The sequence below is a fragment of the Oryzias latipes genome, chromosome 19, assembly GCF_053564925.1.
Source record: "Oryzias latipes strain Hd-rR chromosome 19, Olatipes_Hd-rR_3.1".
Classification (NCBI taxonomy): Eukaryota; Metazoa; Chordata; class Actinopteri; order Beloniformes; family Adrianichthyidae; genus Oryzias; species Oryzias latipes.
In genome coordinates this window covers 1398143-1952500 of record NC_136255.1, presented here as the reverse complement: position 1 = coordinate 1952500, position 554358 = coordinate 1398143, and the positions used below count along the sequence as shown (strand labels likewise).

Below are 554358 nucleotides of genomic sequence, written 5' to 3'. Positions count from 1 at the left end.
AGTTGAACCCTGGTTTCACGGATGGAAGGCGCCGCAAACCAGCACGAGCTAAACCAGCTGCAGGTGTTAATAAAACATTGAAAGTGAAAAACAGGGGAGTACGGTTGCCTTAATGCATGGGAACATCATGTCTGAGAGGCTCAGTTTTTCCAGCACAGCAAACTGTGGTCTGACATAAAAATCTGGCTTCGTACTAAAGGTCATCATTACCTTTTATCTGCCATTAAAAAGCTGAAGTGATCAAAGCATAATTAGCTTGCTAATTTCACTTACTGCTTTAATCAGTCTCTGAGATCTTTCTGCTTCCACTGACAACTGGAGGCCAGAAAAATGATGAAAATGCCGCTATAATTGCAGGAATTACAATTTCTCCTCCATAGTCATTAAAGCCTGCAGTGATTATATTGTATGACACTAAAAAAGAATGATGAGGTGGCAACAAATGATTTATTCAACGTCTAAAATTAGAAATTTCCAACCTTGGACTCCACTTCTTCAACATGTGGGTGACAGTAATCTGCCGATCATCACTCTCCCTCCTGTGGAATCTAAAAATTTAGCATTGACCCTAATTGAATATTGATTTGTTTGTCCCACTTTTCACCTCTTTTTTTTTTTTTACTTCATCCTTTCATGGGGTGATCATCTACTTGGTCCAGCATTAACGTTGGAGCTTAGGAAGCTTTATTAAAGGGTGAAGCCGTGGGGGCCTGATTTCCTCCAGACATCAGGGGGAGCTTAGAAACCAAGCACAATAAATCACGTAATTTTGTTTCATTTTTTTAAATTCCAGCCCTCTGTCTTGTGGTCTTTTGTTCATTCTGATTATGCATCAACCACCAAACCGGGAGATCATTTTCCAGTCCACTGAATATTACATCATACATTCAATCACATTTTTGGTCACTCACTTTTGACCAGTTTAGTCTGAGGAAGACACGCAACTACCTAAATAATGTGACAGCATGTGCTTTTTTTATTCTCCACAAACACAGAATCTAATACTGAATAAACCTAAGAACTCAAACATTTCTTTGACTCCAACACTACAAACAGACGCTTAACCTGCTCAGTCTCAGAAGGTAGTGAAATGTTTTACCTGTGGAGGGAGATTTTCAATTTTACAGAGGTCTTTCAGTTCATTCTGATAAGAGTCTTATAAATCAAATGTAAATCTAAACACAGAGATTTTTTAGCTTAAAAGCTTCAATGACATGGAAATATAGGCTTTTGTGTTCCACAGAATTACAACTGTTGATTTTTGTTCATCTTAACAGGAAGTTAAAGGAAAAAAAAAAGATGGCAGGAAGATGATTGTTTCACCAAAAGCAACTTAGTGCCAAGTGAGTGAAGTGTTGGGTTTTGCTTGTCGATGTGTGGTCAGCTCATAATGGTTAACAATGGCTTTAACATTTTACTGCTATCACCATCCACTTTCAGCTATAAATTGGCCACAGTCCTAATTGATTAATGGGATCCATCTGATTAGATCCAAAAAGAGCTTTTTGTGAAAATGAAGCTAATGGCCTGAAGCACATTTTCTATAGCCGTATCTGTAACAGGGGGAGTTGTGATGAGCAGATCACAGCTGTACACACATCAACACAATGGCTTTTGGTCCACTTACATTAGTTTTTTATTGCTCATTTTCTCAGCAAGGGCTTTTTCTTTCACATACCAGCCACAGCAGCTAGAACTCTGGTTCCGTTAAGCCTGGTTTTAGAAGAATTCATGTCCTGCTGTTTTATGTGATCAGAGCCTGCCACTATCAAGAACAGTTGCTTTAATTCCCCTGGACATCACAAAGACTGGCTCCAGGTCTGGCAGAAGTTGTGTAAAGCCTTTGAGAAGCTCAAGGGTGTTTTCTTGGATTGTTGTTGACAGCAGCAAACTGTTTCCAGATAAACGTGGATACCTAAACTTATTGGTCTCATATTGGTCATTTCCTGTGCTTTGCCAATTTGGCTTTTTCTGATCAGTCTGGTCCCATGTGGTCCGTGTGATGCACAAACAGAAGTCATGTCTTTGTGTTTTAAAGGTTTAATGTGCATTATGACTCTAGGAGGAGGACATCCAGGGGAAGAGACAGTCCACAAGAAGTGTCATAAACATGGCCCGACCAGTCTCTCCCACAGTTGGAAATTTGGCGAGGCCCAGCGCTCAGGGGCAGGGACCACAACCCACACCACAGGGACACGGACACCCCCAGACTCAGATGTGATGTGATCCCCGGCTCTTGGTCTTGCCAGAGAACTCAGGGATCCCTCTCCCTGCGTGGAGAGAGGGCTGCCGGGCCCAGAAAGCCAGCACCCAGGGAACACGGCCGCCGTTGCCAAGGGCTCAGTACCCCCTACCAGGGATGGGGTAGGGGACAAATGGCCATTAATAACAATGATACAAAATGATCTAGCGGGGCAAATATAATTACCTGGCCCGCCAGATGTGGCCAACGGGCATTGACTTTGACACGTGTGTTAGAGCATTACTCTCAATGTCACAATTTGCCTTTGTGTAGAATGATGGATTTTACTTTTTGCTGCATCAGAAACAGCATCATTTTATGCAAAACAAAACATAAAAGTGCATGAAGTTTATACATATTGAAAATTATGGAGTTCTAGCATCATCGAAAGTATGGTTCATTTAAAAATTGACAGAAGCAATGTGCCTCAAAAAAAGTGAATGCCATCAGTTAGATATTAGGAAAAGGACTGCTGTCCCATTCTGTTTTTAATAGGAGTATTTTTCAATATTTTTGCCAGTGACAAATTTAAGCTAGCTCAGCTATCAGATACACAATGTATTTTGGAACTGCCAGGCTGGAATAATTTCCACACTTTCTCATCTCTGAAAAGTGTGTTTCTGAGGCTGAGTGAAGCCTTGGCACAATTTTAATAATGAAGATTAGTTGCCCCCCTTCATAAGCAACGTGGGTTGTCACTTCATTCATTGCTTTGGTCCAATGCCTATTTTTTCCATCCAGTCAATGTCCATCTCCTCTTCTGTCGTTGCAATTATCGTTTCTCGCTCTGCCTCCCACTACATTACACACCACTTTCCCCACTTTTTTCCTTTAGACCAGGGGTCTCAAACTGGCTATTTGCGGACCCCAAGATAATATTTTGCGGCCCCCGCCTTAATATGAACGTTTAATGTTAATGCGGCCCGCCAGTCTGTGTGAATGATACCTTTTCAGTGTTGTGCGCGGAGCTGACAAACCAACCAATCACAGTGGCGTATATGACTCTGACATTGATCGGGCTTGAAAGCAGGGGAACATTTAATGCAGGAAACCTGACAGCCCCCTCCCCGGACCACATTAAGGAGTTCCTTACTTTCCTTTTTAGAACGTATTTATTCGCTCGTAATTTTCTAAATACAGGCAGTCTGTGCTGAACTTTTCTCTGAGCCGCAAAGACCCAGAGGAGGGTTAAGGTTATGGTGACGGTTAGGCGCGCGGCGGCGTACAACCCGACCAAACGGTTCTCTCCGCTCCCGCAGGAGATGGGTCGCTGCGGAGAATACATGTCACACACCTACATGCGTGACAGAAAACGAGGCTTTAACATTAAACACGTGCGAGCAACAACACAATTTAGTCTTAGACACACTGAAAATACGTAGAGAAAATGCAACGATAGACGTGTTTGAGATGAACCAGCTTCTCCCCTGGATCGTTAGCGAGACCAGACCGGGGGTGGGGTGGGGGTTTGGGTAGGTTGAAGGCGAATCTGCAGCGAGACTGAAGGAGAACAGGGAGTTTGAATTGTCCTTAACATTCAATTTAGTTTTAATATGCCTCTCCCCCTTAATGTGATCTGTGTTATTATATCTTTTCGATTTACTTTATTTTGTAATGTAAAAATAATATAAAATATAAAAAGTAATTGACAGATGATGTTGGAGCAAAAGCAAAAACATACGTCACACACCAGGTGATCTGCTCAGCGTTTCGTCCACCTGGGTGATCTCAAACACGGTTATTGTGCATCTTGGCTGCACCTACTAAAAATTTAGATGAATTTCCATCCGTTTTTTATAAAAATATTGGAGTGGATGACCGGCTGCTCTACAGAAACTTGTGATCTGGGTTTAAATGTGCAAAAAGTCATAAGAAAGAAAATCCAAAAATGGTTACTGAATTTTGTTTCTCTTTTACTGATTTGTGTTTTTAAGAGTAAACTTTAAAAAAAAAACATTCAACACAGACTCAAAATTGGGAGCACATCCTACGTCTCCACCTTCAATTTCAATAAGTCCAACTACAGTCTAGATTTACAGACAATCATCTTTAATCACACTGAGGGTTTTAGCTGTATGAAAGGAAGTGCTGCCAAGTGTCCAGCAGTAAGAAGACAAGAGAAGCCGTGTTCAGAAGAACCATTGATGGAGGTTACAGAACTGTAGAATTGGAGTCTTCTTTTGGGTTTAATAGTTAGAATTCAACAGTGTTAACTAAACTGTGTTAATAGGGACGTTTAAATTAGAAAACAGTAGATATAGAAGACTAAATAAACAGAAATGTATTACTGATTTATTTACTTGTTGATTTTTTATTTACATATTTTATTTGAATGAGAGTTTTATGAGTACATTTTGTACAGAAAACAGTTAATAAGAGAGGATAGTACGTGTTCCATACAAATTTACTGGCTCTTAAACACTCACAAGTTGCGTGTGTGTGTGTTGAAGTTGGGGCCCTCCCTCAGCTAGACCCTGCCTTCAGTGGCCCCCAGGTAAATTAAGTTTGAGACCCCTGCTTTAGACTAAAAATCTCGTCAGTCAGTTCCATGACCACCATCAGCATCTAGACCCTGGGTTATCTTCACATAACACTTTTGTGACTCATCCAAAACTTACCAGCTGTGTTCCTGGTTCAAAACGTCAAGACTTACTGTTGGGCTATGGGCTATAATAATTTCAAAAACTCCTTAATAAATGGTAGAATTTGACACTTTGACAAAGCATTGACTAATTTTCAGACAACTTCCATACTAGTTTAATTCAAAATCCTTAAATGGACACAAATGTTTGGTTCACAAAGCTACTCCCTGCAGGACAGAAACATTTAATGTTTTTCACTGGTGGTTGCATGAATAGAAAGAGTCGGCGAGTATTCTAAAATGTGCCTAGTCTGTCTGATCCCATGGTGAACTTTAGACACTTCCAATGTTAATGACCCACCCCAGTGAAAATTGTATTTTTAACATTTTTTGTAGCATTTCTCTCATCGTGGAGGACAGATATGAAAAAGATTAAAACTGCATTTGTGAGTATTTAAGTGAGCCTCCATTCAGGTCCTCCTCAACCGCTTTTCATGACAAAGACATTCACTCATGGATTGGGCATTGAACCATGAAGCCACAAGACTTGCATCATTATTACAATCAATACAAGGTCTTGGCTAAAGATTAGTGCAACTGTGAAAAAGAAAATAAGTCTGTCACATTATGTTACTGAGGGGATCCTACACTGAACACATTATAGTAACAGCTCGGTCAGTAAAAAGGCGGTCTAACAGCACAACCATAAAAAGCTATAAATATACAAAAACAATGTATATTCATAGTAATGATCTTAACTAAACAAATGAAAATTAATATGATGTGAGCTCAAGCTTTTTATTTTTAAAACATATTTGATCATCAGGTGAGCATCTAGAGCGGGGGTCGGCAACCCGCGGCTCAGGAGCCGCATGCGGCTCTCTAGCGCTGCCCTAGTGGCTCCCTGGAGCATTTTCAAAAATGTTTGAAAATGTAAAAAGATGGGGGAGAGAAATATATTTTGTGTTTTAATATGGTTTCTGTAGAAGGAAAAACAAGACACAAACATTATTAACCCTTTTCCAAAGCTGTAAGAATGTGTAGAATAAATATTAAATTTCAACATTTCTGTCAACGAAGATTTGCGTCATAGTCTGCACCACAAGTTTCTAGCAGCAGGGCAGCGGACCGCCAGGCAGGTGGCTGATGGAAATCGAACCACTGTCAGTTCTGTGCATTGCTTTGTAACAATTCACCCTCCACTCAGCGAGGGGAACGTCACAACGCCGTTCTACGGCTGGGGCATTAAATATCAAGACAATCTGCTCTCTAATATTACCAAGAAAAAAAACTCATAACAGTTTGTTTGTGCAGCCGTGTATTGTGTGAGCGTGACAAATGTATGTTAAACACTTCGCCCAACGCTCAAACATCAAAAATGCGATTTCCCCAAGTACACAATATATACAAAAACCCACAGTTCAAACCCAAGTCCCGCAGTTTTGATAGCAAAAAAAAAAAAAAAATGGTCTGGAGGAAAAATGAGTGTTCGACAGTCACACGCGTTTGGGTGGGAGGCCGCTCCGCCTCACTCGCTGGAACGCATTCCACCCGTCCAAGAAGCTGGCACAGATCCTCGTACCGGACGATCCGAGCTCTTTGGGCAAAATATATTCAGTAGGCAAATAATCCGAGCTGGGAAAGATAATCTGTATGAGAGAACGCTTGCTCCTCCGCGCTTCTGCGTCTCTGTCAGCTGTGCATTCCCCCCCTCACTCTCCCGCGTCTCCTTACAAAAAAAAGGTGTGTGGCCCTGTCACCTGGCTGTCACCTGTCAGCTGGTACCGTTGAACCAATGGGGTGACGACAAATACAACACATGACGCCAAAGTTTCATTGAAATAAAACTTTTAAATAACTAATTAACCAAGTTTTCAATTTTCATCATCACGTACTGAAACTCATCTGTAGTGTCAAACATTACAGCTTGATGAAGTTGAAAGCGAATATTCTGATCTCCTGCTACACAACACAGTCCGATGGCTGTCCAAGGGTGACGTTTTGCGTCACTTTTGTCGTCTGTTTAGAACACGTGAAAATATTCCTTAAAAGCAAAGACCTGAACTACCCGCATCTGGAAGATACTGAGTGGCTGGAAAAGCTGCACTTTTTGGTGGAGATGACTGTGACAAGCCACCTAAAGGAGCTGAATGAAAGTCTCCAGTGGCGAGAAAACACTGCTCCGCAAATGCTTGAAGCTGTTCTGTCATTCGAGCGCAAGCTGACTGTCTTTGCCAGAGATGTACAGCGAAAGAAGAGATGAGGATGCTGCTGCGTTTTACCCTTGCACTGAGTTGCTTGGCATTTGCGCAGAAATCAAACTCAACAACATTAATTTGATTTAATATACTTTACCTTTTCAAGAGGCTGTTGTTTTATTTTTTATAAACACAGGCTGCGTTTTATTGCACTCTGTTTAGTTCCCAAAGAGGGGCACATCATCACGCACGTTCCATTTTGTTTTTTTTGTCCGAACCCTCAACATAAAAATGACATCAAAAATCAGATTTCTTTATTGCAATTCTTTAATTTTATATATTTATAATGAAGTTAAACTTGCACAGCAGAGCAGTCACGTGACGCGTCGTTCTCCCAGAATGCACTGCAGGGCAAATAAAAATTTAATCGTTAATGCTCATTATGTATTTGTAGCAACTTAGTCATTTTGATAGTAGACTAATATAGCTAATATAGATACATATTGCATGTGTTTCCTTCATTATAAGGCTTAAATAGGGCTTTTAATATTTTGCGGCTCCAGAAATATTTGTTTTTGTTTTTTTTGTCCAATTTGGCTCTATCAACATTTTCGGTTGCCGACCCTTGGTTTAAAGTGACACTTTGGCAAGTAATTTTAACATGCAAGGAAATAAGACTGCATGGTGGCGCAGTGGTTAGCGCTCTTGCCCCACAGCAAGAAGCCCCTTGGTTCAAGTCCCGGCTGGGGGACCTGAAACAGAACAGTTACCATGTTCTCCCCATGCATGCATGGGTTCTCTCTGGGGACTCCGGCTTCCTCCCACCGTCCAAAAACATGCTTCATAGGTTAATTGGTCACTCCAAATTGTCCCTAGGTGTGAATGTGAGAGTGCATGGGTGTGTGCTTGAGGACATTCTACCCTGCGACAGACTGACGAACTGTTCAGGGTGTCCCCTGCCTTTGCCCACAAGTGGATAGGCTCCAGCAGCCCCGTGACCCTGAAAGGGAAAAACGGAATAGAAAATGGATGGATTACAGTGACTCTTATTGCAGCCCTGTAACCCCTCCATATATACAGTGGGGTGAAAAAGTATTCAGTCAGACACCATTTTTGTAAGTTCTTCCACTTAAAAAGATGAAAGATAAAAGGTATACCTCAACTATGAGAGACAATATGAGAAAAACAAAATCCAGAAAATGACTGATTTAAAAAAAAATACAACTTTATTTGCAAATATGGTAGAAAATAGTAAGTGCATCAGATGTGCTTTTAGTGTCGTATTTGATCACCAACAAACAAGCAAGATTTCTGTCTCTCACAGACCTGTAACTTCTTCTGTAGAGGATCCTCTGTCCTCCACTAGTTACCTGTATTAATGACACTTGTTTGAATTTGTTATCTATAGAAAAGACACCTGTCCACAACCTCAAACAGTCAACCTCCAAACTCCACTATGGAGACCAAAGAGCTGTCTAAGGACACCAGAAACCAAATTGCTGACCTGCACCAGGCTGGGAGACTGAATCTGCAACGGGTAAGCAGCTTGGAGTCAAAAAATCACCTGGTGGAGCATTTATTAGGAAATGGAAGACATACAAGACCACTGATGATCTCCCTCCATGTGGGGCTTCCTCCAAGATCTCACCCCGTGGGGTCAAAATGAGAAAGAGCGGTGATGCAAAAATCCCAGAACCCTTGTGGGGGGACCTAGTGAATGACCTGCAGAGAGCTGGGACCAAAGTAACAAAGGCTACCATCAGTAACACACTACACCACAAGGGACTGCATGGAGGAATGGACCAAAACATCAGGGCTCTAGAGGAGATCTGCATGGAGGAATGGACCAAAATACCAGCAACAGTTTGTGAAAACCTTGTGAAGACTGACAGAAAACATTTGACTGCTGTCATTGTCAAAATGAAATTAATTAATAAAGTACTGAGTGGAACACTTGGTTTTGCCCAAATATTAATTTTCCACCATAATTTAAGAATAGATGATCTCATAGTTGAGATTTACCTGTCATGAAAATTACAGCATGTCATCTTTTTAGGCCGGAGTACGTGTACAATTGGTGGCTTACTTTACTATATATATATATATATATATATATATATATATATATATATATATATATATATATATATATATATATATATATATATATATATATATATATATATATATATATATAAGTATGTGCGTGTATGTACAGTACAGACCAAAAGTTTGGACACACCTTCTCATTCAAATGAATGGGAAGGTGTGTCCAAACATTTGGCCTGTACTGTATGTATGTACAGTCAGGACCATAAATATTTGGACAGGGACACATTCTTTCTAATTTAGTTTCTGTACATTACCACAGTGAATTTTAAATAAGACAACTCAGATGCCATTGAAGTGCAGACTTTCAGCTTTTATTCCATGGATGGAACAAAAAGATTGCATAAAAATGGGAAAAACTAAAGCATTTTTTAAACACAATCCCTTCATTTCATGGGCTCCTAAGTAATTGGACAAATGAAATAACTGAAAACAGAATGCTCATTACTAATTTTTGGTTAAAAGCCCTTTGTTGGCAATGACAGCCTGAAGTAATGAACTCATGAACATCAGCAGATGCTGGGTTTTCTCCTTCTGAATGCTCTGCCAGGCCTTTACTGCAGCGGCTTTCAGTTGCTGTTTGTTTGTGGGCCTTTCTGTCTGAAGTTTAGTCTTCAACAAGTGAAATGCTGCTCAGTTGGGTTAAGATCAGGTGACTGACTTGGCCATTCAAGAATATTCCACTTCTTTGCTTTAATAAACTCCTGAGTTGCTTTGGCTGTATGTTTTGGGTCGTTGTCCATCTGTATTATGAAACGCCACCCAATCAGTTTGGCTGCATTCACCTGGATCTGCGCAGACAGGGCTGCATTCACCTGGATCTGCGCAGACAGGGCTGCATTCACCTGGATCTGCACAGACAGTATGTCTATGAACACCTCAGAATTCATTGGGCTGCTTCTGTCCTGTGTCACGTCATCAATAAACACTAGTGTCCCAGTGCCACTAGCAGCCATGCAGGCCCAGACCATCACACTGCCTCCACCGTGTTTTACTGATGATGTAGTGTGCTTTGGATCAGGAGCGTCTCCACGCCTTCTCCATACTTTTCTCTTGCCATCATTCTGGTAGAGGTTGATTTTGGTTTCATCTGTCCAAAGAATGTTTTTCAGAACTTTTTGAGATGCTTTTTAGCAAACTCCAATCTAGCCTTCCTATTCTAGAGGCTTATGAGTGGTTTGCATCTTGCAGTGAACCCTCTGAATCTACTTTCATGCAGTCTTCTTTTATGGTAGACTTGGATATTGATCCGCCTACCTCCTGGAGAGTGTTGTTCACTTGGTTGGCTGTTGTCAACGGGTTCCTCTTCACCATGAAATGATTCTGCCATCATCCACCACTGTTGTCTTCCGTGGACGTCCAGGTCTTTTTGTGTTGCTGAGTTCACCAGTGCTTTCTTTCTTTCTCAGGATGGACCACACTGTTGATTTTGCCACTCCTAATATTGAAGCAATTTCTGGCATGTTTTTTTTTTCTGTTTTCTCAGCTTAATGATGGCTCCTTTACCCTGCATGGAGAGTTCCTTTGACCGCATATTGTCTGTTCACAGCAAAATCTTCAAAATGCAAGCACGAGTCCTCTAATCAACTCCAGGCCTTTCATCTGCTTCACTCATAATGACGTAACAAGGGAATTGCCCACACCTGCCAATGCAATAGCATGGAAGGCAATTGTCCAATTACTTACCAGCCCATGAAATGAAGTGATTGTGTTTGAAAAATGATTTAGTTTTTCACATTTTTATGCAATCTTTTTGTTCAACCCATGCAATAAGGCTGAAAGTCTGCACTTCAATGGCATCTGATTTGTTTTATTTAAAATTCACTGTGGTAATGTACAGAAATTTTTTTTAGAAAGAATGTGTCTCTGTCCAAATATTTATGGTCCTGACTGTATATTTACTTGAATATATCTACTTTTTTGTTTTGATTCTTTGTACTTTTTTCCCTTCCAATCACACCACATGACTTATGAGCATCTATCTTCCCTCCAAATCTCCCTCCAATCTGTTCTCTGACATGAGCCTGGTACATGCAGTTCAGTTGTCAACATTGCTTCATGAATTCATAACAGATATCAACCCTGCCAGCTGCAGACTCTCAAAGTATTTGGTCTGAATAAGGAGCATCTTGCTGTGTTAAAAGTCGTGGAATAAATGCAATGCAACATAAATATGCTTCTACATCTGTCTTCAGCCTTGCAGGGGAGAGCAGCAGCGAAAAGATCTCTGGTTTCATCAAATCAACCACAACAGACAGAGTCCACAGCACTGAAGATGTTGTGGTGAAGGGCCATGAATTGTTAAACAACCCAGTTACTTTAGCCATCCGAGAGAGAGCTGACAAATGCAAACTGCTTTATCTAGCAGGCGTGCACTAATTTAAGCAGCTGCGATCAGGGGGATTCATATTATTGCCGTATCGATCTGAGCGGGTAGAAAGATAGGTGCACTCTTTCGCCTCAGGCTGCGGTAGCTCATCTAATGGGAAGAGTCATGGCAGCGGTGAAGTGAGCTGGCCCTTGATGAAGCTCTTATGGATGCAACTGCACATAAAGATGTGCAGCCCCATTCAAATGAGGCTGCCTCTGACTCCTGTGCTGCTCTGCATTTCAACAGTAACAGTACATGTTCAAACAAGAACCAGTGAAAAATGTGTTCTTACTGTCAATGTACTTCCATATTTTTACATGAGAAAGTTACAGAGCGAATATCGAAAGACTGCCTCTTTCTCTGATTAATCAGAAACAGAATTATGATTAAAAAATCTGGACGTTAAAAACTGGCTGTTATTTCATTCAGGATGGAGATGTAGTGTTTCGATCCAGGTAGAGGTTTCGCCAGCTTTGATGGAACGTTGTACCTGTGTCGCATCATCTCCCAAAGATAATCTGTACTAACAAAAAGGCCACGAAAATTGTCAGTTAAGGAATTTGACTGTGTACGACCAGAGTTTTATGGTAGTAACTATTGTTGACCTGATTCATGAATGTTAAAATATTTTCTCTTCTTAAAACCTTACCCCACCACTACAGAACTGAAGAGTGGAGGTGAATTATAAGGATGAAGTGATGTAAGGCTGTGCATTATGGGGAAATGAGAAAAAAAAAAAAAAAACAGCCCACATGGTGAAACTGAACACATCAGAAACTGTTGGAAAAGTTCTTCTGGTCAGTCATGATGTATTATGGAGGTGGTGGAGGTGCCTGCAACTCAACAACATTTGTTAGTTGGACGTTCCTTCTTTAGTTTTGATTTTTATACGAATCCCTTGAAAAATGAGCAGCTGTTGGAACCATGTGAAGTTTGTTTTTTCCTGGTGTTTTGGGCTTTTTCAGTATTACGTCGAACCAAACCAAATGAAAGTTTGACATTTATCGGCATTCCAAACCCATTCTATTTAAATCTCAGGGAACATCCCAATGTAGACGCAATCTAGGTTGTTTGTCCTTTTGTGAGTCCATTCCAGAATTTAAATTAAACTTGTTTTGCCTTTGAGATATAGATAAAGCATAACACCCATCTGATGCACTTATTTGGGGAGAAATAAAACCTGATTAATTCTCAAGACAGTTTTTAGCACCTTGAATTTAGAAACCTAATGCACCGTTTGTTTTTCTAAAAATAGTACTTGAATACTTCAGATCTGCGTCTTTTTCATGTGTGAGCTGTTAAGAGTTGGTGTTAAGCATAACGAATTAGCTATGAACTGTCTGTGACAACCGTCACAAGAACAGATAGACGGCTGGTTCTAATTGCAGCAGGTTTAGTAGCTCAGCTAAAAACCACACAGCTAAATCAGAGTCAGGCAGGGAGGGGTCAATGACAGGCTTAAGATCATCAGAGAAGAGACAGGGTAGTCAGGATCCAGGCGAGAGTCAGGGCAGGCAAACAGAGTCAGGAGAGAGACCAGGTCCAAATACAATGCGCGGTAAAAAAAAAGGCAGAGTGGCACAAACAATACTTCACACTGAGTGAGGCTCAGTGAAGAGCTTCAGTAGACTGTGAGTGAATGACAGTCAGGTGTGTGGCATCCAGGAAGTTCACGCTGGGGTTGCTGGGAGATGAAGTGCATTCAGTACTCTGGAGATGGTTCCCTGGTGACCAGAATAGGTGACAGAGTTCTGACCTCTGACAACAACATTCCAGTATTCCTATGTTCCTTCATGTTAACCCTTGTGCTATCTTAGATGACCCCACCCTTCCATTGACGTGTTCTCCCTACCATGACAAATGTGGTTAAAGGTGGAAAGATTTCATGTAATCCATAGACACCAGTGAAGATCACAAATCATTAAAGAAAAAAGGTTCAGAGCACTGTCTAGTGGGTCTAGATGACCCAACTCCAAATGTTGAAGTGCCTAGAATAGCACAAGGGTTACGGAAAAAGAGCCAGGTTACTCTGCCTTATACCATGGTCCGGTTGAATACTCGATTCTGATTGGCTGCTGGGTATGCGTTAAAACCTGATAACCGCACGGTGAAAAAAGAAGTTCCGGTCGGCTAGCTTAAATGATTTGTATCACTGCGCCGGCTTCTGTAAAACAACCTTTTGCTTCATCATCTGGGCAAAAACAAGCGGTAAGCGATTAACTTTCCCTCTGAATTGATGCTTTATTCAACCCATCGGGACGATCAGCATATATATATCGCCGAATCTTGACTGCAGCGGTGGTGCTGCGCGACGCGGACTATATGTTACGTGATGCGGCGCGATGCGCCGCATCACGTAACAGATAGTACGCTGTTTATGAGAAAAGTGATCCAAATCGAAAAAAAACAAGAATTAAGGACTAAAACCTGGTTAATATGTATTGCTTTTGTAAGTGACCATTGTATAAGCGGGTTAATGGCCTTCGAAGTGTGCGGTTACTACTTTTTAACGCACTACGCGTCGGATGGTTCAGGCTTCCACGGCGTGCGTTAAAAAGTAGTAACCGCACACTTCGTCGGCCATTAACCCTTACATATTTACCAAGTTGAAAATCATTTAGCATGACATTCTATTTACTTTCGGAAAGTTAATGTGGATTCTTTGTGCTTTAAGAGGTGAACAAAGTGGATTTTTGTGTAGTTACCTTTTCCATTTTTTTCTAAAGGCAGGGAAAAGCTTCTCTTTAACTTAAAAATTAATCAATATTTATCACCTGGTTTTAGAGGTGCAGCTCCATGGTCATCCTAACATTCAAAATAGCTGTTCATAGATAATGTCTGCGTTCAGGCCTATTTTTAATCAAGACTTAACAATGGATTAAGCTGTTCATACATAGTTTTCTCATTAATGTTGAAATTACACTTGAACTGAGAGGTTGTTAACTAAATAAACAAAACTGTCTTTTTCCAAGTGGAGCCTTACATTTAAATTAGTACTTTAAATTACATTTTCTGTGCTAAAGTTGCTTTAGTAAAACATTTTTTGACACGAATATGAATTTATATTTAAGCAAAATGTAATAAAATTAAATTTAGGTAACACTTTTCACGAGTACTATAATAATATGTGTCTATGACAAAAAAATTACATAAAAAGTTATTTTGATGTATAAAAACCCAAACTGTTTGATAATGAATTAATGAATTCCAACAAACATTTCCATCATAGTCTGCATCAGAATAATTTAAGTCATGTTTAAGTATAGTTGGGTGAATTACTTATTGTTTTATTGTATTAGAAAGGAAGACAGCACATTTAGTGACATATACTGTAAAATAAATATATATATATATATATATATATATATATATAATATATATGTATAATCCGGGTGGGATTATATAAGTTCGCTTCCTCCCACTCCCTTTCAAGCAATATTTATTAATATGTCTAATTATCCTAAGTTTGATTAGTTACTGTATGAATGTATAACTGATGTTTATATTGCTGTTGTGTATTATTTCTACTTAATTGCTTGAAATAAACCATTTCAAATCAAATCAAATCAAATCAAATATATATATATATATATATATATATATATATATATATATGCAGAGGAAAAAAAACAACAACAGGTCAAAGCTCAGATTTAGATCAGCAAACAGAAGATCACTGAACTTTTCACAGAAATTCAGGACAATTTCCTGTGCAGCTCAGCCTCCCTGCATCTATAATTTCTGAAACATAACCATTATGTATCCCTCCACAGCGCTAATGAGTGTGGATCAAAGTCTTGTAATTATTGGACATGGAGCCACGGTGGGTGGGGAAAGGATTAATTTGTGCCAACCATACATACGCGTGTTAATTGATTGTGTTATAAAAGAGTAAGCAGGTCATTCAGTGAAATTAACGCGGCGGGAGGGAGGTAGTGTTTTCCTGTTTACAGTGCTCCTTGTTGAAGGCAGCAGAGGCGAAGGCTGTGCGGCTGTGGTTTTATCCATTAGCCTGAATGGTGTAATTATTGAGGCAGCGGCAGAACTGCTGTACCTTACTAAGGCTCTGTAAAACAGCAGATGCACGTGAAACGATGATGAATTATCTGATCTCTGTGGTTGTAAAGCTTAGTGTAAGCACATTTCTTGTTGCAAAAGATAAATGACCAATGTTTTATTACTCTGCACTCTCCACAATGAGCTTATTCCTGAAGGAAAACTGTTAAAAATGACAGCAAAAAGTAATGAAGTTGTAGTTGTACTACCTTCAGTAAAATACTGTTTAGTCTAAGTCTTGTTAACTAAATCATAATGTTAAAGTTCAGAGGCGGTCCTGGCTAGTTTGATGTCCTACCATACATTTAATTGTATGGTTGAATTAAGATGAAGTATGTAAGTTAGTTCCCACTAAACACGCCTCCGTTTGTGTTTTCTTTCTGAAGACTGGCCGGCTCTGGTAAAAATTGCTTTGTTTTTTAGCTGAAGACAACCTGACGCCAATTATGAATTAATAAATTCCGGTCATTTCCATTGGCTTCGTGAATGAACATTATTGGAAACTAAAGGACATATTCTTCTGTGTTTGTGCTTAAGTGTCACATAAAACTGAACAATTAAAGACAAACGATTGTGTACATTGCATCTGAAGCATTGACTGTATATGAGAACAGCAGAAGAATTTAGATGAAATCCACCAATAAGATAATAACAGAACTAGTCTAATTAAGTACAAACCTTCTTTGGACATGTAGCAAATGTTGCTCAAAATTTTACTCCTCAAACAGTAAACACCTGATGTTTCCTTTGACCTTTGTGTCGATTTTCCACAACCTTGAACAGACTTTTCCGTCTGTCAAACACCTTGACTTAAGATGAGCGAGATGATGGAAACAAATTCACTTTGATGCAGACTCCTATTTTTTTCTTTCACTTAAAAAAAAAGCTTTTCCTCTCTACCTGTTCACACCATGTACATTTTTTATTTATCATTATTCTTTTTTACATTTATTTATGCTGTTGCAAGTTGGTTTCCCCCATGCGCGCTCCTCTAGCACATTCAACACAAAGAGCGTAAACTATTGTCCTTTTAGCAGCAGGTTGACACGAAAATTTTATTAACTTTACGTGATAATGGGCGGCTTTAATCTAGAAAGGTGAGATGGCTCCCTGGGCGACCGCCCACGTCACTCATAGGAAAAACTGCCACTGTTACCGTTGAGTAAACCCCATTAGAGTTTCCATTAATGAAATACCAGATGTACACTGGTCCTTATGCGGTGTGTCTCCCTTGCATTGCATGGGGAGTCCGTCTCACGACCATCACTTAGTTTACATTGGCTTCCTTGCATCCTCCCTCCCGCTTGGCTAAAACACACTCACACACACATTCACACACACCCTGAAGTGTGTGAATGTGTGTGGTCGGTTGTCCGTGTGGCCCTCTGATGGAAACCTCGCCTTCATCCAAAAGTAGCTGAGTAGGTTCAGGCAACCCAGTGACCCCAAACAGAAGAACAGAAGGTAAAAAGATGGATCGATGTAACTTTTTTATTAACTTGGCTCTCCTTTTATTTATTGCAAAACCTTGGAATCCTATTCAAAACAAAATAAAAAGGAATCTAAATGCAATATGTTGTGATTGTTTTACGAGAGGAGCTCCTTGAATCCATTAGAACTGTTCAGCTAGATTGTAAAAATACTCTGTTTTATGCACCACACATCCTGTCTTTTCAAAATAAAACTCTTTTAAAAAAATTTACAAAACATTATGTTAACTCCGACTTGGTGGGTTACAAAGGGGTGCTACAAAGCTGGAAGAAACTCTGATAGCTAATAGTAATTTTTTTGATTCAGATTTATTACTGAATCAAGTTTCTACAAGTGAACAGTTGCATTGGAGATGGCTCAGAGGACAACAGCTATAAAAACAGCTTTATTGTGGTTGTTGCAGGCCAGTCTCAGCTTTAACCCAGATCAGATTACTTGGAACGTTGGGGTGGACAGGACAAGTTACAGCAAGAAAAGCAAATCTGAGACATCAGGATAAAACAAAGAGACTCATCTGAACCAAAACACAATGAACAATTGAACTGACACACAATATGAAAGCTTTGCTTCATCTTGCAGTCAAATCCAATTCTTTTGATCACATTAAATCACTTACATGACCTCAGTCAAATAAGGTTCTGTGCATTAAAACCTCATACGTTTAACAAATATTTCAGGATTAGATGCTTCAATAGTAACATAGTGAAACATAGAACACAGTGAAATAGTAATGCAATTAAAATAGCAAAATACAACTCACGGGTAGAGCTGAGTCTTATACTGTGTCTACTGCCTTGCTCTAAAGAAGATTTATGAATTTTCTTTAAAAAGCACAGTAAATGTGCCATTTTTACCCTTAATGATAACACGTTGTACAGTTTTAGTGCATAGATGAACAAAGCACACCCCTTGGACCTTAGTACCTCCGGGATACACTAATACTGACTTGAAGCACTAGGCTGTGGTGTAGGGATAGTAAACCTCAGACTGGTATGGCGGCGTGAGATCACTTGAAGAATTAAAAGGCAAAGAAAAGATTCCTGAAAATTAACTCTGACATGCACAGCAGTAATTGAAGAGAAGTCAGGATTGGTATCAAGTGATCCGTCTCTGTCGCTTTGACCAAAACCCAAGCAGTGGCGTTCTGGACCAGTTGGACTTGACAGGGATGAGTGGCAGACTCCGAAACGAAGAAAAATACAGCAGTTTAGCCCATATGTGATGAACAGGTGTCTTACTGTCTTAAAGCACTATTTCAATAAAAAACAGCTTCACTAACTGTCTTAATAAAAGCTAAATTGGCATTCCAGCTTTAAATCCCGGACCCTTTCATAAAGTTCCATCCTCAAAACTCTCACAGCTAGAAGTTGGTTTTTACCCCAAAATCTCACTGTGACGGTGTGGCACCGTCAGATGACGAGGGGGGGGCCACACTGTGTTTTATTATTTGTGTATTTATGTATTTTATGTTTTAAAATTACTACCTGTGGTGCCACCTGGGCGATGATTGGAGAGCAATGTCCAATAGGCGTGGCTTATCGTTTAAAAGGGAGCGCCACAGGTAGTGAAATGAGGAGTGAGACGGAGGTGTCGCGTGCTGGTGCGGCCCTGCGTTGGGCTTCTGTGGTGCTACATGTTTATCTGTTCTGGAATAAACACAGAACCTCCTCACCTTGGCTCCTCTGCATCCTTTGCCGGCGGGACCCCGTCACACTCACCATACACCGCGCTATTGATACTTTATCTTAGATTGGCTGTCCTGTCCTCTTTGCAGAAAGCTGCCACAAAGCATAATGTTTCCACCCCCATACTTCACAGTGGGTATGGAGTTGTTGGGATAAAAATGTTCATTCTTCTTCTTGTGGGTTGGTTAATCCCAGTGTTGTACAGATGAACAATCTTGTCTCTGGTGTTTTTAGACAGCTCTTGGTCTTGGTAAAAAGGTTGGAGTCTGACTGTTTTATACAGATAACCAGTCCTAACTGTTGCCATTAATACAGGCAACCAGTAGAGGATAGAAGAACTTCTTAAAGACGCTTTTCTATGAGCGAGAGAATTCTTGTATATTTGTAGGAACTAAATACTTATTTTCTGCTCCAATATACAAATAAATTAAAAGAAAAAATCAAGTTATGTGATTTCCTGAAGTCTTTTTTCACTTTCTGTGAAGAGTATCTGATGAACATCACAGATCAATCTCCTCTTTTTAAGTGTCACAACTTGCAAAAATTATGACAAATACTTTTTGCTTCACTGAATTCCATTTTTTTAAAGAAAATGGCAGCGAGTGTGTGTGATTGTCTGTAACTCCACTTGCTTGTTTGTAGTCTTTTTTATTTCAGAATGGAGCAAGACGTTACACTTAATCCTTTTTGATTTAATAAATGAAACATTGGAGTGTTCCTTAACTTCTGTCATGGTGCCTCTGGTAGTCTCTCCTCCCCCTCCCCTCTCTGCTCTGCTTCCTGATTGCACTCAGCTGTGGACACTCACCTCATCACCTACCAGCCTTCTTAAGGAGATCCAGCTCCAGCATTCATCACCAGTTTGTTGCCCCTTATGGTGCTTAGTCTGGTCATTAGTAATATTTCCATGCTCATTTATTTTTTGCTTCTCGCTAATCTTGCTAGCAAGTCATGACATTCTGGGGGGTATTCCAGGAAGCATGTTCAAGCTACCCTGAACTCTGGCTAAAATCCGCCTGAACTTGCTTACTCTGGGTATGTCGGTTCCAAAAGACCGGATATGAGTTAGTGTAATTACGCTCCACTTGGTAACTTGGTAACTTGGTAATATGGCTGCATCATCAGCAAAAAGAGTTTCTGCTTGGAGAAAAAGAACAGAAAAAGTAAACGCACGAGTTTCTGATCTTATTTCCATTTTCATTGTGACGCATATATATAACTTACCCAACTTAAATGAATTGATTCAATTGGTAACTAGTAATTAAAGCTATTCAACCTAATTTCTTAAGTCTATCCAACCAATTGTTTATACAACTCAAATTTACATATTTTTCCAACTAAATGTCATTTTACTCCAATTCAATTAAATGCTTTTCCATCTTAATTTATTGTACTTCTTGAACTCTGATGTCTACGTTTGAGGCTGCAGATATTCTGATTTTTATCACTATATTTTAAAAAGATAATACAAAGTGAATTAGCAACATGAATCACAGATTTTTATGAACAAGGCGCTGACTTTAACTTTAGGACTTGTAAGTAAATGAAGCACTAGTGGTGCTAAATAAACTCATCATTCTCTTCCTCCCTCTCACTCATGGTGCAGAAATAAACATAACAGGACAAATAACTAGACAAAACACAGTAAAACAGCAAAACAACTAAACACATTTGGTCAAAAACCCACACTTAAACCCAAATCCGTCCAGACAGGCAAAGGGAATGGCATCCCACAATCCCTTGCAGTCCCGATCTAACAGCAGCACCAAAGTTACACCTACTTAACTGAATTAATTTAAATGAAAGCAAAATAATTGTCTGAAAACTGTTATTTTTAAGCTGACCTAACTAAAAAAATGATTTATCTTAACTGAAGCAAATAATTAAGTTAGATCAAAGTAAAAAGTTTATCTTTCCAACATCCATATGTGGTCTTATCACCCTCTCATGGTGGAAAAAGTATTATCTGAGCTTCTTCATCCACTAAATCATCTTCAAATGGACACGCCATGCTGCTTCACCTCTCTGAAAAACCTTCAACTAAACCTGCTCCAGACCAGGTTATGCTCAGAGCATGAGTTGCTATGGCAACTTGACATACCCTGAAACATACCTCCGTTTCTGGAACCGAAAGCTGAGGTTATCAACTTCCTTAGCCTCAAACTTACCGTGGGAGCTAGCATAACCTGCTTTCTGGGATACCCCCCTGCTTGCTTGTGTATGTGGAATGACGAGTGGCAATAGTTCGGTGGTTAACAGCAGACACTTTATTAACGCTCTCCAGACACGCACATCAAACTTGACTGCCGTAAATCGCACTGTCGCACAGTGTCGTAAACAAACAATTCTGGGCTGCATCATTCATTATATGACAGTGTATATCCTTGAAAATATATCCTTGTTTTATTGACAAGATAATACATTTGTTTTTGTTTTTTTAACTAAATGCACAAAACATCTCAAATTAATGACTGTAAATGAAAATTTTAAAATAAATAAAAATGTCCTTGATTATATTTTAATTATGAAAGATGCAGCAAGTATGTTTTAGACAGCACACTATACATTTCCTCTTAGTCTACTTGCTCACAATTGGTGCCTTTGGCAATTCTAGTGAAACCACAGAATGTAAAGGGATCTTAAGCAACAGAGAGCTTGCAGCACAATGGACTTCAAGCAGCTCTCAAAAAGGGATTAGGACTGAGTTATAAAAACAAAACTGTTAAAATCCATTAACAGAAAGAAAAAGAACATGACACCATAACAAACTTGCCAAGAAAGGATTTAGGACCAAAACTTACTCAGAGGACTAAGAAAGCTTTAATGAGAGAGGATTAAAGAGGCCAAATGTAACCCTGAAGGAGCAGCGAAGCTCCACAACAGACAGTGGGATGTCTTTTTATTGTGTTAAATTTAAGCCACTCTCTTCATAAAGTGGGGATTTGTAGACAAACGGCCAGAGAAAAAGAAAAAGGAGAACAAATTGTTTTAAAAAGCTCAGCGTTTAATGTTTAAATCTGGAAAACTGAATCTGTGTTCAAGTAAAGCCAGAGTCCCTTTTTCTCTGATGTCAAGGAAAACACAGAGTGGCTCAGACCACAACAGACCATGAACCTGAACTTGATAAAGGTTTGACAACATGCTGAGGAAAGCTGGTATTATGACAAGAACCATGAGACCAAAGAACTTTATCAAATTTAGCAGAAGACAATTTAAAAAAATATTGTTGCCCTTACATGAATTCTCAACCTCTTTGGATCGTTTTTGGATAAAAACAAATACATGTATGAGTCATAGAGATGTACATCTTATTCAGACTCATTACACCATTGTATGATCCATTAACCCCACATGCTTAAAGCAAAGAGGATTTTTTTTAAGAAAACAAATCAAAGGAAGAATAAAGTTTATCATTTTATTCAATGGAAAGAGGACAACATTGTTGATCAGAGAGGTTATGAATGGTCACTTGAGAATCCATCAAACCAATCCACACAAGTGAATTGCCATCGCCTGTACAGTCCTAAAGTAAACACTTACCTAGCCAACATTAATAACAGCAGCGACCGTGGTGGAGAGGCGGAGCAGCTGCACAAAGATCAGAGGTTTAAGGCTTGGTTCCCGCTTTGGTCGCCGACACTGAACCTCACATAACTCCTTGTGTTTACGGGTTAGTCCCATGTATGTCCCTATGGCATGGTGGAAATGTGTCCACATGGGTGAACAGTGCCTTGGAAGTGCTTTGGGGCTCAATCAATATAATTGTTAACTAAGCACAGTATCCACATTTACCATTTGAACCCAATGTTCTGGTCATTCACTCTTTAGTAAAACGGCTTAGCACTCATCATTAGACACCCCATACATTTTGAGTATTAGGTTTTCTATTATCTTCGTTGTATGTTTCTCTTCCGTTAAATGATGACCACTTCAGAGTGTATACATGTTGTTTATTGCACATGCAGTTCAACGGCCTGAAAAACACATAAACTCGTCTCCACTCAATAATTTACAGGAACAAACATTTAAAGTTCTGGCAACAGAGTGCGCTCTAAAGCCTGTGTGCCATTTGCTGCTGGTCCAAATTATTCTAGGTCTGGTGTCGGTAACACCTGCAGCTGCAAGCAACTACAATCTATAAATGAGTTAGTTGTATGAGGGAGGGGTAGAGTAATATCTGTAACATTACCTGATTGTTGACAAGAGTTAAAACAAGATGCGGTTCACAGAAAACTCTTCAAATACTCAATGTTGTTTGAGGCAACAGGAGTTTAGATGCATTCAGTGGTTGGTAATTTAACATTGCCTCACTACATGTGTCAAGTTATTGTGCCCCACTTGAAATGGAAAAGCATCCGCAGAGTATTCCGGGCAGGAATTCACTTCTCTGTATTGTTCTGTTTTATTTACCAACTTCTTGAGAGGTTTAGACAGTCACTTTGTAATGGGGAGGTGCCTGATAATGTATACTTCATCAATGTACAACAATAAATATGTAACATTATATCAAAAATTAAATTCATGGCTCCATAATTAACACAACTTGCACAATAATTGATTAAAAGTTAACTTCTTAACTACGAGAATTCATTGACAATACAGCAAAAAATAAAAACATTTTCTAAATAGAGGTATTCTTATAAATAACAGTCAATGAAAGGCTAAACAAACATTTGCGCGGACATGACAGCCGATGCAGAAGCGCACAGTGGATTGCCACAACTTTGCCCCGCGCTACTATAGAATCCTACCGGCTGCCTCTGCGGTCTTGATGCTTTTGAAATGAATTGAAATGGATGATAAGTTTCTCAATCTTTCGGAAAGCTCTGTCTAATCTGTTGCTATGGATGCACCTCATCCAAATCAGCTCCAGTGCTCACAGTTGGAACTTTGATTGACACCGCACCCCCCCACCGATTTACTCTTCCCTTTTCCTCTTTTATTTTTTATTTACTCAAATTTTATTTTTCTCTCAAATTTAATGAGATTTACTTTAATACATTTATACTTTCGATTTTTGATTTTTATGTGTCTTTTTTTCTTCTTCTATTTTTATCTTCTTTTAAGCTAACATCACTTGAAATTTCAGTTTCATTCAGTTTGACCTAACAACGTCCAAAACAAGTCAGAAAACAAGTCCTTGTTTAAAAATTCATTGAAAATCCCTGATAAGAAACCTTTGCAATATCACTATTGCATCATTTTCAAAAAATACAACTTACTGGATTTTAAAAATGATCCACTGTTTTTACACGACTGGCTCATTTTTCTAGCTTTAAATTGGCTTGCTCCCCCTCCTTTAATGGATTTTATATACAGCAAAACAGATATAGGGATTCGCACCAGAGCTTAACTAGAACAGACTGCGGGGTAAAAAGAAGCAGGGCCAAATTCAGTGAAATGGTGGTTTACATCAGAGGTACAACATTTTGGAATCTACCACCAATTCACATCAGAAACTGTGAAAACTATCCAAGAGTCAAAACAGTTCTAAAGAACAGGTTTTAAATAAGGGGCATTAAAATTCAGATAGTGCTTATGATTTGTTTTTTGAATCTCGTTTTACTTTAAAAACCTGTTTGTGTGGATTTGTCTACTTTGTACTATTGTAAATATTATGTCCTAATATTAACTCTTCAAGGAGTTCAATGTTTGGATGTATTTCCTTTAACTGCCTCAGGACTACAGATGTGAATTCATTATTGTGCTAATTCTGGCATATTTATGTTGTAGCCCTGCTAAAACATTGATTATTATGCATTGTCCCAGCTGAAATGAAATAAGATAAATGAAATTGTAACTTCAGAAAATGTTAGAGTTTTGTCAGTGCCTTTTGAAAAACGTTTCTGTATTCTGAAGTTGCTAGATTGTTAAGTTAGAGGTTAGGCTAATAGAAAGGACTTGAAACAAATCATCAAGGACTCCCACCATCCCAACCACCCCCTGTTCCATCTGCTACCGTCAGGCCGGCGGTACAGAACACACAGAGCTCGCACCAACAGACTAAAAAACAGTTTTTTTTCCCAGAGCTGTCAACGTCCTGAACAAAATGTGAACCTCAAAATCCAAAAAACACTGTGACATCTGTATAACAATCATGTGCAATATCCAACAGTCTGGAAATGCAATAAAAGTTATGTGCAATACATGTATGTAAGTTGCATCAATGTATATATCCATAGTTCCACATATTTTCTAGTTCATTCTAACATGTATGTAACTTTCTTTTATTTTGCTCCAGCAGCTGGAGAGCACCAAAACAACAAGCCTCTTATGTACAATGGTGATAAAAAGATTCTGATATAACTAAGCATCCCAGAAAAAAATTGCTTCAGAAATAAGAAAATACATAGAAAATACACATTTCAGAGGTTTAAAAGAGCTTATAGCTAGAAAAGGTCATAGGTGAGGCTTTGTTAACATGGTTTCTGTGGTCCTACACCCACCAGGGGTTTTACAGTCCTTTTAATCTTTACCCCCTGCTGTTAACCTTGAGTCTCCTTTTAAGTCTGAGAAGACATCACTCTTTATTATTCCCTCCTCCTCTTGCTTTAGCTTATCTTCTCTTGCCTAAAGAGTCCTGGTTAAATGTTGGTGTCCAGCATTTCAGGTCTATTTGGACCTTTTTAAAAAGGTCCAAATAGACCTGCAGGTCTTGTGACTCTGACTCCATCGAAAGCTACTCACATTTTAAGACAAAGCTGACATAAAACAGTTTGCTGGATTTTATTCAGCTTCTCTGAAACTTAATGAGGAGCATCTTTTGTTCTACACTGAAGCTGTCACATCAATTCCAATACATTTTAAATGTTTCAGGTCTCTTTTTGAAGTCTCTTTTCTTCATATTTTACCCCCTAAAAAACACAAACTTTTGTTTATCTTTGTTGTGCAACAGATGACCTTTACTTAATATCTGTAAGTTTGTTGAAAGTAGTCATATTTGGAGTAGTTGGCCATCATTTATTTACTGTTGAACAGAAAAGTGCATAATGTTTTGGTTTACTTTCAAGGACAAATACTGTGATGAGGTGAACAAATGCCTCCTTTGAGTAAAAACATCTGTAGGGTTTTAGTTTGAGATGGAGAATTTGTTATAAAAATAAAGTACATAAAAGAATATTACTTGTAAAAACGAAATTCTTAATTTCTAACTTTCCTTCATTCTGTGACAGCCCCAGTGTCGCCTTGTTTCTGTAAGATTAAAAAAAAAAAGATCTGAAATGCATGTTGACAATTTTTATAAAGTAACTTTGGTAAAAGTCTTCACAATACAATCTGACTGTTCTGCAAATAAGAATATGTATAGTTAAACTTCTAATTAAAACCACAGCAGTTGGTCACGGACATCTTTAAACAGTTCATTTGGATTTTAGCAATATTTACCGACTGTGGGCATCCAGAAGTTACAACCGCTACCATAAAATTTGACCCTCTTTTCAGACGTTAATGAAAAAAAAGACTTAAATGTGTTTTTGCTGCAGCAGTGGCTCTGGTGTACTGAAGCTGAGTAGAATTCTAATTTGCCTCACAGATAAGATATTCTGACACACTTTATTAGGTAAAGAGGAGTCCTTGTATTAATCTAGTGCTGCTCCTTATCTTGTAGTGCTCAGAAGAGATTCTGTGCCCTCAAGTCCCCTCTCTCCTGAAACACTGTGCCATATTTTTTTCTAATAGCTCACATCTGTCTGTAAATGCCTTTTGTTTTACTGCGGTGCATAAAAAGCCACTGAAAAGAAACACTGGCAAGAGATTAGTGATCAGTCAGCTAATGTCATCTATTGTGGCTTTTTTCCTTCTAAGTCTGCGTAAGATGAATGACATCTTAAGCAAACCTCAGTACCAACATCACTAAACTAGTGTTGACACGTTTTCCAGCTTTATTGGATCACATGGTGATACAAGTTTTTTTTGCTGTAACTGGAGCTGATGTAGCAAAAACTGTGTTCCGGGTGTGAAATGAATCCTATCGGACGTGCACACACTATGTCACTTTTTTCTTTTCTTTATTGTGTATGTGTCTCCTTTTTTTGTGTCCTACTGGGGTTCTCCTCGTATCAAGGGATTATAGTCCTGCACAGTTTTTATTTTTTAAATGCGTCTGTGTGATGTAAATTTTTAAGCCACTCTCTGCACCATAAAAAAAATCCCTCAGGGATGAATTTGAATTTGACAGTGCTGGGGTTATATTTTCAAATTCTTTTGAAAGTACAACAATGACATCAAAAACTAGAAATACATTTACACATCTGTATAGTAAACAATGTGATTATACCGTAACATTTTCACAACTAACCTTTTGTGTTCATGCAGCAATCTAGCAGCATTGTGGACTATGGCTCAAACACAAAACTAAGTTATTTTTTAGAGAGTTATCGTTTTATTTTTACGTGACAAAGTTCAATTGATGTAACAATAAGGTGTGAGGACCTGCTAGTTGTAATGATGGCAGTGACTGCATCAAGCGAATGCCATAACCTGAAACAAGCAGGTTTTATTGCTGTTTAAGCCGCATGTCCGTCTTTTTCTGTCGATTTTGTAGAACATGTCAGTTTTTTAGAGCACTGCGAAGCCGCAGTTTTTCAGCCATGCATGATGTTGCAGTGAAATGATGTTGCGTGTGAAATGATCAATTCATGGCATAGTTGTAATGATTAATCTATGTAAGGGATAATTCCCGACAAAGATTCTATTATCAGAAAAAACACGGAAGCCTTGCTTTTTTGAAGTCTGTTAATATCTGATAATGTGCACTGCAAAGGGTAATATACATGTTTAACCATGGTCACTTATAAAAGAAATGTCTCTTCAATATATTTTTAGTATATTCATCTTGTTATTGTTTTTTAGATTTAAATAGCTGTTTCACAAAAAGTGAACTATTAGTGGACTATTATGGTGGAAAATAGGTATTTGGTCAGTAACAAAAGTATTTTGTGTTATACCAACAAATAGTTGCTGGTATTTTGGCCCATTCCTCCATACAGATCTCCTCTAGAGCAGTGATGTTTTGGCCCATTCCGCCATGCAGATCTCCTCTACAGCAGTGATGTTTTGGGGCTGCCGCTGGGCAACACAGACTTTCAACTCCCTCCAAAGATTTTCTATGGGGTTGAGATCTGGAGACTGGCTAGGCCACTCCAGGACCTTGAAATGCTTCTTATAAAGACACTCCTTCGTTACCCGGGCATTCTATATTTGGGATGGTTGTACTGTCTGCGGTCTGTCCAAGACTCCTGCCACGGACACGGTCGATCACGACGCTTTCGCCAACATCCAGCTTCTACGCCGACGGCAATACTAAAAGAAGCTACAAACCTTTACTACAACCTTTCTCTTATCCCACGCTTGGAAGAGAAATAAAACTGTTCAAAGACTTCCTGGTTTGAGTTTACTTCCGGGTTTCAGCGTCTGGGTCTGCCACCGTATAAACGCCATGACAGGTGAAGCTCTTCGAAATACTGATGGTATTTTATTCTGACGTATCCTATTGCTGTAGGTATGACATACCACAAATATAGTACTTTTTGTTTCAAACAAACATACCTGCAATATTACATGGTTATTTCTGAAAACGCAAGACAGTATTAAAAACAGAATCAGGAGCTTAGTACGATTTCTCACGAGGAGAGTCGGAAACAGACAACTGTTCCACACCTCTGCCCCAAGAAGCTCCAAAGAGGTCTGTCCGACTTCCTCCTTTTATTCAAGAAGTGGGTTTCCCTGGATACAAAGACATCTAAGGGATGCAGGGTCAGTAGTTATCAACACTGTTTAATCTTCTCGCTGCAGAAGATGGAGGCTTAGTGGAGAATTCTAAGGTAGAGCAGTTATGTTTCTAATCCCCAACTGTTTTCTGGAAACTCTTTGTTCATCTGATGGTGCAATCTCATTTTCTCCGACTGGCACACAGAAAAACTCTGGCACTGCGGATTCAAATAGGTCTAACAGACTATAATCATATTTTAAACACAATAATAAAGAGAAAAGAAAGTATTTACATCCAACATAACAATACTTCATCTTTGGCCTATTTTCCTTTTGCAATATTGTTATGAAATCATGTTTTTAAGCGAACGGCTGGGTCCAAATGCAGCAGGTTTATTAGCTCAGCTAAAAGTCCACAAAGCTAAATCAGGGTCAGGCAGGGAGGGGGTGAACAACAGACATGAGAATGTCAGATGAGAAACAGGGGTAATCAGGATTCAGGCAAGAGTCAGGGCAGGGGGCTAAATAGTTTGATTCCTCCTAATGTCTTATTTCCTCCTTTTTAGACTATTTTCCTTCTTTCTTTTCTGCTGTATCGCATTCTTTAAAATGATGTAAAATATAAAATCATGTGTAAGTTCTACTGTCTTGTTGCTGTGATAAACTGTGGAGGAAGGTATGTCATATTTTTCCCTTTTCATCTGTTCAAAACTTGTTTTTAATAATTGGAATACCTAGTGGCGTTTAGGTCAGCTCAGTGATATAGAACATTTGTGCTATATGACCAAAATGTCTCTTTTAGGTGTGGTTAGGGGCAGCTAATCAGAATCAAGTATTCACCCAGACCTTAGTTCAATGCTTCCCAACCTCCGTCCTCTGGACACACTGTCCTGCATGTTTTCCATGTTGCCCGGCTTATGCACACCTGATTCATCATCAGGCTATGCAGAAGGCTGAGAATGACAGTCATCAAATACAGGTGTGTGTTAGGTGTCTAGAATGTTCTAAGAATGTTCTCTTTGGATTCTTTGGATGTGGAAAAACAACAAAAACAACAGTGGGCTGAACTTTAGGACACTAACGTGTGAATGGATTTAACATTCATTCTAGTTTACTTGTTTGTTTGGACACAGATTTCATTTCCACTCGGATGATCTGGAAGAAATTCAAGAATCTGGAAAACTGTTCAGTAGCAGGAATTTCTGTCTGACTCTCACTAGTTGGAGTTTTGGATAGCCAATTTAGGTTTTACTGACCATTTTAGGTCAGTAAATCGAACAACAGATCGTTCAAAATTAACCAATATTGACTCTGCGTTGTATCGCCAAACAAAAATTATGATATGAATCAAAATGGTTGAAATGACTTGTTACACCCATAGTTCATTGTGAAAGTTTTACCTGTGAAAGTTTTATTAATCGTATTTTAATCCTACAATCATAACAACTTGTTGGATTTTAGTTATCCAGGAAATGGTATTCTGTTTATTGTGCACTTTATTAAAGCCAGAAATGAGTCATAGTGTTTGTTTAAGCTTTTATCTGGTGCCATCCATCCATCCATCCATCCATCCATCCATCCATCCATCCATCCATCCATCCATCCATCCATCCATCCATCCATTCAATTCAATTAAATTTTATTTATATAGCCCAAATTCACAACAACAGTCGTCTCAATGGGCTTTGTACCGGTAATTGTAAAGTAGACATACAATCAAAAAGCATCATAAATGCATAGAATTCAATAAGATAATAAACTTTGACTAAACAGACTAAACTAAACTGGCATCCCTGCCCTTAGACCCCCTTCGCGGTAAGGAAAAACTCCTAAAAAAACAGATTCCGGAGAAAACGAAAAACCTCATGGGTGTCCACACGAAGGAGGGATCCTCCCCCAGGACGGACAGGCGATTTACCAGAACTCTTGGAGAAGAATTAACTTTTCTAAATCTACAACTACATATTTAAAGTCCAGCAAATGATCGTCATCCAGATGAAGTTGGGGGGACAGATGGGGGTGCCAGACGAGCCGGAGACAGGATCCACAGCCAGGTGTAGAAGCAGAAGTAGAGGCAAGCCAGAGACGAGGGACACGGTCAGGTACGGGAGCACGGATGAGCCAACTGGAATCTGGAAGCACTCCCACTCCCCAGGAGGGAAAAGAGGGAAAGAGGGACAATACACGAATTGCACTGCACCAAACAGAGGCATGGAGAACTAAATGATGAATAATGATCAAGAATAGAGGAGAGGAAGGGTAGAAGTAAAAAAGGAAAGAGGACAGAACCCCAGTGTACCATAGTTACCCCAGCTTCAACTTCTAGCAGCCTTTTAAAAGAAATAGTTATTAAGTTTAATTTAAACACATTAACATTAAGTTAAATAATCTCTGAATACTAACTATTCTGACAATAATCCTGTCCACAGAGGAATGTTTTCAGTCTAGCTTTGAATGTAGAAACTGAGTCGGCCTCTCTTCCATGAGCTGGGAGTTTATTCCATAAAACAGGGGCTTGGTGGCTAAACGCTCTACCTCCAACCGTACTTTTACTAATTCTAGGAACCACAAGCAGTCCTGCATTTTGCGAGCGAAGTGTTCTCATTGGATGGTAAGGGACTATGAGGTCCTTAATATAGGACGGGGCCATTCCATGTAAGGCCTTATAGGTTAACAGGAGGATCTTGAACTTGATTCTAGAATCAACTGGGATCCAGTGAAGTGAAACTAACACAGGAGTGATGTGATCTCTTCTGCTAGTTCCTGCTAACAATCTTGCTGCTGCGTTCTGAACAAGCTGGAGACTTTTTAAGGAACTCTTAGGACACGCTGCTAACAAGGAGTTACAGTAATCCAGTCTAGACGTAACAAATGCATGGATGAGTTTTTCAGCATCACTCTAAGAAAGTATATTTCTGATCTTAGCAATATTCCGCAGGTGAAAAAAGCCAGTTCTTCACGCCTGAGATATGTGAGCCTTAAATGATAAATCCTGGTCAAATAAAACCCCAAGGTTTCTAACTGTGGAATAGCCTACGTTCACGATAGAACTTCCGGTTAACTTCCGTGTTTCGAGTGTAAGGCCGACAACTTCCTGTTGGTCGTGTTATTGTTGTGGGGAGTTTTGTTGAGTTGCTAGTTTTGAGTAAATAGGAGCGGATTTTGGGTAAAAGACAGGCGTTTGGTGTTTCAACGCGTGACAAAGACATCACAACATTGTTGTGTACCCGTGTGCGAATTTGTCAAAGTACAACAGTACTAATATAAGCTTTCATAGCTTTCCAGTATATGTGTCGGTGAGAGCCGAATGGATCGTGAACACGGCGGGAGGACTTCACCCCAAGCAAGACGAGTCGTGTTTCGTATTTGCAGCAATCGGAAAGAAAATGCGTCATGTAAACACACCGTTCGGAATATTCTGCCCCGGTCAGACTCGTTCGGATCAAAATTTCTTTCCGATCGAGATAGCTGGGTTATACCGATCGTTGTTCATGTAAACGGTAATTCAGATCGTGTGTCACTACTTCTCTGGTTTACGTCATGCATAGATGGTGTTTCGCTGAGAGAAAGCTTTGGAGCGCATACGGGACCAACCAGCCGCTCCGCTCTCGCCCCGCTGGCTCTCCCCTCTCTTTCACCCCTCACGAGGGAGATGCGGGTGGGATGTGTGCCCACTGACGTCTGGACCCGGCATCCGAGCTCTAATCTCTAGCGGCTGCCGGACTCACGAGAACAGAGCAGAGCTCGAGCCGCCAGTTTACACAGCCGTCTCAGTCCTTAGAAACTGTTCAAAAAAATCACACGGAATTGTGTTTCTAGTTGTGCCCTGACAAAATAAAGGCTGATGTTATTCCCAGACATTTACATGGTTCGTCCTGGATTTTGTGTCCATCAAAAGGCTAATGTTGTTAGCCCGTGTTGTTAGCCTAACACTGGGTTCTTCTTCCAGCTCCGTACTTCTTCCACAAAAAAAAAACACTGACCACTAGGATTAAATATAAAATGATGAGCGAACAGGCACTTCATAATATACATAACATTAATAAAAGCACGTTTGGAAGATCGCCTCGTATATTACCGAGCTGCTGCATAAATATATGTGACAGCAAAGGTTTGTTTACAACGGGACACATTTCCCTTCCGGTATTTTCGACACTATATTTTTTCGATACGATATTTTGCCCATGTAACCACGCACTGGTCGAAAATCCTGTAGATGTCGTTCACGTCGATTTTCGGGAGACCTTGTAGACAACGGGTGAAATATGCCATCTTTCGCATTCAAAATCTGCCGTGTCGCTGCTATAGAAGTCGCAAACCGGAAATGGTCGGCCTCACACTCAAGGCGGCGGAAGTAGAACTCCTTAGTTACGTGCACGGAGCCTATTAGGGGCTATACTTACACCATCCAGGGAGACTATCTGAGCAGACAGAGCATCTCTGAGGTTTCTAGGACCTAGTATAATGACCTCAGTTTTTTCTGGGTTCAGGAGGAGGTAAGAGACTAAAGACCTACCTTTTTAAAATGTCTTTTACGTATTAATTTCTGGTTATTTTTTATATATGTAAAAAATAATTATTTATTTTGAAGTCTTCATTTCATTTATTTTTGTTTTTATATATTTAAATACATTTTATGTATCTATTTTTTAACTTTCTTTTATTATTGATTAACTTAGCCCCAGTGTTTCCATAAGGGGATCTTTTGTACCAAGGCCTGTGAGTTTGGTCTTGGGTTGTTGCCGCGGTGCTCTCCCTTGCTGGGGCGGCTGGCTTCCAGAACCGGCGCCTCACCGCTGTGGAGTGGACCCGGATGCTGTCCGGTGTGGGTGGGCTCTGTAGCGATGAGCTGTGGCGCGTGGTATAAATAGATTCCCATATACTGACTCCTTACAGCAGAGCCAAGCCATAAATATGTATTTTTTTTTACTTACGATCATGTAAGCACTTTTTTAAATTATAAATAAAGCTTGATTGGTTTAAAAACATATTCTGAAACAGAACCTATTTTTTTATTTTTCTGTTTCATATCGCTTTATTTCTTATAGCTTTAAGCTTTCCCTTGCTTTCTCTATCTTTCCTTTGTGTCCTGCTGCCCCTTGCTTGTTCTTTAGTTCTGTCCAAAGGCGGACGTGACAGCCTCATTTTTTGTGTTTGTGTACACCAGAATCTTGGTGCATCCAATTAACTCTGCTCAATGCAGTTAAAAGACGGGGTCTCTCACTTCATCACCCTGAACACCGCCGGAACCCTGATAATGATCCACAACATGTTTGTCAGGAATGAAATTCTCATTTCCTTTGTTGCACTTTTGTTCCTGTTTGTTGGATTACTTTGGCCTCCTGACATGCTGAACTTCTAGAATCAATACCTTTTCTTGAGAATGTTTAACACATCGCCTTGCAGCTTCTTTTTCTGAAATGTTGTACAGAAGTAGCCTGTTCCTGCACAAAAACAGAACAAATCTTGCCATTTTCAATCCTTTATTGTCCGGAGGTGGATGTAAATATCTGTGTCCAAAAGTCAAATGAAATGCCAACCCTAAACTTAAACAAGGTAAAAGATGGAAGCTTAATTCCATGCACCCAAACAGAATAGACAAATCCAAGAATAGAAGGCACGTACGTTCAGAAACTATACTCTACTCCTGTTTTGATTCTACCCCACTGGGTAGAATATCTCTAACCGTTATTGCTCAGAACTCGTTTCCACTTAGTGAAGACAACATTTCTCCACATCCCTGAGTTTAAACACCGGTCAGTCCTCTGCTGTACACACTGTACACGTATGACTGTGTCGGCACACTCCCAGACAATGCAGTCATTAAGTTTGCCGATGACACAACGGTGGTGGGGCTTATCTCTGGTGGAGATGAGACGGCATACAGGGATGAATCCAGAGGCTGCTGGGGTGGTGTGCAGACAACAATTTGGTCCTGAACACCTCAAAAACAAGAGAAGTGATCGTGGAGTTCAGGAGGAAGAATTCAGATCTGCAGTCCATTCTCATTAATGGGGAGGGTGTGATGAGAGTGCTAAGCTTTAATTCTATTTAAAAATTTCTGATGAGCAATCACCATCCAGTCACTTTTTTTAGGACCTTTAGCTGTGGCTTGTTTTTCCTAAAATTCACTTGTAAATTACAAAGTTCTTGTAAATGTTCTTCCCAGAGCATGATGATAATCATAAGCACGTGTCTATTAAAATCCACAAACACGTCATACTTCTAGTTAAATATCAGGATTTCCACTTCATGGGATCGAGCGGTCCATCATTATGAGGTACTTTATCTAATGTGTCTTTTCGGATTCAGCCAACTCTGTATTTCTGTTCTTGTCTCTGCCATGGGTTAAAGCATGCTCAGTTAAAAGGCTGAATCCCTTACTGGCTCTTGGATACACTTTAGTGTGTGTGCGTAGCAAAAGTGCTAATTATATGTTGAGCCTTGGTGAAGTTAACATTGTGTTGGTAGCGTCCATCATTTATACAGTCAAAATGACACCAAAGGGTACTCGCTATACTCCACGAGTGGGCTTGGGGGAGCTGACTCAGTGCTCGAGTGTGAAGAACGGAAATGAAAATAGACGCAACACATTAAATAGAAGCTCTGTCAACTATCACAAAAATACTCCTGTTCCTTTAGAGTTATCAGCAGAAAAAACGGGTATGAAAATATGAAATGCAAAATGTCAGTCTTTGTTTACAATTTGACATTAAGCCTAAACAAATGTCAATATGCTTTGCCCCTCTGAACCTTTTGAAGGTTAAAAGCTACTTAATTTCTGAAACTAAACAATGTGGTGGCACTGAAAAGCTGCCAGCTAATTGGTTGTCTCGTTTTTCGCTGTGTTGCATAAGGTGGAGGAATGTCTTTACTTTTAGCAGTACTTAAATTTTACCAGTCCAGAAACCAATTTTATATCTTCTATTCTGCAGCATTTTGTCAAAAATAGGTTCATTCAAATATACCGTACTTACATGTGTTTGCATCACTTTTTTTTTAGGAGGACAGTGTGTGTAATCATCACATTTTCTGCTGCAGCAGACAGACTAAACTATTAATAAAACATAACTATTTACAAAGTTAACCCTCTTTTAAAAAGCAGGACTTCATCTAAGTATTAAGGTAGTGAACACTCATCTTTGTCCTCACAGTCAGTGATCCAGCCCTGCAGGTCTGCAGGCAGTGAGGCCAAGATGTACGTCTCCGGACAGGTCACCTTTTGCACAACTGTAGCTGCCGGCTACCTGCACTGACAGACACTAGCCCAGCTGTGCTGGTTTAAATAATTTACAGGGATTTGGCCTGAAGTAGGCACCAACACACACGCAAGCCTGACTCAAGGTAGCAGTGTACCACAAAAGAAAAAAACAATCTTAAGAAGTCCTATAAAGGCTTTATGAATCAGTGCAGAATCTCCAGGGGGGTGGGGGATGGGGGGCAATGCAGTGCAGCAATCATGAGGTGGAGACACACAAAGTAATACAGCTGAAACATGCCCAATCATGAAGAGTGGCACAAATCATGAACACAATGCAACAAAGTGTCTGGGCCACTTGAACCAGTTCAGGTAATGAATAATAGGTGTTGTCACAGTGGAGAAAACATGTGAAGATTGGCCTGCAAGATAACTCACTTTCCACAGGAAAAGCAAACTGCTAATGCAACACTGTTGATCGCTGCTGTTTACTTGCATTTTCAAGGTTGCAATCACATCAGTGCTCGCTGCAGCAACAATCATCCGAAAACTATGTATCCCCACTTCTGTTTAAATTCTTTGCAGAAATGAAACATTCGAAAAATGTCTCTGGGCTTAAATCCACATTGCAGTCCACACCATGAATCCACACCCACGCTATGTCTTAGTTTATCCTTCAATTTTAGACATGATGTTATCCAACCTGGGGTTATGTGTTAGAAAGCAGGTTAGATATGAATGTCATCACAGCTGTATTGGGAATGCATTTGTCTGTAAATCATCAGTTTTTAAAATTTCATACTGGGGGAAAAAACTTGCAAATAGTGTTTTGACTGACAGCTGTCACCACCAATCTGAAAAAGCCTTAGCTATCTGTAAAGCATCAGTGAAATCCACAATTTCGGAGCGGTGCATTAAGTCGGATTTTTGAAGCAAGCCGAGAGTTGAGGACTACATCTCCCACAGTAGCAGCAGTACATCTGAAAAAAATAGTCCACATTTCTAATGATGCTGCATCAAATGTGATTCAAATTTGGTACGGACCTTTGTAGCATATAAGTTGATGTGTACATTTTGATTAGTCAGTATACGCAAATGTTGATGTTGTTAGTTTGCTGTTTTTCAATTCATTTATTTGGAAAGAGGATGTGTGCTCCATCAGTGCATTCAGAATCCATCCTAAAATAAAAGGTACTGTGCCAAAGACAACTGTCAGTTTGAACAATGGTTTCATGCAGGGATGGCGCTACAGGGGGGCAAGAGGTGGTAGCTGCCCTCCTAGCCAAAAGCTTGACCCCCCCCCAAATTACCTCCTGATTTTTTAGTCACTATTAGTATCCTTATTGACAAAGATTACCAGCTTCTTTAAACGTTGGTAATAGCACAGCAGATAAAAGAACTGCTCTTTTATTATTAATAACTGTAATAAAACTGTTTGACGTACATATTCTATGATGATTTCATTAGTAATAGCTTTTCAATTAGCTGATCTCATTTGCCACCCTTCCAAAGTCTTTTGCACCCCGTTTGCCCCCTCACATATAAAAGGTTCTAGCTCTGCCACTGGTTTCATGGGATGAAACCATGTGACCTCTAATGTGTTCAGCTTAACTTTCTTAAAAAAAAAGAAGCTTTTTTTACATTTTTATTTTTCCTTGGTTCACATGTGAAGAGATGTAATGTGTTCTGTATGTAAATTAAACTGGTAATGGGCGAGACTCAATTCCTCTGTCTGTAGCAACACAAACTTAAAAAAAAACAGTGTTCAGTTGTATTATTTATGACTGCTGGGTTTGCACATTTAAGTTTTACATTTATAGACACTGAGCTTCTGCACGGACCCCAGAGTTAGACAAAAGCATCTAAATTCAACTGTAACATTTTACCTGCAGGCATTTAAAACAAAATGAAAACTGTAAAGTTGAGGTAAAGTCTTGAATATTTTCATTCACACACTTGGAACATGCAAAAAATAACTTCAGTGCTAAGACATTTTTCTCCTTCAGGAGATGAATGTCAGTTCATGAACTAACTGAACCACCTCACTTTGCTTTTTTCAACTTTTTTCAATATGAGTATTTGGATCAAGATCCTTTGAAAAAAATTAAAGCCCTATTTCCTTAAAGAAGGCCATTAAAGTAGGTTTCCATGCAGTGAATCCCGGGTTTTGGTATGCTCAACATGTATAATTTATTTACTCAGAGAAGCTGTTCAAAGAGGGTATGCCCCGGGGTGGAGCTCTAATGAGACAGGCATCGGATCAGTTGACAGAAGACAACCACTGGGATAAAGCTCTGCTTTGCACAGCTGACTCCTCTGCATCCTTTCAGTCTGTTTTCTACTTGTACTTTCAGAGATAATGTGGGACTCATAAAGTGGGTGGAAGCACATACAGTTGTACAAACACACAAGATATTGAACACGGTTAGTAAATCAGTTTTATCAGGTGGGAAGATCAATTCTTGGCTGAAACCTATTGGGTAGATAGTTATAATTTGTTCAAGGGTGGCTTTGATTGAATGAATTACCTTTTTTGTCACTGCAACAATTTTAGCAAAACTGATATTTTAGGTGGAAGGAAAAGGGAAACATGAGGAGAAAAGGGGTGCAAAAAAGCATACATCTGCACTCTGCTCTCCTCGAGCCAGAGTATACGTAAAGAAAAAAAGACCCCACTTGTGCAAAAAAGCACAATACAGAACAGATACACGAGATATGGGATGGGATGGCAAGGCATCGGGGCCCCAGGACACTACTCCCCCCAGTACAGCTCCAGCACTCTATAGGAGAGGAGGAGTAGGAATACTACAGGCTAGGCAGTCCAAAGACAGCATTTCCCAGGCTTCACATAAAAACCATGTGTCACTCTCTGTGAAATGACAGGACACTGAGGTGGATAACTGAAAAGCACCACCCAATATACTAACCTTGTAGAAGTGAACATTTCGAAATTTAGGATTACTGTAACAAGAATATAACTTGTTGAAGGTTTACAGTTACATAATTTAATTTTAAAAAAAATTATAATTTTATTACCTCCAACTAGTAAGACAAGTCCTAAGAAGCCAGCTCAATGGCAAGAATAAGACCCGGGCAATAAACAGCTACACACTGCCAGTTATCAGATACCCTGCAGGAATAATAAGATGGCCAAAGGAAGAGATACAGACCACGGATGTTAAAACACGAAAGCTCCTCACCATGCATGGAGGGTTCCATCCCAAATCCAGCACCCCTGAGACTGTATGCTAGCCGCAAGGAAGGAGGCCGAGGACTAGTGAGCGTAGAAGCCACTATCCAGGATGAAACATCCAAGATGCATGAGTACATCAAGCTCAAGGCCCCAACTGCCAGTGTGCTCAGTGAATGTCTCAGGCAATGGAGGGCAGAGGATACAGTGCTGGAGGACAGATCCTCATGGGAGGACAAACCCCTGCATGGGATGTACCACCGGACCATAACTGAAGTGGCTGATATCAAGAAGTCCTACCAATGGCTAGAAAGGGCTGGCCTACAGGACAGCACTGAAGCACTCATCCTGGCAGCTCAGGAACAAGCCCTGAGCACCAGAGCCATAGAGGCTCAGATCTACCACACCAGACAACACCCAAGGTGTAGATCTACCACACCAGACAAGACCCAAGGTGTAGATCTACCACATCAGACTAGACCCAAGGTGTAGGCTGTGTAAAGAGGCGCGTGAAACAATCCAGCACATAACTGCAGGGTGTAAGATGCTGGCAGGGAAAGCATACATGGAGCGCCACAATCAAGTGGCTGGAATAATATACAGGAACATGGGTGCAGAATATGAACTGGAAACCCCAAGGTCAAAATGGGAAACACCTCTGAAGGTGGTAGAGAATGAGAGGGCAAAGATCCTGTGGGGATGGGCTGCACGGTGGCGCAGTGGTTAGCGCTCTTGCCTCACAGCAAGAAGGCCCCCGGTTCAAGTCCCGGCTGGGGGACGTGAAAAACAGAACATCAACGGGGGACCTTTCTGTGTGGAGTTTGCATGTTCTCCCCGTGCATGCGTGGGTTCTCTCCGGGGTCTCCGGCTTCCTTCCACTGTCCAAAAACATGCTTCATAGGTTAATTGGCAACTCTAAATTGACCATAGGTGTGAGTGCGGAAGTGAATGGGTGTGTGAGTGAGGACATTCTACCCTGCAACAAACTGGCGACTCGTTCTGGGTGTCCCCCCTGCCTTCGCCCACAAGTGGCCGGGATAGGCTCCGGCAGCCCCGTGACCCCGAAAGGGATAAAACGGAATAGAAAATGAAAAAAAAGATCCTGTGGGACTTCCAGATCCAGACTGATAGGATGGTAATGGAGAACCAACCAGACATTGTAGTGGTGGATAAAGAACAGAGGAAAGCCGTTGTGGTGGATGTGGCAGTGCCAAGTGATGGGAACATCAGGAAGAAGGAACATGAGAAACTGGAGAAATACCAGGGACAGGGGAAAGTAGCTCACATGACAAAAAAGTGTGGGAGCCCCTGCCCTAGACTAACATATTGAGGGGAAAACACCCCTTAAACACACCCCTACAGCTTCACTTCAACATAACTACACCAAACTGAAGACTACACAGAGTGGGCCTGAACACAAAAATCTGCAAAGTGCAACACAAACTACAGAAAAAGTTGAGAAGAGCACAAAGCTACAGTGGAGACAGGTTGCTGTAAAACTCCCTTCACGCAGGTCCACATGGTACTTATAAAGGCTGCCTCCATCAGTTTGGAAGCCACACCCTTTTCAGCACCACATCAGAAAGTAATCATGAGAGACTTTGAGAGACAGAATAAATAAAAAACAGAAAATCGAGTTCTGAGATTTTTTAAATAAAGTACAAATAAGTAAGTAATATATATACATATATAAAACATAACTTGTTGTCTCAAAAGTAGCTTGCATGCCAAAAAAGTGTGGGAGCCCCTGTTCTACATGGAAGCAAAAACACGTTGTTGTTTTTTTAATTGATATTTCAAGATTCTTAATTCTGTTTGATTAAAGACAGGAACTGGATATTGATAAATCATGTAATAAAATAGTTACGGTAGAACAGGGGTGGGATTATATAAGTTTGCTTCCTTCCACTCCCTTTCAAGCAATATTTATTAATATGTCTAATTTTCCACAGTTTGATTAGTTACTATATGAATGTATAACTGATGATTGTATTGTTTTTGTGTATTATTCCTATTTGATTGCTTGAAATAAACCATTTCAAATCAAATTAAAAAAAATCATAGCTGGAATTCAAGTCAGTCATGTAAGGGTTAACCATTAGGGTTAACCATTATTGTCATCTGGGTATTCATACAACTTTAACACAATTTGTGAAATATTATTTTCTCCAAATGCTTCACAATATGGTAGTTTTGACTGTAGGACTGTTACTTGATAGATGCTGAAAGGTCACACCTACACAGAAAAAAATGAGCCTGTATGCACTTTTGTAAGCAGGGAAAAGGACTGAATACCTAGAACTCCCACTTTCTGCTTCTTTCTTTCTCCATCACCCAACAACAAAGATCGTACTCTGCTGCTGACTAACAAGTGGGAGGAAAAGGCTCCTCTATAAAAGTGACCCCAGGTAGTCAGGTTGTACAGACAGTATATTTAGACAGACAAAGTCTGAGTGGTGAAATAGTAGCTTTTTGTACATGCTTTGTGATGTTTTACTAAAATGGGGACACACCAAGAACGTGGTGCCAGTAAGCAGTGCATTGTGGGGTTTAGGTCCGTATGAGCTGACCCATAAAACCACGCTTGTTCCAAAAGAGTTTTATTTTTTGTGGTTGAATACACTGGTACATATTTCTGCATGTAATTGGGAGTTGGTGTGCGTCAGCTTTCTAAAATAAACACTCTGACCCATTTCCTCACTGAAGTGTTATTGTATCAATGAAGACCAACAATAACTTATAGAGGGACCTCGCACTTTATTCACTTCCAACTTCTTAGCCATACATGAAGAACTAAGGCTCAGGTGAAAAGGCAAACTCTGTATCACTCCGCGTAGGGAACTATATTCATAGTATGTGAGACATATCACAACATCCCCTCTGTTTAGCTCAAATCTATATCACAAACAAAATAAAGTGAATATGCTAACCCTCAGATCACTGTAACAATAACAATAGCACATTCTGTGTCATGTTAATAGAAATTAGAAACATACATTCCCATTTGTCTTGAGCATCATTTTTTTTTTTTTTTACATCCGTTAGGGTCTGGAAAACAGCATAATAACAATACGAAGTAAAGAATCAACAGTTTTGATTTTTCCTCTTGTTTATAGATCAAAGTCCTTGTACCGAGATGGTTTGTTTATAACTCTACCAGATCGTGTGCAGGTCGGTGGTGGACTGTTCTGTCTTTCATAGTTTGTGGTTGTTGTGCATGGGGTTTCAGTGATGGTCTCTGCAGAGTCATTGCAATCCTCTTGATGCTGGGTTTGTTGTGGTGCCTCTGCAATTTGGTTCCTCCTTTCGTTGATCTGTATATGTGGTTTAAAGACTTCTCTTAGGTGACTCCTGCAGCGTCTGATTTGATTTCCGTTGGGTGTTTGGACAATGTAGCTTCTTGGCTCGGTGCTCTTTTCCACTACAGTTGCTGGGTGCCACGTTCCCCTTTCTTTATTTAATACAGTCACATGTTGTCCTGGTTGGAGAGGTGGTAGCTCCTTACGACTGTTTCTGTCGTGGTGTTCTTTCATATTTGCAGTTCGTTGTTCTAGGTGCAGTCTGTGTTCTTCTTTGCCAGGATCTGTTCGACTTGGTAGCAGGGTGGTGACAGGTCTCCCAAAAATCAGTTCTGCAGGTGATGGTAGTTTACTGTCGATTGGTGTTGCTCTGATCTGTAATAGTGCCATTTGTAGATTTCCACCATATTTCAGTGTCTTCTTGACGATGGATTTGATGTGTCGTACATGTCTCTCGATGAATCCGTTACTTTTCGGGTAGTGAGGAGAGCTGGTGATGTGTTTGACTCCCCACTCCTTTGTGAACCGTTTGAAAGCTTCTCCTGTGTATTGTGTCCCGTTGTCCGTCAGTATTTCATCTGGACGTCCAAATAATGACACATACGCTTGTATTTTTTGTGCAACTGCATGACTTGATGTTGTGTGCATCTCATCCACCATAGGGAACTTGGAGTATCTGTCCACAGTCAATAAGTAGTGGCGACCATTCACCTCAAATAGATCTGATGCGAGTGATTGCCACGGCTTTGTTGGTACCTTATGTGGTTGAAGAGGTTCCTTTGGGTTTGCATCCTGGTATTCAATACACACTGAGCAGGATCTGCACATCTTCTCAATGTCGTCGTTCATTTTGATCCAGTATACGCTTTCTCTTGCGAGGCGACGTGTTTTCTCAATTCCTTGATGACTGGAATGCAGTTGTTTTAGAATGCTCTCCGTCATAGAGTCGGGAATCAGCACTTGTCTGCCTTATAATATGACTCCTGTTTCTATGCCAAGTTCATCTCTGAAGGCCCAGAAGGCACGAAGATGTTTTGGTAAGTCCTGTATTTTTTCTGGCCATCCTTGAAGAATCACCTCCTTTAGTGCACTGAGTTTGAGATCTTTGCTTGTTTCTGCTCGAAGGGTGTTCTGTTTGTCAGGTGAGAAGTTAATTAGTGCTATGGTGTACATTTCAGGGTCTTCCGGTTCAAAAATCAGTCTGTCTATACGTTCATCCAGCTCTATTTCACTGCTGTTCTCTGGGTTGGGTAATCGACTTAGGGTGTCTGCGAGGACCATCTGTGGTCCAGGACGGTACATGACCTCGAAATTGTACCCCTGAACTTGGACTAGCATTCGTTGTAACCTTGGTGGAGCCGCGTGTAGTGGTTTTCTGCATATGGTTACAAGTGGCTTGTGATCTGTGATCACTATGAATCCTTTTCCGTACAGATATGTGTGGTATCGTTGTATTCCATAGACAATAGCAAGCATTTCTCGCTCAATGTTGCTATATCTGGACTGAGTATCTGTTAGTGTTTTGGACCCAAAAGCTATAGGTTGGTTATTTTGCACAAGGGCAACACCTAAGCCTTTCTGAGATGCATCCACTTCAAGTGTTATAGTCAAGCTGGGATCGTAGTATTTCAAACATGCGTCCTCAGTGATCATTGTTTTAAGGTCATCAAAGCAATTTTGGTAGTTTGTGTCCCATACCCATGGTGTGTCGTTCTTCAGTAGTCCTCTCAGGGTGTGAGCTTTGTCTGCGAACCTTGGTATGTAGGGGGACAGGTAGGATAGCATCCCAATGAATCTGTGTAACTCATCTTTGTTTTGTGGTGTTGGCATCTTTTGGATGTCTCTGACTTTGGCTGGGTCAGGTCGAATACCATTGGCGGTGTACTGGTTACCAAAAAATGAGATTTGGTTCTGTTTAATGTTACATTTTTCACTGTTGAACACCAAACCTGTGTTTGCAGCACGCTCCATCAGGTTGATTAGGTTCCTATCATGTTCCTCTTCATTTTTTCCATATACTGCAATGTCATCTGCGATGCTGACCACACCTTGCAATCCTTCCAGGATCTGGTCCATCTTTGCCTGAAAGATATCCTGAGACACACTGAGTCCAAATGGTAGACGCTTCCAGCAGTACCTGCCAAATGGAGTGCGAAATGTTGTTAACAGTTGTGAATCTTCATCCAAATGTATAGACCAGTATCCTGCCTTAGCGTCAAGCTTGCTAAATACTTTTGCGTTTGCAAATCTTGGATTTAATTCCTCAACTGTTGGAATCCTGTGCGGGCATCTTTTTAAACTGTTGTTTAGTTTTTTAGGGTCTAGACATATCCGTAGACTACCATCTTTCTTGGTACTGTATGCTAGACTGGAGCACCAATCTGTGTGCACTTCCACTTTGCAGATCACATCCTGTTCCACAAGATTATCGAGTTCTTTTTTGAGCTTGTCTTTTATGTGAATACTGCATTTGCGTGGTGGGTCTTGAAATGGTTCAGCACCCTCTTTTAGCAGGAGTTTTGCAGTCCCACTGAAGTTACCAAGCTTATCAAACTGGTTTGCATAAGCCTTCTTTAAATCTTCTATGGTGTTTATGTGGAGCAATGGATTGGCTTTTTTAGGTTTTGTTGTGGTCTGGCTCTTGTTTTCTTTGTTAGCTGCTTTGCTGACATTAGCAATAGAGTCCACGTTCACAGTTACCAGGTTGAGTGCTTCGCATGTGGGCAGTCCAACTATTGCTGGACCTGGTACATCCACAACATAAAACATGGCGTTAATCCACTCTGAGTGCTTCCATTGACATGGGATGTTTATTTTCCCATAGCATCGGATCCTGTGTCCGCTGTAGGCTGACAGTTTTGCATGGCTCTTTTGGAGTCTGTTCATCGCCTGTCTGTTTCTGCCGTACATTTGTCTGTATGTACGCAGTGGCAAGGTATTCCCTGATGCACCTGTGTCAATTTTTAAACGAAGTGTGTGTTTCTGGCCAGGTACGTCAGGTGGTTTTATATTTAGGATTGTATAAGCCTCTTCTCTTGGCATTTTTGCATCAATGCTGTGCATACATTTTTCGCTGACCGTGACAGAGTGAAACTCTCTTTGATATGGGTCATCTTCACTTGAGTCTGTGGTTTGTATGGCATCTATTTTTCCTTTGTTTGGCTTTTTACGGTCATTCTTGTATGACTGGCTCAGATAACTTTTTTTGTGGTATCTGCCCATTGACTGTGGTTGAGATTTATCTCGCCAGTGTTGGTTGGTATATTCTGTTTTTTTCTGTTGCTTTCTGTTTCTGCAGCATTTAGCCCAGTGTCCTGTGTATCCACATAGGTGACATATATCATTAAAAGCAGGACATTGTCGTGGCTTATGATCTGATCCACATCTTTGGCACAGCCTTCCCCTTCCTTTAATAATAGCATCCACTCTTTCCTTTTGCTCTGTTTTGCATACCTCAAGTTGGTGAAGTTGGAGATTTCCTGCTGTGAGAGCTTCATGTTTTCGTCCTTCAGTCAGGACTTCGGCCAGAGAACACCCTTGAGGCTTGCTGTAGAGCTCATTTCTGAAAGCTTCATGCGGCGTGCTGGCTATGATCAGCTCAATCAGGCGTTCATGGAGTTCTTCATCTGTGAATTGACATTTTAGTGCAAGAGTTCTTGCTCTGTTTATAAAATCATCAATACTCTCGCCTGCTTTCTGTCTATATTGCATAAGATGCAGTCTGTGAATTCTGAAGTTGACATCCAACTTTAATTGTCCTTCAAAAAAATTCCACAGATTTGCCGGGACTTGTTTTTCAGCCGGACTTAGTCCGCTAGCATTTAGCCTCTTTAGCCCCTCATCTCCGATGCCTCGGCATATTTTCCTGGCTTGTTTTACTTCATCTGAGATCTCCTCATCCTCTAGGTACAGGCACATTTTTTGCTTGAACAATGAAATTGCCTCACCCAGGTCCGGGTCGGACCAGTTCATAGTAGGAAGATGCGACGCCATCTCGAACCAACAGGCTACACGTGCAGTTAGCTAGCAGCAGCACGTCACTTATCCACGGACAAGTTGTCGCTTCGGTTCGCGTCGGGGAAATTCTTCTCCTCTCTCGTCTTTTTTTTTTTTTTTCAATCTCTGTTTTCCGCTGCCACCATGAAGTGTTATTGTATCAATGAAGACCAACAATAACTTATAGAGGGACCTCGCACTTTATTCACTTCCAACTTCTTAGCCATACATGAAGAACTAAGGCTCAGGTGAAAAGGCAAACTCTGTATCACTCCGCGTAGGGAACTATATTCATAGTATGTGAGACATATCACAACACTCACTCTTGACGCATGTCCAGGAAGTATTTCCATTTTTATGTATTTCAGTCGCCGTGTCCCCGTCTTTCTTCCTGCACACATGAAGAGGCTTTGCCTAATGAATGAATGTTGTCAGGAACTATTTCAAATGCCAAATTTCAGCAAGTAACACAACTAATGATTATTTCTAAAGTTTCAATCAGGTGCGGCGCCTCCGGCCTCTACTTCTCAACTAATTTAGTAATCAGAATCTGAAAAAAAAACAGTAGGGTGCTGGACCTTGAGCCCCAAAGTTAGACCCTTTGCATGAGGCCCAAATGGCTTTTTTACTTTCCCAACAATAGTTTACAACCATATCATCCGATTTCTGAAGTTCAAATTCAATTCCTTAATCTGTTAATAGTCGTTGTCTGATCATTTATAAATTGACAAATGCAAATTTCTCCCACTAAAGGTAACACTTCTTCCTTAGCGTCCTCTGCATTTTGCCCACGAAAACAAACAACGTCTGAACTTTTGTAAAGATGGATCTGCATATTGTGCATAAGGAAAGCATTCAGCTGATCCAAGGAGAAAGTGGGTGTGTGTTAGCCTGGGGGCGGAGCTGGCAGTGCAGACTCTTCCTGGAAGAGTCTCACACTTTGTGATGTCACAATGTGAGAACACACTCATTTTTCTGGATCGGAAGGGGCTGGTGCTCAAAGCGCATGTTTTGAGAGGAAGACTCAGAAATGAGTGATTGGAGGAAATACTGCTTTTGGTTTGTTTGTTTTTTGTGAGGATATAACATTATTAGATCAGATTAGATTAGATTTACTTTATTGTGCTTGACTGTTGTACAAGGAGATTGAAGCATCACCAATACAGACCAAGAATAGCAAGGAATAACGAAATATAATATCAAATAAATAGATCAGTTTAACCCTTGTGCTATCTTAGGCACTTTAACATTGGGAGTTGGGTCATCTAGACCCACTAGACAGTGCTCTGAACCTTTTTTCTTCAATGATTTGTGATCTTCACTGGTGTCCATGGATTACATGAAATCTTTCCACCTTTATCCACCTTTGTCATGGTAAGAGAACAAGTCAATGTAAGGGGGGGAGGTCATCTAAGATAGCACAAGGGATATACAAGTGTACAAATATAAACTGTAATGAAGAATGTCCGAAATTAGTGTGCAAAATAGCATACAAAGATTGTATTATAATACAATTAAATATAAAATTGTATAATAGACTTAAAAGCTCAAAAAGTTAATTTTGCATGATAAAAGCTATTTAAGCCTGTAGTTCTCCAAAATAAATCAGATTTTGTTGGTCTGTACACAGGCCTGTCAGTTTCAGTCTCAACGGGACTCTTAAAATCCCCCACGATAAACAGGTACCTAAGTTTAAAGTTAAATAAGCCAAATATTTAAAAAGAATTAACACAAACTCAGAAAAAAGACCAGTAAGATAACACAAACAGGGACACAATGGTCATGCTTATTTCCTTCAGTAACAGTTTCTTTATTAAGAACTAGTTTACAACCAACGTTGCTCCAAAGCACTACACAAAACACAGAAACATTGAATTTATTAACCACTAATGATATATTCCAATTCAGCTCAAATCATTCCAATGAGCCCAGAATGTCTTAGTTGAATAATAGCATATATAAAATTATAGGCTGTTATAGGCTAACAGATTACAATAGGCTTCTTAAAAAAGGGTTGGTGTGATCCCTGAATGGAGCAAGCAAAAGATGTCAAAATGAGAAAAACCAGACTCAATAAGGGGGACCATCTGCCTGTCCTGTTTGGGGTTTGAGAGAACACCAACAAGAGACAAACATGAAAAATACTGTTATATCTGTCATTAAACAAACATGTAGGTTAGTAACTGCAGCAAATCGATAGGAGTGAGAAGATGAACAGAAAAAACAACAGAAAATAGTTTTAGTCATTGCAGCAAAAGGGGACCATGAAGCAGATCAGCACAAATTAAATAAACAACTGTTATAGAACAAAAGAGGTATGTTAGTACAGTGATCCCTTGCTATAACGCGGTTTACTTTTCACAGTTTCACTACTTCACAGATTTGCATCGTGCATTGTGTTCTGCATTCTGATTGGCTAAAAAGTCACTCCGCTTCTTCTCCACCTGTGCGTCAATAATGTTGCAGTTTAATATGTTCATGTAGGTAAAACAGCTTGCCAAATTTACATTACGTACGTGCAAATCATCTTGCAATTTGGAGTTTCTCTAAAACCCATAGAAAAAAGAGCGACAACAACTGCCTATTACTATGTTCTTCTCCCGAACAAACACACCTGCATCGCTGGGTTCAAAAGAAGAAAACACAGCGGAATCAGGATGCAGCAGTTCAGTCGGAAGATCAGTGAAATACACCTGAGTCACTATTTGTACGACTGTACTTTGTATTTTTTCATAATCATTTTAAATTTTCTCCCGTTTAATCCAAAACTCGGGTCGCGGTGGGCGGGGCCAATCTCCGCGATTTGAAGCCTTCTGTTCACATCGATGATTAAAATTATTGTTATTTGACAGTACAGAAGTTATTTGTTGAAAAAAACGTTTCTAAAGTACCTTTATTTGTGAAACAAATGCTTGAGCCTGTAAAATGTTTTTTTTATTTCTTTTCAATGTATAATAGAGTATTTAATTGTATATTTGTAAAAAAAAAAAATGTTCCTACTTCACGGATTTTGCCTATCACGGGTTCTTTCTGGAACGTAACCCCCGCGAAAAACAAGGGTTTACTGTACTAAGACAGTATCATGAAGACAAACTCAAAATTCCGTAAACATTTGTCTTACCAGATAGTCATTCCAGTTGTGTTTGAGGATTCTGCTTCTGATATTTTAGGTTTTTTGCAAGTTGTTACCAGTTAGGCTGATCATCCACAGCTGTCTTTATTTAGTTAATTATCCAGTATATTTAAGTGTCTGGTTTTCAGTCCATCATTAGGTAATTTGCTTTGTCATCTTTTTATTTCTTCATGAGTTTTGTCCTGTTTAGGTTTATTCTTTAAATATTTAAGTTTCTGCCACCAAGCCTGGTCTAAAGCCTTTTGGGTCGACCACCACGGGTTCCTGACATGATGAGAGAACCGAGGGCAGAACAGGAAAAAACTATTGGAACCTCTTTTATAAAATATAAAAATCAATAACTGCAACAAAAAGAAAACCGGATGAGGATGAATGTATGAGGGGCCGTATAAGACATTATTTATTCTGAACCATTCACATTCATACATTATTGCTCTTACAGTCATATATACTCTCTTTCGCATACATATATTCTCTTACGCATACATATATTCTCACTTGCACATACATATATTCTCACTTGCACATACATATATTCTCACTTGCACATACATATATTCTCACTTGCACATGCATGTATTCTCACTTGCGCATCCATATATTCTCTCTCTCGCATGCATATATATTACTTTACACATACATACATTCTCACTCTCATTGTCACACTTAAAAACGAATATATGTATGTGAAAGACAAGTATATATGTGCGTGTGAGGAAGAGTATATATGTGCGTGTGAGAGAGGAGTATGCATGAAACGGAAGTGACTTTGCATGAAAAGGAAGGCACTTTGCATGAAAAGGAAACCAGATGATTTCTCGTGCTCTGATTGGACCAGAGGCCGCCACCTCCTATTTTGAACAGACGCTAACATGAACCAGCAAGAAGGAGCCACGGTACAAATCGCCGTATACGCTCACTCTTCCAGAAGGATGTTGTTTCCATTCCTTATGTAGTTTCTTTTTGGAATAATTTAGTTTATCATTTAGAATGGAAAAAGATTTGGAATTTACCAGCAAAATACTTTTTAACCAATAAAGTGAAAGAAATCTCATTCAAGCTAATCCATAAATTCTATCCATCCAAACTATATCTGCAAAGGTTCAAAAAAGATATTGATGTTGCCTGCTCTTTTTGTCAAGAACACACTGAAGATGCTGTACATTTATTTTGGTCATGTCCCTTTTCCACTGCTTTCTGGTCTAAAGTTTGTGATTTAATTTCCGCCCACATTGACCCTGACTTTCGCCTGTACTTAGAAAATGTTATGTTTGGCATCACCCACTGTCCATCTCATAAAAAAGGACAGTTGTACTTCATTTACCTTTTGTTGTTTTTATGCAAATGGCACATTCATAAATCAAAAGTTACGAATCATACTCCTCATTTCTCAATCTTTATCAATGAGTTCAAACAATACATTAAGACAATAAGAAACTCTGATAATAAGAACGCCATCAAAACATTAGATCTGTGTGTTAGTTTCAATATATCTGCATAAAATGTATTAACCCCCTGGCTTGTTCCTTCGTTGTTGTTGTTTACTGTTTAACATTGTTCTGTATTGAATTTTTACATTCAATAAAGTTTAAAAAAAAAAAAAAGAAGGAGCCACGGGGGTACTGCAGCAGGCCATCAGAACCTTAAGAAATATTTTATCTTCACCTCACCATTGCCTTTTTTAAGACATGACAGCTGGTTTTCCCACATTTATATGTAGTTATGGATCGAAAACAAGAGGAATTTGTTTTAATGTAAATGCGTGTTCCGGCGTCTACAGGAAGTGTCGCCCATAATTCATGCAAAGGCTCATGGGGGCTAGGAATAAGGTGGATACGGGTTTTCTGTTTCAGTGGCGCTTCTATTAAAATTATTGGTATTTGAGACATTCCTTTGTGCCTCTAGAGATGCAGACAGATTTGTGACCACTTGAGGTGAAGATAAAATATTTCTTAAGGTTCCGATGGCCTGCTGCAGGACCCCCGTTGCTCCTTCTTGCTGGTTCATGTTAGCATCTGTTCAAAATGGGAGGTGGCGTCCTCTCGTCCAATCAGAGCACGAGAAATCATCTGCCTTCCGGTTCATGCAAAGCGCCTTCCTTTTCATGCAAAGTCACTTCCGTTTCATGCATACTCCTCTCTCACACGCACATATATACTTTTCCTCACACGTACATATATACTTGGCTTTCACATACATATATTCTTTTTTAAGAGTGACAATGAGAGTGAGAATGTATGTATGTGTAAAGTAATATATATGCATGCGAGAGAGAGAATATATGGATGTGCAAGTGAGAATATATGTATGTGCAAGTGAGAATATATGTATGTGCAAGTGAGAATATATGTATGCGTAAGAGAATATATGTATGCAAAAGAGAGTATATATGACTGTGAGAGCAAGAATGTATGAATGTGAATGGTTCAGAATAAATAATGTCTTATACGGCCCCTCATATGAATGAACTCACACAAACAAAATCAATTTAATATAAGACAAAGGAGATCTATTAGTAACTCCTACAAAAGAGCAGACAGACACAAAAAGACTGAACCCTCTAAAAGACAAGAGATGTACAAACTTATGACAAAAACAACATACACATTCATGGGGAAGACCAGAAATACAAAGAAGCAAGGTTAAGAATGGGGTTGTTACTCATTTACACATGCAGTGGCCCATAAAAAAAGGGGCTGGACTAGTTCAGTGTTTATTGAAATCTTGCAAATGACCTTGTTGACTGACATTAACCTGAAATTAACAAAGCCTGCAAAACATATGACAACATTGACTATAAGTAAAACCTCAAAATCCGGTCTTTTCTCCTTCTATCCAGAGCTTTCCACAGTCTTTTCGAAGGAAATGTTTTCACACAGGACAACCACAGAAAAATAGATAAATGTGAAAAATTGCAATGCATTGTCTGTTGTAGCAAGAAGAAAAATTTAACAATAATATTTGCATTCAGTTTGTTACTTTATGCAGCACAGCATAGAGCTCCCTCACTGTATCGAGGTTTTGCTGGTTCACAGATTTCTTTGTGAAATTTTCAGGTTCGTTATTTTTTTCTTCATTTTACAGCAAACTGTGTTCTCCATCCTGATTGGCTGGAGACTTTGTCAATCAATTTCTGTCTGCTGTACAGAAGCTTTCCAGTTTGCCAAATTTACGAAAATCTTTGTAGGTGATCAAATCTTTGTTTTTATTCCATAATGCTGAACTTGTACTGGAAAGGTTTGAGAGTTTAAACAGGACAGAAAATATTCACGTCTGAGAAAAGTCTATAAAGTGTAAAGTGAGGTGTTTTACACCCTTAAAACATCTTTAATCCTAGTCTGCGAATTTCACTTATCGTAGCTTATTCTTAACTCCCTCAATAAATTAGGGACCACTTTGGCTGATGAAACTGGAACGGAAAAAGCTTATACAAACACTAAACATTAAATACCAGAAAAATCTGTTCCTTTTTTTTTTCTAAAGTTGTCCTTAGCTTTTCTGGATTAGTTCTTAATGAATTTTTTTTTCTGTTGATCAAGAACTGGCAAAATGTGAGGCGACTCTCAGGACTAAATGAAGGTATCCAATATCAAGCCAACTTGATGACTTATTTATCATCTTTACAGATTCAAGGAGTAGTGTTGCTCGCGGCTTTTTATGTGCAAAGACATTTGCATTTCATTGTGAGATTTATAGTGTATCAGCAGCATATGGTGGCCATCTTTAATAGTTATCACATCAAACACTATCCCATGGTCCAAAGATAATTACATCACAGTTTGTGTCCAGCCCACTGACCTTGAGTTTGACACATGAGGTTTACTTCAAGTATGGTGTGGGAAGCCCAGCTTCCTTTTAACCCTTGTGCTATCTCAGATGACCCCCCCTTACATTGACGTGTTCTCCCTACCTTGATAAAGGTGGAGAGATTTCATGTGATCCATGGACACCAGTGAAGATCACAAATCATTGAAGAAAAAAGGTTCAGAGCACTGTCTAGTGGGTCTAGATGACCCAACTCCCAATGGTAAAGTGCCTAGGATAGCACAAGAGTTAAATGACATTTGATGCAAACAATAAGGTAAATAAAATAAAAGTTTTCATCACACACAACACTTTATCGAAATTCTAGAAATGTCGAAAAAACACCATTTCTGTGTGTGCAAATCCATAGTCCAGCAGACAAGCTTCATCCAGATGAAGTTGGGGGGACGGCTGGGGGCGCAAGTCGAGCCGTAGACAGGATCCACAGCCAGGAGCAGGAGCAGGAGCAAAGACGAGGTACACGGTCAGGTACAGGAGCACGGATGAGCCAACTGGATTCTGGAAATACTCCCACTCCTCAGAAGGGGAAAGAGGGACAATACATGAATCCCTGCACCAAACAGAGGCATGGAGAACTAAATGATGAATAATGATCAAGAATAGAGAAGAGAGGAAGGGTAGAAGTAGATGAGAAAAGAGGACAGAACTCCAGAGCACCATAGTTAACCCAGCTTTAACTTCTAGCAGCCTTTTTAAAAAAATAGTTACTATTAAGTTTAATTTAAACACATTAACATTAAGTTAAATAATCTCTGAATACTAACTAGTCTGACAATGAGCCTGTCCAAAGAGGAATGTTTTCAGTCTAACTTTGAATGTAGAAACTGAGTCGGCCTCTCTTACATGCAGTGGCGCCTCCAGAAATTTTTCATGGGGGTGGCCAGTGGGGGGCCACATTAAATCTTGGGGTGGCACACAAAAACCATGAGCTATATTTTTAAAATTCATTCTACCAAACGTAGTAAAACAACCTTTAGAAAACCAACAGAAAGATAAATGCCTACTGATATTTTGTAGAACATGAACTTATAGTAGATACTACTAGTATAATAACTAATAGATACTAGTAGATACCATTAGTAGATACTACTACTGATATATATATATATATTTTTTTGTTTATATCTAATGCTTTGGTGTGTCTGCTTGGGGTGTTCGGCTCTTGACTGAGAGATATCTATAATAAACAAAAAATGAAATCTGTTGTTCTGAAATAATAATAAAAATATCCTTCTAATTATTAATTATATCTGTAGACATTTCTATTCAGACTTATAATCATGAAACATTTTTATTAATAGGGTAACATAATTCTAACTTCACCAGTTGGTCCAGGAACAGGTGGAGCCCCTTATGCTGAGTTCTGCCTTGTTTCTCTGACCAATGATGCTGACTGTCCCTCCTCTGATGCCGTCTCATCTTTGTCTTCCTTATTCTCTTCTGTCAGTCATGCTGCTCTGTCTCATCTTCCTCCTCCTCCTCACTACTCCTCTGTTGCTCCCCTACCATCTCTTTCACTCCTTCTGCTGCACTTTTATTCTTAAAATAAGAATATATGTTGAATTTCTCTTCATTCTCTGAAAATGGACAGACACAAGCATCAACTAATGACTATAGGTAACTCTGTGGAAACAAAAACACATCAAAATGTTGCGGTAACACAACAACCAGTGCTTAAATAGTGCCATGAAAATGAGTGGCTTGTGACAGGGACATCCTTTTTTTACTTATTAATAAGAAGTAATGACACATCCACCGCCGCTGATGATGTATTTGCACCAAGTATTTGCAAACTGGGTTTACATGTTTTGCAGACCGCATGTTTTTTACACCTTTGCAGCTGTATTTATTTAATATTTAATATTTATTTCTTCATTTAATAAGCATCTAATTTTTGATAACAATTTTTCATAATAATTTTTTGTGATATTTTTAATTATTTAATATAAATGTCATTTGTGATGTCCTTTATTGATGTTATATTATACAGATTATTTCTGAATGTCGTGTTGCTGCCATAGATAAATGATATTTCCCCATTGTGGGATTAATAAAGTCATCTATCTATCTATCTATCTATCTATCTATCTATCTATCTATCTATCTATCTATCTATCTATCTATCTATCTATCTATCTATCTATCTATCTATCTATCTATCTATCTATCTATCTATCTATCTATCTATCTATCTATCTATCTATCTATACAGATCTAAAGTACAGTAAACAGATTGTTAAAGACCCACGGAAAATATTTAACAGGAAAAGAAACGTAGCATTTTGGGATGTGTGATTGTGTGTGCGTGCGTGCGCTCTCGCGAGCACGCGTGTGTGTGCGTGCTGAAACCGGTGCTCGCGCGATGCAGGAAGAGAGGGGGGATAGCGCGTGTGAGGGTGTGGAGTGCATACACGCGCGGTCAGTCGCCCGTTTTGGACTTAAGGAAAAAGTAATAAAGAAAGTTCATCTTTAGTGACTGAGACTGGTTCTTTTGTCTGACCGGCCCAGAGGATCTGAGGGTTCGAACGCGGAAGTGAACCACGCGTCTTATTCATTCTGCGTCCAGCGGCTCCTCTGTAGATGTCTGCGCACTCAAAGGCAGCAGGGAGGGGAGGGGAGGGGGTGAGGGCCGGTTTAGGTGATCAGAGCGACTTGCCGCTTGCTGGCTGTGCATTTGGGATGAAACGCACAACTGATGCTACCACAGCTTATAGTGGCTACTGGGGTGGCCACTGGGGTGGCCAGGTGTCGGAGAGGGGTGGCCATGGCCACCCCTGGCCACCCCCTGGTGGCGCCACTGCTTACATGACCTGGGAGCTTATTCCATAAGACAGGGGCTTATGGAGGCCTATGAGGTCCTTAATATAGGACGGGGCCAGTCCATGTAAGGCCTTATAGGTTAACAGGAGGATCTTGAACTTGATTCTAGAATCAACTGGGAGCCAATGGAGTGAAACTAACACAGGAGTGATGTGATCTCTTCTGCTAGTTCCTGCTAACAATCTAGCTGCTGCGTTCTGAACAAGCTGGAGACTTCTTTAGGAACTCTTAGGACACGCTGCTAACAAGGAGTTACAGTAATCCAGCCTCGACGTAACAAATGCATGGATGAGTTTTTCAGCATCACTCTCAGAAAGTATATTTCTGATCTTAGCAATATTCCACAGGTGAAAAAAGGCAGTTCTACACGCCTGAGATATGTGAGCCTTAAATGATAAATCCTGGTCATATAAAACCCCAAGGTTTCTAACTGTGGAATTGGGGGCTATACTTATGCCATCCAGGGAGACTATCTGAGCAGACAGAGCATATCTGAGGTTTTTAGGACCAAGTATAATGACCTCAGTTTTTTCTGGGTTCAAGAGGAGGTAATTAATTGTCATCCAGGTCTTGATGTCTCTGATGCAGGCGTTCAGTTTCTCTATATTGTCATTCTGGTCAGGTAAATACAACTGCGTATCGTCGGCATAACAATGAAAATTAATGCTGTGTTTCCTGATTATGTTTCCTAGGGGTAACATATAAAGCGTAAACAGGATCGGTCCCAAGACTGAGCCCTGTGGGACTCCATAGTTGACTCGAGTGCACTGAGAGGAATGTCCATTTACATTAACGAAGTGATACCTATCGGACAGATAGGATTTAAACCACTGGAGAGCAGATCCTCTGATCCCTATGTCCTGCTCTAATCTATGGAGTAAAATACGGTGGTCGATAGTGTCAAAGGCTGCACTGAGGTCTAACAGGACCAGGATAGAAAGTAGTCCCTTTTCTGAGGCAGGATTTTCTGTCATTGTGTGGAAGTCATTAGAGACTCTAACTAGTGCAGTTTCCGTACTGTGGTGAGGTCTAAACCCCGACTGAAAGTCTTCAAAGTGGCTGTTGTCCTGTAGGTGGCGGTAAAGCTGCTTAACTACAACTCTTACTAGGATTTTTGAAATAAAGGGGTCTTAACACCATGTCACACAGGGCATGTCACGCAATTATTTTCTATAGTTTTCAATACATGCATGAAGCATTTGAAGGTAAAAGAGGGAAATGGGAATGGCTGCATCTAATAATGTATTACATGGATGTTGCTGTAAACACAGGGCCAGTGAGTCTCCAGCAATTGCTGTAAAGTAAATATATTTATAATAATATGGCATCAATGCTGGAGCACTTCAAGACAAAGCATAGGGAAACGCAGGAAAATGCCTTTCCTGCATTTTGATTACTGTATTTGTTATGTTGTAGATTATATTTATTCTACACAAATTCTACATAATTAGAGCTTCGGCGAGTTTGTGAGACCGGGTCTGCACACAGTTTTTTTTTTAACATTTCTGTAGAGGATCAAGGCTGGCAAATATGAGGAGGAGACAAAGGTAAAGGCTTGACTTCAGTCTGATGAGAAAATATGTCACATATTTTGTTGTAATGCAAGGTTGGGCACCATTCCGTGAATATCACAATACTGAACACATTGTTGCTGTTAAAAGGTCTCCCATGGTGGAGTGGAGTTTCGCGAAAAAAGTTACAAGTTTTCTGACTGATGAAGGAATTCACATGACAGCCACTGCTAAACATGTTGCCTATGAATGTTGTGTGCATTGCTCAGGAACACATTCCATTTGTCCAACAATTTTTCAAACCCGCTGAATCCCCCTTTGAGGTCATGGGGCTAAATTTAGTGTTTAAAATATAAAAAGAACACTCACATGGCCTGAAGGAGAGCTTTGAAGGAGGTATGGTTCTTGAAAAGCAGCGAGACACTTCCTCCTGTATTCAATGATGAGGTTGATGTAAGAGGTGGCCTTGAACTGGAACAGTACCTGGAACAGTACCTTCTAAATACTGCAGTATTTTTATTATTAGAAGCAAACAGTCAGAACAACAACCCTGTCCCATCAGTATCAGTGGGCAGAATTGGGACCTAATGGATACCCTCAAGGATCCTGGTATTACATTGACTATAAGCACAAATGCTTAAACTGTCAAAAAGGCAAAGAGCAAGCTTTATACCTTAGTGACCTGCACACGTACGGGGGTTGAACATGTGCTGCGGGTTTTTGGGTTGTCCAAGTCATGGAGGGTCATAGAGAGGAGCAGCTGCATCTTAGAGAGAGCACAGGTGTGTCTGGCAGTTCCTCTGAGACTGCTGCAGTCAGACATCATGAAAATGGAACTTTTGTGTGTATCGTGAAGTATTTTGTAGGAGTAATTTGGGTAACATGCACTTATGACCTATAGGTGACGATGTAGCGGGAATTATTGCAGTGAGAGATATTTATCAAATGACAGTGTCAGGACAGAACTCAGGGCTGGGCTCAGATGCAGAGTTTAGACCTTTTATTCTCAGGTAAATGCTTTTGCTTTTAAGAAATGAGGGTGGAAACAATAAGGGAGGATTAGTCACACCTGCAGGGAAACACACCAGGGCAGGAAGTAACAAGCCCTGAAATGAGAGGAAAATTAGTGTTTCAAAATAAAACAGGAAGTGCAACATGAGACAACACAAATGACAGACATTGACCAAAAGTGCACAACTCAGGACAAAACATAAGACTGACGAGACGTGACAGACAGCTGGTTTCCTTAATTGGTGATTTATCCCTTGAACCCTTCCTCTCGTTCATTTTGCCTAGAAATGCATCAGTATTTTTATTTCGAGAGTCTAACAGAGACAAGGTCATGGGTTCATTTTTAACATGAGAGAGAGAAGTTGGTCTCAAAGCTCTAAATGTTGGGGGAAAAACATAAAATGCTCTTCCATATTTTGCTGTCATTGTGTGGAAGCCAACATTAGAAACATGATGTCTCCTGCCAATACCTGTCCACACTGTTCTGGATCAACACAGACTTTTGATCAGTTATTCAAACATCCATCTAAAATGGCCATACAGCAACTTGAACTGGATGGGATTGAAAAAATCAGGAAGCTCGTCCTTACAGAAAGCAATAGTCCAGAATTTCCACGCCATTATAGAAAATATGAACAATGCTGGAACATCGATTTATGTGGACTGATATTTACTTTTGTAGAAAACAATGTAAGTAGTAAAACGGAGGGCAGACTAGGAGGAAACCTAAATGGCTTGTTAAATAAACTTTAACAGTACTTAATCAAAACCTGTTCTCAATTTAAACATGAAGAACTAAAATAGGGCAGAGAACAAAGATAACTAACCAAAACGCATGACAATCAGATGGCCTGACTCTAAACAATAGAATCCACGGTCCTTTCTAATTTCCTAAAGGAGAGACAGCTGTTATCCTCAGGACTGCACTGACTATGACTTTTGGTGAAAATTCCACCTAAGTAACCAGATGACCCCTCTGGCTGGTGGAAGAATAGCTTCCCAGCTACATACTCAGAATGGGCAGAGAAGTTGAGGGCTGCATGGGAGCTCAAACACAGCACGGCAGCTAAGCAACCATGGCATTGTCCATTTATCCATTTTCTAAACCTCCTTGATCCTTGCAGGGTCACAAGGTCGCTGGAGCCCATCCTGGCCACTGTTGGCCGAAGGCAGTTGGAATTGGTACAATGCAAAGCAATTATCTACTATATTACTTTGCACAAGTTCCTGTGACCTGATTGTTTTCATACGTGTCAAAAATAAATTTTGCTTATCTCCCATGGCAGCAGTAACACATGACAACATCTAAACTCAATTTTACAGACAGAAATTCAGTTGTGCACCAATTTTTGATAACTTATCAGACTCCAGCCCTCTCTGCAGTAGTTGATTTTCCTGTGTTATTGCTGCTGAAAACATCTACTTCTGTGGTCCTGTTCCTACATAATTGCACCTCCACCATCCAGGAGTACACATGTAGCAGACTTTAGTGTGTGTGAACCTAGTCCTGCATAACTTTGCAGAAAGTCGGCCTACTCAGACACCTGAGGACGAACTCGCTTTTCCTCCCAAGAGACTTTTACACACAACACCCTCAAGTGTGATGTGCACATGTCCTTGATTTTCACTACCATCTCTTTTCAGTGGCCCTTAATACTGAGCTGTATCCACACTGAGAGTTCAGGCACAGCATCATCCGAGCAGGTTATTTTAAAAAATATCCGTAAAGTGAGTTGTAGCCAAGCCAGACTGATGACTGTGGTTAGAAGACGATGTAGTCCACTTTTCCAATGGGGCCCAAACAGTATTAAGTGTATATTAACAACAGCCTGTGGAAGTGACCAACAGATTGCAGTGACGGGTGTAATCCCCAAAGTGAGAAAACAAAAGTAGAAGTGAAGAGAAGAACTGTGAGGAAAATATTGTGCAAAACCCGACGGAGGAAAAACATCTTTGGTGCTCTTGGACTGTCTCAGAAGACATAAAAGAGAGGGAAAAACACAGAAACATCCATTATAAGGATGGGATGGTTGCAATATAAACAGCGCAATCATCATGTTCATCACGTTCTTGTATTACGTTGATTTATGTGATCTTCACTTGGTATATTCATACTTCTTCTACATCTATGTAAATTTCCTGTGAAGACCTTAACTTTTCTCACTCTTTCCATGTATATTCCAGCTGACCAATTTACATCCGGGCAATATGCCCCAAATGTACGTAGTGTCTGTGTGACACCACCTTTTACATCACGCTGTAAAAACACTGACCGATGGAGGTCCGTGTTAACGTATACAAGTCTGTCATTCTTGCGATCCAACACTTCAAAAACAGTCTAAACCCCTAAATAACACCATGAATAGTCTTTATAATTTCAAAAAATGGTGTCTCTGCGATGCAAAATAAAAGCATGCCTAGAAGAATGGAAAAACATTCTACTGTTTTAAAATTTTCTACAACTTTGACAGGTTTTACGATGCAAGCCAACAGAGCTGCTGCATGTTTACTTGGGGACTACGTTGGATTACAGTAAAAAGACTCAATCTGCTGCATCTCTGCAGGGCAGAAGGACACAAGCACTGTGTGTGAGAACAAATAAATACAAGCTTTTCCATTTCCTCTTGCAGTACACAAGAACACCTGTATCCATGGTAACTGTCTTCAAACAAAGCAACAGCACTAGTCTTTTAATACTTGGAGGACAAACATTAACATGAAGAAAAACTGAAATCAAACAGCTAAACACTACACTTGAATAAATGTAGATATTTTGTCTTTTTTTTCTTCTCTTTTTTGGTTTCTTTGGTGAAACCATGACAAAGAGGTTTATTTTTTTGTCATAGGTGGAATCTTTTAAACAACATCCATCCATCCAGCTTGTTTTGTACATCTGGGTCTTTGGGGCAGCAGTCTAAGCAAAAATGCCCAGACTTCCCTCTCCCCGGCCACTTCCTCCAGCTCAGGGGAGACCCAAGGCGTTCCCAGGCCAGCCAAGAGACATAGTCTCTCCATAGTCCCTAGTCTGAGCTCTCTCAATGTGACTGAGCTTCTCACCCTATCTCTAAGGGGGCGCACAGCCACCCATCGGAGGAAGCTCATTTCAGCAGTTCCTATTCGGGACCTTGTTCTTTCAGTCATGACCCAGATGGACCGGTACAGCGACCAGACGCATAACAGCGGATGCTGCGCCAATCTGCTCAGTGTTTCCTGAATCTGAGGTTCGGATGTCAGGTAAAAATGTATTTAAACCAAGCAAGTACCCATGTCATGCACAATTTAGCAAAAAAAACAACAAAACAATCAGCTTTAGTTTTCAAAAACCGACAAAGGAGAGATGCTTATATAAGATTTCACCTGCATTATATGAGGTGTGTGTGTGTGAGGGGTCCATATATCAAGTGCCTAAAGAAAAAAGCATCACAGACAGGACAATATAAACATTTTAGATGTTAACTTGGTAAGTTTTTGTTTTAAAGAGCAAAGTTGCAAAAATGGAACATTGATCCAAATTAACATTAACACTTTTTTTTCTTAGCTTTTTCGGCACAACACTAGGAGGCAGTACAGACTCCTTGGTTGTCAGGTGAATTTCAGTTCAATCCTTCAAACCCACAACCTAACACAGTCCAACACAGCACACAATGTGCCCTACTGTTTCTGCTTTAGGCCTGAAGGGGATCAATAAGCTTTGATAAAAACCCTTTCAAATATGCTGTCGTCTCTGTTGCTAGTAGATGCCTAAGTCACAACTGCCCTCATGGGTGGGTATGGGCTGCCTGCGGGCAAAAAATGGGCATGCAGGTGGCCCACACAAAATAACAATGTTGTAGAGCACTATGTAAGCCCAAAGCGCAAAAATATTAGTGTGCATTTTTTTCTGCAGGTATGGTAGAAGCACAAGGTTTTAGTGAACACTTATACAACACGTATGGGTAAGTTAGGGTAAAGTCCTCTGCAGGCCATTTTATCACCCCCCCCCCCCTCACACACACACACACACACACACACACATCTTAGAAAAGTAACATAGAAGAGTATATATGATGGTAAGAATAGACAAAATCTAGTTTTACTTAGAAATGGCTGAGTCCAGTTTCGATCTAAATACCTACTAAATAACTAAACATCCCCAACTTTATCCACAGTACTCAGTCTGAAAAAAGTACTGCTTTATGCTGCACTTTGTGTCTCAGTGGAGCCCGGTGGGCTTTGCAACAGTTACCTTTATACAACCTCATCTCCTTTGGTGGTGCTTACCTAAAACTTGCTTTATACTGAATGTTAATTCCATCTGGAATGTTTTTAATCTCATTATAAATCTGTCCCCATTTCCCCCAGTTTTCCATTTCTCCCCATCATTATAGTTCTGGTTTTCATTCTTACAACCATGGTCTTTCTTCCAAACACCAATGCTATTTCTGTACTTTGGGATTAGCTGAGGCAATGGCCCTTAGTGACTTCAATTAAATTACAGATACAGAACCCTAGTGTAGTTCCCTGGAGAGTGGCAGTTTCCACGGAGTCTGCAGTAGGGGGTTGGTTTGGGGAAGGTTCTCTGGGATCTGAAGAAATCTGGGACAGGGAACACAGAGGACAAACAACACAAAGGAAAAAGGGCACAAACCAAGACTGGAGAAATAGAAAATGGGATATGAGGTCAATGGTGATTTAACATACTCTTTGGTAAAATCATGTCAACATTTCATTTATTATCCTTTATCTGCAGCTCAGGCTCAATTCACAAACCTCACATCAAAATATCAAAGAACAAACAAAAAGGTTTTTGCTGAAGTTGTTTCATTTTATTTCAGATTTTATGAGACAAACCAGGTCAGGTTTAGAAAAAGCAGGTTTCAGTTCACACATTCATTCAGTAAGATAACTAATTCTGGACAGGATGTGCTTCAAACTGCACTTTAAGCTGCCATTCTCTCTAAAAAAAATGCAATTTTTGGCAGCTCTTGATTCATCAAAAAATTCAAAAATACCTTGACAATAATCATAGCCAAACACCAGACATTTGTGCCAGAATCCCTTCTGAGCCACCATCATGTATTTAACAATTTTGAGAAGCAGAACACCTCATGAAAGTCTGGAAGAGGAACTGCTGCTTCAGCAGAAAAAAAATGTTGGGATGGTTGGGGACAACCTTGAACAAAGTAAAACTGAATTTAAAGCTTCTTTAAGTCCTGAGCAGTCGAATGGAACATGAACGGCTGTGCCAAAGAAAAACCGTTGTGGTTTGTGGAAAACCCAAAATGTCATAGAGCAGAAGCAGAAAGATCAATACTCGCACTTAAAAATGGAAAGAAAAGTAAGGTAACCAAAAATAAAAACAAGTTCTGAAGCATAAGGATCAAAAAACAAATTTTGACAAAAAATTCTTGATTATGCTATAATAGCATGACGGATGTGACGCACGTCTTGGATGAGCGTTCAACATATGGTGTTCACACTGGACCCAATACCAGTGCCTATATGTCACTTACAGTTGGAGACTTTGTGTCAAATAAGTGGTGCAAATCATGCAAATCTTATTCCAGTCGTTTTCTTTCTTAAATGTTTTCAATGCGGAAGTTCGAAACGTGCATTTTCGCATGTTTACATAAACTTTTCATTGGAAGTCGTAGCTTAAAGGTGCGTTTTCGCAGCGGCATGAATGCAGCTTTGGTCATTTATTCAAGGGGGAACTGATGAACTGAAACCGAAACAGCTGCGATTGTTGGAAACTCAAGCCGGATGAAACTTTTTTAAGAGCGAACACGAGAAGCAAAACCAAAACTGAAGAAGTAATGGAAAATTCAGACTTCTGACTCTCATTAAAACTGAACCAATATTAAACAAGAACCAAATCCAGAGTTAAAGAAAAGTCAGGGTGCAGCAGATTTATGTTGAAATTTTTATTAATAAATTCTTATTAACACATGCATATGATTATACTATAAAGCTAAGGCCTCTGGCCTGATAAAGCTGCAAACTAAAGTAGTTCATTCAAAAGTGTGTTAAGTTTAGAATTTGGACAATGGAAGTGATGGTTGATTTGACCAAATGACACATTAAGTAATACCATCAATACATTCCCAACGGGGATTTTTCTGCCTTTACCAGTTAATCTTAAACACATCATACTGAGCTTCAAGTTGAACAAAATCAACTTAGATAAAAGTTTTTCTGTCTTGGAATATTTCTTTCAATCTAGATTTTGGTCTCAAAGCTGAAAGCCTGGAAGTCTTGGGAGTTTGGAGCAGAGTACTCAAACGTTGCTGCTTCACACCTCATCTCTTCTGTTGTAAATTATGCCCTGTAGCAGTCCTTGGGCCTGTTTCAGAAAGGAGGTTCAACCAACTCTGAGGTTAAACTTGAACTCTGAGTTGGTCAATCGAGAGATTAACTACTCTGAGTTTTCTGTTTCAGAGAAGCTGATCGGAGTTAGGTCAATCAATTCTGAGTGGACTGATTCGGAGGTAAGCGTGCGCACCGCGACTATAAGAAGGCATTATCAATGGAGCGCAGATATTACGAGTCACCATGGCAACCGAGGAAAAAAGTCGTCTGCGTATTTTTCGCCAGCTGAACTTGACGTGCTGCTGCAGAGTTACAGTGAACATGAGCACATATTCCAGAAGAAAAGCAACACCGCTGCATCTGCAAAACAGAGACAGTTAGCGTGGGAAAACATAGCTGCTCAAGTTAATGCGCAAGTTTGCATTTAAATCATTGTTATAAAATATTGGCTGTAATAACTTTTAAAATAGCGTAAGGACTGAAATAAAAAATGGCGATATTTAGGTGTACTTTTGAAGTGTTATTCCTGGTGTAAATGCATGAAATGCTGCATAGTGTACAGAACCAATCTGGGGGGAAAATGCATTTAACGTCGGTAATGTTTAGAGGACTTTTTTTTATTAACCTTCCCCTCTTGCAAACGTTGGTCAGTTTAATATTAATACATGCAATTGTGTTTTTAAAAGTGAACTTTTGTCTACCCTTGTATTGATCAAGTGGTATAGGTCAGGGCTCCAGACTGCGAGCAATTGGTCGCATTTTGCGACCAAAATTTGAGAGTGTGCGACTGAATTTTACATCCAGTCGCACATGTGCGACCAGTAAATTTGCCTCCCCCACCCTTCATATTTTTTTAAACATTAAACGTGGAAGGGGCACGTCAATGATCAATGAAATAATCAATGAGACGCGAGCGCACACGCACGCAGGCAGACACACACACTCGCGCACATACTCATGAAACGCGAGCACACACTCGCGTGATGCCTGTGTGTGAGGCGGCCACTGCGTGTGAGAAGAATAAGTCACTGTGAGTGGCTAAAATGCGTGTAGGGGGAGGGGCCTAGAGCTGACCAACCAATCACAGTGGGGTATATGACTCTTGGGGGCGTGACAATGACAGGGTTTGAAAGCAGGACACCTGACAGCGCCCTCCCCGGACCACATGAAGGAGTTCCTTACTTTCCTTTAGAACGTATCTTTTCGCTCGTAATTTTCTAAATACATGCAGTCCGTGCTGAACTTTTCTCTGGGCCGCACAGACCCGGAGGAAGGTTTAGGTTTTGGTTACGGCGGCGCATCAAACGGGTTACGGCAGCACACCGACCGCCCCCGTCCCGCGGGAGTCGGGTCAGCTGAGGAGAATAAATGTCCCACACCTACATGCGTGACAGCTAACGGGGCTTGAACTTTAAACACGCTCGAGCAAAAACAACATTAGTTTTAGACTCACTGAAAGTACGTGGGGAAAATGCAAGATAGGCGTGTTTGAGATGAACCGGCACCTCGCCTGGATCGTTGGGGAGACCGGGGGGGGGGGCGGCTGTGAGATGAAAGCGAATCTGCAGCAAGACTGAAGGAGAACAGGAAATCGGAGTTGTCCTTAACATTCAGTTTAGTTTTAATATTCTTCTCCCCCTTAGTATGATCTGTGTTATCATATATTTTATGATTATTTAAGGTTTTGTAATGTATGTAGCCTTTTTTAATGAATTGGAATTTTAAATTATTTTGATTAATCCCTCCACTACAAAAACCATCAGGACACATGTCCCATAATGCATTGTTTTGTAGTCTGTAGGGCAGCTTTCAGTCAGTTCAGTTTCCAGCTGTGTCCGGGTAGGTTTGCCCCTTGCTCCCACCCCTTTCTCCTGAAATTTTTGTGATGATTGACAGTTAATGTTGGAGCAAAAACAAAAATATATGACACACACCAGGTGATCTGCGCAGCGTTGAGTTCACCTGGGTAATCTCAAACACGGTTATTGTGCATCTTGGCTGCACCTATTTGGTGTCACCAAGATAAATTTCCATCAGTTTTCTTAACTATTTGTACTGTCATGACAGCGATGCTTTTGTCAGTTTACCTTCTTGTTGCATCTTCAAAAGTGCAGAATAAAATGTGAAACTGAATTTGAAACAGCACATTGTAATTTCTGCATCTATTATTAAAGTATTTATTAGTAATACAGTGGAAATTAGTAGATTTGGTTAGAATTTTGATTTACGGTATGCGCCCCTAAATTTTCTAGTTGTGCCCCTAAAATTTTCAGTTAGGGGCCACTGTGCTCCTAGCGAAAAAAGTTAGTCTGGAGCCCTGTAGGTTTATATGGGATTAAGAAAGTAAGCAGTGCTAGCACATTGTGTTTCCTAAAAGTTATTGTTACATTAATCTAATTCAATGTCCCTGATTTCATTTTCATGTAGATGCAATCCTGCAGGAATTAGAAGAACATGGCAGCAGCTAAAAATGAAGAATAAAAACATAATTCAATCAGGTCAAATGTGAGCATGTCATGGATGTAGGCTTTGTTGACAATATTTGACATATGAAACATCTACATAGCAATACATATTTAATGTTGTTTTCATTGTATATATGTAATTGACTGCAACGAAAAACGGTAACGCTCAAACAAAAACGTATGGGGAAATGACAAAAAATCGAATCTAGGTCTCAAAATCCTCGTACGACGTAAATGTAATTCTCTACGAATTAATGCAGCCTCCTCGTCTATTGGGTCCTCCAAAAAGGACAAGCCATTCTTTTCACTTGTCTCTGTGTGACGGACATTTGGGCAATGAAGGTTAAAGCGAAAAATACCCCTTCGTCTTTAAAAAGGGGAGGGGACCGGCAGAAACCTTGAGTTTAGAGAATAAAACCTGCTCCCGACCAGGTTAGGTTCACAGCATAAGTAACCATGGACACTGACTCCGAGTATAAGTTACCCCTCTTTCAGAAACGGGTTTAACTGACTCTGCTTTCTCTGGTTTAACAAACCTCCCATTCTGAAACGGAAAACCCAGGGTTTCCCTGATTTCAGGGTTAACACACTCAGAGTTACACTTAACCTCCTTTCTGAAACAGGCCCCTGGACTACAAGAACAGAATTGTTCTCGCAATTCTTCTTTTTTTACTGCTCCTTTTAGCTGCCGCCACATGCTCAAAAGATCACCAACATTTCCACATGAATTTTGGAATCGGTGAACAAGACCAAAACACACATGTCAGGGATATCCATGGGAAGTTTTGAAATGATTAAGGGATGGCTGTTGTGGTTTGGGTTCTGTTGCCTTTAATTCAACTTCCCGTCTTATTTTGAAGGTTCTCCCTGCCTGTCTTAGTTTGAGTTTGCCTTCCCGTGTCCCATTCTCCCCTGATCATTTGCACCTGTGTCGTGTCAGTCTTGTGAGTATTTGTCTTGTCACTACCTCCCTTTTGAGGTAGTCCATACTTTCTGCTTCCCTGTTTCTCTGTGTACCCCGTCAGCTGGTTTTCTGGTTTCCCTGTATGTCAGTATGTCTCATTAAACCCCCCCGTCTCTGCATTTGGGTGCTTCACCAACCCCTCGACACAACAACGGCCACAGGACCTACAACTTGATTGCCGTTTTGTGGTCTGGGCTCAGCCTGGAGATGAAGCAATTAAAGCAAATGTCATAGCATGTCCTTCCTGAGCGTTAACTCTGTGAACACATGTTCAAAAGTTGTGATGCAGATTGGAATAAACATGTTTCTGTACTGCATTTGTTCTGTGGTGAAGTACTTCAAACATCATAAAAAAAAAACCCTCACAGAGCCTAAATCAAAAAGACACAGAAGAAAACAGAAAAACCTTCTGCTTTTTCTGGAAGCTCACTGACTTACCATTTTCAATTCTGTAAACTATATCTTGACACAGTCCACTTTCCTTCTCATAGTGATCTTCTCTCAAAGATCTAAAAACTCCACAGTGTACACATGCACTTATGTGTCCACAGGTTCTGTAACTGGCACTCCAAAGCTTTTATGCCTTTCCGTTTCTTTTTTTATTCATGAGCTCCAGACGACAGTAGCTGGAGGAGGGAACATCTGCGGGTATTTGTGCAGATCCAAAGTTTAGTGCTGTGATCTCAAAACGCTGCTGCCTCACACTGAGGTTGTCACCCAGCCTGCTTGATCAGAGGAAATTGGCTGGAGAAGATTGCTGAACGAGAGTTGGTAGATGATAGGACTCCTGCTACCTCTGTCTCTGACGCATATAGCCCACCCACGTCATCCAGTTCTAAGCCGTGCCAGCATCCCCCACTGCTTATTATAACCTGAGGAAAAGCTCTGAGCTTGTTTCTTCATAAAGTGTTTTAGTGTGCAGAGAGGGGCATAAAAAAGTAGGAGATGAGACAAAAATGTTTTGCCATTTAAAGCCAATTCTGCTAGTAAGGAGAAATCTTTAGGCATAAATGGAAATCCATATTTTCTGTGAACATGCGGACAGTGGGAGTGGAAACAACGGCTGTCTGTCATTCTTGCTGTGTAATCATTCTGGATGGGACAAAGAAGCTGTGATGCACTTTAACTTTGATACATTTTTCTAAAGCGTTCATCAGATTGCTAATGGTCTGTGAAAAGGGCTTGTTGCAAACTTCCTGACAAGCTGTAGACCATTTCACACATTCAACAACCAGCAGCTCATATTGAATGTTTTGAAAGACAAAAGATTATAATGAATAGAACAGGCAGCAGAGATAATTTTTTTGTTTTGTTGTTGTTTTACATTTGTAAATATTTTGATATTTTAACTGCTAGGAGTGTTGAGTCAGAATGACTATTGTGTGCATATATTCAGATACAAGTATAATTTCTATTTTTTTAAATCTTTTCTGCTTAGGGTCTTATTTTTATAACATTATAATTCAATTTTATTGATTTATTTTCTTTATATGAGCATGTCCAAAGTCCGGCACCTGGGTCAGATGTAGCCCGTGTTCAAATTTCCAACGACCCACAGCCTCTTGTCATAAAATCAATAATATGTAGCCCTGAACACTTTCTAAAAACTTTGTCTGGTTTCTTGATTGTGGTTGGCTAAATGACGTTTTCATATTCACAGTAAAGAGGCACTGCCACGCAAGACATGCTATCTACAGCAACTGGGAATGAACAATATGAAAAATTGACAGCAATTTTTGTGAAACGTATTTTGATGTACTTGTTCTATGGGAAACCAAAACCAGAATTGTATTTCTAATGAACTACTGCCGCTGTGCATCCAATATACCCTAAAAACAACAAAGGCTCTTTTATTTTGGCTAAAAAGTTCATAATCATAATTAAAAGATCAATGGGAACAATTTTACAATAAAAAAATTGTAGTTGGACAGGCACCTTAATATTTTATTCAGTGTCTTGTGGTTATAGACGCCAAAACAGACCTGCAGAGCAGACGTTCCACGTCTTCATTCCATAACTACATATGTGTATTTCCTGCTCATTGGTGTCTGCAGCTCTTGTATTGACAGTCCTGATGTCTGCATGTCATTTCTGCTTCCAGAAGTCACATCTCTGTCTAAAAATGCAGAATTGTACAGTTGAATTCTCAGTTAATCATTTGTTATCTCTGCTGATTAGTGTTTCACAGACTCCAGTATGTTATCATATTTGCTGTTCTAATTCAGGATGATGACACCATAATTGCCCTGTGATTGCTGGTAATTTATACATGTTCCACCATCACTCAGAGGCCTGCCAGGGCAGCTGCTGCAGTCTATGCACTCTGCCAGAGTCTGTGTTAAGGTTTGTTTATCCAACAATCCAAAGCATTCAGATAGCTTTCATTCCTACTCATGCATTTTCAAAAACACTGGACTGGTTCTGCAGGTACTGGCTATGTGAGCAGTGGACAGAAGAGTTCTGTCCACTGCTTTATGGCAGTCTGGCAGAAATCAAATGTGAACGAGACGACGATTGCAACACAAGGACAAGGCTTAAGACAGTTATAAAATAATATTTTAAGTCACGTGAAACAAGAAGAAGTTTGGATGCCAAAGATTTTCCAATCTAAAACTACTGTACAGTGGTAAACCAAAGACACTTAGAAAAATTGTAAAAAAAAAAAAAAATATATTAAATAAAAGCTGAATAGTAATAATAGAGGAAAGACAGAGAAGAATCCAAGCGATTAGGATCCAAACAGGCCAGAAGCTGAGAACACAAACACATATCACACGTGGAACTAATTCACAGGACAGCTCCCTGATATTACAAAAAACAAAATCAAAACTGGACAAAAGTCCAAAACCAAAGAAAAGGACAGGGAGCAAAGTCCAGAGTGCCTTCTGCCCAGAATCAGGTCACATAGGTCAAGAGTAAGGCTGGTAAAAACAAGTCACTCAAAAAGAGGTTATGTATTTTTTGGGTAACCAGCGTGTAAATTTGTAAAAAGAAAACTTTTTTAAAATTATTTTTTCTACAAATCTTTTTGTATTAATTACACAGAATTTTGGTTGTCCCAAAGTTTCTCCGTCCTCTGTGTTCAGTGTTAACCCTCAGTAATTTGTTCTTCTTCGCTGGTTTCCCCTTTATATGTTTGGCCCTTCTTTTCCCTCCTTTCAGTTTTATTGTTCGGTGGGAGAGGTGGGTGTCCTGTAACGTTAGCAAGATCTATCGTCATTTTATCTCAGTTAGGCCCAATATCCTAGTATTGTTTGAGTTCTATCACAGAAAAATACAAAAACTGAAAAGATGTTAACTATTTATTTTTTAAAGTAATCCCTCTTCCTATCATCCTTACAGGAGCCAGGACAGGCAGCTAATACTGGGATTTCTGTTGTCTTTTTGGAAAATTGTTAGATCTGCAATAAATGGAGGTGGTCTCCAAGGGTGCTGCTGTGTTTCAACATCCTTTATTTCATCAAAAACAATGCAGAAATGATCCGGTTACTTCAGCATGACCGGCCCTTCCAGGGACAGCCTCAGAGATAATGTGTCCTGCAGTAAACAACGATGCTGCCATGGATGAAGCTGAGCTTAAACCTTTAACTGGCGCAGCCTTCAGATGCTTAACCCATGTGCTATCCTAGGCACTTTAACATTGGGAGTGGGTCATCTAGACCCACTAGACAGTGCTCTCAACCTTTTTTCTTCAATGATTTGTGATCTTCACTGGTGTCCATGGATTACATGAAATCTTTCCACCTTTATCCACCTTTGTCATGGTAGGGAGAACACGTCAATGTAAGGGGGGGGGGGGGGGGGGGGGGGTCATCTGGACCCCATAAGATAGCACAAGGGTTAAAACAGATAAAAGAGGAGGAGCTTCAACCTTTTTGGGATCCACAACAGGAGCAGCACCGCCTCCTCACACACAACGAGAGGCCTTTGAAAGAACGTTCAACTTTTCATTCAAGTATTGGAGAAAAAAAAATTTGCCAAGCTCCTCTAGCAAAAACTGTCTCAAGGCATCTTTGCCTCTGTGTGGCTAGTTTTTTTGGGGACAAGGGTTGATAAAACATTGTCACGTCCACTCAGGCCTCTGTTTCCTGTAACTATCTTGAAATCCAAAAGATGTTCAGAGCTCATCGATACAGAAGGGTGTTTCCTAAAAAGGGAAACGGGGCAATTCCAAGAGCAGAGGAGAGCCTCATCACTCCTCTAATTACATGTCTATTTAACCATTGAGCTAAATAACAGTTTCTCTTTTCTTCACCTAACAATTAGAGTTTATTGTTGCAGTGGACTGATTACGTTCTACCAGCTTGTCTTCCTGAATTAGATTCCTCACAGTTTGGTTTTGAGAGCCTGACTGTCTTGTGTACAGAAAAGTTAAATATTGACAGGCACATTCTGAACCAGAACACTTAGTCCTGGAACAGATAAACAACTCCAATGTAATGTATCTGGGCAATCATGAAAACAAAATGATTGTCTCTGCAGTTTAAGTACTTCATTGTTGCCCCACATCACAAAATGAGCCAATGCTGAAGAAAAAACTCTCATTCTGGACTTTGAGGAGTCTAGAAAACAAATTGTGGTTGTGAAATCAGAAACTCAATGGTTTGGGCTTTTTTGAATTGTGGCAACAAATGTTAAGCTGCACCTTGCATAGCTCTGAAGCTGTGTTCACACTGCCTCTGTCAGCAAACTCGCTGCTCAAACCTTGTTCAAATATATGATCATAAACTGGATGCTCCCGTCGTGTGTCTGTGGGGAGAACGCAGATTTATTTATGCTGAAGAGCTCTACAAAACTATCAGTAATCACATCTCCATCTCTGGGTTCATGACATCATTCAGAGACTCTCCCAGTGCAGTGTGCTTCACCATCAACTGCAGGAGCTGCGCCTGAATGACGGCCGCTTTTAGCGGAACTTCTGTCTCTCTATGTCCCATTTTTACGACTGTGCCAAGGCTTTGTGGGGCTCTGAGGGATTCTGGAAGATTGTTCCAGAGTCGAGGGGCGGCAGCCTGAAAGGCTCTGTCTCCCATAGTGGTTAGCCTGGTCCTTGGTTGATGAAGGCAATGAGTAAAATTTGAGCGGAGGAGTCGTGAATTGGCATGCCGGGAAAGGAGCTCATTAAGGTAGACAGGGGCAGTTCCATGGACACATTGTAAGGAGACAGAGTTTGTAGTGAATTTTGGAATGAATGAATGGGTGACCAGTGAAGTGACTGAAGAACAGGAGTGATGAGGTCAAATTTGCGTCTTCTTTTCAGGACCCTACCAGTGTAGTTTTGGATGTGCTGAAGCTTCTCCCAACAAGGAGAGCATTGCAGTAATCAAGTCTGGAGGAAATAAATGTATGGATCAGTTTTTCTGCATCAGACTGGGTGAATGAGGGGCGGAGCTTTCCAATATTTTTAGATGGAAAAAAGAGACTTTGGAGAGGTGACGTATGTGATGATCAAATGTTAGATTAGAATTGATTTTACACCAAGTTTTATCACAGATGAAGAGAGCGGAATGTTGTGACCAGAAACCGGAATTCTTTTGGTGGAGGGTGTTTTGATCTGGTCAGGTGTACCGATTAATGTGGCTTCAGTCTTGTTGCTGTTAAATTGGAGAGTTTTCAGCCATCCATGCCTCTATCTCCTCCAGACATGCCTGGAGGGCAGAAGAACTTAGGGTGGGAGTGGAATCCATTTTTACATATAACTGTGTGTCATCGGCGTAACAGTGGAATGAAATGTTGGGTTTACGGATGATTTGTCCAAGTGGAGATATGTAGATGGTAAAAAGTGAAGGTCCAAGAACAGAGCCTTGAGGCAATCCGCAGGTGACTGTGTGTGAGATTTAGCAGTCCCCAGAGCCACATATTCTGTCCCGTTTGTGAGAAATGATTTAAACCAGTTGAATATGTTCCCAGAGTCCAACAGTAGTATGAAGACGGTTAAGGAGAATGCCGTGATCCACAGTGTCAAATGCAGCTGATCCAGAAGGAAGAGTAGAGATGGGGAGCCCTGGTCTGCAGCTATGAGTAGGTCATTCATGACTCGGACCAGGGCTGTCTCTGTACTGAGCTGACCGGAAACCAGACTGAAATTTTTCATATAAGCTGTGCGTTGAGAGATGATGGTGGAGCTGAGCAGTGACAACTTTTTCAAGAACCTTGGACAGGAACGGTAGGTTGGAAATGGGTCTATAGTTTGCCAAATTATGGGTATCCAGTGCAGGTTTTTTTAAGTGTGGTCTAATGATGGCAGTTTTGAGAGCAAGGGGAACATGACCAGCTTGTAATGATTGGTTAATTATAGTTGTGATAATTAGACTGATACTTGAAATGTTGTCTTTGATCAGGGCTGTTGGGAGGGGGTCAAGTGAGCAGGTTGAGGATTTCATAACCCTTAAGATGGCCTCAACCTCTTTCTGTGTAGTGGGTGTGAATTCAGAAGGGGTCCTTGGAGCTGTTGGTACAGTCGGGTTTTCAGATGAGGTAGGAATAGTAGTAGTGGGAAGGAAGTTAGATCTTAGAGAAGATATTTTACTGGTGAAAAAAATCCATGAATCTATCACAGCTGCTAACACTAGCATCACTATGGGTAAGTGTGAGGGGCTTAAGCAGAGAGGATATGGTGGAAAACAGCTGTTTTGAATTTCCAGTGTTACTAGTGATCTTGTGGGAATAGAACTTCGACCTGGCTATTGTAAGGGCTCTGCAGTAGACTTTTTGATGGGCGCGATAGGCCTTTTTATGTACTGCCAGGTTGTCTTTTATGAGTCTTCGTTCCATGGCTCGTCCAAGTCTTTCAAGAGTTCGCAGTTCCTCTGTGTACCATGGGGCTGATCTTGTGAAAGAGACGGTTCTTGATTTCAGGGGTGCATGGGATTGCAGAAAATAAATTCAAGATGTAAACGTATTGTGAAGGATAGGATAAAGTACAAAGAGTTTTGCACTATATTAGTAAACTGACACAAAGAAAACTATAAAAAGACTTATTAGAGAGAAAAAAGGGCTGTGACATCATGAAATGATAGTGATCTACATGAATGATGACTGATAAAGCAAAGCTGTCAGGAGTTTGGCCACTGACCGTTTTAAATCTTCCTGTTTCATGCAGTGCACATGCATCCTGCTCTACATCCTGTATTGCTTTATGTCAGTTAATCAGGTTCGCAGTTGTGTGAGTTTTTTTATTTATTTGTGCATTTAGGTCTTGGTAAATAAAGCCCATGCAATGCTTTCTCAGTTTTGTCCACACTTCTGCCCCTGACCATGCCTCTGGCCCAGAATTGTTTTTTGAATACACTCCCAGATTTTCCCTGTACCTTTCATTACAAAAACTTTCTGCTCTTATAGCCACAAAAACAGTGGATATAAGAATAAAAACATCAATATAGAGCACAACAGTGTGCCAAAAAAAGAAAACTGTCTGTCCCTGAGAGTTAAGCTCAATTTTAGGATATATTTTTTTTTTTGGAGATGAGAGAAACATGGGATCCACTCAGGACAAAACACTGCAGATAGAATGAAATTCCCCTTTTTTTCCTCACTTTTTCAGCTGTGTTACCCTCATTTGTCCTGCATGTAGGCATGGAAACTGCACTCACAGCACTGTTGAAAATGGGGGAAAAAGAAACAAGTTTTGTGTTAATTAGATGCTGACAGGTCTTATGTTTAAGTGCCTGCAAGGAATTTGGAACAAGTTACTGTAGAATTACTTTACCAGACCTAGTTGCAACAAAGATTTTCAAATACAGTGAAGCTCTAACAAAATATTTTGACACTAGAAAAAAAGGTGAAGATTTTGATCATTTGTTACTTGGGATAATGGTAACAATGTCAGGAAAGCAGAGAATGTGGGTTATGGCTTTTATTAAAAATTTGTTTGCTGAGACATTTTTGAGACTGACTTATATGATATACAACAGCATTATTTGATTCCTGCTGGAAACACCAGGGGGGTATTCCAGAAAGCAGGTTATGCTAGTTACCACGGTAAGTTTGAGGCTAAGGAAGCGGATAACCTCAGCTTTCTGTTCCAGAAATGGAGGTATGTTTCAGGGTATGTCAAGTTGCCATAGCAACTCATGCTCTGAACATAACCTGGTCTGGAGCAGGTTTAGTTGAAGGTTAGTTTGTTTTCAGAGAGGTGAAGCAGCATGGCGTGTCCATTTGAAGATGATTTAGTGGATGAAGAAGCTCAGATAATACTTTTTCCACCATGAGAGGGTGATAAGACCACATATGGATGTTGGAAAGATAAACTTTTTTACATTAATATAACTTCATTATTTGCTTCAGTTGAGATAAATCATTTTTTTGAGTTCAGTCAGCTTAAAAATAACACGTAGTTATCAGACAGTTATTTTACTTTCATTCAAATTAATTCAATGAAGTAGGTGTAACTTTGGTGCTGCTGTTAGATCGACACAGCAAGGAATTGTGGGATACCATACCCTTTGCCTGTCTGGATGGATTTGGGTTGTTATGGCTGCGGCCGGATTTGGTTCTTTTTATCCTGTGTTCGTGTATTTGATTTGAATCAGAGTGGGACTTGTGTTTTTTGTGGATCTTTGTGTTTGTATGTCTGTGATTATTTTCAGGTGTGCTGGAAAGGGTGTGGCCTCCACTTGGACCACACCTGGTGAAGGCAGCCTTTAATAGCACCATTTGGACTTCCAGACCATGAGAAGGAAGCTTTGCAGCAACAAGTCTCCATTGCAGCAACAAGTCTCCATTGCAGCAACAAGTCTCCATTGCAGCTTGGCCCTCTTCTCCATTTTGTTATGTAATTCTCAATTTGTTTCAGTTGTGTGTTGCACTTTAGTGTTGTGTTTTAGTTTTTGTAATTTGTTGTGGTTTTGTGCCCACTCTGTCTAGTCTTATGGTTTGTAGTTGTGTTATGTGAAGCTGTGGGGGTGAACTGCCATTTTCTTTAGTACATGTTTTTGTTAGCTTAGGGAGGTTAGTGTTTGTCATTGATTTCCCTTTTCTTTCATTTACAGCTAAGAAAACATGTTTCGGTTAGGGGGGGGTTTGTTTGTTATTTTGGCCTTGGTTCACCCTGAAGCCTTTTTGCTTCACTTTTAGTTCTTGTTGGTGGTTGATTATTTTTTGTAAATAAGTTTGTTATATTTTTATGGAGACATTTGATTGGTGTTTTTGTTCATTTTAAATTTGGTAGCCAAAACAATTTAGTTTTATGTTATGCCCCCTCAGTGCCCCCAGACTCAGAAGGGGGCGTAACAGGGTTAAGTGTGGTTTTTGACCAAATGTGTTTAGTTGTTTAGCTGTTTTACTGTGTTTTGCAGAGTTATTCTGGCCTACTATGTTTAATTTCTTTCTGCACCATGAGTGAGAGGGAGGGAGAGGATGATGAGGTTATTTAGCACAACTAGTGTTTCTTTCAATTACAAGTACAGAAGTTAAAGTCACAGTCATGATGAATGACTAAATGCTTCCTATTGCAAAACCACATTGAATAATTCATTTTAATGTTACAAAAATGAGAATATCTGTGGCCTCCTCAAACTTCAAGAAGTACAATAAATTAAGACAGAAAAGCATTTATCTGAATTGGAGAAATATGTCATTAATTTTGATAAATGTGTAAGTATGAGTTGTAAAACAACTATTGAGTTGAATAGATGTAAGAAATTAGGTTAAATAAATTTAAGTAAACTGCTTTTTACCAATTGAAGTAATTAATTCATGTTGGATAAGTTATATATATATATATATAGAGCCACCGAAACGTGGCTCTCGGAAAACGTCCCAGATTCCGCTCTGCAGCTACAGACGCACTCCATTCATCGGGGAGACCGGACAGCAGCCTCCGGTAAAGCGAAGGGGGGCGGCGTGTGTGTGTTTATCAACAACACGTGGTGTGGGGACGTACGGACTGTTCACCAGCACTGTTCGCCTGATGTGGAGTTTTTGTTGCTAAAGTGCCGTCCCTACTACCTGCCAAGGGAGTTTACAGCCGTGTTTTTAGCTGCTGTTTACATTCCCCCGCGAGCCAACACTGCAGCGGCTCTCGGCGAGCTATATGACGTCATCAGCGCTCTAGAGACGGCTCACCCTGATGCTGTTTTTATTGCTGCGGGCGACTTTAATCAGTGCAATCTCCGGACCGTATTTCCCAGATATTACCAGCATGTTAACATTCCCACTCGTGACAAGAACATCTTGGACCATGTTTACACAAACATAAAGGGTGCATACAAGGCCGCCCCCCGCCCCCACTTTGGACACTCGGACCACATCTCTTTGTTTCTGTACCCAGCCTACAGACAAAGACTCAAACAATCTAATCCAGTCACTAAACAGGTTCAGCTCTGGACCCCTGAGACTGAGAGCACATTGCAGGACTGTTTCATGACAACAGACTGGGATGTGTTCAAAGCTGCAGCCACTCTGGAGGACTCTTCTGTCAGCATACAGGATTATGCTGACTATGTGACTGGATACATCAGCACTTGAGTGGAGAACATTGTGCCCACCATCCAAGTCAGGAAGTTTCCTAATCAGAAGCCCTGGATAAACAGCCATGTACGTCACATGCTGCGTGCTCGCTCCACTGCATTTACATCTGGCAATGAGTCCGAGTACAAAGCTGCGAAGTACGGCCTGAGAAAGGCCATCACAGCAGCAAAGAGGCAGTACAGAGAGAAGCTGGATGGCTTCTATTCTACTGCAGACTCTGGCCGCATGTGGAGGGGCCTACAGCACATCACGGACTACAGAAGCAGCACCAGCACCATCAGTGCTGCAGACAGCCTGCCCGACGAGCTCAATGCATTCTACACCCGCTTTGAGACGTCCACCCCCCACACGGAGGGACCATTATACTCTTGGACAATTACACCCCCCTCACCCCCACCAGTCGTCTCATCAGCCCAGGTAAACAAAGCCCTGAGGAGGATCAACACCCGCAAGGGAACCGGTCCGGACAACATTCCTGGACGAGCTCTCAGAGCATGTGCTAACGAGCTGACAGACATTCTCACCTCCATATTCAACCTGTCCCTCAGCCAAAGAGTGGTCCCCTCCTGCTTCAAGACCACAACCATTGTTCCCCTCCCCAAGAAGAGCCCTCCCACCTGCCTGAATGACTACAGGCCAGTAGCACTCACTCCGATCATTAAGAAGTGCTTTGAGAGGGTGATGCTGACCCACATCCAGAGCAGCATTCCAGACACACTAGACCCCCTGCAGTACGCATACCGGCCCAACAGGTCCACCTCAGACGCCATCGCTGCAGCACTGCACACCTCCCTCTCACACCTGGAGAATAAAGACTCCTACATCAGGATGCTCTTTATTGACTACAGTTCTGCTTTCAACACGGTTGTTCCCCACAAGCTCACCCACAAACTGTTCTCCCTTGGAATACATCCCATCATCTGTGACTGGCTCCTGGACTTTCTGACTGGCAGGCCTCAGTCTGTCAGAATAGGGAACAGGACTTCAGCCAGCATCATCACAAACACTGGCACACCACAGGGCTGTGTTCTCAGCCCAATCCTCTACACCCTGTTCACCCATGACTGTGGGGCCTCTCGCAAGGACAACATCATCCTGAAGTTCGCCGACGACACCGCTGTGATAGGACGCATCACTGGCGGGGACGAAGCAGCCTACAGGAGGGAGGTGGCCAGTCTGGTGACATGGTGTGGGGACAACAACCTCACCCTAAACACCGACAAGACAAAGGAGATGATAGTGGACATGAGGAAGGAGAGGAGGAACCCTCATCAGCCGCTTCTTATCCGAGGTCTGGAAGTGGAGAGGGTGAGCAGCTTCAGATATCTGGGGGTCCACCTCAGCCAGGACCTCACCTGGACACTAAACACGTCACAGCTGGTGAAGAAAGCTCATCAGCGGCTGTACTTTCTGAGGAGGCTGAGGAGGTTCGGCATGTCCCCAAAGATCCTCAGCAACTTCTACAGCTGCATGGTTGAGTCCATCCTGACCAGCTGCATCACAGTGTGGTATGGCAGCTCTACCGCTGCGGACCGCAAACGCCTGCAGAGAGTGGTAAAGACTGCGTCCAAGATCACCAGGACTCCTCTTCCCTCGCTGCAGAGCATCTACAAACGCAGGGTCTGCAGGAGAGCTGCCTCCATCATCAAGGACCCCACCCACCCGCAACGAGGACTGTTCACTCTCCTCCCCTCAGGACGGAGGTACAGGAGTGTGAAGTGCAGGACCACCAGACTCAAGAACTCTTTCTTTCCCTCTGCCATCAGACTCCTTAACAGCTGACTGGAGTCTGGAAAAAAACAAACTGCACCTTTGCTTATCCTAATTGCTGCTACTGTCATTGTCACTTTTGCACATTTGCACTTTTACAACAGCCACTCGACATCTTGTGTTTTTGTGTGTATGATGTGAGTGAATTGTTTTGTTTCCTCTATACTTTGGGCATTCGGAGCAGACAGCAAAGAAAGAATTTCATTGTGCAGGGAAACCCGTTTCTTTACTGTGCATATGATAATAAACCCTTTGAATCTTGAATCTTGAATATATATATACCGTAAATTCCAGACTACAAAGCGCACCCGATTACAAGCCGCACCCACCCATTTTCCCGTGTTTAATTAGTTTTATACATACACAAGCCGCGTCAGAGTACAAGCCGCGCATGTGTTAGGCAATATTGTCATCCTGACAGACCACGGCCAGCATCCCAGAGTGAGTGCAAATCATTAGCACATTGTGGGTGGTGCCAGCTTTGCCTCTGGCTCATGTATTTGAGTGTATCGACATCTGTCAAACAGCATGGACCTCTATTCTGTTCAATAGTTCCTCAGTTATGGTGTTTTTATTTCATTTTTTTTTTTACTTATTGACAATCTAGGTATCTAACATAAAATTACAAACAGTAACCATATAATCAACATTACATCCCTCAGTCATGATGAGGAAATTTACATCCGCGATTCCACATTTCCCATGAGTCTTAGGGGCTAAAGGCGGGGCCAATGCCCGGCTCGCCATTCTGTTGTACGTGTTTAAGGATGAGCAAGTATCAGCAGTGCAAGGAGGGGTGAACGGGTAAAGCTCTCCTTCCGCTTGTGTCGCGGCAGCGTTATGGGAGTAACAGGGCTGGTTAAAAAACACACTTGTAAAATACAGCAGCGGCGACTGAAAAGCGCGCGCCTCAGCGTGATACGCGCGCCTCAGTGCGGCGCGTGCGGCAGAATTCAGAAGCCTCTGCGCTCCGCTCCCGCCCCGCGCGCTCCTTGTCTCCCCTTCCTATCTACTCCGACACCTCTGGCCAGGGCGGCTTCAAGGAGGAGCGCTTCGTCCCCATTGCGCCGGTGGACCGAGCAAATCGTTTCTGTGCAAAGCAATCGGACTTTATACTGTACGTTTTGTGTATGAGGGGCGGGTGCGTTGTTACGTGTGGGAGCCATCAGACTGCCATCGGCCCCGCAGCTCAATCAGCAGGAGAAGATGTCTCCAGCTCACACGGAGGCTGTGAGTTTTTCAAAGCAAAATTCCGCTTTTACGGTTTCCTTAGAAACCGTAAATGGAGTGTAAATTCACTCCATGCGCTGTTCTCTCCGTCACGCAGCTGACCGGCTTTTCCAAACCCGATGGTGATGGTGGACTTTTTTACGCTGCTTTTAACGATTGCTTTTAACTTGAAAGCTTCATCATAATGTAGCGGCGATCACGTGCACGTTGGGTCTAATGGCACCAAAGGATTCTGGGATGCGGCCGGGCATGCGTGTTTCATTTTGTTGAACCATGACTGAAGTGTCTAAGACCTGAAGTCAAGTCCATGCTGTTTGGCTGCTTAGAGGTGTGTTGAATATAAATGCCTTGTGCTTGGTGTTAGATAAAGAATTCAAACTATTCACTGAGTTCGTACATGGCGGCCGCTAATTAAATCCATAAATTAGCCGCGTCACTGAATAAGCCGCAGGGCTGTAAGCGCAGGAAAAAAGTAGCGGCTTGTAGTCCGGAAATTACGGTATATATATGCGCGTCACAATGAAAATGGAAATGAGATAGAAACTCGTGCGTTTACTTTGTCTGTTCAGTGACGTCCCCTCACCCTCCCCACCAAGGGGCCCTGAATGTCTAAGGTGCGGTTAAAATTGGCGGGTAGGGTGCTAGGAGGACATCTGCTGGCAGTGATGTCCAAGCACCCCCCCTACCAAGGGCCCTACATGTCTATGGTGCAAATAAAACCGAAAGAGGGGGGGCCCACTCCATACGGCAACCATAGGAGGGCGGCCACTGCCTAGTAACCCCCCCCCCAAGGCCCATCGCAGGCTAAGCCCCCCACCCCCTCACCCTAATATGAGGTTATATGAGGAAGGGGGTAAGTTGGGGACAGCTGGTAGACTGTCCCCCGGTGGTCAAACAGCTGTCCCCCCCCCCCCCCCCCCCCAGCAAGGGGGCCAGGCCCACCCAGCCCAGGGGCCCCACCCCCGGAGGCGCCGACACCCCAGGCCCAGCACCACCCACTCCACACAGAGAGAGAGGAGCCAGAAAGCGTCGCCCCCCCCCCAGAGCAAGCCCAGGCCCCCACCCCCAAACGCCGGCCCCAGAAGAGCTCTGGTCAGGCCTCGACGGGACCGAGGCAGCCAACCGGCCGGGGAAACCGCCGATGGCCTCAGCGGAGACCCCGACCCGTCAACCCCCCCTGCCCCGTACCAATAGTGCCCCCCCCTCCCCCAGAATGCCCCCCCACAGGACAGGGCCGACAAGACCCCCCCCCCCCACCCCATCCCAGACCCCGCAGCCGAAGCGGATGACACCCAGAGCGACCGGGGGCCCCAAGAGGGTTGTCCCGTCCCGCCCAAGAGCCAGGGAAGGGCCGATCCCAGCCCCAGGTGTAGATGGACAGCCCATCCGGCGCCGCCTGGCCCCCCCCGAGCAGGGCCCCCCGCCAAACCCCCCAGCACAGGCAAAGGGACCACCCCCCCAAGCCAAGCCCCACCCCCCCAAGCCAAGCCCATAATATTTGACATTCTTTCAGTTTTGCAAGTTTATACTCTGGTTAATTGAACAAACTTTTTTTAGCATTAGCTTTGCAGAAGAGAAATACCTAAGGCTTAGAATGCTATGACCCAAAACCAGACTGGCCAAAGCAAAACCTATGGCTCAGGACATTGTCTCTCTCCATATCATGTCACCTCTGTAGAACAGATAAACTTTTAGATCTTAAATGTAGTGGACAATTGTATACACTTTCTACAATTGGATATAAAGAAAAAAAGTTGCTTTAATTAAAACACGTAAAAGTTTTTTTTTGATAACTGTGGTAAAATAAAACCAAAATTTACATAAACCTTTCTTTAAAATCCCCTTTTGATGAAAATCCATTTTTTTGAGGTTTTGACATGTACTTGTGGGATTTTCTTATGAAAGACAACAAATGTAATAAAAAATTATTTCATTTTTGCATCTCTGAATATTTCTCCTTTTAAATCGCTGCCAATAAAACAGTAGCAAGATGCTCAGTTTGAACCAATGACATGTTGCTATGTCACAACGGCGCAGTAGCGCAGACGCATTGCGCAAGCTCCCTGATCTGCCCTGTCCAGCGTGCACAAGCTCAGGTGCGGCAGAGAAAAAAGATGGCGCATTACTGCGTTGCCTGCATGTATTTTAAGTGCAACCAAGGCTGAATTTTGACGTGGCTGCTTGTGTTTAAAATAAACTTAAAGTTAAAGTCTCAAATGTGTTCTCCGCATTTGTGTTCTCACTCTGACCGAGTTAGAAGGCTTGCTGTCCCGCATTAACCAGAGAGAATAAAATCAGGGGACCTTTTTCATTATTGCCTTGATGAAAAAAACAAAAATATCATAAAGTTCAGGAGGCTCCAGCAAGCTGGCTCTCCATCCTGCAGCCGGTCTCTGTCCCTGTCTGCTCTTACAGACCTGTAACTTCACTGATCAAAGGAAATGGACGACATACAAAACCACTGATGAGCTCCCTCCATCGTGGGCTCCCCTCAAGATCTCACCCTGTGGGTCAAAATGATCACAAGAACGGTGAGCAAAAATCCCAGAACCCCACGGGGGACCTAGTGAATAACCTGCAGAGAGCTGGGACCAAAGTAACAAAGGCTACCATCAGTAACACACTAGGGACTCAAACCCTGCAGGGCTAGACGTGCCCCCTGCTAAAACCAGTACATGTGCAGGCCTGTCTAAAGTTTGCTTGAGAGCATTTGGATGATCCAGAAGAAGATTGGGAGAATGTCCTGTGGTCAGATGTAACCACATTAGAACTTTTTGGTAAGAACTCTACTGTTTGGAGGAGAAAGAATGCTGAGCTGCATCCAAAGAACACAAGACCTACTGTAAAGCATGGGGGTGGAAGCATCATTCTTTGGGGTTGTTTTTCAGCAAAAGGACGCCTGATCCGTGCAAAGGAAAGAATGAATGGAGCCATGTATGGTCAGATTTGAAAACCTCCTTCCATCAGAGAGGACATGACATCTTTCAGCATGACAACCATCCCAAACACACGTTGCCCGGGTAACGAAGGAGTGACTTCATAAGAAGCATTTCAAGGTCCTGGAGTGGCCTAGGCAGTCTCCAGATCTCAACCCCATAGAAAATCTATGGAGGGACTTGAAAGTCTGTGTTGCCTAACGACAACCCCAAAACATCACTGCTCTAGAGGAGATCTGCATGGAGGAATGGACCAAAATACCAGCAATACTTTGTGGGTATAACACAAAGTACTGAGTAGTTATTTTCCACCATAATTTACAAATACATTCTTTAAAAATCAGACAATATTTTTTCTGGATTTTATTTTTCATGTCGCCTCTCATAGTTGAGGTCTACCTATGATGAAAATGACAGGCCTCTCTCATCTTTTAAGCTCAGCCCCCCTGAGTGGAGTCTAAAACACTTACCTTTGCATTTAGATTCAAATTGCTGTTCAACATATAGGAGGAGATGTTGGTTTCCTTTTGTACACAACTGGTTCAGGTTTATCACCATCCCACTATCAATGAGGCATTTGTCCTCACTCTGCCTCAGGTGGTGCGCTGCAGCCCGTCCACGTGTTGCTCTCTATAGAATGAAGCCACATTCATTTACAGAACAGATCTAAAGAACAATTATGGACAGAAATCACATTTATCCCACCATAATATTTCTAAAATAACTATAAATACTCTGTGGAATAGCAGCTTCAAAGAGAAAATAGGCAGAAGTGTTAAAGGCTGTTTAGATACATCACTGTATTTACGGCAGGTATTTTCTTTCTGGCCAATAGTGACGTTTCAATGATCAAATATCTTCAAAAATATTCATCATAAGTACTCTACTGCTTCTTGGTAGTGAGACAAGTAATCAATAACCATGTGTTTGTGATCCAGCGCAAGGCGACCTTTGTAAACAAGAACCAAATGGAGCTCCGTCTCTAACCCTTCATGTAGGAAGGGTTAGAGACCCTTCCTGTTTAATGTTTAAAAAAACATATTGAGAGTAAACTGAGCGGTAGTGGGGGGAGTGGAGTAAGCTCATCCAGTTTGTGGCGAGTACACCTCAACTGGTGTCAAGTGACGCAACAAATGTTATCAAACTGGTGAAGTTAAATCTAAAGTAATGATCTCTGTCAGTCATCAGCTGAGCCAAAGACAGACTTTAATTTAGTATAGAAAGCAAAACCCAGGTATTAGCTGAAGCTTCACAGAGACGACCCGGATACCGCCACTCTTGTTCGGCTGACCACCTACACCATAAGTGTAGTTAGCCAACGTTGGCAGAAATCTTTGCAACCCTACATTTTATGAGCAAAAATAGATGAAACACAAGAACAAGGTTGTAATTTAACTATTCATATCTTTTCCCAGATAAAATGTGTGCCTTTGAGCCAAAGTTGAGTGTGGATCATCACTCATGGCCATTATTTTAATGTGTTTGCCCCACTATGGCAGGGTGAAAAGTGTGATATTACAGCTGCACATTATTTATTCATAAAGCTGGAATTAAAAAGCCCTTGACCTATGTAAAATGCGCTGAAAGCTATGCTTTTAGGGCTGAGGCTGAAAATCTGGAAAGCTGATGGAATTAATGGTAACATTCAAAATTGTTGGATGGGAGCAACACATCCAATTGCAATATTTTCTTTGCATGCAAAAGGTGAAAGATGCAAAAAGTTTAGCAAAGAGTGTAAAATAATATAAGACACAAAAAAAACAATTAGTTATAGTGAAAATGTAATTTTTACAGAAATGTATTTGTGTTGTGAAACTGGTGGGGTTTAGCTGAATCCAAGCGCGGACACGAAAATAGAGTGGCGAACAGCGTTTTATTCTTATGAGGCAAAGGGGATGAATGGAGGAGAGGAGAACAGCAGACTGGCAGGTGAGCAGACTGGCAGAGTTTGCTGATAGGCAGGGAGGCAAGTAAATGGGCTGGTAGGAAGGCATATAAACAGGCTGGCAGGAATTCACGAGGCACAATAATCTGGTGTTTACCGAAGGCTCCATCTCAGAAAAAATCGTCCCTGTGATGAGCTGCAGGTGACGAGATGATGAGGAGCAGGTGTGGAGTACTCACTGAGGAGGCACACCCATGGAACCACAACAATAACCCTCCCCAAACCGGAGCCACCGGGTGACTGAAACCACTCAGGACGACGACTGCGCAAATCCCGGATGACAGAGGGGTCCAGAATAAAGGAGCGGGGCACCCAGGGACTTCCCTAAGGGCTGTAACCCTCCCAGCCAACAAGAAACTGGAGCCCAGACCACGCGGACGCACATCCAGCAGGCGCCGGACAGAGTAGGCAGGGCGACCCACCACCAACCGGGTGGGAGGAAGGGGGACGGTAGGAGGGACCAGATCACTTTAACAGACTGGTTTGAGATCAGAGACATGGAAAACCAGATGGACCTTCATAGCAGGTAGCAGCCTCAGCTTAACTGTAGAAGGATTATCCACTGCCAGGACCTCAAACAGGCCAAGAAAGCGAGGAGATAACTTCCTGGACTCCGTACGCAGAGGGATGTTGATAGAAGAGAGCCAAACCTTCTGGCCAGGACGGTAGAGCGGAGCAGAAGACCTCTTAGCATCAGCCGTGCGACAGCTTTAGCATCAGCTGTGCGACAGCTGCGCTCCTGATCCATCCTCCAGACCCGACGACATTTCCGGATGTGAGCCTGAACAGACACAACTGCAACATCCTCCTCTTAGGCAAGAAACAGTGGTGGCTGGAACCCTACAGAGCATTCCAAAGGGGACAGACCGGTTGCAGAACTGACCAGTGAATCGTTGGAATACTCCAACCAGTCCAGATGGTCACTCCAGGACGAGGGGTTTGCTTCCGCCATACACCGCAAAGCCGACTCCACATCTTGGTTTGCCCTCTCAGCCTGGCCATTGGTTTGAGGATGAAAACCTGAAGACAAACTCACAGTGGCACCAATGGAGCAGCAGAAAGCTTTTCAGACTAGAGAAGTAAACTGCGGCCCTCTGTCAGACACTAAGTCTGTGGGAAGCCCATGGAGGCGAAAAACATGGTGGATGAGGAGGTTGGCAGTCTCAGTGTCAGAATGGAGCTGAGGAAGAGCAATGTAGTGGACTGTTTTGGAAAAACGGTCTACTACTGTGAGGATTGTGGTGTTACCTCGAGAAGAGGGTAGACCAGTAATGAAGTCCAGAGCCACATGGGACCAGGGCTGGGAAGGCACAGGCAGGGGACAGAGAAGACCTACAGGGGGTTGGTGTGAGGCTTTGTTGCGTGCACAGGTTGGACATGCAGCAACAAACTCCCGTACGTCTTTAGTCATGGTTGGCCACCAGAATCTGTGTCTCAACAGGGAAACTGTACGAGCTCCACCAGGATGGCAGGTCTGGCGAGAGCAATGCCCCCACTGGATGACCTGTGAGCGGACAGCATCAGGCACAAAACGGAAATTAGGAGGGCCCGTACATGGGTCCGGGTGATGTTGTTGGGCCTCCCGTACTGTGGACTCAACCTCCCACGAGACTGCAGCCAGAACAAAGGAAGAAGAGAGGATGGGCTCAGGAGAAGGTATCTCATCCGAAGAGAACTGGCGAGAAAGAGTGTGAGGTTTCTGGTTCTTAGAGCCAGGTCTATATGGATAAAATTGAAACGGGTGAAAAACAGAGACCAGCGTGACTGATGGGGATTTAGTTGTTTGGCTGAGTGCAAATACAACAGGTTTTTATGGTCAGTACAGATGACAAAAGATGCCTTGGTTCCCTCCAGCCAATGTCTCCAGTGTTCTAATGCATGCTTCACTGCCAACAGCTCCCTGGTAGTTATGCTCAGCTGGGCTTAATTCAGAGAAAAGAAGGCACAAGGGTGTAACTTCTGTGTGTCTGGAGATTGTTCTGACAACACAGCACAGCACAAACCGGTTAAGAAAATCATGTAGAACGTTGTTGACAAGGGCTTGGAAGACTGCAGGGGCATTGCAAAGGCATAATGGCATGACCAAATATTCTAAATGCCCCAATGGGGTGTTGAAGGCCGTCTTCCACTCATCCCTCTCCCTTATTCTTACAAAATGGTAGGCGTTTCTTAGGTCTTGTTTGGAAAAGACTGTAGCCTCCTTAAGGGTGTTAAAAGCAGACTCCATGAGGGGTAGAGGATATTTATTCTTGACCGTGATGTCATTCAACCTTTGGTAGTCCACACAGGGGCGAAGGGAACCATCCTTCTTGGGAAAGAAGAAGAAACCAGCCCCCACTGGGGAGGAAGAAGGTCTAATTATCCCAGTGGCTAAAGACTCTGTTAGGTAGTCCTCCATGGCTTCAGTCTCTGGTTTCGACAGACTATAAAGACTACTGGTAGGCAAAGGACCACCAGGCAGGAGATTGATTGCACAATCATTCGGGCGATGCGGAGAAGTGAGAGAGCCAAGTCCTTTCTGAAAACCTCATTGAGGTCATGGTAAACCTCTGGAATTGCTGACAGGTCAGGTGGAGCAGTAGGGGGAGAAGCTGGAGGTCCTGAGGGAAGAGCAGAGCGAAGCCAGAAGGAATGGCAGGACCGACCCCATTTCAGAATGCTTCCAGATGTCCAGTGGATGCCCAAGGATGCCTGGAGAATCGGGGGAGGTGACAATTAGAAACTGGAGCTTTTCATGGTGGTTACCGGAGATGCAGAGCTTGACTGGGGCAGAGCGTTCAGTAATCCAGTACAGAACCCGTCCATCCAACGCCCGAGCTACAATGGGAGAAGGGAGAGTCTCTAGTGAAAGACCAACCTGGAATGCCATTGTGTGGTCGAGGAAATTTGCCTCTGCTCCTGAGTCTACCACACCTGGACAGGAAAAGAGGACCGGCCAACACACAACGTAGCTGTGAGAATGGTCCTAGGGTGGGGGATGTTAGCAGAGGGTGTTGTGGCCATCAATACTCCCATTGCTACTGACGATCACCGTCTTTTGGCTGGATAGGACAGGAGGCAATGACATGTCCAGAGGTCCCACAGTAGAGACATGCACCGGTGGAGATCCGTCGCTGACGTTCCACCGCGGAGAGGCCCAGTTGCATGGGCTCCTCAGACGGAGGGCTAGCACTTTGAGTTAATGGAAGATGAGATGAAGGATTTGAAGAGGGCACGGGCCGGGGACTGGGTTCGCATTCTCTTGCTCGGTCTCGCAGCCAGTTGTCCAAATTTATGGCTAGGGAGATATACTAATTCAGAGTTGTGGGTGGATCTTTAGTTGCAAGCTCATCCTTTAACTGCCCATTAAGGCCATTGATGAACATTATCGGTAGGTCCTCTCCATTCCAGCCTAGTTTTGCAGCCACAGTCTGGAAGTCCACTGAGTTATTCGCTATGCTCCTGGCTCCTTGTCTGATGGTCATTACTTGCCTGACGGGGTCACTTCCTCTCACTGGGTGGTCAAATACACATCTCAATTCTTCCACAAAAGCGGTGTAGGAGAGTTGACTAAATGTCGATCAAACGATGACTCCGCCTACTGCAACGCCTTTCCGTCGAGGAGACCGATGATATATGTCAATGGCATAAGTGAGGGTTTTTTGTTCAAAAGTCAAAGTACATTGAAGAAGGAAACCCCTGCACTTACCCACGTCCCTGGCGTATGGTTTGGGATCTGGGCGGGGCTTCCGCTGGTTGTGTCGCGAGTTGCGCTGCGGCGACAGCTTGGAAGGAGAATTGCTGGGTTTGCTGAGCCAGTTGAGCGAGGACAGCGTTGAACTTGTGATCCAGATTTTGGATCATTTGCTCGTGGTTTATGAAGACCGTATGAGACAGAGGAATAGGTGGCTAACTGGAAGCCGGAGAGGAAGTCGGATCGGTGTCCGCTGGATGCATGTTATAGCCTGACTATTCTGTTGTGAAACTGGTGGGGTTTTGCAGAATCCAAAACAGGCGAACAGGGTTTTATTCTTATGAAGCAGAGGGGATGAATGGAGGAGAGAACAGGTCGGCAGGCGAGCAGACTGAGGTGGAGTTTGCTGATAGGCAGGGAGGTAGGTAAACGAGCTGGTACGAAAGCCCATAAACGGGCTGGCAGAAAATCTTGAGGCACAATAATCTGGCGTTTGCCGAAGGCTCCATCTCAGAATAAATAGTCCCTGTGATGAGCTGCAGGTGACGAGATGATGAGGAGCAGGTGTGGAGTAGTCAATGAGGAGGCACACCCATGGAACCACAACAATTTTAAGAAACTACTTGGTTTTCTATCAGGAAAACTAATAACATTTTCTGCATTGATAAATTGTTAGCAATACCTTTCTTTGATATTGTTTTTCTGTCACCAGGTGCAGTGTTTAGGCAAGCTGTGACATATTTGTAGCAGAAGAAGTGAACACCATTTCTTACTAAATGAACGTGCGTAGTAACCACACCCGTCACAGACAATAACAGGTTGTATTTAGTGCAGCAAGTAATAATAAGCAAACTTAACTCTTGTTGTGTTTCCTATATGATTGGCAACAGATAGTGAGAAGTGAAAACAGCCCTTGAAACATGACTGACATGAGTTTTGACAAATCAAAACCCTTCCATGTATAGGGTTATTTGGGAAGTTCTTTATCATCAAAATGAAGTAAAAGTGTTCAGAGAGTAAGATCACTGAGAATTTAACCTGTTGTAAGAGCCAGAGGATTTTACAAGCCGGAGAACTCAACATGAGAGCTTTTGCCTGTCATCTAGTCATCATTTTATATGTTTTGTTTTTTTATTTGATAATAATATGTCTCCCAATTCATTTTATTGATGATGGTACAGAATTCCCCCCATATTCGCGAAGGTTAAGGACGAGAACACCCGTGAAAACGCAGAATCCACAACAACGGAGAACCACCCCCACCCCCACCCTCGAATGTCCTAAACCGATTCTTCCTCATCAAAAACCCTTCTGAAACATGACTGATGCTTTGTAAAACATTTATTAAAGAACATTGGAATATTGCTCAACATTTTTTTTATTCAGACCTATAGACTGTACCGTAGTGTTCTTCATAACTCACATCAGGAGTGTAACTCTGTCTCTCTGTGCCTTAAAACCAGGAGCCCGTTCTTCCTCCTTCATCGGTTACGTGTGAGAGGTCATCTTCTTCCAGAAGACGCCGTTTCATCCATCATTCATTCATCCTACTAGGGGCAGCCGTTTATTTGATGGACAGATGCAGGAGTGATTACAATGGGGTTAAATATGATTAATCGTACGAATCTAAATTCTCAGGCACTATAGCAATAAATAACAAAACCTACAGTGGAACTTAAACAGAGGGACATTACCAAGACAAAACCATAAATGAAAACAAAAGACCACATGCAAGAAAAAAAACCAGGCCTTTTCCACCGGCTCCTAAAGCCAAGTCCAACAGCAGGGCCAAGCTGAAAAGCTGATCCCTCTCACGAAATTCAGCTGAAACTGGAACAAGGGCTCCTGAGGCTTTTATACCTCGCTCCCGCCCAGCCTGGTGATTGAAGGAAGGAAGTAAGCTGCAATCATCTCCTGCAGGAGGTGGAGTCAGGCGATATGGTGGGGTAGGCCTATAGCATTTATAAAATGTTAATACCTATTAGTACCTCCAATAAAGTTTTTAAAGATTTCCCACCAGAAGAAATGCATGTCAACCACCATGTGTTCAACTTTGGAGCTCAGTTTCAACTGCACACTTAGTGTACACTAATTTATTACTTATGGTGGAGTTGGAGGACCTAAAATACCCCCCCACTAAAAATAAATACAACAAAAAGGGAGAAGAGAGAATCAGTGAATTTTGATAATGCTCGGGGAAATGGAAAGAGTGGCGACAGAGTCGGGGGGCATTGCTTTAGTAGTCCTCGGGTAGAAGTATAATGGACTGCAAACAACACATCCTTGTTTCTTGAATATGCTTTTTACATACTTTAAAACCTAAACAGCTGTTTTTATTTATTTTTTTGACTTACCCATTTCATTGGTTTTCCTCTTTCATGGATTGATCTGCTTGTTTATGTTTCATGCTGAGATTCTGTCTTAAACCGCTTTTGTTTTAATTCTGTTTTAATTTTTCGTCAAATATTTGGATATTTGAGACTTGGTGATAAGTTTTTTGTGACTGAAATTGCTCCAGTGTTTAGGGCCAGTTACTATGGTTACAGAATGATCCTGTCTGCTGCAAGGATTTAGGAAAAACTCTGTTTGCTTTCAAACCCAGTGCTCATGCGAGTGAGCGCTGATGACACAGCAGACCAGCTCAGCTTCAGTCTGTGTTTTTGATGTGCTTGAACCAAGACAGAGAGGCCCCACTGGTTATTCTTTTGGACTTTAGCATATTCACAGTCTTCTAACTTTATAACTGCTGTTGGTCTTCATTTAGATGTTTTTCTTTTAAATGAAAAAGATTTAATAATCTGCATGTGTTTTAGATAACTGATCTGCATGTGCTATGTTGATTTAAAATAAAGTTTTGTCTATTTTTACATAATAATTAAGTTATTCATTTTTATCATGTGATTCATTGATATTTCAGGATTCTTAATTCTGTCTGATGGAAGTTATGAACCGGATTATGATAAATCATGTAATAAAATGGTTACGCTAGACCAGGATTAAAGAAGTTTGCTTCCTTCTACTCCCTTTCAAGCAATCTTTGATTTAATATCAAATTATCCTAAGTTTGATACGTCTTTGTATGAATTTATAACTGTTGATTGCATTTCAAATAAAATTCTGATCAAAATTTGCCAAAAATATAAAGGGTTTAAAAAGCAAAGTATTATGAAGCTTATTTATTTGTTGAAATTCAGAGGCATTTTGTATTTTTTGCAACATAAATGTGTAAACTTTCTGCAGTCATTCTGCTTCTTGGTCCTCACGAGGATTGTTCCCTGTAGTTTGGTTTGTTTGGTCTCTGTCACGGTGCCTGTGTCAGCCACCTCCCCCTCCCAGCGCTCCTGCTCCTGCTCTGCTGATTGGAACCAGCTGTCCTGCATCTCCTCATCTCCTGCCTGCCTTCTTAAGGGTTCTCCTCTCCAGTATCCAGCGCCAGTTTGTTATACTCACTCCGGTGCTTATGTCTGGCCTTTTAGTATCTTCTAAACCTAGTCAAGTCACGTTACTTACCTCGCTTGTGCTCACCTTCAGGTTCATCTCTCACTGGTCACGCTGGTTCCCGCGGCAGAGCTCCTCTCCACGTTGATCCCGCCGTCCTCGGTGTCCACGCTTCGCCTCAAGTCGCTCCGCCGTCCTCGGCGTCCTGCTCAACCTCAAGTTGGTTTTGCCGTCCTCGGCTCCCCCCACACTACGCTCCTCATGTTCCACGGTCCGCCGCGCTCCCGGGACGTCAGATCTTCATCCAAAGATTATTCAAGCTACGCTCTCTTGGAGACTCTGTAAACCCCCAGGAGAATTAAAACCTCTTTGCAAACTATTTCTGGTTGAGAGTTTACTTCCGGGTTTCAGCAACTGGGTCTGCCTAGTCTACGACGCCATGACAGAACAAACTGGCCATCACCCAGACCCAGCTGACCCGGAAGGACTCCGCCTCGCCGTCACGCATCTAGGCGCAGCCCTCAGCCGTCAAGCCGAAACTCTCCACCAGATGGCATCTGCGCAGCAAGATCTGTTTCACAGCTTGGATAGCATCTCTCAAGCTCTAGTTGAACTAACCAGCCAGCAGTCAACTAACACCAGCTCAACTCCCTCAGCCTCCGCAGCCGGGAGCTCCCACCAAGCCACCACGTTATGGACTCAGGAAAACTTTTGTCTGCAACCAGAGCCCTTCCATGGTGATGTAAGCGCATGTGGTGGTTTTTTGCTGCAGTGTCAGTTAATTTTTCAGCAGGCCCCGCGGTATTACCACGCAGACCACTGTAAAATTACGCTGATAGTTAACTCCTTACGAGGTAAAGCCCTTCAATGGGCCCAAGCCTATTTATCAACTAACCCCATTTTCCAAGTGCCTTTTGAACGCTTCATCGGGGAGTTTCGCCTGGTCTTTGACCAACCCCGCAAAGCAGAGGAGGCTACTCGCCGCTTTCTGGGGTTAAAACAACGCAGCAGATCTGTAAGTGATCACCTCATTGACTTTCGTATCCTAGCGGTAGAGGCTGGTTGGCCAGACATCGCCCTTAAAGGGATTTTTTACCAGTCGTTGAACGACCAAATCAAAGATCATCTATGTTCACAGCCCGAGGCTCGCACCTTCGAGGAGCTGGTCACTGCAGCCCTACGGTTGGATGTGCAGCTTCGGGAACGGCAGGTTGAACGTACTCGTTCTGAAAAGAAGACCACCACTAACTCTGCCCCTCAGCTTGCCAGGTCAGAACCATCTTCCTTCCACCCACGAGAAAACATCAGCCGCTCCTTGGAGGAACCGATGCAGATCGGTCATTCCAAGCTCACCCCTGAGGAGCGACGCAGACGCAAGGAGGAGGGTGCCTGTTTTTATTGTGGTCAATCTGGTCACCATGTTCAACAATGCATGCTGCGTTTAAACTCAAGAGCCCCCCCGTTAGAAGACAGGCTGCGGGAGGCTTCACATACTGCTAATCAGGAAAGTAATTTCTTTTATGTACCTGTCACATTAAGTCATCAATCTCACACACATGAATGTCGAGCTCTCACTGACTCTGGAGCTGAACAGAGTTTTATTGACTGTCTACTGGTGTTCAAGCTCAGTCTCCCCATTGAACCGCTAGATCACCCTGTCAAAGCGACAGGCCTGGGTGGCCAGCTACTCACACGCTTCACCCATCGCACCAAGCCTGTGCATCTCATCACCTCCGGCAATCACCATGAAGTCACCCAATTCTTTTTTTACGCAATCTCTTCAGTCTCCTGTCATTCTAGGATTTCCTTGGCTACGCCGTCACAACCCTCAGTTCGTCTGGGTGAACCATCACATCACCAACTGGAGCACTCACTGTCTCGCCAACTGCCTCCGCTCCGCCATCCCCACGGTTCCCCCTGATCATTATTCCACTCCAGAAGAAATCGACCTCTCCAAGGTACCCCCTTGTTATCATGGCCTCAAAGCTGTTTTTAGCAAAAGTAAGGCGGGTGCCTTACCCGCTCACCGACCTTACGACTGCTCCATCGAGCTATTAAACGGCGCCACCCTTCCCAAGGGCCATTTATGTAATCTGTCCGGTCCAGAAAAGCTCGCTATGGAGAAATACATTCACGAGTCTCTCGCCTCAGGTCATATTCGCCCCTCATCCTCTCCCGTCGGAGCGGGGTTTTTCTTCGTCCAGAAGAAGGACAAGACCCTGCGCCCTTGCATCGACTACCGTGAGTTAAACCAAATCACTGTTAAAAACAAATACTCCCTGCCACTCATCAGCTTGGCCTTAGACTCTGTTTAAGAAGCGCTTGTGTTTTTGAAATTGGATCTCCGGAACGCGTATCACCTGGTTCGCATGAAGGAGGGGGACGAATGGAAGACTGCGTTTAACACCCCGCTTGGGCATTTTGAATATTTGATGATGCCCTTTGGGCTCACTAACGCCCCAGCAGTCTTCCATCACCTAGTCAATGACGTCCTCCGTGACTTTCTTAATAGATTTGTTTTTGTCTATCTCGACGACATTCTCATTTATTCACCCAATCCTTAACTCCTCACCTTCCACGTACGCCAGGTTCTCGGACGTCTCCTAGAGAACCAACTTTTTGTTAAAGCTGAGAAGTGAGAATTCCATGTCTCCACCGTTTCCTTTCCCGTTTTTATTATTGAAGCCGGCAACATCCGTCCTGATCCGGCAAAAGTCTCCGCAGTCGCTAACTGGGAGACTCCCAGCTCACGTAAACAATTGCAATGTTTCCTTGGTTTCGCTAATTTTTACCGTAGGTTCATTCAGAACTATAGCAGCCTCGCCGCCCCTCTCACCAAACTCACGTCCATCAATCAACCGTTTATTTGGAGCCCAGAGGCTCAAACTGGCTTTGAAACCCTAAAGAGAATTTTCGTCACCGCTCCCATTCTTATACAACCCGACCCGCGACGTCAATTTATCGTAGGTTGACGCCTCAGATTCTGGGGTCAGATTCTGGGGTCGGAGTCGTCCTTTCCCAACGTGAAGACACCACAGGCAAACTCAAGCCATGCGCAGCCTTCTCGCGTAAACTGTCCCCCGCGGAACAAAATTATGACGTGGGCAACCGCGAACTCCTTGCCATTAAGCTCGCGCTGGAAGAGTGGCGTCATTGGCTTGAGGGGGCTGAGCATCCTTTCATTGTATGGACCGACCATAAAAATCTCGCTTATCTCCGTAGGGCTAAACGCCTTAACTCTCGTCAGGCCCGTTGGTGTTTTTTCTTCGATCGCTTCACTTTCACCATCACATATCTTCCCGGTAGTCGCAATGTAAAACCTGATGCTCTCTCACGCATATTCAGCACCCACGATCATCATGAGGCGGTTCCCATCATTCCCCCTACATGTGTCATTGGTAACCTCACCTGGGATGTCGAGACTCGTGTCCAGCAGGCCCAAGGTGAAGAATCCGACCATCCTCCTCCCCCCGCTAACACTCTGTACGTTCCCTCCTCACTCCATTCAGATGTCCTGGTGTGGGGGCACACGTCCCGTGAGGCGTAAGGACTCTTAATCTCATAAAACACAGGTTTTTCTGGCCTTCCATTGAGCAGGATACCAGGGAGTTCGTCGCCGCCTGTACGGTGTGTGCCAGATCCAAGTCCTCCAATTCACCTCCCGTCAACCTCCTCCACCCTCTACCCATTGCCGAGCGCCCTTGGTCCCACCTCGCATTAGACTTCGTCACTGGGTTACCACCTTCCCAAGGTAAAACAGTTATTCTCACCATAATCGATCGTTTTTCCAAAGCCGTTCAGTTCAGTCCCCTAACTAAACTTCCTACGGCCACCGAAGTGGCTGACGTTCTAGTTCACCAGGTCTTCAGGCATCACGGGATACCCACAGACATTGTTTCGGAACGGGGTCCCCAGTTCGGGTCCCAGGTCTGGCGTTCTTTTTGCTCTGCTCTTGGCACCACCGTAAGCCTGACCTCGGGATACCACCCCCAGTCTAATGGCCAAGCTGAACGAGCGAATCAGGAGTTGGAGGCCGCACTCCGTTGTCTGGCGTCCCAAAACCCTTCCAGTTGGTCCAAGTTCCTCGTTTGGATTGAGTATGCACATAACAACCATCCCTCTGCTGCCTCCGGGTTTCAGTAACTGGGTCTGCCACGTCTACGACGCCATGACAGTCTCGCTTGTGCTTCCAGGTTTTGTGTTGTCTCCTGTCACAGCCTCAGCTGGTTTCACTTGATAATTGATTGCAGCTGTCTTCAATTAAGCCAGTTATCCTCAGTGTATTTGAGGTCTTGGTTTTTAAGCTGCAGCTTTGACAGGTCATTCTGTCAGAGGCTGATGCTGTGGTTTGGGCAGAAACTTGATTTTGATAAATACAAACCAAAGAATGACAACAAAGAGTGCAGGACAAAATGGTGACCAAGCACCAAATGACCAAAGTGGAACTTAACAAACCAACAAACACGATTCTGACATTACTAGTTTGGTTCTGCTTTGGTATTAACAGACCATAGACTCACTCTGCCTCCCAAGAATACTAAAGTTAGACATTCAGGTTTTGTGTGTCTCTCCTGTAAAATTATGTAAACGATTTTAAAACGCTGCATACTTCCAGCTCGTGTCTATTTGAAGGCCTGATGACTCGAACAGGATGAATCTCACCTTTTGTCCGGTGAGAGATGGGAAATGATCCGGCAGACACCTGAGATCCTGATGTGAAAGGGGACGTATAGAACAGCAACTAGTTTTCTGTTGCACGGCAGGTCTCTGCTGCACTCTGAGTTGTTCTTGTGGAGGCTGCAGATTACTTATTCTGAGGGGAAAAACGGGTTGTGGAAATGTTAATCCAATGTACTCCTGCAGCACCAAACACCTGAGTAAAAAACAAGCAAACAAACAAAAAAAATCAAGCAGAAAACTTTAAGAGGAAATCTAAAGGAGTTGAGAAAACCTGAGAACAGCTTTGGTTCAGTATTGTAATTCCATCTTTTGTCGACTATTATCTTTTGTCAAGATTGAGTTTTTTTTAAGTTTTTTTTTTTTCTGTCATGTTTTCTGGAACCTAACCCTTAGTTACAAAAAAAATCCCTGAGGCTTTGGTTTGGTTTCTCCCAATCCCATTTGCAGACTCAGCAGATGAAGCCACTGTGTGCAGCTCAGTGCAGAAAGCGAGCAGCAACATCTGGACACTAGATAGCTGGTCTATTTGAGGAATTTGGATATTAGAGGGCTATATAAGGAATCTTTGCGTTCATGATCGGCACAATTTTTTTTATAGAAATGGACTTTAGAGCCACCAAGAAATGAAGACTCAAAATCAGCAGGTAGCTAAGGAACACGACCACACATTTAAGCACCTTTTTTTAAACTTGTCCTGCCTTGCAGCTGAGCAAACAAATAGGAGTCAAAGTATTTTTGTGTTGCATTGATTTTGCTGTTACAATAAGGGTATATACTTTGCACCACTGACTTACACCTAGTGAACCATTCCAGAGGCAGCTTTTACTCTGCCTCTGCCTTTAAGCATTGGGTATGTGTCTCATAATTCTAAATTGAAGTCAGTACTGGAAAACTATTTCCTTTATAATTTCAATTAAGTGACAGAATGAGCGGTGTTGAAGAAGAAGAAGCCGTTTGGCGCATTGATTTTTCTCTTTACTTTTGAGTCAACGAACGCAGCTTTATTGTGAAAATGAAAAACAATTTCTGGTACAGACTTTAATTTTGAATTATGAGACACATATGCTTCCATTGTTAGGGGTTTAAAACACATGAATTATCTGTTCCATGTGTAATCTCCACATTTATGTAAAGTCATTATTAACACACTGAAACATGCACCTTCAAAGGTTTTATAGCAAATTGATCTAATTCCAAAAAACCCAATATAGTTGATGCAGCTGAAAGCATTTTCCCACAGAAGCGTGCAGCAAAGCAAAGCCCCCCACCCCCCTCAGAATGAATGCTAGTATTTCAGTGTAAACAGCTTCAGTGTTTGAGCTGTGGAGTCCATGTCATGGTGTTAAGTGTCTGGCAGACGCTGCACTCCACTGCTCATCCACCCCACAGCAGGACCGTGATGTGTTGACTCCACTCCAACAAAGACTTCATGCTGGGCGATACCATACGTCTGGGTGTGTTTGTGTGTGAGGTTTTCCCGAGTGTGGATTTAAAGAACTGCTTCTTTACTTTAAAAGAAGTTTAGTCTTTTGTTTTGATCTCAGAGCTCACGACCCGTCCAACACACCGCTAAATATATTTTGTGGTGGACATTTATAAAATAAGTGTCTCTTATTGTTGCATAGTGTAACACTGGGCTAAGTATCACAAACACAAAGCATCCTTTTAATGTTTACTTTGTAACAGAAGTTAAAGCCTTCCTAAGAACTGCTGTGAGATTGCAGCCTAAAAAAGAGAACACATTTGCTTTTCTCTCCTATGAATTGTTTTGACACTGACGGCCGCGTTCAGGGTCCCACCTGTCAATGATGACCGCTGAATGGGTTCTCACCAGGAGATGGAAACCTACAGGTTTAATGGAAACAATGAGCCCCGTGGAGAAAAAAACGGTTTCATTCCCAAATATTGGGAATTCCATTCATTTTAATTAGGCCAAATTAATAGATTAACAGATTATAAAGTGTCAACAATGTGATTTATTATGCCGAAGAAGTAATTATGCAGAGGAGAAAACTCCCTTTAGATGGAAGACTGGGAAGACAACGTCAGCTCAACAGTGAGATGTAGATTTTAAAATGTCTGCAAGCCTCTTGCTTAATTGCAATTTTTGTCAAATCTTGTTTTTTTATTTATCAATTTATCATTCTCCCTTCATTCTTTTGTAGTAGTTTGCATTAGTTTCATTCCTGACTAAGTAGGAAAATTAGGATCACACCCATAAACGTTTTTAATTTCTTTAAAGAATAAAAAAAATAAGAAATTGAACTCAGACATTTTTTAGAATTTATATTTTATGGGTTTGTTGAAATGTAAGGGTATGACCAACAGAAGAGCTACTTTTATTATTAAAAGAGAATGCATCAATTCATGTTAAAACTGTTTTCTAAACATAAAGGATCACCAGATCTATCTATTCTGGTCTTTCTCCAAAAGTCGTACGAAATGTACTTGGTTGCTTTTGGGTCATCATCTTTAACTGTATATTGTGTTCTAATTGCAGTAAGCTGTTTTATCCGTGATTATATACTTTTGCTGATGAAAGTCTATGAATAGGTTATCTGTTTGTGCTTTTTAATCATCAGATGTGGGGTATTAGAGTGGGTGTGCCAGTTTTGTAACTTGTTTTAATCTGAAAGATGAAGCTCAATTTGTCAAAACCATTCATTTGAAAGATTAAACTTATTAAAATATCATGCAGTTTCCTTGATTTCTGCTGTTGTTAGCATCATGTGGTGGCCAGTGGAACCCAATTCAAAGATTAAATATTATGTATTTTTTTAATCAAGAAAGTTTTTAAAGGCAAAAAAGGAAAAAGTCAAAGCTATGCATTGAATAATAGCACATACGGCTCTGCCTGTCTGCTGCTGTTAAAACCAAAAAGTTGTTTGGCAGTTTGAAAGATTTGTTTATGTCTCCATGAATTTGTTCTAAAGCAGATTTTCATGAACTCTAGAATTTGACTAGTAATGATTATTTTTAAACATTTAGTGAGGTACTCAGTGCCAAATGCTAAATCACTCACCTTCTCAACATAAAAGGCCTTTAGAGTTTATCTAGACAAGAAACCTTAACCTAGTACAGACCATTTACCGTTGAGTCCGGCATTAAATAAATCCAAGCCAGGGTTTTACTTTTACTTTTACTTTTATTGTATGTATAGTAGTTCCACCTGGTGACTTACAACTCTGTTTCCACACACGCCGATTGTGTACTTCAGGCCATGTTGGCTGAAATCCACCGCATCTGTAGACTCCAGTGATCTGAAGAGAGCTTCTGGCTTTCTTCCACCTTAATGTGAATTTCATGGGCATACAGCAGTATTTGTATTGATCTAGGTTGTTCATCAGACCTTGTTTCACAGGACCATCAGAACTGTGGAACCCTAGTCTTTCCTGAATATATCTTGGATATTAGTCTGGTCAAGGTACTGTTAGTTTTAGCGGCATCGGTCTGTCTTTTTACGTGTTGCAAACAAGGTTGGGAGTTCCAAGTATTGTAAATCTGCTGATGTGGCTACTACCTTCAAATGGCTAACGTGTAGTGTGTCACAAAAAAAGTTCTAGAATTACGCTGCTAGTTAAGTCTGACTGACTGATGGACGTATCTCTGACTCTTGTTTACGTACTGCCCCTCTCTATTGACGGTGCCCCTTACAATCCGGTGTGCCCTGTAGTGTGAAAAACATGACAACGCAACTGATCTGAAGTTTGAGTTTAGGTGAACTCAAATCTACGATGCGCTATTGCAGCATTTCTGAAATAAATATTAAAGTGACACTTCAGGAGGAATCACAGCCCGATTATCATCAGTAGCGACTGAATACAAAAACGCGCCCATATTTGTCAACTGATTATTTGGCATGAAAAAGAAAGACAAATATGTGTCACGGTGCCTCCGTCTGTCAACCCCCCCTCCCAACTCTGCTCATTGGAACCAGCTGCACCTCATCACCGGCAGACCTTCATAAGGAGATCCATCCCAGCATTCTACGCCAGTCCGTTACACGCTCTCTGGTGCTTTTGCCTGGCTTCAAGCCAAGTCTCGGTTTTCCCAAGTCACGCTCTTACCTTGTCTTGTCCTACGCCTTCAGGTTCTACTCTCCACGGGTGCCACCGGTCCCTCCACGCCTCAGGCCCTTCAAGCCACGCAGTCCTCCTCGCTGCGCTCAGGATCATCCGCCACTGCGCGTCCTCGCGCTCACAGGATTCTCAGCGCCAAACCACAGACGCTCTTCTGGAAATCCCACTGGAACTTCCTACGAGACTCTCTTGTTCCACGCTGATTTCTTGGACGTTGAATATTAATTAAACTTGCAACCAAGTCCCTGAGTCTGAGTCTCCTTCCGGGTTTCAACAACTGGGTCTGTTTCGTCATCACGACCATGACAATATGGACAGAAAATAGACGTCTTCCTATACAGAGAATATTGCAATATTTATTCAAAGAATCTTCTACAAAAAGATTTGATTTTATTATCTGATTTTGCTTTTAATGCTTAACGTGAGTTTGGCTACAGTAATGAAAATCATTTGTAATTTTCTCAAGTTCATCAGAATTTACAACCTAGACTTTAAAAAGAAAAAAAGTTGGTTTTAGTTTTTCAAACAGATGCTGATCAGAAGCGAACTGTGACTTGGACTATGAGTACAGTTTACCGCTCTGGGCATTCTGAAGAACAAACAGCATACTATAGATGCTGCACTCATGTTTGCTCTGAATCTACTGTGCTGTGCAGAGAACTGCAACATTTTATTACTGAATTCTCTGAGGGCAGAAGAACGAACCATCAGATGAATCGTTCAACATTTTATATAAATAACATACATTTCCGTAAAACAGGAACAAAAATAATCGCTGGATTATTTTATTAATACTTCAATAAGAGCATATTTGAAATTGTTTTCAACAGGATGAAACAATTACCATTAGTGGCCTGAAGCTGGAGATTAATACTATTTGAAAGAAAGATGGTGTAGAAACCTGCTATTCTGCTGTAGTGCAGTTACACGAGTTAAATATTAAATGTTTCATCTTTGCATTTAACCCTCCTTCCTTGGTATATTTGAATTTTTTTGAGGTACACATCTTTCCTAAACATGCCACGATTGTCCTACAACAAAACCAAGTCACTGCTTGATAATAGAAATACATACTCTTCTAAATCCTAATTGTGATTGGTTAAAATCAACATTTCCTACATGTTGCATTGGTAAATGTCACTTTCTCTCTCTTGTTGAATTATTTTTCTCAGTATTCCACTCTCCATCTGTTTCTGGTTTTTCTTGAATTACTTTGCCGTATCAAAGTATTTGGTCGACCCTGACGTGTTTGATTTTCTCATTAGAAACCGGGTCACTCTTTTTCACATATTCGTCATCATAATTAGTGTCTTTTATCTGCATAAATTTGGTTTCCGAATCACAAGAAGATCGATCAAGCTTCTAAGCACAGCTAAATATGCAAATGAAGTTCACGAACTGCCAAAGCAGGAGGGACTTTTCCTACTGTTGTTCATTAGTGGAACATTAACAGGGTCAATGGCTGACATTGCACTCCAAGGCAAGGCAGAGCAACTAGAAATATAAGCAGAAGACTTTGATAGTAAACTTTACCTAGAACGAAATAAAGTTTCTCAGTCTTACAAATGGAAATGAAGTCTTTTCCTGTTGTTTTTTTCTGATGAAGAACGATAAGGTTAGTAGTACTGTGTGCCAAAGTCTACATTGACAGTTTCAGGATGATTACTGAGGTTAAAATGTGTTGTGGAAATACTCAAGTGCAGGAGAACCAAGAGTCTGATCTTTTTTTTTAATTAAATTAAACAATACATTACATGAATAAACAAATATGCTTAAGAACAAAAATTAAACACCGGGACAACCAAAAAATGACAAAACAGACATTTTAAAAAGAGGCCATTTAAACTTAGGAATTGCATACACAAAAGAAATGTTTGAGTGAAAAAGAAACAGGACTGGAAGATTAGTAATTCAACTTGATGCTTTTGCTTGAAATAAACCATTTCAAATCAAATCTAATCAAAACGTTTTAAAGAAGAAAGAGCAACAGAATTCACATGCCGCACTCATGGTGTTCGTCCGAAAGACCAATTTACGTGTCCCTAAATTTAAGTAGTGAGTTAGCCAGAGCAAAGTTGACAAGTGTGGCATTGCATTAGTTGCATTAAGCATAAAAGTAAACGTAACCTAAAGTTACAAAACAGCAAAAAAAAACAACAATATAGTCACCACATGATTTAAGAGGTAGCACAGATTTATGACCAGTCCGCCAAAACTGAAAATTATGATGTAATGTTGGTCTGCAGGTGAGTGTGGGTAGGAAGATTTCACAGGTAGGAAGGATTTACAGACCACTGGCAAGACCGAGACCCTGAAAGGGATTAGTGGGTTGAGAAAATGGAGGTTTCTGCTCAGCAACAATAAGATATTATGATGGTGCAAAAGAGGCGCATCTGTGAATTCATGAGTCAACCAGTACAACACTAACTAAAAGTTAGTGGAGTGATTACTTTCTGAGTCAAGTGTGGGTGATGCACAAAAGAAGCCAACCGCATTCGCATTAGTGAGGAAGAGCTGAGAGTACTGAGGATGATGAAAGGCAGTGTGCAGAAAAAGCTGAAGATGTACATCAAAAGACATAATTAAGAGCAGCAGAAAAATATCTGCAAAACCAAAGTCAGCCTATTTCAAAGAAATATCTGTGGAACAGTGAAATAATTTCCCCAGGGAGGAAAATAGTACAATTTCCTTATACATCAGTATGACACTGTCACTTTTTATTGCTAGTTGTTTAAAAAAAGAAATCCAAAAGATGAGGACATTTTTTAAATTGTATAGTTTTGCTTGTTTGTGATGGAGTTGGGGGATTATTGTATTGATCTAGTCATTGTAAATGTGTCATCCTGATAAATGTGAAATGCAGAACATAGTTATCCCAAAAAAAAAGAAAGGGTTAAAGAGAATCTGATTTTTAGGGTCGATGTCCTTGGATACTGCATGGCCTATTTCAGTCTTAAAGTCACACTGCCGCTACGTACAATCTGGAATTGTCCACTCATGACATTTTGGTCTTCTGTGATACACATAATTCATAAGCGTTTTTCTTGCGTTCGTCGATGTGCGCAGACGTCCACTGAGGGTTTTGGCCGAGGGTCTTTACGTGAAATCTGTTTTGAGCGTTTCAAACCTCTTGGTCGGTTGAGAATTCAGTTCATGTGTAACAATATGCATTTATAACGTGCATCATACACAATTGTGTTTTGCAAGATGCATACGCAAACTTGTGGCTTTCCACAAGTGTGCGTATGCTTTCCACACTTTTGTAGTCATTGGACGGGTACATAAATCGTCCAATCTGTCTCGGCGGGCTGCCTCAGCTGGCACCTAGCAGCAGGTGTGGACCAAGAGAATCAGACCCACGATGGCCGCAGCTTGGGAAAATTTGCAAGGAGTCTTTAGATTTGCATCTGCACATCTTCCACAACCCGCCTTCCATGCAGCGCCGGACAGAGACCGGTGAGAAAGCTACGCATGAGCTTCAACAGACCAAAAATTCTGAAGATCTCAAAACTGAATTAACGTAAAGACGTGTTATGAAAAGGAAAATATGTGTCCTTCAGTTCTCATCTGTTTGCTCATCTGTTGGAAAGGAAAAGTAAAAAAAAAAAGACCTGTCGTCTGAAACCCTCGATGGACATCTGCGCACATCGACGAATGACAAACACAAGAAACACACGCATATCACACATGTATCATGAAAGACAAAAATTACACACGTAGAAAATGTGCAAAATGTACGTAGTGGCTGTGTGACACGGCCTCGAGGAAGATGAAAGAAACAAAACATAGTAACCTGAGCCATTGATAGCTTGGGTGTTACCAAAAGCCTCCATAAGAGTGGTTTCAAATAATGCTCATCTAAAGTATGACCTGAATGTGGCGTACAGGAGTACTATCTGAATATTAAGAAATTTAAATATGTACTGACTCACAAAATGTCAAGAAGTTACAGTGAAGCTGTGCATTTTAATAGAATGCAATAATCCTTGAAAATCAATTAGTGAGAGTTGCCGCAAATTTCATGGAGAAGCTCTGCTTTCATGTGCTTTCATTTTTTTTTGTGTGTGTGTTTTGAGCATTTCAGTGCTGAAGCACAGGAGAGGTGACAAAGAAGACAAACTATTTCACTCTATGTATAAAGGAGATGCATTTGTGCTTTTAACGTGTTTTGAAGCACAAATGCAGGTTTCAAGAGACAGTGCCGTGGAAACGCTCACAGAGAGACACATGAAACAGGAACGCCTCACATCAACCCCAAAAGAAAAAAAGTCAGTGCGAGTTCAAAACACTGATGGAAACTTGGTCGAGATTCTCCAAGTTCTTTTCTGTTGCATAACACAGTTAAAGTCTGCAGCCTGGAAGGCGTTTAAAGACATCTTAATATTAATTGGATCACTGAGAGTGAAACTATGCGAGGCTGGAGTTGATCCCAACATCTGCTTCCTGGAATCTCTGCAGTACAGAAGATAGAAGGAAACTTACTTCTAGCAGGTTGATGCCAAAACTCCTAAAGAACTCTGATGAGTCTCTTGCAGCTTTCTTTAAATTTGATGTCTTCCCATGACTGACTGTCATGTTGATCAAGGGAATTCTGAGCATTTTTAGTTTGTGGTTCACTGATTCTTTAGATAACTGACATTTCTCCTTGCATACTTGACATCCAGTCGGTCATTTTTCAGCCAACCAGATCCACTGAGCGAAGCCCAAGCAGTCACTCACTGGCTGAGTTTATTTGCACATCACTTTTCAAATAAATACAATAACCCCGTTATATTCTAAAAAGCCATTGAATGTCGGACATTTTATGTAGAATATTTACTTAGTGAAACACAGTTGGTGGATAATGGTTTTATTTAGTCTTGACTCCCAAAAAAAAAAGTGATTTTTTTTTTTTTTTACTTTTCTACTTCAATTTAAAGAAACTTGTTTCTGCGAAAATATAAGTGGATCTTACTTATTACCTTAAATTCTCATCAAACCAAAACCGAGAAGAAAAAAAAAACAGACTGGAGACAGTTTAGTTTTTAAACAATCCATCTGCTGATGCTTTTAAAAAATGTCAAAACAGTCTGTTTTTCTACTATTGTTTTAACAAAAGAAATTCTTGACAACATATGAAAATGTTTGGCAAATCCCACATTTTTGGGGAATGAGTCTATTCAGGATATGATCTGAAAGAGATGAGTCTTCTTCAGTCAGTGATCGCTTTTCAAGCATTCTTGTGTTTCAATGTCTTACATTCTTTTTTAAACCGGCTGGATCCCTTTCGGGCCACGGAGTTGCTGTTGTTTCAGCGCTTTCCGACTGTTTTTTTACGTGTTGCAAAAATGTTGGAAGTTACAGGTATTGCGAATATGCAAATGTGGCTAATGTTTCTAATGCGTAGCGTGTTACAAACAAGTCTTGGAGTTACTGTGAACACAGTTAAAGTATGACTGATTGCCTGACTCGGCTCTGACTCTTGTCTCGCCAAATGCGCCTTCAGACACAAGTTCAATACTAGACTATATGCCTCATAACTAAAATATGGTACATACATTAAAATCAAATTTATGATTTCTGCAAAGAGAAAAGAGCTTTTGAAACACCTAAAACCCAAATTTAGCGCAGAAACCCAATTCCATTCATCCATCCGTCTTCCAAACCTGCTAAATTCCTTTTGAGACCACGCGGTTGCTGGGGCCTATCTTAGCTCCTGTTAAGTGGAGGCAGGCTACATCCTGTACAGGTCACCAGACCCATAAAAATAGAGTTTTTTCTATGTTTTGTTTTTTTTAATCAAAAGTGTACCCAAGCAAAATAGTCTTTTAGAGTAAAAAATGTTTCAACAACAGAACACAGGCAGACTTAGTTTTACACAGCACTGATAAACAAATTGCAGACTTCTTTCCATTATGTGGAATTAGAAGAAATCTATTACAGCCTTTTTAAAATCAGCCCCACTTTTAATGCAGTCTGTGAATGGTAAATTGCACACATTAGCATTTTTAAAGTGAAACAATTATGTTGGTGATGAACGATGCAGGCGCTGGGAACATGCTGTGTTGTCTAAACTCTGCCTCATCTAATCTTTTCATTTCCACTTCACGTTTGTGCTGTTGTGTAAACACACCTGTTAGAAATGAAATAAGCACAAACTGTTCAGGGCAATCTGTGTGTGGCAAATTAAACACCTTGATGTTTTTCTCTGAAAATACACTTTATGCTATTCACCAGAGTTGGGTAGTATGTGCTACTAGTAAAATCTAGAACCCTGACATTTCTAAGTAGACGTATTGGAAATAACATTTTAACGATAATGTAACAGTTATGGACCACAAAGCAACTTGTCATAATGATCCTGTCAACACTGTCTCAACCAAGGATTTCTAATCAAACAGTTGTTTATTTTTCTCACAATACTTGAACACACCACTGCTGTGTTTGGAGAAGTACACAGTAAGCTCAAAGCGGCTCCGTCCAAATGATATTTGGGTTTCCAGATGACTGACGGGAAGGCATAAGGCGAGTCCAGAGGACTACACTCTATTGTTTGAGTAGTATGATATTTTGGAGTGTGTACATTTCTGTGGATGTGTGTGCTTGTCAAGTAACACGATCACAAATACTTTAACAGGACGTTAAAGTGAGTTTCTGTTGTTACGATTCAGGCAGGAGAACAGAGACATGCGGTTGATGTGGCAGTCTGGAGTTAAGTCCCCAAAATAATAATTTTTTTAATTATTTTGAGTAGTAAAGCTAGTTCTGATGACAGACTTTTAAATGACGGAAATTTAGAAGAGCAGTTCATTTAAATATGTTGTTAATAATCTAAGAAACTAGTATTGTCAGTTTCCGTATTAAATGTCTGGTTACAAAATCTACTAAATTTTAGAGTTTTTATTACCTGCTTGATGTTTTAAGCTTCTATGTTTAAGAATAGTGGTTCCACCACTAAACAATCTTTTTTAAAAAATTTAGTTTTTTGTCTGAGTCAGATAATTTCTTCAAGCCATTTACAAGAATTTATTGACTTCAGAAAGAAAATCTTGCTGACTGGGACCCTAAATGTGTTACTATGAAACTCAAAAACCTTTTTCCTCTATCTTTAGAGGATCCAGAGCTTTTTTTTTTATGGAGAAATATGGCAAAACATGTATTAAGCTAAAGGGTAATCTTGTGTCAGATCTTTCTGCGTGGAGCTTGCGTGTTCTTCCTGTGTATTGGGGGGGGGGGTTTTTCTACATGCTCTCTGGCTTCCTCGCACAGTTCAAAAATATTCTTCACTGGTTTGTTGGCGACACTAAATTGTCCCGAAGCAATAAAATCTCTGAAGAAACATAAGGAAGAGTGTAAAGAGTTATGTTATACATGCAGTTTTATATTATATCAAAAATATTTCCCATGAAAGATCCTTTTTGTGGTGTAAACCCAGATTTTTAGAGACACAGGAGACTAAAATAAGTTCTATTTATGTAAAATAAAGACCAAGTTCTTCCTTCATTTGCTTGCATTGGATGGGTCTGATTTGTGTTTCGTTTCAGAGTTGCTGCTGGACTCAGCTGTGTGTGGTCATGCTGCCATGTGCAGCAGGGCTTTCAGATGTACAGGTGTGTTCTGGAGCCACTGAACCTCACTGCGTTCTAGCAAACTGGCCCGTGTTCAAAGCGAGCTTGGAAACAGTGTTTCTGGAATCTTGGAGTGTTTGGAATCAACTAGGTTCTGTGACAGAGAGGGAGTACTGTACGTTCAACCTTATTGTTCGAAGCAAAAATGAAAATGATCTTATTTCAAACAGTAAAATGATGTAGTTTGTGATCATCTGGTATGTGCACAATGTTTCACTGTTCACTTCCACAAACTTGTAATATGTTTGATCAGGTGTGTCTCAATTATAAAGGATGTCCAACATTTCCCTTCATTTGTTCATTTTCCAAAACCCTTCATCTCTTTTGGGGTCACAGAGTTGCTGGAGCCTATCCCAGCTAGTACTGGGCAAAGGGAGGGTACACCCTGACCAGGCTGCCAGTCCACTGCAGTGCTACACAACCACACACATTCACTCAATTTAGAATCATCACTTAGCCAGTGCAGCATGTTTTTGGACTGTGGGAGGAAGCTGGAGAGAAAACACACAGATAAACAAAGAGAAAATACAAACTCCACACGTAAAGGACCCAGTTGGGGTTTGAACCAAGGCCGTCTTGCTGCGAGGCAAAGGTGCTAACCACTACTCCCCCCTGCACCCCGCCTGTTTTCCTGCCAATTGAAATTGCTTCTCATGTTTTGAATTGATTCCACTTCTAAAAGTGAAACTGCATAACCGATATTTTTAATTGAGATTTTTTACATAAGGACAGAATGTATACTGCCTTCATTTTACCGTAGCAGGGGTCGACTCTTGAAAGCCACAAGACCAAGACTTGTAAGAAGTGGGAATAGAAACTAATGGATAGATTTCCACAAATTCGGATATTTTTCCCCAGCAGAAAAGCTTATGTGTAGTTTTAATGAGGATGTTTTCTCTCCGCTCCTGGTCTTCTGTGGAGTTTGTGGAATTATCGTTCTCACTTTACCCCACAGTTAATCTTAATTTCTCTCATGGCTTCAGGCCAAATAGATCTCAGCATCCGTCCAATTTGTTAGTCTACATTATTCTCTTGGCTTTTTAACGTTCCCCACTGTTTCTTTAGCTTTATCCAGTGGGCTGCATTTTTATAAACCCACGGCCACCCCCTGTGTTGCAGGATGCGTCAAATGATTGCAGACAAACCCTGATCATCTTCTTCACAAACAGAGAAACGCAACTACCGAAAGTCCTGTCCACAGCTAAAACCACCAATGACTCTCTGAAGACAGTTAAAAATGAGTTTTCCTTTTGTGGGTTAATAGAGCATTTTGAGATCATTTTTTGTAATTGAAAGCCCTGCAAGCTTTTATGCAAAATTCCTCAACCCGACATGGGAGTGACTCCTTTTCATTTTTAGTTGACATTTCTCTTTTACTAGTCATTACTGTGCAGAGTTCACATGAGTACTTTCTTCCTGACTTTCAGCTAACAATGTTTTTTGTTTGTTAACAAGGCTGTAGTGAAAAGAGTTAAAAGTGCTAGTAACAAAATAAGAACCAGTCTCAATAGTTGAAGAGTTCATTTGCATCAGCAGGGACCTTCAGGTCAATGCAGAGTAATCAAATTACTTTTAACCAAAATGAGCTTTTTTATCAAAGGTTTGCATGTGTAGAAATGCTCAACATGACATTGCGTGCAAATAAAATAAAAATAAGTTTACCAACCCAATACCATGTGATAAACAGGCAAAATGATACAAACTCTTTTGCATGTTTGCTTATGACAGATATGTACTATTGACAGAACATGTAAAAAGGGAAAGAAGTAGATGCAAATTGACTGACACAGTACACATAGTGTGACTTATCGAGCATGCAACAGGATTCTAAAAAGGATCAAGGAGGTGCAAACACTAATGAAAGGGGTGGAACGGAATATGTCTTCTCTACTCGTGTGAGTCTTTTTGGAATTTCAAATTCAAAAAATTATTGAGACATATCGTCTATTCAGGGTTGTGATCCTGGAGCTTCTAGGTTGAGGGCTGATATGAAGCGTTCCATGATGGTTAAAGCTGGCCTTCCATATCCCATTTAATTTGATCTTTTTTCCCAATGTCACATTTTCACTTAATGTTCTGTGCTCCAGGGCAACTAGGCAGTCCTCACACCTGCCTGTACATCACCTGTAATCTCATTAATGGACATTAACTGGGCAAATAGGGACTATCCAGCTTCAGAAAGTGTGTGTAAGCCGCCTGCAGTTCAGATGTTTCAAAATGAAATAAATCGATAATGGAAAATACCATGTGGATTGACACATGGTAGGTTTGTTTTACCATGTTGAAAAAATGACTAAGTGCATCGAAGCGGACAACACACATGTGATGGCTGCAAAAACTGATCAGTCCGTCATTCCAGTCCAATGTTTGGAAACACTTTTCAATTAGCAAAGACATGTGACCATCCAGTGTGCTAGAATGTTCTAATAATAATATTAATAATGGATTAGATTTATCTGCACTTTTTCTTGGTGCTCAAAGCGCGTACAATGTGTCCATTATTCATTCACTACTCATTCGTACCCAAGGACACAACGACAGCTGGCTGGGGGGAGCGGGGATCAAACCGCAAACCCTTCGGTAATTGGAATGACCTGCTCTACCGCCTTAGCCACTGCTGCCCCGTTCCCTTTGGATTATTTGGATGTGGAAAAAAAACTGTGGGCTGAACTTTAGGAAACTCAAATGTGAATGGATTTGACATTCAGTCTTGTTTACTTGTTTGTTTAGACACGTTTTTCATTTACACTGTAGTATCTCGCAAGACACTGGAAAACTTCACTGTTCAGTACCAGGTATTTTCTGAGTCACAAAGGGTGAAGTTTCGGCTAAAGATGTCCTGGATCCATTTTGGGTCGGTGAATTGGATCGTTCTGAATAAAGCAATTTCCTCAATCAAATCGGATTGTTGTTAAAAGGAATCGTTACACCTCTAATGTTTTCCTTTTTCCTAGTTGATTCCCTTTTCAAGGGATCTCTGCAAATCAGGCCCATGAGTCCAATATTTTATAGATGTTTTCAGAATAATCCATCAAGATGATCCCTGCCTTTTACTTGTCAAACAGTTTTAATCCAAGCCATCAACAGATGTTCTTTATTGTTTTAACTCACATTAATTAGGAAATCGATAAAGGAAAGTTCAGTACCTAATATTTGACAATGTTCTTGTTCAAGTTTATTCCCCAAAATAGTCTAGCGTTCTGGATCGTATTTCCTGTTTCGTCTTTGACTCCGTTTGCCTGCCACCTGCCCCGAATGCCCCTGGATCCTGATTAGTCTAGTTTCCTCTCTGATGCTCCCATGCTTGTTATTGACCCCAGCCTGCCTGACCCTGACTTAGCTTTATTAGCTAAACCTGCTGCATTTGGAACCAGCCGTCTGCCTGTTCTTGTGACACATATCATGTAATCTTTATCATATACCATTAGCCCCTGAATAAGTTTTGCATGAGATCTGTGTTCTGCACTTTGGTAAATCCTCAACTGGGCTTTACTACCCACCTGGCATTGGTGACACTGGACTGTACCCGCATGCCTATTGTCACTGGCTCATGCTCTACTTCTGCCCCCACTTTCCTCTCCTGGAAGTTCAATATCCAGTGGCAAATATATACCATCTAAGTTAATTGCCCTGATTTGAGAAACCAGGTGTTGTTTGTTCAACCGGTTGCTTCTGGAGTGCTGACACTACCTCTGAACACCACACACAGACACTTTGTTTAGAAAGCAGTCTGTAAATCAGGTAAAAACTCACAGCTGTATAGTTTACTGGACTGAAAACCGTATGCCCCCCCTCTGCTGACTGATAAAGATATACCTTGGGATTGTATATGAGAGCTCTTGACCTCACAGTCAAAAATAATCTACTTGGGCATCTTTACAGCGCCAATGAAACTCTTTTCACCACAATGGGCATGGGAAAGAATTCTCATTATCTTTAGGTGCTTGGTGTCATGGATAAAGTAGAAGAAAGCTGCCTGTTGAAGAGAAACTTTATCTATTTAGGTGGATAGTTAAGGAATCCAGAACTGATGTAAATAGTGATCAGTGTGGTCAAAAGAAAAACGATAATCCAATGGGGTTTGATTTCAAACTATATGGATGTCAAGCAGTGCTGTATGCGGTGGAGATGTCAATTTCCATGCGGGAACCTCCCAAATGGATAAATAAAGTTGTCTGTCTGTCTATCTGTCTATCTATGTGTCTATCTATCTATCTATCTATCTATCTATCTATCTATCTATCTATCTATCTATCTATCTATCTATCTATCTATCTATCTATCTATCTATCTATCTATCTATCTATCTATCTATCTATCTATCTATCTATCTATCTATCTATCTATCTATCTATCTATCTATCTATCTATCTATCTATCTATCTATCTATCTTTCAGGCTAGAAGACAAAAAAGACCACTGAGATGAATATATGGTCAAAGATAGGGTGAGTCTTTTGACATAAGTGAGCTCCATAACACTAGCTGAGTTCTACAAGGCAAAGACAGTAATGCAAGAGTTTTGTCAAATCCAGGAAAGGGTCTCGGCACCTGCTAAAAAAAAATAAAGAAAGTCCTGACCTATACAGAAATTTAAGCTCTATTAAAATTCTAAGAGCTAAATAAAGAAACAAAAGCTGCTGTCAATGACGTCATTAATAGAAAAGGTAACAATAGATATATAAAACAACTTTTAGGCAGCAGGTTGTTCACATTTAACATTAGCGTCTGACTTTCATGAAAGCATCCTCCAATGATCCCTAGATACTTTGGATTAGTGGCAAGCAGGAAGATGGAGGAAAGCCATGCTCTAGTTAGCTGTGGTGTATTGAGTTTTATCTTGTTGAAGCATCTACGGTGGTGCACTGTACTTATTGTCATTAAGGTGGTCCATCTCATGAGGCTACTCTCGAGAAAGGACAATCTTTGTACTAAATAAAAATCGAACCCACTAAAGACAAAGTAGGAAGGTTAATCTGTAAAAGGTCTACCTAGTCGATGCAAAACAATTTTTGCTTGAAATTTAAAAACATTAGGAAGTGATAAATTTTGAAATCAAACATTTAAATTATATCTAAAGGCCATGTCCCACAGACATTTTGCACAGATAAAACTGGTCATACGTGAGTATACTTGGAAAAAGTGAGAAAAGTCGGGGTTCTTATGTGAATTTTCACAGATCTATTACAAATGAACCCCATTAAAACCACGGAAGAAGTATGAATAGACCACACAAAGAACATGTAAATCAACGTAGAACATGAACCATAAATGATTCTAATGCTGTTTATATGCAAATCATTAGTGATTCATGTGTCCATCATGTCATTTGAACGTGATCTGTGCGCCGTTTACGTGACATGAAACTCATACATCTGTGTGAAAAGTCTGTTAGACAAACGTGAAACGGTCATGGAAAGACACAAATTTGTGAACGCTCGCAAAAATCACACACAATTGTGTAAGATTTACGTAAAAATTGTGTATAAACTACATAAAAAATGCGTAAACTGCGTAATTCTTAACCAAAGTATAAATTTTGAACAGCTCAAAAGGGAATGAACAAAAAGACCTGTCGGCCAAACCCTCGATGAACATCTGATGAACACATCATCGAATGACGAACACAATAAACACTTTTGAATTACGGAGATCCCACATCTATCATGAAAGACCAAAATTTCACAAGTGGAAAATACACAAAATGTACAGTATGTAGTTGTTGTCTGATGCGGCCGTAAGGAGAACAGCTCTCTGGATCTGTGCAGTTTGGATCACTCACCTGGAAGTGCTGCAGAGTTACAGAATTTCACAGATCTCTGAAAGTACATTTGTGGTGATGAAACTCCAATTCCCTCTTTGTCTGCAGTAAACACTTCCAGAAAGCCCTGACTTGTGTGTGAAGGTACTGTGGTGTTTAAAGTATTAAAGCTCAGTGGTGTGATTTTCTCCCATTTATCCCTAGTAGCTTTTTGCTGCTGTGATGTTCCAAGAAACAAAGGCCAGACAGCATAGAGACATAATGAACAATCAATACTTTTTTTTTTTGTAAGTGCCACTTTTCGCATCCCTTTGGACAACAGTTTTTAACCATCAAGTCCTATCCAGTGTCTCTTTCCTGAAATGCGTGCTGGCATGGTCTAAAGTTACTTCTTTTAAGCTCAGCCTCTCAAAGGTTACTTTCTCCTGGAAGTACATGATAAAGCATTCTCTTTTAACTTCAGATATGATTGTTATTCAGCCAACATCGGACTCTGAGCTACTCATCGAAGGAGGGAACCTGCTGCTCTAAACATTCAGTTCAGCCTTTAAAAAGCATTTCTTACTGTGACAGATTCATTCCAACATTGATATTTGATAGCTAGCTGTCTCTTAACTAAAATAATCATAATTTTGTGATTATTGTTTGCTAATTTGAATATTGTAAAAAGGTTTCTGAAGGCATTGGGAAAAAATATGTACTGTGCTCAGGAAAAAAGGCAATCTGCGTCTTTGTGACTCTAGTTGTGTTAACACAGATTCCAAAGAGTCAGACCTTTGAAAAGTAATTGCTCTTATAAACAAGTGTGACCTATGTTGTAATGTGGTGACTGGACAGCTGTAATGTTGCAAAAAATCTTCCAAACTCACTATTCCCTTTTTTTTTTTTGTGGATAAGATCTGCTGCAAGGTATTTGTCATACACATTGTTCAAAATGTCACTGTGTTAAATAAATGCCAAATGCTGTGCCTTGTTTTGCCTTTCCCTTTTTTTTACATTGACTTAGAATTTTTTCACAGTTCCTTAGAAGAGAAAATATTTAAACGAAAGTCCATAAATTTACAGTCCCAGCCAATTTCAGTTTGGCCTGACAACAGGGGCGGCCCAACACTGGTCCTCAGGATCTACCACCCTGCTTGTTTTCCAGCTCTCTCTGCACTGCAGTCTGAAGATTATCCAGATTGAGCGTGTTCAGTCAGAATGTAAAAATATAGCCAGCTATGTCCAGAAAATCTTAGTAAAATTAGATAAGAAAGAGTTCTGAAATAGTTCCCAGTAAATCCACTAAAGCCCTCTTAAAAAGAGGGCGAAAAGCTGCAGGAGTTCAAAATAACTTTTTCTCTGAGTTGTGGGTGGAAGGTGGATGAAGAAGATGGATGGATGGATGGAGAGCGGAGCAGGAAGATTGTGGCCTGCCGACTGTAGCACCTATGTTTCTGCTACAGGCTTTTCCCAAAGGCATTTTTTCGTTTGCTCCTGATTCACAACAATTTGAATAAAGAAATAGTCAAAAGCATAGTTTTAATCTTATTTCTCGTTTTACATATGTCCTCCATCATGAAAAAGGGCAAAAGAACAAATTATACAAACACCCAAAACAAATTTTTTCGTGACGTGGGTCTTTAAGGTTGGAATGTCATTTCAAGTTTCTGCTAGGCTTTAATAAATAACCTGCCTCTTTATAATTTTACTATTGGTCTCGGTTATTTGTTGTTGGCACATCTACTTGTGTCTCCACGAGTAGATGTATGTAAATCGTTCATTGAGGCACAAATAGGGAAACATATTATCAATAGAATCATACTACATTTATCTGCTTAGTCTCAGTCCCATGTACAGTTTGAGCATACCAAAACAGATGCAACCACACATCATACATATTTCATGAGTTATGCATAAATAACTGAGTTTACGCATAGCTGAACAGTCAAGGATTTTCAGGTGTGTGTTTATTGAAGGTAAAATGGTTTTACTTAAAGTAGAAAGAAGGGCCAAATCTGATCACCAGATGTGTTCTGACGTACACAAAAAATGAGAGCGAATTCGCTTCATTTGCATGTAGCTGGGGTGTCCCATGGAGGATCTGTGTTTCTAAAAAGTCAGCTTAATGTTGAGTTGCTATTCCTCCACATCCATGAGGAGGACTGAATCCTACGGCTTATGAGGCTCTGACTTCACTGGACTGAGACTTACTATTTAGAAAATAGTTTTCACGATCTACTTGGAAAACATACTGACCGCTTTGCATGTATCATTTCTTTTACCCACACAGACAAGCGTGCAAACACATAGGAACACTTTTAGTTAAGATTTAAAAAAAGATTTTCATGCAAGAGATGATGAAGAGAGCAGATTAAACATATAGCTGATCACATCATTTTGGTTTGCCAAATAGTTAAAATATATGTGGTTTGAAATCTTTAAACTCTTGAGCACTAATACATTTTAATACAAGTCATTTCTAAACACGATGCTGTCAAGAGAAACAGATTTTGCTGAGGTGCAATCATGTTTTCAATTTTCTGTGAAAGATTTGTTGTTTTTTTTGTTCCTGTACAAATTCCTGTTTTCCCCTTCACTGATTGGTGTTTATACCAAAAAATAAAAGAAATGAAAAGAAAAACAATCCTCCAGTGATCTACTTCTTGCTTGTAAGTCATTGTGTAAACACACAAGTCAAGAAAACAAATGGATCTCTGTGCAAATACAGGCTGAGAATCCTGTCAAATGATTACCGAAGGACAACAAGGTCTTTTTTTCTGCTGACATCGATGCTTGAACAGACACATTTCAGGCAAGCATTAAAGTTAATGTTGTCATCCAGAACTGGGTTGTAGGGGCAGCAGTGTGACCACAGATGCCCAGACTTGACTCTCCTTTTCCTCCAGCTCCTCTGGGGGGACCCCCAGATGTCCCCAGGCCAGCTAAGCGACATAGTCTCTCCAGCGTGTCCTGGCTCCGCCCAGTGAGACATGGTGTTTGTTATGGACAAACTATGACCAGCACAGAATTCCAACAACAAAACACAGATCAGGTTCAGATCAGGGAGACCATTTCCACCAATCACGCCCCTCCATGTCCCGCTTTCTTTGCCCACGCTGAATGAATAATTCAAAAGGAGCTAATAAGCAGGAACAAGGTGTTATGTATGCATGTTCTTTTTTCTCTTGACATTTAAGGTCAGAGCATTTCTTTGTTAAAAACAGCTTTTCTATCATTTTATTAAAAGCTGCAACTTCATCCTTCAAAGCGGAACAGATGACTTCTCACCAACCCACTGGTTGATTCATGTCTGTCATGCTTCCTGCCACCAGACACTCTCAACAATGATTTTTTAAGTCCTAAACCTTTCTTATTTATGTATTACATCAAAATAAGTTACAATGTTCATTTCAATATTCAAGTTCATCTTATTTGTAGGGAGTACTAGAGTAAATTTTGACATTTTTCTGAGTAAAATCTCCAGTAAAACAAACTTTAGTTTGGTGTAGTTGTTGTTAATATGATACCTGTTAAAGTTCTGGAACTGATTTATTACATATAAAAAGAAAATTCAATTAATTTGATGACTGTTCATTGTTCAAGTGAGTCCATTCCTAGATCAGGCACTCATCTGTAACCGAGAATCCATAAAGCCAAGGAGGAGGGGGCCCGGAGGACGAACTGTAAAGGGAAACAGAGTCCGGGGAGGCGGGTCTGGCCAGCAAACGGCTGGCACAATCTTAACCGAGAGTTGTGTTTGTAAAGTTATTAGCCTTACTTCCATGATAAAACATTGACCTAAATGCCACAATGAGCAGCTGAAACATGAGTTACACAAAGTGATATTTATATAATGAGAACCCTTCAGGTAGCTGCAGCATGAAAAATGAGGCGTCAGCATTTTGAGCAAGCTGAATACATTCACAGGATTTGCATCTTTTGCATTGTACTATGTCTGTGTTTTCAGAGGGTGAGGTGTATGTGAGGGGGGTATCTCATTAAAAAAATTCTGCATACCGAGAGGAAACCGCTGCAACAATGTGCAGTCATCTTCCTGCTGCATTTCAGGGCTCCACGTCAGCCTGCTGGGAGGCCAAAGTGAAGCCTTTAAATTTCTGTTGCTTTTTTTGTTTTTCATATGTTGACAAAAAAGTGATGAATGTTTTTATCAAGGATCAGCAAAACTAAGCTTATCTTCATAGTTAGTTTATTGTCATAACTTTATCAAGTCAAGCTTAAATAAACCAGATTCACATGAGTTGCTGTCTCTTTAAGGCAGCAGTTTAAAAAAAATCTAGTTTTTTTGTTTTGAGTCAGCTTTTCAAGACATTTTATTCCGATGCATTGTGGCTAATAATCTGCCAAAAAATAAATAATATGTTATATGTTTTTTAGGTTAGGGTGACCCACAATTGCCAATTTTTATTTAAAAGATTGCTAGCAAATAATTCTAAAAATGAGCTTCATTTGTCCTATTTTTCCTTTGAAAGCATGTCTGAAATAAAATACTATCATCATCATGATCCCAAAACTACAGATGGCTTTAAAAATTGGATAAGCACACAAAGACATGAAGTAAAGCCTCTTCCCAACCACTCAGAGGTATTTTTCCAAAACTATTCTTACCTCATGTTAATATCAGGGTCACCTTGATGTGCTTAAAAATGTTCCTGTTGTGCATCGCTGTAACTTTTAATTCTCCCCCTGAGAGGCAGTCTCAAGGCCCGGTCGGAGGAGGAACTGGTAGAGGTGGGACCGAGTGTTTGTCCTCAAGTCCCAAGTCAAAGTAGTCAAATTCCAGACCAAGAAGTCTCAAGTCACCTCCAATTCCTATCATTGAATGTTTCAAGTCCCTGCAAGTCCTTTCACTGACATATTAAATATTATTTACTCAGACCATGTATGATTTAGGAACTGTATATATTTATCAAAATGTCACAACCATATTCGGTAAATTGCCTCTGAGCTCATCAATCGTCACTTCAAAAAACCAAAATGATGTCTTCATGACAAGGACCCAGTTATCCGCATTTGCAACTGTGGTAACCCAGAGATGGCAAGAGAACCAGGGGAAAGCCTGGATGGGAAATCTCATCACTACAGACCATGATGTGGGGTCAGGTTTGTGGCTGATGAAGCACTGACTCTTTCAAAGCCAGATTTACAAACATATAAACCAAATATGTTTACCTACTAAAGATTACATTTTGCATCTCATATCAGTATATTATATTAAAACAGCAGATACATATTGGACTGAGGAAGTTTGACTCCAAAAAACACAGAAGTGCTGCAGGCAGACTAGAACATAGACACAGTGGGATGATTGAGAACTTGAGTTTGGCTTGTGTCAGTGCTGTTATGGTCTTGGATCATGTTCTGTTTGGAATTGTCCCTCTGACACACCAGTTTCATGTTTGTCAGGATCCACAGCTGTCTTCATTTCAGTTAATTACCCTCAGTGCATTTAAGTGTCTGGTTTTCAGTTCTTCTGGTTTGATCCCTTTTGTTTCTCCTTGGGTTTCACCATGTTCTGGTCCATTTGTTTTAATGTTACATTTCTGTCACGGAGCCTGGTCCCACACCTCCAGCTCTTGACAAACAGCTCTACGGATACGGGGTAAGATAACTGGCAAGATAAAATGTTTGCATTAAGACAAAGTTGTCCATGAAGTATTTCTTTGTTCAAACTGCAATTGAACAGGAAGCACACAAAATTCAGAGATTTGGAGTAGAGACATGATTAGATTGAAGATTGAAGTAATTATATGGATTATGTCCGTTACAGACACCCATGACGTACGTGTGCTGCTGTCGTTCCGTATCATTACCTCACACTTCTTGCTTGATCAATGCACAGGATTCCATACAACACGCCTGCATCCCTCCTACTCCACCCTCACGTACCCATACGTGTTTTCTTCTGTGTTTGCCCACAGAATGCTCCTAGGAAAAGGTGGCATGAACATACCTTGATATTTTGTGCACCTAAGGGCCCTGTACAGGTTTGCCCATTTCTCAGCCCGTATCTAAATGTGAGGACAGTAATGACTGAGGCCTAAGACAGAGCAACTTTCCTTTATATTTTGGATCAAAATGCACAATGATAGACCTATTGTTGTGGCTGGGATTCAAGTAATTTTTGACCAATAGAAACTTGCATATTAAAACTGATCAACCAAAGTAAAAGTAAAGTTTGAATGGATTCTTCCATTTTCAATTGCTTAATCCCCTTCGGGGTCATGAGGTTGATGGAGCCTATCCCAGCCACTGTCGGGCGGAGACGGGCCTAAACCCCGGGCTAAACCCAGTCTGTCTCCGGGCTGAGCAGATTCATTTCTTGGCAAAGCCTTCCGGGAAAATTGTCCAACAGTTAAACAGCTTCATACTCTTGATGCATTTCATCTGACATTCGTTAAAGACGGCTTTGATCTGTCTTTGCGCTTAACCCAATGGTAAAAGAGAGTTTCAACATTCTGATTCCACGAAAGACTCTAAGCAGAAAATGGCATAAAATAGTGCTTAGCATCTTATTTCATACTTAACATGAATTTGACATTACATTTATCTAATGAAATAGAGGTAAAAGAGTCTTTTTGGCTTTGGGTACTGGAAGCTTGGCTGTGACAGAATCTGGCCTCCTGACACGCTTCACAATAATATTTTCTTTCTTCTGCATGACAACAGCCTTGTTTCCTTGTTTCGCTTGCTTTGGCCTGTGAGCTCTGCTGTTACACGAAACATCAACAGTGGCTCCGTATCCCAGTGAGTGACATTCAGCTAGCATGAGAAACACCAGGCGAAGGCTGTGGAGCTGCAGAGTCTGAACGTCACTCAGCTTTGTTATTTCAACTCTGCTGCTGCTTTTTTGTGTTTGGGGGAAGTCTCGGACGTCCATTTCATTCAACAGTCAGGCTGACTGAGCGTCCTGACCTCAAAAAAACTATTTTCAACAAAAAAAAGTGACAAGATGGTCCATAAATGGAAAAATAGGCAGTGGATGTATAGATGCAAATGACAGCAACAAAACACAACGTTTTAGATCTGTTTGGGGTTGAGGATCAAATGTGGATTCTTTTAGGGAGAGCTCGGAAACCCTGTCCCCCAGAAGGAGACGAGGGATGTTTTCCACTTCAGGACACTGTAGTAATATTCTTAGTATGTGTGTCTTATTGTCCCTTAACGACAAGTTCAGCCAAAATGAACTATTATAAATTATGAATGAATTTTCAATAAAAGAAGGCTGTAAATAATGGGAGAGTATTGTATTCAATGGGGAAAAAGTGTTTTTTTCTTTTAATTGTTATTTGTGCTCATTTTCATAAGAACTACAAAAACAAAGAACTCTAAACAGACTAGGCGCTCATGAAAACTATATGAAGAGCTGTAACACGAAGTTAAAAAGCCTCAAAGTGTCCGTGTCATCGACATGATCCGTGTCCGTCTTGTTTATGTGCCCGTCATAACGCCAGCCTGCTTGTTCTTCCCACTTACTTTATCCACAGACATTTGATTGACTGTGTGGCATGCATCCTCGTGGTTTTTACCATGCCGTCCTAATATCCAATTTAAGACATTAAAATTGAGCTTCTCAAATTAGATTATGAGATTGAATTTAGGTTGTGTAAATCTATGATCGACTGGTAAGCTGTCCATGGTGAACCCCACCTTCACCCAACAGTGAGTGGGATAGGCTTCAAAAGGATTAAGCGGGTTCAGACGATGTGCAGGTGGACAGACAGTCGAGCACAAAGTCAAAATTTTGGAAACATCTGTTGAAAAGCCGAGAAGACAATTTAGTCAGGTCAGCAACGCAGAATCGTTTCATATGCAAAATATTTATACTTTTATTTAATTTTTTTGTTCAAGCGTGACACTGTAATTACAATTTTTAATTATGCATGCAGTTGTCAATAGCTGTCTGTTAGTTAGACTTTTTTTTTTTTTTTGCAAATAATTCCATGACCTCAATAATTAACTGACAATTATCGGCAAAGGAAGTGCATATTTTACCCGTTTATTCATCTTATATCAAAGCTCAATATTAAATGCTTCATTTGCATATTGAAACAGTGCAGTAAAAATCCTTATGCCTCATGGTAAACCATGTTTTTATCTGAAAATACATATTTTTATATGTCATAAATCACATTCTGATAGCATGAACTGTTGGGCTGTTGCCGGGACAAATTGAATTCAACTTTACAATGAAAAAAGTGACCCAGTGTTGACTTTAACTTCCAAACTTAAAGACTAGATAACTCAAACCATGGAGCTTTGAAGGCCTTATACTCTCTAAACTTAAATTATTTCACAGTAGGGGTGTAACGATTAATCTATTTCTATTCCTAGAATCCAACCAGATCTGATGCAAGTATTTAATCAAATCTACCTGTGCATTATAAAGTCGTTTCAAAATGAAATCGATCAATCTTGGAAAATAGTATTTGGATTGAGGCTCATTAAGTGCATCACAGCGGAAAACGCATGTGATGCAGAAAAAAACGGATCAGTTCATCATTCCATTCCAATGTGTGGAAAGACTTTGAATTTAGCAAAATCATGTGACCATCCAGTGTCTAGAATGTTCTAGTTTGTACTCAGGTACTTTTCTGAGTCACACTGGTTGAAGTTTTGGCTAAAGATGTCCTGCAGCCATTTTAGGTCAGATAATCGGATGGTTCAGAAGGAATCAATTTCAACTATCAAATGGGATTGTCAACCACAAACTATGATATGAATGGAATCGTTGTTGATTTGAACCGTTACTCATCTATTTCAGCATCTTATCTTTCAATGGAAGAATTAACTGAATTTCTATTTTAAACATAAAGGAAAATCATATTTGATCTTAAACAGAAAAGGTGCAGAATTATACCCAGCAGTCTGTCTTAATCCCCATACAGTTTCTGGATGATAGACCCCCCCCCCCCCCCCCCCAAAAAAAAAAAGAGAGAGAGAGAAAAAAAAATCACAGGTGTTTAATCACAAAGGCAGTGAGATGCAGCTTAATGTTTGAAATATTGCTTTTGTGAAGATGGTTATTAGTCATTTGTCATTTATTCGTTTTTAAACACTTTCAAACAACATCCAAGGAGGCCCAAAGTGATCCCATGATAAAACATAAAAAAGGTTAAAAACAATAAAAATTAATAAAAAAAATTAGTCTTAATACGTTTAAAAGTCAATTTAAATGCTAAATAAAGGATGTTTGGTTTTATGTTTTCTTTTGTAAAAAAATCTTTTGCAGTTTTTTAAGAAGAAAATAATAATTTGTAGTGAAAAATGAGACGGCAGACTTTTTAGGTTGACACATTAACAACATGAAGAATCTTAGATTACATTATATGGAACCACTGTGTTAAGTTTGGAATAAATGTTTTCGTTCTGGAATAGATTTTCAGATTTCTACGGAATGTTTTGGAAGAAATGAAACTAAATTCATGCTGGTTTCTTTTTTATTCTATTTTACTTTATTATAGTTCCATGTTGATACAGCAGAACACATTTGGATTCACTACTAAGCTGCAGCCACCCCGCTGTCGCACTGTGGCCCACCTGAACGTGTTCTGCGCACGCCACTGCGCGCGCTCCTCTGTCCTGGAAGCGCGGAGCTGCGCGGCAGCAAACTGAACTAACGGGAGATGAATTTGTTGGTGTCAAATTCTTTCTAAGTGCGCCGCCTCCATGTTTTTTCTCTGGGCTGAAGCTGTCGCGTCGCAGATGCGCGCGCCAGGTTTGGAATCGGCAGATTTTCTGGACAGGGCGTGTGCGATGAAGAGCCGAGTCTCTCCGCGTAAAGTTGAAAACATTAGAGCGCGAAATCACAGGAAGTGAAGCAATGAGGCCTCGAAGTGACGCGCGCACACAAGCAGAAGCGTTTGCTTTGAGTTTGGAAAAATGCTCAGAGTTAAAGACAATGAGGAGGAGGAGGTGCACGACGAATTAGAAATGTAAATCTGCACAACTTCTGATCGTTACTTTGCTTCTGGTGTTCACTGGTCGGGTGTTCGTACAATTCTTGGTTTAATCCGATATTATTTTGACAGTGTCGCCGGAAATGCTCGCTCCCTAAAGTCTAGCTTGGCTCTGGCCCCTCGCTGTCACGCGGACAGGTCTCGGTCGGAGGCTTGTCACCTGGCGGTGTGACTTTACTTAGTTGGAGGTGTCTCCAAGTGTTAGACAGATCCACACGCGCCCTAACTTCCCGCTTCATTCTAATCTCCTCTCGGCTCTGGGCTCATTTCCCTGCGCGATCATGTTGTGAGAACAGGATGAGGATGTCAGCTCCGTGAGACGGCGCCGCGCACAAGGATGGATGCGTGGATGTGTCCGCTCCAAGGCGCACGGGAGTAACGCAGAGAAGTGACTGAACGCGGGATTCTTCTTTTGCTCTGCTCTTCACTTCTACTTGGAGTTCATTCTCTGATCTATTCGTTTGTGTTGTTCCTCATTGAAGTTTGTTGGTTTTGGAACGCGCAGCATCCGCTCCGACCTCAGGCTCCCATCACTTACTATATGTCTAGTGTGGAAAATACCCGGTGGAAGGAGTACAGCGGGGTCCAGTCTGAGGACGGGACATTAGCGTCCTATAAAGATCCACTTCTGATTTGTTTCTAATCTGTGCGTGATGCGCGTGGAATGAGGAGAGGATGGATGTATTTTGGGAGATACTGCTCATTCTTCAAGCCAATTTTTTCGTCTGTATATCGGGTGAGTAACGGGCGTCGGAAAATACCCACAGAAATGCATTTCTAGTAATGAGGGGGGTCTGGGAATCTGTTTTTGAGTTTGCTTCTGGTAGTGAGCTGTTTTAATGTGGAGTACCACTGTGTAGATTGTGAGCATGTGCGCGCGTGTGTGACAGGTTTAAAATGAGCACCGTGAGCCTCCTGGACTGATGCGCAGTCCTCTGACGCATGAATGACACGGATGGATTCGAAATGTTGCAGTTCATATTAAAACTGACCGATTTGCTCCGTTTTGGGGGTCCAGCCTCCTTTACACCTTTTGCCCCCCACCTCCAAACACACACTCCACACCCACCTTCACCCACATTTCTTTCTCCCCTTTCCATCAAACCAAACTTCTCCAGAAACAACACTGTTAGTGGATCTGGAATGAAGCAACTGTGCGCAACGCTGGGCGCGCGGCGCTCTGCGGTGCGCACAGCGGATGGATGCGGCGCTGTGGGGCGTGCTGTGCGGATCCTCGTGCGCGCTGGCTGGCAGATGCGCCTGGTTCATGAGAGCTAACGCACAACTTCGACCTGATTTCTGCAGTTTGTGGCAGCTGGCCCAAACGCTGGTCAGGGAGGGTGAGCCTCTGGAAAACACGATCAGACAAACGTGCGCAACCGAAGCACCGGCTCGTTCTCCATGCAGTTTAGTGCGCAAAGTCTCCCAGCCTCCTGTAGGTAAAAATAAATGAATAAAACTCACACACCCACATTTCAGATACACGCTTTACAGACAGATGAAACACAAATGTTTGTGAAGATATTGATGTTTATTTTTTTATTTTTACATGACGCAATTTTGGGATTGCAGGGTGACTACATTTGCGCACGCACCACATTTGTGCGTCGTTATTGCGTAACTCAGCCCGAAGGCCAGTGGAAAACACACACACGCACGCACACACACACACACCCACACACACACACACACACACACACACACACACACACACACACACACACACAGGATCATCATATTTTTAACTAAAGTTGCAAAACCCAAAATAATTTTTTTTAAATGTATTCATCTATCTCCTCTTAAGAAAGTATTTAATCGTTGAGTTTCTTATGGTCTTCAGAACACTGAACTCATACCTCATAACACCCGTGGTCCTGTTCTGTTGTAATTGTCTGTATTCTTCAATCCATCCATTTTTGTAACCCACTTTGACCATTTCGGGCTCAGCTGTCAGCAGTCAAATCGCACCATGTGGATCTGGATCATCTTTGCCACATCTAGAGAAGTGAGCTCAGCTCAACTCCAAGTTCTCCACTTGAACTTGACTTAAATAAATAAAAAAAATCGAAGTGCTGTTCTGATACTTCTTCAAAGACAGAATGAGAATTTTCTTTTCAGCTTTGATCACTGAGAAGCTTCTGAGAATCCCCATCTGAAGGTTAGCAGTGGAAACATGTTTAAACTTCAACATTTGGTATGGACTCAACGAACTGTCAGTAGAGTTTTTTCAATCTCTGCAGTCCGTGCAGCTTGTTTTTCAAATACGTATACATTTAGGATGCATATTTAATTTATATAGATCAGTTAGAACAACACTTGTTCATGGGTGGAGGTTGTCTGCTGGATTCATGTGGACAGAATGTCCAAAGGAATAATGCTTTCCTTTCGGTTTCAAGATAAGGTATAATAATACCTTTCAAGTTTAGTCAAATCTAAAGTTTATTTAGGGTTGTCTGATTGCAAAACCGTGTTTTCTCACAGCTTAAGTCACTCCAGAATACATTATCATTTCAGCATAAATGGATTTAACAAGTTCCCTGCTGCAGATGACCGTATTGTCTTTGTAGTAACCTAAGAGACAAATGATCCAAATCTGAACAGCTGTCTTGTTTGGAACAAATAATTAGCAAGTGATGTAAAACACAGACAAATCCTTATAGCCTATTAATTCCTGGACATCAAAAATTCTAATTTGAAAGTAATAAACGATCTTTGAATCAAAAAGTTTTGGTATCCATGTTCCTGTTGGGATGCACTGTTGGTGTCATCATTTTTCTCTGCTGGTCCTTTAAAAAATGGAAAGGAAAAGCAGAAACGTTTTACATGCGGCTGGTTATACCTGCATAAAATTGTGGTTTTCCAGCACCAATGATACAAGTAAAATGATTGGTATGAATGTACAAAGGTACCAGTTTGTGGACACCTTTGGATACTGGACACTTTTGTCAACCTTTAAAGTGGAAATTTGGGTTACCAATTTGAATATAAATCAAAAACGATGACCAATATTCTATTGCATTGTTTCTATATGGAATGTTTGGTCCGTAATTTGGCCCACATGTGACCTGGTAAATCAACTGAGAACCAAATTTTCATTTACAATGACGACCTGGTGAAGGAGCGGCACAAAGGGCAGACAATCAGAAATTTGTTTCAATGGGAATGTGCCACAAATGACAAATGCAACACAATGAACAGCAACATGAGCTTTTAGAAAGGGCTTGTAAGGAGGTCTTAAAAGTGGCCCCTGGCATGAACGGGCTGAACGTTAGCACCTGGCAAGTTATTCCAGTCATTGGAGAACAGGAAAGAGAAGCAACTACATCAGGTGCTGGTTGTTGTATTATATAGGAACAAAGATTTACTGGAGTTGTAGATATTAGGCAGGTATAGCAGACATACAGGCATTTTCTTTCCCAAAACGGGTTTTGTAACTGAATAAATACCCAGCAGTGTGTCTACAGGAATGGACAGAGGGTGAGTTTGATGGACAGATGACAGTGAGGGGAGTTAAAGGGGCCTCAGTTGCAAAGCAGATAGTGGAGTGAGAAATGACAGCCAACTTATGGAGGTTTTAGAAACAGACCTGCAAACAAAAGCACCGTGATCACACACAGGAAGTAAGGATGTTTAGGCAAGAGCTGCTTAGCACAATGTGTAAGAAGAAAAGATTTGTTGCAATAGAATTTAGATTTTTGTTGTTTTTTTTTATTTGACCTTTGCTAATGAAGCATTTATGTGTCAAATGACAGGGAGCCGCTCAGCCAGAATGTCTAATACCGGGGTCACCAACCCTGTTCCTCGTGGGCTGACGCCCTGCTTGTTTTGCAGCTAACCCTGCTTCAGTAATTGCTGCACACCTGGATCAGGTGTGTTCGGTCAATCAGAAACGGATTCAATCAAGCTAATCAGGATTTCTCATACTGCACTTCATTGCATTCCACATTATTCTATTTTTTTATACTTGTATTTAATTGTTCCTTGTACATATTTTGATTAGAATTACAGTTTTACCACTCCAAGGCTGTTAAAATATCATTTTGTTATTATGTACAATGACAATAAAGGATTCTGATTCTACTGAAGCCTCATAAGCTTCAGTACTGGCCTAATATTTGTAACATCTAGTTTTTATTTTTAATGATCCTGTTGAGCTTAAAGTACTGAGTACATAAATAGTAATCCTAAGTTTTGTTAAAAGGTTCTTCTGTAAAGGGTTAACCTGCATGCTTACACTAAGACTTTTCTGCAACGTCACTGCTTTGATATTATCTTTTGATAGAAAGTCTCACTTCTTCAGATTCGTGGCGACAAAAAAATTTCGACCCTTTCTCTGAAATGGATCAAGACAAGTACATCCATGCCTTGCCCTACCTCCTCAAACCCCCTCCCTGTGTTAGAAAATGAGAGAATGAGTTCATTTTGGAACAGGTGCTTGAATGTCCATCAGTCTAAGTTAACCTGAGTTCCTCATCCAAACATAGTCGGCATCAAAGAAGCTCCAACTTGTGTCTTTTTGTTGTTTGCCTCAGGTTTTAGGTAAAGTCTTTCCTCCATGATCCTTTGGACTGCAGGGAATAAAAGCGTTTTCGTGTCAGTAAAGGTTTGGGGTGTCAGATGGGGTGGGAATCATCCCTCAGCAGCTGTGTGTTCACATGAGCAGCGAAGTCCTGCAGCAGAAGCAGACTTCCCAGGCGCTCTGTTGTTTAGCCCAGATGAGCCCGGATTGTCAACATCAGTCTTCTCAAAGCCAAGACTTTAATCTCTGGTGTAATCAGGAGCCGGAGTCTGATACCAGACTGATGAACAGAGAGCTGACTTTAGAACTAGAGCTTTAGAACAGCAGCCAGAGGTGATTTTCACAAGAAAAGTAGCAGCAGTGCAGCACAAATCTCTATTTTTATACAAGAAAAAATAAAGTTAAAATCCAGATAAAAAGATGATTTTTGACTTTAGGAGCTTAACAATGTGTTGGAACTGGTAGAGCAATGAATTCTACTAGAAATTTAGTTCATGCGTTGAAGTTTAAAAAAAAATAAGATCTAAACTTTGGATCATGTTTTTTTATCTTTTTTGTGTTTCACTTCAACTAACAGGTCAGTTTTAGGATAATTATCACAAATGCTGCCATCAAAGGGGATTCAACCAGTTTGGCAAAAGCCTCAAAGGTACAATTCAAAAACATGAACTGGGAGCAAATCCTTTTTTTCAACCGAATACTGTCTGTAGTTTAACCCCCTGCTCTGAAACTGAAGCGGGTGAAGCATTTTAAAGCTGCTGTCAGAACCGACCAGCCCCACTTTGCTGACTCCTCCTAGAATTTACACCCTGCTGGGATGGAAGACCCAAAGAGGGTCTTCATTAGTGATTAAGTATTTGGACAGTGAGAAATGAAATTATGGACTTGTTCATGAGCTGTGACACTTCTCTGCCTCCACGCAGCCCCAACCAGCACTGAGTGTTGCTCTTTAATCATATGGTTCTGTTCCAGCCCGGATTTCACAGCTCAAGATGACTGATGGAGATTTTCGTTTCACGTTTTTAGAACAGGATGAAACATTTCTGAGAGACGGACTTCCTCCAAGGATCAGGCTGGTCGGGTTAATGGATTCCATCCCAGGGAGCTGCTGCTCCTGAGCTGTGTCATCCAAACTGGAGCCAGTTGGTTTACAGAGGGAGCGACAGCTTGATGAATGGGTTGGATGTGAGCTGATGAAATTAACGTCAGGATAATGAAGGGTTCTGGACCAGTTCTGCACTGATGTTAATAAAACAAAGCAAACACGGATCCCCATGTGTTGCTGTTTCAGTTCATGCTGACGTTGTTTTTTTCTGACGCACATTCACATGTAGGACAGAAGCACTAATGTGTGTCTTTGTTGTCTCTCACAGATGATTTATATTTAGTCTTGACTTTTGTGTTGACAAATGTAGCGAACCAAAATGCGCTTCTTATTCCTGCAGCCCTGTTTTGGGTCCGTGTGACTGATCAGCAGATTGTCCACTTACGTCAGATTTTGCACAACGTCTCCATCTGTCATATTTCAGAGACACACAACCTCAGTCAAAATTTGGATTTTAACATTTCTGTCCAAATTACCACATTTTTATATATACTTAAAAAAAAAGTCTGCACAAATGTAAGCTTAGTGGCAGAGATGCGAATATGGCGCCACTGCTAGAGGTGCACTGCTGATCTTCTGTTGTTGAATATTTTATGGATGTATTATATTTTTAATTAATCTTTGGCCGTTTTATGTTTTTTTGGGGTGGATTTGCTTCTATTTTATTCAATTCTATGTACATTTATGAACAAGGAAACATAAATATTTCCATTGAGGTAATATTTATGAAAATGATTATGTATTTGGTAAAGTCCTACTTTTAAACTAATTTCAAAGTGTTCCCAGTGGTCTTTTGATTGCAGTTATGTCGTTTTTAGCCAAAATCACAAAACAGTTTTGGTTGTCTTGAACATAGTTTCTGCAGAGCGGCAGGAGTTCATTCGCAATTTTTTGTGGGCGGGACTGTTGGCTTGGAGGACCCCCCCCCCCCCCATTGCTGAGAGCTCAGAGCATGGGGGCTTGTGGCCCGGCCTGCGTATTTTCTACATCAGAAATACAATCCCTTTTAAACAGCATTTTTTCATCTACCCAACAGTTTGAATACAGAAATACAACATGGAGCTTCTTTCTATGTGTCTTCCATCATCAGAAAAACGCCACAAGAACATGTTAAAAACACAATTTTTAACATGTTATGGAAGCCATGAAGGATTGGGACGGGGGTTGGAGTCAAATCAGGCCCCACGAGTGAGGGAAGATTGGAGTGTGACATCAACAGGCAGATTGGACAGCAGGTTGCTTTGCCGGTCCAATTGTGGTGAAGAGAGAGCTGAGCCAGAAAGAAAAGCTCTCAATTTACCGGTGGATCGTCGTTCCAATACTCACCTATGGCCATGAGCTCTGGGTCCAGAGTACCAGCGGCTGAAATGGGCTTCCTCCCGTAGGGTGGCTGGGCGGTGGTTCACCCGGAGAGAGCTCGGAGCAGAGCTGCTGCTCCGCCACATCTAGTCTGGGTGCCTCCTGGTCGCCTCCCTGGGGAGGGTTTATGGGCATGTCCCCCTTGAGAAGCTGGAGGAAGTGGCAGGGGAGAGGGAAGTCGGGGCATCTTTGCTTGGACTGCTACCCCGGTGACCTGGTCCCGGATGAGTGGAAGAAGATGGATGGATCCTGTAAAAACTGGTGCAGGGAGGAGGTGTTCCTTATCAATATCTGATGAGTTTGGACTGACAGCCGGAACTGCTGGACATTAGCAGGCAGTCTGGAGCGGACATTAGCGGACTATCCGTTTTCAAGAGTCTGGTGTGGAAGCAGACTAAACCAAACAAAGTGTTGGAATTTTAATTCAAATTTTTCCTACCCCAGCCTAGTTTAAAACAGCTCCCAGTATGCAAGAGTGTAATTGTTAAAATGTTTTTGGGGTACTTGATTGGACTTCTTTATTTATTTTGTCTTCTACCGTTTAGTCCTCTTTGTCTTGACTCTTTCCAGCTCCTCCTTTTGAGCTCTTTTTCATTAGTCTTGACATAAATGCTCCTGTAGTGTCACGGGGGAGTCTAATTAAGGCAACTTGTAACAGCACAACTACAGTATCTAACACAATAAACCCTCAGCCCTTCGCGCAGAAAAGCAATAAAACCTTTCTGTGGATTCTAAAAGGAACACTGGCGTCAGCTGGAGTAAATTTTTTAACAAAAATTCCTCCAAGTGCTGCACTATTTTTTTCTCACACTTTTTTTAAATATACATTTGGGATTATAAGGTTGTTATAAATATATTCTGTTTTTTTTTTTTTTTGAGACGCATCCAAGCATTGTTTGTTGAAGCCTTTGCCAAGCCAAGCTTTGTGCAATCTCCTCCGCTTTGTGGGTCATTTAAGCACAACAGAAAACACAGACAACTAAAGAAATTCAAACCAGATCAAGTTTTGCTTTTAGATTCTTTTGAATAAACAAAGAACCGATAGTTCCTCCTCATGTTTGTTGGATGAACTAATAATGCGACTGTGTTGCAATTGTTTCTTCGCTTCTTCACTCTCCAAATATTCAAACTTTGTATTTTCTCACCACACTGATTTAATTGATTTAAAGAATCGGGGTTAATCTGAGTGAAAGTATAAAAGTGCAAAACTCAGCTGGATGTCTGTGTTCTCTCCTTCTTCAGACAGCATCAAGGCTCTAATTCATTAACCGCGGGTAAAACCACATGAAGAAAAAAAAAGTTAGGAAATTATGAAGCCTAATCTTTAGGAGGCAACATGCTTGCACAAAACTAAGTCCACAACGGACGCTGTGTTAAAAGTCGTGTCACACAGCTGCTACGTACATTTTTTGCGCTTCTTCCACATATGAAGAGTCAGTTGTTTGTGGTACATGCATGATATACATAATTCGCACATTCATCATTCATGGATGTGTGCAGATGCCCGTCGAGGGTTTCAGCTAACGTATGTCTAACAGACTTTTCACACAGGTACCACCGATAAATACCTTTTATATCTCGTATACGCCGCACATATCACGTTCAAAGTTACGTAATTGATGCAGGAATCACTGATGAATTGCATACGAACAGCGCAGTAAGCATGCACAGCTCATCCTGGCAGGGGGAGCAGGTCTCCCCAGCTATGGACTGACGCCTAGCAGCTGACTTAGAATTGTTGCAGACTAGGGAATCCGACTGTTTAATTAAGACAAAACATCGCGAGGGCCTGAGGCGGGCGCTGACCATGGTGCTGAACGGATGTGATTTCTGCTCAGTGCTCTGAACGTCAAAGTAAAGAAATTCAACAGAGCGGTTTTATAAGTTCTTAGTGTGGTACTTCCTTCGTAGTTTTAACGTCATCCATCCGTCAAACGTCTGGGAGCATTTCATGTAAAGAACCACAACTTTCTCACTTTTCACTATGTATATTCCCTTATGACCAATTTTCATCCGTGCGATTAGCGGCAGTGTAAACGGCCTTTAGGTGATCATACATTGATATAAAGATTTTTGATCATTTAATTAAACTTCCGTAATAAGACATTACTTGGTTAGAAAGATTCAAACTTCATTTTCTTTTTTTGATCTCAGAACTGAGTTTAGTTTTATGAGTTGATCAAATTAATTTGAAAGAAAAAAAACATTCAATCCTGTAAGGAATACCAGAAAACCCGAATGAGGACTTTCTTAAACCATTAATGCTTTTATTTCCAGAGGCATTTATGTCTTCTCCTCAAATATTGATTGCCTTTGTTGGTAAGTTTCTGCATAAGAAAGTGAGATACATTTTGGATGCATCGCTTTTCTGCTTTAATGAAATCATAGATCAGAAATTAAGACCACTTAGACCGGAGAGCCGGCCTGTTTAAATATTCTTCAGAAAACAAAAAGCGGGGTATTGATTTTTTTTTTTTTGTGGGCTCCAGTTAGCGAAATCTATAAAAACTATTTGGGTTCTCCTTTAGACAATTTATCTCATTCGTGGCAAAAGATCAGCACAGGAACAAGTTTCTCTGGAGTAAACATTGTCCTACAGTATTTGTTTCTGCAGAATTTACTTGCCTACTCCCCCTGGAAGAACTTAAAAACTATGTTTAAGAAGACCCCATATGCCAGGTAAACACTTTAGTCTGCTGTTTCATCTATTTAGAGACAGAAGAGTCTTTTTTTAAGTACATTTCCTCCTTCCTTCATTCTCAGCAGGAGTTCTGTAACATGCAGACATTCTGCATCATGATGAATTCCTATATAAAGACTCGTTTGAAAAAAAAAAAGCATTTTCAGTAAAAGTCTTTTGTCTTCCAATTTTTTTTACATTATTCAAAGACTTGAATAGAAGAGATTTGTTCTGCTTGTCTGCAGCCCACACACATGTGGAGATAGTGGCTTCAAAGCAGCCTCCATATATTCTTTTCACATCTTTGGCTCTCAGCGACTTCATTGTCTATTAAATGTATAAAGTGAGTTGTTTTGTTATTCCACCTTTCAAAGGATGATTGGTTTAGAACTTACATGATGGGCCCAGGGTCTCATGAGGGCATTTTCTGAAGAAGCTTCTCCACCATGCTGGGTGGAGTGACGTTGTGATGTTTGCTCTTTTGATGGAGTTCAAATGTTGCCCCAGTGTCTGCACGGCTGTTCTCCTGAAGGTCTGGTCTTTCCACCACCGACAGTGAAAAGACACATGGGAAAGGTTAATTGGAGATTAAAAAGCTGCCATATTTGAGGGTTTGAGAGTAAGCTTTTTATAGCAATCCATGATTAACCCTATGTGAGTGCTGAAAAAGAAAATGTTCTTGACTTGGTTCCAATATTTCCCTCAAGGCCAAATTTTAATCTGCAGCTGAAACATGATTAAAATATTCATCTGCAGCAGCTGATTAACTGCATTAGTTCACTTAAGGAACAGACTTTCACATACATTCTAATGACTCAGCCATTTACTGAAGCAAAGTTGTTAAACATTTACAAATGAGAAACAAATAGAACAATAAAGAAACATTTGTTTTAGGTTAACACTTCTACTGCTGGTAAGATTTGTTAAAAAAAACGAATCCTTTCACTGATTCATTTAATGGAAAACAGCTTTGAAATCTTAACAGAAATAAAAACCTCTTTAAACAATTATTCTCACTTCACCTTTGGGATTTGTTCATTTTTTTGATCATTACATAATGTCTTTCACTAGGTACTTTGCATGAAGCAGCTGTACATGTACCTGAAGTTGTTTGCTTTAAAACCACTCTTCAATCAAATCAATATTTATGAAGCACTTTAGTGCATAAAAAAAGACAAACATGTGGACACGCCCACTGCGAAAACTACAGTGGCCACAAACAAATTCAACATTTCTAAATGATATTCAGTATATAGGATGAAACCTGAAACTAGTCAATAGCCAGATTTAAAAGGTGGATATGTTTGGGGTTAAAACATCTAAAGAGAAAATATATGCAACAATAGATATTTAGGTATTTAACTAACTTGTACTTGACTTTAGTTTAATTTTGTTTTCTTGGGTAATAAGAAGGGAAATAAATAAACTTAAAAAGAATCAAAATCTCTCTGTCTATCTATCTATCTATCTATCTATCTATCTATCTATCTATCTATCTATCTATCTATCTATCTATCTATCTCTCTATCTCTCTCTCTCTCTCTCTCTCTCTCTCTCTCTCTCTCTCTCTCTCTCTCTCTCTCTCTCTCTCTCTCTCTCTCTCTCTCTCTCTCTCTCTCTCTCTCTCTCTCTCTCTCTCTCTCTCACACACACATACAGGGTTTATTTTAGATGTGATAATATCCTGGATTGTTTATATGTGCAAAAGCAGCTGAAATATTCCCGTTTAACTGTTCATGTGCTCATTCTGAGTAATACCTCATCAGTGACAGATGTCGTCTTGATGCACCAGTCTTCTCTGGAAGTGGGCCATCCCAGCCGGCCTAATACGTGCTTTGCTGCATCATTCCAGTGATTTCCCCAATTTACCATTGAAACTGGCTTGCAGTAAATATTTCATGCTTTTCCTGTTCAGATTGCTCAAAAGAACAAGCTTTTTCTACACATACTCAAATCTGGTCACAGCATCGTTCAGAAAAGCATTTAAATATGAAAAAAATCTATACTGGATAATTTTGTTGGGAATAACACTGAAATGCCGTTTTTTGGTTTGTGTCATTTGGTTGAAAACCCCCCACAAACCTCCAGTCTACCAAACCTGACAGGTATTTTCCTTGACATTGAAAGACGAGGACTTCATCCATTTGTTTCTCTGTCTGGTTCATACTGGAAGTTTATTCCATAAAACAGGGGCTTGTTTGAAGAGCAATGTCAATGTTGAACTCAACCTTCATGAACTTTTTACTCTGGTTGGCATTTCTCACAGATGTCTTTTTATGCAGTACAATTACATGACTCTTATTTTGTATTTTTATTCTTTTAGGCTTAAAAGATAATTAAGACACCCACTGATAAAAAGAAACTGTTTTTGGTGTTTTTAAAATGTTCTTGTGACATTTCTTCTCATGTTGGAGGACACGTATAGAGAAAATTAAGATTAAAATTGAATTTCGTAGTATGTTTTTATTCAAATCATTATGAATTAGGAGCAGACGAAAAAATGCTGTTTGAAAAGTTCCCTGCTCCGCTCTATTCTATTCTGATTCATCCACTTGCAGACAAATAGATCCGTATCTCTACAGATCCATGATTGGGACTTTAGGATTCCTAAAGATGGCTTATTGTCCTATTAAGGTAAAGTTCAGGTGGCTTTGTGATGATGCTGGTGTGTTTGGGATCACATTTTTTGATGTCTCTTTTCTTATAACATTTGCCAATTGTTCCATGCATACACCCAAAACTAAACATACATCTTGCTGTGTTATCACCCTGGCATAAGTGAGAAGTGATACAAAAAAAAAGCTGTAATTTTGAATGTGGCAGTAGAATTCAAGTGTAAATGTCAAAGCAGGGAGAGGGTCATCCTCTAAGGCACAAGCCCAGTTTTACATCTCCTGCAAAGATCAGGCCAAGCAATGTCTCAAAATAAACAGAATATGAAAGACACTGCAGAATGTCAGTGCTTTAAAACTTTTTGGTTGAGAGATTTAACAACAAATTCACTAAAAACGTGAAATTACATTCATTCAAAAACAGTGCTGTCAGATATTTTTTGATGCTCCTCAACTTCCATTAAAAGTGGATCCATTATTGGTAGTATTAGTACATAAACGTACTATTATCTACTATGAGTTCCCAGAGTGGAGGCTATACAGTCATTCATGTGTTTAATGACTGGCGGTGTGAGTCTGACAATACCATACATATGCCGATATTATACAGGAACACATTTGTTTCTTTGTTTAAGTATGACTTAGAAAAAACTAATTTAATTTCAGTACGTCTTTCATTTTTATAAAATTGTCAAATTCTGTTAATTTAATGATCAAAATGTTAAGCACTGTATCTCATATATAAATTGTTTTTACTCAAGCAAATTCTGCTTTTATTTTGGTAAAAATGTATAAAGGGAACAGTCCACATTGTCTGATTTCCACAGCAAAATATTTTTCAGTATAAGAAAATAAAAAGATTTGACACTGGGGAATTTTGCTGCGTATAAAAACATGCATGGTAGCAAACACTGGGCAAGCAAAAGTCATGCGCTTAACCCAGATTGCATGAGATTGTGCAATCTGCCGTGAGGCAGAGCTCAGTGATGCCTCACCTCTCAGCCTGCGCTGTAATTGAACAGGAAATGTGCAAAAATAAAGAACACTGGATGAAGAAATTGCATTTATAGCCCAGTTGAAGACAGGTGAGGCACTGCCTCCCCTAACCAAACATCCATAGTACACAGGCCGGCATGGTCAAAACAAATTGCGTGATTGTTTAGTCGGGACCTTGTGGATGCAGTTCAATGAGACATTAATGTCACATGCATGGCAGCGCTAGGTATTTGTGGGCAGCAAAGCAGCCCTTTAACACACTGCCTGTCTGCTTCCTGCATGAGGAGCTGGGCAAGCTGTGTTCGGCTGGGAATCAGGTCCCCCAGAAACACATTATCATTTTTATGTGGGGAAAAAACCAAGCTGGATTGTTTTAATCTTAACTATGAAAGCAGCAAAAAAGTCTCAAACACTTCTATAAAATGAAAGAGCTTGTTTTTCCAGCCAAACTCCGAGTTCTGCTGTGTACTTCAGCAGCACATCAGCTCTCCTTCCATTTTTTGTAGACACTGTGACCTGAACAAGTAATCAGACTTCTCCTTCAAAAAGCAATGAGGCTTCAGGAAGGCTTGCAAATTTCAAAGGGATGACGAAATCAGAGGGTGGAAGCCCTGGATGTATCTGTGACAGTAATGCGTGGAGCCATCAGTTGGCCATATGCCACCAAACAGACTGGAGAATTACCAAAGACACTGGTGACCACTCGCTCCGGTGCTGAGACGGGATGTGGCTCATGCTGTAAAACCCCGGTGGCATATGGCACAACAGTGCGTTTCTGCTGCTACACTAGTGAAAGGCTGTCTGGTTGGTGTCAGTGTGGAGCCCTTCTGCTCCTCTTTTAAGCTCCAGCCAGTAGATTTACCTCTCCACCAGTTTTTTTTTTTGGCAAGCATTTGGATAAAAGTAGAAAAGCACATAGACAGAAGAGAAATCAACACATATTTTGTTACAGTAAGTACAGTAAGTACACACATCCAATAGGCAAAAAACAGGGCATACAATCAAAAAGGGATTTCTTATCCCATTGTAGCTTCTCAACTTTTGCCATTAAACATTCAACATCTAAAAGAGATTTAAACTTTCAACCACCACTTTTTCATTAAAACATGAAAAAGCTTAAAAAACTACAGATACATAACACAATGAGTTGCAGTTCAAAATAAAGGAATTTATGTTTTGTAAAACAGTAACAACATTTTATCTCAGTTTACTTTAAGTTTTGAGAGGTTAAAAGGTTGAAGCTTCTTTGAAAGTGTGCCACACTCCAGTTCCATCACCAGTGTTTGCAGTACTTCCATTTGTCAGTCATAATTGTGTGTACCTTGTATTATACTCACAAATACTTCACAGTACAATTACCACACGCACAAAAATGGTACGTTCCATTTCATGACGTCGGTTGAGGCGGCGACAACCCTAAAGGGAAACTGCAAGACACACCTGTGCTCCCTTAAACATGCGCATCTCCTTTCTGAGACCTGGATCTGTAAACTGTGGTGACAGATCCATTTGTTTGTGGCAAATACTTTTTACTTTCGAGATCTACTAAACTCACTTTCACTGGTTTACTTTGGGACTTCTTGGAGTCACTGTTTGAGCTTGTGGTCTTGCCACCATCTAGAGCAGATGCACAGTCCCTACCTGTCTGAAACAGGAGGGACCAACACGCCTGACAGATGCTGGTATGTTTCCACCTTCCAGTTCAACATTTATTGAGTTCACCCACACATCAAACTGACTTGTTGTGCAACAAGCCACCAGCTATTAATTAGCTGTGAACTGATCTGGCTCAAATTACTGGTTAGCCTCAAATTTCAAACCTGTTTTAAGTAGAAAGTGAAATTATTGCAATCTCCGTTAAAGCGCCTAAGATGTGAAGAGATGACAGTGATGTAAAAAAGATGTTTTTCTCCCCCTCCATTGAATTAGAAATATATATATATGTATAAAATCTATTGTAAATTCCTAAATGTGCCCTGTTGATTGTACCTGATGATATCGGAGCTTAGACTTTTCTCTCCTCTCTTCATGATGCCAAACAGGACAGATCAGGTACCAAAAAAGATGGATGGTTCAAACATATTGGTGCCCTGACAAAATCATCAGTCGCAGCAATATTAATGTGTTTGCCCGTGGGTGCCGGAGAGATCGTCCACCCTGCCTGTCCCCCAGCAGCCATCACTCATCACATCTGCTGCTCGGGAGTCTGAAGTCTATCAGCCAGCTGGAGTGAGACGACCTCTACGCCATCTGTAATTTAGCACGAAGAGATGAGATGGGGAGCCCGTTTGTGGGCCATTGTGAATGTGTGTATTGTGGGGATTTGATGCAACCAGAAAAAAGCAAGATTAGTAAGTAAGTAAGTCAGCGGTGACTGGTGGAGACAGAAGGTCAGGAGAAAAGGAGGGGAGACGCATAGTGGCTGTGGTGTTGGCAGGGATGTGGCCCCGCTGGAGTACAGGTGGAGATGGAGTTTTTAAAAGTCGGGAAACAGCTCTGTTCTGACTGTGCAACTGCCCAAGCCAAGTGCCCGTAATTCAATCACACTCACACACACGGGTCCTGTCAGGGAAGCCAAATCTCCAGCTGCTAAGCTGATAATCCTGTGCAGATGGGTGTCCTGCAGCAGGAATGGGAATACTGTGTGATGCACTGCGTATCTTCCATAACACAGGCCGAGTGATAAGGAAACACTGAGAGCTTGAATCGGGCTGCCACTCCCTCTATCTTGTTTTTATGCATCAGTTGCTGTTTGCAGTGTCATCAGCTCTTTGAAAATGAGCTCCACTGTGTTTGTCAAAAACAAGGTCTATTTTTGCCAAGAGCCAGAAATGTGTCCCAACTCCCTCTCTACTCCCTAAATACTAAAAAACGACACAGACCACTGTGTGGTGATTGGGGAAGGAATTCAGAGGTAGCCCAGGATTGGAAATTAAAAATTCTGGAAAGGTCTGATCTTAAAGGAAATACTTTAACAGCATGCAAAAAAAAAAAAAAAAGTATCTATGAAAAATCATCCAATCAATTTCCAGAATGCGCAATGGATTATGAGGCACATTGTCAATGAATGGTCTATTTTTGAACTTTTGTCATATAAAAGGCCACTGAACCTTAAGGTGCATCAAGCGAGACAAAAGAGTCAGAGATAAGTCTGTTCGTCCGTCACTTTATTAATTGTGTTCACAGTAACTTTAAAACTTGTTTGTAACACACTAACCCCTTCAGAGTATTCACAATACCAAAAACTCCCAACCTTGTTTGCAACACATAGAATACAAAAAGACAAATACTGCCTAATCAAATGCTACTGTGACCATGCAAACTCCTAACCGGGTTAGTAACACGAAAAAATGAACACAGTCCAACACAACAACATGTCAGTGTCATCAGCGTATTCAGAATGACACTCAACCAAACATTTTGACAGAGCGCCGTGGACCTCTAGTCATCACCTTGACATCAGTAAGCACAACCAGAATGAATCCATATGTAGCTGGTCTGGATTATAAGGTGCACTGTTTTTTCTTTTGTTTTGTATTTTAAAAAAGGGCTGTTGAAAAACTTGCGCTAATTTATTATTTTATTTGTTTTTGGCCTCCGTCGGTCATGTTGACCATGGATGACGTATCCTAGCTCTCGTCTTGGTTCGTGTCGACCGCGCTAGTAGCACTAGCGAGGCGGGAGTGTCCTCTCCAGGGTGGCGAGAGTGGCCGGATGCTGGAGAACAGGCCAGTGCCCACGTAGCTGGTCCCTCCTCTTCACGTTGTCGATGGATCCAAAGGAACAGCAGGCTTCTACAGTTTGGCATCGGCGCCATCGCAGGAGTTGCCAGAGTCCTGCCTTAGGGACTCGAGGTTGACTCCTGAAGCCTTTTTCCATGCAGGAATACAGCCGCAAGGCAGCGGAGGTTTTTACAGCACCTGGTATTCCCAGGCGGTTTCACATCCAAGTACAACCTGGCCCGACCCTGCTTAGCTTCCGAGATCAGGCGTGTTCTGGGTGGTATGGCTGCACTAAATGAGAAGAATTAAAGCAAACTGCTGGCCAGAATATTAAAATATATTTTGTTCTTCCACCTGATTTTTACAAATTATTTTCAGACATCTAACACCAATTTAATGAATAATAATTCTTTCACATGCAGTTTGAAAACGACATGATTAAACAGTAAAAATTATGCTTCCATAAAAAGTTAGCCCAACTCTACCAACACTAAACTCCGGTGCAGATGCAAATGTTAGTGTTGGTTTACAACTCACAATTAATATAAGCTAAGGAGCTTTCTAAAAATGTACCCTGCAGATTTTGACCTTCATCAGACTGTAGTAATGGTCATTTCACATCATGGCAAAATACTTACCCCATAACAACATGTCTTCTTTAAAAAAGTTACATCAATCATTTTAACATGAAGGAGCACAAAAATTAAACGTGTCTTAGAAAAATGTGACACAAAAGCTGTTCTGAATGACAGAGTCATTACGCGTCTCACTGTGAGAGCTGCAACGTCAGCTGCAGCCGTTGTTTCTTCCGGCAAAGGCACAACCAGCTTTGGCTGAACCCTTAAACTCCATTATAAGTACAGTGTCAAGTCACTGGCACAACTTCACAGGATTTTATGGCTTTCAGCTCAATAAGATCAGAGGCGGAAAAGGACAAAGGTTCTCTCCTTCTTTCAACTCCCTCAGCTATTGATGGCTGCTTCTTCACTCTTTTTTCCCCGACTTTCTGCTTTTTTAAAAGCACAAACAAAATAACGGCTCTTCTTTTTGGATTCAGTCAGTTGAGAAATGGTGTCCAGACTTTGGAAATGAGATGAATCAATTTCCAAAGGAAGTGAAGGGAGTGTTGTCAGAAGCAGCTGTCCACTGAACACCAACGGTTAAATTCCCCAGGAGAGTTATATAGACAGATTGTTGTTCTGAATCACAACTGATAAATCAGAGATCTTTCATCAGCCAGATCCCTTTGATAATCCTGACAAGTCTCACTGGACTTAAACTTCTTGAAATACCTGCTTTTCTTCTATGGAAAAAGGACTACATTTGTTTTTTTAAGGACAATAGGAGTTTAAATAATGTACATGCTTCTAGATGCGTATCAACTGCAAATGTGCATCCATTTAAAGGTCCGTCTAAACCCACTCATTTTATTTTGTTTACGAAGGTCCATGAAAGTAAGCATACGCTCCAATTTAAACCAACCTCACTAATCAATAAAAGAACGTTTGCAGACTATTAAAGGATTTTTTTTTCCTTCAACAAACTCTGTCCAGCATGTTTTTTCACCATAGAACTTGATGAGGTTTTAGCAGCAAAACCAACTAAAACTACATATGTTAAACTCTTCAACTGTATCTTCAAAAGAACTATTTCTTAACTTCACATGTGAATAATTCGATTCAATTTTATTTACATATGCCAATATTACAACAATAGTCATCTCGATGGGTTTCAAACCGGTAATAAATATGACTCATAAATAACAGGAAGTCCTACAATTCAATAGGTAATGGCTAAACTAAACAAAACAGACTGAACTAAACCGAGACTTCCCTGCCCTTAGACCAGGGGTTCTCAAGGTGTGGCCCGGGGGCCAATGGCGGCCCCTGGGAATATTTTTTGTGGCCCCTGATAAAAGAGAGCCAGAGCAGGTTCCTTTGAGGAAAAATGTTGTGTTGGCGAGGAGAAAAGGCGCTTTCAAGCTAAGTGGACAAATGCTTACTTTGTTGTCCCTCGTGGATTAAGTCATGTGCCTGATTTGAAAGCAGGTAAATGAAATGCTCAAAGTATTCAATATAAATCGTCACTATGTTACAAATCATAAAAAACTATGACAAATTTACCGGCGAGGAGCGCAGCAATAAGCTCCAACAACTACAACGACTGTGCTGCACAGCAGATAATGTTTCCAGAAATGGGTAAATCCAGTGAAGCTGTAGCAGAAGCTAGTAGCTACGGTGCTGCTTTGGTAATGGCCCAGCGTGACGGAGAGTTTGTATAAAGAGTGTATGCTGAAAGTAGCTGACATTGTTTCTCCAGAGCCAAAGAAAAGCTAGATGAGTAGAAGATCAGGACAGCAACCTCCGACCACAACTGGGAAAACATCTGGAGGAACTGGTTAACTGTACAAATGACACTTGGTCATTAAAGTTATTAGAAGCAACTTTTTCTGTTTATCTTTTTTTTCTTTATTCTTTTTTCACCCAAATTGGCCCCCAGTCTAATGTTGAGTTCCTAATTTGGCCCTCCTCTACAAAAACTTTGAGAAGCCCTGCCTTAGACAAAAAAAAAACAAAAACGGATTCTAGAAAAAGAAGAAACCTTAGGGGTGTCCACATGAAGGAGGGAATAATCACAAAGGAACGTGGTCATGAATCGTCTGTACCACTCACGGTTAGAATGCTACAAATGCGAGATGCCATAAAAAAGACTGCAGGAATACTTTAAACACTCATCCCTCTGTGTTGTTCAGATAACACCAACGGTGATTAGCCAATGAGCAGATTTTTATCAGCATTGCCCCCATGGAAAGCTTTGAGACGTTCAATTGTTTCTCTGAAGTTTTGCCAAACAGACAGCAGTGAAACAGTAAACTGGACTCTGCACTCTGGTAGAGAGAAGCTGCAGGTAGTTTGTATTGTAGCCTTTAGTGGCCAGTACTTCATTTGAAACAGAGGACATCCTCACTCTTGGACATGCAAAGACATAAGCATATGTGCAGGAACACACACACACACACACACACACACACACACACACACACACACACACACACACACACACACACAGCTGGTGCTATTAAAAGGAAGCAGTGATTGGAGCTTGATGAGAGATAATTGTCTCCGAAGTCAGTATGAACAGCTGTTGGCAAGGTCAAGTTTTGTTTATGGACACACTTTGGTGCTCTGAGTTTGTCTCTGTGTCTCATTCAATCTGTCTTCCCTCTTTGTACTTTTTCTCCTCTCTCCTCTCTGTCTGGACCTTTCCTGTACCTTGGCTGCTCCCCTGTCACTCCCCTCTATTCCCTGTCTTTCTGCATGGTTGAGCTTCTGGATTGCTCACACCCCTCCATGAATATTAATGGCATAGTTTGGATATTACGTGAAAGTGAACTGTTTATTTACACGGCCTCTCTCTTTAACGTTGTGGAGGGTTGGCAGAGTTACCTTAACACTGCTAGGCTTCCAAAATTGTAGATGAACCACTTTTGTGATAAACAAAACTGTGGCCAGCCATGGCTTTTATGTGATTTCAGAGGAGTATTGTTTTGTTTTTCTGCATCAAAGGGGGACATTTTTGTTGGGCTGAAAGGTGCAGAAAGACCAGGAAAGGTTGTCTGAAAGGATTCTCAACAAAATACGAAAGACTTCATTTTTGTAAAATAAGTCACTGCAAGGAATTTACAAAAACATTTTTCTGAAAAGCAGGGAAAGAAAGTTTGAAGCTAATTGAAAATAAATAAAGACTGATGTTATTTGCATGTTTTTACCTGCATCCAAGCACAAAAACTGTCAGAAATTGGTATTGACCACACATACATGCATATTGCTGCATTCCCCGCTCATAGTTTCGGCATGTCCAAGGCTAAATGTTCTTGTTAGTTGCACATATTTTAAGGGGTATTGTAAAAAAGGGATTGTTGCTGATGGGCACAGCAAATATTTTGTGTGGCTACATGACGGCATAATTTTCTCAGCATTCAAAATAAATATGACCAAGAAAGGTTCAGCACTGGCCGCACGTATTTTAGAAATTTTATGCCAATAGTCACTTTGATAAATAAATGACCGAACTAAGATGTGAAAAGTAGAATCAAATATGAGAAGAAATCATTATTCACTGTACGATACAGTACTGTGCAGATGTTTTGGGCAGGATTGAAAAAGGCTTTTAAACAGAATGCTTTTCAGTGTTAGAGGTAAGGGGAAAAAAATGGTTGTCCACCGGACAACCTGGCAAGTAAACTTGGTTGTCTTCCCCAATTTTTGGTTGTCCTTCGATACCAATATTCAACAGCAACAAAACCTACTCAGATGTCACTACTTCCATTTTTATTTCTTCTATACATCTAATATCAACTGCCTCTCATAATGGACATCTAAAAAACTCTTTAAATATTAAAAACAAACATTTTACGAAATATTGAAGCATCTGGTTACACAAAGTATTGCCAAAAACTTGTAACTAATATCTTTATAACTAGTATCTTTACACAAATTCAAATGTATTGGTTCTTTTTATTCTTTGGTTTTGATAATTGTTGCTTAAAGAATATAAAATACAAAGACTGTTGTAAAAATAAATTTAGAATATCCTATCAATCCCATGGAAAAAGTTTTTTTTTCAGCTCATGTTATAGTGTTTTATGAATGTATTTTTAAAGACCTCTAGCGGTCGCGCCAGGTGCTGTCGTTCAACACCTTCATTTGAATAATCTTTATTGAAAAGTGCACATGTAGAAACAGAAAGGATTTGCTAGCATGAACGCACTTCATTTGTCAGTGGAAAGAATTTGCTGCATACGTCTCAATTCAGAGGTTGCCAAAAACTAACCCTTGAAACTGGAAAAATAGTCGAAAAATACCAAAATGTTGAATAAAAGACCAGGTTGTCACACGGACAACCATCAGGTTCATTTTGGTTGTCCTCCGTGTAATCTGGTTGTCTCGGACAACCGGATAACCACTTATGTCGAACGCTGTTTTTAAAAATGAGACTATTGATTGCTTATTTTCATCAATCAAGAAATTGCAGTGATTGAGCAAAAGAGAAATCTAACACAAATCAGCAGTTGCTGTTTCCACCCTTATTCTTTAAAACACCATCAATACTTTAAGTTCCACTTGCTGACAGTTTTTGAAAAAAACCTGGCTGGTTCCAAACATCTTGGAGAACCAGAGATCATGTTTGGATGTTTGCTTTTGTCGCATCCTAACTCTTCATGTCCCACCCACACACTCTTTATGATGCTGACGTCTGTGGGGGTCAGGCCATCCTTTCTAGTTCTTATTGTCCTTGTTTTTGCAGAGTTCTTATTGACTTAATAAGTTTGAGGTTGATGCCCTGCTGCAGAGTAAATTTGGGGCCAATCATGCGCCTCCATCATTGTATGATGGATAAGTATCTGCCTGTATTTCTCAGCCTCAGAATTGAGAGCATTAATTCTGACCAAATCTCCTTTGGCAGAAATCTCCCCCCAAATGTTCATGGAACCTCCACCATACTTCACTGATGCTCTCATTCTCCCGTTATCAGAATCAGAACATTTTACTTCAAGCAACAAAAAAAGGAAGAAACTTGCAAACATCTTGTTGAACTCATAGTTTGATTGGCCATGACAACCAAATACCTCAAAACAACACACAACACATGGAGGGTTAGAAGAGAAGGTATACGTATAGAAATTCTTCTAACGCTCCGCTGGGGGTTCCGTAAAACAAGCTCGGGTCCTTTACCAGAAGCCTGGGAGCTTGAGGGTCCTGCAGTATCTTAAGTGTTCCTAGCACTGCACTTTTCTGGACTGAGAGGTCTGATTTTTTTTTTCCAGGGAGCTGCAGTCCTCCGGTTTGGGTTGTGTTGGATTGTCTCAGATGCATCTTTGCAGCCTACGTCTTGAGTCTTGTCTGGTGTGATAGATCTGGTTCTCTGATGCTCCTGTGCTACCAAGGGAAATGCCTTTTTCGCTTTCCTGTAGGCCTGCCGTTTCTTGCGATTGGTCATGCTTCTTCTGATCACTTCAGTTCTGGTCCGGTGGGACATCCCGGACAGAGGCTTGTCCTCCCATGATGATCTGTCTCCTCTGCTAATGATTTCTAATGAAAGTGCCACCACTATGATTCCACGCCGCAACCAACTCTAAAACACGTTCAGTGGGACAAAGTCTTTGTTTTGCCCGCACAGATTGACATGGCTGAAAAAAGCTATCAGGATCATTCAAGAGAAGCTGCCGACCAGATATAATCATTGCTGTCTGACTGTCATTACGACTACTTTAAAAAATAATTGTAAAATAAAAAAAAGGTGCTTGAAAGTGATTTCTTTTTTTCTTAGTGTTTTTTTTTTAAATATATTTTGGGGTAAATAGGCCTGGCCTTGATCCTGTTCATAGGCTGGTCTCCTTCATCCATCTATCCATCTTCTAAACCTGCATCCACTGTTGGGCAACACCCTGGAAGGTTTGCCAGTCCATCGTAGGGTAGTCTCCTTTTTTCAAAAATCACAATTTCCTGACAACAGTCAGTTCCTTTAGAAGTGTAGAGAATTACTGAATTGATCTGTTATGATGAAGAGGAGGTCAACATTTTAGCATTGTATCCGCATAAGGCCCAGCTTATTCAATATTGTATCACCTTAATGCAAACAAATTAAGCTTTGGTGCAGTGTTTGTTTCTGCTATATGCATCTCCTGAATAAAATATTCATCATAATCCAGTTCTTTTTGGAATAGCGTTTTCATATTCAGCATGTTTGTACAGAGAGTTCAGTTCTTTCCCAATAAATGTGATGAAGTGTTTTAACATTTTATAGCTACACTGAGTGTTTTTTTCTTCAAACTGGTAATTCAGCATTTTTGCATTAAAGTTCTGTGCTCTTTCAAATCTCACATCACATTAAAATGTCATGGAAACAAGTGGAATCCAAGGAGCATGTAGCCATTTCCCAACACATAAACCTACTTAACATTTTAAACATGCTCTGTATCTGGGAGCCTGGCAAATGGAAAACTGTGAGCCTTTTGCACACATCTCGCCTGTGTTTCCCTCTTTAGATCCCAGGCATTTTCTTTCTGCTGATGTCAGCTCATGTGTTGTAGGCCACCAGCAGACATGGTGAGAAATGGGACAGAGCGTGTTGTTCAGCCTTGCTTTTCTCTTCTCTTTCACCTTTTCTCTGCTTAACCTCTCAGTAAACGTCAGATTTGTCTTTTTTTAGCCATCTCCAGGTGAAAATGATTGCCGTCCACATGGTTTTCAAGGCTGATTGTTCTTCAGCAATGACAGTTTTCTTTTTAGCCCTTTAGTTTTTGCCTCTGGCATTTACTCTACATCACTAAAATCTCCTGTGAGGGGGTTTCCCCTGTTCTTAAAACATGATTTTCATCTTTAGGGAGTTCGTTTTACCATTAGTTTACACTTGATCCTGCTCGTATTTTCCATTTTTAACCAAGAACCAGTTTAAAACAATGCAGCTGATTGTGGGGAAACCAAGCGGCAGGGAAAGGAAGTCAAAAATTAAAATTTTAGAAGGATGGTGTAAAACAAAAATTGCCCTGGAGCCAGAAAAGTCTACATTTAAAAGACAAACTAAGAGAAGTGTAAACTAAAGACAAAGTGATCTCAGACTGAACATTGAGGAGGATCTGGAAGACTAACTAAAAACCAACCAGTCAAGAGGGAATAACAAAACAACAATTAACAGCTGTGGTAATTACAAAGTGAAAGCAGGTGTTAGCAGGAAATGAATTTAAAAATAGACACAAGGGAATCAGCCAAATGAGCCAAGCTGGATCACCTAAATTCAGACATTTTTACAGACAGAAACCGGAATTTGATTCAACCCAACAAAAGTACAGGAATGACCCCAATAAAATTTTGACAAATAATTGCCAACCCCCTCAAAACAAATGGGGAGCTACCAAGGCAGCCAGTAGATCTTTTGCAAACATTTTGAGTTTTAAAATGAAGGTAAAATTCTTCAATTTAGGTATTCAGAACAAATAAAACAGTTTACCCGGAAGTTACCTGTTCTTTCACCTATTTGGAATAATCAACTACAGCCTGAGTTAGCTGTCTGTGGGAGGGGCTGAGACACAAGCTGTGGCATCAGCTGGTTGTTCAAAAGAGTAATTTCAAATTTATACTGTGGTGCATCTCTGTTCCGCGGCGTGGGAAGTCTGTCTTACGACCGTCGATATCAGTGTCCTGTCCAGCAGCCATTTACATTGTCTCCGTTGCGTCTGTGGTCCGTCCCCCCTTCCCCCCTGGTTTCTGGAAGAGTGGTTCACCCTGCCAACCCATTATTGAGTGGTTCATCCAAAATTTTAGTAGGTTCCCAGCAAGCAAGGCCAAGTGGCCCCACATGGTTTTAAGGTGGGCTGAAAATGTGGGTTTGTCCGCAGATTCCATGGTGGTCCCACCTGTGTTTGCCCACATTGGCTTAAGCGGACACTCAGTTGGTTGCCTCGCTACTCTAGCCAGCTGCCCGGTGAACAACTGGGGCGGGGTTTGCTAGCTGTCCGGTGGACAGTACTGAGTTTTCACTTAAACCAATGTGGGCAAACACAGGTGGGACCACCATGGAAACTGTGGACAAACCCATTCGGGGCCCACTTTTCCTGCCCACTTTTAAACCATATGGGGCCCACTTGGCCTTGATGGCTGGGTTGGTCCCATGCCTGCTCCATCTTCACTGAGTCCTTGTAAATTGCATGTTTTGTGTAGTAAATAATTTTAATACTTCTTTCTTCCATGCTGAAAATGGACGGCAGTGTTATCCGTGGTGTTAACCTACATTTTCGTGTGGGCACATCACCCAGAAAATCTAATAAGATTTAAGAAAACGTTATTTTGAAAGTTTTATTTTGCAATCTGGACCTGTTTCCTGTTTTACCGGCTTTTTGCCGCAAACCGGACGCAATGACAGACTAAAACTAGATCTCCTGCATGAAGCTTGAGTTTCTTTGCGGAGGGAAAGTCATCAGGCAGACATGACAGAGGCGATGTCGGCCTAAACATTCCAAATAATTCATGACCGTTTTTTTTTTGTGTCAATGCAGTGGAGGCGGACCGCAGACAGACCAGTGTAAATCAGTATGTATAGCAGTTTGGCAGTGCCATAGTTCTCCAGTGACTTCTTAAAAATGTTTGTACTCGAGTCTGAGTCGTTCTAAACATGGCAGCACAAATTGCTGGGTTTGAATCACTTCAAGGAATCTGCATGTTGGAATTCAGTGACTGTACTGTTTGAAGTATCAATAGGCTAACAATATTTAGCCTTAAATCGGTAACTGTGAAAATAGGACAGTGGTTTCATTAAAACAACTAAACAAAAACCTGATTGTCACAGTTTTGCACAGCAATTTTAGATGCAGGTGCGTGTTTTGCTGTAGGATCTGATTTGTGCGAGTGTTTGTCCAAGTGTTCTGACGTCTATTGTTGGCATTCATTTTTATCAACCGTCTTCATTAAAACAACATGTCTTCTTTAAGGTTTTACTCACTTAGGTGAAACAACTCACTAACATGCGCTTTAAAAGGGCATGTTTTCCAAAAGCCTCCGATTCTTAGCAGAGCTTCTCGATTTAGTAAGTTTTCAGTTCTCGTGTGTTCCCCCAGTAACAACTTTAATCCCCTGTGTCCCTGCAATTCAAAAATATTTGAAAATAAGACAAAAATCCCTTGAAATATTCAGATTTTTATTCATGTCTCAAATTCACCTCAGTTTAGAGTCAGACAGTGCAACAGGGCTGAGAGTTTATGAAACTTAATTGCAAAATTAAAGCTAACATGAGAATGTGATATTTTATGTGTGAAAAATGTCAAGTATGTATAATCAATTAGAATGAGCTCAGATGAAAAGTGCTGCTAATTTGCTTTAAATGTGTGGCTTGCACTGGCTGTGGGTTAGTGCAGCTCAATGAGACGACTCAGAGTTTGCTCACGTCTGCCTCAGAAGACAAAATGAAATTGCTTTTGACTTTTTGAGAGGTTTCTCATGTAAAGTTTTTGGAAAGTTGGTGTGACATAAAAGCACCGTTCTGTGGCTCCTGCAGTGAAATTAGGAACCAGGTCTTAAAATTCTTCAAACAAGCGGTTGTCAGACGACTGTTAGATATTCAGAACGGAGATCTGATTGTCCGTTGGTAAGACAGCAAAACAAATCCTCCAAGAGTTGTTGACAAAAAGACTTGCATGCAAAAACAGTCTTTAAACGAGATGACAAAATATAAAGGGAACTAATGACAGTGACTTGCAGTCGGGGGAGGCCAGTGAGGCTGTGCTTCACCTGCAAAATATTGCTTAGAAAATACATAAATTAAATAAGATGAATATACTTTTTTTAATTAAATATAAAAATCAAATATTTTTTTAGACATATGATTACTTTTTTCTGTGTGGGTTTTCAATGTTTCTTTGGCAAAAAAGGAGTGAATTTAAGAATTTCCTTTTCAATTCCATGAGAAGGCGGCAGGTGAGGCACCGACCGCCCGTGCACGCAGTACGCGTACGTCAAGCCAGAGGGCGCTGGTGATCCCAGATAATGAGACACTGCGACTAAAGAATAATAGAATTAGCAGTATAGCAAGTCAAGTGCAGCCGTCCAGTTATTCTTTAATGGTTTAGCATCATTTTCTAAATGGAGGATTACGTGCCTACACTCAGGAATTTGTGGAGACACGTCTCTGGCAGTGGTCTCCATGGAGACAGAAAGACTTTTAGAACTGAAGAAAGTAAAGGAAGACGTCAACAAACAGGTTATCCACGTGTTTCTTCAGATGGAGCAGCGAACAGACTTCATTTAGAAGTAAAAGTATGTAAACTATGACGATTTTGATGATTATTGTCTATGCTGCAGGCAAAAATCTTGAGGACTAGCGTTGGCTGCTTCGCTGTTGGGTTTCTCCGTTTGTAAATCTGACTGATGATGTCAGCGCCTGTGAACCTCACCAAACGTCACTGATTAATGGATATAGTTCCCCTAAACTAGTAGTTGGAGTATGGAGGACATACTTTAATAAAATTAAGCCTAAATTTTTAATTCTGAGTGTTGATTTCTTCAAATTGCTGTGGAGCAGAATAAAAAATGATGTTTGAAAAAGCTCATGAAGTTAATAAATACACAGGGCGGGGCCACAACTTTCCTGCTCTGCTTCATTCGGATCATCCACCTGCAGACAAACAGATCCATGAACGTCTTTGTTTTCCTGGTCTGAGCTGGAATCTGGATCTAAACTCACCGATCTCCTCCAGCGTCACACCCCTTCCCGCTCTCTGCGCTCGTCCGATGCTAACCTTCTGTCTCTCCCCTGTTTGACCAAGCGTCGAAATTGGGGAGGCAGAGCCTTCTCCATTGCTGCTCCAACCCTATGGAACACTCTGCCCCAACATCTCAGAGACTGCACTGACCTCCCAGTTTTTAAAAAATCACTTAAAAAATCAATAGCTTTTAGTCTTTAATCTGTCTTCTATGTTTTTATTAGTATTTCTATTGTATTAGCTCTTGTTCTTAACTGTTTCTCACGTGTTGTAAAGCGTGTTTGTGTGCCATTTAAAGTGCTATACATATAAAATGTATTATTATTATTATTATTATTAAACTGGACAGTTGGATAGCTGTAATATTGTTCACCGGTAATGTTAGCTAGGACAGGATTGCAGTGCTTTGCACCAACAGTTTCACCCACAACTCAGAGGCGAATTTCTGATGAACTCCTGCTGCTCTGCAGACGCTATGTCTTGGAAAATGACTCAGGTTTTTGGATTTGATCGTCATTAAAAGACTGCTGGGAACATTAAAAAATGGGGGACTTTGCCATTCAAGATTAACAAAAACACTTTTGCTGAGATTGAAAGTTTTTGTCCAAATTTATATGGCATGGAAAGAAATCTAGGCTTAAGATGAGGGTTTTGCAGCTTCCAGTTGATGGGGGTGGTCAGGCATTGCCTAACCTTCAGTACTACTACTGGGCCTGTCATTTACACATCATATCAGGATGGTTACACTCATTTTTGCATCAATCTGAACCGCATGTAGACAGTTGGTGTTATGAGCCTTTCTCACTACTGAGTCTATTATCCCTAGATCCAACTAAACTTCCATTGGGGATAAAGAACAACACTATTCTTGTTGTTACACTTAGAATTTGGAACAGCATCAGGAATCAAATGGGTCGAAAAAACTTTTCCAGTGCAATGCAGCCTCTTATTAAAAATGGAGCCTTCTCGCCGGGCTTAGATTTTGGGATATTTAACAAATGGCATGATAAGGGTTTAAAACTTGTCTGCAATTTTTTCGAAAAAGGTGTTTTTCTGTCTTTTGGACAAATTCAAGATAGATTCAGGATATCACGTCAAGATTTTCTAGGTTTCCTACAGGTGAGACACTTTGTTCGGACCTCCCTTTCTTTCCCAGCTGACCAACCAATCCTACACCCAGTAGAAAGTTTTCTTTTGAAATTTAATGAAAATGCCACCTCCAAGAAGAAATTCCTTTCTCTTTGTTACGCACAGTTAATGGCACTGAACCCTCTAACAAGTGAGAGATCTAAGTATCGTTGGGAGACAGATTTGGGAATTGACCTTGATGTTGAAACTTGGTCAAATGCTTTTGTGTCTGCACGAAAAACATTTACATGCAACAAACTCAGGGAAAACCAATATCGAATTTTACACAGAACTCAATATACACCTGAGGTCTTACATAGGATTCAACCACAGCGCTCACCTCTCTGTATAAAATGTAAAAACGCTGTTGGATCTTACTACCACTATGTTTGGCAGTGTCAGTTCATCTCCAGATTTTGGCAAAATGTTGCTACGGAGCTCAGCTCAATTTTTCATAAATATTTCTCTCTGGACCCTATTTTGTTTCTTTTTGGCCAGTCTGGGAGGCTACTTGTGTTACCTGGACAGATGAGGTTGCTCCAAAAACTTTTACTCCTGGCTAGGAGACGTGCAACCTCCATCAAGTGCAACCTCCATCAGTTACACAGTGGTACAGAGAGACTTTTAAAGTTTTTCCAATGGAACGCCTCTGTGCTCTGTTAAAGGGTAACTCCGACATTTTCAACAAGACGTGGCAGCATTATCTGGATCACCTTCCTCGAGAATTATCTGATATACTTTGTAAAGGAGGCTCACATTTTGTATTTCTAAATATTTAGTAACTGTTTTAAGAAAACATCCCAACGTATATTGTGTGTGCACCTATTACTATTAGATGTCTGCTGTGCTGTGCTGGTTTGTGTTGTGTTCCTTTTTGAAAAGTTAATAAAGTATAAATAAATAAAAAATTTGGGGACTTTACGCTGCGTAAACTTGTTGTTAGTAAGGTTTGTAGAGTTGATCATTGCATATCACTGCATCAATTTTCTGAAACAGAGAGTAACCAGAAGCTTTTGGATGAACTAAGATTGGGAGTACAGAATTGGGATTTTCTCTGCTGTGTTCCTGCAGTGCACATCCAGAATCTGGGAGAAGGGGGGGGGTGTTTCTATTTATGTTAGCAGCTTGTAAGAGGATGGTGTCCACAGGCCGCCGAATCTTGATTACATTATTACTCAGTGAAGCTACAATCCCAAGTCGCTTACAAGCAGCCCCCCACCCCCCACCCCCAGAAAAACCTGTGCACAAACATGCAGCTAGCCCTGAGCACCATTGTCCTCACTGACTGCTCATTATTTCTCTTACTGCTGAGCCTTTATCTCATAAGACATGATGAAAGCATTGTGTGGCTGATAAAACGCTGCACCACCAACTCTGTTGTTTAGTGAGGTTAGGTGGGTGTAAGAGTGAGTGCAGCATCTCCAGCTCATTGTGGTGCAGCTGCTGCACAGTTCAGCCGCTTTGTGGTTCAACTCTGGAGAGGAGAGAGGCACCAGTGGGGCAAAGCAGTGGATATGAGGGGAATACATTAGAATTAAAGGATTTCAGTTTTTTAAATTAAGAACTGCGTTGCTGCAATTTGCAGACAGTTGGAACTTTGGCTCCTTTACATAAACCCTGTGGAGCTGAACTGGCTCACAGAACTCATATAAAATACGACGATGTGAGACAAAACTAAGGCCACGTGTCATTGACCTTCGCTTTTACACGTGATGCAAGCTCAAAGATGACAGATCCTCATCCAACCACTAGATGGAAGCTGCAGAAAAAGCACATTCCTAAGGACTACATGACAAAATGTTAAAACTAAACATTGAAACCGTAAAAATAAATGTATGTCCCATCTGGTATCAGAAACTTTCTGATATGTATTTCTTTTCTGTGTGTATGCGTATTTGTGTGTGTGTTTGTATGTGTGGGGGTGTAGACTCAACAAATTCTCTCTACTTTGTCAAACTTGTTTTTTAAACCGAACAACCCATAACCAATGATCCCGTCACACTTTGAGCTTAGTTTTAACTGCTCAGACTGGGTGGTACCACAGATAAAACCGTCCACTTACCATATTTCTACGGTTAAGAGGAAATAGGAGTTTGGTCTTCATCACACGCACCCGTACAGGGGCCATGGAGAGGACCGGGGGCGTAGCTGCAGTTCACTTTAGAATGGGATGGCCACCTAAAGGGAGGTCATAAAAATGGAACATACCATGGTCATGCGTCTGGTAGGTGTATCATAAAGTATTTGTGATGATAATGGAAGTTGCATGCACTTTTGAAGGACATTGAAACAAAAGTATTTCCTTTCTTAAGGTTCAGTTTTTGTCACCCCTGAACCACACTCTAGTCATAAGTGAGGGGCACATCCTGGCTCCTTACTGACTGCATGCAAATGCTGCACGCACGGGGTGTTCAGGTGATATGTGAGTGTTGCAGGACACCCGCAGGATGCCGACAAAAGCTACTAGTCTAGACAGAGATTTCCTCATTTCTAACAATCAGACTTTGTGAAAGGAGCCTGTACTCATTCAATGAACAGCACTAACTGGTTCCTTGCACGGTGGGCAGGGTTACTTGACTGTAGAAAAACATTTTCACAGAGCGGTCTACAACTCTAAGATTTCATGACCTGCATGCCCCGTACAGGTTTGCCCATTTTTCACCCGTGAGGGCAGTTAAGGCCTGAGGCAGTTAATCTCTGTTAGACAGAGGTTAGACAGACGTGTCGATTGTCTGACTCAGGAATGGGATTTGTAATCTGTGAAAAGGTACATATGATAAAGAGTGATCTCAAAATGATGGATACACTATATTGTTGACCTTTGTTTAGTCCCCCCTCATTTTTCATGGTGTTTCTTGGTGAAATATAAAGCATCATGTGGGTGGGATGTCAAAGGCACTGTGTAGCTGACAGTCTGTGCATTCTGTGTCTTAAACTGGTTTATTTTTTGAACTGCAATGAGATTTGGATTTCTGTAAAAATGGAATCTTTAGAAAGTAAAATGACCCTGGTTTGAAGAAAAAATTTTCATTTTATTTCCTGCAAGAAAAATAATCTTAAGAACATTTTTTTAATAGCAAATGTATATGAATATAATAGCAATAGTTAAATAGTCTTAGTTTGAATAAGAGTGACTGGAATTGTTTTTCTTAAGAATTGAATTCTTGGTAAAAAACGTTTTTTCCTCCATTGGCACATTTTTTTCTTGTTTGAGGAAAATCTACAGGTGGGGTCAGAAGTTCACAAAGATGTTATCAAGAAGAGAAAATGTGTAATAAACTGAACTTTCCAGACAATAAAGAAAGGAGTTTGTTCACTCAAAATACGGAGGAGAGTTTTATAAGAGATGCTACAACTAACAATCCCATTGTAAAGAGATTACTGGAAATATTTCTTTCTGGAAAACAGCTGACGTGAAGTTAAAAATATGAATAGAAATACATTTTAGTTTTTATGAAACAGGTGAAATTAATAGGTAAAGTCTAAAGAATAAATGTAGAGCTAACCAGCATAGATGTGCCTAGCCTGCCTGTGGGGTTGTGAATCTACCACTGCTGCTTGTTTGGTTGGGATGCTGCAGAGTTCCACACCCTACCGATACAAAGCAGCTCTTATTTCAAGTTAATTTGCCATGAAGAAGTGAGAAATGATTTCCTACATTAAAGTAAAAGTTTCTAAAAGTGAAGCTTTCCTTTCTTCCGAGGCTGCTGCTGCCGCCCCCGCCTCCACCCTTTTACTTTTGTGGCTGCAGAGATTGTGAAAATGGCCTCCTCTGGACCGTGTCCAGCCAGACCCCATCTGAAATTGAGCCTGCTCTCTAGTGTTACTGCAGCAAGGCTGCTTGGAGTGGATAGCAGAGGAAGGACGATCCTTTGGTCACCTTAAGTTCCATTAAAGCTAAGCAAGCAGAGCAGACTCTGGACCTGTGATTAAACCCCAATTCTCCAGCTCGCAGAATGAACAGGAAGTGGGGGAAAGAGCAAAGGTGTAAAAAGTAATAACCTGAAGTCTCAGTGGATCATTCCAAGTCAAAACTTCCTCTTTGTACTGTGTACCTCATCAATCTACTGTACTATTCTGAATAATTCAGGGCTTTCAACAGCTCACCTGCTTTTGTGAGACATGATCTGCTAGTTTGTGTGCATAAATGGAAGTGAAATAAAACTTTGAGCTCCTCATTTGTTCTGAAGCCTCCAGCAAAGACTCCAGTCACTGAGGACTCTTGCTGAGAAGGTCTGCAGGGTGTTCCTAATTGGGGTGGATTAAAAAAAGGGGGGGGAAAACGACCTTAAAGTGTGAAAGTTTTGAGACTGATTGAAACCTGCACACCAACGTTTTTGATTTCTTTTCATCAGAGACACGAGCCACTGATGTCCTTGTTTCTTCTCTTTCGCCCCCATTTTACAGCTCAACCAAATCCACCGAAAATTCATGAGGGATGGTGGGCGTACAAGGAGGTGGTGCAGGGGAGCTTTGTTCCAGGTAAGCCTTACAACGGCACGCAGCACTTTGATGTCTGGAGGTTTCCCATGGAATACAGATTTATCTGCATACTCTTTTAAACACACTGCGCACTTGATCTTGAAGTCGGAGCTTATTGCATATTGAATATAACATTGACCCACCTTGCTGCTGGCAATAGTTTTATTTTACATTCTGATAAGGCCTCTTTTTTAAAGTCCTGACAGTTTTTCCCATGGTTGACTGATGGCGGCTCACTGCTTGTCCTCCAGCCGTCTGCATTGGTTTAGTGAGGCTGTTTTTAGTGTTTCTGTTGCAAATGCTGCAGATCTGTTAAATTGCGATCCTGTCATGTCAGGCGTTAAGTTGACACTTGGGGACGTTTAAACTACAGTAGGGCAGCTATTGGCTTTTTCCACCAACCAACATTTGTCATACTCAGCTATGTTTATCTCCATCAATTAAGGGAGTGGGAGGTGTGAAAGGGGTTGTGTGTGTGTCCAAGGGGGGGCTCAATTTTTATGGTGTTGTTGTGTAAAGCACTTTGTGGTATATCTGAATATACCACAATCTCTATATTAGTAAAGTGTGATTTGATTTGAAGATTTTTCCAGATGACCCCCCCCTTCCATTGACGTGTTCTTCCTACCATGACAAAGGTGGATAAAGGTGGAAGGATTTCATGTAATCCATGGACACCAGTGAAGATCACAAATCATTGAAGAAAAAAGGTTCAGAGCACTGTCTAGTGGGTCTAGATGACCCAACTCCCAATGGTAAAGTGCCTTAGATAGAACAAGGGTTAAATCGCTTCAACACCAGTAAAGCAAAACCAGAATGAATCCTGATCTAAGGCATTCTGGATGTTTGTAAGTGTTTGTGTTGTAGTTGTTATCCTGTCAGAGATACATGGCCTGGAGATATTACCAAACTCTAGAGATCCCATCTTCATCCCATGAACCTGCACACAGGCCAAACCATAACTAAGACTCCTCCAGGGACCGTCTTCGGTTCTTGGGAATACCAGGAAAAAAAAAAAACCTTTGTGATGTTTGTTCTAATGTTTGTATTTTACCAGAAGGTTCAATGTCATCCAACAAAAATCTATCAAAGGGAAGATGTTAGGGGTTGAAGAGACGTGAACTTGACAGACCTCAATGATGAAAGAAGTAAAGAAAAAAAAGCCCAAAGTGGCTGAACTGTTAATAATGGAGCAGAAACCTTAATTTGGACATTTCTGAAGATGCACTAAGCAGTAATTAAATCAAAGTTTCAGCTTTAATTGAATAGTAAAATTAGCTTTGTACGTAATGTCATGACTGCAGGTGTAACAGAAGCAGGCTTGGCATTATGGGATGTTTCTCTCTCTTTGCCTTTTGTCTTCTTGTTTTGGGCACCCAAAGCTCAAAGTTAAATGGACATGTACACTGATTTATATCAATTCATGATTTAATTTAATGTAGAAAATGTTGTTTGTGCAAAATAGACTCACACTTTGAGCTCAATGTCACCTGGGCTAAAGAAAAGAACGTAACATTACGGAAAAAAGAGTTGAATGATTTGAAAATCTGTTGTGGCAAAGAAAATTGTTGTAATGATTGACATAAAAATGTAGATCGATAATAAATGAGCAAATTTTCAGAACTTTAAGGGATTTATGAATGATTCTGGTGGATAAGCAACATAAAACTTAGTGTCGATATATAAAACACAGAAAAAAAAGCTTTTTTTCATTTTAAAATTCATATAATTAATTTTTTGCTAAAAAAAATTACTAGAGTCTATGGAGTCTTTGTTTGCTTTTTTTTTATCTGGAGTATGATTTTCTTTAGTATAAAACATCAAAGATCAGACATCATGATTGGTTATCTAAGTCAGCTGCTTCGTTAGCTCAGGACTGGCCTGCAGTGTCAGTAAACTCGTGGAATCGTCTTTGCTTTCAGAGAAGTCTTAGGTCTTGATCAGAGAGTTCAGGAAGTTGCTTTTGTAGATCTTGTATTTTGAGGGCAGGCTGCACGCTGATGCAGTGGTTAGCGCTCTCGCCTTGCAGCGAGGAGGGCCCGGTTCTAATCCCAACTGGACCTTCTTTGTGGTGTCTGCCTGTTCTCCCCGTTTTCCACGGGAATTCCGGCTTCTCCCTCCACCCGGCTGAAGTCTGGTTAGCCTCTGGCAGCGCCGTGACCCCAAAAGACATGCAGCAAGTTAACAACATGGATTGTTGGTGTTTGGTAGCCAGCAAGTGGTGGTGTAGTGGTTAGCACTCACAGGGAAGAAGGCCCTAGTTCAAATCCTGGCTGGACCTTTCTGAATGGACTTAGCATGTTGTGCGTGTGTGGTTTCCTGTAAGTACTTCAGTAATATCAGGTTTTCATCATGTCATGCTTCCCTTTAGCTGAGGAAACTTTTGGACATTTATTCAAATGTTTTGACAAACTGCAGTAAAACATCTTTCTTTCACCCATTCTTCCCTCAGTTTAGCCCCCACTGCAGTGGTACATGTACCTTTGGGTTCCATCAATTATTTTTTTCAAGTGAGATCATGTTTTTTTTGGTTTATTTTTTGACTTGTCCTGTCCAATGGGCAAACAGATGAGAGCTGAAGGCCTCTTTTGTTGGACATACTTTACTTTAACAACAGGGGTTCTGAAATTTCTGAAGTTCTTCTGAAGTGAGATCATGTTTGTTTTAACAAGAAAGATGTGCAAAAATGATCATGTGTGTGTTGTTCTCTCAGTGTGGAGTTTCACTAGTCTTGTATAAAGCTGAGTTTCTCTCCATTATTTGGGTTTGCTGATAGATGATTAAACTTTGGAAGCCTGCAGAACAGCCCCCTAAAGTAATGAGGTCCAATGTTGTCCCACAGGGGGTGCAGAAGGGCTTTACTTTAAGATAAAGCCTGCCTTTATTATAATAATGGAGCAGGTGACACGTTTCCTGTGGTCTGGAGCACAGTCTGTGTAAGTGCTATATTTTCGGAGTCAGATTATACCCGGGTCCAGCTGACCCACAGCTCTGTACAGAGGTGAACATCGGGTCACAGCACTTTCAAAAGTCAGGAGGTTAAATGTAAATCCACCTCAGCTTCATTTATTACAACTGATTATTCCTATTCATCAATTTCTGTGACAATATAAGTTTGTTAAAAATAGAAAGCTTCCATCAGAGCATTTTTACTGTTGTATTCACTATTCTGTCTTTTTCTCCTTGAAATCCACAAACTGTCCCAAAACCAATCTGCAGCTTCACTAATGCTGTATTTAGAACAAGCACCAACAAAGAATTTAAAAGGGAACTGTGTCTGTCCTGAATAGAAACTGCTGAAAGAGTTCAACTGAAGAAACAATTCCTCTGCATGTTGCTGATGATGGATTTCAATCAATCAACCAACCAACCAATCAATCAATCAGCCAATCAACCCATCCATTAATAGATCAATGGATCCATTGATCCATTGACCAATAGATCAATGGATCCATTGATCCATCAATCAGTCAAATTACAGACTATCATCCACACACAGTCACATCCAGACCTAAGGAACCATTTAGTCACCAGCTGACCTAAGATTCATGTTTTTGGACTGTAGGCAGAAAATGGAGTGCTCTGAGACAGAAGAGAAAATCAAACTACACAGAACGGCCTGGATTCAAATCAGAGTGTTCTCGCAATGAAACGAGGATGCTAACCACTACACCATTGTGCACGCTTTCCCCCAATTATTAAATATGAACCTTGCCTTTTTACCAAGGGCTGATGATTTGAGCTGTCCTGTATTTGGTGGAAGCTGAGGTCAGGGATTCAATCTCTGGGGTGCTCAGCACAGATGCAGGTTCATTTTTAGCACAGTGTGGGGCAGTAATGAATGCCTGTCTATCTGCCCCATTGGCAGGACATGCTTGGTGATCTTTGTGGCGTCGTTTTCTCCTTATCAATTCAATTCAATTCAATTTTATTTGTATAGCCCAAAATCACAACAACAGTCGTCTCGATGGGCTTCGAAGTAAAACATGAACTTAAAAGGATCACAAATACAAAGAGTTCAATAGAAAAATACTAAAATGAACTAACAAACTGACTAAGCTATACTGGCATCCCTGCCCTTAGACCCCCCTTCACGGTAAGGAAAAACTCCCAAAAAAAACGGATTCCGGAAAAAACGAAGAAACCTCAGGGGTGCCCACATGAAGGAGGGATCCTCCCCCAGGATGGACAGGCGATTTACCAGAAATCTTAGAGAAGAATTAACTTATCTAAATCTACAACTACATATATAAAAGTCCAGCAGACGAGCTTCATCCAGCCGTGGTTGTGGGGACAGTCAAAGGCGCGAGTCGAGCCAGAGGCAGGATCCACAGCCAGGTGTAGGAGCAGGAGCAAAGGCGAGGTAAACGGTCAGGAACTGGAGCACGGATGAGCCAACTGGAGTCTGGAAGCACTCCCACTCCCCAGGAGGGGAGAGGAAAAGAGGGACAATACATGAATCGCACTGCACCAAACAGAGGCATGGAGAACTAAATGATGAATAATGGTCAAGAATAGAGGAGAGGAAGGGTAGAAGTAAAAAAGGAAAGAGGACAGAACCCCAGAGCACCATAGTTACCCCAGCTTCAACTTCTAGCAGCCTTTTAAAAGAAATAGTTATTATTAAGTTTAATTTAAACAAACTAACATTAAGTTAAATAATCTCTGAATACTAACTAGTCTGACAATAATCCTGTCCACAGAGGAATGTTTTCAGTCTAGCTTTGAATGTAGAAACTGAATCGGCCTCTCTTACATGAGCTGGGAGTTTATTCCATAAGACAGGGGCTTGGTGGCTAAACGCTCTACCTCCAACCGTACTTTTACTAATTCTAGGAACCACAAGCAGTCCTGCATTTTGCGAGCGAAGTGTTCTGATTGGTTGGTAAGGGACTATGAGGTCCTTAATATAGGACGGGGCCATTCCATGTAAGGCCTTATAGGTTAACAGGAGGATCTTGAACTTAATTCTAGAATCAACTGGGAGCCAATGGAGTGAAACTAACACAGGAGTGATGTGATCTTTTCTGCTGGTTCCAGCTAACAATCTAGCAGCTGCGTTCTGAACAAGCTGGAGACTTCTTAAGGAACTCTTAGGACACGCTGCTAACAAGGAGTTACAGTAATCCAGCCTCGACGTAACAAATGCATGGATGAGTTTTTCAGCATCACTCTTAGAAAGTATATTTCTGATCTTAGCAATATTCCGCAGGTGAAAAAAGGCAGTTCTACATGCCTGAGATATGTGAGCCTTAAATGATAAATCCTGATCAAGTAAAACCCCAAGGTTTCTAACTGTGGAATTGGGGGCTATACTTATACCATCCAGCTATATGACTATATGACAGGTTAGACACAAAGGAAGGAGAGAAGGACTTGTACAGGCTAGCCAGACAGAGAGACAGAGATGGGAAGGACGTGCAACAGATAAGGGTGATTAAGGACAGAGATGGAAAGGTGCTAACAACCCAGGAGAGTGTACAGAAAAGATGGAAGGAGTATTTTGAGGAGCTGATGAACGTGGAAAATGACAGGGAAAGAAGGGAGGAAGATGTGGTTGTTGTGGAGCAGGAAGTAGCAGAGATTGGAAAGGATGAGGTTAGGAAGGCTCTGAAAAGGATGAAGAGCGGAAAGGCCGTTGGTCCTGATGACGTTCCTGTGGAGGTATGGAAGTGCTTAGGAGAGGCAGCAGTGGAATTTCTAACAAGGTTGTTCAATAGGATTTTAGAGAGTGAGAAGATGCCTGAGGAATGGAGGAGAAGCGTTCTGGTTCCGATCTTTAAGAACAAGGGTGACACGCAGAACTGCAGCAACTATAGAGGAATAAAGTTGATGAGCCACACAATGAAGCTGTGGGAAAGAGTAGTGGAAGCCAGGCTTAGGAAGAAGGTGGAGATTTGTGAGCAGCAGTATGGTTTCATGCCCCGTAAGAGCACCACTGATGCCATTTTTGCTTTGAGAATGTTGATGGAAAAGTACAGAGAAGGTCAGAAGGAGCTGCATTGTGTGTTCGTAGATTTAGAGAAGGCGTATGACAGGGTGCCGAGGGAGGAGCTGTGGTACTGTATGAGGTCGTCTGGAGTGGCAGAGAAGTATGTCAGAGTAGTTCAGGACATGTATGAGAGAAGTATGACGGTGGTGAGATGTGCTGTAGGTCAGACAGAGGAGTTCAAGGTGGAGGTGGGACTACACCAAGGATCAGCTTTGAGTCCTTTTTTGTTTGCTATGCTGATGGACAGGCTGACAGACGAGGTAAGACAGGAATCTCCCTGGACAATGATGTTTGCGGATGACATTGTAATTTGCAGTGAGAGTAGAGAGCAGGTGGAGGAACAGCTAGAGAGGTGGAGGTTTGCTCTGGAAAGAAGAGGCATGAAGGTCAGTCGTAGTAAGACAGAATACATGTGTCTGAACGAGAGGGATCAAGGTAGAAGCGTTAGGTTACAGGGGGCTGAGGTGAAGAAGGTGCAGGAGTTTAAGTACTTGGGGTCAACAGTTCAGTGTGATGGGGAGTGTGGAAAAGAGGTGAAGAGGCGAGTGCAGGCAGGTTGGAGCGGTTGGAGGAAAGTGTCAGGAGTGTTGTGTGACAGAAGAGTGCCAGCAAGACTCAAAGGAAAGGTGTACAAGACAGTGGTGAGACCAGCTCTGCTCTATGGGTTAGAGACGGTAGCAGTGAGACAGAGACAAGAGGCTGAGATGGAGGTAGCGGAGATGAAGATGTTGAGGTTCTCCTTAGGAGTGACCAGGTTAGACAGGATAAGGAACGAGTACATCAGAGGGACGGCTCATGTTGCCTGTGTCAGCGACAAAGTCAGAGAAGCCAGACTGAGATGGTTTGGACATGTTCAGAGGAGGGACAGTGGATATATTGGTAGAAGGATGTTGGAGATGGAGCTGCCTGGCAGGAGGGCAAGAGGACGGCCAAAGAGGAGATATATGGATGTCTTAACAGAGGACATGAAGTTGGCTAATGTTAGGGTAGAAGATGCCCATGATAGAGTGAGGTGGAAAAGGATGATTCGCTGTGGCGACCCCTGATGGGAAAAGCCGAAAGAGAAAGAAGAAGACTTATACCATCCAGGGAGACTATCTGAGCAGACAGAGCATCTCTGAGGTTTTTAGGACCAAGTATAATGACCTCAGTTTTTTCTGGGTTCAAGAGGAGGTAATTAATTGTCATCCAGGTCTTGATGTCACTGATGCAGGCGTTCAGTTTCTCTATCTGGTCATTCTGGTCAGGCTTCATGGATAAATACAACTGCGTATCGTCGGCATAACAATGAAAATTAATGCTGTGTTTCCTGATTATGTTTCCTAGGGGTAACATATAAAGCGTAAACAGGATCGGTCCCAAGACTGAGCCCTGTGGGACTCCATAGTTGACTCGAGTGCACTGAGAGGAATGGCCATTTACATTAACGAACTGATACCTATCAGACAGATAGGATTTAAACCACTGGAGAGCAGATCCTCTGATCCCTATGTCCTGCTCTAATCTATGGAGTAATATACCGTGGTCGATAGTGTCAAAGGCAGCACTGAGGTCCAACAGGACCAGAATAGAAAGTAGTCCCTTTTCTGAGGCCAATAACAAGTCATTAGAGACTCTAACTAGTGCAGTTTCCGTACTGTGGTGAGGTCTAAACCCCGACTGAAAGTCTTCAAAGTGGCTGTTGTCCTGTAGGTGGCAGTAAAGCTGCTTAACTACAACTCTTTCTAGGATTTTAGAAATAAAGGGCAGGTTTGATATCGGTCTATAGTTGGCCAAGATGCTAGGATCCAAACTGGGCTTTTTCAGAAGAGGTTTAACAACTGCATATTTAAAAGACTGTGGCACGTAACCCGTTTCCAGAGAGGCATTTATCATTGTTAATATGGGATCATTAATTAGGGGAAAAGTTTCTTTAAAAAGTCTAGTGGGAATTGGGTCTAACAGACAATTATCAATTCATCAGTTGTTGTCCATGCCTCGTTCACGTTCCTCCTCGGCACACATCAGCTGGATTGCTTCAAAGCTCTTCTCCTTCCTCCTGTGGCCTGACAGAGAATCTCCAGCCGGAGTTACCTTGTTCTGCAGACGCGGTGATTTCACAGCTGGGATGTGAAAGACGGAGGCTTTTCACTGCAAATGAAGGCGAATTTAATGGCACAGAGAAAAGGAAGCTGTTCAAGGAAAATACTCCCATTGAATTTAATCTGCTTGAGCAGTAAGCAGTGATGACAGATCCTAGTGGTTCCTGGGATTTGGGGTTTTATATGCACGTTGGGTCACATTAAAGAAATCATATACACCTTCAAAAGTGCAATGGAGTAGAATAGGTTTTATCCACCTACTGCTCCTCTTCCCAGCACAGATCAGTTACTCCATGGAGAATCAGTGCAATGGTGCAAGAATTCTCTCAGCAATCTAGCTTTTGAATGTTTCCTCAAGAGTTACTGAAGTTTTTAACCACAGTTGTTTTTGTTAGCGTTTGATTGGCAGCCAAAATAATAACGTTGAAATTGAAATGGAAATTGTTTTTCTCCCTCTCTGGAAAGTGCAATAATGGGAGTGTAAAGCAGCACTCAGCTGTGCTCCAGTGGTGCGATCAGAGATGTGAGCCGTCTCCACTTCACCTGTTAACAGCTCATTTAGTTTTACTGCAATGTTTCTGCGCAGAGGTCAGAGACTGTGGCTGGCACACCGAAACCCCTTGCACCCAAGGATGAGCAAACCAGAGGAAATCACATTCTCAGGCTAATATCACTGTAACTGACCTTTGCTTGTCCTTTTGGAGTGCTCTCAATTAGCTTTAAATTTGGGAAAGGTCGGGCAGCTTGAACTGCTGCACTCACCCCAAGCTCCTCAGATGTGGTTTTGTGCTTCACTGCTGAAGTCGGATTAAAAGCTCTGAAATCCGTCATGCTCTCACTTCCTGTTAAAAAAAAACATCTTTTATTGATGTTATAATTTATTTCATCTCTAAACTGTCCTTTTCAGTAATCTAATTTCACCCTTTGGGCCTTTAAACTATCTGTTTTTATTTAGACTCAGGCTTCTTGGACACTTTGCAATCATTTTTATAAATCTTTTTCAAATCGTAGCACTGCATTTATTCAGAAGTTGTGTAGAATTTAATGGTAATTTAGTACAAATCCTTAAAAAAATTAAGGTTATGAAGTTGGTCTTTAGTGTAGCTGCACTGTATTAAAAAATCAGCAAGGTAGGATCTCGTTTTCCATTTTTAATATGGAAAAGATTCCACTTCCAATAATGACTGAACATAATACAAAGAGCTTTTGTGAACTTTCCTCGGTTCCTGTATGAACCTAAACATCTGTTGTCCACTGGCACACCCCGTGTCAGGTATGTAAATGAATGTATTAAACTCACTAGAGCACATCTGGAGTTGGTGTTTTAAAATCATGTTTCAATGAATGGTTTGAAATTCATGTTTACATTTTTGTTGTAATATTCTTGACTGGAGAAAGGTAGTTTGCCCTTTGGGTGGGTGGAGTGCTCCTGGCCCAGGTGGAGGAGTTTAAATATCTCTGAGAGAGCTGAGCCAGAAGGCAAAGCTCTTAATTTACTGGTTGATCTCCGTTCCAATACTCTCCTATGGTCATGAGCTCTGGGTCATGACCAAAAGAACAAGGCCCTGAAGACAAGCGGCTGAAATGAGCTTCCTCCATTGGGGGGCTGGACGCTCCCTTGGAGATGGGGAGATGACCCAGAGAGGGGTTGACCCGTACAGGCGCTGTGGGTCTTTGGGTTGTCCTGACTCGTAGAGGTTCATAGAGAGAAGATGTACAGAATAAATGACACTGAGTGTCAGACAGGTGCTTAATAATCCGACATCAAACCGTTCCCACCGCCACAGCTTTTGGACCAACCATCACATGATGGTTCCATCTCTGCAGCACATTTCATTTGGGATTCTTTTTTTTTCTCTCAAGCTATGTTGTTCATTTTTTTAGATGGAAACGTTTACTTGACGGGCCAGCTAGACGAACATTGTTTTCCTTTTTGTTCTCTCATGAGCTTTCATGTTGAACATGCAAATCCCGACTGGTAGAGTTTGGGTAAGCAGACTTTTTGATGGATTTTCTTAGCATCTGTCTTCTTGACCTTGGAATGGACTTCTTAAAGCAGTTCCAAGTAAATGTAAAACATTCAAAGTTCATTTTAGCTTGACATTATCTTTCATGCTAACCTTGTATCAGTTGACAGACCATGCACTTCCTGAAATCATCCTTGTATTCTTGGCAAACATTATAAAAAATGCAATGCAGGCCAGGCTTTCTCCTAATGGGGCTTCCACGTTTGTTTTACTTCTGCCCCCTACCCTTTTATTTTGAAAACACATTTGAAACATGCACTTGTTCTAACCCTGAACCAGAGGCGTAATAGCCACCAGAGTGCCTCTGTCTTGAAGCACAGCTGGGCGTTGTGAGCAAGTGACTGCTGAACAGAGCAGAATCATTTGGAAGACAAATGAGATGATTTTAGCTTCAGATTGCACCCGGTGTCATTCTCATGCATCTGCCTCGAGGATGCTCATCTCATATGGTTTCCTTTGGTGCTTCTACTGTCAGTCTCTTGCCCTAATAAGAACATTATGCTGATTGTCCCTGTTTGCAGAAATCAGTCAAGTCTTGATGTTATGAACCTGAAGACTTATGAACCCCCTATATAGTTAGCACTATAGCTCCAGTTTATGACATATTGTTTTACATAATGTGTGGTGGGCCTTCTAGGAAAGAAAAATTGGCATATTTACTGACAGAGGGCCTCTGGGTGCAACTGACTTTCTTGAAGAAATGACGCTGTCACATTTCTTTGGTATGGCTGCTGCAGAATCACTGTGGAAGGAGGAAAGGTTGATATTTAGATGAAAGCACCTTTGGTGGATGTGATGCTTGAAGTGATTTTAGTTCAGCCCTTACTGTCTATCTTTCTGGGTGGGAGTCTGTTTCATAATAAAAAGTCTGTGTTAAAACAGAAATCACTTAACACAAACATGGTAGATTTCAAAGAAATGTAGTTTTTTTTCTTTACTTTTTGATGTACTCTGACTTCTTTAAAACTTTGATCTGAGCAGATTTTTTTTCAAACTTTCTGTTGTGCATTGAATGAAATTGTGTTTAAAAAAAAGTGACATATAAGTTTATCACTGTATTTGTGTGACAGTTTAAGAGATCATCCCAAAAGCCAAGTTCCATGACCAGGGTTGGGACCCCAGACACTCCCACCTTCAACTGCCACCCAAACCGCATTGCTTTGGCCCCTTTTGCGCTCTTCTGCAATGGTGGGCCCATGGGAGAGTGATCCCATGTTGTTTCTTCGGGCTGGATCCAACCAGGGGCCTATAGGAAGAGCCACTAGCTACTCGCCTGGTAGCCCAGACCCCAGGCCTGGCTCTAGATTGGGGCCTCTGTGATGCCAATCCAGGCGACATGACAGAATCTTGTAGATTACTCATGAAGGGGACTCTGAACATGCTTTTTTTCTGGCTCGTCACCCAGGACCAGTGTGTCATGGGAAACCCTGCCAGGGGCAAAAGCCCCGGACAGCTTAGCTCCTGGAATCACTTGAGCTCTAAAACCCCTCCACCATGTTCGGTGGCGGTTCACGGAGGGAAGCCAGTTGAAGTGGCCAGGCCTCTTGGACCCCTCCCTGGGGCAGGGTTCTGGGCATGTCCCTGTGGGCAGAGGCTTCAGGGAAGACTACTGCCTCTGTGACACTGTTCTGTATGAGCGAAAGAAGATAAATGAATGAATAGTTTAAGATATTTATTATATCTGTTACTGTTACAAGATCATTGTGACACACAAGTATAAAAAACACAGGGGCCAGACTTTGTAGGACTTCAATGACAAATTTAATGACAAAGATTACAAAAAAAGGTGAAGAAGAGTCTCAGCTCACAGCAAAAAGGCTGTGGTTCAAATCCTGGCTGAGATGGGCTAAGTGTGGAGTTGTGTGTTCTCCTTGTGCCTGTGTGGGTTTTCTCTGAATGCTCTGCTTCCTTCCACAATGCAAAAACATCCTGTATAGACTGATTGTTGATTTCAAATGGTCCCTTTGAGTGTATGAATGTGTGGCATTGCGACAGACAAACGACCTGTTCAGGGTGTAACATCCCCCCAACAGAAGTCGGGATCAGCTCCAGGAACCCTGTGACCCCAAGAGGGATTCGAAAAGTGCAAGGACGGATGGACGGACGGACTTCACAAGAACAGGAAACTAAATTGAATTGAGCTTGGAACAAAGAGCAAAGCATAACAGATATTTATGGACGGGGTCCATCCACAGGGGTGGGGCAGGGTCTATTCACAGGGGAGGGGGCAGGGTCTATCCCCAGGTGAGAGGGTGCGGTCTTTTCACAGGTGAAAGGGCGGGGTCCATCCATAGGGGAGGGGGCAGGGTCTATCCCCAGGTGAGAGGGTGCGGTCTATTCACAGGTGAAAGGGCGGGGTCTATCCACAAGGGTTGGGGCATGGTCCATCTTTTTAACAAATAAGAAAATGAGTGAAAAAATGTCCTGAAATTGCATCAGAAAATTGCAATGAAATGCATACAGAAAATAACAGTTTTCAAAGACACATGTCCAGAAAAAAGAACCTATTCTAAGTAAGGCAGTATGTGTTCTACAGAAACAGGTACTTTTGGACAAAAATGTATTTTAGAATGATTTAAAAGGGAAATTTAGAAAACCTGCTCTTTTTTTCCCACTTCAGTGATGTTTGAAAGGGGATTCAAGAGAGATGGCTTTCCTCCCTAAATAAGAACATTGCTGGATTTAAGACTAATTTCACAGAGAACATCAGCGTCATTCGTCAAACAAATTCTCTACAAACTCATTTTTCTGCTCCTCTTTCATTCTTATAAGGATGCTTTAACAAATCTGAATGCCCTTTTAAGGGTCAAAGTTAGCTGCTTCCTGGTCACAAATTTAATTGAATTTTTGAAAATATTTAAAGGATATGACCCACTTATGTCAATGGTGAGACCACACAACCTCCACTTTTCTACCCAGCATCACCTTTACTCTCCAGCCTGATTTACTTCATGCCCCTGCGTCCCTCTGTGACACCATGACCCTGTGACTACCGTAAAATTGGAAAGGGGTATTATGGGTTGGATTTGAGTTTGGAGCTCCCGGCTCTCTTGTTACCATTTTACCCAAGGATAGAAAAGGAGGCAGAAATAGGTGGCATGGTGGAGAGCAGGAATAGTTATTGTGAGGGCAACTATAGGGCAGACAGCCATGAGAGAGCGCAGAAATGATGACACGAGTATGCTTTTACAGAGTTAATGGTGGAACGGCAAAATCTCTCTGGATTTCAGACACTCAAGGACAACCATTTGTCCAAATAGCAGAGAAAAGAACAAAGGGGGTTAATGACTATAAATCAGCAATTTATATTGAGAGAATTTCTTGTTGATTTGGGATTCAAATGTTTAACAGCCTATCAGGCTACATTTGTGAAAATCATTATTATGAGGGTTGCTGCTAATTCTATTAGTCATTGTTGTAACTTGAAATAATTACAGTAATTTGTGGCAAATTAAATCAGTGGAATATTTAAAACGGATTTAAAAGCAATTTTGTGATAATTCACAACATTAGAGCCACAGCTGTGTGCCAGACACCGAACATTTACAGACTCAACAAGATTTCTCTTTTAACCCCTAAATTAAAAAAAACAGCTTTTATTCTGTTTGCCTTTTTTGGCCCCACATGAGCAGGAAACGGGGGGAAGAAGGCATCACAGTTTGGTACATGCTGCTTTCCAGGATTCAGAACATTTGTATGAAGTTGGTGCCTGAATTTTCTTTCTTTTTTTGTTTTTACATGATAAACATCCCACATTACAAAGGTCTGCTGCTTGTGACAACTGTTGGTAACATTTCTTATTGCTAAGCTTCCAGCTAAGAACCTCCTGCAGTTTCTTAGTTCTTGTCTGGAAGCCTTAATTCCAGCTCACAGCTTTGTCTTTCCATGTTCAACTGCAATAGCTATAACAACAGACTTTCTTTTTACAGTTAAACACTATAATCTGGTTAGTATTGGTCCAAAAAGTCCCTTTGAAATCTGATATTTATGGAATCCTGAGAAAAAAATGAATGTGTGGGTGTGAAGAATCAAATAACTAGAGGTGAAGTAGGATGGAGTATGAAAGCTGTTCCAGTGACACTATAATGCTATTCAAAAAAAGTGATCCAATCAGTTTCACAGGGAGGAGAATATGTTTGGTCTGTGGTTCCTATTCACTATCTATTCTTTCAGTGCTTTGAGTATTTTGGGGCCTGCACACTTCCCTGACATTTAAGTAGGGGATACGTGTGGATGTTCCTTTTTGAAAGAGGTGTTGGAAAGATTGCTCTGCATTAAACTTGATAACTTGTCATTCAACAGACAACAGACGAATACGGTTCAAGGCGAGGAACGTTTTAAGTGGACTAAAGTGAAACAATGTTCTGTCTTTAAGTTTGAGAAATGTCCTTGAAAAATCCAGCTGGTAACCAAGATGAGAAGTGGTGTAATGCTCCTAAATGGCAAGAACCTTCATTGATAAATGTTCCACATCCTCACAAAGGAAATAGCGGTATGGTCATTGGTGCCAGAGGAGCTGGTGGTCTATTACTGAAAGAGCAGATCTTTTGTGAACATCCCCATGGTCATCATAGAAAACAGCTATTACCACAAAGTAGTTCTTCTGGGAGCAAGGTGGGATTTTTTATTCAGAGAAGACTGTTCAGAGAAAAGCAAAGACAAAAAAACAACAACAAAACAGTAGAACCTTATAACTAAAGTGGGCTGGTCTACCTGATGTTTATAGAGCAGCAGTTACATTTTTAAAAGACTAGCATGCAGTCAGATAATCGGACCTGTTCAGTCACCTCCATCACCGCTGTTATCTGATGTCCCAGCTTTCACTGTTATTCAACGTTTTTCCATTTGTTTCAACTTTGCATTAATCGCATGCATTCATTTATTGTTAATTGTTATTTTTTTGTTGGGTTATTGACACTATTTTTCCAAACTTAAATTTCTTAAGTTTAATATGCAAATCAGGAGGTACTGTTGACAAAAATTCAAATTTTCTACTTGATGCTTTTTCTACTGCCTGCATAACTTATGGGGTTTATTTAAACATCCATTCGTGCATATTTAGGCGTCGAAGGGGTCTTCCTTAAGTGGAAATCGGTGATCGGAGACATAATTAAGAGCCCTGATGGCACCAGAAGTCCCAAAGTACAATTGTCTGCTTGTTGGTTTGTGCTGAGAAAGTGGAAATCCACGAGCTGATTCCTGGCCTGTAGTTTCAGATTGAAGTGTGCAGAACTTCAGTCTGGCTGCTCATCCTGCTGTGGAACATCTTCTGATTCTGGATGAAATCTGATGGACAGTTTTAGAGCAAAGGCTGTTTGATGGGCGACCAGCATCCAGACCAGCATGTGTGATGCCAGTGGAAATTCTTCTACCTATTATAGTGACATATTACCCTTCAGGCTGAAACAATGCAATATGGTCCCCTCTAGTGCACAGTGGTACGACAGTACCCTCTTTGTGACTGTGAGTGTTTCCGCTGATGGTCAGGTTGAGACTAGATCAGTTTAGCGTCTTTTAAGAATTATGCGGCTATGGAGCCGCATGCGGCTCTTTATTCCCTGTGGTTCTCTGTGGTTTTGTAAAATAACTATCATGTTCTAAGATTGTCGCAGCGCCTTTAACACCATTGGGGCGTGCGAGCAGGCAGAAGGAAGAGAGCAGCGTGAGCGAGGGGAGGGGGCGTGTCTGCAGCTGTGGACGCCTACTAAGGCTATTATGGGATGTAACGTTCTTCTAAACGTACAGTAGATGTTGAATGAGAAGTGAATAAAAGCCTCATTATGCAGAACCTGTCCGGTTCGTCTGTCGACCAGCTTTTGTATTTTTGTGAGCAGGTCTGAACCATTAGCTATTCGGAACCGGGCGAGCTGCTCGTCCCTGGAGCAGTACAGAGAAGTACAGAAAAATGATTTTAAAAAACAAAATGAAAAACAAACGGACTCAGTTTTAGGTTTAAAAAAAATCTAAATGTAGATGTTTTCTATGACTATCGACCTGTGTCACCGCCACGACTCCCGCCGGCGTGTAATCCCAACAATGTTCCAACCTGGGCAGGACAAAGAACTTAAAGAAAATTGACGTTCCTGGAGAAAAAAAGTTGTTGACAAAAATCCATTGGAGAAGCGGATGAACTACTAGTTAATGACCACATATTTGCTAGTTTTGTGGCCTCTGGGGAAATGCAGTGGTTTTCATCGGAACACATTAAATAACTAAGGAAACAAAAAAATGAACATCTCTTAACGAAATGAGTGAAATGATGCAGTTCACTGGAAACACTGGGTTTTCCAAAGGCTCCAGGTGATTTACTTTCTGTGGGAGACTGATCCAAGTGGCTCTTTGACTGGTGAAGGTTGCCGTCCCGGGCTGAGATGAATGGAACCACCCGAAAAAATAGATGGGTTTAATAGCAAGAAGATGCGCGGCCATTAATGAGGGTGACAGAAACACATGTAGGGCGAAAGGAGGTGGAAAGAAAAAGGAACAAATGGGCACAAGTAAAAAAAAACAGAATATGTAGTGAAGTCCAAAGAAGTCGAATTGGAAAAAAGGAAATAAAAGATAAATAAAATAAGAGGTGGGAAGAGGAGAAAAAATATAAGCAAAAGAGGGAAATTAAGTCTTTAAAGAAGGTAAATAAAAAAGCCAAAGGGGAAAAAAAAGAACATTTGGTGAAGCAAACAGAGCAGTGTTGCTCCCCTGTACCTGTGTTTCAGAACCACGCTGTCACTGGGCTCCGGCGTGTGACAGACTTTGTGCTTGATGGTCACTTGAGTCGTCTCAGAAACTTCTGTCCTGGGTGGCAGCGCCGCCGTCATTTCTTCTGTCTGACTGAACGGAAGTGTGACGTTTTCGCTCTGTGTGCTGCTTCTGCTCACTGTCAGAAATGACTGGAAGAGCTCTGCTCAGCCGGCATTCCCACAAACACACACAAACGCACACACACACAGTGAGGAAAGTAATTCAGTTTCAGCAGAGCAAGAAGGAACATGCTTGGCCGATGTTGGCACATTAAATTTACATTTTACCAAACCTTCTGTCAGTTTCAAATGTGATATTTGTAAAATCCTGCAGTTACACAATCAAACTGCCACAAACACACAGACACACACACATGCAGCGTGAGAGTGTGCTCACAGTGACAGCTGCTGGTATTAAGTAGGGATGTGATGGATGGGGTTCAGACAGGATGGCCATCATAACCTCCTCTTTATTTATTCTCCACTGACTGACAGCAGGATCGGAAGACTGAGAGGAGGAAAAGGGAAAATTCACAGCATGGGAGGGAAGCTGAGAAGAATTAAGTGAAAGAATAAAAGCCATTATCAAAGAATACAAACCGGACAGGGGCAGTAACGGATGGAGAAAATGATGAAGGAGAAACAGAATATTGATTGAAGAAAAGAGGGAAGCATCAACCGAAAAAGGAAACCAAAGAGCAGCAGAGCACATGGAGGAAAAAAAACTATATCAAAGAAAAAAAGAGCATATGGAGTGTGACTTCAAAATATGAAAAGTGGGGGGGTAACGAGAACGAATCCCATGTAATGGGAGGACAGGGGACCAATGGAGGAAAAGGGAAGGTGACACAAAATAAATGCAGAAAAGAGCCATAGATTTTAGGAAGAAGTGTGGATGAAAAAGAAAGATACAAATGCATTTATAGAAAAAGCAAAAAAGCATAGAAAGGCAAATGGAAGCGATGGGAAAAATGGTGCAGGCAGACAAACAGAGAGCATGTGTAATGGGATGATGCTCATAATAGCAACATAATAGCAATAAAGGCAGAGAAAGAGGAAAGAAGAGTGGTGTCGGGAGAAGAAAGATGAAAGAAATGAAAGGAGAGAGTGATGGTAGATCAGCGAGGAATGCTTCAAGAGGCAGGGGTGGGGGTGGGGATGGGGGGTTTACCGGGAGAGTGGTTGCATCCGAGTTTGACCAAGTGAGATGAAAGCAGAAGCGGCTGAAAGGAGGTCAAGAGATGGAGAAAGAGGGGTAAAAAAGCAGAAAGCTGGATGGAGGGACGGTTCAAGAGACCTTCAAGGGAGAAGGCAGAAAATGAAAACTTTCCGCGAGGTCGACATCAACTGAGACGATGTGTGTGGTCGGCCTCTTCAGCCTCTGATAAAAACAAAAAGGATCAGAAACAGAGGAATGTGAATACGGTAACAATTCTGCATGGTCTTTTAGTCATTAAGAACACATGACATTAAATAACATCTATCAAAAAAATCCCACAAAAACAAAACAAAGTAAAACCTGTATTATCGGCACTTTAGGTTGAGCAGTAAACTCAGAAATGTTCAGAGATTTAAGAAGAAAAATGTCAGGCTGTTGTGCACCTCAATCATTCAGCTCTTACTGAGCCTTTTTGGCCATCCAGGGCTTCCATCCTCTGCTGAAATCAAGCTCATGCTGCTCGGCTGGTTCACCTATTTCATTGTTTTTTCACATTGGAACCCTGGCAACCTGTCCAGGCTGAACCCAACCTTTTCCCTACAATAGCTGGGATTGGCTCAATGGAACCTTGCTAACCTTTTGGGGTCACGGGGTTACTGGAGCCAACCCCGTGACCCTAAAAAGGGATTCAGCGATTTGGAAAATAATGCATGGAATGTTGGAGTCTTCATTCCAGAATCACATCCTTGTGGTTTTCCTGCTTCTCAAACTTGTGTCTATGTTCAAGTTCAGTTCATATTGTCCTCAATAAAGCAAACTCAAGTATAGTCTTTGTTTTTCTATTGGCTTTTAAATATTTTAGGCTGGACTATATTTTTCATATGTGTGTTGAAATTAACCCTGATTCCAACAGATGTGCCAAATTTCCTTCCTTATAGAAAGAAACCATACAGTGTTCACAGCCTTATAAATGCACTATTAGCATTAGATTAGGGTTTTTATTTATTCAGATTAGTACTTCTGCCATTTGTTTAGAATTTAAGTGACAAACGTTAAGCTTTCCTTGAACACCATTTTCCTTAGCTTGATATATATTAAATATATGCAACACCTGACTGTCTCCTACCAACCAGAAGGCGCTTTGTCCAGGTGGTGCTGCTTGTCCGTTAAGCGACGTTGTGAGTTCAGGCCTGTTTCAGTGATGAACTTGGAATGCCTTCCTGGCTAAATCAGCTTTTTCTACCCACAGAATGTAGAAATTGATGCCACATTAAAAAGGTTTTTCTTTTAGAAAACCACAGTGGACCATCATGTGGAAAACACACAATGGGGTGTTTCTATCACCCAAACACACAATTGCCTCCCTATCCCAAAAGTCTGTGAAGTGAAACAAACACTGTGTTTCCAACATTCACTGAGTTTTTCACTATATCCCTAACTTACTGTGAGTGGTCTGCTCCCAAGCTCTTGCTTCATTCTGTGTATGGATTTTTTATTTCCTCCTGAAATATTTTATGTTAGGGTGGTTGGCACTTAAAAAGGCCATGATTGTGTCCATGAGATTTAAACACAGTGGTGGTTGGAAGGGTAGCCAGTCTAAATAAGGATTTTATATACATAAACTAACCATAAATAATGGAAGAAAAATCCGTTGATTTTAGATTGATAAGGTTGAGATGATCCTATTAAAAACATATATGTGTTGACCATAGATGGAACATAAATGTAGTCCAAAGACTACATCACAGCTCTTTTAACAAAGTGCGGTTCTCTGTTTTTCAGCCAGTGCAGTGTTTGCGTAGAGTCGGCCGTTTGATATCCTGCGATTCTTGGAGAAGGCCTACCTGGACGGAGATTAGGAAGAAAACGAGTCTCTAGTGAGCTTCAAAAGCAAAATGATGACGGGCAATCAAAAAAGCACTTGACCTGTGGCACTCGAAACATACGCCGCCTCCTGTGAGTTGGCACATTGGGTGGGCTAGGCTAGCCTTTTCAAATGCTATTGCTGTATCGAGGAGCATAAGTTTATTCTGAATATTCCCCTGAGTTTACTGTGCTGCTAATTCATCTTAACTGTGGGCTAATGAACCAAACAATTTGACGTCTTCTTTGCAGAGGGTTTTGGCTGCCGTGTGAGCACAGAAACTCGATGCTGGTGTGCTAGTGGCAGCGCCGGCCTCTCAGCGTAGATATCTTTATCACATAGCAGAAGCTTTTATTCACACTGGTGCTTTGCTGCAAGGGAATTACAAATTGAGATATCAGACAAATAATCTGTAGTCATCTGGGCCTGCGACACTACAAAGAAGATTACTGAGCAGAAACAGATGATTACATGTGCTTGCTTTAGTCTATCTGTCCTCATGTGCCGCTGTTAGCAGCTCTGCATTCTGCTTCACTTCCCCGACTGGCATAAATTGGGTTGTAGTAGAGAGAGAGGCTGCCCAATCTACCAGCGCTTCTTGCTGTTGATCAGGTGGGTTCAACAAATCAGAACGTGGAAACGTTTAAGTCAGGAAATCAGCAGCAAGGAGAGAAGGGGGAAACTGTGGAGCAGGCACGGTGCTAGATCTGGAGAACCTGCACTAGAGTGGTGTTTGCAAATCGGATTTACATTGTTTTAGAGAATTATTGATCTCACTTCGACGAGGTGCCGCCCTTCTAATGAATCAAAAGTCTAAAGAAAGCACAATATCTCATTTTTATCATTTCAAGTCTGCTTTTTAGAGCATTTGCAAAATGAATTGGTGGATTGTGTTGTCTCCACGTGTGACTCAGTGTTGATAAAGCTTCATGTCCTCGAGGATCTGCAGGGGAATGTCAGCAGAATGCAATAGTTGAGGATTATATCAGGGCTTATGTTGTGCTGCCTGCTGCGCTCGGAGTGATGCAGAGTGTTAGCAGAGTGTTAGCAGCATCCCCTGGCTCTGTGCGCTCTCCATTTTGCTTATAGAGGCAAAAGAGCAGCAGTGAGTGGGAAGCAGGAGACGGAGAAAGACGCTGTCTGAAGACACACCACAGTGCAAACACAGAGAACAGACTCACAGCCTCTCCGAACAGACAGATCAATGGTGGTCAACTCCACCATGAAGCCCTGAGGTAGCTGAACTGAGCCAACACATCGCAGATTATGTCTGAAAATTCAAATATTTAGAAAATAACTTGCAAAAGTGTAATTGATTATGAAATTGTCATTTTCCAAATGTCCAAACTTTCCTACTTGAGACGTTAAACAAATAACAGTTGAGCATTTTGCTGCAACCCCCTCATCTCCACATAAACAGTTTTTGATGTTTCTAAACTTATACTTAAGTCATTCACAAAGAAACTGAAACATTTAGAATCAGCCAGATGTGACCTCCAATGGGAGAGTCGGTGTGCTTCGAACAGAGATGAGAATGTTTGGCTGTGGGTTTAAAAAGCGGAGATGTTGACCTGAGATGAGGTTTAGAAGTGCAGATAGCAGTCATCGTGCAAACAGGATGTTTTCAAGCAGCCACAGAAAGGGAGCAGGTGCACAAAAAAACCCACTTTAACCTCCAATCAGAAAGCTTTTCATGCTTTTTGTTGGTTTTAAACTTCCCCAAATGCATGAAAAGGTCACATTTATAAGTGCAAGGAGGATTTTATTTTGAAGGATGATTTGCACTTGGGATTTTGTAGCCGCACTGGCACCACACCCAACATCAAAAATTCTTCAGACACCACAGAAAACCAAGCTTCACCTGGAAGTCCCCGCTGTCGCTCAGGTTAACACGGCTGCTGCTTCTTTCAGTTTAATGTTGACACTTTTGGATATCAAACAAAGCTTTTTTGCTTTGTGTTGTAATGTAGTGCAGTGTGTGACCCCCACTGGAGGCAGGTTTTCCTCTTCCTTTACTTCCAGGAGTCCAAAACTAATTAGAGTCGTGTTTGTTTATGCATTCATGTTGGTTTGAGGGGTGTCCCTTAGACTCCCTTATTGAAGCCTTTAATAAGAGCTAGAGTCAATCAACCTCCGTCGGAGCAGATTTATTCAGGAGCTCTTGACTCAGTGCAGTCCACACATGCAAACAACACAGATGGAGAACAAAGAAAGTGAGGTGGCACAGAGTTCATCTAAAGCAAAGACAGTCCAGAACTGTGAAGACCCACCCCTTGCAGACATGAGCCCTGCAGCCCCACAACCAACATCTCTACAGCATTGGCTAACAAACTGTATTTAAATAACACATTGTCAGCTCTAACATGGCATGCTGTTTTAAGATGTCTTTGCTATTTGTGACCTGAGAATTGTAAAAAGAAAGAAGTATCTTTTTGCCTAAAATGATGCTTGAGAAAAATGCTGCACATTGGTGTCCTAGTGCAGTGTTTTTCAACCGGTGTGCCACGGCCCACTAGTGTGCCGTGGGAGATGGTCAAGTGTGCCGTGGGAAATTGCCCTCATTAACTGATCTAAAAACATTTTCCATCTCCAGGAAATCAGCTCTTTGTTCATCCAAACAGGCCCTGATAAAACACTGAGGAGTTAGGAATATAAAATATCTTAAAATTACTTTTTCTTTGTGTTTATTTAATTCTATTAAAGACATCTTGATAAGAATGACGGAACAGCGATTTACCTGCAGCTATAACAGTTTGCGGAAAAGTCCCGCACCTTTAACTGTCTCCGCCAATCATTCTTGAAGGCTTAATCACATGTCATCAGTCTGACCAATCAGAAGTGGTTAAAGTCTTCACTTCCTTGTTCTTAATTCTGCTGATAAAGTCGCTCAGTTCTAACAAAAATAGCAGCTAAAGCTCGTCTTTAGCGGTGTAGCTTTCCACAGAGTCCGGTGTCAGACCGTGGAGCAAGTGAACAAAACAATGAAGCCCAGAGAAGAGAGTCTTTCGGCCCTTTTTCGGCAGTTTTCACACTACATCTCCCATGATGCATTGGCTTAAAGGGCCAGTGTCCCAGCGCACCATGAGTTGTCCCTGTGAAACTTTTTGAAACCACAACAAACAAACAAACAGTTTCTAAATTTTCTAATTTAACTTTTATTTCATCTCTTAGAAAAAACGGACACAACTTCCTGCTTTTTCGGCCACAAATATCACAAAAATGCACGTGAGATTGCGGGCGGGGGGGGGGCTGTCGAACAATACAGAACATGAATTTCTGCTTTTTTTTTTTTCTGATGCTGGTGTGCCGCGGGATTTTTGTCAAGGTTAAAGTGTGCCGTGTCTCAAAAAAGGTTGAAAAACACTGTCCTAGTGGACACTTGAAGTTCACGAATGTGAAGACCAGAAATCGGCAGTCAAAACCTACATCTGCTGTGTGGCTTTGTGTCGTTTTCACAAATGGAGGAACTGGACGTGAATCTGTAGCTGCAGGTACAGTTTGTGACTTATTTGCAGTTTAAATAGCAATGGAAGAAAACATTTATGATTTGGTTTGATGATTTAATTAGTTCAGTGAAATGTATTATTAAAAATATGCCAAGTATAGCCTTATTGTGAAAAAAACGGAAGTGTTTTTTAGGAACAGTTCCAATTTCTTCTTAGTGTAACTGCCAGTTTGTTTTAACTGTTGGATGAAGCGGCAAGTTAATGTTCTGTTTTCTGTTCAATTAATGCTGAAAAAGGATTCTGAGCAAACTCAGAAGAGCCTCTACGTCTACGCAGACGCGTTTACGTAAATTAACAATGTCCATGACGAAAGAGTTCTAGTAAAATGTGTGACTGCAAGGATGCTGTCATTGACTGTATATGAGAACTGAACTGAGTGACCCCTCCCCCCCACGTCCCTGGAAGTACCTGCTGGCTCCAGGAAGTACCTGCTGGCTCCAGGAAGCCGAAATCCCACGGACTTCTATAAAGAAACAAAGAGCTGTTATTCTATTGGTCAGAATAACCATTCTCGCACTGATTCATTTTTTAAACATGTTCTTGTTAATCTTCATTTTTTTCAATGCATTTTTCATGGAGTGCAAGTTATTTATGCTCTGCACTGACCAATCAGATGCCTCAGTAAAAAAGTAGGTGGTCTCACATTAAGCCTTTGAAGCGCAGCCCCCTTGTAAGGGACAGGGGTGTGGCCTTCCAACAAGCTCACTTCTGACTGATGAAAGTGGTTGCCATAGTAATGATGACTCAGATTGACACGGACCAATCGTTGCTTACTGACGTCGTCTGGCTCCTACATGGCGGTGTACGTATCACGTAACGATGGCCACTGGACTGACTGTATTCGGTTGGATTAGAAGAAGTAAAGCATTTCTCCTGGGTGATGTCACTCTGGCTCCGCCCAACTCTAACGGTCAATGGAAGCTGCCACTTTAGAGACTGCAGCTGGTGTCTGTCCCAGATCAAGAGAAAGTTGTTCCAGATAAAACTGTTTAACTTTCCTAACTTTTAATTTTAGTTCAGCATAACACCATTCTGGCTCTTCTACTCACACACACTGCTCCCACCGACCCCCGGCAGTTTTCTAGATCGACACCAGATGCTAAAAAGAGGAGTTTCTAAGGTCTCCTTCTGAGTACGATGCAGAGGCTAAAGCCAAGCTGTCATTTTCAAGATCTTCATTTCCAGCTCTTTGTCCTTCTTTCTCACTTTGAGTGTTTCTGACCCTTTCAGTGCTGCTGTTATCAGTGTAAGGGTACAGTTCCATTCTCTGTATGAACATGTCTGTGCTGAACTCATTCCCACACCCACAGTCTGCGGTCCCAGCCCCCGTTTGGAAACCATTTTCCTTCAAATGAAGTCGACTTTGCTGCTGTCAGAGTACAAAGTACTGTCAAAGCACTGGCATAATAATACACTTTAAGAATTGTATTGACAGCAGAGATGGGAGTCAACAATAGACGAGTCATGGCAGAGAATGCTGGTGGCAGCATGATTATTGTGCTGTAAAAACTAATTTCCTCTGAAAGCATTCAATTTCCTCACACGCTCAGTGCAAACGCAAATTACCACAAGAATGAACTAATTATAGTGACAGCGGAGCTTCACGTGTGCACTTGAAAACACACCAACACTTCCTGTTTATGATGCCTTGCCAACAAAGATGAAGGAGGAAAGAAAGTCATCCTAATAGAAATGTGAACTCTTTCATCCTCCTGCAATTTTACATTATTCTGGAAACACTTCAATAGATAAAATCAACATTTATTCATTCATTCATCTACTAATCTGCCTTGGCCCTTTCGGGGGTCACTGGACTGTCAGAACCTATCCCAGCGACTTACAGGTGAGGGCAGGGGACAGCCTAGACAGGTCGCCACTCTGTCGCAGGGCCACAATCACACACACTTACATTCACACCTATGGACAATTTAGTTCAACCAATTAACTTATGGAGCATGTTTTTGGACAGTGGGAGGAAGCCCACGGGGAGAACATGCAAACTCCACACAGAAAAGTCCCCCACTGGTCCCAGCCGGGACTTGAACCAGGGGCTGTCTTGCTGTGGGGCAAGAGCGCTAACCACTGCTCCATGGTGGTCCCCTTTTTTTCTAACCCATTCACACAAACATTAACACACTGATTGTGGCTTCCATCAGAGGCAAGGTGGGGTTCACTGTCTTGCCCAAGGACACTCCAACACATGGGCGGGCGAGGTAAGAATTGAACTTGCAATCTTCCGATCAGAGGTCGACCGCCCTCTGCACCAAGGCTGCCTCCAAAAAAATCAACATTTAACATTTTTGAAACCCTGAATAATGTTAGAAAATGACGTAGTACTTCTCCTTTTTTGGTGCTGATCTGTTATTTTAATTAAACTGAACAATTTCATGCACCAAAAAATTTAACAATACTTATTGTCATAAAATCACGGATGGCGCTAAACTTCTCCGTCTAAATGGAAGAAGACAGGGGTTACTGTGTTTGGAAAAACGGACCTGCTGGCAGGTAAACCCCTCTAATGCTAATTTTATTAGGAATGTTCTGACAAACATTTTAAATTCGACACACAGATCTGTGCCGTTTTCCAATCTAGTTTTTATCCCTTGAGGCTAATTAGTAAAGTCAAGCCATACCTTTCCTAATAACCCTGGAACAAGTGATCCATGCTTTTATCTTTCCCCACTGGACCACTATAACTCTCTGAACAGCAGTATTGACCCGTCTCTGCCCCGCCGTCTCCAGCTGCTCCAACATTCAGCTGCCAGCCTTTCACCAGTGAGGAGATCTCTCCAATACGACGTTCTCGTCCCATGCCTCAAGTATGTTAAAAACACCCAAACCCTGTTTTCAACTTAGTGGGTCCTTAAGATTTGACTTGTGGTTTCTAAATGTTTGATAGTCCTAAACTTTGGAATGCTTTCCCTCTCTCTGTGAGATCTGCCAGATCCCTCAATGATTTGAAATCACTTTTAAAAACTCCTTTTTTCCTCGAGGCCTTTACTCCAGGAACTCTTTTGATCAGAATCATCAGTGCCTTTATTGCTTTATCATCACTCTTTCTTTGATTGTTTAGTGTTTTTATCTCTCATAGTTACATTTTAATTATTTTTACAGCACTTTATTAGTTTAAGTTTTGCATTTAAACACTCCACAACATTTGGCAGATAATCTGTTTAACAGCAGCAGACACTGTGATTCTCCTGTAATCACCATTAACCAGAACCAAGAAGGCTGTTCCTCAAATGCTCCATTTAACACGCTCTTCGGTTCCTAAAATCACAATATTAATAATAAAGACCAACTTGAAGTTCATTTTTGAAAAAAATTGTAGTGAAAGGCGTCCCTCAGTGGCATTTTGGGATATGTGACCGTAGTCTCAGACATGATCAAGGATTTGTACATATTTCAATCAGAAAGCTCTGCTTTTACATGTATAAATGTTACATTTATTTTTTGTTCATTAGTTTGTTCTTACAGAAATAAAATAGCTGCATTTACAAAGAATTTGTAATAAACGCCTGATCTGAATGAAAATGCGTCATGCATATTCTGATCTGATCAGACTCATTTGCATCAACATTCCTTTCATTGAGATAGATTAAGGATTAGAGAGATTAGAGATATTTTTTATTGATCCCACATTGGGGAAATTCAATTGTTACAGCAGTTCAAAAAGCAGAGAAGAATGACAGCAATGTGCAAAAGTGAGGGGTGTTCAAAGTGTGCCAAAATACAAATACAAAATGTGCAAAAATAGAAAAAGTAAAAAAGGAATAACTTATGTACACTATTACGACATAACGTATGTTATGAGTAATAATAAAATTAAATAAATAAAGTAAGGACACAGAATATACAGATGGTCTATGGATGTATGATAACCGGTTTGTACATGCATGTTTAAACTGTGGCATTGTACAGTCTCACAGCTGTTGGGATGAATGACCTCCTGAACCGTTCCTTCCTGCATGGGGGGTGTAACAGTCTGCCACTGAAGGAGCTGTTCAGTGCCTCCACTGTCTGATGCAGTGGGTGAGAGGTGTTGTCCATGATGGATGTTAACTTGGCCAACATCCTCCTTTCACCCACTTCCTCCACAAAGTCCAGTGGACAGCCCAGGACAGAACTGGCCCTCCTGACCAGCTTGTTCAGTCTCTTCCTGTCCCGGTCTGTGCTGCCTGCTCCCCAACAGGCCACGGCGTGGTGGATAACAGAGGCCCCCACAGAGTCATAAAATGTCCTTAAGAGAGGCTTCACACTCCAAAGGACCTCAGTCTCCTCAGAAGGTGGAGGCCACTTTGGCCCTTCTTATACAGGGCATCGGTGTTGTGAGTCCAGTCCAGTTTCTTGTTGAAGTGAACACCCAGGTACTTAAAACTGTCACTACCTTAATATCCGAGCCCTGGATGCTCACCGGTGTGAATTGTGGTGTTCTCCTCCGGAAGTCAATCACCATCTCCTTCGTAGATAGGTGGTTATGCTGATTGTTGATCCGATCGTGGTGCATAGAAGCAGTTTATTCAGATCGTGGGTCACTACTGCTCTGGTCTAGGTCATGAGTAGACGCTCCAGAGGAGGCTTTGGGGTGCAAACAGGACCGGCCAACTGCTCCACACTAGCAAGGCATGTCTCTGAGCAGAGCAGCCGGACTCATAGCTTTGTGTTTGCGGGCAGGGGGGGGTGCTTTGTTCGGACCGGAGTCCGTCCGGCTGCTCTGCCTGAGCGAGCTGCTGGACTTTAGAGGACCGTGTCTCCAAGCAGAGGAGCGGCTTTGGGACGGTGTGGCGGATGTAAACTTTTGTTACAATCAGATCAAGTTTTTCTGGGCCCAAAAGTTCAGTTCTGAACTGATAATGTTTTTACTCTGACGTATTCATTTTCTTAAAGAAGGGCAAACTAAAGTCTGCACATACATATGATGCTCCTCATAGTTATTTGTTTTATTTTGTAATCATTAATTATTTTTGTAATAATTAAAAATAACAATTTTGTAATTATTTTTATTTTTTACATTGTCTAATTTTATTAGCCTAGACTTAACCTCATGCACGAGTCTTCAACCTGTTCATTTCTGGAAACGTATTAACCTGACAGTGTTGCAGCTCAGTGTGGATGTCTGTGGAACACCGACCGGACTGTAATGAGGAGGGATTGCCCCAGAGGCGGGTGACCCCTCTCTAATAGCCCAATGTGCTTCACCGATCAGGCAAGGACACAAAAATGAATCACCGACGTGGAATTCACAGCAGGGACTGAGCGGAATAGGTCGATAATGACATAACTATTCATTTGCCCTGAGCTCTGGCTCTCCCAGAACTGGCTTTTTAAATGGCTTTTACTGAATGGAGAGTGACATTGTGTTCAATCTTCCTGGATCTGCTGTAAGATGATGATAAAAGAGAGGCGTAAAAGGAGGGAGGGGGCCCTGCATATGCAGTGTGATAGCTTTAAGTACAGCATTCCTATCCTCTGCCTGACTTATAAGTCACAGGACACAACAGGTATCATCAACTATTAACATCTATACTCTCATTTCAATGGAGAGACCAAATACTTTGAACATTTTCATTGAGTTTTATGTCCTTTTCCCCCTCAAATCCCAAACAAAACTCCACTCTTGACACTCTTGTCTTAGATTTTGCACTCATCTCACAAAACACTTTTTGTTTTTCCCAAATCTTAACTGCCTACATAGAATTGTTAAGTGTGACAGGGATTTCCCTGCAAGGCTGGAAGTCAATTATTTATCAGGCAGCTTCTAAAAGACATCCAATCACAAAAATATGACAGTGAACAGATGCAAAAGACAGACAAACAATGGCAGCAGCAGGAGGGGGAAATTATTTGACAGATCCTAACAAAGAACAAAGTTCCAGCAATATCTGGAATCTTCTAGAGAAGGAATCCTGTCCCAAGTTCTGCACCAGAGATCAGATGCATTTCGCCAGATGGAGCAAACTATCAGAAGAAACCAACGTGTGTGCAGTTTAAACATGTCACTGTCAGTGAGAAGTGAATTTGAGTTATGTGCAGATATCTGCAATGACTAAAGCAGTAACAGGACTGCACAGTGGTTGGCGCTCTTGCCTCCCAGCGACATTGGTTTGAATCCTGGCTGGGTCCTTTCTGTGTGGAGTTTGCATGATTTCCTCGGGTTTTCTCCAGGAACTCCAACTTCCTTCCACCGTCCAAAGACATGCATCATAGGTCAATTGATCACTCTAAACTGTCCCTGTGTGTGTGATTGTGTGGCCCTGAAACAGACTGGCAACCTGTCCAGGGTGTGAACCCCGCCCACGCTCAACAGTAGCCAGGTTAGGCTTTGGAAGGCTTCTCACCCTGAAAGGAATGAAGTGGGGTAAGAAAATAAATGAATGGTTGGATATAATGAAACAGTAACTGATTTTTTTTTCAAACAACTTGAAAAGGGTTTAAACAAAGACAATCATCTCCAACTACATCCAACAAAAGTGGAAAAAGCATGTGCACAGCAGATCCTTGAGATGTGGGCCGAGTCTAGTTTTTACTTCTAGCCGTGTGAATGAAAACGTAAGCAGATGAAACACAAGCAGCAACATGGAAACATGCATCTTCTCTCTTTTTTTCCCATATGCCAACATTCTGCCTTGCATTCCTCTGGGCCAGACAGCAGCATTCAGTCTGCTTTCTATTGCGCTAAAGGCTAAAACAACAAGGATGGACACATAAAAGCAGAAATCTCTCAAGTCTTTGAGGCTCACATGAAATGCTGTGGACATTCCTGTTTTTCTCCTCTTTGGCTCCACTTTTGAACACAGACTGCAGTTTGACATGTGCTGCAAGGACATGTCAAACGTGATGATGTCGCAGAGGATTCCAGAAAAATGATTATTTTTTTAAGTTGGGCCTGATCCCAGAACTCTCCAGACCATCAAAGCACGTGGAACTTGAAATCACATTTCACATCTGTGTCGACGCAAAACTGGAGAGAAAACGTTTATAAAATGATTTTAATGTTCCTTTAAAATGCAGTTTTTATCTATTAGAATAATTAAAGGCTGTTCAAATCAGTCTGGGCTTTAAAAAAGTTGTTCCCCTGTAAATCTTGCTGTGTCTCTGTTAGCAGCATCTTTTGTGTCAAAACCTTTGTCAGTTTCATGAAGCTGAAATTGAGCGTGGATCACTGATGTCTGTTTAGTTGTGTTTAAGTTCAGGAAAATGTGCTCTTTTTTTATTCTATTTTCACCGTTTTTGCAATTACAGCTCAAGTTAAAAGGGACATGTAGGTCGTCACTACGGTGCTTTCTGACCAGACTCCTCGATGAATTGAGGGTTAATAAATGAAACTCCCCAGGAAGTTCCTCCAGAGTCTGTATTTGTGACTAAATAGAAACTAAGCAACACCTATATCACCTCGAGCATTCAATTTAAAACAGTCTGAAGGTCCCACTCCGATGAAAATGGTTGTTTTTGCTGTTTTTACCATCTTCTTGTGACCTTTTTCTGACAATGGAGGACATATAGAAAGCAAGTGAAGCTTCACATTGCATTTCTGAGTATTTCTTTATTCAAATTGTTGTGAGTCAGAAGGAGAAGAAAAAACTGAATCAAATAAAAGATTGTATTTGTAAAGTGGAAAAGCACCAGAAGCTCCCTGCTCTGCTCCATTCTGATCACCCACCTGCAGACAAATAGATCCATGAACGTCGTTGTTTTCCTCGTTTGAGCTGGAATCTGGATCAGAACTGGACGGCGGGATGGTTCTGATATGGCTCACCATTTGTGTTGCACTGCTAATGTTAGGTTGAGGGTGTGAGGGGCTGTAAGCTAGTGGGGAAGCCTGTAAATAGAGAGTTTCAGCGATTGGAGGGGAATAATGGGGTTGCTCTGCACCAACAGTCCCGCCAACAACTCAGAAGTAAATTTCTGATGAATTCCTGCTGCTCTGCAGAAACTATGTCCTAGAAAACAACACAGATTTTTGGAATTTGGCTAAAAACTTTGAAATCTTAATTAAAAGACCACTGGGAACAGAGTGGGACTTTGAAAGTCTTACTGTTTATAAGTAACATTGATTAAAATCCTGTTTGATTTTAATTGATGTATATTTTTTTGTTAATATTATTTTTTCATGTTATGGTTTGGTCCTTCTCAATAAGAATCTTCCTTGTTTGAATGTTCTGGACTCTTCTATGGAGTTTCAATTCTGCAGACTTGGACTCGGCTCCGATTGGTTTGACTGTATTTCTTAAAAACAAACTGTAGGCTGTTGTTTTTCTGGAGTCGTGTCACTCCACCATTTTAGTATCTTTGTGTTCATTCCCTGAAGGTCGGTAGAAGCTTTGCTAATGGGAACTTCCTCCATGCTCTCTGTGAAACTGAACCACATCCCCTTAATTCCTCACAGTATCAAGAATCAATAGTCAGTTTGAGTTCAGCGTGTCTTAATGCTGTTGAACAGGTTCTGTAAATGCTTTGCATAATGCTAAAGTGGAAAATAAAGATAACACGAGGTAAACAGTTTTTTTGTTTTTTGGAAGTGAAACTGCCGACATTCTCTCTTTCTTGTTCCAGAAAACCGTCCCTCAAGGCTTCTCTGAAGTCCTCGATCAAAACTGTCATTTGCATAGATTTTTTATGAGGTTATTATTTGTCACATATAATATTTGAAGTCACTTTTAGATTATAGTTTTAATTTCACCACGTTAATTTCCTGTGATGGTCAGTTTAAAAAAGAAATCTGAAATAGGGGTGGGTATTGGCAAGAGTCTGGCGCTATGATACATACAATACATATGATACATCGCATGTTATATACATACGATACCTATCCCGATATATATACGTCTCACGATACAATACGTGTCATCATGTTGTACTGGAATACGTTTTCTTTAGTTTTTTTTTAAAAGTATGACTTGGAAAAAAACTTCTACCTGAATATTAATACTCCTTTTATTCTAATAAAATGGTGACATTAATTTTATTTAATGATCACAAGCACTGCAACTGCATATCATAAACAAGTTGCTTTTACTCAAGCAAATTCATAGTGCTTTTATTTTGGTAGATTAAGAACTATTTGTTCTTAAAGGGTCAACGTTGTCGGATTTCCACAACCAAATATTTTTCAGTATAAAAAAATAAAAATAGAATAAATGTGCCTTAACCAATAATGTTCTAAAAGTATGATTGAGGAAATAAAACTGTTTATTTTCAATATTGCTTAATGTAGCTTCTTCTCCAGTACTTTTAAACGGTTCAGGAGCCTGATGAGGCAGCACGACAGGATGAAGGACAGCGCCTTAATGTGGTTAAGATGCTGTATTTCAAGTCTGCTCTGCAGCTGCAGCTCCTCTTTCTGACACGCAGAAGTAAACCAGTAACGGTCATCGCCACGACGTTGGCCCTTTTTCAGAGCGTTGTACACATCACTCTGATCCATCAGCTCGCTGAACTAGAATCTATTGCTGGGAGGTTCTGCAGAACTTTGGCCCGCTTTGCCGACAGCAAATAAATAATTAAATAAATATTGTCCTCACAGCATTTTGAATCGATACAAATATCACCAAATCAAATATACCACAGTCAGTTGATTATTTGCCCTACACCCCCTAATCTTGATCCGTTTCTAGGAGCCTGTAGGAGGCCACTGCTGCTTCCAGCCTAAACCACTTAAACAGCAAAGCTGGGGCTCATTTAATTATTGCAGAACAACCTTTCAACCACTTCCCACAGTCCAATCCCATTACACAGCATACCAAAACGATGGGAAGAAGCTCAGCCTTTGGGCTGTGAAAAGCATTGCCACCCATACAAAAGTACAGCAGTAATTCTAGTGCATGACCATGGCGAGGAAACAGCACTCATGCTTCTTCAAGCAAACACTGAAAGCTATTACTCCACAGATTCCACCTGCACCACTTCTGTGGAGCAAAACATGAGGAAAAGAGTAGCAAGGTGTGGAGACAGGGGACCTAATTAATTATGCACAAACAGTAAAAGGACTTTTACAAGTTTAAACATGTCAGCAGAGACCTGACAATGTCAGGAAGGAGCTCAGCGAACAGAAGGACTGCAGCCCAAAAACCTCATTATTGAATCCTAAATGTCAGGTTAGCATGTTTTCAGGGGTGGCTGCAGCAGAGGTGTATCAGAATTCATCCTCTGATAAGAAAGTTGCAGGTTTGGTTCCTGCTCTGCCTGTGCGTCAAAGCAAGGCACTGAACCTCTAGTTTTTTTGTGATGTAGAAAATACACTGGGGGGGGGGCCGCAAGCTCCCTGCTCCTCTTCACAAGAGGAAGGGGAAGGGGGGACAGGGCTGCTCCACACCAACAGTCCTGCCCACAACTCGAGTTTCCAATGAACTCCTGCCGGCCTGCAGAAACTATGTCCTAGAAAAAGACAGGTTTTTTTAAATTTTGGCTGAAAATGTCATAATCCTAATTAAAAAACCACTGAGAACGCTTTGAAAATAGATCAAAAGATGATCGGAGAGGGACCTTCAGAGGTCTGTGTCTTTAAGCTGTTGCTAACATTTTCTCTGATGAAAAAACGTACAGTGTGCTAACTGCTGAAGATCTGTTCAGCTCAGGATGGAAAGACAAGCACAAAGTTGGTTTGGCTGGCAGCCTTTTTTTGCCTGACTGCTCTCTTGACCTCTGTTGAGAAACCGGTCATTGCTTAAAATGAAGCCACATCTGCCACATATAGATGGACTTTTAAGACTGAAGAATATGTAAACAGGTGTAAGAAATTAGTCTGAGAGACTATTTTGTATTTTGATGACTTTATCAATTAGAATCATTTTCACACAGAAACTTGAAACAAAAGAATGTTCTAAAACTGGCGACCTGTTCAGGGCGAACTCTTTACCCAGCAGTAGCTGGGCTGGCTCCAGCAGCCCTGACACCCTGAAAGTAATTCAGCGGATTCAGAGAAAGGATGGATTTTTCTGATTTTCTGTTTCATCATAAACTTAGTCTAATGATCAGTACATTTTCTGAATGTCTTTCCATTTACAGGGAAATGCTTCATTTCATTGCTCTTTGCTACCTGACAGCACCACAGAGAGAGTCTATGAGGTAACCAGGGGTAACATCACTTTATGATCGTTCTCAGCCTGGTTGCGTTTGACGTCATGCTTCCCCTCTGAGCGTGAACGGGCTGCGTGTTTTCCTGACAGGCCACAGAGCTCAGGCGGAATTTACAGCCTGGCAGGGATGATGTAAATTCAGCAGGCATTTTTATGAGCTGGTGGAGACGGAGCTGCCCTGCTGCCGGGGGGGCAAGAGAAATGGATCTTGCTGACCAGTGTCTGCAGACAAATCACAGTCAGGCAGGAGCCCCAGCGTGATCCTTTCATGTGTGTGTGTGTGTGTTGAGGTAATATTTAATTCATTAGAAGCAGTGCTGGTGGAGAGGAGAGACCGGGGTTGGCGTGTGCTCTGGACACGCGTGTGGAGAAGGTTTCTAATCCCTCCAAACATTTTCATTCAGGATTTATACTATTCAAAAGAAACTGTTTGGTGTTACAGCTTTAGTCTGGATGGACTAAGCACACATTACCTGTGAATTTAAACATTTGCAGAAAAAAAATCTGTATCTCAGCAAAGGTTTTTACTTATTGTTTTCACTTATATAGGGCTTTAAATTCACACACTGGTGCCAACCTTCCACCAGCGGCAAGGTGGGGCTTAGTGTCTTGCCCAAGGACACTTCAACATATGGGCGGGAAAGGCAGAAATCCAACCTGCAATCTTCCGATCAGAGGTCGACCGCCCTGTTAATCAGACCATGCATGGCCTGATCATTACACTTCACTGATGAGACGGATGAGATTGATTCATCTGGTAAGTTTGATGATTGATCCCCCATCATGCATCATGTTGTTTACAAGCCTCCACTGAGGCTAGTGTAGTTGAGAGGTGCAATAAAACCCAAAATGCCTGCACCTGCTCAGTCTGTTCAGATTTGCCCTTTCCTCACAGTGGGACAGGTCCTGATGAACAAAATGCCAACAACATAAATAAAGTCATGCTTAGCATTTCACTGCTAAGCCATATAGGATTGGCACCATGAGGCGTTTTTTGTTTCCAAAGGAAAGCAGGAAGCAGTGGATACAGTTTATTTACCGGATTTTACTTTGGCTGTGGAAGTGTGCCATTCAGATTTATGGAAGAACTCTTCATTTAAAAAAAATCACCACAAACTGTTTACTAAATGTGGTAATGTTCTGAACACAGGGTCTCTGTCAGAATGGTAGATCTGTACTTTAGTCACATTCACCCATTTGGAGGATTGACCGGTACCGTCGGTACTGGTTTTTGGGTTGTGGAGGGTCATAGAGAGGAGTGGCTGCATCTTAACGGGAGCACAGGTGAGTCTTGCAGTTCCCTTGATGCACTTGACAAAGTTGAATTACTTAGTTATTATATAAAAACAGACCAAACTCTATTTTAGAAATCAACATAGCTCAACAAGTTTGAATAAGCAAACTCTCCCGACAAGGACCTCAAAGCGCAGGTCTTCCATTAGGTATTCTCTTGTTGGTTTGCCCCGCCCTCGAATTTCCTGGCCAATGAGTAAAGAGTTCTTTGGTTACAAGGTTTTGTTTACCAGCTGTGGTCCGGAACAGGAAAGTCCTTTTGACGGCAGTCTGACTACAGACCAACGCTTCAGGACTTGATCAGAACCAAATGAAGCGGACTCTGTCCGGACCGACAGACTTTTCTAGTCTGAATTCATTCTTGGTTTTTGGGCTGTCTGCATTTGTGCTTAGATTAATGTAAAAAAATAACTTCAGACATGTTCGAGGAATGTTTCCTTTTAAAACAGTCCCTCTCATTCTAAATCAGCTTTGAAACCTTTTATTCTCTGACACTTAGAAAGCTGCAGTTCAATGCAACAGAGCTTTTGTCCGTCACACAGGAAAATGGAAACAGTTGCTCAGTTTTCAGCTGTCCTGCTGGGATAAAGTTTGCTTTATTGTCAAAAGTAGCAGCATAAAGTAAAATTAGAAACACATTAGAGCTGTGTGGCTATTGTGCAGTCCTTTGAGAGAAATCTAATTCTGCTCGGTGAGATCAGCTCCAGGTCTTAACTTCAAATTGTTTAGTTTAGCTCCTTTAAACATTAAATTATATTGTAGTTTACTAATGGCCTATATGACTAATACAGCACATAGAAAAATTCAATTATTCGTGCCAACCATGTATTTGTATGAAAAACAGCTTCTCCACTAATAATAGAAGGAAGCTGCTGTAGATTAGGACTGGGTCAGGGTGGGACCATGGTCCATGAATCAAAAGTGATTGGTAAATAGCTGTTAAACAGCTTGTTTTCTGACAAATCATCAATACTTTGCAGGACTAATGTGGGTTCACGTTGAAATCCGATGAAATCTTGGAAACTAATATATTCTTGGCTGCTTGGGAGGGAATATGAGTATCGATCAGTGCTGCCATAAATACTGCTGTAAAGTCCAGCACAGCCGTGCCATCAGCAGAATGTAGCTCAACGGCCTGTGTGACATTTTTACTAAAACCCAAATACAACTCATAAATTGACACAACCTTAAGCTATCAGAGCAGCATCTCTTGACTGCGGGGTTATTGGCAGTAGACTCTTGAGGATTAAAACGGCCACATCTAATCAATTCAATCTGACTCCACAGCACATCTGGAGACAAAGTGATCAGATATTCAACAGTGAAAAGGTTCCCCCCGCCTCTTCACTGTTTCTTTAAGAAGAACCCCAACACGCTGTTGAGCCTTCTGCTCATAAAAAATGACAAAGATTAGCTCATTAACCAGCTCTGAGGTCTGCAGAATGGATGAGGCTTCTGCTCTGCTGTGTGTGTCGTCACCGGAGGACTGACTTCCTGTTGCAGCGCAGCATCAATAAACCTGCACTGCCAAAAGCCGCTGTCATTATTGTGGATTTGTATTCAAATCCGTCTGCAGCAGCATTAAGATGAGCTCCATCAGATCATTTCACTGCTAACAAACAGTGCAGGGTGGCTCGCTGGTCCTTTGGTGCCGGGACGTACAGATCAGAAGCTTTCAGAGGAGTCTGTGAGCACACAAAGGACAAATAAAACCGTACTGAAGGTAAAGTGGTTGCACGTGTTAGTTTACCTTTCTGTGGGGTGTGTGTTTGTATACATGTCACATGCATATAATGAAGTGCGAGTGTGTGTGGAGCATGTCTGTGCACCTAAACAAGCATATTTGTGTTTGTAAGAGGGCAGGTTTGGAAAGTGATAAATGACCTCAGGCCCATCGTTGGAGTAAAATCACTAAATCTATTATGCAGCTGGTTGTGTATGTGTGTGTGTGAGATAGGGTTCTGCTTTTTTAATAGGCTGACCTACACATCACCAGAGGCTGTGAAGGTAGAGCTCTAGTCCCCTGAGATGTTTTTCTCATGGGACAGAGACCTGAAAGATGATTGGCAGAATCAGAGGAAGGCTTCTGCTGTCTCTGTACATTACAGCTTCTGCTTACAAATGTGCAAATGTGTTGATTTCAGGCCTGAGTCTCACCTGTGTGCAACAATTTCCAAACGTTCGTCTTCCAGGGCTTCTGAAAATGTCCAAACATGTTTGCATTGCTCCTTCTTTTTGTAATCTGCACAGCCTTACTCTTGTGTTGTTACATTTGAACTGTTTTAACTGCGTTTCTTAAACTCAAAACCCAAACTTTCCTTTAAAAGCATTTCAATGTTTCTCTCATTTTAAGAAAAAATGTCTTATTTTCTGTCGTGCAAGAAAAATTAATCTCATAAAGAAAGTTTTTCAACAGCAAAAATAATCTAAGGGTGTATTCAGTCTGGAAAAATCAGTTTGTCCCGAGTCGAGTCCCAAACCTTACGTTTGATTTGTATTCAGAATGGCATCAAGCCAGACCAAAGCTTGTGAATGAAACCATGTGACTAAAGATCTCTTCAGCCATTGGCCAGGAACTACGACGGTGGGTCAAAACAACAAGAGACAGGCAGACATGCTGTGCCTTACAGTCCCCATTGGGACAGCTAACTTATATTAAAAGTTAATATTTTGGGAATGTCGGGAACAACACTTGTTACTTTGGTTCAGCGGTTCATGCTGAAAGGCGGTTACTGGCAAGGAGACACGCCATGTTTGCTTTACCTCAGAAAATGCTAGCAGCTACAGTGATGAGGAGACGTTGGGTATGAAGCTACGCTGATAAGTGTTAATGAGATATAGTTTAGGGGGAAAACAGTGAGAAGCAACGTGTGTCACGTTAAAAGTGGCTTTGATGAGCCTGAATTCAACCAACCGCATTTTAAAGAGTTGCTGTGTCTCATGGTTGTGGTGTTATGCCATGTTTTTAAGAGAATTCTGTTAGGGAACTACAAGGAAGCCTTTAAGATGATGTCACAGTAGCGCCGGGTGTTGCCGCGTAACAAGACACGGAAAAGCATCTGAGAAGCATTTTCAGCTGTTAAAATCTAACAAATAAACATTTGGACCCTTTTTTAATCGTTGCTTTGTATTTGTCCGCTGCTCATCTGTTGCTTCATTCCTACTCTGTTTACATCGACTACGGTGGCCGTTTTTGGTCCAGTTGGTCCGATCTGAGGAGGGTCAGATCGGACAGAAGCTCGGTCTGATTGGAACGAACCGAGACCACCTTGAAAAATGGGTCCAAGAGCGTTTTGGTCCCCAACCAGGGTCCGCTTGGGTGTATTCAGACTGAAAAATTGTTCCGGATTGTTGGGGGAAACAAACTCTGGTTCACTTTAAGTGAACCAAATCGGTTCAGTCTAAATACACCCTCAGTTTGAGAACACCTTTTTTCTGTTGTCAATTTGATATTTTTTGTTTGTGCAATTGAAAAATTAAACAAAACATAAAAAAAGTTAAAGAATAAAGAAAATATGTATCAGTAACTAGAATTCTTGGTGTTTTTCCTGACTAAAGAAAATCTGCAGGTGGAGTCAGACATTTTGTCTTATTTCCAACGAGCCTGTTTTTGCTGTTTGAAGCAAAGCAGACAAACATATAAAGAGTTTTGTTACATGATGAACATGAACAAAATCAAGAGAGGCTAGACATCAAACTGAATGTGTTATAGGTGTGAACATATCCCATTTTGACTTCAGGAACACTTTGGTCCCATATTTGCTTAAACCTCCTGCTGATTATTCTTTTGTGTAATTTTTTGCTGATTATTTGTGATTCAGATGGAAATGTGGTGCAAAACTGGATTTTGCTCCTCAGTATTACTTGTAGTTGCATCACCGTCAGAGCCATGTGAGACACAAGTCCTTAGATTCAACATGACAAATTATAAAAAACACAAACTGTTGATCGAGACTTGTGTTCCAGCAACTGACTTCACCAAGACTTTAGCCTTTTGGCTAAGAAAGAAAGATTTGACACTTTTCTCCAAACCAGCAATGGAAAGTTAAAAGCCCAGGGTTTTTAACTGTGTATTGGTAGAGAAGTATCCGTCCGTCCGTCCGTCCGTCCGTCCGTTCGTCCGTGCGTCCGTGCGTCCGTGCGTGCGTGCGTGTGTCCGTCCGTCCGTCCGTGCGTGCGTGCGTGCGTGCGTGTGTCCGTCCGTCCGTCCGTGCGTGCGTGCGTGTGTCCGTCCGTCCGTCCGTGCGTGCGTGCGTTTATGCATCCTTTTCCAGCTGGGTTTGGTTCGGGCTTTGGGGGAAACCACAGTAAGGGAGCAGTGACCTCTTCCAGCTGAGTCTGAAACAGCAAAACAGGTTCACTTTTTTAATAAATGGCTGCATGACTTTAAAAAAACTAATAAAAAACATATTTTCAAATAAATAAAAGCCCAACAATAACAAAACGATGCCAGCAGCATCAAGGAAACAGCAAGGAGAAAGTGTAGGAAAGCTTAAATGTCAATGAGTCGCACAAATGCAAAAACATTAATGACAGCAACATTTAGATTCAAGAACAGTTAAAAATTCTAAGACATGCTAAAAGTTTTTTCTATTCTATAGTCAATTTGTTTATTTGTAAATAAATTGACTTCAACTAGTCTATTCAAGATGTTTAACAAAGCTAATCATCACCCTTCCTCCACCATGCTTGACAGTAAGCATTCAAACTGAAGTGTTTGTGTATTTAAAATGAACCATCCATCCATCTTCTAAACCCGTCTAGTCTAGGGGTGCTGGAGCCTCCATCACCTAATGGGCCAGGGGTGGGTACACCTTAGATGGTTTTGCAGTCCATCACAGGATAAAATAACCAAATATGAATATTCCGTATAATTTATGTTTGTTTACACATCTCATACAGAATTGGGATTTTGCTGAATCCCTTCCTGAATTCCCTCCTGTCCCCTTCAGGACTGTCTCAGTGGGTTTGTACAGTGTATTACTAAGCAGTGGAGCATTTAGAGCTACTTTGAGTATTGCACAGCCTGACCTGAGGGTCAACATGCTGGGGCGTAAAACCCTGGGAGGAGTGGAACATTCTCCAGGATTTCTGCTTGTTTTTTTGTCTTTTTCTCTGTACTCAAACATAAATGCTGCTGTTTGACCATGTGCTCCCTCCTGCTGAAGATCATTTGAAAAATCCCCCCCCCCTGATTTAACCCTCCTTACAAGGGGGTTTTGTTTAAGGAAACTGTAATCAGCTGCATTTAGACAGTAATTGCTTCAGTGTCCCCAGAAGTCACTTCACACAAGCACATCTCCACAGCATCCGTGCCTTCTACACCTCCACACAAGGATGTGCGTGCTTCCTGCTGTCAGCCAGACAGAATAATCAGACGAAGCTTTTGCTTTTATGAAGCTTTATTGATTATTTTTGACCTGCATATTTTTGAGCTACAGTTAAAGCCTCTGAAAGCCTTTGAAGTTAGCTGCGTCATTAACTATTTTATATATAATTTATGTAGGTTTTCTAATAAATATTTATATTTTGATCTTGTTAAGCCACACATTGCATCTTTTAATATTGTTTAGGTGAGAATTTGCATAAATGTAAACATTCTATCTAATGAACTATCAAACCTAATCTTTATTGTTTTTGGCTTTTATTTTAAATACATTAGAATATATTTTTTTGCATTTTGCAGGGCTTTGTTTCAGCTGTGATTGTGTTTTGGTGCGTCAACAAATCAAAATAATTCCAGATGCCTGTCATTTTTCTGCTTTTACTAAGCGTACGCTTACGTGATTTACATGTTCTGTACCTTGACTGTTTAACAGTATGACTTGTTTTTTTAATCACAAATATCAGGTTCTGTAAAAATACTAGAAACAAAACTTTTGCTGAAGTTTATAATATTGTCTCAATTGTGCAATAATTGTACACGTTTACTTGAGTTTTATTTGAGATGAGTGGTTCGCGTCTTTAATATTTGGTCAAAGCAAAACTCTATATTTCTATGAAATGATTTGTCAGTTATCTTTGACTTTCTGCCTCAGAGTTTTAACTTAACTTCTATAGAGAAATAAACAGCTGTGAGTTACTCTACTAATCAGAATAAACATTCTAGCTCTGATACCTTTTTTTTAACATGTTCTTGATTGTCCTATTACTTAGTTCAAGCTATTCAAATCATGAACTGACCAATCAGACGGCTCAGGAAAAGTAGGTGGTCTCACATTGAAATGTTTCATTGACAGATTTAGTGTAGTTGGTAGGGGTGTGGCCTTCCAACAAGCTCACTCCTGATTGGCAAGAGTGGTTTCCATAGTAACGGTGACTCATTCCAACTCAGCTCCAACACGGCGGCGTCCATATCGCATAGTGGCGACTGAATTAACTTCATTTGGTTGGAGTGGTAGAAGAAAACTATTTTCTATGGGTGGCATCACACTCTCCCTTCCTTTTTCAGATACAGTCAGTGTTTTGTTCCCATAATTATTGCTGCTGCTTTTAATTATGACTTTATGAGGAACATTCTGAATTCCACAGATGTAAGGCTGTTATAAAAAATCCTAAAACAATTATTTTGACAAATGAAAGAGTTTAAATATAATCTAAACTAGTTCTGTTAGAGAAGACTTTTTCAAACTACATCAACTAAATTCTTGGTAATATTTATACTTGTCAGCTTACAAATACGCTCACGCAAAAAACTGGAGATACACGACAATTAAATGTATTATTTGCAAGAAGGAAGGTTGCTTCAGGTTGAATTTCAAATGTGAACAGTTTCTGAAATCTCAAATGTGTTTTGGAGAAGAAAAAATGTATTTGATAAAAAAAAAAATCATCCTACTGTTGTGCAACGGTTCTCACTGCACGTCACCGAGCAGCTCACAAAAGAAAATCATTGACAGTTAGAATGGGATCTTCTTTGATCAGTGTCTCACTCAATTTCTCCTCTGTGTCGGCCTGAGCAAAGAAGCTCTGCTCAGGCCGACCCCCCCCCACACGTCTCAATGAAAACCAGGCAAACACATTGATTTAGTGGAGACGGAGTGATGGCTGGGAGCAAACCAAGCACGGGTGCTGGATGCCGACTGCTGTCGGTTTCTAACTGAACATTTTCTGTGCAACCGGCCCAGACTTCAGCAGCTCTTTAATGATCATCGTAACGTTTTAAAGAAACGTTACCAGAAGGTCTTCAGCAGGAGGAATACATGAAAGTCCGATTCTTCTGGGATACACTTTAGTTTTTACAGTCGAGTTTGGTCTTCTTATCCTTTTGACTTTATGATTCTTCAGGATACTAAGGGCAGATTTGGTGGTGATCCTGGAAACTTTACAAAATTGTGTTTATTGCAAAAAAATGGAATAAAATGGAATAAAAAATGGAATAAAATAAAAGATCTTTCATTAAGGATCTCATTTTTTGTTAATATTCAGTTGTGAAAGCAAGACAGCATCTTCTTTGGCAATCACAATCCTCTTAGCTTTATCTGATCTTAAAAAAACCCAAAAAATGCATCAAGACTTGAAAGAAGGTTTTTAAAACAGCTGAATCAATAAACAGGAGCAGTCAAAGGAAGGATGGAACAAGCTCTCATGAAGCAAAGGCATATGGGCCTTGATGGGAGTTAAAATCCTGCTGGGGTTGTATCAGACTCTTAATTACAGTGTCACAGTATGGCAGTGTAAACAAAACAGACAAGTTTGAAAGAGGCAAACAGAACATTCATGAGGGAGTAAACAAACTGGTTTCATGCATATGAAGGCTGGCCATGTGCTTGTATTAATTTACTGCAGCTACCACTGACCCAATTACCATCAAGAACAAAACCAAAAACACTTATTTAAATGCAAATCTCTGCACACAGAGAAAAAGAACAGAGCCAGCAACTTATTTTCCATTGTATTCAAATTCACACAGAGAATCTGAGTGTAATCTGTTTGAAATTCTACCTGCTGTGATCAAGTTGCTGCAGGTCGTTCCTACCTTAACAGACAGGTCAGAGATGTCCAGAATTCAAGTTGGAGCTCCTGACAGCAGTTTCTTCAACTTTCACAGGGCAGTCAGGCTCACCGATGAGAACTGACACTGAGGCTCAATGCAAAAATATTCCCTTTAAATGTTGCGTCACGTCTTTTAGTTTTTCTCTTTAAAAAAATGTCATTTAATTTGATATATTCACAATAATAAAAAAAATAAAAAACCTCATGTATTTAAACCAAGGACAATCAGAAAAAAGGCTGTGATGGGGTCTGACAGAAACTCCCTTCCCCCGAAAAAGGAAGATTTACATGAGAGTTGGAACCTAACAGAAAGAATGCTAAAAAAAGAAAAAAGTCAGCATTCAAAACATCAAAATCAAATAATTATCATGAGGGCAAACTTGATAGACACGTTTTTTTTCCCTCTTTTTTAACAATTCATTTCGACAAGGATTCCATTCATAGTCGATATTGAAAAATATGTATTCAAACAAGTAAACTAGAATGAATGTCAAATCCATTCACATGTTAGTTTCCTAAAGTTCACCACTGTTGTTTTTCCATGTCCAAAGAATCCAAAGGGAACATTCTTAGAACATTCTAGACACTGGATGGTCACATGACTTTATTCAAAGTCTGTCCACACATTGGACTGGAATGATGGACTGATCACTTTTTGTCCGCTGTGATTTTATGTTATAGTGAAATAAACCTACCATGTCTCAACCCAAATGGTATTTTTCCATATCTATATAACCAATGTATTTTATTTTGGAAAAAAAATAAAAAAAATAATGTTATAAGCCAATTTGATTTGATTGACTAGCCTCAGACAGATTGATCTGGTTGGATCGTAGGAATAATGGATTAATCGTTATAATCCTTCACACACTGATAATACCCCTCATACTTGAAGATTATAAGTTGCGATAATCAAATAATCAAATTCACTTAACAACTCGTAGCCACAAAACCTAATATTAGCCTTTCCAAATGTTTGAGTCCAGTGTAACAAACCAGAGCTTCCATTGTACCTACTCCAGATTTACACTTCAATGCAGACAAGCAGTTCGCCTGCTGTCGTCTGCCACTTGTGTCATGTATGTTTCTACGTGAGACTGTCTACACTAGGATGGCCCTGCAGCCTCAGTTTGAATGGGTGAATGATGGTCATAAAAGTCACACTTTGGTTTGGATTCACACATGACATTCTCTGAAGCAAACCAAACACTGGAGCAGAATAATCTGCCCTCCAACTGCCAGCATTTCATGTGACAATAGCTGCTTTCCCAGCTTTTGCTTTAAAAACACTTTAAAATGTACTGACAAGTCCTCAAACCAAAGCAACAGAGTGCATGAAATCATGCAACTAAACAGTAGTTTTTTTTAAAAGAACTACATCAAAGTTCCCCTATTCTAAACATATCAAAACACTGTGGGTTCTCATCTTTTAGCCAAAAATAATGTTATGACAGTGTAGCTCTCTGATAATTCGTTCACTGAAATCTAAAAAAAAAAATGAACTGAAATCTATAAACATGAAGCCATTTGGAAGCACCTGGATGCTCAAGTGCTGTGTCCTCCAGTCCACTCTCTCTTCGTCTTCTTTGCAGCTTCTTTCAACAATCCTCTTTCAAGTCTTGTGGCTTTTCATTTGCTTGAATCTCACGCTGCTTTCAGCCCACTGGTGTGATTGTGAAGGCCAGCTAAAAGGCACGGCTGAGTCTACAGCAGACAGATTCAGTTCTGTTTCTCTTTAACACTGTTGACACACCAAAAAACAAACACAGGAGGCCTGTGGCTAATTTACCGAGTCCTCTGTTTGTACGGGTTTTTTATTTTTTTAGGTTCTGGGCAGAAGGGCAGTGAAGAATGATGGACAAAACCTAAAAAATAATCCTCAAAAAAGAAAAGGAAACACAACATTTTTTGCTCTATGACATGTTGAAGATTTTTATTTCTGGGGCAAATAAACTGCTGTCAGAAATCAAATCAGTCCAGACAGGTGTGAGTGTTTGTGTAACACCAACACAGAAAACTCACAATGTTTGACAATTGAAATATGAAAGTATGGCCCGCTGACATACATGGAGAGGCTTCAATAAAGTCTGGTTTGTGAAATGACAAACTCCCTCATGATGTGCCTTTTGGTGGGTTTGTAACGGCAAGCTCCCAAGTTTAAGTCCATAAGCCCATTTGCAGTCCCAGTCCAGCTGGATCAGACAGTTTCTGGTGTGAAACTGTTAAATCCTATTGTGATTTAAACACAACTGAACAGAAAAGACCAGGAAAATGGCACTAAATAGTCCAAGGGATTGAAGACATACAAGAAGGAATCTGGATCAGGTAGCAGTTGGAAATGGTGGACACTTTCTACCTTCCTTGAAGGCCACTTCTAAACCTGCTTTTGTCATTGTTATGATTATTATTAGGTGCTTGTTCGCTCATAATCTTTTTAATCTGTGCGGCCAGTGTTTTATTCTTGGTCGCACGGACAGAGAAGAAGGTTTAGGATTAAGGCCCGTACACACCGGGACGAATATTCGCCAGGCGTTATTCGCCACGTTTTTTGTGTTCACACCCAGGCGATTTTCGCTGACGATGAGCCGAGCGAACATGCAATTTCATTCCCTGACATTAGATGGCGCTTAATGTAAACAGAAATACTCCTGTACACAAGGTGGCGCTGCGCAAGTTTACGCTTCTTAAAGTCGCTTTTCCCTCAGAAGAAAATAGCAAGTATTTACACGCTTGTCAGAATAATACAAAGAAAACATGAATATTTCAAGCACCAGTAGCTCCAACTGGTGCTTGGTTCGGGGATATTTTAGAATGTCCGTCATTATTTCGTCGTGGCTGTGTAGACGCTACTTGGCGTCTATCTTCTTCACTGGTATGTGTGCTCAGCAAGGCAGTTTTGTGTTTGAGCGCCCCCAAGTGGTGTTTTACTGTAACTTCAGAAACTCCAGACACGTGTGCAAAAGCGCCGTTCTCATTGGTCGTATAGTTTTCGGCGCGTCGAACCCAAAAAACGAACCCGAGGCGTTTTTTAAAAAGTGACGCTTTGACGCGTGGTGTTTGTTCGCGTCGGTGTGCACACTCACATTGGTGCCCTTTGTTTAGTCACGAGGCGTTAAACGTCGGCGAAAATCGCCGGCGAAATTCGTCCTGGTGTGAACGGGCCTTTAGGCTAATTTGTGCCAACCACATTTAGCCTTGGATGTACTTCAACTCTGTGTGGTCTATGCTGCAATCTGCATCTTGGCTGTACAGAAATATGTGGGAATAACATCAGCCTTTATTTGTCTGGACATGATTCAGAACACAAAGCTTCTAGCAAAATGGCTATGGTTGATCTTTGATCTTTAAAATGTAAAAAATTTAGTCAAGTGAATGGGACAAAAAAAACAGAACTTGGCAGGAAAAATAATGTACTTTAACTGTGATTTGTCAACACAAAGAGGGTCATTGGTGTACTGGATACTCAGTACGGTAATGGCCATCAATTTTTATTTTGAGAACAAAAACAGCAACACTCTTCATAGACCAATATATCAATCTGTTCCCATCAGCACAACCAAAGATCTTTTGCAGTTGCGTCCCACCATCAAAGTTCTGAAATGTCCTGGTGAGCCTTGATCCATCAAAAATCAATATCACCCAAAACTAAAACTCCCAAACTGTGCCTGCAGCTAAGGCTGCAAGTACTATATTACTATATTTTGTTTTGTAAATGTTCTCAGATGGCCCCTCACTGCAGCCTGAATCGCTGCAGTATATTTACTCGGTGCATGCAACTTTGATACATCTTCATCCCATGATACCATAAAGCTTCCACATAATAAGATTGTGAATTTTGCCCCGAAGCGCAGAGACTCATTCCCAAGAATGATGCCAAATTCAAGAACACGGTCTATGAAGAGGATAGACGATTAGTGCTAGCTTCCTGTTTTTCTTTATTTCTTATCCTCCTCCTTTCTGTCTTCCCTTCTTTTTGAAGCATTCAGTCTCCAACACAAAGAAAATGTTTAGAGATAAGTAGAGGAAGGTCTTTTTTCCTTGATCCCGTCAAGTATGGCTTGAGATGAATTCCACTGTACACCAGTAACCTTCCATTCAGTGATTCCTCCTATAATTCCAGATTTCATGGGTGGGGGGGGGGAGGGGTATATTTCTGCAATGCTCTAATGTCTACTGACTGCACAACACTATATATATTTATTTAAAAAAAAAACGCTTCACGTAAAAAAACAGCAGAGAGAAAACTACAAACAAGTTTGTGGTGCAGAAGGCAAACCACTGAAGGAAATTTCATTGTTAGCCCTACTCTTCTTTTTTCCATGACCCTAGGTAGGTACATGAACTGTTGGAAGAAAAAAAAAACAAGTTCACATCACTACCTGCTGAATGGGAGATGTGCCCCCATTTTTTTAGAACTGTATGCTCTGACCAAAGCAGAGTTGAACTAAAAAATCCAGGGCAGTGTTTGGTACAGATTGCCTTGATTAGTAGGCCCTAAAAAAAGTTTTCATGCAGTAAAGGTTTTGTGTACATTTATGTTTGATACCGTACAGACCAAAAGTTTGGACACACCTTCTCATTCAAATGAATGGTAAAGGTGTGTCCAGACTTTTGGTCAGTACTGTATATTCGTAAAACTAAAAATTCAGTTCTACATATTTCTTCATTCAAATTGTAGTGAATCAGGATCAGATGAAAATATGAAGCTGACAAAAGCCTGTAGTAGTGATGTAAAAAATATGCTGGGTGTTCCACAAGCTCCCCGCTCTGCTCCATTCTGACCATCCACTTGCAGACAAACAGATCCATGAACGTCTTTGTTTTCCTCGTCTGAACTGGAATCTGGATCAGAACTGGACGGCTGGATAGCTCTGATATTGCTTGCCTTTTTTTTGCACCACTAATGTTGGGTTAGGGTTGTGAGGGGCTGGAAGCTAGTGGGAGAGAGTAAACAAAGGGATGATGGGAAATGAGCAGAGACCCACTCAGACCCACTCCATCCCAATGATCCCGCCCACAACTCAAAACGTCCAAATCATAATTAAAAGACCACTGGGAACGCTTTAAAAAGAAATCCAAAGATGTTTGGAGTGGGAGTTTTTGGACCTTTTTACGAAAACTTTTGCAAAAACTGGCTGATGACACAAATACGACTTTTTACAGAGTTGTCTAAAAATGATGGAGAATCGGTTTGAAAGAAGATTTTTTTGACCTCTTCTCAGCAATTAGCCACAGTAAGTCTGTAGCGTTTGACTCAGCCCCTCCCACACAAAGCAACATCCGACCTTACAAAGGTTTTTGCCTTTATTTTTTCTAACTTCAGAGAGAAAAGAGAAGTTCCCTGAACTGATAATGTAAATAACACTAATGAACTCACTTTTTACTGGTCAGACTGAAATGCTCTAGTCTCTTTGAAACCACATTCTGAGGTGGGGTCAATGCAGACGTAGGATTGAGTTGGCATGTGTCCATTTGAAACATTGTGCAGTTCAAGACTTTGTGTTTGTCCCTATCTACGCACAAACAAAAGCTTTTTTCAAAATGCATCCAAAGCCACTGAACTTGTAATGGAAATATTTTATTTACCCTCCTGAATCCGAGTGTCAATGAGTTGTCCAGCTGTTGTTAGCACCTGAAAGCTACCTCTGCCTTGTGCTACATAAAGACCAGCTATGATCAGAAAATACTTTGAGTGTATTATTGCACAGAACTGGACCCTGAAGGCCCAAAGCGGGCCCAAAAACGCAAACTGGCCACAGAACAATGAATCCAGCTTAAGCTCAGTTACTGGCAAAATTTGGGACCTGCTGGCAAAAGCTGTACTATTTTCATACATGTTATGACTTAATAATACTCCTGCATAGTTCTTGTAAATGAAATCACAGAAAACCATTGGTGTGTGAGTCAAACTGTCAGTCTGTGTCCATTTTCCTTTCGGTGGCCTGTAGTTTGATCACTTTTACCTTTAGAATGTCAGATACCTGATCCAGAATATAAATGCCAAACAGTCAGACGATAAAATTTGTGTAATTCTATATAAACATTCCAAAAACACCGTGTGGCGCTAATTGTTCCACTCATTATGGATTAAATTAATGTTGAGGTATAAATCCTACTCTGCACGTCCCCATGTTTGTGTTAAAGAGACAAACTAATCCTGCAGCTGTACCAACTTTCCTCTGCATCATCCGTTTAATAATGCATTAGTATAGCAGAAATGATTTATACAACAGGAATTCACATCACAGGTTAAAAAAAAGCTGACTGTTTGATGTGTATTTTTGTACAGGTAATATGAGCAAACCACATTTTCATATTTGTCTTTGTTGCAAATAAGTCAAACGGTATTCTTGTTAAGAGAACGTCAACATGTATTTTTAAAGTGTCAAAGCCAACAGCTGTTAGTTTTTCTTTTAGCAGATTGACAGTCCTCTTTCCAGAAGAATTCCCTGGAATCCAGAGCGGTGCTTTGCGTTCAAGTCTCTTAAAACTGAATGACAGTGCCTCCACTCAGCACTTACAGGCTCTAACTGGCAGTGATTTAAAAAACCCACTTCTGGGCTTTTTTCCTTTATTCTTGTCATCTTGTTTCTCACTCGTACACAATTCTATTCATCTCCCACTCATTACAGAAGTGGTGGCTGCTCCCGGCAGGGTGTCCATTTTGTAAATGTTGCTGGAGGTGGTGGGATGGCAGATCTGCTGGTGGACCTGCGGAGCGAGATGCAATGCGATAAAAGGGGGATCCGGTGTTAGAAATCAAAGGTGGTAAATGGTAAATGGTGTGTACCTATATAGTGCTTTTCTACCTACAAGGCCCAAAGTGCTTTACAGTCACAGACCCATTCACCCAGTCACACACACATTCACACACTGGTGGCGGCTCCGCTGCCAAACACTGGTGCCAACCTCCCACCAGAGGCAAGATGGGGTTCAGTGTCTTGCCCAAGGACGCTTCGAGGTGGGAATCAAACCTGCAATCTTACGATCATGGGTCGACTGCCCAACCGCTGCACCACAGCCGCCCATGTAGGGGCAAGACTGCAGTTTAAGAGAGTAAAAATACAGCAAATCAGAAAACCAACTGGAGACAGCAATGGATGTGGCTGTAGGAACAGTTATTGGTCATTAAGGCTCCAAAGTTTGATTCACGCACAGAAGGTTGAAGCAAACTCATTTAGACATTTGCACCATTAAAGCCTCATTTTGGGAAACGACTGTTTGCTGAAGCCAGTTGATAAGTACAGTATCAAACCAAAGAACTTTTAAAATTCCACCAAATGTGTTCAGGTTTGAGGGATAGCACTAAAGAGAGAAACACATTCATGAAACTTGCATGTCTTATTTTTTATTCTGGCATAAGCTGCAGCTCCTCTTGCCTCATTCATATCATACTTCAAATGATTTGGCAATCAGGCCTCAGGGGTGTAGTGCAGAGCAGGGGGGGGGGGGGGGGGGGGCAGAGACTGAAGAAATATTGCTCTGCATTTCAGCTGTTCAGTAATTATTTCTCAGGCAGGAGCGAGGGCGGCCAAAGGCTGATGAAAGGCCAGTAGATCTTAGGGGGCTTCGGAGAGCCTCAATGCTCCTTGAGAGGAGCTCCATTAACTGGAGCATCATGGGAAATGTTTCACTCAGAGCCGGACAGATGTGAATCCTTTTTGCCAACACATCTAACCAGGCTTTTAAGTTATATCTGTTGGTACATGGCAGATTTTTTCAAACACGGTTCTTAAGCATAGCCTTGCCGACCCTGACTCTTGTTTTTTTTTTTTTTTCCTGTTCTGCAAATCCTTTTTTCATATCACAACTAAACTCCTTCATCTGCAGAACTGATCATGAGAATCAGTTACTAGCAACTCAAAGGAAAAGCTGTTTGTTTGCTTTCCCTTTTATCTTTTATGGTCACATTTTGGTTTCACCAATTAACTCTGTTGACTGCGGGGTCATTACAGGACAGGGCCATCATGCTCTCAAAGTCTTCCACGCTGAATCCAATTCCAAATATCTTGCATTATATTAACCAAGGCAGAATAAAAAAACACTATGTAAGAGTTAAAAACATAAATAACCAGAAATACAATGACACAACCATGTTATTACAATCAGTGATGAACTGCAGCATCAAAACAACTATTTCCAACAACTATACTAGTTGTGACTTCTGAGGGTAATACACAAAAATTGTGTATGTCTCACAAGAACAGGCAGACGGCTGGTTCCAAATGCAGCAGGTTTATTAGCTCAGCTAAAAGTCCACAAAGCTAAATCAGGCAGGAGTCCATAACAGGCATGAGATCATCAGAGGTGAGACAGGGTGGTCAAAAGCCAGGCGAGAGTCGGGGCAGGCGACAGGCAAACAAAGTCAGAAACGGTCAGGAAACAGAAGATCAGGTCAAAATACAACGCTTGGTAATGAAGGCAGAGTGGCACAAACACTGAGTGATTGAACGAATGAGAGTCAGGAGGCATTCAGGAGGTGCATGCCGGGGTTGCTGGAGATGGTTCCCTGGTGAACAGAGGGGGAGACAGAGTTCTGACCGAATGTGCTAATGCGCTAAATAAGTTGACTGTTCCAATAACAGCTGCTGTTTCTAATGGCCCTGACTTAAAACAAGAGGCTCATTACATTTTCATCACCATAATACACTGTTTTGTTCAGAGTCAAACATGAAAAGTTAAGTCAACACGTTTGACAACAATATTAAGTGTTTGAATTATTGATTCAGACATGGAGAGCACACACAAGTGTGTGTGTAGCTTTCACAAGGGGACTCTTCCTCTACAAACGTTTGGTGCCTCGTGTGCATCAAACTTTTGCAAATGAAAAAAACATTTTTTTTCTTTATTTTGAGGAGATCAGTGTTGTGTTCTTACAGCTAACTTTTTTTATTATTCTGTTATGTAAGTCTGCATGTCAAAGAGAGATAATTCATTTTAGAGCAGTTTTCACATTTTGTTGTTTTTTCTGGGTAACAATCTGGTGTTCAGAGAAGCCTGTTTGTCAGAATGTTGAAGGGTCTCTTTACAGTAAGTATTCTTCATCTGGTGGAGTCAAGACCACAACGTTCTGGCTTTGGATTCATTTTTTTAGAAGGTTCATGTTCCATGTTGTGTCTGTGCAGCAAAAAAAAACTACCACGTTTAGTTCATAGAAACTCTTCATTGTACTCTGCTTCAGTGAATCCTTCTTCATTTGATTCTTTTAATTTATTCATTTATGTTTTATTGTGAATTTACTAAACTAAAGTGTTCAGGGTTTCTTTCTTTCTTTCTTTCTTTCTTTGTGCAAAAAAATCGAGTTTTGCCTCAATTGAGAGGACACTTTAATCCAAGTTTTGCTCTGCTAACCCCACCAGCAGCCGGCACTTTTGCAGAACTAAACTTCCCATTTCTGAGCATGCGGGGATTCTGCCAGAGCTTCTGGTCTTTTGTCTGATCAGTCCATTAGTCTTCAGAATGTGGGTCAAACTGTCGTTGACCAGTCCCAAAACAGAGCAGGTGCCGCTAAGCGCTCAATGCATCAGCAGCGAAATAATGACTGAATTTAAAAAAGTTGTATTTTGTGTAGGTTTCACACACAATCAAAAATATTCTATGGAGCCTTTTCTGCAAAGAGAAACTAAAGTGATTTATGTAATTAGAGATGTATCTGAAGTGCGAGAGTACATGAGTGCTGTACAGTATGAGGGATTAGTCGGGATTAAAGCCGTGGTAAAGGGCTCTGCTCTCTGTCACATTCTCTTATTTTCCACAATGGACTCAATACACCATGCTCTGACGCACAAAATAACACTGTTTGGGGCCTTTTGTAAGTCAGAGAAAGGCTTCTTTTATCTTCTTCACTGACAGCAAATGTCTGGTTTGAGTGAAAAGGCTTTTTCCCAGCACCAACACACATCACCTTGGCCATCAAACAGGCCGCTGAGGTGCCATGTTATTGCTGGTTTGATGTATTTGTGGTGCAGGCGTGAACAGATGATGAAAACCGCGACTTTTATGGGTTGGCTTTGAGTGGCTTCAGTTCTGCTTTTGCATTTTGGCTGCGATGAGACACAATATTCTCGTTTCAAATTGAAAGTTCAGCTCAATTCATCGGCAGAGTCTTTCAGGGTAGCTGAGGGAGGAAGGGACATAAAGTGTTTAGTAAGAAATGATTCATTAGGCACTAGAAAACTATAAAGAGCCAGATCACACCCACATCAGGTTGATCTAATGCTAGATCTGCCTGGCTTGATCCTGTGTACATTCATGAGGAGGAGTTTAAAACCAGGTAGTGACTAGACTTTCTGCCTGAGATCCTCATTAGTTCAACCTAAGTTCCTGAAGGTTTGCTGCTGACAGACATTAGTTCCTTACCTGATTGTTGACCTTGAGCAGGTCCTTAGACATTTAACCCTTTAACACCACACCTTCCACTGGCCACACCTAAATAACAAACACTCTTTGACATACTGTGACTTTTCCACTGTTCATCCGATCAACGTAAAACCAGCTGATTCTGAAACACACAAAAGTGGCTTTTCATATCGGCTTTGCATCGATACATAACACTTAAAGTTAGTAAAGCATTAAAGCGTCCAAAAACATGCTTCATAGGTTCATTGGTCAATCCAAATTGTCCCTAGGTGTGAGTGTGAGTATGAATGGGTGTGTGATATGTGTGACCCTGCGACCTGTCCAGGGTGTCCCTTGCCTTTGCCCGCAAGTGGCCGGGATAGGCTCCAGCAGCCCCGTGACCCCGAAAGGGACAAAACCCATAAGAAGATAAATGAAGGAAAAATTTAATTACATTTTGTAAACATCTCACTGTATTTAAGTGTTACATATCGGTGCAAAGCTGCTTTTCTCTGCGTCAGAATCCACTGGAGTTACTTTAATTGATCAAACAGCTGAAGAGTTACGGTTTTCGAAACAATGTAAACACTGGAGCTAAAGCCTTCAATCAAGTGGATCTAAAAGGGGGAAACTGACAAAATCATGAAAATTCTTTGCTTGCATTATAAAACGTTTCATCCCAGTTGTAGATTCTCTGCAGTTAGCTGAACACTAAGATTGTTGGCTATGGCTCAGTCTGTCAATTCGTATGTTGGACAGTCATCGTGTCCTTGGGCAAGACTCTTATCCTTGACATCAGTTGTAAAATTGAGACTGACATTGGATTAAAAAGTGCTGAAATGTAAATGTGAGCTATGAAACCCTTTTCAAGGCTCAGATTCATCAAGGTTTCATTTCAGGACAGAGACACGGCACTGTTTCATTTCTGCTGCTTGTGTGACTCTGCAGTTCTTGGTGTTACTGAAAATGTCCTGCTGTGTCTTAACTGCACATAAGTCCAGACAGTTAAAAAAACGAGAGGGAAGGATTTTAAAGGGGTGTAGATACTGCATTTGTTATGGATAAAAAAAAGAATTTACTTACTTTTTTTTGAAACTGGTGAACATGCTGCCATCTTTTTTTGTTCTAAAATCGTAGAGGCTTCTGGGAAAAGCATTGGGAATCTCAGTATTCCTGTAAACATGCACTGAGCTCATATTGGGTGCATCAGTGTGTGATTGGAGAAACAGCTGTGTTTGTGAGTCTGAATAAACCAGAGTTTGTTTTCACTCCAGCAAGGAAACGTGTCACCAAATGTGACAGCGCTGCTCAGAGGTCTGTTTTTATGTCGGTACAAAAATAGAGCTCTGTGGCTTTGCTTCTGTGAGGAATTCGAGTCTTACTAGTTTCATTTTTTACCCTCTGCATACACAGCCAAGCGTCAATATCCAACCAAGCCTTCTTAATATTGTATGAGCTACACCTCATGTAGAGGGCATACGCACTTCTTCTGCTTTGCTGTTTTTGGCCCACATCATGCTGAAACCAACCAAACCCTCCGTCAAAGGAAGGATGGAATGAATCGGTCAGCTTTCACTGGAACTAAGGGGGCAAGCCTAAGCCCTAAAAAACAGGCCCACACCATAATTCCTCCTCCACCAAATTTCACACTCGGAACAATGTGGTCCGGAACGCACCGTTCTCCTGGCGACCTCCAAACCCAGACTGTCGGATGGAAAGTGTGATTCATCACTCCAGAAAGGTGCGTCTCCACTGCTCTAGAGTCCAGTGGCGGCGTGCTTTCCACCACTGAATGTGACGACTTGCATTGCACTTTGTGATGTGTGGCTTGGATGCAGCTGCTCGGCCATGGAAACCATTCCATGAAACTTTCTGCATGCTGGACTTTGGCTGATCTGAAGGTCACATGACATTTGGAGCTCTGTAGCCATTGACTGTACAGAAAGTCGGTGACCTCTCCGAGCTTCAGCATCCGCTGACCCCTCTCCGTCAGTTGACATGGTCTACAGCTTCATGGCTGAGTTGCTGTTGTTCCCAAGCTCTTCCTTTTAGTTCTGATAGAGCTGACAGTTGACTGTGGAATATTTAGTAGCAAGGACATTTCACTACTGGATTAGTTGACAGTTCCACACTAGATTTCACTGAGCTCCTGAGAGCGGCCTATTGTTTCACAAGTGTTTGTAAAAACAGTCTGCATGCGTGATGACATGATTTGATACACCTGTGGCCAGAACAACTGATTAGGACAGCTGATTCTGGTCATCTGGATGAGCTAGTAATATAGTGTTTGTGTTTTCATTAGCTCAGATAAATAGCAAAGGGATTTTTGAAAATACTGGAGTGTGTCTTTGTAATTGCAAAGCAATGTGGGCTTGGCTGACTTTCTAAGACTCAATTGATGGGTGTGGCATTGGTTCCAAATGTTTAGATTTAACATTTAGACATAGAATAAACTTCTATATTTAGGTGTAACATCTATCTATCTATCTATCTATCTATCTATCTATCTATCTATCTATCTATCTATCTATCTATCTATCTATCTATCTATCTATCTATCTATCTATCTATCTATCTATCTATCTATCTATCTATCTATCTATCTATCTATCTATCTATCTATCTATCTATCTATCTATCTATCTATCTATCTATCTATCTATCTATCTATCTATCTATCTATCTATCTATCTATCTATCTATCTATCTATCTATCTATCTATCTATCTATCTATCTATCTATCTATCTATCTATCTATCTATCTATCTATCTATCTGTCTGTCTGTCTGTCTGTCTGTCTGTCTGTCTGTCTGTCTGTCTGTCTGTCTGTCTGTCTAGAGTTAGGCTTACTTTGATCTTGCATTTATATCAGCATGCTTTTATATGATGCATACAGCACAATTGTTTGCATAAATTCTATAATGGTACATATGTGAAGAAAGTATACGAAAAGTTGGCTACATCTGAAAAAAGCACTTTTTTATTTGTTAAACTTCTACATGGCACATTTATGACAACAAATTCCAAATGAAATCATCCTTCAAACAGCAGAAATGACATGGAGGGGGATCAGCTGGGTCTGTCGTTGGTGTTTCAAAGCGTTGCATTCTCCTGCATTTGTTCACAAATCCAACAACTCCAAATTGCAGACGCGCATAAATCATTCTGAAGCAAACGTGAACTGAGCTTTCTTCGCTTCAGATGACGTGCTCATGGTGTCTGAGCAGACTTCACAGTGAAGGCTGAGAACTAAAGGAGTGCCATGTTTTTGCTCGGTTTTCCCCACATTAGATTCACTGGCAGGATCAGCCTTGAGGCTTGCCCCCCAGCTCCAGACACCCGGCACAGTACTGCCGTTTTAAGTTCTGCTCGGGACACAGAAAGAAGAGGAGACACACGGGCTGTCCCAGAAGCAGCAGAAGCGTTCCCTATGACACATCTGTTCCTCTCTAACAGCACAATCAGGTGATTACAGATCCATCAGCTTCAGGATGGCTGAATAGGAGATGGAGCCGTGTTAGCTGGGTGGAGAGATGAGATTAGGCTTTCACTGATGCGTCTGCTTCAACACCCTGGGGAAAAATGACAATGTAGCTCATCCAGTGGAAAAGCTCACAATAGTTAAAGCATTCAGCAGATTTCTGCTGCGCCTTCCTCATTTTTACGTGTAGACTCACATACAAGACTAAGGATGTATTCAGACTGGACACACTTGCTCCACTTTAGGTGAACCACAGTTTGTTCTCCCCGATAATCCGCACCAAATTTTCAGTCTGAATACACGTTTGCGACACTAACGATAGCTTAGGCTTGTGAGGCTCGTGTAGCAGGAGATGGTGTATACAAAGGCATGCTGGGAAATTAGCTATAGGCTAACTTCCACACCACCAGTCCTGCCCACAACCAACAAGCACAATTCTAATGATCTTCTGCAGCTCCACTGAAAATATGTTTTAAAAATGACACAGGTTTTTTGATTTTGGCTAAAAATGGCAATTTTCATTTTTGAAAAGACCACTAGGAATGATTTTTATAATAAACAAAGTATAGCTGGAGTGAGACTTCAAGCAGCTTCTGCGTTTGTGTGTTCAGACTAATGGCTTTGTGCGTTTAAACTGTCAAAGTTTATTATATTGTTACTTTAAACATCAACTTTGCTAGAAAATCAGATTTAGTACACCTGCATGTTAAAACAATTCTGGAATCACTTTTATCCTGAACTGTTTTAATGTTGTCAACAAGTCTCTTTATGTTTTTGTGTGGTTCAACACTTTATATTTTGTGTTTGCACAAAAGGCATCACAAATCTCATCTATTTGCTTTTATAAGAGTTACACAAGAAGCAGTTCCAATCTGCCGTATAATCCTGAGTAAAACAGAACCTAGAACTGTTGGAAATACTAAAACACTGAGTCTGAAAATAATGGAACCAGAAAAATTATAATTTGATGAGCAATTTCTGGTAGATTTACAAATTTTAAAGAATGACCTTTTCCACGCAGTTAACACAAACTGAGTGCACTTATTTGCCTTCATCCAGCTTTCATCATTTGCTGTTAGAATGTTTCTGAACTTTCTCATGAAACTAGAATTTTTGACCTTCTTTAAAAAGACAATAAATAAATAAACACATGACTCATTTTCTACAACCTTGTTCCTACAATAAAACATTACTATAAGACATTGTTTGTGCTGAAACTGATTTTTTACCGCTATGCACTCCAGACTGCAGGTTGTTCCAGATCCACCAAAGAAGAGATCAAATTCTGCTCCACCTGCTAAGGAGGGCTGTGCTCTCTGATACAAACAGATATGGATATATAGAAGAAAGTCATGCAAGCATTTACTCTGAAAATTCTAAACCACAGGGAGAAATTCTACTAAAAGGATTTATACTAACTAAAAATAATGCAGTCACATAAAAAAGTACATCATTGTATCATTTTAAATACTATACACTTTTGGGACATAAAATATTATTGCTTCTTTTTCTTCCTCTTTCAAAGCAATAGAAGTCACAAAGTCTGTCATTGATTTTCAATAATTTGTCCGCTGTAATTATGTGAAGTCAACTTTAATGTTTGTCTCTCAGACTTTGTTTTAAAGTATGTCTCATTACTGACGTCACTTTACTTTCTTGTTTGACCCAATTCCTTAGTCTAACTGTAAAGGTTTAGTCAGCACATAAAAGGTTTTCTTAGGGAAAAAAAAAAGGTCACTGATGTCTGTACCTGTTAACCTACGTTCATACAGAGCAGAGCTGAACATGTGGTGTTCACGCTGGACAGTCACTACCCGAAACCAGCATGTCCACCATGGAAGAGGCTTGATGAGAAATGTCAAATCTGGTGAATCTTCCTCCAGACTTTTTCTTTCACAGCTCTATTCCGATATATTGCAAGCCAGTTACTTCTGTGCCGGTCCCAAGCCCGGATAAATAGAGAGGGTTGCGTCAGGAAGGGCATCCGGCGTAAAAATTGCCAAAATAACCATGCGAATCATTCACAACACTTTAGACATACCGGATCGGTCGAGGCCCGGGTTAACAACGACCGCCACCGATGCTGTTAACCTACAGGGTGTCGGTGGAAATTTGACTGCTGTTGGTCGAAGAAAGAGGGGAGGCAGAAGGGTCCGTGGCCAGAGAGAGAAGGGAAAAGGCAGGAACATAGGTTTGAGAATAGGGACTCTTAACGTTGGTACAATGACAGGGAAAGGCAGAGAGCTGGCAGACATGATGGAGAGAAGGAAGGTAGATGTACTGTGTGTGCAGGAGACAAGGTGGAAGGGCAGCAAGGCACGTAGTATTGGAGGAGGATACAAACTGTTCTATCATGGTGTTGATAGGAAGAGAAATGGGGTAGGAGTGATTCTGAAGGGGGAGTTTGTAAACAGGGTTCTAGAGGTGAAAAGAGTCTCAGACAGGATGATGAGCCTAAAGTTAGAAATTGAAGGGGTGATGGTGAATGTAGTCAGTGGGTATGCGCCACAGGTTGGCTGTGAGTTAGAAGTGAAGGAGAGATTCTGGAGTGAGTTGGATGAGGTCATAGAGAGTTTTCCCAGAGGAGAGAGAGTTGTTATTGGAGCAGACTTTAATGGGCATGTTGGTGAGGGCAATAGAGGTGATGAGGAGGTGATGGGCAGGTTTGGTGTGAAGGAAAGGAATCTGGAGGGACAGATGGTGGTGGACTTTGCGAAGAGGATGGAAATGGCTGTAGTCAACACTTACTTCCAGAAGAGAGAGGAACATAGAGTGACATACAGAAGTGGAGGTAGGAGTACTCAGGTGGACTACATCCTATGTAGACGAGGTCATTTGAGAGAGGTTAATGACTGCAAAGTGATGGTGGGAGAGAGTGTAGCCAGACAGCACCGCATGGTGGTGTGTAAGATGACTCTGGAGGTCAGGAAGAAGACGAGAGGGAAAACAGAAAAGAAGACCAAGTGGTGGAAGCTACAGAATGAAGAAACCTGTGAGGAATTTAGGCAGAAATTGAGACAGGTCCTGGGTGGTCAGGATGAGCTTCCAGATGACAGGGAAACTACAGCAGAGATTATCAGGGAAACAGGTAGGAAGGTGCTAGGTGTGTCATCTGGAAAGAGGAAAGACGGTAAAGAGACTTGGTGGTGGAATGAGGAAGTACAGGAATGCGTCCAGAGGAAGAGGTTGGCTAAAAGGAAGTGGGATGTAGAAAGGACTGAGGAAGGTAGACAGGAGTACAAGGAAGCGCAGCGTAGAGTGAAGAGAGAGGTGGCAAAGGCCAAACAGAAGGCTTACGCTGAGCTATATGACAGGTTAGACACAAAGGAAGGAGAGAAGGACTTGTACAGGCTAGCCAGACAGAGAGACAGAGATGGGAAGGACGTGCAACAGATAAGGGTGATTAAGGACAGAGATGGAAAGGTGCTAACAACCCAGGAGAGTGTACAAAAAAGATGGAAGGAGTATTTTGAGGAGCTGATGAACGAAGAAAATGACAGGGAAAGAAGGGAGGAAGATGTGGTTGCTGTGGAGCAGGAAGTAGCAGAGATTGGAAAGGATGAGGTTAGGAAGGCTCTGAAAAGGATGAAGAGCGGAAAGGCCGTTGGTCCTGATGACGTACCTGTGGAGGTATGGAAGTGCTTAGGAGAGACAGGAGTGGAATTTCTAACAAGGTTGTTCAATAGGATTCTAGAGAGTGAGAAGATGCCTGAGGGATGGAGGAGAAGCGTTCTGGTCCCGATCTTTAAGAACAAGGGTGACACGCAGAACTGCAGCAACTATAGAGGAATAAAGTTGATGAGCCACACAATGAAGCTGTGGGAAAGAGTAATGGAAGCCAGGCTTAGGAAGAAGGTGGAGATTTGTGAGCAGCAGTATGGTTTCATGCCCCGTAAGAGCACCACTGATGCCATTTTTGCTTTGAGAATGTTGATGGAAAAGTACAGAGATGGTCAGAAGGAGCTGCATTGTGTGTTCGTAGATTTAGAGAAGGCGTATGACAGGGTGCCGAGGGAGGAGCTGTGGTACTGTATGAGGTCGTCTGGAGTGGCAGAGAAGTATGTCAGAGTAGTTCAGGACATGTATGAGAGAAGTATGACGGTGGTGAGATGTGCTGTAGGTCAGACAGAGGAGTTCAAGGTGGAGGTGGGACTACACCAAGGATCAGCTTTGAGTCCTTTTTTGTTTGCTATGCTGATGGACAGGCTGACAGATGAGGTAAGACAGGAATCTCCCTGGACAATGATGTTTGCGGATGACATTGTAATTTGCAGTGAGAGTAGAGAGCAGGTGGAGGAACAGCTAGAGAGGTGGAGGTTTGCTCTGGAAAGAAGAGGCATGAAGGTCAGTCGTAGTAAGACAGAATACATGTGTCTGAACGAGAGGGACCAAGGTAGAAGCGTTAGGTTACAGGGGGCTGAGGTGAAGAAGGTGCAGGAGTTTAAGTACTTGGGGTCAACAGTTCAGTGTGATGGGGAGTGTGGAAAAGAGGTGAAGAGGCGAGTGCAGGCAGGTTGGAGCGGGTGGAGGAAAGTGTCAGGAGTGTTGTGTGACAGAAGAGTGTCAGCAAGACTCAAAGGAAAGGTGTACAAGACAGTGGTGAGACCAGCTCTGCTCTATGGGTTAGAGACGGTAGCAGTGAGACAGAGACAAGAGGCTGAGATGGAGGTAGCGGAGATGAAGATGTTGAGGTTCTCCTTAGGAGTGACCAGGTTAGACAGGATAAGGAACGAGTACATCAGAGGGACGGCTCATGTTGCCTGTGTTAGCGACAAAGTCAGAGAAGCCAGACTGAGATGGTTTGGACATGTTCAGAGGAGGGATAGTGGATATATTGGTAGAAGGATGTTGGAGATGGAGCTGCCTGGCAGGAGGGCAAGAGGACGGCCAAAGAGGAGATATATGGATGTCTTAACAGAGGACATGAAGTTGGCTAATGTTAGGGTAGAAGATGTCCATGACAGAGTGAGGTGGAAAAGGATGATTCGCTGTGGCGACCCCTGAGTGGAAAAGCCCAAAGAGAAAGAAGATTCCGATATATGAAGGACTTGGTGTCGTAGATTTACGGCCGGGCACAAACCGCAAATATTAATTTCTCCTCCATGATCAATTTTCAAACGGTCGGGACTTGAGTGACTTGAAAGGGACGCTAACCATATGTCACTAATCAATCAGTGTCCCTGACTGGTCAAAGTTCAACCTGGTTCAACTTTCAACACACGTTCAATGGACGCACGCAGTACCTGAGAACGGTTAGAAACGTTCGTAGCAACACATGAACACGACAGTTTTGAATGTAAAAGCCCTCCTGGCCTTCCTGGGATTCAGTTTGGGATGTTTTCAAAGAGGAAAAAAGACAAAAAGTGTTTTTTCTGTTTCCCTCATTGTTTTGACCAGACAAACCAGTTCCTATTTCACCATCTCCACAGCTGACTTTTGACACTCATGACACTGAGTGTGGTGTGAAAGGAAGTGACGTGCTCTCCTCACCGTAATTCCTGTGTCTTTGATTCAATTACAAGAGTGTACCAAAGAGTTCTCTCTGCTGCAAAACCTGTCTGGAGACATTAGAGATGACATCCAGGGCTGGTGAAGCCTCAGTGAGCTCTGAAATGAGAGGCATTGATTCCACCGACGCCTTTAGTGGAACAGAGGAACATTCAGCACAATTACACAGGCCTGTCAAAGATGCAAATCTCTAGTAGTTATTGTGTTTCATGCATTGGAAAGTAAATCATTTTCATTTAAAAATTCATCGTTCAGTTTAAGAAGGCTGACTACAGGAATTCAATACCAACGGCATGCTCATAAAATCCTTTCATTCTCATATTTGCTTTGATTTCATCAAACGTGACGCCGTTTTAGCAGCTGCTCCTTTGGAGGCGGAACAGCCTGACCAGTAAAAAAGCAAGTACACAAAAACCCATCTGGTTCTCCAAAGTCTTTGATCAGCACACATTAATAAGCACATGCCCCCCCCTCACGACACCATAGATCCAGATGAGACATTTTCCAATTCTTTTGATTTACAGCTCTCTAGGTCAGCATTGTAATAATAATTTGGTTTGTTTGTCACATCAGAGTTGGGGTGGGAAAGTGAGAAAACATGTCATCAGAAAGAACATCTGATTTTTTTTTTATTTTTATTTTTTTTTGTATCTTGTACTATACATGTTTTAACAAAGAGTTTTGATTTTCTGTCTAAAAACACAAGAAGAGAGCAAACTTTCAGAAGAAGAGTTTGCTAAAAACATCTGAAGGCCGTGTAATGCGGCTACTACATACGAATTTTAAAGGTATGGTATTTCCTTAGTTTGTGATACAGGAGTGATATACATAATTCATAAGTGTTTCTTGTGTTGGTCGATGTGCGCAGATGTCCGTTGAGGGTTTCATACGACGTGTCTTCACGTACATTTGGTTTTGAGCTGTTCCTAATTTTCATTTGAGAATTAATTAGTTCATAGATAATGATTACATAAATCGTACACCATTTTTATGATTTGCAAGACAAATTTGTGGCTGTCCATGGCCGTTGCACATATGTTTAATGGATTTTCTATGCATGTAGCACCGATGTGTACCTTTTCCATCGCGTTTATGGAGCAGCACACATCATCTTCAAATTAAAGAACTGAATCACGAATCATTGATAAATTGATGAGAACATTCCTACCACACTCCATTGGGCTTTATAACTCATCATCCTTTTGCCAGATAAACTCATTTGATGTCTGTTTTTTTAAAAGCTGTTATCTGAACTGATTGCTTCCCTGATTGTCACTCAGTGTCGGTTTGTTTGTTTGTTATTGAGTCTGTACAACGTGGCTGCAACAACCAAAATATCCCAAGCTGGGATCAATAAAGTATCTTAATGTTATTTTATCTACATAAATAGCAACAATATTCATGCACGATTCATGTTCAGCGTTGATCTACATGTTCTTTTTGTGGTTTATTTGTACTTCTTCCATGGTTTTAATGTTCCTGACACATCTGTTAAAATTTTACGTTTAGACCAAAATATATTCTCACTTTTTCAACGTTTTGTCACTTAAGACCAGTTTTCATCCGTGGAATATGCACAAAAGGTACGTTGTGGCTGTGACACGGCCCTAACAAAGATAAATCTGAACTAACTGACATCAGGTCATTTACCTCAAACTCACATAGAATTAAAAAAAAGATCTTTTCTCTCACTGAGAGCAGCTCTTTTTTAAACAGACTTCCAGTCAATTAGAACCCCTTTTGATAATAGCATCGATTATTTGATCTGGGCGCACAGATTAAAATTCTAAATGCTACCTGTCCGTTCACAAGGTTTTGGTTCCTTTAAAGGTCTTAACGCTGTAGCTGACCCAAGACTTCCTATTTGGAGAGGAATCTTGCAGGGATGGCATTATTATTAGCTGCAGGCCAGGCTCGGCTGCAGCCCTGTAGGTGGGCGGGTGACACTTTCATGCCACTAGTGGGGGAGCAGCCCAGGCCTTCAGCTCCAGTCGTCTCCGTGGCTTCATTAGCAGGGACAGCGTGCATGTGTATGTGTTAGTGGACGTGGGAAGACAGCGAGGCGAAGAGCAACATTGATGCTGTCACTCGGCTGCCATTAGGCTTTAGCCAACCCACACAGAGGCAGAGTCCAAGAAGATCCATTATTAAAACATCCTTTCTGAAAAGAGCCGAAGAAGAGGAGGCTCTCCTCATGGTCTGCTGGCACTGATGCTGCCATTGGGGGACATGAAAGCACATTCAGCAGTTCATATTACTGTCCTCAACAGGTGCTAAGATCACAGTTCAGAACTTGTAATCCCCTTTTCTGTGTTATAAAGGATCTTATTTTATAAAAAAAAGTACAAATGTCCGAATGTAAAGCTGGGAGGATGAAAAGAAAACTTTTATGAGCTACATTTGAAAAAGTCTGAGGCCAGAGCCTGACTTGATTCAAGGAAACCATTAGAGACGATCTGACCTGCTACTGTATGCCATCTCTAAAGATTTGAGTGTGATCATCAAACTCCTGAGTTTGGTTTGGCCTGGATGTTATTAAGACTAACATTCAGAGAGGCCATTATTCTGAAGGAAAAGGCTTTTTGCTGGCTAGAGCTGCAGTGGCTCCTGGAATTTGCTTTCTTGGAAATGCTGCTTGGTGTTGACCCCGTCGCACTGAAGACAGCAGCCACTTTTTAATCATGTTCCTCCTTTATCGGTTTAGACCCGGGACTTTGTAGGCGTTGCTAAGACTGAGAGTGAACCTGAGAGCATGGAAAGGATTAGCTCTGATCATCCCCTCAAGGGATTTGAACTTCTCACTAAAACCTAATGACAGAGAGAGAGGAGGACCGCGCTAACTGAAAACAAAACATGTATGTGTGGGAAACCAGATGACAGACTGCAATTCTTTTAAGTTACAACTGTGCACTTTTTTCTGCTGGAATTCAAGTAATCCGTCTCAGTGTTGACATCTGCAGATACCATTAGCTTCAGTCTTGGGTCTCTTTCCCAAAAAACAAGTCTGCACCATTATATGATATGTGAGAACTATGAGCAATAAACCATTTTAGCCATTCTTACTCTGCTACCCTTTTTTAAAATGTTCTTTATGATCATGATTTTTTATTTCATAATATTTTTTTTGTATTGATAGTTATTCGTCATAAACTGTCCAATCCGATGCCTCAATAAAAGTAGTTAGTCTCACATCAAATTTCCAAATTGTCTGATTGACAGATTCCTTTCTGGCTTTCATGTAGTAGGGTAGGGTGTGCACAACAAGCTCCCTCCTGATAAATGAGTGGTTATCACTGAATCGTCGACTCTGACAGACTCTGGCCAATCACTGGTTACTGATGTCATCTGGTTCTAACATGGTGGCGTCTGTATTATGAAAAAAAGGTGACTGAATTGATGTCATTTGGTTGGAACCATGACATTTAATGGGTGATGTCACACTTGTTCTCTCCAGTTCTCAGATAAAAGTAATGGTCTGAACATGAAGCCTGCAGTTTAGTTTGGTCCATTCTTTCCCTTTTGTTTTAGAAGCATGGTTGTCTCATATACATGCCACAGTTTGGGCCATGCAAACATTTTCCATGACCCTGTTGAAAAACATGATGTGATTCTTGCTCAAAATTTAAGCTACATGTGTCAGAGTCAAAGTCAAGTCATGTTAATGACCTTTGCCTTGCGCCTGGCCTATTCAACGCGTCCCAAATGTGTTCGCCCGCAGAGAAGTAATTACTGCAGTTGCTTTTCCGCTTGTACCTGTTAGTTTGCTCTCCAAGGGAGCTGAGTTGATGACTTTACAACTCCTGAAGAGAAAAGTACCGATCATTGAGGGGTCGGCTCTCCCAAAGGAGTCAGTAAACCTTCTGCCATTAATTAACAGAGTATGACTGACATCTCTGATGGCGCCCGCTGTTTGGGAGTGATAAGAATATTGGAAGCTGCATCAATGCGTGTCCAAATGTGGTAGGAGACAGCTGTGCTCAGATTTTCTCTCTGCACTCTATCATTCTGTAGAAGCATCATCGAAGACACTGTAAAATTCTGTAGCGCTGGAGACTCAGGCCACGCCTCTTTTGAAAGCAGCATTCAGAGCAAACGGGGAAACTTTCAGGGAGTTTCAAGCTCAAAGAGAATTCTCAAAATACTGAAGATGAAATGAAAAAAAAACACAGGAAAACCTGTGTTTGATGAAAAGAAAATCGAGTGGTTTGAATTTTTTACAAGAAAAGAAACCATTCTCCAGTGCCAGTAAAGAGCTTGTGCTTTTACTTATGAGATTAGGTTGGCTGGAACTACAGTGGTCTTTCCAGATGAGGGTCTTTATCCCACTGCACTTACACTGTATCTATGGGTGCCGTCGCTTCAGAGGGATCAGAGGTCTTTGAAGGGCGGATGGTGATCGATTCCAGGTGAAGGTCTCAACACTTCTGACATGACTAAAACAAACATTATGCTAGAGTGATTTCCTCAATGATTAATGTGTGTTGGACTAAGAGTCCAGCACATATGTTCAAATTGGTGCAACACAAGAAAACAGAAACAGAAGCTTCTACCACTGAGATTTTTGGTGGAGTATCATTTATTTGTAGGGTGGGAGAGAGCCCTCTTTAAGACACAAAACCAAACCAATTATCCCGTTGCCTTCACCTGCTTTATGCAAATATGTCAGTTCTGATTTTTAGTCTCAAACTATTCTTTTTTTTTAACCTATAACACCGGCGCTTTACTTCCAGTTTTTACATTATGTCCACTACTAGAACTTTTCAACCATTAATGCAAATAACCCAACTCCAGTGGATTCTGAAACGGAGAAAAGCAGCTTTGTACAGTTATGAAACACTTCATGTAATGTGCTGCCTATTGACACTAAGCAGATATGAAAAGCCTCTTTTCTACGTGTTAGAATCTCCAGATTCACGTTGATCGCGTGAATTGTTGAGGAGTTATGGCATGTCAAAGAGCTTGTGTTATTTAGGTGTCACCAGAGACATCAGAATTAGAATTTGAATCAGCCCTACTGGTCAGGTATGTGTGCGTATACAAGACGTTTCGCTTCAGTGTTAATGCTCTCATGTAAAGGACGAGGCAAAGTATACATATGTGTAAATGAAATGTGAAAAATTGGAGAAAAATACAAGTACAACATTTAAGCCAGCTTTTGTTGGAACTAATTAGTTCATCAACTTAGTTCACAGGGAGTTCTGTATCAAAAATCCCAAACATACAAACAAGGTTTGACACCAAAGTCAGTGTTGATACTTCATCTAAAAGGACATAACAGTTAAAGTTCCAACAAAGGAATAATGAGGATTTATCAGCTGAGACTTGAGGTACCAAGTACTCAAGTTAAGAACATTTTCTCTGTTTTGTTTAAGGGTTTCAGCTCTGGAATCACACATGACTCAGAAACAATTTAACATAGAGTAGCATAAGACTTAAACATTTGACGTCCTGAGCAAAATTTGAAGCAGAGCTGTTGTGTTTTGTGAAGAACTCAAAAACCTCTGCCGTACTTTCAGATGATGAACAGATACTGGAGTGAGAACTTGGCTCCTCTTGGTTATGTCTCATTCCTGATCCTCTGAGAGTAACTCTGACCAAACGGTATAGATGTGATGATTGGGACTGGAGCTCTGTGGTTCCAAATTCTATAAACGTCAAAAACTGAAACGGCATCATCCAAGTCCCATTTTTGGTTTTATCTGTGTTCAATAGTTGTATTCTAAATAACATATGTCCAAAGGTAGGTTGTTTGTCTCTGAATGCGTCATTAAGTTTGTAAAGACCAAACAGAGAAGTTCAGGCATTAACCGGGTCATCAAGTCAACTTGAATCCATAAACTTAACCTTGAGGTAAATCCTTTTTTCAGTCCCCAAAAAATCTAATGAGTCTTATTTTCAGAGTTTTCGAGCTCCTTTTCCCATTTGGTAGCAATGCCACATATTGGTCAAAATACAGCTCAGTCAGATGAAAATCACTGTTTTTCCATTATTCTCTAGGAGAGCGATTCACTTCCCCCCTCCATTATCACTCCTCCAGCTCCTGCTCTGCACACCTCAAGGGACTTTGAATTTGTGATTCCGCCCCCAAGAGTGAAAACCTCTGCTCCCGGCCACCTTGTATATCCCACACCATTAACAATTTGACAAGAGGAGTTACTTTGACTGGCATGTTTATTGTTGTGTGGACTGGGCACCAGTAATGAGGCCTTGGCTCTGAGCTGGACTAGCAGGATTAGCCCAGCAGCAGGGGACAAGCACAAACAAGACCCGCTGTCACTGACCATTTCCCTAGGAGCGTGCACACACATGCCCACGCACATTCCCTAATGCACACTCGCAAGACTCAGCTGGCTTCAGGTAAACCAAACGCAGTGAGACTCTTTTTCCTCTAGGATTACTTGTGGTGTGGTGGCTCCAAAACTCTGTTTATTGGACAGTGAAAATACCTGCTGAAATAGTTAGAATACTATTTATGAATTTAATTCCTGGGTCTAAAGGTTAAGGAGTACATCTATTTGTATTCAGACTGAATTTTTCACTGGTTTTATCATAACTCCTGGCTTACATTTTTTCACATTTTAAAAACTAACAGGTTTTGTATTTTAAAGATATTCCTGATTTTCTACATGCTGACATTTTGAGTGACATTCAAGGACATTTCTGTTCTATGTTTTTCTTAAAATGATTCAGTCTAAATGGGATTCTAACGCCCCAGAATATATTGAACTGTTTTCTATTTATTATTGTTATGGGGTTTAGGTTCTTAAATGTCTCTGACCGTGTAGACTTTTAGAAATGGGTCATTCCAAATGTTACAGCAGTATGTGTTCAGTAAAATTGATTTCTACACGCAACTCTAAGCAAGAGAAGTTAAAACCAAAAAACTAAGACTAGCTCCTAACAAGTCTGTGCGTTTCTATGCTTGTTTCTTTACTAAAAGTAATAGGATACTGGATCCACTGCAACAACACTTCAAGGAGACAAGTTTAATTTTTTGGACCTCCATGGTTTATGCACACATCATCACTTAATGATGAGTAACAAATGTCTTTGTAAAGCATTGTTCACATGCACATGTTTGGGGGGGTGACCTGTACTGGTGCTGGGGGGTTATTGGGCAGCCCGGTCCATGGAGGGTCGTAGAGAGGCGTCTTGCAGTTCCATTGTGCCTCACACCTTAAGGGACGTCATGAAAATGGAAGGTACAATTGTTGTGCGTGTGATGAGTAATTTGTCAAGTATTGGTAGTTGCATACCACGTATGTTATATGGGTATGGCTTCCATACGGAACCCTCACGTCACACTCCAATCATTAGACAGGTGCCAGCAATGGCCCCTTCACGGCCCAGATGAATGCTGCACGCACGCTCAAGGTGTGCACGTGAAATGCCGTTGCCTGTAGGACGTCCACACAAACTATGCCGTGATTGTCTAATTTTCTCATTTTGAACAGTCAGGCTGCACGCATGGAGCCCACAGTCATCACAAGAACAGCAAGAAACAGGCTCCTTGTGCAGTGTGCAAGGTTTGGAAAATTCAGAAATCCTGTTGAGATGGACCTCCATCTCACCTATTCACCCTTTCGTGTTCAAGTGTTCACTACGACCTGTCGCCAGCAGCATGCCGCTAGAAAAAAATGATCATTTTCACCCCACTGAGCGATTTATAGGTTCGTACTGGTTTTTGCCCACAGACAGCCCGTATCCACCTGTAAGGGCAGTTCAGATAAACGCCTTAGGTTTCTGCTCCTATAATGAAGTCCTCCAGATTTGATGCGTGCCATGGGTCATTTTCTTGAAAAGACTGCTTCACTGAACAAGTGTGAAAGCTCACTGAACTCTGTTGTGGACCAAGCTAGTGGACCCCGGCCCGCTTGAGACTGAGGGTTCACTTGGTGGTGAACAAAAGGGAGGAAGTCATCTAAAGAGAGTAAAAGATTTAAGAACTGCTTTTCAGAAGCAGCAAATTTTCACTGTGTGAACCAAAAGAAGTGGGAAAGGTTGGCGAATGTCTGACAGGGTAAGTGTGGAGTGGAAAAGAGATTACTACATGATACTCGGAGGATTAGCAGGGCTAGCTGATTTTCTCCTTCATGCTTTTTTCCCTGACTTAATCAGGCAATACGTCTCCCAAGGGGGCAGCATGGGGAACATTGTAATTTTTGCAGGCGGTCTGGTCCGCTCTAGTCTTTCGTTTCCCAATGTGTGAAAACAGAGCAAACCTGAGAAGTTGTGAAAATGAAAGACGTCTGGGGCCGAGCACCAACCTAATGTGTCAGCATTGATAGCTTTAGCCCGATTAGGATTGATGCTTCATTTGATGAAAGGAGCTGTGGATAAACTGTGGTGACCATATCACGGAGCAGCTGCCTGGTTAAGTCTCCAGCTGCTGCAGCTCATAATGCGGACATTCATCTTAGCCTTTTTCTCCTTTCAGACTCTCTGCAAAGGTTAGTGTCTCTTTCTAAGACACTCAAGTAATTAGAAAAGAAAGGGGGGTCTAGTGATGAATAGACTGTGGTGCTCAGTGTGTATTTATGCTTTGACACCGGTCATTTATAAAGGTTTATCGAGGAGTGTGTGTTTTGCTAGTTTAATATAACTCCTCGTGAGAGGCTTCTTTAACCCTTTCCTTGTCTTTGAGAAGCGATTTGCATTTTTTAAAGGTCCAAATCCAAGACTCCAAGACAAATTAGGTCAGTTAATCCCTTTCTAAGATTGTGCTCTACTCCAGAATTCTTGGGTTGTAAATATTTCCTCTATATTTTGTATATTGTGGTCCCTCCTTTAACTGCGGATCACCTCACAGATGTTTTTCAGTGAAATTTTTGACATGTTTTGTTCTTTTTCAAATTGCACCATGTTCTGCATCCTGATTGGCTGTAGACATTTGTAATCAATCTCCTCTGTGCTGTGTCTCCTGTACAGAATGTGTTCAGTTTGCCAATTCTTTGCCAATCTTCAACTGCAAGCAGATCTTAGCTTTTACTCCATAAAACTAGGTTTATTTTTTATTTGAGGGTTTAAACAAGAGAGAATCCTGGGAAAATGTCTGAGAAAAGTGTGTAAAATGTGTAGAATAGTCCCTCTGGTATTTCTCCAGCTTTCACTCTTTTAGTCAATCTCCTTCTCCTCTGTTACCCACTGGGGAAATGTTTTATTTAAAATGCTATTGCATGAACTTGTAATACGGACAGTTTTAACCTTGCAATGGACACACTCTACATACATGCAGTTTTTGCTTGAACTTTTCAGTACTGCCGGTCTCAAAGAGTTTCAGCTGAAAAAACTTCTCTGCTGAGATTTGCATGTAAGTTACACATGCAAGTTTCTCGTTCAGCAAACGTATTCACAACACAAAAGGGGCGAAGATGACAAAAAAGGGAGCGTGATATTTTTCTCTCTGGATTCTCCTCCAAAAATCTTCTATAAAATGTTGTAATATCCATCGGGAACCTTTTCTGCATTTTTTATTTCTTCCTCGTTAGCGTTTGTCTGGTTCCGGTGGTCATTCTACTCACATCATCTCTGAAATAGAATCCCTTGATTTTTTTCTTTTAAGGCTTTAGCAAAATTGATTTCTTTCTTCCAAACAGAAGAGTGTCATGATTTTTAATTTTCTTGTTTAAGAATCCAAGTGAGTCACTTCCAAATTTTTGCAACCTGGATTTGTTTTATTGTTTTCCCTGTTGTGACTTGGGTAATCAGCTGCTTTTCTTTGTCTTTGGTGACTTTTTTGTATTTATTTCTAATTTCTTGAATGAGTGATTCATGGGATTTTTTTGTTTGGGGATTGATGACATGTTATAAAGCAGACTGAACAGTTCCCAATGGTCTGCTTGCATTTTTCTGGGTTGCCTCTGCTTGGGCCTTCTGTTCACAAAGCTGCTGTTAAAAGACAAGAACAACATGCAGACTGTAGCAAAGCTGCGTTTTGAACAAACATATCGCGTGCCAACATTTGGATTAGTCGTATAGGAAACGTCCCCAAAGCTTCAAAGAAACATTAGCATATTTTAATAAATGTGCCGCACCTGGTCCTTCTCTGTTTGCAGACGCACCAAAGTGTCTGGGAAAATGCCCCCCTAGTGGGTGAACAAGATGGAGCCCGCAGAGCCGCAGCGGTGTTTCACATTGACAGTTTAGGAGGATGTGACACCTCCTTTTAATGCTGCTCTCAGGCATTTGGTATCGTTAAGATGGAGCTTCTTCTACCTGCTTAATCCTTGTTCTATCCTAGCCACTTTAACGTTGGGAGTGGGGTCATCTAGACCCACTAGACAGTGCTCTGAACCTTTTTTCTTCAATGATTTGTGATTTTCACTGGTGTCCATGGATTACATGAAATCTTTCCACCTTTATCCACCTTTGTCATGGTAGGGAGAACACCTCAATGGAAGGGGGGGGGGGGGTCATAGGATAGCACAAGGGTTACGTAAGCATTCATCCCTGAGCTCCTCCCACTGCCACAGTGCCGCTGAGCCTGCTCCACATTCTTACCGCAACACCCAAAGCAAGGCGGACCCCCGAGTTACTGATGGACGCCATTGTCCTGGGTCTCAGGAAAGGAGGGTGTGTGCAGCCTTTGCATTTTTCCAATTTCCCTCGACTTCCCAAAGACTATTACTCTAACTTTTCATCCATGTCCAGCTGACAGAATCAAGACATTTCATTAAGGCCGACTCCATGCCTCAGCCCATTTAATGAAATGCACGCCTCTGCAGCTTTTTGAAACTTGTTCATGCTTGTACATGTTGCTGTTCTCATTTAAAATTCATTTAGGAAACTGGATGTAGCTTTAATTTTTGTGATTACAGTTTTATCTGAGGCTTGAAGGCAGCTTTAGTTCCATGGAGGGGGGGGTCTACCCATGTTAGCAATGATAGATGTAGGAGCCAGAGTTGGCCCGTAATTAGAAACTGTGGCTTTGACGGCATGGTTCTCAATTGAGCGGCACGTGTTTCCCCGGATTCGGGCTTCCATCTCAGCTGCCGCATGAGCCCACAGGGTGACCCCATGGGGGGCTGTAACCCAGAACAGGCAGTCAATGGAGATCCAGATTTGACTGAAGCTGCAGTCAGCAAAGCTTTTCATAAAGGACATCAAATCACCGTTTACAGGTCAAGCACTTCATGTTTGTTTGCCATCTACAACCAGCCCCACTCTTCCCTACAGGCTCACATGACAATGACATATTTTGTGTTTTTACAAAAACAAAAAGTCCGAATGTCACAGTGCTTTACACTAATTAAAAAGGACTTAAAGAAAACTGAAGTCATTTAAAGACCCAGTCTGGAGAAAATGGTCTTATTGGTGTTTTTAACATGTTCTTGTGTCATTTTTCTAAAGGTGTATATATATAAAGAAAACCACGATTAAAATTACATTTTGAGGATTTCTTTATTCAAACTGAATCAGGAGCAGATAAATGCCGTTTAAAAAAAAGAGCTTATTCTTGAAGTCAAAAATACGCCGGACAGGCCACAAGCTCCCTGCTTTGAGCTCTCAGCAACGGAGAAGTAAATTGGGGGCGGGGTTGCTCTGCACCAACAGTCCCGCCCACAACTCAGAGGTGAATTCCAAAGGAATTCCTGCCGCTTTGCAGAAACTATGTTCTTGGGGTTTTTACTTTTGGCTTAAAAAGGGCATAAACATAATTAAAATGACTGAAGTGGGACTTTAAAGGTTTTTTTTTTTTTTTTTTTTTTTAACTTGTCCTGTCCAACAGCTAGGCAAACAGATGAGAGCTGAGGGCCTCTTGTGTTGGACATATTTTATTTTAACAAGAGGGGTTATTCATCTTCAGACAAACCAAAGGTATGTCTGAATAAACCCCTTTTGTAATTGAGGCCAAAATTTATTAATTTCAATCATGTTTGAAAATCTTTGGTGTTGGACCGGACGGAAAAGGAAAGAGGGGAAGAAGAGAGAGGGACGTTAGAGAGAGGGGGGGTAGGAGGGTGATAATAGGAGGGGAAGGGGGGTAAGACCACGAAGCAGCATAGAGCAGACAGGTTTACTGGTTGTTTATCGTTACGGTACGGTTCAAATGTAGTACAAAAAGGGCGGGGCCTGTTCACACACACTCAAATATTATCAACACACCTGCTAGCCGCAAAAATGTCCACATGTCAACATGCACACAAAACAGATAGTGTTCACGAACGCATACCTATGCCTTTAAACCAACTAGTGTGAAATCTTTCATTCATTCAATCATGCAAACTATTAGTGCAAATGTGAGCTAACACCTGTGCTCAGGTGAGTGTTTATGTTCTTCTAAAATGGATGGTGGAATGTGAAAAGGAGGAGGAGCGCCCAGCCACCCCCACACCCATACCCCCGCCGCAGCAGCAGCGGCAGCCGGAGCCCCCCCAACGCCACACGGGAACAGGCAGGGAACAACCGCCCCCCGGGCGACCAAGACCGCCACCCAGGCCAGGGCCAGCAGGACCGCCGCGAGGCCCCCAGAGCCAGAGAGCAGGGAGGCGCAGAGGGAAAGAGAGCGCCGCCCCAGCCCAACCAGGAAAGCAGCCCCCCGCCGCGCCGGAAGAGCCCAACGCAGGGCCCCACCGGAGAGGGACGCCCACAGCCCCAGACGAGCACCCCACCACCACCCAGGAGTTCCGGGCATCCCCCCGCCCCGACCCCAGGTACGAGCCAGGACCCCCCAAGGGAGACCCGCTCCGCACTCCAGGCAGCCACCCACCCGGCCCACGGTTGGTCCAGGTAGGAGCAAGGCAGGGGCCCGCCGCCCCCGCCCAGGAGGGGGGAACACCGGGGAAAAAAGGGCGGCCCACAAGGGATGTTATAAATATGGCCCGACCAGGCTCGGCCATGTTGGAAGTTTGGCGGGGCCCAGCGCCCAGGGGCAAGGACCAGGACCCACCCCCCAGGGATACGAACACCCCCGGCTCAGGTGTAATATGAACCCCCCCACCGTGCGGAGAGAGCACCGCCGGGCCCAGGGAGCCGGCACCCAAGGGACACGGCCGCCATCGCCAAGGGGCCCGCACCCCCCACCAGGGAAGGGGTAGGGGACAGATGGACCCAGGTCCCACCTTCCTTGTAAAATGTGTGTGCGTGTATGGGTGTTTGAGAGGGTGTTTGTGTGCATGTGTGTGTGTTTATGTTTGAATGTATATATTGAAGGGGGAGGGGGGTGTGTACTAAGGGGGGTGCAGTTAAAATTGGCGAGTAGGGCACTAAGGGGACATCTCCTGATTACTCACAGTGATGTCCCCTCACCCTCCACACCAAGGGGCCCTAAATGTCTAAGGTGCGGTTAGGGTAGGGTGCCAGGAGGACATCTGCTGCTTGCTTGCAGTGATGTCCAAGCACCCCCCCTACCAAGGACCCTACATGTCTAAGGTGCAAATAAAACCGAAAGAGGGGGGGCCCACTCCATACGGCAACCATAGGAGGGGGGCCACTCCCAAGTAGCCCCACCCCCAAGGCGCATCGCAGGCTAGACCCCCCACCCCCTCACCCTAATATGAGGTTATATAAGGAAGGGGGTAAGTTGGGGACAGCTGGTAGACTGTCCCCCGGTGGTCAAACAGCCGTCCCCCAGCCCACCCCCAGCAAAGGGGCCAGGGCCACCCAGCCCAGGGGCCCACCCCCGGAGGCGCCGACACCCCAGGCCCGGCACCACCCACCCCACACAGAGAGAGAGGAGCCAGAAAGCGTCGCCCCCCCCCGGAGCAAGCCCAGGCCCCCACCCCCAGACGCCGGCCCTAGAAGAGCTCTGGTCAGGCCTCGACGGGACCGAGGAGGCCAACCGGCCGAGGCAACCACTGATTGCCTCAGCGGAGACCCCGACCCGCTAGCCCCCCCGACCCGTACTAATAATGGGCCCCCCCTCCCCCCCAGAACGCCCCCCCACAGGACAGGGCCGACAAGCCCCCCACCCCACCCCACCCCAGACCCCGCAGCTGAAGCGGGTGACACCCAGAGCGACCGGGGGCCCCGAGAGGGTTGTCCCGTCCCGTCCCAGAGCCAGGGAAGGGCCGATCCCAGCCCCAGGTGCAGATGGGCAGCCCATCCGGCGCCGCTGGGCCCCCCCCACCCGAGCAGGGCCCCCCGCCAACCCCCCCCAGCACAGGCAAAGGGACCACCCCCCCAAGCCAAGCCAGACCACCACCCCACCCCCCCAGCACGCACCCCCACACCCAAGCCCAGAGGACCACGCAGCGCCCCAGCCCGCCCCACCCAGGCACCGGACCCGACCCCCCGACCAACGGAGCCCCCCACCGCCCCCGCCAGGCACCGGAAGCCCCGACCCCCACCCCAAACCACGGCAGAAGGGCAAGGAGCAGCGACGACCAAGCCCCCCACCCCCTAAGTCACGGAGTTAGCCACGGGAGACCAGAGAGACTGAATTCTTTCAAAGTTACTTGAACTTTGGGCTGACATTTTTTCCAAGCTGATATGATCAAACAGCAGATTTCTGTGTTGAATTATGTTTATATTTTTCTTGTTTATCCAATTTATTAAAATAGTTTTTTTGGCAATACAAAGAGTTATGAAAATGATAGATGCTAATCCTTCTTCTATATCGATGGCACTCATGTCACCAAGCACACAAAGTGACGGTGAGGCAGTGATTGAAACCTTAAGCCAGACTGATAAATCGGCACATACCTGCTGCCAGAGAGCCTGGACAGGAGTGCAGAACCACAGTGCGTGCATGTAGCTGTCGGGTAGATTATTATCACAGTGCTCGCAAATGTCTGAGTTACTGAGACCCATCTTGAACATCCTCTTTCCAGTGTAGTAAATTCTGTGAAGAGTTTTGAGATGGATTAGCTGCAGATTTGGACTTTTTGTCAGTTTAAAGGTGTTTAGACAAAGTTCTGACCAGAAGCTTTCATCTGTGCTGATGCTCAAATCTGCATCCCATTTTTTGTTGGAAGGGCAATATTGTTATCTAAATTACATAAAAGTTTGTAAATTTTGGAGAGAGTTCTATTCATTGAAAAATTAATCAGAGTGGTAACTACATTTGGTAGCTTTAAATCGTCGTCTTTAATTTTATACTTTTTAGTAATACTTGATTTAAGTTGCTGATATTCCAAGAAGTTATTTATTCCATGTTTGTCTTGAAGTTCCTGGGGGGAATCTTCTATCAATAATTACGTGCTCTAGTTGTTTTATGCCCCCTGCTTGCCAAGCTGGGAAGTGAATCATTTTTTTGTTAATAAGGATGTCCGGGTTGTTCCAGATGGGTGTCATTTTGCACGGTTGAATTGATGATTTTGATATTTTGAGAAATTCCCACCAGGCTGTTAAGGTGGCATTTATATTAATGCTTTTGAAACAATCCTGTTTTTTAACTGTTTGGCTAATAAATGGTAGCTGTGACAGGTTGATCTTTCCACATAACACCTGTTCCAAGTCTAACCATGAGTTGGTTTCTGGATTATTTTTTAACCATTTTAAGATATATTGTAATCTATTTGCAAGAAAGTATTTGTGGAAATTAGGTAGTTCTAATCCTCCACAGCTTTTTGCAGATTTTAAAGTTTTTAGACTAATTCTTGCAGGTTTGTTGTTCCATAAAAAGCTTGATATGGATGAGTCTAATGTTTTGAACCATTTTAATGGCGGTTGTGTGGGAATCATTGAGAAGAGATAATTAACTTTGGGTAAGATTTTCATTTTAACCGTGGCTACCTTGCCCATAAGTGACAAAGGCAGGTTGGTCCAGCGTGTTAGATCGTCCTGTATGCTTTTCAGTAATGGGGTGTGGTTTAGCTGCACCAGTTCTGATAGTTTGGGGGAAAAGTAGATACCCAGATATTTGATATTTCCTGTTTTAACTGGAATTGTGAGTCTTTGTTCCATATTCCTGTTGAGTGGTAATAAAACAGACTTATTCCAATTAATGGAATAGTCTGATATGGAGGAGAATTCATTTATGATCATTGCTGTTTCATTTACAGAATGTAAATTCCTTAAAAACAGTAATATGTCATCCGCATAAAGACTAATTTTATGATGGCTGTGTTTGGTTTTTATTCCTATAATGCTCTCATTCTGTCTTATTGCTGCAGCTAAAGGCTCAATGAATATAGCAAAAAGAGAAGGAGAGAGTGGGCAGCCCTGTCTGGTTCCTCTTCCAAGAAAAAAACTGTTTGAAGTCTGTTTATTAGTTCTAACTGATGCATTGGGGTTGTGATATAATATTTTGATCCAATTGATGAATGCTTCTCCAAAACCAAACTTATGGAGGGCAGCAATAAGGAACTTCCAATTAACTCTGTTAAAGGCTTTTTCAGCATCCAGCGATAGTACCGTCATTTCCTGGTTTTTAATGGTGGCAAAGTCTATTATATTAACTAGTCTACGGACATTATCATCCGAGTGTCTGCCTTTGATGAATCCAGTCTGGTCGAAGTGAATTATGTGAGGAGTGATTTTTTCTATTCTCTGTGCTAGTGCTTTGCAGATAATTTTTACATCTGCATTGATTAGAGAAATAGGGCGATAGCTTGAAGGACTAGTGGGATCTTTGTCTGGTTTTAGAAGAAGAATTATGTTGGCTGAGTTCATGTTAGGTGGCATTGATTGGCTCTCATTAATAGATGTGACAGTTTTATAAAATGTTGGTGCCAGTTGTTCCCAGAATTCTTTATAAAACTCAGCAGGAAAGCCGTCAGGCCCTGGTGCTTTACCATTGGGCATAAGTAACAGAGCTTCATGAAGTTCAGACGGCGAGAGCGGAGAATCTAAGTTTGTGATTTGATCCTCATTTAGCCTGGGTAGGTTTACATTATTAAGAAATGAGTCAATACTTTGCTCTGACGGATTGATCTGCGGTGTGTACAGGTTTTTATAAAAGTTTTCAAATGCGTTATTAATTTTGACCGGGTCATGGGTGACATTTCCTGTTTGGTCCATAATAGAGGTGATTGATGATTTTTCTCTGTTAATTTTAAGCTGATTAGCCAGAAATTTGCCAGATTTATTAGAGTTTTCAAATCTTTCAAGTCGTAGCCTTTGTATTTGAAATTGTGTTTGTTTATTAATGATGTCATTTAACCGCAGCTTTAAATTTTTCAGATCTCCCAGAATGTGTTCCTGTGCAGAAGCAGCATAAGCAGTCTCCAGGGTTTTGATTTTATTTTCTAATTCTAATAAATCTGCTTTCTCTTTGCGTTTTTTGTGCGTTGAATAAGAAATGATTTTCCCTCTCATGACTGCCTTTGCTGCTTCCCAAAGAACGCACGGTGGGACGTCTGGAGTATTGTTGAAGTCTAAGAAGGTTGCCCACTCTTTTTTAAAGAATTCAAGAAATTCCTGGTCCTTTAACAGAGACGTATTAAACCTCCAGGTTGTACCAGAGGGTGTGGATTTTTCCCTAGAAATGTTTACAGAGACTGGTGCATGATCACTGATAATGATTGGATGGATATTGGAGCTTTGAATATTTTTTAAAAGAGAGTTACTGATTAATAAATAGTCTAAACGGGAGTGTGAATAGTGAACTGGAGAAAAAAAGGTGAACCCTTTAGTGCTTGGGTGACATGAGCGCCACGCGTCGCAGAGACCCAGATCATTCATGTACTGCTTTAGAATACTTGCAGATCGCCATGTACGCTGGTTTGCTGCTGTGCTGAGTCTGTCAAGTTCAGGGTCCAAAACAAGGTTGAAGTCTCCTCCTATAATGATTGTGGAGTCAGAGTGGACTGAGAGTGAGGTGAAGAATCTGTGAAAGAAGGAAGAGTCGTCAACATTAGGACCATAAATACTCACTATACAAAAGTCCTTATTCTGAATGGATATATTAATGATTACAAATCTGCCTTCTGGGTCAGTAACTGTATCCTTATGAGTAAAATTAAGATTTTTATTAATTAAAACAGCAACTCCTCGTTGTTTGGAGTTGTAACTGGCAGAGTATATAACTGGAAATTGTAAGCAGCACATAAGGTGATTCAAAGAATTTGATAAATGGGTCTCCTGCAGTAGAGCTATATCTGCTTTTAGACCATCCAGGTGATTTAACACTTTCAGTCTCTTTGGCTCAGAGCCAAGTCCACGCACATTCCAGCTAACGATGTTAAGACTGTTCATAGCTGCTCTGACTGAAAAGGTGTAAAGCTAAGTGGTGCTTGTGTACCAGTCCGTGCGCGCGTGCCCGCATTGAGAAGCGCTGTGCGCGTGAACGTTTTCTGGCTATGTAAGCTGCGTGTCGCGTGCGTCCTATGAGAGCCTGTGTGAGGTGATTGCAGTATGTCGGCGTGTGTGTGCGGGATCGCATGTGCACGCCCCTGTGTGCGCTTGTGTGTGCGCGCGCCCGTTCCGTGCATAAATAAATACTTACCGAGGATGAGTTGCTTCCAAGTGATTTACATATAATGAGGGGGGAGAGGGGGGGGGGGGGGAGAGTAAAGGAAAGAAAAAAAGAGAGAGAAGGGAAAACGAAAACAACAACAAAACAACAATAGAAACATCAGTGGGACTGAGGTGACGAAGAAGAAAAAAAAGACTGTTTTCCTGCGATCGAGGTGTGGATTATTGATGATCCGGTTTTCCATTCATTGAAGTAAGTTTAGCGGGTTTCTTCTGGGCAGCGCAGATGTTCTCAGCGCGGGTCTGAAAGCCTTCAGCACAGCCAGGGGGTGATCTCCGGGTCCCGGAACAGCCGGCCGTCCACGTAAAGTTTGTCAACGGCCACAATCGCTCTCGAACCAGCAGCAAGATGCTTCCTCCTCAGCGGGAACAGGATCTTCCTTCTGCGGAGGATTTCTGCCGGGAACTGGTCATTAACGCTGTAATGCGTGCCTCTCAGTTCCCGTCCGCGGCCCTTCACCAACTCCTTCTGTTTGAAATGTTCGAATTTAGCCACAATAGGACGCGGGCGCTGGTGGTCGGACCTTCTTCCTCCGAGGCGGTGAACCCTGTGGAAGGAGATCTTCTGCACCTCCTCCTTGGGGAGCTTCAGGTGGACCTGTAAAAAGGATCTAACGGTGGCCTCGGGGTCTTCTCCTGCCTCCTCTGGAACCCCCGCGACCACTAGATTGTCTCTCATGCTCCTCGACTGAAGATCCAGGAGGGTTTCCTTGATGGATCGGTTCTCCTCGGAGAGACGGGCGGTGTCATTGCCCAGGGTCTTCACGGTCTCTCTGAGGGCCTGGTTCTCCGCTGCGAGCTCCCGCACCTGCTGCTGGCTGAATTCCAGAGACTCCCGCAGACCTTGAAATTCTCTATGGAGGATCTCCAGCAGATTGAGGCGGCCATCAAAGCTGGAGAGCTTTTTATCAATCGAATCCAGGATATCGCTCATTCCGCTGCCTGGAGAGGACACAGCCCCGGGAGAGTCCTCAGGCCGTTCACGCTTGGCGGAGGGGGTGGTGGTGGCGGTTCTGGGCTTCACCATGTTGCAGGTATTAAAACACTCGTCAATGAAATTCTCCAGGTCCTCCAGGCTGACAGAAGCTTAATACTCTTAACAGGTTATGTTAGTTAGCAGGAAATATTTTAATATGGCGGAAAAATGAAACAAGATCGAAAATGTTTGTTCAAATGCTTACGCGCCGCCAAGTCGACTCACCACACTCGTCTCGCTGGGTCTCGCGATACTACAGCATCTCGCGCTCCCAGCATCTCGCGCTCCTAATTAAAGGTTTTTAATTATATTTTACTCAGTGATTTAAACAATAGTTTTTTTTAAATGGAAAAACGCCACTTTGCACATTTTAACGTCCCCATGTGTGACACGTGGACCTGATGGTGGGGATTAACATCCGGCCAATTTATTCTTTCATTTCTTAAGCACTTTCTAAGCAGACAATGGAGAAAGATCCAGACAGGTTTTCTGCAGACCAGACGTGACCTGGTTTTAATAAGGTAAGCATTAAGCTAGATCAAAAGAAAAAAAGTTATTTGTTTAGAAGTATGTTGCTTTTTGCAGAAAGTTTTTGTAAATTATTACATGCATTAATATGGTTGTAATCTTGGTGTCTAATCTAAATGGATTCATTTTTTCAAAGTGAGTCAAACAGATCGAGATGATCTGCTTTTTGATTGTTTGTAAAAAAGATTTTCAACATCTGCAATAGTAAAACATTTCAGTGTAAAGATATAACTAAACAACAACATTAGATTTGTGTTCACCCACGGTCGCTAGGATGCGCTGCAGCAGCCCCATGACCCCAAAAGAGATTCAGGAGGTCACGAAGAAGGATGGATGGAAGGATGGATGGATGGATGGCATTATTATAGCTGTCTCACTGATTCATTTCTGTCCTCAGTCAGAGCTCTAAACATGGATGACAGTTCAGGAACACTGTACCTTATGCTTCAAATAGGTTATTTATTTATAAATGTTTCATAATCCAGGCATGACTGTAAGGCAATCCATCCGCTGACAAACCGCTGCGCTCACACCATCTACTTTTGCTGTCACGCTCCAGCCCAACCTGCATGTTTTCATTCATCCAAACTGACTTCCGATGAAAAAAAAGAGAGATGAAGATGTTCATGGGACAAAAACCTGCCTCTCTCAAACGCCCTTATTCCATGCCATCATGCATCCATAAGGTGTGACATCCGCAAAGGCCACTCCATATATCCCCGTCCACTTTCACAGCTCGCCAATAAGGAATTGAAGCTGGTGTCTCAACAGTGAGTCCTCTAAGTGAAATAAACGACTATCCGTGCATCCGAGGTCTGTGCAGGTTATTGACAGAGCTGCTTGTGCCTCTCACAGCACTGAGTGATGTCCCTTGCCGCCATAGCTGCATTTAGGACTCTATCAACAGCTAATAATTATGTTTACATTTACGACCGGACGCCGCAGTTTGATAGATCGATTCCCTCCCGGTTGAGTTCTGATTCTGCAGGTGGATTTCCTGTCATTGTGACGAGAGAGTCTGCATCAGAGGAGGCCTCTCATGCCTTTCACACAGCCCTCTTGATGAATGGTGCTGCTCCCTATTTCATTGCTGCGTTTAACAAATGATGACTCTGACCGTATTCATTGTTTTTTCATTCTATTCTGCTGTATTTGCTTGAAATAAATAGTGGTGGCAGGAATTCAGAAGTCAGTTGTGCGTGGGTCACTGCTTGATGTAATAACGTGATAACTCTTTAGCAAAGCAGCCTGTTCATAGTGTATTCGAGGTATATTTATGGCCTCTGATGCTAATTTCTCTAGACTCTATAAAGTAGCTGGAAAGAGGTTGCTTGTCCCATTATACACACGGCTCCCTCATACATTTCAAACTGCGTGGCTAAAACCTTAAATCGCCTCTTTTAATGCTCCCTGCTTCATCTTATCTGCCACAAAACTTGTAGTTACTCTCAAAAACGCTTCTCACCCATCTAGTGAGATGCCTACATCCACTCAACTATGTCCTTAATTCATTCAATTTTAGTAACCTCTGTCTTTCTTGATCATTTATGGTAGCAGTGCTCCCTAACCTTGTCCAGGCCACAGACCGGTTTATGTCAATGTTTTCACAGAACAGGCAGTAGGAGACTGAAGAAGGCGTCCACTTTTGCTCCACTTTTCCTTAAAGTCCCACTCAGATCATCTGTTGTAAAATTGTTCCCAGTGCTCTTTGAATTATTATTATGCTGTTTTTAGCCAAAACAAAAAATAAAAACATTGTTTTCTAGGTTATAGTTTTATTAGAAATTCCCCTCTGAGTTGAGGGTAGGACTTTTAGCATGGAGTAAGCCTGCTTTCATTTCCCATCATCCCTTTGTTTACACTCTTCCGCTAACTTACAACCCCAAGCTAACATTACAGCTGCAGCAAAAATAGCAAGCAATATCTGAGCTTTCCAGCTGAACAGTTTAGATCCAGATTCCAGTTTAGATGAGGAAACAAAGACGTTCATGGATCTATTGGTCTGTGATTGGATGATCAGAAAGGAGCAGAGCAGGGAGCTCGTAGCCTGACGATTGTAGCGCCTTCGTCACAGCTACAGGGATTGTCCGCTCCTGATTCACTGCAATTTGAATAAAGAAATACTCTGAAACACAAATTTGATATTAACTTTCTTTTCACATGTACCTCCATCATTAAAAAATGCTGCAAAAACATGTTCAAAACACCCAAAACACCATTATCATTGGAGGGGGTCGTGTTTTTTCCTCTGCTGCCTAACACCAACTGTCCTACGAACCGACACTGGTCCATGGTTCTGGGTTTGGGGACCACTGATCTGTGGCACCTCATTAATAAGATCACTCATTTTTATTTTAGAAACAATGGACAATGCAGCAAGGAGGGGAATAATTTTGTCTGATTCAAAAAATGAGCAGAGATGTGTTTTGGGGCGTTAAATAGATTTAGAGTCGACACAGACACAAGAACCCATCAGTCAGATTGTTATTAATGATGAATATTCCAGTCTAACTCCATTATGGTCTTCATCTGATGAAGCGTCCTTCAAAGAACAATCCACTGGATGTTCTGGATCAGAACCCAGAACTGAGCCAGCCTTCTTTATGTTACGCTTCTTAGAGTCACTCGTTCTGCTGTCCTTGCAGGCGACTCCAGTCAGAATCCCAACAATATCTAAAGTACTGCATATAATGTAATGGATGGACAATGTGCAGTAGGTTATGTGGTGCAGTAAGGTGGGGAAGAGTCTTACCAATAAAAAAACAATTGGAGGACTTGTGAAAAAGCATTTTGGTCAACTTCAGGTCGTTTTTGTGTTTGAATGCAGTAACAGTTTAAACAGAAACTGTAGATCATTTTGGTTAACTGAGGTTATTTATCAAACATGCTTTATTAAGAAGATAAAACTGAATTGAAGCTTATAGTACCATGATAGGCAGACTGAGTCTACTACTACTGCAAATGCACTCAAGGAAGTGACATCAAGCACAAATACGAGAGACTTTACTTAAAAAAATGGCTCGATAAAGTCCCACCCCGATCATCTTTTAAAGTATTGTCAAAGCATTCCCAGTGTCTTTTAATTATAGTTATGCTGGTTTAGCCAAAATAAAAATAATAAACGTGTGTTGTTATCTAGGACATAGTTTCTGCAGAGCAACAGGAGTTCATTAGAAATTCACCTCAGACTGTTGGTGCAGACTAGGGCCGCCTCCTTCCCATCATCCCTCTGTTTACATGCTCTCCTGCTAGCTCGGCAGCCCCTAACATCCCCAATATAACATTAAAAAGACAAGTCTTATTGGAGTGGGCTGCTGTGGTGCAGCTGTAGGGGCGGTCAACGTCTGATCGGAAGATTGTAGGTTCGAGTCCCATCTTGCCTGGCTGTGTGTCGAAGTGTTCACGCTGAGCTATTTTGAATTTCGTCTTCTTCAGATAAGGATGTAGATGTTTGTCTTTTAAAGTTATTGATATTGTCAAGTTGTTGTCTCAGCACAACAGTCATAAGATGAAACCCTGTATTTTAATAATTTTTGCTTTTTTCAATGACTTTCCATAAGGTTCGCAGTTTGCGAATCAAAAACAGTCCTCCAACAAAAGCCAGCAGCCCCTTTGCTCCTGGGGAGCGACGTTTTCCTGGAGGTCCGACATGTCTGTCTAAAATTGGTAGTGTGTCTCTGAATACCACTCCCACTCTGCTGAGTGTAAGTACATCTATTTGTAAAAAGCAGTGAATGTATTGACAGCTGTCAAGTCTTCACACACACAGCAGTGTTGGCAAGCAAAGCTTCTGATTTGCACTGTGACTCACGTTAAAAGAACCGGCGTGCCGGCCGCACGGTCTGCATCTAACATCAGGGAAGGACTCAACGTGGAGCAGCGTGCAGCTGTCCTCCAACTCTTTATTATCATTATTTAAAAAAAAATGATTGCAAAACCCTGCTTAGTGCCTGTCCATCAAATGAGACGCACTTAAAAGCCTTTTTTTCTTTGTTAATGACAGTGCACCTGATAATCTGGAGCGTTTCATATATGGACTTATCCTGAATGTGCTTACTAGTGTTGAAGTGATTTTGAAAGATACACAGCGCTTTGGTGTTGGGTGTTAGTGTGAATACACTACTGTGGAGCAGCATCAGTCTGTTTTTTTTACCAGTTGCAATCAGGGTTGGGAGTTGGAGGGTACTGCAAATCTGCTAGCGTGGCTAACGTGTAGCGTATTACAAGCATGTTCTAGAATTAGGGAAGGGATTTCTTATTTGTCGTTTGTGTTAAGGCTCATCCCGGACACACTACATGGTGCAGTAGTACAATTCATATTAACATGATCAATATTGTTAATATGAATTGAGCATGTAGACCTTTTCAGGCTGTCGGCAAGTTTTTATTTTTTATGCAACTGACATTATGGAAGTGATGATAAGGAAGCACTAAATATTTTTTTGCTTTATTTACCGAAATGCCAAAAATAATTCAAGTAGCTGATCTTCCCCTCCAATCCCATAATTTAACCATAAGGGGCATTGATGACAACTATCATAGGGGTGGTAAAAAAGTCAATTTTACACATCATCTTTTAAAATCCCAGTTTATCTCTGAAATCTTATCGACCTTCTATAGGGACAGCCAACCCCCCAACACGGGGTTTGTGGTCACAGGGTTTCAGGATGGCCTTGATGGTTTATTACTTCTTCTTAGGATCAACTTTAAGAGTAAAACGAGTCACACATTCAAAGCCAAGACCTCAGGCTTGCATTTGATGGAAACATTTCTGCTGAAAGATTTTTTTGAAGACGAGCGCGGAAAAGTAAGGACTGGGACAAACTACCCCGCTCCTCCTTACTGTAAACGCCGTTAAGAACGTCTGACTGACGGACTCATCTCTGACTCTTTTGTCTCGTCTAATGCGCCTTATAGTTTGATGCGCCTCACAAATAACAGGTTTAAAAATCGACCGTTTATTGACGGTGTGTCTTATAATCTGGTGCAGAAAGTCTGCTAAGTGACAAACAGTCATTATCCTTTAGGAAACAGAGTCAGCAGATTGTTCTATGAAATAAATCATATTGATTTTTATTTTATTTTTTTGTCAGCAGCTCATGTACTTGTTTTGATATGATCTCAGTGTTTGTTCTTTACATAAATGTAACAGAGACATTAGCATCATGACCCCAAATTAGTGCTTTTTGAGGGCCCTTGAGCAAATGTTATGGTTTCCCTTGACTCTGTGCTTTTGTTCCAGCAGCGTTGAAGCGTTTTGGCTCTGCGGAGTGCGTCTGAAAGCAAACAGTGGCGCCGCAGGTCTCAAAGAACTCGCTTAACCTTAAGCTTTGAACCCCCCGCTGAGTCTGCCTCCTCGCCGCATATTTGTCACGAATTTGCATTTTCTTTTTTCAAATGATCTTTCCATTTGTTGGTATTCTCAGTGCAGTTGCGTAGCATTGCTCTGCTGACTAATCTTTGTGTTACATTGTGTTGCTAAATGAGGAATGCAGCTTGAGGCTGCTGCAGCTGAAAGCCGCGTCTTGCTACGTCTGACGTTCTCCGGGCTGCAGCTCTCTCCTCCAGAAGCCGTTGAATTCTGTCTCGGTGGCCAAGTCTTACATAAGACAGTGACTGGCTGAGATGCCTATCACTCCCACAGCACTGACTCTCTGTCACTGATCCACCCGTCATCTCATTCTTTCACCGACCACATGTCAGCTGATTACAGACGGATTCTGCTCCTCTCTTCTGCACTTCCTCGGCCCTGAGGAGCTGGTTTTCACCAAAGTGCTAAAAATGGTTATGGATCCCTCTGTGTCACTGAGTTTTCCAACCCCCCCTCTTCTCGGTCCCGGACGATCACTTTGTTGACACAGGAAAACAGTTAGGTACTACTGTATTCACAAGACTATAAGTCGCCCTTTTTTTCATAGTTTAGCAAGGGGTGCGACTTATACTCTGCAGCGACTTATATTAGAAATAAATTGAAATAAATACATTGTTAACCCTCCTGTTATGTTCATTTGTGAGTAACAGAGATGATGTTCCTGGGTCAATTTGATGTATGAGGTATGTTAAGTGTTAAGAGTATGTTAAGTGACTCAGAGAATCAGAAAACCTTTTTTTACAGTAAGATCTTGAAGGCTAAGAACATAATATTCTATTTTCCAATGATTTCATAGATTCAGAAATGCAATAAAAATGACAACTGTTTCTACAAATAAAGGATGAAAACAGAGTATTAGTTGGCCAATGATGCTACATGAAAGGAATAAATAAAAAAGTTTGAGAAAGAATTACTGTGAAATTAAGAACAGTCTGCTATGATTGTGTCATGTGAGGTTGTGCAAGTTATTAGTTCTTGGTCTCAGATTTTGTCAAATAAATTTCCCGTCAAAATGCGACTTATAGTCCAGTGCGACTTATCTGTGTTTTTTTCTACTTTATAATGTATTTTTGGGCTGGTGCGACTTATACTTATACTCCGGAGCGACTTATAGTCCAGTGCGACTTATCTGTGTTTTTTTCTACTTTATAATGCATTTTTGGGCTGGTGCGACTTATACTCCGGAGCGACTTATAGTCCAGAAAATACGGTAGTTTCTCATATGCGGTGAGGTTCTCACTACAGAAACATCCTCTGTCCGGAGTCCAGCACATTTTCTGACGTGCTGACTCAGCAAAAGTCATTGAACACATAACAGTAATCTTTTCATGAGAGAAAGCAGAAAATTCAGCAGTTCAGGAGGAGATTCTAGCCAGCATTGCATCTCATTGTGTTAAATCATTTGCATTTAACCTCCAGAATTGTTAATAAAAAACATTGTTTTGTTATTGCATTGTGTTTCCTGTATGCATTTGGTGAAGATGCTACATGTTTCACAATAGAAGTGTTTGAAGGATTTAAATAACAGACTGATGGTGCCAAAGCAAACATTGCTACGACAATGCTAGCTCCCAACCTTGTTAGCAACCAAACTGTCCAACATACAGTTAGTTAGTACAGTATATTCATAACAGCACCCAGGTGTACTAATCCATATATTAGGTCCACTGGATTACGAGGTCCTTTTTGAATTAGGACTTTATAGTGCGCCTTATTTTGTGGAAAATTCAGTCCTTGTACTTTTTGCTTTATTTTCAAAAGACTTTTACAAATTCTATTGTATTTTTTAAAAGGTATTTCAAAGGGATTTTTTTCTACTTTTTTGTCATCCAGAAAATACAGTACAGAGGCGCATTTTATTTCAAGTAATATTTTTCATTTTGCTCTTTTCCACCTAGTTTTACTCTCCTGTGGTTTTTTGTAACTTGAGGTGCAATAAATAAAAAATAAAAAAATTCTGTCCATTATCTAATTAGGAAAAAACATCATAAATGTTTTTTTTCTTAAATATTTTAACGTTTTTTTCTTCTGCTATTTAGAAGCTGTCTGGATCATTTTCAGACATCTGAACATAGAGAAGCAATAGTTTTTTAATCTGTGTGGTGTGTTTGCTCTGTGAATGTGATGACCACTCAGGCATTTCCTCAGTTTATAGGAACATAATTAAATGTTTGTTACAAAAATGAAAAAAAAGTTATTGTTTTGTTGCAGCCTTTGCCTTTTCATTAAAAGCTCAATAGCTCCACTCTGAAGAGAAAATGAATAAAGCTTTGACATTTTTAATCAAATCCCTGGGAATTAGGAGCAGTGGTATGTCCTCCTGTCAGCGACACCGGCATAATTACCTTTCTCCTGTTAAGGATGATAAATCAGGAAAAAAGAGCTGCAGCTCCGACTCTGGTCACTGCTGTGGCGTCCGTGTGAAGCCGGCGCCTATCTCTTCACCGCACATGTTTCCCCCCTGACTGTGTCTTTGTGTTGCAGTGCCGTCGTTCTGGGGGCTGGTCAACTCGGCCTGGAACCTCTGCTCAGTCGGGAAGAGGCAGTCGCCAGTTGACATCGAGACCAGCCATATGATCTTTGACCCTTTCCTCACGCCCATAAAGCTGAACACTGGGGGACGCAAGGTAAAGACACAAACGCTGCTGTTATCTCTGATGTGCGCCTGCTGCTGTTTGCTCTTTGTGGGCTTGGAGGCTGTGCTGCTGCCTTCCATTCGGGCGCAGCTGTACTTTGATAAGATGTGTTTTCCTGATAGATGCTCCTGGCCGCTGTTTGTGCTGGCTGACATTGCAAGCTAATTGCCTAACAAACACTCTTGTGATGATAAAATCCAACAGGCTTCACCCTCTTAAGGACCTTTAGTGCTCCTGTTCTGGTTCAACAAAGGCTTCAGCCTCATTTTAGGGGCTTTGCGGTGAAATCCTACAGCCTAAAAGTGGATTAGTGAAGCAAATTCTGCATTATTTCCACTGCACATTGGTGCATTAGGGGCAGAAATGTGCTCCGTCATGTGCCATATGACAGCTGTTAATTGGGAAACCTTCACAGATGGACTCTCTTTAGAGTGCACGCATGCATGGTAAGATTAACGTTATTAATGATAGCTGATGTTTGTATTCCAGCAGTGAGCACAGGGTTAGCCTCGGGCAATGGTCTAGGACGCTCTGCGGCGTGCTGTTGCCGAAGCATTCCTCAGAATAAATCCATGAAGTCCTAGACCCGTGTTTGATCAGCCTTTGGTCTCAGGACTCTTTTTGACTTTTGAGTATTTGGTGAATCCATCTGCACTCAAACTACGACTATAGGTTTGCACCGTTTCATACACGCTAAACGTGGGTTCTCAAACACGCGTTTAGCCATGGTGTTCACATTGGACAAGCAGGGAGGGGCTTCTTTTTCTTTGGTTCCTGTTTAAAACCTGAAATGCGTGTTGACATCGACTTTTCATTGGCTGCTTGAGCGTGCGTTGCTTAGGGCGGTGTGAGCAAAGCTTGAGTGTTAGCATGCAGACTGCTGTTCTTCATGAAGCCTTGATTTAAAAAAAAGGTCATGCTGTCGGCTCTAGTGTTTCTGCTGATCACACTGTGTTCCTAACACTACTGTAAAACGTGAAAAAAAGCAAAAGATCAACAGAAGTAATCAAAGGGCACAAGAAATGTTGATCTCTGAGGTCAGGAGAGAGCGTCCTGTAGTCATATAAAAATGTGAAAAAAATTCCAAAGAAGAAAGAATGACCCAAAAAATAAATTTGTTTTGAAGCTTCTTTTCTGAAGTCACTTGTTAAACTTGTCTATTCCTGCTTGTGTTACATGTAACTTCTATTCACATGGACTGTTTAGGTCTCAGAAACGCCTAATAGAAAATCTTTTAGAGAAAAGTGACAGTGCTGTAGACGTTAAGATCCTCTATGAGCATCTTCTGACCAAAGACTAGAAGAACATCTTTCTGGATTTTGCAGAATGCGTAGGTCGCTCACAGTGAACCATCTGAAAGCTGATGTCCTCCACACAGCTGGTTCCTAAAGGAAACATTCAGACCGGCATCGTCACCTTCACTGAAGGTTTATTTGTCAAAAAAGAAGACATTGAGAAGAGAAAAGTATAAAGTATTCATCAGTCTAAGCCTGTTTGTCGGTGTTGACGCTTCTCAAACAGAAGATTCATTAAAAAAAATAGCTTCTGAGGTTCTATTGAGAAGCTCAAAGGCTATAAAATTGAGCTTTGTGGGTTTCGCTTATTTGCATTCATATGAACTGCATGGTATTGCATCAACAAAGAAGAGGTGTTGCTGTGAGTCGGCTTTCTAAGGATAAATTAAGCTAAAAATCCAAATTAGCTTGAAAACAATGGCTAAGCACAAACACAACCCAGACTAAGATTGTCTTTTTACCTTTTCTGCCTTTACCTGAAATGCACAACACATTAACCCCTCCCTCTCCGTCTGTCCGTCTGTGTCCGCTTTGAAGCGAAGTTCCCTTGTTGGCGCCCGTACCCTAGTTTTTGGCAGCTCAGAGCCCCCCATCCTGTGGTCCATTCTGGGATTACGGTGAGACGTTACACCTGCACAAACCCAGCCACCAATCTAAATTAAGGGAAAGTTAAAGGGGTCAGAGGGTTCGCTCTCTTGCCTGGGGCTGTTCTCGCAATGATGGCCCCCTTTTAGCAGTGAGATTAGTAAAGACACACACAAAAACGGTCTATATTTTTAATTCTGGCTCTCTTTCAAAATCCAGAAAACCTTGTTGTCATCACAACCATCAGCAGGTGATGTCTCATTCAGGGGTGGGCCCACATTTGGACAGAGGTGGGTGATTGCCTGGGGCCCCCCAGCACTTCATAAAACCCTCTAAAAGATTTTCCACAGCCATTATTTTTGAACTCTGTCATAAAAAAAAAAAAAAACAAATCATGAAACTGCTGGTGTGAAAGTGTTTCATGGTTCCCCGTCCCTCTGCAGAGACCAAAGATAAAGATAATAAACCCATATTTGTTCCTGCTAGACGTCTCGTTCTTTTCTCAGATGCTACTGTACCTGCTTACTGGATTGCTTTTGATTAGATTAACTGGATAACAAATTACAGCATTTGTTACCCAGTGTGTTTTTTTCCATAAAAAATAATACACATTTTATAAATATTAAAATTCAATTTCACTTAAAAGCATATCACAACATTTGGACTCTTGACATTGATACTGTTTGAAAGTGGACCAGTGAAGAAGGTATTATGGTTATTTTTATTAATTAGGGCCCCCGTGATGTTCTTTGCTAAGTCTACCACTGGTCACGTTGAAGCATGACCATTGCAAGAGACTCAGACGAACGATCTTTTTAAGCTCAAATTGGAGGAGAAGCAGGAAATGGTGAATGCTTTCATGGTGAGGAAAACTCAAAAATGATGGTCTGTGACCGTCCCACAGCACACACGTCCCACAACTCTATTTAGAAAAAAAACCAACACAATTCTCTCTTGCATTTGCTGACAGTCGAGCTGGCTCATCTATGCGTATGCAGAATTTTAAAGCAATTTTGACCCCCCCCCCCCCCCCCCCCCCCTTCCCCTCAGTGGTCTAAGTGTAATTTGTTGTCTCCGTCTCTCCGAGCACCTGAGCTGTCAGCCGGCGAACACAAAGCTGGCTTCACCTTGTCAGTGCTGATTCATCAGCGCTCTATCTCTGGCTGTTTGGCAGCCACTCAGCCTTGGCCAAACGCGCCGTGGAAGCTGGTAAAAGGCCTTCAGCCTCGCCACCGTCACACAGTCAAAGCTCGAGCCCACTTTCTGCCCCGAAGGGAAGAGGAGGGAAAGGATGAACCCTTCCAAGCCCCTTCCACTCATCGCACAACGCTCAACATTCCAATAAGCGCCGCTCAGGGAAGATGAACGATTCTCCTAATAGATTTTTGTGCTGATCTGTATTAGGGATAATGAATAGCTAGGGGAAATTTAATTGACCTCCAAAGAGAAATTTTAATTAACGACAGAATGCCTAGCATGTCTATGTACAATTGATTGAAGAAATCGGTTACTAAAAAGGCAGCATCATTCAAATATTTACTCAGCTATTGCTTGAGCTGCAATTATGTGAAGAGATTTGAATCAACTGTGAGGTTGGGAAGTTTGAACACTTTGTCTCATGTTCAGAAAGACCGCCAATATACCAGCTTTACTACTGAGATTGTGTTTTTGTGCTCTCTGCTGTACTTGTATAACTGCGGCTTTAGCCCAAACAAGAGCTGTTGCTTTCTTCAAGCAGGTCTAGGGAACTCCACAACGACATGCTGCAGGATGCTACATGCACTTCTTTGAAATCCCCCCTTTTGTTGGTCATCAAGCTCCTTCTGCTTTGGGAGCAGGTTTCCTGCTACTTTTCCCATCATGCTTCATTTTTTCTTTTCTGTCTTGATCATGAGGACGCCTGACAGGCGAGGCGGCGTGGATGTTTCCGTGCGCTGCTTTCTGCCTAATTACAGGCCGATTGTGGAACAACAATCTGCTTGCTTGTCATTGCAACTGTGCTCCGGCTCTGGAAGAAGTAATCACATTCTTGTTTTCCTGGGCCAGCAAGTTGCTGAATGTCCTCCTGTAGATGGTTTTAATATCCTGCGTTAGGCATCAGGCAATACCCGGCTTGTTGTGATGCGGGAACAGCCTTTGCACCAGTTTGATCCACCTGCATGCTCCACACCAGCCTCTAAATAAAAAGCCTTTTGTCTACTGTAAGCGTGAACTATCGGTTGCACGCTGTGCACGTGCTCTCAGAGGCCATCTGTTTGTTAAACCAACTGGATTTTAAGATGTTCTTGGGGTTGCATATCAGATCCTCATCGCTTTAAATAGACAGCCTGACAACTGACAGGAATCATGAAATGTTTTTGTCATAGCTGTAGGTATGTGCAAGTTATTTAAAAAAAGTCAAATTGTCATGAGGATTGTATGAAACAGGAAGTAGCAGACCATCTTACAAAATAAACACAATATTAAGTCACTGAGGTGCATTCATGCTCCTTAGCTGGAACCGTTGTTAGAGGCTTTTTGTGTTTTGGTTGAATAAAAGAAAAATCAAAGTTGAATTACAGAACATAACTCAGATCTTTCATGTCTGACATAGAATTTATCATAATAGAATTGTTTATTACATTTCCCCATAAGCTTTTCTTTGCTCTCTGTTACAGTGTGATGTGCAAAAACTGGTTCCATGTTTTTCTCTAATGTGGGATAAAAGTCTGTCCCACTTTTCCAACTGTTGAAGCCTAATCCATTTCAAAAAGTAAAATTGAATTCTTCTTAAATTATACATTGCATTTGAAAAGAACACGACTCTTTTACAGCTTAACCTTTTCCCGCTGCGTCATCTCAGCATTAAAATCCTCGTCGACTTCTTTCAGCTCCTTTTTCAGTCATCATTAATTTATTCTCCTCTTTGGCAGCTAAACCCATTACAGGAACCTTAAGAGGCTTTGTAAGCTGAACTGGGCTGGCCGCCCACCGTTAGTGTTGACTGATTGTAAAAAGCTCACCATCAACAGACAACACTCACTAACCCCTGAACATGAATGCAGCAAATGAGGCGTGACACTGCAAACAACTGTGCTTCTGCCGCAGTCAGGCGGGGGTCTGTGGACGACGGCGGGGAGCAGCTCCATCCTGGGATCGGTCACACTTTGGTGAAATGTCATAGAAAGGCCATTGCATGTTAACATTAAATAATATTTGAATAATTGATCAAGTGAAGAAAGCTGATTTCATTTCACTGCCCCCTCCTCCACGGACGCCTTTTTAAGTGAATCCTGAAGTAGAGAATAGTTTTTTCTCATCAAGGTCTTTTTAAAACCCCGCCTCTCAGGTCAGCCTCATTCCTGTACAGCGACGACTGTCTCTGTAAGTTCAGACTCTGACGTATGGATGACCGTTTTTATTACTCACCGCACATGCGCTCTAAAAAAACTTTTAGTGTCACCTTACGCAGGTGAAGTGGCACTAAAGGTGCAATTAGTGATGTTTTAAGCTAAAGACCCACTCTGATGAAAACTGTGTTCTTAACATGTTCTTGTGGCATTTTTCTGATGATGCAGGACATATATAGAGAGAATTAAGGGTTGATTTTGGCTAAAAACAGCCAAATTATAATTAAAAGACCACTGGGGATGATTTGAAAATGGATCAAAGGATGATCAGAGTGGGAATTTGATTAATTCATGTTTAATCGTAGAAACTTAAATGCAAAAAAGATGAGAGGAAGACTAGAAGTTTGACAGAAATCCTAAATACATTTGATGAAGATGGTAGCAGCACCTTTATTTCAATTTCCATATTTGTAGAAATTCATTTCAGACATACACTGAAGAAGAAATGAAATAAAGCAATAAACATTATGCAAAAACGATGCTAGAGGCTGAAAATGGCTCATAAATGTTAGTCAATTCTGTCATTAAATAGATAAGAAATAAAAGCCATTATGTAATGAAATTCACATTTGAAGTTTTGTGGCACTGAAAGTGGTTAATTCCAGTAATAATTGTTATAAAGTCATTATTTTGGTCTCTGAGCTTTTTATTTCAGTGATATTTGCATCAGGAAGTGTTCTTGGCTCTGTGTGAGAGTCACTGTCTCAGTGAAGTCATTAGTCTGATCCGCCTCAGACCCATGCAAAGCTGCAGAACACAACAACCTAAATATGAAACTGCAGATTCTGATGGTGCTTTGGCTGCACGACTGCATCAGAGCTTCATCAGCTCAAGGATTCTCCAGGTCTCCACCTTCACACATAGATGGATGTGGGCCGGTGCTGCCGGAGCCAACGTAGCCCCCTGAATATCAACTACAGGTTGTTCTCATCTTTTTTTTTGGTACCCTTCTGTAAAATGTAAAACTACCAAACCATGTATTTACATTTGAAATAGAGCCACTTAAACATGTATTTGTATGCATTTATTAATACAGAAGCTTGTCTCAGATCTGCTCCGTATTTAGATAATGATTTGTCGGACTTCCCCTTAAATCCGACGTAAGTCCATCAGCCCACTGTGGAGGGGATTTCTCAGCTCCTCACAGAGAGATCAGCCTCTGTTACATAAAATAAATTACATTTCTCCAACATCACCCACTAAACATCAGAACAAAATGTGAACAGCATGAAAGATGTAGAATAATTGCAAATGCACACAAATGTATGAGCAAAGTTCAGAAAAGAAACTCAGAAGATGAGTTTTCAGCTCCTCCCTACCAGCTTTACAGCAGGCTGAGAGTCTAAAACACGATACATTATCACAGCCCATCTCTCTGTTTATTCTTTTATCGATAACTTACATAATTAAACTTAAATGTGACACCATGTTTAAGCTTTGAGCTTTCTTGAGAGCTTAGCTCACGTCCAGCTGGATGAAAACTGGAACATCTTCATCGTTTGTTGTCATTTTGAAAACCTCTGCATCTCCTGGGGTTGTAGTAAACCTTCTCTGTAAATTCTGCACAGATGTATTTGTCCATGACTCATCCATCCACCCATCCATCTATGTATCCGTCCAAGGGCAGGTCACACAGACTTTCCTCCCCATGGTCACTTCCCCCAACTCCTGTGGGGAAAGTCCCGAGGTGTTCTCAGGCCGTGGTCTCCTCAGCTTTTCCTCCATCTTTCCTGTGTTGTCCATCCAGTCTGTGACCAACAGTCAGTCATTTGGATTTTAGGAACTTTTTTTTTTCTTCAAAAATCTAACCTTATAAATTTCTACATTGACTGCTTTCTACTGAATGAAAAAAAAAAATACGTGTTCAAAGAGTTCCTATCCAGTCAGCCATCTTCCAAACCCGTTAATGCGAGGATGCTGGAGCCTATCCCGACTACTGTTAGGCCAGGGGTGTCAAACACACATTCACCGAGGGCCACATCCACATAGTGGTTGTTCTTGAAGGGCCAGATATAATTTATACATGTAACTAAATGTATTGAAGAATAAATGTAATTACTCTTTAATGTTAAATAACTCATTATTTATTTATTATAACTTTTTAAAGTGACGATTCCAGTTGCATAGAAAACATATGTTTGCTTGTTACTTTAGCATAAATCCTTTTACATTTGATTCTGTCAGGTTAGGTTATATGGACAGTGTTTAAGTCCTAATGTATAGTTGCCCAATCCAATATTTCAAGTCAGATTCCCCCTAGATATGAATGATATAAACCAATTTTTATTTTTTATTTTAAGAAATTAAAAACTTTTATGCTCTCGGGGGCCACATAAAATGACATGGAGGGCCACATTTGGCCAACAGGCCTTGAGTTTGACACATGTGTGTTAGGCAAAGGCAGGGAACACCCTGAACAGGTGGGCCGTCCTCTGCGGGGCTGTTAAAAATAGAATAACTGTTCGTATTTCATCCTTAAAACATCATACTCTACCACTCCTAATGCCGCTGTGGCTTTTAAAAAAGTGATTTTTTTTTTGCAGTTGATCAGTAATCAATTGGTTGATGATCTTCTGGTCTTGGGGGTTCGTCTTTGTGGGATACATGGATCACATTTACGTACACCAGGTAAAAATCAAAGCTGAGGCGCTTTTTTAGAGAAAAGTCCTGATTAAAACTGGGCTGTTTTGGGCTGTGATGGTTTTCATGAAGGTCTGTGACCGTCTATGGAGCATGTTCCAAATGTTGGATCCCTGCTTAGATGTTGATCATTCTAAACCCCCAGGGCCTTCAGGAACTTTACTTCATTTCAGAAATGCAGCATCTATTTCCTGCTTCGTCCTGTTCACATGGCATCAACGATTCCTGTCAGGCTATAGTTAGAGGAGCAATATAACAAGATTCTTAACTCAGGCTGGTCTGACATGATGGACACTCAGACCAGTTAAAGAAAAATGGACGGTTAACCTTTTAGCCACAATTCAGCAGTTTACATCTAATGTGCTTTAGTCCTGGTAAATACAAATACCCCTGTAGATTTAAATGCAGCTGTGTTCCATACCATTTTTCCTAAAGCCACACACACACTTGAATGCGAATGGTGTTCACACTGGACTGTCACTATGTGATGCTAGCACGTGTACTCCCAGTTAGAAGAGGCTTGGCGTGAAAGCCGTGCAAATCTGGGGAGTCTTGCTCCAGGCTTTTTCTTTCACAGATCTATTCTCACATATGAATTACTTGGTGTCACATAATTCCATCCGGGTTCAAACTGCACTCATTCATTTCTCCTTCATGATCCATTTTCAAACAGTCGGTGCTGCCGTGTTTTAAAAGGGACGTCATCCATACGTCACTTTCAAATCCGAGTCTCTGATTGGTCGACTGGTTTAACTTTCAACCTGCATTCAATGTATGTCGAACCTGAAAACGGGCATGAAAATCTGCGTAGCTATACGTGTGAACGCAATGTTTCTGAAAACAGACGCCTGACACCCGCATGTACGTCCTTTTACAGGACCTTTTCATTGGAAGTGGTCACTAGTTCACACGTTTCCGAGCCTGGTGTGAACGTAGCATCACAGAGTGCGAAACTGAAGATGCAGTCTTTTAAAAATAAAAGTTGATGATCACCATCACACGGAAACGCGCTCAGAAATGTGTACATTAACACAGAAGTACACAGGCAGCAGACACTCTGCCTCTCGGTCGGCTCGAACAAAGTATTTCTGACGTTTTTCTCCTGCTGGAAAGAATCACAAACACAGACGGCGACTTTAGACTTCTGTGTTTGTTAAACAAGTAGCTGGTGCAACCGCCAACGCAGACTTCAGACAGCTGCATGCTCCTGCTCAGCACTGCTGCGTGCACCACTACCCCCCCCCCCCCCGCTCCCTCCCTCCCCCTCCTCCTCCCTACTCTGAGCCTTAATGCACCCGCTCCACTCCTTCCTGTCTTCTTGGCCTGGTTAGGGGTATCAGATTAGACGAGTGTGCACTCTGTGATTGAATTGTCAGGCTGTTTTGATGGCAGAGAGGGAGATGATAAGTGAGTGCACGGAAAGTGTTAAATGCGCACAGCAGGATGCAGCTGGATGGGTCGCAGGGAAGTGGGTCAGGGCCTGCAGTCCCACCGTGAAGGTGCCACACCTCTGTCCACGAAGAACTCAATCCAAACATGATTCCCCAAACATTTTCAAAATATACAATTAATAATCTAAATGTAGACCATTGAAGCATTTTTTCCCACTTTTTCCTTGACTTTCCTTATCGTCCCTCGCGGCTGACATCAGATCAGATCTGGCTGAACTCCTTTGTTTTGCTCGTCGGTTCTGCAGTTTCATTGCATTTTATGGGAGTTTTTGTTTGTTAATATTTACATTTTCATCACTGTGCATCCTCCAAACGTCAGAATGGATTTCTGTTTACATAGACGACGTGTATATTTAGAAATGCTAAACAGCCTGGGAATCCGTCAGCAGACGACAGACAGGAAAACATGAAACGCTGCAGCAAAATAAAACAGAGGAGGAGGAGGAGGACGAGGAAGAGGACGAGGAGGAGGAGGAGGAGGAGGAGGAGGAGGAGGAGGAGGAGGAGGAGGAGGAGGAGAAGGAGGCTCAAACCAGAGACGAGGATTCAAGTACAACACCATATAAAGATTTCTAATTTGAGTCAAATATTTACCATCAGGAGGCTTTTTCATATCAGAACAGAAAAGATTTTCTAAAAACTGCGCTCTCCTTTCTGTTTGCAGCACTTTTTCACAGCCATGCTGCATTGATCATATGGAATGTGCACATCCACTTTTCTCGGTCGGCAGAATCAGATTTCTCCGCTAGAACTCGGTGTCATTTCGACGCAGCAACAACAAATGAGCTTTTTGCTTGTGCTCCCAGAGTCTGGAGGAACGTGAGAGAGAGAGCTGCCAATTAGAAGCCCCCAGCTTGGGGCCCACATCACTGCTCCCTGTGGTGCTAATTTGCTGATTATTAGTGCTCCTGCTGTGTCGAGAAACCAGTTTTCTGGGTCACTTCTTGAACCACAGAGCAGCGAGTTTCATTCATAAACACAGCTGTTTAATAGCTCTTTACACAATCAGCCAACTTAATTGTTTTGTGCTTTAATTATAAGAAATCAATTTTTACATGTTTTTTGGGGCATATATACTTAAAAACGCTTCCGTAAATAAGTACTCTGTGTGTTTTTGTTTATTTATTCATCACTTCAACAGTTTTGGATTTTAAATAGATAGATCCCATTGATTTTTCCTCATGTTAATGATAATTTAGTTGTCAAGGTAACACAGACCCCTCCCCTAAAAAAACAACCACTTTAAAAGATAGTTTTTAAGGTCACCAATGATCATCATTTCCCACGAGCAGTTCTGAGTCTTTTAGCGGCAGTGATGGCTCTCCTGAAGCTCTCTGACAGCGCAGTGGGCGGAGCCTGTCACTGCAGCCGCAGCCCCACACAGAGGATGCCTGCTGTTGTTGAGAGTGGTTCTGAATCACACCCCTCGTCCTCCTCTCACCAACGGCCCCCACTGGTGCCTCAGTAAATAACTCCAAAGGAGAGAGCCCTGACACCGCTGACTGGTAAAAGACGTGTGGCGTCTCACTACAGACACTTTGGTTTCAACCTTTGGGGATAAAAGGGCCTGCTCTGTCTCTTGTGTGAGTTCTGACTAGTTCAGGTTGTTGAGGTATTTGTGTCCTGCACCAATCCCCCTCGTCTCCGATGTTCATGTTTCGTTTTGCTTAAGTCCACCATCACCTCCTTGGACTTTGAGGCATTTAAAAGAAGGCTGTTCCTCTCACTCCAGGCTGTGAGAGCACTGACCGTTTTCCACTCTGCCTGCCCAACACACGCACACTTTACACATTTCCTGACTCCTGTACATCAGAAGTTTTTGTGTAAGTGGAGAAGCATTTTGTAAAGTTTTAGTCACATACAGCCAAAGGGGGGGCAACCTGTTCGGGGTTTTCCGGGTCCATGGCGGGTCATGGCTCCATCTTAAGGGAAGCACAGATATGTTTTGTAGTTCTCTTGAGGCCCGTACAGTACAGCCACTTTAAAGGACGTCAAGAAAAGGAAATGTACGTGGTCATGTGCGTGGTAAGTGTATTCTGAAGTATTTGTAAGAAGAACATGAGTTGAACGCACTTATGACGTAGAGGTGATGTGGTACGGTGTGCCTATGCCACACTCTAGTCCTTCTGGCGTCTTAGTGACAGAAACTGCTGAACGTATGGGCCGTGCATGTGATACCTAGGCGCCCATAGGACAAACTAAGCTCTGTTCGTCTAAGGAGTGCACACATGCAGTGTTTGGGGGGACTGACGGTCAGATTGACTGTCCTTAACACTGCATTCACCCCGCTTGGCAACACATGTTTAAGCACCAACTTCAAATAAAAATTCTATGTATACACACATAAACACGCATTTTGGGTTCTGTCTTCAAAACATAGCTATGCATGTTTTTACAACAGCTTATGGGCTTTACGTAGAAAATTGAATGCACATAGCCAGCTAAACCAGGTCGAACTAAAAACAAATGCGCGTTTATTGCCTGGTGTGAACCTAGCTTCAGAATTTCTAAATGACTTAAATTAGGATTAAAAAAAATTCAAATGTGGAAACGTGAAAGCAGCTTTTGTGAGAAAAGGTTTTTTCATGGAAAAGAGAATGTGAGCTTGAAAACATAGAGTCCTTCTCCTGCAAGTGAAAAATCCGTCAACATGAGTCCATTTGCAGGAAACACAAGAACCGACGTCCAAAGTAGCGACTGTGGTTTCAACAGTGGTTTTTGTGAGCCACCAAACCGGAATCAGCCACATTTTATTCAGTCTCCCGACCACAGAGGAGACCAACCTCATGATGCACCTGAGCCTTTTTTCATCCATGGTACTTATTTCTCTTTTATATCTCTGACCTTTTATTCCCTCTGGGCTTTGTTAATCATCTAATATAATAAGGTACCCGGGCCCTGCAGGCCGACACACTGCCCTCATGTATTAACCCTGTAATCTATTAAACATGGCTTACGCAGAGAAACTGCTCTGTTTCCTTAAACTCGTGTGTATCAGTGCTCATCAGGTTCCTACAGTGAGACTCCTGCATGGAGGAGTAAATAAGCCGCATCAGACGGCCCCACACCACTGAAGTCTTTTTCTTCTCAGTTCCAGCACATCTTAAGCTTAGATTGGACTCACTGAATGTTCTGTTGCTTGGAGTTTGTTTTTAAAAAAGCTTGAATTTTAATCTTTTATTAAAAAAGCCTCATTAGTCTGAATGTGTGCTTATTTTGATTATGCATCCTGGTTAGAATCCAGTATCTGTTTTTGGTTTTGAAGGTTTTGCAGCTATTTGAATAAATATGAGTATGCATTAGAATGCAATAGAAGCTGGAAATATTGAAAATGTATGAATTAGAATGAATCATAGATGAATAAAGTATTGCAAGATTGGGTTTTAGAGTTAATAATATCCATCCTCTATTTATCACATCTGCTTATCATGTTCAACTGTTTTATTTTGTGTTTGAAAGTAAAAGGAAATCAATCAGTCAGTTTGTATGACACAAAGAGCAGCTCGTAGCTGCAGTAGAGTGGAGAGAAACAAACAGGAGGTGTAGGAAATTCCTCAGTCAACGTGGAGATCATGGAAATGCTAAAGAACTCTGCACTTCCATTCCTGCAGGACCTGCAGCAGTGTCCTCACTGCTGCAGCATGAATTCCTCCAGCAACTAAACAGAAATGACAGCACTTCACAGATCTTGATTCCTCCTGAGCCTGGAACTCCTTCCTGTCTGCACGGCCAGATCCAGATGATGCAGACCAAATTCATGATCCAAAGTTGTTTTGAGCCAAGCAAAAGTCTGCCAATCTACACAGTCATACACAAAGCTGAACGTTATGCTTCCTACATAATGTTTTGTCTTGTCTTTTGAGATTTTTTAAATAGGTTCTACAGTTCCCAAACTCTGGTCAGTGTAACTCAAAAAGTACTGAAGTTATGCATTAGATATTTATGGTTTTTGGTCAAATTATACCAGCTCAGTGGCCTTGTGGTAGAGTGTCCGCCCTTTGACTGGAGGGTCGTGGGTTCAAACCAAGTCATACCTAGTCATTGGGACCCTATTGGGGGGTTAATCCACCGAATGGTTCCCGAGTGTGGCTGTGTCTGCAGCTCACCGCTCCCCCAGGGGACGGGTCAAATGTGGAGAACAACCTAGGTGTGTGACAGATTTAGGGATTTAACTTCAATTTTTTATTAAGTCATTATCAACATTTAAGGCAGTTAAACAAATTTAAGTAATGAAAAACATCTTCATGACTCTCCTCTTTGGTATGGATAGAGCATTTTGAATGGATAGAGCAGGACCTGCCTGAACTTCTGCATCAGTCTGACATGAGGAGGCCGCAAATAAACCTCCAATAAGAGCGGCGTGGGATAACACAATTGTACTCTTCACCTTTTCTAGTTGTGGATCAGTTGTGGTGTAGGCTTTGGTTTGGGGAAACAAACTGTGCAGGGCAAACATGCATAATAGAGGAGCAGGGCGTCATGTTTTCCACCACTCCTCTGGAAACCTCCATTTCACTGCAGGCTGCATTCTCCAGCTGACTCATTCGACATCAGAGGGACTTGGAGGCGGAGTCCAGTCATGTTGTGACATCTTTGTTTGTTGGCAGAACCTAACTTTGAGGTTTTTCACCACTTGTCACTCAAGCTCTCAGTTGTAGATTTGTCAGGAGAGGCCGGACAAACGGGAGTCCACATGCTTGGTCCATTTAGCTTGTTTCCTTGCTCTAAAATGTGTATTAGCCATTCTATTTTGGCCTCTAAAACCTTCGTACGGGAGAGCAAAGTTAATCTTTCTTATTTTTTATTTTTTATTACAAATATCAAAATTCATACAGAATCATATATTCAAAAAAAAGATCTGAAATCACCTGTGATTTCTATGTCATTCGCCCCACATCATAAACCAAACAACAGTCTGAACATCGATCTTCAGTCCTTTAATCTGGATGGATCTGAATGAGAGAAAAAAACGAAGGTTTCGTTCACCCAGGTGACGTTTTGAAGTCAAGTAACGGCTCTGGATGTAGTGATGTCACCGGCGACGCCTAAATCACACACGCATTTTAACATAATACAAATCTCCAACCATTCATGCGATCAACGTGAATCAGCTGATCCTAACACGGAGAAAAGCGACTGTGCCCCGCTATGCAACCCTTGACGGTAAAGTGTTGCATTTAAACACAAAACTGCTGTTCTCGGCTGCAGAATCCGCTGGAATTACATTAATTGCATAAACAGCTGAAGAGTTCCGGTATGTCCAAAGAATCCAAACACCATCTAAAAATGTGGCGTTGAATGTTTAAAGTCTTCTTTCTATGAATTGTTTTATCACTCAGTGGCTTCATCATCAGAAAAATAAAATGTTATTTGATAAAGATGGATTTTAATTAATAAGGATTCAACTATTCTGTTTTGTGAAATTCTTTAAGCACAGAAATGGACGTTACCTTTCACCTCTGCAGATTTCATGGATCCATTTAAGCAGCAACATCTCCCTGCTGATCTTTTTCCGAATCATTTTACTTCATTCTAAAAGAAATGCAGTGTCCGAGATGTCAGGTTTTTGTTGCCATGGTGATCCCTAAACCTGAGCTTCCCCGTCGATGGCTTTCTTTTGTTCATGAGATAAACGCAGTCTTTGCCTCGTCAGATTAAGTTGAGTTTACTCTGATCAGCCTTTTGAAACCAGAACTCCTAGTTCAGTCTCAGCTTAGAGGGATCTTCTCCACACATCCTAGCCCAAGTTAAGCCTCCTTCCACAAAAGTGCTCCAGCTCATGCATTTTTAGGGGGCTTCTGGAGGGCACCAACTCACCAACAGGCTAAACATCTGCATTAGCCCTTGTGCTATCTTAGATGACCCCCCCCCCCCCCCTTCCATTGACGTGTTCTCCCTACCATGACAAAGGTGGATAAAGGTGGAAAGATTTCATGTAATCCATGGACACCAGTGAAGATCACAAATCAGTGAAGAAAAAAGGTTCAGAGCACTGTCTAGTGGGTCTAGATGACCCACCTCCCAATGTTAAATTGCCTAGGATAGCACAAGGGTTACATGACTTTTCATCGTCTGCTGAGATGGTAAACAAATTAAAAGTTCTAACATAGGAGCAAAAATATCCTTATTTTAAAATACAGAGAACTTGGTGATTGTTGCACCAACTCCCTGAAATGCTCACATCTTGCAGAATCTGTGCTGAAAGCAGCTCCTGTCCTCATTATAGAACAAAGCTGCCCTCATTGTGGATGTACATCCACACAAAGCAGCCTTTCTCTCCGTGTTCCATGATGGAAAATGACCCCAAACCGAGTCATCCACCTCCTCGTCTGTATCTGATCCATCCTGCACACTTACATTAGCTATACTGATGACATAATGATGCATTTGGCAGCAATATCCGAGCTGTTGGGATGCACTTAAGGGACTGACATGGTGTCAGAAGGGCATTAAAAGTGAATGCCACTGTAATGCTCACAATAATGACATTGCCATTTCTAATATAAAACATCAACACACAGCCGGGCCTGAGGAGGGATCAAGTTCATGCAGAACTTCAACGGTCTTGTGCATTATAGAACAAACATGTAATTTACTCCACATAGAGACTTTAATATATATATATATAGAGAGAGAGAGAAAGGCTGGGTGGAAGAAATGTATGTGTTTTGGCCCCTCATGAATGGTTTTCATTTTGTTTCCCTCCCGAACCTCTTCAACTCGCCTCTCTACTCCTGTTTTTCCTGCCTTTTCAGAATAATTACTGAGTCTCAAAAGGTTTCCTGTGTTTTTCTATCACCCGTGGCTTTTGTGCTCTCTTGTTAATTTTTTTTTTTTCATCTTCTCTATCAGTTCAATAGTTTCCCATTTTAAAAGGTTATCGCTGGCACAGATTGAAATACACTGAAGCACCAAATCCAATTGTGTGTGTCCATCTCTGTCAGCCTTCACGCGCAGCAGAGGGATTCATAATGCGCCATGCTTTTATCTCTGCCTGTGTTTTTGCTGAAATGCTACGTGTTGTGCTTGTCCAAATGCACCTCGGTTTTTGTGCTCTGCGTCCAACCCACCTGACTCGGACCCTCCCCGGAGGCTCTCTCTTCAGCTTTGTGGGGATCGAACTACAGGAAAATTGGAGATGTGCCTTAGCAGCTGAGCTTTTCACTGTCTCTGTGCCATCAGAAGGACCTTCTCCTGCTTTTACTCAGATGACTACAACTCTACCGGCCATTTAACAAGAGTCCCTTCTTCATTTGTTTTGCCTTCTTTCCGGGTAAAAAGAGAAGTACTTGACTTGATTAAGATGTGGATAACTACTCCACTAATCAGCACTCCTTCACAGCCGCCCTCCTCCTGCGCTCTCACTCCATCTTTGTTCGTTCTAATGATGCCCAACCTGAGTTTCTTTTCCCTCCCCCTTCATTTGAGCTGAAACCATTATGGCAGACAGTGAGTTAATGAACAGCAAATGGGAGAGGAGAATGGCATTAATCATCTCTGGCTGTGCCATGTGCTCTATTCTCAGTCAGCGGCTTTGATGTAGGTCTACTCGCTTCTCCACCACTTCATCTCACGCTTGCCGCCTGATGCCTGTGAGTGCTTTCTGGTTATATAACAACGTGGAGGCCTTTGAGAACATTTGCCATGCGTGAAGATCTCCAGCCCTGCTTGATGAGAAAACACAGATCCACGTTTGTCCAAAGGCCTCATGGAGGAAAAGCATCGTTTCACATTTAGGTACATTTACAGAGATGTGCATGCACATGGATTTAATGAAGTGTTTTCTAAACACATCTAATTTATCCTGAGATTGTTGAGAGTTTGCGTTCAAGGATTCAGTTTTTCAGAATCAAATTTTCTAACGCAGTCATTCACAGGTTCAGAAAAATATTTGAACGAAAACAGTCAGGATGGTCAGGTGTGCCGCGGGAAATGGCTCTTTTTACTGGTCTAGAAACATTTCCCATTGCCTGTGTTCATCCAAACATGACCAGGTTTGACTCTGAGTAGCCAGGAATGTGAAATCTTCCTAACTACTCAGCGTTTTAGCGGCTAACCCTCACAGCAGAGGTATGTCCCACGGCGTGCAGTGCTGCGGAGGACAAGCGCATTTCTTTATGGTGGGGTGCTCCGAGGCACAGAAGTTTACATTTAAATGTGAGTGATTACTTTTTTGTTTTAACATGACTTTTTTAAAGTTATAAACCAAAGTTGTTGGGAATTTCAGAGCGCTAGCAGCTCCATGCTAACGTAGCTGACGGCGACTATTGATGACATCATCGAGTGGGAGCTACATTTGAATCGAAGACCAGTTGTGTCAGAATTGCCGCCCTAACCCCTGACTACGAAAATACTACACAGCGTGGCACTATGTAGTGCCCTGAATTTTAAATTCAGACACCACGCTCACTACCTTTTTGTTGTTTTTTAAACGGAAAATATGAAGTCATCAATTTCACAAAGTTAAAATCTAATTAATATGAGCGTTTTGCGACCATTATTTATGAATCCAGCGTGTTATAAAGACAAAAATGTTGATACTGCTTAAAAATACGTTAAAACCATGTTCTTTGCAGAAATTGTTCAAACGCAATGTATAGTGGTCTAAATTTGCCAATCTAGTGAGCATGCACATTGCTTTTACACTAAGACTTCTGGGAAATTGCTAGGGTACTAGCTTTTGGAACTGTAGATTCAGACAGCACTAAAAAATGGCAAACATTCTATAAAGTGTCTATTTTTCCTTAACTCTGGTTGAAAGGCTAGTTGTTGGGGTAGAATTCAACCTTATTTTGAAATGCCAAAGTCTTTTAATTTCTAAGGTAAAGCTGATCTCTAGGATTGTGAGGTAAGTTTTATGTGTGCACATCATGTTCCATTCTAAATGCAGCAGAGCCTCTCCTCCTTCAAAGATTCCTCAGGTCCTCGCATTATTCTGCACAATGTGCAGTTCTCATGTAAAAATAGACTCATCATGTCAGGCAGTAGAACAAGTAGGCAGCAGAGAAAATGACTGCTATGTGCTCCTAAATCAAATGTTCCTCCTGAGTTGTTCACCTCCTCTTCAACGCAGAATGTGACAAATTGAAGTCCATGGCTGACTATTTTCACGTCCTGGACAATTTAATTAATGGGGTTCTCCAGATTTTTTGCAGAATTTAGAAAATCTGTTCCGTCTGTGTTTTGGTTTAACAGCTTTTTTCAGATCTGACTTGAATTGGTTGCATGTAGAAAAATTGTAGTGAACAAACATGATAATTCATCTTTATAGTTCCAGTAAGCTGTAAAAGTTAAGCAGTAAGCACACTCCTGTTCTCCTGCTGGATGTTTGCAGTTCTCCACCTAAAAGAGCCATCCAGCCTTTTTCACTCATCCCACTCATGTGATTCTTTTTCTTCCACTTTTAGATCTTTTCTGAATCTTACATGGACTCCACAGATCTGCACACTACAAAAACTAAATATGAATAGATTTTACTTTTACAGACTGGAGCGAGTGCCAAGAGAAGTTCAAATCACACAAACGCTGGTGAAAGTGATCCAATCAATGTGGGAGAGGAACAGGGCCAAATTTGGAGTGCATGTTGGAGCACACCAGCCATCTTATTTTAGTCCATCGTTGTTTATTTTATCATTGATGTTGTGAGTCAAGCGAGAAGTGAATATTTGTGATAGCCGAACATTCGGCTTGCATTCTTTGAACCGCCAATTAAGTATTAAATGGAAATGTCATTTCAATAGCACTCTTTTTATTTCTTTATGTAGAACAGAATGACATCTAACCCAAACTACAGTGAATTTTACATTTTAAGACGTTGTTAGCATGTCTGCCTTTTGATATTGAACTCCTCCAAAACAGTCAGTATCTTGGAATACTCGGCAGACACAGATGTGTCGTATTTCACTGAATAAAAACACTCTAATTTCCACTCGCTCTGCAAGCAACGGCCCTTGCTGTCGAATTATTTATGCATTTCTTATTTACACTAGACATTTTAGAAACGAGCTGGAAGGAGTCACAAAAGGGTTGCCCAATAGCGTCGCCACAGGTTGACTAATCTAGCCAATCACAATCAAGAGATTGTACACACAGTGTTAAGAAAGTGCTTGCAGCCGCATATCTTAGATTTGAGACAGGAACCTGTTATTTTAACATGGGCTTCATCTGGCCCACGGGCCGGACTTTGGACATGCCTGCTGTATGCAGATGGTTTGATTATTGCAGAGGATTCAGCCAGTTTGTTCGCCTACTGGCAAGTAGCCTTTGAAACCAAAGGGGTTACAGTGAACTTTAGTAAGACAGAGGCAATGGTCATTGTTTGGTCATTACCGATCCAGAAGGAAAGACACTGAAGCAGGTGGAGGTATCACATTTTTGGGATTGCTGGTTAAGTCAAGTGGATGTTAAAGCCATTGTAAAAGCAGCATAAAAAAAGTGGTCAGATCCAACTGGTGTGCGGTGTGATTGACACATGCCAGTGTAAGAGGAAAGGCGCATGAGACGGCGGTAAGGCCGGTCCTGATGTGTGGTTGCAGAAGCAGGAACACTCAGATTCAAAAGAATGGAAATGAGGTTGTAAAGATGGAGTCACATTGAAGGGAAGGAATCAAAATGAGGAAGAGTTGGAGTTGATGCAGACCAAAACTTGTGAAGCAAGAGTGATTTGGCACAGACATGCTCTTTGAAACAAAGATGGCGAGCACGCCAAACCAAATTATGACGTGGTGTGTGTGTGGACACAGAGGTAAAGATGGAAAGATATTTTGCAGCAGGATCTGAAAGCCATTTGACTCACTACATCAGATATGGACGGCCGTGCATCAGCTGACCCTTCTAGAGACGGATTACCAGCCTGAAGGAGAGACAGAGATGTTGGAGCGTTTTGTTTTCAGTCGTCACATCCGATGCTTGAGGATCTTCTCGGAAAGAATGGCCGCCCACATTGTGTTAAAGACCCCCCAGGCTGCGTTTAATGCTCACTTTTGCGTTTGTGTTCCCTCTGGTGAGGGAGGACGCCCCAACAGCTGCACAGGTCAACGTTGAGCCCTCAAGCGGCCTGTTTTCAGGCTGAAGGAGGGGGTCGAGGGCCTCCAGCTGGAGGCCATCCTCCTGCTAGTGGCAGGCGGATGGACAAGTGTGTCGTGTGTTCATCTTCTGTTCCTGCCGCCAACATTCACGGAGCACAACTCCATCTTTGTTGACACACCTTTGTGTTCACGCTTCTTCCTCTTTTCTTTTTCTAATACAACACTCTGTCTCTGGCTCTTCAAAATGAGACTTTCATTTACCAAGCAGATTTCTCCCAAATTAGAGTCATTAAAACAATTAAGTTTAGTTTCATTTAAAGTTCAAGAGTTTATTTGTATTTATTTACAAAAAGATTTGGAGACGTTTGTGAAGCAAAGCTCGACGAAATGTACTTTAATTTGACCCACAACTTTTGTTGAAACAACACAAAATGGTTTATTGAAAGATTGTTTTCTTTTCCTTTTGATTACACAAAATTTAAGTGGAAGAAGGAAACAAAGACGACGGTGAGAATTTCAATCCTCAATCTTGTGCACGTTTTTCTATAAAACAACAAGCAATAAAGTCAAAAAGCATATTTAATGTCCGGTTTAAATCTTCAACTTTTTCTGAACAGCGTTTTTTTAATTTGTTGTGTAATTAAAATATATCTAATTATGTATATTTTTAAAAAAAAAAGCAACCTACAAAAACACAAAAAAGACAAATATTCACTAAAAACACAAAACATTTTTGAAGAGAAAAACAAATGCAAAGAAAATAATGTCTAAAGACAAAAGAGAAAAATAAAAAAAGGGCCAGAAGTTTGGAAAAACAGTCAAACATTTAACATTTATTCAAGTAACATGTCTGTAATATTTTTGTATTTAAAAGGATATTATTTTTGTGTTCATAAAACAATTTTTCATCTATTTTTTTTATTTACGCCCACTTTCATGTGTAGTTGATTGTAGCACCTCTTGTGTTTTTTTCTTTTTTATAACCTTCTCTTTTTGCTTTTGCTGTTTTTAATCATTGAACATGAGACCATATTTAAGAGCAAAAACTGTCCAAAACTGGGTAATAGATTACAGAAAGTCCTCTTATGTTTCTTTTCCTCAGTTTTTCCAGTCATTTATCAAGTCTTTTTGGATGTGAAAGATTGCTCTCTTTTTCTACTAAAGTTCCAATTATTCCTCTAATCTGAGCTCGTTCTCTGTTAAAGGAAAGACTTTTTCAGTTGCAGCTTTTTTGTGAGTACTTTTAAATGTCAACGGCAGTAATCATTGACTTCATTGCGGACCGGTTTGCCCTCAGTCTAAACATTCATGGCTTGTTTCTTTTCAGGACGTGATTTTTGGTGAAAACACGGAAAAAAAATCTGATTTACACTTCGTCACATCAAAGCACCAACCTGCAGTTTTTTAATGTTATCCAGTCCCTGCAGCATAAACTACGGCCGAGTCACTTTTGGCTAAAACCAGACTATAAAAAACACAAACTAACCCTTTTAGAATTCATTTTTTTTTGGAATTCAGACTGCTGCTAATTAAACTGCTGAAAAATAAAACAGGATGTTTGTTTATCCTCTGAGCAAAACCTCTAGTACTTCATTGATTGAGTGACGTCTACCGTGTGAGGATTTGGATGCACGATGATGCTCGGCCTGTTGCCAAGGGAAACCAGATTGAAGTGGGAGAAAATATTTTGCTGAAATGTCTGAGACACGACGTACGGATACAGCCGGAGCGGTCACACGACAGAACAGGATTTGTTTGATTTTAGTTTCATGAAAAGATTATAAGAAGTAACAAAGGCTGACAAAGTCCCACCCCGATTATCCTCTGATCTACTTTGAAGCGTTTCCAGTGGTATTTTTACTATTATTATGCTGTTTTTACCAGAAATTGAAAAAATTATTTATTTATTTTTTTAATTCATTTTCTTGGGCACAGATCCTGCAAAAATCCCGCTCTGAGTCATGGATGGGACTGCTGGTGTGAAGCAACCCCACCCCCACTTCCTGTCACCCATGACTAAGTCCTCTCTGTTTACACTCCCCTGCTAGCTTACAGCGCCTCACACCTTCATCCTAACATTAGCAGTGCAGTAAAAAGGGCGAGCAGTATCAGATCCATCCGTCCGTCCAGATCTGATCCAGATTCCAGCTCAGACCAGGAAAACAGAGACGGTCCTGGATCTGTTGGTCTGCAGGAGGATGATCAGAATGGAGCAGAGCAGGAAGATTATGGCTCCGCTCAAATGTGTCCTTACATCCCAACTGAGAGCTTTTTCAAACTCTATTTTTATACCTGCTCCTGATTTACAACAATTTGAATAAATGAACATTCAGAAATAGAATTTTGATCTGAATTCTCTTTTCATTGTATTATTATCCATCATCAGAAAAATGCCACCTGAACCCGTTAAAAACATCACAAAGATGATTTTCATCATTTTCTCTGAAGCTGTGAAAAGCTGTGGGGAGTGAAAGACAGACGTGGAAAAACACTGAAGGTGGCCAAAAGGCAGAACAGCGAGGAAGTGGGCGACAGGTATGAACCCCCACCACAGAGACCTCCACCCCCCCACTGCCTTACCAGCTAAAGCATCACAGCTCCAGCTTTAAGTCAGAGCAGACACCCACACACAGTAACCCCCTCCCAGCACACTGTCCTGAAGGGGGGCCCAGACAAAGCAGGCTAGTCAAATAGCTCTTTTTCTTTATATGCTGTTTTTGTGTTCCTTTTAATCTTTTATTATCATTTTCATTTTAAAAAACAAATACTGTAAATAGTATTTTTAAAATAATTGGCATAAAATGTACATCCCTGGTCATTTTTCATTCAAAACATCAGGCTAACCTGAATTTTAAGGCAGTTATAACATATTTGTAAAAAGCTTGGGGACATTTATCTATTTGGAGAAAATGTTCCCTCTTCAACCTGTTTATTTGTTTCCAGCAGTTTTTAGCCGTAAATGATTCAGAAGATGTTCTGGATCATTTTCTCCATCCAGCTGATGTCGTCCAGTTCAACAGTCTTCTGACATAAACATCACCAAACTGCTCCAAAAACGATCTTTAATCATGCATCCGACTTCCTGTTTTCATTATTATTACCTTACAGAGGGAAGACAGGGGGGACAGAGGGAAGAGAATAAACGGGGAGGGGGGGGGGGTGAACAAAAAGAGAAAGGGGGAGGAGGTGTGAAGAGAAAAATGTTACATCCAGGAAGGAATTTCTCACACTTTTATTCCCAGCCGGGCCGACGAGCTCAGCTCATCCCCACATTTAACCAGGTTCTGAATTCACAGCCAAAGAACAAACACATATTTCCTGATCCTGAAGATCCTGGAAGTACAGACGGTGTGTTTTTTTTAATCATTCTACTGAACCTTTAGTGTTTGTCACATGAATCGTTGCTCGTTTGGGACAACTTTGCTGTTCTGGGCTCAGTATTTGGTTAAACTGACATTTTTGAGGCTATACAAAAGATTGACAGCTAACCACAATCAGGAATGGATCGTTCACTTCTCCGCCTGTCGACAAAGCTACTAGAGATCAGAAACTGAACCTTTTTATCTCATGCTTCGTTCTGTAAACCCCTCATTTTTAAGATAATCTTGTTGTTTAAAACTGGCATTTTTAAACAATTTCATTTAAATACATGTACAAATATCTTCCAGTTTCTATAATTAATTGACACTTTAAAAAATGTGTGTGTGTGTGTGGGGGGGGGGGGGGGGTGTCTTGCTGTTTATCCTCAAATTTATGTCCAAAGTCTTAAAATGAATTGCTTGCCCTTTTTCTGGAATGGGGCCAATGGGCAAAAAAATAAATAAATAAAGCTCAAAATCTTTCAACAAACCAAAACACACACGTGGGAAGTTCTGAATGTTTTGAAATTATTATGGGATGGCCACAGGATTGTGGCTGTTTTGTGTAAAAGAGAGAAATTTGTCTATTTTTGGCCAGAATAAGTTTACAACCCCAACCAAGATTCTGACCTCAGGAAGTGGCCGCCATCTTGAATTTTCCCCCAAAAAATTATATTTAACCCTTGTGCTATCTTAGATGACCCCACCCTTCCATGGACGTGTTCTCCCTACCGTGACAAAGGTGGATAAAGGTGGAAAGATTTCATGTAATCCATGGACACCAGTGAAGATCACAAATCATTGAAGGAAAAAGGTTCAGAGCACTGTCTAGTGGGTCTAGATGACCCCACTCCCAACGTTAAAGTGCCTAGGATAGAACAAGGGTTACAGCCTTCTACGAGGCAGAAAAAAACTTTTATCATGATCTGTTGTGGGAGAGAGAGGCGGCAGAAGCAGTTTGTGTGTTGCCTCCATAATTTTACTGTGATAAAACACACAAAGCACTTTGAAAGAAAGCTTAAACTTTAAGTTCATTTGTTGTTTCTCGTAAAAACAGTGTTGAGTGAACGCAGATGTGGATTGCTCCATCACCCCCCCCCCTTCAACAAGTGAAAATCATTTAATCCACAATCTTTTATTAATTATCTTTTTTAAAAAAAAGGGAACAAGAAAAAGTCATTAAGATCCAAATGTTACAGATCCTCTTATGTTTATTTTTGGTCACAGATTAGCCTAAAATGTGGAAAAGAGTGTAATAACAAAGCTTGAATGTGTGAAATGTTGACAACCGAATACAAATGCTCTCTTTCTGTGATTGCCTTCTGCTCTGGTAAATGCCAGAACAGAGTGTGCATGAAGCATCAGCACTTTGCAGAGAATACGAGTTTCTGATGATCGCAGGGATGTTCTGTACTTCCTGCTCTCTTTTCCGTTTATCTCAGCTGTTTTTCCCTTCTTTTCCCAGAAAATGTGACACAGTAGCACCTGGAAAAATGCAACATTTCCTCGGCAGAAAGGAGAAATGCTTTTGTTCCATCTGGAAGTCGAACAAAAGACGCAGCTGTAAAGACAGAGGTAGACGCAGGAAACGTTCCTGTCATTGGATTAGAAAAGATGCACCAAGGATCACACAAATAATCATTTATACGTAAAATAAAAATCTGTCACAAAGTGACATAACTTTTTTTTTTAAAGCTAGAAATCCTTGAATCTTATTGTCCCAATAAACAGCTTCACATCCAGGACCAACCACCCTTTACCATGTTCAATCATTATTAAACTGCAAAAGAAGAAACCCAAAGCAGGAATGGTGCCTGGGATTAAATGCACACACGAAGGAGCAGCAACAGGAACCACAAGAACGGCAACAGAAGTAGCGGAGAGCTAAAGCACCAAAACTCAACATAAAAGCAGGAAGCGATGCTAAAAACCTGCATCAGTGTAGCAGCAGACAAAACCAACCGGGATCCAAGTTTTTCAGGTCTGTCTTCAGGCAAAAAACACAGATGGCTCGCATGAAACAGGAAGATTTTAGACTAGCCGGTGAGCCTGTACGGCTTTTTTTCTACGACACACAGGTTGTATGTAGCAAGCAGTGAGTACGGCTGAAGAAGACGAGTCCCATGCGTGTTGTGTGGATTTAGGTTTTTAAAACTCCCCCAAATCTTTGCACACTACACAATGAACCTGTTGGTGCCGTTCAATAGGTGCCCCTTTCTGTGTGCAGCCTGACTGTTAGAATTTAGGTAATTAGACAATCAGAGCGTGGTTTGACTGAGCATCCATCCTTTACACGAGTGCACGCCATTTGCACCAAATATTCTGGTTGTAGACCGACATTTTTAAACGGAAAACATAATTTAAAAAATGAAGTAAAATAACATTGGAAAAACACCTGAGGATGAAAAATAAAGACGTGTTTAAGTTGTTGATATACAGTAAATGGCAACAGAGAAAATATGATTAAAAAATCCATTTTTTATGTGTGTTAAGCTTATTTATTGAGAAGACTCTGCAGTTTTAGATGTTCTTGTTTTTAACTTGTATTTAAAGTAGTAGCTTTTTATTTTATTGATTAGTTTTTTCGTAAGGGCAAATCAATTGATCTGTTTGTTTCGGATCAAAAACGTCCGCTTGGATGCCCAAAGAGAGGAAGGGAGTGACATCACAGCTTAGTGGACAGGCAGAAGAATTTATGTTTGCAATGAAAAATGCATGAGATGGTAAAAATTCCATCTGTGACCTGTCAAAATATCACTCACAAATCGCTCCTTTGTTTTCTGTTTTGCTTCTCTATTTGTTTTCTGAAAGTATTTGTAGATTGAGTGCTGTAGTACCCCCATTGCTGTCGTGTTTCTTCCTTCAGTACATCAGGAAAGCTGAAATTCTTTTGCTACAAGACGTCAATTATTCCTGATGCGCAGAAATCCAAACAGGAAGGATTTTCTCACTGAAATCAGGCCTGCCACCGACACGGACGGGACTGCAAACAGCGGACAAAAGCAGGGAGGGAGTGTGACGTGACCGGATCATCGGCGCTGAGGCAGACTGATCAGGAAGGCTGTCTGTTCGCACGCTGGAGCCTCGTGGCTTAATGTGGAGCGGGCGTCAGCTGTGAAACATACTGCTCCATCCATAATTAGATCAAACTGAGGGCATGAAGTGCATAAATGTGAGGGCGCGCGTCTTTGCTCTCATTTTTTGCCAGTTTGTGGAGTCTGAGAGCCGGAAGCCGTCAAGCAGGATCACAGGATGAAAGATCCAAGTCAGTTAGCTTAAAGAATGTCTGGTGAACAAATGGTTAGATGTCATTTAGGGATTTAGATACTTCTTTTTTAACTAGTTAACTAGTTCCACACAGAAGTGTTTATCTGCTGTGATATCTGTAGAAATTACATTTCACTTTCATGTTTTCCACAAAAAAGAACGTTTTTTTTCGTACATAACGTAATTTTACCCCATTTCAAGTCTTAAAGGCTGTCCTTTAAAAGTATTAGTTTCCTTTAATTGATCTTTGCTTGGTCTCCAAATCGCCTGGATTGTTTATGATCAGTCAAAAATGACCTGCACTTATGCACTTCATAAAGAAAGCAATGGTGTTGCTCTCTACATTATTTTGCTTCCTGAAGCTCTTCAGGGTGGATGAGAGGGTTGGAAGCAGAAAAGATCTCCTGAATCGGAGTGAGACCCTGAATCATGACACAGTCACAAAGTTACTGTATGATGAAAAGCATGATTAAGATGACTCTAATCAGAAAAAGCTCTACATGTTCCAGAGCAGAGCCAGAGCCAGCCTTTATCATCAGTTTCTTCTCATGGTCTCTCCGCAGCAAACTGAAAAACCTGGAACATCTGCATGCTAACAGTCAAGGAAGAGGGAATGAATTTAATGCTATCTCTTTCTTAAGAACTTGAATTTCTAGTCCCGTAGCGTATCCATTTAATATAAATATAACATGTTATTTCTGCATTTTGTCTGACTCTGAGCTCACTTTTATTCTTCATTTTGAATAAGTGCTGAAACTATTGTTGTGATCTAAAGATTATGGGTAGTTTCTCTCAAAGATGCTGATTCATGCTTTGATGTCTAGTAGAATTGAAGATTGCAATGTTCTGCTTTCTGGTGTTCACAACTTCAGCTGCAGCAAAATTCAGTTCCATGAGTGCTAACAGGGGAAAAAAAGCAATCTCGAAATCTCGAAACAACAACAGTTCTTTGCAAAATTTTTGTCAAAATTCAAGGAGAATTTTTCAACCATTACAGCCAGACATGATGTTCTGACAATACACTTCTACAATTTTTTGCAACCCCAAAATAAAGTTAGGATCCACAGCATGTCTCCTGACACCATGTACTGTAGAGTTCTTGTAAATCTTGATACATTTTGTGTGAGTGAAGTATCCACAGGCTGATGCTTAAACGTGTCAGTTTATTAACACTGTGTTGTCATAAACACTATGTAATCACAGTCCACTGATTCCTACGGTGGCCTGTAGGAGACAAGTTACCGCAATTTCCGGATTATAAGCCGCTACTTTTTACACATGCTTCCAACCCTGCGGCTTATTCAATGATGCTGCAAATGTATGCATTTGTTTCTTTTCTTTTTTATGCATTTTTTCTAACGGCTGCTAGTGGGCGCTCCAGAAGAAAGGGTCAGAGTGAGAAAGGGGGAATACGGCATATGTGTCGAGGAAGACACAAGTTTAATGTAAGTTCCTGCTGTGTGAATGAATAGCAGGAACAGACCCTCATCATGGAAAATGTAAGAAGAAATGCATATGACGCAACTTTCAAGTTTAAAGCAATCGTTAAAAGCAGTGTGAAAAAATCCACCATCACCAACAGGTTTGGAAAAACCGGTCTGCTGCTGATGGAGAGGACAGCACAAGCTCAAGAGTGAAATTACCTCAGAGTGACAACGACAACGAAGGAGAGACTGAGAGAGAGTGGCGAAGAATGACTGACGCTATTCCAATCCCACTCTGAGGAGGAAGACTTCCATGGTTTCAGTGCACAGGAGTGTAACGGGCACGTATCTGTCTGGCTACAATTCAGTTCGTGATGTGCGTTCGTTGACCCAATAAATCTGCGTTGTGTTTTTATTCTGCTGGACAAATGAAGAGAGTCTGGACCTGTCTGAACATCTGCAGGTTGCTTCCCTTTTTATTGATGACTGCAGCAGGATCTGTACACATCAGAAAACAAAGCAAATTCAGTGACATGCAGTTCCCTGAACAAACACATGGGGTCGCAGTATCCGGTTGAGCAGAAAACGAGAAACTTTCCACACGTCGTCTACAAACCTCTAACATCTCTGCAGTTTTACACTTGACTAATACTAATGCATATTCACCATACACAGAAACAATTTCACTTTAACACCATTTCTGTTGCATTGTCAGCAGTAACCAACAAAATAAATGCAAAAGGAAAGCAGAGAACAAAAGTATTACCTCTTCTCAGTTGTCTCAGCACGAACTGAGAGGAAGGGGGTGGTGCACAAAAAAACTTCTCTTAAATGATAGTAGCACTCATGCCTCAAGAAGTATATACACATCCTGATTATGAACAAAATTAACATTTCTTAAAAGATTTATATAAATGATCAGGATTTGGTGAAATTCAAAAACAAATAAGAATACAAATAAAACCGTCAGTCTACCCTTGTTAAAGGAGGAAGATGAAGAAAGCTCTCAGTTACTTTTACGTTTATGTTTTTTTAAACCAGTCCTGTTCGCGCTGTGTTACGGTGTGTCACTGTTGTGGAAGAATACTACCAACACTCTTAAAGTTCCTGCAGCGCTCAGTGACTTTTACCGGGATGCTGTTTTTAACCAGCACGGTTACTACTATATTGCTGCCGTGTTGCTGCCGCTTCACTGGCACTGTTTGGAAAGAAAAGCTCAGGTATATCATTAAAACTTTGAAAAGTCTTTCTGTTTACCATCTTTCTTTGTAAATATATCATGTATATCATACGTTGAACCTTTTCTGTGATTACTTTTTTTCTTTCTGACTGAAAATGGCTGACTGTGAAAATTCCTTTGTTTTTCACTTCCACGTTGGGACCCTCAGAGCCTCCAGAGCGGGTTGATAAAGAATCATTGACCGTTCTTCTGGGGGAAACCTTCTTTTAGTACAGTTCCCCTTCACTCTGTATATCAAACATGAACAAGCACCCTCAACACACTTCCGCTTCGCGCTACCTCCTCTTTCTTACACACAGGGCTTGCAGTTTCAGCACATAAACATCCTCATTCTACAACACGTTTCAATGTGGGCACATAAGGCTTATAGACAGGTGCAGCTTATTTATGCACAAAATGGTTTATTCTTTAAAAATGTAATGGGTGCGGCTTATAATCAGGTGCGGTCTATAGTCTGGAAAATTACGGTACAAAGAAACATTCTATGATGTGTACACTTATATCTTGGTTGGTTTCCTAATCTATTTAGCTGTTTATCTTTGGTCTGCTGTGCATTCACTAAAGGGAATTGGGCTACACATCAGCTGTAGTTTGCTGCTCTTCTCCAAATATCCCGGGCTTTAGAGGTTTTTTTACAGGTCAGAGTCGAGGTCAAAAGATATTCTGGAGGCCAAACATCTTGTTAAACCATAAAGAATAAATTCTGTCTCATGCACACATGCCAAAACTCCCAAATAAGAATCTAGATTTTAATATCAGTGTTTTTCCTGAATAAAATAGAAGAAATAAAAGATTAGAGTGCTCTGGAGACATCATTTAACCATTCGCTCACACACACTTTTCCACAGATATTGCTACAGTCAACACCAGCAGCAACTCAGGGTAAACTAGTGAATCACTACCTTTAGCAATTTATTGTGCCTCTTCCTCAGCCTGCCCACTTCTCTTAGCAGTGTTAGATTGCCAGCTGTTGAAGAGAATTTGTGCAGATTGGAAAGAAGTCACTTTAATAGACCATCATTGGAGAGCTTTCTGTCGGGACAGATTGTACAAAGAAACACACAGAGGCATCTCAAACTGTAATGTGAGTCTGCATTGGTGAGAAATTACAACATGTTTTGATGTATTTGTGCTGTTGACAACGTTGAAAGGGTTTGGTTTGTGCTGGATTTAGCTTTATCAACTTCAGGGTCAATATCACGATATTTGCTGCAACTACTGTTTTTTAAAGACAGCTTGTTTTTTTTTTTTTTATCAACAAACTAACCATCACATGAATATTTGATTATAGCATTTTTAAGCCAAAACTGTCTCGTTTTCTTGGACATAGCTTCTGCAATGCGGCAGGAGTTGACACCGAACGCCATTCGCACAGCAGAGGCGACCAGTTTCCATGTTATGTTAAAGGTACAGACACGACCTCAGGTCCTGGGGTGCGATTTATGCGGCAGGCGTGGCGTGAAGGTCGGGCAATAGCACGATTTAAGCAGTGCTGCCAGAGTTCAAATATCTGAAATCTGGCTTGGTGGCTGCGTGGCATCTACCAATCAGGGACTCAGCTTTGGGCATGTGATGCTGTCAGTGAATCAATCAGCGGGTGAAACACATGAGAAGAGAAGATGGCACATTGCTGCATTCCCTGCACACATTTTCAGTGCGTCCAAGGCTGGATTTTGTAGTTGGGCGCACGGATTTAAAATTATTTAAAGTCTCAAATGTCTTCTCTGTATTTGTGTTCTCTCTCTGACTGAGTTGGAAGGCTTGCTGTCCAGCATTAACCAGAGAGGGTAAAAATAAGAACAAGAATAAAATCAGGGGACATTTTTTTTTGTTATTATTGCCTTGATGAAAGATAGAAAAATATAATAAAGTTCTGGAGGACCAAACAAGTTGGCTCCACATCCCACAGCAGGTCTCTGTCTGGCTGCCAGCCCGCCTCCCGGGAGCCGGTATAGTGATCGGGATCGGTCCAGATCCATCCGCCCTGGGACAGACAGTCCAGGGTGTGCCCACCTTCCCCCAAGCGGGGTATTTGGTTCAGACAGGTACAACATTGTTTCACTGAAATTGCGCTGCTGCCAGACCTTCGAGGTAGGCCTATCGCTCAAATTGCACCGCAGGACCTCAGATCGCATCGACTTAACATTCGTGTGGACACAACTTAACCGTAACCCGTAATCCTAACCTTCCTCTGGGTCGTTACGGCCAAGAAAGATGTTCAGCACCGGCTGTATGTTTTTGGAAAATGACGCGTGAATAGTTACTTTCTTTCCAGCATTTCATTTTATTTACTGTGCAAGATAATTCATCAATCTGCATGTGCTAGCATCACTTCAGTTCTGAGCCACGGCCAGTGCTGCTGCTGCAATGTAGCCTAAATTTTAATGTCATTCAAAGCATGTTTCATGGGCTTATCAAAGTTCTTTTTTGGTGTGTAATTTTATCCAACAGCAGGGTCTGGTTCACACATCCGTTTTGTCATTCAGCACATTGTTCAAAAAGCGTCGATTTGGAACCAAAATTTCACTTTTCACTGTTTTTTTATCACTAAAGAGAAACTTTTGAGAATAGAGACTGTCAGTTGGTGGCGTTTGTGACCCCTGTGTCTAGCTCTTCACTCATGCAAGACACATGCAGAAAAGGGGGATCAAGGGCAGGGTGTTACGCCCCTTTTAATGTCTAGAGGCCCTAGAGGAGCATAACATAGAAAATGTTTTTGCCCGTTTTAAATTAACAACAAAACACCAAATGAATGTCTCCATACATATATGTCAAATTTAGGTAAAAAAGAATGAATAAAAACCAAAAAAAAATAAAGTGAAGCAAAAAGGCTTCAGGGTGAACCAAGGCCAAAATAACTAACAAAACTCCAACCTATCTAATCCCAGAAAACAGTCTTACCTGAACCAAAAGAAGAGGGAAAACAAAGACCAACACGACCCTCCCTGGACTGACAAAAACAGGAACACAAAAACAGGAACAAAGGAGTACCTACAGCTTCACCTAAAGCATAACTACAAGCTAAAAAAAACTAACAGAGTGAACCTGAACACAAAACTACAACTAAGTGCAACACACAACAAAACAGGATAAACATGAGTGTAAGATTTTGGTTAAAAACTTCAGAATTAAAACGTCATTGGGAACTTTCTTATACATAAAGAAAAGATTGCCATAGGGGGACTTTAGTTAACCTGTTGGGTTCTCCAGGTTTAAAATTCATTTTCTTCATATATGTTCTTCATCATGATCAAAATCCCTCAAGAAAACAAAAACCTAACTTTCATTGTCTTTGAGGAAAAAGTAGGTCAGCCTGGATTGATTTGTTCATATCATCAATGATGTCAAAAATGTCAGCTTTACCAGAACATAAAAATAAAAATTATCTCTTGATTTCCTTAGAAACTATCAGGATTTTATTTGGAATTGTTCAGAAGCATTTCAACTTTTTAGAGTTTAAGGCTAACAAGGAACAACAAAGAACAGACAACTAAACTAACAGTTTTAATCCAATGCATCATAGTCTGCTGATGTTTGATTATTCACGCCACATAATATGACATAACATTCCCAAACAGAAAGATTTGCACAGTCGTTTGTCATGGAAACAACATATGCTCCTCTGTTGGGCTGACTCAGCCTATGGGGACTCTGTTGGGTTGGAGGCTCATTCTTTCAGATAAGTAGTTTACCCTCCTGTTCCTCCTCCAGGCGGCGTGCAGAACTAATGAGAAAGACTATAGGGGGTGAGGGCGCGGCAGGGAGGCAGATAAATGCGACCTTTCCTGGCATCCCACCTTCCTGCGGTCTCTTCGTGTTTGGCTCTCCCTGCCTCCGAGTCTCTCTGTAACCTTCTCCTGCAGGCTTTTCTCAAAGGGGGGTTATTCTCCACAGGCTCAGGGTTAAAGACGTGGGCAGAGGGATGATACACCAAAGGTCACACACTTCTTCTCACTTGGGGGGTGGGGGTGTTATGTAACAGTACATTAAGCACCAATTTATAGGAAAAAGTGTCTTTTGGATTCCGTGGGGGAAAAAGCTGAAGGAGAGCCAGAAAGTGTTGCATGGATTGATGTGGGTTCATGTGAGGGAGCCCTATTAGTGCTCTGACTTTACGGGTTCAAACCTAACCCTCCGCCCCGCCGCCGCCTGCCCCTCATCTTCACGTTAACCCGAGCGGCTGACCCGGGCAGTAACAAGCGGCAGCACCTGCAGCGCAGACGGAGCTGGCGTGTGCTCGTCAGCAGAGGGAACACCCCGAGCAACACTTTTTATTATCCACTTCAGCTGCTCTCAGAGCGCTGTGCTGTCCAGTACACTTTAACGTGCCTGAAGTCTTTGCCTTTAACATGTTGATAATGTTCAGTTTGCTCTCAGGTTTTGCTTTTTAAGAGAAAGCGTCTGTGGGGTTTCCCCCCATCGCTGAACTCTGACGGTCTCTTTGGCCGAACGGCTCCGTTACTCCGGCTGAGACGTTGCCCAAATGTAACCGACAGTTGTTCGGGGAGCAGCAGCGTAAACACACAACACCCTGGAGTGGGGTGTTTGGATGAACTCCTCTTTTTGAAATTAGTCAGTAATTCAGCATATAAGGGCAGCCGGCTGAGCCCCATTAAAGCGCCTTCGATTGAAACAGATTACAACTGAATTGCATTCTAATCTAGGTGAATGGGGCCTCTTTTAACAGTATTTGAAAATAATTGTATTTTAAATTGGAATAAACTTGACTGCATTTATTTTCTCCTAAATGTTTTTAATTCACCCTTTTGTTTTGCAAAATGACAAATGCTAAAAAAGGATTTAAATCCATTACTTCTGGTAAATTCAAGTTATTTAAATACTTGAGTGGTTTGGTTGGCTGCTCTGTTGTACTCAAAATGAGGTGAGAATTTGAAAAAGAAATAATAATAATAATCATGTTGTCCAAGTATGAGGTGTTAAAGCTTTAAATGCATTAATTGTGTCCATGAAGTACTTTGTTCTCTGAACACAAAATGTCCTAAATATCTGGAATAAAGTTCCTTCAGCTCCTTATCCTTTTAGGAAAAAATGGCAAAAAATAAAACGCTTGTGTTTTTGCCCAGAACGGTGTCTATAAACCTTTAAAATTACACACAATTACACAATTGTGGTGATGATGGTCGATGGGTTATTTTTTTTTTCTTGGGATAAAAAAGAACCTTAGACTTGTATCAATAAATCTGGGATCTCTGAACCCTTTTCTTTCATTTTACAACAATTAGGCAATTAAAAATCTAAATATATCATCAAACACAAAAACACCATTTTGAATGCGTTGTCATATTTTAGGTGAAATAAGGTTTTCCTTTCTGGGAATTAGATTTAATGGCAGTGTTTTTATTGAAAGTGGACCTGAATGATAGATTATTTATAAATATAATCCTTCATAACAATAATAATAATGAGCATGTCGCCTGCTCCTGTTCTAGGGAAGAAACAACGCCGACATCTCCTTAAGTCCAAGTTTCAGGCTTTCCTCAGACAAATCTTTTCAAAGTGTCAGGCTGACGGCTCCTGCTGGCTTTCCATGTTGCGTTGTTTTGTCAGTAGCGTCTGCACAGCATCAGTTTGCAGAGTTGTGTTCGGCGGATCACCTGTGCTCTCCATCTGTCACACTTAAGAGTGGGACCTTGAGTGCAGCATGCTTTGAGGCCAGCGGCACCCCCCTCCCTGCAGGTTTCACGAGCGATGATGGAGTTCTGACAACGTGGAACTCCCTTTGCATTCGGCCGATGTGACTCCTGCAGGGTGTAGCCGTTAAACGGTGGCCTGTTATCCTCGTTCCACAGTCTCCTTTATTATGGGTCGTGCATAATTGCTTTTAAATCAAAACCAATAAGCTTTTGCATCCGGTTGAATGCTAAATTGACAAGGGAGGGGGACCTTTTCCTTTCGCTCTCCTCCATCTTTTTCCTTTTCTCCCAACTGTCAGCTGTTAATTGCTGCCTCCACCTGCCTGTGTGTGATTCCTACCTGTCTTATTGTGTGATGTGATAAAAATGTAAAATGCGGCGGTAGATGGGGCCGCTGGTACGCTCGGCTCCTTCATCATACCTTATTGCGCTGGGCCTTGGCTGTTTTGCAGGCAGCACAGAGGGGATGTGGGGGAAGATGGAATAGGTCTGAGGCTTAGCGTGCTTTTTCCTTTAATGCACGGCGGGCGTGAAGGCTATCGAAGAGATGAATACAGGCCTGGGCTGTTTGGATCCCTGCCATTTATTGTCTTCAAAGTCCCGCAGGCTGGAGGGCTTCTCTTTCTTCCGGTATATGTTGGAGCTGTTTATCCATCACTTCATTTTTGCATGCTTTATTCCTCCTCTTATTTTGCCTTTTGTCCTCTTTTAGTCCTTTGATCTGAGTCTTCCCACTTTCTTTCTTTACTTGTGTTTGATTTTTGGTGAAAAAATTCAGAATCCAACAATAATTAAACAGCCTTTTTCGTGCACTCACTGCAGTCCATCCCTGCAGAACCGCCTCCAGAGGAGGTTCTGAAATGCAGAGAGGTCCAGCTGAGCTTTAATTGAGACTGCTGGGATAAACGCACCTCTCTCTGTGTTACTCTCTCAGAGCAGCGTGGAGTCATTCCACACACCAACCTCCACAGTCCAGATCCTTCCATTTATTTTCATTTTTCATCCTCTCCTAAAAGCTTTTTCTTTCTGCAACGCAAGCATCCTACAAATTGGATCAAACCCCCCCCCCGCCCCTGAAAATGAATTTGGGGTATCGTTTAAGGGTACAGCACATGTGGGTAGTTTTTTTTTTTCTTCCCCACAGAGGTCTCAATCTATGATCATATTTTCGTGGGTGTTGACAGAAGAAGCATTTAATCCCCTGCCGTTTTTTCATCAATCAAGCATTTGAGTCCTGCCAAAGCTGCACGTGTTCTTGGATTTTAGAGCAAACTTCGCTCAATAGTGCTGCGCAGCACATGGTTGCACTTGGAAAAACATCACTCCATAGATTATTGTTTTTGGAAAAGTTAGGAAGCTTGAGGAGAAACAGGCTGCACCACACTGTGTTTTACACGCGTGTGGTTTGCATGTTCTCCCAGCGCGTTTTTCAGGCTCCCTCCCATTGACCAAAAACATGATTCATGGGGTAATTCTTGACCCCCACCCAAAAAAAATGTGTTTTTGGTCATCTGTCCATGCCATGGACTGCTGACCCATTCAGGATGTATCTCGTCTTCCCCCTGTAGGCTCCAGTGATCTGACGCAAAAATCAGAGAATACTGACACTGCATGGATAAATATTGAGCTTTAAAGAATCATAAAATCAAGACCTCTGTTGGTCTACGTCATATTCTTTATTTGGCCTGTAAGTAAGTGGGTTTTTGTCAAGTTAAACATTGGGAGATTGCAGAAATTCAGTTCAGGTTGTTCATCAATTAAAGTAAACAATAGCTGGGTTTGTAACTGTCCTACTGTTGGACATGAATGAATGAGAAAAAGAGCAGAAAGTGGAAAGATCTACGGTAAAAAAGAACATCCATTTCATCCCAGAATCTGCAGCGGTCTAGGTCTATGTCTGGCCTGAAAACAGAGCTGGCTTTCCCCATAACAATCCAAGTCTGAGTGTGGATGTCACTGCTTCACACACATTTATCATCCACCACTGAATTCAAAAGAAAAGGGTTGTGATGTGCTGGATGTGACTGAGTTATCTGTGCTGGATTAGCTTGAAAGGTGTGGCTGCTCCCCATTGGGGTGTGACTGCGTGTGAGGAAGTGTGAAAGCACTGTGAGTACCAGAACAGCTCTAAAGGGGCGGACCATTTACCCACATGCATATTTTACAAAGTCTGTGATGGGCTGTCGTGTAGAGCACGTTGTTGTTTGCACTTTGATGTGTGCTGGACTTGTCAGTCAAACTGGTAAAACAATTCACGCCCAACACAAGTTGTGATGCATTCCTGCATGACCACACTAGATCTGGTCTTCCTCTGTAAGCGAGCCACGGAAAGGTTTACGTGACTCCAAATTTGAATCCGAGGAGTCTCAGCAGCGAAATGAAGCGTTTGTGGAGGACCGACATATTTGTGATTCCATCAACTGGACGGAGTGAAATCAGGCTCACGTTCCCCAGGCCTGCCTTAAATAAGCTTAATCAGATTGAAAAGTTTAAGAATTCTGGCCATAAAGATCAAGACAATGTCTGTTTTTCACACTTATGGAAGGAGTTTGTTTGTTATTTGTTTATTTTATTCAAGTACAAACAAAAATAATCATAAGAAGAAGCAATAACATTTCATCATTTAAAAAAAGAAAAAACACATAATATGAATGAAAAGGTCAGTAAGTCCATTTTGATTTGACCCCTAAAATCAAATGTATATGTAAATTAAAAGCCCTGTGGAACATCATAACTGCTTTTTCTGGGTGAAGAAGGCTTGAAATTTGCATTTCTTTAAGAGTTTTCCCCTTTTTCTTTCTCTTTTTTGAGAGACGCCAACGTGTAAAATTTCCAGTCCATATTCATTTGTTGCATCGGCGTGTTGTTCCCATTTTACAGATGACCTCCACTTTCTCAATAGAGTATATAGTCTATCAAGCTACAGGATTTTCCTTTTTTTATTGGAGGAGTCCAATTTAAATGTTGGTTTGGCTCTGATGACGTATGGTTGTTTGCAGCGCTTGCGTCTGTTGTTTTCTGCCCTGCAGGTGAAGGTCTCCCTCTGAGTCTCTTTGTGATTACAGGCGCCACATTTCCTGAATTCTCATCTTTTTTGCATTGAAGGGTTTAAAGATGAGCAGTTGTGTATTGAAGCTGTCTGACACAAACAGGGAGATCTGGTCTAACAATAAAAACAGACAAACGATGAGGTCAACACTTCACTGACAGCATGTGTTCTGATCCAAACAGGTTCTTCCAACGTTGAACAGCACACATGCACATCTCACATTCTCTTTGATTCGGCTAAATGATTTAGCACATTTATGGTAAATTTGATCTTTTTTGAAATAAAAGTGTTTGTCTCTTTCAGGTTCTGCTCACTGTTGTGGAGATCATTAAGATTTAAGGACATCATTGAAAGAACTTTCAAAAACCTAAAGGCTCTTCTGCGAAAATTCTGAATAATTTATTTGTTTTGAATGTTTTTATAAAAAAAACTTCATTTGCAAACTCTAAAATTCAAACTTTTTGCTTTTAAATTCATCAACATCTTTTTTTTAGTACTTAGCAAACATTCAAGCATTTTAGCAAGTTCTGTGGCATTCTTTATTGCATTTTTGTTTCCAGTAACCGCAGATCCACGGCTTGGAAACGTTTGAGGTTATCATGAGGTTGGGTTTCTTTCAATACTCTCCCCACTATTTATTGTTTAGATTTGAATAGATGATAATATTAATAATAATAATAACAATGAAACACCCTTGAACAAAAATAAAGGTACCCTTAACTTAATACTTTTGAGGCAATCACTCCAAAGTATTTCTGTAACAGTCAATGAGACTCCTGCACCTGTCGACAGGTGGTTATGGTTGTCTTTGGTTTGAGGCTTTTCCAGGTGTTTCTGCACCTTTCAAATATGCTCAATAGGATGTAGGTCATAGAAGGCCATTTCAGAATGGTCCACTGTTTTTCTCTGAGTCATTTTTCTCTGAGTTTTTAGCTGTGAGTTTTGGGTCATTGTCTTGTTAGAAGACCTTTGACCTGCGACTGACACCAAGCTTTCTAACACAGGGCACCACATTTCTCTCTAGAATCTCTTGTCTTGGGATTTCATTGTGCCTCACACAGATTCAAGACACCCTATGTGGCAGATGCACCCCAGAACATAAGGACAGGGTTCTTTTCTTCATTTTTCTATCTGGGAATATACAGCTGGTGTGCTTTTACAAATAGTTACATTTTAGTCTCATCTGTCCATAAGACATCCTCCCAGTAGATTTGTGGCTTGTTAAAATGTAGTTTGGTATATTCCAGTTTGGCTTTAATATGGGTTGTTTTTTAACAATTGTCTCCTCTTGGTCATTTTCCATTAAGTCCACTTTGAATAGTGCGATCTGACACTGACCATCTTTGATCTCAAAGTTTCCTTCTTTTTGTAACCCTTCTTCTATCCTTGGCACTTTAACATTGTGAGTGGGGTCATCTAGACCCACTAGACAGTGCTCTGAACCTTTTTCTTCAATGATTTGTGATCTTCACTGGTGTCCATGGATTACATGAAATCTTTCCACCTTTATCCACCTTTGTCATGGTAGGGAAAACACCTCAATGGAAGGGGGGTCATCTAAGATAGCACAAGGGTTAATTTGTCATCAATTTTCTTCGTGTAGCTGCGTCCAGGGAGGTTGACTACAGTCCTATGGATCTTAAATTTCTGAATAATCTGTGGAACTGTTGTCACAGAAACAACAAGCTGGTGGGAGATGGTCTTCCAGCCTTTACCTTTGACATGCCTGTCAGTAATAGTCTTCATAATCTCCTGGGAAATCTCTTTCCTTTACTTTCTCTGGTCCATGTTGAGTGTGGTACACACCATTTCAAGAGCACACTTTCCACCTGTAGTCCTTTACAGACTGATTACAAGACTGTAGACAGCTGTGATGGCAATTAGTGACACACCTTGGAAAAAAACATTTTCTCTTTGGCCACATTATTTTCAGTCTCTCTAGGGAGAAATATCATTTTATACAAATAGTTGTTGGAATTCAAGGGTCAAAATAGACTTGAATGCACAGCATAGTCTTGAATAAGCTTCGGTCACTTTAAACTAAGTTACAATCTTTATATCATTGCAAAAACCATATTGATGGAAAATGTGAATGTTGGAACAAATCTGAGACCATAAAACAGAATATGAACACTAAACAAAAGCAAATACTTAAGATAGAACTCGTAAGGACAAATGACGTATCGAGGATTGAGTGTGGTCATAAATGTATTGTTTCAATTTTGAGGAACAGATTATGTACACCGTCCCACTGTCCGCACAGTGAAGAGTCAGGTCGTTTGTATTGAAGGGATGAAGCAGCTGTCCAGTAAGACCACCCAGAAGAAGAAGGATCGGTAACAGAAGTGCTTATGAAGGTTCAATTTTGTTTCTCCAGACAATGAAGTTGTTGTGGAGAATCTAGGTGGCACTGAAGTAGAGTAAAGGCAGATTTGGAGTTTGGGGGGGAACATCTTGATCCACACTTCCGATTGGGTGGTGGCATAATGCACCTATCAGCTGTTTGCCAACATCCAAGAAACCACAGAAGAAGAAGAACAAAGGAAGTAAGTACAATTGTTTTTGTCCAGGCCAGTTTCGTGATTTTTATTTTTGCCAATAATTTCATAAACCTTCATTGGTTACATTTCATATAATTTGTATTTATTATTACTTTTGTCCAATTTAAGTTATTTCTTTGATCTTTGTGAGTTTTCCTTTGATTAACTGAAGGGTACCAATAATTTTGTCTGTGCATGTGTGATTTTATCAAGAAATGAATATTATCTAGTTTTTGTTGCCAGTGTGTAGTTTTCACCTGATCTCATTTGAATGTGTTTCCGAATAAAGCAGAAGACGGTTTCTTCCCTTCTTAGATGATTCCCAAAACTCAGCCTCATTTGCAGGTGAAACCCCGCCCACCTTGGTTTATCTGATCAAACACCCACATGTCAGCCTTGATTTAGAAGGTTTACTTAAGATCCAGGTTATTTGATGGTTAAACTAAAGTTACAGGGCTATTTGTTATGCAGATCAAGCTTTAAAGCCAGTTTCCTTAAAGAACAGAATTCTGGGTAACATGACCGGATGCTTGATTTACAGCCATATCTGTGTCTAATACACACAAATTAATGTTTTTTAACCTACATGTGTCAAACTCAAGGCCCGGGGGCCAAATGTGGCCCTCCATGTCATTTTATGTGGCCCCCGAGAGCATAAAAGTTTCTAATTTCTTAAAATAAAAATAAAAATTGGTGTGCATTTATTTATATCTAGAGGGAAATGGACTTGAAATATGGGATTTGTCAACTATACATTAGGACTTAAACACTGTCCATATAACCAAACCTGACAGAATCAAATGTAGAAGGATTTATGCTAAAGTAACAAGCAAACATATGTTTCTATTCAACTGTAAATGTCACTTTAAAAAGTTATAATAAATAAATAATGAGTTATTTAACATTAAGGAGTGGTTACATTTATTTTTCTTGACATTTAGTTACATGGATAAGTTATATCTGGCCCTTTGAGGACAGCCGCTATGCTGAAAATGAGTTGGACCCCCCTGGTTTAACCCAGATTCCGTTCTATTCAGAAAAGTGCATCCAGGTCTAACACGGCTAAAGTTCAAAATAAAACCTCATCTTCAGACTACAGTTTTTATTTATTTATGTTTCTCCACAGCAGAACCCATCTGCCCCCCCCTCTGACCTACACTACACTTTCAGATTCACTGCCTCTGCACCCGGCAGCAGCAATGAGAAAGGGGGGGGGGGGGGGGGGGGCACGTCGGTAGTTAAAGCGAGCAACTGTGACAGGTGAAATTAGGACATGAAGTCTGCAGTCTGCTTCAAAGCACACGCTGTGTAAGCCAAGGCTGAGCCGATGGGAAGAAGAGGGTGAAGGGAGGAAGAGGCAGGAGCTCTGAGAGACTTTGTCCTTCACCTCACTGGGCCGAGTCTCTGCCGCCAGAGACCAGCCAGCGCTCCCTTGTGATGTTTCTCTCTTTCTTTATGCTTGTTATTCAGTGACCAAGATAATTAGGTTCAATAAGGAAGTACAGCTTTTCTGTCCCTGCTACCTGCACGCCTCCTGTGTTTGGTGTGTGAGGCAGCAAGTCCTCCTCCTTTTTTTGCTACATTTCAAGGTAATTTAAGGATGGCTGGAGGACCAGGATGCTTTCCTCTCATGTGGCCGTCTTCCTTTTATATTGAATTTGTTTGTGGCTACCTGGGGTTTGCTCAGGTATGACTGATGACACAGGCTGGGTGTTGACTCTGCAGCCGCGCTGATGAGTCGAGCCGGGACGGGCCCAAGGTGAGGCAGCACTTCACGCCACAGGGAAAATGGAAATGTCAGGCCCTCCTCTGAAACATGGCTCCGCTTGGTATTCAGGGCACGGCAGCTCACTGCAGAGGAGCAAACACTGCTCTCCATACGATTGGAGTGAATGTACGTCTGGAGAGAAGATGCTAAGAAATATACTTGAGACTCTTAAAACCTTCTAAATTAAGAATACAGAAAACTTCTGCTTTCCGTACAATAATCTCAGTTTTAAAGTGTTTGAAGGACCCACTCTGATCATCTTTAGGCCTACTTTCAAAGTGTTTCCTCTGGTCTTTTGATTATGATGTTTTTAGGTAAAATCCCCAAACCTGTGTGGTTTTCCAGGACAGAGTTTCTGCAGAGCGGCAGGAGTTCATTAGAAATTCACCTCTGAGTTGCGGGCGGGACCATGGATCAATGTTGCCGAGAGCTCTCTGTTTACATGCTCTCAAAGCATCCGCTTGTAGACAAATAGATCCATGAAGGTCTTTGTTTTCCTCATCTGAGCTGGAGTCTGGATCCAAACTGTACGGCTGGATGGCTCCAATATCGCTCGCCATTTTTTGCTGCACCAGTAATGTTAGGTTGTGAGGGGCTGTAAGCTAGAGGGAGAGAGTGAAGACAGATGAAGAGTGACACTTTGAAAACACCAACATTACCTTTTTCATTTGAGTGGATGTTGCACCAAGTAAAACAAAAATAAAAAGATGGAACAAGCCTCCCACAGTGAACAACAGAATCCAGAAGTAAGGACCACTTTCACTTAGAGCCTCAATAAAGATTATTCTGCTTTAGATGGAAAGTTGTTCAGGAAATAGCAACACATGCAAACATTTTTGTCAATTCTACACTTTTTGTGTTATGTCATCCAGCTGTTGAAATGTTTAAAAGAAACTAAAAACTATTTCTTTGTCATAGAAACATTTTCCAATATCAAGCAGAAGTCCATTTCTGAGTGACCTCTAAATGCAGCTAGTTTATGAAGTATCATCAGTGTGACTTTTCCATGTGTGCTGCTTCATCATAGAATAAAGATGGTTTAGGATGAATTCCATCCTGCTTTGTGTTCCTGCTACTTTTGAAGCATAAAAATGACGATCAGCTCTCCCCTATAACCTTAAAGAGGAGACCAAAAAGAAAGAAATGCCAGATTTTTTTTTTTTTTTTTAACCATGCTCCAGGTGAATACTTGATTCTGATTGGCTGCTGGGTGTTAATTCAAAGTGATAAGGTCTACCTAAAGTAGTTCTGGTTACATAGCATAAATGTTCCCTATCAGTGCTCCGTCTTCTTTAAAACAAACTTTAGCTTCATCATCTGGACAAAAACAAGCGGTAAGAGGAGAACTTTCTCTCTGATCTGATGCTTTATTTAACACATCATGATCATCAGCATAGATATATCGCTTTTCATTACCGCTGCAGTCGAGGTTGGTTGCCGGCTCAGCCGGCTAGTTTGCACCAAGTAACAAATAGTCCACTTTTTGTAAAGAAAGGTGATCTAAACCGGAAAAAAAACAAGAATAAATTACTAAACACTGATTGAATATTTATTCATTTTGTAAGTGACCATGGTATAAGGAGGATAATGGCCTTCAAAGTGTGCATTATCCCGGAAGCAACTGTTTGAGGCGAACGGCGTGCGTTTATTTCTGACAATGCACACTATTGCTGCCATTAACCCTTACCTTATTAAAAGAAAATGCAATAAGACTTTAATGCAGACTTTAATGCAATTTTCTAATGATTCACCGATTTTCCTAAAAAGTCCAATGAGCTGATGACCATGCATTTGAATCACTTGATTCCTCTGCAACCCCTGCAGCCAGGATCAGGCAGGACCTGCTTGATGATGGTTACTTCCTGAAAAAAGCTTGTGGGAAAACACTGCAGCATGTCTAGTGTCTCTGCACCAGCAGCACGGATTTTTCTTCAGCTGAACTTTCAATTGGAATCTGAATTTTCAAAGGTTTCCCTGACAAATTGCTGAGTGTCACGGATCAAAGAATCTTTTTTCAAATCAAACTGTGTTTAAAATAATATTTCACATTAAGCTTTAGAACCAAACCTGCAAAGGGCTTTTATTATTGAAATCTAAAAGTATCCATTTATTACTATCATCATTACTAAACCTTGTTCTCAAAAACGTAATCAACATCAAGATTTAAAACTGCATATAAAAGGCGATGCTCAGATAGAATCAGGGTAACAAAAGCATCAAACCATCACAAAGATACTTGAACGCTGACATGAGATTGGATTGTTCCTGCAGTTTGAGTGAACAGTCTGCTCTGCCGGGAGGAACATGTGCATCTTTTCCTCAAATGAGCTTTTGTTGGTCTAGTTTTTTAGACCGTTGTTTGTTGTGAAGCAGCTTTCTTCAGTGCTCCAGTAGCACCGACACAACCAGCACACACTGACAAACTATGAGCCGGAAAAAATGCTCCTCTTGGAGGCTTTATGTCGGATTTGGGATAAAAACCCGGTCAATAATTAAGTGAACCATGAAGGCGTGCTTTTTCCCCGGACCAAAGCCAGTCTGAAGGCTCATTAAACAAAGGGGTGAGTAAATTTATGGGTACCTGGATAAAAGACAGCGTCAAATCAAATGGAGGTTTCGGCGTTGGGACAGAGTACATTCATGATGGATTTGAAAAATTCTCCCTCATGCTTTAAAAGGGCCAAAGTAAAATATGGCTTTCACCTTGGCTCCAAGACTTAGTTGTTTAGTTGGAGTAAAAAGGTGCAGGTGTGCTTTGGTGGATGTGTGTAGGTCAGACAAATGGATGGCCCTTCTTGGGCTGGTCTGGGCGTGGAAGGCCCGGGCTGCAGATGACATTTGGAGCCCTGATTGCTTGGCAGGCTGTCTTACACTTGGAAGGGCTGCGGTCCCACAGGGAATGTGACAAAGATGGAATGCAGCTCATCCTTCCACACACACACACATTGGGCCGTGTGTGCGCGTGCGATGCTGGGTGACCTCGGAGTAGCATCCATGACCATTCTTGGGTGTGATTCAAACAAGATCCAGCCTGTGAGCGTGTCTGGGCTGTTTTATCCCCGCTGCCTTATCAGCCCCCCAAGCCTTGTGAACCTAAAATCCTGCCCCAGCCTAAGGGGGAATTGCGACTATCGTCACACTAATCTAAGTAATGTAATAAACTGCTGTGCAAAAGTCAAAGCTGAACTAGAATCCTGGAATCAGCTGAGAAACATTGGTTAACCAAGGACTTCAGCTCATGTTCTTAATTTAAAAATAAACTACAATAAATAAATAAATAATTACGGGTTGATGACGTTGTTTTCATGTTTTGTAAGCTGGAATCTAAAGGCTGACTTGACTTTCCCTGCCTTTCTGTCACTTTGTGCCCCTCCATCAATGCAGCCAGAGTGGCCTGAATGTGGTCAGATGCTAATGGAGGAGGCAGCTCAACCTGCACTCGACAGTAACACAACATGACTGTCGAAACACAACACCTGGTCCATGAAATGTGTCGGGTGACCCGTGGGGCTGCATAGAGCTAAGGACATCACACAGGACATGATGCTCTCTGCCTTTCTGCATTTGTATCTGTGTGAGATCACCTGCAGACGGCAAAATGTTGGATTAACAAAGATTGAAACTACTCAGTTTGGACAACTTAATTCTACGTTTACCCCAGGCCCGGAAAAGCGCGTTTATGCGGCCACTTTAATGAAAAGTCTGCATAAATGCGCATTTCAGGCATCTGCGTGCAAAACTGTCCTTATCATGTGTTATTATGCGAGTTACTAAGTCCGTTTTGGGGCTTTACGTACAAAACAAGCATCCACTGAATGCGCAATTAAGTTAAACCAGGTCGAACTTTGACCAATCAGGATTTAGCAGTGACGTATCGGTAGCAGCCTTTTGGAGTTATGGAAGTGCCAGTTGTTAGTAAATTGATCAGGAAGGAGAAATTAATAACTGCGGTTTTTGCTTTGCCAGAATTCTACGACACCAAGTCTTTCATATATTGAATTAGAGCTGTGAAAGTAAAAAGCATGGAGCAAACTCCGCGAGATTAGCCCCGCCTCTACGTTTTTTTCCACCAAGACCCTTTCAGATGTGAGTTCCTGCGCTAGTCTCAGGTAGCAACAGTCCCGGTTGAACACCATATCCTAAAAGCACGTTCAAGAACCTGCGTTCAGAGCGTTCTTCAACCCGCATCACATGCCCAGTGATGGTTAAAGAAAAATAAAATGATAATAGCACAAATTATCAGAAAAAATTTAGATTAGTTAGGTTCATACATTTATGGCTGAAGTAATCCGATCAGCCAGATGAACTGTAAAGTTTTTACACCCCTGCTGACATTTCACCAACTTTTATGTGTTTTACTGTTCATCTACCATTTTTCACATCTTTCCTAACATGTTTGATCTTCCCTGATTGCTCTATTTATAATATGATTTAAAGGCACATATGTTCTTATGCTGCATGACAATGGGTTTTAGCAATACAGAAGGGAGTTGCTAAGTATAAAAAATGTATTATTAAAAATACAATTTCTATTGAATCAGAAATAACAAGCAAATGCCATTTTTGTCTTGTTGTTTAAAACCTTACTTTGGAGTATTTTAGTTTCAGACAGATGCTCTTTTGTGGCACAGGATGTCTTTTATTTTAAAAGGAAATCATGCAAGACTCTGTCAAAAGTAAAAAAAAAAAAAAAAAAAAAAATTGTGTATTTAATGAAAGGGATGTTTTCTCTGTATATTTTGTTTTTACTCATGCCAAATAAAAAATATATTTGATATATATTTCAACACTAACAACGATGCAAATATAAATACAGAGCAATACCACATTTCTTGAAAGCCCAAATGGTTCTTTTAGTATTACAAGTATAGGTGCCTTGTTTGCACTCACGCTAGCTTACAGCCACTCACAACCCCAACCTAACAGTAGTGGTGCAACACAAATGGCAGCCATATCAGATCCATCCGTCCAGTTCTGATCTAGATTCCAGCTCAGACCAGGAAAACAAAGACGTTCATGGATCTAGTGGTCTGCAGGTGGACGATCAGAATGGAGCAGAGCGGGGAGCTTAGCGATTGCAGCACTGGCTTTGTCCAGCTGTACTTATTTGTTTGCTTCTGATTCACAGCTATTTGAAAGCAAAAATATTCAGAAATGCTATTTTAAGCTTAATTTTTTTTAAACAAGTCCTCCGTCATGAGAAAAATGCTACAAGAACATGTTAATTACACCAAAACCCCCACTTCCATTGGAGTGGATCCTTGAAGCGGTTAATACGTTACAAAAACATTTAAAAATAACCAGAATTGAGAGTTCAAGTAACTTTTATTTTTTAGCATATTTTGCCAAGTAAATCATTTTTGTAACAAAAAAAGAAAAAGAATTGTTAGGGACCAGGAGAAACAATTACTGCCTCTGTTTCAAACTGAAGGATTGGGGTTCGGGTTTAAATACATACACAATGTTTGATGTTCAAGTGTCTGCAGGGAGACAAAAAGACAAAAAATGTAGTATTCCTTGGTCTTTAAAGATTGTTTTAAGTTGGACGCTAAGGACCTTGGAGCAAGGTGCTTCATGTAATATAAATGCAGATCCGGAGTGTTTGCTTGCCCTTGTCACTTTTTACCAAACTGTCTGGGATTGGCTTTGTAACACCCAGCTGGACAAGGATTTCACTGAACGGATGAAACTTTAATTGGCTTGCAGGTGTTGGCATCTTTGTTTCACAGCATTTAAAAGTGAAGGGAAGGGTCTCTGTTAATAATTTAGCTGCTGACAACAAACACAAGCCAACGCTGGCCCTGCACATCCGGAAAGCTCAAAGAGTTTCAGAGCTTTGACTCTCATTGTGCTGCGTCTGCCGCTTCATCTAAATCATTCAAACGAGGCTCTCTCCTCCGTGCACGGATGTCCTATTCTCTTTCACTGCACATGTGCTGCTTCGTCCTGCAGCTCATTAAAGACTAACATGCTCTGGCCTTCAAACTCAAGCCAGTATCAGTGGGCTGCATTGTTTATCTTATTCATTAAAAGAAACCTTTGAATGCAGGAAGGTAATTTCACAGACAAACACGTGAACAGCCCTGTGACTGTTCCTGTCAAGAGCCAAACTACCATTGGGATGGTGGATGCTGGCAAATCATCTTTTATGTGAGACTGAGGTTGAGGCTCTGATCACAAGACAACAGTAAATCTGCCTTTAAGGGCTTTTGAACTCAAACAACACAGCAAAGACACAATCCAATAAGATTTTAACGAGGCGCCTAACTGGTCCCAATGATTGTTGGAGGGTCATAAAAAAACCAAACCCACAAACAAAATGTCTAGAACTGAACGTACAGACTCAAGGTCTGCATCTCTGCTGAATGGCTGCACAGGAAGCAGGCAAAGACGTGTGCTTAATGGCTGTGTGAGTCACTACTGTTAATCTACACTGTTGAAAAGCTCCTCATGGTATTAGGTATAAATGGGAAAGTAATTAGCGAAGCATATGCACTTGGACCTGGCAGGAGGATGATTGAGTCTTTGTGCGGCTGCCTGCTCATGCACGTTATAGTGTGGTGTTGTGTGTGTTTGCGTGGGAGTTGGCAGTACAAGGCCATGCACTCACTGACTGACAGCCAGAGAATCTTTAGCGCAGCAAACAGCCTGCAGGAAGCAGCTCTTTTTTGTCTTATTGACATTTAAGGAAACACCCAGCTGTTAAAAATATTAAACTTTGCAGGTGTACATATGCTAATGCGTAAAGTTACGTCATCAAAGGTTTCACTGTACCGCTGTATGGCTCACCATTTCTTGAAGGCCTGCCTTTGTTGTCAGAAACCCGACGCGATGCTTTGAGCTTTCCTCAGCTCCTCATGCAGTCAGGACACTACATGCTGCAGCATGATGCAACGCTGCAGTCCATCCCTGCAAGGTAACACAATTCACCCAACTGTCTCGGGTTAAACAACAGCAAATGCATACAATTGCAGATTTTCTTTTTCACGCTTCCCCTCGGCTTTCTGTCGTTTGACCAGCAACCACACCTCAGTTTGAGATGTGGTTCATTAAAAAAACCTTCTGAGGGTTTTTAAGTGTGATTAAAATAGATTCACTTAGAATCACATTAACTGGGACAAATTCTAAACTAATGAAGCGCATCCCTTTTCTCCATGAATGTTAAGTATATTTATGGTACTAACTGCTGACACTTGAGATATTTATAAATGAGATTGAAAGAATCCTGATGAATTTAAAGTTCTAACTATGCACTGCATTATGGGTAAGAAGGTGTTTGGTCTGGATTGTGCTGATTTTAGATGAAGGGTGCAGAAAAGCTACATGTGCATGATATACCATATTATTTGCACTATAAGGCGCACTTAAAAGCCTTAATTAAAAAAAAAAACTATAATCTTGAGCAACATCTATATGCATTAAGTCTGATTGTGTTTACTGATGTTGAAGCGATTTTGCGAGGTGCTTGGCGCTCTGTGAAAGAGTTCGGTTGGGTGTTATGAATATGCTAATGTGGCTGACATGTAGCGATGTTGGACTGTGTCTTTTTGGGAGTTAGCATAGTCACAGTAACGTTTGTTCTAGCAGGATCAATCTGGTTTTGATGCGTTGCAAACAAGGTTGTCAGTTACTGGCATGGTAAATACACTAACATGGTCAACGTGTAGCTTGTTACAGACAAGGTTTCGAGCAGTGACGTGCAGTCAGGAGAGGCAGGTGAGGCTGTGCCTCACCTGTCATTATGGGAAGAAAAGAGAAAAAATAAAGTAAATTATTATATTTAATCAGTAATATATTTTCCATTTAAATGTACCATTTTTGGGTGTTTTTTCTTTTCAAAATCGCTGAATTTCCGCATTTGCCATTCAGACACTAATAAGTGACGTGCGATGAGGCACCAGCCCGCTGAGCCTCACCTTGGATTGCGCAATACCTATGCAGTCAAACGGTACTGCTGTCTCTCTGTATGTCGGTTCAATCACTTGTACTAAATGAGCTGAGTTTACATAATTTAGCAGATGTATATGATGTACAGTGTTTGTTTTTATAAATAACTGTATGTGAGGGACGTGTTTCTTGTGCTGAGCGCCAAACGTCGGCAAAAAAGCCGCTGAGTGAGGCCAGCAGTTCTCGTGCCTCATGTTAGGGGGCGCCGGTGAGCCCTGAGATTATGACGCTAAAAAATAATAGAAGAAGTGACAGCAAGCGGCAAGTTATTTTCTTCAGAAGGAGCGGTGTATGGACTTTATTTACAAGTAAAGGTAAGACGATAATAACGTTTGTGCTTTTTTCTATGCTGCAGTTTGTATATGAAAAAAAACATGTTGAAATGATATTTTAAACAAAACACGTTAACTGTTGTCAATTAAATGGTGAATAAGTTACTCAGTATGGTTCATGTGTTTGTAAATCTGACTGATGACGTCAGTGCCTCACCAGCCATTAACCTCACCGCACGTCACTGGTTTCGAGTTACTGTGAACACAGTTAATAAAGTCTGACTGACTGATGGACTTATTTTTCACTCTTCTTTCGTCCCGCCTGATGCGCCTTAAATTTTGGTGCGCTAGACCAGTGGCCCTCAACCTTTTTCATGCCACGCACCGGCATGACGTCACAAAAACTTTCACGGACCGGTCTTTCAAATATAGGAAGATGATTATCGTAGCAATACAAGGACTAGGGAGGATCAAAGATATGACCAGACAAACCCTATTCTTTTATTTTGACACGCTTAACAGTTTAAATCGCACAGGTTTGATCATCCTCTCCCCTTCCCTCACTCATGGTGCAAAAAAGAAGTACTGTCTATTGAATGTAGCTTTCTTTTTTTGGAAGTGGAAGGCTCCTCTTCTGTCTCCTGGCTGGGCGTTTTCCCCTTTGGCAAAGAAACTTTCCATAGACTTTGTTTTTTCTCATTTTTCTGGCTCCTCGGTTTTATTTTAGCAGTAACCTATAAGGTGATGGAGAAGAGCGCCTTGGCCTGCGTCAAGAGTAACATAGGCGGATGAAACAGAGAATCGGGCAACTTTTCTACATGAAACATATTTCAGATTCTCAAATAAATAAAATGGAAGTCATGTAAGTTATTTATTCTTTCTATGCGGCCCGGTACCAAATGACCGGGGGTTGGGGACCGCTGTGCTAGAGCTTAGTCCTGCTGTAGCGGCCGATGCATGTGTGTGTGCATGCACTATGTACTGAATAAGCAGCAGTACTGATTTTGTGCATCCCTTCCTGCGTACAATATGCAAAAACAACCCGCCCGTGTGTGATTACTGCAATGTCCGGTTTGGGAACACTGTAACGACATCAGGAATCCAGAATCATGATATGAACTGACAACGCGCACTCGATCTCCTGCGTTGTGTTAAACGGTTTTGGTGACTGAAGCAATTTGTGATTTAATGCATTTACTATTACTATTGCCCTCCAGCACTGCCGTCTAGCTCAGTGGGTGGGCTAAAACTGATGATTTCATTGCAACCCATCTGATGAGCTGCACCAGAGCACAAGAGAACGGACTCAAGTCAAAACCAGCAGTGAGATGCTGCACTCGTATCTTAAACAGTTGGGTAACGTTTAGAGTAAAAAGTTCAATCACAGAAACATTTACCCTTCAGAGTAAGAAGAGTAAAGGAGAGTTCAACCCTCCTGTTGTACTCTTGGAAATTGTTAGTGCAGCTGGAACAATGGTCCCCCCACTTTGGCACTTTCTAACTTTTCTCAGTGTAATTATTTTCTAAGTGGCATTAAAGGTCCACAGTCAGGTTTTCTTTGACGTTCCTGTTTGAGTTTCCTCCGTTGAAGCTTTAATGTGTGGATGTCATCATCAGTCACTGCACAGACCTCTGTCTGTGTACTGTCTGAGGTGGCATGCACTGGCATGGCGTTATTGCGTGCCACTGGGGTCCTGTCAGCACTGAGTGATAGCTTAATACTTCTCATACATCTCAGCTTCCATCTCAGACAGGTTGGTGGGGGGCAGTTGAATGCCAGTGTCACCTTACAATAATGGCAACTGTCAGAGAAAGTGAGCTGGAACGTGAGTGAAGAACTCCGCCCGTGCAGGGATCAGGGGTGAATGGATCGCGCTGGTCATGTGTACAAGCAGAACATCCATTTTGACTTGTGTCAGAAAACTACTCTGTTGTCCTTTTTTTTTAAAGTTACCACACACACTACTAACTACATTTTGAAGAAAAAAAAAAACTGCAGACGCAAGAGGTGTAACCCAACATGGAAGTTGTCAAGCCTACCAAGTTAACAAATTAAAAAAAAAAAAAAAAAATATATATATATATATATATATATATATATATATATATATATATATATATATATATATATATATATATATATATATATATATATATATATATATATATATATATATATATATATGTGTGTGTGTGTACATAGATAAATATATATATATTAATATATATATGTGTGTATGTGTGTGTGTGTGTGTGTGTGTGTGTGTGTATAGTGTTCTAGTACGTACTTAACCCCCTTCGTTTGCTTTGGTTTGCTCCCACGCTGCTCTCAGAAACCAAAAAGGTGGAAGAAGCTGGAAACACTGTGGTGAACAAAATATTTGGAAGTACTGGTTGTTTTCTTTTCTAGTTATCTCAGGCTCTTAGAGTTTGCTTTAAAATGTGATCAAGTTAAACTTTAATCTTTAACAGTTTCCTTTAAAATGTTACAAAGATAAAACGTGTGCAGGATAAACCTTTTGCCTTCTAATAATATACAACAAAAATTGAGGTTTGAATAAAATCGCGTCTATTTTACTTATTTCTTGTGAAAAGTGAAAAGAAATAAAAACTTTTTTTTTTTACAGTAATGTAAGCTACTTTCCTGGTAACTAGTTACTTGTATTAAATAGTAATTCAGTTTGCTATATCAGTTACTTTTTGGATTAAGTAGTAAGAAACAAATCACTTTTTCAAAGAAATGTCCTACTGTCCATTACGTCTTCAGTTATTCCTCAAATGTCCTTATTTCTGCTGCCATCCCCGCCTCATCCCCACTCCCCCAGTTTTCCTACCTAGTTAACATGATAATGAGGCTGTTTATCACTGTAATGCAACTGTTGAAGCTTCTTGGGAAAGGCACGACTTTCAAAAGAAAGAACTTTTCTACATCCTGATAGCCTTAATACCCCAGAACAGTCATCTGGACGCCTCTCTGTTCAGTTTAGCGAAGTGAAAAAGCCATTAAAAGTTGCAAGTTCCCTCTTAATAGCATTAGGAACAAATTGCACGGCTTGTGTCTGCATACTCGTCCCTGAAGCCATCTCCCACTCTCCCATGTTTTGTGTGGCAGATGCACTGTTTTTGCTTTTAACGCCTCCACATGTGCACACACTCACAATACAGCCTCTCATGTTCAATGAAGATCCATTGATGAAATACTTTCAACATAAAATCTTTGCTTTTTTCAACCTACAGGCCATTTTCCTACTAAAACATGGATAGAGTAAATAGAGAAAAACTCATTTGGTTTAAATCTCCATTTCCCTGTTTGGGATTTCTGGTCAGAGAACTGTTGATGATGGCGTGGACTTTCAGGAAGCTGTTGTCTTCTAGACATTCTTATTCTTGATGATGTTAAGAAATTGTACTTCTAAAAAAAAAAAAAAAAAGAAAGAAATTGTACTTCTAGATTTGCCAAAAAAGAATCAGATACAAAAAATACAAAGAATGTATACTCTATAAAGAGAATTTGGGCTGTCGTTGGAAAGATGAACTTTTTTTTTACATTGTTCTAATTTAATTATTTAGTTTGCTGAAAATAAATCATTTTTTTTAAAGTTCATTCAACTTTAGAATAACACCTAGTTCTCTGACATAGTTATTTTACTTTCAATCAACTTAATTCAATTAAGTTGGTGTAACTTTGGTGAGAAGCTGTCAATGCGTCATGACGTCATAACGTAAGGCAGCGCAAGGAATTGTGGGATACCATTTTCTTTGCCTATTTGGGCAGATTGGGGTTTAAGTGTGAGTTATTGTCTGTGTGTTTTGTTGTCTAGCTGTTTAACTCTGTTTTAACTAGTAAGTAATACTTTTATGTTCATTTCTTTCTGCACCATGAGTTAGAGAGAGGATGATGACCAACCCCCTTGTGCAGAAAAACATCAAATGTTCCAATATTAAAGTCTGACTTCAGGACACGTGAGTTCCTGCCTTGTAGAGCGAGACGTTGCCGGGTCATTCATGTCTTTGATATGGAAATTACAAGGCCTGTTGGCTCAAACTTTATTGTAATAATAAAATCATAGTGAAAAAAAGATATAAATAAGATCCACAGGCAGAAATACATTATATTGAGTTGGATAAATGTATTATATTAAGTTAGATAAATGTGTTTATTTAAGTTGTTTAAATAAAATAAAAATAAAAAAGATGAAATGTAAGTTAGATGCAATGTATTAAATTGAGTTGGAAAGACGTAAAAATTTAAACTCAAACTCAAACTTTATTTATTTATATAGCGCCTTTCATTTTGGTTAAAAACACAAAGCGCTTAACATAAAAACAGATAAAACAGTCATAAAAAGTGAAAGTTATTAAAAACAGAAAACAAAGGACAATCACACAAAGAAGGTAGCCCTCCCTCACCCCCCCCCCCCTCCCCCACCCCCACCCACCCAGTTACCCCAGTAGAACCGTGAACAGAAAAAGAACTGCAGTTGAAGAAGGTCTGGCTTGGTACTGCTGCGAGGAAACGATATCATGGGGATCCATTCATTCCAAGGCCCAGCCGGACCACAGGGGCCATCACCGCAGCGCCCGCCCAACACAGGGCAGCCCAGGGCCCCATCCATGGCTATTAGACCACAGAGTGGGACCCCAGCCCGCCCAACCAGAACGGGCACCACAGCAACGGCACGCCCTACAGGTCAAGCTGGTGGTGCCCAAGAACGATGGATCCCCCAGAGGAAACACTGGAGTAAAAAAACATCAGAATAAAAAATAAAAATGATCATAAAATAACAACAATAAAAATAGAAAAAGATAAAAAATAAAATAAGATATAAGAATGTTAGTAATTAAAAAATAAAAAAAATAAAAACGTCAGTGATTAAAACATAACCTAAGAATCATTGGTTAAGTTGAATAAACTTAATTCAATAACGTGTTACCAATTGAAGTTATTCAATTAAGTTAGATCAACTTTTTTCTTTTTAAAATCTCAATCAGTGTTAGAAAAATATGGCTTTTTATGGGTAATAACTGCAGTGAAAGCTTTTCACATTTTAAAGTCCCACTCAGATCATCTTTTGATCAATTTTCAAAGTGTTCCCAGTGATATTTTAATTATGATTATGACAAGAAATCTGTCATTTTCTTTGACATAGTTTCTGCAGAGCGGCATGAGTTCATTAAAAATTTGTCTTTCACTTGTGTGACCATTGGAGCTGAGAAACTCCGCCCCCTTTCCCCTCTTCAATTCTGAGAGCGCAGCTTGTGCCTCGCCCTGCATATCTTTTTTAAGTCACAAATACAATCTTTTTCAAACTGCATTTATTCGTCTGATCCTTATTTACAACAATTTTAATTTTAACAATTCTCAGAAATGCAATTTTGAGCTTGGTGTTGTTTATGTCCTCCATTATCAGAAAAATGCCACAGTAAAAAACAAAATTTTCCTTATTAGGAATCTGTTTTCTTTGATTGGCAGGTAGGTGGACCTGTCCACTTTGTCCTGTCCAAAAGCTCCTTTTCTAACATTGTTGAGTGCTTGTCGCACTTTAGGCTTCATTTTCTTTGTTCAGAATCCCATGGATTACATCAAAGACTATGGGTCCATTGTATTTATGTCTATGGGTTTAGATAAAAAAAAAGCCGCTGTTCCTCAGGAGCCAGTCGAGGTAGCCTGGGCTTCTAAATAGGAGGACTTTAAGATGCTTTCAAGTGGAGGTGTTGTTATTTCTCAGCTGCCTTGGGAAGCCTTCACCAGATCCCCTTGAGAGCCGGAAAAAGTATCAGTGCAGAGATAAGTAGGCTCACAGCAGTCAAGAATAGTGTTTGAAAACCGTTAAATGAATGAACAAAACAGAGGATATTGACCTGTATCCTTTGGAAAGTCCCATTTGAGTTTTGTTGTGTCTTTTTCCAGACAAACAAACACTCCTAATGACATTAGTAACTCTAGCCACATACAAGTGCCCTCCAAATAGCCGGAGATCTACAGAGAGTGCTGACACACAAAGTCTCACAACTCACTTACAGGCAGGCTGAGTGATGGCCAGCACCAAGGAAATCAATAGCCAGAGGGGAGACACCATCAAAGCTGTCCGCAGACCAACATCCCTTCACTGCTGACAGCTTTTAATCCATAAAGCTGGAGTTTCCCCGGAACAAAGAGACAGGCAGGAGGAGCTTCTTCTGTCTCTATCAGGGCTTGGAATTACAAAGTCCTATCAGTCCGTACTTACACGCTTCTACATGGATTTACAACCACTGAAATAGTCTCGGGGAAAGAAAGGCTCCACCATTGTAGTTAGACTTGAGAGTTTCTGGAAAAATGCCAAAAATTAAGACTTCTAGTCAACTTGCAGTTAATGACAGCTTTTGGGTTCAAACTCCTGACAACTTCCTAAATGTTGAGTTTCACTTGTTTGTATTGAACGCAGCTGCACAAAGACAGCCGACTTCATTTGCTGCCTCCCCTTCGGCAGCAGCGGTGTGCAGACCACACGGGTTGACTGACAGCAAAGAGTCTGCGCCTGGCACTTTGTTTCACTGACAGCTGTGCATTTACTAAATTATAAAACTGACTGCCAGAGAGTTCAGGAAGGTGTTGAATCAGTCAAACTTCATGTCTTTAGTAGAAGATGCGAACTGGCAAGAAGTGCTGAAAGAAAAGTAACATTTACACAGTAAGGCATCAAAAGGTAAGTTAATCCGTTCCATTCTAGGATTTTCTTCTTTTAAAAATCCTTTTTTTGTGGCGAAAATAAATTTGATTGTGCTCTATGAAATATGCATGAAATTTTCTAATTTTGATTTATTTTGACAAATAATATGCAGCTTTGAGAAAAACCGAGGCACGCAGGAATAATAAGGACGTAGCAATGCCTTTTGGGTTCTTTATTCTAATCAAATTGGTGCCCCCAGACAAAATAAATGAATGGATGATACAGCAAAGGAAGACTCTAGCCCCTCCCTGTCCACAGTGCCATCAGAGAGGGTCAGTCTCAACAGAGGGACTCATCCACAGCCCGCTTTCTGCATAAACTCGTATTTTCTACCCAAAAAGTGCTGCATGTGAAAGTATCTGAAATCATTCTGGTCACACTGAAGTCATGGACAACACTGACAATATTTACTACAATTAGTAATAAAATCATCAACCAGTGATGTCAGAAAAGTAGTAGTATTTGCCCATTTTCTCCTAATTCTTTTCTTATCTTAAATTAGTGACAACTATAGTCATACTGCGTTCACAGCGCCCAGCTAATAGGTGTCTTTCACCTCTGGCGGCGGTAAATTTGCTGCATTGACTGTTTATCTCATTTACAATACATGTAAGACATGGAGGATGTGGAGAGATCAGGTTTCTTTATGTTGAAGAGCTCTCCAAAAACATTGTTAATCCTGTCTCCATGTCTGGGTTCATGAGATCGTTCAGAGACTCTCCCAGTACGCTGAGGTTCACCGTCTACAGGAGCTGCGTCTGAATGATTCCGTCTCTCAGCGACCCAGTTTGAAGACCTGCTGTCCTGTATTAGTCTGAGGAGGGAAAAAGATAAAAATAAGAATACAATTGGACGATCTTTTTTATCAGTGTCTCAAAGCAAAAAAGAAAAATATCATAAAGTTCAGGAAGGAGACAATCAGATTCTCCTCTATGTCGGTTTTGGACTCCACCAACTGAATACATCACCAACATTTTAGGGCCAAAGCTGAGTTCCGGATTGGTTGACGCAGCACAAAGTCTTTGGCAAAGTTCCGATATTTGAACCGGCACGGCCAAATATTTGCCGCGTGCCTTTGTGTCTTTTTGCAGTGCCTCATATTTATGCTGCCTGAAACTTCAGTTAGTTAAAGGTTCTTGCAAGAACATTGAAACAGTAACTTATTTTTTAATTTTGATGAGATGTGTGCTAAAAAAAACAGTACTTCTATTCATAAAAGTGATGGCTCCTCATATGTCTAACTACTTTTGGTTGTAACTTAAATACCAGGAGACTTTTTTCATTTGTTTTAGTTTTTTTTCAGTCAGAGGATTCAGGGTCCAAACCTTTCTGATAGATTGACTTTTGTTGCCCATAATTATTTGTTGTAGCTAACAAATTGGATGCAATATTTCAACTTTAAGTCACCAGTTGAATACTTATTTTTGGTGTTGATGAAACATTCAGAATTAGAATTTTTTACATCTATTTGAGTAACTTTACTTGGTAAAAATATTTTTTCACTTGGGGTGCCATTGATTTCGCCTTATTCACATCTGTAAATATATTTTGGCAGATCTTTTGATGATGGATTTAGTTTGTTCCACGTTTGTCCTGGTGTCCTATCAATGGGTTGGAACACGTCTGTTATTTTGTAAGTCTTTTGAACATTTGAGGGGAAGATTTCTGTTTTAAGCCACTTGGGGGAAACGGTCCGTACGGGTGTAGGATGGATGAATATTCATCCGGGTCAGGGAGGGGTGCGTGCGCTGACCCAGTAAAGATTCTTCCAGACGCTCCGTCTCCCACCTCCCTCAGCCTGATCCACATGCCTCTTTGTGTTAGATCTAAGTCTCTCTTGATCCACTGGCCTCACTGGTTTCCTCTTCCCTCTACAACATGTGTGTGAAAGGATGCTCTGGCTCGTGTCCTTATCTTTTCTTGTCTGTAGGAGTGTGTGTGCTTTCAGACGGACCGTCTCATGTAATATTCAGCAGCTCTCCAAGCCCCCTGGGTGCTTCTGGTCTGTCCTGAGATAGAATGAAAGTGTCTGCCCTCATCTCACCAGGTGATGACTGAAGGAAAGAATAACCGCGCCTCCTCTGCAACCCTAACCTGGTCTCTCCCCTTCTCATCTGGCCTGTCATCTCTCCTGCATTTCTATCCCACCATCCTTTCCACCCTATGTGTCCTTTTCCTAAGCTTCCATTTCTCAAATAAGCTTCTTTTTTTCCATTTTCTGCAGCTCAGTGTTTGCTCCTCTGTGCCACTTTCTACTTCCTCCTTCCTTACTTTTTTGTGCAAGATTTCTCAGCTTTGTGTCTGCCAGTTTGCTGTGAGCGTGGTGGAATCAGCCCGTCCCCCTCAATTCCTTCGCTCCTTCCTGTGGGAAATAACAGTGTTGCAGTCTGCTGCCGTTCTTTCACAGATCAAAGGCTTTAAATTGGAACTAGCTGACCGAATATAGAAATAAACGGGGAGCTCCTATTGCATCATTCACCTTTGCATCACTCTGTCAAAGAGGGTGTGGGACTGCAGTGTGCACAGCTACCAGGAAGCAGGGCCTCTGAGTTCAGTCTGAGTGCTCCCCCTGATGGCAGGGATCAAACGTCTTACGTTCAGCTCCTGCAGGCGTCCAATCAGGAAGCAGCAAGTGTTTTTTGAATGTCATTTATTAAAACGTACATGTATGAGGATTTGTCAATAAGGCTGTGAAGAAAGGTCACCTATAAGGCCTCCCAAGTGTTGGGCCCAATCCGAATTCTTCCCCTACCCCTCCGGCTTCCCCCTATTGTCCCTGTGGGGCATTTGGAGCGATAGGGGTGACTGAAATAATTTTGTGAATGGGAATCCCTCACAGCGGAGGGCTCAGTATCCCTCTGCCATGAGGGGGATCGCACCGTTACATGTAAATGTAAGTAGTGTCTTTTTGTTTTAGCATGACCTTTTAAAGTTAAAAACGAATGGTTTTGTGCATTGTGATGTCACAAAGTGAGGAACAGCCTCTTCCAGGAAGAATCTGTGCTATCAGCTCCACCACCAGGCTAACACACACGGCCACTTTTTCCGCGGAGCTGGCGGTGAACGGCTAAACTCTTTCCTTTTCTATGATCAATTTGAATCTTTCTCCTGGATGGTGGTGGGCCGTCTGTCTGGGGCTTGGGGTGCCCCCCTGGGTCGGGGCCCCTCGTTGGGCCCCCTGGGCGTGGTGGGGAGTCTGCTCTACGGGTCGGGCTGGGGCTTGCACTCTCTGCCCCCTGCGCCCCCCTGCTCTCTGGCGTTGGGGGCCGCTGTGGTGGTCCCGCTGGCCCTGCCCGGGGTGGCGGATGTGGTTACCAGGCAGGTGGTCTTTTTCTATCTGCTGTACTGTGCGGGTGTTGGGGGGGTCCCGGCTGCCGCTGCGGTGGGGGCCTTGGCGGGGGGGCGGCTGGGTTCTCTCCCTCTTTTTACATTCCATCATCCACCCCAGAAGAACATAAACTCTCACTCCAGCACAGGTGCTATCTCACCTTTGCACAAACAGTTTGTGTGACTGAATGAGATGTTTGACATGTGTTGGTCTGAATGCATAAGTAGGCGTGTGTGAATGTTAGTGGTAGTATGTCCATGTAGACTTGGTGTGCGAACACTTTTGGAGCCAACAGGTGTGTTTGTGACATTTGAGAGTGTGTGTGTGGACAGGCCCCGCCCAATTTAGTTTTTTTTTCATGCATCTTAACCTGTCAGTTGTGATTATAAAGCTCCAGCAACTTGTTGCTTTCTGACGCTTCATGATCTTACCCTCACTACTATAATCACCCCTCTAACCCCCCCCCCCCCCTTATCTGACATCCCTCTTTCTTATTTTTTCTAATTCTTTTCCGTCCAGTCCAACAAAAAAATATTTACAAGTACAATTCACATGAATATAGTTTAGCTGAAATTACAAAAGGGGTTTATTTAAACATACATCTGGTGGATCATAAGATTCATAACCGCTGTTGTAAAGGTAAAATATGTCCAACACAAAAGGCTTTCAGCTCTCATCTGATTTTGGCCCACATTCTTTCAGGTAATAGCAATATAGTAAACAATAAATGCCAACTGTCTGTCTTGTTTGTAAAATAGTTTCCTTAGTCTCAAATTTTTTGGTGTTAGTCTGTTGTAATACAAAGTTACTGAACAAATGTGTAAAATATTACTAAAAGTTCAATAGCAACTGCCTTAAACTACTTCAAGCAGGTGACATCTTGAAGTTGAGTCAAGGTCTTTTTCCTTGAAATGTCTCACCAATAATCAAATGGTTTCCTCCTGTCTGAGTGGAGCTAATAAAGTAACATGTTGCCGTAATACATTACTTTTGTAATGAGTTACTCCCAGCACTGCGTATGAATAAACTATCTTTCTTTTATTGCAGAGTGAGTAATATCTGTAAGGTGGATCCATAATCTACTTCTAAAGTTGTAAATGTCATTTTCCTGCAACAATCATTGCCTCTAGAGGCAAAGACGGAGGAAAACGGGGATAAGTAGGGCAAATAAACATTTCCTGAACAAACAGAGCAGGGCAGTAATGCGGTTAACTAGAAAAATGTGTCTCTGCTCTCTCAATTTTTTACACATTTCTGCTTTATTTCCCTGTCATTTTTATTAGTGGGTCTTAAATATCCCTCCTGAAAAGTTGGTTTAGAGACCTCTGTGAGGCACAATCAAATCTCCCTAAAGTCTCGCTGCTGTGTTTATCGCTTTCTCTTATTTCGATTTTCAAGCCCGTTGTGTGTTTTTTTTCCTACACTCATTTATTTTATTCTAATTCATGGGTTTGTCCAGAGGCACAACTACTTTGAAACAACTGCAGTAAACAAAGAGCTGATATGTAAACATCCATAAACAGAGCGTGATGGATTTCACGTTTATGTGGCTGTCAGTTCTGTCAGGGTAAGAAGAAATGGCTCGCAGCAATTTCAAAAAGATATCCCCCATTAACGTTTTTATGCTGAATTATACTTATTTCCATTTAGACGTCCACTTTGATGATGAATCCAGGAACAGTGTCATGAGAAACATTTCAAAATGCATCAAGTCTCTTCCCTGTCTGCTTGTGGGAAGCCTCTTATAGCTGGACAAGGGGGAGCAGTAACAGAACTCACAGCAGAAAGTGGAATAAATGAGATGAAACAGAAAGGAGCTCTCCTCACGGTGAAGGACAACCTGCACGGACTGCAGCTCTGCAGGCAGTGATCGCTGCTCACAGAACCTCTAAGCAAGCTTTGCACAAGCTGTCTAAACAGTAGATAACAAGAAAATGTGGTGCAACAGCACTGGCTAAGAGACAGTGGACAGCTTTGGATGTGTGGCTTCGTGTCTAGCCTACAAAAACACACAAAAAACAACAACACAAGAAAAATGTAAAGAATTAATTAAGTGACATGAGATAGAATATTTAATAGAAAGTCATGGAGATCACGCAAAAGCACAAAGTGACAGCAGCTGCATAAAAAGTCATTATTTTACCTTGTCATCGTTTCACAATAATAGATACACACATCCATCTACACACATCCATCTTCTCTGAACCATGAACACATCTGTTGGCACCACATCCAAAATCCCATTCCAGACCCAGCCTGGTCGGGCCATATTTACAACACCCCTTGTGGGCCCTCTTTTTTCCCCGGGGTTCCCCCCTCCTGGGCGGGGGCGGCGGGCCCCTGCCTCGCTCCTCCCTGGACCAACCGTGGGCCGGGCGGGTGGCTGCCTGGAGTGCGGAGCGGGTCTCCCTTGGGGGGTCCTGGCTCGTACCTGGGGTTGGGGCGGGGGGATGCCCGGAACTCCTGGGTGGTGGTGGAGTGCTCGTTTGGGGCTGTGGGCGTCCTTCTCCGGTGGGGCCCTGCGTTGGGTTCTCCCGGCGCGGCGGGGGGGCTGCTCTCCTGGTTGGGCTGGGGCGGCGCTCTCTTTCCCTCCGTGCCTCCCTGGCCTCTGGCTCTGGGGGCCTTGCGGCTGCCCTGCTGGCCCTGGCCTGGGTGGCGGGCTTGGTCGCCCGGGCGGGGGTTGTTCCCTGCCGGTTCCCGTGTGGCGTTGGGGGGATTCCGGCTGCCGCTGCTGCTGCGGTGGGGGTCTTGGGGTGGGGATGGCTGGGCACTCTCCCTCCTTCTTTTCACGTTCCACCATCCATTTTAGAAGAACATAAACACTCACCTGAGCACAGGTGTTAGCTCACCTTTGCACTAACAGTTTGCATGACTGAAATATTTCACACTAGTTGGTTTTAAGGCATAAGTATGCGTGTGAACACAATCTGTTTTGTGTACATGTCGACAGGTGGACATTTTTGCAGCTAGCAGGTGTGTTTATAACATTTGAGTGTGTGTGTGGACAGGCTCCGCCCCCTTTTTTTTTTTTTTTTCTACATTTGAACCTTACCATAATGATTAACAACCAGTAAACTTGTTGCTTTATGCTGCTTCATGGTCTTACCCCCCTTCCCCTCCTATTATCACCCCCTACCCCCCCTCTCTCTATCGTCCCTCTCTCTTCTTCCCTTCTTTCCTTTTCCGTCCGGTCCAACACCAAAGATTTTCAGACATGATTGAAATTAATAAAGTTTGGCCTCAATTACAAAAGGGGTTTATTCAGACATACCTTTGGTTTGTCTGAAGATGAATAACCCCTCTTGTTAAAGTAAAATATGTCCAACACAAGAGGCCCTCAGCTCTCATCTGTCTGCCCAGCTGTTGGACAGGACAAGTTAAAAAGAAAAAAAAAAAAAAAAAATCCCATTCAAATGTGAAAGCTAGAATAAAACTGAACAGTGATGGTGGATGGACGGAGTGTGTAGAGTTCACCACGGGGGCAGTTCTAAGAACATTGTCTTCTATGAGTGAGAGTGGTGCTGGTGTGGAGATCCCTGTGCTAAAACCGCTTACTGCATATGAGATCTGAACAGACCCCCACCCCCCCACCCCACCCCGTTCCTGTTCCATACAGGAAGTACCTGCAGGGTCCAAGAGGCCCTAGAGAAAGAAACAGCTGTAACCTATTTGTCATAGTAACCATTCTTGCTCTAATACATTTTTATTTTTATATTTTTCTTTTTTTAAAAACATTTTTTCTAAAGTCTAAACTATTCAAGTAATAAGATGCCTCAACAAAAGGAGGTGGTGCCTGCTGGCCTTCACATCCAATATTCAGAACGATTGATTGATAGATTTCTCATAACCCACTTTAGAGTGGAACGGTTGTGGACTTCCAAAAAGCACTGCTGATTGGTTGCCATGGAAATGTTGACTCAGACTAAATTGAACCATTTACTGCTTAGTGATGTTGTCTGGCTCCAACATTGGAATTTTCCTATCGCTCAAAAATGGGGACTGAATTTGCTTCATTTCATCGGAGCCGAAAGTAATATCTTTTCTATGGGGGCTAATGTCTGAAATATTGTTTCACTTTCGTTCAATATTTCTAACTTTTTTTTAACCCTTTAACACTGGAGCTTTAGCATTCTTCTGACTACTGTTACTCTTCACAGTTAATGTCATTCCAGCAGATTCTGAAGTGGAGTAAAACAGCTTTGCGCTGATAAGTAACACATCATAGTAGTGAAGTGTTGATGCAATCAACGCCGGTCAGCTGATTCTGATGTGTCAGCTAATATTTGAACTGGCGTCAACTTAGAAACTTTAACAAACTTTAACAAAAATCAAAAAAAATGATATGGACATTAACAGGCTCTGTAGCTTTTGTTGCTCAGATCTGTTCAGGGCGGTCAACCTCTGATCGGAAGATTGTGGAAATGTCCTCGGCTGAGACACTGAACCCCACCTTGGCTCTGGTTATATAGGTTGGTGCCATCAGTGTGTGAATGGATGAATGGGACTGTGCCTGGATAGCACTTTTGGCCTTCAAGGAAAGTAGAAAAGTGCAATACAAGTATACATGATTTATCATCAATCAACATCTCAACCCATCCCTTTCAGTGGGAATCAGAGTGTGCTGGTTTTGGGTTCTAACTGTGGTTAAAAGAGACCTTTGTGCATTTATTGCACGGGACATTTTGTTGTTCAAATGAGTATTGATGGTGGCTGCTTTCCGTTTATTTGGGACTGCTTTGGTGTTTCCATGTGATGTCTTCCAAGAACAGAATGGAACTGAGCCACAGTTTGCTCCACTTGCGCTTTTCACACTATGATGAGTAAAACTAAGAGAACAAAGACTTTCAAGTCCTGCAGGCTGCTTATCTTGAACAGCTGGGTGCTAAAGAGAATGTGAGTTGGGGTGAAGCATGCAGATTCACTTTGCTGTACTTTTGCCTATGCTGTGTTAGGATTATGCTCATGCTAATTCTGGAAAATCCTGGAAGTAATGATGCCACCATCCTAGTAAAACCACCATTGCACTCCAATCAAACAAGCCATCTGGAAAGCTTGTTAAAAACAAAATGAGGGGCACCCAGAAGCCTGTCTTTGTGATGCAACACGACGACTGCACAGCAGACTTGCCCTGCAAACCTTTTTTTTTTTCAGCAAGGAGGAAAAGCAAACGTGTGATATCTGAACAGCTGCAGTTGTCAGTGTAAAATGTGAGAAGACAAGGATGGGCGTTACATGTCAAGTGCAATGGGAGAGTCTAGTCAAGTGGGTAATCCTCTCAGCAGTCGTCTTTGTGTTTATGCGAGTGTAAAGGTGTGCAGAGCAGGTTTAGTTGATGCATGATGAGCGTGTCCACTGGTTTGAAACATCTGGGCATCATTCTGAAGCACCCGGGTGGGTAGTGTTGCAGCAGCTGCACAGCTTTCTTTCTTGCTGCTCAGGGAGATGAAGTGAGCTTGACGAGCTCCCATGATCCTCCCTCTCTTCATACTCCCAAACCTCCACCTCACCACCAGCCTGTCCTCTCCTCCTCCCTCGTTCTGGAGTTATACAACCATCAGCCTCCCCCAGTCCCGGTAGATGAGGGCTGAAGAAATCCGCTCCACAGGTGGACAAATGCCATCCTTCCAAAAGCCTTCAGGCCTTCACTGAGGCTGTGGCTTTAGTGTGTTAATGACCAGGAGTGTGCTTCGTCCAACAGGTGCAAAGCAAACATGGAAAATGGATCATGTTCCAGTGCCAGAAATCTCCTGACATTTATAGGTCAGCAAAATCTTTGGGGACAAATCAAAAGCTTTTGTCACAAATCTTCAAATGGAGTCAGGCTGCCGTGTGTCTGAAGTAAAGCTTTTCAGCTTCTGAAGGTTTGATTGTGGTGATAAAGCTCCTTTCAGTGCTATAAAACAAGTATTTGTGTTTGTTGCAGATGAAAGAGAGTGTTAAAAACTTTTCCAACTTTAAATCAGGGTTTTCACGGAATTTTCTCTGCAGGTTGTTTTTCTTTTATCAGTCTTTACCAGGACTCAAGAGTTTTATTTCTGCTGCAAATGAGATTCCGTCACTTACGAAGCTACGGTCTTTGTTTTTTTTTACAGACACTCAGATTTAATTTTAAAGAGTCCTGATGAAATAAGTGAAACCTCACACTCACATTTAAGCAACAAACAGAGCCAAACACATACAGTGAAAGGTGTGGAGGATTCTCACGAGGGAAGGCCCCAAGCACTCTTTTCCATCACCGACCCACCAGGCACCTCCACCCTCTAATCTAATTCACCAATAAGCCGGGCTAATTATACCCCTGGATCTGCTCTGCTGGGCAAAATGGCTTCTGTCCTCCGCTCAACTAGCGGGGATAAAACCAACGCCCTGTCGCTCCTGATAAAGACAGAGCAATAGAAGGGCAAGACAGAGAACAGCAGTTCCAATTGAAAGCCTTTACAGATAAATTGGAAAATGTTCACTTGTGCGTTTCAGGTCATTAAGGGAGACATCGGTGGTAATAAGAGCTCCACGTAGTTTATGATTTGCTATAAAGAATGATAATAAAGCTGATATTGGTTTCACAAGTGCAAAGTCATTAAAGCTACATGCAACGCCGTCCCTTCTTCATGTTCCTCCCATATCAACACTTTCAAACGAGATCTCAAACATCTGCAGTGGACTTCATTACACTGGAGAGCAGTCATGTGGCCCATGGCTGAGCTCCTCTCACCTCCTACACTGTTAATGAGCTCCAAGACCGGCTGATTTCAGATGGTGTTGCCTTGTTACATGTCCACAGGTGGGTAAAGTTGTCCAAAGACTCTAGAAAAATAAGCATACATTAAATAAATACCTCCTAGTGTGAAGTAAATTGTGATCATTCTAATACTGACTCAAGTATAGGCAAACAAATATATATATATATTTATATATATAAAAACTGCTTTGCATGACGTCAAGAGAAAACGTTTTTCTACTACGGTGGACTTAGTGTTTTAAGCTAAAGGTGTTTCACCTCTTATCCAAAAAGGCTTTCTCAGTTCTGAATTGAATGTCATTTGGAATTCTCAAATCGGAATTTAAAAAGCCTCTTGGAAAAGGAATAAAGGGTAAATGGCACATACTTAGCACTCTTCTGAGGCCCAAAGTGCTTTACAGTCCCATTCACACACTGATGAATCTCTGCTGCTGGACATTGGCGCCAATGTATGACCGCGTCTTCCACTTAAAACACTTAGTCCAGATGAGCCTTTGGGGAAGAAAAAAAACAACTTCCTGGATGAATCGGTCTTCACAGGTACTAAGTCAAAAAGTTGCCATATAGCTCATTGCTATCCAAATCTTCTCTATTCTCTACTGTTTCAGTATGTTTAACATCAAAAAAATGATTTCACACGCACTTTCAAATCAGCATCAACACAAGTTTTATCCATCGGTTTAGATACAGAGATGTACCAATTTAACTTTGTGTAACTCTTGTGCTATCTTGTGGGGTCACAATGACCCCACCTTTACATTGACGTGCTATCCCTACCATGACAAAGGTGGCTACAGATGGAGAGGATTTCATGTAATCCATGGACACCAGTGAAGATCACAAATCATTGAAGAAAAAAGCTTAAACCTACTATTTTGTGGGGTCCAGATGACCCCACTCCCAACGTTAAAGTGCCTTGGATAGCACAAGCGATATGAAAGATTTAATTCCAAGTACCAGGAGTAGTACCAGGAAAACACCAAATGGTTTCCAAGAGAAAAATAACACAGTTTAGGAAAAAACTAAAGAAGTCCTCTTTTGGAAAGGTCCGTCAAAAAATGCAAAAGAACCAACAAGTAAAGAAGAGACAGTTTGAGACGTAAAAGAGACAGCAGGAGAAAAGGACACAAACAAAGCAAGAGGAAGTTATACAAACGATGTAAAACGAGGACACAATTAGAGATCAGATGCAAAAGGAAATGTCGAATAAAAGAATTGTCTTTCTGTTTCTGGGAAGACGATTCCTGAAACCCGTTTCTCTGACAATGTGTCAGTGGGTTTAATCAATCCCTCAAGTCAAGAGGAGGTCAAAGGAATCGTATAGATGTGGGTTGGCAACCTCAGACATGACTAATCGGAAGTCACTTTTCCTTTCACTGAGCACTCTCCAGCACAGAGGAGAGACCTGGCATTTTCGCCAGCGACTCTCATAATTACTCCTAAGTGGGCAAGTTTGATAGATCATTGAGTTTTGCAAAGCACTTTCAGCAAAACCAGCTTTCCAAGCCCAAAGGTCACACTGAAGGCAAGCTCAATCTTCACTTCAGACTGCCACGACGGGCTGCATTTTTCAAAGCAGATTGAATATTGAATGCAGCTAAAGTCTTAATCTTCCACCAAGCGGGCTCCTTCTTTTCTCTGACAGAGCAGACCAGCGAGCCTCCACCTCTTTTTCCCTCTGTGCTCCATCGTCTCCTGTGCCGTGCATAGATCTCATCCGTGATTATCCGCCCCACCTCCGCCCCCTCCTCCCACTTACCCGCCGTGTCCTTCACTAACTCATCTCTTGGTGTTTCTAGCCCACGCTGATGGTTTGGATGACATGTAACAATGCTATGTGAAGAGCCCTCCACCACTAAACTGAGTAGTTAAGTAACACCCCAGTGCTTAGACTGGCAGATGCAAAAAAAAAACATGCAGCATCTGCACTCAGATAGTCCTGAGCGGGATTAGTGCCGCAAGAAGCACGCTCTCATTCCAGACGTGTCTTCATTCAAAATTCCGTAGTATTTTAGTGACGCTGTATTGTTTCGGAGAGTGTTTCCTGCAGTCTGCTCTGTTTTAATTTCATGTACTGCCTTTGACATGAATGTTACGTTACAACAGTGTGCTGCTCAGAGCTTTTCAGTGATAAATGGATCCAGATTAGGAACAGAAAACCAGTCTGTTTTGTTTTCAATACCTGCCTCAGCTCTGCTGGTTAATGGCGAATACTTATATACTTATACAGCGCTTTTCTACCTAAAAGGCCCAAAGCGCTTTACAGACACAGACCCATTCAGCCAGTCACACACACACATTCACACTCCACTGCCAAACACAGGCGGCTGCCTACCACAAGAGGCAAGATGGGGTTCAAAGTCTTGCCCAAGGCGGCATCGACTCGAGGGCGTGCAAGGCGGGAATTGAACCTGCAATTTAACGATCATGGGTCGACCGCCCTACCGCTGCACCACGGCCGCCACGTGGATGATTCCTGGAAACAGGAGTGATTACACAGAAACTGAGCTGCAGCTCAAGTTCACAGATCCTTAGTTAAACCTAAATTACAACTTTAACAAAAATTACAAAAATCTATTTTTTGATCAAGACCTGGTATAATAATAAAATAGAAAGTATTGTTTAACCCTTGTGCTATCTTAGATGACCCCCCCCTCCATTGACGTGTTCTCCCTACCATGACAAAGGTGGATAAAGGTGGAAAGATTTCATGTAATCCATGGACACCAGTGAAGATCACAACTCATTGAAGAAAAAGGTTCAGAGCACTGTCTAGTGGGTCTAGATGACCCACTCCCAATGTTTAAGTGCCTAGGATAGCACAAGGGATAAGACAGGCATTCCCAATACGTCAATCAGGAGGTATTTGTGGGTACATCATGGGCCATCAAATAAAAACTATGCATAAGATTGCAGTCAGCCAATCATAATTCTCACTCTATGATATGTCTGTTGATTGACCTGCTAACAGCCAGTTGTGCATCCTTTAAAACATACGTCACTACCCATACTTGTTTGACTGCGCTCAGCGCTTCACTCCGCTGGCAGATACAGAGTTTTTCTTCCTCCTAAACTTCATAAAGGTGTGAGCGATTACCGTAAAACTCCTAACCATGGCGGTAGCTTCTAATGTGCCTCATTGTTTCTTGACTGGCCCACAGTCGGTCTATCATTAAGGACTTTGAACAGAACACACTGAACATTTCTGTTTTCAGCTTACTAGATGCTGTGGCGTTTGACCATTACAAATACACAAGTCCAATTCAACAAGCTGTTGAAAAACTACTGGCAGAATAATCATACACATTCATCTAAATGTATTGACTTCAATTCAAAATGATTTTTGTTTGCAATTTAAAATCAGCTTTATATGAAAATGCTGTGTTTTAAGAACATAAAGACTAACACTACAGGTAGTTAGAGGTGGTCATTTTAAAAGTGACCCAAAAAGTTTGGACATCCCTGATATAAAAGCACAGGACTGCACCTTTGCGATGCATGACACACCTTGTCATTTATAAAGGTTTTACTTTAGGGAATACCCCACAGCTCAGAGCTGGTACCCCTACTTTTGTACTTTGGTCTGGCCGTCTCTTTGTAGGGAAAGTTGTGAGGATTTAAAGTTGATTTTGGAGGAATTTAACACCCCCAACCAGTCAGTATAATGAAGTAAACATGTTTACAATCCACAAAATCACGTTTAAAAGATGTTTTAAATGCATAATCGGACATACAGTATGACCATTTAGCACATTTTTTCATTTTTGATTTAATGACACCCCCCTCCCCTCCCTCAACAAAAAAAAAAAATGATGACATCACAGCAGAAAAAAACATGAATGGGGCCAAAATCTCTAAAGAAGCTAAAAATAAATATTTCAAAATCCACTAAAGAAACCAAAACACGTGTCAGGGATCTCTGAAGAAAGTGGTGGAATTATTATGGGATAGCTACAGGAATGTGTCAAAGTGTGAAATGCTCATATTTCCCTACAATATGAGGGGAAAAAAATCACAAAATTTCACAGACGTAGCTCAAGTCTACAATCGTGGCCAAAGTTGTGCTCACCTTTGACCTTGGTGAGACCCCGCCATCATGAATTTTGCTGAAAAAAAAGAAATCCCCCTTAGCACCAGCTACAACTTTAAACTCCTCTTAGGGATTTCAATTTGTTGCCTCCTAACTCCTGGAAATAATTGGGAAAATGTTGAAGATAAAAGTTTTAGATTTTTAATAGTGTTTGCACGGCAAAGTGGCAAAAGTGGCATTTCCCTGCTGCTCGCACATTTTTTACGGGAGTATTGTAAAATTTTTACTAAAAGAGCCTTTGGCTTAGACTGAACAAAACCAAAAACACACAACATGAACAGATTACAAATGTGAGCATGGTTAACACACAAAAAAAACAGTTGCCAATGAATTCCAAAATGTTACTTTTACAGATTCTTCTAAAAATGACATCGACCTGTTTGCCTCCCCCAGGCATCCAAAGGTTGCTATGGAGATGAAACCATTAAAAAGCCCCCATTTGGGTTTTATAATGAATTTGTCACATGCTCTTACCGGGGGGTGCAGGGGCAGAGAGGGAGAGTGAGGGGCGTGTGACGGCCACTCGGCCAGTAATGGTGGATCAAGGGGGCAGGAAATAGTGCCTACGACGCCACTCACAGCTTTCATTTTTTCTCCTCTTTTTAAAGTCAGCTCCAGTACCTCGTCTCGTTAAAGGACCACTCAGCTATTAACAGGTACCGTACTCAAAAAACTGCCATGTAAAAAAAAATGATAGAAAGGATTTTCACCTGCTTACATAGCTTTACTTGAACCAAAAAGGAATCATCTTGGAATCATAATGTGCTTCATTTATTGTTGCTGTAACTAATTTGAAAGATGTTGGTTCAACAAAATGTAATAGGTGAAATTTAATTATTTGGCAGTACAATTACTCCATACAGTTAAAGTAATTCAACACATGCATTTCAAGTCATTTTTTAGATTTTTTATCACCACAACATGTAATGTTTTACATTGGCAGTGCAGGGTTTACCAGGAGCACAAAACACTGATGAGTGAGAAACCAAAAACTGAGGGAGAGCATTCACAATCCCAGTGAAAATATGCTTCACATTCCTCTTCTTTTTTAAATTTTGCATGGTTCAGAGTTCAATGCAAACATTTACTACAGTCAGAACAAACATTTGGAAAAATATTGTCAACCTAACAGACAACTTGTTGTATAAGACAGCTACAAAGTCTTACTGCCTGGTTGGCATCACAATGATTTAACACAACACAGATGAACAATTTCAACTTCCATTCCTAGATGATAAACAGTTCAGACCAGCAGAGTGAGAATCAGGTTTCCCCCATGGCTTCCTGAGCCTTTCTAACACTTACTTGAGGTTAGATTTAATGATCATAATGTTCAGCCTGATAATACCAGTTGAAACCAACTAAACGTTTGTCAAACAAAGCTGCTGCTGTTGTCAGATCTTCCACTAAGGGTGGACAAAGTCCTAACCAGTCAGTTCTTCGTAATGGGAAATGAGGAGCAGCTGATGCTGTCTTCAAAATGAGTTTTGCAGATGCTCCTACGTGTGCAGCAGCAGCTCTGCACTGAGCTCTGTCTGCTTCTCCATGTCAGGCTGTTCTATTGCAAACGTCTCACGAGTTCATGGTCATCTCAGGTGGCGCACCTGGTGACAGCAGATCACCCGTCTTGACACAGTCTCGATTTGATTGTGTAAACCAATATCTGTGGTATTTGCCCAGCGCAGTTTCTCATTTTGAGGTCAAAATCACATTAAGGAGTCATGCGGCGTGACAGCAGGGCACTGTGCGAGGTCCAGGAAATGCAGGATATACACATCTTCGTGACCCCCCCTGGAGGAAAGCTGTCAAGCTAAAGTACAAGGAGAGGAGGCGATTTTGGAGACCCTCCCTGCATGCCAACAGGCCTGCTGGGTTGCTTATGTTATTAGACGCAGCGATGCCGAAAACCACTAATTCAACCTCCACATCCTAAAACCCGCCTGTCATGTGTCATCGCGCAGACCGCCTGATTTTCCCTCTGTTATCACTCCCCCTGGCAGATGTGATGGCTTCAGTTGAGCTGTGGTGTGTTGGAGGAGGCATATGGGATGTTGTAATAGACGTGAACGGATCCGATTAGTGTTGTTGCCTGAGGAGGGAAGAAGAAAAAAAAGACACCTAACTAATAATTAGAGGGAAATACTAGAAAGCTGTGTCAGCTCCATCTTTGGATTCATTTGTAGACCACATGCTTGTGAAAGATTTCCAACTGTGCAAGACCATTTTTATCACCCCATGCGGATTCAAAGGCTGCACACACACTTTATCACAATGAAGAGCAAGCAGGAAGTGGATTTTCCTGCAGGTTTGATGAATTGAACTCTTGTGTTCGTGCGAAACTGGTCTGCCTTGCCAGTGGGAGATTTTTCTTATTCAATAATCATGGAGGGCACTGTATGATCTGCAGATTTTAGAACCTTCAAAGGAAATAGTTACAACTGGGGAATGGAAAATATAAAAAATGAAAAAGAAAAACTGAATTGCCTCTTGAAACACGGAAGTACCTCCAAGGGACAGCCTTTGAAAAGCAAACGATCAGGCTTGACTTAGTGGAGGGAACGTTCACTGTTATTCTGAACTTAAAGAAAACATAGTTTGGTCTTTTATTTTTTTTTTTTTTTTTTTTTTTTTTTTTTTTTTTTTTTTTTTTTAACTTGTCCTGTCCAACAGCTAGGCAAACAGATGAGAGCTGAGGGCCTCTTGTGTTGGACATATTTTATTCTAACAAGAGGGGTTATTCATCTTCAGACAAACCAAAGGTATGTCTGAATAAACCCCTTTTGTAATTGAGGCCAAACTTTATTAATTTCAATCATGTTTGAAAATCTTTGGTGTTGGACCGGACGGAAAAGGAAAGAGGGGAACAAGAGAGAGGGACGTTAGAGAGAGGGGGGGGTAGGAGGGTGATAATAGGAGGGGAAGGGGGGTAAGACCATGAAGCAGCATAGAGCAGACAGGTTTACTGGTTGTTTATCGTTACGGTACGGTTCAAATGTAGTACAAAAAGGGCGGGGCCTGTTCACACACACTCAAATATTATCAACACACCTGCTAGCCGCAGAAATGTCCACATGTCAGCATGCACACAAAACAGATAGTGTTCACGAACGCATACCTATGCCTTTAAACCAACTAGTGTGAAATCTTTCATTCATTCAATCATGCAAACTATTAGTGCAAAGGTGAGCTAACACCTGTGCTCAGGTGAGTGTTTATGTTCTTCTAAAATGGATGGTGGAATGTGAAAAGAAGGAGGAGGAGCGCCCAGCCACCCCCACACCCATACCCCCGCCGCAGCAGCAGCGGCAGCCGGAATTCCCCCAGCGCCACACGGGAACAGGCAGGGAACAACCGCCCCCCGGGCGACCAAGACCGCCACCCAGGCCAGGGCCAGCAGGACCGCCGCGAGGCCCCCAGAGCCAGAGAGCAGGGAGGCGCAGAGGGAAAGAGAGCGCCGCCCCAGCCCAGCCAGGAAAGCAGCCCCCCGCCGCGCCGGAAGAGCCCAACGCAGGGCCCCACCGGAGAGGGACGCCCACAGCCCCAGACGAGCACCCCACCACCACCCAGGAGTTCCGGGCATCCCCCCGCCCCGACCCCAGGTACGAGCCAGGACCCCCCAAGGGAGACCCGCTCCGCACTCCAGGCAGCCACCCACCCGGCCCACGGTTGGTCCAGGTAGGAGCAAGGCAGGGGCCCGCCGCCCCCGCCCAGGAGGGGGGAACCCCGGGGAAAAAAGGGCGGCCCATAAGGGATGTTATAAATATGGCCCGACCAGGCTCGGCCATGTTGGAAGTTTGGCGGGGCCCAGCGCCCAGGGGCAAGGACCAGGACCCACCCCCCAGGGACACGAACACCCCCGGCTCAGGTGTAATATGAACCCCCCCACCGCGCGGAGAGAGCACCGCCGGGCCCAGGGAGCCGGCACCCAAGGGACACGGCCGCCATCGCCAAGAGGCCCGCACCCCCCACCAGGGACGGGGTAGGGGACAGATGGACCCAGGTCCCACCTTCCTTGTAAAATGTGTGTGCGTGTATGGGTGTTTGAGAGGGTGTTTGTGTGCATGTGTGTGTGTTTATGTTTGAATGTATATATTGAAGGGGGAGGGGTGTGTGTACTAAGGGGGGTGCAGTTAAAATTGGCGAGTAGGGCACTAAGGGGACATCTCCTGATTACTCACAGTGATGTCCCCTCACCCTCCACACCAAGGGGCCCTAAATGTCTAAGGTGCGGTTAAAATTGGCGGGTAGGGTGCCAGGAGGACATCTGCTGCTTGCTTGCAGTGATGTCCAAGCACCCCCCCTACCAAGGACCCTACGTGTCTAAGGTGCAAATAAAACCGAAAGAGGGGGGGCCCACTCCATACGGCAACCATAGTAGTTTGGTCTTTTATTACCGAACCAGCTTCACTTGGTTATGTAGTCTGCAGACCAAAAGCTGCTTGAAGAAAATTGTAAAAATGTCTAAGTCTGCAACCTCTTTGAGAAAACCTATTAGTTCAACTTTATCAAGCTCCAGAAATGACACAAATGTGTTGTAGGGAGTTTTTCTGCATCTTTTGACAGACATCACTGATCCTCTTTGCTTCCTTCTGCTTTCAGCCCTCTAAACAGCTGCTCTGCTTTCTCACTGAAGTGAACAGCACCAGGATGCGCTTGCAAGTGAACAGACCGGGGACCGGGGTCTGCTTGTTTGAGCTACAGATGAGATTCCTGACTGAACAATCAAAGGACAGGAAACAGCATTGATGCATTATTTCATGTAATGCTCTCTTGTGATCAAAGTAATCTATAGAAAGAGTTGATTTCATTACAGTATTTTTGCCAGCTGTAAGTCGGTCTCATATGATGAGGCTTCTGAACAGGTTTGAGTGTCTCTTTCCAAACATTTTACTTTAAACAGTGATTCTAAAGCATTTGGAAAGAGTTTTTCAAAAAAGAGTTCATGAAATGCCGTCACCTTTACTCTACCAGGGTAGCTTCCATGTTTTCTTCTCAATTCTGATGACTAAAAAATACACTCCTGATGATCCCTACTTAACTATGAAAAACAATATTGCCTAATTATGTATCTAATTCAACAATCGATTTATAAATGAATAAAGGTGTTTTGTAATTTCACACTTTAGGTTGCAATTTGAAAGTTAAATTCACTATTATTCTTTATTATCTGATAAATCTTGGGTTTAGAAAATGAGTGATTTGTAAATGCAATTTCCAAAAGAAGTGGATCACATAATTCTGAAATTGGGTTTGCAGCCCCTTTTCATTGCATTGATATTTAAAGGTAATTTTTCAACCTTTTCTTTTTTTGCGGCTGCATTCTGGAATGTGTTTGTAGTTGGATTTGCCAAAGCGTTACTTTCCCCATTTTCCTTTAGCGTGAAACTTCAGGGCCTTGAAAAGGAAAACAGCTCCTAAATGCATTAGCTGCTTCTCTGATGAGTTAGACTGAAGCGTCTGCACCCAGATGACTGGATCATAAAGATGATCATATCCCTCATTTCAAAATGTACAGTTACACTTTACATGTCATTTGTAAATTGATTCTTGAATCATTCTTTATTAATGACTTTATTTATTTCACTGATCATGAGAAGCTGTGTCAGACCCACTGGGTGTCCTTCAGCTTTTGGCACAAAACATTTCAAATGTCAGGAGTTTAGTGTGAAGCTGTTGTTCAAGGCCGGCAGACAAGCGAGATACGAGACAGCGTCCACATAATGAGAGGACAAAGAACACCTGTCAGAAGTTAGCTGTGGTTTTGTGAAGCGCTGAACTTCATAAATGAGATAACAGCAGAGCACTGACCTCGCTGCTTAGTGAAAACCAGAGACGCCTCTTCATGTTTGCATTGTTGGAATTTTGGCAACTGTACGACAAAACTGACCTCACATTTAACTTTTGAAGTTGATTGAAGTGAGTTCCTGCCTGTTTTAGTTCTCTTTAGTAAGCATTAGTAAGCAATGAAAATGAAAACCCAAAAATAAAAAAAAGACCAAACGAATTGAAGCCCCTTGCCGTCTCTTCTGCTGCCTTCTCACTGAACGCGATTCATACGCCAAATTTGCGTCAGCCACCTCTACCTGGACACGCGGTGGTGAATTCGCTGTTCAACGCCGATAAAATGTGTTGACGCCCCGGACGCATATGGGAGGAGCTACGGCCAAATGTTTTGACCTCATTGCACCATGGATGCATTGACTGTAAATCTTATCTACAATGTATGGAAGACACAGATGATGTGGTGAGATCAGGTTCATTTATTTTAAAGAGCTCTACAAAAGCATCTGGTAATCACTTCTCCATGTCTGGGTTCATGACATCATTCAGAGATTCTCCCAGTACGCTGAGCTTCACTGTCTGCTGCAGGAGCTGCGCCTGAATGACAGACGCGTTCAGCTGGACTTCTGTCTCTCTGGGACCCAGTTTGACGACTCGCCATCCTGCATTAGTCTGAGGAGGAAGAAATGAAAACAAGAGTAAGAAAAATTAGAGGAACTTTAATAACTGTCTAAGTGCGAATAAGAAAATATCGTAGAGTTCAGGAGGAGAACAATCAGCTTCTTTCCAATGTTGGTTCACAGCGGGTCATCAAACTGGGTCACAGTCATTATTTCTATGTAGCGATGATATGTAAAACCTTTGACGGTAGCTCCTCCCACTAGTGTCTTCGGTGTCAAGTGTTTGGAAAAGTGCCTGGTAGCACATTTGACACATGCCGAAATGAGGCTGGTTGTGCAAATCGCATTCAGTGTGAGCACGACTGTCCTTACAGGTGGAGTCAGGCTGTTTGCAGGTAAAAAATGGTCTCACTTGTAGGAGGAACTCAGGTGGTCCACAAGAAAATGTTGTAGACCACACATCAACCTGTACAGAAAATGTGCATGGACATTTTTTGTTGTATGGACAGGTTGTTGGAAACACAACATGACAACATGCAAGGGTATGAAAGGATGAGGCAGGTGAGACGCAGGTGTGTCGTACAATTTTTTTACCCCCCCAACTCTGGCACACACACCAAAGGAGCCTGTTAGCGCTGTTCATGTGATGAATGCCTGCTCCCACCACCGTCTGAAAGCACCAAACTGTGCGTCATAAGTGTGTTCAACTTACATTATCCTTACGAAAACTCCACGTTACACTGAACACATGCACAACAATGGTATGGACCATTTTCATGATGTCCTTAAGATGGCCACCAGAACCTGAAGACACGCTTTGCTCCCCTCAAGATGTGGCCGCTCGTCTCTACGGCCGTCCACGGCCATGACAACCCAAAAACTTGTGGCACCCTAATTGTTCAAGCCCCGTACTGGTGCATGTGACTAAGGTTTTACAACAGAGTAACTCAACCACAGATTCTATTTCAGCCAAAGACTCGTACATGTTTGCTATAACATTGAAGATGCAGGAGGTCCTTTCTGCCCACGGCTATACTCACCACTGAACAGTGGAAGTGACTCTGCACAACTTCTGATTTCTAATAGGGATTATTTAAGTATTTTTTCAAACACACTGAATTTGTATTTCTTTAGTCACTCTGGGTTCTTCAGAATGATCTTCCATATTTATTTTAAACAACTGTTCATGATCTTGCTAAACGTTTCAAAACCCTGTTCATGTTCTGGAGAAAGGCTCCTCTGAGCATGCCTCTTGTTTAGTTCTTTAAAGTTTAAAGTAACATTTACTGACTTTGTTCAGTTGTTTTCTAGGTTACTGCATGTATCAACAGTTGCATTTGTCTGGAAGGTTTTCCTCTTGGCAGAGCTGCAGTTCCCTGAGAAGAGATTCTATTTTGGATGCAAATGTGTGAGCTTGACAGGTGGCCAGACTGCGTCCACACCCACTCTCTGCACAACTGAGAGTTGATCAATTTTCCAGAAGCACTCAAGGAAATGTTGTTTGTATCCAGCATGGCTGTGCTGCGAGCCTGTTGACCCTTTTATAGACAGCAAATCTGTTGGCTTCTGTGGAGTTAATGTGCAGCCTTGTTCATCATCTGTTTATAGAAGGGGAGGCCAACAGGGAGCAAACCTGAGTGAAAAAGAGCGATAAAACCCAAGGAAGATGAACACAGCAGTGAGCCAAGGTTTGTGTTTGTTTGTGTAATTGCATGGGGCTCTGTTTGTGTAGCCCTCTTCTTGTGAATGTATTCACGCTCCATGTCTCCCTCAGCTTATCGGCGGCACCATTTTTTTTTCCAAGAAGAAGAAAACAGGCAGCAGAAACTTTCCAAAGAAAAACAGGAAGGAGCGAGAGAGCAGCATCCAAATCCTTTCGTAATCCGCTGTCAGCTTATTCTTTAGCTCTAATTATGTAAAGAATATGGAAGGGAACAGGAAAACATGCAGATGCTCGCATAAATGCCCACAATTGATCCACTCTGGGAGAGTGTGCACCTGTTTGGTCAAATCGTTCACTGTAGTCATTGACAAGCCTTAACCATCTCAACTTGGAAATAGCTGTAGTGTTTTTAAGGGACTGCTTGTGTTCATGTCGATGTTTAGGCAGTGGGATCATCACATCCTGTGCTGTCAGACTTTGATATCACCTCCTTTTTTCAAAGGATTTTTCACAAAGTTTTACATTCATGTTAGCAAAAAAAAGGCATTAGATTTGATGATCAGCAGGATTTATCATTAGCTCCCAAGCCAGCAAGTACTTCCTGTTTGGAACGCGAGGGGGACGGATCAGTTCAGTTCTCATATACAATCAGTAGTTTACATGCACGCCAAGTTCTGACTATTTTGAAGACAAGGCTGCCATGTTTTTGGCTATGTACATTGTTAATCATCAAAACGTCCCCTAAGCTGTTACAATGCACTAAACAGAAGACAGTGGTTTTTAAATGCATACTCTGATGGTTTATGGACTCTTTCATCAGCTGTTTATTTAAATGACATGAGCCTGGAGCATTCATTTTCTGAATGTCATATTCTGTTTGTTTCTGAACTATATGAACCTTGAACTGAACTCTCCATGAATGTTCAAGTTTTATGAGTCCAAATGCTGACAAATGCTTGAATTACTCCCAAGATTGTTTTACGGTAGTTTTTCTTTTTTTTTTCGTTGTTGTTCTGGTTCCAGCTGTGTGGTATCTTCTTACCTTGTGTCACAAATTCCACCAAAGACAAAAATTGTTGAATCTTCCTGCTGACTTAAAAGGACTGCTGAAGCATCACAGAAACCAGCATCTCAGGAAGCATTTTATTCCAGACACGGAAGAGGAGACAATAAATGAAGAGCGACAATTTAAAAGCAACTTACATTATGATAACAGCAAACAAAGAAGCTTTAGCTTGAAGGGCCTATCTCATGCTATTCTAAAGCCTTTCAAGGAAAACTACATCCATATATATAATACCTATTACCTTTGGAACACTAAAGACATTCTTTTGATGAAATATGAGTTTTTTCCACAAACTCCATTTCCAACCTGGAAGCAAGACGACTCGATCTCTGAGGCTCCGCCTTTCACTCCGTTTAGGTGCCGCCCATTTCATGATGTCATCCTAGAGCCGGCGTCTGCAGCGTGTCTGCGTTTCGCCCACGAAAACAAACAACATCCGAACGTTTTCAAAGATGGACGTGCATATTGTGCATAGAAAAGTAAAGTGTTTAGTCGATCCCCTCTAGCTCCACCGAGAAAGTGATTGACTGTGTCAATTCCAAAAACCCTAGAAATTTCCCAGAATTCTCTGCGAAAAACCAGTGTACATTGATGCTCACTAGATCGGCAATTCCTTCTTTTCATCTTTGTGGTCAAGTTTTTTCCCATGTTTGATTAGTGCCGCCCTGGAGACCATGGAGCAGCGATCCTGTGACAGGGAAATCTGTTTAGAGGGACTCACTTTACGAGATGTCATCATAGCACAGAAGTCTTGGCAACTTCTTTTTCAATTAGCATCGTCCAGCGCTGCAAGGTCTCTAAATGTCATGAGCACTCACTGTGAAATTGCAATTAAGAACCTAATAAATAAGCGATTGAAAAATGCTTTTCTCACAAGCCTGAATGGACGAGGGGACATCCAGCTAATTAAGATTTTACGATCAATTAGAAAGCATTCCTGGTACGGAACAAGAATCATCTGCTCCGGAAAAAAGAAGGAAAAGAGTCGTCCCTCCTGCCGAGGTGTGTCTGGATGAGGACACACCTACACACTCCCCCATAGTGAGCGCGTCCACCTCTGCTGGCGTGGGAAAGGGCCGTGGAGTTCATCAGGTGGATTTAAAGTGGCTGAAAAGTTCACTGCAGCAGCAGTGGGGAAAGCCTGGCTGGAATTATCACAGAGCGGCTGGGGGAGGAGGGAAAGAAAAGGATGAAGAAAGCAAAGGCGGCGGTCCTCAGAGGCTCCTGACTGTAATGCATTTCAGGTTGAAACCAGATCAGATAATTAGAGGAGAAATGGCTGACTTGGTAAACAGTGGCTCTCAGTGGACCCAACTCAGATGGAGACTAATTCTGCTCTCTGTTTCTGAGGGGAAGTCTTTTCTTTTATTATTGTTAGCTCTAGCAGTTTAGATTTCTCCAAACTCCTAGTCGACTGTAATAAAACAGGACAAATTAGACCTCAGACTGCCTTTTTATCCGTCTGTTCAGCTCTTTCTCCTGCTGTTACCTTTCCTTGTCATTCAGTTTAAATATAAATACGAAATGTCCCCTTCTGTCCTCCACCTTCTATTTCCTGAAGTGGAAAATGAGTCCCAAAAGTAGACCATTAGAAGGAAAAGAAAAAGCAAATGAAGAAATAAAGGAACAGAGGCGCACGGGCCAGGAGGTGTCCTGTAATGAGCGTGACAGATTGGTCACTAAGCAGACTAATTGCAAAAAGACATATTTCTTTTTAAAAATAGATGAGGAGCAATGAGGCGGGAACACTGAGGACAATACAGAAGGGTGAGGCCATCTCTGGAAGCATGCAGCAACGTGGAAACATGTTGTCTTTGGGCAGAGAACACTGATCAGCACAGCATTAGGGGATCATTTGAAGCCCCCACCCCAAACCCCACAGTCCACTTTGACTTCACCAGGCTGACGTTTAGGAATGGACTTCCATTTTGTTAAACATTTTGAGCTGGTAGACATTTACATAAGTATTTCAGAGTGGTCATTCAAACATTCATTACATGAATAGTTTGACACACGTGTTCCTTACAAAAGCTGCAGTACACCAGTGGTTAAACGTCCAAAAACATTTTTTCCAGTGTTTATATGCTTCTACATTCCAATTATATTTGCAAATATCCTGAAAGAATGCTGCCATGGAAACATAATTGTGCCACTTTAAATGCATTTTTAGACTGAAGATTTCTGTATTACCCCATGTTATGGTCTACAGAGCGCACTGGAGTATAAATGGTCAATGAATGGTCTAAATTTGACTCTATGTCCCAATGAGCAATCAGGTGCATCAAGCAAGACAAAAGAGTCAGAGATAAGTCCGTCAAACCTTATTAAATATGTTCAGAATAATTTTAAAACGTATTTGTCGCATGCCACACCACGTTAGAACTGGCTAACGTAGATGTCTCAGGTTTAGTGCAGGACTGGTGCGTAGGGATACCAGGGTGCGCATCATCCAGTGTGGGTCGTTGTATCAGTCCCTTCACGCTACTGCCAAACTGTAGGTCGGTCTGTGTCTTCCTGTGCCGGTCCCCAGCCTGGACAAAAATACAGAGTTGTGTCCGGAAGGGCGTAAAAATCTCTGCCAAACCGCCTGTGTGAATCATTGGAAGCTCTGGTGACCCCTGAAGGGATAACCCAAAAGGTGAACAACCAACCAAATGTCAACCTCGTTTGCAATGGATAAAAAACACACATTTGACTACGTTAACTTCCCACCTTGTTAGTAACATGTAAAAAACAAACACAGACCCACATCTCTGCAAGTTAGCTGTGTTAGCATATTTACAACAACATCCAACTTTGCTTGCAGCTCTGGATTATTAAGGTGCACTCTTATTTTTTGAAAAACATTAAGGCTTTTAGTGAGTACAATACCATCATGAACTACAATATGAAAAAAAGTCTCCACAGTCTGAAACTTAAACTGTCAAAGCTTTTATTCACATTTCCAATTTTTTTGACTCGATAAAATTGCTACATTACTGCAAAAATGCAGCTTTAGTTGAGTAGAATGACCTGGACACTCAAATGCCATCAGTTGATCTTATGGCATCTTATTCAAAATATTAATTATGACATGTAATTAATAAAATTGCTTTTGCAGCAACACCTTTACACATTTCTATAATATAGTTTTTTGATAATTGAAATAAAGCGATACATTCTGAAATCTTGCTGTCTTCCATTTTATTATCTGAACAATGTCTTCTTTTAACTGTAAAATATCTAAGTTGTGACTTTACTTTTCATTTCTCATATTACTGGGCTGAATTGAAGCCAGATTTGTGGCTCTGTGCTTTGTTGCAAACTCAGCTGAGGATCAAATTAGACCTGCTCTGTCAGAAAAAAAGATGAGCAAACAAGCATGACATTGTTGGAAACGTGTTTGGAAAGTCATGAACTGATGATTCTCAATCATCCAGGCATCAAAAGACCACCCTCCTATTTGAAAACGGCATAAATGTCCAATAGAGAAGTTGTTTAAGATAAATCTAGATGTATTCATTTTTTAATCAGATTTGCATTCTTTCTTTTTATCCCACTGGTTATTTGGTAAACTGAATCTTGCATCTTGTAATAAAAGTGCTACAATCTGAGATCTCTGAAGGTTGCTCTAAGTTTTTTCTTTATCTTTAATTTCAAGCCCTTACTTTTCAGGGCTATCAAGCTATGGTAATGAAAAAGTTAGAATTCCTTCATCAAAGTTGAGTAAAATGTTTATTGAAGATCTGCATGAATAAATCATGTTAATTTCTCCTTGTAGATATTTTTGTACATATAATAAAAAATGTCATCAGTGCATTGAAAGCATTAACTTGCTATGTGCAAAGTACAGGCGTGTCATTATCCTTTTCTGCCTTTACAGACTGGGAGGCATTTTGCAGGAATGCCATTGCGAGCCTGGCTCCGTTTGCTGAGCAGTTCTGTGATCTGAGTCAATCAAAAAGGCAGCTGAAGCACAAGTGATGCCGGCGCATGCAGACGTGTGTACGTCATGAAGCCCTGGGTTCAACTGTGAAGACCATTGATTTGATCCATGCAATATTAATCTGTCATCTTTGCTAAAGAGTCGCCACAAATGATGGTGGTGGTGTTCCAGAGTTTACAGACATGGGACACTAGTCTTGCTCTTTAGAGGTCCCCTTAGTGGGACTGAGAAGAAAACCTTTTGTCACGTTGGAACGGTTATGAGCAGGGAGGAACAACAGAATGGAAACAACTGTATCAGATGTAAGGTATGACATCTGAAAGCTGGCTTTCCTTGGATTTCAGTGTTTTTTCTCAGAAATCTTAACTTGTGTTTAGTCCATGTTAGTGATTTTAGCTGCAAAGTTCTTGGTTTCTATTGACTTAATTTGGGTTTATTTGTTGTGGACAAATTTCAAGAAAAAAATGCAACTAAAACTCTATGAGGCTGCTGACCACTGTGTGGGTTGACGTTAACCAAAGGGCATGAAAAAACCACCAAATGAGGGATTTTACTCTACAGTTTGCATTGGTATATACACTGACCAAAAATATAAATGCAATACTTTTGTTATTGCTCCCATTTTGTATGGTATGAACTCAAAGATGTGAAACATTTTCCACATACACAAAATAACCAGTTCTCTGAAATATTGTTCACAAATCTGTCTAAATCTGTGTTAGTGAGCACTTCTCCTTTGCCAAGACAATCCATCCCACCTCACAGGTGTGCCACATCAAGATGCTGATTAGACAGCAGGATTATTGCACAGGTGTGCCTTAGACTGGCCTCAAGAAAAGGCCACTCTGAAATCTTCAGTTTTGTTTTATATGTTAGTCTTTTAAAAGTAATACAGTAGTGAAAAATAAAAAAAAAGTTTGAACATGTATATTTTAAAAATAAACTAGTGAATTATCTAATAATTGAACCGCTACCTGTTAGAGGTAAGGAAGACCATTTCTCTAAGTTTTGATAGAATAATTAGTAATTAAGTTAGTAATGAAATATTCACACTGTTTGTTAGGATTTTTTGGGTTTCAGACATCTTTTAATTAACAAAACATGCAGCGGGTCAAATCGACCCAGAAACATCATCTCTGTTCCTCACAAATGAACATAACAGTAGGGTTAAAATCATTACAAATCTGAAACGGTGTGTGTTGATAGTCAGTGAGCCATGACTGCATCCAGAACATTATGGTGAACAAACTTTCATTAGTACATCAGGCTTTGGGCCTTTGTGAATTTGAATCCAGCTTGCTACTTTTTGTGCAGACTTTGTGTTATTCACTGCGGATGCTTTGAACTGGGGTCATTTTGTATGGAGGGAAGTTGAATTGCAACCATGCAACTGTGAAGGAGCTCTGGGGGTCCAAATGAAGACTGTGGGGATAAAACACACACAGGAGGCTCTTGCATTATGGACAAAATGGTCAAATGTGCCATGCATGTGTATTTGGGCACTCATTTCCCTGGGAGAACACATCATACATGTCAGTCAGGTAAATGTCAGGGTAAAGAGCATTCTGCACAGCGCCTACAGAAAGGGGGAGGAGCCTCTTGGATATGTCTTAAACAGTTGACAGCACACGTCTCCACTATGAGACTTAGCTGCACAGTTTGAAAATGTTGCAAAGTTGGTCCATCTCTTTTCATCGCTGCATTATAAGACGGATGCGTGCATGATGTTTTGGACTCTGTTGGAATATGCATCATTTAGTTAATATGGTTTATTTGGAGATCTTTTGCTCAGAGAAAAGAGGGATCCTCCTCTTCTTCAGAAACTTTTCACCTGCTTTAATTGTTCATGTTTGGCTGACTTTTTGGTAACAGGGTTTTCTCTGAAATGACAAACTCAGAATGCACATTTCCTTCTGCTTTAGTTAGACTTTAATGAGATGTCAGGCTGGAAGCAGTGGGTGTCACAACTTATGTCACGGTCTATCACTGCAAGGCCCATATGCTGTCCCTTAATGTCGCTGCGCTTGTTTTATGTGGCGGCGCCGTTCCACTTGCCTTAAAGTGACAGGATAACCAAAGAGGCTGGTGATCTGTGCGCTAAAACAGCAATTTTAATGATGTAAGTGACTTTCACTGATCTTTAGAGGTTTCGGTCAGTAACTTTTTTAAAGATGAAAATTATGATTTTGATTTCATTTGACTTTGGAAATACGCGGCAGTCTGTCTGACGAATACCGAGCTGATGCAAGTGTGTAGATTGGTCATTTAAGTTAACTCCAACCCCAATCTAAACTGTAGAAGGAGAAAAAAACAACACAAAATCTATTCATTTACCAAAGCTTGACCTTAGAGCACAGAATATGAATGCTATGAGGAGTGTAATACAACCCCAGACTTGAACCTGCTGCCAATTGGACAAGACCCTGTCACTGTGAACTTGTGGCCAACTAATGGAAATCCAGGCTAAGACCTTTTGCAAAAGCCAATTACCCATCTCTGAAACCGATTGCCTAATTGTCTCAAATTAGCCGGCTCATTGGATTATGAGATGAATTGACTGTTATCAGAATCATACAGCAGTGCTGGACATTAACTGTGTAATTAAAAGCAAGTTATTTTCAAGTTAATTTCAACAGACATGGGAGGACACGCGTGTCCTGTCAAATGCAGCAGGACTAAACTTAAAACGATTATCAACCATAAGAAACCGCAGACGAACGTCCATTTACCATCTCAGCTAAATCCCTTCTCTGAGGCTACTGAAAGGATTTAGTGGTCCCACTTTGGGGGTGATGTGGAGCACTTTTACCAAAGGTTTTGTTGGCTTTGAAGGAAATCACTTGTGCATATTAACAACCAAAGAAGGAATATGAGGATTATGGACCAAATCTAAAGTTGGGTATTTAAACACATTTAAGAGACATTTGAGGGTTGTCCAAGCATGTTCTCTCAAACAGAACACGTATGTGTCCAGTCAAGGGCTTCGCTTCTTGTTTTGCTGCAGAAAACTCAAGAAAATGCTCGATCAAGACATCAGAGGACCAGAAGAACCAAGAGAAAATGTCATTGACTTGAAAACAAAGAGGTTAAAGGTCAAAATACATGTTCTAGACAGGAGGAAGAAGAGAAAAATGTCCACTAGGACTATAAAAAGTGAATCAAGGGACTGGGACATTCCACAGTGGATGTGGATGTGGGAGACATTTCTCAAATTTCTCTCATGTGCAGCACCTCTTGAACAGTACATTCCAGCTCAGAGGCATCTCTGTTATGCCTCACTGTGCTGCTTGAAAGGTCCATTTCCACCTTCTGTATGGTTCGTTCTGTCTTTGATTCAGCTTCTAGTAAAAATGCAAAAACAGGAGGAACGAGTGCCGCTCAATGGAAGAGTGCAACATCTGTGTGATGCTGCAGTGACAGATGTTCTGCTATGAAATGTATATCCTCTATTTTATTTGAACTGAAATCTTCTTTTTCAGGCTGTAGATGTTCAACAGAGAAAAATCTCATTTTGAACAACAAATAGACTTTTATAAAGCTTCTATGATGAAATCCCAATTATTGATTGCCAGTTTTTGTTTTTTTGTTTTTTATCATGGAGCGTTGTTCCATATTGTAAACACACACGCCCAGCATCACCGTCAGCTATCATTGCTGTGAAATATCTTCGGCCTTGCATCTTTAACATCACACTCTGACCAAGAGGAGTCTTCCCGCTGAGCTGACAGCCGGCCATGGTAATCCAGATCTAGATGTTTCATAGTTTTACTTCTGCACACGTGTAAACAACACAAAGTGGAGGAAGGCATGGGACCCGGAAGAGCGAAGTGTATCCCAGTCAACTGCCATGTCTTCCTGGATGAGTTCAAATGGAAAACAGCACCACCGGTTGTTTGTTTTGCAGACATATCAGTTTCCACATTTGCGATGCTAATGCTACGACTGCTGGCACCTGAGGAAGTTTTGAAATCTGCTGGAAGTTTAAAAGGCCTGACTATACACACCTACACTCTTCAAAAAAAACCAACCAGCAGTTCCAAATCCATCCAGTCTGTAATGATGATGTTTCCACATTACTATGCATCCATTTTTACAACCTGCTGAATCCCTTTTGGGGTCTCAGGGCTGCTGGAGCCAATCCAGCCATGTGCTAATATCTCATAACTCCCAGTTATTCACTTTATGTAGGATGTAAATGGGCTAAATAATCTGAAACATAGCGATGCAAATCTCCTGCATTCGTTTTCTTAGGTTAAATCTGTACAGGAAGCGGCTGCTGGCTGCACGCACCAGCAGCCGGTGGTGACCAGCAGCCGCACATTAATCAGTAAGATAAAGGAAAGTCAGCAGTTTTAATGGCCCATTCAAATTGCAGCCATTGTCAACAAGGTAGTTATCTGCATCTGGGTTGTTTTTCTAAGCAGCCCATTTTCTCCTGTAAGCTGAAAGGGAGGGAGAGGCTCATCTGTGGCTTTCAATGCAGCAGCGGATTGTCAGTGATTTTGGTTTACAGGTCACCTTTTTCATCTCAGAGATTACGGTTCTTTTCTATCAATTCTATTCGAGATTATTTTTACGTACACAGCATCAAATCACATGATGACTTCAAAGTGATCATTATTATTCTGTGTGCGACAGTCTGGGGAAAAGGAGAGTGGAGGGGCAAAAGACCGTATCTGTCTAATCCATCCTGAAGAGAGGGCCGCAAACCCAAGAGCCTTAGTTCATACAAAACATCAACTAGAGCAGTGTTTTCCAACCGCCGTATACTGGTGTGCTGTGAGAAATCATTAGGTGGGTCGTGGGAAATTGATTATTTTCACCTAATTGGTGTAAAAAGGAAAAAAAAAAGTACCAATGGCAGGAAATCAGCTTTGTGTTTGTTCATTCAAACAGACTCAGGTTGACACCGAAGACTGTACTGTACTATAGGGCACACCAGTTTTTTTGTATTAAATGAGTTGTTTTTGCAGCTCATTTTCCTAAAACGACTAAATCTTAGAGGCCCCGCCTTCCTCTCCATCTGGGTGCCGCCCAATTCATGACGTCAGCCGGCTGGAAGATGGATGTGCATATTGTGCATATATGTTGAAAGCATTTTGCCAATCACAGCTAACTGAGGAGAAAGTGAGTGTTAGCCTGGAAGGGGCTGTTCTCCACTTTGTGACATCACAATGTGAGGACCCACTTGTTTTTTTGGATTGGGGGGGGCTGGTGCTCAGAGATGCATGAATGGATCAAAATAGCACTTTGGGGTTGTTTTTGTGAGGTATTAACATTATAAGACACTTAAAAGCTCAAAAAGTTGATTTTGCATGTTATGGGCTCTTTAAACCATACTTAGGAGTTAGAGATCTTAGTAAAAGTCTGTCAGTCAGACTTTATTAACTCTGTTTACCATAACTCTAGGACTTGATTGGAACATGCCACACGTAAGCCATGTTAAAAACGTTTGCCGTCCACATTAGGGTATTTACAATACCTGTAACTCCAAACGCTGTGAAAATACAGACTGATACTGCTAAATCGTGACTATGAATACGCTAACTACCACCAAAACACAAACTGACACTGATAGACGTTAGCGTGTTCACATTAACACTAAACCAAAGATTTTGACAGAGCCATGTGACAATCTCAGTCTTAATCCAATGAGGTGCTCCAGGTTATAAAGTGCACTGTTGTTGTTTTTAAAAGAAAAAAAGCTTTTAAGGGCAAAAAAACAGTAGCTAAAAATATGAAAGATGAGTCATAGAAATGTTTATTTGATTCTTGAGATGGATTCTTATTGAACAAGACTCCTGAATCACCAGCATCCCAGTTTTAATGTTCAGTGAACGTACAAATGTGAGAAGTTTGTGTTAGGGGGCGAAGCTTTCTTTAGAAATCGAATAGAAACACTCACGCCAAGCCTTTTCCTTTAACTCAAACATCACATGTGTAGATGCCTGATGCATATCTTCATCATTTACTCCTCATGAGAGATGCATTTTCCAGTATTTTGTTTAAATGCATCAAACAGGATGTTATCTCTTTTTCTTTGGTAATAAATTTAGTTTAATCCTTTTAGCCAATTTAGTCCACTGCCTGCAGCAGCAGCATCACTGCCAGCTCTGCCTTTAAAGAGCTGCAGAAAACATCAAACAAATTAATACACAAAAATGATCAAATGTAGTTGTTAAAATGTGTTGTGTCACTGTTCAGCGGAACAACATCCTGCAAGTCATCTGTTGTTTCTGCAAATATTGTTCTTTTTTGAGCATGGTGGCTTTTTTTTTTTACGTGCATTGGCATTTTTTTTTTCAGCTTCTCATCCCGTCCCTAACAATCAAACTGACTGCTTGCTAAAGCAAAATGGAGAAATGTCGGGTGCTTTTCAGCATAACCAGATTGCAAAGAAGAGACGAGACTTTATTGTTTCCTGTAGATCATGTTCACTTGAATTTCTATCAGCACACACTGCCGTGCAGACAGCTATTTTTGTGGCGGGTTCAAAGCTGACCCCCGCTGAGCTCTCACTTACATAGCAGAGCACCGCTCCTCGTTACACGGTGCTGACTTTGGTGTTTCAGATGGGATTAACATGAGAACGCAGAGAAGAAATAGAATATTCTCTTTGCTCTGTGGTACTTAAACCCATCCTTTCAGACATCATTTTAACAGTTACAAAATGAAAGATTATGAACTATAATAGATGTGGCCATTCAGTGAGAGACAGAGAAAGCCAGCGGCCTCCCCATGGGGTTCACGGCTGTTTGGCAGGAAGGCTTGTTAATCCTGTTAGAAACGCGTTTGTGCTCAGAAAGAAAAACAAGGAAGAACTTGTTGAAGGCGTTTTTAACTTTGGTTCCCTCGTGGATTGATGATGCTGTTAATTCATTACAAAACAAAGAAATAGCCAACAGTGTTCTGCTGCGGGATAATCAAGCTACAAACAAAAACCAAGTGATCTCTCAAATACCTTCTCTCAGATCTGTCTTTCTTAAACAAGAATGGTTACGCAAGAAAAAGGGAAAGGATACAAAAAGAGAAAAGAAGGGAAACCTGCAAAGTTATTCCAAGGAGAGCTCAGATTTTTTGTTAAAGAAGTATCCTAGGAGACGAGAAGTACAGGTTTTTGGGTTGTCTGCACCCGTGGAGGGTTTTAGAGAGGAGCAGTCACATCTTAAAGGAAACACAGGTGTCTTGCAGATCCCTTGAGGCCCATATGGTCATCCCCAGGGATGTCATCAAAATGGAATGTACCATTGTCGTGTGTGTGGTAAGTGTATCATGAAGTATTTGCAGGAATCATGTAAGTTTCAAGCATATATGATGTACGGTTGATGCTGTGCTCTCACAGTCTGAGTGCTGGCTCCGTGAAGACCGCCCACAAATGATGCACGCACTGTGTGTGCACGTCTTACTCAAGTGCCCATAGGATACCCGTGGCGTGCCCCGCACAAACTACTCTAAGTTCTAAGGCCGAATCCGAATTGCTTCCCTACCCCTTTGGCTACACCCAACTGCTCCAGCTTTAGTTGCATTTGGAGCTTTAGTGGTGTCTGAAAGTGTTTTTTGAAGGGGTAGCCATAGCAACTTCCGGCTGGCTATCCTTCTGCCAGTAGAGCGATCCGCATGGCGCTTGTGATGCGGAGGAGAAACGCATTTCTTCCCGAAAACACACCTGCGTCTCACCTGCACCTTTACTTCACTCTGGCGTGTTGTATAAATGTTCACTGTGACCTGTTGCTTGCAGCTTGCTCGTAAAAATGGGATCTATGACCTGGATATTTTGTTCTGGTCACCTGTATTTATGGTTTGATCTGCCCTTAAGGGCTGAAAAACGTCCACCATGTTCCTTCTGTCTTGTCCTTTTGCTCGCTTGTCAACTGTCATTTACTGAAAGTGCTGCTGGACAGAAAAAGCAGCTGTTGTGACAGACAACACTTTCCTAAAGGTGCCATGTGGAAGCAAAGCAAATTCTGACACAAAGTCTCTTTTTACAGAATCAAAATCTGATAGACTGTGATGACCAAATTAAGACTTTCTTCCTCTTATTTTCTTTACAAATGATTCATATTTAAATACACCGTCCTCAAGAAAAGGTTAGCAGCTTTGACAATACGGAAACATCTGCATGACATCACTTCAAATAGAATTTTCTCCACAGATCTTTTGATATGCTGAAGTTTTTATGAGAAACAGTCTTCCAATAAAAAGGATTAGCAGATTATTGGGCAAATGAAACAAAAACATTTGATTTAAACTGTTTCTACTTGTCCCCAAAAAACTGCAGAAGTTCAAACAAATGAAAAGGAGGGAAATGAGTTTGACCGTAAAAGCACTTTTTATCTTGATGCCAGAATTGGAACACTTCACATCTAATTAGATGAATTGGCAGCTTGTTGACTATATTTCTGGGTATGAGACAGCTTCACTGATGCCCTCAGTCTATGAAAGGAGGGAGATGAAGTGGAGCTTTGGGGGAAAATAACCGCATATTTCTGGCATAAATAAATAACTATTTCCATCAATGTAGATAAAGATAACCACATCTACTTGTTGGTAATTCAAATGTTCTTTTGTGACATATTAGCCAAGCACAGGTTTGCTTGTTTTTTTCTGTAAAAAAACACTTCATGACCAGAATACCATATAAGCCCCCCCCGTCAAGGCTTTCAACCCAAACAATATGCTACCTTTGACTTTTTCCAGCTGCTCTCTTAACACGTTCAAACTCTCCACCCAGAATTTATTCAGAAAAAGATTTTCCAAATGTACCCCTCCCCCAGGGAATTTCTTTTTTCAAAGAAATTTTGAGATTTCCGCAGTGGAGCGAATGGAGACCAAAAACCATCCGACAAGGTTTCACTTTGAAATGAGAGATTGGCTTTGCCTTTGGAATTGTGTCTTTACCAACACATTCAGTTTTGGACGATTCATGCATCTTTTCTGCACTGTACATATCATCATGGAAATGTTGTAAAGTCCCATCAGTTGCTACGTATCTGGGTGCGTGACATTTATTCTCTGCATTTGACCCATCCCCTGGGGGAGTGGTGAGCTGCAGACACAGGAACCATTTGGTGGTTTAAATCCAACCCCTTAATGCTGAGTGTCAAGCAGTGAGACATTGGGTCCCATTTTTAGTCTTTGGTATGACTCAACCATAGATTTCAACCCATGACCTTCCAGTCTTAGGGCGGACACTCTTCCACGATAAATCCGTTTAGAATTACACCAATTTGATTAAAAATGTATCAATGTTCATTCCAAATGTCATGATTGTTTCAATTCTATCTCTCATTTGTCTCACCTTAGGGTTTGTGCATTTTACTTCCCGTCACAACCGACAAGTCACAACAAACAAGAATTCCCAAAGTTTGACGGATGTGACTTTTTTGCAGTGGTGCTTTCATATCTTAGATCTTAAACTCTTCAAAGAAGATGGAGGATAAACTGCAGGTAGTTTTGTTATGAATATTTAACAAAGCAATGGATCTATAAAATGTATTAATATTTTAGTTTTAAAAATCGTTGCTGTTGCATTCTCACTAAACCAGAGCGTCTCGAGCTATGAATGTGGATAAACAAAACTATAGGATTAGTTTAATGTTTTAAAACTGCTCCGGAAGTTTCTGAAGTTCCATAACTAACTTTGAATAGATCTAAAATATCCATTTTATAGGATGACCGTGTCACATGACTGTTTTTTTCTAGTTGTTTTATGTGGACATTGTCACGTACATTTACAAATGAATGGTATCTAAAACTGCACTGTATGGGAGTCTGCTTCAGAGACGTTTGTAGTGCCGTCGCACAAGACACTGCAAGGCTTTCTTCACATCCATTCAGATCCCTGTATATATATATATATATATATATATATATATATATATATATATATATATATATATATATATATATATATATATATATATATATATGTACACGGGTAATAGTCATTAAGTTGCCTGAATTAATGGTGTGTTAACTGAACTGATGCTACAGGCCTGTTGCAGACATCACGAGTCTTTCACTTTAGTGCTAAAAGAAACTGAATCGTGTAATGAAGGGCTGATTTGTTATGAGGAGTATTTCCTTTTTGTGCCTGGAATCATTGATTCATTGTTCATGTTATTTAGGGTGAGATGGTAATGCCGACAGCACAAATAAGAATTATTTCAAATAGAACGAGAATCAAACTTTCAGTGACTGTGTGCCAGTTTTTGTGTAGATGTTGTCGAGCTGTTGAATCGACATGTTTGACTTATATGCAGAAACACACAGATGGAGACCCTTGTATTTCCATATTTAAAATGGAAACATTGTATGTTAGATTTCAGGAATTTTAGGGTCCATCTGTCCCCTGCCTCTTCCCTGGTGGGGGGTGCGGGCCCCCCTTTGCAACGGCGGCCGTGTCCCCGGGGTGCCGGCTTCCTGGGCCCGGCGGTGCTCTCTCCGCGCGGTGGGGGAGTTCACATTACATCTGAGCCGGGGGTGTCTGGTCCCTGGGGGGTGGGTTCTGGTCCTTGCTCCTGAGTGCTGGGCCCCGCCAAATTTCCAACTGTGGCCGAGCCTGGTCGGGCCATATTTACAACACCCCTTGTGGGCCCTCTTTTTTTCCCCGGGTTTCCCCCCTCCTGGGCGGGGGCGGCGGGCCCCCTGCCTCGCTCCTCCCTGGACCAACCGTGGGCCGGGTGGATGGTTGCCTGGAGTGCGGAGCGGGTCTCCCTTGGGGGGTCCTGGCTCGTACCTGGGGTTGGGGCGGGGGGATGCCCGGAACTCCTGGGTGGTGGTGGGGTGCTCGTTTGGGGCTGTGGGCGTCCTTCTCCGGTGGGGCTCTGCGTTGGGTTCTCCCGGCGCGGCGGGGGGGCTGCTCTCCTGGTTGGGCTGGGGCGGCGCTCTCTTTCCCTCCGTGCTTCCCTGGCCTCTGGCTCTGGGGGCCTTGCGGCGGCCCTGCTGGCCCTGGCCTGGGTGGCGGGCTTGGTCGCCCGGGCGGCGGTTGTTCCCTGCCGGTTCCCGTGTGGCGTTGGGGGGATTCCGGCTGCCGCTGCTGCTGCGGTGGGGGTCTTGGGGTGGGGATGGCTGGGCACTCTCCCTCCTTCTTTTCACGTTCCACCATCCATTTTAGAAGAACAAAAAACCTCACCTGAGCACAGGTGTTAGCTCACCTTTGCAGTAATAGCTTGCATGACTGAATGACTGAAATATTTCACACTAGTTGGTTATCAGGCATAAGTATGCGTGTGAACACTATCTGTTTTGTGTACATGTCGACAGGTGGACATTTTTGCAGCTAGCAGGTGTGTTTATAACATTTGTGTGTGTGGACAGGCCCCGCCCTTTTTGTACTACATTTGAACCTTACCATAATGATTAACAACCAGTAAACTTGTTGCTGTATGCTGCTTCATGGTCTTATCCCCCTTCCCCTCCTATTATCACCCCCTACCCCCCCCTCTCTCTAGCGTCCCTCTCTCTTCTTCCCCTCTTTCCTTTTCCGTCCGGTCCAACACCAAACATTTTCAGACATGATTGAAATTAATAAAGTTTGGCCTCAATTACAAAAGGGGTTTATTCAGACATACCTTTGGTTTGTCAGAAGATTAATAACCCCTCTTGTTAAAGCAAAATATGTCCAACACAAGAGGCCCTCAGCTCTCGTCTGTCTGCCCAGCTGTTGGACAGGACAAGTTAAAAAAAAAAAAAAAAAAAAAAAAGATTTCAGGAATTTTCATTTTTGAAGCGTGATGTGGTCAGAATAAATCAGAAAACTGGACTAACCAGAAAACTAGCATTACCTGCGAAAATTCTAGTTTGAATGTTTCCTGCCGAATGTGGTTGCTGAAGAGGCTTTGGCAATTTAAGAAATTTGCTGAAAATGCTAAAAGAGTTCACATAATACCCCCATTTTTTTGCTTACCTCCAAATTAGCCCAAAACCCTTCTGCAGATTCTAAATAAGCTACAATAAAAAGCTAGCACACTGCTAAAATATTAGCTTAATCCAAATTAGCCTAAATAACCTCAGTCGATGCAAAATTGGCCAAAATGCTAGCAAGCTGCTAAAATCTTAGCTAAACTCCAAATTAGTCCAAAAATAGCTAGCATGTTGCAAAAAGTACATGCAGAAATGTCCTTAACGTGCTGAACGTTTTGATACCAATATTGTATTGGCTTCAAAGTAAATTAATATTGAGCTAAAAAATGAAATTGCAAAAAAAAAATGAATTTGCGCAAAACGTAAGTGTTATGCATTTCAAATGATGAACGTTTTAAAGTGCACAAAGTATTTGAAGAAATGTTTTATTTTCCACGGGGCTGATAAACCGTAAAATACATGAATACCAAAAGTACACGCATTAATGTCCTGAAGGTGCTGAATGTTTTGACACCACAAGTGAATATGTTTATAAAGTACACAAAGACTTTGAAAAATGCCCCATTCATTTCAAAGAGGCTGAAAAATCCCATGAATTGCTTAAAATCTTTGAAACCATAAGATAGACAAATGACAAAAATACAAGCAGGAATGTCCTGAATTTGCAGAATGTTTTGATACCAGATCGCAGAAATCGTAGTATGAAGGAGTTTTTATGTGGCGAAAGACACACGGAAAGGAGCAGGAGAATCAATTTTGTGTGAATGCTTTGAAGTAATTGTTGTAGTTTTTGAATGAAGGACCATAATTGTATTTATTAGTTTTATCACACACTGAATCTGCAGGATTAATTAAAAACTCAGATGTTCTAAACTAAAATAAAGAAAGAATAAAGCATTGGCTGTATTGATGCAGAGTATTTCTTCCTTTTTTATTTTAGGAAAACACATTTTCTTCTAGGTCGTTCTTTCAACAGGAAGTGAACAGCACTCTGCCCGGGAGACTCATTAGCTGCTGAAATTGAAAAGACACCTGCGCACAGAGCTCTTTATTATTTTAATCCCCAAGAAAACTCAGCATTGAAGTCAGAGAATCAATTCAGAATTGATCCGAAACTCGGAAGTGGATGTCATCTTCTCTGCTCCATCTCTGTTTGTAAAAGAAAACATGCTGTGGAGGCTTTTTTTTTATCAATAAGGAGCCATTTGTTCAGGCTGTCCGTCTCATAATCCGGATGGAGCAGAACCATTTAGGAGGAATCCTCTCAAAGGGCAGCCCTGGTTTTGTGCAACAGAAGTTGCTTCCCTTAATGTTCTATCGCCAATCACCTCCAGCTCCACAGCTCTCATTCTGTCTGCGTTAACATCGCAAGAATTACAAGTAAAGCTAGCTGTGATGAAGAGCACTCACTGTTTTTAGGTATTCTTTAAATCCAACCATGTTTTTTTATCCTTTTTTAGTCATTTTTTTTTCATTACATCCACGATAAGATATTGCTTACAAATGTTACAATCTCCTTATTTTGTATTTTTTGTCAACTCCTCAAGCTTTAGCATCTTTTTATTTTAATTTCACAAAAAAAAATCCTAAACATCCCAGCATTAAAGAAATGAAGCTGAGTCACGGGAAGATTAATGTTTACAGAAAAAAAAAGGATTATATTAAGTCTTTAGGCACTTTTTGTTGCAGACCGCTGCAAGAAAACAAATTTGTTCTTTCTTCAGCTGCATCTGCAAAAATGCCAACGATAAGACAGTTTGACAGCCACACAACAGTATCCCTACACCGACAACATGTTTCCCAAAGATCTATCAGCCATAAATGTGATTTATCTGCGTTCGGTGTGCAGTGTGTCCCTAATAAATCTCAGGAAACAAGACAAGAGAAGGACAAAGAAGGAAGCAGCAGCATTTCATCCCACAGTCTACCCTGGTGGATCCTTTGAAGAGGATAGCTTTAAAGGTTTTATGACATTTGTTCATTATAACTGTAGAAACTGTAGATCACAGCTTTGTGGTGTTTACACATGATGGGTGGGCGTAAGGTGGCTCCAAAGTTGCCGTGGATGTGCTGTGCAACTTTTAGAGCCGTGCTGGTTTTTACACAAAGAGGTCGGACTTGGATGTAGAGCTCATCCCAAAGAGGCACATAGTACTTTGTAAAAATGTTTCACTGGTTGCCAGTGAAACGACAGGAGGATAAAACTGAAGTTCTCCTGGATCTTGTCCAAACTCTGACCACGGCCTTCTGCATGAGCTTTTTTTTTGTGTCCTCCGAGCTGTTTCCAGCTCCAGTTTGGAGGCTGACATTGGCAGCAGCTCTTTGGCTTTTCACCGAATATCCCCGGCTCCTGTCTCTCAAAGACAGACGGAAAAACCACCCACTGTCGGTCAACATTTGGGGAATGTGAAAGCATCACACACTGACTTCCAAAAATTCAAAAGCATTTCTCCTTGCCATTCTCTGGGCTTAGCGATGAAACCACAATGGAAAAAGAAGATCTGACTGTCTATTTGTGAAAGTCAGAATACATAAAACAACACAACAAACTACTTCATACGTCCATTTATTCTTTGAGTCCCACTTCCATCTTCTACTCAGATACCAAAAGACACATTAGATATGTTCAAACCCCCTTGGAAACACGTGTTCTAGCAACCGCTTTTATAAAAGCCTTAAAGGCTCGTAAATCCGTGTTTCAGGCTTCCACATTCAAACCTCTTGCATTCACACCTTGTTACTCTAGTTTCTACGACTGTTTTGAGCAATTAGGGACTCGGATCTAGTGACGTGTGGATGGCATCTTTTTAATTTCAGTGATGAAAGTCAGGCAAGGAAAAAATCCCTGAACTTTTCTTTGAGCGATATGGCGGGCACAGAGCGAAATTTTGGAAAAATACGTGGTCTTAGATGCATTCTGGTGCATTCTGGCAGCTAGTTATTCACTTCTTTATCAAGAAACTAAGACTAATTGGAGCATCATGATTTGTCATTCAAACCCCTAGTTTGACTCTCCATTAAGGACTTGCTGGTCCTAAAAAAGAATTTGGAAAATTGCTCAAAGTAACACAATCCTACAATCTACGCTTTTCCTTAAAGCTGCAAAACATACAATTGCTAAAATATAGTAACATCAAAGCCCCAAATGGCAAAAAGAACACCAGTAACTATGATATTCTATGAAAATACCTCAGTTATTTATACATTATTTCTGCTTTAGAAATGACTGATGTACAACATCCACTTGCACTGTTTTCTCAAACTATAATTACATCAAAATATGGGATCTGCTTTAAACTATAATTCTATAACATAATACATCAATTCTTTAACACCAATACTAAGTAATCTGTGAAATATCAAAACAAACATACAAACTGAACTAAACATTGTAAACATTATTTTTTAAGGGAGTGCGGGTCCAAACCATCAAATACTTATAATTAATGTTAACTATACTGAACTAAATCATGGTAATTAGGAAATACAAATAAATTAGATAGAGAAATGTATTCAAAATAAAAACTGAAACTCAAAACTAAAATTGAAATTATTTCAAAATGTGGTTTTGAGATTATTTTACACAAAAAAAGTATTTGACCTACACTACCTTAAAAATCTTTTTTTTTTTCCAGCCAAGACCACTTCAATTTGTTTTTTATCGTCTTCTCACAACTGAGGTCGTGACCACGCTCAATAATGACGATGCCTGCCATTATTTTAACACAAATTTGATCGCAAACTCTTCAGATGTGTTTGTGAAAGTTTAGCGTGGGTCCGCCAGTTTTGGTCTCTAGGGAAGCAAGTCACGCTGACCACGTGGTGCAGACAGAGCCAATCAGACCCGTCGACGCATCCGAAAGCAACTAAAACGTCCCGTCATTGGTCAATTAGGCCGGGAAGATGAGAGATGGCCACGACCATAGAGGAAGCGATCTGCGGAGAAATATAGAAAATAAAGCTAAAATTAGCTGATTTCAGACCATTTTCTAATCCGGAAAGCGATTTGTCCGTAGAGATCAGGTCTTTATTTCCCGGAAAGTACGTTCGGTTTGCTCAAAAACCCGGATTTCCGGGAATTCCCGGAAGACTTTCATCACTGTAATTTACAGAAGTACCAACCGTTTGAAAAATTGTTCATGGGGGAGAAATTAATGATTGCAGTTTGTGCCCACCTGGAATTCCATGATGCCAAGTCTTTCATATATTGGAATAAAGCTGTGAAAGAAAGAGCCTGGAGTAAGATTCAACAGATTTGCGCCGCTTCAACATTTCGCACCAAGCCTCTTCCAGCTGTAGGCGGTGGGCATGTAAAGAAAAAAGAAAAAAAGGGGCCTCCCTGCTTGTCCAGTGTGAATAACTTTATGCTACACGTGCGTTTGTGAGGAGGTAGAATAAGATGTTTTAGCAATGACTTGACTCAGTGTCTTTGGAAAACAGATCGACAGGTCCAATGCATTTTGGGAAAAAAAGATATATGACAGTACTTTTAAGATAATCATAGTTATAATAATATTTTAGTATAATATATTGTAGTTATAATAATAATATAATAACATTGTAATAATAATTACAATAGACTGTGGGAGATAAAAGTGTGAGTGAGTTTTTCTAGATCTGCTGCCCAGCTTGTTCTTCGTACTCTTGTGCATTCAGCAGATCATGATCCGGCATTATCAGAATTAGAAGCCTTGCAGAGCTAAGAGCAGATGGCATGAGCATTGACTGTCCATGAGAATTGGACTGAGTGACCCCTCCCCCCTGACTTTCCTGAAAGGAAGTACCGACTGTCAAAATCCCATTTGTTTTCTAGAGAAATAAACAGCTGTTACTCAGTCATTCTACTGGGGAAAGGACCGTTCTTGATCCGAAACAGCATTTTACATGTCCTTTTTTAACAATATATTTTCTGTAGTGAAAGTAATTCAAGTTATAAACCGACCAATCAGAAGTCTTAAGAAAACTAGGTGGTTTTATGGCAAACGTTTAAAACGTTTGACTGACAGATTCTACCAAGCCTGCGTTTAAGTGATAGAAGTGTGGACTTCCAACAAGTTTGGCCCTGATTGGCGACAGTAGTTGCCATAGAAACATCCACCCAGATCAACGTGTGGCTCTAACATGGCGGCGTCTTTATTATGACAAAACGGCAACTGAATTGAATTCATTTGAGTGGGGCCAGAAACAACTCATTGTTATTATATCAATGGATGATATCAACTCACTTCATCCAGTTCTCTTATATGGTCAAAAGGGTTGAGGCAGTATAGTGACCTACTGGCACTATGGAAATGAAATGATGATATGATTGGAAATAAATGCAGAGGGAAGTTGGGAAATTGGGCAGATATGTATAATAATCAACTAAAATATTCCAGAAGAAAACCCCAAAAACTAAACTTCAACCCGATAGAGCTAAAGCATGACAAAAGCACCAGTGAGTCACTAAAGTCAACAACTTACTACAACATGAAGATAAAATCTTATTAATCAAACAGATGTTCATGACTTAAAACTAACAAAGGATGAAATGAAGCCTCTGGTTCTTGAACATGGAGGCTCTGGAGCATCCGTGTGGTGTTTCTGTGTCTGGTGCTCATATCATGAAAAATCCAATGGTTCCATTAGGGCGGTGCTTCTCAAATAGTGGGGGGCGTGATGCGATGCCTGTGCCTAAAACCGGTTTTAGGTACAGATAATGCGGGCAATTGCCTGGGGAGTAAAAGGGGGGAAGTGGTGACAGCGGCTCAGTGCTTGGAAAAAAATCTGCGCAACTATTGTTTAGCTATTATCTGTTATTATCAGAGTTTGTAACAGCCTGAAACCGTGAATTACCGTCCCTGCACCTGCTCCTGTCTCCTGTCACACGCGTGTGTGGGAAGGAGAGGGGAGGGATAGTGGGCTCAGGCTGCCAGGTGGAATGCACACGCGGAGCGCTGCCTCTGTTGCCCAACACCAGGATCATCACGTGCCTTTAGATGACTCAGCTCATTCTAATAATGTCATTCTTTATGAACAATTGTAGACATTTTGATGACGTGTCTTTATTTTCCATCAATGTATCTTTGTCTGCCTGTGGTTTAGTTGGAGTCAGTATTTGACATAAAGACAGCAGGTAATGCACTAAAACAGCTGCACTTTATGAGATCAGAAATAAATAATCATTTAGAAAAGAAATCAGAACAATGTTTTTATCTATTTCTTCAGACTAAAAACGTTAAATATATTGGTACTGCTGTGTTAATGTTTCAGATCAATATACAATCTTATTTATTGATTGAATTACTTTTCTGTGTGGAGTTTGCATGTTTTCCCCGTGTATGCGTGGGTTTTCTCCGGGATCTCCGGCTTCCTCCCACCATCCAAAAACATGCTTCATAGGTAGATTGGCAACTCTTAATTGACCATAGGTATGGCTGTCAGAGTGAATGGATGTGTGATTGAGGACATTCTACCCTGCGACAGACTGGCGACCTGTCCAGGGTGTCCCCTGCCTTCGCCCACAAGTGGCCGGGATGGGCACCGGCAGCCCTGTGACCCCTAAAGGGAAATACGGTGTAGAAAATGAATGAATGAATTATTTTTCTCAGCATCAAATGGTTCAGTTGGTCAAAAAAGTTTCTAGTTTTGTGGTGGCTATCAGCGGTTGCCCCGGCCGGTTGGCCGCCTTGGTCCCGTCGAGGCCTGACTGGAGCTCTCCCAGGGCCGGCGCCTGGGGGTGGGGGCCTGGGCTTGCTCCGGGGCGTCAGCGCCTCGGGGGATGGGCCCCGGGGCTGGGGGACCTGGGCCATATGCTGGGGGGGGGCTGGGGGACGGATTTTTGACCACCGGGGGACAGTCTACCAGCTGTCCCAGACTTACCCCCTTCCTCATATAATCTCATATCAGGGTGAGGGGGTGGGGGGTTTAGCCTGCAATGCACCTTGGGGGGGGGGGGGGCTATTTGGCAGTGGTCCCCTTCCCATGGTTGCCGTATGGAATGGGCCCCCCTCTATCGGTTTTATTTGCACCCTAGACATGTAGGGCCCTTGGTAGGGGGGGTGCTTGGACATCACTGCCAGCAAGTAGCACATGTCCTCTTGGCGCCCTACCCGCCAATTTTAACCGCACCTTAGACATTTAGGGCCCCTTGGAGGGGAGGGTTAGGGGATATCAGTGTGAGTAATCAGGAGATGTCCCCTCAGTGCCCTACCTGCCAATTTTAACTGCACCCCCTTAGTGCACAAACCCTTCCCCCCTCAAAATATACATTTCAAAATAAACACACACACAAGCCAACACACACCCTTACAAACAGACACACCCATTCCGCAAGGAAGGTGGGACCTTGGACCATCTGTCCCCTACCCCATCCCTAGTAGGGGGTACTGGGCCCTTGGCAACGGCGGCCCTGTTCCCTGGGTGCTGGCTTCCTCTGGCTGCTCTCCTGGTTGGGCTGGGGCGGCGCTCTCTTTCCCCCTGTGCCTCCCTGCTCTCTGGCTCTGGGGGCCTCTAGGCGGTCCTGCTGGCCCTGGCCTGGGTGGCGGATGTTATCCCCCGGGGGCGGTTGTTTTCCGCCTGCTGCCGTGTGGCGTTGGGGGATTCTGGCGCCGCTCCTGCTGTGGCGGGGGTCTTGGTGTGGGGATGGCTGGTCACTCCCCCTCCTTCTTTTCACATTCCACCATCCATTTTAGGAGAACAGAAACACTCACCTGAGCACAGGTGTTAGCTCACCTTTGCACTAATAGTTTGCGTGATTGAATGAAATATAATTTCACACTAGTTGGTTTGAAGGCATAAGTATGTGTGTGTGAACATTATCTGTATTGTGTACATGTTGATATGTGGACATTTTTTGCAACTAACAGGGGTGTTTATAACATTTGAGTGTGTGTGTGGACAGGCCCCGCCCCTTTGAGATTTGTATTACTTCTGACCTCACCGTAAGGATAAACATCCAGTACCTTCTTGCTTTATGCCGCTTTATGGTCTTAAGGCCTGTTCACACCGGGACGAATTTCGCCGGCGATTTTCGCCGACGTTTAACGCCTCGTGACTAAACAAAGGGCACCAATGTGAGTGTGCACACCGACGCGAAAAAACGCCAGGCGTTAAACTGTCAAAAAAAAAAAACGCCTCGGGTTCATTTTTTTTTTTCGACGCGTCGCGTCGAAATCTACTCGACCAATGAGAATGGCGCTTTTGCTCACGTGTCTGGAGCTTCTGAAGTTACAGTAAAACACAACTTGGGGGCGCTCAAACACAAAACTGCCTTGCTGAGCACACATACCAGCGAAGAAGATAGACGCCAAGTAGCGTCTACACAGCCGCGAAGAAATAATGACGGACATTCTAAAATATCCCCTTACCAAGCACCAGTTGGAGCTACTGGTGCTTGAAATATTCATGTTTTCTTTGTATGATTCTGACAAGCGCGTAAATACTTGCTCTCTTCTTCTGAGTGAAAAGCGACTTTAAGAAGCGTAAAGTTGCGCAGCACCACCTTGTGTACAGGAGTATTTCTGTTTTACATTAAGCGCCATCTAATGTCAGGGAATGAAATTGCATGTTCGCTCGGCTCATCGTCAGCGAAAATCGCCTGGGTGTGAACACAAAAAACGCTGGCGAATAACGCTGGCGAATAACGCCTGGCGAATATTCGTCCCGGTGTGTACGGGCCTTTACTCCCCCCTCCTATGATCACCCTCCTACCCCCCCCCCCCCCCTCTCTAACGTCCCTCTCTCTTTTTCCCTCCTTTCTTTTTCCGTCCGGTCCGAACACAAGAGAGAAAAAAAAGAAAGGGACGGGGGCAAAAAATAATTGAGAAGAACTGCATTAGGGAAAGCAATGATTCATTCAGCAATGATTGACTCACCAGTCCTCTTCAGCTAAATGCTAACTTGTCATGCTTAAGTATCCCACTCTCACAACAACATTGAAAGCGTTTTCCATCCTCTCCATGTCTGAGCGTCTCTCCAGGCTGTTTCTGCTGTCAAAGGCCGTTTAGATTAAACTGGGAAGAGCAGTCAGGAAAAGTCTTTTTCTCTTCTATTTTCTAGATATGCCAGATCATTTCCTGCTTAAGGGTAAAAGTACATTGACATATACTTTACTTTATTTATAAGCCCCCCAACCACCATGTGTGAGCTGAAGGCTCCTTGCTGCGTAGCTGCAATTTGATTGGCTGAGATTTCCATGAAACCCTGAAAAGCAGAACCTCCCAGAGCTTTGCTTCCAAGCAGCATGACAGGTCTGTGGTGGTAAAAGCCTCACCTCATTCAAAGTCAAGGCCTTCAGCGAGCGTGCGCTAGTGAGTCTACAATATTCCCTGCTGAAACACCCCAAAAGGGCTTTGCTTTGAGGGCGACAAAAAGAAAAGCAGAGACACAAAACATCACAAAGTACTTTGTCTAGTTGAAATGTCTTTTTATACTTGATATAGGGCAAAATACCTTACTAGTAACAATTTAATCTTAACACGTTTAATCCTAGTCTTATTAAATCTGGTGTAGAAATAGGAACAGACTCTTTTGGGTATGTTTGTGTTTAAATAAACCAACTTTTAAGATATGAAATGTTATAAAAACAGCACATGCTAATTTTAAGACATGCTATTTCCAATTATCGGACCATTATCCCTAAAAATGAGTGTTTATAGCCAATTTCAGGATTAAATTGTGTTTTAAAGGACCTATATTATGTTATTCCTTTCGGAATAAACTAAATCCATATATGTGACAATATCTTTGACACACTAAAGAATACATTTTTTATTATTTATTTTCCCAGTTCAGTTTTCTACCAAGTAGTAAGATGCCTCTATTTCTGAGGCTCCGCCTTTCACTCATTTTGGGTGCCGCCCATTTCATGATTTCAATCTAGAGCCAGCCTCAACAGTGTGTCTGCTTATCGCCCACAAAAACTTACAAAATTCAATGGATGTGTATATAAAAGGAACGCTTTTAGCCGATCACCGCTAGCTCTGCGTGGAAAGTGTGTGTGTGTGTGTGTGTTAGCCTGGGGGTGGGGCTGGCAGTGCAGACTCTTTTTGGAAGGGGCTGTTCTTACTGGTCTGTCAAAATGTGAGGACCCGCTCGTTTTCATGGGTTGGGAGGGGCACATGCTCAGAGAGCAGGTTTATAGAGGAATACTGAGAAAAGCATGAATGGAGAAAAATACCACTTTTGGGTTGATTATAGTGAGGAATAAACATAATAAGTTGATTTTGCATGGTATAAAAGAGAGGAACACCACAACTTATTTAAAGATATCTTTTGAAAACAAATTCTACTGGTTCTCTTGGCTGATTTTTGTGCTTGTAAAAAGTGAAAAACATCTTGTTTTCTATATTTTTTCACTTGTTTTAAGAAGGGCATGCTTGCTCTCTGCTGTGATGTACTTTGTGGCAGGATGGGCTTTGCTAGACTTGACTCTTTTTTTTCCTGAAAAATATTTTATTTACTCGTTTTTTTCAGACAGAATCTTACTGAGCACAAATACAAAACAGAGTCCCTGTAGTTCATAAGTATCTGTGGTCAGTTGGGCAGGTAACTTGCAACCTTATGTGCACTTCCAGCAGCACTCTGCATTGATACAGAGCACTTCAAATGTTAATGTGTTAGCAGGCTCGACCAGCTTGGATCTGGTTCTGAAGGGCTTTGATGTCAGAGACAGCGCAGGCATGTTTGATCAAAAATAGAGCTCCGTACTCCAACTACGTTGCTCCGAGTCCCAGAACGCTGCATCTCAGCCCATGCATATCATGCCACCCCGGAGAGCAGATCAGCACACATCTGCCGTGTGAGCTTTCAGCACGCCTTTCTGCAGTCTGTGAGGAGAGTGGAGCAGCAGCTGGCTGGTGGAGGGATGAGTGCCTCATCTGAACGCACTCACTCACAGGGAGACAGGCAGATAAAAGCGGAGGCTGGCTGCAGCGTGGCCGCCCAAAGCCGCAGAGACAGAGGTGGCGATGTGGCTGGGAAAGGCATGAAAACATGCATCCACTCGCATGACCCCTCCCGCAAACAGACGCTGATGTGGAAACAGGTTCAGAAGGCTTTGAATGCTGTGCAGGGGGAGCACAGGCTCTCCTGCTGACGCCTAATGAGATGCCTGTTTGTGTGTTTGATTGCGTTTCCTGAACTCCTCTCTCCCAATAGGGCTTAGCATCAAGGATCAAGTCTTTGTCACATGCATCCTTAAGGTTAGGAACATTTGTATTTAGGAGTAGGCCTGGACTACCGCTCATTTTTTTGAGACACACCGGTCGTTACATTTATTCAGTTGCCATTAGTTAATGAAAGCTTTGGGTAAGAATAAAATCCAACACGGTGCTGTGTGCATCTGCGTAATGCACATGCATGGTGCGTGATGCACGTGTGATTCTGCTCATCAGCACAAGAGAATACTTGGGAACACAGGGCGATGCCTCTTAAATATGTATTTCATCGTTTTATTAAATAACCCTTTTAGGTGAAACGATTAATCAACAAATTGATTTATATTTCTATTATCCAAGCAGATCAATCAGTTTGACCTATATCATTAAAACTGTTTCAAAAACATTAATTCACATATTCTGATACTTTCATAGACAAATTAGGCAAAACATTTTGCCCCTATACCAGCCTCTATAAATGAGGGACTAAATGGAAACTTAAACCATTTCCTGTTCCTTTTTTCTGCTTGCTCCTATCTTTTTGGGGCGTGTATACATTTTCAAACGTTCCCCACTGATCTGTCACATGTCATCTTTGTATGAGGTGCATTTCCCTTCACCTGCCAGCTGTCTCTAACAGCCCCGCCCGCCCCCACAAAGCCAGGCTGACCCTCTCATCCAGCAGATGTGAGCTGCACTGCTCCCCCAGCTCTGTGAACGGGATGAAACGTGGCATTCTGGGAATGCAAGTCTGACATGGACAAACTATTACAACCCATAACATTTTTTTTTTTAAATGGTCCTTTTTATTTATGTAAAATGGTCTTAGAATAACCAAAATTATATTGTTCATATTCACATGAAATAAACACATACATTTCTACTCTTGTCTTTAAAGAGTAGCTTCATGTAATACCTGAGAGACCTTAGTATTCTGATTTCTGATGCTGATCAATGCCAGGCCTCAGGCTCCCTCAGTAGTTTGGCAGTGGAAAGGATGGAGCCACATTTTACCCAGATGTACCCCATCAACTGGGGATCTGGTCAGGAGCCTGCTAACCATCTCAGCCTCCACTGTTGGCCTTCATGTGAAACTCCAAAGCAAAGTGAAGCTTTCCCAGGTCATACGTTTGCATCATTGGGCTAAAGAACAGCATCAACGTTCTCATGAATCAGGCAGCAACAGATGAGAATTGATTTCTGGTTTTGAGCACAATGATTTGCATTTTGCACCACATCATCAATATTCAGTGAGTTTATCCTTAAACTCAGAAAAGAATTTCTTTGGTTCTTGTTACACCTGGTATTCTCTTTCATTAAAGCTTTCTGTTCTTCCACGAAGCCCCTACATCGGCAGGAAAGGTGATGATGGTAATCTGCAAGAACAGAATCATATTTCCCTCAGGCCTGCATGTTTGTACCGCTTTGAATCCCTCCCCCCACCAGAAACAAGCTTCCTCCTTTCTTCTGTTCATTTTTCTACTGAATGGAACATTGGTAGTTTACTTTCATGTGCATTGTTTAGGCATAAAAGATAACAAAAAGTGAGATTTGTGTTAAAGGAGGTGCTTTGTGTCACAAAAAAGGAGATCTACCTTAATAGATTGTAGAGGACAGACAGACATAAAACTCTGTGCCCTCGAAAGAACACTTTCTTTCCACTTGAATATTGAAGCGTGAATTTGAAGTAAATTACTTTTTCATGGCCACAGAGACAGCAACGTCCTTCATAGTGAGTTAACTACTATCTAAATAAGAAAGGCGGGCACAGCAGAGGATGCAGCTGGATGAGGAATGTGCTGTCAGACACATTCAAGTTATTTTATCTTTTTTGACAGCTCATGGTTTTCCCCTGCTGTCCTGGGAGCTTTTGAACAGAGCAAGAGAGGGTGGAGTAGCATTACTGCCCTTCATCATTGTTGGTCGACAGTGATGGCACAATTCACTGGCTGACCGGCCCCACTCGGCGACAGCCCCCTCTTCCACCACGGGGAGGGATTACCGAGCTGTTCCCACTGCACTGCTGTCAACTTGGCTCAATGTCTGTAATCAATTAGGTCCAGCTTCAGAGGAAGCTCGGCATGACAGTGGGTATTGATCTAACATTAGCATGATCGTTAAATGATATTGACCCTGACAGTAACGCGGAACGCAGGAACCAGGGGCCGCAAAGGACTAAAAATGCTTTATGACTGGCATGAATCTGAGTCAGGAAGCAACAGTTTTACAGAAGAGTAAATGAGTATTGATCATCTCTGAAAAAGTATGGTGAACCGTCACAATATGATCTTATAAATCTGCTTTTTTGTTGTTGGAGGATCAGTGGTGAAGCTAGAACATTATAAATGGGTGGTCAATGGGGGCAAAAGACTGTGGAAGGGTGGCAAATGAGAAGTTTTCTTATTGTTATTCATTAAAACAGCGTTTTGTTTTGTTTTTAGCTGAGGTGTAATTACAAATGCTTTAAAAAGCTTGTACTGATGATTTCTTGATCTTTATCATTATTGATCCTAATCTTGACCTAAAATTGAGGTGGCGAGTAGGGGGCAAAGCTAGGCCTGCACAATAAATCCAACATTTATTGACATCGCATTCTCAACCATGTCACCTTGTGCAGTGCAGCAGAAAAGACGGCATGAACTGCGACAAATGGTTACTTGTTTTTTTTTTACAAATGCATAAACAGAGTTTTTTGTTTGTTTTTTAATCCCAAGTGTGAATTACCTACATTGTTCTTCGTTGTTGTCCATATTAGTTTTAGCGAGTACTACCAGAAAACGAGTACATTTTTTGGGTGTGTACCAGGTAAGAGCATACACATTCTTACCCCGTTAACTATTGAAATAACTTACAGTATAAGTTATGTTGACTTTTATTTAAATAAAATGCTGCAGTGAAATGGAAATCATGTGTTTGTTAGTTGTTTTTTTTTGCAATTTGTTCATGTATCGCAGGTCATCGCCATTGGAATATCGATCACTATACTGTACTTTGCAAGTTTCCCTCATATCGTGCAGCCCTAGTTGTTGGAGCCACGATGGATGTGGCTCAGGTGAAGCGCTGCGTCATCAGCCCAGTTGTGGGCGTGTCACTGTGGGCGTGTGTGGCACGATGTTTGATAGGTGCTCACTGACTCACTGGTGGATGAGGAAGTGGGGTGAGCCCGCAATGGTCTAATAATTTGTTGACCACGTTATTTGTGTGGAATTGGAAGCTTGTCACTGCCAGAGTATTTGATTCATCCTTCGTTTGGACAGTATGGCTTGGAAACCTGCAGATGAAAGAAAAGAGGTGACCGGGATTTACTTTCTGAGGACCGCGGAATCGTTTACAGGGTTCCCTCACCATATCGCAGTTCACCTCTTCGCGGTCTCGCTGTTTCACAGACTTTTTCCAGCGATTGATTGAAGATCAATCTCGTCTGTGCCGTGACTTCTGTTCGGAATGCGTCCAGTTTTCAACATTTACATCAATCTTTGATCGCGATCGGATCTTAGTTTTCATTCTTTTCTATTGGACCTATTTTTCTGTGGAGATTAAAGAGTTTAAACTAGAGAGAAACGTTTGTAAATGTTCACGTCTTTAGGAGAAAAGTGAATTAATTGTGTGGTGAGGAGGTTCACGGCCTTGAAACATTTAAAATCATACTTTGAAGATTTTATCTATTGCTGGTTATTTTTAGAACCTAACTTATTATCAAATCCCAGTGTTGTTTTATGAGTCTATAATGATAATCAGTGTTTTGTGATGAGTGGGGTCAGGGGTGCCAACACAGAGGACTCAGCAGATTGACAGGATCATAGGGAGGTCCAACTGGTTCTAAACTTTACTCGACTTAGAAGAAGTTAAGTCCATCAAAGCACCAGCAGTTCTTTCATTTTACTCTTCTGCTAACACAGCAGTTCTTCTTCCTCCTTTCTCCTCTGAATTTTGTCAACTCCTCTTGATCTTCAGCTTTTTGCAGGTGGACAGACTTTTAAAATAAGCTGCTGCTTTATGTACACAAGTGCTCTAAAGAGATGTAATGTATGATCGACCAAGCCATAAGCTTCTATTCCCAGATCCAAAGCAAACATGAAGTACCAAGAATAATGCTGCAGTTCTTCTAATGACCACCGGAGGCTGGTGGCAGAAAAGAGCGAGTTATCATTTTATTCACAGAGAGTCTCATTTTACCCCATTTTTAAGGTGCTGTTCTGATTTGATCAGAGTTCAAATTTTTGTCCTATTAGGAGTGTGTGCTAATAAAGGCAGGTGAGTGGATTAATAATGTGTTCAAATTTGTCAAATCTGTTGCTTGACTAACCTAGACAACAGATAATTAGTGGAACACTAAGCTGCCTAACATCACTGCCAGAGACATGTTGTTTTATCAATTTCTACAATTAACACTTTGAACACAAATGAGCCCAACAGACGTCCCAATGCAACCACTAGGTGTATTTTTACAAAGTCAACCTTGTCTTAATTCACTTTAATGCAAAATAATCCAACTTTACAACAGAAAGACACACTTATACGGCTAAAATAAAAGCATGGCTGTGCACAGGACATGTGAGCACAATCTTGAGCGCAAAAGTGTCCTCAGTGGGTGTTCCAACAAGCGCCCCTGTGAAAATGGAATCGACAAGGAGTCTTCCCATGATACTGATGCAATCCAGCCGGTCATGTGAGCAAAGGTTTTGTACACCTCTTACATATGTGTGCAGTCTCAACGTGGAGCTGGCCATGCAATGGCTATGGTTTTTAATACAGTACGGTATTTACACGTGTTTGTTGTGTAAAAATACTCAGTTTATAGCACTGGTGCCTCAAACAGTTAAAGCAACGCTTGGATAATTTTTTTTATATTGTTTTTATGAGGTTTGAAAAAAATAAGTAGTTCTGCACAAGACCAGTATGTGATTTGGATCAGTAGGGTTCACACGTTTAGCCACGCTCTGTTTACTTACTGAACCAAAAAACTTGAATTAAGATGAAAAAAAGTGCAAGTTTTAAAAAAATGTGATTAAAATCTCAATGTCAGTTCACAGCCTCTTTCTTCTGGCTTTTCCTGCAATGACAGTTTAGCCAAAACGTTGCTTTGTCGACGGGTTACCATTTTACAGTGATGACGTGTTTTATCATCACGCATTTTATTATACTTTTTGATTATGCATTCACTTGGTTCTGAAGGAATTTATATTTTTTGGTAATTTCATTAGGGTTGTCAGTCTTAAATTTTTATTACAGTGAAGATAAGTCATTTGCTGAAGTGTGTGCTTTAACATCCTTTCAACTCTGAAGTTGCTTCCTATAGTTGCATATGTGAGAGGTGTCAGGAATGCAGCTACAATCTCAACCCCCCCTTCAGGAGAAAACAGTCTTTGATCTTCTGAGGCCATTTGGTTGTAGGTCTGACTTGGATCATAATTTCCATCCCTGGGAATCGCCACAGGCATCTGCTCCCGTGTGGGGAACAAAGGTGTATTGTCTACTGTATGTTAAGAAGATCCGGCCACATGGGGGGGCCACCTAGGGAGCCATTTGGTTGCGGGACCATGTCAGTCTGGGAGGTGACTTCAGACGCGGGAACGGATGCTGACTCCTAATATGGACTGACAGAAGTAGGCAGGCTCCCTGCCAGCCAATCCGAGCGTCCAGAGGAGGAGTCTGGACGCCATGCTGTGTTACGAAGGAGGCGACTGAAACCGAGATGTTAAAACAGCTGGACGGGGGAACCTTTCTTTGTTCCCAACAGGCTGACACGTTAAGACGTTTGTAATTCAGCGCTCTGTAAGCTCTGAAACCTTGGGAACCCAGATGATCTGTTTTATTTTGTTTTACTCTGTTTTTAGAAATATTGTTAGGGAATAAATTTGTTAAACTTAATCCGGTCGAATCCCGTGGTTTTCTCCTTCTCGACTTTATTGAACATGCAACAAGGAAAGTAATCTCAAAGCCACAGATTATATTTTCCAACAGTTCTTTAAAGTCATGAGCATTCTGTGAAGTAAGTGGTGAAACCTGTATCAATCTGTAATGTGGTCATAGCTGTCATTCGTACCAGGAACAGCTGCTCTCTTAACTTTGTGCTGTAAGGATGAACGCAGAGCCATTGGATGCTATCACTTGATTTATACATGACGGGTAGTAAAACCTTTCCGCAGACGCCACTGGCTCTCGCTGACCTCTGATTTTTCCCATTTACACATCTGGTTTTTGATATCCTTAACCTGGCAAGGCCTCACACGGCCGCAACAACTGTCACTGATTCTATATCCCTGTAATTCATGTTTGGGCTCTTCCTGTTTATTGCAAGAATCTCTCAAATGTGTATGCAGCCACAAAGACTGGCAATGTCCATGTTTGTCTGTCTCCTTCTCGCTGCACGATTATAGGACTTAGCAGAGCCTAACTTAACGCTTCACATCCAGATTTTCATGACTGCAGCTATTCTCTGATCCAAGATTTGACTATGAAAAAATTTTACAGCCTTTTTTAAAAAACGAAATGATGCATTTAGGGCTTTTTTGAATTTGCACTAAATCACTGGTGACAACTTAAGTCTGTGACCTATTTCAATTGAGGCTGTGTCAGATTACTGCGCAGACTGTGCAGCTATTTAAAGTCCACCCACACATCTCTGCAGATCCAGGTTGCTGTTATATCCCAGTGTGACTGTGGGGGTTTCATGTAATAACCGGAGATAAAAGCCTTCATTAAAATCCAGGAATTCATTTGGGTGATTATTTCTATTTAACTCTCCGTTGCTTTTTAATTTTCCTTTTTTATTTTTCCTTATTTTGGCATTGTATTACTCAAACTGTTCTTGGCTGCAGCAGGTAGGTGGGAATGACGGTGAAGATTGATAAAAAAGGAATTACTAATTAAAGATTGGCAATGAAGCAAACTGAGGTAAAACTATTAAAAAAAAACAATTGAAGGTTTCCTCAATGGGTTCATTGCTAGCTTAGTTCTTATCAACCCCCCCTCTACTGTCCTTATTTCAGTCAGACAACTCTTGCAGTAAGAAATATTTATTTCACATACTTAATTTCCACATTCTTTCGTTGGCATTCGCATCTTTTTCGTTTGGCATAAGGCTCCGTTCAATTCCATGAGATAATTTTCCACAAAACTTTCGGGTGACAAAAACCCCCCTTTAACGGAGCCCACAGGTGGAAGGAGGAGGGAGGGGCAAAGAATGAGCGCTGAAGGTAAGAAAGAATGAACAACTGCACACCTGGGCTTAAACAGGACCCTGAGCAGGTGAGTTAATTGACTGAACCGCCCTAGGGGAGTAACCTGTAAAACACTGCCGAGTGCCTGCCTGAAATTGCGACAGGTCGCTTATTTAAAGGATTCTGAAATAAAGAATTTGCTGATGTAACTTGTCTCTGCGACCTGTGAATGAAGCTACGTTCACGCCCTTCTGATTTACTTTAATCTGCTTAACAGTGAGTGCTCCTTAGATACAAAATGCTAAATGTTTTCTGAGACTCAAAGGCTGCATTTACACTGCAGGTCTTGATGCCCAAATCCGATTTCTTAACCATATCTGATTTTTTTTGTCGGCCCGCTTACATCAACCTTTAGAAGTGACCCGTATCCGATTTTTGCAATGACACTATACAATGCTGAAACTATCAAACGTAGACTTTCTGAGGACTACGTAGCAGCATTTCCGCCTTCTGCGGACCTCTTTCGGACTTTTGTGTGACTGCTGTTGTCATGGAGGCAACGCTGCGACGGAAGGAGGCGTCGCCTTGGGCGCTCCTGGATGAGGCAGGCGCCCGAGAGGGGATGCGCGGGACAGGAAAGAATTACCGTTTGCGTCCCGACCGGGACCGGACCGGAAATAACAGCGGTTTCCGACTACGGTCTGAAGCCTGAGGCTGAAAGGTAACACGCTGATGGGGCTCCAGCTGTCCTCCAACAGCAAAATCAGCGCATAAAAGCACCTTAATAAGTCATGTGATCTCAGTGGGTGGTGTTCTGAATTGACGTCACTGACGTACGACTCCCATTTACTGGGGAATATCCGATTTGTCTGCTTACATGGCACACGCAAATGCATGTATCCGATTCGTATCCGATTTATTTCCACACATGAATGAGGCCTGAATCCGATCTGAGAAAAATGGAATTCATGCGGTTTTGGTCCTGCTTACACGTTTACCGGTCATATCCGATCTGTGCCACATGAGAGGAAAAGATCGGAATTGGGTCACTTGAACCATGCAGTGGAAATGCGGCCTAAGTTAAAAACTTCACATCATTCAACCAAGCATGTTGCACAAGCAAAATGATGCAACTTTTTTCATAAAAATCTGTAAATCACAATCCCTGAAATCAAGGTTACGGTTTCTTGGCTTGTCCAAGTTTAAGTGACACTTTTCCGTGAGGATGGTGTCCATTTCATGCCACAAAAATCTGTCATCATGTCCAGTTTGTCATAGTGGGTGGTAATTTTTGCTGAGAGCGAGAAGACATTTTTTTTTATGGTATTATCTGATCTTGGGTTCCGGGTTAACGGACGGACACGTATTGCCTGCCGGCTGCTCTCTCAAAAGATTTTCAAGCGACTTAAAAGCTGATTATCTCTACGAAAGAGATAATCAGGCTTTCAGGCTTGGCTTTCATTTAAAGGTACAATTTCTGGCTTTCCATAGACCCCAGTCATGACCAGGTCTTCAAGACAAGCCTTGGTTTCATAAAGTTGAAGACTAAATGGCTGCTTGCAGTGTACGGGAGCCTGTTTGGTGAACTTTGCAGATTTCACCAAACGTACCAAGAAAAGCTATCTGAACTAAGATTGGATACAAAGTCACCCAATATGCAGACTGTGTGCACCTCAAAAAAGTAAATATGATATTACAAGAAAAGTGTATGTGTGTGTGTGTGTGTGTATGTTATACTTTGGGTAAACTTAAGTGGATTTTAATGAAAAAAATATTGAATAATATATATGGTACGTTTGCCATGCCTTGGTGAACATGTTGCCATGGTAACAGTGAATTTTGTGGATGTATCAAGGCAGGAACATGCTGTAACTCCACTAGTTTTGGTGAATCTGAGGTCACCAATCAGATCCTTTTTTCTCTCTCTCCATCACGTCATAGGTTGTCGTGGACGTGGAAGCTGTTCCAGTTTTGTAATGATTTGTAATAATTTTACTGATCCATAATTACTCAGACGGAAAGAGAAGTATTTGTCAGAAATTTTGCCAGAGGTTTCATCAGGTGTGGTTGAACTACTGAAAGCAATGTTTAGGGTTGACAAGCTTTAGCTTAGTGCTTTATCCAGTTTGGATGAGTTCAAGCAAAGGGACAGAGGTGCACATGATGGAGACACCACCCACAGAAAAACCAGGACATCACTTTTTTTCAAACCCTTTTTGATCCCAACCTGTGTTGCTGTTTATTTATTTATTTTACATTAAAGCAGAAATTCCATATATATTACTCTGTCAAAGTTGTGCCTGCTCTTTCTACTTGATTAAATGAATTAGTACATTTGAACCAAACGGAACTTTATACCATCCTCAGGGTTCTTCTCTCAGTTTCCTTTGCTTTAATGGGCTTGGCTTGCAGCAGATTGGGCTTTAAAACTATTTTCTAAAGAGCAGAGGGGATGATAATGTAGCTGCAGTGGAGCTGTTAACCCTCACCCCCGCCCTATGGGACCTGGGGATAAATGTGGGGTCTTCGTCTTAGATTCTTTGATGTATTGACATGACTTAGGAGAGTAACATGTTACAAAGAAGGTGGTGATAAATTTACATGCATCTCCAGTTTCCTACTCCCCCTGTTGCCATGGCAACAGGATTTTGGAGGCCATTGATTCTAAATTATTTTATTTTTTAATCTAGCCACACGGATGTGATAATGAATATTAAGAATTTTGCTATTTGGCAAATGTAAGACGCTCCAACAGCAACGTCTCTGGAAATAGTTGTTTTTCTTCCCCTGACCACTGTGTGTCTTTGTTTACTTTGATGCTTTAACACGTAAACCAAATGAAAAAGGCAACTTAAATGCATTTAATGTGAGAAAATACGTAACAATGAGATATTGAGGACAAAAAGAATATCTCAGGAGATGTGAAAGTTTGTTAGAAAGTTTTTTTTCTTTTTAGATTTTACTGATTAAACTTCCAGCTTGACTGAACTCAGCCTTCTTTTTTTTCATATCTAGCAGATGACTCCTGTTAAACTACATTCTAGATCTTTCCCATAGTTGGGGGCATAGTTCACAATACTTGCAGCAGTGCAGAACTGTGCACGAGGGAGAGAGACAGGTGCAACAAGACGAATCAACATCCACACAGAGACGTGGAGGAAATGAGTGACAGCAGGAAAAGAAGCTAAATCTGAATCATTTCACTTTGATGGAGAATAAAAGGCAGAATTTAGAGTCTGCAAGAAGTACCGGTATTTAAATCCAGAATCGGCTCTGGAATCCTGAGAACTGAGAGAATCTTCTCCAAAACAGGATCATTGACTGAAGTCTGCCAAGCCCTGCGTAAGGCTGCCTTTGCACCGAGCGTGATGCCTGCATTAGTGCGATTCAGAATTAAGAATCCTGAAATATCAATAAAGCACATGACAAAGATGAAATACTTAAATTATTACGTAAAAAATAACTATTTTAGAAATCAACATGGCAAATGCTGAGCATTTATCTAAAATATATGCAGATTATGTTTCTTATAAAAGTTATGTATATGATTAAAAAAATAATACTATATCATTAAAGTAGACATAAACCAGTTTAAAAAAACTTCATAGCAAAATTTGATCAAGTATCAAAAGTTAAAATATGTGCAAAATTATACTACATCAGGAAAAATTCATGAATCTATTTTCAATGTTTGGAGCAAGTGAAGTTATATCATTAGAAATTAATCAATTTAATCATTTTCAATAATTAATTAAGCATTTATTATTATTATTTTTTATAATAAGGTAATGCTGTGAAAACAAAATGAAAAAGGGTCCATAATCTGTCGAATGAGCAAGGTTGGCATTTCTTCTTCTGCTGATTAACAGCCGCTTTTCTGGGTTTAAACTGAGTTTCTAGTTCTCTTCACTGTTATGTCTGCAGACATTAGATTCAGATCCATATCCTTCTGCAGCTGATATCAGCGGCGCTGAAAGTTGAGGTCAAGTTGTCTGCAGGTCAGAACTTTGCTAAATATCAGGGTCACTTCAGACTTTTGGAGAAAGTGATGAATCCAGGCGTCATATTTCTTGAAATGATTTGGCCCTTTGATGTATTACTGCATGTTGGTTCAGACGTCCGTTTTCTTAGGTCAGCTCTCTTTTTTTGGAGAAAATCAACTTTTAAGTCGCTTGAAGATAATTGTTGAGCCGCCGTGAGCCACATGCGTCCGTGCTGTAATCCGGAACCGTAAAAAAATAAAAAATACTTATACTTTTAAAAATATGGTGGTCATTGCCCTACACCCAATGGAACAAAAACAATGTGCAGAAAATGGTCTCTGTGGTTTCCTCCAAGCACCTTGTGTTGGTACAGCTGGATCTGAGGCCTGAGTCCAGATCTTTGTGCAGAGATTAGATACTGTACTTCATCCAGACTAATGAATCCATACGGCTGTGTTTTTAAACCAACCGTCAGCGATAAGCAGGCAGACAGCAGCTTTACAAACCTGCACTCTGAAGTCTGAATGCTAATGAGGATGCTACTCCGTAATCAGAGCCGGATGAAGAGCCCCAGCAGAGAGGCCGGGCCAGCATTCCAACTCAGATTTATCCAAATCCTCGGCTTCTGTGCTCTTCTGTGGGGCTGGAATTGATTTTTAAATGCTCTGCATGAACATCTCCATCATGCATGGAGCTTTGAACATTTGTGGCTTGTTGGGATAGTTAAGTATGTTGATTTAAAAGCAGTCTCTCTGAGACAACATTGATTGTTAATAAGCTAACAGTGAAAGTTGTACAAAATCCATTTTAAAATATTTGGTTGCTCAGGGGAGTAACATCATGCTTACATGAAAACATATTTTAGTGGTCACTTTTAGGTCATAAACTGTGAACTTCTTAAAAATAAATTGGCGTCTACAAAGTTTTTTTGTTTCCTCGGTTTCATGTATGTGTGGCATTCTTAGTGTGACACCTTGACAGAATTGTTGCTTTAAAAAAAAAAAAAATTCAATCAGAATCTTGAATCAAGCTGCTCAGATCGAGCACCAAATAAAGTTAAGTGGGTAATGCTGGGCTGAATACCACAGCACTCAAAGTTATTCATAAATAAGGCACTCTCCTCTCACATGTGATAAATGTATGCCCCGTTATACTGAAGGGACTTACTTTTTATTATTAAATTAGAATACAAGATTTATGAGGTATCTGAAAAGTAGGCCAAACATATTCATGTGCCATATTCAGTACTTCTTGAGAATATTTACCTGCAGAAGTGCGGACATGACTTTGACTCAAGGTGTACTTTTAAGTTTTACTCGTCCTCTAGAGATTTTCCTTGGACTCGTACCTTTTGACTTTAAAACATGGAGACACTTGTCAGAAGCAATATTGATAACATTTGATAAGGAAAGGACCAGAGCAGTGGAATGTATTTACTAGAACTGACCAGGGTACTGTCGTCCGTCAGTGATATCAGGGATGTGGTCAGCTTTGGGCTTTCAGGACATGCATAAACTGTTACCTACTGAGTGATTCAAACAGGAAACAATTTCCTTGTGAGTTGTGGTGAAAGTCATTTTCCTTGTTGTTAACCTAAAGTCTTACAAAGCCACATGAGTCTGGATGTCTCAACTATTGACAGCTCTGGATATTTTTGTTCTGCGTTCCGCTCAGCTTTAAGCAGAACCCAGTGGGGAGCGTAGGATGAGATGTGCTCAAGGCTATAATGTGCAGAAGTACAATGTTAAGATTGAAATGGGGGTTGTTTATGGCAGTTATGAAACTCGCTGCTTGAACTTGTCATCAAAAGCGACCCGTCAGTGTAGAGAAACAAACACGTCTCCTTTAAAGACTGTGACGTTCAGCAGGAATAAGGCTTCCACTCTGTGTGGAGCAGACGAAACTACAGAACATGAGCATTTTTCCTGAGTCTCATTTGTCTATCGTGGATCCAGAGGTCACACAACTCTGTGATTGTGTTATATGTGGGTTTTTTAACTCAAGGGAAGATTTAGTGAAAGTGCTTTACTGTGGCTTCAAAAGTGGGGTGAATGTAATGAACAGGAACTTCTGAATTTCCAAGTGGCGCCACTTTGATTTCTGGTTTTCAGCCACTCAAAGGTGCTGTAAGATTGCTGGTCAGCGGTGTGTGTGACATATTACACTCTCATAAAGATAACATGCCATCTCACAGTTCCAGGTTTACGTGTTCAGCAGACGCAGCAAAATGAGTTTTAATTTCCAGTTTATGGGCTTCTGACTGACAAACTCCACTATGAGCAAACACGCTGAGAAAAGGTTACCCGTTTGCACTTCCTGCTGTCTCTGACTAACATTAGCATTCATTAAGAGTTATGTTTCTGTTTGCTCTGCAAAAATGAGCTCAACACACCACCCTGGAGTCTTGCTCCCCCATCAGGCAATGTTTCAAAGAGCTGCTACGTTCAGAGACACATTTTCTAAGTGTCTTCATGTTCTTTCACTTCTGTTATCTGCATGTTCACCTGAGACAAGGTGTGTTACGGCATAAAACCAAAGAAAGGTGCAGAAGGTCAATAATATGTTCTAAGTGAGGAGGTAATTTAGCGCTGACGTATCTCCTCTGTCACTTTCAGTGTTTGTCCCTTGTGCTATCCTCTGGTGTCCAGATGACCCCACCCCCCTTCCATTGCCGTGTTCTCCCTACCATGACAAAGGTGGATAAAGGTGGAAAGATTTCATCATTAATCATTCATTAATCATTCATTAATCCATGGACACCAGTGAAGATCACAAATCATTGAAGAAAAAAGGTTCAGAGCACTGGGTATCCATTGTTCTATCCTAGGCCCTTCAACATTTGGAGTTGGGTCATCTAGACCCACTAGACAGTGCTCTGAACCTTTTTTTTTCAATGATTTGTGATCTTCACTGGTGTCCATGGATTACATGGAATCTTTCCACCTTTATCCACCTTAGTCATGGTAGGGAGAACACGGCAATGGAAGGGGGGGGTCTTCTAAGATAGCACAAGGGGTAAATGGTTTAAATATCCGTTTTCCGTTGGTGTTTATTCGAAAATGAATCCATCTCCAACCGAGCATACTGTAAATTGGACTGCATGGTGGTTTGCAGATTCGCTTCACAGCTAAAGCTCTGATTCAAGTCAAAGTTTGTAAAATTATTTTCATATTAAAGGACATCTTCTCTCAAAACAAAATGGTTTTCTTTAAACAAAGGTTTCAAAAAGATTGTATCTAAATAGTGCTCCATATTTAAATTTAATTCTCTAATTAAATTGTTAGATTTCTCATTGTGTACTGTGTGTACAAATTGGCAGTGCACATTGGGTCTCACATGAAAATTTCACTTTTAAAAAGTTGGAAAAAAATTACAATTTGTGTGATCTAACTTCCCTGCAGTTCTCGTTTTTGCAGGTTTTATTCAATTCCTTATTTTAAAGATGAGACTAAAAAGACAAGATATTTGTATTGCCAAATAAAGACGTCCAATTTTCAACATTTCGTGCAGCGTTTGATGCAGTCCTTCATTGTTTCAGTGCAATCTGCAAACCTAAACTTTGCATTTTCCGTTTTTTGTCTGGGAAAAAAACCTACCTTTGATAAGAGTCTATGGTGGGAGTTTGGATGCCACTTGAGTCCTCGCATGCTGGTGTTTGGGAGCTCTTGATGGCGTGTCTGTTTCTGTTTCCATCACGTGTGCCTCCTGCCACTCTGCCTCCCTCTACCCTCAGTGACACGCCTCATGAGACAACAGATGGCATCTTGGGATCGCGTCCAGAGCGCCTCTGTCACCATGCTGGCATGGCCTCAGTCTTAATCGGAGACTAGACGGATGCCACTTCACACCTGAACTCTGTCCCTCATCCTGGAAGCAGTGATACGGAGGATGCAGAGCACAGACGGCAGAGCTTCGTACAGATCTTCTGCTCTTCTCATTTGAGCTGGCAGCCCTTTCTTTAAAGGCGTGAACAATCCAAAAGTTTTTGGGTGCAGAGTTGGAGTCTGGGAAACACGGACAGATGGTTGCAGAGTGTTTGGGGTCTGAATGTCCCACTTTTTTGTCCAAGTTTGTTTTAATTGAGTTGAAAAACCCACCCTTGAATTGAGTTTCATTCTTGCATCATTTATTTGGAAGTAAAGCTGCATTTAAATGCGAGTGAGTCCATCTGCAGCCCAAAGAAATTGGACTGCACTTTTTTGTTTCAAATATTGGGGGAACCAACTGTTAAAGTTGGTTCTCACTTCCTAAGTTTTAACATCTAGATTTCTGCTCCTTTCACAGGTAAATGTAACTGGTTTCCCTTCTAAAAAACATTGAGTCGGTATCAGCTTTTAGACGGAGCGCTATCTGCTTTCATGATTACAGAGCAAAGAGCTGTAGAGACGGATATGTGGCAAGAGTTTGCTCTTTATTGTGTTTGACTGAACTGGATCTATAGCTCCTATTCAGTGCACAACAACCTGAGCAGCATCAAATATTTATGGTGGTACCTGTCTTCCATCAAAGCTATTGGCTGCCTTTGCCTGTCTTTGCCCCGAGGTTAGCACTGCAATGTCAAAAAAAGTGAGCAAGAAGAAAAGCCTTTTATTTTGATTTTCCCCTCTCGATTCTCATCCACTTCATACATACTGCATTTGTGACCTTGACAGAGCAGACAGAACTTTTTAATTCAGCAACAACCTAAGGTCTCTTCAAACGTCCTACAATCCTGAAACAGCTCTGGGAAGGGATCAAGATAATAAAATGCTCCTTATTTAGCATTTACTTGCATCTTCCTTTCAATTTTTTTCATCAAATGAGTATTAAACTGAATAAGTTATTAGATATGAGGGAATACTTGAAATAGAATTTCTATAAATGTCTGAAGCAGTGGTCCCCAATCCCCGGGTACTGGGCTGCAGACAGAAAAAAAGACATTCGCTAACTTTGATTATTTCCGTTTTATTTTCTGATACCAAAGGAAGTTTTGTTTTGGAAAACTACTGGATTCTATTCATCCAATCTGTCTGTCTTGACATGTCACGTGACTTTAAGCAGCTGCTCGGACCGCAAAGCTAGTAGCTTAACGCTTAAAAGCTACGAAAAACAAAACAACTATGGATGGATGGATGGATTGATGGATGGACGGATGGATGCATGCATGGATGGATAAATGGATGGATGGATGGATAAATGGATAGATGGTGGATGGATGGATGGATAAATGGATGGATGGATGGATGCATGGATGGATGCATGGATGGATAAATGGATGGATGGATGGATAAATGGATGGATGGATGGATGGATAAATGGATGGATGGATAGATGGATGGATGGATGGATGGATGGATGGATGGATGGATGGATGGATAAATGGATGGATGGTGGATGGATGGATGGATGGATGGATAAATGGATGGATAAATGGATGGATGGATGGATGCATGGATGGATAAATGGATGGATGGATGGATAAATGGATGGATGGATGGATGGATGGATAAATGGATGGATGGTGGATGGATGGATGGATGGATGGATGGATGGATGGATGGATGGATGGATGGATAAATGGATGGATGGATGGATGGATGCATGGATGGATAAATGGATGGATGGATGGATGGATAAATGGATGGATGGATGGATGGATGGATGGATGGATAAATGGATGGATGGTGGATGGATGGATGGATGGATGGATGGATGGATGGATGGATGCATGGATGGATGGATGGATTGATGGATGGACGGATGGATGCATGCATGGATGGATAAATGGATGGATGGATGGATAAATGGATAGATGGTGGATGGATGGATGGATAAATGGATGGATGGATGGATGCATGGATGGATGCATGGATGGATAAATGGATGGATGGATGGATAAATGGATGGATGGATGGATGGATGGATAAATGGATGGATGGATAAATGGATGGATGGATGGATGGATGGATGGATGGATGGATGGATGGATAAATGGATGGATGGTGGATGGATGGATGGATGGATGGATAAATGGATGGATGGATGGATGGATGGATGCATGGATGGATAAATGGATGGATGGATAAATGGATGGATAAATGGATGGATGGATGGATAAATGGATGGATGGTGGATGGATGGATGGATGGATGGATGGATGGATGGATGGATGGATGGATAAATGGATGGATGGATGGATAAATGGATGGATGGATGGATAAATGGATGGATGGATAAATGGATGGATGGATGGTGGATGATGGATGGATGGATGGATGGATGGATGAGTAGATGGATGGATGGATGGATGGATGGATGGATGGTGGATGATGGATGGATGGATGGATGGATGGATGAGTAGATGGATGGATGGATGGATGGATGGTGGATGATGGAAGTATGGATGGATGGATGGATAAATGGATGGATGCATGGATGGATAAATGGATGGATGGATGGATAAATGGATGGATGCATGGATGGATAAATGGATGGATGGATGGATGGATGGATAAATGGATGGATGGATGGATAAATGGATGGATGGTGGATGGATGGATGGATAGATGGATGGATGGATGGATGGATAAATGGATGGATGGATGGATGGATAAATGGATGGATGGATGGTGGATGATGGATGGATGGATGGATGGATGGATGGATGAGTAGATGGATGGATGGATGGATGGATGGATGGATGGTGGATGATGGAAGTATGGATGGATGGATGGATAAATGGATGGATGGATAAATGTATGGCTGGATGGATGGATGGATAAATGGATGGATGGATAAATGGATGGATGGATAAATGGATGGATGGTGGATGATGGATGGATGGATGGATGGATGGATGGATGGATGAATGGTGGATGATGGAAGTATGGATAAATGGATGGATGGTGGATGATGGATGGATAAATGGATGGATGGATGGATGGATGGATGGATGGATGGATGGATGGATAAATGGATGGATGGATGGTGGATGATGGAAGTATGGATAAATGGATGGATGGTGGATGGATGGAATCAAATGTTATTTTTATTTTATTAGGTCAGAACCACAATGGGGCAGAAATACATTTTTCAAATCCCAGCTGAGCGTTTTATGATTTGCATTACTGGGCATCTGTTCTCTTTATAAGGTTAAAAATGGAACCCAAGTACGTTTTTAGAAATGAGGCCTCAGGAGTCCTAGAGGCTGATTGATTTCCTAATGTTTTACAGGGCCTAATTAATTGCTTCTCTCTCCACCCACTGACTTTAAGAGCCTGTTTCAAAGGTTGAAAGATTTTCAGATAAAAGACTTCTAGTTATGTTCTCTGATTTGTGCTGCAGCACACAATGCCGGTTTCTTTGATTGCACGTTGCAGTACATCATTGTGTCTGCACCTATTTGCCCTGATCCAGAATATCAGCGGTATCATCCCTTTAGGCTGATTCTTAAAAAAACAAAGACAGACTTCTAATTAGTATTTGTGACATTGTTGCATAAGAAAATCCTTTAAGTAATAAAACAAATGTGCACACCAGCCATATCCATGCCTTCCTGATGGTCTATTACTGTAAGATTAATAGTTGTGCTGCTGGGTGCACCTCTGGGGTTAACCTGCAGAAATGCTGAGTCAAACTGTGGTAAGTGCTTTAGTGCAGACTTTTTGAGTTCTTCCAACGATCATTCCAACTCTGTTTGTTTTTAACTAAATCTTTACTTCGCCATGAAATGTGTGATCTTTTTTATGTCTTAAGTTTGTGGATTAAGCTCCCTGTGAGACGGGAACAAACGTAGCCTATGTGTGACCAACATACACTCACAGGCCACTTTATTAGGTACAGCTTGCTGGTACCGGGTTGGACCCCCTCTAGCCTTCAGAACTGCCTTAATCCTTGGTGTTATTGATTCAATACGGTTCTGGAGACATTCCTCAGAGAGTTTGGTCCATGTTGACATGACATCATCTGTCTGCTGAACATCCATGATGGCGATCTCCCGTCCCACCACATCCCAAAGGTTCTCTACTGGGTTCTGGTGACTGTGGAGAACGTTTGAGTCCAGAGAACTCATCGTCATGTTCTAGAAACCAGTCTGAGATGATTCCAGCTTGATGACACGGAGCCTTATCCTGCTGGAAGTAGCATCAGAAGATGGTCCACTGTTGTCAGAAAGGGATGGACATGGTCAGCAACAATACTCAGGTAGGCTGTGGTGTTGGAACCATGCTCAATTGCTAAATATCTCCCACACCATGACACCACCACCACCAGCCTGAACCGTTGATACAAGGCAGGATGGATCCATGCTTCATGTTGTTGACGTCAAGTTCTGATCCTACCATCTGAATGTGGCAGCAGAAATGGAGACTCATCAGACCAGACAAGGTTTTTCCACCTTCTATGGTCCAGTTTTGAGACAGGAAATACAAAACGTGTTTGGATGAGGATGGTCAGATGAATGGATGGTCGATAGATGGGTGCTCATTATTTACCTTTTAATCTAATCTTTCTTACCTGTAGTTCATGTGTGGTAAATCTGTACTCAACCTCGCTGGAATAATCCAGGTCTTTATTTTTTCGTACAGTACTATTACTATGCATGTAGTGAACTATACATCGTTTCAGTGCTCACAGCTGCAGGCCCTTTTCGGGGATATGAAAGCCTATAATAAAACAGTTGATCAAACAAATGTTCCCATGTTTATGTAGCTCATTACAGGTTTCACCTGTAAGCCAGATTTTGAGATGGAAGCTAATAAAAGCTGTTTTTGGTGTAGACATTTATGGCTACCAGCAACTGTTAATAGAAAAGGCCTTTCCAACTGTGATGTTCCACATAAATTCAACAACACTGCAGCCTAATGGTTAGTTAGTGGAGGATTCTTCTTGTAATGAGGGGCAATTTGCTGTATTGATCTGTGTGTTCAGATAATAATGATGTTCCCTGTGTTTTTCCATTACCAGCGTGGTACTGATGTTTTCTATTACTGTACCTGCCTGCTATGGCCTCCCTGCCCCACACAGTCAAGTTTCCTCTTTGCGACTTGATTTGGTTCCGCCAGTTATAACCATTATTGTTTTAGCACGCTTTGATCATCCCTGTCTGTTAAGGGAGCTCCGGCGCACAGGGCCATCGAGCTCCTCAGCTGTGTCGCTCCTCAAAGCATCTCTCAACAAATTAAAAGCTTACCACGGCTATTCGGACAAAATGAGGTGTGTCAGAGGGGTTACAGGAAACACAAGACTAATTTACTCTAATGAAGCGGGAGCATCCAGACGGTTCACAGGCTGGCGTCGTGATGCAGAGCAGAGGATTTCCTAAGTTGTTGCATCTTCTGACCTGGAGCAGTGCTGCTGCATAGTGCAGCTTTGGGACATTTGTGTAAACTAGAATTTTAGTATTAGGCATTGATAGTTTTTTTTTTATCCTTTTGAGAAACAATATTACAGTTCTATGTGTTACAGAGAAAAATCAATTGTAATATTTGAACAGATTTCAACAAGTTGTGGATTGTCTCAAATGGAATGTGTTCCAAACAAATCCAAGAACATTGAAGTAAAAGAATAAGAAGATACTCTTTATAAGAAAAGGACAATCATGAAGACAACAACAGTGCAAAAAGGTGCAGTTGTGATCAATCTGCAGGTGCAAAGATATTTCTGTACAGCTTTGCCTACTGCCGTGTGGCTGTGAGTGCCCCCTGGTGGCAGAGCATGGTCAATGCAGTCACATTACAAGGATTTAATGAAAGCACGTTTTTTGTTTCGGAAGATTGTTCCTCACTAGGGGCTGCTCGGTGGGATAGTGGGTAGCGCTCTGGCCTCACAATAAGAAGGTCCTGGTTGGAATCCTGGCTTTTCAGGTTGGAGTTTGCATGTTAGAAAGTGAATTTGTGTGATTGTGTGTTCTTGTAACAGACTGCCGACCCATGAAAGTGGTACCCTGCCTTCACCCAACAGTAGCCATGTTGTAGAACCCTGAAAGGGATTCAGCGGGTTCTGAAGATGGATGGAGGGATTTTGCTCTCTGATGTTCTTGGGAGATTGTGTGGACATTTCTTAGCAAAAAGTCTCAAATTTTCCTCAGTGAAGTGAGAACAGTAACAGATGACAGAATCCTGCTGTCACACTTCAGCTGAAAAAGCCTGTCCTTCCTGCCTTCAGCAGATTCTACCAGCTTCATTGTGTTAACATTTATTTAGTTTGACCCATTTAACCCTTGCACTATTAACCCTGGTACTAAGCCTTTTTGTTTTTATCTAAGATAAAAAATTCAGCCCCACCTCCTACTGTGATGCTATAATAGTTCAAATACTAAGAAAATGTGGAATTAGCGAATGGGACTGTTTCTGCATAAAAGAACTTAAGACAGTATTTCTTGTTTGTTTTGCCAAAACTGATGGAGGTTTTGACATGGAGAAACACGAACTGCAGCCTCTTTAGGGTGCTGGGGGGTACAGCGGTACAGCGGTACAGCGTCTGCCGTTATGCGGTCGCTGTACTGATTCACTGTGATGAAGACAGAGCTGAACCAGAAAACAAAGCTCTCAATTTACCGGTCGATCTTCGTTCCAATACTCACCTTTGGGTCATGAGCTCTGGGTCATGACCCAAAGATCCAGGTACTGAATAAAAGAGGCTGAAATGAGCTTCCTCTGCAGGGGGGCTCGGCGCTCCCTTAGAGATAGGGGGAGAAGCTCGGAGTAGAACCGCTTCTCCTCCACATAGTAAGGAGCATGTAGAGGTGGGTTGGGCATCTAGTCCGGATGCCTCCTGGACGCCTCCCTGGGGAGGTGCTCCGGGCATGTCCCACTGGGCGGAGGCCCCGGGGAAGACCCAGGACACGCTGGAGAAACCAGGTGTTTTGGCTGGCCTGGGAACACCTCAGGGCCTCCCCCAAGACGTGGCCGGGGGTCTGGACATATTTGCTTAGACTGCTGCCCCCCGCAACCCGGTTCTGGATGAGCTGAAGAAGATGAATGACATGGAAATTCAAAGATGGGATTAGACTGTGAAAGTCTCAAATACCAAAAACCAAAATAAACCAACGAAGCCAAAACATGAATAAAATAAAAATGAGAAAAAAGCAAAAAGCCCAAATCCTCAATCTTCATTTTTCACGATTTTTTCAAGGTTTGGGAACATAAACAGCTGAAAAACACAAACAGAAACAGCAGCTTTGACGGTGCAATCAAGAATTTCTTTTTTCTTAATTTAATTTTTTTTGTTAATGGATAAACACTCTTCTGATAAACATGGATACATTCTTAGATTTTTTTGCTTCTCAGCCTTTTTTTTGGTGTGTCTAGACAAAGGGAAAATACTGGTGCTGCTTTTTGTTACCCCAGCAGAGATTGCCGATCGGCACAAAGACTGTTTGTTTTTTCTGAAGGCATTCGCATTAAAACCGCACGATCAGATTCACAGCATCATTCAAAGCCATTAAGTGAATTAAAAAACAGCTCCGGGTGTTTCTCTGAATGCTTTACATCTGTTAATCAAAGCTCAATATACACACAGTTCTCTACTGACAGAGCACATTAGCTTTTACTAAAGAAAGCATAAAAAAGCCTTTTTCAAAGCTCACATGGATTTTTCACGAGGGCCGTGACTCCAGAGAATCGAGAAAAGTCAACCTTTCTCACTGCCTTTCTGCCAGAAGTGATGAGATTCAAGCCGTTTAAAATGATTGGGAGTCTTTTAAAACTTCTCAAATAAGAAATGAACATCGTGATTAAAGTGTTGCGGATCCAGAAATGCCAAGGTATACATTTCGTTTGGAAAGCTGCATTTCATCGTTTGTAGGCGTCGGTTGTAGCGTCCTCCGTGGCGTTCTGCCGTTCTCGGCGCCTGTGAACGCCTTCACAAAGGATTATTGATCCAGGAGATAAAAGAATGGTCAATTAGAGAAAGTGCTGCTTCTTCTCGGTACATGCTTCTGCAGACGTCTTTCACTGTTAGGTTATTTTTCCTTCCCTGCAGCTTACTCAACAACAGTCCCTCCTTTCTCTGAAGCAGCCTGCAGACATTTAAACTTTCAACTTTATTTATTTGTAAAGTCTTTCATTCCAGTTGAAAACATAAAGTGCTTTACATAAAAGCAAACAAAATAGTCATAACATATGAAAATTAATTACAACAAAAAACACAGGACAATCACACACAGTTGGCCCCCCTCCCTCACCAGATTCTCCCAATATAACCCTGAACAAGAACCGCAGCTTAAAGAAAGTCTGGCTCGGTTCTGCTGTGCAGAAATGATTTCATTCCTTCCAAGGCCCAGCCCGACCATGAGGGTCATTGCCACAGCGCCCCCCCAGGGCCCCCTCTACGGCTGTTAGACCACAGAGCCTATGAGACCGAGCACCGCAGCAACAGCACCCCCTACAGGCAGAGCCCGTAGTGCCCCAGAACAATGAATCCCCGAGAGGAAAAGCTGGAGTAAGAAATAACATCAGTGTATAAATAATAATCATAAGATGTAACTATATTATTTATTAAAAAAATACAATAAATCAAATGATTGAAACATAACCTTAAATATGAATATAATAACAATGTTGTATACTACAGTAAAACCCTGAAACAAAGACTGACACAAACTGGTGAATTAAGCTCATCAGTCGTGTTCTGTGCATGCTTTTAGAAAAGTTTAGTACTAAATAGATAGTTTCATAGTGTTTAGTGCCGTCACTGATGCTCCTACATGTGCAGAACCTTTACAAAAACAGTTTTTAGTCCTCAGTAGTGTGTTTTACAAATGGCTGAGACTTGCTACTTAGTGGAAATTAACTCAAATAAAAGGAAAATCTGCACTTCAAAAAATATCTATCAATAAGGACAAAGACTCACATTTCTTGCATAAAACTCTGCTATTTTTTAAAATGTTTTTTTAGTAGCAAATTATAAATTTTAAGTCCATATTTCTACACCACAATACACCAACACAACATTAAAATCAATCTGTTATAAAAGAGTCAAGACCACAATAAACTGCATGAATCTCATCACTTTTGAAATAATCAAACATTCTTCATGTTGTGCAGCAATTATCAGAGTCAATAGAAAGGCATCAAAAAAGACTTTGTCCCTATTCTCTAAAGATTTTTTTTATTTGTTCATTTTATTTGATAGTCTTTTTCACATAAAGAACCATTGAGGTCACTAACTCCTTTAAATTAGAGTTAAAAAGGTATATCGTCAAGAAAAACCTTTTTTTTCTTTTGACTAAGAGCAAATTGTGATTTTAGATGCAACCAGTACCTGAAAAACTCACAAGATCCTTTACTGGCTCCAGAAAGCTAGACTTAGCACTTTTAGGTTTTCCAGGAACATCACAGACAGAGGAGAAGAGATTTTCTTGCGTTTTTCCCTCCACAGCCTCTCATTCCTGCAATCTGAAACTGTAATTTCAGAAAAGACAAAGACGAGGCTGTTAGCAGAAAAGAGGTTCTGCTTCACTCTAAATCTCCTTTTTTGACCAGAGATTTTTGTCAGGTTAGTTTTAGAGGAACAGGATGTCTTGTTGAAATAACACTTAACTAGTGACTTTTCTCAATTTCACCGAGTTATCCTGAAATGCTCCTCCCAATGTCTACCAATAATTTTGGCTTCTAAGTGAATAAAAATGTCGCGTTTGCTCTGCTTGCCTTCTGCGCTCGTCCTTTGTGCCATGCAGAGGAAGACAAACGATGCAACTTGAGCAATCCAGTAGAGTCTGATTAAATAAATAAAGTATTCCTAATTCTAGCTTCACTACATTTATGGACAACATCAACTGTAATATAGAAACCCAAAATAGTTTTTTAGAAATAATCTAGGATGAAGAGCATCAGCTCAGCTCTTTTGTAGGAGAAAATAAGGAAATTCCTTTCTAAATGGATTAAACACACTTTTATAATAGTTTCAAATGTTAATAGCATAATGGAGTTGTAGTTTGTCTGGAGAAATTCTTTTTTTATCCTAAATAAAACCCAAAAGTCAGAGCAAATGTTTTGGACATCCATGTTACCCCCCCCCCCGAAGGCAATCTTTTTTCAATTCTACTCGGCCCAAAAAAAACTAAACCTTGCTGCTCTCCCCCCGCTCGTGGCACTTATCTCCGTTTGCGTCATTCCTCTTTTTCTACTTTAAAATCATTTATTTTTTTGCAGCCTTAATAAAATATTTACCAAACGGAGGACGGGAGTTTTGAGAGCCGGTTGGTAATGAAGAAGACAGGGAGAAGAACAAAAGAGGAAAAAGACGAGGGAGTTGGACACTAAAGATGCTGCTTGAATCTCAATGTCTCACCTTGAAGCAGTTGATGAGAAAAAATAAATAAAATGCAGCCACTGTAGTGCTAAAAATCTCATTTCTGATCACGTTTTTGTTCTTTCTTTGCCGGTTTCAGCCTGTAAGAGCGGTTCCTTACCGAGCTGAAGCTGAAGCAGGAATGGGACAGAAGTCCAAACTCTGCTGCCTTTTGTTGAATGGTGTGTCTGGCAGACAGAAGGCACAACACTTTTCCAGTTAGAGAGCTGTGGCTCTGGCTAGACTCACTAAAACTTCTATTTAAATTTTAGCATCATGAAAGCTGAAGCATTTCCTGTAAAACTTAACAAAAGAAAAGGAAAAAGATTGATTATTCATTCATCAAAGTCCCACTCCGATCATCTTTTGATATGTTGTAAAATCGTTCCCAGATGCCGTTTTTAGCTGAAATCCCCAAATCTGGGTGGTTTTCTAGGACATAGTTTCTGCAGAACGGCAGGACATCATTAGAAATTTACCTCTGAGTTGTGGGCGGGACTTGTTGCCACTTGTGGCTAGCTTCCATTCCCACACACCTCATGCTGACATTACCGGCGCGACAAAGATGGCGAGCTATGCAGCTGTACAGCTCAGACGAGGAAGACGGATCTGTTTGTCTGCATCGGAATGGAGCGGAGCAGGAAGCTTGTGGCCCACGTTCGTCACGACGACAGGCTGTCTGTTCCTGATTCACCTCGATTAGGATAAAGAAACACTCAGAAATGCTGTTTTAAGCTTCATTTTCTTTGGGAAATGTGTGTGTTACCATAGCACTAAACATAAGAGAAAATAGAACAATATGAAAACAATGAGATAAAAAACAAAAATGTAGCATGAATGTAAACAATAAGGCCGTATAGTTTAAAGACGATTTACAAACGGGTAACAATGTGCAAAAATGTGCACATTGTGTCACATTGTCATCTGTTACACTGTGAGTTACTTTAGAGTTGAATTGTGTTGGGTAAGAAGGGTTTCCTGTATCGGGCAGTCTATGTCGTCCATTATGAGTAAAATGTCACAAGAACATGTTAAAAACATGATCGTCATTGCAGAGCGTCTTTACAGAAGTCTGAGGATGTTAGAAAATAAATGATTCCTTTCAGAGAAACATTTATTTAATAATAATAATAATGGATTGGATGCATCTGTGCTTTTCCAGACGCTCAAAGCGTTTTCAACGTGTCCATTATTCATTCACGCTTGATGATGGTCTGCGCCTACAGTTCCTCTGACCATCACCGGGACGTTCATACACATTCACACACCAGTGGAGCTGGAGGCAGGGAGGGTGAAGTGTCTAGCCCAAAGACACAGCAACGGTTGGCTGGAGGGAGCGGGGATCGAACCGCCGAGCCTTCGATCATTGGACGACCTGCTCAACTGCCTGAGCCAGTGCCGCCCCTTTTTACTTGACAGTTCTGAAAAGCTTCTTCACGTCTAATTCATCTTGTGGAACTTAGCGGCATCTACAGACTCAGAAGTCCCACATAGACACACCTCTTGGTTTCATCGTGGAGTTTGACTGCATTACAAAACAGCCTCTGAGGTTTGAACCACAGCTGCTGCTGGCAAAGGCAGTGCTGGTCAGCACATATTTATTCTGTGATCGCAAAAAGTGAAACATTTATAAGCCTTTATCAGAAACCAAATGAAACATCTGGACATCTTCACCTGCTGATGTTGAGTGGAGGCCATCTTTCTGTCTTCGAACTCGCTTAGTTAAAATCCACGTTTTACCTGCTCTACTATATATATATATATTTATCTCAGAACTATGTGAGGGCCTCATCCACAGTCAAGGTTTTTAAAAAGAAACTAAAGATGCTTCTAATTAATTCAGCTTTTAATTAGATCTCATTTGTGGGATTTAGAATTTTTACTTTTATACTTTATACTTTATTTTATCACATATTTATTTGTTTAATGCTTTTAAGTCAAGTTGTTCTTTTACACGTCTTAGCTTCTTCTCATTTATATTTCAGGTGTTTTAGACTTTTTTTATGCACTTTTCAAGCATTAACGTATTTAAATCTATATCTTCATGTTTGAGCTGTTTTTAGATTTTAGCTCTTCTATCTATTACTTCTACATCTAGACTGTTCACCAGTGTTTTCTCACCCTTGGCCCTGCTTGTCCTCTGGCATCTCTTGCTCCGGGTCCTCCTGACCCGGTGTGCCCATGTTGGGCGCATTGGACCTGGGGGTTGGTTGGGGGTCTGTGGGGCAGGAGGTGCTGGGGGTGTGTGGTGCTGCATAGATGCTGACCCCCCAGCCAACAGGAGGACAGACCGGACGGCGCCTTCTGGGTTCTCTGTTTTTTAGCTTTGGTTTGTTTTTTTAGCCATTTCTCTTTTACTTGTGTTTGTTTTTTGTGTTTTTTATTATGAGGGGCTTATTCAATTATTTTATTGCATGAGTCAGGATTGGTGTTTTTTTTTACCCCTTGTGCTATCTTAGATGACCCCCCCCCCCCCCCCCTTCCATTGATGTGTTCTCCCTACCATGACAAAGGTGGATAAAGGTGGAAAGATTTCATGTAATCCATGGACACCAGTGAAGATCACAAATCATTGAAGAAAAAAGGTTCAGAGCACTGTCTAGTGGGTCTAAATGACCCAACTCCCAACGTTAAAGTGCCTAGGATAGCACAAGGGTTAAATGAATGGTGCTTTAGAAATAAAATTAATTTGAATTTGAACTATTGAGGTACAATTTTCTATCATAAATAACCCTAATTCCTAAAGTACATATACTCCTGTGTTGTACCACTAATGACAACAAGAACAAAGTCCTTATTTCAGCCTCACAAGTCCTCCATCCAGCATGGTAAATGGCAAATGGTGTGTATCTATATAGTGCTTTTCTACCTACAAGGACAAAGCGCTTTACAGTCACACACATTCACACACTGATGGCGGCTCCGCTGCCAAACACAGGCGCCTGCCTACCACCAGAGGCAAGGTGGGGTTCAGTGTCTTGCCCAAGGACGCTTCGACTCATGGGTGTGCAAGGCGGGAATCGAACCTGCAACCTTAGGATCACTAACTAGCACTAACTGGGTCTCTGTCAATGAGTTCAACCAAAAATTAGCAGAAATGCCGAAATATGCAGTCGCTCAGAAGATACATCCTCTGATGTCCTTCATATTCCTTCAGTTTTTCATTGTCATTGTTTAGAGAATCCACAGGGGGTCTAAGGCAGGGGTCTGCAACCTTTAATGCTGAAAGAGCCTGTTTCTTACTGACCAAAACCCAGCGACAGCCACAAAGTTCCTCTTCCTGAAAAACTCACTTTTTAACATTTCTGTAGCCATCAAGCCTTTAAATATTTATGAAAGTTCTAAAAAATGTCTATTTATATAGCAATTTTCACTTATTTTGCTTTTGACAGAAGCAAATACAACTTCCTTTCAAAATAAAATACACCCTGTGTTAACAAGGATGAGATTATGGTAAATGGCGTATACTTATATAGCGCCTTTCTTCCTACAAGGACAAAGCGCTTTACAGTCACAGACCCATTCACCCAGTCAAACACACATTCACACACACAGTCACACACTGATTATGTGATAATAATTTATGCTTTAAGGTCATTTTAACAAGACATCACTTTCCTAATAGATTAAATCTTTTTCCATAACTTTGCTCTATTATCTGACTTGTTAAAATTCTAAACAAAGATGACAAAACTTTATTAAAAACAGAAATATTGCCAAAACTACAAACCACTTGTTTGCACGCATTCGAAGCATTTTTCTTTAAAGTCAAAGACCCTCAATGGAGGGATGCATGAGCTGCGAGTGTTTCTGGAGCCTCCGGTTGCAGATCCAAGCTCACATGAGTAAAAACAAAAAACAACAAGAACATTTTTCTTTTGATTTAAGTAAAAAAAGAAAAGTTCACAACATTGATTTCATTGTTTCTAGTTTGTTTTTGCTCTCATGGCTCAAAATTTTGTACAGAACCTCGATTGCATTTTCAAAAGTTGTGAATGTTTTGCACACGTCTGATCCGTGGCTCTTGATCTGTGTTTCTTTAGGTGGGAGGGACGATGTACAACACCGGCCGTCACGTCTCTCTGCGACTGGACAAGGAGCATCTGGTTAACATATCTGGAGGCCCCATGACGTACAGCCATCGCCTGGAGGAGATCCGGCTACACTTCGGCAGCGAGGACAGCCAGGGATCTGAACACCTGCTCAATGGCCAGGCCTTCTCCGGAGAGGTGAGTCTGGTTTTGTCTCCCCGCCACTCTTTGATGGAACAATAACATGTTTCCCACGAGGGCCACAGTCCACACATCTGTTCTCGATAATCTGCAGACCAACGGGAAACAAAATGTTTGCTTATCAATCTGTATTTGTACCCAAATCAGGTCAGGTTCATGTATTTTCATGTTCATTACCACATTTGGCACAAATTTAAAAAGGTTGATTTCCTGCAACAAAAAAAAAACGATGTCATGCTGCCCTGCTCTAGGGCCAAAGGTGTTATTGTTTGTAGGACAAGAAATCCTCTTCACATAGTGTTTAGTAAAGATTGAGAGTCTAACGTTGGGCGGATGTGTTTATCTGTCCAGAAAAGGCTGTTGGGAGGGGCCTAAATGAATGAATGCTGGCTGAAGTAGCTTTTGAATGAATCAAACGAGTAACCAGTCAGGGAACTGCAGCAGATTTGTCATAAGAACTGTTTCTTGACTCTTTTAGAATGAGCACACAGGGACAAGACAAAGGGGGTTTTGGTGACCCCTAAAGAACAAAAAAGTAAAGACGCAACTCAGCAGACAATTAAGATCTCGCCTACTAAAAAAAAGGAAGCATCCCAACAATCCCCCCAGAAAAGGCAAAAAGAAGAGTATCACAGCAACACTTGGCAGAAGCAGTTCAAAAGAAAACCTTCTGCTGACTGCTTTGAAACGGACAGGAAAATACGCAGACACGGTCAGAACAAAGAACCAAACCTGTAGGTCTGAACTGAAGGCGGCAGTTTCTGCGTTACAAACTGTTTGAGGGTCAAAGTACGACAGAGAAAACACAACATTAACAAATAAAGCAAAGAATACTCAACATGTAATGTCTTGATTAATAAAAACAAAATGAATGAGCTTATTAGCAAACTTTCTTTCCTTGGAAAAAATGTGTAGTCTAAAATTATTCAAATTTTACTAATTTGTTTAAATCCCACAGAAACAGGCACATTTTCTATCCTTGGGATCTATTTGGGATCTATTTCAACTTTTCCTAAAGTATTTGACAGACTTGATGAATATTTATTGTCCTTGGTCACGCCAACTTAATTATGCCATTAAGATATTACAAAACAAACAATGAATAATATGAGTCAGAGAGAAGGAAATGATCTTATGTGTACTCCTACATCAACACAACATGACAACAACAAATAATAATAATAAAAATGGAAACAGCCATTCTTTTCAAAACTCACAAACTGATCTCATTTACAGTTTAAGTAAACGTAAATGCTGTCCATCTATCTACTCTTTTTTCACTTGGACTGTGTTTATGCATAGTTTATATGTTAAGTGAGTTCCACAGCGTAACACCACAAACTGATTCAATTCAATTCCATTGTATTTGTATAGCCCAGTATCATAACAATAGTCGTCTCAATGGGCTTCATTCCGGTAATTGAATAATAAACATGAAATGATATCTATGTCTGTCTCACAGTTGTATGCACAGAAGGAATTTGGAAATGATATCATCACCTGTTATATATGGCTGTCAAATATAATGTCTAATAAGACCATGAAGCAGCATAAAGCAACAAGTTTACTGGTTGTTTATCATTATGGTAAGGTTCTAATGTAGTACAAAAAGGGCGGGGCCTGTCCACACTCACACTCAAATGTTATCAACACACCTGCTAGCTGCAAAAATGTCCACATATCAACATGTACACAAAACAGATAGTGTTCACACACGAATACCTATGCCTTCAAACCAACTAGTGTGAAATATTTCATTCATTCAATTATGCAAACTATTAGTGCAAAGGTGAGCTAACACCTGTGCTCAGGTGAGTGTTTATGTTCTTCTAAAATGGATGGTGGAATGTGAAAAGAAGGAGGGAGAGTGCCCAGCCACCCCCCACACCAAGACCCCCGCCGCAGCGGCAGCCAGAGCCCCCCCAATTCCACACGGCAGCAGGCAGAGAACAACCGCCCCCCGGGGGCGCCATCCAGGCCAGGGCCAGCAGGACCGACGTGAGGCCCCCAGAGCCAGAGAGCAGGGAGGCATGGGGGGAAAGAGAGTGCCTCCCCAGCCCAATCAGACGAGCACCCCATCACCACCCAGGAGTTTTGGGCATCCCCCTGCCCCAACCCCAGGTACGAGCCAGGACCCCCCAAGGGAGACCCGCTCCGCACTCTAGGCAGCCATCCACCAGGCCCACGGTTGATCCAGAAAGGTGCAAGACAGGGGCCAGCCGCCCCCGCCCAGGAGGAGATCACCCCAGGGAGAAGGGGGCCCACAAGGGTTGTTGTAGACATGGCCCGACCAGGCTCGGCCACAGTTGGAAGTTTGGCGGGGCTCAGGGGCAAGGACCAGAACCCACCCCACAGGGATACGGACACCCCTGGCTCAGGTGCAATGTGAACCCCCCCGTGCGGAGAGAGCACCGCCGGGCCCAGGAAGCTGGCACCCAGGGGACACGGCCACTGTACCCACGACACAGTACCCCCCACCAGGGATGGGGTAGGGGACAGATGGTCCAAGGTCCCACCTTCCTTGCAAAATGTGTGTGCGTGTGTGTTTGTGAGGGTGTGTGTTATCATGTGTGTGTGTGTTTATGTTTGAATGTATATTTTGAGGAGTAAAGGGTGTGTGTACTATAGCTAAATTATAGCTATAGCTATAGCTAAATTAACTCGCAGTCAGAGCTCAGTAGAACCACATGTTCCTGTTTCTCTCAGCTCTGATGATTTTCTTACATTTTTCGATAGTAAAATCTCAAATATTAGACATAAGTTAAATCAAGTTATTCCTACTATCAGCCCAGAACAGGCTGAAGCGGTAGAAATGGAGACATCCATAGAAACCTCTGTAACATTAGACTGCTTCACTGCTGTGGATCAAGCGGAAATAACATCAATTATTACGTCCTCCAAATCCTCAACGTGTCTGTTAGACCCAATTCCCACTAGACTTTTTAAAGAAACTTTTCCCCTAATTAATGATCCCATATTAACAATGATAAATGCCTCTCTGGAAACGGGTTACGTGCCACAGTCTTTTAAATATGCAGTTGTTAAACCTCTTCTGAAAAAGCCCAGTTTGGATCCTAGCATCTTGGCCAACTATAGACCGATATCAAACCTGCCCTTTATTTCTAAAATCCTAGAAAGAGTTGTAGTTAAGCAGCTTTACTGCCACCTACAGGACAACAGCCACTTTGAAGACTTTCAGTCGGGGTTTAGACCTCACCACAGTACGGAAACTGCACTAGTTAGAGTCTCTAATGACTTGTTATTGGCCTCAGAAAAGGCTACTACTTTCTATTCTGGTCCTGTTGGACCTCAGTGCAGCCTTTGACACTATCAGCCACAGTATTTTAGTCCATAGACTAGAGCAGGACATAGGGATCAGAGGATCTGCTCTCCAGTGGTTTAAATCCTATCTGTCCGATAGGTATCAGTTCGTTAATGTAAATGGCCATTCCTCTCAGTGCACTCGAGTCAACTATGGAGTCCCACAGGGCTCAGTCTTGGGACCGATCCTGTTTACGCTTTATATGTTACCCCTAGGAAACATAATCAGGAAACACAGCACTAATTTTCATTGTTATGCCGACGATACGCAGTTGTATTTATCCATGAAGCCTGACCAGAATGACCAGATAGAGAAACTGAACGCCTGCATCAGTGACATCAAGACCTGGATGACAATTAATTACCTCCTCTTGAACCCAGAAAAAACTGAGGTTGTGGGGTTATCCTTGCCTCTGGGCTTCACACCCAACAGGCTTTGCAGTTGCTATGGGCGTGGTCTGATTCAGTGTTCATATATAAGATGATTTGCCCGCTTTATTTCGGTCTGGCATATGAGTGAATAAAGCTTCACGTATCGAAGTCAAGACTTGTCTTCTCATCATTGCCACATTGGTGACCCCAATTGTGAATAATGAACCAGGAGACAGCAGACGCGCGAGTTTCAACGTCATCTTCAGTGACCTCGCCATCTCCCGCGCGCGGGGACCCGGCCATGCTAGCTGCCGCCGCCGTGAAGCTGCCCGAGTTCTGGCAGAGCGATCCCGCCTCCTGGTTCCAACATGTCGAAGCCCTTTTTCATCTGCGCGGGGTGCACACGGATGACGCCAGGTACTACTTGGTGGTGGCTGCTCTGGATCAGCAGTCCACACGCAGGGCAATGCCGCTGCTGCGCAGCCCGCCCCCGCAGGAGAAGTACGCGGCTCTGAAGGAGTTTCTGCTGCGGAGATACAGCCTGTCTGCTTCAGAGAGAGCAGAGAAGATCCTCAGCATGTCGGGCCTGGGAGACAGTTCGGCTGTGGACTTGATGGACAGCATGCTCTCGCTGCTCGGCTCGGATGAGGGCGGTTTTCTTTTCCCGCACATTTTTTTGCGGCAGCTCCCGCCGCCCGTGCGCGCGGCTTTGGCCAACTCTCCTCGCCTGGCGGCGGGAGATTACAGAGGACTGGCTGAGGAAGCGGACCGAGTTCTGCTGGCTACCAGGCGTTTCGCCGTGCAGCACGTGACGTCTGATGCCCACTTGCAGGAGACGGAGGACGATCCGGTATCGGTGTCTGCAGTCGGCGAGGGCGCGCGCCGCGGGACCTCCCTGTGCCGTTTCCATCAGAGGTTCGGAAGGAAAGCAAAGCGCTGTGTCCCGCCTTGTGCGTTTTTGAGTTCGGGAAACGCAGCAGCCGGCACTCGGTAGCAGCTGTGAGTGCTGGCGAACGTGGAGAGCTGCTGTTTGTTACGGACTCTTGCTCCGGACGTCGTTTCTTGGTGGACTCTGGCGCCCAGAAGAGTTTGGTTCCCCCCTCCGGCTCAGAGATGTCCACCGGTGGACCGCCGCTGTGTGCGGCTAACGGATCTGCTATCGGGACTTTTGGGACCAAAAGGACAACTGTATGTTTTCATGGACGTAAGTTCAATTGGGAATTTGTCGTTGCCTCCGTTTCTGTTCCCATTATCGGTGCAGATTTTTTGTGTGCACATAGTTTGTTGGTGGACATGGCTAACCGCAGACTAATAGACGCGATCACTTTTGCCACTGTCCCATGTGCAGCTGGGGGGTCTGGGCCTGTCATGCGCGCGCATTTTTTGTCATGCGATGACGTTTTTCAGAGTTTGTTGGCTGAGTTTCCATCCTTGACCACCCCCGCCTTTTCCTCCACTGTGGCTAAGCACGGCGTGGAGCATTTCATCCCCACTAAGGGCCCGCCAGTTTTTGCTCGTGCACGGCGCCTCGATGCGGCAAAACTCTCCATCGCTAAGGAGGAGTTCGCCACCATGGAAAGTCTGGGTATCGTGAGGCGCTCTAACAGCCCGTGGGCGTCGCCCCTCCACATGGTGCCCAAGGCAGATGGTTCCTGGCGCCCGTGCGGGGATTTTCGCCGTCTGAACGACGCTACAACACCTGACCGTTATCCCATTCCCCACATTCAGGATTTCTCGGTTCGTTTGTGCGGCGCCTCAATTTTTTCCAAAGTGGACCTGGTGCGCGGTTACCATCAGGTTCCTGTGCGGGCAGAAGACGTGCCTAAGACTGCAGTGATCACTCCTTTTGGTCTTTTTGAGTTCCTGCGCATGCCCTTCGGTCTAAAAGGTGCAGCCCAAACCTTTCAAAGGTTAATGGACTCCGTGCTACGCGGTCTCGAGTTCGTGTTCGTCTATCTAGACGACATTTTGGTGGCCAGCCCCTCCCCTGAAGAGCATCTCATGCACCTAAAGGAAGTTTTCCAGCGGTTGGAAACCCACGGCTTGATCGTTAACCCGGCTAAATGCCAGTTTGGTTTGTCAGCCATTGATTTTTTGGGCCATCGAATTTCAGCACAGGGTGCGGTTCCTCTTCCCACCAAAGTTCAGGCCGTGGCAAAATTTCCCCGTCCTGAAGTGGTTAAGTCCCTACAGGAGTTCTTGGGGTTTGGTGAACTTTTACAACCGGTTCATTCCCCGGGCTGCCCACCTGTTACAACCGCTTTATGACAGTTTGCGTTCAAAGAAAGCCACAGACCCTGTGGATTGGACCCCAGACCGTGTTGCTGCATTTGACGGAGCTAAGTCAGCCTTAGCAAAGGCTGCACTCCTCGCGCACCCAGACCCAGATGCTGAGATCGCGCTGACTACTGACGCTTCAGACATAGCAGTGGGTGCTGTGGTAGAGCAGCGAGTGGCGGGCGCTTGGCAGCCTCTTGCATTTTTTAGCCGCAAGTTGCAGACTCGGGAACGCAAGTATAGTGTTTTTGACCGCGAGTTGCTTTCTCTGTATTTGGCAACTCGACATTTCCGTTTTTTGTTGGAAGGACGTTCTTTCGTTGCCTATGTGGATCATAAACCACTTACGTTTGCCATGGCTAAGGTGAGTGAACCTTGGTCTGCGCGCCAACAGCGCCATCTGGCGGCCATTTCTGAGTTTACGACTGACATACGTCACGTAGCCGGAAAGTCCAACACCGTTGCTGACTGCCTCTCACGCGTACTCGTCTCCCCGGTGCTTGTTGGGACGGATTTTTCTGCTATGGCCGCCGAGCAGCCTGGTGATGCAGATATTCTTGCCCTCCGCTCTGGTAGTTCGGGCCTCAAGCTTGAGGATATTGTGTGGCAAGATGGTGGTCTAACTCTCCTGTGTGACGTTTCCACAGGACGGCCACGGCCGGTGGTTCCTGCTGGGTGGCGGCAGCGCATATTTGAATCTGTTCACTCCCTCTCCCACCCAGGTGAACGTGCGTCTGTAAAGCTGGTTAGTTCCCGTTTTGTGTGACCTGGGTTGCGTAAGGATGTGAAGGGCTGGGCCGCGGCTTGCGTTGCATGTCAGCGCGCCAAAGTTCACCGGCACACAAAAGCCCCCCTAGAACCTTTCCCGATCCCAGCCAAGCGTTTTGACCACGTTCACGTGGACTTGGTTGGCCCACTGCCTCCCTCGAAGGGTTTCACACATTTATTAACAATGGTGGATCGGACCACCAGGTGGCCTGAGGTAGTTCCTCTGTCCTCCACTACATCTGCTGACGTGGTTGGTGCTTTTCTCTCTGCCTGGGTTGCCCGTTTTGGTCTACCGTCAGACATTACTTCAGACAGGGGCCCCCAGTTCACTTCGGAGCTTTGGTCGGGAATGGCGCGATCTTTAGGGGTGCAGGTGCACCGTACTGCGGCTTATCATCCTCAAGCGAACGGGTTGTGCGAGCGTTTCCACCGTTCTCTTAAGGCTGCCCTCCGTGCAGCGCTCACAGATGACTGTTGGTTGGATCGTTTGCCGTGGGTCCTACTTGGGCTACGCTCAGCTCCTAAGACCGACCTAGACGCGTCCTCCGCTGAGTTAGTGTTTGGACAGCCGCTCCGAATTCCTGGGGAGTTTTTATTAGAGTCGTCTGCCCCGGGCCCCCGTTTACCGTCGGCTCCTGGCCCCGTGCACCACTGCGTCCCACGGTCATTTATGCCTGCATCGCTCCAGTCAGCCCAGTTTGTTTTTGTCCGACATGACGCCCACCGCTCGCCCCTTCATCCCCCCTACGATGGTCCGTTTCGTGTCCTGGAGAAGGGGGACAAATGTTTTTTCCTGGACATGGGTGGGCGCAGAGACTTTGTGACAGTGGACCGGCTTAAACCAGCGTTTGTGTTGACAGGCGACGCTGTGCAGCCAGCTCGAGTTCCTCGCCGGGGGCGTCCTCCTTCCAGACCCCCAGATCTGCCACGCTCTACAAACAGCGTCCCACAGTTGGCTCCACAGGCTGCGGGTCGACATAGCCGTTTTGGCAGACTCATTAAACGCCCTTGCAGACTGGGTTTTGACAGTTGAGTTCCTTTCTGGGTGTTCGGGGGGGGGGCTGTGTGGGGTTATCCTTGCCTCTGGGCTTCACACCCAACAGGCTTTGCAGTTGCTATGGGCGTGGTCTGATTCAGTGTTCATATATAAGATGATTTGCCCGCTTTATTTCGGTCTGGCATATGAGTGAATAAAGCTTCACGTATCGAAGTCAAGACTTGTCTTCTCATCATTGCCACAAGGTCATTATACTTGGTCCTAAAAACCTCAGAGATGCTCTGTCTGCTCAGATAGTCTCCCTGGATGGTGTAAGTATAGCCCCCAATTCCACAGTTAGAAACCTTGGGGTTTTACTTGACCAGGATTTATCATTTAAGGCTCATATATCTCAGGCGTGTAGAACTGCCTTTTTTCACCTGCGGAATATTGCTAAGATCAGAAATATACTTTCTAAGAGTGATGCTGAAAAACTCATCCATGCATTTGTTACGTCTAGACTGGATTACTGTAACTCCTTGTTAGCAGCGTGTCCTAAGCGTTCCTTAAGAAGTCTCCAGCTTGTTCAGAACGCAGCAGCTAGATTGTTAGCTGGAACCAGCAGAAGAGATCACATCACTCCTGTGTTAGTTTCGCTCCATTGGCTCCCAGTTGATTCTAGAATTAAGTTCAAGATCCTCCTGTTAACCTATAAGGCCTTACATGGAATGGCCCCGTCCTATATTAAGGACCTCATAGTCCCTTACCAACCAATCAGAACACTTCGCTCGCAAAATGCAGGACTGCTTGTGGTTCCTAGAATTAGTAAAAGTACGGTTGGAGGTAGAGCGTTTAGCCACCAAGCCCCTGCCTTATGGAATAAACTCCCAGCTCATGTAAGAGAGGCCGACTCAGTTTCTACATTCAAAGCTAGACTGAAAACATTCCTCTTTGGACAGGCTTATTGTCAGAATAGTTAGTATTCAGAGATTATTTAACTTAATGTTAATTTGTTTAAATTAAACTTAATAATAACTATTTCTTTTAAAAGGCTGCTAGAAGTTGAAGCTGGGGTAACTATGGTGCACTGGGGTTCTGTCCTCTTTCCTTTTTTACTTCTACCCTTCCTCTCCTCTATTCTTGATCATAATTTATCATTTAGTTCTCCATGCCTCTGTTTGGTGCAGTGATTCATGTATTGTCCCTCTTTTCCTCTCCCCTCCTGGGGAGTGGGAGTGCTTCCAGACTCCAGTTGGCTCATCCGTGCTCCAGTTCCTGACCGTTTACCTCGCCTTTGCTCCTGCTCCTACACCTGGCTGTGGTTCCTGTCTCCGGCTCGACTCGCGCCCTTGACTGTCCCCCCAACTCCATCTGGATGAAGCTCGTCTGCTGGACTTTTATATATGTAGTTGTAGATTTAGATAAGTTAATTCTTCTCTAAGAGTTCTGGTAAATCGCCTGTCCGTCCTGGGGGAGGATCCCTCCCTCATGTGGGCACCCCTGAGGTTTCTTCGTTTTTTCCGGAATCCGTTTTTTTTGGGAGTTTTTCCTTACCGCGAAGGGGGGTCTAAGGGCAGGGATGCCAGTATAGCTTAGTCAGTTTGTTAGTTCATTTTAGTATTTTCCTATTGAACTCTTTGTATTCGTGATCCTTTTGAGTTCATGTTTTACTTCGAAGCCCATCGAGACGACTGTTGTTGTGATTTTGGGCTATACAAATAAAATTGAATTGAATTGAATTGAATTGAATACTAAGGGGGTGCAGTTAAAATTGGCGGGTAGGGCACTGAGGCGGGTAGGGCACTGAGGGGACATCTCCTGATTACTCACAGTGATGTCCCCTCACCCTCACCACCAAGGGGCCCTAAATGTCTAAGGTGCGGTTAAAATTGGCGGATAATGTCTTTAGGTTGACTCACACGTCCCTCTGTGGGTAAGAAACCCAAACGCAGGAGTGCACAAATAATAAACTGGCGAGTCCCCCGCCTTACTGCAATGCTGTTTGTATAAAGGGCCAATTTGTGTGGCAACAAAATAATTGTGGTCTTGACAGGCCCGTTTATTATAATTAATGATAATCATTAATCCTCCCTTACCGTATTTCATGGAAGCTGACATTCAAGTCAAAATAAAACAAGTGTTTATTGCATCTTAGGAGGTTGGAAAAACCTGAAACCCAAACCTTTAAGTGCCTAACCCTCCACCCCCACCCAGCCCCACTCACTTACACACACACACACACACAGACACACACACACCTAGAGTAAGGCAGAGAGACAACATGCCTACAAACACAATTCATTTGTCATTATTTTCATGTGCATTTTTTTTCAACGCCGTAGCTTGCAGCCCTTACTCATCAGAACTGACTGACAGTAATTGGATTTACTCAAAATATAAAGCTACATTTTAATTACTCCCTCTTAGAAGGTCCAAAGTGCTTTACAATCATAGTCCCATTCACTGATTCACACACTGATACTGTTAACGTTACCAAACCTCCATTAAACCCTGACCCTTAGCTTAAAAAAACGTATTCTGCCTCATTGTGTTCATCAGACAAATAACCCTTAAATCTAGTGGTAACTTCCAAAATGATGTTTTTTGTGAGAAACGGGGTAAATCTCCTCCCAGTGTTTGTTAGCTGTGATCCAGTTTAGTCGTGTGGTACTCACAAGTACAGAGACGTGCCGGTCGCATTCATGGAGTCTACGAGTGCTGCTTCTTGTTTCACTTCTGCCTTCATGCACTGATGTGCCCTTTGTAGGTGATTGCTGTTTGAGGAGCAGTTCAAAGGAAAAGTGCTGTGGCTCTGGAGACAACTGCAGCTGAGATAGGATGTCACCTGGTTCCACATCACACTCTGCATCACTAAATCAGCCAAAAACATGAGGGTTGAAAAGGTTATGTCGACAGCTGTGATTTCCAAAGTGACTGCAACAAAACTGCTTTGAAGATATTCTCCATGCGTGTAATCCTTTGTCATTGTTCTCAGAACAGGTAGACAGTGTAACCTTGTGAGCTGGCATATTTTGGTCAGTTTTTTACTTCTCCCTTCTTTCTTCAGCTCATTTGAAATGGATGCAGCCCAATGCAGTCTTGTGCTGGTTGATTACACCTATTGAAAAGTTCCTTGACATTGTTAATAGTTCTGAATTTTTGTTGGCATTTGGTCTGAATAAAACAGGAAAATTAAAACCTGCAGTTGCAGCATGAGAGGCACCACTGTGATTTCGGTTATGCCCTGCCAGGACTGTCCAGGTGGAATTTATAAGTGTTTTTGGCACTGGAGGCTCCGTCCTTCATGGGATTTTCCTGTAGATGAATGTAAAACCGACCGACAAGGAAAGAAAGTTGCAGTTGATAAAACGTTAACTAGCTGTAGAGCAATAAGGAAAAGAGATACACCTCCACTTTGATGGAGCACACAAGCTTTATTGTAGCACAGGAGAGTAGAGGAAAAAACAGGGCGACACAAAAGGTGAGGCAGGTCTGAAGTTTGTCATTCAGTCCCTTTTTTATCTGCTTCCAGCCCAACTTCAGATGTTTTAGTCATTCAAGTAATATCAATAGAATCATGCATACACCATTTAGCAGCCAACTGGTGATGATAGAATGATTACTTTGGCTATTGAAATTGAATTGAATCAGGCAATTTGACCAGTTCTTGAACAGGATTAGACGCCTTACTCCAGACAGGCAGAGCTTTGGGCTTTGCAAAGCCAAGAGTAATAGCTGAAGGTTTATTCAGAAGATCCATCCATCCTTTTCCAGAACTTACTGAATCCTTTTTAGGGTCATTGGGTTGCTGGAACTTGTCCAAGTTACTGTTTGGCAAATATTAGATTCATCCTGGACAGGATGCCAGTTTTTAGCAGGGCCACACAACCCCACCTACGGACTATTTAGATTCATAAATTTAAACCTATGAAGGTTGTTTTTGGGCTGTTGAAGAAGGCTGGAGCGTCTGGAGAAAACGTATGCATGGACGATGAGAACAGAAAGGTCCCAGCTGGGATTTGAACCAGGCCTTCTCGCAGTGCAGTAGCTTCTGATGCTGCAACACATGTAAACACATTTTTCTGATAACTTTATCCAAAATGTGCACTTGGTTAACCCCTTGTGCTATCTTAAATGACCCCCCCCTTCCATTGACGTGTTCTCCCTACCATGACAAAGGTGGATAAAGGTGGAAAGATTTCATGTAATCCATGGACACCAGTGAAGATCACAAATCATTGAAGAAAAAAGGTTCAGAGCACTGTCTAGTGGGTCTAGATGACCCACCTCCCAATGTTAAAGTGCCTAGGATAGCACAAGGGTTACTAAATTGTGTGTGTGTAAACACAGCGGGATGACGGCTACGAATGGTTTTCCAAACAGCCAAGGTCAGATTTCTGACAGACTCAGCGCTGCAGGCTGTTATGCAGAGCGAACGCCGCTGTGCAGTTTTGAGCTGCACAGGTGAACAATGCTCCCCAATGACATTTGAGTCCTCCATGCCTCACAGCCAATTAAATGTGAGGCAGCTGTTACAACATGCAATCTGCACACTTAGAAAGTAAAACTGTACCTGACATAATTATTTAATTTAGCCGATATTTTATTCTGAAATCCACCAATAAGTCACTTAATTTCCAGACAAAGGTTTTGTCTCAACTAAATCACACAGAGACGAATAAGCTTTTTTTTTTCTATTCAGTTTTTGATTGTAAAACAGTCATTAGTGAAATAGAGAAAAGAAATTCATTTGCTGTGATAATTAGAGCTGAACCCGGAATGAAAACTGCACACAGGAAGCAGGAAAATCAAGGTAATGGGCTCTCCAATTTCAAGGTTCATGTTGGGGTAAAAAACAGTGAGAGGAAACTCAGCATGACACATCATAGCTTGAAACTACTGCAATAGGAAAACAATCACATCCAGAAGGCTTTCATCAAGAAAAAAGGGTCAAGTGTAAAATGAAAGAAAAACAGTTGCTGTAAACAGAAACATGCCAGTACTTTATATAAGTACTGAATTTATACTTTAGATTAGATTAGAGTTGCTTTATGTCATTGTGCATAGTACAATGAGATTGAAGCATTATACTTATTAAAAACCACAAACAATAACACAAAGCACATATAAGATATAGTCAGTCTATTTAAAAAGTGGTGGAAAAGTTACTAGATGTGGAGTAAACCGGTGTTCAAAATGTAATAAAACAGTATTTCATATCAATTAATAACATACAAAGTGATTACTAAAATCAGTATAGGAGTGTTAAAGTGTATGTCAGTGTAAGTCATGTCCCAACATATCTTATACACACCAACCTCTTTATCAGATGCACCTTGCTAGTACCGAGTTGGATCCCCTTTTGCTTTCAGAACTGCCTTAATCCTTGGTGGCATTGATTTAACGAGGTTCTGGAAACATTCCTCAGAAAGTTTGGTCCATATTGACACAAAACATATTGCAGTTGCTGCAGATTTGTCAGCTGTACATCCATGATGTCAATCTCCCCCGTCCCACCACATCCCAAAGGTTCTCTACTGGGTTCTGGTGACTGTGGAGGCCGTTTGAGTCCAGAGAACTCATTGTCATGTTCTAGAAACCAGTCTGAGATGATTCCATCTTTCTGACATGAAACCTTATCCTGCTGGAAGTGACCATCAGAAGATGGTCCACTGTGGTCAGAAAGGGATGGACATGGTCAGCAACGATACTCAGGTAGGTTGTGGCACCATGATCGATTGGTACTGAGGGGCCCAAAGTCTGCCAAGAAAATATCCCCCAAACCATGACACCACCACCACCGGCCTGAACTATTCATACAAGGCAGGATGGATCCATGCTTTCCTATTGCTGAAAATTCTGACCCGACGATCCAGATGTGGCAGCAGAAATGGAGACTCATCGGACCAGAGAATGTTTTTCCAATCTTCTATTGTTCAGTTTAATCAGTCTGTGTGAATTCTACCGTCAGATATATATATCCAAGCCTGACCAAGTAAACAGCAGAACCCACTGTTATGCACCATTAACCCTTGTTCTATCCTAGGCACTTTAACATTGGGATTTGGGTCATCTAGACCAGTGTTTTTCAACCAGTGTGCCGCGGCACACTAGTGTGCCGTGAGAGATGGTCAAGTGTGCCGTGGGAAATTGCCCTCATTAACTGATCTAAAAACATTTTCCATCTCCATGATTTCAGCTCTCTGTTCATCCAAACAGGCCCTGATAAAACACTGAGGAGTTAGGAATATAAAAGATCATAAAATACTTTTTCTTTGCGTTTATTTTATTTTATTAAAGACATTTTGATAAGGTACCGCGATTCAGCTGCACCTTCGGCTGTACTTTGGAAAAGTCCCGTCCCTTTAACTGTCTCCGCCAATCATTCTTGAAGCCTTAATCACATGTCATTAGTCTGACCAATCAGAAGTGGTTAAAATCTTCCCTTCCTTGTCCCGATTTAGCTCGTAAAGTCGCTCAGTTCTAACAAAAATACCAGCTAAAGTTCGTCTTTAGCGGTGTAGCTTTGCACAGAATCCGGTATCAGACCGTGGAACAAGTGAACAAAACAATGAAGCTCCGAAAACCGATCTTCGGCCGTTTTATGCACTACATTTCCCATGATGCATTGGGTTGTGAGAGTGACAGCGCAAAAGGAGATCTGTTGTTAAACGTCTTGAAACCAACGAACACACATCAAACTGTTTTTAAATCTTCTAACTTATCTTTTATTGCATCTTTTAGAAAAAAACAGCTGCAGTTTCCAGCTTTTTCTGCAACAATTATCTCAAAAATGCATGTGAGATTGCGGAGGGGCTATAGATCAATACAGACTACGAGTTTCTCCTTTTTTTTTAATTTTTGGATGCTGGTGTGCCGCGGGATTTTTTTTAAGGTTAAAGTGTGCCGTGGCTCAGTAAAGGTTGAAAAACACTGATCTAGACCCACTAGACAGTGATCTGAACCTTTTTTCTTCAATGATTTGTGATCTTCACTGGTGTCCATGGATTACATGAAATCTTTCCACCTTTAGCTTACATATAAATATACTTTCTCAATTCCTTTTGCTTTCTTTTACTCATCAAACCACAGTTTCTGCCAAATGGCAGCCAGCTTCCTCCTCCTCTTTCCCAGGTGCTTTTCTAAAGCACATTTGTGCTTCAAGGTTTAATAAGATGTTTCGAAATAAAAAATGTACCAAGCCTCTCATTCACCAGCTCCCTCGTAGCCTCATTTGCACACTGAGTGGTGGCTGATCATGTCCTTGAAACACGAACAAAGGAAACAATGTTGAAATTTTCTAAAGTTGGTCGGCTTGTGGGAAGAGCGGGGGTGACGGATGATGTCTGTGTGCTGCTGTGCCTCCCTGGAGCAGCATGACAGTCTGATCAAAAAATCAAACACCTTGATCACAGAAATGGGATTTTTCCAAATATTTTAGAGATTAATGTGTTTTTAAAAAGCAAAAAAACACTCAGGAAATGTTTAACCTGCCGATCCAAGAGAAGAAGAATGACATCGTTCTATGTTAGAGCTGGGGCGCAAAACAATCCTGAAAAAGCAAAAGAGAACCCATCAGAACACAGGAAGGAAAGACAGATCTGACGAGAGATAAACCCTTTCCTGCTGCATGTTTCAAAAACGTTTATGAAGGAATCCAGCTCTCACTGGTGTTCCACAGGGTTTTCTTCTAAGCTCTTTGCACATTTTTATTTTTACTGTTTTCTTTGTTTTTTTTTGTCCCCCCCCCACTATCACTATTTGACAGTCACTGCTCAATAGCACTGGTCGGTGTTGATTTGAAAGTGTTTGTGTTTAGCTGCTACCTACCTCCTCCATCTTTCATGCATGCAGATTTGCACCCAGCAACTCCTCCACTCCAACTCCAGTCACCCTTGTGCTATCATAGGCACTTTAACATTGGGAGTTGGGTCATCTAGACCCAACTCCCAACAGTTCAGTGCTCTGAACCTTTTTTCTTCAATGATTTGTGATCTTCACTGGTGTCCATGGATTACATGAAATCTTTCCTCCTTTATCCACCTTTGTCATGGTAGGGAGAACACCTCAAAGGGAAGGTTGGGGTCATCTGGACCCCACAAGATAGCACAAGGGGTATGAAGTGCTGACCCCCAACAATAAATCCTGCTGGACAACATGACATCCTGCTGGGTGGGGGGTCAACTGTCTGACCAGTGGAGAACATTCTTTCACCCCATGAACTCCGTTTTGCAGCAATGCAGAGCAAATATCGAACACCTCCACTAAAAATGTCGGTTATTTTACATAAGATTCACAATCCAGTGTTTCCGTTGAGTATTAGCTCTGACATGAGGGGATCTGTCGGGAAAACCATTTTGGAAAAGAGCAGATCCTTATTGGGTAAAATAATCCAGAAGTATCTACTTTGAAAAAGAGTTTTAAAATAAATGTAAAAAATGTAAAGGAAAGCAGAAGATGGAACGAGGAATGGTCTGAGTGTAAATGATAACTTTTTGGCCTGCAACAGGCTGGCTACCTGTCCAGGATGAATGTTTTTGGGTCCTTTTGTTACTAAACATTTTGATTCTCCAAACATTTGGATTCAAGTCCTTTCTGCTCCTGGGTTCCTTCTAATCTCAAGGCGTAACAATCTTTTGCTGTGAAATTGTCACGGTTAGGGGGGCTCGAGAGCCGGTAGGACCCAGACGCAGAGACGGGAGGCAAAACGGTTTCGGGACTAGAGGGTTTAATAAACAAACAAAAGGCGCTGCCGAGCAGGATTACAAAACAAAACAAAATTTACTGTGGCGTGGCGAAGAACATGGAACAAGGACACTAAGACAAGAAGACGTAACACCATGACCAGAAGCTAATGGACCAGCACAAGAGGAAGGCAGAGACAAGACTTATATACAGGCACGATCAGGGCAGATGGGGACCAAAGGAAGTACAACTCAAGACATGACAAGACAGGAACCCTTTCAAAATAAAACAGGAAACAGAACCAAACAAGACAGAACAAGAACTAAAACGAAACCAAGACAAAACAAACTCACACCATGACAGAAATCCTCATTTTAAGAGAGAAACATGAAAGTGAGTAGAAAAAACAAAATGGGTAAATACCCACTTGCATGCATCAATAATGACACCTGCACCTAGATAATAATAAGACATCTTTTGTTAAATGTCGAAACAGAGGGAAAACCTACAGTAAATTCCTCTAAACCCTCTGGTCATTCATTTTCATTCACTTCTCCCTGTAATCTGTCACTCATTTCCCACTCATCAATCTGTTAGCTGCTGTTTAGACCTCATGAATCATTTCATTGAATTGTTGACCATTCAAAAATGGTATTCAGTTTAACTCATTAGGCCTGAATTACCATCATCCCAGACGGGAGAGGAGACTGCTATTTGTTCCAGGAAAAAAAGCAAAAATCTAGATCCGGCTATATTTATTTCAAATCTGATCAACTGTCTCTGAAGGATTTGCCACAGGCAGCTGTTCCAAATGTTTTAAAGCCCCATCAATCACAGGAACACATCTCGTGTCCTTTTTCAAACTCATCCACACACAGAAAATCCCATTAAGCAAATATTGCTGCAGCAGATTATCCTCACAGACATGCTGCTATGGAGACTTGCTCTATTTTCATTTATTTTCCACTAATTATCAGTAATTGTTATTTAATGCTACATTTCATCTACAGATGCACACGGTGTTGTTGTAACTACTGAGTAACTTGAAATATAAGTGGAGAAAGCATCGCAGAGTGAGTGACATGAAACAAATGTCTTTATTGGAGAATCAATTAGTTCAAAGAAGTGAGGTGAGAAGTAGAAGACCCACACCCATAAACTGAAGAGGCCCACCGCCCACAGAGAGGCTGCTTCCTCTGTGTTGTTTCTAATTAATGTAGGAAATACAGACATGAATTACAGGGATTATAACCCAAAATAGGCCGGGGGGTTATTTATACAACACCAATTTACAACCAACATCATCTCACAGCATAATGAACAGAAGGAAGCCAGTACTAACGTTGATTGTCAGGATTCCAGTTGGTTCCAGTTGAGTGAGAATTATTCCGCTTAGAATTCAAAAATACCCTTTAAGGAGACAAAGCATTTCAATAAAACAGGTTTCTCTGCCAAACTGTAAGGAATTAGCTTTGGCATTATTCTTTGGTTTTGTGTCTTATGTGTGTTCAGATGTCCCGGTTTACGTTTCTTTACATCAGGTTCTTTTTGCCGCTTTTGTATCTTTGAAATTCCTTCAAGGAGAAGACGTGGGGTCCAAAACCATTAAAGCTGCTGTAACTGGTGGATTTGACCATCAACAAGCCAAAAGCAAATACTACAGCTTTAAAGTCCCAAAAACGTTTCCAGTGGTCTTTTAATTATGTTTATGTCATGTTTAGCCAAAATCAAGAGGCCTGTGTGGTTTTCTAGGACATTTTTAAGCAGAGCAGCAGGACTTTGTTAGAATTTCACCTCTGAGTTGTGGGCAGGACCACTGGCATGGAGTAATCCCACATTTTCACACAGTTGCAAACTATCCCTATTGATATGAATTAGAGGAAAATAACATGCAATAAATTAGAAAATAAATTTAAATATTTAAAAAAGACAAACTTGTTAAATGCATCATCACCTTTTTGAACAAGCTTCTTTTCTCTTTTGGTTCATTCCTCAAAGATATGAAGCTCTTCTGCACCTAAATCCTCTAGAAAAATGACAGAAAATAAAAACTACACTTTAAGTGAGTGAAAACACAGCTGCATAATGTAGCTGCCACCGGTGTGCAGCGTGTCCTTTTGTCCATTTTATGGCACTGTGCTTCAGTTAATCAGATGAAGAGTGGCTCGACAGATGGATGGAAACCATCATTTCCAGCCCACTGCTTTCAACATTTGGCCTGAGCACCTCTCCTCCACTATCGACTTGCTGCCTTCATACTTTAACATGCCTGCAGGCCAAACCAGCCATCATGCCATAAAGAGGCTGTCATGACCCCCAGACGTACATCTACTCTCACACACTCCACAGAGCACTGAACGCCACAAGAGTGACCCCTCACACCCGGTTCAGCTTGTCCCACAGCTTTAACAGATAAAGTCTGGAAACTTTGTGTCAATGTCAAACACCCTGTTAGTAAAACATTCTATGCAGGATTTGTGTTCAATCATCTCCTTTTCCCTCCAATCTTTTTTAATGTAAATTATTATTTAAAATGAAAATGCCTGTGAAAGTATTTTGGGAAACAGGATCCTTCATGGAGTCACTGTATGAGCAATATGGCCAGTAAAGCAAGGTTTGTATCAAATGTGTAATTATTGTTCATGTTATCGGAGAAAAAAAAATCTGTCAGTCAAGATAGAAATATTTTGGTGTCTTTTAAAGAAAACATGTGATAAACAAGTCAAGTTAAACCTTCAACATTTTCAAGAAATTCAAAATGAAATGTCACTTGAAGCTGCAAAATGTCCTTGATGATCATTTCAACTATTGTATAAACAGTTGGTGCAAAAAAGAAAAAAAAACACGCTCGGAGTCGTCAAACTAGTAATTAAAGGTAGGGATTAAAAACCAAAACACTATCACGACAGTGTAATCAAATAAACTTTATTTATAAAAGGCCTGATTTTATTTGCACAAATTTTTGGGCGAGCGAGCAAAAATAAAGACTGGAATGGTTTGTGACTGTAAAGCGCTTTGGGCCTTCCAGGAAGGTAGAAAACGCTCTAGAAGTACACGCTATATTCCAATTATCCTGACCCTTCCTTTTCATGTATTTTGAAAACTACGTGTAAAATATCACTTCCTAAAAAAATATGATAGCATTTTAAACGGGGACAGTCTTCACACATTTTCTAACATAAAAATGATTTCTAAAGTATCAAATCAAACTTTAGCACTTTTCCAACTCATGTTGCCCAACAAAAAACATAATCAAATTTTAAAGACAAAAGAACAAGACATTAAACAAATATTTTGTTTAAAACCAACCCATACTATTCCAACAGTCCCCCCCACCCAACACACACACACACACACACACATGCACACCGTGGTAAGAAGAATGATAAAATGATGCAATGTAGATATCTGGCTTTGCACTGACGTGGGGAAATGATGTTTTGGGGACATGTCCACCTCCCCACTCAATTTCACAGAGTACGCTACCACAAGACCCCCCAGATCTAAGTTTAAGAGGCCGACCTGGGAGATCCCATGGCAGCGACCCCATTAACTAAGAAAGAGTCATCACTGATGGAGGAGCTTAAGTTGCAAACAACATACAAACTTTCACGCAAAGAATGTAGACTTGTCAACAACTACAGCTGCCAGTACCAACAGATGAGCCTGTTAGATGCTGTGATTCAATGATTTAATGTTGGGTTTTATCTATTTGTATAGTAAGTGTTTCTATATGTGTCATACTGTAAATGCATGTGTGCTTTTTGTCTTTTTCACATCAGTGCCACATGAATCCCTTTTGTTACTGATTGGAAAAAGTAGATTTTTTCTTTTTAAGAGGTGGACTAAATAGAATAAACGAAAAAAAAATTGGAGGAAGCATGAAAGGCGCGGGAAAGAACAGAGAGAAACGCTAGTAGAAAGAGACCTCCATAACAACAGAGGTGTCATGGGATTTGACAGCAAACATGTAATTTATCACCGCTATCATGGCTTTTTGTATACATTCAGACATTTCTACATGAGCACACACATGCACAAAGAACCGGATGTCTGCACAAATTCACACATGCAAACACACGAGTGTATTAGACCTACAAAACAACATTCAGCAAACACAATCCCTGTTTGAGTTGACATTTTCCAGCCCAGACGAGTTCATGACTGTCAGGATGACATTTTTCAGTAAAGTGCAAATAAATCCCCTTCTTTCAGGTTAAGTTCTCTCTCACAGCTAGAACTACAGAATATGTGTATATTCAGCAGCGATCAGCAGTGTTATCACTCAATCTGCATGCGCTGTACCTGTCAAATGGCCAGGGGTGTTACTGAGCTCAGCAGAGGAGCAGCGTGATAAATGATGTGGAGCTGCAGGTCTGCCTGGTGTGCAGCGGCTTTCTCTCCTGCTCTTTATCCAGCTCTACCTGCATCTAATTACAACCTCTATTTTGTCCCTCTTCTGCTTCATCTCCTCTCTATTTGGCAGACATTCTCACTTTATAATGGCCCATGCTGGTCTTTTATTACCCACCAGCAGCAAACTTTGTGCAATTTGTCACCCAGGCAGTGCGCATGAATTCTTCTGACTGCCCCTGACACTCTCACCTAAAAATCTAATCAAATCAATGTGTGGTTCCTAATCACTTCCCAACGCGCCCCTGATTGCATTTATAGACCTTCTGTCGCATTGCGCTCCCCCAGTTGAGCATTTCATAATTACTCACTACTTGCGTTTGTTTATTTATATCCTCCCCTGCAGGAAGTGCCCCGCTCTGCTAGTGGCAGTGGCAGTGAAGATGACAGCGGTTAGGACAGCTCACTTTTTACATGCCTGCTAGTTTTTGTGCCGCTACATCCTGTAGGCAGCAGATCTGAAGCACAATAGTCAGTTATGCTTGAGTTGTTTGCAGCTTTGAAAAGAAAGCAGCTGGCTCAAGACGCCAGCTACTCCTCATTTGGTTTTTGCTCATGTTTGCTGCTAAGCTCGCAGTTGTTTCGTAAAACGGGCAGGTGGGAGAAATTTGGTCCATTTACTGTTGAAAATTCAATGAATTTTTGTCTGGAGGCTTATGAGATGCCAGCATTCTGCAGAGAGGCAGACGGGTGACAATAATCGCTGGCTCACACTGTCATACCTGGAGGTGTCATTTAGACGGGCAAAAGGAGAGCTTTAGACTTTCAGGACTAATCTTCTCATTGCACAGCTGGTTTAATAAATCTGTCAAAAAAGATTAGGAAAAGCCAGAAAATGTTTCTCTAGCAGGAGTAGACGGAGTGCAGGTATTGGTTAGAATGGACTGCTGCATCTGCTTTGTATCTTCAGTGACCTCTTCCTGTTGACACGTTCAGGTAGGACGGTCTCAACATGAAACGTTAATTTAAACTTTGACATTTTTCAATAGCTTGCAATCATGAACCTGTGCAGAATGCAATCACTATTGCAAAAAAACGAAAACGGACTGGACAATCAGACTGTAGTTTGCAGTTCAACCTGGGCTTGTTTCTTTTGAAAAACGTTGATGCTGCTACAGCAAACCAACAGAAATTAGCTAAAAGTCTCAGACTGACAAGCTGACTTTCCACAATTTCTGAGAAAAAATCTGAGCTTTTTACATGCTGAGCTAGGGCTACACGGTGGCGCAGTGGTTAGCGCTCTTGCCTCACAGTAAGAAAGCCTCCGGTTCAAGTCCCGGCTGGGGGACGTGAAAAAACTACATCAACGGGGGTCCTTTCTGTGTGGAGTTTGCATGTTCTCCCCGTGCATGCGTGGGTTTCTGTCCAAAAACATGCTTCATAGGTTAATTGGCAACTCTAAATTGTCCCTAGGTGTGAGTGTGAGAGTGAATGGGTGTTTGTTTGTGGACATTCTACCCTGCGACAGAATATTGACCTGTCCAGGGTGTCCCCTGCCTTCGCCCACAAGTGGCCGGGATAGGCTCCAGCAGCCCCGTGACCCCGAAAGGGAAAAACGGTTAAGAAAATGAATGAATGAATCTGAGCTTTATCCATGCATCCATTTTCTGAACCTGCTGAATCCCTTTTGGGGTCAAAGGGTTGCTGGAGCCTATCCCAGCTATGGTTGCATGCTTCGACAATTTGCCAGTCTGTCACAGGGTCCACAATCATAAACACTCGCAGTCACGCCTAGGGACAATTTATGGTCATATACTAACCTATTAAGCATGCTTTTGTTTTTGGTTTTTTGGTTTTTTTGGGGGGGGTGGACTGGACTCCACATAGAAATCCAGAGATGGTTTGAACCAGGGCCTCCTTGTTGTGAGGCAACAGTGGCAACCATTGCACCACTGTGCAGCCCTCCATGTAATCCATGTTAGTAAAGGATCAAGAGCTTTCATAGTAAAGAATATGCCTCACATCTTCATGTATCTGTAATCAAAACGTTTCATTAGTAGAACTGTTTCTGAGAAACTTCACACTTTTGTATTTCATTTATTTTTGGTCAATTGATCAGCAACTAGCTTACAAGAGAATAATATATGTAGTCTGTGTGTTTTTTTTACCTTTTACAAGTGTTGCCTGTGCACATCCAATTCATTAAAAAGCAGCTGGAGAGGAAGGAGCATCTGTGTCAGTGAAGCATCACCAGCATGCTGGAGGAACGTCTGTCTGAGAAAGAAGCAGTCCTAAGATCAAAAAGCTCTGTGCTGCCTTTCACATGTGGGACTTGTGAACTGATGACCTTCACATCAGATTTCATTTCCAGTGCAAGCAGACATGGCAAAGCAATAGGATACGTTCTTAAGAAAGGTTCTTGTTAGAGCTATTTAAAGAATTGATTTACCAGGGTCTTCAAAATGTTATCAATGCCGTATACATTGAAACTTCACTACCACCGCCAGCTTATTGGTAAAAAGTGTAACAATTGGAAATATTGTTTTGTAGAGTTGAGTTGAGTTGAGTTGAGTGAGTCATTGTGTGAGTGAGAGAAGCACCTGCATGAACAAGAGGTGAGCCTGTTTAATGCCGTAGTCCCAACTGGCTTGACGGGGAATGCGGGTTGTCTGCAGGCAAAAAATGAGATAACCTGTACAGGGATCACAGGTCGGTGAAGTTAGTGAGACATGCCATATAGATTTTTCACTTTTTCAACCTCCTAAAACCTGCAGGCTGTGCAAAGAGCCCGTTAGTGCCTAAAAGGAGCTACAGGACACACCTGCTCTCCCATCAAAATGCAGAGGCTCCGGTCTATGGCCCTCCATGAACCCACACAACCCAAATCCTGCAGCTCATGTACGGGTCAACCCCCCAAAAGGGACTTTTATGGCACACATACCACATTTACCTCATTCTGAAGATCCATTTCAACTTCAAAAAACCTTTGAGTTGCAGACATGATGGTTGACTATCTTTTTGTGTTTAAACACCGGTACCTATTCTACTGATGCCACTACAGTGAAGTGATAAATTTAGTGTTTATTTCTTTAAGGACATTGTTTCTCAAATGGCTCATATTTATCATATATTTTCTGACATTTTACCAAAATGATAAAAATGTTATTTTTTTCCAAACATAGCAGTAATGCATTTGATCTTTCATTCATCGTAGTTCTTGACTGTAAGGTAGAGTCAGGAGGGAGTTTTGAGGATTTCTGTACGGTGGCATTGAGATGTTGGGGTCAGATGGGGTCTGAATCTAAGGCTTGGTTCTGTGTCTTCAAGCTTACAGGTTTCAAACTGTGATGTTCAGACATGTGAAATTTTCTTTCCATATCCATTTTATGTTCCAGGTTCAGCTGATTCACTACAACCACGAGCTGTACGCAAATTACACAGAAGCTGCTAAAAGCCCCAATGGACTGGTCATAGTGTCAATATTTATGAAGGTAAGGCCCACACAACCAATTCAGTAAAGTCTCTCTACCAAGGTTGCATTCACTCACAAGGAATAAATGTTATCTTGACATTGCTCAACCCAATTTCAGCTGCCTTGACATTTTGTAACGGCTCATTATTTGGAAATCCAGCATAAATGTTCTGGACAGGTCTTCAGTTAAGTAGCTGAAAGAAGAGCGTGACCTGGTTTTCCCCAGCATTTAATCATTAGAGGACAGCTGCAGCAGAAAGTACATAGGTGGAACATGCGGTGCAAATAGGACAGGACTACGGTTCATGTTTACAACACGCACAACTCAATTACAGGAGTGTACTTTTAGGTGTAGCAATAGTGACACAGTAAGTGATTTTGTGTCAAATTTGACCTCATCAGCCTGTAAAATATCATTGAGCTGAGACTGAATCTTCCAGAGGTGTTAGTCTCTGCCAGATAAGATGTCCCAAAAAATTACAACACCTCAAATGGACTAACTTTGGGTTGCCTCAGTGTGTTTTCAATAAAAAAAAAATCACAACATTGTCCTTCTACAGCAGGGGGGTCCAACTCATTTTCACTGGGGGCCACATCAGCATAGTGTCTGTCCTCAAAGGGCCAGATATAACTTATACATGTAACTAAATGTAATGAAAAATAAATGTAACTACTCCTTAATGTTAAATCACTCATTATTTATTTACTATAACTTTTTAAAGTGACATTTACAGTTGCATAGAAAACATATGTTTGCTTGTTACTTTAGCATAAATCCTTTTACATTTGATTCTGTCAGGTTAGGTTATATGGACAGTGTTTAAGTCATAATGCATAGTTTCCCACACGATGTTTCTAGTCCAATTCCCCCTAAATATGAATAAATACACACCAATTTTTATTTTTTATTTATTTTATTTTTTAGAAATTAAAAACTTTTATGCTCCCGCGGGCCACATAAAATGACATGGGGGGCCACATTTGGCCCCCGAGCCTTGGGTTTATCACGTGCTCTACAGGGAATGAATCTCACACTATTTGTACTTTAACAGTACAACTTAACCATCTCTCGTATCATCCTCACAGATCATTCTGGCAAACCAAAAAGACTCAAATTTGAGGACTTTACATACTCAGGTAAAACAAAACCGTTTAAGGGAGAAGTGAACTGCTATCTCCCCCAGGTGCAGTTTGGAGGAAGACTGCGGTAATCTCTCTGTGAGCCGTGCTCTTCCATCTGTGGGAGAGGTCAAGTCACAGGCTCCATTTTTGAGAGATTTAGAAAAAGTCTGTGCGTTACATTCAAGGATTCAAGGGGGTTTATTGTCATATGTACAGTAAGGAAACAGGATCCCTGTACAATGAGATGCCTGCTTTGGTGTCTGCTCTGAATGCCAAAATAAAATAAAGATGGGATAAGACATGTACAGGATATCTGAAAATTCACACATAACATAAAGTATAACTCAGTAACATCAGTAGGATCAGTAAATGACTAAACCTTCATACAAATCAGCTGTTATGCAAATTAAGCTGGGAGTAACTGAGAGTAACGGTCTACAATGCAGTCTTAATAATTTTCCACTAACTCTGTGCGTGTTTTTACTTTTCTTTTTTTTTTTTTTAAAGTTGTTAGAAGGCGACAAATACAGTGACAACCTGCTCAGTTTAAAACAGCAACTGACATTCAGGACGGATACGGAGGCCAAAGATTAAAAAAACAAAACAGAAAAGCAACTGCTGGTTGGACCTGTTTGGCGAGTGGGTAATAGAATGGTTTAATTGAATAAATTAACATGCTGCAAATTTAAGATTACATGCAACAATTACCAGGCAATTTGTGTGCTTTAATTGGATTTATTTAAATTATTTAATTGTGATTGAGAGTTTTGACATGCAGCCAGTTATGTGTCTTGTTACAGTCCTTAACCCTTGTGCTATCTTTATCTTAGATGACCCCCCCCCCCCCCCCCCCCCGTTCTATTGAGGTGTTCTCCCTACCATGACAAAGGTGGATAAAGGTGGAAAGATTTCATGGAATCCATGGACACCAGTGAAGATCACAAATCATTGAAGAAAAAAGGTTCAGAGCACTGTCTAGTGGGTCTAGATGACCCAACTCCCAATGTTAAAGTGCCTAGGATAGCACAAGGGTTACAAATGAGCAACATACATATCTGCTATTCACTGTGTTGTTATACAGTCAACAAATAAGCCCAAGATGTGATTGGAGCAGTGTTAACTTGTGAATAATGTGATCCTGGATGACACATGTTTGTTGTTCTTTCCAACGATGCTACAGCCCATGGAGGGTCATTTGGGTGTCAGTGTCTAGCTTGCTGTAGGTTGTTGCAGTCATGTCAAACTTTGACTGTTTTAAGCTGAAATATTCATCGACTCTATAAAGTTTGGTAGCAGCTTTTATTTTTTTATTTATTTTTTTTTTTTTTTAACTTGTCCTGTCCAACAGCTGGGCAGACAGATGAGAGCTGAGGGCCTGTTGTGTTGGACAGATTTTACTTTAACAAGAGGGGTTATTAATCTTCAGACAAACCAAAGGTATGTCTGGATAAACCCCTTTTGTAATTGACTTTCAATCATGTCTGAAAATCTTTGGTGTTGGACCGGACGGAAAAGGAAAGAGGGGAAGAAGAGAGAGGGACAATAGAGAGAGGGGGGGTAGGGGGTGATAATAGGAGGGGAAGGGGGATAAGACCATGAAGCAGCATAAAGCAACAAGTTTACTGGTTGTTAATCATTATGGTAAGGTTCAAATGTAGTACAATAAGGGCGGAGCCTGTCCACACACACACTCAAATGTTATAAAAACACCTGCTAGCTGCAAAAAATGTCCACCTGTCGATATGTATACAAAACAGATAGTGTTCACACGCATACTTATGCCTTAAAACCAACTAGTGTGAAATATTTCAGTCATTCAGTCATGCAAACTGTTAGTGCAAAGGTGAGCTAACACCTGTGCTCAGGTGAGTGTTTATGTTCTTCTAAAATGGATGGTGGAACGTGGAAAGAAGGAGGGAGAGTGCCCAGCCATCCCCACCCCAAGACCCCCACCGCAGCAGCAGCGGCAGCCGGAATCCCCCCAACGCCACACGGGAACCGGCAGGGAACAACCGCCGCCCGGGCGACCAAGCCCGCCACCCAGGCCAGGGCCAACAGGACCGCCGCAAGGCCCCCAGAGCCAGAGAGCAGGGAGGCACGGAGGGAGAGAGAGCGCCGCCCCAGCCCAACCAGGAGAGCAGCCCCCCCGCCGCGCCGGGAGAACCCAACGCAGGGCCCCACTTAGAGAAGGACGCCCACAGCCCCAGACGAGCACCCCACCACCACCCAGGAGTTCCGGGCATCCCCCCGCCCCAGCCCCAGGTACGAGCCAGGACCCCCCAAGGGAGACCCGCTCCGCACTCCAAGCAGCCTCGGTTGGTCCAGGGAGGAGCGAGGCAGGGGCCCGCCGCCCCCGCCCAAGAGGGGGGAACCCCGGGGAAAAAAGAGGGCCCACACGGGGTGTTGTAAATATGGCCCGACCAGGCTCGGCCACAGTTGGAAATTTGGCGGGGCCCAGCGCTCAGGAGCAAAGACCAGAACCCACCCCCCAGGGACACGAACACTCCCGGCTCAGATGTAATGTGAACCCCCCCCGCCGCGCGGAGAGAGCACCGCCGGGCCCAGGAAGCCGGCACCCCGGGGACACGGCCGCCGTCGCAAAGGGGCCCGTACCCCCCACCAGGGAAGAGGCAGGGGACAGATGGTCCTAGGTCCCACCTTCCTTGCAAAATGTGTGTGCGTGTATGTGTGTTTGAGAGGGTGTGTGTGTGCATGTGTGTGTGTTTATGTTGGAATGTATATATTGAGGGGGGAGGGGTGTGTGTGCTAAGGGGGGTGCAGTTAAAATTGGCGGGTAGGGCACTGAGGGGACATCTCCTGATTACTCACAGTGACGTCCCCTCACCCTCCCCACCAAGGGACCCTAAATGTCTAAGGTGCAGTTAAAATTGGCGGGTAGGGTGCTAGGAGGACATCCGCTGCTTGCTGGCAGTGATGTCCAAGCACCCCCCCTACCAAGGGCCCTACATGTCTAAGGTGCAAATAAAACCGAAAGAGGGGGGGCCCACTCCATACGGCAACCATAGGAGGGGGGCCACTGCCTAGTAAACCCCTCCCCCCCAAGGCTCATCGCAGACTAAGCCCCCCACCCCCTCACCCTATTATGAGGTTATATGAGGAAGGGGGTAAGTTGGGGACAGCTGGTAGACTGTCCCCCGGTTGTCAAACAGCTGTCCCCCCCCCCCCCCCCCCAGCAAGGGGGCCAGGCCCACCCAGCCCAGGGGCCCCACCCCCGGAGGCGCCGACAACCCAGGCCCAGCACCACCCCCCCCACACAGAGAGAGAGGAGCCAGAAAGCGTTGCCCCCCCCCCGGAGCAAGCCCAGGCCCCCACCCCCAAACGCCGGCCCTAGAAGAGCTCTGGTCAGGCCTCGACGGGACCGAGGCAGCCGACCGGCCGGGGAAACCGCCGATGGCCTCAGCGGAGACCCCGACCCGTCAACCCCCCCTGCCCCGTACCAATAGTGCCCCCCCCCCCCTCCCCCAGAATGCCCCCCCACAAGGCAGGGCCGACAAGACCCCCCACCCCACCCCCCCCCCCCAGACCCCGCAGCCAAAGCGGATGACACCCAGAGCGACCGGGGGCCCCAAGAGGGTTGTCCCGTCCCGCCCCAGAGCCAGGGAAGGGCCGATCCCAGCCCCAGGTGTAGGTGGGAAGCCCATCCAGCGCCGCTGGGCCCCCCCCGAGCAGCGCCCCCCGCCAACCCCCCCCAGCACAGGCAAAGGGACCACCCCCCCAAGCCAAGCCAGACCACCACCCCACCCCCCCACCACGCACCCCCACACCCAAGCCCAGAGGACCACGCAGCGCCCCAGCCCGCCCCACCCAGGCGCCAGACCCGACCCCCCGACCAACGGAGCCCCCACCACCCCCCGCCAGGCACCGGAGGCCCCGACCCCCACCCCAGCCCACGGCAGAAGGGCAAGGAGCAGCGACGACCAGGCCCCCCCACCCCCTAAGTCACGGAGTTAGCCATGGGAGACCAGAGAGACTGAATTCTTTCAAAGTTACTTGAACCTTGGGCTGACATTTTTTCCAAGCTGATATGATCAAGCAGCAGATTTCTGTGTTGACTTATATTTATATTTTTTTTGCTTTTCCAATTTATTAAAATAGTTTTTTTAGCAATACAAAGAGTTATGAAAATGATAGAGCCTAGTTCTCCTTCTACATCGATGGCACTCATGTCACCAAGCACACAAAGTGACGGTGAAGCTGTGATTGAAACCTTAAGCCAGACTGATAGATCGGCACATACCTGCTGCCAGAGAGCCTGGACAGGCGTGCAGAACCATAGTGCATGCATGTAATTGTCGGGTAGATTACTGTCACAGTGCTGACAAATGTCTGAGTTACTGAGACCCATCTTGAACATCCTCTGTCCAGTGTAGTAAATTCTGTGAAGAGTTTTGAAATGGATTAGCTGCAGATTTGGACTTTTTGTCAGTTTAAAGGTGTTTAGACAAAGTTCTGACCAAAAGCTTTCATCTGTGCTGATGCTCAAATCCGCATCCCATTTTGTTGTCGGAAGTGAAATATTATTATCTAAATTACATAAAAGTTTGTATATTTTGGAGAGAGTTTTATTCATTGTGAAATTGATCAGAGTGGTAACTACATCTGATAGCTTTAAATCGTTGTCTCTGTATTTAAACTTTTTAGTAATGATTGATTTAAGTTGCTGATATTCCAAGAAGTTATTTATTCCATGTTTGTCTTGAAGTTCCTGGGGAGTTATGAATCTTCTATCAATAATTATGTGCTCTAGTTGTTTTATGCCCCCTGCTTGCCAAGCTGGGAAGTGGATAATTTTTTTGTTTATGAGGATGTCTGGGTTGTTCCAGATGGGTGTCATTTTGCACGGTTGAATTGATGATTTTGATATTTTGAGAAATTCCCACCAGGCTGTTAAAGTGGCATTTATATTAGTACTTTTGAAACAATCCTGTCTTTTAACTATTTGGCTGATAAATGGAAGATCTGACAGGTTGATCTTTCCACATAACGCCTGTTCCAAGTCTAACCATGAGTTGGTTTCTGGATTATTTTTTAACCATTTTAAGATGTATTGTAATCTATTTGCAAGAAAGTAATTGTGGAAGTTGGGTAATTCTAATCCTCCACAGCTTTTTGCAGATTTTAAAGTTTTTAGGCTAATTCTTGCAGGTTTGTTGTTCCATAAAAAGCTTGATATGGATGAGTCTAATGTTTTGAACCATTTTAATGGCGTTGTGTGGGAATCATTGAGAAGAGATAATTAACTTTGGGTAAGATTTTCATTTTTACCGTGGCTACCTTGTCCATAAGGGACAGAGGCAGGTTGGTCCAGCGTGTTAGATCGTCCTGTATGTTTTTCAGTAATGGGGTGTAGTTTAGCTGCACCAGTTCTGATATTTTGGGGGAAAAATAAATACCTAGATATTTTATATTGCCTGATTTAACTGGTATTGTGAGTCCTTGCTCCGCATTACTGTTCAGTGGTAATAAAACAGATTTATTCCAATTAATGGAATAGTCTGATATAGAAGAGAATTCATTAATGATTGTTGCCGTTTGATTTACAGAATGTATATTACTTAAAAACAGTAATATGTCATCTGCATAGAGACTAATTTTATGATGGCTGTGTTTGGTTTTAATTCCTTTAATACTCTCATTCTGTCTTATTGCTGCAGCTAGAGGCTCGATAAATATTGCAAAAAGAGAGGGGGAGAGTGGGCAACCCTGTCTAGTTCCTCTTCCAAGAAAATGGTAGCAGCTTTTATGATCTCAGCATCAGTGGTGTCTCTGATCTCTGGTGATGAGCATAAACAGGTTCCATCTGATGCCTGATGGTCTAGCGAACAGTCCAGGGTTACCTGCCTTCCCCCTTCAGTAGCTGGGTGGGCTCCAGCCTCCCCATTGGTGGATGGATAGTTTCCATCTGACCCCTCTGCAAAAGGGGCTTAGTTTTTTCCTAAATGACCAATGACATGCTGCTCTAAATTTATGGGGAGCAAATATTCTGTCTGTGTGCATCTTTGCAGCAGTTAACACATCAGTAAACAAGGGGCCCCAAGATTACTTCATTACTCATATAGAAATTATGCAGAAAACAAAGGACACATGTTCAGAAAGGCTGTTTTTTTTTTGTTATCGCGACTTTAGTTTGTGTTTTACTGAATTACTCTGACAGTTGAAATACTTGAAGGCTTAACAATAAAATGCCTTCTAACATTTGAAGGACATCACATTCAGATAATGCATCAAATCCAACTTTATTTAGAAAAAGTGCTTCTCGTCAGTGTGCAGCTCGAAGCACTTTACAAGTAAAAACCAAAACAGACAGAAATTTAAAAAAAGTCACTCTTTACCCCCACCTCCCCTCCGTTAACACATCCATTCCATGAACTCACACACATTGAATCTTTATTTTATTTTTCTGTTAAAACAGAAATATACATCAGAAGTTCATCAATGTTCATCATTGCATTCAAATTGGCTGAAATTGATTAAATGTCTGTAGGAAAAATGATAAATAACATTTCCATTCTTAGGTAAATATAATTCCTTTATAGTCAAAACTGTCACTGAATGACTAGAATAAAATAAAACTAAACTTTTAGCAAGTTCTGAAACAATCCATAATTTAAACATTATTTTCATGAACAAACCCAATCTAAAGAAGTTCCCCTCTGTCGTTTTTTTTTTACTTTCTTATTGTTATACATTTTAGTGGCTGTCAAAATATCTAGAAAGTAGGTCAGAGTGCGCTGAACGCCAACATCCTGAATGTCATTGCACACTCTGCCTCTTCCCTCTCTCTTAGTTCCTCTGAATTCAGCGCAGTTATTAGCTGAACACCAAACTCAACAACAGCATCCCTTCCAGATCGCATCTTTTAGTCCCAGGTTCTTCTTTTCTGTCAGATCTCTCCAGGTTTAGCCTTGATGGATATTATGAACAACTAAATTACAACAATAAAGAAACACTTTCCAAAGTGATGATCTTTGCTAAAACTTTATTTAATATTTTTTTTCCTGAAATAAAAAGCAGGCCTTCCTCAAAAGACACTTATAAGTCATGTATGATGTAGATGTGGAATCAAACGATGCAAAACCCTGATAAGGATGATGAGTTTCCTCCTAACTGTCCTGGAAAACCTCTGTTGCTTTTTGCATGTACTCGGTAAAGTACTGTGTCACAGTAATCCTTTAGCACATTGAGCAGAGGTCCCAACCCTCCGCTCTACTGCTTCCTCTGAGCGTCGTTGTTTTGCTTCTTCTCAATGTCCAAATGGAAAAGTCCCTGTTCAGAAACAATTAGCAATCCAATTACCATGCAGAGCTGAGCAGTGCCAGTGCTGAGCACCTCTGTTAGGCTAATGGCCCTCTCCTCTGTCTCTTTGTTGTTTTTGAAGTCTCTGTCTTGGCTGAGAGGCTGAGAGATCAGAGAGGCGGCAAACGTCCTTGCTACTGTGTGCACTCTGACTGGAAGGTTCAGCTGTAAACTACTAATGAGCTCCCCAATGTCAATGAGCCCATCAGTCAGTCTTGAAGAGTCTGAAGAAATGATGACTGAGGTCACCCACCTTGACTTGCCCTCTCCAGCAGAAGAACATGTAGGAGGAAGTGAGAGGCGAACTCTGATGGTAAAGTGCTGCAGGTGGACTTGTTCCATGTCAAACCCTGAGGAAATGACCCTGAAGGGTCATGTGCTGCAGTGCTCTGCAGGATGATGGACTCTGAGTAAATGTCAGGACTGGAGCACTGGATATTGGTATGAATCTGAAGTCACCTGCCTGGCTAAAAGCCATCATCACATCCTGTTGACTCTGACAGCGTTGGCTCAGCCACCTTTTAAAATGTTGTCATTACAGACCCCACAATGCAGAAATCTTAGTCACAACGCACTTACCGGTGGATATGGGCCGTCTGCGGGCAAAAGATTGTCAAGCTGGATGGGACACGCAGGACATTTCAAGATTGTAGAGAGAAAATGCTGGTGCACATTTTTCTTTTCGGGCGTGCTGCGGGCGACACTTACACAACGTGTGAGGGTGAGTTAGGGCAGTGTTTTTCAACCTTTTTTGAGCCACGGCACACTTTAACCTTGACAAAAATCCCGCGGCACACCAGCATCCCCAAAAAAAAAAAAAAGCAGAAACTCATAGTCTGTGTTGATCTACAGCCCCCCCCCCCCACCACCACCACCACCACCACCACCACAATTTGTGATAATTGTGGCAGAAAAAGCAGGAAGTTGCAGATGTTTTTTCTAAAAGATGTAATAAAACTTAAGTTACATACAAACTGTATGTTCGTTGTGGTTTCAAGACATGTAACAAGGACGACTCATTGTACGCTGAGGCGCTGTCCCTTTAAGCCAATGCATCATGGGAGATGTAGTGTGAAAACTGCCACAAAACGGCAGAAAGACTCGCGTCTCTGAGCTTCATGGTTTTGTTCACTTGATCCACGGTCTGATACCGGATTCTGTGGAAAGCTACACCGCTAAAGACGAGCTTTAGCTGGTGTTTTTGTTGGAACTGAGTGAGTTATGAGCTAAATTGGAACAAGGAAGTGAATACTTTAAACACTTCTGATTGGTCAGACTGATGACATGTGATTAAGCCTTCAAGAATGATTGGTGGAGTCGTGGAGACAGTAAAAGCTGCGGGACTTTTCAGATAACAGTTATAGCTGCAGCTAAATCGCGGTACCGTCATTCTTATCAAAATTTCTTTAATAGAATCAAATAAACACAAAGAAAAAAGTATTTTATGATCTTTTATATTCCTAACTACTCGGTGTTTTATCAGGACCTGTTTGGATGAACAAAGAGCTGATTTCCTGGAGATGGGAAATGTTTTTAGATCAATTAATGAGGGCAATTTTCCACGGCACACTTGACCATCTCCCACGGCACACTAGTGTGTGAAAAACACTGAGTTAGGGTGACGTAGGTGGCGAAGGCGTGTCACAGGGATTTTGCATTTGAATCACTCCCACAAAACCTTGATCACTGCAAGTGATAAGTGCGTGCTCCGTGCGTGTTTCTTGCCCCTAGCCTGACTGTTTTAAGGCAATCAGAGGATCACAGTGTAGTTTGTGCGGTCACCCTATGGGCGTCCTTTGGGCACTTATGAATCACATGCACACCCCCTGCATGCAGAAGGGAAATCAATGTGTTCAATAATAATAATAATGTTGCAGAAATATTTCCACGTTGGACTTTGAAAATGTCCAACTCCATGAACAGCAACAAGGTGAATTAATGTCAAAACTTCACAGTCTTATGTATAAACAATCTTTTGTAAATTTGAGTTTTTCATATTTTATGGGAGACGCGTTTATCCCGGTGTATTTCAGTTTTTAAGCCTGACCCCCGAAATCAACTTAAAATAAACAAGAATCTAACCTTCAGAGCCAGCGGAGCCTTTAGCAACTGTCCCTTTTGTATTGGATGGAAATGGATTACTGCTGCATGGTGGTGCAGTGGTTAGCACTCTCACCTCACAGTCTGTTTAAATCCCAGCTCTGTCCTTTCTGGAGTTGCATGTGTGGGTTTTCTCCAGGGTCTCCAGCTTCCTCCCACAGTCCAAAAATATGCATTGTAGGTCAGTTGGTCCCTCTAAATTGTCCCTAGGTGTGCGTTTGTGTGGTTGTGCGGCTCTGCAATTAGACTGGCTATTCATTCAGGGTGCACCCCGCTTTTACTCAACAGTGACTGGGATAGGCTCCAGCAACCAAATGAGCACAATAGGGATTTAGCAGGTTTGAAAAATGGATGGATAGTATATTTGTTGGGTTTTTTTCATAGACGTTGTAGTTATTTTAACTTACAACTACCTTGGTTCACATTTGTTTGTTTAACCCCTAAAGTGCAGCTGAAAGGGCAACACCTTCATTCAATATAAAACATTATTCTCATCTTTTTGAAACCTTAACAGCCTTTTTATTTTGTGATATATTTTGTTATTTTGGAGCTTCATCTTTCAAGAAGGATTGCAAACATAAACATGTCCAATTATGTATAGATCTAAATGTGTACAATTTTGTGAAATCCTAATGAAAACCTGAAACATTTCAGTGCTAAAGGAAATCTGATGCTGAAAAAAAGATATGCTTTCACGCATGCCACCCACTTAGTCACCCACATCTCTCTAGTTTGCTCTGCATTTCTCCACTCCCACTGTATAAAACAAAAATGCAGCCTCAGTCTCTGCAGAGCACTTAAGTGGTAATTAGCACAATCTTTGTAGGACTGGAAGCACACTTCTCTTGCCTTTCAGTGAGTCATGCACAAGAGACGGTCAGATTTTTGATCTCATATCTGTAAAAATGGAAACAATGGTGCCTGCAGTTTGAGGCCCCTCTGAGGATGGCACTGGGTTAGGCCATTGTGTCGATTGATGTATTCATGAGATCGCCAAACCGTGGCAAATGCATCTTAAAATTATTTTGTAGCAGACAGTAATCAATCACCTGGTACAGAGCCTGTGCTTTTCTCACATCTCCAGTAATCTTGGGACATTCCTGAATGGCTGAACCCCAAAGGCGCTTTAGAGGGAATCGTGATGAAAATGAAAGACGGCGAGTAGATGGCCCACTGAGTACCATGAGAAGCTGTTAAGGCGTAATGGCTCTTTTAAAAAGCTCAGGAATAAGTCAAAGTTTATAAGTACTTTCTGTGCAGTGCAGAGAGGAAAAGAAGGAGCTCACTTTTCATATTGTTCAGCAGTTCAAATATTTAGTTGTGGTGTTCGACAAACACATCTGAAAAAATAAATGTATTTGACCAAGGAAACCAGTTCAGACGTTTATCCAAGCCATGCACTCCATCTAGAAGAAGTAAAGTGGTTCTTTAGTCTGGACATCTGCTTTCAAAAATTAAAAATCCATTTTGGTCAAAACAAGTGGTCTCCAACCAGAACCACATGACTCTTTTACCCCTCCATGACTGAAAATAAAATGTTTTTTTTAAATATTAGGGGTTACTTAACATTGGCTTGTTTTAGTTCATTGGATTTATAAATTTATGGGTGAGATGCTAAACAAACAATTTATTTTATTACTTAATAATAACATTATTCATCGACCTTTATTCCCTCTGCTTTAAGCAATAAGGTAGGCAAGACCGAAAGACAGGCAACAAGGTAAATTAAAGTCAAGATTGGTGTTACTGTTAACAAGGGAGAGAGATGCTGTCATGTCCATCCAGAGACATTTTAGGACAGATATCTTTTCTTTTCTTTTGTCTTGCTGTTGTGCTAAACTCTAGAATAACATCTGTCCATCTATGCTCCAAGTTTCTGTTGTTCTGGTTACCAACTGGTGTTTAGGCCAGAGCAACAATATCCAGCATTTGAACTTTGTGACCAGAACTTCAGCCAATCAGAGTTGAGTATTCACCCAGAACATGGTACAATTCTTTATATATTATTAGTACAGTATAAAGCAGAGGTGTAGACTTGAGTCACATGTGCCGGACTTGAGTCAGACTTAGATCGTGAATATAACAACTTTAGACTTCACTCCAACAGCAGTAACTTGTGACTTGATGTGGACTTCAGCCTTCTGACTCGGATCTTCTGACTCGGATATATATATATATATATATATATGTGTGTGTGTGTGTGTATGTATGTGTGTGTGTATGTATGTATGTATTTATGTATGTACACTGACCAAAAATATAAACGCAACACTTTTGTTATTGCTCCCATTTTTTATGGTATGAACTCAAAGATGTGAAACATTTTCCACATACACAAAATAACCAGTTCTCTGAAATATTGTTCGTAAATCTGTCTAAATCTGTGATAGTCAGCACTTCTCCTTTGCCAAGACAATCCATCCCACCTCACAGGTTTGCCATATCAAGATGCTGATTAGACAGCATGATTATTGCACAGGTGTTGCCTTAGACTGGCCACAAGAAAAGGCAGCTCTGAAATCTTCAGTTGTATCACACAGCACACTGCCACAGATGTCGCAAGTTTTGAGGGAGCGTGCTGGCATGCTGATAGCAGGAATGTCCACCAGAGCTGTTGCTAGGGAATTGAATGTCCATTTCTCCACCATAAGCCGTCTCCAAAGGCGTTTCCCAGAATTTGGCAGCACATCAACCGGCCTCACAACCGCAGACCATGTGTAACCACACCAGCCCAAGACCTCCACATCCAGCATGTCCACCTCCAAGATCGTCTGAGACCAGCCACTCGGACAGCTGCTGAAACAAACGGTTTGCATAACCACAGAATTTCTGCACAAACTGTCAGAAACCGTCTCAGGGAAGCTCATCTGCATGCTCGTCGTCCTCATCGAGGTCTCCACCTCACTCCAGTTCGTTGTCGTAACCGACTTGAGTGGGCAAATGCTCACATGCGATGGCGTCTGGCACGTTGGAGAGGTGTTCTCTTCACGGATGAATCCCGGTTTACACGGTTCAGGGCAGATGGCAGACAGCGTGTGTGGCGTCGTGTGGGTGAGCGGTTTTCTGATGTCAATGTTGTGGATCGAGTAGCCCATGGTGGTGGTGGGGTTATGGTATGGGCGGGCATGTGTTATGGGCGACGAACACAGGTGCATTTCATTGATGGCATTTTGAATGCACAGAGATACCGTGACGAGATCCTGGGGCCCATTGTTGTGCCGTACATCCAACAACATCACCTCATGTTGCAGCATGATAATGCACGGCCCCATGTTGCAAGGATCTGTACACAATTCTTGGAAGCTGGAAACATCCCAGTTCTTGCATGGCCAGCATACTCACCGGACATGTCACCCATTGAGCATGTTTGGGATGCTCTGGATCGGCGTATACGACAGCGTGTTCCAGTTCCTGCCAATATCCAACAACTTTGCACAGCCATTGAAGAAGAGTGGACCAACATTCCACAGGCCACAATAGACAACCTGATCAACTCTATGCAAAGGAGATGTGTCGCACTTCATGAGGCAAATGGTGGTCACACCAGATACTGACTGGTTGTCTGAGTCCCCTGACCCCCTCAATAAAACAAACCTGAAGATTTCAGAGTGGCCTTTTCTTGTGGCCAGTCTAAGGCACACCTGTGCAATAATCATGCAGTCTAATCAGCATCTTGATATGGCACACCTGCGAGGTGGGATGGATTGTCTTGGCAAAGGAGAAGTGCTCACTATCACAGACTTAGACAGATTTTTGAACAATATTTCAGAGAACTGGTTATTTTTTGTATGTGGAAAATGTTTCACATCTTTGAGTTCATATTATGAAAAATGGGAGCAACAACAAAAGTGTTGCGTTTATATTTTTGGTCAGTGTATGTATCAACTATTCTAATTGCAAAGTGGAATGTACACGGCTCATTGGGTTGAGTGAGGAAAGTGCAGTGATATGAGATTAACTATAAACATCATTTTCTATCTGTGCTTTTTGTTCACAATTTTAAAAATGTATGTTTGTTTATTCATATTCTTTACATACTTAAAGCTACAGTATGTGCAGTTGTCAAAAAGTGATAATGTGCAGAAGGTGTCACTGAAGGTGTCATGTTCATTTCTGGCAGATTCCAACTTGTTTGCATGTAATAGGTGTAAACACGGAGGTGTTTACTAAGTTGGGTCGTATATTTGGATCAAAAGTCTTTGCTGTCTGTCTCTTTTACTCAAAAGTTCTGAAAGGCTTTGTTTTCCAGAAGGTAAACAGAACCTGAATACAACACATGAACTTTTTACATCACAGGTTTGTGTGTTTGGAATTGACATACAGAAAAAACAACACTGTGGAATGATGCTGAAGAATAATTTCCTGAAAAAATAAACATGTTTTTTGTCTTTTCTGTTTCTATGATCCAGATTGCTGAGACGTCGAATTCCTTCTTGAATCGGATGCTGAACAGAGACACCATCACAAGAATAACATATAAAAGTAAGCCACTGTGTGCAGAAATGTGCTTTGGTGCATTGCCATTCTTTATCATTGGGTCACCAATTAAGGTTTAAGCAGAAACATGTTCTGCATCGGGATCATGTTTGGATGCATTGAGTAAAGAAATTGTACGCTGAGTTCTGTAAAGCAGTGGTCTCCAACCTCTCTAAGGCCACCAATCGATTGCACAACATCTTCATGGACGTAGACATTCGATTTATCGCTAGCTTCCAGTTTCCCATAACATTAGAGGGTAAAGTTTATCTGCATCCTCTGTAAAATATTTGCAGCTGCTTTAAACTTTTTTTGTTCACTAGATTTCACATGGGAGCCCTTAAAAACAGATATTTGCCATGTCCAAAGTCTTTCACTACTCACTACATAGGGCACAATATAGTGTGTTTGCTAGTTTGTAGAATTGTTTTTGTTAACTTTGATAGTTTGGGGATTTCAGTCATTGACTGCATTAAGCATCCATCGAAAATCCATCCATCCATCCATCCATCCATCTTTCCATCCATCCTTCCATCCATCCTTCCATCCATCCATCCGTCCATCCATCCATCCATCCATCCATCCATCTTTCCATCCATCCTTCCATCCATCCTTCCATCCATCCATCCATCCGTCCATCCATCTGTCCATGTTCTGTCAGGTTGTGGTGGCAGCATCCTAAGCAAGTATGCCCCTCTCCCCATTCTCTTCTGCAGTCCCACTGGGGGGGACGCCAAAGGGGCTGAAAAACATAATCCCTCCACTGTGTTAAAGGTCTTCCTTAGGCATACGCCTGCTGGGAAATGAAGACATCCAGATGGCATCTGGACCTAATGCCCAAGCCGCTTCAGCTGAGTCCTCTTAATAAAGAGGGGCAGACACTCTGCTGTCTGTGCCAGTTTGTCTTAAACCCTTTAAAACTCAGAAAAGTGAAGAAGTTCTGCTTTCTGGAGTTCACCAGTACTGGTTAAAGGTTTTTAAAACTGCAAAAGACAGAGCATGACCGTGTGGGCAACTACATTGGGACAAGTGTTGCATTTCTGACATAAACAGGACGCTGTGAACGACCCAAACTTAGATGATCAAAGTCTGGTGGACAGCAACTTGTAAAAAATATCAAATTAACTGAAATGTAGATGGAAACCTGGTGTGACTCAGAAACCAGAGCTGGAATTTAGTGAAAATAAACAATGTCACCATGAATGAAAATAATTTGCATAAAGAAAAGGAAAAAGTTATGATTATTACACATTCTAAACCCAAACACCACAACAAACCCAACTATTGCAGAAAACAAAATCAAAGTGGGCCGATTGGTTCACCTGACACTGAAACATAAAGTTTTCTTCACGAAAAATCTCATTTTGATTTAGATTCCAAACCAAACCTGTCTCGTCATTTGAAACATCAGAGGTGGGACGTCTGATGTCACCATAACCAACCATAACCAACAGATCAGGGCATGTGTCAAGAAAATGAGGAGAGATGAACTTACCGAGGGATGAATGAAGAAAGGAAGAAGAAAAGTCATCATCTAAAAACCTGCCTGCTCTTTTATTTATTGTATTTTATTCCATATCATTTGATACGTTTTTAGCTTTTTTATTTGCACAGATGTTTTTTTTATTCTGCCACTTTGAGGAAATGCAGCACAGAGAAGGGTATATTTTTGTCATCATCAAGGACTCAAAAGAAGCTGCCAAAATGTCTATTTCTAGAAAGATGTTTGGCTCAAGGTGTTCCACTTGAATATTTTTTGACATTTCAGAGTTTTACTAAGCCTGATTTATTCTTCTGATAGATGCCTGTTATGTCACACCCCAGGGGTCAAATAGGCAACATGAAGAATAAATTAAAGCCGGTGGGGTTTAGACTGACAGGGCAGCCGTTTATGGGTGCAGGAGTGAACATAATGGGGTTAAAGATGACAATTATTAAAGGGGAAAAAAAAAACTGAAATTCAAAAGCACTGATCAGCAATAAATAACACCACCTAAAGTGGAAGTTAAACCAGAGGGACAGTACAAAGAAGGAAAACCAGGCCATAGGTGAAGGTGCACAGGTGTGATTCTGGCCTTGCAACAGACTGGTGGCCTGTCCAGGGTGTCACCGGCCTTCGCCCACAAGTGGCCGGGATAGGCTCCAGCAGCCCCGTGACCCTGACAACATGGGTTTTGAAGATGAGATGAATGTTATTGAAAAAATATAAATATATAATAATATAATTTTAAGTTTTTATGATAAAAATGTTGTATTGGGGTTTACGGTGCATTTACTACTGAATTCTTTCATCCAGAGCATGAAAGACTTCTAAGCTGAAAGGGACCCGGTGCTTCAAAAGGTGACAGCTGCCTTCCATAGATGTCTCCCCGCTGATGAAAAAATTCCCCAGCGTTCCCTTGACAAAAGAGACCAATAATTGGCTTGGCAGGGAAGTGGGTTAAGAACACTGACCCGTGTGGCCGGGAGGAGTCTCAGAGGCATGGGAGGGAGCTGGAGGCTAAACGTGGGAGTTGAGTTGTGTGTGTTGATCTTCTCCCAACGAGTGGGGATTCTGACAGCTGTCTGATGCACCATCTCACACACGTTTGGGAAGCGCCCACTCACAGAATGTCTTTTTTTCAAGGTGAATGTGTACACACACGGAAACAGAGGTGTATTCCAGCGGAACGCATTTGATCCAGTTTAGGCACGGCCAGACGTCCGAGCACACCGCGTCAAAGCTGCAACGTTCAGAGGATACCAGCTTTTGTTTCTCAGATTAGCTCATATCCTGTTGTGGCATGATGCTAAAATATAGTTGACCTAAAAGTGAATTAGCAGCAAAACCTCTGCAGCCCATCAAAGTGACCTCATCGCAGCAGGCAGCTCATTTATGAACAGAGACCCGGCAGATGAGGAGCTACTGGGAGCGATCTACTGGGGTGTGAAGGAATGGAAAGAGATGCAGAGAGCTGCAGCCTGTCCAATTAGTGCTGTGACAGTGGAGACAGTGTGCAAAAAAGAAGGTTTGGTGCTGCGGCACCAGCAGCACGTCATTCACACGACTGCAGATGTTATGTGAAAGGAGAGAGGAATGTATGCTGAAAGATGAGACGAGTGTGTAATGAGTAACAAAGAGGGGAACGTATTCAGCCGAATCCTGAAGATTACAACTCTCAGCTGGCCTCGAGCCGTGTAAATGTGGCGAGAGAGCAAAGATGATGTGATGGGATCAGACCAACTGTGATGCTTATCAGCACTTTGATGTTCAGATCTGAAATTGTTCCATGTTACAGTATTTTTACCAACGAGCAGCTGTATGAAAGCGTGGATGATCCCAGTCAGACCAGCGGCAGTAGAGAGGACAGTCAGAAGCAGACGGGGGGGGGGGGGGGGGGGGTCTGCCTCCTGGGCGGAAGCAGAGAGTTAGTTTCATGGGGGAGGAGCCTAAAGCTAAAGGCGCTGCCCTTATTCTAGTTTACCTGCAGCAGCAACTTACTTTATTGTTGAAGTGCTTTCAGGTTGAAAACATTTTGAATGAGCTTCATTTTTGCAAACGTTTCTTTTTTGTAAGGAGTTCAACTTTGCAGAAACTTTTATGTATAATTTCTACTTTAATTTTCTAAAATCATTATACTGCATTATACCATGGTCAAAGTGAACACTTGATTCTGATTGGCTGCTGGGTGTGCATTTAAAAAGTGATGACGCACGCCTAAAAAAGTAGTTCCGGTCACGTAGCTTAAATCTTCTGTATCACTGCTCTGGCTTCCTTAAAACAAACTTTTGCTTCGTCATCTGGACAAAAACAAGCGGTGAAAGGTGAAACTTTCTCTCTGAACTAATGCTTTATTGAACCCATCGTGACCATCAGCATGGACAGAATCGCTTTCCTTTACCACACTCGGTGCCCCGTAAGGTGCTACCATGGCAATGGTGACACCACCTATCAAATAGTCTGGATTTTGTGAAAAAGCTATTTAAAATAAAAATAAATAACAGAATAAGGTTCTAATAATTGATTGAATATTTATTTCTTCTGTAAGTGACTATGGTATAAGAGGGATAATGGCCCTCAAAGTGTGTATTATCAGAAATGAATGGACCTCAGACTTCAGTGGGTTCAGGCCGTAGACAAAAATATAAAAACATCAAATAACTTTCACTACAATCCTTTTTTTAAAGCACCTTTCACGAAACCCAGGGACACTTTACAAAACAAAGGTTATTATTATTTCTGCTTTGTTTATTTTTGGATTCTAAATGACGTTTTTTTTTTTGTAGAAAGCTATGATATTCTGTCAAGCATAACCATCCATAACTTAGTTTTAACACGTCAAATCGCTCGGTATCAATAAAACATGCACAACCTTCTTAAAGCAGCTGCTTTAGCAACTGAATTGAAAGCCCAAATCTAACAAATTAAGAAAAACAAACGCCTCTGAAATTTATCTTTGAGGAGAAAGGAAAAAAAATCGACCTCTAAATGTGAATTTATTGCGATAGTTGTTCCCACGCACTGTGCATTGTATGCAGCGGCTGACTCTAATGTTACACGGGCGCTGAGAATAAAGTTGCCGTCACTGTGGATTTACACGTAACTGTATTTTTAGGAAACAGCGGTTGTGTCATTTTATTTTGCTGTATTTCTTTGTCACACCTGGAAAGTCGGACTTGGCTGAAGGGTCCTTCTCAAAGTCTAAGTTTAAACCGGCTGCAAATAGTTTACAGAGAGAGTTTCTGATTTGTGAAAACTTGTAAAAGACACATTTAAGAATGTTCCTACAGCAAAGCTCCTTTAAGGAGGCATCTGTTTAGAAACTTTAGCTACAAAATACTTCTGTGTGTTGAAGCTTTTTTGAATTTTTAGAAATCAGTAAGTAAGTAAGTAATCTTTATTTATATAGCACTTCTCACAGAGAGCGACTCACAAAGTGCTTCACAAAGTAAAACAATATAAAATCAGTAACGATACCCAATAAAACGCACACAGGCATAGAAATAAACAAACAAGCAAAAGTGAACACAAGTAAAAGTCAGCTAAAAGCTTTCCTAAATAAAAAGGTCTTAACTTGAGCTTTAAAACACTCGACTGAGTCAATCTGGTGCAGACACAGGGGGAGGTCGTTCCAAAGTCGGGGAGCAACTGCCTGAAAGGCGAGGTCTCCTCTTGTTTTAAAATGAGTTTTTGGAACACATAAAAGATTTTTATCAGTGGACCTCAAAGAACGTGCAGGAGTGTAGGGAGTTAAAAAATCAGAAACAACTTCTCCAAAAAAACAACAAATTTGTTTCATCTTCATCATTTTTTATTTTTTATTTTTTTTAAACTTGTCCTGTCCAACAGCTGGGCAGACAGATGAGAGCTGAGGGCCTCTTGTGTTGGACATATTTTACTTTAACAAGAGGGGTTATTAATCTTCAGACAAACCAGAGGTATGTCTGAATAAACCCCTTTTGGAATTGAGGCCAAACTTTATTAATTTCAATCATGTCTGAAAATCTTTGGTGTTGGACCGGACGGAAAAGGAAAGAAGGGAAGAAGAGAGAGGGACGCTAGAGAGAGAGGGGGGGGGGGGGGGGGTAAGAGGGTGATAGTGGGAGGGGGGGGATAAGACCATGAAGCAGCATAGAGCAGACAAGCTTACTGGTTGTTTATCATTATGGTAAGGTTCAAATGTAGTACAAAATGGGCGGGGCCTGTTCACACACACTCAAATGTTATCAACACACCTGCTAGCTGCAAAAATGTCCACATGTCAACATGTACACAAAACAGATAGTGTTCACAAACGCATACCTATGCCTTTAAACCAACTAGTGTGAAATCTTTCATTCATTCAATCATGCAAACTATTAGTGCAAAGCTGAGCTAACACCTGTGCTCAGGTGAGTGTTTATGTTCTTCTAAAATGGATGGTGGAATGTGAAAGGAAGGAGGGGGAGTGACCAGCCACCCCCACACCCAGACCCCCGCCCGAGCAGCCGCCGCAGCCAGAACCCCCCAACGCCACTCGGCAGCAGGCAGGGGACAACCGCCCCCCGGGCGACCATTTATTTTCTGGAATATTGGGAAAATGTAATACATAAATGGTCTGCTCAAGCTGAAAAAAAACAATCTGACATACGATGTGACTTTATAAGGAATGTGGGCGGAGTTAACAAAAAAACCTGAGTTGCCAGAAAATGTAAAATGTTACTTTTGTCAATTGTTCTGAAAATTACATAAAGCTGTTTGTCACACTCAGACGATAAAAACATAAAATGATTGCTATGGAGATAAAACCAACAAAAAAAGCCACCATTTGTTTTTGATGAATTAGTTACATGCAGCTCTGACCAGGGTGGCAGGGGCAGATGGGGAGAGGGAGGGACGTATAGAAGCCACTCAGCCAGTGACAGCGGGTCAGCATTGAGTAGCGAGGGCAGAAGGCGCCATTAAACTCCGCTCGTGCCTTTAATTGTACAGTTAGAAGGGAAAAATATAACGATATAATATAATATAACGACTTTTTGTTTTTTTATTGAACAGGTGTGTCAAAACTTTTTTATCCTCTGTCAGACAAAATAATATTACAAGTTTTCACATTTTCTGAGTGTTTTGTTGACATTATTATATAGAATTGGCCTTGAAATGCAAGGAAGTGCACAGAACTGAATGACATGTCTGCCGCTTTGTTTACTGCTCTTTGTGTTCATGAAACTTTCCTTTTTGTGTCTCTGCAGATGATGCGTATCTTCTCACCGGATTGAACATAGAGGAAATTTACCCAGAAACAAGTAGTTTTATCTCATATGACGGATCAATGACGATCCCCCCCTGTTCTGAAACAGCCACATGGATTCTGATGAACAAGCCTGTGTACCTCACACGGATGCAGGTGAGCTGAGGGGGCCAACCCACACCTGGGGGAAGACTGAGAGTCTGTTTGTCTTAGATGAGACTGTTTTTTCCTGCTTCTCTGAGTGAAACACAACAGCCCAGCAGCCTGCTATTCCTGTCTAATCCTTCACACACTGAAAATGATGCTATGGCATAAAAAGCTCTCATGTGGCTCCAATTTCCATAAAGCTCCCCCTGACTCTGTCTTTGTCTGTATCATAGATGCACTCTTTGCGTCTGCTGAGCCAGAATCAGCCATCCCAGATTTTTCTGAGCATGAGTGACAATGTGCGCCCCGTGCAGCCACTAAACAACCGCTGCATCCGCACCAACATCAACTTCAGCATGCAGGGCAAGGACTGCCCCAACAACAGGGCTCAGAAGCTGCAGTACCGAGGTACAGACCGCCGTCTGTGATGATGCTGTCCATCACTCTCATCGTTCCTCGTGTCATTACATTATTCATGATGGACGGTCTTAACAGAAACTTGCATCAAGCAGCTATTGGAAAGAACAGTTGTGGTTCTTCTGATGTCACTGCAGCTCAGGTCAACAGGACACAAACCATGAATCTAGAATGTCCCTGCAGGTTATCACAACCCGACAGTTATTGTTCCTGATAAGACGGATGTTCATCCTAAATTAATATTTTATTAATATGAATAAAAACTTGTGTTATTTAAGAGTACCTTTCAGGAAACCTGAGGACACTGTACAGAATACAACAAGATAAAAACAAAACAAACAGAACTAAACAGTGAAATTAAACAATGATAAACATATTTTATTTTTGGTTTTTTAAATAAATGCTTAAAGGCCAGAATTTTCTCAACCTTTGATGAGTTTTTGCTTATCATTGTGGATATGGAGTCCATGTTCTGGAGTTGGGGGGTCCAGAGTCTGAATATTCTGGCACCATGCTGGTGGTCAAACAGAGGGAACTGAATTATTATAGCAGGAAGCTCTAAGGGAGCAAGAAGGAGTGGAGATGTGATGGAGACTGCTAGAGATTTGAAGGGCAAGGTCACAGAGGATTTTGAGACATTGACGTGTTGAACGACATGGTGTGTTTGGAGTCGAGTTGGTTGATATAGATCAGCAGAAGCCAATTGAACTGGATAAGCCAGGCGACAGCGATGTCCAGTTTCATAAACTGTTGATGTAAAACAGGGGTGCTCATTACGTCAATGTGACGGTAGATCACAGGCCATCAAAGATAAACAATAAATATAACAAAGATAAATTAAAAAAAGATGTCAGCAAATAATAATCCTCACCGTGTAATATGTCACTTGATTGACAGCCAATTGAAATTCCTGTGAAACATACAACACTGTGTTTAACTACTCTGAGAGTGCACTTCTTCTTTTTAAAGTATATATATATATATATATATATATATATATATATATAAGGAGTTAACCTGCAGTTACTGCCTGAGTACAAACGGTGGGAAAGTAGTTCAGAGAAAACAGAGCAGACCAGAAAGAACTTAAAGCATCAGAGAATAAAACGTAAATCATATCTGAACAGAGAAAGTGCAAGAGAAAAATTTCATTGTGAAACTAGTAGATTTTCTAATGGGTAGATCTGTGTCTTCGTCTAGTTATTTTTCTCAGAATGAGGTTTGTAAAGTGTCATGATGATTGTGGCAAAAAGTTTAATAGCAATCATGTCAACCTCAAAGGGATATTTGATCAATTCCACTATTGAAAGAAATGCACACACTGTGTCAGAAGCTGCACTTGAACCCTCTGGACTTCTTAAAGAACCTTAGTCTCTCTGAAATAGTGCAAGTTTTAACATCAGCAAAAAAAATGTAAATTAACTTTTGATCTTCTTTAAACTAGGATAGAGTGAAGGACTTATTTATCAGTCTGGAAAAGCTGAAACCCCTTTACTTCTCTACTTGGTTAATTTACTTCCACATAAAGCACTCTAGGAAAAACTCAAACTAAAATCCACCCAAACACATGGAAAAATACAGCTTCATCAGCCTCTCCTTTGGGGTCAGTATTACCTAAAATGGGCTTCAACCCGGAAGGACAGGAAAGGATGAGGAGGAAAAGAGTTTGGTCCATATAGTAATCTGAATTTTGAATATTATTAGGAATCACGACATGCAACTTCCCAATCCAGAACATACAAGCAAAACGTTGACAGTTGGCAGTGACAACATTTGAACAAGTTGGGTGTCTGCAACATGTCCAGTTCTATATATAGCATAAAACCATCATTTGCTAAGAGCTAATAAATTAACTTTTCACCTGGAAATCTTGGGAAACCATCTTCCAAACTCTGACTCTGATGTACTTTAGAAGCCTGAAACCTAGACAGTGGGGTTTGGACAAGTCTGATCCATAATTCAGATAACTTCATAGGTCAACAAGTAAACAAGCCAAAGTGGGGAAGAAAAGATGCCAGCTGTAGATGTGTTTCTTTCATGGCTCACAGGCTTTTAACTGCTGTTGACAACAACTGACAAGATATGGTTTTTAATTAGTAATCCTGGTGAATTATTACTTCTCAAAGCATCATCATCGGCGATGGAGAACATTTCCCTCCTGCTCTTGACTTTGCTGTGTAAATTCCAGTGGGTAGCGGCATCTATCAGAAACACTTGCATCCTACAGCAAGCGCACACAAAGACGTCATCTGGGCTGGGACTCGCTCAGGGAAATGTACAACGTTGATGTGTGAAACACAAGAACTAAAGCGATGCAGCGATTGTCAGTGTTGACAGAGCTGACAACCGAGGGGCTGAAAACTGACACTCTGTCACAATTCCCTGCAACCTGAGGGTAGCCTAGCTTCTTCTCCATGCTTACAGCCTGCCTGCACAGGATGTGGAAACTCACTCCTGATAACGGTGAGGAGCAACCCCGACACCTTGCAGTCGCAGGGTCAGCTCGCCTGCGGTGGACTCAAACCGTTTCCGGTTTCCATCTTATCTGTTGCTCTCATGCTTGCTCTGGTCTGTTTCTAGTCCTTTTTGAGAAACCTTTAGATGGCCAGCTCTCATTCTCCTAAAAGAAAAACACATCTGAACTATTTCCAGGGGGTGCTGCTGAAGCCCCACAGGACTACATGCTTTCAGTTATTGGAAGGCCTAAAGGCCAAAGGAAGGAGAGCTTCGGGACGAAGGATTTTATTGTCCTAAGTGAATTTTGTTGAGTCTAAAACAAAGTATTGTATTATTACACCACTACAGAGACGAGATGATCCCTATGACTGAGTCTGATAGCAAAAGGTTCTATCCTTTTTAGAACTTAGGTACTAAAATTTCAATGCGGAGTTTGATTTATGAACATTTATGTATAATATATAATACTAATAATAATAATAATATTATGTATAATATATAATATAATATTTGAGGTAAATCAAAGTTTGAGTGGGGCCAAATCATTTCATTAGAACTTTCTTTGCAAACGCTTTGGTGGGCTGTGAGGGGTTCTCCTGAAGTTTTTTAGCAGTTCAGTCCTTCATGGGTGTTGTTTTTCTTTGCATTTTCATAATTACTTGCTCATTTTGAGGGATTAAGCATTATTCAGTGTAGACAACAGGTCACTTTTCATAAACAATATTAGAATGATTTGGAATGATATGGATTGTAACAGTCTTAGCATTTATTAATAAACTGAGTTTTAACAATTAGAAAGTTTTAGTTTTGTTTTTACCTAATTTGATGTTTTTCCTGCCTTAATTCTGTTAGGCCTTGAAACTTTATCTCTGCAAAGAATTAAAGAGATGATATTTAATAAAACATCTAACCACCAGTTGTCAGTAACCCTTGTGTAGCACTTTAACGTTGGGAGTTGGGTCATCTAGACCCACTAGACAGAGCTCTGAACCTTTTTTCTTCAATGATTTGTGATCTTCACTGGTGTCCATGGATTACATGAAATCTTTCCACCTTTATCCACCTTTGTCATGATAGGGAGAACACGTCAATGGAAGGGGGGGGGGGGGGGGGGGGTCATAGGGTAGCACAAGGGTTTAAGCTGGATCTGCACAATAATGGTGTTATAAAATAAAGCTGGTCAATATTCTGTCGAGTCAAATCATTAACAAACTATCAATGGCTTCAAAATAAATAAATAAAAAATAATTCTGTCATGCAGAGTTTTTTTAAATGATTTCCTGTGTTTCTTGAATCAAAATAAAGTGCCCTACACCTTTATCAAATCATGGAACCACTTTATCCAGCCAACCATGACCATAATGGGATGGACATGGTGTTTTTCCATCCATCCATTTTCTTCTCTCACTGTATCCCTTTCAAGGTCACAGAACTAACTGCCAGAGCCCAGGGGCCAGTTATACTTTAAAGCGATTTGTAATCCCTCGGGTCACAATGGACAGATCAGAATCTCTAAACATGCTGGAAATAGATGGAAAATAGCACAAATTACTGGAAAGATATACAGTACAGACCAAAAGTTTGGACACACCTTCTCATTCAATGAGTTTTCTTTATTTTTATGACTATGAAAATTGTAGATTCACACTGAAAGATCAAAACTATGTATTAACACATGTGGAATTATACACATAACAAAAGTGTGAAACCACTGAAAATATGACATATTGTAGGTTCTTCATAGTAGCCACCTTTTGCTTTGATTACTGCTTTGCACAACTTGGCATTCTCTGGATGAGCTTCAGGAGGTAGTCACCTGAAATTCAATTCAATTTTATTTCTATAGCCCAAATTCACAACAACAGTCGTCTCGATGGGCTTTGTATAGGTAATTGAAAAAGTGAAACATAAACTCAAAAGGATCATGAATACATAGAGTTCAATGGGAAAATAATGAAATGAACTAACAAACTGACTAAGCTAAACTGGCATCCCTGCCCTTAGACCCCCCTTTGCGGGAAGGAAAAACTTTTAAAAAAACGGATTCCGGAAAAAACTAAGAAACCTCAGGGGTGCCCACATGAAGGAGGGATCCGGAATGGTCTTCCAACAGCCTTAACGGAGTTCCCAGAATGCTTAGCACTTGTTGGCCCTTTTGCCTTCACTCTGTGGTCAAGCTCACCCCAAACTATCTGGATTGGGTTCAGGTGACTGTGGAGGCCAGGTCTTCTGGTGCAGCCCCCCCACCACTCTCCTTCTTGGTCAAATAGCCCTTACACAGCCTGGAGGTGTGTTTGAGGTCATTGTCCTGTTGAAAAATAAATGATGGTCCAACTAAACGTAAACCGGATGGAATAGCATGACTATGATGCGAGATGCTGTGGTAGCCATGCTGGTTCAGTCTGTCAGTGTCACCAGCAAAGCACCCCCACACCATCACACTTCCTCCTCCATGCTTTACAGTGGGAACCAGGCATGTAGAGTCCATCCGTTCACCTTTTCTGCGTCGCACAAAGAAACAGTGGATGGAACCATAAATCTCCAATCTGGACTCATCAGACCAAAGCCCAGATTTCCACTGGTCTAATGTCCGTTCCTTGTGTTCATAGTCCAAACAAGTCTCTTCTGCTTGTTGCCTTTCTTTAGCAGTGGTTTACTAGCAGATATTCTAGCATGAAGGCCTGATTCACACAGTCTCCTTTGAACAGTTGTTGTAGAGATGTGTCTGCTAGAACTCTGTGTGCCATTGACCTGCTCTCTAATCTGAGCTGCTGTTAAACTGCCATTTCTGAGGCTGCTGACTCAGATGAACTTATCCTCCACAGCAGAGGTGACTCTTGGTCTTCCTTTCCTGGGGCGGTCCGCATGTGAGCCAGTTTCTTTGTAGCGCTTGATGGTTTTTGTGACTACAGTTGGGGACACTTTCAAAGTTTTCCCAATTTTTGGGACTGACTGACCTTCATTACATAAAGTAATGGTGGCCACTCGTTTTTCTGTACTTAGCTGCTTTTTTCTTGCCATAATCCAAATTCTAACAGTCTATTTAGTAGGACTATCAGCTGTGTATCCACCTGACTTCTGCACAACACAACTGATGGTCCCAACCCCATTTATAAGGCAAGAATAACTCATTTAACTCACACTTATTAAACCTGACAGGGCACACCTGTGAAGTGAAAATATTTCAGGTGACTACCTCTTGAAGCTCATCAAGAGAATGCCAAGAGTGTGCAAAGCAGTAATCAAATCAAAAGGTGGCTACTATGAAGAACCTACAATATGAAATATTTTCAGTTGTTTCACACTTTTTGTTATGTATATAATTCCACATGTGTTAAGTTATAGTTTTGATGCCCTCAGTGTGAATCTACAATTTTCATAGTCATGAAAATAAAGAAAACTCTGAACGAGAAGGTGTGTCCAAACATTTGGTCTGTACTATATGTCATCTCTTGTAACACTAGCCAATGCAATGCCCCCCGTTTCTTATCTTTATTTTTACTTTTTTTTTTTACTTTTTTTAGTCTCTCTATTTCCTGCTTCTGTTTAGTAGGCGAACACACCCTTTCCCCCTCTTCCTTTTATGTGGCTGCACGTTCGCAGACGCAGCAAGCGTCTGATCAAGATGTCCTTAGTGTCAAAAATAAACACTAGAGACAATGGCCTCGCTTGAAAAGTATAAACGGCACTCAGAAGTTCATTGCAGTTATCGCAAACAGTCACAAGCAAAATCGGCCTTCATTTGCATGAACTAGGCTGCGTGCTTCTGGATACGATTGATGCGATGGCTGATCGCTGTGAAGTTTAAACCGGTCTTTGTTGTAATCTGACGTGGCCAGCCACTCTGGGTTCTCTCACCTCCCCTATGAGGACGATCATGGGCCTCTATCATCTTTTTAAGCAGGAGAAATTGGACATTTTTTGGCTGACAACTGTTTTTGGCCCCTGTATCTATATTGTCCAGGGAAATTGGATTAGCAGAAAATCCCTATCTACATGAGAGACAATCATCTTATTTGTTTTAGATAATTATGTACATATGTAATGAGACCACTTTTTAACTTGTACAGCAATGTGGATGGTCATTGCATTAGCTTTAGTTAAATGGAAAGCAATCTGTTTGAAAAAAGAAAAAAAGCAACTAGTTACTGCTTTTGTCAATGAACACATAAGAGGTATCCTTTTTTCAAGTAGAAATCCCCACTTGTTAATCTGGTATTCTATTGTCAGATAATTGTTCTTGTTATATATGGGACATTTGACTATCCTATCTTTAAATACAAAAACTAGAAAAGATAGATTATTAGAATATTTAGTGAGCATGAAAACAGACTTTTTGTGTTCAAATAATGAACTCAATTGAGTGTCTGAAGGTTTTTACTCCATTTTTCAAGGGAATGGATCCAGAATTGACAAGAATCCTGCTATATTCATGTTATATTTATTCAGCATCTCATTTTCGTTTTTACATGCTCCAAACTTTTAAGAGTCAAACTGGACAATAAAAGCAAACCGTTCCAAAGAGATCAAGAAGAATGGCGGATAAAAAGAAGCTAAGTCAACAAGTAGAGTCAATTATTAGAAATGAAAATCAATAAAGCACAGATACAGATTCACATCACAGACATGGCAGCACAGTAAAAATGATGAGCCTTTGAAGCTCAGTCAGGATAACCTGCAGATTGCATGTGATGAATAATTTATGAGGACTGGAGTTAATTTATTATCATTCAACTGGATGTCAGAAGCAATCTCTATGAAAAACGCTTTAGAATGCAGATAAAAACGCCTCAAATTAACAAAAAATAATCAGTCAGTGTGTTAAGATCTGTGTTCCCTAGATTTTTTGGTTTAGAAAAAAAAAGGAGTTACTGTTAGAACATAAACAAAAAAATACCGTCAAGCCAAGGTTTTTAACTACCTAATGTCATTGTGGCTGTTTGAGAACTTTTAGGATAATGCTTAAAAATAAATGCTTTCTTTTACAGTACAGTATTTACTTGGTACTTATTGTGTAACTACTGGGTACTTACAGGGTATTTACAAGGTACTTTTTATAGAATTTACTGGGTACTTACAGGGTGTTTACATGTTACTTTTTATGGCACTTACTGGGTACTTACATGGTACTTGCTGTGTATTTATGTGGTACTATTTGGTTCATACCTATGTGGTACATACTGGGTATTTATAATATACTTACTGGGTATTTACATGTTGTGCAAAGGTGTCTTTTGTGGTACTTACCACAGGTAAGAACAGGGTAAGTACAAATAAAGTACCTTGACCTTTAGGTCTGCACTCGTATGTTTTATGGTATTTACCATGAATTTACCACAGAAAGTACCCCTTTAGTACAATGAAACTGGACTGTAAAAGAAAGTCTATTTCCACTCTATTACATGGTACTTTCAGTAGTAAATGCTGGGTATGTCCATGTATTACCTTCCTATACACACTTGGTCTTCTGACCTTACCGAAGGGGACAATGCTGACTTGTTGGTAAAGGTGAAGTAACTGCATTGTAGAAACGTATTCTGACCTGATTACTTCTTGTAACATGTGGCAAATTTAAAGAGAAAACAAGACAGCAGAGGAAAAAAAAATCTTTAATATGATACACTTTTGCAGCATACAAAGTGTCATCACAATTAAATTTGTTTAAGTTCTCAACAAAACAGTAAAAAAGAGCATTCCAAAGAACAGATTGTTTCATAGTATTTAGATTTTCTTCCAGAGTTTTGTGTTGTTCCAGGAATGATTCAAACTCCTTTGCATAACTCATGAGTTTGTCAACCACCGTGAAAACAGGAAATGGCCCCAGATCCTCACCTTCTCCAGCCGAAGTCATGTCTGCAATAGTTGCAGTCAAATCTATTGGCGAATGTGGGGCCGTGCTTTTTGTTTGTCAAAATTCCTTCAGCAGAATTTAGTAATGGTGGAGGACTTCTTCAGGGTTTGTAACTGCAAGAAAAATCACAATACAAGTTCAAATGAACATAAAAAGCATAAATACTTTGATGAAATTCAAAATATATTTTAGTTATTTAATCATTTCTGTAATGAGTTTGACAAATCTCTATGAATTCTTTATTGCTTTGACTGCAATGCTTGAAGTCCATCAGTTATCCTCACTGTGGCCAGAAATGAATTTGCCACATGTTACAAGAAGTAATCAGGTCAGAATACGTTTCTACAATGCAGTTACTTCACCTTTACCAACAAGTTAGCATTGTCTCCTTTGTTAGGGTCAGAAGGCCAAGTGTGTATGTACACTGTACTGGAAGGTAATACATGAACATACCCAGCATTTACTACTGAAAGTACCATGTAATAGAGTGGAAATAGGATTGACTCCTTTACAGTTCAGTTTCAGTGTACTTAAATGGTACTTTCTGTGGTAAATTCATGGTATATACCATGAAACATTGGAGTGCAGACTTAAATTCAAGGTACTTTATTTATACTTACCTTGTCCTTACATGTAGTAAGTACCACAAAAGACACCTTTGCACAACATGTAAATACCCAGTAAGTATGTTATAAATACCCAGTATGTACCACATAAGTATGAATCAAATAGTACCGCATAAATACACAGCCAGTACCATGTAAGTACCCAGTAAATTCCATAAAAAGTACAATGTAAATACCCTGTAAGTACCCAGTAGTTACACAATAAATACATGTAAATACCACTTAATTACACTGTAAGTACTGTACTGTAAAAGAAATCGTTTCCAGATAAGGCAAGACAAAAATAAAATATTTAAAAAAATGGTGCGATAAAGGACATTAACGCCTCACTGCAGGATGCGAAGCACGTGGAGCAGCTCAACAGTTTAACGATTCATTGAAATGCACTTTTTAAATGTTACCTTTTTAAAGCCAACAATCCTTGTGTGTATGTTTTCTTATTCTTTTTATTTTCAGCCCCTGATGAAAGTGAATCTGATTACGACAGGCCTCTCCAATATCTCCCTCGCTCTCAGTAAACGCGCTGTATTCCTTTTCATCAAATTAGAGTGTTTACTCCAGCCCCTGACACCACTTCACATCGGGTGCATTTTTTCTGTTAAGACTGCCTCTTGAAAAACGATGGGAACAGTACTCCACCGTTCTCCACCCACCCATCCACAGTCCATCCATTTATTTAGACACCATCCCTTTGAAACCACACTTTACAATGAAGATGAAATGTGGTGCAGCAGAGCAGACTGAGTAATGTTGGTGAGGCCCAGCTAAACGCACAAAAAAGTGCTGCATGCAAACCAAGTATATATGTATTTAGAAGCCATTATTCTCACTCCTGTCCGTCTCCTCTTTTCCAGTAAACGAGTGGCTGCTAAAATAGGTTTCTACGGATGAGCAAGGAGAAGACACGCGTTGGACAAATGACAGAAAAATGTGAAACCGTTCCCGAGGCTGCATCTCATCCAAGACTCTTTCATGGCATTGTACAAAGAAGATCAACAATGGACACTGTTTGAATGAAACAAGCAGAGATACTCTTTAATCAAGGAGAAGCAGACCGAACCCTGGGTCTACCACATGTTAACAGGCCCCTTCCCTGACTGTATGACTGCATCCATACATTTTGATACCAATACTTTTATGGGTGAAAACAAATAAATGAAAAAAAAGAAAAACATGAACAAATATGAACAAACAAAGAAAAATGGCAATGTGTCATTTATGTGATAGTTTTCCACCCAAAAGGACACCTTTGGAGCTTCAATGTCTCTGTATATAAAAGATGTTAACGTCATTGGGGAAAAAACCCAGGATGAAGTCACTGCCCCCATTCCTGACAGCCGAGCACAAACGTTCTCGCTTCATTACAGTCACAAACAGGGCACGTAAAACCGTAAACCACCAAACTGAACTCAGCCTTACCGTGTCATTCTCCAAAACTGGAGTCATGTCACACCCAATGAACAAGCGACGTATTGGCCTCCTTTGTACATATTAATATCAATACTGCAGAAAAATACATATGTAAAGAAGAAGTAATAAATTAATATAAAAAAGACATATAAAGAGGATTTAAAAAAAATGCTAAGTGAAGAATTTGAAGCAGCTTGATGCACTTTGAATTCTGAAGCAGTTCTCAGTCTGAGCTGATGCCTTTTTTCTGTTTTCTTGTTTACAATGGTCATACACTGTGTTTGAGTAATGTTATCAGCCCAATAAATGTGTCTGGAAAGTCGTTTTGGAAAATGCTTCAATATATGAGGATCTGACTTGTTGTATCTCTACCTGTTTTGTATTATTCCAAATTAAATGTGTTGGTATGCCAATAATGCCCCACACAGGCGTGTTCTCTGACGCCATTGTCGTCTGGAGAAACCTCTGGTGTCAAATGTCACTCTGTTCACAGGACACCCTCAATGAGCAGCATGGGGCTGCTGCTGGAGATGAAGGAGAAAGCCGCATCCTGCTTTTTATTCAGTGGAGACTGGCAGGGTTACGATGACCCGTCATAGCATTGCAGATCACTTCAGGAATCATCAGAGGACAGGAGGAGCGGAGAAGCCTTGAAATGCCAAACAATATATGCCCAGACTCCTGCTGGAAGCCTCTCAGTGTAGGTTTCTCTGCAGGACATATGAAGGAATAGTGAAACCGACACCAAAGTCACTGAAACAAAGGAAACTGATGCACAAGTTATTATTTATTTATTTTTATTTTTCAACATACAATACATTTTTGTCTGCAATTTAAAGACCCCTTTTGAACTCAAAGGTTGATTCAAACATCTGTTATTTTGAGTCAAGTATATATTTGAACATATATTAATGCAGTGTTGCTTATCCCTCCTCAAAAAATTTTTTTGAGGAGGACTAACCAATGATTGTATTATTATTATTATTATTGTGTAACTTCACAAAGTAGTTCTGCTCCACTTCATCTATTTAGACAGCTGTTAATACCAGCAAAGAGGCAAAACATTCTGGATACCTCAGTGACTGGACCATGAAAAACACCCTAAAGACAATCAAATAAAACATGCTTTGAATGAACAACATTGGTTTAGTGATGGACTACTATCAAGAATAATTTCAGAGAAAAAACAACGTATAGACTATATTACCAAATGTTTGCTCTCGTTTTGGCTCACCTGCCTTCACTCACATATGAACCGAAGTACCATCCCATTCCTAACCCACAGAGTTAAATATGATGTCAAAGACAATCCACCTTTTCGGCGACCTTGAGTGCCCCGAAAGGCGCCTTATACATAAAATGTGTTATTATTATTATTATTACCTTTTGCAGCTTTTACAGCTTCACCTCTTCTGGGAAGGCTGTCCACAAGGAGGAGTGTTTCTAGGAGTTTCTGACCATTCTTCCAAAAGGTCATTGGTGAGGTCACACACTGATGTTGGTGGAGAGGGAAGGCCTGGCTCTCAGTCTCTGCTCTAATTCATCCCAAAGGTGTTCAATGGGGTTCAGGTCAGGACTCTCTCCAGTTCATCCACACCAGACTCTGTCCTCCATGTCTTCATGGACCTTGCTTTGGTCACTGGTGCACAGTCATGGTGGAAGAGGAAGGGGCCGCTCCAAACTGTTCCCACAAGGTTGGGAGCTTGGAATTGTCCAAAATGTTTTGGTATCCTGAAGCATTCAGAGTTCCTTTCACTGGAACCAAGGGACCAAACCCAAGTCCTGAAAAACAGGCCCACACCATAATTCCTCCTACACCAAATTTCACACTGAACAATGTGGTCCAAAACGTACCGTTCTCCTAGCAATCTCCAAACCCAGACTGCCAGATAGAAAAGGGATTCATCACTCCAGAAAGGGGCGTCTCCACTGCTCTAGAGTCCAGTGGCGGAGTGCTTTACACCACTCCATCAATGCTTTGCATTGCACTTTGTGATGTGTGGCTTGGATGCAGCTGCTCGGCCATGGAAACCTTTCCATGAAACTCTCTGCATGATGTACTTTGGCTGATCTGAAGGTCACATGAGGTTTGGAGCTCTGTAGCAATTGACTGTACCGAAAGTCGGCGACCTCTTTGGACTTTGTGCTTCAGCATCTGCTGACCCCTCTTTACATGGTCTACCACTTGGTGACTGAGTTGCTGTTGTTCCCAAACTCTTCCATTTGTTCTGATAGAGCTCACTCTGGAATGTTCAGGAGCAAGAAAATGTCATCACTAGATTTGTTGCACAGGTGGCATTTATCCTTTTTAGGGTCACTTGGCTACTGCTGGGCAAAGGCGAGGTACACCCTGGACAAGTCGCCAGTCTGTTACAGGCCCAATCACACACCCATACACATACAGCCACACCTCTGAACAATTTAAAGTGATCAATCAACCTTTAGCCCTTGTGCTATCCTATGACCCCCCCCCCCCCCCCCTTCCATTGAGGTGTTCTCCCTACCATGACAAAGGTGGATAAAGGTGGAAAGATTTCATGTAATCCATGGACACCAGTGAAGATCACAAATCATTGAAGAAAAAAGGTTCCGAGCACTGTCTAGTGGGTCTAGATGACCCAACTCCCAATGTTAAAGTGTCTAGGACAGCACAAGGGTTACAGCAAGTTTTTGGACTGTGGGAGGAAGCCGGAGGGCTGGGAGAAATCCACACAGAGAACATGAAAACTTTACAGAATGGTCCCAGTCGGGATTTGATCCAGGGCCTTTCCACTGAAATGGGCAAAAAAAGTTTCATGTTTGAAAACAGAACCAAATCATATATTTCTTAAAGAATTTATTTGTATGATGTTGCACAATGTACCAGTACCTAAATTTCTCTCTATCTCCTATAAACAAACAAGAATTCTGTCCCTCACAGAGCTATCAGAAACTCTTCTGTGCTTCACTCTTTATCTGTATTCATGTCACCTGTTTGAACAGGATATCTGTATAAAAGACACCTGTCCACACCCTAAAAAGGTCAGACTGCAACCTCTCCACCATAAACAAGACCAAAGAGCTGTCTAAGGACACCAGAGGCAAGATTGAACACCTGAGCAAAACTGGGATGAACCATAAATAAAAAAAAGCAGCTTGGTGAGAAGAGAAAAACTGTTGGAGCAATTCTTCCAAAATGGTGAACTACAAGATAACTCCCTCCACTTGGAGCTCCATGACAGATCACGCTTGGCGGGGTACAAAATACCTTGAGAACGGTGAGGAAACAGGACAGGATTACATGTGGAAACTGGACAAAGACCTGAACAGAGCAGGGACCACAGTAACAAAGGTTACTATGGTAACCCATGATGTTGTGATTGAGTTCAATTTCTTCAGAACTCAAAATGTCATCCTGTTTAACCCTTGTGCTATCCTATGACCCCCCCCCCCCCCCTTCCATTGACGTGTTCTCCCTACCATGACAAAGGTGGATAAAGGTGGAAAGATTTCATGTAATCCATGGACACCAGTGAAGATCATTGAAGAAAAAAGGTTCCGAGCACTGTCTAGTGGGTCTAGATGAACCAACTCCCAATGTTAAAGTGACTAGGATAGCACAAGGGTTAAACTAGCACATTTCCAGGCCCGTCTAAACTTCCCACGAACATCAAATCCACTGTAAAGCATGGGGATGAAAACATCATGCTTTAGGGTTTTTTTTGCCAAGCGGACAGATGACAGATCTGTATTGAGGAAAGAATGAGATTTTGGCTAAAAAAAACTCATTCCATCAGTGAGAACATTGTGAATGAAACGTTTCAGTGATCCTGAGCACATCCCAAGGCAAAGAAAGAGTGGCTACGTAAAAAGCATTCCAAGGTTCTAGAGAGGTCTATAGTCTCTGGACCTCAGGCCAATAGAGAATCTGTGGAGGTACTTGAAGGTCTGTTTCCCAGCAACAGCCTCAAAACATCACAACTCTTAAGAAAATCTGTACAGAAATATGTACCAGAAAAGCAGCAATAGTGTGTGCAGACCTGCTGAAGATCTAAAGGAAACCTTTGAGCTCTGTCATTGACAACCAGGGCGAAATTATAAAGTATTCAAATTAACTTTTGTTTTTAACAATTTCTTTTGCACTATAGTCTGGAAACACTTTTTGCCCCTTTGTGCATTTATTCCTGGGAAGGATAGTTAGTACAGGCAGATACATCGAGTCCCAAAACATCCATTTATTAACTGAGCATGAGCTTTGAGCCCCTTTTATTTACCTGAAATAGAATTAAACTTTTAACCCTTGTTCTATCCTAGGCACTTTGACATTGGGAGTTGGGTCATCTAGACCCACTAGACAGTGCTCTGAACCTTTTTTCTTCAATGATCTTCACTGGTGTCCATGGATTACATGAAATCTTTCCACCTTTATCCACCTTTGTCATGGTAGGGAGAACACCTCAATGGAAGGGGGGGGGGGGGGGGTCATCTAAGATACCACAAGGGTTAAATAGTTATTGGTTCACTGGCAGGGAAAATATCTTGATACCTAAGCTCTTTTGAATTAAAAAAAAATAAGTAGGTATAAATAAAAAGGTAATGTTCGTTGAAAAAGAGATGATAAGAGAATTTTGTTATGTTAAACAACACAACAACAACCTAAGCAGACGGTGAAGGAATCCCCGCTTCCCTGCTGCTACCGCCGGCCAACGGGGCGGGTGTGTGTGTGTGTGTGAGTGTGTGTGGGGGGGTTCACTTCGTCTGTCAGTTTATTTCTGGGACAGGAAGGGTGGGCGCGCTTGCTCCAGCCTTTGGACCTGTCCGGGTGTACCTGGCCTTGGCCCAACAGTAACCAGGACCGGCTCTGGCAGCACCGTGACACAGAAAGGGATGGAGTGGAAAATAACAAAATCTAAAAAGACAACTCAAAGTTAGGCTAACTGATAGCCAACCTTTAGAAAGAATGAATAGCAATAGTTAGAAAGAAAAAATAAAGAAAGAAAAGTTTAAAAAAGAAAGTAAGTTGGGTTTTCTGATCCTACTGAAAATTTTTCAATTTATTTAATTTGATTTTTTTTATACTGAAGCAAAAGTTTGCTGTCAGATAGCTTTCTTTAGCTCAGAGTTAGCGTACCTGCTTTTGTTTCTTTCCCCACTTAATATCAACCAATTCTGACAGACATGCACCTTTTTTAAAGGAGTGAAGTTTCATGTATGCTACCACTATTTGGACTGTTTCCACCACTTTTGGGTCTGAAACGATCCGCTGCATTGCTTACTCGATCAGCTTTTGACGTCTGGCAGCAACAAAATGCATCCGGGCGTCGTTTCATTATAAACTGTTTTTATTCAATTTTTAACAGAGCTATGGTAACAAGATAATATAATAACAAGACAATAACATTCTAAAAAGTTCTATTATTATCTAATTTAATAAATAAACCTCAATGCGCAGTCACTTTTTGAACAATCGGTATCGGGACTCGATGTATATACCTGTGACCCCGTGACGTATTGTTGACAGTGAGTTACCGGGGATATGTCATGATTCGAATAACGAAGCAGACCCAGATGCTGGAAAGAAAACACAGCAGAGGAGTATGGCAACTAAGAGGTTTATTTTCCAGAATGGCCCTGTAGTATGGAAGATGGCTTAAAATCTCTGAGAGCTAAGAGTTTGTAATTTGATCTGGGCGACGAGTGGCTGAAATCTTGGCGTGGCTGGAGATACGGCGTAGATGGAGTCGTGGCATGACTGAATGCACGGCGTCACTGGAGTCCTGGCGTGGCTGAAAATAGGAACCGTGGAGTAGGTCCAGAGTGCTCTTGCGAAGATGGACCCAGATGGACACTCGTGGACAATGGACCTGAAGATGAGGCGAGAATTGAGGTAAGCAAAAGCATAAACTTAGGGAGCAGAGACATAACCTGACGACCAGACTAAGCACCATTATGGGTAACGAACTGGCGATGAATGCTGGAGCTGGATCTCCTTAAGAAGGCTGGCAGGTGATGAGATGAGTGTCCACAGCTGGTCCAATCAGGAAGCAGAGCAGAGTGGAGAGGGGAGAAGATCTGACAGAGGCACCATGACAGGATATTTCTTATTCGAAAAACAAAGAAAAGTCGTTAAACGTAAGGCTAAGTGCTGAATTACTATTTTTCTGCAAAGTTGTGCGCAAAACTTTCTGTCTTTATGAATACGTCTCTTATTGACAGATTCCTTTTCCCATACTTTGGTCGTTGTTTTTTTGACTTCTCAGTATGTTGAGACTTTCTGCTTTTTTCCTCTCAACTGCAGCACAATAATGATGTCTTCTAATTGTGACTGTTTTGTTTGTTGGAACATTTTTTATGTTACTATGCATTGCTGTGCCATTATTTCTGTCCTGATCAGAATCCTTGCAGCTTTTTTTTCCAGCCTGGCCTTTTGTCCAGCTACATTGATCCCTCCCTTCCAGCCCTCCTTCATTATCTCCCAATCAATTTAAGATAGCTTTTCTTGCTGCTTGTTGTAAAGAGAAATACTGCATCAAAGTGTGTGGCTGTGCTTATAAGGAGGTGTTCTTTCAGCTTGCTATCAGGTTCAAAGCCTCTTTTTTACAGGTCCATAATGAGAAGATTGCATGGGGTGGGGGGCAAAGAGAAAGAGTTGTCAGAGGCCATGGAGGCCCAAGGTTATGGAAACTATTATTCTGCCTGATCAGGAAATACAAGATTGAGCTGGAGCTGAGGATGGATAATAAATACGACAAATGATTCGGTGCTCCAACAACATCTTCTAAAGCTGTCTCCCCTGACTGCTGCCCTGAGAAATAACTAGATCTACCCTCGTGACTCAGTTGTAGATCTCCAGGGACCCAGCTGCTGTTTGGCCAAAGGAACACCGGTTACAAGGTGTGTGTGACGTGCTGTACTCAGATGTTTCAAGGGGCATTTAATCAAATTACAATAATAAGTGTATAACAATATGCCGGCCGGCAGGAAACTTGAGTGGAACCGAACAGATGTTGGGCCAAATCGAAAATGGAGACTCCCTGTTTGTGTGTTGACTCCTGAGACGCATCTGCACAGATTTGTTTGCAGCAAAGGAAGCTTTAATCAGCGCTGCAGTCAAACATCTGTCCTTGATTCAGTCAGCGGGTACCTGACATGCTGTTCTGGGGGTTAGGGGATTTAATGTCAAATAAGGCGAGATTTTTTAACTACCATATTTTCCGCACAAGAGGGGACCGGATTGTAAGACGCACTGTCAATTTATTGTCTATTTTTACAACTTAGGCCTTAAATAAGGCACACCAAGCTATAAGGCACATTAAGCAAGTTAAGAGTCCGAGATAAATCTGTCAGTCCGACTTTTATTTTCTGGATAATAATTCTAGAACTTATAAACAACGTAAGAAACATCACAATACCTGTAACTTCCAACTTAGTTTGCTTGTTTGTAATTTTTGTTGTAGTTGTTAAAACAATGCTGCAAATATGTATCCATGTAAGGGAAAATCTACTGAGGCAGTCCTGGAGGAATCCGAAAATACAAATATGATTGACTGGATTCCCTTTAATGTTATGGAAGTACAGACAAAGAGTGGGAGTATTCTGCGGTTTAGTTTTTAAGTTGTGTTTGGTCATGTTCTGAGTTGTCCACTGTCAATCTTTCCAGGTTCATGTTGCTGAGAATGAAAATGAAGAACCTGGAAGAGTTTTAGCCCTAATTTAGTCTTAAAGGGCGTAAAATGGCAGGAAGTAGAGCAGCTGTTGATGAGGCATGTGGCTTTGTTGTGGGGAGACATAGGGATGACTTGGCAGGTAGGAAGATGGCATCCACTCTACCTAGCCTGGCTGCCCCTCATTGTTTGCCGCTCCATATATACAGTATATATAAATACATTTAAATGGGCAAATAGCCATTAAGGTTTTTTGCCAAATTAAAACGTTTGGCTGCACTGTTGGGTATGAAAAAGCTGCGAAGCGATAGTGTTTGGATGTGATGAATAAGACACTGAAAACAGACAAATTCTGACAAGGTTTCTTTCTTATCTTTCAGTAAAAGAGGGCTGAGATGGTGTTGAGAAAGAATGGGGACAGTATTGGCCTTAGGGAAGACTCCTTTTTGTTTGCCCTAAGGCAAACCTGTCCAGCACTGCTGCTTCATACATACAATTTGAGGTGAGTGAACAGTGTTTTTTGGTTTTAAATAACCGCCAGAAAAGAAATTTCTGATGCATTACATTAAGGGGCCCTACTGCAGCCATGGTGCAGCAGTAGGGCGGTCTTTCTCTAGAAGATTGCAAGTTTGATTTCGAAGTGTCTTTGGACAAGACACTGAACTCCACCTTGCCTCTGGTGGAAGGTTGGCTCCAGTGTTCGGCAAGCCGCCAGCAGTTTGTGCATGGGTGAATGGGACTGTGACTGTAAAGCGCTTTGGGCCTTTGAGGAAGGTAGAGAAGCACTATATAAGTATACGCCATTTACCATTTCCTTCCCCTTTCTCATTGTGGCTGATTAAAAAACAAAAAATAACAGCTGCCAGATTACCTACCAGATTATTATACTTTGGTGCCTAATCAGAAGGTTACAGGTTTGGTTCCCTACTTATTTATTTATTTTATTTTATTTTTCCACAATGCGTCGAAAGCAACAAATCTCACAATACAGAATGTGGAAAAAATGGACATCCCAGAAGCAGCTGCTTATTATTAGGGGTCCAGCATTTTAGACAAGCATAAAAATACAAAAGATAAGTGGCGGATGGAAAAGAAAAGAAAAGAAAATAATTTCATAAATAAAATATACTAATAGAATGAGAGAAATGATGGTAATATAGTGGAAAGTGTTAGACAATAGGGACAATGAATTTGAACAACATAAACTCTTGCGTGTGGCCATAAAAGTGTCAACAGACAGAAAGAAATCACAAACACGTTAATAGATGGTTTCGGTTGGAGCAGCATTTTTACAGTATGTTGACAATAATAACAATTTCAGTTTCCTTTTAAACATGTACATTGTTGCAGACTGTTTAACGTCATTTTCTAAAATATTCCAAGTTTGTGGACCTCTAATACAGACAGAGAAGCTTGTACATTTTAATTTTCTGTTTTTGCCTTTTAGCATATGCTTTTCCCTGGTGTCATGGTGATAAGAGGGCAAAAAAGTGGTATGAGGTCACACAAACGACTATTTAATTTATTAACAACACTGTACATTGTGCATGCGTTATGATACGTGTTGAGTTCCGGTAACTTAAGCAGGCTGTATCTGTGGAAGAGTGGATCCGTTGGGGAATTTGGCGTGGACCAGGTTATTGCTCTTATTGCTTTCTTTTGTGTAATCAGGAGTTTTGCCGTGTAGGTAGAATATGTGTTATTCCATATGATGTTACAGTAATTCAGGTGAGGCTCAAACAGGGATCTGTACAATGTTAGCAATGCATCTGATGGGAGCATGTGCCGAATCTTATAGAATAAACCAACAAGTTTGGATAATTTTTTAACTAGTTCATCTATGTGTTTTTTTAAATTTATAAATTGATCTATATGGATTCCAAGAAATTTGATCGAGTCCACCTGTTGAAGAGATTGCCCATCTATATTTATGTTCAATTTCCTGTAGGTTTTACTTAAGGCCTCCATATGCCAGTGTCCTTTGGCAAGACACTGAACCTCTCCTTGCTCCAGGTGATTACGGTGGGACTTGTGCATGTAAAGCACTTTTGGCCTTAAACATGGTAGAAACTTCCCATATGCCATTACCATTTACCATCTATGTGGAAAATGTCCTTATTCATTCTAATAATAATATTGATAATAATAATAATGATGGATTGGATTTGTGAACAATATTTGGCACAAATGGTTATTTTGTGTATGCAGAAAATAATTCAGTTCATCTCATGACAAATGTGGGCAAAAAAACAGAAGTGTTGCATTCATATTTTTCTCCAGCGTACAGACATTTTCCGTTGAATCTGTTTCAGGTTACGAGTTTGCTGGATCCAACCTGCTGTTTGGCAAGGGTGGGGTACACCCTGAACAGGTCATCAGTCTGATGCAGGGGCAATTTAGAAAAATCAATTAACCCATGAAGCATGTCTTTGGGAAAAAACGGAGTCCATGTTAAAGAGGTTAAAAGTTCTATTTAAGTAGTTTAGTTGCATTTAGTCTGTTTTTCTATTCGCAGGTTTACAGACGGCTGAAAGTTTGTTATGAAACTTCAGATCCTTTGGCTGATAGGGGAAAACTACATATATATAAACGTAGCAACGTTTTTCTTTTAAAAATATTACGTCATGATAAAATACAGGAAACAGAAGAAAATTCCAGATGCAACAATTGCTGTCACAATTTCTAAATCACCCTTCATCAGGCAAAGTGGATTTTTTGTCATTCCTTTGATTTGGGATATTCCTAATAAGTGAGCTTTCCTTTTTCATTTTACTTAGATTCAGGTCTGTGTGTTCAGACAATTTTTGCCTAAAATAGGACAGAAAGTACAACCAACAAAGTAAAAAATAACACACCCTCTAATAGATTAAAATTGTCAAAGGCACAATTTGTAAGTCGTGCAGAAAGTTGTTGACCCGTAAACCTGCAGCACAACGAAATGTGTAAATCTCACATTTGAAGCCATCTTGTAAACGTTGCTGGGAATTAAAGTCAACATGCAGTTAATGTGAAAAGTTCAGGGCTCAGTCAGTAATTACATTCATCAATTGATAACCGCACTGCAGACACCGAGGTCAGAGACTGCATCACACTTCATATCTCCCGAGGAGGCAGTCACTCCTAAATCATCCATCAGCACACTTATTTTTACTCTCAGGTAAAGCAAGTAATAACTTCTTTAAACTAATGATTAAGTGCCTCATAGTTCACCTCTTTATGTAATCTTCCTTTAATCAAATTCATTAAATTGCCACGTTGTCACTCTGTAAAGCTTATACATGATTCATGGAAAACAGTCAATTTGTAGTCAGAGTTTTGCTCACTGAGATGTACTATTGCATATTCATCAGGTTATGTGAGATCATTGACAAACCAGCAAACTGTGCCGCTGTTTAGAAACAATTAACAAGAGGACGATAAAACCAGTTTAATGTCTGAATTTTCTAAGTCTAAAAACTACACAGCAATAACCAGGCTATATAATCTCCCTACTTCATAAAAAACGGCCCTGTCTCATTCCTCTGAACCTCAGAGAGCTGTGTAATCCACCCCATACAGACACCACATTGTCCTCAAGGATGCTAATTAATTTGGCCATTTTCTGTGTTTTCTGTTCCTTCTCAGTTTAAAGCTTTTATCCTCAAAGACTTTTGGGTTTTTTATGTTTCTGGTGGGGAAGCATGCTGGGTTTCAGAATCATATCAATAATGCAATTAGCCAGAGCTGTAAAGGCAGAGGATCTTTCATCTTCATTACAGGGCTAAATGACTTTGAGCTGAATAGAATATTGGGAAAATAATTTACAAGCGATTTAAAAAGGTATCATTTGCACTTTGCACAAGTCTCGCTTATAACATCCTGAAAGAGAGCCGTTTCTCAACAAAGCGGCTCACATTTACCTCGTCTTCTAACCGAAAACTTGTTAGGCTGACAGGAAGGTGAACCAAACAAATCTCTGTGTTAAAAAACACTTTGAAAATGTAATTTGTTAACTTTAAAGTCAAAGACAGCTTCAGAGGGTGTGTTCTGACTGACTTTAAGCAGCTGTTGGCTTAGTGATTCTGAACATTGAAATGCTTATGATAAACACATTTTTGATAAATAGAATATTTCTAAAAAGAACTAATTTATCAAAAACAAAATGAAAAAATACAACGCATGAAACAAGCTGTCTGTAACTCATTTCGTAAATCACATAATTATCATCCATGGTCACGTAAATAGTACAAAACTGATAAGAGTAATGATAAATTCAAATGATACCCAAAGACAATCTGGTGATGATGTTGAACTTTTTAAATAGAGTTATTTTAAAATGCTTTGATTCATTTTCTTCCGCTTATGCAGGGCCAGATCATGGGGCAGTCTAAACAAAGGTATCCACTCCGTCTCCACAGAAACCTCTTAAAGTTCTGCTGGTGAAAATCTAAGGCGCTTTCAGGCCAACCAAGAGACATAATCCCTCCAGCTCGTCTGGGGTCTTCCCCTAGTGTCCCAGTGGGACATCCCCAGAACACAACCCCAGGAAGGGGTCCAGGAGGCATGCAGAAGGGATGCCCAAGCCACTGGCTTGTCTCAATGTGGTGGAGCAGCAGCTCAACTCTTAGGTGACAGAATTCCGAACCCTACAGTTTGGTGAGCGCTTAACAACCCTGAAGAGAAGGGTTATTTCATCTGCCTTATGAGATCATCCAGATCTCATAACCATAGGTGACGGTAGGAACATAGATTAACTGCAGCTCCTGCACTACAATTGGAACAGGTTCCACTTAGTGCCGGGCATAAAAACAAACTGGTTAAACAGAGGCTGGGTAGCTCATAGTAGTGGACCCCATATACCCGTATTCCCAGATCACCTCCTGCAGAATATAGCAAGGGACAAGATTATACATTTTCTCCAAATCCACAAACCACGTGTATTGACAACATGTTCTCACCCTGACTCGTCATGACAAGTTGGGCACACCCAAAGCATCAATATGTGAAGCGGAGGGGGATCCCTACCCATGCATCCATATCTGACAAGATGGGATGAGAATGTGTTGGTATTGAATGGGCAAACCTACATGAACCCGTAAGTACTCTATGCAAGGTGTAGATCTGATCTGCTAGTTTACCACCATGATGGAAACAGCACAGTTTCTTCTGAATCAGACATTTAGGTATTCGTTGTATTCTACTCTCCAATAACCTGGAGTTAATATTCCCAGGAAGGTTGAGTAGTGTGGTCCCCCTGAAGTTGAAATATGTCCTTTGGTCTCCTCTCTTTAAAAGCAGTACCACCACCCCCACTCTGCCAGTCCAGAGGGACTGTCCCTGATTGCAGTTGAATGTCACAAAGGCGTGTTACCCAAGACAGCCTCACAACATCCAGAAGCTTGAGTTACACAGAAAGGACTTCATTCAAGCCTTGAGCCTTGCCATCAAGGAGCTTATTTACTACATAAAAGACTAGTCAAAAAGTTAATTAAAGAGAGCCTCAAAGCTTTTCTTCCATTTCTTGGCAATGTTGTCAGGTGAGCTCAACAGCTCCCATCTGATTTTTTTGGTGGGCTTGTCTGAGTCCCATGGAAGGAAGCCAAGCCAGCGCTTCCCCGTGAATTCACCATTGTGCCCTGTCTCTGGGCTGAGACAAATAGATCCATGTTTCTTCACCAAAACTTGCATCTGTGCCTTAAAACTGTACGGGTGGATAGCTCCAATATGCTCACTATTTTTATGGCAACTCTAATGTTTGTAACCGGAAAGTGGATTCTCAATTGTACGACCAAATATTGACATTTAAGACACAGTTAGATGTCCAAACAGTGGATGTAGTTTGTACGTCATATTTGGTCTCTGATCAACAGATTTTGAAGAGACGTAAGCTGCACACCCATCAGATGTCCAGTGTTAAGTGTTTCAGGACACACAAGGATGTAGTTGTGTTACAACCATAACAACTTGTTTAATTTTTTTAACTTATCCTTTCCAACAGCTGAAAGGCTTTTAGAAAAGAGCTGAATGTCTCTTGTGTTGGACAGACATTTATTGTTTTAATAGGGGGGGTTACGAATAATCTGACACATTAGGTATACATTTGTAAAAAAACAAACAAACAAAAAAAGCTTTGTGTTTAAGGCAAAACTTTATTTTGATGTTGTTGTTGTTGGACCACATGGAAAGAAGGAGAGTTGGATGATAGAGATGTACAAATGAAAGAGGATAAAAGAACAGAAAAAAAAGGTGATACATGGGTTTAGGGGAGGATTAAATAAGTGTGTGTGTAAAGGGGGGGTAGTGTTGTAAAGCTGTCAGGTTTAATAAGTGTGAGTTAAGTGAGTTATTCTTGCCTTATAAATGGGGTTGGGACCATCAGTTGTGTTGTGCAGAAGTCCGGTGGATACACAGCTAATAGTCCTACTAAATAGACTGTTAGAATTTGGATTATGGCAAGAAAAAAGCAGTTAAGTACAAAAAAACGAGTGGCCACCATTACTTTATGTAATGAAGGTCAGTCAGTCCCAAAAATTGGGAAAACCTTGAAAGTGTCCCCAACTGTAGTCACAAAAACCATCAAGCGCTACAAAGAAACTGGCTCACATGCGGACCGCCCCAGGAAAGGAAGACCAAGAGTCAGCTCTGCTGTGGAGGATAAGTTCATCTGAGTCAGCAGCCTCAGAAATGGCAGTTTAACAGCAGCTCAGATTAGAGAGCAGGTCAATGGCACACAGAGTTCTAGCAGACACATCTCTACAACAACTGTTCAAAGGAGACTGTGTGAATCAGGCCTTCATGCTAGAATATCTGCTAGTAAACCACTGCTAAAGAAATGCAACAAGCAGAAGAGACTTGTTTGGACTATGAACACAAGGAACGGACATTAGACCAGAGGAAATCTGGGCTTTGGTCTGATGAGTCCAGATTGGAGATTTATGGTTCCATCCACTGTTTCTTTGTGCGACGCAGAAAAGGGGAATGGATGGACTCTACATGCCTGGTTCCCACTATGAAGCATGGAGGAGGAAGTGTGATGGTGTGGGGGTGCTTTGCTGGTGACACTGTTGGGAATTTATTCCAAATTGAAGGCAGACTGAACCAGCATGGCTACCACAGCATCTTGCAGCAGCATGCTATTCCATCCGGTTTACGTTTAGTTGGACCATCATTTATTTTTCAACAGGACAATGACCTCAAACAGACCTCCAGGCTGAGTAAGGGCTATTTGACCAATAAAGAGAGAGATGGGGGGCTGCGCCAGATGACCTGGCCTCCACAGTCACCGGACCTGAACCCAATGGAGATGGTTTGGGGTGAGCTGGACCGCAGAGTGAAGGCAAAAGGGCCAACAAGTACTAAGCATTCTGGGAACTCCTTCAAGGCTGTTGGAAGACCATTTCAGGTGACTACCTCTTGAAGCTCATCAAGAGAATGCCAAGAGTGTGCAAAGCAGTAATCAAAGCAAAAGGTGGCTACTATGAAGAACCTACAATATGACATATTTTCAGTTGTTTCACACTTTTTTTTATGTATATAATTCCTCATGTGTTAAGTCATAGTTTTGATGCCTTCAGTGTGAATCTACAAATTTCATAGTCATGAAAATAAAGAAAACTCTTTGAATGAGAAGGTGTGTCCAAACTTTTGGTCTGTACTGTATGTGTTGACATGTTTGTATGTGAAGATTTTTGGTCTGTACTGTACATTATACAACTACAGCTGAGACGCACATACTTGTTGTACAAAGACATGTTGTACAAATATGTAAAGCATTTTATTCTATCACACATTATATTTGTGCAAAGGTGTGCTAACACAATTACAACAATAGTCATCTGAATAGGTTTCATACAGGTAATTGTGTAGTAAGTAATGCCTAACTAAACAGACTAAACTAAACTGGACATCCCTGCCCTTAGACCCCCCCTTCGCGGTAAGGAAAAACTCCTAAACCAAAAACGGGTTCCAGAAAAAAAGAAGAAACCTCAGGGGTGTCCACATGAAGACGGTTCCTCGCCCAGGACGGACAGGCGATGTGCCAGAACTCATAGAAAAGACTTAGCTTATCTAACACTACAACTACATATTTAAATAGTCTAGCAGATGGGCTTCATCCAGATGGGGGACCGCTGGAGGTGCGAGACAAGCCAGAGTTCGTATCCACAGCCAAGGACAGGAGTCTAGGAACAACAAGCAGTTCTGCATTTTGGGAGCAAATTGTTTGATCGTGATCAGATCCTTTTTTTATTCTACAGTACTGGATTCTTGAAGGTTCAAACTTTGAGAGTTTAAACAAGAGAGAAAAGTGTAAAATGTTCATGTTTGTCAGAGAAAAGTGTATAAAGTGTGTAGTGAGGCCTCAAAACATCTATAATACTTGTAAAAATTAAAGATGACCGCTTTGCAAATATCACGTATCGCAGGTTATTTTCAGTACACAAAATGAGGAACCACTGTATACATTTGTTCCAATTTCTGTACACACAATGGTTTTTTACTCCTTAAGAAGTTAAAATATCTGTATCTGTTTTTCCACGTGTAGCATGGCCAAAATCAACTTACTGAAGGCATGTATTATATCTGTCAGTTTGGTGGCATTTGCACATCAATAGTTTCCAACTGAGCCCATACATTTTGAAAGACTCTTACATGAAAGGAAACTGTAAATCAATCAGAAGATGACACATTTCTTTTTCTCATGGAGTCTGCTTTACAATTTAAACTGAATCACAGACTGTGAAAGGTGCCTCGTGTCTCCCAGAGCTTCAGTGGGAACAGGACAAGGACATTCCAGGAGGAGAAAGGAAGCACAGTACTTTGAAGCCAAAGTACCCATGAGGTTTATTATAACTTCAGTCCACATTGCACTGATCATAGTACTAAGGTTCATCTTAAATGTTGTTCATTTGTATGATGTATTTCTGTTCAGTGAATCTGATCACTGATTCCACTTAATCTATTTAAATATCAAGCCTCTTTGTTATGCCAGTTATAAAAGGTGTAAATAAAATATCCCATCATTTGGTCTTGATATAAACCACACCAAAATGCAGACTAGGAAAAAAAAAAACAATGGAGAGGAAACTTAGTTCTTGTAAATCTCTTTCAGCTGCTGTGAGCATATTAATTATGATATTCTGTATTGCAATCCTTTTCTTCCATATTTTCATCGTGGGCCAGGTTGCAGGGGCCAGCAGTTGACGCAGAGATACCCAGGATTTACTATCCATCCATTCATCCATCCATTCATCTTCTTCTGTTTATTACCTTTCGGGGTCACGGGGATGCCGGAGCCTATCCCGGCCACTTGTGGGGACATCCTGGACAGGTCAATATTCTGTCGCAGGGTAGAATGTCCAATATCACACACCCATGCACTCTCACATTCACACCTACGGACAATTTAGATTAACCAATTAACCTATCAAGCATGTTTTTGGACGGTGGGAGGAAGCCGGAGTCCCCGGAAAAAACCCACGCATGCACGGGGGGAACATGCAAACTAGGGGTGTGTATTGGCAAGAGTCTGGCGATACGACGCGTATCCCGATATTCTACCGGAACACATTTTCTCTCTTTTTTTAAAAAATATGACTTAAAAAAAAACTCTCCCTGAATTTCAATACGCCTTTGGTTGTAATAAAATTGTCAAATTCTATTGATTTAATGATCACAATGTTAAGCACTCCAACTGTATCTCATATGTAAGTTACTTTAACCCAGGCATATTTGTAGTGCTTTTATTTTGGTAACTTAAAATATAGAAAGGGAACAGTCAGCATTGTCTGATTTCCACAACAACATATTTTTTGTTTAAAAGACATGGAATGAACCAGAACTTTAGACGGTTCAGGAGCCTGAATTTTACCTTCAAAAATAAAGGGGGGGAAAACACTAATTATTTTCAGAAACAACAAATTTTATGATGAGGCAGCATGACAGGATGAAGGACAGCGCCTTAATGTGGTTAAGATGCTGTATTTACAGTCTGCTCTGCAGCTGCAGCTCCTCTTTCTGACACACAGAAGTAAACCAGTAACGGTCATCGCCACGACGTTGGCCGTTTTTCAGTGTTGTACACATCACTCTGATCCATCAGGTCGCTGAACTAGACTCTATTGCTGGGAGGTTCTGCAGAACTTTGGCCCGCTTTGCCGACAGCATTGTGGCTGATGCTAAGTGCATTAGCTTATTAGCCGCTATGCAGCTGCAGTGCTTCACTTGCTTTTATCTGAGCCCGCTAAAATGCACCACAATCCGCGTTTTTATGATACTGGCAGCAACATGGAACCGAGTTTCGGTTTGGTACTGTAGAAAATGTATGTTTTAATATCTTATTCTTTATTATATTGCAGTTTTGTCTTTAGTGTGAAGTGAACTCATTTTGAACTCATCAGGACTTATTCTCCAGTGACCTTCACTTGTGCTTTGTAGTTGCAGCAGCAACTAGGACTTCTTTGTGCAAATCTAGGAGTTTCCAGAGACGCAATAAATATGTCATGGACTACATTTCTACTATCTGGGTTGAACATCTTATCCTTGGGAAAGTGTTGAGATTCGTGTTCTCATGTGGAGGATGAAGCTGACCTCTGATCTTGTTCCGGTGATGGAGTATTCGTTTGGCTGGTATGATTTACTTTGGACCAGAGGAGGACTCCTTTTGATCATGGATTGTGTGCGCCGGTGGAATGCCCCCACCCCTGGAAAGGCGGAGCGGATCCGGAGTTGGCAACCTTCAGCTATTGGCCGGTGGAAGCACGAGGGATACCGGCTGACGAATCAGAGCGACCAGGGGCGGAGGATCAGCGGCCATGATCTTTCCGGAAGGCGGAGATTCAAACACATCTTAAAAAGACTGTTTTCAAACTTTTCCATTGTTCTTAGGAAAATCTACGAGTAATTCGCATGTAGCGTCAGTAGATCTTTACTTGAGAATCCAGATATATCTGGATTAATGTTTAATCTGTGCTCTACAACTATTGTCAGGGAAATAAACTTCGTGTATTTTTAATCCGGTTGAATCCTTGTTTGCTTTACCACTCGACTACTGAACACGCATGTACGGAAAGAACTGAAAAGCGAAGATTTCTTTCCTACAGTACCCAAGTAAAAACGAAGTCGTTCATGTCTCATAACAACAGAACAATCCGCCTCTGGCTGCAGTCTTCCTGTTGTCTTGTGTGGTGTTGAGCTGCTCAAAGAGGCTCCATGTTCTCTGCTGCCAACTAGTGGTCAGAGGTTGAAGTGGGAAAGAACATTCAGACACTGAAGGATGCTAAGAAATATTTAAATAAATATTGTCCTGACAGCATTTTGAATCAATACAGGTATCACCAAATTAACTATCGCGATATATCCCTGAATCGATTTTTTCTAACACCCCTGATGCAAACTCCACACAGAAAGGTCCCCCATTGATGTTCTGGTTCAGGTCCCCTAGCCGGGACTTGAACCAGGGGCCTTCTTGCTGTGGGGCAAGAGGTTAACCATATCTTCCCATTTCCTCTAGTGGAACTGGAGGAATCCTTAACTATTGCAGGCCAGGGGAGAGACATGGTTTATCTAGTGAAGGGCTGGCCAACCCTGGTCCTCAAGAGGCACAACTCTGCCTGTTTTCCATCTCTTGCTGGACTGCTTGATGCTGACTACCTAGATCAGGTGTGTTCAGTCAATCAGGATGTGGAACCACCTGAGTCAGCTAATCAGCAGCAAGCTGGTCAGGGATGTGGAGGAGCATTGGTGACTTATAACAGGATGTTCTTAACTGCTCTTTCTTTGACTTATCACCCATAGACCTGTCCCACGTTGTCCCCCTGCCAGAGGCAATAGCCCTGGATCGCTGAGTTCCTTCTCTTAACAATGTTATTTTTGATAGGATTTTGCCCCACCCTCCTTGCTACTCTGCCGTTTTTAGAAGTCACCCTCATCATGTGTATCTGCTCACCACCAGTTCTCTGCCAGAAAGTTGTAGTTTCTCTGCATCCCTCCAGTCTATTGTTTCTAATTCTTCTCTGATTTCTTGATGTTTGACCTTTCAAGCAATAATCAGGGAGGCCTCAGAGGCAATTTGTCTCCTCTTTATACCATGCTTTCCTTTCATTAGTCCAAAAGAAGACCAAAACTCTAACATTACCACAACCAACGACATTGGGCCAGAGGGATTACAAGAGCTAGTGTTTCTCTTCTTTCTTCCTCTTAAATGATAAATGGCATCCTTAAACCTACCGTCCTTGAAGGCCCAAACAGCTTTACAGTCACAGTTCACCCATGAACTCACACAATCACACACTGATGGTGGCTCTGCTGCCCAACACTGGCGCCAACCTATAACCACTAGGAGCAATGTGGGATTCATTGTTTGGCCCAAGGACACTTCCAACATCTTTTATACTTGTTCTGTGACGTGCACAGTAGTACACCGAATATTCTTCTGTGTCATCTATTATGATTCACTTAAATAGTGCATAAAGAGTAATTAAGTGAAAATAGTTTTCTTAAATGTCAGCTTAATAAAGCTTTACTTTTTAAAAAGTGTCCTCATAACTTAAAAAAATAAAAAATAGATGTCCCTTTGATGATTATTAATGTAGTGGAACCGAAAGCCACATGCAAATACAGAGGATGATGTTATCTATTGGAAAACAAAGGTTTGAGCAGAACACCAAGAGAATGCTTTTTCTGTTATGTAAATATAGAAATCAAGAAAAAAACTGAATATTAAAACTATAATAGTTATAAACCCCCCTTAAATCTGGTTAAATAACCGGTTATTTGGTGAAATAACTTTTATTTAATGATATAAATGCCTTTTTTTTTTATTTCTTTCTGTGATTTTTATTCAGTCTAATTAACAGAAAGAAGGAGCTCAGTGGCCCTGCAGCATAGATTATTCATTGTGGCTCTTATTTTAAACACAGAACATTCCAGGGAGTTCCTGTGAATATTAATGACCTCTGAGCAGCCGACCGACCAGATGTGTTACATCGCTCTCATCTGACAGATCTCTCTGGGATTCAACCAGCTCTCTTCACCCTCACTCTCACTCTCTGACACGCCAGTTCGACCAGGCAGCTGCACACTCAGATATTTCACCTGGCTCTATTCAAAATATCTGCCAAGGCCAAGACGCAACTGCAAATTTCCACCAGATTCCTGCAGCTCAGAGGTATTTTCACAGTGCATTTTTGTTTTGTGTGTGTCCGGCTGTGCAAGGTTATACAAAATCCAGTGAGCCAAATTCAAAACAAAAATGAAGCTAAGATTTAAAAACAAGAATTGAGACAAACTGGATTATCCAATTTGGAATTTTGTGTTGGGATACTTACTGAATCCATTTGTAAATGTGTATGTTTATATGCATTTAAATTAAACTTCACCTGTGTGCGTTCTCTTATTAGCTTGTGCAGTTTGTGTCTGTGTGTCTGGCTCTGTGATGGACAGCTGAGCGGCACCCCACCCGCTCCCTTACTGATGCTTGGTCGGGCTCCAGCAGACCTCTGTGATCCTAAACAGCATGAAGTGGGAGGGGGGAAATGAGCAAATCAGCTACCACTGTGAAAATCTAAAACGATAATAATAATTGAAAAAAATACCATTTTTAGATAAAATGTAAGACTTTGGCAGAATCTAAATTCTCCCGCTTCTCCTATCTTTAACACTAAAAGAACCAATTGGTCCAATTTCTTACTGACTAAAACCCAATGAGAGCCACAAAGCAGGCACACCTCATTTGTGGCTTTCACTTTTTCTACTGTCAAGTATAAACATGACAACATTGGTGTAGATTCCAATAGAAAAAAACAAAATCTACACATGTAAATGCAGTTCTATACTTAAAGAACGTTGTCTGTCGTGCAGCAGAAGATAATACGTTCTTTAAGTTGATTCTAATATCAAATTGCTCTGACAGTAGATCAAACCCTTTGCCATCATTTTGCTCATTCATGTGACGAGTTAAAAATTTAAAAATAAATGACAAAACTTATTTAACCCTTGTGCTATCTTAGATGACCCCCCCCCTTACATTGACATGTTCTCCCTACCATGACAAAGGTGGATAAAGGTGGAAAGATTTCATGTAATCCATGGACACCAGTGAAGATCACAAATCATTGAAGAAAAAAGGTTCAGAGCTCTGTCTAGTGGGTCTATATGACCCAACCCCCAAAGTGCCTAGGATAGCACAGGGGTTACCTAAAACGACTTTACCAAAACCGCTTTTTTCTATTCAAATTTTTAGCACATTTTTAAAGCTGAAGAGCCACAATAGGGAATGAAAGACCTGCAAGGGTTCTGGAGCCTCGTGTTGCAGACCCCTGCCTTAAAGCCTAGTATTAACAGGACCTCTGTGTAGCAGAAGAAGAAACTTCTGAATGAATAACGTTTCAAATGTTTTAAGTTTGAAGGAACATAATGCAGAAGACAGGACTTGTTGCAGGAACTTAATTTTATAAAAAAAAGTTATGGCAAAGCAAAATTTAGAGTAAAACATGATTAGCAAAAAGAAAACAAGTACTCTTAAAAAGAAAAAAACAACTGAGCTGGTTTGCAACTGAAATGTGGCGTAAGAATTGGAAAAGCAGAAAAAGCGAGAACTGCTGTTCCAGTCCTGATCTGGTCCTGTTTTACTACAGACAACCTTCACTGAGTAAACCTATGTGCCTCATTTCACCTATGGATTCCTAAACTACTGTGGTCTTTAATCTAAGACCATATTCTGACCTTCGGACACATTTAAATTATCCACTTACAGCACAGACAGTAGTTTCTTCAGTGCATCCCACTTCTGCATACATCACGCTCCCACACAATATCAGCAAGCTGTGCTATTTACAGCTCTGCATTCATGTCTCAGTGCTATGGAAAACGCTATTGAGCATAGCTCAGAGGATGCAAGACACAAAAACTGATATTTGCTGCACAGCTGTTGCACAGCTGGAGCCAGCATAAGTCCTGGTGCAGAATCAGTCTTGGCAAATCAATGCTACCTATTTTCCGTCTTGTTTCAAACAGCCCTCCTCGTGTGCTGTGGACACATGTTATGGTGTGAAAAATACTGCATGAAAGCACAGCAGTCATGAACTCGGTGGAGGTGTAGAACTCTAATGGGGTTTTAGGGAACTTCAAGGATATGCAGAAGTGATCATTTGATTGGCGAACAAGCTGCTTGGATTCGTAGCAAAGTTGATGATTCCAGGCAGTTCAGTTGAGTTACAGTCATTGCTCAGCTGGGATGTTTGATGGGTCTCGTGTCCTTGTCTCACTTTGAAAACACGAGGGGCAAATCAGTTCATTGGCTGTCATAAGGCTCACTCTGACTCACTTCCATCTCTTTGGGGATTCTAACTTCTATTCCGAAATTTCTAAATGAATAAGCATCTCTGAGAATACTTGGTTGTTGTTTTTTTCAGAAGTTATTTTCTCCACCAAGCTAATGTCAGCATGAAAAAAGTTTTTACATTAGAGGTTTCTGGTTAGCTGAGTTCAATCTTTGAATTATCTAAAAGTATAAAGCTAAATAGGGATCAACCAAACAGGCTCAGCTCTGGTGTCTAGGATAACTTTATGCATTCATTTGAATGGATAAGCCTGCCCCTGGGTCTTTAGTCACATGCACCCATAGGGGGTTGAAATGCACGGGTTCTGTGGGCTTTTGGGCCGTCCGGGGCCGATGGAGGATTGAAGAGAAGAGGGGCTGGAATTTAAGGGGAGCACAGGTATGTCTTGCAGTTCTTCATCATTAAATATGGAACATAACATTATTGTGAGTGTGGTAAGTGTTTTCTGAAGTATTTTAAAAAAAATTAAGTTGTGTGCACTTATGAAATAAGGGTGATGCTGTTGTTCAGTGCCACAAGGCTGCACTCTAGTGCAGCACCGACTCCTTGCTAACGACGCGCAACTGCCGCACACACGGAGTCTGTGCAAGTGTATCAGTGTATGCAAGAACCTGTAGGATGTCCAGACAAACTACACTCTCATTGTCCAATTTCCTCATTCATAACAGTCAGGCTGCACATAAGGAGCGCGCTCTTATCACTTAAACACCACTAACTGGCCCCTTTGTCCAGTGCGCAGGGTTTGAAAAAAGGCAAAGTCAATACATGTGCCTGCCTCTCACCACCCTTACTTACCCTCATGTGTTGTTCAATATGACCTGTTGCCCACAACATGTCTGAAGAAAGAAATCGGCATGAACTTTGTCACTCAACGGGCTCACCAAGCAGTCTAGGATCTTAACATTTTGAGCAGCCCTGCCGCATGCCCTATACAGATTTGCCTATTTTTTGTCCGCAGACAGCTCATATCCATCCGTAAGGACAGTCGTAACTAAGGCAGAAGTTTTTATTGGTAATTAATATGGGAGTAATATGATTTTTCCTTTTATTAATTTGCCTAATGTGTAACGTTAAAAATGGGAAAATAGAGGCATAGTGAGGCATATCATGAGCAGGAAGTCTCACTGACTTAGTTATCTTGTTTGTAGTGAGCAGCGAGCCAAGGTCCATTAATGTTTTAATAATGTTGTGTATTACATAAATGTTACATGTAACATCTATCCATGTAACATTGACTTGGTTCTTGGAATGTGAAAGGCATTCTGTGGGAAACTGCACAGCTTACAACTTTGGAAAATTTGGATTATTCCTGCGTTTTACACTCATGCCCTCATGGTGGGCGTGCCTAAGATACACCAGGTGACAAACAGAACCTGAGAGCTTTGTGGTTTGAAAGCTAGAGAGTTGTTTTTGCACTCTTTAGTCCTTTGAACACAATCTTCTTTATTCCTCTTCAGACAACAGCTTGTTAGGGGTTAAAGCATTAAATCAATCCAAATTACAAATGGCACAATCTATTTGTCTGAATGGTCAGACTCAGTCTCAAACAGGGACCGCACTCAGCATGAGTGTGCTGGAAAACTAATGAGGGGCTGCTTTGATACAAAAAAATAAAGAACAGGTGGTCTTCATGTTTTCATCTCAAGAAATGTGTCAACACGTGAAGATGAGACAATACTGGGCCTGAATGTGGCTTCAAAACAAGGCAGCCCAAATCCAGCCCTGCTCTCCTCCATGTTTTTGAGTAATTCTGCGCTCCCTTCTGCTGATCAACTGGATCAGGTGCATTTTGCCAAAGGAAGCTTCAAATACTCAAGTGTTTGGATAGAAAGCAGAAGTGGAAATAGGCATCTCTGATCTTACAAGAAGAGTATTAAAGAAATTGGTCTAATCTTCCACTGCTATTTGCATCAGAGAAACTGTAAAAACATCCTCTTCATCTATGTTTCATCAAAGCTTTTAAAGCTGCGACTCTCACTCTGTGAATTGTGGAACTACAATTCTATGTAGTGCCTTTCTGTTTTTTTGTCATAGCGTTTATGAATGTGCTTTCATGTTCATACACCTGCTGTCTTGGCACTTGTACAAACTCTCCACCTTTCTTTCATCTGTAGACTTTTGCAAATTGGATTTCAATGGGTTGTCCATTAAAGAGCTGCAACAAAGATTAAAAAGAGAAGCTACCATAACTGGATATGCCTGCAATTCAGGAATTTTGTTTTCAGAAACATAAAAAAAACTTCCTTTACAAAGACTCGTCTGTAATTTTTTTTGATTTCATCTTTTTATGCATGTGTTCCTTTCAAAATGAGGAGATATAGCTCTTTAAAAAAATGAAGACCTGAAGGGTACTTGATAAGATCAGCTGCTCAATGAGGTACTACTCTGTGTGCTGGACCCCAGTATATGAAGTGGATTTAACTGAGGTATTACAGATTGTGCCACCTCTAAGTCATTTCATTTTATTCAAAAGTAATTACTAGAAATGTCTTTTCTGGAGTGAGAGGTCGGAGGTCTTTCCAGGTATCTGTCGTAGCCACTCCTCCAGTTTGGGGGTTACTGCCCCGAGTGCTCCAATTACCACAGCCACCACTGTCACCTTCACTTTCCAGGCTTTCTCCGGTTCTTCTCTGAGTCCCTGGTATTTCTCCAGTTTCTCATGTTCCTTCTTCCTGATGTTCCCATCGCTTGGCACTGCCACATCCACCACAACGGCTTTCCTCTGTTCTTTATCCACCACTACAATGTCTGGTTGGTTCTCCATTACCATTCTATCAGACTGGATCTGGAAGTCCCACAGGATCTTGGTATACTTGTATAGCGCCTTTCTTCCTACAAGGACAAAGCGCTTTACAGTCACAGACCCATTCACCCAGTCACACACACATTCACACACTGGTGGCGGCTCCGCTGCCAAACACAGGCGCCTGCCTACCACCAGAGGAAAGGTGGGGTTCAGTGTCTTGCCCAAGGACACTTCGACTCATGGGCGTGCAAGGCGGGAATCGAACCTGCAATCTTACGATCATGGGTCCACCGCCCTACCGCTGCACCACAGCCGCCCCAAATCTTTGCCCTCTCATTCTCTACCACCTTTGGAGGTGTTTCCCATTTTGACCTTGGGGTTTCCAGTTCATATTCTGCACACATGTCCCTGTATATTATTCCAGCCACTTGATTGTGGCGCTCCATGTATGCTTTACCTGCCAGCATCTTACACCCTGCAGTTATGCGCTGGATTGTTTCAGGCGCCCTCTTTGCACAGCCTACACCTTGGGTTTTTTCTGGTGTGGTAGATCTATACCTTGGGTCTTTTCTGGTGTGGTAGATCTATACCTTGGGTCTTTTCTGGTGTGGTAGATCTATACCTTGGGTCTAGTCTGGTGTGGTAGATCTACACCTTGGGTCTTGTCTGGTGTGGTAGATCTACACCTTGGGTCTTGTCTGGTGTGGTAGATCTACACCTTGGGTCTTGTCTGGTGTGGTAGATCTACACCTTGGCTGTTGTCTGATGTGGTCGATCTACACCTTGGGTCTTGTCTGGTGTGGTAGATCTACACCTTGGGTCTTGTCTGGTGTGGTAGATCTACACCTTGGGTCTTGTCTGGTGTGGTAGATCTACACCTTGGGTCTTGTCTGGTGTGGTAGATCTACACCTTGGCTGTTGTCTGATGTGGTCGATCTACACCTTGGGTCTTGTCTGGTGTGGTAGATCTACACCTTGGGTCTTGTCTGGTGTGGTAGATCTACACCTTGGGTCTTGTCTGGTGTGGTAGATCTACACCTTGGGTCTTGTTCTGGTGTTGTAGATCTACACCTTGGGTCTTGTCTGGTGTGGTAGATCTACACCTTGGGTCTTGTCTGGTGTGGTAGATCTACACCTTGGGTCTTGTCTGGTGTGGTAGATCTACACCTTGGGTCTTGTCTGGTGTGGTAGATCTACACATTGGGTCTTGTCTGGTGTGGTAGATCTACACCTTGGCTGTTGTCTGATGTGGTCGATCTACACCTTGGGTCTTGTCTGGTGTGGTAGATCTACACCTTGGGTCTTGTCTGGTGTGGTAGATCTACACCTTGGGTCTTGTCTGGTGTGGTAGATCTACACCTTGGGTCTTGTTTGGTGTGGTAGATCTACACCTTGGCTGTTGTCTGATGTGGTCGATCTACACCTTGGGTCTTGTCTGGTGTGGTAGATCTACACCTTGGGTCTTGTCTGGTGTGGTAGATCTGACCCTCTATATCTCTGGTGCTCAGGGCTTGTTCCTGAGCTGCCAGGATGAGTGCTTCAGTGCTGAGACCAACCCTTTCTAGCCATTGGTGGGACTTCTTGATATCAGCCACTTCAGTTATGGTCCGGTGGTACATCCCATGAAGGGGTTTGTCCTCCCATGAGGATCTGTCCTCCAGCACTGTATCCTCTGCTCTCCATTGCCTGAGCACACTGTCAGTTGAGCTCAGTGAATTCAATTCACTTTTGAATTTGGTTCATTTTAAACAATCTAATGTGATTTGATTTACTCATCTAAGATTGATTGAGGACATCACGGCTGTGCTATGGGCTCTCCAATCTCGCCCATTGTGGCCAACTTGTACATGGAAGAAGTCGAGAGAAGAGCCCTGGACTCGTTCCCAGGTACTACTCCAAGTCACTGGTTCAGATATGTGGACGACACTTGGGTCAAGATCAAAATCCAGGAAGTGGAGGGTTTTACGGATCATATCAACGCAGTCGACAAGAACATCAAGTTCACCAGGGAAGACACAAAGGAGAACACCCTAGCCTTTCTAGACTGTGCTGTGATCATTGGAGATGACAGACAGCTCCAGGTTGAAGTGTACAGGAAGCCTACTCACACAAATCAGTATCTTTTATTTGATTCAAACCACCGTTTACAGCACAAACTAGGCGTGATCAGGACTTTACAACACAGAGGCCAGGAGGTGCCCACAAGCTCTGACGGAACGAAGAAAGAAGAGCAACATATCCGACAAGTCTTCCGAACCTGTGGATATTCCAACTGGGCTTTCACCAGATCCCAATGTACAAGAAAACAAGAACAGAAGGAACAAGAGCTTAAAGGGAACAATGCTTAAATTTCTTATCTGTTCCTGTCTGAAAAACGAAAAAGGATTTTCAGACAACATAACATCCCAGTTTATCTCAAACCAGTTAATACTCTCCAACAAAAACTGGTTCATCCGAAGGACAAAATTCCCAGCTACAAATAGAGTAATGTTGTGTACTCTATCCACTGCAAAGAGAACTGTAATGAATAGTATTTAGGAGAAACCAAACAACCTTTACACAAGCGGCTTTACCAACATCGCAGAGCCAACCCAAGTGGACCTGAGTCTGCAGTGCATCTCCACCTGAAGGCCACAAACCACTCTTTCCAGGACAGTGAAGTCCGAATTCCAGCCAGAGAGAAAGGATGGTTTGAGCGAGGAGTGAAAGAAGCCATCTTTGTCAAGAAAAATTAACCTTCTCTTAATAAGAATGGTGGTCTCACGTTTATTCTTCCATCCATCTACGGCAGTGTTCTGAAACCCAAACAAACCCAACCAGTTCCACCTGGGTCATTAACAGCTGAAAGAGATGACCAGTTTGGGGAGGAAGTCACTGGCTCCCCAACCCCACCTGAAGACAAATGATCCTTAACGACCCGAAACCATGTAGGCTAAGTGGACAATACCTCCAGTTTTCAGGTCTGACTCCTCCCCCATGAGCACATCCATACCAGCTCTTTTACCAGCTAATTCAGAATTGACAACGCCTTTTGGAGAACAGGTGAAGCGTGTTCTAACTTTAAAAATTAAGTCCGGATGACAGCCCCTAAACCTACTACTATGATGGAATCAACCTGGATGAATGAGAGTCTTCATAGACATTTCTAGAGCCTGTGTTACTGTTTCATGGTTTATCATTGTATTAGAGCTTCTATTGATCACTTTCTTTATGAGCCATCCATCTTCTTCAGCTCATCCGGGACCAGGTCGCGGGGGCAGGAGTCTAAGCAAAGACTTCCCTCTCCCCAGCCACTTCCTCCAGCTCCTCTGGGGGGACCTTGAAGTGCTTCTAGGTGCAGCGTGTCCTGGGTCTTCCCCGGGGCGTTCGCTCTGTGGAACATGCCCGGAACTCCTCCGCAGGAGGCATGGAGGCATCTGGACTAGATAACTGAGCCACCTAAACTGGTTCCTCTGCATGGGAATGAACAGCGGCTAGACTCCAAGCTCTCTCCAGGTGACCAAGCTTCTCACCCTATCTCTACTGGAGCTCCCAGCCACCCTACAGAGGAACCTCACCTCTTAATTTATCAAATGTTGGTCAGCCCGTGACCTTAGTTTCTCCGCCTTTTCTCCCCACCTCCTGCACCAAAATGTGAGAGGATTTCCTGCTAACAGCTTTATGCCTGTGGTCTTTCCGAGCTTGTATTAAAAGGCTTGCATATGTAATTGTGTGGTTGAGTGTATGCGCTCTGAACGATAACCTCACAAGCTGTTAGCACCACTGAGAATGTTTCATAGAGATGGCATATAAAGATGTTAGATGGGGCTTTGCCTTCATTCCGCCTTAAATTATGACCCACATTTGAAATACATGAGACCAAACACATGAGCCGCCTGGTCTGCCCGCTTCTTCCTTCCCTGAGCTTCTCCTGTAGGAGAGCCCATCATTCACTTATTTTTCCATATCCTTTAGTGGCATCTATGCTGTTCAGCAAAACCCATGGTTTCTATATTCACATGCACACACTCACGTGTGCGCACACTCTCCCACACGGATAGGAACCACCCGAATTGCATTTCCCTGCCTGAATATACTGCAAACCCCTCCTGCTCCTCAGTGTGACAGGAACAGATTGAGGCAGCCTCTGATAGCTGCAGTAGCTTACTGTTATGGGAAATGGAGCTGCACATTTACATTTACTCATTCTATTACTTTGATTGATCTTCCAGGCTACCGAGAAGGTTTGTTTTTTTTTGATAGTTGGGGTGCTGTGCGATTTTTGAAGCTTCACAGAAAAACACCAAAGGAAAAGTACAAAAATCTTTGCTTAAAACTGCAGAAATAGGTTATCTGATACTGCAGACTTTGCAGATCCTACTTAGTAAACCTCGGCAGTCTGGGTTTTACATATGTGCTGAACAAGGACAGCAGCTGCTTTATGTTGGATCGCAGTTTTTGCACTATTTACCATGCAGGGCGTTTTTTTTTACATATCCCCTTCTTTTTTATCTTTCCTACATTTTATTGTGAGTTTTACTGTTTTTACTCTACAAATGAAACTGTTGAGCACATGTGTCAAACTCAAGGCCCGGGGGCCACATGTGGCCCGCCATAATATTTTGTGTGGCTAACAAGAGCATAAAATTTTTTAATTTGTTAAAATAAAAATTTTCTTTGGTTGATTACATATCATTTATTTGTTGCTGCTGTTGTAATTATTCAATGTTTGCAATGTTTCAAACTCCCCCGACTTTAACCCTGAACTCTGGCTGAAATCCGCCTGAACTTGCTTACTCTGGGTATGTCGGTTCCAAAAGACCGGATATGAGTTAGCGTATTAACGCTTGACTTGGTAACCCTGGGTTAACGCTTGTGCTATCCAAAACACTTTAACACTGGGAGTGGGGTCATCTAGACCCACTAGACAGTGCTCTGAACCTTTTTTCTTCAATGAGTTGTGATCTTCACTGGTGTCCATGGATTACATGAAATCTTTCCACCTTTATCCACCTTTGTCATGGTAGGGAGAACACGTCAATGGCACAAGGGTTAATGCACGTGCACGGCAAGTACATAAAGGCAATTTCAATGGATCACCGATTTCCGGAGTCACCATGGAAACGCGTGTAGAGTCTGAGATTTTAATGATGGCGTATGAAGATCATACGCCCATCAAAAAAGTAACACGGCTGCATCATCAGCAAAAGAAAGAGTTTCTGCTTGTAGAGAAAGAACAGACAAAGTTTCTATTTTCATTTTGACGCATATATATATATATATATATATATATATATATATATATATATATATATATATATATATATATATATATATATATATATAATTCAATTGCTATCAAGTAATTGAGTTAAATTTATTCAACCTAATTTCTTATGTCTTTTCAACTCAATATTTTTCTTACAACTCAAATTTACATATTTATCTAAAAAATGTCATTTTACTCCAATTCAATTCAATGCTTTTCCAAATTCATTTATTGTACTTCTTGAACTCTCATTTCTCAGTTTGAGCCTGCAGATATTCTCATTTTTATAACAATAAAATAAATGAAACAAAATGGATTTGTAGCATGAAAAATTATGTCTTTTACCATTTCTCCAACTTTATCAATACATTGCTTTATAGTAGTGGTACTAAATTAACTCATCCTCCTCTCCCTCCCTCTCACTCATAGTGCAGAAACAAATTAAACATAACAGGACAAATAACCAGACAAAACACAGTAAAACAGCTAAACAACTAAACACATTCGGTCAAAAAGCCACACTTAAACCCAAATCCGTCCAGACAGGCAAAGGGAATGGTATCCCACAATTCCTTGCGGTGCCGATCTAACAGCAGCACCAAAGTTACACCTACTTCATTTAATAATTTTAATGAAAGTAAAATAAATGTCCGATAACTACGTGTTGTTTTTAAACGGACTTAACTAAAAAAAATGATTTATCTTAACTGAACCAAATAATTACGTTAGATCAAAGCAACATCCATATGTGGTCTTATCAGCCTCTCATGGTGGAAAAAGTATAATCTGAGCTTCTTCATCCACTAAATCATCTTCAAATGGACACGCCATGCTGCTTCACCTCTCTTAAAACAAACTAACCTTCAACTAAACCTGCTCCAGACCAGGTTATGTTCAGAGCATGAGTTGCTATGGCAACTTGACATACCCTGAAACATACCTCCATTTCTGGAACCAAAAGCTGAGGTTATCCACTTCCTTAGCCTAAAACTTACTGAGGTAACTAGCATAACCTGATTTCTGGAATACCCCCCTGGTCTTCTGGGTGTTTGCAGACAAATTGTTGTCATCAGACCATCAGTTGGATGCAAGGCTGTGTGCAGCCTTTTTTGTTAATGGAGTTATGTGGGTTTTAATAAGCGGACCAAATGTAAAAGCATTTATGGTAGAGTAACAAGCAAACATATGTTTTCTATGCAACTGTAATTGTCACTTTAAAAAGTTTTAATAAATAAATAATGAGTTTTTTAACATTAAGGAGTAGTTACATTTATTTGTTATTACATTATTTACATTTATAAGTTATATCTGGCCCTTTGAGGACAGCCACTATGCTGATGTGGCCCCCAGTGAAAATGAGTTTGACACCCCTGCTGTAGAGAATCTTTGTTTAAGCCAGGGGTCGGGAACCTTTTTTGCCGAGAGAGCCATAAACGCCACATATTTTTAAATGTAATTTCGAAAGAGCCATACAATAATGTAGCGTCTCTTTCCCACACTGAGGCACGGAGACTTAACCTCTTTTAAGGTTCTTTATTCTGGTTACTGCAGACCGCAACAAACGCCGTACAATTAATTCAGCAACTCCTGAATCTCTCCCGCCGAGACGAGAGCGCTTCTTTATATTCCCTTGCTCCCGCTCCAGCCCTCCCATTTCCCTTATTCGGCCCATAGCTGAACCCCATTGGTCCAAATTACCTAACAACAGGCTGAGCCACAGAACTGAGAGCCAATCAGATCTTTGCTTGATGCGTTTTAATGAACTCCAGAACTTATAACGCGGCCCAACAGCCATCCAGTCCAAGTCAGTCTGCAACAATATGTTTAGAACCAAATATACAAGTGAATGTGTGCATTTGATGTAATTTCAACATTTTTAAAGTACAATAAGTCTGTGGATTCTTTTCAATAACATTGTTGTGCTGTTGCTAATAAATGATGAGGATTTCTCGTGGTAGTTTAGCTGATGGTCTAGTCTGGTTGATACGTGGTGAGTTTCTGCTTCATGCTGGCGTTGAGACTTTCATCTGTTAAATGTGATCATAAGTTGGTCTGAATGTCCTTTAGATGTGACAAAGACGGCTCACATGCAAACCTGGAGTCAAACACACACTCACACGCTGCAGTGAGTGACGGGCAGCGGGTTTTACGTTTTTACAATCCCTGCGCGATTCACCTGCTGACCCCCCCCCCCCCCCCACCATCTGCTTTCTTCCTCACACATCCCGTCCCCGCAACTGCGCGCTCTTTCTCAGAGACGGGAGCGCGCAGTTTTAGCCACGGCAATTCACAGGTTTCAGGCTGGTAAACTGATATCGCTGGCGCAGATTTTCTCTCCAAGCACCGCTACTACTGCGCGCCTCTGGCATCGCATCGCGCCCGAGAAGGACTGGTCGAATAAAAAAAAAGTATAATTAAAGATTTGTCTGCGAGCCACATGTGACCATCAAAAGAGCCATATATGGCTCGCGAGCCATAGGTTCTAAGCATTTAACTTGTAGACATGTCATTTATAAAGCTTAATTAATTTTAACAGTGATGACTGAAACGTTTTAATTACGATCAATAACTATTGAATTTCTTTACTTGATCTGTAATGTGTAGCAATGATTACTGGTTTAATGTGATCATGTGTTCTAATAATGATCAATGATTATTACATAACGGTTACTGTTACTGTTTACTGAAATCATGTTTTGTGAAGATAATCAATCATTAATATTCACTGGATTTAGTAACTTGTAAAGAATCTATCGGATCACAACTGGATTACAAAAACTGTAAAACTATCAAATGAATGAATTCAGTGGGGGGGGGGGGGGATTATATCAACTCACTTCTTCCCGCTCCTTTTCAAGCAATAAATCAAGCTCTACTTGACTTTAGTTAATAATCACTATAATTTATTAAGCAAATGTGATTTAAGTGACTTTTTTGTTTTATTTTCAGTTTTTTTTCATCAATGCATTTCATCATTTCTATAATGAGTTTGATAAATCTGAGTAAATTCTTTATTGCTTTGACTACAATGCTTGAAATCAATCAGCAATAGTAATTAAAACATTTCTCGTCAGTAAAAAAAAATATTCATTCAAAATTAGAAAAAAAGAAAAGAAGAACTGTTTTAAAGCATACATAGGCAATAACAGAATACAGATTACATAACCAATGACTGAATTGAAGAATATACATCTTTATCCATGTAATTGTTTAGCTCCCTGTTGGACTAATTGGACGGGGAGAAGGAATGGCTAAAAAACAAGAAATCTCTAATTGATTAATTTAGGAGAAGCAGCACGGTATAAACTTCTCCTTCAAATCAGTGGTCTGTAATCTTCAGCGGTTTAACGTCAGATAGTATCTCGTGTGTTACAGTCAAGTTTATTAGTGATATAAATCCAAAAGGGGGCGGGGCCTGTCCACACTACAAACATACTTGTTGGCTCCAAAAAAAAAAGCCCACATACAAAACATGTTAACATGTACACAGTTCAACTGATGTTTACACACGCATACTTATGCATTCGGACCGACCCATGTGAAGTATTTCATTCAGTCACACGAACTACTATGTTTTACTAAAGTGAATGATGGATTGTAAAAAGGAGGGAGAGTGTCCAGTCATCCCCACACCAAGACCCCCGCCATAGCAGCAGCGGCAACCAGGACCCCCCCCAACACCCACACGGCAGCAAATAGAGAACAACCGTGCGCCGGGCGATCACATCCGCCGCCAGGGCCAGCAGGACCGCCACAAGGGCCCCCAAGGCCAGAAAGCCGGGAGGCACCGGGGGACAGAAAGTGCAAGCCCCAGCCACACCAGGAGAGCAGCCCCCCCGCCGCGCTGGGGCCCTGCCCCAGGAGAGCACCCCCAGCCCCAGACAAGCAGCCCACCACCACCCGGGAGTTCTGTGCATCCCCCCACCCCGACCCCAGGCACAGGCCAGGGCCTTCAAAGGGAGACCCGCCCCACACTCCAGACAACCACCCACCCAGTCCACGGTTGGTCCAGGTGAGAGCAGGCGGGGGCCAACTACCCTTGCCCAGGAGGAGGACCCAAGAGAGGCGGGGGTCCACAAGAAGTGTTGTTACCATGGCTGACCAGGCTCACCCATAGATGGAATCTGGAAAACGTCAGCGCTCGAGAGCAAGGACCAGAAGCCACACCGCAGGGACACTCCCAGGCTCAGATGTGATGTCAAACACAGTCTGCATTTCAGATGTTTCTGGTCAGGGTCTTTCAGTAGCCACAGCTGGTACCCCACTCTCCTTGAAAAGACGCTTGCTGTCAAAGCTAAATTTCCCCAAATTTAAGTAGCATTTCACAATCCATGTCCAATAGCACCCTTATTCTTTACATACTTTACAAGGACATAGGAATTGTATTTTAAATTTCCAATACTTTACAGGTTTTTCATGACCGTTCAAACCCTGTAATTAATAGGGGTGTAACGATAAATCAATTAATCGATTTCTATTCCCTGGATCAAACCAGATGAATATGTCTAAAGCAGATAATCGAATTAAAAAATCTTTTCAAAATTAGAAAAATCGATGATCGGATCAATCATGGAAGATATCAGATGCATTGAGACGTGGTCGGTTTATTTTACTATGACGTCAAAACAACCAAGTGCATCACAGCGAACAACACACATGTGATGTCAGCAAAAACCGATCAGTCCATCATTCCAGTCCAATGTGTGGAAACACACAATTGTTTACTTGTTTGTTTGGACACATATTTAATTTACACTTGATTATCTTGAAGAAATCCAAGGAATCTGGAAAACCTCACATGCACTGTTCAGCACCAGCTATTTTTCTCTGAGTCACACTGGTTGAAGTTTTGGCTAAAGATGTCACGGATCGATCTTAGATCAGTAAATCAAATTACATCAGATAGTTCATAATGAACCAAATTAAAAGTGAATTGAATCAGCAACCACAAATCCTTGTTAAAATAAATAAATCATTACACCCCTACTAATAATTATCTGAAAGTTTAGTCACAATATTAGTTACATATATTACAGCGTAAGAGTTCAAATAAGTCAATGATGCAATTTTTATCAGTAAATACTCATAACAGAAGACGGTGGAGCCAGTTTAGCTCGTGCTGGTTTGCGGCGCCTTCCGTCCGTGAAACCAGGGTTCGACTCCGGGCTGCTCCCTGTTCCCTTCTCTACCTCTGCCGGTTCCAAGCCCGGTTTGAGAAGGTTGCGTCAGGAAGGGCATCCGGCGTAAAACATTGCCAGATTTACCATGCGACTTGTTCGCTGTGGCGACCCCTGATGGGCGAAGCCGAAAGTGGAAGAAGACTCATAACAGAAGACATAACACATCACTGTTACATTTACAGGAAAATAATAATCAGCTAAACAGAGAACACCTTAATCATTAAAAAAAATGTAATAATCTGCTTGTATACATATATGTATGTGTGTGTGTGTGTGTGTGTGTGTGTACATATATAAAGTTAATTTCTGAGAACCACAGGTGGAAACCGCAAACATGTGAGATGCTGTCTTAAAGTTGGGATGATAGCTCCAGTCAGACTTTCATCTACGGCTGTCAAGAAGACATCAGAGCTTCTCCGGGTTTAGTTCAACTCATCGCTGGAAGTTAGAACTGGGAAAATCCTGCAAAGGTGAGATGTGAACACAGAATGGAACATGATAACCAATGTTTTATAGTAAATAAGAAACTTTTAATCAGACAATGCATCTCTATATCTAAACGTCCCATAACCTCGTAAATAAAGAGCTGGTAAATATTTCTAGTCAGAAGTTTTCTGAATGGAAATCATCAGACAACATATATGAATATTTCAGCACAGAACATTTAAATTTTTCTTTCCTCAGCTTTTGAGTCAGCATGGCAGTTCACTTCAAACTTCAAACAGGATAGACAGCTTTCTTCCATTGCAGCCAGACAGAAACTGACCTGATGGAGGCTTTTAGCAATAGGAGCAGAGGGCATTGCAGGACGTCAGCACAGAGAAGGCAGAAAACTAGGAGCTTGGATTTACTCCACAAATTTACCAGGCCACCAGAATTACGAATTATGAAAAAAGAGTATAAGCTCATAAAAACATAACACAAAAGATATATATGTACATATTTGTGTCAAATGGTATCTAAAAACAATGCTGTTTTAAAACCAATGTAGCAATTTTATACAAGAATTTAAGTCTGGTCAGCTGAGGACTAAGGACTCTTAACGACCCGAAACCATGTAGGCTAAGTTGACAATACCACCCGGTGTCAGGTCTGACTCCTCCCCCATGAGCGTATGCATCCCTTGTGCTATCTTAGGCACTTCCCCCTACCATGACAAAGGTGGATAAAGGTGGAAAGATTTCATGTAATCCATGGACACCAGTGAAGATCACAAATCATTGAAGGAAAAAGGTTCAGAGCACTGTCTAGTGGGTCTAGATGACCCCACTCCCAACGTTAAAGTGCCTAGGATAGAACAAGGGTTACGGTGCCATCAGTGTGTGAATGTCCTGTAAACAGGACGGTGACTGTAAAACACTTTGGGTCTTAAAAGCAGGATACAGGAGGGCTATAAAAGTATACACCATTTGCTGTTTGGCTTGAAGACAAAAGGGAAAGAAAGGGTAGTAAGCTCGGAGGTGGGTGCATTGTAGGCAAACTCCACAACTAATCCAGCTTGACCCCCTTTTCTTGGCCCCAAGTCCATGTCCAGTGGCGTAAGTCCCTTCTCAAGGCTTCATGGTGTCCTTCACCAGGGGTGGCGAACAAGTTTGACACCAAGAGCCGGATTTTTTCACTGTGAGAGTCAAAGAGCCACACCACACACTGACCTGCCAAGACGTACACACACACACACGCAATTAAAGCCGTATTATTTTCCATAGCACACTCCTCTCCCTACAACACAACAGCAAGTATTGTACTTGTGTTTATTTCAAGGAAAGTGTCCACCCCTAATACAAACATCAAATGCAGCTTAGCCAGAGTTAACACAGTGACTACCCTGGAGGTCAGATACCCCCTCCACACACACAGGCACCACTCTCTCATCTCACACACACACCTACACACACTATCTCACTCTTTTCTCTGTTTCTCTCTGACACACACAACTACTCAGTGACGTGCAGTGAGGGTGATGCTGGTGAGGCACCGACTCCTCTGATGTCAGATTTATGATGATAAAAACTGAATATTTCAACATCCATCAGCATTTAACTGGTAATTCTTTGTATCTCAACATTCCTCTTTCAATGACCCTTACACCAACAAATACACAAATATCTGGACAGAGCATCCTTCTGGTGTCTGAGTCATTCAGATTCACAATCAACACATTAAATACATTACATTTCAGTTATGTGCAGCATAAAGTAACTTTGACCTTAACAAAAAAATTTGCTTTTAAAACTCTTTATTTAACATGAATGATAGACTCTTTTCATGACAAGCTGATATTTGATGGAATTACAATGAATCACCTCAAACATCAACGTGGCAGGCGTACAAGTGAAGTGAGGCCGATTAACTGACTGCATTACAGAGTTCTTCATGCCCCTTCTGTCCAGGGAGCTCGAAGCTCCCTGGCTCATGTTTTTACACTCAATATTCCCCACTTCCCATGTGTCTTAGGGGCTGAAGGCGGGGCTAACCCCCAGGCCAGTCGTAGCCTCTCTGATCGGTTCATTTACGTGAGTGTCGGTCAGAACGGACCGATGCCTTGATTTCACATGTTTCAAGGTCATAAACAGGGACTGGCAGACATTGAGGAGAACATGGACAGCAGCTTGAGAGCAGCTCTTTTACACACAGGTATTTCTCTGTTCTCCAAAATGTAACAGGACCTTCTTTCGAAGAGATTTCAGCTCAATCATCTCTGGTTTGCTCGCTGCCTCATCAGTGACAAGCGGGAATCTCAGGCATTCAATCTCTGCATTAAAGGATCCATGAGAAAAGTGATCTGTGGTCGTTTCCGTCCAGTTGCGCAAGCAGCGTCACTTTCTGCGCTTTATTCATTTGGATTGCAGCTTTCTGTTGTGAGCTCCACAAAGACGGAAAGTTGGACAGATTGCCATTTGAATGTGCACTTTGAAAAGCTTCAACTTGTTAATAAAGGAGACAATTTGTGTCAGATCAGGAAGAGTTTTTAATTTTCCCCGGGATACATTTTGTTTCTGCCATGAACAATTTTACTGCTTCCAAAAGCTCATAATAAGAAACATAACTTGGCATTCCGTTCAGTAAAAAAGGAAGAATCTTCCCATTCTTCGCAGATCCAATGTTGACTTGTTTTTTCCGGCATTGGGCGTGACCCGTGCAAATGATTGGCGGTCACTTGTGTGTCGGGAGCAGCATCAAACAAATGCCAAATTACTTTTATTATTATTTATTTTTAATAGCCTTTGATAGATTTGAGTGTGGTTTAAGAGGGAAAAAACTATGAAATGAGGCACAGTATATAGAAAATATGATGAGACGCAAAGAGCCGCATGCTTGTTGGCCGAGAGCCGCATGCGGCTCGAGAGGCGAGTGTTCGCCACCCCTGTCCTTCACCATCCAATGTCACGGCCCACAGCCTTATTTGTTATCGCATGATGTAACTGGTTCCGCCCACTCCAGCATAGCTTCACTGTTCTGGTGCAGCTCTTTGTCCTTTGTTTCTCTCGTCGACACTCATCTTGGCTCATAAGACGCCATTGCCTATAACATTAAAAAAAACTATCACAGTTGATTTGGTCCAGTCTCTTTTAACTCAATGTAACAGTTGTTGACAAATGTTTTTACTCTTTAATGTGTTTTTTATAGTTTTACTCATTGATTTTGTAATATTTAGTGTTTTGGAAAGGGTTGTGCTGCTAAAATAAATTTGATTGGATGTTTTGGGTTTTGTTTTGTTGCTTGCCTTTTTCTTTATTTGTCTTCTTAGTCATTGATTTGTCAGTTCCATCAGGAGCCACACATTTGGGCCCTCACCACGTAAAACACCGCAATACAACTCCTTGTCTTTACTTTTTGCTTTTATGTAGACCTAATGATACCAAAAGCAACTTAAAAGTGAGATAAAAATATATACATATTACCTTGGCTTCCCGGGTTTATGGACTATTCTAAAGTTAAATATTAATAACTTTACAAACCTCAATAATAACATACACTATCTGTAATATCCACTTCCCCTCCTGTAGCAGCTATTCATTGATAAAAGGGCATTTTTAATCTCAGCTGAATGTTGCATGGCCAATCACTGTTCACACAAATTAAGTGATTTGCGTGACAATATCAAAAGAAATGTATAAGCAGCCTGAATTAAACAACAAAGCTTTTTTAAATTTGACATTTTGAATAAAAAGCCTTCCTACAGTTCTGTTTGATATTTCACAGCCGTCGGTTTTTTCCTTCTGGTTTGGATTTGATTTTCCTCTGCACCAAAGTGGTGCATTACCGTGCAGAAGGTTAATGTGTGCTGTCAGATGTTAAATATGAGGTGGAGATGTTGAGCAGAGCTAGAGCTAACAGTGTGAGCATGAAGGGATGGGGAGGAAAGCCTCATTTTTTAGCAGACACAAAGCCAAACAATTAAATTTGTCCAAACACATCCATCAGAGCACCAGATGCATGCAGACAATCACAACCATTATATAGGAAAAATCTCTCACAGGTGACATTTTTTATATGATTGCGGTGTTATCTACGGGCCTGAAGATAACCATCCCCTCGTTGTGCGTCAGGCGGATTTACATTTCATGCGCTGAGAGGCTCCTGCATGTTTTGGCTGTGTGGTTTGAAGGGAAGCAGCCCCCAAGGTCCTCCATCCCCATCTTTTCAATAACCTCCTTATTGGGACATGCACTGCAGAAACAAGGAAGCTCTCTCAGCATTAAGACAGGAAATCATCCATTTTCAAATTATGTTGTGAGAGCGCGCTCTGCTCAGTCCCCCTTCATCCCCGCGCCTCTTCGTCTGTGATGTTCACTCCTGTATATATGAGCTGATGTTTACATGTCTCTGGGAAGCCAATTAAAAGCTTCCCTGTGGCTAGGCTGCACTTGATAAAAGTGCATAACGTGACACATTTTAAAAATATTCACCCTCGTAATTCACCTGTGGAAGGCATGAGCTGATCAGAGGTTGCAGGGCCTTGAGTGTGTGCTTGTGTCTGATCTTGTTCAGGGGTTTGAGGAACACTTTAGAGCTCAGAAGTCTTGGGTTAACCCATGTGGATAGAAAGTTAACTCATACATGCATTCACAGCTGAAGGCTTCAGGCACACAACCAAATTTGCAAATGGCAACAAATTCTCAACTATCAAAACTATCACAAAACACAAAGAGATGTCGCTCAGAATAAAATAACCTCCAGGACTTTGCCTCTCTCTTCAAAGGGCAATGGGACTCCTCCTCTTCCTCAATGTTATCTTTCTATGTATTTAATAAAACCATTCTCATGTCTCTGGTTTTTCTTCTTTTGGGCGGCAGTGGCTCAGGAGGTTGAGCAAGTCGGCTAATGATCAAAGGGTCGGCAGTTCGATCCCCGCTCCCTAGTCAACTGTTGTGTCCTTGGACAAGGCACTTCCCCCTCCACTGGTGTGTGAATGTGCATGAACGTCCCGGTGATGGTCGGAGACACCGTAGGCACATACTGGCAGCCCTGCCCCTGTCAGTCTGCCCCAGGGCAGCTGTGGATACATCAGTAGTTACCATCACTAAGTGTGAATGAATAATGGACACATTGAAAGCAGTATGAGCGTCAGGAAAAGCGCAGATAAATCTAATCCATTATTATTATTATTTATTATTAATATCCCTTTGCTACAAGTTCATTAGACAGTGGAAGCACACACTGTGGAACAACTCTATACAGTGTGAATATAGGAATTCAAACTGTGTCCTGTGACCAACTCTAATGCTGCTTTTACCAGATGTATCAGGTATAACTTAAAAACCAGATCATGGGAAGCTTCTAAAAGGAACAAACTTTGGATTAGATTTATTTAAAAAAAACATGTAAAACAATGCAAAACAAATAGAAAACTCTGTTAGACTGAACTCAAAAAATAGATGTTTGAAAAGGTGCTAGGGAGAGGCCAATGCTTATTTAAGCCTATCCCTGTATCTCCTTTTCACACAATAATCAGTAATATCCCACATAATTATATTTTCTCCTTTTTCACAATCAACATGTCACAATAAAAAATTGGATATTTCAAATTATTTTGTATGTCCATCTTGTATTTTAAGAACAGTTTGATGGAGAAGTGTTTCATGTTTGGGCATTGTTTGTATTGGTTCTCAAGGCTGTTCCACAGTTTAATATCACACACATACTTTTCCTAGTTGTTCTAACTGCTGTTTGCTTCAAAATACAAAATACTGTGCGGTAATATTATGCTGTAATACCTTATTACTTACTAGCTTTATTGAAGAGTTTTACTATACATTTTATTGAAATGAAAACATTTGAAATAAAACCTAACATTATTATATAAAAATGTGTATCATATTTGATCCATAAATTTCTAAGACCTCTATATCATCACTTAACTTACTTAAACCCATAAGTTTGTCCCTGTTTTCTGCCCTGTAGTTCATCATCATTCCACTAGGGGCAGTAGAAGGACTTTTCCTGCTTTTTTCAAAATGGTTGCTTCCCTGAAAATCTCATAAACACATATAGCGGGATAATATTTGGTAATTTTCTAAACGTATTAATTGCTTTAACCTATTAGAAAATGCAGAATTTTTGATAGTTAATTATTTCTAAAATAAAGTAGTTACATCATATTAGAAATGTTAGAACCAAATTAGAGACAGTATGTATATAATGTGCTTTTTTCATCATGTCAATACTTTTACATCTTAAACAAATACTGTTGCGAGCAAAAACTTACCAAATCACCCAACAGATAATCATTAATACCATCTATATCTCATGTTTTTTTTTATTTCATCACTGTTTGAAAACATTATAACTCCAAAAGACTTGGATTTTTCTGTCAATTCTTTAAAATAGTGGGCTTTACAGGCTCAACTGTAGAAAGACAGTAACAGTAAATCTCAGCAAACAAGCGTGCTGCGGTTAACCTTTACAGCCAATCTGCTCGATATTGAAACTCAACATCTAACATAGTGTTGGTCTGTCAGGAGGTCTGTTATGTAGGCTGGTGGAAAATCCACAGTAGTGGCTGTTTGGATACTGAAGATGTAAATTCTTCATCAGAAACCCCCTCAAATGGATCTGACACACCATCACGTCGAAGAACCTTCACAGAAGCTAGCCAACAGAAATTCCCACAAAGCAACGGGTTGACCCATCTGGTTTTTGTTTCTCCCATTCATTCAGTCATTCATTCATCGTCTTCCGTTTGTCCCTTTCAGGGTCACGGGGCTGCCGGAGCCTATCCCGGCCACTTATGGGCGAAGGCAGGGGACAGGTCGCCAGTCTGTCGCAGGGTCACACACACCACACACCCATGCACACTCACATTCACACCTAGGGACAATTTGAAGTGATCAATTTACCTGTGAAGCATGTTTTTGGACGGTGGGAGGAAGCCGGAGTCCCGGGAGAGAACCCACGCATACACGGGGAGAACATACATGCAAACTTGATGTTCTGTTTCAGGTCCCCTGCACACAGATTTTAAATAAGCCATTGTATTATTCAATATATTTCATTTTGCTTTAAAAACCTGTTCATTATTTTAAAACAGCATTTTAAAATATTCATTTTAACCATGTTGAATATTATTATAATTCTATGTCTTTTTTCAGAACCTTGGATTTCAAAATCAATATTTTCCAAAGTAGTTTTGTTTTTATTTCATGTTGCTGTTTTTCAGAATGACTTATTTATTTCATGAAAAACTTTTTCAGCAGAATGAGTCTGTCTGTCAATCAAACTAGACAAGGCGGAGACACTTTTGTGATTGGCTATTCCTTTACTCAGACATGAGCAGCAGCACCCTGACTACAGTGATCGAAGATGCTTCAGCAAATGTGACGGCGCAATGCACACCCCTCAACACTAGGGGGAGTATGCACCTCAACACATCCACAGTGTTACACGAAATTGGGCAGTTTTTGTTCTAAATTTGCAGATAAAAGTGGCTTTGGGCGAGTGTGCATAATTCGGGTGATTTTGTGGTTGTTTCGGCGGTTTTCATCTTCTCATGAACATCTAGTAGTGGCCTAAGTTAGGCTGGGTGGCTGTTGGAGTTCCACTAAGCTTCTATGAACTGGAGTTCCATGAACGCACCATGCCCCGTGTGGGAGGAGCTACCAGCTAACGTTTTTAGCCTGATAGTCACATGGAGTGGTGCCTGTGTTTTATCTCACTTACAATGCATGGATGCACAGTGCACACAGAGAATGTTAAGAGATCAGGTTTATTTATTTTGAATAGTTCCACATGATAACAATGTTTCCATGTTTGAGTTCATGAGATCATCCCAGAGAGAGTCTCTGCTTCAGCTCTTGCAGTCAAACTACGTCTTAAATTACGTGTAAATCACAGCGCCCATACAAGAGTGTGTGTGTGAGCGCAAGTTAAGGGTCTGTTGCTCAGTTCGCCGGAAAAGTAATAGTAAAAAAAGGTGTCCTATAGATAGAGACTGGTTCTTTTATTAACCCGCTCTGGAGGCGTCCGAACGGGGAAGTGAAGCCCAAATCAAACTCCGGATCTCCACTGCGTTTTCCGACCACGGTCAGAAACGTTATCGAAGGAAAGGTTCAACATTTTCCCCGAGAGGGAAAAATAAAATCAGAGAACCTGGTTTATAATCATTGTTTCAATTAAAATAGAAAAATATCATAAGGTTCAGGAGGCCCGAGCAGGCTTGTTCTGCTTTCCGCAGCTGCCTGGTCAGACCCTGTCGGTCCGCCAGCTCGCCTCCTGCGAGCCGACATAAGGCACGATGTGAGCTCTGAGTGAATGGCGTAAGAATGAGGAGGGTTTCAACGGGGGACTTATAGAGGTGGACGACCGAAGCTCCTCTGTGGTTTGGTCCACACAAACCCTTAAACTACAAAAACAGAGTCGTCCATGTTTGCATCTTCTGCCGCAGACAGATAGTTTTTCTTTATTTGATCCTCTAATGTCAGCAAAGCCGTGCAGATATCGCTGAAAATATATGTCATCTCTCTGACTGGTACACCACTGAGCTGGTATCGAGGAATAAGAGTCGATTTCAATGGATGAGCCAATGAGCGTTTAGATCCCGCCCACTTTCACTGATTGACAGACAGACTCAGTCTCCTGAAAAAGCTCTTCATGAAATAAATAAGTCATTCTGAAAAACAGCAACATGAAATAAAAACAAAGATACTTTGGAAAATATTGATTTTGAAATATGAGCTTCTGAAAAAAGACGTAGAATTATAATAATATTCAACATGATTAAAATGAATATTTTCAAATGCTGTTTTAAAATAATGAACAGTTTTTTAAAGCAAAATGAAATATATTGAATAATACAATGGCTAAGGTTTTTAACAATTTCATGATCTTTTTATATATTTATGAGAGATTTATTGGTTGATTGTATATTTGCATGAGGTCATATTTATTTATTTAATTAAATATTTATTTATTTAATTATGAACAGTATAGGACTCCATACCAATATGTTGTCTTATTTAAATGTTTTATGCATTGCAGATATGCTAACTACATGTCTTCCTCTTCTATAAAAGAGTTATTGTATTTAATGCATGTCAAATATTTATTTAGTCATGTGATCTGACATAAACTGACAGTGAAAAGAGTTGAGCCAAGCAGTAGCTTTGCCTCAGTGAAGAGGGCGCTCGTGAGCTCATGTTTGTTCTTCTGTGGTTGTTAAAAACGTCTGTTGTGTTAAACAATTAATTTAAAAATGCAATGAGAAAACTCAGACAGACAGACAGACAGGCAGGCTCTAAATAGGACACCAGATTCACAACACATGCATCATGAAACTGACAACAGAATACGAGGAGCAACAAACGCACACAATGAGCAGATGTGCTGATTAAAACGGAAAACAGGAGCAAACGATTACAACAAAAACTGAGATTAACAGAAACTTTAGGAACATTTCAAACTATAAGAGAACACAGACATCATATATGTGAACACAACAGGGACAAACTCAACAATCACCTATGGAGAGTCTAATTTCTCTCCATAATCACCCATCCTGACATTTAAAGTTGTAACTTTAGTCCTTTATTATTCCTTCTCTTCTTGGATTTGGTTGAACTGTCGCTTTGCAGTTCTACTACATCTACTCTGGTTCTGTCAGTCCATATGTTTCTGCTTTTATACCCTCTCTTCATTAAATAAACATGCAGAAAGAAATAAAAAAGGCTAAACAGATTTCTCTCGTTTCCATGACCACTGATTCAAATGTTAGTACAGCTGTGTGCTCGCTGACAGATGACTGTGATGGCAGAGATACGGTGAAGAATGAGTGGCAGTCAGTTTATTCTTGACAGTATAATAAAGTGATTTGAAATTTCAAGGTTTTGTGTTTGTGTTTTTTGTGTGATGAAGAGGAGACAGAACATGACTGGGAAACACCGCACTGTCTTATCGGCTTTTTGAGAGATGAAACTTCCTGGAGACAAAGTGGAACACACATGGAATGTACAACTTCTGTCTAATGCAAAGACCTTGATCTTTTTGAACTGATGATACAAAAAAAAAAACTGAAAGTTTCTACTACTGTTTCTCTGACTGAGAAAAGGGCATATTTATTGACTATCTACCACTGATTGTATAAAAACTGGACTGAGTGAGTATTTCTCACGAGCTGGAAGTACTTTGCATGGGTAACGTCACAAAGTCAATTCAGTTATGGACGCCGGCATTTAAAGCCAGACGACGTCAGTGGGCAGTGATTGGTCCGAGTTGGTCTGAGTCAGTGGCAAGTCGATGGCAACTACTGTCGCCAATCAGGAGTGAGCTTGTTGGAAGACCACACCCATTCCACTGAATGCAGGCTCAGGAGGATCCAAAATTTGAAATTTTCGAGGTGGGGGCTAGGGGGCACCACATGTATCTGAAGCTTCTGATTGGTCAGTTTATAACTTGAATGACTTGTAGAAAAGAAATAAAAATAATGAAAAAAGAGGATTATCAAAAACAGTTAAAAAGGAATTGACGCAAGAAAGATTATTCTGACTTATAGACTGACTGAGTAAAGCTGTTTATTTCTCTAGAGAAGTCTATGTGATTTTGGCTTTTTTGGAGCCAGTAGGTACTTCCTGTTTGGAACACCAGAGGGGAGGGGTTACTCAGCCCAGTACTCATATACCCCTTGTGCTATCTTAGATGACCCCCCCCTTCCATTGACGTGTTCTCCCTACCATGACAAAGGTGGATAAAGGTGGAAAGATTTCATGTAATCCATGGACACCAATGAAGATCACAAATCATTGAAGAAAAAAGGTTCAGAGCACTGTCTAGTGGGTCTAGATGACCCAACTCCCAATGTTAAAGTGCCTAGGATAGCACAAGGGTTACAGTCAATGCTATTTACCCTTCTACTTAGACATCTATTGTAGAATGATATCATTAATCAGAGGCCTGGTCCAGAAAGCCTGGTTAGCCTTCCTCCTGGTAAACTCTAAGCTCATTGTTAATCAACCCGGTAGTTAAAGTTACCTACTAACCCCTCCCGGAATTAGCTCCACTCCTGCTGCAAGAACCGCTTACCGCCACTGCTTCCATGTTTTTTGTGACTCATACTAGTTCAGGAGGGGAACTAATGTGGGTCACCCCGGCAGAGCACGCAAACATGCTCCGCCGCCGGGCATAGTGAGCTGCTATGCCAGGACCCGGCAGAGCGGGTGTAGGCTGGTGACCTAACCAGACTGTATCCTTCCATCGCCCAGTAGTAGCCGGGAGGGGCTCCGGCAACTCTGCGGCCCCAGCGGGTTAAGAAAATGGATGCAAATTGTCTACCTGCGCACAGTTGTTGGTCACTTGACACATTTAATTTGAAAAAAGAAAAAGGTGTTTCCATAGATGCAATGACTCAGTGCTACTCGGACCAATCACTGTCGACTGGTTTCAACATGGCAGTTCCCGTATCAGGAAGGCATTTTTATGGGTGACGTCACACCTCGATTCATCCATTGTTTTTACAATCTATGCTAAAAACAGATGGATGGATTTCATTTCAGTTTTAGTGTTATAACCAAATGTCATTTTATCTTTAACTCACATTTTAAAAATCGGATGTTCTTTTAGTTAAGTAATTCAATTCAATTTAATCCGATTTTATTTGTATAGCCCAAAACCACAACAACAGTCGTCTCGATGGGCTTCGAAGTAAAACATGAACTCAAAAGGATCACGAATACATGGAGTTCAATAGGAACTCTTTCAGTACACTTTCATTAGATGAATTTAATACTTTTTCGTCTACATTTTATAACTAGCAAGATGGTTCTGAATAGTTCCAGAAGATATTCTGAGACAAAATTCATGTACGCAGGAACATGGCCACTTTTTTTGCTCAAATGCCTTCATTTAGTGGCCCTTAAACTTTAAGTTTGAGACTTGACCTCTGATACTACAGATAACATGTTTTCTTATATACAAGTGGATATGGGCTGTCTGGATTTAAAAAAAGCCAAACCTGTACAGGGAACGCATGTGGCCCACACAAAATATCAAGGTCGTCGATGGCTCAGTGAACCCGTAGAGAGAAAAAGTTCATGCACATTTTCCTGCAACATGCTGTGAGCGACAGGTCATAGTTAACACTTCTACAACGTAAGAGTAAGTAAGGGTGAAGTACGTCAGATTTATGGAGCTTTCCTTTTTTTTAAAACACCCCAAACTTGCGCAATGGCTCTCGTAGTGCTGTTCAAGTTATAAATGTCAGCTTCTTGTAAACTCCTTGCATGCAGTCTTACAGGTATTTATTAAATTCAGTTCAGTTTTATTTATATAGCCCAATATTACAACACAGTTCTCTCAATGAGCCTGACAAAACATAAAATCCGTTATAAAATACAATAACTGATTGCTAAACCAACATGTACATCTAACACATACTAACACACACATATGTGTGCAGCATTTGCACCAGATCAGCAGGAAGCCAGGAGATACATCACATTGACTACAGTGTGGCATAAGGGCATCGGACAACAGCAACACCGGTTGAAGGGTTTTAATACTAAATGAAGGGTTTTTACACTTTTATACAATATTTTATCCTGTTTTTTTTTTTTTTACTTTTTATTAATATATGTTTTTTACAAGTACCTACTCATACAATCTTAAGAAACACATGGAGTTGCAAATCAGTTTAGGGGGGCTTCAAGACCTTTTTCAGTAGTTTTCCAATGAATTGCAGTCACCTCTCCGTGATAGCTCATCATTTTTAGATGTCATGTCATGTTTCTCACCAGAAACCATTTCGCCAGAACAAAATGGTGGCAGAGGCCTTCACTTCCTGTTTAGGAGTTGGGTACAGGAAGTGGAACGGATTTGGATTTCTTTGTATACCTTTTGGTTGTAAGGATTTGAGTTGTTTGTTTATTTATGCTCGTCTTTGTTCACAGGACTTGAACTGTATGGTTTCCAAGACATTCATCTCTTTTGTTGTATATTTTCTTTATTGTTTGGTTAAAGTGGCTTTCTTCCTGGGCGTGGCCAGCCAACTAACTGGAGCCCATAAAAAAGAAGGAGCACAGTGTGAAGGGGAATGAGCATGTATGAGCTGTGAATAAAAAACCTGTTCCTGAGCTTTAAGCTCATGCCTCCTTTGTTAACCAGGCCACTCTAGTCATGTCCCATCGGGACACACTGATTGATTCACATATATAGAGGAATGTAGAGCACTAGCCACTCAAATAGTTGACCATATACAGTGTTAAGACCATGGGATTGGTCTGGGACTCGCACAGGGAACACCCCTGAGGCTACAGGATCTGTTTGAGTCTTACCGCGCTTTGTCTTCACGGCCCAGAGCGCTCTCCACAACTTTGATCCGACTTTATTAAAAAGTCTAAACTCCAATTGAGTTTTTGTCACTTTCTTCCTCATCAACAAACTCAGAGGTAAGCGAGAGTAAAGTCACACCGTATGTCATACGTGTGCGTAACCTACACTAGCCTCACAAATACTTTATGATATTCTTACCACGCACACATACAGCAATGGTACATTCCATTTTCCTTTCACTTAAGGTGGCCATGCGAGCCTCAGGGGAACTGCACGACGCATGGGTGCTTCCTTAAAGAAGCAGCCGCTCCTCTCTACAATCCTCCACAGACCAGGACAACCCAAAAACCAGCAGCACTCACCCAGGTCAACCCCCCCACATGAGACTAAGGCTTAAGATGTGCATAAACAAAAAGAATTATGGCTGAGAACTTAAAGTAGTTCTTTCTTACTCAAACTAACAGGTTTCTTCTTTAAGTACAGAAATCTTTTTTTGCTTTGTTCCCCACACTAACTTCTCACATACTGAGTGGGTGGGATCTCTGCATTCACCAATCAATAACACATTTTTATAAAAGTTACCTTGTATCCTCACATCACCAACACACCTGTGATTTATCCGATCTCACTCTGACACGACAGCTGGAGTGAAGCCGCCCGACTGCTGCTCTGTGCCAAGGCTGCTGGAGGAAACAAATGTTAAAACATCATAAACGCCGAAAAAACTAAGCTTGATATTTTAAAATTAATGTTTATGCCTTGAAGTTAATGATTCATCTTCATTTTTACAAGCTTTAGTCGTTCTTACCTAGTCATCACTGTGTGACAACTTTTCGCTAGCATTAACATACCAATACGGATCCAGTTTTCATAACCCTTGTGGTATCCTATGGGGTCCAGATGACCCCCCCCCCCTTCCATTGACGTGTTCTCCCTACCATGACAAAGGTGGATAAAGGTGGAAAGATTTCATGTAATCCATGGACACCAGTGAAGATCACAAATCATTGAAGAAAAAAGGTTCAGAGCACTGTCTAGTGGGTCTAAATGACCCAACTCCCAATGTCAAAGTGCCTAGGATAGCACAAGGGATACATTTCTTATTAATGTTTGGACATTTTGGTCAGGTTTCCATCTTTAAAAGACTTTTTAGGAAAACGTTTATTGAGTTTCCTTTGTTGATTTTTGTCACTCTAGCCAGTTAACGACTTAACAAGTTAGGTATTGTTGCCGTATAGTGCAGAACATATGATGAGGTATACTATTACTGGTCTTTAGATATTCCATCTGGACCTCCACAGTATTTACAAAAACCAGACTTTAAAGTCCCACTCTGATCATCTTTTGATCTATTTTCAAAAATGTTTTTTTAATTCTGATTATGTTGTTTTTAGCCAAATCAGAAAACCTGTTATTTTCTCAGACAAGGTTCCTGCAGTGCGGCAAGAATTCCTTAGAAATTTGCCTCTGAGTTGGCACGGAGCAAGCTCACTCCCATTTCCCATCACCCATCTGTTTCCACTCTCTCCCAGGCCCTCACACCGTCAACCTAACATTACGGATGCAAAAAAATGGGGAGCAATATTGGAGCTTTCCAGACGTATCGTTTTAAGCCAGATTCCAGCTCAGACAAGGAAATCAGAGACACGTGGATCTATTTTTCTGCAGGTTGATGCTTTAGAATTAAGCAGAGCGGGGAGCTTGTGGCCCGCCCAGCATTTTTTCTATGTAGTAATAAGATCTTTTTCCAACTGCATTTTTTCACAACTATTTGGGCAAAGAAAGACTCAGTAATGCAATTTTAGGCTTAACTTTCTGTATACATTTGTCCTCAATAATCAGAAAAATGCCACAAAAACACAGTGAGAGTAGGTCTTCGGGAAAGTAAAAGAAATGCTTGTTTTTTCTAAAAGTTTGTCATTTTTGTACTAATGATGATTTGCAGATGAAGAATACTCGCATTTTTAAGAATTTCTTTGGTTTTTCTGCACTCTAAAGAAAAATACACTGGGCCAACTTAAAAAAATTGAGGTAACAATTTGCATTGATCTTTTTGAGTTATCCCAACTCTAGTCAGTATTGAGTAAATTAAATTTGACTTTTTGAGTTTGATTAACTCAATTTTATTTTGTCCCACAAACACAAATTATTTTTTATTTTTAAGTAAAAGCTTCTGGTGAATTTAAGTTAGCAAGTTATTGAATTTAAGCTAATTCAACTTATTTGTTTTCTTTTACTTTTACTCAAAAAAGTCCATGCAAATTGTTACCTTAATTCTTTCAGCATTCTAAACTTAATTCAATCAGTTGAGACAACTCCACCATTCTCGTTTTTGCTTCAATTGTTTATTATGAAAAGAAACAGTATTTTTCAAACATACACCATCCAATACTTCACAAAATTAAGAAACGATAATCCGCCTTTAATACTCATTTCTCGTTGCTTCTCAAAAATTAAAGATTCAAAAGAATGTAAAGATTGGTAGTGACTAACAATATTTAATCTCCTGCATTTTGTACAAAGTAAAAGAAATACTTCTGTGACAAATAAAACCTTCAAAAGTCAAACATAAAACATTTTTGTTAGGCTTACAATTGAAACTGCTTAAAGGTGTAGCTGCTACATGCACATCGGCAACAAAAAATTAACAGCACAATAACAGATTTCAAAGCACAGGTGTAAATATTCCAGGCAAAAGGGCTGATGCCCTGCTGGTTTTCCAGGTTTCCTTGTTGTACTTCCTTTTAATCACCTGGTCACGTGTGTTCAGCCAATCAGAGGCAGAAAAGAGGATGTTGGTGGAAACAAAGAAACTGAGGCTCTCACTTCCTCCAAATGTCCTCTTTTTTTCTCATTCTTGCTGGACACACCAGACTAGGTGAAAATGATGCAGAAAGATCTGGAAAACCAGCAGGACGTCGGCCCTCCGGGCATGAAGTTTGACACCACTGTTTTAGAACACTTAGTAGTAGTAGTAGTAGTAGAAGTAGTTCTTCACCCTTTCAGGGCATTAAGCTCAAAGAAAACTTTCTGAAAGACCTGCAAGGTGTTCTTTAGACTTTTAGATTTACTGATGTTCAGGGCATATATCAGTCCAATAAGCAAGGCACAGGCTCTGGGTACATCCAGGTCTCCAAGGACTTCTGTTTCCTCGATCACCACTCCTGCATGAATTGGTGTAATCCCTCTTGCGATGGAAATTTTCAAGACTTCCCTGGTGATATCAGCATCTTCATCCTAAAAATAATTTTAAAATAAAAACAATGTTTGAAGTCCAAAGAAAAAGGGATCAAGTGTCTTATAAGTCTTCTACCTACCACCAGTTCTTTGAAAAGATCTTCTTCCTTTTCATTTAGGTAGACAACCAAGGAATGAATAGCAGTCCCCCTTTTCCTTTCAATGGAATGATCCTGTAGAGAGAAGAGGAAGACTTAATGTGTATGAACTGATTAAAACTTACAGTGTCAAGTGGCAACTAACATGTTTTTACCTCTTCCACCATAGTCTTAATATGCTGAAAGTCCATTTTTGTGGCTCCTCCTCTTGTGGAAACCAGGGACATTATTTTTGAAGAGTAATGGTCTACTTTTGTCATGGATGTTGCCCCCATAGTGGTGATGCGTTTAAATCCTTCATTAATCTGTTTAGAAATAAGTAAAACATGAAAAGTTACAATTCACTTTTGTACATTCATCTACACAGTAAATGCTTTAAGTAAAATATTTCCATGAGCAGCACTAAAAAGAGCATGCCATATGTCTCTGACATTACTGACTGGTGGTTCTAATTCTTAAATTAATTTACATAAACATCACTGTTGATAATTGGGATTTACAGGTTATACCTGAAAAACTATAAGAAAACTGTTTAAATAAAATGTTAACCGTTTTTATTTTTGTAAACTGGCTTACAAAGGAACAAAAAAAAAACCTTAAAATAAAACTTGGAGCAGCTTTTTAAATGCTAAACTATAAGGTAAAAAATGTATTTCCAACTAAAGCTGGGGTGAAGAGTAAAAACAGAACAACAATTTTCCAACTGTTCAAGAATGATCCTTCCTTATTTTTCCTTTTTTCAAGTGAGTAAACTTTCTTGCCAAATATATTCGTCTATGTTTTAAGATAAAATTAGGGTTTGCAGGAAAGGTGCGGATAAGGGAGGAGCTGGACTTTCTCGATAAACGTTTTCTATCTGCTAAAAATGTATAATGTATCACTGATATAGCTGCCTTAGTTGGAGAACAAATAAACTGTAAATATTTAACCTACAGAAAAGCAATGTTCCAGATATGACTCATTATGCAGTTAATCTTAAGAGGAAACTAATTAACAGAGTGAAGTAAAACATTCAAACTTACAAAATGTCTCTCTCTTACAGGCAAATAACACCAGAACTGGATAAATAACCCCACCGAGCTGTATTTGCGACACCTGACGCAGACAAAGCCGTTAGTGTTTCTCCCGCCAGGAATATTCAAATGCTAACGTTGTGTGTTTGCAACAGTGAGACAACATGTCAGAAAAACTCTGCGAGAAGGCAGTTTATTCTTGCCGTTTATTCAGTTGAACTTGAGACCAAAATGACACCGAATACTTGGTTCTAGTCTTGTTAAAATATAACATAGCCCCCCCCCCAGCACCCTATGAATTCAGTTGCTAGCTAAAAGTCGACGTTAGCAAGAAAACAACATCATGGCAGCTGTAGTTAGGTGTTTTCTTCCTGCACCTCTCGTGACACAGTTGAAAGATAATATTTTATTTGAATTAGATTGGCCAAAAACAAATTTTAAAAATGAGAACTTACCAGAGAGGACAGTCCTTCATTGAGCTGCTTCGTGCTTGCTCTGTTTCTCCTCGAAGGCGTGGCCTGTCTTTCCGGTGTTGTTGCACTAGCTTTTTAAGAATGCTCAACATAAAATCAAGTTTCACCAACTTAATATTTTGTTGTTGTTGAGTGAACACAAAATTGATGGTTAAAAATGTGCAATATATTAAGTTCTGACCACTTTAATACAATTTGAGTTCAACTCACTTCTTTAAATAAGTTAACAACTTACTATTATAACTTTATCGAGCAAACTTAAATATTTGTGCTTAAAATTTTGGTTTTTTTAAGTTCTACATACTAACCCCATGAATCATTTGTTAGAGTGTGGGTAATTGACTTTTGGGGTGAGAGGCTTCATTGATGTTCAGCTTACAAACCACTGATAGAAGTTGTCCTATTTAGTTATAGTTATAGAAAAACTGATCAAAATAGCCGGAGAGAAGGTGTAAGCCATTTCTTTTCTTGAATTTGTTGTTCTTTTGCAGAAATTGAAATTAATCCAATAAACATGGTTGAAAGAACAAACTTTTTTTTTTTAGTTTTCATGCATTTTGTGTCAAATAGATTTTGTGTAGCAGTAAACATAAATGATATTGCTGGCTTAATTTACCTTTCCTGTTGTATGACAGGTTTTTCACGTTTTTAACTTGGACAGTTTTTTTTTCCAGGTATTTTTACATAATAAGGGTCCATTATTTCTCTTACATTATGTAGTTTCTGAAATTGTACTTTTTATCTTAACTTTTGCTTCTTCAGAATATTTTCAGTCTAGCTCTGACCCCTTTAAGATGATAAACTAGCTGTAATGAGTAATGCACGTTTTTATTTATTTTTTTTATCCACCTCATTTCGTCTGAGCAGAAGAGACGCAGTCTTGGGGCACGGGCTTAAATAACAGTGACCTCTGGCATGCACATGCGCACAAACATGCAAACACTTTTAGTTGCCGTGTTCCTTGAAACTCACTTTAATAATGGAGAGCTCTTTGTCGTGACTGAACATCTTTAATTCATGGCCTCCTCTCTCGCTGCTGTGGGACACTTCATGCAGCTTATGCGTGACACATGAACATTTTTCATCTGTGCTCTTTAAGTTTTCATTGGAATAAAGGTCCCTAAACTTTCCTGCCTGAGAAAATGTGTTTAAACACTAATTTCATGGAAGACATCGTCCTTGTCATAGAACGTGCAATTTCAATTTATTTCGTTATTTACCCTCCACCATTGTGTCACTCAGCAGTATCAGCTGCCTTTCATTTCTGTGACACAAGATAATGATTGAAGGAAGAAGAAAGAACGGTCTTCAAAGCTGAACCGTATACAAAGCATCTGTAATTTACAGAGGGAGAATTTAAATGTGACCTTTGTGACTCATGAATGAGATGGGACTACACCACTTTCCAAATGTGCCATGATGTCTTTTTTTTTAGGACGGTTAAGGATGAGCTGAGACACGAAGTCCCTTTTTTTATTATTCTGGGACAAATTTTAGGTTTTTGATTTTGATCAACATATTTATGACATTGTAGTGAAGTCAAAACCAGCTTTTGCTGAAAGCAGCTATTTTCGGTTGATTACGGTTAAGTGGGTTGAAGAGGGAAACTAACACTCACAACCCTTGTGCTATCCTAGGCACTTTACCATTGGGAGATGGGTCATCTAGACCCACTAGACAGTGCTCTGAACCTTTTTGTCTTCAATGATTTGTGATCTTCACTGGTGTCCATGGATTACATGAAATCTTTCCACCTTTATCCACCTTTGTCATGGTAGGGAGAACACCTCAATGTGAGGATTGGGTCATCTGGACCCCATAGGATAGCACAAGGGTTACACACACGTTCAGTGGCCGTGCATTTTGTACTTAGACCCTAAAAATAGTTGTAAAAACTTGCATAGCTACTTGTGAATGTGAGATTTTGGAACACGGAAGCCTGAAATGGGCCCTTCTGTAGAAATTTCAATGGAAATGGCGACTTGAACGTGCGTTGTTGAGGGAGATGTGAACGTAGCTTCAAAGGATTAACCCTTGTGCCATCTTATGGGGTCCAGATGACCCAAGTTGACACAACCCAAGTTGTAAAAGAAGAAGCTTGGAGTAAGATTCACCAGATTTACAACATTTTGACATTTCGCACCAAACCTCTTTGCACTGTGGGTGGGAGACATGTGCTGGTATACATTAGAAAAAGAAGAAGACCCTCCCTGCTTGTCCAGTGAGAACAGATATGTCACATGCCCAGTGTGTCCTTAGCTCAACACCAGAGATGTCGCGGTCGACACCTAAATAACACACGCTCTCAGACATATGGTAACCCTCACTGTTTACGCGATTGACGACAGTGAGCTGATTCTGACAAAAGCAGCTTTTCATATCGTCTTTGCACCAACATGCAATGCTTTACTAAGGTAAAGTGTTAAATAACGGAATAAGGCTGTTTTTTTCCCCACTTCAGAACCCGCTGGAGTTGCGTTAAATGCACATACGGTTAAATGTGGTTAATTAACAGCTGAGGTTTTCTTGCTGTAAGTTTCTGTAAAGTCTTTCCATAGGACATCAAAGAGCTAAAAAATGCATCTTTATATTTTAGACAGGATTCATTCATGATCTTGTGGGTTAGCTCCCTGAGTTAGCAGGAGAGTTAGAGCATTGGGGGGGTTAGTTGGTTGGTGTGTGAGAGTCGAACAGCACATGTGGGTATAACCCGAACATATGGGTTTATGGTAAGCATGTGTGTCCCCTTGTTTGACAAGAATCAGACAGACAAGGTCAGACCACCAGACTGAATTTAATGAAAAATGCAGACAGAGAGTAAGAAGAGGCAGAGACAACCTCTACCTTCTCTCGTGTTCTACAGAGACTGAAATGAAAACAGGAAGTGGAGAGAAGGGAGAGTATTTGCTACAAAGTTGTGTACCTGAATGAAGAGAAGGACAGAAATCGAGAAAGAAGGTTTTTCTGTAGACCCCAGTGCTCACAAAGGCAACACAATAATTGCATTTTAGTCAGAGGTGACATCTAATAAAATGTTCAAATGTGCTCGTGGAATGCTTTTCCTTTTCTTTTTCTAGTTGCTATAGTAACCTAATGGATCTTTGTGTAATGTTGATCCCAAAGTGTTGCAAACATTTACAGTTAGACTCCACTTGCTGCTCAAAAAGGCTGATTTTTAAAATAGTGACATGGCTCCTTTAAGAATGATTCAGCTGAGACATCATGTATGAGTAAACCACTTTAGAAGTGTCTGTGTGGTTGTAGAGTGCAGCCACAGCAGAGGAAGCTGCAAGCTATGGAGAGAAAAACTCCTACACATCCAAGCTTAGTCTACCCACCTGATTCCTGCTGCTACTGAAGATTACATTCCTAACCACCAAACTCTTACATGTTTAAACTTTGGAAATCACAGTTTCAACAGCCAGTCAAGCAATCATCTATTTTTTGATGAGGGATCATGGTCATGGTCAGAAAAAATAAAAACAACCAATGCAGATGTTCAGATGCCTGCCTGAGGCCATGCAATACTCCGGCCCCCACCCCCCACCCCCCAGAGACAGACAGAAAATGAGCCTCCTGATGTTTTTCTCAGGGACAGGTGAGCACATCCAGGTGAATACAGAGAGTTATGTCAGAAATTGCATTTGATTTAATACCACAGCCAAATCCATTCTGCTTATCCAAAATAGAACTTTCAGACCAAAATGGTTGTTGTCCAGGTTGACAATGACCACCACTGGTGCAGTTGATCCACCGAATGGCAGTAAAATGTGAACTTGGTGCAAGAAAGAGAGGAGGAAGATGCAGGACTTACATTAAGGGAGTTTGATTGGAAAACTGGAGAATTGGCCAATATGGCGTACATTAAATGAGATCCTCAAAGTATTCTTCCACCTTTCAACAACGTCCACATCGAGGGCAATGACTGACCACCCTCACCGTAGTGAGTGTTGGCAGAGACATGTTTACCCCTCCCGTGGTGCTGAATGGTTGCTAGATTTTCTTTAAGACTGATTGGTTGTTCTTCTCCGAGAGGTCCTGGAACTCCTCTCAAACCTGTTTTAGCCTCTGCAGCTGCCTGGGCTCCATGCCCCTTGGACTACCAACACCTCACAGCTGGCTCAGGGGCTCCACAAGCCTGCCAAGTGGAAATCTTGAAGAACTCCTTTAGCTATTTGGCATCCTTCTGGTTGCCCCAACAAGTACCGAAGGCCATACGGCCACAGCTATGAACAGCTGGATTTTCAGGGTGCCCTGGTTCAGAATCCTCAAAGAATGCTCTGGTGGACACTGTTGAGTTCAAACACGATGTTTAGTATATGGACAAGCTGTAACTTTATGCAGTAGTTCAATAAAACACAGCTTGGGTTTAGATCAGGGAGGATATTCCTCCCAATTACACCGTTCCAATAATCTGTATTTTTTTTATGTAGGTGATAAGGTGTCCCAGTAGAACAAAGGAGTTCTCAGTCATGACATATTCTAGTGCCCTCCCTAGAAACTCCAGGGGCCTCATTTATAAAACTTTGCGTAGGATTTGCGTCAGAAGTGGCGTACGGATGAAACATAGGACGTGCGTACGCACAGAAATATTCAGATTTATAAAACCGTGCCCACGCACATCCTACGCATCTTTCCCTTTATAAATCACAACCGATTCTAAATGCAGCGCAGCTTTTGCGGCTACATGACACGCCCATAGTTGCCCATAAATAGTCCATGAAACGCCCACAAATTAATATTCATGGCTTGCTAAATCATGGCAAACACAGAGGGGAAATCAAAAAAACGTAACTTCACTCGATGTGAAGTAGAAGTTATCGTTGGCGAGGTGGAAAAGAGGAGAAAAATGTTGTTTGGAGGGCACAGTGTGGGCATTACTAATGCATCGGCAGAGTGTGTCTGCCACGTGGGGGGGTGGGGGTGGGGGGGGACCGGAGCTGACCCCTCTTGATGAGAAACTGACCGCTATTATTGGGGAATCCCTATTAAGTCCCCCTTATCGGCGTCCTCCTCCGTCTCAGTCAGGTGACTGAGACGGAGGGGACGCCGACGCGCCAGGGTCAGGGTGACACAGGTAAGAGAAATAATTCAAATGAATGCAGTCAAGTCACATGTATGCAGGCTACACAATTACAGATTATTAATATAGAACAATTTTATTTTAGTTGCTGGGTGTTCCAGCGGGGCCAGTGGTTACGATGCTGCAGCTGAGCAGCCGTCTGGCCCCAGCGTCTCCACGGCACGCGGCTCTCAACCCTCCAGCAGTGGACGCGTCCTCACCGATGCAGTCCTTGAAATGCAGAGGGAAGTCAGTAGTTCAATCAGAGAGGTGGCCAAGGAGTTGGGCGAAATCAAGATCGCCCTGACTGAAATAAACTGCACGATGAGGGAATTCTTAAATAAATAATATTTTCCACACCTCTTTTTCTTTACAAGCGACGCATCACTTCCAAACGCTGGCGCACAGCAGCAGCAAATGGCTCAAATGCGTGGGGATGGGGTTCAGGGTCGGGGCCAACACAGCAATCAGCGCCAGGGGGTAGAGGCACGTTTTTAAGCTGTGCCACATTGTGTAGCACAGCACATGCCAGCACGATTTGGCACACACTGTCACTTTCACGTGTTTCTTCCATCTGCCGACGGTGTCGCCGTTTCTCATTTCACCCGTTTTTGTGCGTACGCCTGGGTCAGAGCTTGCGTGGAGGACCGCACATTTTCCCGTCAAGTTTGCTTTTTATAAATCTTAACTATTGCGTAGAGAGTGGCGTACGCCTTCTTTTGTGCGTACGCAACGTTTATAAATGAGGCCCCTGGTAGGCGGGAAACTCTTTTCAGCTTTCTAGCATTAATGTGGATACAGTTGTGATGTGAACCATGGCTACGTCCTGCTGGTTTTTTCTCTATTTAGGAAGGATTTCTGACTAGTCTTCAAGAACTGTTTGTGCATCTATGCTTTTATAACTGATAAATTTGCTACCATCAAAACATTTTTTCCTTGAACTCTTTGGCTTCAGAAATACCAATAATTTGTTATTTCAGACTAAACTACCTCAATTTCATGCTATGGTCTTGCTTACCTGTTGTGTCTCAGCTAAGATTCAATTGTGAAATCATGTCAAGTAGGGGTGTAACGATTAATCGACTGAGCTGATGAATGGATTTGTGTTCCTATGATCCAACCAGATCAACATGTCTGATGCAAGTTGTTAATCGAACTGAACTATGCCTTTTTAAAATAGTTTCAAAGTGAAATAAATCGATTATATCGATCTCGGAAAACACTATTTGTATTGAGACACGGTAGGTTTATTTTACTATAGCATAGAAATGACCAAGTGGTTCACAGCGGACAAGACAACACATATGTGATGCAGCAAAAACTGATCAGTCCATCATTCCAGTCCAATGTGTGGAAACACTTTAAATTTAGCAAAGTCATGTGACCATCCAGTGTCTAGAATGTTCTAGTAATGTTCCCTTTGGGTTCTTTGGATGTGGAAAAACAACAGCTGTGAACTTTAGGAAACTAAAATGTGAATGGATTTGACATTCATTCTAGTTTACTTGTTTGTTTGGACACGTTTAATTTACAATTGATTAACTTGCAAGAAGGAATCTGGAAAACTTCAGCTGAACTCTTCAGTACCAGGTATTTCTCTCTGAGTCACTCTGGTTGAGGTTTTGACTAAAGATGTTCTGGATCCATTTAGGTCAAGGAATTGGATTGAATCAAAAGGAACAAGTATCGGCTATTAATAACAACCACAAATAATGATATGAATCAAATTGTTGTAAAAATGAATTGTTACAACCCTAATAGCAAGCTAAGACAAGCATAGAAAAACTAGCAGAGGCCTTAGTCACAATTGCTCTTAAAGGTGGATACGGGCTGTCCGTGGGGGAAAGAAATGGGCAAACCTGTGGAGGAAACAGTGGTGGCCCACAGGAAAATTTTGGAATACAGACCTCTCAGTGAACCTGTAAAGAGAAAATACCGTATTTTCCGGACTATAAGTCGCCTTTTTTTCATAGTTTGGCAAGAGGTGCGACTTATACTCCGCAGCGACTTATATTAGAAATAAATTGAAATAAATACATTGTTAACCCTCCTGTTATTTTCATTTGTGAGGAATAGAGATGATGTTCCTGGCTAAATTTGATGGATGAGGTATGTTAAGTGTTAAGAGTATGTTAAGTGACTCAGAGAATCAGCAAACCTTTTTTTTACAGTAAGATCTTGAAGGCTAAAAACACAATATTCTATTTTCCAATGATTTCATAGATTCAGAAATGCAATAAAAATGACAACTGTTTCTAAAAATAAAGGATGAAAACAGAGTATTAGTTGGCCAATGATGCTACATGAAAGGAATAAATAAATAAATAAGTATGAGAGAGAATTACTGTGAAATTATGAGATAAACAGTCTGCTATGATTGTGTCATATGAGTTTGTGCAAGTTATTATATCTTGGTCTCAGATTTTGTCAAATAAATTTCCCGTCAAAATGCGACTTATAGTCCAGTGCGACTTATCTGTGTTTTTTTCTACTTTATAATGCATTTTTGGGCTGGTGCGACTTATACTCCGCAGCGACTTATAGTCCGGAAAATACGGTATTCATTTGCATTTTTGCAAAAACTGAAGGAATTTATATTTTTATTACAGTGAAGATAAGTCATTTGCTGAAGTGTGTTGCTTCCTATAGTTGCATATGTGAGAGGTGTCAGGAATGCAGCTACAATCTCAACCCCCCCTTCAGGAGAAAACAGTCTTTGATCTTCTGAGGCCATTTGGTTGTAGGTCTGACTTGGATCATAATTTCCATCCCTGGGAATCGCCACAGGCATCTGCTCCCGTGTGGGGAACAAAGGTGTATTGTCTACTGTATGTTAAGAAGATCCGGCCACATGGGGGGGCCACCTAGGGAGCCATTTGGTTGCGGGACCATGTCAGTCTGGGAGGTGACTTCAGACGCGGGGAACGGAAGCTGACTCCTAATATGGACTGACAGAAGTAGGCAGGCTCCCTGCCAGCCAATCCGAGCGTCCAGAGGAGGAGTCTGGACGCCATGCTGTGTTACGAAGGAGGCGGCTGAAACCGAGATGTTAAAACAAACTGGACGGGGGAACCTTTCTTTGTTCCCAACAGGCTGACACGTTAAGACGTTTGTAATTCGGCGCTCTGTAAGCTCTGAAACCTTGGGAACCCAGATGATCTGTTTTATTTTGTTTTACTCTGTTTTTAGAAATATTGTTAGGGAATAAATTTGTTAAACTTAATCCGGTCGAATCCCGTGGTTTTCTCCTTCTCGACTTTATTGAACATGCAACAAGGAAAGTAATCTCAAAGCCACAGATTATATTTTCCAACACAACACACAAGGGTAAGTAAGGGTGACGTAGACGAGATGTGGGCATCTCATACAGATTTTTCATTTTTCTAAACCCCTCTAAATCCAGCGCACCGCCCAAGGGGCATCCAACGGGCGTACTATGGGTACTTACGTACCTTGCACCACTTGCACCGTCAAGACAAGAGAGTGGAATAAGGACAGCATGCGACAGCATAACCCCTGTGTCATGAGTGTGTGCGACAAACAGGATCCCTACAAATATTTCACAAAACACTTACCACATGCTTGACAATGGTACGTTCTTTTTTCATGACGTCCCATAAGCCTCAAAGGGACAACAAGACACAGTAGCACTTCCCTCAGAATGTGGCTGCTCCTCTCTACGACCCTCCACGCCCCCGGACAACCCAAAAACCTGCAACATTCGAGCGGGCCAACCCCTGTAAGGATACATGTGACTAATATTTGAGCCCTTTGGAGTCAACATTCCAGAGCATCCAAATCATCTGACCAACTTTGGAAGGCCACTCTAAAAATTTAAAGATATAAAAAATGTTTTGAGGAGGTTAAGGTTTTGTGGTGCAGCTGCCATAAAAGGTTTAAGCTCATAGAAACTAACTCTTTTCAACTGAAGATTTGATGTTTTGTCAAAAGCTTTTTATCCACAAATTAAAAACTGTGGATAAAAGCAGAAATACAAAATGTACCTCCAAACCTTTCACAGTGCAAATATGACGTTCTGTGTTTTCAGGAGGAAAAACTCATTAAACCATTCTGTCATTTTCAGTGAGCTGCAACACCTTACATTTTTACAACACCCATCCAGCCTCTAACTGTTGTAAGAGTTTTCCAGATCACAACAGCCAAAATACAAAATTCGTTTCTAAATAGCGAGATTTAGAAATGTTCACCTGAGTGTCTTGACACAAATAAAATGGGCTTGTTTCCTCAGATCACATAAAAGAAAGAGGAAATGTTGAATTCAAATCTTCTTAAGTCTCACTGAGAGTTTAGGCAAAATGTATATCCTCCTCCTTCTCTCCTTTTATTGTATTTTCTTGAAAAATATTGACCTCTTTCCTGGAAAAATGATCAACATTGTTGAGCTTTGCAACTTCAACCATTTATTGAACTCAGAGAAAAAGAAAGTGGAGTAAAAGAATTTGTCTTTAAGTTATACAGCTTTCCCTGCTAAAACAAAAAAACACTCAAAACAATCAGTCCAATAGATTTTGACATGATAATGTAACAAACATCTTCTAAACCTGCGCCTCGTAGTGAATAAAAGTCCAGCTTTATGACATTTGACATTAAAACCTTGAGTGTCAAACAATTTTTACTCTTTAATCAAGTTAATTCTGATTAACTGATGTGCACCTCAACCACCAACCAAAACAGATTCTGAGGATGGATGGATTGAAACTTAACTCATCAATACCGTCATTACAACCAAGGCAGACCACATACTTGTGTTGTAATGTTGAGATGTTCATCACAGTAGCTGGAGCCCACATGCCAATACCCCTGAGACAGACACAGCTTAGGTCCCCAGCATTTGTCATCCAGCTACAACTTCAGCTTCACCAAATCGGATGAGCTGTCAGCATCCACAAATGTACCGAAAAACAGTAGAACATTTCTCACTCAATCAACAATCATTTAAAAATGTGAACGTGCATCTTGTCGTAGAGCTGACATGTACGCCGTTTGTAGTTCATATCCCTGTTTGGTTCTACTAGAGAAAGACAAAGCTGCAGGGCCACACAAGGTAATGTCTTTTCTCCATGTTTCATAAGTCAGTTCCCTCTGTTTTTGTCCTTTAACGTTAGCTCTCTGCAAGCACTCGCACTCTTTTCCAGTCTTGAAAAAAAGATTTTCTCTGTTGCCCTTTGCTAAGATGTGCTGTTCTGGTGGGTGTAACCCAAAACCCAGCTGCTGTGTCACTGCAGGATAAATAATGCTCAGTTTGGAATTGGTTTCACGCTCAAGTGCTCTGATTTTATTCAGTTGCAGGGCCCTGATAACAAGCGTACCTCATGCAGCACACACTAAATGCTATCTCTTACGGAGCTGGAGTAATTGATTTCATGGTTGTGGCTACGCTGCAGAATTGCTGACATCTGGACATTTAGCGGGATATATTGGTATTTCATTTAACATCCAGTGTCTTATGGCTGCAACAATGTGAACCACATCATTTATAAATGGGAATGGTTTTGTTATCCAGTGACTGATCCTGATCGGCTGCCCCGTTGAAATTTTTAAATCAAGCTCCCACTCTGCAGATAAAGTCACACACGCCACAGCTAATGGCAACATTTCTTTTGGGCAGCAACACCTCCGCATACAACACAAGAGGAGGCACAGAAATGCATACTAACATTTTCATTAAAAAAAATGTTTAGAATTCATTCAATTTGCCACAGTTGGTGAGGTCATCAGCTTCAATATGCATTTAATGCACGTCTTCACTTCTCGGTTTCTGCAGCCTAACTTCTAAAAATTATATTCACCCCTCCTTGGAGTATCCTTAGTGCTTGAAGTCCACTTCACACAGTGTGCACCTCAGAGGATCCACAGCAGGTAATATATGTGCAAAAAGGAAAAGTCATCATTGTTGAAATGGAAGAACGTTCTACCTTTTCTGTTTTATTCTGACTTTTGGTCCTCTGCTGCCTCTTCCTCTTGATCAAAGTCTGTGATCAGGTGAAAAACTTCAACTCTGTAAAAAGTTTTTTGTTCTCTCATGAGCTAGGGAACCATTTGGTTGTTTAATTCCCCCCAATGCTGAGTGTCCAGCTGGGAGGCACCGGGTTCTGATTTTAAAGTCTTTGGCTGGAAGCAAGTCAATTATCCCAGCAGTCCTATAATGGAATTCAAAAGCTTTAACCTTCTTTTTCATTGAGGTTTTTTGGAACAGCGCTGAATCGACGAATCCTGTACCGACTCCTGCTCAGGTGTACAAGCAGTAAATGATCATGGAGCCGAGTTTCCTGAAGAGTAAAAAGCTCTTGATGAAAACTGTAAAACCCATTCTCTCTGGGTTTGGAGACAAGTATCATGTTGCATTCATTAACTGGAGCATGGGATTTTTTAACTCATTTGCTCTTTTTTTATCTTTATGTTCTCAGCGTTACAACGTTTTCATGTCGTTGTCTAAGAATAAACATCTTTATTGTTTTTTTAGATCAAATACATTTTTGATTGTGTATCAGGTAATAGCCCTCAGCCACGTTTGAAAAAAACTGGCCACAGGTCATGGAAGTATTTAACATGTTCCTGTTTGACAATCCTGGTGATGATGATATGCAGCACTGAGCAAATGTGATGGTCACTCTACACAGGAAAAGTACGAATCATAGGACAGGTATGTTTTAGTCTCGCACACAGAAGAAACATGAACCGTTAGGAAGCTTCCTAATGGATTCGCTTCTAAAGCTGCAGTACTGCAACTTTGTAACGCTGGAGGACTCTATGATCCGGGACCAGTTTTTCTTCGGAGTGGAGGATAATAAGGTCAGAGAGAGCCACTACGAAAGACGGAGCTGACACTGGCGGGCGCCAGAAAGATCTGCCAGGCAAGCCAGTTGTCCCACAAACATGTGAAGACGTTTGACGAGATAGCTTCAGCGCAAGTGAGCGACAGAGCAGCAGCAGTCAGAGTGATGTGTCAGCGGAAAAGACGCACAGACCCGGCCTGCACAGCAGTCTGAGGAGATCAGTTGAAGGTGCTGTGGCTCGCAGCACAAGCCCAGACAGTGTCCAGCGTTTGGTAAGTAATGCTAGCTGCCAAGGCAAGAATCATTTTGCTATACGGTGTTTCTCCAAATGAAAAGAGGGAAAAAAGGGAAAATTGTAAATTAAGTTGAGGAGGCTGATCTTGTTGACATGTTCTTTGTTGGTACAGTAAATTGTGAAAACAAACAAGACAATAAAATGGACATTGAGGATGATTTCGCTAAAAAAGATAAATGGTTAGCTCCACTCTTGATAAATGGTACTGTAGTCACCATGATATTGGACGCTGGTGCAAAAACAAATCTCATTAACATGTCTGACATTAATGCAATGAGGTTCAAGAGGAATGGATCAGGACTGAAACACTACAATGGGCCGCCAATTAACTGTTTGGGCACATGCAGACGAAGTGCCACAGTCTGTTCTTCTTTGTAGTGATTGGGGGGCGTGAATCACTTCTAGGTGACTGAGCCTGTAAAGGATTGGGACTTGTAAAAAGAGTATATCGTATCATCCCAACAATGAGCCCAGTAAATGACTCAGGTTCATGATTCAGGTTCCTGTTGATCATCAGCTGTCTTCTTTTCTGTTCATTGTCTTTAATGTATACAAATGTCTGGTTTTCAGTTCTACATTGTCAGATCATCTGCTTTTTGTTGGTCCACGGTTTTTGTCCTATTTAAATTTATTTATTAAATATTTACGTTTCTGCCTCCAAACCCAGTTTCCTGCATTTTGGCTCTTCCAACTCCAGTTCCTGAGAGTTACACCCAATGTGACTCCTGTTCTAAATTGGGATTCACAGGCAGATAAAGTCTCTTTTGCATCGTATCCTCTAACCACAGGCTTTTGTTGTGATTGGCAAGATTTTAATACAAAAGATGGTGAAACTGAATTATAAAGATTTCAAAGAAAGCAAATCTAGTCAGAACATATTACATCGAACAGATGAATTTACCACAGTGTCAGACCTGTTGTAACAAAGCCATGAACTTGTGGTTAATTTATTTTGAACTTAGTACCCAACTTTCTGTCAAGGCACGATCTGCTCTGTGTTTCCTTAATGCGCCGTGCTCAGACGTGTAGAAAAAGTTCAAACGGACTCCTTGAGCGTTTTTTCCGGCAATATAACCATATTTAAGTTGAATTAGTGGACGGCGACTTGTTAGGCCAGAACTCACAGGTTCAAGCTTCTTCACTGTCACGTCTCTTCAGGTCTCTGTAAAATACGGTGGGGATAGCGACGTTTTTGTCTTGTATCTTTAACGGGAATTTATTAATATTAATATAAAAAAATAAAATAAAACAGAAGACACCAGGGCACTTGTTATTACTAGCTAAGAAGGGCAGGTGCACCAATAGGGCCCTATCAGAGCACGTGCCTGCCTTTTACCATTGAAGCTTTAGCTCCAGTGTTTTCTTTCTTTTAACTACTGTAACTCTATGTAATTCTAGAGGATTATGAGCAGCCTAGTGCTGTTGGGCAAAGCTGATTTCAAAAGCTGCTATTCTGCCAGAATAAGCTGATTCACGTTGATCGGTCAAAGTTTTACGGTAAGTCAAGGTATGTGTTGTTTAGGTGTCGCCAGCGACATCTACAGGGTTAAATGGTCAACGTGTCCCTTGGCAGCAACAGGGCACTGAAGAATCCTCACCTAAATGAATTGTTTAAATCTGGCACAGATTGGATAACATGGGAAGGACGATGGAACAGACACAAAACTCTCATGAATGTTAACAGAGTTTCTGTCTGTAGTAACTGCATCTTGATCTCACCTTTGAAAACTTTCCAGAAACTGGAGATATGAAAGCCTCAGTTTAACCGTCTTTAATAGAACTGACGAACTGAAACTAAGTAACATGATCTGTTTTCATTTAAAGGACTTTTTCTTCTTTCCCATCTTTAAATGACTGGCCAAGCCACTTTATGATGGTTCCATGAATATGAATCTGGAACAATCTGGGAGGCAGATTAAAACAGATTCAATACTTTATCAATGATTTTACACTTTTACCATTTGGATGTCTTCCCTGCTCAGCAGGTTGAGATTGGGTCACTCAGGAGAGAGATGCGTGTTTTAGCCAGAGGTAAACATTCCCATGTGATCGCAAGAGCTGGGAAGCCTGACAGATGCTGACAGCAGAGTAACAAGAACAGTAAGTCTTCAATCCAGAAATAGCAGCAGCAGCGGCCGTCTTTCTCCAGAGCATTGTGTGTTTCTGACTGCAAACACGGATTTTATGCTTTTAGAAGCCGAATTCTCTGCATAGACTGACACTGGAGGGTGAAAACACCTTTGATTTAAAAGTGAAAAGTGAAATAACTTGCTGTCATTGAGGAGAAAAAAGGACCACAGAGGCTCGGCAGCTGCTGGTGTGTGTCAGTGACAGCAATCACCTCAATAATGTTGAAGCAGCAGTCACCAAGCATCAGGTTTTTAACTGTAGCAGCAACATTACTGTCATTTATTTTGTTTTGGGATTGTGGGGTCAAACCAATTGTCATGATAATTGAATTTAGTGATCTCTTCCCCCCTCGCATTCCAAACAGGGAGTACCTGCTGGCTCCAAAAGGCCAAAGTCCCATTGACTTCTATAGAGAAATAAACAGCTATTGATTTTCTATAAAAACTGCAGATTCATGATTAAAAGACCACTGGGACCGACTTAACTAAAGAAAAAATATAGTTGGAACTTAACCTTAAAGAAGAAGTAACAGGTCTGTGAGGGACAAATACCTTGCTTGTTTTTAAGAGATAATACTTATTCTGCTCCATTATGCAAATAAATTTGTTGGCATAAATAAACCAAAGCATTTGGGTACGTTTTACACTGTCAACATTACCAATGACCACTGATAAAATAAAAAATGGGTATAATTTACCCATAATAATTAGGAAAATGTTCTTTGTAATTATTGGGTCTAAACATTAAACTATTTAATTGTTTTGTACTTACATCCCTATAATTTCTTTACTATGTTGTATGTCCTGCAGTTTAAAATCAACAAAGATTTTTTTCATACAGAAAATAACTGCTATAAATAAATTATTGCAGATATTTGAAAGCTACATTTGATTAATGATTGGCTTAATGGTAACAAACACAATAAAGAGTATTTTTCTAAATGGTGAAAGGGGACTTTGTGCCTCTCACTGGATTTTGGTCAATAACAAACTGAAACAAACGGCTCTTTTAGAGGAAGAGAAAAAGAAAGAGATTTGATTATTTTTATTTATTTTTACTATTTCTTCTTCTTGACATTTGAAATAAAGTAACGTTTCATAACATGACTCAATCTGCTGATGATGTCATCAGGTCAGGTGACATTATTATCAGGTTAGGTCTTGCTTTTGTTGATGATGACTGATGATGAAGATGAATGATGATGAATTATGATGACTGATGACTCATAATGACGGATGATGATGATAACTGATGATGTCATCAGGTCAGGTGACATTATTATCAGGTTAGGTATTGCTTATGATGATGATGATGAATGATGATGATGCGGACTGATGATGTCAGAGTCTTTGTGACATCATCTCTGAAATCTTTGCATATACACCCCAGGACTTTAGAAATGTGTTTGACAAAAACAGACGTTTTTGAGCAACTTTAAGCCTTTTTCAGCGAAGCCACTGAAACTCTTTGTTCTCCACTTTAGAGCCTTTTGCCCTGAAAGTCATTTGCAAATATTTACTGCAGTTCACCACCAACACAAAATATTTAGCCTTTTATTCTGGAGACAATGGCCTATAACAGGGGATACAAGAAAAACTTTGACGGCCAGAACTTCTGGCAGAACCCTCACGGTGTTGGAAATCCGCACCGCACTCACCGACATCATAAACAGGATTACAGAAATCCTAATCCCAATCCCGCTGTGCATAATCAACATGTGCAGCCGCAGCCAAATTTCCACCACGACAATCAGAAGAAACAGTCTGATAAGGACTTACTCATCGCTGAGCTTAGAAATCAGCTCAAACGCGCCCAAGAAGAGAACATTCGAATGGTCCAGCAGAGAGTAGATCACATTGAGGAGATGGAAATGGAGCTCGACACCTTCAGATCAGAACATCTAGCCTTGCAGCAAAAAAGCCTCCAATTGGCTGAAGAAAACAAAGAACTTCTGGACCAAAACAAAGATCTCAAAGTGTTTTCTCCAGACCAGAAATCTTTCATGGAGATGACAGAAGAGCTGAAGGAGCTGGAAAATGAGGCTCTAATTCTCCAAACCCAAAGAGACCAGAACACAGAGAAAAGGGTCCGTTTGGCAGAACTGGAAACAGCTTTTCAAGACAACCAAACAACCACAAAGATGTTTCAAGATGCAAACTCTTTGCTGGTTGTTAACATCCAGGAGCTGGAAAAGGAAAACCACCAGCTGAAGAGTCAACTGCAAACAGCTTCCCTTAGAGGGGATGAAAATGAGAAGCTGAAGTATGTGGATGAACTCAGAAGAGCTGTGGAAGCCACCCAAGCAGAGATGCAATCGTTCATTGATGCCAACTGTCAACTGATTCTGGAAAACCAACAGCTCCAAAAAGAAAACAATGAAATGAAGAGACAACTGGAAGCTGCTTCCAAGCAAGAACTCCTGATGAAAGATCTGAGAAATCATCTGAAATTCAATGTAGATGAGAAGAGGCGGTTAAACAAGCTGCTGTCTGAAGAAGCTGAAAATGCAGATGAACTCAGAGAAAAAGAAACTTACCTGAAGAATCAAGAGAAGGAGCTGGAAGCAAAGATCAGAGAAAAAGTTGAAGAAGAGGAAAACCCAGATCTCAGGAATGAGAGCCAGACACATGAAGAAGAAAAAAGAGAGGAAAGAAACCAACGTTTGGACATGGAGGAAAATGAAGTGATGGAAGGAAAGGAACACGAGGAAAAAGAAAGTGAAGAAAGAATAGAGCTGCTTATTGAAGAAATGGAAGAAATACCAAATGATAGAGAAACTGAAAATGCAAACAAATTTGAAGACCTGAACAAATGTCAGCAAATACTCCAGCAGGAAACTCCAAAGAATGTTAAAAGGGAGAAAAAACAGAAGAAGAACAACAAAGAGAAGAAAGTGAAGGATAAGAAGAAAGTAGAAAAAGTCAAAGAGCCTAAAGAAAAACCTGAGAAGAGGTCCTCTATCTCAAAGTTTTTTCGACGACTGTTCGGCTTCAAGACATAAATGCAGAGAGCTTGAAGGAGGCTGGAGGTCGTCTAGACATTAATAGTTGGGTTGTCATGGTTACAGGGGGATAGGGTTTCAAACTATTAGGGTCACACAGGCAGGAGTGTATTTTGAAAATACTCTAAATCGGGGCTGCTCAATCCTGGTCCTTGGGATCTACCACCCTGCCTGTGTTTTTGCTTCCAGTGCCTTCCTTCCTTCTTGCTGCTGATTTGCTGACTCAGGTGTTTCCGTGTTCTGACTGACTCAGCACACCTGGTCCAGGTACCAGCAGCAAGAAGTGCAGGGAGGGCTAGAAACTCGCGTATCACGAGGACCAGGATTGGGCAGCCAAAATCAACATTTTCTTCTAAATTAGTATTAGAAGTTTGCTCTTAAAGCGAACAAAGAGGCCTGTTCTTCAAAACACAATCAGAACTCTAGAAATATTTACAAATCTGTTCATGTGACTGATCTAAATCATAATCATTACATTTATATTAACATTTTTAAATAAAAAGAACCTTTTAGAACACTGTGGGTGATCTTTTTGTTTCTCTACATTTGTGGGAAAGAGAACTAAAAAAGGGAAAAATAAAAAGGAAAGCCGTTCACTATGGGATGTTTGAAAAACAGGGCGGCACGTTGGTTTGTTGGGTCGACTTTGTGTCCTGACAGATCCGTGTCTGTGTGGGTTTTCTCAGAGTGCTTCGGCTTCCCCCCACTTATTGAAATTCTTTATTTTTGTATAGATGGCAGGGATTTTTCAGTGTTGAAAGCATTATCTGACCAGACATTCACCTTTGGATTCACTGAATCACATGTCAGGTACGGATACATGCTGCCACACTAAACATGGGTTAGATTAGGGATTTGGACAGCTTAGTGCACAGAGATTTTGGCTGTGAATGTATAATTGGTGTTAGAAAAAACAGGGCGGCACGTCGGTTTGTTGGGTCGACTTTGTGTCCTGACAGATCCGTGTCTGTGTGGGTTTTCTCAGAGTGCTTCGGCTTCCCCCCACTTATTGAAATTCTTTATTTTTGTATAGATGGCAGGGATTTTTCAGTGTTGAAAGCATTATCTGACCAGACATTCACCTTTGGATTCACTGAATCACATGTCAGGTACGGATACATGCTGCCACACTAAACATGGGTTAGATTAGGGATTTGGACAGCTTAGTGCACAGAGATTTTGGCTGTGAATGTATAATTGGTGTTAGAAAAAACAGGGCGGCACGTCGGTTTGTTGGGTCGACTTTGTGTCCTGACAGATCCGTGTCTGTGTGGGTTTTCTCCGAGTGCTTCGGTTTCCCCCCACTTATCCAAATTAACTTGTGTTGACAAACTAAATGTTTCTATACACAAAATAATCAGTCACCCAAAATTCTTGTTAACAAATTAAGAGGTTGAGCAGGCCTGTGGGTTTCCTCCGAGTACTTCGGTTTTCCCACCCAATTTATAGGTAGTTGGCTAAAACAAAATGTCCCCTCCCTGAATTGCCACCTTATCGTGGTGGAGGGGTTTGAGTGTCTGACTTTACCCCCAGAAGCAATGCTGTCAGGGGCATTTGCCCCGCCTTTGTTAGAGTCATGGTGAATGCCCCATCATGACGGTGTAGCTCCTGGGGGACTTCAGGCAGGACTAAGGGCGATTCAAAAGATCCTCATAAGAACAGAAACAGCACGCTTTCACCTTTTCTTCATTCTTCAGGTCTTCGAAGAAAGTAGAAAAGCGCTTCATAGGTTTACGCCATTTGCTATTTAAACATAAACTAAATAAAAATAAAATAAATCAGCAGTAGGCATTTAACTTTGTTAGTTTTCTAACGGCTGTTTTACTACATTTAGTAGAATGAATTTTAAAAATATAGCTCATTGTTTTTGTGTGCTACCCAATGATTTAAAGTGGCCGCCTACCAGCCACCCCCATGAAACATTTCTGGAGGCGCCACTGCATCCAGAGGAGGAGGGAGGAACCGTTGGGTCTACTGGCGTGAGTGTGGCTTCAACAGGTTCTGCTGGGAGCACTTCCAACAGTCAAAAAAAAACATATTGGATATCCTAAATGTATCACTAATATTCTATTTAACATAACTTTTGTTAATAGTCAACTGAAATTTCTTTTTGTTAATTGATGTTAGACATATGTTCTCAATACTTGAAGGCCATATGTATTATTTTTGAAAAAAATGATCTTTTTAGTAAATACCAGTTATTTTTCTACTCAGAAGGAAGATGACTCGATCTCTGAGGCTCCGCCTTTCGCGCCTTGTGGCTGCATTCATGACATTAACCTAGAGCCGGCCTCAGCACCGTGTTTGTTTCTCCCACGCAAACAGACAACATCCAAACCTTTACAAAGATGGATCTGTGCATAGAAACAGAGAGCATTTTAGCTGATCAGTACTAGCTCTACGAAGAAAGTGTATGTGTTACGCCCCCTTCTATGTCTAGGGGTGCCTAGGGGGGCATAACATAAAAAAGTAAAGTTTTCGGCTACCAAATTTAAATTAACACACCAAACGAATGTCTCCATAAAAATATAACAAATTTATTTACAAATAAACAACCAACAAGCAATAACTAAAAGTGAAGCAAAAAGGCTTCAGGGGGAACCCAGGCCAAAATAACAAACAAAACCCCACCTATTAGAAACATGTAATCTTACCTGCAAATGAAAGAAAGGGAAATCAAAGACAAAACACTAACCTCCCTAAACTAACAAAAACAGGAGAAAACATGTACTAAACAAAATGGCGGTTCACCCCTAAAGCTTCACTTAAACAAAATTATAAACCAGAAGACTAAACAGAGTGGGCACAGACAAAACTACGAAGGACTACAGAACAAAGTGCAACACAAACTAAACAAGTGGTTAAATCCAAAACAAAATGGAGAAGACAAAAACAAAATGGAGACAAGTGCCAAGCTGCAGTGGTGACTTGTTGCGGCCAAGCTCCCTTCTCACCGGCTGGAGGTCCAAGTGGTGGCTTTAAAGGCTGCCTCCACCAGCTTGTCCAATGGGAGGCCACACCCTTTCCACCACACCTGAAAATAATCAGACAAAAAGATGCACAAAAACACAGAGGTCCCACTCTGATACAGAAATACACACAAAAAACACAGAACAATCAAATAAACCAAAACCAAATACGGCCACAGCCGTAACAGTGTGTTAGCCTGGGGGCAGGGCTGGCGGCGAAGGGGGTGGCCTCACTGGTCTATGTCAGCTTGTTAGAACCTGCTGGTTTTCGTGGATTGGGAGGGGCTGGTGCTTTTTAGAGGAATACTCTCAGAAATGCAAGAACGGATCAAAATACCACCTTGGGTGTCATGGTGCCTCTGTCAGACTCCTCCCCCTCTCCTCTCTACTTGGCCTAATTCACCTCAGCTGCCGCCACTCAGCTCATCAGCCTGCCAGACCTTTATAAGGAGCTCCACGACCAGGATTCAACACGAGTTTGTTGCCTCTAATGGTGCTTAGTCTGGCCTCTGTTTGTCCCATGCCAAGTATCTCTCGCCTTCGTCTCACAAACCTTTTGTCCTGTTCCAGGAATACCTACTCTCACGAGTGGACAGCAAAGCTGATACGCCGAGCAGAAAACCTTTGGAAACTCACCTTCCCAGTGGAGCCTCTTGTTGAGCACCTAGCCACGTCTCAAGCCACAGCTGGACCCTCAAGCTACGCCTCAAGCCATCAACGTCCCTCTGGGTTCGCCTCTAACCCACAGACTCTCTCCAGCCACGTCGCCTCCCTGCCGCATCAAACAATCTCAGCAGCGGATCAAATAAATCTATTATTTGCCACTACTCACCTCCTGTCCTCCTTCCGGGTTCCAGCATCTGGGTCTGTCTAGCCTTGTCTGCCATGACATTGAGGTTTATATTAATGAGGAAAAAACATTAAAATACACTTGCAAACATGAACATTTAATTAAGGCAAAAAATAATTTTTAATATTCATTCATTAGCCTCCTTTGAAGTTTCAGACTGAAGATGGGGGGGTTGTTTAGAGGGATGATGAACAGCATGATGAAGCAAGAAGTGAGAGGTTAAATAAAGGGGGTGGTGAAAAAAAGAATAAGAAAAAAATATTCCAATAATTCTAAAAAAATTTTACCATTTGAAACATCTTAATTAAAAAATACATCAGTTTAAAAAAATGTAACCCTTGTGCTATGGGGTTTAGAATGCAGCAGCTAGATTGTTAGCAGGAACTAGCAGAAGAGATCACATCATTCCTGTGTTAGTTTCACTTCACTGGATCCCAGTTGATTCTAGAATCAAGTTCAAGATCCTCCTGCTGACCTATAAGGCCTTACATGGTGTGGCCCCATCCTATATCAAAGACCGCATAGTCCCTTACCATCCCTCCTTCTCTTCTCTATTCTTGATTATTTTTCATCATTTAGTTCTCCATGCCTCTTTTTGGTGCAGTGCGATTCATGTACTGTCCCGCCTGTCCGTCCTGGGGGAGGATCCCTCCTTCATGTCCAGTGTCCAGTACATGTCCAGTACTCCATAGGGCTTGCTGCTTTTTAATGGTATTTTAGCAGCTGCTCTCCTAATCTGATGGATTTGTCTAGCAGAAATCTTCATCAGACTGGCATTAACAGGTTGTTTTTTCATGGGTTCCCTTGTATTATGAAATATAGTTTTTCAGTTGAAGTGTTATCAAAGGCAGAACGATAGACTTGAAAAGCACATGAGGCTGTCCTAACACCTCCTTTTGAGGAGGAAGTGTAGAAGAGTTAAGCTGATACGAGTGTGAGTGGAGACACTGCAGAGATGACTACCCATCCTGACATTTGGCCTGTTTGCTGTAAGTTTACAGATCATCTTCAACTCTTGATTGGAGCTCCCACTTGGTTTTCCACTCCAATCATCCTTCTGGAGACACGATATCAAGAACTTTTACCGCATCCTGTTATCAGAGGATGTCACTGATGCAACTGTAGGTGTTGGAGGCACAGAAATACTCAGTGCAGCCAAATGCCAGAAAATAGTTATGAGTGCATACACGAGGCTGTTTTACTGCCATTCATCATTTTGGTTATACTGACAAAGTGATGAGCAGAATTGAGTTTATGAGGCTTCTCCTGGGAGGCCGTAAACTAGCCTGCACATCTTGTCTGAGTCAGCAGAATGACATCAAAACTAATCAAAAGGTAATAACTCCAGCAAACCCAAGGTTGCGGAAGTGTGAATAAAGTATAGCCCAGAGCACACTAGTGCTCAACCTCCTTTCCTCCATGAATGTCAGGTATAATTTTCTGAGAAAAACAGACTTCCTGCCTCAGTGCTAATCTGAATACAGACAATCTAAGCATTCATTCCTGCAGTTCCACTATTAAACAGTTCCAAGCAATTTAGATTATCTCTAGTTTCTACTTGTAATTTAAAAAAATTGATTTAGAAAGCTCATGTGAGGGATGGGCTAAAAACACAATGACACCCCCCTCCCCCCATTGTAAACCAACCTGTCTACTTGGGGTCCTCCTCACAAAGCTATAGATTTCTAGTTAGTCTGGTTAGTTCCTGATAGACGGCTGAGCTGACCCTGAACCAGTTGACCAACACCGACAGATTGATTTAGTCACCAATGAAGGGCAAAAAGTTGACATTTGTCCTCAGGTAACTTGTATATATTTCCTTTGTGGATAAACTCTGGGTGTTGGATTTTTATAAAAAGAGGATTTTTACCCTTTTACATCAGTACTGACATTCTTTGGACTACCGTAACTCTGAAGTGGAGAAAAACTGCTTTGTGCTGAACTGCATCACTTTACAGTAATGAATTGCTTTCGCAACAGACGTAAAGAAACTGATTCTGTTGCAGAGAAAAGCGGCTTTGAGCCGTTATGCAACACTTAGTACGTTAGTGAATTGTTGATGAATTCATTTTGGTGAAAAAGCAATGTGAGAAGCCGTTTTTCCATGCATCAGAATCAGCTGATTCATGTTAATTCCAAGACAAGTTTAAAAGTTATGGTACTTACTAAAGCATATCTGCTCCAGACTAGTCATCTCTGATGCTAAATATTATTTATCATGTGAAATACTAAGCAGAATTGCAATAAATCAAAAAGTACAGTACTTTGACATTAGCAACAGGACAATTTTGTTTTACAAAGATCCTTTTTGAAAAATTGCCCACTCTACATTTCTTAAATATTCTCATAGCACATTAACACACTTCATTAAAGAGGTGGGGATGCCAGTTCTTTTTTCATGATTCTGAAAATAAATGTACTCGTCATATTTATTGTGACACCTTTATCTGCAAACATTTGTTCTTCCGCTTCCTCGCATAAACTAGATGTTCATTTTACAGTAGATGTTCCAGTATTTTTCCTGTTCTTCTCTTTCACCACCCTATCTCTCTCCTCTCTCTTCTTATCTGTCTTCGCCATCCTGGACATTCCCTGTTTGTGCCGCTGCAATTGGCAAGAGGTACCAGGTTTTGAAAACAAGGACAAATAGACAGAGAAGCAGTTTCTTTCCCAGAGCTGTAGTCTCCCCCCCCCCACCCCCGTGCTTTTTACCTCCCCATGACTTAAATCTCATTAATCTCGGACTTCCCTCAGTATAACATACCACTGAATGTGCAATAACACTGTTTATTTATGACATTTTACTTAAAAACTTCTTAACGTACTTTTTGATTTTTGTATTTTTACATTGGTTTTTATTCTTTTTATGTTGTTATGATGTTTCTTTTTCGACTGAGTGCCATCAGAATTTCGAAATACAATGGCAATAAAATCTTTGAATCTTGAATCTTTTCCTGTCTTCTCAGACCCCATTTGGTCACAGTTACTGAGTCTGGTGCTGGAGGTTTCTGCCAAATCTCAAATCCTTTAAAGAGAGTTTCCTCTCCAATATGATTTGGATTGAGGATTACTCGAAGTAACTCCAACAGGAAGTTGGAGTTGTCCTTAACATTCAATTTAGTTTTAATCTGCCTGTCCCCCCCAGTATGATCTGTGTTATATCTTTTATATTTATTTTAATGTTGTGTAATGTATGTAGACTTTTTTTAATCAATAGGTATTTTAAATTATTTTAATTGATCACTCAACTACAAAAACCGTCAGGACACATGTCCCACAATGCACTGTTTTGTAGTCAATTGGCGGCTTGCAGTCAGTACGGTATTACATTTCCAGCTGCGTTTGCACAAGTTGGGGCCTTGGTCCCGCCCATTTCTGGTGATATTTTTGTGATGATTGACAGGTGATGTTGGAGCAAAAGCAAAAACATACGTCTCACACCAGGTGATCTGTGCAGCGTTCCATCCACCTGGGTGATCTCAAACATGCTTATTGTGCATCTTGGCTGCACATATTTGGTGTCGCCAACATGAATTTCCATCCGTTTTTTATAAAAATATAGGAGTGTCTGACCGGCTGCTCTACAATAACGTGTGACCAGGGTTCAAATGTGCAAAAAGTCATAAGATAGAAAATCCAAAAATGGTTACTGAATTTTGTTTCTCCTTTACTGATTTGTGTTTTAAAGAGTAAACTTTTAAAAAAACATTCAACACAGACTCAAAATAGGGAGCACATCCTCTCTGACTTCTCCACCCTTAATTTCAATAAATCCAAGTCCAGTCCAGATTTCCTGACAATCATCTTCATCCACACTGAGGGTCTCAGCTGTTTGAGAGGAAGTGCTGCCAAGTGTCCAGCAGTAAGAAGACAAGAGAAGCCGTGTTCAGAAGAAGCATTGATGGAGGTTACAGAACTGTAGAATTGGAGTCTTCTTTAGTGTTTAATAGTTATAATTCAACAGTGTTAACTAAACTGTGTTAATAGGGACGTTTAAATTAGAAAACAGTAGATATAGAAGACTAAATAAACAGAAATGTATTACTGATTTATTTACTTCTTGATTTTTTTTATTTGGGTATTTTATTTTATTTGAATGAGAGTTTTATGAGTACATTTTGTACAGAAAACAGTTAATAATAGAGGATAGTTAATAGTATAGTATATGTTCCATACAAATTTATTGGCTCTCAGACACTCACTAGTTGTGTGTGCGCTAAAGTTGCGGCCCTGCCTTAGCTAGACCCCGCCTTCAGTGGCCCCCAGGTAAATTGAGTTTGAGACTCCTGCTTTAGACTGTCAGCAACTGTATTTAGCAACAGTACTGTTGATGTCAATAATATTCATGTATTGCTTTGAGACAACCTCATATGTGGATTGAAAATCAGTGTTGTTTTAAGGTGACTGCTACTATTTTACTCTGAAACCTTTCATGGCATCACTCCCTTTATTTAATGCTCTCCATCAAAAATGATGAGCTTCAGATTTATCTTGACTGTGGTCCGTATTCACGTTATTCAAATGAAAATGTTTCCAAAGATCGGGTGAACGGTATGATCGATTGATTTTGAATTTTTGTAGTTTCTCAGAAGGCGAAGGCCGTGTCTTTTGGGACAAAACTGAGCATGCTCAGAGCTGCGTCAGCATGTGTGCATGTGTGATTACAGTGCTACGGGGCAGAAATGTTCACACAGCAAAGATTTTCTTTTGCTCAGATAAAGGTGGCCAAAATGTATTTAGTGTTAAAAAGAAACTTGTGTCCCCTCAGAATTCTCCATGATTTATTCAGGAAAGTGCATTGATGACAAAGACTTTGGGTCCTGCTGTCATGGCGCCTGCAAATGTTAGGTTCAGTTTTGGAACAGACTTGTTTTTGGCAAGACGCCCCCAGACAGTTTTCTTCCTTTACACAGAAGAAAAGATGATATTTGCATTATAATCCTTTCTATTTTTGTCCTTTGTGACAATATTTAACTTGAGCTTTTTTAACTTTTTGGTGGTAAATCATGTGTAGCAGAAAGAGGATGGCATTTATCTGATGAAGCCCTGCTTTGTGATGTTTTCCGTGCTGATTGTTGTGTTGCTGTGCGCCTCCTCTTCACCATTCTCTCCTGTAGCTTTGATTTAAGAGATTTCACGGATCTCACACACCAGGCCATTTTAGAATAACCTCCCCTCCTGCTATTTTTAATAATTTAAGCCTCTGAGCTCGGCACTATCATGCAGAAGACTGCCTGCTTTTGAATTGTGTTTGCAGAGCGACCATTCTTCATTCACCTCCTCTGTCAAAGACTGAAGCTGCCCGGTGGCCTCAGTGACACATGCATGAAATGACTTTTTAAAGAAACACATCTTTCAAAAACAGACACTTTCATTCATTCACTAACTTCCATTTTTCTGTGGGGTACAATGCAGGGAGTCGTCCACTTAGCTGACGCAGTTACTCTAAACAGCCAGCAGTTACAACAGTGTTGTTAGTCATGGTCACGCTGTGATGCATACGTGCACGGCGTGTGAGATGCTGAATTGCCGTGTGTGCAAATGCACTCCACGGAGCTCTCTGTTTTACATTGCGTTTTTTCAGAGTCGTGTAGGTTCCAAACACTGCACTTCTGCTACAGTGGCCCCATTCACACCTAGGGACAATTTAGAGTAACCAATTAACCTATGTAGCATTATTTAGGATGGTGGGAGGAACCCGGAGTCCCCGGAAAAAACCCAAGGCATGAATGGGAGAAGATGTAAACTCCACAGAAAAAAGCTCCCAATAGGTGATTCTGTTTCAATTTAGTCCAGGGGAAAATTGCATAAAACTGCCATAAAATTGGAGATTTTGGAAAAAAGATTTTTTTTTAGAAAAATTGGACATTTCAATTGTTTGCCAAATATGCAAGACTAATAATAAATCTGGCGAATATCAGATTTGCAATATTTAACCCTTTTTCCTCTATATATATATATTTTTTTTTTTAACTTGTTCTGTCCAACAGCTGAGCAAACAGATTAGAGCTGAAGGCCTTTAGTGTTGGAGAGGTTTTACTATCACAAAAAGAGGTTATAGAACTTCAGAAAACCAGAGTGTAAATTTGTATAAACCCCTTTTTGTTTTTGTTATTATTTTTTATTTATTTGTTAAATTTAGTGTGGGGGGGATGGGGGAGGGGAAGAATGTGAGGGGGGGGGGGGGGTGGAAGAGAATAAAAGGAAGAGAGGTGGAGAAAGTGGGGGATACAAGCACTGATTTGAATAAGTTATTATTTTAAGCTGTAACAATTATACCAGATCTGCTGGAAAGACAAATATTACATCAAAGGTGAAAATTTAAAGATATCTGTCCATCAATACACTGTGGGTGAGGAGGAGGGGTGAAGCAGACAGGGGGCAGTGTGGTAGTGTGCACGCTCACGTGGGGGTGGAGCTACATCCACGCTGCCGAAGTGAACCGTGTGTTCATAAGGGGAACCAGATCCTACCCAGCCAGACCAGGAGAGGGGGGGGAGAGACCCCCAAGCCAGGAGCACCCCCAGCGACAAGACCCACGCAGCCCAGGAGGGGGGGATTGCCCACCCACCCAGCCGGCGCCGAGAAGCATAGGCGAACCAGGCACAGGCCACAGGACAGGCGTGCTTGGCCGTACCAGGCGGCAGCCATGGGGGCCACCGGGCACCGGACACCGAGACGCGGGCCGAGGACGAAGCCAGAGGACCCATGAGCCGCCCCCCCACCCAGCCGGAGCCCCGTCTCCGCAAGCCAGTCCGGCACCCGTCCCCAGCAACCCAGAGATCACCGCGCAACTAAAGCTCCACCCCCCACCCCCCACTACTCTGCCCTCTGCAACCCAACCCTCCTCACCCGCAATGTTATCCGACCCCTCCTCCCATACCCCCCCTAATGCCCCAGAGGATCGCGGTGAGCCAGCCCCCGGTCTGCCCCACCCATGCACTCTCGCACATATGCTCACAATCGTCTGGATGCCCCCCACCCCCCGTCACCACACATATTTATCTCATATATATCTCTTCTACTTTCAGAAATATACACTTTTATTGTTTATAGTTGAAGAAACTTTAACACAAACACAGGTCTATTGTCCCTCTATGACATCCGTCCACATCCCTAACAGGAAGCTTTCTGTATCCATTGTGATAAGGACTCAAAGCTGAACTGTTAAGACTGATTTACTAAAAACTTTACACGGGTGCAACTTTATCTACCAATACTAATATTGCACACAAATATAATCAGACTTCTTAACCCTCATCATAAAAAAAAGCTTGAATAAAAGAAAATGGTTTGGTGCAGGAAAATTATAGAGTATAATGTTTCCAATTTAATGGATTAAATGTAGGCTAAGTGCGTAAATGTTACTACGAAAAGGGTTCCTTTGAGCATTGGCCTTTTAATGCATATTAGGAACACAATCCTTTGGCTTTTCAACTGAACCTCATGTTTGATGGACTGAGAGGCCACAGATGAAACGTCACTACAACAAATATTAGTACAACCGTTTTTAAAATCTCCTTGTTTTATTGCCCTGAAAATGCTTTTTGTGCTTCACCTGTGAAGGTTTGACATTCATTCCTAAGTTACCGTATTTTCTGCACTCTAATTCATCAAATTATAAAACACACCATCAATGTTTGGCGACTTTTGTCTTTTCAGTTCATTGCAGTTCTTGCGGGCAGTCTCAATCAAATCCAAGCAACATTACGATGAAGTAGACCGTACGATTGTGGATGAGACCGATATGATGACCGATTACTTTGAAGTATAAGCCAAGCTTAACGTGGGAGCAGCTACAGATGAAGCGATTTGGGGAAATCCTAGTTGGTGAATTTACAGAGGAGCTGTGGATCCAACAACTTTGTCTGTTCCATGCCCAGTTCAGTGCCTACGAAGAAGCACATTACCAGTGCTATCTGACCCATTTAATTCGAAGAAAGTGTTTCCATTGCAGTTTTGTGAAACACATCATATTCAATATGCTTCAAAAAAACACCTCATACAACCCCAAATATGTTTTTTGATAAATGTGCGTTTTTTTTTTAATTGTTGTGTTTCCATTTTTAAAATCCAATTTGAAGTAATTTTGTAGTCAAAACGCAGCTTGTGACCACACTCCCACGATAATTTTTTCAAGTAACACGTGAAAAAGTCTGACAAGACGACATGTTTCTGCATTAGTATATTTGCAAAACCACCCGACTAAACATTTTGACTGAGCACCGTGTAGCTGTGAGGTCTTCATTCTGTTACATCCAAATGCTAAAGCAACCAGCAGTTTGTTAAATGATTCTCCTTTACACTCAGTCTGTGCTTTATGTGTACATCACTGGCACTGTTAGAGCACACAATGGTTTGGGGTTGTCACACTCAGACTGTTAGGAACTGGTCCCCTGTCTCCCCCTCAGGCCATCAGCGGGAACAACCACCACTTCAATGACAAAAACCACTTTCTGGGTTCCACACTACAGTTCCCATCAGCCCTTGCCCTGAATGCCAGAATGTTGCCCAGCTGCTTCCACTCATTCATTACTCACCTGTGTCTCATCTGCAATCACAGAACGTCTATATATTCAGTACACTGAGCTTGGCTCAGTGTGAAGCAGCGTATCTACTAACCTTATAGTTGTGACCTACATTTATGCAGTGGTGTCACTGATCTTCACTGGACCTCAGTTCTGGTTTGCTGCCTTGTTCCTCACCTTCTTCGTCCACGTCCTCGTCCAGTGTCCAGGGTCGACCCTGTTCCTGCTAGCTTTGTTTTCACTCCCAGATGCCACTTTCATCTGCTCAAATTTGGCGCATTTCCTGTTTCCTGCCCAAATCCAAAGCCTACGCCTGCCAGTCTCCTCTGCTCAAGCTCTCCACACTTTTCCCTGTTTCCTCTTCATCCATTAAACACTGCATATGGATCCATCTGCCTCTCACTGCATATACACAGACAAATTGTGATGAGGAGTCTCCAAGACAAAAGAAGGATAAAGATGAAACCTGGCACATGAATCAAAAAGCTCGGTGAGTCAAAAAGATTTATAGTCCATGGTTAGCCCAGAATAACAGGACAAACTAATGGCAGGAACTGCATTGCCTACAACACACCGAACAACTGGCCCCACCATTGTCCTTCACTGAGCAGTGAGGAGCCTTCTATATAGAGCAATGACCACTGTATGCTCTTCTCACATTTACTTTGGTTCCTTTACAAGTTATAATTGCAGGGGGGAAAACAGAGAAACTCTTCCAGCCTAATTGCGGGGGTGTCCATATCCAGGCCTTGGGGGCCAGCCTCCTGCTGGTTTTCCAGAAACCCTGCCTTATCTGCTGCTGACTACCTGGATCAGGTGTGTTTAGGCAGCATCAATGGCAGGTTGGCTGGAAAACATGTAGGACACCGGCCCTGAAGGCCTAGAATTGGAACACCCCTGCAGAGTCAGTGACTCTGTTGCTGCTCAGGCACTGCAAAAGCTATTCCAATCTACAATTCCAAAATGCAGTGCCAAGAATTTCCCAGAAGTCTCTACTAAAAACCAGCATACATCAACAACACTGGTGAATATAAACCACAATGCATTTTTTTTATTAATTTGTCATAAACCATCCAAGTTTTGATCTTTAGAAAACAGTGGATTCATAAACAGTGTTCATAAAGTGTTCATATTTATTAGGTTGGTACTTTGAAAAGTGGTGACGTCACATTTGGCTAATGGAAAAAAACAGCTATCGTTGTTTTTGAATTGCCCTTAAAATCAGGGGCACTAGTTAGTCCCACACTAGTAATTAGGTAGTAGGAAGGGAATTCAGATATGGCCAGTCAAAAATCGTCATACAGAAAACAAACAAAAATTAGAATAAAAAATCCTTAGTAAAACGTGTGCGTGTGCATGAATGGGAAACTAAGAATATGGCCTTGGAAACCTTCTGTGGTGCTTATGGTAGAGGTGTGTGCATGCATCCTTGCAAAAAAATGCTACCAGGCTAACGTGGTGTAACAGTAAAAGGTTGTATGTGGGGGGGCAGTAACCGGGAGAATCTACCACACACTCTTCACCTCCAGCTGCAGCATGTGTGATGTTATGCCTGCAATGCTGGGCTCCCTAATTCCAACTAAATGGAGGATACATTAATGGGAAGTTTTTTTTCAGAAGGGAATGCATATTGTGAATAAAAAGCAACAAGACTTTCCTCTGGGCTTCCTGCGGGCTGCCAATTGCAGTCAGGTTTAAGAAACAAGAAGAGATCTCCAGCAGCACCACAGTTTCCATTAGGTAAATAACAGAGAGGACAAGCTGAGGTAATTTTGCTTAGGGACAAAGCAGACCCTGTCTTCTCTTGTTTCCTCCTAAGCCTTTGTTTACCCAGTATTCCAAATAGTTTAAATGTTGTTGACTTTTCCTGTTATGGACACTATTAGTCCCCTCAAAGGTTTAAGTATGTTAAGATGATATGCACCCAACAATCTGTGTTCAAAAGTTGAATGAAGTTTAAGTCGATACCAGACGAAGGTCCAGCATGAAGTTCAGGTCTGAGTCCTCTGGACCACAAGCGGTTCTGGCAGGAACTATAGCCATCATTGATAGGCTTGAGTTTGGGGGTAGATTTATTGTCAGCATTCCTTAGTGTTTGCCCCAGCAAAAAGAGCAGACCGCTGAGAGTGAAAGTAACAGTTCCACTCTATTCATCTTTTGATCTACTGTCAAAGCGTTCCCAGCGGCCTATAAAAACAGTCAACAGACCTGTGTCCCTTTCTAGGACATGGTTTCTGCAGGGCGACAGGAGTTCACTACTTTTGGCGAGGTTTAAGCCTGCCCCTGCTTTCCGACATCCCTTTGTTTTCACTCCTTCCTGCTAGCTTACATCCCCTCACACCACCAACCCAACATTAGCGGTGCAACAAAAATTGTGAGCAACATCAGAGCTATCCAGCCGAACAGTTTAGATCCAGATTCCAGCTCAGACGAGGAACAAAGACGTTCATGGATCTGTTGGTCTGCAGGAGAATGCATCGGAATGGAGCAGAGCGGTGATAGTTTGGCTCGCCCATTTCAGTTGCTGTGTCACAAATGAGAGCTTTTTCAAACGCAGAGCATTATCTCCTTCTGATCATCACGATTTTAGATAAAGAAATACTCATAAACTCAGTGTTATTCATAATTTCTTGTATGTCCTTTATCATGACGAAATTGCTACAATAACATGCTAGAAACACCAAAAACACCCTTTTTCATTGGAGTGGGTTTTTAAGAGAAACTCAAGTGTGAGACCGGGCATGCTCAGAAACATGGTCAGGTCCATGAAACAGGTCAGAAGAGGCAGGACAGATCACTGCTGGATACTAAGCAGTGAGGATCAGATGGCCTGAAAATCCCAAGCAGAGTTGAAACAAACTGATAAGAATGAGAGCAGCAAAAAAGAGGAAACCTCCTCTCAGAAGTCTGTCAGCATCAGTCTGATGAGATCTCCACTGAAGAGGTGAGTGCCCTGACTAAAACAAATTAATAGATAAGATCTTATAATTGATCATTTTTTAGGGTGTTTTTTCAAATAAAACCTTCATCTTCGGTCCGATTGTGAGAAATCGGACGGTTGAGCGCCGGCACTCAATGACGGCTGTTGACACGGGGATTTGGTGATGACCGCACGTCAATCTACCGGTCCACAGTGGGTGCCACAGTGGGTCCTGCATGCGAATCCTGCTTTGGCCACCCGATTTTGTAATGACGTCATCTTCACCTGACTGAAGCCTGACGGCCGCCATCAACACTTATGACCACGCCAATGATTTTCTTTTGTTTTTTTTTATTTTTTTTTAACTTGTCCTGTCCAACAGCTAGGCAGGCAGATGAGAGCTGAGGGCCTCTTGTGTTGGACATATTTTACTTTAACAAGAGGGGTTATTAATCTTCAGACAAACCGAAGGTATGACTGAATAAACCCCTTTTGTAATTGAGGCCAAACTTTATTAATTTCAACCATGTTTGAAAATCTTTGGTGTTGGACCGGACGGAAAAGGAAAGAAGGGAAGAAGAGGGAGGGATGTCGGGGGGGGGGGGGGTTTGATAGTGAGAGGGGGGGGTAAGACCATGAAGCAGCATAGAGCAGACAGGTTTACTGGTTGTTTATCATTACGGTACGGTTCAAATGTAGTACAAAAAGGGCGGGGCCTGTCCACACACACACTCAAATATTATCAACACACCTGCTAGCTGCAAAAATGTCCACAAAATGTACACAAAATAGATAGTGTTCACGAACGCATACCTATGCCTTTAAACCAACTAGTGTGAAATCTTTCATTCATTCAATCATGCAAACTATAAGTGCAAAGGTGAGCTAACACCTGTGCTCAGGTGAGTGTTTATGTTCTTCTAAAATGGATGGAGGAATGTGAAAAGAAGGAGGAGGAGCGCCCAGCCACCCCCACACCCAGACCCCCGCCGCAGCAGCAGCGGCAGCCGGAATTCCCCCAACACCACACGGGAACAGGCAGGGAACAACCGCCCCCGGGCGACCAAGCCCGCCACCCAGGCCAGGGCCAGCGGGACCGCCGCGAGGCCCCCAGAGCCAGAGAGCAGGGAAGCGCGGAGGGAAAGAGAGCGCCGCCCCAGCCCAGCCAGGAAAGCAGCCCCCCCGCCGCGCCGGAAGAGCCCAACGCACGGCCCCACCGGAGAAGGACGCCCACAGCACCAGACGAGCACCCCACCACCACCCAGGAGTTCCGGCCATCCCCCCGCCCCAACCCCAGGTACGAGCCAGGACCCCCCAAGGGAGACCCGCTCCGCACTCCAGGCAGCCACCCACCCGGCCCACAGTTGGTCCAGGGAGGAGCAAGGCAGGGGCCCACCGCCCCTGCCCAGGAGGGAGGAACCCCGGGGAAAAAAGGGGGGCCCACAAGGGGTGTTATAAATATGGCCCGACCAGGCTCGGCCATGTTGGAAGTTTGGCGGGGCCCAGCGCTCAGGGGCAAGGACCAAGACCCACCCCCCAGGGACACCAACACCCCCCGGCTCAGTTGTAATATGAACCCTCCCACCGTGCGGAGAGAGCACCGCCGGGCCCAGGGAGCCGGCACCCAAGGGACACGGCCGCCATCGCCAAGGGGCCCGCACCCCCCACCAGGGAAGGGGGTAGGGGACAGATGGACCCAGGTCCCACCTTCCTTGCAAAATGTGTGTGTGCGTGTATGTGTGTTTGAGAGGGTGTGTGTGTGCATGTGTGTGTGTTTATGTTGGAATGTATATATTGAGGGGGGAGGGGTGTGTGTACTAAGGGGGGTGCAGTTAAAATTGGCGAGTAGGGCACTAAGGGGACATCTCCTGATTACTCACAGTGATGTCCCCTCCCCCTCCCCACCAAGGGGCCCTAAATGTCTAAGGTGTGGTTAAAATTGGCGGGTAGGGTGCCAGGAGGACATCTGCTGCTTGCTTGCAGTGATGTCCAAGCACCCCCCCTGCCAAGGACCCTACATGTCTAAGGTGCAAATAAAACCAAAAGAGGGGGGGCCCACTCCATACAGCAACCATAGGAGGGGGGCCACTGCCAAGTAGCCCCCCCCCCCCCCCCCCCCCCAAGGCGCATCGCAGGCTAAACCCCCCACCCTCTCACCCTAATACGAGGTTATATGAGGAAGGGGGTAAGTTGGGGACAGCTGGTAGACTGTCCCCCGGTGGTCAAACAGCCGTCCCCCAGCCCCCCCCCCAGCAAAGGGGCCAGGGCCACCCAGCCCAGGGGCCCCACCCCCGGAGGCGCCGACACCCCAGGCCCGGCACCACCCACCCCACACAGAGAGAGAGGAGCCAGAAAGCGTCGCCCCCCCCCCCCCCCCCCCCCCCCCCCCCCCCCCCGGAGCAAGCCCAGGCCTCCACCCCCAGACGCCGGCCCTAGAGGAGCTCTGGTCAGGCCTTGACGGGACCGAGGAGGCCAACCGGCCGAGGCAACCACTGATTGCCTCAGCGGAGACCCCGACCCGCTAGCCCCCCCGACCCATACCAATAATGGGCCCCCCCTCCCCCCCAGAACGCCCCCCCACAGGACAGGGCCGACAAGCCCCCCACCCCACCCCACCCCAGACCCCGCAGCTGAAGCGGATGACACCCAGAGCGACCGGGGGCCCCAAGAGGGTTGTCCCGTCCCGTCCCAGAGCCAGGGAAGGGCCGATCCCAGCCCCAGGTGCAGATGGCCAATGATTTTCAAAAGAATCCGACGGTGGCAACTAATTTTCAAGATTGTGCCGATGCCTCCCTACTTCCCTGTGTCAGTTGTATATGTCACCGTAGCATTAGTGGAAGCTAAACATGCAAATTTAGAATTAGCTCATTTTTCCCTGCATGTATAAAGCAGGTGCACTGGATTTGATCTGTCTACACTCCTTGACTCGTGTCCTTCCAGATACTTCAGGTAAATGTTCTCTTTGCATTATCTAACTGCACTCATCTGAGATGACTGATAGGAGCAGCCAGTTGCAGAGACAGATATTTCTCTCCTACAGAGGTAATGGAGCAGACAGGAGGAAGTAAACAGGGGCTGACGTAGAGGTAAGCCTAATAGAGAGAACCACTAGGCGCCACAACTCCATTCAATCCCATTAGCTCAGGTTCTACAAGGTGTAAACCTGCAGGACAGGAGCTGCTGACTCTGCTGATTCTTAGTTTTAATCACAGGCAGAGCAGACACACTGCTGAAGATCATGATCCACAAACATGTTTTCAGTATTGAAATAGTAACATGTCTTAAATTCTTACTCTAAATACCTTTTGACACCTTTATGGCAAAACTTTAAATGTGCTAAAACTGCAAGAAATACCTAAAATAAATTCAGGATTTGGCCACTCCCCCTTGCCTGTTCTTGCATCCCTAGTAACTTGCCCGATCTTGTTGACCCTGCTTTTGGCGCTCTCTTTGAACATATTTCAACCTGTTTGACTGTATCTGGAAACTGGACTGAGTGAGTGTGACGTCACCCATAGAAAATGGTTTACTTCCAGCTCCAACCAAATAAAGTCAATTCAGTCGCCATTTTTTTGCAATACGGTTGCTGCCACGTTGGAGCCAGACCACAACAGTAAGCAGTGACTGGTCCAAATCTGTCTGAGTAATCTGTATATCTATGGCAACCACTCTCATCAATCAGGAGTGAGCTTGTTGGAAGTCCACAGCCCTACCACTTAAAAGCTGGCTACAAACAATCTGTTAATCAATTGTCGGACGTGAGACCACATCCTTTTGTTGAGGCATCTGATTGGTCAGTTTATAACTCAAATAACTTGCTCTACAGGAAAAATGTAAAAGAATGACTAACAGCTGTTTATTTCTCTAAAGAAGTCTATGGGATTTTGGCTTCTTGGAACCAGCGGGTACTTCCTGTTTGGAACGCCAGAGAGGTGGGGTCACTCCGTCCAGATCTCATTTACAGTCAATGGTGACTTTAGACTCTCGCTGCTCATCAAATGGCTTCATCAGTTTGTTGAAGCCACTTGATGAGCAGAAAAAAAATTCAAGTTAAAAGATTTCAAGTCCAGGTGCTATGACTCATCTTTAAAACAATGTCACCTGGATGAATGAGAACAATCATCAACATTAAAGTTAACTATTAATGCCAAAAAACTTTAGAATTTAATCTGTAGTTTTGAAGAAAATAGTATTTTTTTCTTTTGTCATTATTGCAGGACAGAAAATTGATCTCTAACTGTTTTATAACCAGCAGTTTATATTTCCTTTTAACAAAACAAATACAAAATTTCATCCAAATACATGTCCAGTGAACATTTACTTTAAGCACCAACAAAGTAACAAAAACAAATGTAAAAATATGGGCCGATCATCTAAAACTAACGAATCATGGAGATCGAGTTCAAAAATGCTTGTTTTATCATAGTAAGAAGGCTCATTATGTGATTATGAATTAATACCCAAAATAAGTTACCTGAAAGTGAAAGTTGATTTAGAAAATAGAGAATCTGTGATTTTGTACATATTCTGTTTTGCTGCATCCCAAGTAGGCAGGAAATGATTGATAAGCATCAATTCCCCACAAACTGATGACATTTGGAAGTTTGGAAGTTATTCTGTCTGACATTGAGATGGAATATTCTAAAATGAATCCAATAACCAAAGACTTCAAATCCCCTACATAACCTTTCTTCCAGATGCTATTGTTCAGCAGGAGTTTCAGAACCGTCGGCACACCTTCTTGTGTTGAGGGACCCTAAAGAACACACTGTTCCTGCTGGATGGCTGCTGAGTGCGTGCAGAGGTGAAGTACATGAAGCTGTTTGAAAATTGTAAAAAAAAGCTGTAAATGCTTGATGAAGCAGCTCGGGACTCAAAGAACCTTGGCATCCCGTGCTCATCCTCCTGTGTGAGCTTATTTTCATCCGTGGTTTATGCTCCTGTGGTTCTCTGGGAAGTGCGGTCGTCCTGCAGAAAAGAGGCAATTTCCTTCTTTCTGCTTTTCCCCTGAACTCTTGCCTGTCTTTCTCGGTGCTTCTTTGTTTCACCGTGAGAGGGAAGGCGCCAGCTCCCTTTTGGTCATGCCACTGTGGAACCGCTTCATAAAAAGGACAGCGGTGGAAGAGTTTGCACCCGGATGCTGCAGTGAAGGCCTTCCTCATCCCTTCAAGGGCCTGTCACGCTCCGCCATGCATCTCAATGATCCAAACCTCTTCAGGCCCAAGAAGCTGCAGTGTCTGGTTTGAAAAGAGCTCTGTGAAAGCCTCTCGGTGTGCTGAAGGCGAGCCAGGAGTTGACACAAACAACAAGTGTGGTGACTGGAGAGTGACGGGGGAGTGCATTTGTCGTCTGCTGGGGCGTGTGCATGTTGAAAGTGTGCATCTTTGTGTTTTGTGTCTGCCGCTGTGTGATTAGGAGGCTGGGTTTCTTGGGCCTGTGTGAAAGCCCTGGGTGAGTTTTCAGCTTCTGTATCAAAGACTATTCCCATGCAATGGATCGAGCAGCTCCAACAGCAGCTGTGAAATGCACTTTAAATATTAAAACAAATATTCTCATGCTGACTATGAATGTTCGGCAGCTAAAGGAAAGGAGCCAAGGAGAGATAGGGAGGCCAACTCTGACACTTCCAGAAAGCTTCAGGCAAATTACCCCAAATCCCTCAGAGCGGCTATGTTTGTGCTTTTTTAATGAAGTTCTGCGTCTCCACAAGGTGCTCACCTTCTGATATGTAAGGCTTCGTTTAGCAAATAAGCCCAGTTGACTCCTTAGGACAAGACAGCAGGCTGATTAAGGATGGGGAAAACCAATGTAAATTTGGTTAGAACAGTTCATGGCCTCCACTGCCATCAGACTATTTTTCAAGGTGAAAAGTCTCCTCCTTCATTACAGATTCCAAAAGCATGAATTAGTTTCTGCATTAAGCTTCCTTCATGTTCATACATGTATTATGAATAAAATGAGGGAAAATGCTGAGGATATCTGGATGGAGCTTGGTAATTACATCCCAAAAAAAAGAGGGCAGGGTACATTAAGGCAGACATACCAGGCTAATAAACAGCTGCTGCTATTTGAAATTTTATTTCATCCACCAAAAATGTCAGATGTAATTATAATAGTAGCTCTTCTTCAGGTGAAAGTTAGAATATGTTGACTACCTGAAAATTTGGGGAAACTATTTTTTTTTAAATTGCCACACTAGGGAGAGATTCTACATTGTCCACTACAGTGTGTCTCTGTTGCATAGTGTTGACACAAAAAGATAGAAGAGTCATTTCCTAATTAATCAGAATGTTTACATCACCGAGTGTTAGTGACAGTGTCAGAGTGTTACAGATGTAATTAGCAGTCATTAATCCACCTTTATTTATAAATTCCCATTTTGATTGAAAGTCCAACTTTGAGACCTTTTTAATAATATTACATCCACACTTTTGCTGTTAGTCAGAGCAAAACACAACATAGTGGATTTCCATTGAGCTTCAAAAACGATCAAAGGAGATCCAGTGTGAGCTTGCGTTGCCACCTCCACTTTTTTCATGAAAAATAACAAGGAAGTTCCGAATAAAAGAAGGAAAGGGAAAAAATACACAAATTAATTGTTGTGTTACCAGAGAAAAACAAAAGGTGGTCCAACTGCTTTCTTGCTAGAGCGTTCATTTGAACATCACTTAACATTCTTCCTACATGCGTCTCTCTGAGTCTAGCCACGCTTCTTGTCGCCCTGACACAGCGCGACGTCATTCAAAAGCGAGTTCCTTTAAAGCAGTGCCATAATACCACAATTGGTAACTTATTATTATATTATATTATTATTGTATTACTAAATTATCATTATCAAGTAGCCTATTAATAAAACATTCAAATCTCAATCACATATCACCTGAGATTACTCCAGAAACTATTTGGTGTTTTCCTAATTTTGTGCAGCACCAACAGTAATAATCCTCCCAAAAGTTCAACCCAGTTAAGATAGCATTGCAAAGTCTGCAGTAATGAGGAATAAAAAAAAACAAATCCAGGTGCATTATGTTAACCCGCCCAAAGCGATTTTTTTTTTTTTTTTGCCTGCAAATTCAGAACAAAAATTGCCCAATTGGTCAGGAAACCACACAGTCTGGCAACACTGAAGTCTGACCCTCCACAACTCAAGCTTTACATAGAAGTTCTATTTCCAGTTCGTCAACGCGTCAATCTTGCCATAAAAGCCAGAGAAACAAGAAACAGGTGCAGGTTTCAAAATAAAAACTTCTGTTGTACTTTCAAAATAAAGCTTTATAAAGTTTTATTTCAATTTTTTGGTGATGAGCCCACGTGATTACCCATGTTAACACCGCAGATAACATTGTGTCCATTTTTACCATGGACAACAAAAGTTTAATTGTGACTTCATGACTTCATTTATGAACCAAGCATGTATTTCACAAGGACTCCGTAAGGAGAAGGTATAGGGCCTGATTGCTAAAGTTATGGATATTGATGACATTAGGATAACAGGAAAAATTACTCCTCTGTGAGACGGGGGGGGGGGGTCAAACTCAAGGCCTGCTGGACAAATGTGGCCCTCCATGTCATTTTCTGTGGCCCGCGAGAGCATAAAAGTTTTTAATTTCTTAAAATAAAAAAATAAAAACTGGTGTGTATTTATTCATATCTACGGGGGAAATGGACTTGAAATATGGGATTGGGTAACTATACATTAGGACTTAAACACTGTCCATATAACCTAACCTGTCAGAATCAAATGTAAAAGGATTTATGCTAGAGTAACAAGCAAACGTGTTTTCTATGCAACTGTAATTGTCACTTTAATAACTCATTTTTTATTTATTATAACTTTTTAAACATTAAGGAGTAGTTACGTTTATTTGTCATAACCCTTTTACTTTCATGTATAAGTTAAATCTGGCCCTTTAAGGACAAACACTATGCTGATGTGGCCCTTGCTGAAAATGAGTTTGACACCCCTGCTAAAAAGTATTGTATTTTTCGGACTATTAGCCGCTACTTTTGTCACGAACTTTCAACCCTGCGGCTTATTCAACGGTGCAACTAATTTATGCTTCTATTTAGCAGCCGCCAGTAGCGCTATGGCACTCTCAGAGGGAATCTGCCTGCATGATTCTATGTCCAGCAACAAGTGCAATTGCTTAGACACACACCCAAGCAGGCAAACAGCATGGACCTGACTTCAGTTGTTAGACACTTAAGTCATGGTGCAATTAAAGAAAACACCCATGCCCAGCCGCATCCCACAATCCTTTGGTGCCATTAGACAAAACGTGTGCGTGACCGCCACTACAATATGACGCAGCTTTCAAGTTAAAAACAATCGTTAAAAGCAGTGTGAAAAAATCCACAATCACCAACGGGTTTGGAAAAGCCGCTCTGCTGCGTGCCAGAAGTTTCCTTCACTGTTGTGGAAGGAAACTTCTGGCACAGAGGCGCGTAGAGCGCGCAGAGGCGTGTGCTGCAAGCGCTTATAAGTCACCGTGCTCTCTTTTACTGGTATGTTTTTTCATCCAGCCCTGTTATTTCCACATTGCTGCCGTGTTACTGCCGGAAAGAGGGGAAGGCTGCTCTCGCGTTCCGCCACAGCTCTATGCTCCTTCTTAAACACGCACGCGGTTTCAGCACATATACATCCTCAATCTACAACACAGTGTGGCGAACCTGGGGTTAGCTCTGCCTTAAATCCCTAAGACTCATGGGAAGTGGGGAATCTGAGTGGGAATTTCCACACCATAAGGAAGGGAGCTGGTTGCTGAAGTGAGGTCCATGCATTTTGGCAGATGTGGGTGTGTTCACATAATTGGGCTAAACTACTAGCAACTCCTCCCTCTCTGAGACAACAGTGGTCTCAGTGAGGTGCCACTTGGATTACCACGACATGCGGCTTGTATACAAGTGTGGCCTGTGTATGTAAAAAGTGGTTAATCCTCACTAAAATGGGAGGGTGCTGCTTGTAATTAGGTGCGCTTTATAACCCGGGAATTACGGTAGCTGATGGTCTTGAGATGAACTCATTACACAATTCAACAGAGATCCAACGCCATGGAGACAGATGAGTGGAAATTTGAGGTAACATGAAGTGTTATCTCATCAGCATAAAACTTGAGCCGACTTCTAACTTGCGTTCTGTGCACCCCCGCAGAGGAAGGAAGGAAGACTCCATGACGTAACCAATGTCTGACTTGGTTGGAGTTCTGCAAATATTTATAAATATGTCACTGTAACAAACAAAAATGTTTCTGGAGCACAGACGCTTCAACCAGGAAAGAGATTGTGAAAGGCTAAAGTTCACTATCCAAGGTTTTCTATCTTGACTCCTTTACATTATGTTTTCAACAAACAGCCTTCATATTAAACAAAGGCAAAAAGAAGAAACTGTTTTTTACTGTACTTTATGTTGAACTGTGCTCCTGTTGGAGTTTGATAGGTTTTCTCCACCAGTACAGTTAGGTGTTCCTGTCATTCTGCAGACGTTTATTGAAGGCAACATTAAAATTGTCCCATAAAAGATTCTTCTTGTCTCGATAAAGAAACTGATCCATCCATCTTGTGCAGCCTTTTCCTTCTGTTCCAGGGTAGCAGGTGGGACAGAGCCCCCAAGTTGTCGTGAAGTGAGCACCACCGTGGACAGGTCAGCCATTCATCAGAGACAAACCAAATAATAACCATGCAGGCTCACACTCTGGCCAACAGCTGGTTTAGAATCATCAATTCAGCTCAAAGTTTTAGGAGTGTGGGAGGAAGATGGAGTACCTGAAAAAAACCCATGCACACATAGAGGAGGAGAACAAAGCACTGCAAAGAAAAAGACACATCAGATACATGTATGTGAGAATACAATTAGTGTTCAGGAGCTTTAAGGGTCTGCAAAGGCTAGAAAAATGTCTTCATATTGGAGTCTGGTAAATCGGTCATCCCAGTTTTCTCTTCGTATGCAGTCATTTGCAGAAACAGAGTATTTAATAGAAATGTTCTGTATGACTGTAAGAAATTAATTTGAGCAAACTCAACACATGAATTATGGATTTAATGTGGTTTTTGTAATCTGTTTGGAATTTGTTTCTGCTCTTGACCAAATCTCTAGCCCTGTTTTATAACAATGTCCAGGTGAATACTCGATTCACCTGGACATTGTGAGACACGAGGAGGTGACACCTGAGGAACTGAACTATTTAGACATTACACTTTTAAGTTTGTTTGAAAAAAACTTGAGCTTCATCAACAGGAAGAGGTGCACTTTCCCTCTGAAATGATGCGTTGGATCACTTAATCCACCGTTTAGCTTATTCCGCTGCAGAGCAAAGGCGGTGCAGGCGCATTGGCCGTTACCATGAAAACGCATCCTACTGCATATCAAGTAGTTCCTTTTTTGTGAAAAACAATTTAAACCCAAAAATAACAAGATTAAAGTACTAATAACTGAGGTAAAATTTATTTTTTTAAGTCACCATGGTGTAAGCAGGATAATTCCTCCTTAAGGTATCCATTTTTAGAAATTATTGGATTTCATGGAAGCAACCATCCTCCGCTTTGCATCGGACAGTTAACGCCTTCGTCATCCATTAATTTCTGATGATGGACAACTTATCTGGCTTTATCCCTTATTTATCTGATGGATTTACATAATCAGACCTGGATTGTTTTTTAGATTGCACTCTGAGATCTGACTGTGGATTCACCACAACTCCAAATCTGTTAGTGACTTTATTTCAAGTTGGTACCTACAGGAATACAGATGACTTCCTCCGTCTCTACACCTCTTCAGATCCACTCCCTCCTGGAAAAGCAGGCTGTAGGATGCCTTACCTAATTGTCACTCTGTTTAACCTGACTCCTGGGTAAACTTCCAGTGTTGCCTGCCAGCTGTGGTCAGCCATACATGTAGTCATCCATGACTGATGGTTCAGCTGAACCTGTAAGACTCAATGGACACTGTCACCTAATCTGCTCTGTGGCTGTGTGGTCTCTTTTTCCTCACCTGTGCCTTTACATAAACTGTTTATCACCCTGAGACTAAATTTTTTGTCCTTTCCTAAAGTGAAGTGGTCACTATGTTTTAGACCTCAATGCTCCCGAGCGAAGACACAGGCCTGCAACGGGTATTTTGTTTATTTAAAAGGGAGATTTTCGGAGTTTGTAAGTGTATTTAATTTCCCATTTTCTTTTGGATTTGTGAACTACAATAAGATTCATATTTTGTTTTGATTTTTTTATTTGTTTTTTTTTTTCAACTAAATTTACATTTTATTTAAAAGACACTTCTTGTCTGGGGTTCTTGAAGGTGTTTTCTAGAAGCTTGGAGAAGGTAAAAGAGACAAAGTTTTAAGTTATTAAATTCAGAGTACGTTTTGAAATTGTTTATTTTTGGCAGTAATCAACTACAAAACACCTAGAGGATTATAGGGATTTGTGACGGCACCAAACCATAAAAATCACACCCAGGGCCCCGCCCATAGTACTACAATACTTGAGTTGTTTACAGTTTTGTTTGCTACATGGGACAGGTGCTACACAGCAGCATTTGCCTCAGAAGAACTATGCAAAGATTCTCATGTTTACGTGGAGAAAAATCCCTTTTATACAGTGCATTCAATATGATTATGCAAATCAGATTAGGTTAGCAGCGGCTTTACAAATTTTTAACAGCGTATCAGCGCCTGCGTGTGTAGGAGGAAGGAGGAGTGCGTGCAGCGCAAAAGTGTTGGGGGTGCGCGTTCATGTTTGGTGTTACAAAGTGAAGGAGAACAGTACTAAAAGAAGGTTTCCCCCAGAAGAACGGTGACTGATTCCTTATTATTTTACTTTATTACTTTATTATTATTATTAACCCGCTCTGGAGTACAGCTGTAATGGTGTGGGATTTTTGATTTGATTTTTGCAACCCCCCCTCCCCCACGACCACCACCACCACCCTACCCCAAACACAAAATCCTCCTGCGGGCCGTCGTGTCGCGAACTCAAGAATACACGCATTGTAATGGAGATGAATACAATGGAAATTCCCCCAGAAGCCCTTGAAGTCTGAACACAGGACTCGCAGAAAAAGTAAATTATTAGCAAAGATAAACGTGTTTATTATAGTTGAAATCACGCAGCATATGCAGAACTTTCAAAAAAAGAAAAAAATAAGGTGATGAGATGATCACCGCGGTGATGGAGTTATCGTCACACCATTAGTCCAGATGAACAAAGTTGTGGGTGGACATCACATTTTGGGTGATATTACCATTCATCCATCTACTTCCACTCATTCAGGACTGGGCAGAAGGGGCAGCAGTCTATGCAAACATGCCCAAACTTCCCTCTCCCCGGACACTTCCTCTCCTAGGCCAGCCGAAAGACCTAGTCTTTTCCCCAGAGAACTCCGCCTAGTACCCAGAACACCTCTCCAGGGAGGCGTCCAGGGGGGCATCCAGACCAGATGCCCGAGTAAAATCAACTGGTTCCTCTGGTTTTGGAACAGCACTGGCTCTACTTCCGAGTAGTTAATTCTGCCTAACTGGGGCCCTTTGAGTGAGGCCCTGAATTGGATTCAGTGGATGTGAGTCTCCTTCTAAATGAGGAAACTGCAGCAGCACATTCCACCAGCTGCCTGACTTTCTTTTGATTTGGTTTTGAATTTTTGTTTAGGACATGGAACCAGGATATTTGCTGTTTCTGTTCTTATGAGGATCTTTTGAATCACCTTAGTCCTGCCTGAAGTACCCCAGGAGCTACACCGTCATGATGGGGCATTCACCATGACTCTAACAAGGGCGGGGCAAATGCCCCTGACAGCATTATTTCTGGGGGTAATTTCAGACACTCAAACCCCTCCACCACGATAAGGTGGCGATTCAGGGAGGGGAAATTTTGTTTTAGCCAATTACCTATAATTTGGGTGGGAAAACCGAAGTACTCGGAGGAAACCCACAGGCCTGCTCAACCTCTTAATTTGTAACAAATAATTTTGGGTGACTGATTATTTTGTGTGTAGATACATTTAATTTGTCAACACAAGTTAATTTGGATAAGTGGGGGGAAACCGAAGCACTCGGAGAAAACCCACACAGACACGGATCTGTCAGGACATAATGTCGACCCAACAAACCGACGTGCCGCCCTGTTTTTTCTAACACCAATTATACATTCACAGACAAAATCTCTGTGCACTAAGCTGTCCAAATCCCTAATCTAACCCATGTTTAGTGTGGTAGGATGTATCCGTACCTGACATGTGATTCAGTGAATCCAAAGGTGAATGTCTGGTCAGATAATGCTTTCAACACTGAAAAATCCCTGCCATCTATACAAAAATAAAGAATTTGGATAAGTGGGGGGAAGCCAAAGCACTCTGAGAAAACCCACACAGACACGGGTCTGTCAGGACACAAAGTCGACCCAACAAACCGACGTGCCGCCCTGTTTTTCAAACATCCCATAGTGAACAGCTTTCCTTTTATTTTTCCCTTTTTTAGTTCTCTTTCCCAGAAATGTAGAGAAAAAAAGATCACCCACAGTGTTCTAAAAGATTTTTTTCATTTAAACATATTAATATTAATGTTATGATTATAATTTAGATCAGTCACATGAACAGATTTGTAAATATTTCTAGAGTTCTGATTGTGTTTTGAAGAACAGGCCTCTTTGTTCGCTTTAAGAGCAAACTTATAATCCTAATTTAGAAGAAAATGTTGATTTTGGCTGCCCAATCCTGGTCCTCGTGATCCTCGAGTTTCTAGCCCTCCCTGCACTTCTTCCTGCTGGTACCTGGACCAGGTGTGCTGAGTCAGTCAGAACACGGAAACACCTGAGTCAGCAAATCAGCAGCAAGAAGGAAGGAAGGCACTGGAAGCAAAAACACAGGCAGGGTGGTAGATCCCAAGGACCAGGATTGAGCAGCCCTGATTTAGAGTATTTTCAAAATACACTCCTGCCTGTGTGACCCTAATAGTTTGAAACCCTATCCCCTGTAACCATGACAACCCAACTATTAATGTCTAGACGACCTCCAGCCTCCTCAAGTTCTCTGCATTTATGTCTTGAAGCCGAACAGTCGACGAAAAAACTTTGAGATAGAGGACCTCTTCTCAGGTTTTTCTTTAGGCTCTTTGACTTTTTGTACTTTCTTCTTATCTTTCACTTTCTTCTCTTTGTTGTTCTTCTTCTGTTTTTTCTCCTTTTTAACATTCTTTGGAGTTTCCTGCTGGAGTATTTGCTGACATTTGTTCAGGTCTTCAACTTTGTTTGCACTTTCAGTTTCTCTATCATTTGGTATATCTTCCATTTCTTCAATAAGCAGCTCTATTCTTTCTTCACTTTCTTTTTCCTCATGTTCCTTTCCTTCCATCACTTCATTTTCCTCCATGTCCAAACATTGGTTTCTTTCCTCTCTTTTTTCTTCTTCATGTGTCTGGCTCTCATTCCTGAGATCTGGGTTTTCCTCTACTTCAACTTTTTCTCTGATCTTTGCTTCCAGCTCCTTCTCTTGATTCTTCAGGTAAGTTTCTTTTTCTCTGAGTTCATCTGCATTTTCAGCTTCTTCAGACAGCAGCTTGTTTAACCGCCTCTTCTCATCTACATTGAATTTCAGATGATTTCTCAGATCTTTCATCAGGAGTTCTTGCTGGGAAGCAGCTTCCAGTTGTCTCCTCATTTCATTGTTTTCTTTTTGGAGCTGTTGGTTTTCCAGAATCAGTTGACAGTTGGCATCAATGAACGATTGCATCTCTGCTTGGGTGGCTTCCACAGCTCTTCTGAGTTCATCCACATACTTCAGCTTCTCATTTTCATCCCCTCTAAGGGAAGCTGTTTGCAGTTGACTCTTCAGCTGGTGGTTTTCCTTTTCCAGCTCCTGGATGTTAACAACCAGCAAAGAGTTTGCATCTTGAAACATCTTTGTGGTTGTTTGGTTGTCTTGAAAAGCTGTTTCCAGTTCTGCCAAACGGACCCTTTTCTCTGTGTTCTGGTCTCTTTGGGTTTGGAGAATTAGAGCCTCATTTTCCAGCTCCTTCAGCTCTTCTGTCATCTCCATGAAAGATTTCTGGTCTGGAGAAAACACTTTAAGATCTTTGTTTTGGTCCAGAAGTTCTTTGTTTTCTTCAGCCAATTGGAGGCTTTTTTGCTGCAAGGCTAGATGTTCTGATCTGAAGGTGTCGAGCTCCATTTCCATCTCCCCAATGTGATCTACTCTCTGCTGGACCATCCGAATGTTCTCTTCTTGGGCGCGTTTGAGCTGATTTCTAAGCTTAGCGATGAGTAAGTCCTTATCAGACTGTTTCTTATGATTGTCGTGGTGGAAATTTGGCTGCGGCTGCACATGTTGATTATGCACAGCGGGATTGGGATTAGGATTTCTGTAATCCTGTTTATGATGTCGGTGAGTGCGGTGCGGATTTCCAACACCGTGAGGGTTCTGCCAGACGTTCTGGCCGTCAAAGTTTTTCTTGTATCCCCTGTTATAGGCCATTGTCTCCAGAATAAAAGGCTAAATATTTTGTGTTGGTGGTGAACTGCAGTAAATATTTGCAAATGACTTTCAGGGCAAAAGGCTCTAAAGTGGAGAACAAAGAGTTTAAGTGGCTTCGCTGAAAAAGGCTTAAAGTTGCTCAAAAACGTCTGTTTTTGTCAAACACATTTCTAAAGTCCTGGGGTCTATATGCAAAGATTTCTGAGATGATGTCACAAAGACTCTGACATCATTAGTCCTCATCATCATCAGTCATCATCATCATCATAAGTAATACCTAACCTGATAATAATGTCACCTGACCTGATGACATCATCAGTTATCATCATCATCATTCATCATCATACATCATCATCATCATAAGCAATACCTAACCTGACAATAATGTCACCTGACCTGATGACATCATCAGCAGATTGGGTAATGTTTTTTAAACGTTACTTTATTTCAAATGTCAAGAAGAAGAAATGGTAAAAATAAATAAAATAATCAAATCTCTTTCTTTTTCTCTTCCTCTATTGGTTTGTTTCTATTTCTGCTCTTTTCTGTTTTGTCTCCACAGGTTTACTGGATTGCTGGTGGATTCTGCATTTCATCTACACTTCCTCTGACTAGATTTCAGACTGATTTTTACCAGCTCTTACTCATTAATTCATCAGCAAACGTCTAACTCAGGGATCTGCAAGCTTTAAAACTAAAAGAGCCATTTGGTTCAGTTTGTTATTGACCAAAATCCAGTGAGAGGCACGAAGTCCCTTATCACCATTTAGAAAAATTCTCTGAATTATAGCATTTTATTTTCTGTATGAAACAAATCTTTGTTGATTGTAGATTGCAGGACATACAACATAGGAAAGAAATTATAGGGATTTAATTAGAAGAGAATCAAATTGTTTAATGCTTAGTCCCAAGAATTACATAGAATGTTTTCCTAATTATTATAGGTAAATTTTACCCATCTATTATTTTATCAGTGGTCAAGTGCAATGTTTGCAATGTTACCACTTATATATATATATATATATATATATATATATATATATATATATATATATATATATATATATATATATATATATATATATATATATATATATATATATATATTAGGGCTGTCAAATGATTAAAATTTTTAATCAAATTAATCAGAATTTTCAGTGGATTAATCAGGATTAATCACTTTTTGCAATTACAATAATTGGGGTTTAAATCAAGCTGAAACAGACTACACACCATAACGTTGTTTTGGAATGTCCCATTGCTTCCTCTTTGGCATTCCTCTTAACCAGGATGTACAATTAACAGTATTGAACAGAAAGAAATAAAGGAAGTCAAATCATAACAGTGGCCTACCACATTTTTGCACAATTTGTGTCATCTGTTGTGTTTTTATGTGGAAAAAAAACATGTTCAATAAAACTTTTCAAACCAAAGAACAATATTTGACCTTTTCCTCCATTCTTTAACCCACTTGCTCAAAGTTGCTAATAACATTCAGCACTGAAACTGGTCTTTTGGTTTGAACATCAGCTTTCAAATCTACTGAGCTTTATTATCTTTCAGCCAGTTGCTGAGGCAAACTAACTTTTTCACATTTTCTGAAAGTAAAGCTGACCTTTTTTTTTATCACAATGTGACCTGCAACTGAGAAAAGCCGTTCACAGGGAACAGTGGTTGCAGGAGTGGCCAGATATTTGTGAGCTAGTGTGGCCAGCTTCTCATGGGCTCCTGAATGAGATGCCCACCACCTCAAGGGGCATTCCTCCAATTTAATGGTGGGCTCTGCTCTGTACCTCTGTATGGCAGGTTGGACCTCGTCCTCTTCTGACTCTGAATCTGAGCCCATTTGGAGAAGGCTTATTTTCTTCCTGGGTGGCCCATCATCATGTGTCTGTGAAGACTTTCTGGGTGATTCTTGTTGCAGCATCCCTTCAAGTGTGGTCCACACCGCTTCCCTGTCTGTCTTGGGCAGGCATTTCAAGTCTTTAAAACGAGGATCCAAAACTGTAGCAATCTGGAGCCATGCATTGTTGAGCTGTTCCTGACGGGATGCTAGGTCCTCCTTGAACTTGGTCTTGAATCTCACCACATATGCAGGGTTCTCATCACAGGCTTCCATCTTGAGACGCAAGTGGCAGAGAGAAGGGAGTACCACAGAACAGGAGACATAGGCCTCTCCACCCAGAAGCTCAGTTACATACCTACGCACACAAACACACACATGCACACGGAGACAGTGTATTATTATTAGTAGTAGTAGTAAAACAGTGGTTATCAACAAGTTATTATTATTATTATTTTTACATACATAAAGTGTTAATTTCGCCACCTATTTTTAATTAAGTCTTAGTCTTTTCCCAAATGTCCTCGCTTTAAGTGGGATCCGAACTCGTTCTGAATATTTTAAAGGTGTAACCGCTGATAAAAAAGCAGACAAAAATTAGAGAGATTTTATTTGATGCAAAACATTTTCGTCTCGTCTTTTTTCGTCAAATTCATGTTAATTTACTCTTAGTGAGCGTTTTTGGACAGTGGAGCAGTCTTGCCATTGTCTCGTTTTAGTCATAAAAATAGGTCGTTGACGAACATATTTCGTCTCGCCTGACGAAATTAACACTACATACAGACATGCATACATGTTATTGATATTTAACTTGGTTTAATTAATTCCAGAAAATAATCAAAGCAAGGTTATTTGATAAGTTACAGACTGATTTACCTGCATGGCTCCAGAAGAGTCTCCAGCCTCTGCAGTTTATCCCACTCTGCTGCGGTCGGCAAAATGAGTTTGTGCTCCTGATTGTCCAGGGCTGCGATGACAGCCTCTTTATTTCTGCTCACGCGCTTGACCATTTCCAGCGCCGAATTCCAACGTGTTGGAACATCCTGGATCAATGGCTCTTGCTTCTTTCCCAGGCTGACTTGTTGTGCTTGAAGCTCCGTAGCATTTGCTCGGCTGTGCTTAAAATGACCGACAACTTTGCGAGCCTTGGCCTAAGCATTTGCAAAGCCGCTGTCAGCAAGACTCACTGTGACACATCTCTGGACCATGTGTGCAACACAGTTCATGTGTTCATAGCGTGTAAGTCGAATTGCAGCAACCATGTTCCGTGCACTCTCAGTCCCAATCGTTGTCGTCTTGCCCTCGATGTCCCACTTACGTGCAACAGACAGGAACTGTCCTTTACAAGCCTCCACAAAATGACGCTCCTCAGTTTTTAATATAGTCAGCGCAAAAGACTTCAGTTCCCACGTGTCACTGATGAAATGTGCAGTTACTCCGAGGTAATTGTCGTTACTCACTGATGTCATATGGTCTCCTGTTAGGGCGATATAATTTACTTGAGCCAAGACCTCTTTCCTTTTTTCTTTTTCGCTTTCATAAAGCGCGTGGATTTTCGTCATAACTGTGGCTCTTGACGGTGGCTTATAGGATGAGTCTTGAGATGCCACTTGCAAAACATCAAGGAAGCCAGAGTCTTCTACAATGCTAATGGGTCTGCAATCCTTTGCAATCCATTTTGCTATTGTGTTGGTCAAATGATCGGAGGTTGATTTTGTTAATGGCCTGCGAACATTCAGCGTGGTCTGGCGCAAACCACTTGCTGAACCTGACGGCCCAGCAAACGCATGTTTGGCGTTGACATGGTACCTCAAGCTTGAACAGCTCCGGTGAAATTGAAACTCCTTGTTACAAATCTTGCAAATAACCTTGCACTTGTTAACTGTACCATCATCATTCTTTTTGTATTTGAATCCGTCAATAGGCCCACTTTGCTCACCTTGCTCCATCTCGCCTCAAGCTCCCGACCACTTCCCTGACTTTCCTGACCTGAATAATTTGTCACACTGCACATGCGTGAAATGCGTTAAAAAAAATTGACGTAATTAACAGTCACTTTTTAATCAACTTGAAAGATGACAACTTCTACTATATCTTCAGTTAAAAATACTATATTTATGTACTGATAACTCAAAAACTACACAGTAAGAGTACACAAATCTTTGTGAGGAGAAAGCTTTGTCATATGTTATTTAGCATGTTATTTTTGTAGTAATACATAATTACAACAGATAAGTCGTTCTGTTATGAAAACAGAAAGGAGCGACAATAACTCCTTATCCTCTGATGTAAACTGTGTTAACCCTTGTGCTATCTTAGATGACCCCCCCCCCCCCTTCCATTGACGTGTTCTCCCTACCATGACAAAGGTGGATAAAGGTGGAAAGATTTCATGTAATCCATGGACACCAGTGAAAATCACCAATCATTGAAGAAAAAAGGTTCAGAGTTCTGTCTAGTGGGTCTAGATGACCCAACTCCCAATGGTAATGTGCCTAGGATAGCACAAGGGTTACTGTGTGTGGGGGTAGGACATTTCAGGACGGCTGGTGCGTATTGTACTCGCTTCTGAATGTGGACGCACACGGGCCGGAGTGTTTCTCTGCCAGGTACCTGGGAAGAGTAGAGAAATTAAAAGAAAATGCTCTCAGTGCAGTTAAACACAGTGACATATGTTCCAGAGAATGTTCGATTGGCCATTCTGCATGTCAATCAAGTGACATATTTCACGCCGAGGATAATGATTTGCTGACGTATTTGATAAAGTATATTTTCTTTCTCATCGGTATGTGTTGCGCAAAGCATCTGACTGGTCACGTGATGTGGACTGAACAGCTGAGCGTGCTGCGTCATTTGTTAAATGGCGACGCACGCACTTCATTCAGGAAAAAGCACCGGCGAGACACATGCCTTGTCAGTCCGTGCGTAAAGTTTGTTTCGTACCTGTGTGCAATTGAGTGGTCCATATTCATCTGTTGAAGAGGCAGCCGGTAAGAAGAGACTTTATCCAAACGCTAAAATTGCACGATCACTTGTTTCCTTGCTTGTTTGGTGTGTTGTGGGACCGGAGTGTGCGCTTCGCAAATGTTTGTGTGTACTTCAGGTACCAGTGGGAATTTTCAGCATTAAGGATTAGATGTTTATTTTGTCGGTGTGCTTTGTAACTTTTGTAAATTTACACTGGGAAGTTCTTTATGAATGTGAATTTTTGCTAAATAATGAGATTTTAAAGTAATTCTTGAATAATTTTGGAATTAATACATGAACTTAAATAAGAATGTTATTAAAGTAAATGAGTGATGTTGCTTGTTGTTAATGTGTATGTTGAATTTGTAAATATTTATTACTGTTATTGTGTGTGTTTAAGGTTTTTACCTATTGATTGCTGCCAGATCAAATGGAAATTAATTAAAGTTGGAAATTGATCTCAAGTGGCAGTCTGAGTAAATCGATCTTCAACGTTGGACACTCAGCCCTTTTCAAGTGTGTATAAAAACATGCTCCAAGGGTTGATTGGTGACCCTGGTTGTCTCTCAGTGGTGGATGTGTGTGATTGCATGTCTCTCTGTTGACCTGCAATAGACTGGTAATTTGTGCGGGGTGAACCCCACCTTCACCAAACATCGGCTGGATAGGCTCAAGCAACCCCATGACCCCAACAGGAGTTGATGAGGTTTTGAAAATGGATGGATTTTCTGTTTTTGGCAAGATTAAAATGAAATGAAAACAAGGTAATGTAGTGCATGCAATGGAACTGATGTAATTAGATGATGCACTGTTTAGCATGTGTTTAACACGTGTTCAGCATGTCAGGTGCACATTGTTTCTATGCACAGCTTGGTAAGCCAATTCACTACAAAAGGTGACAAAGATAATTCTTTTTTTCTGCTAATCTAAATTCAATTAGGCATCTAGTAGTCAGTGGAATGTATTTATGATTATCCTCCAGAGCTGCCGACTGTTTCTTATGTTCCACTACCTTCTCTGCTCTCCATTGATTAACATTTTACAAATTTACTGTGTGTAGAAAAGGGCTGCTCATTGCATTTAGCAATAAATAAAAAAGACTTCCACGACTGTAGAGGGAATAAAGAAAACCTTCAGCCGAGCCAGACTCGTTATGAGCAACTATTGACCATGATGACCGGTTTGGTGCAGAAAGGGGAGGAAGGACAGAAAAAACACTAGAACGTCCATTTTAAACAAAGACATGAGTTACAAAAATAGTGATAGTCTTTACATTTACAGACAAATGGAAGCGAAAGTGAAGAAAGTTGAGGAAAAACATGTTTCATACCCAAAAGAAGAGTCTGTATTCTGTTTGATACATGTAAATAACCTAATCATGAGCACCATGTCAGAAACTCATGTGACAGGTCTTTCAGGTCTTAATCCAGGTTTTCCTTCCTGTCACAGAGGCTCTGTCTGACTGCTTCTGTTCTGGGTGGTATGATCGAATAGAGCAAAAGCAGATCAAGTTTCCAAGTGACTGGACCATAAAGACCATTGAGACAGTGAAGCATGGAACACTTGCAGGTAGAAGAACCTGACAGTGTGTGGCACTGGTTTGTGGTATTGCTTAAGAGCAATATCATCTGGCCTGTCAAATTCATGTAGGCAATATATTTGAAGGCCGTGGCTCCAGCCTGAATCTGCTTTACTCACGTTATCACAGATTGTTCAGAGATGTGACAACATATTAGCAAAATGCATATTCCAGGTATGGAGTTTTAGGTGTATAAAAAGCATATAGAACAAAAAGTTACATTAATAAACAGCTAGGACATGACAAGAAAACAATGTATCTGTGTTAGTATGATGTCAGTAATTATTTGGGAAAAGAAATGAACAGAATTTGCAAACCCTATCAGAGCATTGATAGTTACAGATGAAGGACTGGGTTGTAAATAATAATAATAATAAATTTTATTTGTTAGGCGCCTTTCAAGGAACCCAAGGTCGCCGTACATAAAAGTGAAAAT

At 41.6% G+C, this 554358-nt stretch overlaps 2 protein-coding genes and 2 long non-coding RNA genes across 7 annotated transcripts; 3 read left to right on the top strand and 1 right to left on the bottom strand.

Moving 5' to 3' along the window:
• The first annotated feature begins 125633 nt into the window (after positions 1-125633).
• Positions 125634-445224, top strand: ca10a (carbonic anhydrase 10 (inactive)a). Its single transcript, XM_023949200.2, has 9 exons — positions 125634-126424; positions 159471-159545; positions 250322-250464; positions 387769-387954; positions 412105-412200; positions 427130-427202; positions 433905-434059; positions 434284-434458; positions 444256-445224. Exons 1-9 carry the CDS (start codon positions 126364-126366, stop codon positions 444276-444278), a joined length of 987 nt encoding a protein of 328 aa, XP_023804968.1. The 5' UTR covers positions 125634-126363; the 3' UTR covers positions 444279-445224.
• On the top strand, positions 391871-395905 carry LOC144987873 (uncharacterized). Its single transcript, XM_078937571.1, has 2 exons — positions 391871-392854; positions 395556-395905. Exon 1 carries the CDS (start codon positions 391871-391873, stop codon positions 392642-392644), a length of 774 nt encoding a protein of 257 aa, XP_078793697.1. The 3' UTR covers positions 392645-392854; positions 395556-395905.
• A 4944-nt stretch (positions 445225-450168) lies between the features above and the next one.
• On the top strand, positions 450169-465812 carry LOC144987824 (uncharacterized). Of its 3 annotated transcripts, none has more exons than XR_013651493.1 (4): positions 450169-450677; positions 451495-451684; positions 452835-452956; positions 457729-459246. It is a non-coding gene; the product is annotated as an uncharacterized LOC144987824 (long non-coding RNA). The 3 variants fall into 3 exon arrangements; XR_013651494.1 differs by lacking the exon at positions 457729-459246 and adding an exon at positions 465351-465812 and having other exon boundaries at positions 450174-450677; positions 451630-451684; XR_013651492.1 differs by having other exon boundaries at positions 450175-450677; positions 451630-451684.
• A 31220-nt stretch (positions 465813-497032) lies between these two features.
• On the bottom strand, positions 497033-499801 carry LOC144988026 (uncharacterized). 2 transcript variants are annotated; one of them, XR_013651708.1, is made up of 4 exons: positions 499507-499801; positions 498194-498343; positions 498021-498113; positions 497033-497940 (listed from the first exon to the last, which is right to left on the bottom strand). It is a non-coding gene; the product is annotated as an uncharacterized LOC144988026 (long non-coding RNA). The 2 variants fall into 2 exon arrangements; XR_013651709.1 differs by lacking the exon at positions 499507-499801 and adding an exon at positions 499061-499466.
• Between the last annotated feature and the right edge of the window lie 54557 nt (positions 499802-554358).

Excerpts from the sequence above, each read along its gene's own strand:
- ca10a (XM_023949200.2), top strand. The coding sequence starts at position 126,364 with ATGGATGTATTTTGGGAGATACTGCTCATTCTTCAAGCCAATTTTTTC. Across the intron at positions 250,465-387,768 it reads TGAACACTGGGGGACGCAAG|GTGGGAGGGACGATGTACAA; the intron begins GTAAAGACACAA and ends GTGTTTCTTTAG. Across the intron at positions 387,955-412,104 it reads GCCAGGCCTTCTCCGGAGAG|GTTCAGCTGATTCACTACAA; the intron begins GTGAGTCTGGTT and ends TTTATGTTCCAG.
- LOC144987873 (XM_078937571.1), top strand. The coding sequence starts at position 391,871 with ATGAACCAGGAGACAGCAGACGCGCGAGTTTCAACGTCATCTTCAGTG.